The following is a 568,895-nucleotide window of genomic DNA, read 5'->3' on the forward strand; positions in this document are numbered from 1 at the left end:
TATCTATAGTAAATATACAGGGTGTTTCATAAAGGGTTGAAAGTAGAGACGTGAAATTACTGTAATTTTTAAAAATGGTCATTTACCGGGTAAATTACCGACTAAAATTTCGGAGTAACAAAAATTACCGTAATTTATGGTATTTTATACTTTCACAGGCTTATTATCGCGATAATTTACGTAAATTACCGCTAAATTACCATTTTAAAATTACGGTAAGATATAAATTGGTAATTTACGCGGTATTTGGTTGCAAGTCCGAAGTACAATGGGTTATCACTGCCTCCCATATCTATTAACAAAAGTATATAGACACAAAAACAAAAAGTAGACTTCTTTGAAACTTGTTCGCGCCGTGTAATATGAGAAGCCCTCCTTTATCCCAGAATAATGTCGACTCCCCTCTGCGTATAATTACCTTCCCGACCGTGGCACAGGGAACAAGCCCTGAATAGGCTCATAAAGTAGCAAAAATTAACGTTTAGATCGCCAGCATCACGTAAGTCTATTTTATATAAACCTATGACGTCAAGAAACTCTTCCCTGGTTGGTTAATTCGTGTAGGCAGTAGAGGGGAGTGCAGTTTGCATGTCGTCTACAGCCAAAGGCAGGGAATTGTTAATGAAGTGTACTTTTTGTTTTTTATATCTATATACTTTTGCTATTAAGGCCTGTGCATATTGGGGGTGATAATTTTAGGGGGGGGAGATTTGGTTGTATAGGATTGCCAAGATTGTAATCTAGATTTCGCTGATTTTCAGCATGCAGATTTCCATGCTATAGTGGATTGCAGGAATTTGAAGAGCGACGTCATTTGGTGAGAAACCTTTTGGAACACCCTGTATGTATACCCCCCGACTTCATAAATAAATTTTCCTCTCCGGAAAAGGGAACGTTCAGTTATTTTTAATAAATTGGTTTCATTGTGATATCGATCTAAAGAGTGGTTGAATTATTCGTACATACCTTCTGACCAAATCAAACGAATGAGTCAGAAATCAAGGGTTCCTTCTATGCTAGATGTTATCAGAAGCATATAATAATTATCTTTGAGAGAAGTGTACTACAATGCTACTTCTCTTCGAGAGAAGTGTACCAGCACAAAGCAATGTAATTGTAACATGATTCTTCCCAACATCCCTTTCATTTGGAGCAAGGTTACTAAACCGAAGCACATACGCGGTAAATAGTTCCCTCATCATTATTAGCACTGCTTAACTATTTGCCAAGGCGCATGCACTTCAGCGTTTTTGTCACGCGTCAAGACAATCAAGGTTTGTGGGTTGATTGCTGAGGATTTAGTATCAAACCGTTATAGTATTCACTCCACTGTGTGATGCCCATCTGAAGTTTGATGAAGAGGTGAGCCTGGGAAGAATCATGTTACATAACTAAAGTATTAATGGGATACAGATTGCCATCCTTCTATTATCCCCTTGTGCTAATAGGAATGGCTCTCGCGTACTTTTAAACGGTTGGAAATGAACCTTAGTTATAACGTCAAAAGGCGTTTGGTTACATTTCGAACCTCAACTTAAAAACAAAGTCCAATTACGCTCTAGAGTCACTAATTGTTAATGCCTCTTAATTGGCGCGTAAGAGACGCTGGCAACCTTAAACACCAAGGTCACTATGGTCATACCGATCCATACTCAGGCGCGTACAACTAACATAACAACATTAAGTATGGCGCTTCATATTGACACAATGCAAAATTTCTTAAGCAAGGTTCGTTCCCACGTTATAGACAAGGGGTTTTGGGTGAAAATCGGATGGTCAACACTAAAAGGATATTACTTCTTAGTGTTGAACTGTCTAGGCCTCTTAGCTCTACCTCACCATTGTTATTTATCTCGAAAAGCCCCTCGCTCACAGTGGGAAATCATAGCTTGGGAACCACTGAAAAATTCCCTAATTATAATTGGAATTAAGGAAAGACCACGATTAAATTCCATCGGCTAATTTGAAGCCTATGCTTGGCTCTTTTAGAGCGTATACTCTAATTTGTAAAGAGCTAAAAACTTGAGACCATTTGGGCCCGCGTTCCATCTGATACTTAAATTTCTTATTTTACAAAACTCCTAATTTCAACTAGGTTTTTTCAACTGCGAACTTCTACCGTTGGTATAAAAAATTAAAGATAGATTAGTTTTTTTCTCTTTTAAAAAATATTCAAGTTAACAAATTTAGTTTTTCGTATATTTTTTACATTTCATCGTCTTATAATTATAATTTTTACATTTAAAATTTGGACTATTTTTAAAATACGGGAAAACCAAAAGTTTTCTACACACCAGAAATAAGGTATCCAATTTATCCTATCGAGTTTCATACCATAAGTTCATAAGATATGTTCCATAAGTTTATCACTGTTTACTGAGAACTTGTCATGAAGTGACGTAGGTCATAGATTCAGGGTAAAGCGAAGCCTGGTGAGGCGCTGTCAATGGCTTAGTACAGACTAAATAGGAAGATGTAAGTCCTGCAAAATTAACCGAGTGTAGGACTTCAATTCTCGCTTGTCGTTCTCAAACTAGCTCGAGCTGTAAGTCTCTAGCATTACGAAGTATAGGAAGCGTCATACTTATGGAACATGGCTTATAAACTTATGGTCATACTTACTATAATATTACTTATGATGTAAGGAATATCGTGAAAAAAAAGAAAACGTGTGTAACTTGACGTACTGACCATTAATAATTACCGGACGTTTCAACCACCCTTTGCAAAGACCTGGGAGTGAGCTCAAATTTATATTATCGGCCAGGCTCAATGATTCTATTTCACTTTTCATCGTGAGATTTTAGCAGACGCGCCCGCGTTGGTTAAGAAGAAAGTTCGAAAGCCTACAGCACACTATTATACTTTAATTGAATCAGAAATTCAGAATCTATCCTTTTGATCAATCGAGAGAATAAGAAGAAGCCATAGAAATTAATATACCTCGGGTTGGTGGGTGGGTTCATTTGGTTATATCGCGGTCTTTATTCCAGACATTATTGCTTCATTGAAAACCACGACCTTTTCAATCGTTACTGCCATCAAGTTTTTCTCCAATCGAAAGTGACTACCGCTAAGGTTGAAGGTAGAAGATAATTAACCCGAAGTACTAATAAAAATATGTTTCTTATTTTTTTGACATTAGTGAATGTTTCTCTTGGCTGTGTTTTTCAAGTTCAATTAAACGATGCTTAATTAGGGGTCAAACATAAAGGTTAAATGTTACGGATTAATGGTTAAGGGTTTGCGAGTCCAACCAGCTTGGGAAGAACTCAACCAAACCAATTCTAATGAACCTTCACCTAGCGTCACTGATATCAACCTTTCAGTTTAATCAGGGATAGATTTAATTTTAGAAGTAGGAATGGAGAACGGATAGTATTTACCTCAGTCCGACTCATAGCCCAGTATAGAGCCCCTCCCTCCAACACGTAACGAAAATTTTAAATTATCTTATTGGCTCACTTAAACTACGTTATGATGACGTAGTTGACGGGGACGGCGAAAAATACGTAATTCCTTTTTACCTCTGTCGCTATGACCCGCCTCTTCTTTCATACCCCTCCGTCCCGTGGAAGGGGTCCGGAACTTTGACGCGCGCCCAGATTACTCCGTTCTCCATTCCTACTTCTAAAATTATATCGATCCCTGGTTTAATCAATTGGGTTCACCATCATAAAGTCAAATGAAATCGTACTTTCGCGATGATGAATTACAAAGATCAACCAGTTTTTTTAATGTTTAGTTAATTTACTTCTAATGACGCCGGTACAAAGGTTTTTAATAAGAACTGATAAGATTAAAAATTGAGAAGTTAGTCGTTTTCCTGCATGGGGATAGCAAGGCGATGACGTAAGTGTCCAACGATGACGGTATTATTAGATACAACTCTACTCCAGTCGTTTGACAAATCTTTTACGAGTATTAAATTACCCCCGGGAACGTTGTCAAATTAGGTCAAAAGATCAGCGGTTTTTAAATTGGGGAATCTATGGCTTCTATAGAGACAAGAACGTGTCACAAATGAGAGTCGGATTTATTTTAATTTGTTTATTACGTATGCTTGTCTAAATGCTAATGAGGATATTTTAATTGCTACCCCATAAAGATATATATACATATATATTTTGAACCGTCTATGTGGTCTATATTTGAAAAGGACATTTTGTAGTAGTGTATTTTAGCATTTATAGTTTATTTTTTTCGTAAGAAATTTCTGGACCCTTGAATCTCTCGTCTAGTTACGTCATACCCTTCTATCTCTTACCTCGGCGTGTTCCACTTTTAAACAGTGTAGTGAAATTTCAACGTTTCAACTTCTTTGGGGCTCTGGTCCGTCCCAGTTAGCACGTTATAGCAACTTATACCTCAACTGAATTTAATAGGTCTACCGCTTTAAAACATTTACCAAAATTACAGAACAAATCATACCACACTATTCCTGATGCACCCTTAGGTTTTGGTATTGCATTATACGTTAGACACAATGAACTACCCTTGACACCACCATGGATTAATAACAATAGAGCTATCTCAGTTGTGACGTTATTCCCTAGGTAAAACGTCACGGGCTTAACTTTGGCAGTAGGCGGCCATGGTTGGTACCGCTTTGGTCCTAAGGGCAAATTGCATGGGTGACGTCACACTAACGCTTCTGAATCCGATATAGCTCTACATTGGTGTTTGTCAGATCTAATATACAAAAGTATACATGTTCTGAAGAATAAAACATTGAGTACATCGCTTTTAAACCATGACACGTATGTTGGACAGATTAGAAGTCGGCGATGCGACCGGACACTGATGTTTATTTTAAGTTTCAGTTTCGATAAAGCTGGCAACTTATTACCGGCGGGAGGGGGGGGGGGTTCATATGGTTGACATCTTAAAGGGGCTGACCAACTCCTCTCCTTTTTACCCACCCGCAATGCTAAGCTGTATGAGGAAGACCGTCGTTTGTCCCAGGGTCCGAACAGCCCCTTAACCTTAGGAACGTCACCAATTCCAGAATGCCAATACTGAACTCTGAACCATATGATGGCGGTCTATTCACTTGCACCCCTCTTACACTCTTCGAGAAAACTTAATTACCATTTTCCTATACCTCATGTCAATACCCGTTTAAACCTTGCCCTTCCTTCCCAAAACGGTTCACGCTAGAGGTAATTAGAGAGTTTAAGAAACTCACCGACAAACGCGTAGAACTTTAATTTAACAAGAACTTTTATAATGAACAACGAAAAACACCGATGATGTTAATGGTTTGAATAAACTCCTGATTTTGCAATACCTCTAGAACGCTACGTTTTTGTCAATTTCTTAGACTGTAACTAATCACTCGGCATAATTTACAAAAATATCAAATCTAATCAATAGATAGTTTTAATCAAACGACAGTTTTTATCTAGCTGAAGTCTGGTGCTTTTATGAGCCATAAACAGAACACAATTACAATTAACCCCACCAACAAAACTAAATAATTATAATCTTAATTATGAAACAACAAAACAACTTACTTGAAATCGACTTTATTTCATCACACGTGTCGCACGTAACATTGTCAATAAAACTTTGGACTTCCGTGCAAAACTTGAAGCAAAACCCACTGGCAGTATACTTCGACTATTAGCTCCGACTGTTAGTAATTGCTTATAGATAATCACTCTGGCTTCGTTTTTTTCAACGCGGCAGTCGGAACACCCCGCGCGTTCATCGTCCTTTTAAAAATTGCGCATTAAATTTTAACCCGGTTTCCCGCCCCCACCTAGGCATTCCACCAGAGCAGCTCCCATGGAATGGAAGGCGCGCGCTAACCCAACGCCAGCTCAGCTGAACCCAAACTGAAATAAAGCGGGACATACAACTTTTAACCTGACACGCGACCCTAGTGTCTCATAATCGCCGCCAGAGTTTCTAACTCTAGATGGCGAGATTCTATTCCCCCTAAATTATTGATTTAATAAAAAATGCTCCCACCGCGAGTCACAGAGCTCTGTAGTGTAGTTACTCAGGTGCACGATACAGAAAAAATGAGTTATGAATATTAATTTCGTCAGGCCTAATTATCGTCCATGAATTATCAAGTATTTTGAAAATACTGCTTCAAGACACAAATAATAATTTAGGTTGAGTTTAAAGGGGCTGTGCGGCCCATGGGACAAACGACGATCTTCTTCATAGAGCTTAGCATAGCTGGTGGGTAAAATGGAGAGGGGTCGGCCAGCCCCTTTAAAGTCAGGTTTAGGCCTTTGCAGCCCGGGTTCCGGCACCGGGCCGGGGGAAGAGTTGTGCTAAAATTAAATTGATTTACTACTCATCATGTTTACTCTTCCATCAGAAATTATTAATGGGTTTTCGTTTGCCTGAGGACAGTTCTGTTTTGGTTATTTTTCAATTTCTAGGAAGATAGGGTCTATGTTGAAGGTTCCCACAAGTCGCTTGCTCCCCCACCCGGGGAGGGGGTAATTTGATTCAGGCGCCATTGCTACAGCGTTGGCGGATTTTCAGAGAACTAATAGACATAATGGCCAGAGAGAAAGTATCCAGGGTGTGTATAAGAGACTTGTGGAACCCTTTAATAACCAGGGATTATATTATAAATCTTTCTAGGGCGAATACTAAGAGGCCAGCAATCATAGATTTTCTGAGCTGGGAACACTGTTCGTTGCATAGGGTAATTGTATCTGTCAACCCCCCCCCCCTGTACCATAGCCCACTCGATCATTCGCTCAACGACCAAAGCTGCTCAACTCATCTCAGCGCGTGATCTCTACAAAGCGCCATCTACCACCAAAATAAATATCATTGGGAACAAAATTGCACTGGGAGCGGGAGCAAATAAACCTTATTGGGCTTCATAATCACGTGACTTTTTAAATTTGCCACACTTCACCTCTTTCTAGGGCGAATACTAAGAGACCAGCAAGCATAGATTTTCTGAGCTGGGAACACTGTTCGTTGCATAGGGTAATTCTATCTGTCACCCCCCCCCCTCCCTGTACCATAGCCCACTCGATCATGCGCTCAACGACCAAAGCTGCTCAACTCATCTCAGTGCGTGATCTCTACAAAGCGCCATCTACCACCAAAATAAATATCATTGGTTGGGACCTAAATTGCACTGGGAGCGGGAGGAAATAAATCTTATTGGGCTTCATAGTCAACTCAGTGACTTTTTAAATTTGCCACACTTCACCAATAGAAGGCGCTTCATCTCCCAACTTACCCCTCCCAAACAAATCTCCACCCTTTTAGTGAAACTATTTATACTTGTCTCCCAACTTGTTTTTTTTTCTAGCCCTCTCTACATAATGTTTTAAAATAATTATATAAGTAATTAAACAAAATAAATAAAGGAACAAAAATATAATTTATTTTATTATCTTCCAAATCCAGGTCAAGAAGAATTGACCTTAAAAACTTTACAAGTTTTGTCTTCACTAGATGTTATAAACTTTTGCCCGTCACTTGTCAAAATCAAATCTAATATATCTTCTTTATGTCCCCTCCATTCTTCTTTGGCTTCTCCTGTTAAGGAATCCCATAATTTTATAACTCTGTCCAGACAAGCTGCGTAAAACAAATTTCCATCCGGTTGCCAAACAATTTTAACTATAACACTCTGAAAATAAATAAATAAATAATTAAATTAATTAATTAATTCCCAATCTTAAAGGGTGGGTGAAGTAGAAAATCAAGTGATTTTTTTATCGATTCTTCTACTAATTATAAAACCAGTCTGCATAGTGAAACATTCAGGAAATAAATACTTCCGAATGATTTTAAAATTATTTCAAATTAGGTTCAGATTTTAAGGATAATTTTAAACAAGGACTTCCGACCAATCGCGTAACGCCCTGCCTTTTTACTAACAAAATTCTCGTGGCACGTTCCGTGTTGAATGAAATTTATCACGAGATTTGATAAAATTCGCGCGCGACGTGATAATCATAATCGTGGCGAGAGACATGGAGCATGCGTGCCACGAGAATTTTGTTAATAAAAAGGCAAGGCGTTACGCGATTGGTCGGAGGTCCTTCTTTAAAATTATCCTTAAAATTTGAACCTAATTTGAAATAATTTTAAAATCATTCGGAGCTGGTATTTATTTCCTGAATGTTTGACTATGCAGACTGGTCTTATAATTAGTAGAAGAATCGAAAAAAAAAAAATCACTTGATTTTCTACTTCACCCTCCCTTTAAGCACAATCTTTCTTACATCATCTCTAACAGTATGTCTTGCCATTTTACTAGGAACATCCCATATTGTTATGGTTCCATTTAGAGTTCCAATGGCTAAAGTGGAAGACCTCGATGAAAAAGCCAAAGTTTCAATAGAAGAAGAATCTATTTCAATGGTGTTTAAAACTTTTCCGCTATTAGTTGTAATTATTTTAACTGTGCCATCAACAGAGCCACTTGCTAATAACGAATTGTCAGTAGAGCAATCAACTTTGGTTACACCTTCAGTGTGAGCCGTTGCATCTGTAATCAAATTTAAGGATCCATGTTCATATGGATCAATAAATTCACCAAAAAGGTGTTCAAATCACACCTGTTATGGCAAAAATAACCCCAACTTCTTTCAAATCCCATAATCTTAACGATCCATCTTCATAACCTAAAAACATTCTCTTTCCTAAAGGTTAATTAAACAGTTAATTACTCTACCACAACTCTTAAAGGGAGGGTGAAGTGGAAAATCAAGTGACTTTTTATCGATTCTTCTACTAATTATAAGACCAGTCTGCATAGTGAAACATTCAGGAAATAAATACCAACTCCGAATGATTTTAAAATTATTTCAAATTAGGTTCAAATTTTAAGGATAATTTTAAACAAGGACTGCCGACCAATCGCGTAATGTCCTGCCTTTTTAGCAACAAAATTCTCGTGGCACGTTCCGTGTTGAATGAAATTTATCATGAGATTTGATAACATTAGGCGCGCGACGTGACAATTGTGGCGCGAGACATGGAGCACGTGCCACGAGAATTTTGTTAATAAAAAGGCAGGACGTTACGCGATTGGTCGGAGGACCTTCTTTAAAATTATCCTTAAAATCTGAACGTAATTTGAAATAATTTTAAAATCATTCGGAGACTGTATTTATTTCCTGAATGTTTCACTATGCAGACTGGTCTTATAATTAGTAGAAGAATCGATAAAAAAATCACTTGATTTTCTACTTCACCCTCCCTTTAATCCGAATCCTACACAACACATTTTCAATTTTGCTATACCATCGTGTAATAAAGATCCAGCAGAAACTGGACTTCCGAAACTGGGAAAAGTTTTTGTTATGCCACTTGGTATCAACCACATCCAAGCATCTCCGTCCGTAGTTCCAGCTAAAAGGATATTGGCAGCTTTATGCCATTGCATCCAACCTAAATCCGTTGTTTCAAATTCCCAGATTTTGGATTTCGTTTCGACTTTCCACACTTTTATTATCCCTTTCATGTCTCCTGTCGCTACTAAAGTTCCGTCATGGTTGAAACTACAATATTCTACAGAATCTTGGTGTTCTGAGATCAAATTAATATTTAGTATAATTAATTTCGGTTTCATTACATAATGAATCCAAAATTAACGAACCTCTACACTCAAATATGACATTGCCAGTTTCTAAATCCCAAACATAGGCTTTATCATCACCGCCACCCGAGACAATCATAGTGTTGGACTTATTTATGGCGCAACAATAAACAGAATCTAAATAAGTCAATTAATTTATTTATGTTAGTAAAATCATGGATAAAGAATGCGCGTGCGGAAATTTGTTTTCACTCTACAGGATAGGCAACTCCCTATCTCGAACGACAGCTTATTCTGTTTATACTCTGTAACAACATCGGTTGTCAGCACGTGCAAAGCTAGGTCTCTATGTAATGTAGCCTTGCGCATGCTGACAAGAGACAAAAAACTTCAGGATCTTCAGGATTTAAAATCGTTTAAAATATCCTGAAGTTTTTTGTCTCTTGTCAGCACGCGCAAGGCTAGATTACATAGAGACCTAGCTTTGCCCTTTCTGACAACCGACGTTGTAACATAGTATATACAGAATAAGCTGTCGCTCGAGATAGGGAGTTGCCTATCCTGTAGAGTGAAAACAAATTGAAATTTCCTCATGCGCATTCTTTATCCATGGTAAAATAATTAAGTTTTGGGGGTGTACCCTATTAAGGTAATTTTGCTTTAAAGTGGAATAAGTCACTTTAACATCTTTTTATCCTTAAACTTTACTAGCCTCTAAGGGCCTTAATCTTAATATAATCGAAATCTAGCATAGAAATAATTTTTAATTAAAATACCTGTATGTTTGTCAAAGGTGAGAATGGAATCATCAGAATAATTTTCATCATCATCCATACTTTCTTCCCCTGAATCATTAAGTTCATTTTCCAATTCAATGGCTTCAATTTCAGCATCGTCAATTATTTCCAAATCTATTTACATTTAGTAATTAATAAACTACGTAATTAATAATCAGCGCGATACCCAATACAAACAACATAAAGAAATGGCACCCCTTTACCTTTCACTACATTACGTTCTATGGGTAGTTAATAAAAGTGCCACTACTCTATTATAAAAACTTAAGCCTTAGTATAATGGTATTTTTCTTACCATCTTCGCCTACTGGTATATCATCATCGCTGTCACTTTCCATGATAGGAGGTGGAGTATTTAATCTCATTTTATCATGCATTTAGTCAGTTTTAATTAAACTTTCATAAAAAAGTAGTGCCGATTACTCATCAGTCAACAACGCGCACTCACCCACCATGTGCTTGGTTTAAAGGGACACCAAAATAGCTTCTGCTTTTGTTTTTTTTCAAGGGCACGGAAGGGTTACTATTGATCAGGGAAATATTTGAGGTTTGAAAAGGTGGTGACACATGGGGGATTTAGTTTAAATCATCTGCGATTCTGAAGACACAGACCCACGGGTCAATTCAATGGATAGTTATGCCCACCGGAGTTCAGTCACCTTTGTGGTGCTTCATCGCACGTTTTTTGTTTCGCTCGTGCCGATTTAAAGTAAAATTTAAGTTTTCATATCTTGTGCTAGGCTTAGCGCTTTTTCACAACGTATTTACAATACAAAATTGGTTTTAAATAATAACGGTTTCCGACGTTTCTCTTACTATATTATTTTTATTACAAACTACAAAGTCCCTTACCTTCTTCGCTCCTGCTGGGAAGAGGCGTCGTGTTTTGCGTGATCGAGTTAGCTATGAGTCAATTTGCAGGAATAAGGAATTTTTAAAGGGACAATGGATTGATTGACTTGAGTTTACTTCCTGATTTTAACAATTACGAATCAAATTATCACTTGACAACTGAACAAAAAAGTTAAACTGAGGGTCCATGAATATCTGAGAACATCCTTAGTTCCTTATCCAGAGAAAACCGAAAATATTATTACTTCGCGCCAATTTTTTTGGCTTTAGTAAGCCTTGGACAAGAGCAAGGGATAACCTCTTCCTTTAATAACTTGAAACTGAAACTAAGAAGTTATGTCTAACGGTATTAACGAAGTTTGGTAAGAATTGAAATAAATTTTAAAATTCTTTAATCAAATTTCAGTAAGATAAAATATCTTGTAATTACAGTTACATTAAAAACCGCTTCCAAGAACCTCAAGCAGGATGGAACTTCATTCTTCCTGATGGATCAGGTATTCCCATGATTATTGACTCAGGCGCGACATTTTCATTCCTGAGTCGCGGAGCTTGGCAAAAAACTCGTAAGTTGATGAAACCAGTGGACTTCAACATCCAAGTATCTACCCAAGTTCGCAACACAATTCTGGGATATGTTGAAGACATAACCTTTAAACACCCACCAGACACAATACATTTTGATAAATTACTCGTTGTGGAGGGAGATGAAATTGGATTATACTTGAATTTCCTAACACTTAACCAATTGGGTGCCAGCATTGATTTTAACACCGGAGTTTTGGATATAAACTTGCAAAAATTAATGAATCAAATGTCAATGATCGAAAAACAAGAACCACTACCCCCACCACCACCCCCACCTCAACCGGAACCTTGCTTACAAGATATGTCCTTACCCCAAATGCCATTTGACAACATGTACGGCGTTCCCCAAAATCCGGTTCCCCATTCTTACCCGGATAACAACATAAATATTGTACCTATCGAAAATCCACCGCAACCGAGCGATACGAGAGTTCTTATCCCAGTTCCTAGAGAAAACCCTCAGAAAAGATCGTGCAATCGAAACAAACGTAGCAGAGACAGGCGGAACAGAATTAGTAATAAGAATACTAATAAAACAGTCACGTGTTTCTTATGCAAAAAACAAGGTCATGATGGAAAAAATTGCCCAAATAACAAAGAAACTCTTAAAGTCGAGACACATTTTGCGAGTGGCAAAAATGAACAAGAAAAGCACAAAAGAAACCCTCAGTTAATTCCAGTCAGTGCAAATGCGGCAAATCGGAATAAGAAAAGCAAACCGAAATCTCAGCAACAAATGAACAACCAAAGGGGTGATAATAATAATAGTAACAACAGCAACAGCAACAGAGCGCAACGAAGAAGCGAACAAGCTAAATCCAATGTTAATTTAGTTCAAGTACCACAAATGAATGCTACTGTTCCCCCCTTTATGCAGCAACCAAGCCAAAATAGTCAGTTCAACAATATGTATTCTCCTCCGAACTATCCCATTATGAATCCAAATTACATGAACGCCAATCAACAACTTCATCAAGTGCCTCAGTCCAATTTTGGTAATCCTGTTTTCAATACAGGATACAATAGATTTATGTAATATAAATTGCATGATGCATTTTGTACCCTGTTTTCTAAATTCTTTTTTTTTTCTTTACTCATGTCATGTGTTTTTCATTAATAATATTAAAATAATTTCCTTCTCTTTCCAAAAAAACTTAAAAAAGTGTTTAATGTTTATGTACAGTGTCATTCATTAAACAAATTCATCTCTTTGAAATAATAAAGTATTAGGTTATATTCTTGGTTTTATTTTCAGTATCGTGCGTTTAAACATAATTTTTAATGTGAATTGCGTTCCTACAACATGTTTCCATTAGCTTTGATGGTTAAATCATGGATAAAGAATGCGCGTGCGGAAATTTGTTTTCACGCTATAGGATCAGCAACTCCCTATCTCGAACGACAGCTTATTCAGTATATACTCTGTTACAACATTGGTTGTCAGCACGCGCAAAGCTAGGCCTCTATGTAATCTAGCCTTGCGCGTGCTGACAAGAGACAAAAATCTTCAGGATTTAAAATCGTTTAAAATATCCTGAAGTTTTTTGTCTCTTGTCAGCACGCGCAAGGCTTGGTTACATAGAGACCTAGCTTTGCGCGTGCTGACAACCGATGTTGTAACAGAGTATATACAGAATAAGCTGTCATTCGAGATAGGGAGTTGCCTATCCTGTAGAGTGAAAAAAAATTTCCTCACGCGCATTCTTTATCCATGGTTAAATTTCGAGTCCCAAATGTTTCCTATCACTGGCTTTATTCTTCTTACGTTTCTTTGTCAAGTACTTCTCTAATCTTCCAGTTTCTTTCAAAGTTTTGAATTTTTCAACAAGTTCTTCTTTGCGTTTATCGGATTTCGTTTTATAAAAAGGATTCTTGCCCTCTTTCAATTGTTCAGTCAATTCACGCGATTTTTCCAAATTCTTCAACCTTTCTTTTACTTTCTGGGCTTCAGCCTTTTCTTTGCTTTCAATACGATTTATTAACATCCTCAATCTCTTGCGTTCATCAGGATCAGTTTCTTCTTTCAATTCATTTAAAAGTTCTTGCTTCTCGTTCTTTTTAAATTCATCGAGAAATTTGTAGGTTTGTTTAAAGACCCTCTCATCAAAAGCGCCAGAACGCTCATCAAAACGTGGATCTCGAAATTTCGGTTTTAGTTCCAAAGGCTTAGCGGTTATAGGTCTCACTTTGGATGATTCTTCTCTGGGTCTATTTTTATTAGCTCTTGAAAATGTTTTCTGTCTATTTCGTGATTTACTTCCAAATATCGTTTCCGCGTACACTTTGGTTCCTAAAGTATCTTTTAATTTACCTATTTCTTCAAAAGGAACGTCGCGCAAATCCTCATCCAACTTCATTTCCATGGTAGCGGTCATTTTGAAACTTAATAAGCAGACAGCGTGGGTGCAAGAGGATTGAGCAAGTTCGGATTTGGGTGCGGGTGGGGAGGAAAAGTACAACCTACGAAATCCAACTTATCGAAGCGTTGATCATAAGTTATTTTCTATAAATATGACGCGAGAAATGACTCCACCGCGTTCCTAAGCGTTTGAAGTTTGTGAACGCCTCATTAAGGGCTGACGCTTTATAAGAAAATGAAGTCACCTACCTCACTCCACAACTCCTCTCACTAAGAAAGTCACACTTATGGAGGAACTCTTATAAACTTAAGTTAGCACAGCTATCAGAAACTGTTCATATGGTATTGATTTTGAACAATTAGAAAGTAGCTTGAGTCTTTCACGCTTCTTGAAGGAGAAAGATGGAGCGCAAACCCCGATACCTGTAACCTTGCCTCTATACCCCCACGTAGGCACGGAAGTACTCTCAGCATCCTCATCGTTTACATAGGGTCGTATAGTATGGAATAGACCATTTCGATGTAACTAAGAGGGAAGGTCACGGGGGTAACACTTTGCCTTCCATCTCGCTTTTAGTCTTTTTGTATCATGTGAGTGCTCAGAGACGGCAATGTATCAACCCCCCTTGTATGTCCCAATACTGAGGATTGCCTACCCCCTTTTTTACACCAAAAGGTCTATTGTAAAGGACGCCATCTCTGTCTTAAAAATAGAAGCTAGTTCTCATACAAATACAGTGGCACTAAGCGGCAGCACTTAACAATCACCAACCAAAGGGGCGTGGCGTGCGCATGGTGCACTGAGAGTTTCAGTGCAGCAAGTCGCCCATCTTAATTTCCACTCCACCTTACTTCATTTCTCCCTGGTACTGGTATATTAACGTTGCATAAGACATCAAGGAAAAAAAAGGGGATGGGGGAGTAAATGAAAAGTATTTCATTTAGTCCAGGGTAGTAGTAGTAGTTCCAAGAACTTTGGATAGGTTTAAACTTTAAAGTCAAAACCCTAATTATGACTGGAAATTTAATGTAATCTAATTTAATCTAATATGTACATTAACTTTAGGAAAAAAAAGGTACCTTATTCATTAATAATTATAATATTATTAATTAATAATTTTTTTTTTACGAATACAATTATAGGAAGCTTAAAATTTAACAAAGGCAAGCGTGTTGAGCCAATTCGCTTGTCTTCCAATTAAAAATTTATTCCTGAAATATGCACAAAAACAAAAAAAAATTCAAAAACATTTAAAAAAAAAAAACAGAAAACAATTCAATTCAATTCATAATTTATACAAATCAATTTTCATTTTCTCTTCATTTGATTTCATTTTCTTTGCAAAAAAACAAATACCACAAAAACAACAGAGAAAAAAAAACAAAAATTGGAATCATACCTAAACTTTTTTAAATACCTTCCCGATAAAGCAAACTTTCTCTCTCTCTCTGTGTTAAATTTTATTTACATATCGTTGTTATAACTCGTCTCTCATCAGTAATGTATATCTGTTAGGTGAAGGACCTAATTTTCTGAATGTTGATTCAGGCGGAGTTGTCTGTATAACGTTCTAAGTTAATTAAGATAATTAGTTCCAAAAAATACCAATAGAAATATATTTAATTGGATTTTATTTACCGGTTCATTGGTGGGATCTGAATTTTCCGCTGGATCAGGTCCGTAATGGAATTCTCTGTGTAATTTGCCCGAATATAAATCGTGAATGAATTTTTTAAGCCTTCCTGGTATACTGAAATTAATTTAAAACCAAGAAATTAAATTAATCAGCATTCAGGGATAAAAACTAATATTAAAAATTTAAAATTAAAATACTTTATGTCATTGAAGCTTTTGAACATGTACATATGCCTAAAACTGTCAATCGCAATTAGCGGCAAATCAGACTGAGATTTTCCAAGATGATGCAAGGGATGAGAAAATTTGACTCCATCAGCAGTTAAAAAGTTTATCGTGTCTAATGAGATAAATAAGTATGAACAAAAACAGCGTAAAATTAAAGGGAAGGGCCAGATAACATAACATTATACCTTAAAAGAATGTCCAAGGAAAAATATTAAAAAAAAAAAAATAAATGATCACTAATTACAAAATAATTAGCATTTAATTAGTCTTAAAAATAATCAAGGACTATTGCGCCACCCGCCATTGGTTTAGTGGCGTCTGCTAGCCCGAACCACTTATGCGCGTGATCGAGTTGGCTATGCCATTCCTGTGAGAATTCAACCACCCAGAACCAGTCTGGGAAATAGCAAACTTCCTCTGGTACAAAACCAGTTTATTAATTGCTTGGACTAGTTTTTTAATTCAAAAAGTGGGGGTTACTGGTCCTCGGGACCAGTTTATTAATTGCAAATCTATAAGAGAACAAAGCCGGAGACCAGTTTATTATTTCGGACCCTAGGGGGGTTACTGGTCCTCGGGACCAGTTTATTAATTGCAAATCTATAAGAGAACAAAGCCTGGGACCAGTCCACTGTCCGGAGACCAGTTTATTATTTCGGACCCTAGGGGGGTCACTGGTCCCAAGGACTAGTTTAAAAAATATCCTTATTTCCCAGACTGCCCAGAACCACTTACGCGCGTGATCGAGTGGGCTATGCCATTTCTGTGAGAATTTAACCAATCCCGTAGGGGTAAGGGGTTCTGACTAGCAGACGCCACTAAACCAAAGGCGAATGGCGCATTAGACCTCATTTTTAAGACTAATTAAATGTACTAATTAATTAAAATTTAATTCCTTTTATATTTACTAGAAAAAGGCCCTTGGTTTAAGGTATAATGTTATGTCACCTAGAATTTAGTTTACCTTTTTCACCCAACAACTCTTCCTGAATAATTCTGTTATAGAGATCAATACTAGATTTATCGTCTGGATGATGAAATAGAATTAAAAATGGCAATCCTTCCTCCGTTAATTCCTGATTAAGAATTTAATTTATTAATTAAGATAATGCAGCTTAAGGTTTACTTTTATGGTTTTTTAATCTTATCTAAATTGAATTCTAAAGTAAATAAAATTACCTCTGCATTATCAAATGTAATTTCTCGCACGAGAGGAACGCATCTGTGCTGAGACCAAGCTGTAATTTCATCAACACTTGATAGAGATCCAGAATAAACTTCATCAGCTACTCCTATCTATTTTTTTTAAATAAAAAAACATGTCAATTTGCGCCAACAAATTAATTATAATTAACAACTTTTAAAGGGAGGGTGAAGTAGAAAATCAAGTGATTTTTATCGATTCTTCTTCTAATTATAAGACCAGTCTGCATAGTCAAACATCTAGGAAATACTTCCGAATGATTTTAAAATTCAAATTAGGTTCAGATTTTAAGGATTAGTTTGTAGCGGATGCGCTACTGAGCCTTCACAATCACACTTAGCTAAGCTTATGTCCGGCTCCCTTTGATCTCTAATCTTAAGTTTTTTATATGAAGACTTTTTAACCTCACAATAGATTAGGTGAACACTAGGTGGCGTCTCATATTGCACCTTTGGTGAGCGCCCCCTATATTGAGCCAGGCCTATTGCTAGGGCTATATAAAGTCAGGTCAGCTGTGCTTTACAGTCAGTGTACAGTATCATCTTAGTGCAGTCTGTTAGGCAGTCTGTCTCATAAGTCATTATGATAGTATCCGGATAGAGTGGCAGTCTATCCAGGATAGTTGTTGGTGTTAGTAGGGAGTTAGTTAGCTAGTGCGGTAGGCCTTAGGCCGTATTCACCATCTAAGCTAAGACCTGTTTAGATGTAGGGTAGATTGACCTTCTACGAGGCAATCCAGTGATCAAGTCCGTAATGACTAGTTCTCGCACGTTAACTCTCTCTGTTCGTGCCATCACTTCAGTAGGCCTAAAGACGGAACTCAACTGGCTCTACTTAACCCTAGTAAGTGTTGCTTTCTATAGCTACCTCCTAAAGGCACACCTCTAGTCTGGCGCTCTCACTACCCATCCTATCAATATCATTGTAATTAGCATTATCAATTATTTTGTTATTTATTTAATCAATTATATTCTGTAACAAGTACTAACCCAAGAACCTAATAAAAGAGTTCAAATATATAGTATTATGGTTTTGAGCTCATTGTTTCACTCTGTAACCTAGCTTTGACAGCAAATCGGTTACAGGGGGAAATAATTGGTGTATCTACCAGGGCCCAGTTAGTTTAATTTGACCACCAAATACATGGTGTTTCTGTTAGGCCCTTAGTTATTTTAGTTATTTAAAATTTATTATTTTCTATTAATTTGGCCAAGGCTTCAAGCGCTTTCCGTTTGTTAAGCCTAATTATCCGTCATGTTTACATGAATGGTAGGATTCAGAACGTAATGTTAACTGCCACCACTATTACAGTGGTTAGGCCTAATCTTGTTCTACCAACATCTACACGGAGACAAGAAGTAATTATTATTAATTTATTTCCCGCATTACGTGCTATCCGTAGTATGGAACTAGTTAGGATCAGGCTTGCAAGGCATGTGTCCTGCTTGTCCCAATTAGTTTACAGTTTAATCATTACTGTAGGAATCTTTACTTATATCATTCCCATGACTGATTATCCCTTAAACGGTTAGTCCTTTCATTTCGATAAACCCCACTTACAATGCGTCTACACAAAGGCTTACTCCTAATATACATATCACTGTTAGAGAGTGTTTCCTTTGTAGCTTTCGCAAGAACTAGGTTTATGAGTCATGACTAACCCTACTTTATATTAAGGCAGCTCAGTTGAGTCTGCAAATACTTAACCACTTTAAACTTACTAGTACTTAGCTATAGCTAGTACTTATCCTAATTCAATTAGATTATAGGCTTATCTCCTACTTCGGTTTATATGTTCCTTTTACATCTCATGGAACTACACCTTTAGTAGAGATAGCTATTAATTCCTTCAATTAACGTCTATATTTCTGAGTAAACTGTATTAGAGTCTCAGAAGGTTGAAAGCAACGTTGCTGTCTTTGGATGGACAGTTTCTGCCCACCCATAAAGCGTATGTTCTTGCTTGGACCATACCAGCGTTACCAGAGATAACGTCTGAGGACCTGCACAGAGGAGCATACTCCATTCATTATGCATATACCTCTTCTTCAACGATATCTGGCGACTATCATCCGGAATCAGAATCCAGACCATCACGATCTAGTCTGGAGTGGAACGCTGAGGTGCCAAGCCAAGCCAAGTCAAGTTGCTCAACCACCTTAACCAATTACGACATTCATATTTTGTAAGATGCCAGCCTAGGAGTGTCCCTTTTTAACGTGTGGGGGAATGTAGCGGATGCGCTACTGAGCCTTCACAATCACACTTAGCTAAGCTTATGTCCGGCTCCCTTTGATCTCTAATCTTAAGTTTTTTATATGAAGACTTTTTAACCTCACAATAGATTAGGTGAACACTAGGTGGCGTCTCATATTGCACCTTTGGTGAGCGCCCCCTATATTGAGCCAGGCCTATTGCTAGGGCTATATAAAGTCAGGTCAGCTGTGCTTTACAGTCAGTGTACAGTATCATCTTAGTGCAGTCTGTTAGGCAGTCTGTCTCATAAGTCATTATGATAGTATCCGGATAGAGTGGCAGTCTATCCAGGATAGTTGTTGGTGTTAGTAGGGAGTTAGTTAGCTAGTGCGGTAGGCCTTAGGCCGTATTCACCATCTAAGCTAAGACCTGTTTAGATGTAGGGTAGATTGACCTTCTACGAGGCAATCCAGTGATCAAGTCCGTAATGACTAGTTCTCGCACGTTAACTCTCTCTGTTCGTGCCATCACTTCAGTAGGCCTAAAGACGGAACTCAACTGGCTCTACTTAACCCTAGTAAGTGTTGCTTTCTATAGCTACCTCCTAAAGGCACACCTCTAGTCTGGCGCTCTCACTACCCATCCTATCAATATCATTGTAATTAGCATTATCAATTATTTTGTTATTTATTTAATCAATTATATTCTGTAACAAGTACTAACCCAAGAACCTAATAAAAGAGTTCAAATATATAGTATTATGGTTTTGAGCTCATTGTTTCACTCTGTAACCTAGCTTTGACAGCAAATCGGTTACAAGTTTAAAGAAGGTCCTCCGACCAATCGCGTAACGCCCTGCCTTTTTATTAAAAAAATTCTCGTGGCACGTTCCGTGTTGAATGAAATTTATCACGAGATTTGATAAAATTTGCGCGCGACGTGATAATTGTGGCGCGAGACATGGAGCATGCGTGCCACGAGAATTTTGTTAATAAAAAGGCAGGGCGTTACGCCATTGGTCGGCAGTCCTTGTTTAAAATTATCCTTAAAATCTGAACCTAATTTGAAATAATTTTAAAATCATTCGGAGCTGGTATTTATTTCCTGAATGTTTCACTATGCAGACTGGTCTTATAATTAGTAGAAGAAACCATAAAAAAAAATCACTTGATTTTCTACTTCACCCTCCCTTTAAAGGGAGAATAAAATGTGATAAAGACCTTCATATTTGGTGGTTTGAAGGACAACACATCTCCCGGTGTTTCCGTTGGCTCCCTTTAAACGCAAAAATTTTAAACTTATCATCCCTAATTATGAAATAAAGTAGCAAATACTAAACTTACTTGAATCTTACGTAAAACTGACATTCATCTCTCAGATCAAAAGCTACTTTCCGTACAGTGAGATAACTATCATTGGAAAGGGCACTAAATTGAGCTACTACTCCTGATTTTCTTTCCTAATCAATAAAATATTAGTTATTAATCATAATTTAATTAATTTAACGCAACTAAATTAATTAAATTGACATTACCTGAACTTTCTCCCAATCAGCTGTTGTATGAATATAAACAATGGGATCTGACAATAAACTCCTAATATGACTGGTGAATGCTTCGACAGAACGTTTTCCGCGATATTCTTTCTTCAGTGCCTTTCCATTTTGAATAAATTTAAGAGTTGGGTATTTTGATACGTGAAATCTCCCAGCAATTGAAGCTAATTAAAGAATTAGGGTTAAAATGTTGATTAATTAATTTATTTGAATAAACTACAATTAATAATTATACTAAGCTCTTACTTTCTTTATCACAGTCAACTCTTCCTAATAAAACCTGGCCTGGGGTCTAAAGATAACAAAACGTTAAGGGCTTTTTTTTTTACCAATAATCTTTGCTAAACCAGCCAGGGTTCATACAACTTTTGGAAAACAAATTTCCCTGAGATTTATGGGAGGTTTTTCCCCATATACTTCCCTGAATTTTCCAGGTTTTTCCCGTATATGGAGTATAGTATGGAGCAAATGTTAACGAAGGAGGGGGGGGCAAATATGACTATTACATAATCAAAAAACATCCCCGTATCTCTAATATAACCAGAGTAATGAGCCTCCAAAGTATAGTGTAATGTTAATCCTATGGAGGGGGTATGTTCACGAACATTTTGCTCAATTACTCGGCCCTTGTTTGTCGTAGCCGTAAGTTTTTAGTATGGTTGGATGGGGGGCAAATAGGATTATAACATACTCAAAGGACATCCCCGTATCTCTAATATAACCAGAGTTATGAGCCTCCAAAGTATAGTGTAATGTTAATCCTATGGAGGGGGTGAACATTTTGCTCAATTACTCGGCCCCTGTTTGTCGTAGACCTAAGTTTTTAGTATGGTTGGATGGGGGCAAATAGGACTATAACATACTCAAAGGACATCCCCGTATCTCTAATTGAACCAGAGTTACGAGCCTCCAAAGTATAGTGTAATGTTAATCCTATGGAGGGGGTATGTTCACGAACATTTTGCTCAATTACTCGGCCGTTGTTTGTCGTAGACCTAAGTTTTTAGTATGGTTGGATGGGGGGCAAATAGGACTATAACATACTCAAAGGACATCCCCGTATCTCTAATAGAACCAGAGTTATGAGCCTTCAAAGTATAGTGTAATGTTAATCCTATGGAGGAAATGTTCACAAACATTTTGCTTAATTACTTGGCCCCTGTTTGACGCAAATTTCCCTGAGTTTTACTAAAAATTCTAAATTTCCCTGAGGTTTTTGTCAACTATTTATTTCCCTGATTTTTCCAGGTTTTCCCTGTTTTCCAGGTTTGTATGAACCCTGTTTAAAAACTTACTGGAAACTCCTCATTAACTTTATCAGCTGTCTCATCAAATATAGGAGCTAATAACTGACTAAATCTACACCAATCAGCGTAGAAATTTAAGAACACAAGTTGGTTTTGGGCTAAAACAAATTACATTTAAATATACTGACTATATTCCACAGATTTAACAGTAATATTGGTACCTATAACTCCATCAAAGTTTTGAGATGTTAAAGAAACAGCACCACAATTAATAGGATTATAATATGTTGACAACTACATACATGTTTAATATCAATTAACATTAATGTATTTTAATTTTAATCATCGTAAGGGTAGTATTAAATCATTATATATACTTACAAAAACTGCTAGAACCAAAAAGTAATGGGTAATGTGGGAGGAGAACCCTCCATCAATTAGGCACGTAAATGATTTCATGTTTTGTGTTAAATCGTTGGTTTAGTGTCACAAGTGTGCAAATAATGTTGGTATAAATTGGTTTATTGGAAAATGCCCGTGAAATTACAATTTTACCACTATATTGACGACAAAAGTTGACGCCTATACATGGAACAAGCTAAACGCAGATGGAGATACGCGTGGCGTTACTTACTACCGCGATTGGTGGAGATAAAATTACAAGGCCAAGGCCCGAAGGTTACTTCATTCTTCAACAATCCGAAACCATAAACCTCTAAACTTCAAGCCATTAAAGGATCGTTATCACCCTATTTTGGCTCGGACTTAGCCGACGAAATCCCTAAATTTTACTTTCTGTACTCTGGCGCACTTTCTGAGTAGCGGCAGAATTGAGAAACATTTTCGTCTCCCACACCCGTCTAGAAATGTTTCCCCTCCAAGAAAGAGTTTCGCAGTAGGATTTTTCGTTTTCGGATGGAAGGAATAGAGGTTTTTTTTGCCCTAAGGTATTTCAGTTTAAGTTGGGATAGCAGTCGCAACAGGGGGCCCACGATTCTATGGGTAGGTCTATTAATGCTGGTTTGTTATTCTGTCGTTCTTATCTATGGGCAAGGTCTAGTGCAACAAATTTTCTTGAAACTACAGAACCAGAAAAAAAAACTCTTTGTACTTGGGAAAGGCGTATACCACGCCTTAAGGATGTTTATCATTTATTGAAGGTAAATAGGTAATGGGGTGAAAGCATTCGACCCACACTTTCTTCAGAGCACCGGCTTGACAAATTCTAAACACTCGTCCCCTCCTCTGTGATGCTTTGAATTTTCCACGAACAAGCAATAGAGACGTTAAGCAACCTTGAAAAGTTTAACCTCAACAATGGACATAATTTAGACCTTCACAAAGGTAGTTAGGAATCATGGTTAGAGTTTTGCTTAACCTTTCTGTACTATAATTCTGGGGTTTTCTTTTCCCATGGATTCCTATTCTGCAGATCAAACTAGACCGGTACTCTTTACTAGACCTACCTACCTACCTATTCTGTTATTTCCGACCCATATTTACTTGGGAAGCCCTCAGATGAGCGGTTCCCGTATGAGCGGATTCCATAATAGCGGTCCTCATATCAGCAGTTCCCTAAATAGCGGTTTCCCGAAATGGCAGTTTACCCGTTACAACAGTTACCGATACAGCGGTTCTCGCAAACGCGGCGTACCATTACAGCGGTTCTCGAAAACGCGGCGTACCATTACAGCAGTTCTCTAAAGAGCAGAAAAACAGGAATGCGAAAAACGACTGTTGTTTGTTATGGTGTACGCTGTGTTAAATGAACTTAAATAGAACTAGGTCAGATATGGTTAGCTTCAAGTTGATTATTTGAACCCCCAATAGTGTTAGGTTAGGTTAGGTTTGGTTAGGTTAGGTTAAAGTTGATTATTTCAATTAAATAGTATTAGGTCAGGTCAGGTTAGGTTGGGTTTGGTCAGGTTAGGTTTGGTTAGGTCAAAGTTGATTATTTCAATTAAATATAATTAGGTCAGGTCAGGTTAGGTTGGGTTGGGTTGGGTTCGGTTTTTTCAGGTTTTTTTTTATTGGTTAGACTTAGGTTAGTAATATTTTGGAAATGGTGTAACAATGTTACGCCTTTTCCAAAATATTGTTGTTTATCTTCATTCACTCGCCAAATGATAATATGCCTTTTCCAAAAAATTACTGTTTACAATTATCTACTTCCGAAATAAATAAGCTTTCTTGAAATATTTTCTATCCTGGTATTAGAATTGTAATCTGATATAGCCTGAAGAATAGTGCAATATTTAAGTGTACTTTAAAAACACGATCCGTTAGTAGGTCACATTACTGACTAAATGATCACAGAGAAAGGTAGTTTTCGAAAACCACGAATATAACTGTATTGTTAAGAAATACTCGAAACTGAAGACAAACACTGCTATTTCCCAAAATAGCAGCCGCTTTTTCTAAAACAGCGGCCGCTATTTCTAAAACAGCAGCCGCTATTTCTAAAACAGCAGCCGCTATTTCTAAAACAGCAGCCGCTATTTCTAAAACAGCAGTTTTGAACAACGCCACTGTTTTTTTGGAATCGCGGCTGCTATTTCGAGAACTGCTCTACCGGGAACTGGTCATACGAGGTACACCTATTTACTTTTGATTAGTATCAAGATTTTACGTTTTTTAAAACCTCACAACGAAGCTTCGAAAATTTGTTGAAGGCCTAGTAATTCAATATTCTACAAAATGCAAAGCATTACGAATACAGAGCCGTGTAAGTGTCGCAATGCTTGCACCCGACCACTAAATTATGGTAGCGAAAAAATTACGCGAGGAGGATGTTCTTGCCGCGCAATGAACTTGAAATAGACCAACGTTCAAATGTTTCTAAGCCCAGATTCACTTTGTATACTTTTGATCTATTTTTTGTTTCCATATTATCCTAATAAATTAGCAAAAAAATCCGAATACAATACTGCTAGAACGTCAAATTGTATTCTACACATAAAACTAAGAAAAAAACCCGAACTTATAACGCAAACATTCAATCAATGAACCGCAATAATATTCCGTGAACCGCGTGAAGCTATAAACTTTGGTCCCCGCGGGAAGGTAGGAGGAAGTACCAGACTTAGTAGGAATGGTAGAAATTATGGTTAGAATTCCCCCAGACGAGTCCATTCTCAATTCTCTAGAAAAGCGGCCGTTAATATCAATGTGGGTGCACACTGAAGATTTTTGTCTCTTTCGAGAAAAAAACGCTCTTAAAACACTAAAATATTTGTCTGTGTACACCCGGCTTCAGAGTGGGCCACATAGATACAAGCGCCATCTATTTCAGAAAAGTGAACTACGAAACGGAATTTTAAAAGTAGGGGGTGTGATAATGTTCCTTTAAGGTATAAGTCGATGGCATTCAATAAAATAACCGGGTAATTTACGATTAATTCAACATTAACTTATACGATATAATACCCTATTAATTGACTAGAAAGTGTTTTATTCTCGTTAAAAATAAAACCGGCAAATGCACAAGCCACGAAGCCGCGTACTAAGTTACGAACGACAGGCAGCGTCGTGTTGCGCGTGATCGAGTGGGCTACAGTCTGGGAAATAGCACACTTCCTCTGGTCCAAAACCAGTTTATTAATTGCTTGGACTAGTTTTTTAATTCAAGAAGTGGGGGTTACTGGTCCTCGGGACCAGTTTATTAATTGCAAATCTATAGGAGAACAAAGGTGTGGACCAGTCCTGAGACCAGTTTATTATTTAGGACACTAGGGGGTCACTGGTCCCAAGGACTAGTTTAAAAAATATCCTTATTTCCCAGACTGGTGGGCTATTGAAAAAATGAGGTACGCTTATATTCTTCTTTGGCACTAGATGGCGCGAAAACGTTGCTCCACAACCCACTAGCCACTACTTGTTTGCATTATGAATGCGTACTCCTGTACAAAGTACATAATTACATTTACAGCATTGCATTGTTTAAATATCATCATACATTATACTGTTGCAACAGTTACGCGGCTTACCCCAAAAGGTTTTGGCGGGCTAGCCTATTAAAGGGGCTGGCCGTAGCTGTTGGGGTGAAGGGGGGGGGGTCAAACTGTTTGTTAGCATATTGCTTACCCGCCCACCGCGACGGTGGCGCCATTCCTTATGGTCAAAGAGCTGGGTGTTTTCCCCCTGAACTAAGGGCGGACTTCACTCCAACAGCGCCGGTTAGCCCCTTTAATTCTTTTATGGTGGTACAGGACTTGTCACACTAGATGGCGCTAAAACGTCACTCATAGTAAAAGCACCAGCTTCAGCTCCACTATACTTACCTGTAACTATATATACTCTTGATAAAACTGGCCTATTTCTTATAAAACAATTTAAACTTTTCAACCTTTGAAACTGTACAGTCGAAAAAAAAATTTATTTATTTATTTAAAAATGTTTCATCACAATACCTATTCATATAAACATTAAAAGCATATTTTACAGCAAGTTAGGATCATTATCATATTTATGTTTATGGATTTTTTTTATAATATTAATAATATAATATTCATGACACGAAGCATACTTTACCCAATTATCTTTTTATTTTATTTTTTAACTAAATATTCTGCATTATTGGTTTTCATTTACTTAAGTTATATTATAATTTATGATATACAGGTAGATATTATAGATTATTTTTTTACTAGAGGGGCAAAGGGTGTATTTACAAAAAAATATATATATATTTAAACTTTAAACCCCTCGTTAAAAACTTAAACAATCTTGACAAGGCACAATAATCCTACCAATATGAAATACTCTGTATTGTTATTTTTATTTTAAACTTATCAGAATTATATTTCGCTTCATTCATTTTAAAATAGACTCTTGCGTTGCCATGTTCGCTAAAAGCTAAAAACTAATCGGATTATTTTTTGGCCTTAATCTTTTCAACAATTTTAAATGTTATTGTGTAACGGTCGATAATAAATATACAATTAATTGATTGTCGGAGGTATTAATTAAAAAGAATTAAAAACATTTTTAGGAGACCAATTTCTTTTACAAAAATGAAGGAAAAAAAGTACCCATAATATTGAAAATTTGTTGCGAAATGGGTCCACTCTAGGGTTTTAACATTTTATTTACCGATTTAGCGGATTTACCTAAAAAAAAAGGGTCGCAAAAATGACACATCGAGCACCTTACAGATACCTTCTATCTCAAAGTCAAAACCTTCTCTAATTCCAATACCCATAACATTTACCTAACATTAAGCATTAGGATCCGATAGTTATAGGTATATTATTTTTTTGAACCTCCGTTCCATTTCTAAAACCCCTGAAACATTTTATTTAAATACCCGACTCGACTTCAGACAAACATGTAAGATTTCTTCTCAGTTTCCGCTCTATACGGAGAGTGACTTTCCTGTTTTCGACTATTTGGTGGTAAACACGAGTAATCCATTGAGTCTTTTTCCTATTTTAAAAAGCTAGACATTAATTTATTTATCTTTTATTTTTTTTTTTAAATAAAAGGAATCAAGATGTTTTACCGAGAATTTATTTTGGATTTTATCATTGTCTGTAAATGGTTGGAAATAGGGGACTTCCCTGTATTGTGCAGTATCATAAAAATAGCGGTAAAATCCACCGCAAGCTGATATTATAAGGATAAGCAACGCAACTCCGACCCAAAAATACCATAGTGAATATACATAATCGCAGCATAAGTTATCTCCGCAACAATACTGCTCAATTCCACAACTATAATTATAATAATCCCAAAATTGGATTATTATATGATAATTAATTACATTTAAGTCGCGAAAACTATTTTAATAAATATTTTCACGATCATAAAAACCCGACCATTTCCTTCCTCCTAGTCACCAAATACCATAAAATATCTAAAAATATAACCTAACCTAACCCAACAAAACCTAACCTAACCCAACAAAACCTAACCTAACCCAACAAAACCTAACCTAACCCAACAAAACCTAACCTAACCCAACAAAACCTAACCTAACCCAACAAAACCTAGCCTAACCCAACAAAACCTAGCCTAACCCAACAAAACCTAGCCTAACCCAACAAAACCTAGCCTAACCCAACAAAACCTAGCCTAACCCAACAAAACCTAGCCTAACCCAACAAAACCTAGCCTAACCCAACAAAACCTAGCCTAACCCAACAAAACCTAGCCTAACCCAACAAAACCTAGCCTAACCCAACAAAACCTAACCTAACCCAACAAAACCTAACCTAACCCAACAAAACCTAACCTAACCCAACAAAACCTAACCTAACCCAACAAAACCTAACCTAACAAACACAAAACCTAACCTAACCCAACAAAACCTAACCTAACCCAACAAAACCTAACCTAACCCAACAAAACCTAACCTAACCCAACAAAACCTAACCTAACCCAACAAAACCTAGCCAAACCTAACCTAACCCAACCTAACCTTTAATATGAAGGGTAAAATATAGAAAAAACATGGAAAATATATATTTTAATTAAACTCCGCACCTTAATTTTAACAAATTATCCTATAATTAACCTTGAATAAATGATATTTATTGAAAAAACCTGTATTTTGAATGCGCGAGCTAAAGAAAAGTTTAGCCGATGTTTGCTTAAAGTTATGAGAATTTTATAAGGTGACTTACAAATCATGATCGCAATAATAGCCAAGAACTTGATACGGGAGAGTTAAAAAGGCAGCGACGGATACTGGGCCCACTTTGGGGTCAAATACTTTGGGAAAAACCCCAATCATTTTGCAATTGTTGGGGTATCTACCCTTTTTTCAATTGTGGTTATGGCCAAAAATCGGTAAACACTCATGCAGAAGTCGTAAATATACGAGCGATTCCGGGTTAAAAGAAACCAGTAACGATAATGAAAGGTGAATGCACTGGCCCGTTACGCGGTAATTAAAAGTTATTTCAATTTTAGTTGTCAAGTGAAGGAAGCCATGCCACCATGAACTAAACTTTCTTTTCACTAAGCCTTGGCATAAAAATTTTATACCATTTGAAATCAAAAGTGATTAAATCTTGGCTAAACTGTTATATTAAACTGTTATATTAAACTGTCACATGTTATCTGTATTTTACAGTTTTATCTAAACCTTGTTGAATTTTCAAGTATTTTGAATTTTTATCCGATGATTAAATAGTTGTTTACGCTATACAGCTGGAGCACTTACAAGTGTTGCCAGCTTGACACACACGACAGGTTAAGTTAAGTTCTCACTTGCAGGGTCAATATATACCGAGTCTAGAACCCCAGTGGTGTAACCCGAGTCCCGGGAATCCGGGATGGATCCATAAATAAAAGGTTAAAATAAGCTTTCCATTTGGAAAAGTATGGCGTAACGCTAACCTAGCGAAGTTTTGTAATATTTTTCCGAAGTTAATATCATTAAATTTGTAATATTGGGCGTTCTTTCTTTACTTCTTCTTCAGGCGGACCTTTCTCAACTAGAGGCTTGGTCCCTATCAAATGGTCTCATATTCAATGAAGAAAAATCCCTAGTTCTTACAATGCAACGAAAACCCTCAGATCTCTCTGCCCCTTCCCCTTACTTTCTATACGGTTGTAACATCCAACGGGTAAACGATTGTCGGGACCTCGGAGTGCATCTTACTCATAACCTGTCCTTCCACTCTCACATTTTGAAGTCTTGTGCGCGAGCTAATGGTCTTTTAGCTGTAATCAATGCTAACTTCCCCAATATTTCACCCGCTCTTATCTCTCGCCTCTTTAGCTGTTATGTGCGCCCTATTCTAGAATTTGGCTCCCAAGTCTGGAACCCCTCCCACATCCAGGATATAGCGTCTCTCGATAGGGTCCAAAGCCGTGCTTCTCGGCTTCCTTACAGTTTGAAATCCCGCCCAAGGGCACAACGCGTGTCAGCCCTCGGTTGGCCCTCCCTTACTCTTCGACGTTCTTACCTGGACCTTATTAGTCTATTCAAAATTTTAATTGACCCCTCCCAATCTCATTTTATTCAAGCACCCCGTTCCATTAACACTAGAGGTCACTCCCGCAAATTGTTTCTGAAACCTTTCAAGACCGATGTATTAAAACATTCATTCTTCCGTCGCACAATTCCCCTTTGGAACGCCCTCCCCGAGGATGTGATATCAGTCCGGTCCATTGCTCTATTTAAAACCCGACTAAGGGCTCACTTGCAACTTTAAGAGTTCACTACCTATTTAAAAAAAAAAAATAAAAAAAAAAAAAAAAAAAAAAATAAAAAAAAATTAACTACCTATTTTTTACTGTGATATGACAATGTGATATGCGATAATGTGATATAAACCTGTTTTGTATGTAGGGAGCTGTATGGCTGACTCAGCCCTAGCTCGACTTTTATTAAAGGAACAAAAAAAAAAAAAAAAAAAAAAAAAAAAAAAAAAACTTGGTTTATGCTGACTTTGAATTTAAATAATTTTGGCCCAAATCCCTCCCCCACCCCCTAGAGTTAAAGGGATTTGTAAAAGATCTGTGACCTGCTGTCCATTGCCTTTTAAATTTACAAAGGCCCTTACATTGTGATATTTTAAGCGTTGCCTACGTAGGCAACGTTTTAAGGGGGGAACCATAGACATTAGAATACTATAATAATAATAATTATCTCTATGGGGGAACATTTGGTTGTCCTACATAGCGCTGTTTATCAGTAGATTCTCGCGCAATTTGGATTACGCGCGCTTTAACATCGATGGCGGATTGGCGGAAATTTAAATAGTTACGTCATTTTGTGAGAATTCTCGCCCAAAAAAGTCTCAGAACGACGCCGCCCTATTTATTTATTTATTTTTATATTGGGGAACTAAAAGGTCACTTTTCAGTTTTGAGAACGAAAAATATCATAATGCACGAGCCTTGGAAAATATAGGAGGCAATGGTCTGCCATGGTAGACAGACAGACCCAAAGAGGTGGGAATGAAAATTAAAAGACTGGGCACTGTGGGCAGGGATCGAAGTTAGTAGTACTTCACATTCCTGCCACCTCATATTACTTAACCTTAGTGTAGTGGGGCTATATACGTTAAAACAAGTCGTCGCATGTAATAGTACTCCCTTCCCGACCTGATATGTCTTTAAAGGGGCTGGCCGGAGCTGTTGGGGTGAAGGGGGGGGGCGCCATTCCTTATGGCCAAAGAGCTGGGTGTTTTCCCCCTGAACTAAGGGCGGTCTCCCCCCAACAGCGCTGGTGAGCCCCTTTAAAAACTATAATAAAATGTGACGTCATCCTGGGTGCTGTCTCAAGCTCTGCAAAAATCGCAACAGTTTTCAAATCAAATCTATACAGGCTTATAGATGCCGTATAACAAATTAAAACCCTTTTGAAACAGGGCGGCTCCCAAAGGAGCTCAGCGTAAAAAAAAAAAAAAAAGGTATTCAGAATAACCATAGCCAACTCGATCACGCACTCATCTCCACAAATGGCTATAGACAAACAAACACCAAGAAACAGATATTTTTAAAAACATTTCAGACAAATTACACCGAGAATACATTTATTATAAAAAATACAGTGGTAGAAGTTAATTATACATTTATAATAATTAATTTTTACAAGGCAACGACCAGGTGATATGTTTTATTTTTTTTTTGTAAGGGCTTAAAATAGACTTCTGATTATACGGTACTTATTAAGACACCTTTTGTGAATTTGAAAAAAATAAAAAGGTTTTTCTTTTCTCATCTCTCTTTTCTTTAGCAATTTCTGGTTCTTGTGGTTAAAATCTTGTTCGTTTTATTATTTTTGACACTTTTACCATTAAAATTGGTATTGGTTTATGTAATAATGGCCAAAAGGTTAGAGAAATATTTTGCCAAGTGATTTTTTTTTTGTTGGGAAAAACTTTTGATCCAAAAATACGTCAAAAGTTTACTTTAAAACTTTCTTCCTTGGATATGAAAGCTCGTTAAAGAGATTCTCACTAAATGTTTTTTGGTAGATAGATAGCAAAGGAGTGAATAATAATTATTTTCTAGGAAATATATTTCAAAGTTCCGCCAATTTTTCAAATTCTAAATTTTGGTTTGTTTTGTTTTGTTTTGTTTGAACAATCGTTAAATTTCAAAATTAGATAATTAAGCTCAATTTCTCTTTCCTTCCATATTATTTAAAATTAATTTAAATCCTTTAAAGATTTAAGGAATTTAAATATATATATGTATTTTTTTTAAATGTATGTGACATTTCTGGGGAAAGAAAATTTCAATTGATAATTATTAATTAATTAATAATTATATAGAAAAATATTTCATTCTTCAATCTGAAGAATCAGAATCATGACGTTTCCGTTTAGTAGTAGTTCTTGTTGAACTATTTCTATCCGAACTATCATCAGAATGACTTCTTTTTGAGCTAGAGTTTCTCTTTGAATCTTCACTGCTACTATGACTATCGTGTCTCGAACGTTCCTTATGTTTGTGTTGTTTTTTCTTCTTCTTTTTCTTGGACTTTGAGCTTCTAATAAAAAAATATTTAATTAATGGTTTCTCTAAGATTTACACTAATTATTAACTTACTTTCTCTCATTATCATCCTCTGCTTTTTGGGATTTATCCGTACTTTTATTACCATTTGGTCCTTGAAATGCAACTCCATTTTTGGTTGAATTTGAAGGACATCCAAATGTAGGTCTATTTTTCCCGATTCCCGTTGTTCTTTCTCCTTCTCTTTCAGTAGGATTTCTTTGTAAAACTTCGGCTAAATCCTCTTTTGATAAGGGTTGTACTTCTTTCTTAATTGGTTTTTTACCTCTATTATAAACAAGTTAGTTTGTTTACATTTTACGATATAATTAGGAAAACAATTAACTTACAACGCTGCTAACATCGCCTCTTCTTCGGCCGCTTTTATGGCAGCCATATCATTTTTACGTATTTCTATTTGTTCCTTGCTGTTTCTATCTTTTGAATACCAACTGAGATCTTTTCCTTTTTGCCATCTACCAACTGGCGCCTTAACGGAATGGCCCAAATAGTTTTCTCGATATTTATCAAGTTTAACGTCTTCCCAATTAAACTGATCCGCACCCCCTCTTACTCCACCTCTTGATGGGTGATACATTACTACTAAATTCTATTTACTCTGTGCAAACTTTGTTCGTTTAATACAAAACGGTATCTGAAAACAGAGTCCTATGCATGAGTCATGAACCTTAAATCTTGAATGGTAAATAGCTACTTTTACTTAAGCCTAACTGAATTTGGTAGCTCTTGAAATCAAATAAAATTCAACTTACTTTAAATAAAAGTTGCTTTGACATATAAGAATTGAGAGTTTTAACTTGTTCTTCAAATTATATGACGTTTATCATAGTTTAAACTACTAATATTAAGTAAAAATAAATTAGAAAATTAACCTGTTCAACAAGTGCAAAGAAACCATTTTGTTTTTCCTAAATTCGTAAACAGGGCCGGAAATAAGCACAGGACACTGGACATTGTTCAATAAAATTTTTTAATATGTCCCATAATTTTTTTAAAAACTAAGGGGGTAACTGGACAGTTTGACCAATAAACTTTTGGAAGTTTTGATAGCATGACTATGGAGATGCGAAACTATTTTGGACACTCTAGTGGACAATGTCCTATAAATTTTCCAGTCAAAAACTCAAAACAGGGGGTCACTGGACACATGTCCTATAAGAAATTTTTCTTATTTCCGGCCCTGTTCGTAAACCATGAGCATAGCCCACTCGATCACGCAATCACTAGCATCATCATAGCAGACGACACGTTTCATCAATCTTCTTGAGAGAAAGCTGAGGAAGAGGAACTGTCTCGCGGGATTTACCAATTAAATTTAAATTTGCTAAATATTTAATTATGTTTCTGACAATAGTTAACTTTGGCAAAAAAGTTGCCCAAAAAAATTTGGGTCCGACGAATTTCTTTAAAAGACAACAGATATTTAGACTAGCCGCCGTAAGTTTTTCTACTCTACTAATCCCAATAAAAAGTAAGGGCAAGCTTTTAATCAAAATAATTAAATTTTGAAGAATTATTACGGACGAAAGAGAAATTGTTACTCCATAGCGATAAAATATGTTCATAGAGCTTTAGTTTACGCTACACGAGGTCGAAGACAAAAGAAGATTAATGAAAGAGAAGTATGTTTAAAATTTGTGGGAGTGGGCCAAGGCATGAAAATCACCCCTACTAAGTTTCTACCCCCACTATACTTCACTCTGTAATAAATAGGGACTTGGCAATTCGGGCTTAACTCCGCCCCCAGCGCCATTATGGTATGTTTTTTTAACAGAATGAAAGCTACATAAGCCCCTCCTCCTGGTATGTTTTTTTAACAGAATGAAAGCTACATAAGCCCCTCCTCCTGGTATGTTTTTTTAACAGAATGAAAGCTACATAAGCCCCTCCTCCTGGTATGTTTTTTAGCACTAGTGGAAGGTAGCCTGTAGTACTGCCAAGTCCCTATTCTCCGCCATTTTGAGCGAAAGGGGAGGAGCCATTCTTAAGCCACACCCCCTATACCGCTGTTAACTCTTAAATTTTGAGTTTTAATTTATATTTAAGCTATGGATTGAAAGACTCCGAGCTGGATGTGACGAACTAGATACCAGATATTCAACTTTTATCTTTGGATTAACTAAAGTATTAAATTAATTAAAGCAAAGCCATTTTATAATTACCTAAATTATAAAACTTAATTAAATTAACTCTGATTTATAGAGCAATATATTAATTAACAAGAAAAATCTGGCGGATTTAGCAATTTGGGAGCCAAGAACATTTAAAGTTTGATATTAATATTAATTTATATTACCACTTACCTTTAGGATTAGATTAATTACAATATTTTTTAAAGAGTTTAACGCAAGTCGCTGCTATGAAAGAATATTCTGATCCAATGGCCGACAATGTAATCCCTCTAAAACCTCCAAAAGGTGTCATAACGAAAGGAATGCTATAAATCAAGAATAAAGAACTATTTATTTCGTTAAAAAATTTAGGCAAATGATGGAATATTATAAATTTACATACAGAATTAAAATATTTCATATCTTATCATTCATTAATTAATTTGTAAACCATTAATAAAAATATTAAAAACAGTTTTAAAATTACTACAATTGTGGGTGTCTTCTCTTTAATCATTAATTAATTAATTAATATGATTAATTTCCTTATCCTTATTAATTGTCATCATTAAAAAAATGGCACTGAAGAGTTTAGTAGTAGTTGTCATGTTAATTAATTGTTTATTTATTTACATAAGCTAATTAATTAATATAAGATAAGTACCTTGATAGAATCTAAAAAAAAATACTTTGTGTTTTGGAAACTTTTAATTGTAAAAAAAGAACAATTAAGAATAAGAAATAGGTCAAATAATAATTAATTTTAATACAAAATAATTTATATACTATAATGGTTAGGCTATAAGGGAATTAAATGTCATTTAAACCTAATTAAAATCATGATTGTAAATATTAATAAAGTTATTTACATAATCTATTTTTCGTTTGTTATAAAATGTCATTGCGATTTTTTTGTTTTTCATTTTTTTTCCCCATCAAATTGATTGTAACCACTCTCCCAAAGGCCAGGACGGGTGGGCGTGGCCTGGCTTAGCCCCACCCCTTTTCCACCGCCATATTGGATACAATGATTGGTTTTAACTAAATAAAAGGGGGTATCCCTTGAGATCTGAAAAAGGGGGAATGAAATCTCTACTTGTCTCACATAATATTCCTTTCCAAGGGGCGGGGCAATTGTAATCCTTCCCAATCAAAATTTCACAAAGGGGCGGGGCTATTGTAGTCCTTCCCAATCAAAATTTCACAAGGGGCGGGGCGATTGTAAACCTTCCCAATCAAAATTTCACAAGGGGCGGGGCGATTGTAAACCTTTCCAATCAAAATTTCACAAAGGGGCGGGGCGATTGTTAACCTTCCCAATCAAAATTTCACAAGGGGCGGGGCGATTGTTAACCTTCCCAATCAAAATTTCACAAGGGGCGGGGCGATTGTTAACTTCCCAATCAAAATTTCACAAGGGGCGGGGCGATTGTAAACCTTCCCAATCAAAATTTCAGAAGGGGCGGGGCGATTGTACTTTGGATTCAAAATGGGGGCGGGGACTCAGAATAATGTTTTCCCCCAAATTTCGTCGTCATGATAGTTTCATTATGTTGGTTTAAAATTATAAATTCTGTTGTTTAAAAAAACATTTGAACTCCTACAAAAATGTTCATTGTTCAGGATGAAAAAGAGTGTCTTTTTTTTCACTTTCGGTAAACTTTGTCGCACTAATTAAAGTGTCTTTTCGTAATTAACCAATTTACCGTTTTAGTAATTATGGTTTTTTTGTTTTTTTCACTTTCAGTTCAGATTTAGGAAGTTTTTATATTTTTCTTTTAAAATTAGCGTTTCACCATGTCGTTTTTTTTCACCAAACACTACACTTGTTTCGAGGATTCATTGGTGAACCCGAAGAGCATTGGAATGCTGCCGAAAATTCTGGCAGTTGTTTTAAAGCTCTTAACACCCTATTACGAAAATAATTTAAAAATTTGTTAAATTAATTAAAACTTCAAAGTTAATTACAACTTTAACATTTAACAAATTACCTTATATGGTTAGGTGAAGTGTTACTATGCTCACTTAGTGTTTTAACCTTTTCCTGACTAATAGCTTGGCACATTGTCTGTAAGATGAAATATAGTTAAGATTTTTGAATCCAATGAATAGAGTAATTAATCGCGCCAAAAACAACAAATTAATCGCGCCAAAAACAACAAATTAATCGCGCCAAAAACAACAAATTAATCGCGCCAAAAACAACAAATTAATCGCGCCAAAAACAACCAATTAATCGCGCCAAAAACAACCAATTAATCGCGCCAAAAACAACCAATTAATCGCGCCAAAAACAACCAATTAATCGCGAAAAAAAACAACCAATTAATCGCGAAAAAAAACAACCAATTAATCGCGAAAAAAAACAACCAATTAATCGCGAAAAAAAACAACCAATTAATCGCGAAAAAAAACAACCAATTAATCGCGAAAAAAAACAACCAATTAATCGCGAAAAAAAACAACCAATTAATCGCGAAAAAAAACAACCAATTAATCGCGAAAAAAACAACCAATTAATCGCGAAAAAAACAACCAATTAATCGCGAAAAAAACAACCAATTAATCGCGAAAAAAACAACCAATTAATCGCGAAAAAAACAACCAATTAATCGCGAAAAAAACAACCAATTAATCGCGAAAAAAAAACAACCAATTAATCGCGAAAAAAACAACCAATTAATCGCGAAAAAAAACAACCAATTAATCGCGCAAAAACGACCAATTAATCGCGTAAAAACAACTAATTAATCGCGCAAAAACAACTAATTAATCGCGATATTAACTAAATTAAAAAATAGTAAACATCTAACCTGGGCATATGAGATAAAAAACAGCTCGTCACCACTTTGATCTAGACCTGGTAAGTCTTCATTTTCATTAACAGTATTTTTAAAAGCCTGGAATTAACAAATAAAAATTAAAATAACTTTATTTAAGAGTGCACTTAAATTAATAGAACATCTTTCTTACCTTGTAAGCGAACTTTACAGCAGCTACATCAGCTAATGTCTGACCTAATGTCAAATTTCCATTTACCTTTAAAATTACATGAAACTATTAGTTTCGGAAAACCACATAAGACTTCATGAATAAATATTTATAACTTACCTTAATATTTCCATATAACGTTTCATTTCCCAATTTTTCTCTGACGCAGGTGGTATCTCTAATAAATGATTTATTAGATCTGTCTTTAAGCCATTCCTCTAAATCTCCTAAATTATTATAATGAACACCAGTTTCGTCTAAGGCTTTAAACATTTGACTGCCCAAAAGGGTTCCCAAAGAACCATATTTAACAGCACTATAATAAAAAATATCATTTAACTTTGTAAATTAAATTTAGGCTTAACATTATTTAATTTAAAAATATAAAAATACTAATTACTTTGTTGAAAGAGGATCAAAAATTGGTTGTTGAAGTAACCCTGCAGGTATAACTAAATTATTTCCTTGATATTGATAGACACTTTCGATGTCATGAGGGTTTACGGTCCAACTATTTGGGAGAAAAATGTTTCCTTACTTCTATTGTCATAATACAAGAAAAATGTCACGCTTAAAAGGACCAATAACAACGAGAGTTTGTGTGATCACAGCCCACTCGATCACGCAAGTTGCACGCGCTATAGAAGCCCGTCCAAACGATTTTTTTTACATGTTAACTCGCGAATACGGCGCGTCACATAGGTTCGGTCTAAACTTTCAAACCCGTCTGGTTTTAACATGGGCGTCTATGGGAGGGGACCAGTTTTTTCAACGTTTTTGGCAATATTAGTGCATCTACTGGTTCAAATCTCTTGAATTTTTAATGAGACGTGTATTGAAAGGTTTGATATTATCCTGTAAAATTTCAAGTCTTCAGCTATAATAGTTTTTTTTATAAAAAATAGAAATCATCACATAGTAGTGAATTTTGCCCCTTCAATTTCTCTACTATGTGATGATTTTTATTTTTTATAAAAAAAACTATTATAGCTGAAGACTTTAAATTTTACAGGATAATATCAAACCTTTCAATACACGTCTCATTAAAAATTCAAGAGATTTGAACCAGTAGATGCACTAATATTGTCAAAAACGTTGAAAAAACTGGTCCTCTCCCATAGACGGCCCTGTTAAAACCAGACGGGTTTGGATTTTAGACCGAACCTATGTTATTCTCATTTTTAGGGTCGATTGAGCGGGCTTCTATAGCGCGTGCAGCCAGCGTGATCAAGTGGGCTATGGTGTGATAAAAATATAAAATAGAAAGCAAAAGCCATCGGAGCAAATACCTTAGAAGTTTCCGCGAGATATTGACCTCAGTTTAGCATTTAGGCTTAAGAAAGAACTAGAATACAAAGTAGGCTTAAGAAAGAACTAGAATACAAAGTAGGCTTAAGAAAGAACTAGAATACAAAGTAGGCTTAAGAAAGAACTAGAATACAAAGTAGGCTTAAGAAAGAACTAGAATACAAAGTAGGCTTAAGAAAGAACTAGAATACAAAGTAGGCTTAAGAAAGAACTAGAATACAAAGTAGGCTTAACAACACAACTCAAATAAAACTTACCCGGACTCCGAATTAACTTGTTTCTCCAATAACTCTTCCTCCTTTTTCCTTAAAAACGATTGCGCATCTTTAAGATTTTGCATAAATTCCGCTTGTACTTGAAACTGTTATTAAAACAAAGCACCACGTGCGTTAGCGCTATTTGAATTTCCCGCCAAAAATATCTACTCTTATTGGTCAAAATTGAATTCAAACTCACGTCGTTATAGTAGTTTGCCAAGGCATCATTACGTAGAATAAAATCAGGAGCTCCGCGGAGAGTTACTAAGTTATCCATTTTTTTCTTAATCATACTGGAGGTGTCAGAATCATCGACCCAAGGTATAGAGCTAACGCTATCGGTGAATGCACTTATGATATTTGATTCCACGATTCTAGACTGATAATAATATCAACAAAAAAATTTTAAGTTCCCAAACCAGTCCTAGGCGATTTTTTTTTAGTTGAAGGGCAAAAATGAGAGAGGCCAGTTTAGTTACCTCATCGTTGTATTCCGGGATATAATACATCTTGACGTACATGGCTCCTAAAGCAAGACCCATGTACTTGTTGGTCAAATCTAAGCAATATTCCCAACGATCTTGGGCAGGCTTATGAACATTTTTGACACCTGTAAGATTGAAATGACAGTTTTCATATAACATATGTTTACGCAATTTTCACATAATGGTTATATGCTTAAGAGAAAATGTAAATTGAAAAAATATCAGAAGATATATCTACAAAAGACACGTAACAAATCCAAATTTAATTTTATAATATGTTTATTACCTGATCAAGAACCGATATCTAGTTTACTAGGGAGAAGGTTTAAGATGCTTAAGTATTCGCGCGCCATAGTCCCAGTCCCCCTTTCAAAATACAAGGGGGGACGTAAAAGGAGGCCGGGCTATTTCGCCTCTCCTCAGTCGGAAAATACGTAATTTTCGTCATTCGCGTCGCGCTGACGTGGTTTTCAAGAACCAATGGTTGTAATTTAGAGGCGGGGATTAACTCCGGTCCTACGTTTGGACTGGAGATAAAGCTAGAAATGTGGCGAATTTATACCTTCTCCCTAGTAAACTAGATATCGCTTCTTGACCCGATTCAATAAAACAATGCATAAGGGCAAGCCTTATTTTAAATGCATTTTTCAAATCCAATTTTATGTTGTTGGAGGTATTAGGCATAGAGTTACGAGAATCTATGACATACGTCACTTTTAAAAAAAGTTCAGCTAGCTAATTGGACCAAGTCATCTTGCGACTTATTGCCACTTATCTAACGCCTTTACAATGCATAGAGGGGTGGTGGCTAGCCCCAATGCCACATCTAACCGACAGCGCCCTATACTAACTATTACCGTTAACCTCACTTCATGACAAGCTCTCAGTAACCTGTGACACACTTAATGGAACATATCTTATGAACTTATGCTTCTAATGAACCTTTCTCTTAGTGTTACTCATGATATCAAAAACTCAGTTTGATCAAATTAGGCAACAAAACATACATACAAACAGACCACTTTCTAACCCAACCTAATAAAATAAATTGCTTATTGAAACCCATGGAATTGGTAAGATACGCGCCTTCCCAAGCAAAGACGTCTCCATAAACAAGACGAATAACACTCGTCTACTTTTAAATAATATAATAATTAAGTTCATTTTCAACGCCTGTCACTCACTTTGTTAACCCCATAACAAATTAGGTTTGCGTAGGACGTTTTGTAAGTGTTTGAAGCAAATAAAAATTGTTAACAAAAGCCTTAAATTTGGTTAAATTTAAGAAATAATTGTGTTTAAATTAGTCTCGACCTCAAATTCTTATCTTTACAAAAATTATCTATAAATAAATTTGTCATAATTAATATAAATGGAAAAACTTCTTTGAATAGCTAATAATAAGATTAAAAATGCATAGAACTTTGGGCTTGTTCAAAGACAAGTTATTCCACTATCAAATCCATCTATTTCACAATAGAAAGGTCATGTATGGGTCAAGTGTGAAGGGGAGAAGAGGGGAAATAAGAGTGTGAGTGAGAGATCGGACATTATATTTTGGTTAAATTTATAAATATTCAATAAATTCGAATGCTTAAGGGAATGGATAGGGTTCCAGAATCTAGAGGTTTTACCCGATAGCAATAAAGCTAGGAACATTGCCGTGGTCCTAGCAGATTTTTGGAGAACTAAAAGGACTCCTAATTGGCCAGTACTGAGGATATGTAATTAGATGCCCAAGTTTCCAATAATTTCAAATTAAGTTTCAAGGAAAAGCAACTTTGGTATGACTAGAGGAGTTTTCGGCAGGATTTTTTGAAAGTGCAGTCGCTGTCACCATAAGCTTATAAGATATGTTCCATAAGTCTGACATTACCTATACTTCGTAATGCTAGAGACTTACAGCTCGAGCTAGTTCGAGAACGACAAGCCAGAATTGAAGCCCTACACTCGGTTAATTTTGCAGTCCATCTTCCTACTAAGCCTTTAACAGCGCCTCACCAGGCGTCGCTTTACCTCGAATCTATGACCTACGTCACTTCATGACAAGCTCCAGTTTGTAACCAGTGACAAACTTATGGAACATAACTTATGACCTTACGCTGTTACAAAGAATTCAGTTTGATGTTTTATGTAACTGCCTTACCCCTTGGAGGTCGATTAACAAAACAGCACCGCGAAAAGGTCTAGGGAACATGTTTAATGCATTATAATAAAAAGCACATTGCAGTTGTTCGTTCTTTGAACAATTTTGGCATATTCATAAAAAAGCCGTTTTTCTTCATCCCCCTGAAGTTTTAGTACAACAGAAGAACTCCTTGTATTATGTATGCATTATGTCATAGTATTGGCGCCTGGCCAATTGAAACTAATCAACTTAAAGGGGCGTAAAAACAGAAGTATATTAACCACGAAATAATTCAGACATTTCACTAATTCCTCCCAAAATACAAGCCCCTTTAAATATTTTAGAGCTACGTTAACGGCACTGTACTTGATTTTATAAAACAACAGAATATATACTGGGTGATTAAGGTTGTCATAAATTAAGGGGGATGTTCTTTGGGCAATTTTGAGTCGAAAATTATCCATGACATTTTGGCGTCCGAGTCACCGTTTTCGAATTAAGATTGAAGTATTTAAAATTATTATATAATATCAGGGAAAGATTTAATTTTAGAAGTAGGAATGGAGAGCAGAGTAATCTGGGCGCGCGTTAAAGTCCCGGACCCCCTTCCAGGGGACGGAGGGGTATGAAAGAAGAGGCGGGTCATAGCGACAGAGATAAAAAAGGAATTACGTATTTTTCGCCGTCCCCATCAGCAACGTCATCAAAACGTAGTTTAAGTGAGCCAATAAGATAATTTAAACTTTTCGTTAAGTGTTGGAGGGAGGGGCTCTATACTGGGCTATGAGTCGGACTGAAGTAAATACTAACCGTTCTCCATTCCTACTTCTAAAATTAAATCTATCCCTGATAATATATTTCGTTGTCTAGACAAATGTGATCTCGATAAAAGAGCTAAATTTTGATAAATTTGATTCTGAACTATAAGAAAACTTCGACTAAGTCAAAAATACAGGATAGGATATCATATCATAGGTTCAAAAATTTAGGATTTTATAGGACCGCTGTGCTCCCTGCTGTCAGTCGGGACTTTGAAACTTTATTTTCATGTACTTTTGGTTCGACTAACGGTTAGAAAGCGTCTTTACAACGTCAAAAATTTTCCAGTGGGCAGAAGCTGGAAAGGTTTCTCGTACAACAACTCTGACAGTGGCAGCAGAGCGTGTCATGGTCCAAGAGAGGGTTTTCATAAAATCCCTTTATGATAGTTTTACACCAAGCTAAAAGGGTAGCGTCATTCGGTAGTTGTATGGATATACAATAAACCCTTGAAAGATTGGCAGGTTAAGTAGGGTTTTAATGGAGGCAATGATGAAAGAGAATCGCTAGAAATGGATTTAAAGCGACGCGACGCGTCTCTGCTCCGCTCTGTTCTTTCTACCCCCCCCCCCCCAACGGAATCTTTTATTAAAGGGAGGAAGAAATGGCGCGACTCAAAATTGTATTATGTTTTGATTAAACCAGGGATAGATTTAATTTTAGAAGTAGGAATGGAGAACGGTTAGCCTTTACTTCAGTCCGACCCAGTATAGAGCCCCTCCCTCCAACACTTAGGGAAAATTTTAAATTATCTTATTGTCTCACTTAAACCATACGTTTTGATGACGTTGCTGACGGGGACGGCGAAAAATACGCAATTCCTTTTTACCTCTGTCGCTATGACCCGCCTCTTCTTTCATACCCCCCCCCCGTCCCGTGGAAGGAGGTCCGGGACTTTGACGCCCGCCCAATTTAACTCTGTTCTCCATTCCTACTTCTAAAATTAAATCTATCTCTGGATGATGTCAAGCAATTTCACTATAATTTAACCTGATTTTTCCGCTTTTTCACTTCAACTTCAAATTCAATTGAATGTCCTCCGATTTTCACCCGATCCCTCCTATACCGTACATATTTCACTGTAATTGTCCCTGTATTTTGAATATTATAATCCCTGATTTTCCTTATATTATGCTAATTCTCTATGATAACCTTCATATTTCTGATAAATTCTTTGACATTTCACTTTGCAAACCAAGATTAAAATAATCGGCTACCACAAACAGTAATTCAATCTCCCTTTAAAGAGATTAGCGCTTGTTGGCACGCTACAATCTTTTAACATGTGGTTACTTATTTTAGGGGTGAAACTGATTTGGGCGCCTTATGGGATGGATAGATACAGATTCTCTAAATACGGATGTATTAATTGGAACTCAATTTCGTCCCCATTACAAATAACAAATTCCTAGTACACGCCGGCAGCGCTCTGCAACTCCTAATCTTAACTCGTCAAGGGATGTACCATGAACGCTAGATCTCTAACGGGACCGGAAAACGCTCGCTTTCCACTGTATAAACCGAGTCCTCTCTATCATAGAATCGGGGCTGTGATTTTGGGAACACTCAAGGCCAAAGATCAATTCGATTATTACAAACACAGAAACCAACACACAGGAGCGAGGACGCCATTGGGGTATCATTCCTCTCGCCAAGAAGCTCCGCCAGAGGCAGTGCGAGTTGGCTAGTTTCCCGTGTGTAGTGAACTCTGGCTCCGTCTGGGGTTGCTTCTTGGCGAGAGGGAGGATACACCAATGGCGGCCTCGCCCCTGGGTGTTGGTTTCTCCGTTGGTAATAATCGAATTTGTCTATTCGGTCTTTTTTAGCCACATCGTAGTATACGATAGGCTCTTAGTTTGACCCGAGCCGTAGTAGCTGTAGTAGTAGTGGCCGGGGTTGTCGCATTCGTTACGTTATCGTTAGATTTTAGTTTAAAAGGAATTTGACAGTACCTCAACCCACCCATAGGGGTAACTGAGCTCGGTTAGAGATTTTATATTAATTAAAATTTTTCTTGGTCTCAGCCGGGAATCGAACCCGGGTCGCTCACATTCTACCACTGAGCCATAGACTTGATAGAAACCTCGAGTTTTTATCGTTTAGTTTTATCTCTAAAATGTCGGGGTGATGTGGGGTGGGGTACCTCTTAATCTGTGGGGTCGGATACTTTTGAATTTTTATCTGTGGGGTCGGACACTTCTGAATTTGTATGTTTGGGGTTTTTATATTTATTTTCTTTTTATTTATGTGCTAATTAAATAGATAACGATGTGACTACTATTAAGGCCCTTGGGCCATCTTGTTTTGATTCTTCATAAACCTATTGGAAAAAATGTAAACGGTCTTGGCCCTACCCGTTTATTTTTTTCATTCATTCTTTTTACAAAGCAAATGTGCTATAGAGAAAAATCTACCCCCGTTTACCAGTCCCATTAGAGATCTAGGGTTCATGGATGTATGTACAGTAGAAGCTTGCTTATTACGCAATTTATCGCGCCTTCTACCCCCCTCCCCCCTACATGTTATTTCTATTTTTATTATTATCTCAGAAGGAAGCGAATGAGCGAGCGAAAGTCGAGAGGAGAAATAAATAAAAGTTTCAAATTGGTGCCGCGACAGCTTTGCCTAGAATTATACAATTTAGCCAGGAAGACTTATTACACCAAAGGGGTGTTAATTTCTCTATGCCTTGTAAACGTAATTTTTCTTAACTGTATGTAAACGTAATAAAAAATTAAGATAACAGTCTGCCTGTATAATATATGAGGGAATGAAAGGGGTAAAGAAATTTCAATTATATTGTCCTTAACATCTATTAGCCTTTCTCTATTTTGTATTATGCAACATTCAGAATTAAAATAAAAAGATAGTGAATATTATTATCACATTTCTTGGTAAGGGTATTTGTATATTAAGGTTTTAGAATAATAATTAAATCTAATTTAAATATAACGAAGTTAAACGTTCCCATCCCATCTTTATGATAGTAGAGCCATGTTTGTTTATAATATTTTGTTTTGAAGTTACAGAAATATTTGAAACCGATAATTTAAAGATTCAAATTTTGGTAAAAAATAATTTGCAGTTCGTAAATTTTTAAGTTGTACTCAAAAGGTTCTGAGAGCCAAAATATTACCACCCTTTGTACAGTAGCGTATCTTTACTTGATGACTTAATTTTGTTAACAAACATTGCGCACAAACAAATATTTATTTGGAAAAACTTCCAAGAAAGCTGCCAACTTTAAATAAGCGAGTTCTTAATTAGTATGAAAGTTGTTTGGCATTAAGATTAGGTCATTAGCATAAACTTCCAAGTAACGTGAAAAAACCTCTAGTCTGATATTGCCAAGTACACTTTTTAAAACTCTCCAAAATTAAATAACTACTCCGATAAAAATATTTAAAAAAAAAACAATGAACTTTCTAACAATAAGGCGAGGGGCTAATCACTAAGCATAACTAAATGAATTACGTGTCATCTTTAAAAGCCCTACACTTGACTTGACAATGCTAGAATGATTACAGGTACCTACTAATCAAGGTATGAACAAGGATTCAAGAGTGATTAGCCCCTCGAACTAAATCCTCAAGAAGTTCGCTTTATCATTTAATGTTAGAGATACCCCAAAATATATGCGTGGAAATGATTGTGCACTTACCTTCGAGTGTTTGATAAAATGAATTCGTCAGGTTACGGTAAGCTTCGTTAAGATGCGGGGCATAGTGAATTGACAGTCGCAGCATAAGATAATGATGTAGAACCCTGCAAAATAGATTAATTTATCTTGAATAAGCGGTTTAGATTAATGTATGTATACATATATGTATACGTGTGTCCTTTGTATTCCAAAAAAATGTAGCTTAACCAAGAAGCGATATCTAGTTTACTAGGGAGAAGTTGTAAGTTGCCTAAGTATTCGCGCGCTATAGTTCCAGTCCCACTTTCAAAATACAAGGGGGGACGTAAAAGGAGGCAGGGATATTTCGCCTCTCCTCAGTCGGAAAATACTTAATTTTCGTCATTCGTGTCACGCTGACGTGAGTTTTCAAGAACCAATGGGATGCTGGTTGTAAATTTAGAGGCGGGGATTAACTCCGGACCTACGTTTGCTAGAAATGTGGCGAATTTATAACTTCTCCCTAGTAAACTAGATATCGCTTCTTGGCTTAACTATGCCTATATAAGACTTAAAAACGTGGTTACTAAGCTGTTTCGTAGTCGAAGATCTAAAAATAGGTTCGAAATGATTGAAAGGGAATTAACTTAGCAACACGGATACACAATATCCTGATTAGATTGGAGTTAATTTATCAATGAACGGAGAAGCTGTAAAACTTCTAAGAAAGAAGTACGAATAAATAGTTAACGTTTTTACAGTGTAGCGTAGCTATTAGAGGGTGTTTCTGATAAGTCTCGCCTTAAGGGGAATGTTCATTGGGAAATCGATTTTGAGTCGAAAATGTAACTTCTATCATGTCCATTTTGCCACAAGAGACACTGTTTTCGAGTTATTATTGGAGTGTTTTAGGCATGCCCCTTACTTAAATTAGAAATCATTGTCCAAATCAGTTTCTTAATCAAATTTATGGGGTCATGCCTAAAATACTTTGACCAATCTTAACTCGAAAACAGTCTCCTTTAGGTCAAACAAAATGGAGATAGAAGTTACATTTTCGACTCAAAATCGATTTCCCAAAGAACATCCCCCTTCATTTATGCCAGACTTATGCAAATAACTATGTTAAATAATTGCATCCCGTTCTTCGTTAACTTTCCCTGAACATCTTCAATGAAAATAAAAATTTGCTAGTCTTAATAGGTTGACAACCCAGCCAGAAGAACCCGGGTAGTTTGACCTGGTTTTTTATAGAAAAAAAAAATAGCAAAAAAAAAAAAATAAATAAACTCATATTGGACATAATTTTCACAGATGAAACGACGCGTATAGTGAAAAGGAAAGCGTATGCAACCATAGACGCGACAAACGCGAGTCGAATTCCATAATTTATAGCTCTATTGTTTTCTTTCAAGGCGCGGATTTTGCGCTGTTGGATGCATGCTCGCGAGTCGCTTCATCAATTCAAATATGATAAAAAAAACAAAGTAAGAGAAAGGGTTTAAATATTCCGTTTCGTTTTGGCTGAAATATCACGACCACACGTCGACAAGTGAATAAATATTCACTCTTTTTCTAAACGTTTATGACCTCGATCTCTATTCGCCCTCTTCCCAAAATACGTGAAGTCTAGGCACGTATGTTTTCATTAAGTCTGTAGAAGAGTTCATTCACGTTACTAAGAAACTATGATTCTAAAACCCATCCTTGATTACTTTGTGACACGTATTGGTAGCACCGAAGCACAGTGGGCGGTTCTAACAGAAGTATATTATACTTCTCTTCGAGAGAAGTGTACCTCAATACGGGGTAATTGTAACATGATTCTTTCCAACATTTGGAGCAAGGTTACTATTAAACCGAATCACATTCGCGATAAATAGTTCCCTCATCATTACTCTATTAGCGCTTAACTATTTGCCAAGGCGCATGCACGTGCTTGTGCGTTTTTGTCCCACGTCAAGACAATCAAGGTTTGTGCCTGGTTGATTGCTGACTGGGGATTTAGTACCAAACAGTTATAGAATTAACCCTAGCACGGTGCGATGCCCATCTGAAGTTTCATGAGCAGGAGAGTAAACAAAAAAGGTGGGCCAGGGAAGAATGATGTTACGTAACTAAAGTATTAAGAGGATACAGAGTGTCATCCTTCTTCTATTATCTCCTTCTGGTTCTATGGACGATTTTGAGTCGAAAATGTTCTATGACCAATCATTTCAACAAATAAAACTTTACTATTAAACTGCCAGAGACCGTTCATTACATTTTATCAGTGACATAACCAAATTTAACAAAACGATAGTACTAGAGGCTAAAGCTATAAGTTCTTATATTCTTAGTAACGTGAATGAATTCTTTGTCTGTTAAATGATTTTTGATTTTACCAGTAATTTGCATAATAGATGGAAACTAGAATATCAATTTGGTTCTGTAGAGGGAAGTTTGAAAAAGAAATCAACTTACACGTTATTGCTGGAAGTTATAACATCTGATAGTTTTTGGAAGTAGGTTTCATCAAAAACGGCAATATCCGAGTACGATTGGATATTGGCTGATGGGTAAAGTCCTTGAATAATGCTCAACCACGGCATCTGATATTTAACAAAAATTAAAGGCATAAATTAAATAGATAGTAGCGTTTAATCATGACAGTCCTTAGGATTTTGTAATTTAAATAAATTAAACTTAAGCCTAAGGTTAGTTTAGCTATTTTAAAATTGAAATTATTTGGAAACTGAAAAACAAATTAGGCACACAGCCCGGGCGATGACGTCGCATCTGTCAGATAGATCTTTAACTCGAAACTGGTTTCACCTTGAACTAGTAATAGAAGCGCGAGTTACCTTCTATTATTAGTCCAATTAATACGGCAATTACCGCACCATCAAGTGAGACAACTTACAGAGTCTAACAGTGGGATCACCCAAATATGACAACATAGTTAATGGTGTTCGCAATGAGAGCTTTGTTTTCGGTAGTATCACAGTTTGTGGACAACATTAACTATATTTCGCCTTCCATAGTACAACTAACTGATGGTAAAGTGGAGTTTACAAACAGATTGAGTTTGATTATATTGCATTTGAAGCTAAAGAACCAATGGATGTCGAGATCACGTACCCAAACAAAACAGGTGGTTCCAAAAATTAAAAGGGGGTAGAATCAGGGCCGTCGAGAGAGTTTGAGGGCCCCGGGGGGAAAATGACAAAAGCAAGGGCCCCTATCAAGACACCCTACAGGTGCCCCCACCCCTAGAAGGTATGGGCCCCTGGAAAACTGACGGCCCTGGGTAGAACCGAAGTACAATGGGCTCTATGTCCGATTCTGGGTCATCGTTTACAAGTCATGATTGGAGTATTTTACCGATGATCCCTTAAATTTAATTAGGGCAATGTTAATATGAAGGGGTCATTGATAAAACACTCTGGAACAACTATAACTTGTAAACGGTGGCGGTTGGCCCTTATGGCAAAATATCACGTAAGTTAAATTTTCGACTCCAAGTCGCTAATAGACCCCGCAGTACAGTACTTGGGTCCATAACTTTTAGGAACACCCTAGCTGTATTTCCAATTTAATTAACAAATGAAGTTGCACAAACGCAAGGGGTTCACTGGCCCTTTACATAAAAATGTATCAACAAAATGTTTAGCTTATCTTTCTCTAATTTGCAAAGCGCTCTTAACTTGAACAAGAAAATTATAAGTCTAGGGACAATTAATTTTTTTCTATGTCCATGAAAAAACCCAATAAAGAAAAAATGTTCAAACTTACTTTTGAGGACAAGTCACTTAAATCTTGTACGGTCATTTTTCGATAATATTTTTGGGGTTGTCTATACGCTTCCGGGTCGGGGCTAATCTCAGCCAGTTTTTTCTCAAATTCAACCATCAGGTGAGAAAATTCTCGAGCTTGAGTAGGATCAGCCCCTAGTAAACGGGCCAACGAATCCAAAAATGTTCTCAGGAGTTCGGGATACTATAGCAAAACAATTTAAGAAACAGATTTTTATTTATTTTTTTTGCTTCAAAAAACCTGTACGATATTGATATTTTTATGGAAGATAATATTATAGAGAATTTCGACTCACTTTGTTGTCGGGGTCTAGACTGTAAAAATGTTTGCCAGGTAGTGTCAAACCGGCTGGTTCAATCTAAAGAAATTGAAATAGAAAAAGTTGTTTTCTTGAGAAAACTTGTAAAAACAAATTTATCTGTGCGTTTTATTTTTGGGCGTTGTTGGCGACATGTTATTATATTATAAGTTTGTAAAAACACGGAGGTACTTATGAAAGGGTTTTTATTCCGAGAAATTCATATATTCTAAGATTGGGTTCTAAGGGAAGGTTGGGTACCTGTTGTGGAGAGAGACACAGCACGACAGGTACACCACAATTTGCGAAAAGTTTATAAGACCGTCAACAATTATGGAATGAGGGTCTTATTATGTCTCGTATTATTTCTACCACTAGGAATACATACATCTAATAGGAATCATTGCGCTCTCATATATCCCACGTTGATTTGCACGCGGGTTATGTGGGCCGGACTAGAGTACTAAATCACACCTCATAATTCTGACGCCTTTCTAACTGTGATTTCATTACTTCGTAGCAACGAGAAGTCGGGCTCGCGCCAAAGGTGCAACACGCAGCGAGATAGATTATTCGCGAGGTAAAATTATTCACACGTAATTATTAGTCTAGCTAGCTCTTCCCACAAAAACCGTCTAGATACATCGAGATAATGGCTATGCACTATGATTCCAATTAGTAGTATGCATTCCTGCTACCACCCATTCAACAAAACCTCTACAGAAGCGGACTACGTTAATTTACGTTCATTTTTAGGCATCGAGTACTATGCTTACAATTCAAATACTTTGAAGTGTTCCAAGCTCAAACTAATTACATACCTTAACGATATTTTGAAGTCTATCCGTATCATCTGGTCCGACGGAAACTTTAAAAAAAGGCGTGGCTCCATATTGCACGTGAAGATTCTTGAGGACTTCGTTCTTATCCCAATGATGAGGAGACCAATTCTTCAAGATACTCCATCCTTTAACTTGATTGATGTATCTCTTCAACTCCTTGTCCGACCAACTGTCGATCTCATCAACTTTGACGCACGCCATGTAAAACCTACTGATCTTAGCCTCGGCACTACGCACATCAGCGTAGGGTGAAATCAGGTCAACTTGATGACGCAATTTAAAGCGGATTTTTTCTTTAACTTGATCGACGATAGACAGTGAACCTACGTTTATCAAAATAAGGAAACAGGAGCGGTAAATATGAGTTATGGAAGTGGGCAAAGTTCAAAGCTAGGTTAGTGTCTGGGAATATTTGGGTACATCTGCTCTAGAAAGGTATTGGCATAAATTGGTAATCTAATATTAAGTTTCTTTGTCTGAATGGAATCTATAGGAAACTAGTCTTTTCTTAAGCTGTTGCCTATAATCCGTCTCATCCCAACCTACAAAGGTTCATACGATGTTCCATAAGTTTGTCACTGGTTACAAACAAGAGCTTGTCACTAAGTGACGTAGGTCATAGATTCTCGTAAAGCAACGCCTTGTGAGGCGCTGTCAAAAGACTAGTAATACAGACTAAATATGAAGATTTACTGCAAAATGAACCTAGTGCAGTCAATTCTCGCTTGTCGTTCTCGAACTATCTCCAGCTGAAAGTCTTTAGCATTACGAAGTATATGAAGTGTCATACTTATGCAACATATCTTATAAATTTATGGTTATGTGAGACACTACCGCGGCGCCTTTAGTGTACTCATAGACACCATTCCACCAAAGTCCTTTTGTTTGACCCCTATATGTAACGTCTTTTTACCCAGATACTATCAATGTTGTGTCTTAGGACAACTAGGTGGTCAAACACCAGAACCAATTTTACCCCTACTTTGAAAATATCTAGGCCTATTGCTTTGAGTTTTTGTCAACTGTTATACACCTCGAAATAGTCTATAGTAATAAATACCCGAGGTCTATAACCTCTGAGAGTCTTGAAAAGCAACAAAATTAACATTGAAAATCCGGTTTTTTCTATGAAACCTTTGGTGTTTTCCAAGACAATGAAAGATTATTGAAGTGTATATTATGGAAAAAGGAGGAAAAATATGTATGTAAAGGTTGCCTTGGTCGTTACTTCGTTAAGTAGTTACTGGAAAGCACTAAGGGGTGGAGGAGGAATATTTAGGTCTATTGACTGTTGGTGGGCGCATCCCGTCGCGTGTTTACGCGCTTTACGGAGCTCCCATTTTTCCTTCATCATCAATTTAAAGATTATGAAATTTTATATAAAGTTTTTCGCCGCCAAAAGCCAATAGCCAACCAGTTTTTATTTTTGGAATGAAAATGGTTTTCAAAGAGAATGTACAGTTTCAGATAGTCTTTTCCAGGGATTACTTATTTCGTTCAGTCTTACCATGGATATGTATACATAGTTTACAGGCACACAAGGAGACCAGGCAACTTAGAGCGTAAAATCGTCTGCTATTGTTGCCTGGTCTCCTTGTGCAAAAGGTATAAATCCTCCTTGTGTGTAAACTATGTATAAATACTAGCATAAGTTCATACGATATGTTCCATAAGCTTGTCACTGGTTACAAACTGGAGTTTGTCATGAAGTGATTGAAGTAGGTCATAGATTCGAGGTAAAGCGACGCCTGGTGAGGCGCTGTCAAAGACTTAGTACAGACTAAGTAGGGAGATGGAAGTCCTGCAAAATTAACCACCGAGTGTAGGACTTCAATTCTCGCTTCCGTCGTTCTCGAACTAGCTCCCAGTAAGTCTCCAGCATTACGAAGTATAGTGGGCGTCATACTTATGGAACATATCTTATAAACTTATGATACTAGGCCTACAAAATGGCGGTAGAAGTTACATTTTCGATTTCCCAAAGAACATTCCCCTTAATTTATGGTATGCAGACTTATCAGAAACACCCTGTACATATTTAAATTTATTTGAAAAGAATCGTATCGGGTTATTTTTAAAAAGAATTTCTATACTACCACTATGGACTTTGCCAAAACAAGTTCACGTAGTAATGACAGTTTCATATTTCATTATATTAAAAGCTATGGGAAAATGACATTGATTGCCACTACTATACTCAGACTAGTTTCAAAGTTTCAGACAAAAATAAAACACGAGATATAAATTTTAGGAAATATAAAAAAACTAATCTCATAGCTATCGAGAATTCATAAACTAAATAAAAACTGGGAACTAAACAGGTTTTGGCGCTCAGACTCGATCCAGGGTCGGAATGTAGTCATCCCAGGTAAGTAATATTTAAATGGAATTGCGTCACTCCCGCCCCTCTCAAGCCGCCGGTAACCAGTAATCAGAATTAAAAAAATACACATAGTTTTCAGACTAGGAGAGTTGATACCATTTACACCATCCAGGAAACCAGGCAACTTATTACTGCACTTCGCCCGCCAAGTATACTAGCCTTCTGGAGTAAATGGTATCAATTCTCGTAGTCTGAAAACTATTCATATATTTGGTAAAGGAAAAATTCAGGTAACATAACATTATACCTTAAAAGATCGGCCTTTTCCTGAATATAAAATGAAATAAATATAAGAAAATAAATGATCTCTTATTATTACAAAATAATTAGTACGTTTAATTGGTCTTAAAAACGGTGACTGCTATGTCACTGCTGAGCCATCCGCCATTGGTTTAGCGTCAGCTATATCGAACCTCTTACCCTTACCCCTCTCAGCCCTGTGAGAATTCAACCAATCCCGTAGGGGAAAGAGGTTCTGGATAGCAGACGCCACTAAGTCAATGGCGCAGTAGCCATTGATTATTTTTAAGACTAATTAAATGTACTAATTATTTTGTAATAAGAGATGATTTATTTATTTTAATATTCAATTCTTTTTATAGGTAGAAAATGGCAGTTTTTAGCCACATTGAAGTATACGGTGATGCTATTAGATTAACCCGAGCCGTAGCAGTAGTTGTGGCCGGAGTTTTTTTAAGGTGTAATGTTATGTTACCTGAACTTTTACATCAAATAAAAATCAATTTCCTACCTCTATTATCCGGTAAAGGATGCCGATGTAACCATCCGCCGCACGCAAACTCGTAAAAATTATCGCAAGGATCGAAAGAATTATTTAACTTGGAGGCAACGTGGGCGGCTGATCTCAAACAACCAGGGGTGGTACAATAGTTCCTGGCGTCCGAAGTGGTCATTCGACCCATTTGAATGGACAACGCGATAATAATTATGAAGAAAATGAATAACAAAATGCACAAGAGTAAAATAGCCAAGCCAGTCTTATTAGCGCTCCACGTTTTGGCTCTTAAACTCAAATTGGCCAATCTCGATTTGTCCTCTTTGGGTCGCGAAGTACCATTTTCATTTTGGTCACCTTTTTCCAAACACTTCTCTTTTTCGCGAAATTCCGAATCGGCTTTTTCTTCGTCCGCGACGTTGTAAGCGTTGTCCTTCATTTTGTTGTTGATATTAGATGGCATGAATAATTAAAATTAATTATTTATTTATTAAACTTCGCGCATTCACTTCTCTTTATTTGATTTTGATTTTGTTGTTTTTAATATTTTTTTTTCAGCGAAAGATGATATGATATCTAAATGCGATGTACTCAATCCGTTGACACGATTCGCGTATTTCACATGATAAGAGATGATAAAGATAATATTATTTATCCTAGAGATTGTGGCTCGCTTCGTCTCTCCACTCTTTCGTGGACCAAAAATATTTCCGAGAATCGCTCCCAAAAAATCTCTGCAAAACAAAATGATCATTAATTATTTTTCGTCGGGTCGGGGTTTTATTCGAACTTGAACGTATTGAAATTGACTCAGATTTTCTTTATTAATTTTTACTCGTGAATTCAAACAAATATTCTTTAAAATTGATAATATACATAATTTTTCAGACTAGGAGGGTTGATACCATTTACACTAGGAGGCCAGACTACTTTGTACTGAACTTTGTCTGGAAAGCAGCCTGTACTCCAGGTGTAAATACGGTATCAATACTTCTAGTCTAAAAACTACGTATTTCAATAAAAAACCTTCAGTTGTAAAAAAAACCACGTGGTAAATTGTTCATCAAAAGGTCAATTATAATGGCGTACTTTTCCGTCAATTAAAAATTAAAATTAACACGTTAATTTCGTTATTTAAAATTCAAATTTGACCAGAACTAATTGGACGTGTTAAATTACGTACTTTTTCGTCTTTTAAAAATTAAAACTTTAATTTTGTTATTTAAAGTTCAAATTTGACCAGAAGTAATTGGACGTGTTAAATTTAATTCTAAAATGATTACTGAAAAAGCACTTTGGATAATATTTAATTGACGCGAAACGAAACTTAAAACATCGTATCGTCAAATTATTAAACGAAACTCACAAGTATATGTTCAAACGTGAACGTCTACGAATCGAATAATGGTAATACGTTGACGTTAAACAACGGAAACAACTAACGTTTGCTGAAAAATGTCCTAAACGGAACGCGCATAACCTTTGGACTGATGCGAACGAACACCAACAACTTAAAAGGGCAAGAAACGAAACGTATACAAAACGGTACAATCCGGTCAAATATTTTTGGCGGGAATTTAAAACACCGTGCGTGCAGTCAAAATAAGCGTGCAGGAGTCACGTAGCCCCTGAAATCAGCGCTCAAAAACCCTCCAACTAACTTTACTAAAGCGTGGAGACTTCAACACACCGGACGTCTGTCTGAAACTCCAGCCCTAACCCACCCTGAGGCACAGTTCTGGTATGGTATGGTAAATCCCACCACTAGCAGACAGGCAAACATAAAAAAATCTAGCAACGTGGTTCATATCGATGATATAGTCAAAAGATAACGCTAAAAAAATAGATTCGTCTATAGCCACCAAAGTTTAACTATAATCTTAGTTACAACCGTCCCAATCATAAAATTCTTAAACTAAACAAACCTCCCCCTTGGTCAAAGAAAAAAATAAAAAATTATAATAAAAATAAGAGATTAACTTACCCAATACGTAGCCTATAATCGTAAATTATAGTCAAACTATTTTGCTGCTCAACTAATACTATATAGGACGCGTTAACTTAAGCCTAGATTGAATTGAACCAACCGAAGTCACAGAGACAGTGTTACCACACTTGTTCTCTAAACGAAAGCGGAGTGAATACTACACTCAGCAGCAATCTGCTATCGTTTCCCCTTAACTATCGCGTCCCCTATGCCGCTTAAAATGCTTTCTGTTCTGTTACAGGGGGGCCGTCCAACAGGTTTCCAAAGAACAACCAGTCAACCAAAAGGCTGGGCTTTTTCGAGGATGACGGAATAGAAAATTATTTTCTTTTTATGAGTACTACTATTACCAGAAGGGGATAATAGGAGAAGGGTGTATCTCTGCTGTATCCTCTTAATACTTTAGTTGTGTAAAGTGATTCTTCTCAGGCGAGGGTTCCATTTTTGCTTGCTCTCCTGCTCATCAAACTTCAGATGTGCATGGCACCGTGCTTTAGTGAATTCTATAGGTGGAATTCATAAACGTCGGACGCAACGCAATCTAGTGCAGGCGAAGGCAGGGCGTCGTGCGCAAACGTCATGCCTTCGCCTGTACTAAATTGCGTTGCGTCCGATGTTTGTGAATTCCACCATTTAACTGTTTGGTGGTACTAAATCTTCGGCTATCAAGTCATCACAAACCTTGATTGTCTTGATGTGGGACAAAAATGCATCCACAAGCGCATGCGCCTTGGCAAATAGTTAAGCGCTAATAGAGTGATGATGAGGGAACTATTTATCGCGTAACCTTGCTATAATAAATGTTGGGAAGAATCATGTTACAAGAACCCCACCCGCTTTGAGGTTGGTACACTTCTCTCTCGAAGAGAAGTTTTATATACTTCTGCTCTTTCTAGCCTTGGTTGGTATAGTGAGTGTTATATATCGGCTTCCTTCCTAAAGTTGAGCGTTGCTTTGCTTCAAAGCCTTTCCCTATCCCCTTCTCCTAAGGACAATACTATGAAAGCCTGGCTGGCTTGATAATAAGTTTCAACGGATTGAATTTTGATTTTTTTTTTTTAATTATTTCAACCGTCGCTGCTCTCTTAAAGATACGGTTTAAGGACTAGCTAGGTTTTCTTAAGGTTTTATTTTTATTTCTTAAAGGGATAATGTAAAGCTGTTATTATCACTATCATAAGTTTATAATATATGTTCCATAAGTATGACATTTCCTATACTTATTGCTAGAGCCTTATGAGAGCAAAAAGAATATACCAAGAGGAGAAGAAAGTCTAGCCTTTCACTTTTGAAAAGCCCGGCCACGGTTTTGGAGTAAAAATAGATCCGGATTTTGTTGATTGGCTAAGCAGCGACGCCTTTTATTGGTTAAATTATGTCGGCTGCTCATTTTTGGTGGTGGCAAAGGGTTGATCTCTGGGTTGAACGTTGACGTAATAAAGGTAATTTTTAAGCAGACGACATGGTCACGTGAACAACCGGAACTAATTCCTCCAAATTCAGAGCCACTCCCTATTTACAAAGTTTCTGCTCCTCTTGGTATATTCTTTGGTATATTCTCTTTGCTGAGAGCTACGTTTCATCTACGTCACTCCATAACAAGCTCCAGTTTGTAACCAGTGAAAAACTGATGAAAGATATCTTATGAACTTTCTACTATACATGATTGCGAAATGTCTTAAGTCTTTACGGTATATTGATTATACTAATCGATTTGTTTTTGTGTTTGAATTGATCGAAAGGCCTTCATTAAGAATAAAAAGTTCATTTTGGTCCAACTATAGCCGTGTTAAAGTTCTATTTGAAACATTTTGATTTTAATTAGTTTCTTTCGGGTTAATTGCTTGATAATTTTAGGGTTAGGTTAATGAGAGGTAATTTTATTTTTGATCGACAAAAGTTCGAACAGATAGAATTCACCCTAGCACGGTGCGATGCCCATCTGAAGTTAGATAAGCAGGAGGGCAAACAAAAATGGGTGTGAGCCTGGGAAGAATCATGTTACATAACTAAAGTATTGAGAGGATACAGCAAAGTGTCATCCTTCTATTATCCCCTTCTGCTACCACCACTTGTATATTTATCACACATAACAATTTAACAAATGTACTTTTCCGCGCTTCACTATCTCTTTGAGAACTTCATTTACTAGAGCCTAGAGTTTAAAATTTAACCCTCTCAACTATTTATTAGAAGTGTTGCATTCATTTTAAGAGAGTCCTTTGAAAACAAATTTCTATTTAAAATTCGGACAATAGTGTGTTAGTCAATAATATACTCGTATAGTCTAGTAGTAGCACCAAGAAGCGATATCTAGTTTACTAGGGAGAAGATACCTAAGTATTCGCACGCCATAGTCCCAGTCCCCCCTTTCAAAATACAAGGGGGACGTAAAAGGAGGTCGGGCTATTTCGCCTCTCCTCAGTCGGAAAATACCTCAATTTTCGTCATTCACATCACGATGACGTGAGTTTTCAAGAACCAATGAGATGCTGGTTGTAATATAGGGAGCTAACAACTGGCTAGGGGGAAGAGATAGTCTGACGTCACCCAGCCCCATTCTGGTTGGCATTTTTGCGCGTAGAATACTGTTTCCAACCGTTAGGGGGGATGAAACTCCAGTAAGAGATAGAAGGGTGTGACGTTTCAGGGTCAGAACTGTTAGCTCCCTATAGAGGCGGGGATTAACTCCGGACCTACGTTTGGACTGGAGATAAAGCTGTAAATGTCTCGAATTTATACTTTCTCCCTAATAAACTAGATATCACTTCTTGGTAGCAGTAACACACGTCGAAGTACGTACGCGTGGGGTATACAATTAAATTTGGGCTATTTCGCAATACGACGCATGCGCGAAATTAACACTTTTAGGTCAAAAGAGAGAATTTATATTTTTTTTCTTTATTCTTTCTTTCTTTCTCTGTTGATAATTCGACATAGACCAAATAAAAATAAAAGTTTTTTATGACGACCTATTTACTTCTCCCTTGAAATTCAATTGATTTATTTTTTATAACACAGTACCCTCTTTCTCGCTTGCTATACTTTTAAGTTCAATCATATTCGAGTTTAAGTCTTTAATTAAGCTTAAAATAAATTCACAGAAAAAAATTGTTTACATATACAGGGTGTTTCTGAAAGGTCTGTTAGAAATTAAGGGGGATGTTCTTTTGGGAAATAAATTTTGAGTCGAAAATGTAACTTCTATCCATGACATTTTGCCACAAGTGACACAGTTTTCAAGTTAATATTCTTATAAGTATTTTACGGATGGCTCTTTAAATTAAATTAAGAAACTAAAAGAGCAATGTTTACTAATTTAATTAGAAGTTACCCTTAAAACACTCTAAAAATTAAAAATCGAAAACTGTGTCCTTTGTGGCAAAAATGGAGGTAAAAGTTATACATTTTCTACTCAAAATCGATTTCCCAAAGAACATCCCCTTTATTTATGCCAGACGTATCAGAAACACCCTGTATATGGTCCACGTGGCAAAAGTATTACTTACCTAACAATTAACCAAAAAGGACTGTGGAGAGCAACTTTAAAATGTCGTAATAAAACTACACGCTCAGTCGCTCACTTTGATACAAGCTTTAAATGATGGTATTCATGCGCTTTAACTTTCCCCGCTTCTTTGGAATAAAGGTCAAAAAATTTAATACATCTACATTTACGCACTTGGAAATATAATATTTAAACATATAAATATATAGATAGGGAAAATATGGGTGTAAACCATCTTGGAATAAAATTATTTGATAACGGGGCAGGGAACGCGAGTCTAAAGTTTAGCCTAAATGTTTGAGAGATAGTATAGTTATTTTCCGTAGCAACATTATCAGAAGTAGGTTGTCTTGAAGTTAAAGAAAATAACTATGTTAAGGTATTCTCTGAATAAGATGGTATTATATTAAACAAGCTTTCTTGGTATCCAAGTAAATTAATCCATTTAATTTTATTTAAATGGATTATTAATAGAAACTACAAAACCGGTTGAAATAAAATGTTTAACAATATTTGACCAAGAATACATAGAGTTCTTCTACTTGGAATCATTAAGAGGCCATGACCCCATACTAATATCTGATTGAAGATAAGGGAAGGGCTTATAATTTGGTTAAACAGCCCCCTTCTCCTTCAAGGCGTTTCATTGGTTATCACCCTATTTTTACTCGTTCATACAACGCAAAGATAACTTGTTTACATGTGGGTTTGGCGCGGATATCAATAGCTACGTCAATGTCACGTGGCTTCTAAGTTCAAATACATTAGATATGACGTCAGGGGTGACGCTTACTACATCTCCTCCCATTTAGTTCAAGGCCTAGAAAATGGCAAATTAAAGATTCCAAGTAAAGGATATCTATTAATTCATGATTAGACTTAATCAAGTTTTATGTCATGACGAAGTACAAGTTTCGATTTTCGCCTGACAAAATTACGCAAGAACCTTTAGAGCAGAAGGTTATACAATAAAATTTACGCTTTTATAGCTAATCGCTAATCATATCGTTCAAAGTTTAGAGGGAAACAAACACTTCGGGAAAACTTTTGATAACTACAGGTTAATTTTTTGTTTAGATAGTACTTTTGTTCAAGCCCAATTTACAAGCAAACGAAAGCCGATAACGCGTATGAATAAGTTGTTCACGCTTAAGAACAAAAGCAGTCTTTAAACTGCTCTTAACCAGGAACATACAGGGTGTTATAAAATTACCAGAAGGGGAAATTCTACGAGCGATTTTGAGTTGCAAATGCATATTCTATGACATCTCGCCTTAAGGCACACCATAAACAAGTTCTGAAGCTATAATTATTAATTAGGGTGTTTTAGTGATGATTCCTGAATTAAACTCATTAAAACCATTGTCTTTCAGTTTCTTAATTAAATTTAAAGGGGTCAAAACACTAAAATCACAGTGACCCTTGGAGAGAAAAAAAAATGTCATAACAGTTACACTTTCGACTCAAAATTGATTTCCCATTGTACTTCGGTCCCATTGGGTTCCTTTTTACAACGCCCTGTTTTATCTCCCCCCCCCCTCCCAAAAAAAGTAGAATGCATTTCCGAGGACTGTCAACTAAACGCGAAAAATAATCAAAGTCAATGAGTCAAAACAGAAGTAATATGAGACTTGAAGTGAAGAGCTCTAGCATTGGTAGTAGATCCTGGCACTATAGTCTGTCAAACGAAAGAAGAGCCCTGAGAAATTTGTCCAAATTGGTGTCGCCACCATCGACACCATAGTTCTTTATCAACTTGTTTTGTTTTGTCAATTGTCGTCTGTAATATAGTCTGCTATTATGTCATTAAAATATATTGCAATGCTAGTTCAACAAAGATAAAACTGGTGTCTTGTCGTTAATTTTGTTTTATATTCTTTAATACTCGATGATCGTAAAAAACCATGAAACATAAACATATTAAATATATATTGCAAAATGAATTGGTTCTATTGCGATTAAGCCTATCTGTTTATAGCAGACTATATTACAGACGACTATTGACAAAACAAAACAAGTTGATAAAGTACTATGGGGTCGATGGTGGCGACATCAATTTGGACAAATTTCTCAGGGCTCTTCTTTCGTTTGACAGACTATAGTGAACAAATTTGAGGATTTTATGCCGCTTTCATCGCTCCTACACTACAGAGAAAAAAATTGGTCGAGTTCCAAAAACATTTCTTACCCCCTTCCCCTCAATCTAAAGGCGCTGAACACGGACGCGGGTGCTTGAATCTAGTTCGGCTGTCTACCGCCACGAGCGTCTCACGTTTTGGAGGGGAAATTCAGAAACCGCTACTAGAGGGCCAACCGTTGGTGTGTTATCAAGAATATTCACTTTCGCCAAGTGAAGAATTGGTTACCTCGATACTTGTAGCATAGAAAATAAATTATTAATTAATTAAATTTATTTTCTATGCTTCTAGTCTCATCTCACTTCTGGTCAAAATAAAAGAACCGCCGCATTTTACCACGGCAGCAGCCATGCAGCGAGCTCAATCTGAAAACGCCCACGTTTTCTGGGTGTTTTAAGAGAGAAGGGCCCCCAGAAACAAGAGAGCCTAGAACTAGCCAGTTATATATAAATCTAAAAAAGCGCTAACAACAACCGGTATCCAGCTGGAGATCATAAATTAAGTGTTTCGGGAACAAAAACGCTTAAACACAGCATAGAAGCCAATAGAAGACGAATCCAATGATAGCTACTACCATGCAGAAGGTGATAATAGAAGAAGGAGGACACTCTGTATCCTCTTAATACTTTAGTTATGTAACATGATTCTTCCCAGGCGAGGGAGCCCTTTTAGTTTGCTCTCCTGCTCATCAAACTTATTTCAAATGGGCATCGCACCGTGCTAGGGTGAATTCTATAACTGTTTGGTGTTTACTAAATCCTCAGCAATCAACCCACAAACCTTGATTGTCTTGACGTGGGACAAAAATCCATCCACAAGCGAATGCATGCGCCTTGGCAAATAGTTAAGCAGCGTTAATAGAGTAATGATGAAGGAACTATTTATCGCGTATGTGATTCGGTTTACTAACCTTGCTATAATAATAAATGTAAAATGATGTTGGGAAGAATCATGTTACAATTACCCCGCCCGATTTGTGGTTCGTACACTTCTCTCGAAGAGAAGTATTATATACTTTTGCTACTACTACTAAAAAAGATTCCCAATCCAATTTTTGAGCGTCAACAGCTGAAGAAAACCTTTTTACGGTTTACTTAAGTTTATACTTGGGTCATGCAGGATTCGAATAGAAAAAAGGTTTAAATGAAATACAAAAAAAAAGGTTTAAAATTAGATTGTGTGAACGGGAAGAATGTGTAGAATTGGACGAAACACGGCTTGAATGCATTATCAAAAATATCCAGGCTTTGAAGGAATTCTTTAAAATATACTCTGGCTATTACAGTATATGATTAACTGCAGGGGAGGTCCTGCATGGCTTCAAACCATGCAATCACCATGCATGGATATGTATAAATACTACGGACTATGGATTCCCAACTATAGGTCAAAAATGTAGCAACCAAATATGAGATACACTCGCGAATATGAGGTGGCTTTAAATTGAGTCTGAAGTAGCTATAGGTCTCATGGGGGGAAAAGGAACTATAGCTCTTCGGAGACTCGTGAGTGTTAAGTTTGAAATTTAACCCATGCGCAAAGTGAGAAAATACGAATTTCTCTCACCCTCTAATGGTTTGAAGGGGGGTTGGAGGTCATATTTACTTTCTCTGCTGCCTTTTGGAAGGTAAGAGATGGTAATCCATAATATGTAATATTTATACATATCCATGCAGCCACGACAACGGTATCTTCGTTAATATTGAAAGTTACAATTACAAAAGTTCAAATCGTATTTAGCAAACTAAATGCTTTTTCAAAACGTTACTATCAGACGGACAGACAAAGCTGAATCTTTCTTACTAAATTACTAGCTTCCATCAAAATGTTATAAAGAATGGGTAGATTTTACTTATTACTGATATTTTTGTAGCACCCTAGGAGCGAAGGCACTTGGCGGTACCCGTCAGCCCGTCGGGACATGTTTTATTACTTCTCGTGCGGACATTATTCCATAAAGAAGGGTTTTACATTTCTGGCCACCATTTAAAAAGATGGCAACAAATCGAACCCAAAATGACATTCAGCCCGTCTATAGGTTAAACTTGAAACCAGTGTACTAAATATTTGTGAAATCGGTCGAAACGAGCGGACTTTGTTGCATAGAGTAGATTTTTTACATTTCTGGGCGCCATTTATTAAGATGGCGGCGAATTATAAACATTTTTCTTAATACTCGCCTACTACTTATGAGTAACGTTCCTGAAAATTTTCAGCCCTCTAGGGCCAGCGGTTTGGGCCCTAGAAGACATTTCAATAAATAGACACCTATATTAAATTTTCAAATTATATCTTTAACACCTTTGAATATTGAAGAGATTTGAGGTCAAAATAAATTGCATAATTTACACCCATAGATTTAACGCCAAAATTATTAAGTTTCTTAATTCAACAATAAAGAATAATTTATTTTTAAATGCGGAACTTGGGCTATTTGTTCGCATATCCATAACATTAAATTCCATCGAAAAAAGGCTTAGAACTTAGTTACGAAATCTCATACCCGGTATGACTCAATAATGAGTAAAGAAAAAAAGAAAAATTTTAAACTAAATTTCGAACTCTCCTTTATGAATGAATGTTTGAAGAAACGTAAAAAACAACCGGAAGCTTAAATGACTTGCCGGGAAATGGTTACGCCTACGAAAAGAGACAGTCGACATGGGGGGACTACTAATTAACCGGCACATATTTTTGATTAATAATCGTTAAGGAAAGACCGAGAGAGAGTGTAATAAAGAAAAGGGTTTGATTATATTGAAGGAACCTTCGACTTCTTTATTCCGCCGAGCTGACTAACTGGTTCCTTTCACCACACCTCTAATAAGATAAGGCTATCACGCTACACGTATGTATGGGTCGAAAGGAGATTTGCTAGAGTTTAATAAACTCTGAAAAATTTATACTGAGCATAGCACTTACGTTACTACTTCGATCGCACTACTTTAATAGTAGCCCGTTTAAACACAAATTCATCAATGAGCCTGGTCATAATTTACGTTAACTTGGGGTAGTTTCCCCTCATTAGCGACATCTATGTCTATTTTTATTTATAGATTGATATGAAAATAATATATAACTTTCAAATAATATTATTACAATTATTATTGTATATAAATATAATGTTATGAGAAATATCAATTGATTTGTGAACCTAAAACTAATTGTTTATAAAACGGAACTACATTTTGTCGCTCTAAGTACAACCTTTCAGTTATGTTTCCTCGAAGATAAACTTGGGGCTAGCTATATTAAAGCTGAACACATCCTTTATAAAATGGTAGAGGGACATCTCATGGTGGCGGATTTACCGGAAACAGATATTTGATCTCCATATCTAACCATAACCTCCAGCTGTGAGTTCGTGGTGGGAGGTAATACTGTAAGCTAAAAAAATATGACGGTCGAAGTACAGACCATTTCGATGTAACTAAAAGGGGAAGACACGGGGGTAAAACTTTACTTTCTATCTGGCTTTTTGGCGTCTGCGCTGTAGAGACGGCAATGTATCAACTCCTTGAAGGTTTCCTACCCCCATTTTAACGTCGAAAAAGTCTATTGGTCGACAGAAAGGTTTATTCTTTCCCGATTTGATGGAAAAACGAAGATAGAGCGGTAGTCGTTTTAATTTTTTCTCACAATGCCTAAACTGTAAGCCCTACGGTAAAGCCATACTTAGGCATTATAGGGTTACGCTGAACTAAGAACTGCGAGGAACTAACTCTCTTTGGCATCGTTCGCTGCACCTAAAGTCATTAACTAAAATTGAGAAACCTTAACCTTGGCCGTGTTGAGTCGTTAATTTTCCACGTAATAGTTCGCGAAAAATGATACGTTCTCAGGAACTAGAAGGAAGGAACGCTTTAAATTCTTACCGTGCAGTGACATTAGTCAGTGAAATAATATTTAGTTTTTTCACGCCTTGAAATATTTGTAAAAAGAGTAATTTACGGTATTTGGAACAAATGAGAGAACTTTGAATATTTTAATATATGCAAATTTTCTATATCTAATCTTGAATTAGAGAAGAAATCTAATTTTGAACTCTTAATTAAAATTAAAGTACACTTTTCCCAGACCTGATGTTGGTGCCTTCTTTAGCGCTTACATGGCGCCTTTGAGAACATACAATTCATGACATGATTTGAGTACTGAATTCATAGAAAATTTAGAGACGAATTCATCTTTGAATCCCCTGAATTGAACTGATTTACGTTAATTCTATTTGAATATTACCACGATTACTCTGAATCGGTTGACTTATTAAATGAATTAGCAAAGGATTTTAAGGACTTCGTTTTGATGTTTTAGTAATTAAACCATATTTTTTTTTTAAAGAATCTGTGTGGATCATAAATTGTGTGTGGAAATTTTAAAGTAAAATATTCAAGAATTGACGTAAAGTTTTGGAAATTAACTAAAATGCACGAGAGTACATTCAAAATATTTCATCAAATTCATTCATGAGTTAAGTCTTAAGCCCCTCTACTGCAATTAACAATATAAAGTCGAATAACGGTGTAGAGTAGACTGAACACAGGCGGAGTTTGCTAATGAACGCAAATCTACACTAAAGCGTAACTAATGTGAAAAGAGTTTGTGATAAGAGAAGGCGTTAAGTACCTAGAGTAAATTGATAAACATTTAGTTGGAAATGGATTCAGGGCTAGAGAGAAAAAAACAAACTCAAAGAGCGTTTTGACAGAATGACATTTTCGAATAAAGAATTAAGGAGGACAGCTAGTGACAACAGATGAGCCAGTATAAAAAAGATATTCGCCGACTTCCATCAATGTATTTTCTTTCGTAATAGGAGGACTAGCATTAGCTTCTTCAAGGGCCAAAGAAACAATTCGCCTCCAAATAACAAGTAGCGGATGTTGCCAAGAGTCCTCATTTAATTAAATCATTGGCCAACATTGATTCGAACAAAAAACAAAAGCCGCCGTGGCCAATTTCATTTTTCAAAGAGTTCTAGATCTACTGACGTGGATTAATACATTGTACAAACAAGTTTAACATAACCAAAGACAAATAGAAATAACATAAGTCGAGTAGTATAAGGGGAGCGTAGGCGATGTGTGTGACTCAACGTTGCCTCTTAGCAAACAAAGAACGTTTTTACTGCCCCCATAGGTGTAAATATTCCAATTAGCTGTATGCATTCCTGCTTTTGATCCATTCCAGTGCATATAATGTTTTGTTACTTATATCATAAGTTTATAAGATATGTTTCATAAGTATGAATGACACTTCTTATACTTCGTAATGCTGGAGACTTATAGCTCGAGATAGTTCGAGAACGACAAGGGAGAATTGACTACACTCGGTGGTTAATTTTGCAGTTCATCTAGGCCCTATTTAGTCTGTACTAAGACTTTCACAGCGCCTCACCAGCAGCCTTTGTTCTCCTATAGAATTGAAATTAATAAACTGGTCCTGAGGACCAGTAACCCCCACTTCTTGAATTTAAAAACTAGTCCAGGCAATTAATAAACGGGTTTTGGACCAGAGGAAGTGTGCTATTTCCCAGACTGCTCACCAGGTGTCGCTTTACCTCGAATCTATGACCTATGTCACTTCATGACAAGCTCCAGTTTGTAAACAGTGACAAACTTATGGTGAACATATCTTATGAACTTACGCTTATATTTATCTTCGATTTTACTAATTCAATTGCAAAACATTGGAACTCCTGTACTACACTAATGACTTTCGTTCCCATATTTATCACGAAAAAAATGTCATATTGCCTCAAAACTGGGTAAAATCATTTTGGTCACGCTTAAAACATTTAAAAAAATATGCGACTTTCCTCTCTATTTATGACCAAAAATAGTCTTGATGTATCACATAATTTAAAACCCTTGATTTAAATTATGTTAGAAATGGAACATAACTATACTTTCTTGCCCTAGACATTTAAACTAACAAAATTCTCCAAGAAAAAAACCTTGAAAAGTTGAGATCTTTCATTAAAACAAAGCTGGAAAACCGACTCTAAATTTTTTTCTTTCTTTTTCCCAAAAAATTTAGATTAGAATCTCCATTTAAGAGAGTCATACTTTGTAAGCAACATCTTAAACATCAAGTTCGAGGCAATGAAAAAACGGTTGAAGAACAAATATATATTTTTTCCTTCAGATTTTTTTAACGGAATATTATTTTGGTCGGTTGAAAAACGAGATCCATAAGTGCGTCTTAAGTATTATTTAAGCGTTCGCAAGACGTTAAGGATTATTTCTGTTTCTTTTTTTACTTCCAGACTAACTCAACGGCTTCAATAATGATGTAGCGGATAATGTATCATTACAAGGCGTACAATATAGTGCTTAAGTACGCTTTACATAAAAAACAAAAATTTAAACAGGATGGGTAAGACCGTAATAATGGCATGTTGTTATTCCCATATGGGACAAGTATTACGTACTAGCAAGACGCGATATCTAGATTACTAGGAAGAAGGTATAAGATGCCTAAGTATTCGCGCGCCATAGTCCCAGTCCCCCTTCCAAAATACAAGGGGGGACGTAAAAGGAGGCAGGGATATTTCGCCTCTCCTCAGTCGGAAAATACGATTGTAATTTTCGTCATTCGCGTCCCGCTGACGTGAGTTTTCAAGAACCAATGAGATGCTGGTTCTAATTTAGAGGCGGGGGTAGAAATCTAACCCCTCAAATAACGAGGCGCAGCACGAGCAGACTGAAGTATTATCATGAACCAATCCGAGTCACCGTTTGCAATTTAAGATTGGTACAAAGTATTTTAGGGATGACCCCTTAAATTTAATTAAGAAACTGCAAGACAATTATTTCTAATTTAATTAAGGGGTCATCCCTAAAACACTGACCAAATCATAACTCGAAAACAGTGGCACAGACGACAAAATGGAGATAGAACATTTTCGACTCAAAATCGCCCTTAATTTATGGCAGACTTATCAGAAACACCCTGTATATAAGAACATAATAAAAGTTGCACTTCCGACCAATGGCGTAACACCCTACCTTCCAGCATACAGAATATTGTAAAGAGCAGTGGCAAACGCCAAGGGACTTTCACAACAACATCGCCCAGGTGCAAACAAACTATAAGAGCCTGGTCTAAGGTTTTTGTAGGGTGTGGATAAAAAAGGGCCAGCTCACCAGGGTCTTTATTTCAGGAACATTATCCGAGCTAAAAAGAAAACTGGCTCAAGAATGTAGTCTTATATAAGATCAGGCGGAGGCCGCCTTTAATTCATCACCATAACTCGAAATTTTTTTTAGACCCAAACAACAAGTGCACATTTTAGTTAGCTTACACTAAAGACGCAAGTTCGCATAATATTAACAGGCATTTTTTTATAATTATTAATTGTAGAAGCAATAATTGGGAAGGGGTGTTACGAACACCGAGACATTCAAGAAAATGTCATGTCGGTAACAACAATTTGAAAAATGCCATTTACGGTTTAATTAATTCATGGTAAATGGCAAAATTAGATCGAGTTCTTTATAAATTCTGACTGAACCAATGTTTTAAAAAAAGCTTATAGTCTTTCAAGTTAAATTGCAAAAATACCCCTGATCTTTCGAATAATTCATAGAAAATGGCAATATATTACTCCAATCTTTCGAATAATTCATAGAAAACGCCAAAAACTACTCCAATCTTCCGAGTAATTATCAGAAAACGCCAAAAAATACTCTTCCGAGTAATTCCGGGCCCCCTGCCGAATTTCTAAAATATTTTTAGGAATTATAGGATTTTTTTCATGAAAATATAGGATTTTATAGGACGGTTTTCCAGAATTAAAGAATTATATAGGGCACTAAAATATTAATTTTAATTTTTTTAAAAGAACCAGTACTGCAAACATGGGCCGAATAATTAAGCAAAATGTTCAAAAACATACCCTTCATAGGAATAGCATTACACAAAACTTTTGAGGCTCATAACTCTGGTTCTACTAGAGATACGGGGATCCCCATTGAGTATGTTCTAGCCCAATTTATCCCCCATCCAACCATACTAAAAACTTAGGGCTGGCGTTTTCTGTGAATTAAATTCACAGAAAACGCCAAAGAATACTCCTATCTTCCGAATAATTCATAGAAAACGCCAAAAAATACTCCGATCTTTAGAATAATTTATAGAAAAATGGGGAAATTAATTTGGTCTGAGTGTGTTTAGGAAAAAATAATTACTCTGAAGTCTAGACTATGAAATGATTTAGAAAAAAAAAGTCAAAATTCTTTGGCCTTATAAGATTATTGAAAATAAAAATAAAAATAAAAAATATGGAAAATGTATATTTGGTCATCCGAAAAGTTTGCGCTAAAAATAACTTTGAATGAATAAAAAAATAGAAAAAACGTTTGTTATTTGTGAAATAAACCAAGGCTGGGACCTTTCCTACGACTCAACAATTAACATGGTAATAACAGATAAACGTATTATGCTATAATTTCCAACCATAACTTGAACAGTTTAATAAACATCCCTTTTAACACGTCGTTTACAAAATTAAAAAGACCAAAACGCTGCACTGCACTTAGAAGAAAAAGGCTTTTAAAGGCCTCAATAGCTGGTTTATCCTTTCAAGTTAGACCATAAGTTCATAAGATGTATTCCATAAGTTTGTCACTGGTCACTGAGAGCTTATCATAGATGAAACATCATAGGTTCTCGTAAAGTGACGCCTGGTGAGGCGCTCTCAAAGGCTTAGTACAGAATTAATATGAATACGGGGGCATGAATTTAGTATAGAAGCTTACGCTTCATGGATATATCACTGTAGCCTTCGGTAAGTCAATTCGATTTTAACCACATTTATGTCATAAAAATTCACGCGGCTAGGGGTACAAGCTCGCTGATGACGTAGAAATTGAGGCAATTTTTCTTTTTCTCTCGGCTCACGAGCTATTCACCCCCACTCCCTCCGCCTTTGAACTTGCTTCAAATTCTACGTCACAAGCGCGCGTGCCACTCATCACCGCCTCCTTCACTGAATTTCCTTCACATTCTACGTTACAAACCAGTTCGCGACATTTCAGACGAGGAATAAATGTGGTGCGTGTTTTAAGGTGAGTGAAATATCCATGAAGCGTAAGCTTCTATACTAAATCCATGATGGAAGTCCTGCAAAACCTTGAGTCGTGTAGCCAATTCTCGCTTGTCGTTCTGGAACTAGTTCTCAGTATTAGTAAGTCTCTAGATAGCATTACGAAGTATAGGTAGTGTCATACTTATGGAACGTATCTTATTAACTTATGTATGGTTAGACCAATAATCCAAGTATATGACTTAAGAAAAGACAAAAACCAGATACGATATTTCGACTTAGCCCTCCGTGAAAGTCTCATAAAAGCGAATGTAACCGAGAATTGTTTATGCACATCCATGTTTATTTTAGTCTCGGGTAAAAAGTGAGACCCTCTCATAATAACTTATGAAAATAATTTATGTATTCTTTACTCTTTATATATTAGGCCTAGCACCGAGAAATTTAATTCGAATTGCAAATTGCATTCAAAAATCAAAGGTGGCCGAGCTATGACGTCTTTAGCTGTTGATCCGTGAGAAAATGTCTGGATTTTGAAATTCCTTCAAAAGAGCCCACCGCTCTATGATTCATAAATCATAATATTTCTCACTTGAAAGTTATTAACAATCCACCCACCCTTAATTTATAATACCTATATACTTTACATTACAACCTTCAAAAGAATTAAATTTCCAGGGGAAAGCCTGTGTTTCACTAAGCTAGATTTAATCTTTCTATGGTTGAAACTGTTAAAAGTTGCCATCTGGGTATAGAATTCATTTTTAACATATTCATAACGAAGTCGTGTCCTATGTTAATAGGTGTTAATTTTTTCGTTAAGGGATACTTAAACGATCCAACTAGAATTATGGGGTATAGAGGTTTACCATAATTTTTTAATTGCCAAATTGTCCCCGTCAACTTTTCCACTTTTATTTGTGCGAAATTATAGAACTACCTGGTACTTTTTCTAACCATTAATTTCAATTATCTGATTGGTCATGAAGTATAAAGTCAAATTTGGTTCATGAAGAAATGATGGGTGTAAATTTTTGAAATGTAACTTGAAAGTTACAATGTATTTTTCAAACAAAAGGGGTTTAGAGAAAACTTAGGTGTATTTAGTATTTTGCAGGCATAACATAAAATTATTGGGGTCATTTAGTTTCCCTTTAAAGACGGTTTGACACCATTGAAGTTTAAATTTGGATGTAGCGGTAAAATGTAGCAAACCTAAAACATCAGCTGAGATAATATGGCCATCTATTGGAAAGGATATATACTAATATGAGCAGTACGACATCGGAGTCTCCGAGCAGGGATAAATGAGGCAATTTCCCTCGGACCCTCGCCGCCAAGAGGCAGTGTGAACCAGTTAGCGTGAAGGTGGGCTCCGTCTGGTGTTCCCTCTCGGCACGAGGGAAATAAGAGTTTTCAGATGGGATAGTAGTACGTCACACCCTCCCAAGTCTTACCGCTGTTCTGGTAGCCATATTGGGTGGTCTCAGCTTCATTCCTGCTTTAAACCCACCAATATGGCAGCGTAAATTATGTCACGAGACTCAGCTTGAAAGCTCTCTATTGCCTCTGATGGTAGCCCCGCCCCTGTGTATTGGTTTCTCTTTAAGTATTTAATGGAATAGTCTATGGATAGCTTTCAGTCGGCTGAGTAGTACGTCACACCCTACTAAGTATAACCACCGTTCTCGCAGCCATTTTGGTGGATTTCAGATTTCCTTCTGCATTCAACCCAACAGAATGGCCGCGTAAATTATCTTACAAGTTTTGTCCCCTCCCCCAACTAAAAGCTCAGTGGTACTGGGAAGGGAGGAGCTATGGGAACGTGACGTCAATATTGGTATTATGAATTGTATAGCCTGAGCTGACAATTTCCAATATGGCCTGGAGGGTGTGACGTCACGAGAAAGTTCGTAGTAGAAGACTATGTAACACCAACACCAGTGTCAGAAAGGGGTTGGGGCTCCTTTTACAAGACTTCTATGATCTATCTGATCTTTAGTACCAAAATACAATGTACACAATAGATATAGCACTAAAAACAACCAATGCAAATCTCCTGACTGATATCTATAGGAAAATTATCATCAGCCTACTTCAATTTGTTAACTTCTGAAATAGTATGTTCGATGTTAGCAGTTTTGAATGTTATACTGTGACATCCAGTTATTTCAAGCGCCTTTTTTATTTTATTTCAATAAATATAGATCTTCAAATATACTTAACAAACTTAACAATTGTTTCACTATTTTTTAACAATCATTATAAATGTATTTGAGAAAGAACTTCGCTACACTTGGCTTGCACTTTAAAACTAGCTAAATTATCAGCTCTGGTTTTACCAATATTAATTATACCAACCGGTATTCCCGCCTCTTGGGCTGCTACCACAAATCTATAACCAGAGTAAACCTCTAATGAAGACCCAAGAACCAAAAGGCCATCAGAACCCAACACTATCTCTTTAATTTTTTCAACTTTAGTTCTAGCTACGGTATCACCAAAGAACACAACATCGGGTTTCAATAAACCATTGCACCTTGAACAATCTGGCACTTGAAAATTTGTCGCCAAATCATCATTTATATCAGTATCTCCATCAGGACGTACTTCGGTAGCGAATACGTTAACCTAGGAACACATAAGATGTTCATATATCCTAACCATGGATGAAGGATGCGCGTGAGGAAATTTGTTTTCACTCTACAGGATAGGCAACTCCCTATCTCGAACGACAGAATATTCTGTATACACTCTGTTACAACGTCAGTTGTCAGCACGCGCAAAGCTATTTCTCTATGTAACGTAGCTTTGTACGTGCTGTCAAGAGACAAAAAACTTCAGGATCTTCAGGATTTAAAATATCCGCGAGTTTTTTAGCTCGAGTGCACGGACCTCTAGGCCTTAGTTTCAAATGCGTGTAGTAGACTGTATGCAATTTCACACGCATTTGAAACTAAGGTCTAGAGGTCCGTGCACTCGAGCTAAAAAACTCGCGGATATTTTAAATCCTGAAGATCCTGAAGTTTTTTGTCTCTTGACAGCACGTACAAAGCTACGTTACATAGAGAAATAGCTTTGCGCGTGCTGACAACCGACGATGTAACAGAGTATATACAGAATATTCTGTCGTTCGAGATAGGGAGTTGCCAATCCTATAGCGTGAAAACAAATTTCCTCACGCGCATCCTTCATCCATGTCCTAACTTTATTAATTCAAAAAATAGTAAGAGAAAAAGAACCCACATCTGGATTTAGTGCAGCGAGTTCTTTTTGAAACAAGGTTCTTGGCCGAGAGTGTCCGCAATTTATGCATTTAACGATGTATGATGAACCATGCAACTCTATTACTCTCTCTGAACCAGCTTTAGAATGTAATCTATCAACATTTTGAGTTATAATCCAGTTTACTTTGTTGGCCTTTTGCCATTCGCTTAAACAGAAATGTGTCTTATTGGGTTGCATAGAATAAAAGTAAGGCCATCCTACAAAGTTCCTAATCCAGTATCTTTTTCGAGCTTTTTCATTTGATATAAAAATTTGGTATCTGATATATAAAAACTGTGGTTGTAACTTCTGGAGTTGTTTAGTGATATTTCAAGGAGAAAATTACCTAATAGGGGTGTGATTTGAGGTAGAATATAGACCTACATCTTCAGAACGATAATCCGGAATTCCACTTTCAGTGGATATTCCGGCTCCAGTAATTACAGCAATGTTATTATGATTCGATATAAAGTGTTGAAGTTTATGCAAGTCTTCTTCAAGCAAAGGCTTGTGTTTGGGGACATATTTCGCATTACTTAGTGTTGTATTTGAGGTGCTGAGTAATCTAACATTTACTCTTAAACCCAGCGCTAACTTCATAAGATTTTTCGTCATTTCTAATTTTTATTTTATGGTTTATCCAAATAAAACTCTCGAATTTATTCTGCTTAATCAATTAATCCCGCCATTATGTAACTTCAGTTCAGCGTTCAGTTCAGTTTATCAAAAATACTTTAATAACCGTCAGTTTTAGCTTAGCTCACGTAATGCTATTCGCCTACCATATGATAGCAACTGACGTGCACAATATGAGTAATGTAACATCTTCTCCCCATACTCTCATAGTAAACGATTTCAATAATTGGCCTTATTCCTGATCAGCGCCACCGAGGCGTAGCGGAGACTTTTGGAACTATAATAATACGGTAGCCAATCAGAGGTGGCGCTGGACTCTGATGGAGATCTGTTATTTTCTCTGTTTTGATTATTACCGCTTCAACTTGAAAAAACATGTTTTAACTAATTATTATTAACCTAATAATCTCCAAATAGACCAAAATCGAATGAAAACTTACTCCGAAAGTCTTATTTCATAATATGAGACAGAATAAGAAAGGTAAAATCAACTTTCAATACTTTTGAAACCATATCGCTTGTTAAGCCTTGGCTATTCACATGATTCAAAATAGAGAAAATAACAGATCTCCATCAGAGTCCATCGACTCCAGCGCCACCTCTGATTGGCTACCGTATTATTATAGTTCCAAAAGTCGCCGCTACGCCTCGGTGGCGCTGATCAGGAATAAGGCCAATTACTCACCCTTTTAAATTGTTCTACACTAGCAAAAGTTCCAAACACACGTGAACTATGGAGTTCTAATGTCTATGACGTGAACTGATGTTCACCTTCGCCAAGGCCTAAAATATGGCGCCAAAACAAAAGTCGTATCCTTTCAACTTTTCAAGGGTCTTAACGAAGTTTTACGACTGATTTTTAATGCTTACGTTACTGAATGTATTGAGAACTCATACTATTTATTCTAACTGTTACCTTAATTATATTTAAATAAACTGGTGGATTTTCTAATTATATTTAAAAGGCTCATCCTGCGCATTCAATTCAAGCGCCAAACTTACCGGTCTTAAAAATGCCCGGCTGCGTCTTCTGCTAGGGGGTGCTAGTTAGTCACCATAGAGTAATATTAGAGGATACCTAGCTGAGATGTTAAGCTTTAGTAAATAGATTTTGTTTTTCTTTCCGATACAATTACTAAAAATATTTCGATCGAGAAATGATACCCAGCCTTGAAAAGCATGCTGGGATTTTTAAACAGCCACGCATGACTCCGAACTATTCCACTCATACAATACATGTCTTAATGTCAATGATTCCACTCCAGTATCAAACTTTCATCCTCCAAGTTCCTAACTTCCTCGTATCTCTATGAACTTCCTCGTACCAACCACAGATGCCCCCGGAAGTACGCTTCTACTACAGAAATTACCCGATAACACCATACGAACGCCGGCCCAGGCAATGCAAGAATTGCAAACGCTTTGGACACCCAGCGAAATACTGTCGCTCAGTCTTCCGCTGTAATTCCTGTGGCGCATCCCACGAAACCAAAACGGACTGCGAGACTACCACCAATTGCCCGAACTGCAAAGGACCACACACAGCCACCACCCATTCTTGCCCCACCCGATTGAAAGAAATACAAATACTAAGACTACAACAGAAAGAACACATCCCCAAACATGAAGCAGCACAACGTATACACATGACAGCCCGCACTACAACTTACGCGTCAGTAACCCAAGGCTCTTTGCGCGGAGACGCCCAACCAGCACGAAAACCCCTGCCTCCCCAGTCCACCAAAGCCGAAGACAGCACCGCTCTGGCTCCTCCAACCGAAATAGTTGCGCCCCTTCTGGCGGAACTTCTGGTGACTTTCGCCCAAAATATGAACCAGGACTACGACCTCAGTGCCCTGGTAACCTTAATGCTGAACCGAGCCTTCCATACATCACTCTCCCGACAGGACGTCGATTCTCGAATTCCGTCTCACGTAAAGCAACGATTCGCCTCCTTGTTTTAATTAACAAGGGTTCCGTGGACAAAAAAAAAAAAAAAAAAAAAAAAAAAAAAAAAAAATTTTGTGCAAAACACCACGTGGAATCCAAAAAGACGGGCCCGAGGCAGGCGAAAAGCCAAGCCCACTTGGCCCATATACTTTTAATAAAAAAAAAAAAAACTTCCTCGTATCTCTATGAACTTCCTCATCATGTTGTTGTGTCGTCTGTCACCGACTCTCTGGTGTTAGTTATGGAAGTTCATGAAAGTTTTGCAAGTTCTAATAGCGATAACGAATGGAGTATTACGGATTGTTTAGATATTTATCTAAACAACAAATTAGAAAGCAAAGGTACTCTTTACGGACACATAGACGGCGATGATGATTTCCGATCTTTCATAAACAAACTCAGAGACCAAGGCGTAGGGGTTACCGAGATGCCTGAAGAACCAAAATTAGTAAATAAACCATTATCAGCGGTACCCGAAATCGAAGTTGTCAATTCTGAACGTGGTAAAACTCTTAAAACATTGTCAACCATGACATTCTCTAACTTAATTTATTGTTATTTGGTTTGGTTTGCAGCGAAATTTATGTTTGATTGGAAAGCTGGAAATGAATATGTCAGTTATGGTTCACCATTCTATTTCTCTGATGAGAAAGCTGTATTTTGCCAGTTTAAAAACGTAAGTTGATGATAATTTGATGCATAGTAAATTAATAACATAATCGAATCGAATTTTAAATACTCATTTTCTTAAAAAATATATATGCATAATAAAAGAAAAACACTAAGAGTTTCAAACACTCGGAATACACTGTGAAATTCTACGTGAAAGTCATGAAATTGTATGAAAATTACAAAATCTTAAGCGATAATCCAAAAATCAGCGATAAAAGAAAAGTAAACCTAAACCATGGATAAAGAATGCGCGTGAGGAAATTTGTTTTCACTCTACAGGATAGACAACTCCCTATCTCGGGCGACAGCCTATTCTGTATATACTCTGTTACAACATCGGTTGTCAGCACGCGTAAAGCTGTTTCTCTATGTAACGTAGCTTTGTACGTGCTGTCAAGAGACAAAAAACTTCAGGATCTTCAGGATTTAAAATATCCGCGAGTTTTTTAGCTCGAGTGCACGGACCTCTAGGCCTTAGTTTCAAATACGTGTAGTAGGCTGTAGGTAATTTCACACGTATTTGAAACTAAGACCTAGAGGTCCGTGCACTCGAGCTGAAAAACTCGCGGATATTTTAAATCCTGAAGATTCTGAAGTTTTTTGTCTCTTGACAGCACGTACAAAGCTACGTTACATAGAGAAACAGCTTTGCGCGTGCTGACAACCGATATTGTAACAGAGTATATACAGAATAAGTTGTCGTTCGAGATAGGGAGTTGCCGATCCTATAGCGTGAGAACAAATTTCCTCACGCGCATTCTTTATCCATGCCTAAACTTTCCTAGTTCTTAACTAATTCTTGTTACAAATGTAACTTTTATAATATATTTCAGATGGTTATGATATTGAGGTATGCCCTAGACTCTCAAAAACCTCCTCCAGTTCCCTTAACTCGTTACATTATTGGCGTACCGCTTTACCATCGTTTACAAGTTGAGGGTAAAGGAAATATGGTAAAATTTAGAAAAAATAAATCTAAAGACATTGAAAATGAGGATAAACCTCAAAAGTCAGCGAAACAAAAACCCAAAACTGACAAAAACAAATCTCTAAAACACATTAAAACAGTTTCCCAAAAAAATCCAATGGAAATAAAAAATACCGTTAACTGTCATTGGTCAGATTCAACCGAAATAATGATCCCTAACGCATTAAGCAACCAAAATAACCCAATGCTAAATAAACACAACGATTCTCCACCAGAATCCTCTAACACCAACAATAACAATAACTGCCATGAAAATAATAAATTTAACGAACCAATTCTAAGTAGCGAAGCTTTAACTAGCGCGTCCCTTCCAGTAACCCGTGAACCATCTATCGGGGATGCCCAATCACAATCATTAATGCACGCTGCTTCGTGTTTGGTTAATGATTTACCCTTATTATTAAACGAAACCGATCTTGATATTAATACGAGTCCAACCATCGAACTTCATACAGTAACGAACTTAGATATGCATACAGGCGCCAGTATTGAACTTCAATCTGAACCTAATCTATTAACGCCTTTACATAACCCTAATTTTAATATTCAAATTAGTCCTAATTATAATTTAGACTTAAGTCCCGCTGCTAGTTTAACGGCTAGTCCCAACATTACGCCTAAAAAAGAGAAAAAAAAGTCTAGAAAGAGAAAATCGAAAGAACAAAGTGAATTAGTTAAAAAAGCTCAAAAGATATCATCATCATCATCTCCGGTTAAAATAACAATTACAGCTCCCGAGATCACAAACAATCATCAAAGTACAATTAGGAATAGTTTTAAAGACAATAACGCGGCGACAAATACGGAAATAACTAACGATGAAAGTGATAAAAACGGGAACGGGAACGGGAACGTTAAAATCAGGAAAAAGATACCGGCCAATAAGAGGTACTCTTTAGAGGAAATTGTCAAATCTCAAGAACAATTACGCTCAAAGTTAAAGTCAATACACGATATGAGTTTCCGGTGTGACAATGTACCTTGCCTCGATGAAATAACGTCTGGTATAAAAACCCTAGGTGAAAAATTAAAATCTTGTTTGCCACCTTCAAAATCTAGAAAGATTAAATTGTTAAAGTCACGAAGTTAATAGGAAACATTGTGCAGTCATTTTCTCAACGTATCTAGAAGGATTTTGTGGGAAGAGATATCATCAAAATTATAAGTACTCAAACTGGCCCACAATACTCGCATAGATATTAACATGGGAGATATGATTGCACAATGATTCCTATTAGATTTATGTATTCCTGTTAAAGTTATTTAAAGATTATAAATTGTTTTATGCCTTTCTACCGAAATATGGCGGCCATTACATTGCTAAAGCTTTCAATTATGCTATAGGTTAATGTGAACTGTAATTATAAACCTTTCACCCCTTTTTCTAACCTTTGTAATTTTATAATTGTGCTGGAAATTATAAATAAATTTTTTATTAAATTCAATTTCATTTCGTTCAATAACATTGCATTGCTTACATACTGTAAAGGGTAAGGTTCCTTACATCCACTCCACGCTAGTCAATGTGACTTTCAGTTCTTGGAAAATCCGTCAACCTGTAATGCTAAGCTCTAAGAGGAAGATCGTTTGTCCCATAGTCCGAACAGCTACTTTAACTGGCGCTGGTCTCACTATTGTGCGGTGAACACCATTAAAGACAACATGAAGAGGGAAGGATGGTAGTAATAGAGCCATACTAGGCCTACTTTCACGTTTTCCATGTTATTTGTCCATAAAAAAAGTGTACCAAATATGGTTGCCTACTAACAACGGGATACCCAAGACGTACCCAAAACGGCGCTGACGTCACAAATGGCATGGTTCTATTTATTCTTCATTCGTCCATTGGTACAATATAGTTTGATGAACGTCCAACTTCTATACAAACTGAATTCTTGTCGGAGAGCAGTTTTTCTATCGAATTTTGGTGGCATCAGAAGTAAATAGCTATTTACTTCTGGTGGCATCTAATTCTGTAATTTTCTTTAGAATAAACGATGTTGCCTGTCGCCTGCAACAATTCTCCGTATTATATACAATTCAATTTACAAAACTGTACAAGCGCAAAAAGTTTACTTTTGTTGGAAAAATACAGCGCTCTCGTAGCTCTTTTTCAAGATAAATTACCTTAAAAATAAATTATAAAATTACCTATGCCTATCATAATATATGTATATCGATAAATGAAATATTCAATAAAAATCCGCGGCCATCTTTTAAAAAGAATTTTTTACAAAAAAAACTTCTCTAAGTTTCAACCGATTTGACTGACATTCTGCTTTGCTATAAATGGGCTATGAGTCCTCTTTTAAAATAGTTACCATTTTAATCACACGCATAACGCTATTGATTTAAAACGAAGTTCATACGACATTTCCAACCTATACCTTTGTGCGTTCTGACAATGACAACCGAAGCGGAAACGTATATATCGAATAATCTGCCATCGGAGAAAGGGAGTTGCCTATCCTATAGCATGAAAACAAATTATTCCATGGTTCCAGACACTTTCCAAGTACACAATTTTTCATTAAATGAGTCTTTTTAAGCTACAGAATTCTCGCGAAGAAGAAATGCGTATTTCTCATTATAACAAACATCTGTTATACAAATTCGGTTATTAGTTCTCCTAAAACGTAGATCTATTTAGTACATGGCTACAAATTTTAATAATATTAATTTTGCGTGTTTTATTTTCTTTAAATCAACTTCCATGATATTTCCAGGACTTAAATATTTTCCATATTCGTAAGAACACTATTGAGAGTCGTAGTTTTCCCCAAAATTAACAGTTTTTAAGTGAAAACTCCGTGGCAAACAAAGATACTCTTGTGAAATGAGGAAAAATCCGAAGTACCACAGTCTCGTTACAATTCTTGAACCAGAGCTGTGCTAATTAATTAGTTAGCTAATTGAATTTCTAATTAATTAGCAACATTTGCTAATTGAAAATGGTAATTGAATTTTAATTACCTTGTGCTAATTGAGAAGTAATTCTAATTAATTAGTATGAATCGGAAAGGTAATTATCTAATTAAAATTTAATTAGATTTAGGATTAACTAATTAGCCAATTGGATTTTCAATTAATCTTTTACGCCAATTTGTTGTAAAAAATCGAGGAATTAACTCTTGATTCATCTATTTGAATATGAAAAAGCCTTATTATATCGATGAGGAAACCTTAGTGCTACTCTAAATTTTTCAGCTCCTCAAATATGAGAGAATACTAGTACTAGTAGAAAATTTCGTAGTTCGCAACTGCCCCATTTCGAAATTTCGACTGTTTTACCTACTCGAATTAATAGCAGTGCGCATGTATTTACTACTCAGGAGTCCATTATAGGAACTGTGGCAAGAAAATGAAGAAATGAGAAAAATTTTAACATGACGGAGGGCTCGAGGCTTGTCTCATTTTTCGAGAATAATTCATGGCTTCCGTACCCGTTTTTCAATGGCATTAAAACATCACCAAAGTACTAAACCCATGAGCACTTTTAAACTTTTATGTTTACTTATGGCTTCTTTTTTACCTTAATTAGAAAATACTAATTCTAATTAATTAGTTTGATAAATAAATGTCTAATTTCTAATTGAATTGAATTAGTTTCTGTCTAATTGCTAATTTGCTAATTAGTTAGTTCATAAATATTTCCCTAATTGCTAATTTACTAATTAATTAGTTCATAAATATTTCCCTAATTGCTAATTCTAATTCAATTAGTTGTCAGCTAATTAGCACAGCTCTGAATTATTCTTCGATAGTTTTAGCAAGAATAATCTAACCTTAGAAGGAGTAGAGTATCGCGTTTAAAACTAGTTTTCTACAAGATCAATAGCCAGCCTTTCTAAGGTTGGTTGCTAAACATACAATGAAGAAGATTATAATAAAACTAATTTCTAAGTGCATTTAGGTTCCAACTAATACTATAAATTCAAAATGTGTACATAGTTCCCAAAGCACTCAATCTGTGTCTTCCACCGTATTGACCGTGTTCTGGTGGGTAAGATGATAAGCCGACATTCAGGGGGATGTCGCTACTTTGGTCTCGGATCGAACATAACGTAGGTCAGAAAATAGGCCATTCTTGGTAAAAGAGGGGCTTTATGGACAGAGTTTAGCGTCGCGCATTGCCCAAAGAGCTCGAGAGACGTTCGATTTCATTTTCGCGATGGCCGGCAGGTGGAATTGCCGCGGAAACTGGGCTTGAAGCTCGAAAACGAAGCGTCCATCACAGAGTCAGCGATTCAATTTTTCGGAGAACACTTGTATTTTACCTGTTTTAACGGAAATTCGGTTCGAGAGACGGAATTTTTCAGAGAAATTCAACATAAAGAACTTTGTGCTTATCATATGACGGTTCAAATACTTTAAAAATAAACGGTAAGTCAAAATTTTAGTATTAATTTTGATATTGAAATGCAAGCATTGCGATAAGATTTGCAGTTTTCTTTATATATATATATATATTTTAAAGTGCCTATAAATGATTTAAACTAATGGAATTGTTAATTATCACAAATAAGGACTTTAAATTGGCGTGATTTATTATAACTATTAAAAGATAATATTAAAATTAATATTTATATTTAAGTATTGCGGTAAGATTTGCAGTTATATATTTTGAAGTGTTTTTAAATGTTTTGAACTAATTGAAAACTTAATTTCATAAATATGAAAATTTTTTAATTGGATTGATTTTTTTTAAACTATTAGAGTTAATATTATTAATAATATTTATTTTTTAAAGTATCGCGCTAACTAATACTTGCAGTTTTCATTATATATTTTAAACTAATTCTACATGTTTTAAATAACGTTTTATAATTTTACCCCCCCCCCCTATCTTTCTTACCGCCTCGATTAATTGAAACTAGGCCCTATCAAATATATATTAAAAGTTTCATAAAATTATGCTTTAAAGAAATTATTTTTCAAAATTTCATCGTAATAGTAATAATAATAATAAAAAAATCTGATTAAAATCCATGACCAGTCCAATTTAGCGCGTTTTAATCTCCGCGCTAGGAGCTGAATAGATTTTAATCTGTTAATCACAGTCGCCAAGAGAGCGTTAATTATCAAAACACTCCGGTTGATTATGATAATTTATCCTATTTCCTTATCAAGGCAGAACTTAATAAAATTCCTGTATTTGCTAAAGGAAATGCTTTATTAAAAAACATTTTCTTAAATAACTAATTTATTAAATATATTTTGGTGTAATTAATTGAAATATGACGTCATCACAATTAAACACGCATCAATTAAGTTAATTTGATGACTTTAAATTCAATATTATTCCGTTTCAAAATATACAGAAAATATTTGGAGTTGATAATTAGTAATTGAATTTTGGAGAGATTTATTTAAAGTATTAAGTTAAATATTCAACTTTAAAAATCAATATTATTCTGTTTAAATATACAGAAAATGTTTGGAGTTGAAAATTGTTTACTTAAAAATACTAAGTATTATAATTTTGAAGTAATTTATTTAAAGTATTAAGAAAGTTTTCCTTTAATATTTTAAAAAGCCCACCGGGGAACAATTACCTAATTTTTTTTATCAGCCATTTTGGTAAGATTAAATTTGGGCCGTAACTTTCTTTATCCGCACTAAAACCGGAGTTTACAGCTCATTTAATGGCTTACAAACTTCGCTATATAACGCTTTTTATACCCATTTGTTCTATTACTCTCTAAAATTACGTAGCGTAAATTAGGAGATAAGACTTTATATCCGTTACTAAAAGTTTTTAAAAGTCCCTTTGTTGAAAATTAAATTAAATTAACGTGTTGAATATTCACAGCTTTGCAGACGATTTTAAGACGGTAAAAAAGGCCCTCTGTATACAGCGTTGTTTCTGATTAGTCTGACATAATTTAAAGGGACATGTGTTCTTAAGGTCAAAATGGGTGGAAAATGTCAAAAGAACATCCATGGGGTCTACAACATTTAGTTAGGGAGAACATGGGCCCCCAAACAAGGATTTATTAATCACACATGTGAAGTATTTAGCATTACTGCACCAGCGTAACCACCCATTTTATTAGTACGCTTCTGCTAGAAAGGTTAAGGTTCGGAAACGTTCTTAGATTGAAGTTTATTGAAGGCTGATATGTCTTGCTTCATTTCCTTGTTTTTTAGGGGCTAATCAGTGTGTGGAAGCACATATCTTCGTGACTAAATGTGTAGACCCGATGTTATTTAACCACTTTAAACTCAGTTTCACCCTAAGAACACATGTCCCTTTAATTTATGGAAGACTTATCAGAAACACCATGTGCGCAGTGTGTTACAGGTCAGACAAATACTGAATTTCAGTACAATTCCATTGGAATCACATCAGTGGTTTCTTATTTCTAGCTTTGTCGCACGTATGACATGTACCATAGTGATAATTTGTAGATCGGCAGTACAGCAACATTCTACTTAAAATAAGCGTTCCATTGATCTGTCACACCCTGTATATTTTTAAATTTCATTCACTCACTCACTGAACGAACCTTTTGACTTACGATGATGTGTTCAATAAGAATTTTAATTAATCCGCGGCCATCTTACAAAATGGCGCCCAGATTACTATTTATTACCTTATTTGTTCAAATTGTTTACCATATACAAGCTAAGTTCGTTAGTAATAATATTTCTCTTTAAAAATGATAGAGACGTTAATTATGCACTATACTTATCTTTCTCTAATAGTTACCCAATATTTTTAACTAATTAAAGTCAAGAAACTGTATTTTGTTGTTATTTATATGTTCATATAATATAATTATTCATTTATATATATTTATTTATATATTTAAGTATTGCTACAACTGTAGCAAAGAGCGAAGATTTTGCTGCAGTTATATTGTTATATTCAATAGTATAACGTTACTAATGCGAACATAGATTCATTGCTAAGGATTCCTTGAAACAGAGAGTCTATAATTGATCTAGTCCCTTTGTTATGGAAAATGACCCGACTATGAACTTAAGATCGGTTATAAGATAAAATAAAACCACTATTTTAGGGATGAACTATAAGTTCTAGAAATGTTCTTCATAAGATATGTTCCATAAGTTTGTCACTGGTTACAAACTGGAGCTTGTCATGAAGTGGCGTTGGTCATAGATTCGAGGTAAAGCGACGCCTGGTGAGTCGCTGTCAAAGGCTTAGTAAGTACAGACTAAATAGGAAGATGGAAGTCCTGCTAAATTAACCGAGTGCAGCCAATTCTCGCTTGTCGTTCTCCAACTAGCTCGAGCTGTAAGTCTCTAGCATTACGTAGTATAGGTAGTGTCATACTTATGGAACATACCTTATAAACTTATGATATAATGGTTAGAATTTGTGTCTTAGTCAAGAAGAGCTGTTTCACTCTTTCTTTTATAAAGGGCGATGATAACAACTTCAATCATACAAGGATCGATTTTTGGTTCTTTATAACGTTTTAAATACTGAGCACCGCGCAACTTAAAAATTTCATGTAAACTAAAACCTCGCTCAAACTTTCAAAACTAACACCATATTAGTTTATTTTATGAAAAATAAAAGTTGCAAGGTTGTTTACATAGCTGCGGGTTTGTAAAATTCTTCACCGAAAACAAGCAGCGCTGTCAACTCCAAAAAATATGACGATCCTCTATACAGAGTGTTTCTGATAAGTGTGTCATAAATTAATGGAGATGTTCTTTGGTCGATTTTGAGTCGAAAATGTTCTATGACATTTTGTCATCTAGGCCACTGTTTTCGAGTTATGACTTGAGTGTTTTAGGGATGACCCCTTAATTAAATTAGAGATCATTGTAATTCATGTTCTTAATTAATTATCCGTAAAATATTAAATAGTTGAAAAATACGACCTGGTTTCAATAAAACTTTAGTAAAGTTTTAATCCACGACCACAGTTTCAGTTCATGACAAATCGACCAATATGTCAAAGTTACGCTCACTGACATATTTGTTCCCAAATTTTAATAAACTTTACATAAACTTTTCAAAAGCAGTAATGGATTATTTCCTTAATTTCGATCCAATTTAAGGTAGGTTTGACAAAAGGCAAACGTAAAAATGGCAAAGAAAACCTTTTCCCGCCTCACATTGGCGGCTTTTTGAGATTTTAAGAAAAATTATTAAGAAATATTCACAAAAGCCTTCAAGACTCGACTCTGAGGTCGAAAGACGAATATTTAAATCTTTCACGCCATTGATTTGAAAGAGCGTATAACCCTATAATACAATACATAAGTATGGAACGAAAGAATATTTGTTATGCATCCTTTATAAGAGTGTAGAGGAGCGTCTCCTGGTGGCCGATTTATCGAAACCAGTAACTACAGCCTACTGTTACCCCCATCCCTATCAATACCCCTAACCCAGCTCATCCAAGGAAGGTAAATCACAGTAGACTATGTCTCTATTCTGGTCCTATTGGATTAGAAACTTTTAATCGTAGATGGCACAGCGATCGCTTTCAATTTTGTCTGCTATGAACAAAGTTGTTACTATAGAGTGGTACTGAAAGGGGAGGAGCTACAGTGACGTGACGTCAATATTGATAGTCTAAATTATACGGCCAATATGGTCGCCAAAACCGAGGTAAGAGATAGGAGGGAGTGACGTCACGAGAAAGTTCGTAGTAGCAGACTATATAAGCCTCTTCCATCATTCCATGTAATTAAGAGGGAAAGACACGGGGGTAAAACATTGCCTTCCATCTTGCTTTTCGGCGTCTGCGCTCTATAGGCACTTTGGGTCCAGAGAGTGCGCTGGGTCAACCCCATTGTATGTCCCGATATTGAGGGTTGCCTACCCCCTTGTTTTACAAAGAAGGGTCTTACTGCCTTACGGTAGACTAAAACTTAGGAAGTAAAATAAAGGGTTATGGTATAGCGGCAATCGAAAATAGAAAACTTCCTACGAAATTCGAATTGTGTTCAACTTTACTTTCGTCTGAAAACTATACTAAAAATAGATTCATAAAGCTTTGTTAGTGGTCTCGGGTTACGTTGACAAATATTGAATTTTCGACTATGTCACCGACAAATAGAGGCGCGTAGGTCGAGTAAATTTCATACAACGCTCTCCAGTGACATGGATTTTGATATAGGGTTTATTTTGCGTTATGCAAATGAAAGGAAGCTTTAGATTAAAACTGACGCTCTTAAAACCCTTGTTCAACAGTTGTTTGTAATATAGAGAAAACTAAGGCGGATTAATATACAACGTCGAACCTCTTAGAGATGATTGTACAGTCGTAATAATCCGTTCTTGAACTAGCGTACAACTAAGATGACTCCATGGAGTTGACCCTCTTTCGCTTTCGCAATTTCTTCGCCGTCGTCTTTCTTGGAATTCCAAGCTCTTATCAAACGCCATTCACCGGAATTCATTGCAATGCGGCTTTAAAACTATGGGGGGCTAAATACAATGGACTAGAAAATATTACCGTACATGTATGCACCTTCAATTTAAGGTTAAAACCGTGTAAGACAGAATTGTTTAATTGGATTAAGACAAGAATACCACGAATTCCTTTTGAACTTCAAAGACGTCATGAAACAAAATAGTTTTATCTTCTTAAATTTCAAGGGAAGGTGAAATGTAAAATATTTAAAAAATGAACGAAGTTAAGGTGAAGATGATAATTGGATGAAAGACACAGTTCGAGTTCAATTCAAGTTTGGGTGTGTGTACGTCAATTGGAAAATCACGAAATATGGGATAATTTTTTAAACAATTTGTTGAATATCTTTTCAAGAGCCACTCTTTTTTTCAAATTTCTACGTAATTAAATTAACAAAACACTGTGTTTACTGGTAACGAATGATAGTCCCATATAAGATTAAAAATCCCCAACTCTTAGTTTTCTCGTCCCAAAGGCAAAAAGAAAATTCTAGCATTACTAAAGAAGTTCTTTTTTCGCCATTTCTTCATTTAAAAGAAAACGTACAACAAAAATTTGGAAAACTATGTCGGATTCTAAGGCAAGCAGTATACTAAGCTTCAATATAGAAAACAGTCCTTTTAATTAGCTGAAAAGGACAACCACCCCCCCCCCCAGAATTAATGAATAATTCATTCTCTCAGCTCCCCAGCTATGTGATACGTATATCATTGACGCTAAACACTAAGTAATCTCGACTTAAAAGTTTCCAACAGAACTCCGACCAACATTAGAGAGAAGTACACCCTAATGCGTGTACTTGAGCTTTGATAATTAGCAGGTGAAGGTCGTAATTTATACAATACACCCAAGAATTTTAGATGGAAGATTTTCTTATGTTAGCAACGTTGCAAAGTATTCAAATAACTTTGAGAACTAACGATATATGAGTTCTAGAAAGATCCTTGTAAGTCATTTATGGATTGAAGGACCTCATTTTGACTAACATAAACCCTAACCAAGAAGTGATATTTAGTTTATTAGGAAGAAGGTATAAGATGCCTAAGTATTCGCACGCCATAGTCCCAGTCCCCCTTTCAAGAACCAATGAGATGCTGGTTGTAATTTGGAGGCGGGGATTAGCTCCGGACCTACCTTTGGACTGGAGATAAAGCTGGAAATGTAGCGAATTAATACCTTCTTCCTATTAAACTAGATATCACTTCTTGCCCTAACCCCAAGCTAACTGCAACTAAACCTGACCTAACTATAACCTAAACCTAATCTAACTTAACCATAACAAAACTATCCTAACAACACGCCAATAGGAGGTTAGAGTGCCGTCTTATCCCTTTTCTGCTAAGACGTGGCAACACTGTATGTTTATTTGTTCATTATTCGCGTTGGTCTGTTTCTACCCACTCTGGTGTATCAAGGTCACTTGAAATTCAAATAACTGTGCTGCGATAAGTGATTCAAATGCGTTTTTTGATTAAGTATCTCATTTGTATCCTAATGCATGTTAAATATTCAGGAGAACGGAGTACAAATTCACGGAGAATGGATTCCGTAACTCTAAACATTTGAACAGTCTCGTTATAGAAGTGAGTGTGATGGAAGGTTGAACGTGAGGGTTGTACTCTGAAATGGAAAAGGCCTAGTAACTAGAAGGGTTCCAACTTCCAACTTCCGAGAGATGGGTAGAATGAAGGGGTACTTTGATGGAACATTTGTGCAACTTGATTTCAATACCTTTAACACGCTTCATACCATTGTAAACATGAGCGTGTAATGAATAGGGAAGACAATGTGGAGCTGGCTAGCAGACACCTCTAAACACGGCGAGGCAGTAGTCAGCGTTTTTAAGACCAATTAAATGGTATTTTTTTAAATAAGATATCAATTATTTTTTAATATTGTCCCTTATATTTTTAGAAAAAAAAACCGTTCTTTGCAGGCATAATTTTATGTTGTTTACACCTTTCCTTTAATCTAAAAATTTCTTTATTCGTAAGAGATATGTGGTATGCCTATTTCGTCATAAATTGCAAACGATAATAAATGCCTCATATTTTAAATATCATGGTTAGGGGCTCAATTAAGATAAATCGTGCACTCCTTTCTATTTTACTAAGGCTGCCATGACAGTAACCATCGTACCGAGTAGCGCTGGTTTAATAAGTGATAGAGAAAGCCTGCTGGGACATTTTTTCCCTTCAGGTAGAAAGAAATTCGAGATCTCGAGTAGCGAGGGTATAATAGTTTCTGAAAAGCTCTTGAAACGAAGAAAGTTCTAATGTTAAGCCGAGGGATTAATTTCTCATTTTTCGCTTCAACAAAAATGTTGGATTAAATTTCAACTGTACTTTAAAAAGAAGAAGAAAAAAAATACTTAAAAGGAAGGAAGAGGGAAGAAAAATTGTAGAAAACTGGACCACAAATCAGTTTGAAAATCTGAAACCATTCTAAAGCTTTGCGTCTTTTTAAGTAGCACTTTAAAAAATTTGATCTTTCGCTTTCGGCAAAAGATAGAAAAGACGAAACTTGGCAAGAATCTAACGCCTACAGGAACTCGGGCGAAAACTAAGGAATTTCTGTAAAGTTTGGGGAATAGTTTAGCTGAGGAGAAATTTCACAATGGATCAAAGGAGACTTGTATTCTCACGAACAAGATATAGTCTGTTGCTTATTAGATTTAACATTGCGTATCTATACGCCTTCCGCTATCCAAAAGTGCGCTTGAACCAAACAATTTCAACAAAATTAAAAACAGAGTTCAGAGGGAAAAACATTTCTACAGGCGCTCGTAGAAAATACATGAAGGCCTTTGCCTCTACAAGTGGGCTTTCCCCGGGTACAAACGGAGTATGTTGAATATTCAGTTAACATTATCTGAAATGTATCTGGTACCATTTTAGAATTAATAAATATTTAAATAAATGTCTATAGCAATAAGCGTAAATATAAATCATGGATTAGTTTTTAAAAATTTTACAATGAAATATCAAATTAATATTGATAAGGCTGGGAATTAATAAAGTCGACATCTCTAACGTTAATCGATTAATTGAAACTTTAGAAAAAAGTCATTTGAAAGTCATTCTTATTTTTTTCTCCTTATAAAATTCACATATTTTTATGCAAATAACTCTTAGTAGGACAACAATAGGCTACAATTAAGGCCTACTTTAGCCAGCGCTAAACAGACAATTTTGAACATTAGAAACGTTCTCTCTTATTTATCTGTAATATCCAAGTTACGCAACAATGCCTACAATAATAATTAAAATAAATTACTTCATTGACTTTCGAATCAATTAATCTCAATTTCAAACGATTATCGATTCGAGTTCTTATAACCCTTTTAATGAAATAAGAAATTAATGCTGTAAGATAATTTTAGAACAATTAACAGACCATACCATTAATTCCAGAAGAAAGGTCACCTTCTTGGGTTATTTGCCTCGTGCCAAGAAACACCGCTAGAGGGCAGCGCGAGTCGGCTAGCCTCCCCCATACGCGTGTAGTGAACTCGGGCTCCATCTGGCGTTGTCTCTTGGCGCGAGGGATTAAGAAGGCGGCCTTCCTTCCTGTGTGTTGCTAATTAATGAAATGGTCTATATCTGCTAGAAGTGGAGCAGATAGTAACGACATAGCTAATGAAATTCCTCGAGAAAGTTCAAGGTAACTTTGAATAGAATTCGTGGAAATGCATTGGAAATTCGAAATGACTTTTGGTTAAGGGTTTTCTAACGATTACTCTACCAATTAGGGCAAAAGCGAGGGGTCAAACTGGGGCGTGGGCAGATCAGCTAAAGGTGCGTGGGCAGAGTCATGTTAATGGCCGATAGAAAACTCTTGGGCGACGACGTGATCCGAAGTAAAAGGAGTCCGAGTTAAAACGAGAAAACTCTGGAAAGAGATCGAGAGAACAAAAAAAAAGTAAAGGAGAAACCGGAGGGGAAAAAAAGGAAAAAATCAATACATTATTTTGTCAATCCCACGTCCCTTCTATTTGCCAAAGATCTTTAAAGAGACAGTGAAAAGCAAATAAAACGAGTTTCCTCTTTTTTTATTAGATTTTATCGGACCCTAAAAATAGTACGCCCTGTTTTGACTCCTTCAGAAGTTTGGAGTTTCAAACCTATAGGGCAAGTGTGATCAAGAAAGTCAGGAATTTTTGGTATCTTCTTTCAACAAAGTTTATACTGTGATACGTGTATGACGTTTGAATTGCAAGTAGTCTACGCTGAAAACCACGCACCAATGTGGTTCAATTCATAGAGATAAGATATACAGGGTGTTTCTGATAAGTCTGCCTTCCATAAATTAAGGGGGATTTTCTTTGGAAAATCAATTTTGAGTCGAAAATGTAATTTTCTATCTTCATTTTGCCCTAAGGGACATTGTTTTTGAGTTGTGATTTGAGTGTTTTAGGGATGACCCCTTAATTTAATTAGCAATCATTGCTTCTTCAGTTTCTTAATTAAATTGAAGGGGTCATCCGTAAAATACTTTGGCCAATCTTAACACCAAAACAGTGTCCCTTAGGGCTAAATTTCATAGAGCATTATCGACTCAAAATCGCCCAAAATAACGCCCTCTTAATTTATGGCAGACTTATCAGAAACACCCTGTATAATGAGAAGGCGTGACTTATTCCCATCAAATTTCCTTGGCAATTTTTGGAATTATACTTGTAATCGATAAAACGATCAGTGATTGAATATGCTAATACGACAACTCGTTTCGTCCGCATACGTGTAAAGGTTTCTTGCCTTTGACAGCATTAAACCATAGAGGATATACAGTAGAGGAGGAGACACTTTAGCCTAAATTCTAATTCTATGGTGTTTTAGAAGTATGTATTTTCACAAAATAAATGTTTCAATGAATTGACGCTCTGATGGTTTCATTGCTACCCAGTTTTCGGACATTTTTTCAATCCTCCAAATTGTCACACACCTAGTCGCCGTCATCCAAATGTCTTTCACAAAAATGTCGTGTTCCCGAATTTTATATCCAAATGTCATCTGCTTAATTCACATATAGACCTAACACGTAGGCTCCAAATAGTTAACTTAATAATAATAACTTTAGAAGTAGGAATCGAGAACGGTTAGTATTTACTTCAGTCCGACTCATAGCCCAGTAAAGAGCCCCTCCCTCCAACACGTAACGAAAAGTTTAAATTATCTTATTGGCTCTCTTAAACTACGTTTTGATGACGTTGCTGACGGGGACGGCGAAAAATACGTAATTCCTTTTTTACCTCTGCCGCTATGACCCGCCTCTTCTTTCAAACCCCCCGTCCCGGTTAAAAGGGGACCGGGACTTTGACGCCCGCCCACATTACTCTGTTCTCCATTCCTACTTCTAAAATTAAATCTATCCCTGATGACTGTAGATAGAAACATGGTTCCAATTGATATATTCATTATTTTGTACGCTTTTTTGATTAAAAGAAGCAGAAATTCTAGTACGAATCCCAATTCTTTAATTGGGATGTTTTAATAAGAATCACCATCCCTAGAGAGAGTTAAAACGCTGGGGTTCATCTCCAATTTATTTTCCTTCCGGCCGATTGCCTCGAGACTCGATTCATATTTCTGGGAATCATTAACTAAAATGGAAATATTTCTTTTCTTTCGATTGCTTGTCCGCAACTTTATAATGCCGAACATGAACTCATTACAACTAGGCCTAGCGGATGTCCTGGGCCTAGGCCTAGTCTCCTTTTAGCTTAAGAAGAAGGTAATAAAAATTATCTTCGTTGGCAGTTTTTTCTTCGAGAAAAAAAGGATTTAGTTTTTATAAAAGAAGCCGTCAATTTTAATGAGGATAATGATGATTTTTTAGTCGGGTAAAAAAATAGAGCCCCGAAGGCGGAAATGAGAGGCTTGCTAGACTTGTAATAAAGAGAGTCTCCGTTGCTTCCTTTTTTTCCGTTTCCGAGGATTAAGAAGAAAGAGAATTTGATGGTTTTATTATCAAAAGAAAATAGGGGAAATAGCGGAATGTGAGCATGAAGGAGAAAGGTATGGAGTGGAAATCCCCATACCTATGTAACCGAAGTCCTCCCAGCATCCTTAGCGTTTTAGGTAGGATAATACAGAACGTAATCGAGAAGGAAGCAACCCACGTCTTAAAGCTTGTTCGTAAACGACAAGCGAGAATTGACTACACTCGGTTAATTTTGCAGGACTTCCATCTTCCTATTTAGTCTGCATCAGTAAGCCTTAGACAGCGCCTCACTCACCAGGCGTCGCTTTACCTCGAATCTATAACATACTTCAATCACTTCATGACAAGCTCCAGTTTGTAACCAGTGACAAACTTGTGGAACATATCTTATGAACTTATGCAATCAGGTACTGAGTGCAAAAACAAACGGTATGGTTTAAATCTAGATTTGGTAAATTACCATGCAGTCTTTAAAGGGAGGGAAAATTACAATTGAAAATGGGAGTAAAAACACATCGATTTTGGGTAACTCCAGAAAGTACGGTAACATTTCAGCAGACATGTTTAACAAATGTTAGGTGAAACGGCCCGACGATAGTTCACAGGTTCTAATATGAGTTAGCAAACAGTGGCTATTGTTTGAGACTACCACTAGTCCTTCTTTGCTCATTAAATGTTTCACGTTTTAAAGATGACGCTTGACATGTTAGCTTCCTTTCCTAAAAGAAATAATTAGGTCTAAAAGTCCTTACAGAAGATAAAGTGCGTATATTGCACTAAAATACAGGACAAAGGATTACGGATCAAGGGAGGCTTTTGCAAACAGCACTTTGACAATTGCGTTGTTAGAGTCTCATCATCGATCGCCTCAAGAATATAGATCTCAATCTAGCTGGCAAATACGCGCCTCAGTTATTACAGCCATATGGAAAATTAATTTACCCGTATAGTTTTACTGTTTAACTCAACACTATATCATGACATGCCAATGGTTTTTTTTATTACATAATTGAAGTAGGCTAGATTAGCCAGAAGTATAACTATTAGACTGGCTTACAGTTTCGTGTTTACATCTATACACCATTTCGATGTAACTTAGAAGGAAAGACACGACGGTAAAACTTTGCTTTAAATCTCGCTATTAGGCGCTTGCGCAGAGACGGCAATGTATCAAACCGATTGTAAGTTCCTATACTGAAGGTTGCCTACCTCCTTCGTTACATCGAAAAGGTCTATTATGAATTTGTACAATGACCTCTTAAAGGTATTTCAGTGAATGAAAGCAGGGAGGATATATAAATGGAGTTTTCATGAGTTGGTGATGAGAATTAGTTAAACCTTAGACCATCTAGCCATGGACAAGCAAAGCAGTGTCAAACCCGCGTAAACAAATGGCAATTTGTGTCCCCCGACCGCAATTTATTGCCAAATTTTACATAACTTGCGATACCCGCCGCCACAGCGCTGGTGTCAGGAGTTACGCTCTAAGCAAACCTAGCTCCCAATTCAGTTGCATGTCCATGGTTAGGTGGTCCGAGATTGAACACATGCCACAGTCAGCCTTGAGCTGTGTTTTTCATCGTGTAATGTACTTCTAATGTAAGGTCCCTGAAACCTCGGAGTTTTTCATCATGTAATGTACTTGTAATGTAAGGTCCCTGAAACCTCGGAGTTTTTCATCATGTAATGTACTTGTAATGTAAGGTCCCTGAAACCTCGGAGTTTTTCATCATGTAATGTACTTGTAATGTAAGGTCCCTGAAACCTCGGAGTTTTTCATCATGTAATGTACTTGTAATGTAAGGTCCCTGAAACCTCGGAGTTTTTCATCATGTAATGTACTTCTAATGTAAGGTCCCTGAAACCTCAGTGTTTTTCATCATGTAATGTACTTCTAATGTAAGGTCCCTGAAACCTCAGTGTTTTTCATCATGTAATGTACTTCTAATGTAAGGTCCCTGAAACCTCAGTTTTTCATCATATAATGTACTTCTTATGTAAGGTCCCTGAATCCTCAGTGTTTTTCATCATGTAATGTACTTTTATTAATATAAGGCCCCTGGTACCTCACTGAACTAAGTCCCCCCATCTCTTGCATCGTGAAAACACAACAAATATGCTTCTCCAATAAACACAATGATGATCATCCCCGGGAAAAATATATAGGGTAAAGATAGAGAGACAAAATAGAACAGCCTCTTACGGTAAATATTTGATCTGTGGGAAAAACTTTGGTAAAGAAGGCCCGAGACAAGAAAGCTAGCCTTAGGAAGAAAAGAATGAAAGCGAGAGAGCTGTTGGGTTTATTTTCTTTTCCGTGAGGTCCCTCGTCTTTTGTCAGAAGAAAAAGCATCGACAACACGTTATTGAGCTTTACGTGGGCGCTACTGCTGCCTTTCATAATGTTTTACAGCCCCGAGACTATTATAAATCTAGGATTTTTCATGGTAGATTTGTACCAGAAAATACTTTGGAAAACCTGGGAACTAAACTAAAGGATAATTGAAATGAGTTGGTAACCACGCGAGGTCAAGCACCAGCGCAAGGTGCAAAAGGCAGCGAGATAAAATTCGTCACAAATAATGATTAGCATAGTTTATTGCTTTTCCCACAAAATCCGTTTAGATACTTTGAGAAAATGGGTACACAAGAATAGCTGTAGGCATTCCTCCTATTATAGTGAGATTTTGTAGGCAATTTTATTACTCCGAAATCACTTAATTGCCATTGAAATCTGTTTTAACTATTTCTCTAATTATGGGTTGATTTGACTCCTCCATCATAATTTGAATAAAGAAAAAGCGCCATACTTATACCGTTAAAGAAGAATATTGCTAACCTAACACCAATAAGTGATATCTAGTGTAATAGAGAGAAGGTATAAATTCGCCACATTTCCAGCTCTATCTCCAGTGCAAACGTAGGTCCGGAGTTAATCCCCGCCTCCAAATTACAACCAGCATCTCATAGGTTCTTGAAAACTCGCGTCAGCGCGACGCGAATGACGAAAATTACGTATTTTCCGACTGAGGAGAGGCGAAATAGCCCGGCCTCCTTTTACGTCCCCCCTTGTATTTTGAAAGGGGGCCTGGGACTATGGCGCGCGAATACTTAGGCAACTTATACCTTCTCCCTAATAAACTAGATATCACTGCTTGCTTTAAATTCTCTAAAAATCTTCTATTAAAATTCACTTCATTTCACCATCCCTTTTGACCCAAAGCAGTTGGCGTTCGAGTTATGACGGGAGCGTTCGAGCTTCTATGCTATTGTTATCCATTCCGCTCGGATTTCTTATTATGGTCTCGCTTCATCTATTTCCAGCTCTAGAGAAAGCTATAGATCTATGCGGAGAGAATATTATTGCAAATTCCACCCACGCTTTAGCTTTCTCAGCTCTCAAAGGCCTAAGGTTGGTGCCCAAATAATATACCGAATTCCCATTCGCCTAAATGATGGAGTATTCTAACCTTTCGGAACCTAAAAAGTTCGTAAGTTGCATTTAGGCCTATTGAAAAAGAAATAATATAAATTCAAATGTAATAAACCAATTTCCTTGTATACCGTGTTTGTCGGAAATAAATAACCATTCTTCATGTTCTATATATTTTTTTATACAAGTATTGTAGTTATGAATTGAATGAAATATGGTAGATCGATAAAGTAGATCAATTTGAAGCTATAAACTTGGCTAATACAGATTTCTTCTACATGAAATCTTTAACACGCCATTTTCTAGGCCTTTCTGATTGAATTAAAGGGGGGGGGGGGTTTGAAACAATCGCCTCTGACGTCATGCATAATATACTTGAACTAGCTGTTACCCACGACGTCGCTCGCTTGTAATAAGAACTTAAATCAAAATGATATAAGGTTGGGTAGATTTTACTGATGACTAATATTTTTGTATCACCCTAGGAGCGAAGGCACTTGGCGTTGCCCGTCAGCCCGTCGGGACATTTTTTATTACTTTTCATAGGGACATAATTCCATAAAGAAGGGTTTTTAAATTTCTGGCCGCCAATTAAAAAGATGGCAACAAATCGAACCCAAAACTTTGATTTATATAGATTTAGAGCCCACGTGACTATGAGGTAGCTAGCGACCTAGGTGCGCGTTAAACCCGAAGTGACTGAAATATTGCAGACCTTACTTCGGGTTAATATTTTTCTGGTAAAAATGTTTGAACAACTAGAATTAGTCAAACGTAAGAATCAAACAAACTAAAGCACTTTAACTTTCCCTTTCGATTAAGAAAATAAATTTCCAAGTTTAGAAAGCAAAAAGTTTAATCATTGAGCCATAAGTAGATAATACTAAAGTGTATAATTCTCTATGCTAAAATATGTTTAAACATTTAACAGGGACATTTATTTATCGTCATGAGTTAAAGGGAGAGTGAAAAGGAAAATCAATTGATTTTTATCGATTCTTCTACTAATTATAAGACCAATCTGCATTTATTGAAACATCCAGGAAACATCGACGATTGATTTTAAATTGAAATTAGGTTCAGTTTTCGTAGATAAATTTAAATTTGCACCTCCAACCAATCACCAAAACGCCCTACCATCTTATTAACAAAACTCCTGTGTCACGCCCACGTGGAATGAAATTTAGCGCGAGATTTGATAAAAATTAAGCGAAATTTGACAATCGTGGAGTGAGATATAGAACATGCCACGTAAATTTTGTTAACAAAAAGGTAAGGCGTTCTGTGATTGGCCGGAGGTGCAAATTTCAAATTATCTATAAAATCTGAACCTAATTTGAATTTTAAAATAATTCCGAGGTATTTTCTTAATGTTTCACTATGCAGATTGGTCTTATAATTAGTAGAAAAAACGACAAAAATTCACTGGATTCTCATCAGACTCCACCATCCATAAAATATCTATTATTCAATAGCATCACCTCAAGACCAATCTTTCTTGAAACAATCAGGGCCAGAAGTTCAGCAGAATCGATTCAAAATCTCTTGACAAATTATTGCTCATCTCCGATAGGTTGATTATGTAAAGCAAGGCTTATATTTTAACTACAAATTTCCCGCATTACGCTACGCTGCACGACCTAAGCCTTATAATGAACTTAAGTAAAGTCGTTAAGACGACATATAAGTAAATCATTTTTCACCACGCTCAATTTACCAAAAAAAAAAAAAAATGGGAGCAAACAAACTATAACGGCAGTGTAAAAAACTGTCCTCAATGTCGTAAAACGCCATCTTATATAAGAACCAATTCTAGTGAAAAAAGAAAGAAAAAACGCTTAAAAACTCTTCTCCTAAGTATCAAGGGTTCCTAAGCCTATTCTCAGTTGCCAGACATATCGAACCAAGCCAAGAAGAGCGGGGGAGGGTCTCTTTTTCCTCATCCATATCGTACGGACGATAGAAGATTTTTTCCAACATTCTCTATAAACTCAATGACAAACGGCTGTTCGGCCTTCGTACCATAGCATAAGTTCATAAGATAGGCTCCAGAAGTTTGTCACTAGTAACTGAGAACTTTTCATGAAGTGACTAAGGTGAAACGCTGTCAAAGCCTCAAAGGCTCAGTACAGCCAGAACTAAGATAAGGGACTTGAAGTATTGAGGTAACAAAATTCTTCACTTGGAGAAGTGAATATTCTTGATAATACGCCAACGGTTGGCCCTCTGGTAGCGGTTTCTGAATTTTCCCGTCCAAAACGTGAGACGCTCGCGGCGGTAGACGGCCGAACTAGATTCAAGCACCCGTGTCTGTGTTCAGCGGCTTTAGGTTGAGGGGAAGGGGGTAGGAAATATTTTTTTGGAACTCGACCAGTTTTTTCTCTCTAGTGAAGGCGCGATGGAAGCGGCATAAAATCCTCAAATTTGTTCACTAGTGCCAGGATCTATTACCAATGCTAGCAACTTCTAGTCCCTTATCTTACTTAGGAAGATGGACTGCAAAATCAAGTGTAGTCAATTCTCGCTTGTCGTTCTCGAACTAGCTCGAGCTGTAAGTATAGATAGTACGAAGTATAGATAGTGTCATACTTATGAAACATATCTTATAAACTTATGTTACTAGGAAAAAAAACTAAGATGAAAAAAGAGAAGGCTTTCGGCAAGCCTCCAAGAATCTTGGGGCCCAAAACTGAATACCACTACGAGATATTCTTCACCGAACTGCTTTCTAAAGCTGCTGCAGCTCCAGAGAAGTGAGGAAGATGACCGAGAATGAGGAGGCTAGAAAAACGTCCAAGTTCGCTTTAAATGAGACAAGGAAAGGGAAAAGGCTTAGCCGAAGGAAAGGGAGCGTGAAGCAGTTTTTAAAATATCAGTTTCATTCAGTCCTTGGTATTTGCTTTATACTGAGGATACAAACAGCCATAATTATATAATACTTGTGTAAACACAAAGGAGGGTGGGGTAATTGTAACATGATTCTTCCTAACATTTGGAGCAAGGTTACTAAACCGAATCACATACGCGATAAATAGTTCCCTCGTCATTACTCTATTAGCGCTGCTTAACTATTTCCCAAGGCGTATGCGCTTGTGTGTTTTGTCGGACGTCAAGACAATAAAGGTTTGTGCCTGGTTGATTGCTGAGGATTTAGTACCAAGCAGTTATAAAATTCAACACCCCATGGTGCGATGCCCGTCTGAAGTTTGATGAGCAGGAGATCCTTCTTCTATTATCCCCTTCTGAAGTTCTGATACAACTAATCGGAATCATTGCGGATTTTGTGGGAGGAGTCGAAATTGGTCAAAAAACATCCCCCTCAACTTATAGCGTTTTTCTTTAAGGTGATCCGAGCGCTCCTGGAGCACTCCGAAAAACAAATCGTCTTTCATTGGGAAAAAACGAGCTGCTCCTAAACGGAGGCGCGTCTTACATTGGCCCAGTCTAGAGACGGAGCGACCAAAATGGAGCGCCTGATGACGTCACAAAACCGCTCTGAAAAAACTTTTGTCTTTCATTGGGAGCAACTACATTCGGTCCTCCGAGCTAGAGCGATGACGTAACACGAAAATATGGAGCGATCTCGGACGACCACAAAGGAAAACGCTATTAGAGCAAACTTATCAGAAACACCCTGTATGCTATTAATAACATAAACAAAATTTGAGAAAAAAATTGATTTAAATCGCCGTTTAAACAGATTTTTCACGAATTGTTCTGGATTAAGAATTTTCTAGGTTCAATTTCCCTTTAATCTTGACCCCCTCTATCTTTACCTATTTCCTATCTCCGCCTTTCCCTGCACTGGCTCAAACCAACCTCACACACGCCGTCAAGTTAACCATGAACGGAACAAAAGCTTAAGTACTTTGGTGCTAAAAAGACTCGACAAAATTATCAGGTTAAAGTGTCGCGGCGAAGCGTAGGCGGTATCTTTGCTCATTAGTCGCCAGATCATATAAGCTTCGCGGAATTAATAACAAAGGAACCAGCCATAAGGCCCTCGCTCGCTTCTTTTTTAAATTTAAGCGGGAATCTTTTTTCCTTTGGCGGGAATTAAAAACCTAAATGACATCCTGGGAATGTATTTTCACGCTTTGTTTCGCTTTCTGTTTTCCTCTAGAGGTAATTCTTTTATTTTTTAATTCTAAGACTTAAGGTAATTAAGATCTCGAAATGAAATGAGATATTACTTGGTGAAGTTTTTGTTCTAAATTACTTGAAAAATCTTTTTGTTTTTAATTAAGGCAATTTATTTTTAGAGGCCTTAAAAATTACCAGGGTTTTATACTTTAATTTTGTCCTTTAATTAGGGTTTTTAAAGCGTAATTTCAAGGTGGTATTTAAGAAAAACCACTGTTTTTATTCTTAAGGCAAATAACCACAATTGCAAGAAGAAATTTAGAATCAACAGTAAAAGATTCAACCAATTATTTCCTACTTCATTTAATTTGTTTATTCTATCCGATTTTTGGTTTAAATATTTGTTTAACCAGGAATACATACTTCTACTTGGATTCTTTTAAAGAAGGGCCATACTAATATCTGATTGAAGGTAAGGGGAAGGGCTTAAAACGTTGGCAAACCGCCCTCTCCTCCTTCCTGGCGTTTCATTGGGTTATTCGCATATATATAGGACAACCCTCAACCCTAGGCTTACTCTTTCACGCGACGCAAAGATAAATTGTTTACATGTTCACATTCGTGTTCGATGCTCATAGCACAGCTACGTCAATATCATGTGGATTTCTGTGTTAAAAAAATGCATTATGCATGACGTCAAGGGTGACGGTTTCTATACCTCCTCCCCTTCAATTCAAGCAGAAAGGAACAGACAGAAACTGACCTGTTAAACATTCCAAGTAGATGATATCAGAAGGGGATAATAGAAGAAGGATGACACTCTGTATCCTCTTAATGCTTTAGTTATGTAACGTCATTCTTCCCAGGCTCACCCTTTTAGTTTGCTTTCCCGCTCATCAAACTACGAATGGGCATCGCACCGTAAGGTGAATTCTATAATTGTTTGGCACTAAATCCCCAGCAATCATCCCACAAACCTCGTCTTGACGTGGGACAAAAATGCACAAGCGCGTCTTGCCAAATAGTTAAACGCTAATAGAATAATGATGTGGGAACTATTTATCGTGTATGTGATTCGGTTTAGTAACCTTGCTCTAAATGATCCGATGTTGGGAAGAGTGACGTTACACTTACCCCGCTTTGTGGTACACTTCTCTCGAAGAGAAGTATTATATACTTCTAATGATATCTATGTATTCGTGTTTATACCGAGTCAGGTATCTTTATATCTTGTTGAATTATTTATATGAATAATTATTATCTCTTTATTTTTTTGCTGTTGTTGTTGTTGTTGTTAGGGAAGGGCCATATATAGGCGCAAAAATATATGCATATTTTCAAGAGGGCCCCCGTAGATATGTTTTCCCTCATGGCTCCCAAGTTTGGGGAAAAACTCTCTTATAGCTGATAACACCGTTACATTTTTCTTAATAAAAATAATCTTATATTGTTGAAGTCTTTCTTCCGATGTGTTGACACTTTCATCTTTGATAAATTACCTGTTTTAAGATAAAATAAAAAATTCCTGTAATAAGTCCTTTAAAAACTACGTTTCTTAAGGTTTAAGCCTTGGCTGTCATTTGAGTTTTACCGTGCTGGAAATTTTATGCAAAAAAATATCTTTTTTCTTTACATATACTATGAAAAAGAGATAGGGCCTAGTACATACAAGACGCTGTTGGGTCGGTCTTCATAGTCTTTAATAGATACAGGGTGTTTCAAAAAGGGTGGTATGTCCGAATAGACCATTTCGATGCAACTAAGAAGGAAAGACACGGGGGTAAAACTTCGCCTTCCATGTCGATTTTTGGCACCTGCGCTGAAGTTTTTTGTATCTCACGAGAGTGCGCAGAGATGGCAAAGTGTCAACCCCCTTGTATGTCACGATACTGATTGTTGCCTACCACCTTTTTTACGTCGAAAAGGTCCATTACAGTGCGTTAATTGGTTCTATGGAAAATCAATTTGGAGTCGAATAGTGTAAATTCAATTAAATTTTGCTCAAACGTACACGTTAAAAAAAGCTATACTATGATTGTTTTACGTATGCTCCCTTAAAGTAAGAAAACAACAGAGAATGCTCATTTAATTGAAGGGGTCATCCATAAAACACGCTAATCATAACTTGAAAATTTTGGACCTTAGGGAAAAATATAATAAAACATTTTCGACTAAAAAACGTCCATAGAACCAAACCCACTGTACTTCGGTAATACCATCCTTTTGGGAACACCCTCTATATTTAAACGACGTCGTGGAAATTCAGTGACACATAACGGATTTTATCATCGTAAACAAGGCTTACTCTCATATTCCATCATCTAATAATCCTGAATGTTATTTCCTACCCTTGCAGTGGATGCGGAACTACTTTATCTTATACGGACGCGTATGTTAGTTATCCCTACGCGTAATTTCCTCTCTGTTGCAATTTAAAATTGGAATTGACAGACGCTCTGTGTGATATCAGAGCAGCTTATTATATGTCTCGAATGGGGATTTTGTTCATGGTTTTCTGTAAACCATCATACAATACCAAAGTATTTTTTATACTCTTGGTTTTAACACGTTTCTTTATGACCGTTTGCGAGTTTCATTGTTTCACCAAAAATTTTATGGCCACCATGCATGCAATGTTTTCAAAATATAAATAGAGTATAAAGCTAATCCAAGACCAAAAGTCGTCTGCTGAAACACGTTTGTTCTGTTTCTGTACTATTTTTGATATTGGAACTCAAATTACTTATTACACAACCTGTTAAAAAGGTATAGGCCTACATGTTTACAGCGTTTCTTAAAAAGTGAGGAGATAAACGTCAAAGTTGTAGGAATTATATTTTTGACTCAATGAGGCAAAGGTTGTATCTCTTTCGGACATAAGAGTTGGTCAAATTCAGCCAAACTCTTTTCCAAGGAAGAGGTTATTTTCTTAATTGTTGTCAAAATGTTTACGTAATTGTTTTAAAATTATAGTGCCAAAGAGGGTATAAAAGGGAGGAGTAGAAGGTTTGGCTAGAGTGTTGTAGCTTGAAAGTTTTCCTCTAAGCTTGAAGGGGAGGTTGTTTTCTTAATCGTTCTCGAAGTGTTTACGTTGTTGTTTTAAAATTATAGTGCCAAAGAGGGTGTAAAAGGGAGGAGTAGAAGGCTTGGCTGGAGTGTTGTAGCTTTGAAAGTTTTCCTCTAAGCTTGAAGGAGAGAAGGATGGAATCGCCCATCATCATTACCACTCCAGGTTACCTCTTTTCTCCCTGCTCTAAGCTTATGATGCGCTCGCGCGATTTTCTTTGTCCTCTTATTGGTTGAAATATGGTGAACCGGATATTAGAAGGAAACTATAACAAATAAATATAAATGAAAATGACAATGACAATGACAGAATTCCCAAAATCCCTTGCCATAGCTGCTAGCTTCAACTCCTTCATTATACTCTCTTTGACAGTGCATGGGTAGTTTATACATATATTTAACAGAACATGTTACAAAGTTATCGAAATTCTACATTATCAGGAAAGAAAAACCCCGAACCACTAGATTAAATGATCATTATGCAATATAACGGCTTCTATCTATATAGTGTATATTAGATCTACTGTATAACCGATGGAATTCACTTTAATCGGAAAAAAATGCCAAACGCGTGACAACTATTTATTAGGAGAGTCACGAAATCGCCGTTCATTCAAGAGTCAACTTAAAGAATAAAAGCAAAAGTGTCTTCCTTAAGTTCCTTTTGTCCTTATAAAAAACTATTCTCAAAATACTATCTCTATACTCCTAAAACCGTACGTGAGACGATTACCAATAACCCAACCAGAAGTTCCCTAATACGCAGTAACATAGACCCATAATACTCAAAACAAGTATGAGTATGCCGTAGAGGCCTCTAGTCCACGCGAAACGAATCTAAAGAGACTGGTACGCCATCTACCGAACGGTTTCTCCTCGGAACGGTCAGAGGCATGGTCTACTTTCTACCGTGAGTTTAACTACTTGGTAGAGATACGTTTTAAGAAAACAATTGGGGGACAGGGATCCCATTAAAATATTTCTTTACTTTTGTCCTTCGGACTCTAAGATTGGAGATCCCAGTGGGCGATGGTTTCTGTGTCCTGCAAATACTCGAAAAAAGAGACTCCCTTTTATCTACACCATTATACGTAAAATTGAATTTTACGTATAAAGGTGTAGATAAAAGGGAATTAGAATTTTAAAAATTCCAACTGAATGATAATCACCGCCCAGTACAAAACCGATCTATCTGCGAAGCTGAAATTCTACCTGGACGTTATTCTTAAGTACTAGATACGCCTTAAGAAAGGTTTTTCAAATCCGAGGCCACCTTGAAAAATGGCGACCATAAATGTAAAACCTATATGTATTAACGTCCGCACGTTTTAACTTATTTCAGTCGTATTTTGTATATTGGATCAGGCTTTTGGGTTCAATATGCCGCCACATTTTAAGATGGCAACCCGAAAAGTAACGGAAATGTCGACCTTGGGTCTCTTTGTTGGCACTTCTTTTTATAAATGATGTGTGCTTTCGACAATTATCTTTTCGACTTATATTTATGCAGAGTATTATGGGGTTATGACAGTACAATATCAAAAAAGGACTATAGTCTAGAAAGGGACTGGAAAAAGGACATAAAACTGAACTCCTAAAACTTGACCTTATTTCATCCTAAGGACTCAGACCCTTGGAAATTTCTCTTACTCGCATTCGCAAACGGATCGAATATTGGATGGGCAAAGCTCTGAAACGGGCTGACTCGACTGGAAGCGTCATTGGAATATACGTACGTCTTGTTTGGGTTGACATGTTTAATATAGATTTTTTCGTTCCCCTGCCTTTTCTGGCATTTTCGGAAATTCAAACCCCAAAACCGCAGAGGACGGTTTGAAGCTGTATATACATTAGGTACAAGCACAAGTGAAAACAGAAAAAATAGTAACGTTTAAAAACATCGATCAAAACTAATTGCTTCTTAGTAACACACGATCGTTTATAAGTTGTTTACAAAAGGGATAGTGAATTTAATAATGCTATTTAAAGGGAAGATGAAATGTGAAGATTCAGAGTCTTTCAAGTTATATTTAGTTGTGTTCTATCTGATTTGAAAATTACACATTAAATTTTATTAGAAGTTTTGACCTTGTATAAAAGTTTGTATAATCATATTAGATTGCGTAGATTTTAGATTTGTTTAGAAAAAGTAGATCTAGCTCATTTTTTCTGCTTCTAAAAATATTTTCCAATATCATTTTATCCACTCTTTTTTGAGAAATTTTTGATTTGATTATAAAATATTTATCCAACGTGATGTACTTTCATCAAAATTCAACTCAACGTAATCATATACAGGGTGTTTCTGAACGGTCTGTTAGAAATACAGGGGGATGTTCTTTGGTCGATTTTGAGTAGATAAGGTTATACGACATTCTCACCATTGGAAAATGTTATACGACATTTTACCGTCTGGGTCATTATTTTGAAGTAAAGTGTTTTACAGATGACCCCTTAATTAGTAAGAATCTGTCGGCACATTTTAATATAGCGGTAGGAAAAATAACTAAAACATCTGGTGAGATGTCATCGGCGCATATAAAATTTTACCCGGGGAACGCTGGTTCCCTTTGCTAGTATACTGTATATATAAAACGTTTTACGCAATTATAAACTAAATTTTTTTATGATTGAATATAAAATTCTAATTTGGATTAAATTACGATATAATTTTTAATTTTTAGTCAAAGTATTTTCGTAAACTATGAAAAGCCTGTTTCAAAGATGAATTAAAAGATTAAAATAGATTGTTATAATATATCTTACAAAGCTCAGTGATCATTGTCTATAAAGATGAGCTTTAGATCAAACGTTATTAAATATTTAGGGTAATTAGTTATTAAGCCTTTTTGAAATGAACCGGTACTGTATAGTTGAGAGAATCGTTTCAGGCCTTTGATCTCAAAGGAAATTTACGACTTCAATAAGATCTTTACAACCTCTCTGAGTCGGGGGGGGGGGGAATTAAACATTTATCTCCATAAACAATTTCAATTATAATATCACGAATCTTATTAAGTCGTTAAAATTCACGTATTAACTGATGATTAAATAGCGAAATTTAATATTAAATTTAAACAGAAATTGGCTATGATTTACGGGAACGGCGTAATATTAATATATTTAGATATTATTAAACTGCATGTTTAAACTAAGTATCATGGTAAATTATGAACCGATTAGGATAGCCAGTGGCCACAATATTACGGACGTTATAATATATGTGATTGTTCCAGTGGGTTCTATAGCCAATTTTGAGTCGAAAATGTTCTATGGCCAATTTTGAGTCGAGAATGTTCTATGGCCAATCTTGAGTCGAGAATGTTCTATGGCCAACTTTGAGTCGAGAATGTTCCATGACATTTTGCCACAAGGGACACCGTTCAAAAGCTATGTTTATAATGCTTTACGGGAGACCCATTATTAAATTACATTGGCTTTCAGAACTTGTAAACAATGCGTCTTATGACAAAATGTCATACAACATTTTTGACTCAAATAGAATCAGGGAGAAAAGAAATATGATGGAGTGAAAATAATTATGTGCGACCTGCGGCACTGAAACTCTCCCAGTGTAGCTCACGCCCGCCCCTACCTTTCGGTAGGCGATTGTTAAGTGCTGCCACGCAGCGCCATTAAATTTGTATGAGAACTAGCTTCTATTTTTAAGACAGAGGGGGCGTTCTTTACGTTTCCGTACCGTACGACCCTACTTAATGCTGAGGATGCTGGGAGGACTTCGGTACCGTAGTTGGTGGAACATATTCAACGTTATAGGTATCCCTCTCTCATCCAAGATAAAACTCACCGTACTTCAGTCTTAACAACCTTATTGGAACATTTTCAACCCCATACATCGCTGTTACCCATTGAAAATGTCCAGCCAATAAGCTGGTCCATAAACGGTTTTTCTCATATTTGACTGGGCAAGCTATGGTATTTTGTATACGACACACAATAAACCTTTAAACCATACATCGACCGTGCGTGTGTAAAAATATGAGCTAATGGAAATCAAAGTAGCCACTTCAAACGTTCTCTCAATCAGGTGGATTTGTGAAAGCCCTACTATCTAAGCCTCGCAAAGCTTGTAGTCGTTCCTGATTTCTATAGAACTTGCAATTCCAGTCCTACAAATTCTAGGAAAATTGGTTTCTTTCGCGTTCTTCCAAAATCAAAAGAAAAAATGGATTGAAAATCAAACCGCGGCGTATCGAAAAGTTCTTTGTCCAAAAAACACACAAAAAACGTGAAAACTAGGAACAATCAATCGAGAGTTACGATAAAACCTCGCGACTAAAGCTATCTTTTGAAAGTGTGTGCCAATCTAAGGAGGCATAAAAAAGAAGTAGGACACCTAAGCCTAAAGGTACAAAAGAGCACCACCATATCCTTGAATAGCTTCGAGCAACGCTTCGAGACGTTTTTCTTCTTATCCACAGTACCCCCATTTCATCTTTTTCGATCGCACTTTGCTACTTTATTTCTTATCCAACTCTAGGGTTACCGGATTCAGAAAGACGAGAAAAGCGAGGTCTAAAATGACAAGGTAACAACCCCATAGCCCAATAATAGAGCCTGGGCATCCAACTACATGACAAACGGAAAAATCCATCCCAGAAACAACAAAAAAGCCTTCTATATTATGAATATTCCCTTCCATATGAAGAATTCAATACTACGAAAGGCTTAGACCAGCACTGTTTCATCTTAGGGATTGCGGTTAAATCAATACAGAAAGGAATAATTTTATCTACGTGTGTGATAATACAAACGCCACTTATGCAGTGGTAGTTCGTTAGTTTGTTTGTGTGTTTGTGGAGACTTGGATACACGAAAAACAAGGTTGGTGTGGAACTATTGTTAAGAGAAGATCTGCTATCAGCTCCGAGTTCGTATTGGGAATAAGAATTGGTACAGTTACAGCGTTTAATTCGGCTTTTGTGTGATCGTTCAAGTCTTGGTTAATCTCGAACTAATGTGAGCTCGAATAGAGATTGAGGAAGTCACACATATTCTGTTCAATTATGAAGTATATGGCGACAAGCTCATGGCTTTTATGCTATCGTTAAGCTTTGATTTGAATAATATTTAAAATGGTGTACAATGCGTTATGGGCGTGCCAATATCTATATTTTGAAGTAGTAATGTTACTATTATTGGGCAATGTCACGTGACAGTAAGCGTGGATCTAGACGGATAGGTTTAACTTAAATGCCAATTAACTACAAGATATTCATGCATGCCCAGTAGAGCTTTATTTTCATGGGAGATATAAGCTTGATATAAGCCCCACCCCTACATTACACATTTTACATTCCTTTAAAAGATGAGCTGGATTTTACTGAATTTCTCGGAAAGTTCGTTTATGTACATAGACAAAATACCTTTTCTAGCTGCCTGTTCTTCATTCTGTGAAGCAAACTAAGCTTGACAGAAAGTTACGAAATTTCACCATAAAAAATATGTAAATAGCGTATTTCCCTGAGGAATGTAGACTCTTGCAAAGGCATAAAATAATTTCCCCTTTCGCAGAAACAATTTCCAAAAACAATTCAGAATACAGGGAATAAAGCTCTTTCCAGTTCTTGAGTTTAGCATTTCGGAAAAACTTGCGCGTTATCTCACAACAGCCTTGGTCGTTTTACAATTTCAATATATGAACACTGTTCAAGTAGGGCTCGAAATACACAAAGAATGATATGACCGAAGTACAGTATGTTCTATGGGCGATTTTGAGTCGAAAATGTTCCACGACATTTTACCTTATAGGCCCCCCGTTTACAATTAGTGTTTATTAGAGTATTTTACGGATGACCCCTAAAGAGAGAAAAAATGCTAATTTAATCAAGGGGGTCACCCGTAAAACAATACAATCGTCTTAGTACATTTTCGACTCATAATCGCCCATACTTTTTGGAACACCCTGTATAGTCTATGGACTTTTTCACTTCCACGTTATAATTCAACTAGAGAAAAGACAAGTTTCTACCTGCAAATTCGTTCACATAAATTGTGTCAGTGAAGCAATAATATTGGAAGAGATTGATGGCTGGGTGGAAGTGCCTTTTCCTACTATGTACGCATTAAATCAAGTTATTAGAACAGAGTCAAATGATCAAATCATACTCGTACTCTTTTTGTTGTATTTTCCATCCTCCGTTCCATTGGGCCAAGGCATAGGCGTCTCATAAATCTCTTTCTTGAATATAACGCGTGGTTTAATATATAAACAGCAGCCCATAGCGAACGTTTTCTTGATTTATAATTCAAGTAAATCTAACTGAAATGATTAAAAGTTTGTAGAAAAACCTTTTTTCTTTGTTTTCCAAACCTTTATGGGGAAAGGTCAGAAGGTCAAGTCAAACCTCGATTAATGCAGGAAATTCGAAAGAAAATTAAATTCAGAAAAGACAGACAATTTGAGACCAAATCCATGCATAGCTGGAAACGGAACGGTAAACAAAGATTATAGCAATTTTCGAAAGAAAGTTTAGAAAAGCCTGACAAAACCTTTGGGATAAGCTGGAAACTGGAGAAAAACTTCAAAGATCAGTTAAAAACAAGGGAAAAGCTAAAAAGATCAAGGAAAATTTGAAGGGAAAACCAAAAGAGTCAGAGAAACGTGGAGACAAAGATTATTTTGCACATATGTACGTTTGTTTTAAGTTTTTCCTAACAATTTTAAAGTTCTTTACCCGACTGTCTAACAATAAAATTCATTAATAAATGATAGTTAATTGAATATATTATTTAATGACGACTATTAATACAGTATTATTGGTACCAACTAAAAAAACCCCATCACTGCCGAAATGTCTCTGTTCATCAGTCCAAAATATACTTCATTTCTTAAACTATTTTTTCAGTATATATATATTTTCTAAATAGTATATAATTCTATACTACAATTAGTATGTATTTAAGTTTTTAGGTTCAATTAATGATATTTTTGAAGGCATTCAGAACGTAAAGAAGAGCTCGATAATAATTAACGAAGCACGAAATCGTTAATTGCCTTGAGGATCTAATTAGGCTTAGTGTTATAAATATTATTCAGAGTGAAAACAAAGATGTGTTGGTACATACGATACCTACCTTTGTCATAGCCGAAAGAAACGAAAAACAGTAGAAAATACTAATACCGTTTAGTGGGCCTCTTTCTCGAATTTTCTGCTCCACAAACAGTCTACTAGTAAAAATAGAGACGCCTAAACCATGTCTCTATCTATGAGTTCTAACGAATCTCAGACAACGTATACCAAGCTATTTCAAGATACAGTAATCTTTTACAAAAAGCTCAATACAATATCTCAAATTGGTCCGTTTAATTGGTCCGATCAACTTGGACTACGCGAATTCTTCTGGTTTAGCATTTTCACTTTGGCATGGTTCATCTTTCGACACGTATTTTTACGCTACATTTTTCCAGTAAGTTTAAGATATATAAATCATGAACTCATGGTATAATGTCAACGATTCAGTTCAGTTTCAGTTTATTCACGATTTACTTATTAATTACTTTACAAATAAGCGTGTAATAAAATAAGGTATATTCAGGGATAGATTTAATTTTAGAAGTAGGAATAAAGAGCAGAGTAATCTGAGCGCGCGTCAAACTCCCGGACCCCCTTCCTCGGGACGGAGGGGTATGAAAGAAGAGGCGGGTCATAGCGACAGAGGTAAAAAGGAATTACATATTTTTCGCCGTCCCCGTCAGCAACGTCATCAAAACGTAGTTTAAGTGAGCCAATAAGATAATTTAAACTTTTCGTTACGTGTTGGAGGGAGGGACTATATACTGGGCTATGAGTCGGACTGAAGCAAATACTAACCGTTCACCATTCCTACTTCTAAAATTAAATCCATCCCTGGTATATTAAAACAGAAAATTATAGAGATCACACTGGGAATTCTTCTCATGTTTGTAAAACTGAAACTTCACCGCAATGTTTTCTTGTACGCTTGGACAATGTTGACGTCAATGAAGGGACGTGATATCTAAATGTATCGCAGTTAAAATTAACTGTCACTCCGCTTATTTCTAAAACTACTCGTGTTAATTGAATATGCCATTTTAACCATGGGTGAAATAGGATTATATCTTTGATAATTATTAATTCAAAGTTCTCTTTTCATTAAAAATAAGAGCTTTCCATTGGTAAAAAGATTTAATCTTCCCGAATATCGCGAAAAATATTTGGCATTAAACGTATTGGATTTATTAGCTAATGTATATCTCACTGTCATAATTTACAAGTACGTTTCGATTGACCACGATCACGATTTTATCGCAACCCCCTTGAAAGTATGGGACGGTAAGATAATCTATTTTAAGTTTAATTAATAATTAATTAGTGAGAAAATTAATTCATCTCGGCTATCAACCAGATTACGATCTCGCATCCGACCTCTTCGAAAGAGATTTCTTTTGCTATTCAATCGTGACTGGATATTGTTGTTACTCATTTTTGGCATTGTGTATGTATGGTCGTCAAGATAATGACTTTATACCATTAGTATTTCATCATATCTTGACCGTGGTTGCGGTCTGTCTCGCTTACGTATTCCGGTAATTTAAGATTATGGTTTGGTTGAATTTAATTACGTATTGTCATCAACTTCTTCCCAAAACATTGCTTTAGATTTCACCATGCGTGTATGCTCTGTATAGTGATAATGAAACCATCTTCTTTTCCCCAAATATTTCGTCGAATTTTGGTTAATTTTCGAAATCGTGACAAGCCTAGCATCTTACTTTTCAAGATTGAAATTGCCATTCTCGTATTTTACGTTTTCTATTGGTTCGTTTGGTTTTTTTTCTTATAAACCAAAAGGGGACGTTTCGGCTATTGGATCCATAATCAGCTCCTGTTGCCGATAATACTTGGCATTACAGGGTATATGGTCTAAAGTTCCTTTATCTTGAAGGAGAGAGAGAGAGAGATGGAGTGGTATCAACATACATATGACGTAGAAAGTAGGCACCGAAGTCCTCCCAGTATCCTCTGCGTTTAGGTAGGATCATACAGTAACAAATCGTAAAGGACGCCAACCCCCCCCCCCCCTCTGTCTTAAAAATAGAAGCTAGTTCTCAAACAAAAATAATGGTGGCAGCACTTAAAAATCGCCTACCGAAGGGCAGGGGCGTGCACAAGGTACATTGGGAGCTTTTTAAGTGCCCATCATATTCCACTCCATCTTACCTCATTTCTCACTGCATTTATAACCGAAACATCCCTATTTTTTGGAGTACGATAGTGACGCTACAAATTCTTCTTAAAAATAAATATTAAAATGATGTATGCGGTTATCAGGTTTTGGACAAGGCTATACTTATATCCATTAAAGGCTATGTTTGCTACGATTTCGTTTCCTTATCAAAATAATGTCGAGTACATGATTTGTGCTGGATGGTACTCTCTATTAATAGGGTTCATGTTACTTAATATTGCTTGGCAAGTGGTAAGTTGCATTTTATCCGCTTTCCGTATTCACGCTGATTAGTTTTAATCGTATTTAATTCAGGCTATTTTGAGAACAATTTTCACCAAGCTTGATCGCCATTTTAACGGCACTACTGAACGTAAACAAAAACAAAAATAATAAATACACGGGGGAATTTTTGATAAAATGTAAACAAATAAAATATTTTCATTTCGTCTTCTATTTCCTTTTCAATTGAATAAGTCATCCGCGTGCATACGGAGCTCCAGATTTAGTGCTAGTAATGAAATGAAATGAAATTGAAGTTTAATGTGCATAAAAAAGTTGCAAAACAACTCGCGAGATTATACACAGATTTAAATTATACAAATTGTACATACACAAATTATACAAAATTACATAGATATATATACACAGATTTAGACAGTATGATCCGAATTTATACAAAATGTACAAAGCCACGACATTAGTTGATTCTAGAAGAAACTTATAAGGTTAGTATTGTTAAATGAGTTATTTAGTAATTGTGTAACAACTCTAGACGAATTAAGCGCTTGGTGTCTTGTAGGTTGTCAGAAAAAATGTCAATTGTGTTAGCGAATTTATTGCATGTAGTTTGCATGCGGACTATGGGGTTTAAACTGTTACGACTGAGATACTGACGACAATAGTAATTGACCACAAAATAACTTAGTTATCTATTTAAACAAACGTTTGTTTTTATTTAATTGACCTAAGGAGTTTATTTAGCGGTAGCTAAGCTTAGTCAACTCGAATAGTGCGCTCTCGAGCGCAAGATGCTTAGCATACGTCAGCGCAATATTCGAGTGGGATATGCCGTCTTCTACAAAAAAGACTAGTTATAAAATTGACGCCACACCAGTGGCGCGGAAATATAGCTCCTATCGCTTTTAGACAGGGAACTACAGTTCAATGCTATAGACATCGTTATTCATGATAGTGAATAAATTCATACTGTTATTAAACAAATTTTATGCTAGGCATTTGGACTGTTAGAAAAAAAGGTTATTTAAGCGTTTTTAATAGAACTCTTGCATTCGTGTTGAAACGCGAAGGGTAACTGGGCATGGAAGAAGGTTCATAATAGAACATTAATATTCTTATCACATACCATGTAATTAACCTAACGGAAATATGTTTTACGGCTACAGGCTTAGTATTCATTTGAAATATTCTATACGTTTAAGGCCGGAATCAAGACGGTGGAAAAGGATGAGTGCTTTTTACCATTTTTAGCTACATCGGATGGTGAATATCTACGATGTGGGTATTAGATTGACCTACCATGTTGTAGCTGTTGGTGGCGACGTCGTCGTCGTGAAAGAGTACGCCTTTGGTAGTATAAAATGTTTCGTTCGTCATTAAAGGGAGAGGATTGTGGTGAATTGATATTTTTATTTCGTGTATTTTAAGGAAAGAGATAGTAAGTTTAAGAATAGCATTTAATTGTTCTAGTAAGGCTAAGCATTGTGAATTGTGTTCTACGTTTGCTCGATATATTTAAAGCGAGAGAGGATTATGGTACTGCCTTAATTTAAATGGGAGGTTTCCTACTCCTCTATTTCAACATTCAAAGAAATCATGAGGAATCATGAGGAATTTTAAAAGAAAAAGGTTGTATATACTGTCGCTATTTTTAGAATGGTTTTAAGGCGTTGTTTTTTACAATCAAAGACATTACGTGTATTTTGCGAGAAATACATCTTGTTTACATCATAGTTGATGATTTGGGAAATGTTTAAATAATATAAAAATTTGTTCTCAATTCAAAGTATAGGTTGAGCAAACAGGTGGCAAACACGCTTTTTCTCGGTTGAGTTTTTTTTGGGGGGAACAATTTAATTCAAAAAAGGGTTAAATTGATCAAAAAAGGATGTTTCAACCGCGTCCCAGAACCAGCTGAGGGTAGACCAACAAACTATTTCAAACGGAAATACGGAAAATAAAAATGAAAAGCGAGCCTGTTTCTCCTACATTCTGCTCCATTCACTAGATCCTAAAACGTTATTGAATTTCAGTTCTAGTAAAATTAAACACGAGTATACGATGACTGTAACGTTGTCCCCGAGTTATAACCAATCTCAGGCAACCTATACCAGGCTATTTCAAGATACAGTAATCTTTTACAAGAAATTCAATACAATATCTCAAACTGATTCGTTCAATTGGTCCGATCAAATTGGTCTACGCGAGTTATTCTGGTTTAGCATTTTCACTTTGGCATGGTTCATCTTTCGTCACGTATTTTTACGCTACATTTTCCCAGTAAGTTTTGAATATATAAATTATTATTACTGTATAATGTCAACTATTCAGCTCAGTTTACCCACGAATTACTGTTGAACATCTTAAACATATGTGTAATTAAATATAGAAGATATACAGTGTATATCAGATCTCTAAGATTCATCGTGGTACAGTAAAAATTCGATATTTCATGTAAACTTGAATTGAATTTGGCATTTTATTTCAAAGGGCGAAACAGGGATATTATATCATTCAAAATTCTCCATTCAATAACAAACAGAGCATAGCATTGGTAAAAAGGTTTAACCTCCCCGAATATCGGGAAAAATATTTGGCGTTAAACGTACTGGATTTATCAGCTAGCGTGTTGCTCACTGTCATAGTTTATAAGTACGTTTCGATTGATCACGATCACGATTTTATCGCGTACCCCTTGAAAGTATGGGAAGGTACGAAAATCTTTTTATGTTTACTCGATTATTTGTTAATAAGAAATTAATTTATCTCGGCTATCAAAACAGATTATAATCTCGGGTCGAATCTATCAGAACGAGATTTCTGGACATTTTCCATTGTCATTGGATATTTCTTCCATACATTTTTGGTCTTGTCTATTTATGAACGTGATAATAATGATTTTATGCCATTAATAATTCATCACACCTTGACCGTGGTTACCATCTGTCTTGTTTACGTATTCCGGTAATTTAAATTGAATCTATTTGTTGACTTGAATTACGATTTTTGTAAATTTTCTTACAATTGTTTTAGAGTTCATCATGTGTGTATGCTCTGTCTAATGTATATGAAACCGTCATCTTTTCCCCAAATATTTCGCCGAATTCTGGTAAATCTTCGAAACCGTAACCAGTCGAGCCTCTTACTTTTCAGGATCGAAATGGTCCTTCTAGTATTCTACGCTTGCTATTGGTTTGTTAGACGCATCTTCATTAATTCCAACGAAGTTCTTGAACTACAGTTTTCAGTGAGGCATTAGAGTATATAAATTAGTGATGGCCAATATCGTAAATTAACCGATACCGATATCGAAGTTTTACTGGAACCGATACGGATTTTAACCGGTGATTTAAACTCAGCGAGATAACTGATTATTTAAACCAATGGCACCGATATAGAACGACTAGCAACAGATTATTATTTATATTTATATAATTTATAAATTTAATAAATAGGTAAATTAAGCGGTGAAAATAGGTAAATTAAAAAGAAGGGGTTTGTGTCCATCACTAATATACAATATATGATCATAAGTTTATAAGATATGTTCCATAAGTATGTCACTACCTCTACTTCGTAATGCAAGAGGTTTAATGAGAGCTAGTTCAAGAACGACGCGAGAATTGATTTCACTCGGTTTTGCAGTCCATCCTCCTATTTAGTCTATACTAAGCCTTTGATAGCGCCTCACCAGGCGTCGCTTTACGAAAATCTATGACGTTTCGCCTACGTCACTTCATGACAAGCTCTCATTAACGAGTGACACACTTATGGAACATATCTTATAAACTTATGATATGTTCTAAAGCGCTCCCTATGGTTCTCGCCTATAGTTTAAGAGCCGTTGCTTGGAGTAAACTACAATTCGCGTTTAAAAATTAACATAAGATTGGATTTACAGGTTTTGGTTGAGACTCTACTTATATCCATTAAGGGCTATGCACGCAATAATTTCGTTTTCTTATAAAAATAATGTCGAGTACATGATTTTTGCTGGATTGTACGCTCTATTAATAGGGTTCCTGTTACTTAATATTGTTTGGCAAGTGGTACGTAAGCCTATTATATCCTCTTTTCGTACTCTTTGCTCTCGTTTTTCACGCTCATTAGTTTTTATCGTATTTAATTCAGGCTATTTTGAGAACAATTTTCACCAAGCTTCATCGCCATTTTAAGGGTACTACTGAACGTAAACAAAAATAATGAATACACGGGAGAATTTTTGATGTTGTGTAAACAATTACCATAAACAAATAAAATCTTTTCATTTCGGCTTCTATTTCCTTTTCAATTGAATAAGTCATCCGCGTACATACGGAGTCCCGGATTTTAGTGCAAGCATAAGTTCATAAGATATGTTCCATAAGTTTGTCACTGGTTATTCAGAGCTTCGGTGAAACGTCATAGATTGTCGTAAAGCGACAACTGGTGAGACGCTGTCAAAGGTTTAGTACAGATAGGACAGAAGATGGACTGCAAAACCTCGTATAGTCAATTTTCGCTTGTCGTTCTCGAACTAGCCCGAGCTGTAAGTCTCTAGCATTAAGTATATGAAGTGTTATACTTATGGAACATATTTTATAAACTAATGTTATAAATCAGTACAAAGAAACGAATAGTTTATCTTAATGTGGTTTTAGAGACTACGATTACATAAAACAATTGGTAATTTGGTTTGTTAGTAATAATGGAGATGATTTGGTATTTGAACTTTGCGCTGACGATAGAGGGAGAATCGCTCAAACCTCCTAGCGGATATACCTTAGTTGTTTCTTCGAAGCCGAAGCGAAATGAAACCAGATGAAACAATCATTTAATAGGGAAAATAAAAGAGGAGACGTTTGGATTCCGACTCTCTCTTATATTCTGCTCCATTCACGATATTTTAAAACGTTAATGACTTTTTAGTGCTGGTGCTAGCAAAATTAAACACGATAAACGCGGTTAACGAATAAACAATGACTGTAACGTTGTCCCCGAGTTCTAACGAATCTCAAACAACGTATACCAGGCTTTTTCAAGATACAGTAATATTTTACAAAAAGTTCAATACAACAATTTCTCAAACTGGTTCGTTCAATTGGTCCGATCAAATTGGTCTACGCGAGTTATTCTGGTTTAGTATTTCTACTTTGGCATGGTTGAGCTTTCGCCACGTATTTTTACGATACATTTTTCCGGTAAGTTTAAAATATATAAATTATAAACTCATCGTAAAATGTCAACCGTTACCAATTCTATTTTTCTTGCAAAAACTTGATTTGCATTTTGTATTGAATTTGGCATTTTATAACTATGGGAGAAAAAGGGATATTATATTATTCAACCTTCTTCATTCAATAATAAACAGAACGTAGCACTGGTAAAAAGATTGAACCTTCCCGAATATCGGGAGAAACACTTAGCGTTAAATTTAGAGGATTTAACAGCTAGCGTGTTGCTGACTATCATAATTTACAAGTACGTTTCGATTGATCACGATCACGATTTTATCACGCACCCCTTGAAAGTATGGGACGGTAAGATAATATTCTAAATTTCTAATCGATCGTTTAATGGAAATGAATTGAATTAATTCATCTCGGCTAAATATCAAAACAGATTATAATCTCCAGTCCGATCTATCGGAACAAGATTTCTGGACATATTCCATTGTCATAGGATATTTCTTTCATACATTTTTGGTCTTGTCTATTTATGAACGTGATAATAATGACTTTATACCATTAATAACTCATCACACCTTGACCGTGGTTACCATCTGTCTTGTTTACGTATTCCGGTAATTTAAATTAATTACTTACCGACTCGAATTACGTTTCAGTTCATAAGCTATGTTCCATAAGTTTGTGACTAGTGACTGAGAGCTTGTCATGAAGTGACGTAGGTGAAACGTCATAGATTCTTGTAAAGCGACGCCTGGTGAGACGCTGTCAAAGGCTTAGTAGTAGTACAGACTAAATAGATGGAAGTCCTGCAAAATTAGCCTAGTGTAGTCAATTTTCGCTTGTTGTTCTCGAACTAGCTCTCAGTAAAGTCTCTAGCATTATACTTATGGAACATATCTTATGACTTATAGGTTTTGTAAATTTTCTCACAACAATTGTTTTAGAGTTCATCACGTGTGTATGCTTTGTCTAATGTACATGAAACCGTCATCTTTACCCCAAATATTTCGGCGAATTCTGGTAAATCTTCGAAATCGTAACCAGCCCAGCCTCCTACTTTTCAAGATTGAAATGGCCCTTCTAGTATTCTACGCTTTCTTTTGGTTTGTTAGATGCATCTTCATTAATTCCCACGAAGTTCTTGAACTTTAGTTTAGTGAGGCATTAGAGCATATAAATTAGTGATGGCGGATAATGTAAAAAAAACCGATGCCGATATCGAAATTTTACTGGAAGCGATACAGATTTTAACCGATAATTTAAACTTGGCGAGATAACCGATTATTTAACCCAATGAAACAGATATCGACCGATATTCTACCGATTATCAACAGATTATTACCGTTTATTAACCAGTATATATTTTATAAATAGGTAAATTAACCTCGAACCGATATATCGATCAACGATACCGATATTATTATTATATCGATTTGTGCACATCACTAATACATATGATCTAAAACCTTCCCTATGGTTTAAGAGCCGAAATATTCCTACTTTTGTAGTAAACTATAATTTGTGTTTAAAAATAAACATAAAATTGGATTTACAGGTTTTGGTTGAGACTGTACTTGCAACCATTAAGGGCTATGCACGCGATAATTTCGTTTCCTTATAAAAACAATGTCGAGTACATGATTTGTGCTGGAATGTACGCTCTAATGTTAGGGTTTCTGCTAATTAATATTTCTTGGCAACTGGTAAGTCGTCCTTTAATAACCAGTTTTTTCGTACTTTTCGCTCCGATTTTTCACGCTCATTAGTTTTTATCTTATTTAATTCAGGCTATTTTGAGATCAATTTTCACCAAGCTTAATCGACATTTCAAGAGCCATGCTGAATGTAAACAAAAACAAATATAATGAATACACGGGAGAATTTTTTATGTTGTGTAAACAGATTCTACAAACAAAAATAAAACATTCTAATTTCGAACTCTATTTCCGTTTCAAGATGTTAGTTGATGTATTTTCTTCTATTTTTATCCACATCGTATGATGTACATCTACAATGTAGTTATTAGTTTGACCTGCTCTGTTGTACTCTTACTCGTAGGCGTGAAAGAGTAGCGCCTTTGGTAGTATAAATATTCTTCGCCCATGGTATAAACGTTTTCGTTCGTCATTGAAGGGAGAGTGAATGGGCGAGGTTGTGGTGAGGTGATATTTTTCGTTCGTGTATTTTAAAATGAAGTGGATTATAATAATAAGTTTAGGTATTGCATTTAATTGTACTAATAAGATTAAGCATTGTGAACTGTGTTTAACGTTTTCTGAATGTATTTAAGGCGAGAGATTGAGAGGATTATGATAATTGTGAATCGGTGAATAATCACTAGTTATGGTTTCAAAAATGTATAATACTATAATTCAAATACTGAAGTGCCGGAATTAAGTTAAAATCCCATTGTGATATGAAGAGCCTTTTAACTTTGTAGAAGTTACAAGTCTACGATATTCAAATAATGATATTTTTGAAGTTATTTAGAGCGTAAAGAATAGCTCGTTAAAAATCAACCATGCACGAAATCGTTAAATGGCTTGATGATCTAATTAGGCTTAGTGATGAGATCAATATTATCAGCGGGATATGGAAAACTACACGCGAGGGCGTTTCCGCTATTTTACTATGAAAAATATGTCTTGCGCTAATTGCTTACATAAAATTTATATATAAAAAAATTGTTTTATACTAAAAGTATACATATTAAAACAGATAGTCTCGATTAAGCAGGCAAAATAGTAACCAGTGAGTTTAAACCAGTTCACCAGTTTCCCCAATTTTATACTTGTCTATTAAACTATCCTAATTCGAGTTTATTTATTTTACTTATGATCCCCTTTAATTTAAGTGGAAAGTTAAAAGAAAACGCTAATTAAATTTAATGGATCATTCGTAATAACATGAAAACTGTGACCCTTAGGGCAAAATGTTATAGAAAATTTTCGACTCAAAATAGCCCAAAAACACCCTCTCTAATTTGAATTACTTCAATTCTCTAATGAATACTGAATTCTTTATACGGCCGTTTTACCTAAAAACTATATAGCTACAAAATCAAACTTTTCATAGGATTTTTCTTTGTAAATTATGAATTCTTCTTTATGGGTAAACTTTACTTTTGTTAACATAAAAGCAACGCCCGTATATAGAAACTGGCATATTTAATCCTGTAACAAGTTCAAATAATAATATAAATAATATCAAAATTAAATAAAGGCGGTTAGATTTGCAAGGGAAACGATACAAATACACCACGCAGACCTATAAATTTTGGAGAGAGAACTATGCCTAATTTAAATTTATATTATTCGAGGTTTAAGTTAACATCGTAAACAAATCTTGCTCATTCTTTTCTATAGCTCTTTTGAAGTATATGTTAAATCATAAGCGAAAAATCATCTTTAAGTGTCCATCATTAAATCTTTGGTGGAACGTCTCCTGTCCCCTTCCTTTATGTCAGCGTCTAAGAGAAATCGGGCGCCAAAAATACATATTCCCAGGTGTCGCCGCTTGTCGCTTAGAGAAGTATATATGGGGTTACCCGACTCTCATGGGTGGAATTTTTAGTTTAGGGTGGTCTCTTCTAGTCGTGGGGTTTCGTCACCGTTTTCCCCGCTATCTCCAACCTATGATTTTTACCCGAATCACTACGTACATTTTAACCATCATATTTAGACATATAAACTTAATAGAGGATTAGCAGTTTATGACTAAATGTATAAATAAAAATAACCACTGAGAGCTAAATTTAACGTCAAAGAAAAAGTAGTGACCAGCGAGTCTTCCATTCCAATTATACGACAAGCGACAATTATCACTTATATAAACTCAAAGTTTGCATAAATATTAAATAGGTTCTTAAAAAAGCTCCAAAGGTCTTAAAATAAATTGACTACCTTACATAACGCTGACGAGTGCCTTAATCTTTTTGTCACAGCCGTACGAAAAGGTAAACGCCACCTACAGGTGATTTAGCCCCCGTTTCCTACCCCCCTGCTGAAGCCTTTGTACCCTAAAATATTTTATGCAATACTTCACTAAATCTTATGCCATACTGGTTTTGTTTTGTAGCTTTAATCAGTGCTTTTTTAGCCCAAAATGTCTAACCTATCTGTTATTTCTTCTACAATTTGATTAAAAAAAATCGTTGAGATGGATCAGAAAAGATGTTATAAGTGTGGATTAGTTCAACCGCATTCCAGAGACAACTGAGGATAAGGCAACCCGACTTCTCCAAACATTTAATAGGAAAAACATAAAAGGAAACGTTGGGATACTGCATCTCAAGCGAGCTTGTTTCTTCTACATTCTGCTCAATTCACTATACCCTAAAACGCTAATGATTTTTAGTGCTAGCAAAATTAAACACGATAAACGCGGTTAACGAATATACGATGACTGTAACGTGTTGCCCGAGTTCTAACGAATCTCAGACAACTTATACCAGGCTATTTCAAGATACAGTAATATTTTACAAAAAGTTCAATACAATATCTCAAATTGGTCCTTTCAATTGGTCCGATCAAATTGGTCTACGCGAGTTATTCTGGTTTACTATTTTCACTTTGGCATGGTTCATCTTTCGCCACGTGTTTTTACGCTACATTTTTCCAGTAAGTTTCGAATTTATTGTTTATTATTTATTAACTTATGGTAAAATGTCAACGATTCAGTTCAGTTTACCCAGGATTTACTGAGTGACCTTATAATAAAATAGCGGACGAGATAAGATTTATGAAAACAGAAAATTATAAAAATAACTCATGGAATTCTTAATTTTGTAAAACTGAAAACAATGTTTTCTGGTACTTAAGTGGCTATAGCGTCACTTGAATCATGTTGAAGCCTTAAAGGAGGTGATACATGTATCGTCTCGGCACAGTTAAAATGCCCTGTCACTGCGCTAATTCCATGTTTCTATTCTATTTACTCGTGCAAATTTTTAAATTAATTTAATTGAACATGGCATTTTAACCATGGGTGAAATAGGATTATATTTTTGGTAATTTTATTCATTCAACGTTCTTTTTTCATAAGAGCGTAACATTTTTAAAACGGTTTAACCTCCCCGAATATCGCGTAAAATATTTGGCGTTAAACGTACTGGATTTATTAGCCAATGTATTTCTCGCCGTCATAATTTACAAGTACGTTTCTATTGATCACGATCACGATTTTATCGCGTACCCCTTAAAAATATGGGACGGTAAGAGATTATTCTTTATTTCTAATTGATCATTTATTAATAAGAAATTCATCTCCGCTATCAATCAGATTACGATCTCGCATCGAATCTCTCGGAAAGAGATTTCTATTCTTTTTCAATCGTGACTGGATATTGTTTTTACACATTTCTGGCCACGTGTATATATGGTCGTCACAGTAATGACTTTACACCATTAGTAATTCATCATCTCTTGACCGTGGCTGCGGTCTGTCTTGCTTACGTATTCCGGTAATTAAGATTATGGTTTGGTTAAACCATAAGTTTATAATATATGTTCCATAAATATGACAGTGCCTATACTTCGTAATGCAAGAGACTTACTGAAAGTTAGTTCGAGAGAACGACAAGCGAGAATAGAGCTATCTCAGTTGCGGCGTCAGTGCCTAGGTAAAACCAGAAGTGAGATGAGACTAGAAGTAAAGGGCTCTAGCATTGATAGTAGATCCTGGCACTAGTGAACAAATTTGAGGATTTTATGCCGCTTCCCACGCGCTAAAACTAGAGAGAGAAAAATTGTTTGAGTTCCAAAAACATTTCCTACCCCCTTCCCCTCAACCTAAAGCCGCGGATCACGGACGCGGGTGCTGGAATCTAGTTCGGCCGTCCAGGTAGCTCAGTACTTCTGGTCTCATCTCACTTCTGGTAAAACGTCTCGGGCTTGGCTTTGGCAGTGGGCGGCCATGTTTGGTACCACTTTGGTTCTATGGGAAAATAGCATGGGTGACGTTACACTAAGGCTTCTGAGATAGCTCTATCATGGATTTATAATAGAAGCTTACGCTTCCTGGATATTCCACTGTAGCCTTCAGTAAGGCATTTTGATTTTTAACACATTTATGTCATAAAAATTCGCGCGCGTGGGGACTGGGGGGCTGATGACGTAGAAATTGAGGCAAACGTTTTTCTCTCGGCGCGCGTGCACGCGCGCTTTTCTAAAAATTGTTTCGCGCGCGCTATTGAAAAAAAACTCAAGCGCGTGAAAAACTTCCACCCCCCCCTCTGAATTTGCCTCAAATTCTACGTCACAAACGCGCCTGCCAGGCTGGTACTAGCTCGCGCCAGTTCAGATGAGGAATAAATGTTGTGCGCGTTTTAAGGCGAGTGGAATATCGAGGAAGCGTAAGCTTCTATTATAAATCCATGGCTCTATTGACTACACTCGGTTTTGCAGCCAATCTTCTTATTCAGTCTGTACTAAGCCTTTGACAGCGCCTCACCAGGCGTCGCTTTAAGAGAAGCTATGACCTACTCTCAAACCAGTGACATATCTTATGAACTTACGGTTAAACTTAATTTCGTTTTGTGACTATGTCACCAATTTCTTGCAAAAACTGTTTTAGAATTCACCATGGAAGTATGCTCACACTAATGTATATGAAACCGTCATCTTTTCCCCAAATATTTCGCCGAATTTTGGTAAATTTTCGAAATCGGAACAAACCGAGCCTATTACTTTTCAAGATTGAAATCGCCCTTCTCGTATTCTACGTTTTCTATTGGTTCGTTTGATTTTCCTAAACTGGGGACTTTTACAATTTCTGGTTAAACCAAGACATAATGTATAGAGTTTACAGGTTTTGGTTGAGGCTCTACTTATATCCATTAAGGGTTATGTTCGCTTCGATTTCTCTTCCTTACAAAACTGATCTTGAGTACTTGTTTTGTGCTGTAATACACACTCTATCAATTGTGTTTCTGTTGATTAGTATCTTATGGCAAGTGGTAAGCGTTAAAGCGTTGTTCTATTCGTTTTATTATTTTACTTCATACTTTATATAATGTTACGGAATTTTAATCTAGGATATTTTGAGGTCAATTTACACCAAGCTCCAACGTCATTTTAACACCAATGCTGAACGTAAACAAAAGTAAACCAAAAACAAGTTTTGGAGGTTGTACAAGATCATTCTATTATTTCCCAAAGAGAAGCGAACACCACTAGAGAGAGATCATCTTGGGTTATTTCCCTCGCGTCAAGGACCACCGCTAGAGGCAGTGCTAGTCGACTAGTCTCCAGCCTGTAGTGAACTCCGCCTCCGACTGGCGTACTTGGCGCCAGGGAAAAACCTAAGAGAACGCGGTTTGGTGTTGTTGGCTTCTCTAAGCAATTTATGGAATGGTCCATAAACAGATACCAAATAAACACTTTGATTTCCGAGGGTGTTTTTGTTTTCATTTTATCCGCATTAATCATTATAAAACTAAAAGTGCATATTTGCAATATTAAAGTTCATCATGGATAACATCGAGTAGTTTAATCTAGCAAATACCGAATTCAACTTTAGGTACAAAATGAAAATTTTCATACGTTCTATCTCGTAACTTTTTTATGTTAAAAATTAGTGTTTGTTAACATAAAAGCAACGGTGTACAGTAAAACAGACACAAATTAAGTTGACAATTTATTAGTTGCCAGCTCTATTCTATACAATCGCGGAATAACGTCAAGTACCGAGAGTATTGAAAAGATAAATAAGGCTGTAAGAATTGAAAAGGCAACAATAGCGACTACGTAAACACTAGATAGGCCTTAAATTTTTGAAGATAGAAGTAACTTATGTTTATATTGTTATAAGATTTAACATTTCAAATAAATCAATCTTATCTTTTTCTATGGTTTCAAAACTACTCTTTTAAAATATAAGCCTTCAAAAAATAATTAAAATACTACAGTTCAATGTAAACTTGATTGATGATGTTGCAAATGACAACCCGAAAATACCACTTCACACCATGAATTTTGGGACAAACTATAGAAAGCTATGTTGGATTTGACTTTAGTAAATATAAATTAAATAATTGTAGTTGCATGCATCTTGTGGATAACATGTTGGACTTGAATAATAACGAAGGCTTTTTTAAATTTCTGTAATTTTAAGTGCAATACAGAAAGTGATCTCGAATTAGAAAATTCAAATATGCTTATCAAACTGTTAATAAAACAATTCTATGTCAGACATTTGGACTTACACCTTAACGTTAAGATAATTTTAAATGTGTTGGTAAGTGAACTTTGCGCGGTCGAATGGAAAAATACTGAAAAGGTGGAAGATCTGTATTTCTTCTTTATTTACTCGCTACAGCCTAAAACGTTAACGAATTTTATCGCTATTAAAATTAAACTCTATATTATAAGATGTCTCTACATTTTAACGAATCTCAAACAACGTATACTAAGCTATTTCAAGATACAGTAAGCTTTTACAAAAACGAAAGTATCATATCTCAAATTGGTTCGTTCAATTGGTCCGATCAAAGTGGTTCTTCATTCACTTGGTCTGACAATATTGGTCTACGCGAGTTTTTTTGGTTTACTTTTTTCACTTCGACATGGTTTATCTTTGGCCACGTATTTTTACACTACATTTTCCCTGTAAGTTTCGACTTTATAAATTTTAAACTCATGGTATGATGTTAACGATTCAGTTCAGTTTACAAATGATTTGCTGCTGACCGATGTAAATAAATATTAAGAAATCGCACATGCCACACTGTAGAAAAATTCTAGTGGTCGGCATTTGGATAGGATAATATCTGTTTGTTTTATCTTTATTCATAATTTGAAATTATCCACGGGAAGTCTATGATTAATGCAATGTAATCACGAATAATTATCTGATTATTATTCATGAATAACTGATTAACCAAAATTGTGTGGATTATCATGTCCAAACGCCGACCACTAGAAAATTCTAATCTCTACGTCTACAATGTGTAAATGCAGGAGTCCATGGACTTCTGGTAAATGTAATAAGAAGCCCCAACATTTGGATAATTTTCTTATTCTATACTTATTCTCTTGTAATATTTCAATTTGGCGTTGAATTGAAGTCGGCATTACAACCAAGGGCGTAATTAATTTCATTCATCTTTAAATTTTCGTAATAACAGAGGGTAGCATTGGTAAAAAGGTTCAACCTTCCCCAATATCGTGAAAAATATTTGGCCTTAAATCTACTCGAATTTCTGGGCCTCATTCTTCTTAATGTAATAATTTACAAGTACGTTTCGATTGACCATAAACATGATTTTATCGCAACCCCCTTGAGAGTATGGGATGGTAAGATAATATTCTATATTTATAATTAATTATTTAGTGATAAAATAGTTTTCGGCCATCAAACAGACTATAATCTCGGGTCGAATCTCTCTGAAATTGATTTTTATTCATATTCAATCATGACTGGATATTTCTTTAACTCAGTTTTGTTCATGTGCATATACGATCGTCAAAATAAAGATTTTATTCCATTGATAATTCATCATATTCTGACATCGGCTGGTATCTGCGTTGGTTACGTGCTTCGGTAATTTAAATCAACCATTTCTTGAACTGGTTATTTGTTTATTTGTCTATTTTCCGCAATCATTCTTTTAGATTTCATCATTTGGCAATGCTCAGTTTAGTGTTTATGAAACTATCTTCATTACCCCAAAGTATTCGACGAATTCTGGTATCTTTCCGTAATCGTAACAAGCCGAGTCTCTTACTTTTCAAGACTGAAATGGCACTTCTCGCATTTTACGTTTTCTTTTGGTTTGTTTGATTTTCTTAAAAACGGAGAGTTTTCGGCTATTTGATCCTCTTCGGGATCACATGATATACAGGGTGCTTCTAAATTAAGTGGGATGTTCTTCTGACATTTCGCCGTCCGATCCACTGTTTTCAAGTTAATATTTTAGTATTTTACGGATGACCCCTTAAATTTAATCAAGAAAATTAAGGAAAATGCCAATTTAATTAAGGGGTCATCCATAAAACCATCAAATCATAACTCTAAAATAGTGGCCCTTGTGGCAAATTGCATTAGACATGTTCTACTCAAAATCACCCAAAGAACAGCCCCCTTAATTTTTGGTAGACTTAACTGAAAGACTCTGTATATGATCGAATGCCGAAATATCCTCATTGTTGGTAAAATTGTGTTTAAAAATTTCGTAATATTGTAAGATGTTTACAGGTTTTGGTTAAGACTCTACTTATATCCACTAAAGGCCATGTTTGCTTCAATTGCACTTCCCTACAAAACTGACCTCGAGTATTCTATTTGTAAAGTGAAACACACAATATCAATTGTGTTTCTGTTTATTAATATTGTTTTTCAAGTGGTAAGGATTTTCATATATATATTTTTTCGTACTTAATTATGTTTAATCTTTTAATCTTATTTTAAACCAGAATATTTCGAGATCATTTTTCAATCAGCTTCATCGTCATTTTAACGGTACTGCTGGCTGTAAACAAAAATATTTAAATAATAAAAATAAATAAAACCCAAAGAGAAACCACAAACAAAACAAAAGTTCCTTTTAATCTCCTTGATAATAATAGTGCATATTTATTAATGTCTAAATTTAAAATATCAAAGTTTTCCTATAAAGTTCAGTTTTTTTACGATTATCGTTTGATAAACAAGGCCCATCAAAACCCTAATTCGAGCAAAACCTGTGACCCCATTTTTCGTCTTAAAGATAATCTAGTGCAACGGTTCCCGGAATTCTATAAATATAAATTGGGTCCTGATAAATCCGCACTCCACATTCGTTACCAACAACGTCTGAACTTTGGAATGTCCCAGTCTTAATCAAGCATTCATAGAACGGGCAGAGAATAAATACCCTTATCATACCAACCCGCCAAAGTTTTCACCAGAACCACTCAAAGTTTCTACACATAACAACGCCGAGATCCTTGTTCTTAGGCATTGCCTCCTAAATCTATCAAGACCTGAGCCGAGGGGCTAATCACTGTCACACTTTCTGTACACTAATTAAGGATTACGTATTATCATTTTAGCACAGCCAAGGGCAGGGCTTTTAAAGATTACGCGTTGTGTCTTTAGTACACTCAAAGTTACAGCCGTGTACACCGATTTCACTGAGTGACCGGTCCCTCGACCCGAGCATTGTGATATTTTAACTGAGGGGGGGGGGTGTATTTGGTTGTAGATGATTGCCTAAGTTTTAACGTAGATGGTACTGTTTATCGGTAGATTCTAGTGAAATTTGGTTGCGTGCGCTTTAAAATCGGTGGCTGATTTGCGGAAATTAAAATAGTGACGTCATTTCACGAGAATTCGCGCCTAAAAAGTCTGAGAAAGCGGGGAACCGTGGCGAACTAAAATGCCACTTTCGAAAAAAAGAAATATAACATAAAACGGGCCTTGATAAATATATTGAGGCAATGTCTTAGGTCATTAAAATGCCTAATGTTTACATAACGCCATGGAAGCGAGAATAGTACTGTAAGTATTTTCAGGCATTAACCCTAAAATTCTGGCATTCCCGTCATAAATTAAACTCGAAGTTGCATATATATGCTCTAAAAAAGAAAATGCAATACAGCCAAAACTATGACCCAGTTTAATAGTAGAGTTGTTTATAAAATGGAAACCAGTTCTCTACAATGATATTTAACTATAATTGGGATGTGTTTTGTTTCATAAAGCACGGACTCTATTATTGAAAACGATAAAATATCTGATCTAATGATTTGTGTACTGATCTAGATTATCGCTCTATTTCATCTAGTCTCACTACCTGCTATAATTAACAGAATTAATCTTGCTGATAACACTTAATTGCTCTGCAACTGTCGTCTACTTACGTTGACCATGAAGGAGTAGCCTACGTAATATGTGACAAATCATCGTCCACCGAAACGGCATGCATTTCGGCAAAAGTATATAATACTTCTCTTCGAGAGAAGTGTACCACAAAGCGTGGTAATTGTAACATGATTCTTCCCAACATTATTTTACATTTGAAGTTCACAAGGTTACTAAACCGAATCACATATGCGATAAATAGTTCCCCTCATCATTACTCTATTAGCGCTTAACTATTTGCCAATGCGCATGCGCTTGTGCGCTTTTGTCCCACGTCAAGAAAATCAAGGTTTGTGGGTGGATTACCGAGGAATTAGTACCGAACAGTTATAGAATTGACCCCACGGTCACGGTGCGATGGACATCCGAAGTTTGATGAGCAGGAGAGCAGACAAAAAGGGCTCCCTCGCCTGGGAAGAATCATGTTACATAACTAAAGTATTAAGAGGATACAGAGTGTCATCCTTCTTCTATCATCCCCTTCTGATTTCGGTTATTTAATTTAGGGAACTTTACAGTCTCGACTATCTTGATGAGTTACTGAAAAACCCTTATCAAAAGCTGAGGCCGCTCGCCTATAACCGCGCTAAAGTTTCGTCTAGAAACTGGAACAAGCCATTACTCCGAATTCTCCGTGACACCCTCAGAAAGGGCTGTTACATCTATATTAATAGCAAGTACGCTGATAGAATCTCGCTGCCTTTCTCAGAATGAAATTGAATACGTTGAACGATAATGGAATTCCTAATATAGTGAAAGGTTCACTCCTGCCGTAGCTACGCTCCCAAATGTTATTATTTTCCTTTCTTATTCAATGGCCGACTTTGCCAAATTCTCCATTCCATTTCTAGCGCGAGCAAGTAGCTTCAAGTGGCAGAAATTGTATATTCCACGAAACTGGGGTCCTTCATAAGATATAATATTCAATGCTGTCACACGCGGAGTTTGCTGTGGAATCTTTATATTATCATAAACTTATACGAAAATAATAAATATTGGTCTGCCATGGAGTTTTATATGCACATTGTCTATGCTAGACCATAGGTTCATCCCAGGCCTGTGCGAGTACTCGAATGAAGGCGAGTACTCGATCGAGTCCCGAGTCGACTTCTAGGTCGTGAATTCTGTTTCAGGCATATCCGCCACAAGAGACCCCCCCCTCCTCAAATAGAGAGCTTTTGGTTGGGGGAGGAGCTAAGATTAGTGACGTAATTTGCACGTCCCTACTGGAGGAAAGTTGAAACCCACCAATATGGCTGGCCGAACCGTGATAAGACTGTAGGAATACACAGATTTCATCTACTTGAAATAAAATTTTCCATCTTCTGAATCTTTCTGCTTGAACTTAATGGGAAGAGATGTAAAAACCGTCACCATGCCTAGTGACATGACTTTGACGTAAAGCTATCGATCTACCCGCGGCAAACCCGAGTGTAAACAAGTTACCTTTGCGTTGTATGAACGAGTAAACCTAGGGTGAATAGCCAATGAAACGCGAGGAAGGAGAAGCAGGCGGTTTCTTAGGGTGTGACCTACTTATCAGCCAACTGAAAGCTCTCTATACCTGAAATTCACCAAGAAGAGACACCCTTTACCATTTTTAAAGCATAAAGTGCTCTTTCGACTCATACTTAAGAGAGTGTGATAGCCTTATAATATCATTGTACATGTATTGGCGCAGTGAGGCTTTGTAAGCCCATGGCATACTCTGATTGAAACGCTAGTGCAAATCGATCTGCAGAGGCGAGAGTTACTCTGTCATCATACAGACGGAAATTTAGTGCAAAGTACAATTACGGACGAACGTATCATCGTTTCTCTTCACCTCGTTCTGTTGAATTACAGTTATAAACTCCATCTTGACTCACTATATACATCCATTCATTCGCTACCACGAAGCCCTATGGCATCGTTTGGCAAGAAACGCAAGGTCGAACTGAAAGTTTCCTCAATTTTGTACAGATTCGCGAGAAAAATTGATGGAAAAATGTCTACCCAGTTATATTTTGAGTGTGTATGATTATGGGATGGGAATTTGAATGGTATTGAAACCAACTCGGTATTAAATTTACAGGTTTTCAATAGCTTCTCGCGGAACGACTTTAAAAGGAAACCGGCATTTCACGGTGAAAGGGTTACTTTCCTTGTTATCATCTTAAAATAGCATGGAATATTTCAACCAGAAACCTTATGTTCGCCTATAGGATACTTCGTGAGAAGTGTACCAGCACAAAGCGGGGTAATTGTAACATGATTCTTCCCAACATCATTTTACATTTAGAGCAAGGTTACTAAACCGAATCACATACGCGATAAATAATTCTCTCATCATTACTCTATTATAGCGCTTAAATTATTTGCCAAGGCACATGCATGTGCTTGTGCGTTTCTGTCCCACGTCAAGACAATCAAGGTTTGTGGGTTCATTGCTGGGGATTTAGTAAATACCAAACAGCTATAGAATTCACTATACCACGGTGCGATGCCCATCTTAATTAAGTTTGATGAGCAGGAGAGCAAACAAAAAAGGGTGAACCTGGGAAGAATCACGTGTCGTTACACAACTAAAGCATTAAGAGGATACAGAGTATCATCCTTCTTCTATTATCCCCTTCTGATGATACTTATATCAACCACACAGTTCCGTCAAATTCAATAAGGAATTGGGACTGTTCATAAAGAAGAGATGAACTTCTTTCAGAAATATATAAGAGATTAAGCCAGTATATTAAATGCATTGCAAGTCAATGGACGTTATAGATTATGGCCTCTCATATTGATGGTGACACCATTTCCTTCAATCGTTAAGTCCCAATAATGCATCCCTGGAAAAGAAAAGACTTAGCTCTCATTCCAGCTTCTCTCTCTCTCTCTCTAAGGACCAATAATAACTATAATCAGGAAAAATCCCTCAGTGAATCGTTATAGCTTGACGAAGTGGCAGCCGCTTCGTTATCACCGGATTCTGCTTATCTCGGAATCGCGATGAGGATTGCCAACGACAAGCCGAGCTCTGCTGGTTCGAATGCAACGACCACATTCAATGGATGGAAACGCTACAAAGGCAGCATCAATCTTTCAGTCTAAGAGTTCAGCGAGTAAAACCAAGAGACTTCATCCTTTCGCGTTGAATACTGCAGTGTATACCAACTTGAATTCAGGGCATACAGTCTGTCCCTTGTGTCCCCTAAGGAATTGACCCCTTAGCTTCGCGCCAAAAATTTGGAAAACTAGGACAGAAATTCTGTGGATTGGCCTTGCTTAGGGGGGAAAGGGTTGGACTTTTCGATTGAGGCTCACACAGAAGTTGAAAAATTTTTATCCTGCGGCAACTGAAGCAAATTAATCGAAAGGTAACGATAAACTGGGATTTGCACTTCATCTTAAGCTAATACCAACTGATAAGCGTATCATTAGGGAAAACTTCAAAAAGTTCCAGTTTACCTCAACAAAGGCGCTGGACCCTGCCGAATTTTTAACCTATTACTTCTCTGGAACTTCAACAGAAAATAGCATAGATTCGGATTTTGTTAATTAGTTTTGTAATCCTTCAGGGCTGATAAATTTAATTTTCCTTGTGCACTAATTATAGTCTACGCTTAATTATTTTAGCGCTATCAAGGGTATGCTCTTTAAAATTACATATAATCAATTTTGGTGATACAGTCAAAAGTACAGGGAGTACATCGATTATGCCAAAAGCTTATAAGCACATACCCACCGAAGTTAACATCAGAATCCTCTCCCAGCTCGGCGATGAATTATGCGGATTTATCGACTTTAAATAGGGGGAAACAATTTTGAACTCCATGTGTACTAAAAATGGGAGCTTTGCTGTTAGCATAAGTTCATAAGTTATGTTCTTTAAATTTGCCAGTGGTCACCGAGACCTTGTCATGAAGTGACGTAGGTCATAGATTCTCGTGAAGTGACGCCTGGTGAGGCGTTGTCAAAGGCCTAATACAGACTAAATAGGAAGATGGTCTGTAAAACCGGGTGTATTCAATTCTCGCTTGTCGTTCTCGAACTAGCTCGAGTATTTAGTCGAGTTGTAAGTCTCTAGCATTATGGAACATATCTTATAAACTTATGCTATAGTAAACTCTTGATCATGCTGAGTGACTTGGCTGCTTTTGGTAGAACCGCAACATGGTTGCATTACATCTTCGAGTTAATAGAACTTGGGCTGTAGTGGCGTTATTAACATACTTTAGGGAGATGTTAGTCGCCGTTCCGTTAAAATTAGAGCTGATTAGAGCTAGGGAGGAGTGGGAATCTCTGAAAGGAAAACTGATTAAATTATTCGCTCGCGAGTTTAGAAACGAGTTCCAGTCTCTAAACGAATTTGTGCACCAAATATTTATTATAAATATAAATATATTTTATATTTAAGTTTTGGGTATGCAACTGCGTTTATCATTCCGTATATAGGGAAATTAAATTATTTTATGGAAATTGGACGAGTTTATTCGTTGAGATGATAACGAAGCATCTGCCTAAACTTATATACGAATCTGATAATCACCTTCCGTTAAAAATGGTTGCCTTTTAATGTAAATAACCCTTTATACCAATATGATAAATTCCCTGTCCATAATTCAATTGATTAATTTAAATAAGATACCATTGGATCGGGTAGAATTCAGAGTATAATTTTCAAGTTTAAGTATAAATATAAGATCAATAATTTTCACAAAGGAAGTTATGAAATTTGACTTGGCTAAAGCGGCTTTGAACTGAGCGTTATCAATCAGTCATATAGAGATGTTTCATAGTCAATCGACTTGATAGTTAGGTAAAACTAGGGTAAATATCTATCAACACTACGTGATTATCCCAAATTTCCATAATATCCATCTTCACGACGTCATTATACCAACTTTCCTTAATATCCATCTTCACGACGTCATTTTAACAACTTTCCTTAATATCAATCTTCATGACAAAATTATACCAACTTTCCTTAATATCAATCTTCATGACAAAATTATACCAACTTTCCTTAATATCAATCTTCATGACAAAATTATACCAACTTTCCTTAATATCGATCTTCATGACAAAATTATACCAACTTTCCTTAATATCAATCTTCATGACAAAATTATACCAACTTTCCTTAATATCAATCTTCATGACAAAATTATACCAACTTTCCTTAATATCAATCTTCATGACAAAATTATACCAACTTTCCTTAATATCAATCCTCATGACGTAATTATACCAAGTTTCCCTAATATACACCTTCATGACGTCATTATACCAAGTTTCCTTAATATACACCTTCATGACGTCATTATACCAAGTTTCCTTAATATACACCTTCATGACGTCATTATACCAAGTTTCCTTAATATACACCTTCATGACGTCATTATACCAACTTTCCTTAATATCTAAAACAGTCTCCTATTTCTCCTAATCACTCTTTAAGTCTTTGATTTCTTTCAGACGACACGACTTTTATCTCAACTGACGAGTAAAAACAGAATCTCCAATAAATTAATTCCTCAAACAACTCTTATTCTTAGGGCTGAGTTAGTTTTACTAAATACTTTGAAAACGTTTTGAACCCTTTTGGAAATGTCTAGCCCATTTTTAAAAAACAATAACTGCATTTTCTCATAAAAGATCGCCATAGTCATAACCATATCTCTATGGTCATAACTCACATGGATCATAAAAGCAATAACAAAAACAGACAAGCCTACATATTTTAGTCAAAACGTTGTAATGTTTTCACTGAAAAAGAAATATTTTCCGCCTAAACGCGTCGACCTATCATGTAACCTAACTAATCAAATAGGCTTAATAGTTCCCTCGCTTAGAGGCAAATTTGCGGGCTACAAAAATAGAAATAAAAGCTGTCGAGGTACCAAGGCCTACTTGCATATTTAGCGAAGGATTAAAAACACTGTGTTTGAAGGGAGAGAAGCCTGGAAAAGAGTTTGAGTAAGAAAGAGAAGGAGAGGAAACAATTTGAGCGAGAGAGAAAAGTTTTGACACGAAGTTTCGTGTGGCAAGTATAGCCGCTTGTGGTTCTTTTAGTCTTATATTTCTTACTCTCATTAATTACCGGCAAGAAAAGGCCCTTCTTCTGCTTCTTCTTGAATAAGATCAGAAGTGAGATGAGACCAGAAGTACTGAGCTAACCAAATTTTTCACTCGGCGAAAGTGAATATTCTTGATAACACAAGAACGGTTGGCCCTCTAGTAGCGGTTTCTGGATTTTCCCTCCAAAACGTGAGACGCTCGCGGTGGTTGATGGCCGAACTAGATTCAAGCACTCGCGTTCGTGTTCGGCCGCTTTAGGTTGAGAGGAAGGGAGTAGGAAATGTTTTTGGAACTCGACCAATTTTTTAGTGTAGGCGCGTGGGAAGCGGCATAAAATCCTCAAATTTGTTCACTAGTGCCAGGATCTACTACCAATGCTAGAGCCCTTCACTTCTAGTCTCATCTCACTTCTGATAAGATGCAAGTGGGGAAACCTACACCTTCAGATAAGGGCCGCCCCCATTAGCAGGTAATATTAATTTTGGTTAAGCGTTGGTACGAGTACAGGTTCTATACTGAATTCAAAACTGGGTAACTAATAAAATTAATTTAAATGTTTCAAATTACAATTTTTTCCTAGGCAAGAAAATAATGGGGTTCGAGAAACTGTCAATTTTATTCATTTAGAAAGAGTCCCTAAAAGCCGAAGCCTTTAAAGAGTTTTCCCAAGTTTTTTGCTACGGTGCAACAATTCCACTTCATTTAATCGCACTCTGCATTTAAAGGAAAGGGACACCCGTACATTTGTTGTTTTTTGCCTTAAAGAGTTAATAGTACTTTTGTAAAGTTAGTGGAATGGGCGAAATTTAATTACTAACAATGTCAGCTTTAATTTTATAGTTAAAAATATATTTGATGTGGATATCCCCGTTTTCACCGTCTCTAAACTTCGCTGTCGTGGTTGGCAATTAGAGGTAATCTTATAAAGCCTACTAGGCCCTAAATGGCACCACCGACATAACGTGTCGCCGGTTTAAAGCTATAATTACTAAACTAGCTTGTGCTAGGTAGCTCAACCAATCAGGAGGCCGTGTGGATAATATCTAGAACCATAGCCCACTCAAGCCACACTCACGGACGCAAGCAGCTTACGTTGAGTGCGTGATTGAGTGGGATATGCTTGGAGTGACGTATCGCACTCCTTCTGGCTTTGCGGGATAGCACCATACAGGAATTATAAGGCTCTCTATGGAACTCTAATTTTACTGATTCATTTAAAAAATACTTCATTTTTTAATATTTAAAAACTTGGTTTTTGGGTTTAACTAAGGCGATTATAGCAAAAGTTCTTAAGTATAAACTTTGGTAAAGATAGTAAGTACTACGAAATAACGAGTGATTAAATTAGACTTTGTTGTTCTCGGCGATTTATCAAAATTCAGTTGCAAAACGCAAAAAGAAAAAATAAAATAAATAAATAAACTTACCAAAATTTAAATAAATATTCAATTTTCCAATGACGACACGTGGCCTCTCCGCCATAGAAAAATTAGGGATCTCAGAATGAGATTCCAATAATTTCGATGCACCAAAAACAAATTTTAAAATCACGACGCCTTTCGAATTTATGTTAAAACAGGGATTCCGTATCACGATACCCAACGATTTAGGCGTATTTTCAAATAAAATCTCACAAAATAACGGCGGTTTAAACGCGATTATAATAATATTTAAACCATTACATCAATTACGGGAGGCAATCACTCGACGTTCCGCCATTTTCACTACTATAAAACCACGGTGTGAAGAAAGGGAGTGAAAAGGGGAAGACACTGTATAAGAACACGTGGCGCCAATAGGCGAAATGTGACGTCGCAGGTCATAGTCTATACTGTTAGCTATGAGTAAATTTGTAATAGGCCTATTTGAACTTTTAGCCGAGATTATTTTGATGTTTAGTATTTTTTGGAGTGATAATGGATGTTTCCGTGAAGGTGCCATACATTACAGTTTTGTTTACTTGAATTTTACTCCATGGCGAGTGGTAATGGGAAAGGACATAATAGGGAAAATCAAACTAATGAGTTCACTTAAGGTCAAAAGAAGAGGTTAATTTTTTAAGTCTTTTAGAAGAAGAGGTCTATTTATCGTCAGATGTTCTGAAAAATATAACGGGTTTTTTTCCTGTGAAGGTTTAAGCTGTGTTATTTCTCCACTTACAACGTAGAATAAAAAGTAACATAATAGTTATAAATCACTCAAAGAACATCCCCCTTAATTTATGACAGACTTATCAGAAACACCCTGTATAAACTGAGCCAAAGATAGGACGAATAGCGAGAATGAATTAAAGCCTTACGTTAAGGAACACTTTAATTGATATCTTACTCATTATTCAATATGCAAATTTATATATACCATAGATATTACAAGTTGGGAAAACCAAAATATTACCTCTCCGAGTCAAGACGACTACTTACAAACTTATTTACTCAGATATGGAAATGTTTCTTAAGTTAAAATTTATGAAATATTAAAGCAGTATACAAAGCATAGCAAATATACTGTAAATCAGACGACATTTTACATCCAATAATGATATACTTGTACACATTAAAATCATCCGATTGGGGAAAAACGGGAAATGAAGAGATAAAACTTTGGAGGGATATTACCTTTACGTGTTTGTAAAGGCCCAATTTTCTACTCCTCAACTGTATGCCCTATATGTTCAAAGCCATATTCACAACAGGGTTGCCATGTAAACACTATCCTCTCGTTTCATCTCAACGATTTTCTTAGTTTGTCAACATGACTGTTAACGTTACATAACACCAAAGCTTATTTGTGGCTACACACACTGAAAGTAAATGCGTACCATAAAAAGCATGAAAACACGAAGCTATTATCCGATTACGATCAGACCTTTCACTGGTCTGGGCTGCGTTCAGCAGAGCTCACCAAAAAAGACAGCGGATTTTGGAAATGTTTACCGGTGAGGTCTGTCGTCATAGTTTTTCTCCGGTCATCGGCGTTTTATAAATGACGCTAGCGCAATAAAGTGTGCAAGGTACCAAGGCTTAACAAAAATTGTATGATAACATATTTATAGAGATAGATAACAACTTTTATAATTAAAATTAGAATCTAACATGTCTCTTAAAATTCTCGCGTGATCAACTGGTTACACGCCAATTAAATAGCTATAGTCCCATACAGCTATTTGTTTTAATTCCTCCATGGTTTTTTCGCCAAGCTGAGAACTACGCGTTTAACGTCACGTTATCCAAAAAGCCGACTATTTTCTTTGAAGACCGCGCTAGCTCAGCGCTAACCACCGTGACGTCAAAATTCAAAAACAAAATCCCGTTATGCAGGACACTGCTAACAGCGCTGGGCTCTGCTGAACGCGGCCCAGATTTCCACCATGATTATAAAATCGAAGCCTAATTATTTAAAAGTGTATTTAACTTTCGGCTCACTCTGAACCGTTAATGTCTCTGCATTACAGAAACGAAAACCAAACCCAAGCGTTTACTTTTTGGTTCACTAGGCCTATTGACAAATAAAAGTTCATTTGACCAACATAGTAGCGTTGTTCTTGCATTCACTTTAGAAAGGATTATGCTATAAACAGATGTAATATAGCTTAAGTGATATAGAAACATCCATTTTAAATAATAATATTAAAAAAATCTTTGGAATATCAAAATGAAATAGAGCTTTAAAGCTACAAAAGTACTAAATACATCATAATTACGAAAATATTTCCACATATTCACTTTATATTAAGGATAAAGGGAATATTATGGTTCTGTAGGATTCCTTTACACATCAAAACAAAACGAACTTCTAACGCAGCGCATTACTGTAACAACGGACGGACACACACAGACAAAAACATAGACTGCTTTTTAACTCTTTCCGTATTAATTTTGAATTGAGAAAAGAGATTATCTTAAATATTAAAATAAATATAATTAATATTTAATATTTTCTTCGTTAGTTATTCGCCTTATTGAACGTTACATCGTTTTAAAAAAGAACAATTAAACATTCTTGAGAGACTTGACTAATATTGGCGTTTGAAACGAAGCATACGCCGATTGCTTTGCCTTACTCAAATAGGTAGTATATAAGGGTGTCGAACTACAGCTAAAAGCAAGAACAACCGCAATTGCGAAAACCTATCGTGGACAACCCACCCTAGGGAGGCTAGACGTTTCTCGTAACCCTAGCTGATCGCCGCGAATGTCTTAAACCCAACGATGACGATGGAGTAGAAGCCAGGTGTGCAGACTGGTGTCCATGTGGGATGGACAAAAACAAAGACCAGCAGATGGTGGTGTAGAAGCCAGGTGTACAGACTAGTGTCCATGTGGGATGGACAAAAACAAAGACCAGAAGATGGTGGTGTAGAAGCCAGGTGTACAGACTGGTGTCCATGTGGGATGGACATAAACAAAGACCAGATGATGGTGGTGTTAGAAGCCAGTATGTACAGACTGGTGTCCATGTGGGATGGACATAAACAAAGACCAGAAGATGATGGTGATTAGAAGCCAGTATGTACAGTTTGGTGTCCGTGTGGAATGGACAAAGACCAGAAGATGGTGGTGTGAAAACTCAAGTAGAGGAGCCATTTCCGTGACTGTGAATGCAGTTCGGAAGTGGCGAACACGTTTGCTCCGATTTGGAAACTGCGAACGCGGTCACGTGGATGTAACAACAGACACACACACAGACACACACACACACAGACAGACACACACACACGATCGTTACAGAACCTCTCCGTGACATACGTCACTCGGAGAGGTAAAAATATGGAAGTTGATGTTATAATATATCTTTGATGAGAACACATTTAGGAAACCCTTTCATGTACAGGGTGTTTCTGATAAGGGGTCATCGGTAAAATACTTTGACTAATCTTAAGTCGAAAACAGTGTCCCTTGTGGCAAAATGTCATATAGATAGAAGTTACATTTTCGACTCAAAATCGATTTCCCAAAGAACATCTCCCTTAATTTAATGAAGACTTATCAGAAACACCCTGTATACTCTTTCTCTACCTCTCTTTTGGGTTCTCAGTTCCCGCTTCTGACCTAATTTGCATTTTCAGGTCACAAATTATTTGATCCTCTTTTCTCTCTTGGTGCATTTCTATCTGGGACCAAAAGGCTTCCAAACAGGAATATAACCCTTTATATACATACCTGACATTAACGAAGTAAAATTCCCTTATGGCACGGTGAATAAAGTCCCCCCCCCCCACTCTATATTTCGACGTGGCCAGTTACGAAAGTAAAATACGCCCTAACTTTTTAATTAGGTTTTTAAAATTGATAGCCCATGCATGGGTCGAGGTTTCTGTTTGACTTAGATGCCAAGAAATATGGGTTTGGTTGGACAAACAAGTCAAGGGTGGTTTTATAAAGGAAATTTTTAATGTTATTGAAGATAAATAAAAAGTAATTTCAATATTCAACTAGTTTATATTCCTGATATATAAAGATATTATAGAGGTGGCACTGAGAATTATTACGAAACCGTTCGCTTTAAGGCAAGGGTGGATATGATACAAGGTCTTCCAACATCTATGGGAGTAATCACAGCACAAAATTAATTACAAAACTTATGTGCATAATTAAGGGTTAGTCAGCAACAGAAATAAATCTGACACACTATTCTCTCTAATTAATATAGGATCAACTGATTTGTGTTCCATCAAACATTACAACCAAGAAGTGATATCTAGTTTCTTAGGGAGAAGATATAAGATGCCTAAATATTCTAGCACCATAGTCCCAGTCCCCCTTTCAAAATACAAGGAGGACGTAAAACGAGGCCGGGATATTTTTCCTCTCCTCAGTCGGAAAATACGTAATTTTCGTAATTCGCGTCGCGGTGACGTGAGTTTTCAAGAACCAATGAGATGCTGGTTGTAATTTAGAGGCGGGGATTAACTCCGGACCTATACCTTTGGACTGGAGATAAAGCTAGAAATGTGGCAAATTTATGCCTTCTCCCTAGTAAACTAGATATCGCTTCTTGTTACAACATAAAGCTTGAAAGGTCGTCATAATGTAATTATTACACTTCAGTCCCATTAAATAAGCATTAATTCATTTCTAAACTGACTAAATAACGATTAAACTTTGCTTCAACATGTAGATAGTGTGCACTAACCACTAAAGGGGCTTTTTTTGTTCCCCTTTTCTTGTTTTTAAGCGCATGCGCTTGCTTCAGAGTTGCAAGTATTTTGTGAGAACATCTAAGGTTTGGAGCTGAATGATCACTGAATCAAACAGAATACTACAAGATATCAGTGTCTGCTGACTGCTGTAGATAGGGGTTGAATTGCACTTAAAAATTACTGCCAACACTTGTCCTCGCACACTATCTATTAAACTATGATTAAAATGCATAGATGTGACCCTCTCCTCGTAAAATAAAATGGCTCAAATTTCAAAACTGAATTTAAGAATGATGAAATCTCTTAAAAAGAAGGAGTATCCAATTAAAATTTTATTGCAAAATCGATTACGAATACAGTTACTTCTTAAATTTCATCCCTTAGTTAAGTTATTAGTAACGTAAAACCTTTATATATCTATGTTGATACAAGGAGAAAAGAGGTAAAATGGAGTGGTATTGATGATGGGCGACCTGCGGCAATGAAACTCTCCCAGTGTACCTTGCGCACGCCCCTACCCTTCGGTAGGCGATTTTTAAGTGCTGCAACGTAGCGCCCTTGTATTTGTATGAGAACTACCTTCTTATTTAAGACACAGGGGGCATGCTCTACGTTACAGCACAGTACGTCCCTACCCAAACGCTAGGGATGCTGGGAAGACTTCGTTGCCGTTTCATAGATGGGGGTACAGACTGCAATGTTATAGATATGTAGGTTTCTACTCCATCTCTCTCTTCTTCAAGGTTGATATCTTACTTTGGTTAGTCAGAAATAAAGCCGGAAACTAAAGTTACAATATTTCCTCAGAATCATATTGCGAAAGAAAAATTGCCAAGGAAAATAGAAGGAAATTCGAAAAACTTCCATTTCAAGAAAGGAACCCTTAAAAAACTAGAAATATTTTTTTTTATCCGACGCTGCAATTTTATTCCCTATTCGAAAGGGTTTTTCGGTTTTCCTAAAAAACTTATATATATATATATTTTTAACAGGAAGCCATGTTGATATTCAAATATTCAGTAGAAAGTATTTTCCATTTACTTCACACAACCTATAGGCTATCTTCTCACTCAAAAATAAGATTTTTTTGAGGGTTTCAATATTTATAGATTTGGGTAGACATAGAAACGACAAAAGAAATTCTTGTGGTATACCGGTGTAACGCCTTGATACAATTGTTTATAACATAAGTTCCATAAGTATGACACTTCATATCCTTCATCGTAATGCTAGAGCTATAGTTCGAGAACGACAAGCGAGAATTGAAGTCCCACGCTCGGTGTTAATTTTGCAGGACTTCGATCTTCCTATTTTAGTCTGTACTAAGCCTTTGACAGCGCCTCAACAGGCGTCGCTTTACCCTGAATCTATGACCTACGTCACTTCATGACAAGCTATCAGTAACCAGTGACAAACATATGGAACATCCCTGAACGACTCCAGAATTGATTACACATTGTTTTGCAGTCCATCTTCCTATTTAGTCTGCTCTAAGCCTTTGACAGAACCTCACCAGGCGTCGCTTTACCCTGAATCTATGGCCTATGTCACTTCATGACAAACTCTCAGTAACCAGTGACAAACTTATGGAACATCCCTGAACGACTCTAGAATTGATTACACATTGTTTTGCAGTCCATCTTCCTATTTAGTCTGCTCTAAGCCTTTGACAGCGCCTCAACAGGCGTCGCTTTACCCTGAATCTATGGCCTACGTCACTTCATGACAAGCTCTCAATAACCAGTGAAACTTATGGAACATACATCTTATGAACTTATAACTGTATTTATCCCTGCTTTTACTTAAAAAGTGAATATGAAAGTTGGTAATTTAAGTGAGCTTGAAAAGTTATTAATAATAATCAGATAAGGGCGCTCAACAGATAAGAAATGTATTTAAATTCGTTAATAAGAAATGTGAGTAAGGATAGACTCATTAAATCCTATTAATAGACGCTCGTTAAAATAATTCGAGGCACGTTTAATCAACCGCGTGTCCCGCCCCATGCAAGAAATATAACACCACAGCAGCCATTGCAACAAGAAATAAGATCACATGAAACTCTTTTCAACTTTCTAAAAATACTTTCTTGTAGTAATTAAAAACCCCTGTATGCAGCTTCGTACAAATCTCGTCTCGTATCACTTGTCCATTCATTTTAACGCTTCTCAGAACGTATTAAAGCCTTGGGTTTAAGAGTCAAATTGCGAGTGCGCAGGAACCAAACATAATAAGCATAAGTTTATGTTCCCTAAGTTTATTACTGGTTACAAACTGGAGCTTATCATGAAGTGACGTAGGTCATAGATTCTCGTAAAGCGACGCCTGTTGAGGCGCTGTCAAAGGCTTAGTAGAGACTTAAATAAGAAGATAGACCACTAACTACTGAGAGCTTGACACGAAGTGACGTAGGTGAAACGTCATAGAGGTAAAGCGACGCCTGGTGAGGCGCTGTCCAAGGCTTAGTACAGACTAAATAGGAAGATGGAAGTCCTGCAAAATTAACACACGAGTGAAGTCCCAATTCTCGCTTGTCGTTCTCGAACTATAGGTCGAGCTGTAAGTCTCTAGCATTACGAAGTACAGGTAGTACCTGTCTTACTTATGGAACATATCTTATAAACTTATGTTATAATCTATTCTTTACCTGCCCATAATTAGTTCAACAACCCACGCGTGCAGAAACTTTCAGAAAGAGTGGGAAGTCCTAAAAATAATCTAATTATATATGGATAAGTAACATTAAAGGCGTAAGTTCTCGACTTAATTGTATACCCACAAAGCTTTAGCCTTTAGTCAAACATAATTTCAAGGGTAAATAAACCCCCATGCAGAGGAGCCTAAGACTTTGGGTGTAGAAAAAGGAACCGGTAAAGAGTAAACGTTGGTAATCGGGTCGTTTGGCAACGTGATCGCGATAATGTCGATATTTAGACCTTTACTCTGAAGAACATACAGGGTGTTTCTGATAAGTCTGCATACCATAAATTAAGGGGGATGTTCTTTGGGAAATCAATTTTGAGTCGAAAATGTCTTCATTTTGCCACAAGGGACACTGTTTTAGAGTTATGATTCGAGTGTTTTAGGGATGACCCCTTAATTATATTAGAAATCATTGTCTAAATCAGTTTCTTAATTAAATTTAAGGGGTCATCCTTAAAATACTTTGACCAATCTTCACTTGAAATTAAGGGGATGTTCTTTGGGAAATCGATTTTGTGTCGAGAATGAAACTTATATCTCCATTTTGCCACAAGGGACACTGTTTTCAAGTTAAGATTGGAAGAGTATTTTACGTATGACCCCTTAAATTTAATTAAGAAACTGAAAGACAATTAATGATTTCCAATTTAATTAAGGGGTCATTAGACGGCAAAATGTCATAGATAGAAGTTACATTTTCGACTCAAAATTGATTTCCCAAAGAACAAAGAACATCCCCCTAAATTTATGAAAGACTTATAAGAAACAGCCTGCGATAAAAATAGACCCTGTTTGGACCCTATTTCAAGGTCAGGACAATTTTTTCCCAGCCTTCTGTTCCTTATTAATTTATTTTCTATGACCACATTGACTGGCATTCTTATAATTATCATGTTACTTATGTTACATGTAACGGAACCGCGGTTATTAACACGATCGAAGAACAAATGGAGAGGCATAGGCCTACATCTCTCGCTTTCGAAGTGTGAAAAAATAATAACTCGCGGCGCTGGATTGGGAAGCAGGAAGGGAAAAAGGTCAGGGTCGTAAATCTGGCCATCGATTGGTCCAGCCCGAGCTCCTGAATAATCACCGCCATCAACAGTTTGCTCTAGTTCGGGCCTTTCTGTTGGACTTACGATTAAGCGAAGTTCAGGCGCCTCATTCTTCACCTCTGAGGTTCGGTTCGAATACCAAGGGAAGGGATTACTCAGTTCATCTCATTGGGAGGTTGCAGTATTAACTCGCCAAAAATGGATTAAAATTTAACTTCAGAAGCTGATTGACTCATACGGTTATGTTTACAGACTTAATTGCTAGGGGTTCGCGGACCCAACATTGAATTGAATAACTCTACCAAACTACGCCTAAAACCTTCGCGGTTTGCCCACACAATGTACTGGATGTTTCTGATAAGTTTTTCATAAATTAAGGGGGATGTTCTTTGGGAAACCGATTTTGAGTCGAAAATGTAACTTCTATCTCCATTTTGTCGTCTGGTCACTGTTTTCGAGATATGATTTGAGGTTTTTAGAGATGACCCCTTAATTAAATTATATATAATAACTGTCTTTCAGTTTCTTAATTAAATTTAAGGGGTCATCCGTAAAATACTTTGACCAATCTTAACTTGAAAACAGTGGCCCTTGTGGCAAAATGGAGATAGATAGAAGTTACATTTTAGACTCAATTTCTTAATTAAATTTAAGGGGTCATCCGTAATATACTTTGACCAATCTTAACTTGAAAACAGTGGCCCTTGTGGCAAAATGGAGATAGAAGTTACATTCAAATTATACTTGATACCAATTTTTCGAACTGAAATAATTATCTTCGAATTTAACATTCATTCACTAAAGTTGTATCGAAATGTTTAGGCCTTTATCCTCCTGATTCTATATAATCAAGAAATGTACGTAATCGTAATCATGTTAATTAGGCCCTTGTAAAAAAAATTAATCAATATAACGAAAAGCTCCGACTCTCCGAGTGATAACCCTTTACCCTGAAATGAACTTTCGAACCAATTGGGAATAAAGGAAAAACTACAAAGAAATTCGGGGAGAATCGGATGAGGAAACATAAAAGAAGTCGTAGATTCTACTTCTACTTTTATATAGTGAGGTAACAGATTGTTTCTGATCAAGCGAAAGAAGAAAGAAGAAGAAGCAGCAGCTTAATTCGACCGTGAACGATGTCAGCTTGATTTACCCCACACTTTCTTGGTTTGTCTAGTTTCATCAAATGCATGCTCAAAGGGAAACTCACATCTCCGCGAAATTCTTTAAAATTCGGGAAATTCAATTCAATCCTGGTTTACAAAATGTGATATTTCTACATCGAAGCAATCTCTTCTGATGCTAGCATTTGAATTGGTTGATACAATTGAAATCATAATGTGAATTAGATATAAATTAAGTATAAGCTAAAAATTATAAGTGCCTCATTATCAGTCTAATCTAATTTATACTATAATTTGGAGTAGTAGAAACGAATTCCATTTGATTCCGAATCCAGCTAAATTCGCTTCAGTTTTCAGTTAAATCCGCTCCCGTTTTCGGCTAAATCCGCTTCCGTTTTCGGCTAAATCCGCTTCCCTTTTGACCTAAATTCGATTCCCTTTTGACCTAAATTCCCTTCCGTTTAGAGCTAAATTCCCTTCCGTTTAGAGCTAAAGTCCCTTCCGTTTAGAGCTAAAGTCCCTTCCGTTTAGAGCTAAAGTCCCTTCCGTTTAGAGCTAAAGTCCCTTCCGTTTAGAGCTAAAGTCCCTTCCGTTTTGAGCTAAATTCCCTTCCGTTTTGAGCTAAATTCCCTTCCGTTTTGAGCTAAATTCGCTTCAGTTTTCAGCTTAACCCGCTTCCGTTTTTGATTAAATCCGATTCCGTCCGTTTTCAGTTAAATCTACTTCCGTTTGCGGTTAAATCCGCTTCCATATTAATCCACTTTCGTTTTCAGTTAAATCCACCTTCGTTTTATTTTAAGCCCAGCTACATCCTTTCCACATTATTTCAATAACCACTAAGTTTTCTCCCTCGTTTTTTGAATTCTGAAACAGTTTCAACTTTTCCCATTTAGATACATCTCATCCCACTTAATTCTTTCATACTCCACATTATTCTCATTCTACCTTATTTTCACCCTAACCTGGAGCCACCTTGTGCCAAAGAATTCTTACACAGTTTTAGATCTGTAACAATGCCAATTATAATACTTTTGTCGCGACATATATTATTGATCCCAGTAAAGTAAGCTCCTCAGAGTACTTTCTCTCGTGAATGCTTGCGTCATCCCTTCATTTTGTACAAAATATAAACTCTAATCCCGTAGCAAAGTATACTTTGAGAACATAAACTCTAATCCCATAGAGAATTTGATTATTAAGGCCTTTAAACTAACTGTACAAGACGGTACGGAGTATTTCGCCGTTGTATAATAACGGCAGAAATTTAATTCAGTCGTCTCACGTTGATGTCTGGCAGGGAACTAATTCAGTCAAAGTCTCCTCTGGGATATTTTGTCCCCTTACTGCAGCTTCATTCAAACAGAGGACTTGAAAGAGAGAGGGATGGAGTCGTAACGTAGCCTATGTACCCTTATCTACGACAACAAAATTTTCACAGCATCCTCAGCGTTTAGGTAGGGGCATGAAGTGATATCTAGTTATCTAAGGAGAAGGTTTAAGATGCCCAAGTATTCGCGCGCCATAGTCCCAGTCCCCCTTTCAAAATACAAGGGGGGACGTAAAAGGAGGCCGTGCTTTTTCGCCTCTCCTCAGTCGGAAAATACGAAATTTTCTTCATTGCGTTTCAAGAAGCAATGAGATGCTGGTTGTAATTTAGAGGCGGGGATTAACTCCGGACCTACGTTTGGACTGGAGATAAAGCTGGGAACGTGGCGAATTTATACCTTCTCCCTAATGTACTAGATATCACTTCTTGGTAGGGTATCATAAAGGACGCCCCCTGTGTCTTAAAATAGAAGCTAGTTCTCATACAAATATAATGGCGCTACGCGGCAGCACTTAACAATCGTCTATCGAAGGGTAGAGGAATGCGCAAGATACACTGGAAGAGTTTTATTGCCGCAGATCGCCCATCATCTTTGCCGCTCCACCTCATCTCTTTCCTCCAGCAGAACTCCCGGAATTGAGCAGTAATTCTCTAGAGTTCACCACCATATGGCGCTTTTATGTTAGGATCTGGCCTTTTAATTAACTTTTCTCTTAAGCCTTGGCATCAAAACCCGTGTCTTTCATACTTATTCATTTCATTTTCAAATGGGCTTATAAACGCATATAACTTGTTTCGGCTTACTAGGTGACGTACATCAGCAGTGCAGGCCATTCAAATCGGGGTGCTTTTGAATTAATTTAGAAAGAATATTTGGCTCCATGTTTTGGGTCGTCAAAATAAAGAGGATCGTTAGCGAGGCTTAAAAATACTCTCGTGTTTTAATTAAGGAAAGATAAACGCAGCAATTTTTCTATTTAATTCGAAAGATATTTTTAAAATAATGAATATTTCATATTGGAAACATTTGTTAATCTACATTATTAAAGAAGGTACGAGCAATTAACTTACAGATGACTACGAGTCAGAGGTCAAAGTGTAAAGCAGGTGACGTTGGGGTACAAGATTCTATTAGACCTTGTAGTATTGAATTTTATACTGGAGTAGCAATCATACTCTATTGCGCTAACACGAGAGTGCCCTTCCCATGCATGGCCCAACAATTTACCCATAGTACCCCGGTTTTAAAATAAATATGGACGCAGAGTGGCGTCATCATTGTAAATAGGTCATCTGAACCAACAGTATAACGTACTTTTATTTACTTTTGCGCTTAAACTTAATTTAATAATGAATATTTCACTCCCCCTTATAAAGAATAGGAAGTTCTCGCTTGTCAGTTTCATTCCTTCAATGTAGTTCGTCTACAAATATCCGGTTAACCAATTGGAAGGCAAAGAAACAAGCTCGCGCACCTGAAGTTCTGAAAAAAAAACCTTGCAAAGCAATAACACTCCAGATCAGCGTTCTACGGTATTTCCTATGCTATAGTAGAGTTGTAACAAAAGTTCATAAATTAAAACCAAAAAATATACTTCATTGAAGCTTGTTCGCGCCGCGTATTATGAGCAACTCCCTTTACCTGTCCGAATAGTGTCGACCCCCTCGTATGATTACCTTCCCGACCGTAGCAAAGGGAACACGCTTGAATAGGCACCTAAAGTAGCAATAGTACCAAGAAATAACGTTTGGATAGCCACCATAGAGTACTATTTCTATAAACCTTTGACCTCCAAATAACTCTTGTCTGTTTGGTTGGTTCGTGTAGAGTTTTAGAGGATGGTCGTGTGCTTCTCATTTTTACATGACGTCTACAGCCAAAGGATGGGTGTAGTGAACGAAGCATACCTTTTCTTTCTATCTATGACCTTTTGGTTGTAACGGTCCCTTGGTGAAGGAAAAAAACTGTGTTTTGGTGATGGTCGATCTCGACACTGCGTGGGCTTTAATCGAATAATACTATCCACGATCAAGTAACCCTAGCGCAGCGATTATTAACAAATATAATCGAGATGGTGCGGTATCAGGGGAGTTGAGCGGAACTACCTGCCCTCTAGTGTTACCCTGGAGTGTAGGCAGTTCAAATTCTCTGACATTTTTTTTCCTTCTTATTTTTCTCTTGCGTGTTCGTCCGAAATTTAATCTAGATGCTTGGCGTGACCCATTCTTTAAAGGGCACACCGAATAGGCTTAAGGCCTTCCATTCGCCTATCTACAGGTATCATAAGTTTATAAGATATGTTCCATAAGTATGACACTATTTATACTTCGTAATGCTAGAGACTTACAGCTCGAGCTAGTTCGAGAACGACAAGCGAAAATTGACTACATTCGGTTAGTTTTGCAGTCCATCTTCCTATTTAGTCTGTACTAAGCCTTTGACAACGCCTCACCAGGCTTCGCTTTACCTCGAATCTATGACCTACATCACTTCATGGCAAGCTCTCAGTAAACAGTGACAAACTTATGGAACATATCTTTTGAACTTACGAGGTATAGCCTAGACAGATGAGAGTTTAAACAAGAAATAAGAGGAATTTTAATTTTTTTTTCCGTTATCCGAGTATTGGCAACAAAAAAGTGCGACACACAAGCAGAATAACAAGAACAATTTTACAATCTATTTCAGGACCTCCTTGAACTTTCAGATATATACTAGGCCTAGGCCTGTATCTTTTTCTCTAAAGGGGTTTAGTTTAGTAAGAAGAATACACCAACGTATTCTCCAACTTGCTCTTTTCATTGAAAAAGAAATATTCTAGCCTGCGTATCCGATTAAAATCTGTAAAAATCCGAATTTAGTTTTACAATTTTATTCTGCAAAATTCACCCTTCATGCTCCCTTCAAAATTGAATAACGTGTTCTGAGTTTTCTTATTTCTGTCTTTTTCTCCAATACACGATTTTATTGAATATATTCTATAATTTTTGCAAATTCCTTACCGATTTTTCAAATTCAGCTATAGTTTATCAGTATAATCAGAAGTGGTATGATACCACTTCTGGTATAATATGTAAATAAGTAACTTTCCTGAATATTTTACCCGTATCTCCCCCAAAAATAGTACTCTTTTTAAATTAAGGAGATTGGCCCAATAAGTCAAAAACACGACCTTTAGTTGTACAACAAACTGATAAAGCTGCACCCTCAAGCATAAAAGCAAACTAATAGCTTTCATTATAAAAGTCATCTACGTAGATGGAGCAAAGTCACGATTTTATCACAACCCTGACAACCAAACGACGCAAATTCATTTTGTAAATATGTTGTAAAGCTAAAAAAAGTTTCTTTTGGTTTTCCAGAGACGAAAAAGCTATTAAAAAGATGACTTACATAAAACCCCATTTACTTCAATCTGTTTTCCCCATACTCGTATCGAAAATTTCAAACTCAAAGCACGTAATGCGAGATACCCGAACATAAAAACCTTTTACACCAAAGTAGATTAACTAAAAATTATTAAACTTTCTTTTAAGTTGCAATCGCATGATTTATGTTTAACCCCAAAACCAGGTGCTCTTTGGGAAGTCTTTATTAAACCAAGTAGGTTACGAAGTACTTCAAAAGTTTATTTATATACAGAATGGCTTATATGTTGAGGCCAATAGACCATTAAATTAATTCCAGCACAGAAGCACCGCTAGAGGCAGCAGTGTTAATTGAATTCCTGCCGCATGCAGTGAACTTGGTCTCCACCAGGTTTTGCCTCTCTAGGGAAAAAACTAAGATGGTGACCCCGCCCCTCTGTATTGGTTTCTTTGAAAGTAAGTAATTAATTGAATTGTCTATAGATTCTCTAATCTAGTGGTTTTCCTTAGTTCCCCAATAAACTAAGTTTAGGATGGCGTGGTGTAGTGTCAAAAAAGACGGGAAATACAGCAAACCACTTCTTCTTAGCGTCTGCTAGGGTTATAACACAGATAATGATAGCAGGTATGACGTTGCAATACGTAGTAATGAATGAAGTTATTCAGTGAACACCGCCAAGCAATAGAGTGGTACTGAGAGGGTAGGACCTACGGAGATGTGACTTCAATATTGGTAGTCTCAATCGTATGGCCTGAGCTGACGACTTCTAATATGGTTGCCAAAACTGACGTAAGAGATAGGGTGTGACGTCACGAGAAAGCTCGTGGTAGCAGACTATAAGGGACTTTAAAGGTTATCCCCTCTTTTTGGAGGCATGTTCTATCAATACATTGTCTATAATAATGTTGGCGAAGGTCAAGGCTATGGGACGCGACGAACTGACAGGGAATGTCGGCCACCAACAAAAGCGCGTCGATATCTTATGGCGGCGTCCATGAGAATGCCTCCCTTAAAAACAATATAAGCATCTAGGAATTAGGTCAAGGGTGAACCAGGAAAGCTATTCAAGAATAAATATGTGTGGAGTTCCAATAAGTGTGTCAGGAATGGAAAGAATCTGGTATTGATTGGATTCGTATAAAAATTCCTACGTGACAGAATGTCAAGTCTGGTCTTAGTGGAGGACAAAGATTAATCGGTCTTCAATTCACCTGATCAGATGAAAATAGTGAAACCACCCTCGTTTTTCAAAGAAGAGACCATTTTAATAAACATGAATCTGTCTTTGTAACCTGCCGCTAGATTTACCTCCTGACGTTGGTAAAACTCTCAATAGAATTGCAATGATCAATTAGTTAGACATTTCTATCGATGAGAAATACCTAAAAGTAGTTTAAAAACAAGCTCTTAACTTTAAATTTATCAACTTCTGGTTGTAGCAATAACAACAAGCTGTTGAAGATACAAATCTTCATAAATATTCACTTGGGTGGCTCGGGAAACTTGGCGCATAGCGTTTGAACGCGAAACGTAACGTTCGTTCCCACACCGAAGAGATAACGTCGATGTTAGGCCCGTAACAAATGGAAGTTACGCAAAGGGTTACCGCGTGCAAAAGACAATAAAGTGGGTTATCTACGTTAGAGTTAAGGGGAACTGATGATGGGAGTGGGGAGATGAAAACGGGGAGCATTTAATTAATACGTTTACGAAGACCCCAACACGATGCCCAATTATGTAGGAGAATCTGGTCGGAACATTCACCTTGACTCCCATTCTAGTAATGCCGGGAAATAGGAAATTACAGACGTGACAGGAGGAAGGAATCCTTATCTCCCCTTCTCATCCGTTTAAGAATGAATCTTCGCGATGTGCTATGTTGTGTACTTTAGGAAGTTCCCTATACGGTAGGGCCAACAGCATATTCGCGTCAATATGATACAAACTCCTCCCAGCCCTGCAAGTATCATAGCAGGGTTGAACTACAGGAATTCTAGGTGTCACCTCTACTTCAGGAGACGTAAACATTCTAGCACACGCTTGATGTCACGAAAATTACTCCCTTACACCATAGAGGATATACAGTAGAGGAGTAGACACTTTAACCTTTACCAATACATAAGGGAATATCTGTACAAGACATGTCATTAAAGGTTGAAAAATGTCGTCCTCTATGGAGGCAGAGAGTGATATTTGGACAAGGGTAACCGAGTACCGGTAGTATCTTTAAAAATTTAACGATAACTGAATAGAACAACAGTCTACTCCTCTAAGCACACATTCTGTTGCGTGGCTGTTCCGATAAGAGTGACACTCAAATTTGTCCAATTAAATTTTGGAATGTCTATAGTAATGTTTTGCATAACTTATTTTGAAAGCGCTTAAGTAATATCCCGTTTCAGACTGAAATGATTATAATTAACATTCTTGGCTTGAAATACGTTTAGATATTGTCAATATTTAGGCAACTTCTTGCATAGCATGAAGTTTAAAAGGCCCGTTCCTTAACTCCTTGGGAGGTGACGTACTGGTAACACTAGACCATAGTAACGAAATAATATCTTAGCTCACAAAACATTAATTAAATATGAGGCTAAACTTTGTCAAATTAGACAGAAAATTTAATTACAATTTACCAGAAGTATGTAGTAATTTCTTCGAGAGAAGTGTACTATAAACCGGGGTAATTGTAATATGATTCTTCCCAACATGAGAACATTTAGATCATGGTTACTAAACCGAATCACGTACGCGATAAATAGTTCCCTCATCATTACTATATTAGCGCTTAACTATTTGCCAGGCGCATGCGCTAGTGCAGAGTGTCATCCTTCTTCTATTATCCCCTTCTGATATTACGTAATAATTTTAATCTATTCTTCAACTTGCACCGGCTAAACCAAATTGATAGAACAATTACGTAAACGTATAGAATCTCTGTAATATATTCAAATTGCTACAAATATAATTTAGGACTATAAAACCCGTATAAACATCCAGTCTGTTTAATACTAAGTTAATTTTGTTGTCTCGGAGTAAATAGTGGAGAAAGATATGTATTCCCAAGAACATATTAATATATCCGAGAACACGGGATGGCAGATCTATTCAAGTTTAAGTGCAACCAACCATAACAACTCTCTCTTCTCTCGTTTTTTATATTGGCCCAAAGCAATTCAATGCTTTGAATTATAAATGCACACTTACACTATACATTCAGCACTCATGGAATCGATCATATTGATGCTCACAGTACAAAACAAAGATGATACAGCGTTAGCATGTTCTGCGGTACATGCACTAGCACTTTCTATTTCCCAGTGAATAATTTAGATTTTCCTCTGAAGCTTTCGTTTTGTTTTGAAACGAGAAAGAAAGATAGTAAGGGCACGCAAGAGCTCTAGGAAAAATAGCTCCGCCTGCCTTGCAACAGTGCTTGCAATATAGACTAAGGCATATAGTCAGAAACCAGGGAGAAATGAGTAAAATGGAGTTGAAATGATGATGGGCGACCTGTGACATAGAAACTCTCCCAGTGTATACTTCTCGCATGCCCCACCCTTCGGTAGTCGATTGTTAAGTACTGCCGCGTAGCTCTATTATATTTGTATGAGAACTAGCTTCTATTTTTAAGACAGAGGGGGCGTTGTTTACGTTTTCGTACTGTACGACTCTACCAGAACGATGAGGATGCTGGGAGGACTTCGGTGCCGTTCCGTAGGCGGTGGGAGTACAGAGGCAACGTTATAGGTATGGGGTTTCCACTCCATTCCTCTCTCCTTCAAGCACAAACCAGGTTGAAACCTCAATACGTTCAAAATAGCTAGGCTGTCTTGTTTTCAGTGGTTATTGTTAACCTGGAAGCCAGCTTTTTACACCCTGACCTTTCAATCTGATTCTGAAGGCGATCGATTTTACGTGACAGTAACAGACTCTCTCACGCTTCCGGGTGACAGTGTCACTAGAGATCTTTGTCAAAGGCAGGGTCAACCTTTCTAATCCTGGTTATCTAGGGTCAGTCTCACTTGACCTTTGTTATGGGCACTTATAGTTTAGAAGGTCTCGTAAACAACTACGCCGTATATGTTTGTAACATTCTCTTGGTTCAACAATCTACCGACGATGTGTAACGAAATTTTTAAAATATCTTATTGGCTTTCTTAATCAACGTTTTCATGGCGTAGAACGTCCATAAATATGTGTATCCTGAGACGCCTCTACCTTACTTGAAGAGGGACCATGACACTAGCAAATTGGGATCTGTTATTCATTCCTGCATCTTTAAAAATGCATATGTTCCTTGAAAAAGATCTCCATCCCATTACGCTTCAATAACTAAATTTCATATTCTTTGTAAATAAGTTTGAATTCCCAAAGATGTCGACGCCCCTCTACTAGCAACGTTCTGACGTAATTTTATTGGGTACTAAATCTATAGAAGCCTTGTTCACGTACGTTGAGGTTTGGAAAAAAAGCCTTTTTTCAAATAAAATACTAGCTTTTTATGAATTTATAAGTCCCAAGAGAGCAAATAAGTACAGCTTTCAAATTCTAAGGAATATATTACTAGAGTATTTGTTGAAACTGTACTCGAGGGACCACCCTCAATATACGTCACGTGGTGTATGTTTTAATGGGGAAAATTTTACTAAAATAACTCAAGGTTCTTTCAACCTCGAAAAAGAAATTTCCATGGCTGGTAAACACAGAAAACCTTACGTATGTAGCAGTTACTATAGGTCATATGACAAAAGTACAAAATCCAAAGGAATTTCCTACCTTGTAATTCTTATTCCTGGATTCCAATTGCAAAACCGTGCACCAGCTGGAAGCACCTAAAACAATCAAAGAATGAAAAAAAAAATGAGTTTTAGACATAAATTATTCATAGAATATAAATATTCAAAATACAGTTGTTTTGTATAATCAAGAAGTGATGTCTAGTTTATAGGGAGAAGGTATAAGATGCCTAAGTACTCGCGTGCCATAGTCCCAGTCCCCCTTTAAAAATACAAGGCGGGACGTAAAAGTAGGCCGGGCTATTTCGCCTCTCCTCAGTCGGAAAATACGTAATTTTCGTCATTCGCGTCGCGCTGACGTGAGTTTTCAAAAACCAATGAGATACTGGTTGTAATTTAGAGGCGGGGATTAACTCCGGACCTACGTTGGAGCAGAAATATATTACTTAACACGTAAGGTAATATATTTCTGGTTGGAGATAAAGCTGGAAATGTGGCAAAATTATACCTTCTCCCTAATTAACTAGATATCACTTCTTGATAAGATCTTAACAGAACAATAGTTGATATTTACAAAAGTAAACAAGATAATCAATTTACAAAAGTAAACAAGATAATCAATTTACATAACTATCTTCTGATAACAGAACTTCAAAACTTTCTAAACCCCTTTATGGTATGCCTATTAAAATCAAATTAACAGAGTAAACAAATTAAATCTTCTCGTTTCCAAAGTAAAGTAAATACTTAAGTTCCCTTGGGTTTCGATACTCTAAGAAAATAACAGTCTAAAAATATATTGAATTCCAGAAACTAAACACAAATGTAAAGGGAAAGCCAAACAAGATATATAAATAAAAGACCAAGGCCAATTTCAGGCACATTCCCAGTAGAGTTCTTCAGTTCTGTGTTTTCATTCAAAAAGTTAAAAAGATTTGTATAAACAAAGATGTACTAAATCGTATTTTCCCAAATAAGATAAGCAATGTCCAAAGAGATCCTCTGCTTAAATCGTTTGATCTTAGAAAATCATACTCTGCAGATTAGTCTATAACTAAAAGAAGAATCTTTAAAAATAACTTAATTTTCCTTTTCACCCTCCCTTTAGTTAAAGTTTCGACTTCTAATAAGGTACACTAAAATTAAAGAGCCACTTTTGAAAACGTCAGTCTTCAAGGGACGCCAAGAATGCAGCAACGGGGGGGGGGGTTAAAATATTTTAAATACGTCAGAGGCACGTGACCGAGGAGAGTCGTGCTTCGTCTTATACCACTTAGGGAATTGGCGCTACAGTCTCGCGAAAAGCAAGGTCTATACGTGATCGATATATTCTGCCTAAAAAAGTTTTTTGTTAATATCAGAAGTATATAATACTTCTCTTCGAGAGAAGTGTACCAGCCCAAAGCGGGGGAATTGCAAAATGATTCTTCCCAACATATATTAATATTTGGAGCAACGTTACAAAACCGAATCAAGTCCCTCTACTTCCCTTATACTTTGGTCCTATCACATTTGGAGCACCCTGTATATCTAAAATATAAAAATAAATTTCTATGCATATTTAAGAGCATTCGGGGAAAGCATCCCATTTGGAGGAAAACTTCCTATGTATTTTCTACACGCGCCTGTAGAAATGTTTTACCCGTTGTACACTAATGATCAAGAAAAATCAATCAACCAGGGAAGATTATAGAAACACATTTCGAATTTGTTTTATCGATTTTTAAACTTTATCGCTTATTATAAAGGTATATATATATAGTTCGGAACTGTCAAGTTGTAAATATCGACAATTTACTCACATACGCGATAAATAGTTCCCTCATTACTCTATTTGCCGAGGCGCATGCGCTGGTGGATTTTTGTCCTACGTCAAGACAATCAAGGTTTATGGGTTGATTGCTGAGGATTTAGTACCAAACTGTTATTGAATTCACCCTAAGAGTGCGATAGTTACCCATCTGAAGTTTGATGAGTAGGAGAGACAGGAGAGCAAACAGAAAGGGTGAGCCTGGGAAGTATTGAGAGGGTACAGAGTGCCATCCTTCTTCTATTATCCCCTTCTGCTAATATGTATGCATGTATACATTCTCAATATGAGAACCAAAACTAAAATAATTGAAACAATACAACCACAAGCAAGAAAAGCAAATCAAGAGCGCAATACACAATGATAACCGGGCCAGATTAACCCTGGAGACTTCGAATCTAAAGCTGGAAACGATCGAAACAAAGCCACCGATTCGATTCAACTTAACAAGAAAAAGGAGGGTCAATCTGGTGATGTACCAATCTGATCATTCATGAACCAGAACTCCTAGTGCATTCACCAACAACGTGTAACTAGAGGCGGTTTCCCTTCCTTCTTCGTAAATCGAAATAATTGCCAAGATGCGACTCTCAATTAAGTTGAAAGAAAAGACAATAATTCTAAAAGAGCTTTCCCCCAAAGGCTCTCGTATTCGCTAATAACAAAGAGTCTATTGTCTAAGGTATTAAGTAGAAACAATGTCTCTTAAATCTAATATACTGGTTATTATATTTTTACTTTCGAAACGGGAAACTGATAAAGACCATTGATTGGTCATTAAAACTACCAGGAATACATACAGCTACTAAGAATCATTGTGGGAAACTCCATATATCCCATATTAATTTCTATGCTGGTTTCGTGGGCCGGGCTTGAGAACTTACTATTCGTCAAGTATCATTATTCGAACCCCTTTAAAACTGTGATTTGATTGGTTGGTATATACTAGGTAGCAAGTTGGGTACTCGCGCTAGGTTAAACGGGCAGTGAGATGGATTATTCGCCAGCTAAAATTCGTCATAAATAATGATTACTCTAGCTCTTCCTACAAAATCCGCCTAGATACGTTGAGTGAAAATGGCTACACAATGATTTGTTGTGATGTAGGCCAGATGAAATCTAAGGAAAGTGTCATGACGTCATGGGGCGTATCTCAACTGGCTGGCTCTGTTCCAGAGTATATGGCCAGCTGTATAGCATTGGTTGTACTGCAGTGAAATAAATGATGTTAGGCCCAAAAATGTTCCATAAGAAATGATAAATGCAGCCAAATCTGGGAATGCCAATTTTTGTAGTGGGTAAATACATGCAACCCCACTTCCACAGTGTTAAATCTTCTACGATGAACGGCGTCTCTAGGCAAAGTGTTCATAACAGCGTAGAGTGGAATTGAAATCAGCCATCCGGAAGTCAAGTGTAGAAAGTGATTTTCAAAAAAAAGTTCCGTTCCAAAAGGATCTAAGGAAGCGCCAAATCCCCTTTTCCCGGCTGCTATTTCCTTCAGATTGTGGTTTACGAAACGAGTTAGTTAATATAGAAACATATGGGGAAAGGGAGGTATATAGTACAAAGGGATTTCTACTTCTTAACCCACGCTCAAGTGTGAATCGTATTCAACGTTTCACGAAGAACAGAGAGCAGTCGCATCATCCGATTCGTCTGGAACTCTAGATCCCGAGCAGAGCCTTGTTCTTGGTGGTGGTACGAGGCAACAAACGGCTAAAGGAGGGCAATACCGTGAAGATGGTCTAGAGAGTCGTCGAAGCTCGTTAGTTTCTTGACTTGGATGAGAGCTCTGCAGCGTTCGATCCAAACTATGTTCTTTCAAGTATCGTTTTTTTAAGAAGGATACAGTTTCCTTACTATCCCAGACATGGAATGCTACTACATCGTGACGTGAAGTACAGAATTGAAGCTATTTTATAAATTCTTAAAAAATTTTCCTAATCGTCCTAACTAACCAAAAACTGAAGTTCTCATTCTCTCTTAAAGTTCTCGTCTGCTATTTGGAATTCAAGGTGTTTTGATTCTGATTGGCCAACGTGATGACATAAACCTCGTGCAAGTCTAGAAACGTACTAACTAACATGATAGAAGGGCTATTGATACAGATATATATTTATGTTTTCCAAAGTCATAGTGAATGTGATTTGATGAAAGTTGTCATGAACTTGAATTTTCTCATGTTTGGCGCTACTATTTAAAAGTGTTTCTTGATGATTTAAGTATGTCTTTAATGGTGTGTTAAATAACGAAATCCTGTGTGAAACATATATTGGAACTAAAATATTTTTGCAAGGTATAATTAGTTATGAGAATTGGCTAAGTATGTTCGATTGTACATGCAGCTTCGAGTAGAATGGTACACCATTATTTTCTTAGGTTAATTCGGTTATATTTTCTCAGTGCAGGAAAACAAAAAGAGAGTCAAGCAAATTAAAACCAGAACCACTTATCTCTGCACCCGAAAAGCAAGAATGTAAAATCTTTAGCTTCTTAGATTTATTTCTGGGAATTCGACAGTCTTGGACAAACTACGGTTCACTTGTTGCCAAAAAATTCGACACTACAGAGAAATGATTCGTTCATTTCGAAATAATACCACGTCGCAAGGAAGGAGTTACGCTCTTTGAAATCAAATTGGTTTTGCGCTTGCACGGCCTTTGGTTGCACTAAACTCTAATCGTGATAAATGTTACAGATAAAGAGGACTAGCTGGGGAAAAAGGAGATTATTACGAGTCGACGAACTTTATACCGTTTCATTCCGAATTTTCATTCAATATAAAGCACGTTTGGACGTTTTAAGAAGATGGTTAATGAGCGGTATAAAGCGTTCGAGGAATGGTGCACGTTGCACTTGAAATGTGTTGTCGCGGAAAGATCGTTTTGCAGAAAGGACTTTTACAACTTTTTTAAGAGTTTCCTATATAGCTTGGGATAGTGGTTGGTTTTTCAGGATGTCATTAGCCAACTAGGCGCGCTATCGATTTAGGCTTAACGGTCATTCAGCCATGAATGCTGCTGAAGGGATGCTACACAATCGTTAAATAATGCGTAGGCATTTTATTGTTAAAGGAGAAGTCCAATCATCATCATAGTCTAAAATGGTAATGGTAGATTAGTTGTTCTTCTGTTCCGCGGAATAAACATTTCAACAGGCGTCTACTGAAAATGCATAAAGCCCTAAGTTTCCATAAGCATGACACTAACTACACTTTGTAATGCTAGAGACTTAATGAGAGCTAGTTCGAGAACGACAAGCCAGAATTGACTACACTCGGTTTTGCAGACCATCTTCCTATTTAGTCTGTACTAAACATTTGACAGCGTCTCACCAGGTGTCGCTTTCCGAGAATTTATGACGCCTCAGCTACGTCACTTCATGACAAGCTCTCAGTAACCAGTGACAAACTTATGGAACGTACCTTATGAATTTATGCTTCCACCAATTAATTCAATTGTTTGAAAATGATTATTGAACCTATCCGTTTATAAAAGAAAGAACTCGCGTCAAAATTGGGAGAATGATCTGAGACCTATGACGTGTCTTTCATAATAAATCCTTTTCAAAGGTCGGGAGTAAAATAGAGTGGCGGCACTCAATGATGCCCACAACCTTGAAAAGCATGCTGGGATTTGTAAACAGCTATGGTTGCCCCCAACTACTGTAGAATCAAACTGCACTCCTCCAAAGCCCAAGGGCACACATGGAGGGAGATTTCTGTTCCGGTTCAAATAGACTTCCTATTAACTGGAATCCGCCAAGCGGTACTGGGTGAGTTTCGCTCCACCAGTTCAGATTTGTGGTGATAAAAGAGAGTGCTTTGCAATTTTGCCCGTAGTAGAAACTTTAAAGTGATCCTCTAGAAGATGTCTTGGGCCTTTCGACTTTTAAAATTATTCACATCATTTCCTAACTGAGATAGTTCTCAGTAAATTTCAGTCTTAGTTACTGAGAACTAAAAATTAACTTCAATTCTCGAGACTTGTCCTTAAGAAGTTCCCGTCTTCAATGTAAAATTCCTTCCTTGTGTTGGTTTAACAGAATGATATCGATTTCATTCGCTCTGCTTACATTGGCTTGACTTGGGTGGGTGGTGGATAAGTGAATTGGTTGTTACAGTGTGTTTTCGAAATCGTTTATACAGAATGCTTTGAAAGCAAATTAGGGTTAAGATAGCTTTAACAGTTTGTACGTCGCGCCTGTTCTTGACAGAATCAACTCGCGTCTGGAATAGTTCAAGGAAAACGGAATTGAAGTGTTTACTTAACGTTCTCTGATGATGGCAAGTTCTGTTTTGATAAGAACAGAGACAAGTTGGGAAAGCCAAAATATTACCTCTCCGAGTGGAGATGACTATCACTACCCCTTAAACAACCTAAATATATGCATCTATCGCTTTTTTTAATTCTTTGCAAGTGCAGGAATTCAATTTTAAAATAGTCAATTGTTCAAGCCTTTTCAATATCTCTCAATTGCTGTGGAAACTCTACTCTCTCGCTATACCTCAACCGTATTCTTAGTCTACCAGTATGATTTGTAGCATTTGTCCATATCAAAGCTGAATCATACCTCGCCACACAAAAAGCAAATCTCCCCAAAACATGGAAGCCACAACCCAATCACACATAAGCTAGGCTCCCACTTAACCAAAATAATTATTAAACAGTTAAATACTCACAAAGATTGGCAAAATCAATCTCCTTCAGTAATACGTAGCGCTTAAATATATTATTTTCCGAACAAAATTAATCGAGCAAATTTAACGCTTAACTTCTTCTCTTGAAATTCTATCAAAGAGTGATTCAACTGTTTAAAAAAAGGTTTTTTTCGCAAATAGGGCGCTATCATATCAACCGCAATTCCGTCATATTTAAAAAATATACATTGCCAACACTTTTTTAGACACAATAGTGGAAGTTTTAGCCTCATTTAAAACATGTAAAACAATTATCTCATCTACAAATAGCTTACACATGTCTTTTTTACCAATACCTAGCCGTTTGGATTTTTCTAAAGCAATCTTAGCACCAAAATATTTTTTGATACAAAATAAATGTTCTATATTCTTCATTTTTGAAAATATATTTTTAAGCGTTTTTAATGATTACTCTCTACACCTACACTAATCTTATACAAACAAGGAGTATAAATCCACTAGTGGAAGCGGTGTTTTTATTGAAAATATATATTTTTAAGCGTTTATCATGATTACGCTCTACAGCTACACTAATCTTACACAAACAAGGAGTACTATAAACCCACTACTGGAAGCGGTATTTTTATTCAAACGTAAAACAATTTCGCTTAAGTTTATCATCTCTAGACATCGGTAAAAATGTCTCTATCACTCCTAGGTAACTGTATGCAGAAGATTTTACGGCATTGTAACTCAAATTCACCTGATTATGTTTTAACAAGGTTAAATCTAACTGGGAGTAAGATGAAAGGAGTAGAAGCTTATCTGTCTTAGGAAGTATGAAATTTTATCTTCTCGGTTCGTTAAATCATAAGTTTATAAGGAAAAAACGCGGAAGGGGAAACCGAGCCATAGATATAGTAAAACTATAAAGGGTCTAGATCCACTTCGCTGGCTTAGGCTTAACGAAAAAACGCGGAAGGGGCAACGAGCAGACAGCCGCTATTTTCTGGGGGTAGCCGTATAAAACGCCATCTATCGGGGACAAATTAGCGGCCAAAATTGGAACTATCATAAGGAGTAGTGGCACTCTATGTTAACTCCCTATAGGGCATAATAAGTCAAACCCTCGGAGATGCCATTACTCCATTTTATACGAGCTAAGAGCGGAAAAACGTATTTTATAAATTTTACACCTGTAAAATCTTTTAAAAAACACTTGGAACTTGTATTTCTACTTACTTTCGAGGAAATACCACCGTTTTCTGAAGGTAAGAGTATTTTTTTATACATTTATTAGTAATAAAAACATTTAAGGCGAGCTAAGCCTTGGTCTTGTAAAACACGGCAGATTAGTGATTAGCGTCGTTTTCAGCGTTGAAAAACGTTATTTTATCATGTTAAAAAAACGTTAGCAACGTTTTAAGGTACTGATATTTAAATATCCGGACATTAAACTGTTACATATTCTTAAAATAAGAGTCGATAATGGTGCCCACCAAAACAAACTTTGTTAAGTGTGTGTCTCTATATTTAAAGGCATAAAACGAAATATAACATAATCGTTTTTATTTACTTATTTATGTAACAATCATGGCTTCAACTCATGTTTGCTGCGTTCAAACTGTGGGTGTAAAGAAGGTTTTCTTTCTTACCACAACTTTCCGAAAGAGACTGCCACTAGAAAGAAGTGGATTGATTCTATAACAACAGCTGATATCTCCAGTTTACGGATTTGTTCAAAACATTTTACAAAATCAGATTTCTTTCCCACCACTGGAAAGAGACTACGTAGAGCGCTCAAACTGTTCGCGATTCCATACTAATTTGGAGATCAAATTAATGTAACCGATGAAATTATCCCTAAACTGACTCTCCGTAATTTGACTCTCGGGCAACAATCTGAAGCATTAGAAGAAATGGGAGCGTTGTCCTTTGATCATGGATAGAAGCATGAACCCGCTGCTTTTTCAAATATTCAGGCAACACATCAATACCCAGTGTCACACCTCTGTGGGTTTGATTGTTAATCCACAATTTTGCTTCCTTGGGGCCAGCCCCGATCGCCTTATACTGGTTGAGGACCAGCTGTACTTAGTGGAGATCAAATGCCCTTACGCTATTTTCAAGAATAAAGAAACTATCAGAGGAAAAGCAGCTTCGGGTAACTTTCACCTTTACATTGATGAAGAAACGGATGAACTGGAACTGAGAAAAACTTCAGACGTCTATCATAAGATACAGGGTCAGCTTTTCGTGTGTAACGTACCCGTATGCTTTTTGGCAGTATTTGTGCCACCCGATAACATAGAAATCTTGATGATAGTGAAAGACAACCAATTCATCAATGATACCTTGCTTCCAAAATTATCCACTAAATATTTCATTAGTCTCCTACCTCATTTTGCCATAGAAATGTTCGAAAAGCCTAAAAAATAAATTTTCCAAGTCACGAAAGTACAGCCTCTTTCATTCTATCATTCTATCAGAGAGAATTTAGAAGGGGAGTGGAAGGCCCCCCCTTTGACTCTATTAAACGTGATGACGCCCAAACAAGATGTCGCGTTGAGCTTTTTGGGGTAGGCGAGTTTCCGGTCACGTGTTCTAAAATCTCTCTGTTACAAACACATCATACCGGAAATCGACCTGCCTAGATAACGTTTAGCAGACGACGTTGCGCTACATTCCAAACTATCCCTTCCACTCCCCTTCTAAATTCTCTCTGATTCTATGTGCAACAGTGCAAATCTACATTATGGCCATGACCAAGGCTTAGCTCGCCTTAAATGTTTTTATTACTAATAAATGTATAAAAAAAGACTCTTACCTTCAGAAAACGGTGGTATTTCCTCGAAAGTAAGTAGAAATACAAGTTCCAAGTGTTTTTTAAAAGATTTTACAGGTGTAAAATTTATAAAATACGTTTTTCCGCTCTTAGCTCGTATAAAATGGAGTAATGGCATCTCCGAGGCTTTGACTTATTATGCCCTATAGGGGGTTAACATAGAGTGCCACTACTCTAAGCTCATCCCTTAATTTAGTTTCTAAAGTTATCGATAGATGGCGTTTTATACGGCTACCCCCAGAAAATAGCGGCTGTCTGCTCGTTGCCCCTTCCGCGTCGACCTCCCATTGAATTGTGTATCTACCCTTTTAATATATCTATGAACCGAGCAGACAAAAGCGATTTTTGGGGGTAGAAGGTTAAGAGCGCCATCTGTCGTCCGTGCCAAAGTTGAACTTCCTCTGGAAACGCAATGAGAAAGTGCATAAAATAATGCCATCAGCTATTTAACTGCGTCGATATATTTAACGACTTGACCCATGACATGCCCTTAACACTGGCTTCTATGAATCCTATTTATTCTTGGATGCTAGGAAACTTGGTATACGTAACAGTCTGTACCAAGTACCCAAGCATCCTTCAATAAACGCCTGGCAACATTGTGGTACGCATGGTACAACTAAAATATAGGATGTGTATTTATCTTTCGACTCACTCAATCGCTTCAACACTTACAGAGAGACGAAGTATTGAAATCCATATTATGTAGTGAAATTAAAGGTTGCGTTTACGCTATATATAAATGTAGTAAAGCTGAATTAAAAAGTAAACACCAAATTTGAAATGTTAATATCAAAAGATGTTCTTGGAATATTGAGATGAAACAGAGCTTTATAGCTACACAACTACTGAAAGAATCGTAATGCCGAAAATTATTTAAAATATTTCCATTTAATATTCTGCAAAAAGGAAATGTTATCGTTTTGTAAGAGATCTTATCATCCTACTCGCTTTATATTAACTTTGATATGCGTGTAGTGTTTCGATTCAGATGTAATCTTCATTACTCGTTCTATATAAACTCTCACTTGTGTCACTTCAAAGAAATAAGTTTATCTTAAATAATTAATTAAATATAAATGATATTAATTATTTTATTCGCCAGTAAATAACTTTAAAAATAGTTAAATCGTTTAAAATAAAGTTGTTCCTATTATCTTTCGAAACTTTGCTAATATTGACGTTCAAAGTGAAGGGTACCCCTCTTGCCCGCTTTCTTCAAATTTCGGGGTATATATACGATTCGTTTCCATTATAATAACAGATAAAAACGCATTCGCGTGAACCGATGGTGGAAGCCCTGCCATTGGGAGGCTAGACGTTTCTCGTAACCCTAGCCGATCGCCGCGTATATCTTGAAACCAATAATAGATAAAAACGCATTCGCGTGAACCGATGGTGGAAGCCCTGCCATTGGGAGGCTAGACGTTTCTCGTAACCCTAGCCGATCGCCGCGTATATCTTGAAACCAAACGATGACGAAGGAAAAGAAGCCAGAATTGACTGACTGGCGTCCATGTGGAATGGACAAACACCTGAAGATGGTGGTGCATAGAAGCTGGTGTCAATGTGAAATTGACGAAGAACAGAAGATGGTGGTGCATAGAAGCTGGTGTCAATGTGGAATTGACGAAGGACAGAAGATGGTGGTGCATAGAAGCTGGTGTCAAGGTGAAATTGACGAAGAACAGAAGATGGTGGTGCTTGGAAGCTAGCAAATACAGACTAGTGTCCATGTGGGATGGACAAAGACTAGCAGATTGTGGTCCTTAGAAGCCATATTAAAGACTAGTGTTGGTAGATGAATGGCCAAATTTCCGTGAACCGCGAACGCGTTCCGGATATCGGGTATTTGTTTGCTCCGATACGCAAACTGCGAACGCGGTCACGTGGGGTCTGACAGACACACAGACACACAGACACACAGACACACACACAGACAGACAGACACGGCCGGTGTAATACCTCTCCGTGACATACGTCACTCGGAGAGGTAAAAATCATCGTGAAAATAACGTGTTGAATAGGACGTAAAAATTTTAAGCTTTAAGAACTAACATTAAAATTTAATTTAATAGATCATTCCTGTAACCAACACAAAGGGGCGGAGGTGTCTCTTCCGCCAGATGGAGCCAGGGTTCACTACACGCCATCTAGCGGTGCTTCTTGACGCACCCCTACTCCCTGTAAAGTTCTCTTCACCCAAATCAGAAATAGAATAGTCTAAGTATACAAGCAGAAAACTGACATGATTTCCAAACCGAGGTCAAAAAATCGAAAATGCTTAATAGAATACGGACACGAAAATTGAAAAGCTGGTTAATCCTTTTTAAAAAACAAATACCTTTTGGCGTATTTAAAATCGATACGATTGTTCTTTTTAAAGGAATGATGAATCAATTAATTAAGAAAACTGAGCATTCAACGACTTACAGGTTCCATTGTTTTCATTTTATTTTTAGAAAGATAATCTAAAATAATGATTATGCGTCAAATTGCAAACAGATGACGATAGTAAAGGCATCCTACTTCCGCCTTTACGTCACCACTTTACAGAATGGCCTAAGGCGTAGGTTCTTGTTAGTTAATTGCTCGTATCTACCAAATATTCGTTATTCGAAATAAAAGAAAGCCTTTTAGCCTGAAGATTTCCGTTAAAATGGCAGAATCGTCTTCGATTTTAATTAAAGTGGCAAGGCTTTTCAAAATAAATTAAAATCACAGAACCTGTAACAAAAATAACTACCGGAACTGAAGTCTTAAAATCAAACTAGCAAAATAACTGACAGTGTAAAAAAAGTAACCAACAGAAATGACGTAGTAAAAATTGCATCAGAAACAATATCGTGTAGAAAAAAAAATAAGATTGAAAAATACAGAACTAAAAATTCGATCAAAGTGAAACTAGCGTCATAAAAAACATAACAATATTGACCCAAACAAGGGACTTGACCAATAAAAAACAGGAGACACATTCCGTATATTATTATTATTGAACAAACATAATACTCCAACATACAACCCTTTGAAAAGCTCAAACAATCCCATAATCTATTAGACCTTGCAGAATCCGAGTTTTTTCTTGACTTACGTGGTCAAACATTTCGCAATTTTATAAACTTCCCAAAACTAGATGTAACAAGCCAATATTATGATCAATAAAACGGTCTATTACACTCGAAAGAATACGGCAAAAATCCTCCCCCTTTTTCCAAGAAAACAACCCACCACAAAAAAGATCTTATACATAGCTTTCAAACAAGGAGTATTGATACCATTTACACCAGAAGACCAGGCTACTAGACGGATAAAGTGCAGTATAGAGAGCTTTCAGTAGGCTGAGTAGTACGTCACACCCTCCTAAGTCTTGCCAATTTTCTGGTAGCCATATTGGTGGGTATCAGCTTTCCTTCTGTATTCAACCCACCAGTATGGCCGCGAAAATGATATCACGAATCTTAAATCCTCCCCCAACCGAAAGCTCCCTATACCAAGTAGCTTCGTTTCCTGGTGTAAATTGTATCAATCCCCTAGTCTGAAAACTATATATAGCAGATCAAGAGAGATTTGTATTAATGGAAATCGATGAGCAGAAAAGGAATGAATAATAACACAGTGTCGCGGTGTATAGTCCTAAAATGGATTGATACTATTGCAACTATGAACCTAAGGCGTACGTTTAGGGAGGGAGGTTTTCTTTGAAGTTCAAAAGATAGATACGATTTATTGAGCGGGAGATCGCTTCGGTATATTCATTTTATTATTCATGAATAGCAGGGTTGGCAACTACCTATCCAGTCCGGTTTAAACCACCTGGTTTAATCCGGATTAATCCACTTAAAAAAATCCACCTAAAATATCCGGCTTAATTATGAATGGGGAAAAATCAATTTTGTGCCATAAAAATAATTAAAATACAACCAGAAACAAGGCAAAAATATATGTAGCGACAACTAAAGATTATTTATTATGAATGATAAAACTAATAGTTATGTTACCGGTTACTGTCCAGTTACAGCTTACAATATTTTTCCAGTATTGCTCGAACTTAAAGCATAGCGTTGGTTCCAGTGGACAAGTTGACTTTCCTTACGAACTCCAGTTTTGGCTTGGGAAAGCTAGAGGCATTTGTGGGCGGAATTTATACGTGCATGTATAAATCCCGCCCACTAGCCTTTGCCAAGCCAAACCCGGAGTTCAGGAGGAAAGTCCCCTTGTAAGGGATCCATTTCATGAAAACATTTTATCAGTTAAACTAGCAGACTATATTGGAATCGGGGCTAGGGGTCGGGAAGTGCCCCAAAACTAAAATAAGAGCTAAACAGAAGTACTTTGCCTTCGAAAAAACCTAAAATAACTCGTGTTTTTAAAAAATCCGGATAAATCCAATAAAATCCGGTTTAATCCAATAAAAACCACTGGTCTGGATTTTATTCAAATTATCCGGATTTTTGCCAACCCTGATGAATAGGGAATTAAAGGATAGTTTCAGTTCATAAATATTTTCATGAGCAAATAGAAAGAAAATTTTAATATTTTATATTATATTTCTGATAAGTCTACCATAAATTAGAGGGTGTGTTCTTTGGGTGATAATGAGTGGAAAATGTCAAATTTTGTAGACGACCCATGTTCTTCTACGCTTTATATTCTTCCACTTATCTTGACCCAAAGAGCACACCCATTAATTTGTGGCAAACTTATCATAAACACCCTGTAGATATATTATGGGCTCAAATAGCTAGGCTATCCTTCAATACATCTGACCATAAGTTTATAAGATATGTTCCTTCCATAAGTATGACACTACGTATACTTCGTAATGCTAGAGACTTACAGCTCGAGCTATTTCGAGAACGATCGGTGGGGTGGCGTAGCGGTTAGCGTTTCGCCTCGCAGCAAGAGGATCCTGGGTTCGATCCCGGACTGTGGCACCGGGTGAAAAATCTGGGAAGAAATACTTCTGCGTAGAGTTTGCAAGTTCTCTCCCCGCTTGTTAAAAGAGTTTTCCTCCGCGGTCTAACCCGGTTTCTCCTTTCCATCAAAACTTGCAGAGGTTAACGGTAATAGTTAGTATAGGGCGCTGTCGGTTAGCTGTGGCATAGGGGCTAGCCACCACCCCTCTATGCATTGTATAGGCGTTAGATAAGTGGCAATAAGTCGCAAGATGACTTGGTCCAATTAGCTAGCTGAACTTAGAATTGACCACACTCGGTTAATTTTACAGTCCATCTAGGCCCTATTTAGTCTGCACTAAGCCTTTGACAGCGCCTCACCAGGCGTTGCTTTACCTCGAATATATGACCTACGTCACTTCATGACAAGCTCCAGTTTGTAACCAGTGACAAACTTATGGAACTAATGAACTTATGATCTAACTAAAAATGTTTACTGAGAGTTCTGTTCAAATGGAATTAACAACTCTGTGTGATCGAAACAGGCCAAGGTTTTTGCTAAGGTATTTATAAACACCAAACTGTAAAGCTAATGTTATTTTTTTGAGATTTTAGAACACATAACACCCAGCGCGCATTACAGATCAGTAATGGAATCGGTAAATAAGACCTTGTACTCTAAAGATTGAAGTGCAAATGACGGTTGAGTTTAAGTAGTTAACTCTCAAGGGTCTATCTTCTTGAACTCATTAAAATAAAACATAACTAGGCCATCTTATCGATATGAAAACGTCCGTTTCAAATACCTGGCGAAATTGGTTGTAGATGTAAATGAGTACAGTACTTTGGGGGTTTGAATAAAGTTTTAAGAAGACTTTTAATATTTATGAATTTTATGTAATATTTGACTTTTCGAGTTTGAGTAAAACGAGTATTCAAATGAAGCTGAAACCCGAATATATTAATAAAACCTTACGAATTTACGATATTTCGTCATTTTCCACTGGGTTAAGGTATTGCATATTTTATAAGAATAAAATGAGATATTTCTTTAAGGGATATCGCTTCTAATATTTGATTATAGACCAAAGAGAGAATATTTGATGTTGGTACAGAAATATTGAACGTAAATTTCATCCTTTGAGTGACATCCCTAAAAATTATTTGGATTACCTATATCAGTTCAGTTCAATTTAGCTTTTGGGCCTGATTTTTATTTTACCTATATACTCCACTAAACATTGCAATTAAGGTGAATTATTCATTAAAATTCATTTTTTAAGCTAAATTAACTCTGCCGAACCACAATCCAACGTTAATTTCAACTTAATTCATTATAATTAACGTGAAATTAAACCAAAAACATACATTTTTTGGATAAAAACTCAAATTACGTTTAATTAAACTGCTTAATTAAGATTACTAATGCAATATTTTAAATTCTGGTAGATTAGCAAAAACTGCAACTACAAATGTGAAAATACGCGAAAGAACTTCAAGGCATAATTGCCTTTATCACTTTTAAACAGTAACGTACAAAATTTAAATAATTACGCTATGAATTTAATTATATTAAACACTGCAATAATTTAAATTAAGCTAAATCGACGATGGTTCGAGGAAACTGTAGCTTTCTATCCGACGAAATTATGTTATACTTGTTAAAAAATCTTGAATAAAAACCCAATTTAATATATATTCCCCCTAAAAATTAACCTCATTTTCCAGGTTAATAATACACGAACCCATTATAGCTTACATCCTTTCCATTCCGAATTACACACACGATTTCCACAATGCAGCAGCAAACAAATCTGTAAGCTCGTGGAAATAAAAGATGAGGCAGAGCAGCGAGGAAGAACAATATATCTCAACTGGGTAATCCCGTCTGTCGCTATACTAGAAACGCTCAAAGCTCTGATAATCAAGACAGACCATAAGCTTATAAAATATGTTCCATAAGTACGACGCTTCCTATACTTCGTAATGTTAGAGACTTACAGCTCGAGCTAGTTCGAAAACGACAAGTCACAAGCGAGAATTGAAGTCCTACTGATTAATTTTACAGTCCATCTAGTCCTATTTAGTCTGTACTAAGCCTTTGACAGCGCCTCACCAGGCGTCGCTTTACCTCGAATCTATGACCTTTCACCTACGTCACTTCATAACAAGCACTCGGTTTTGCAGTCCATCTTCCTATTTAGTCTTAACTAAGCCTTTGACAGCTCCTCACCAGGCGTCGCTTTACCTCGAATCTATGACGTTTCACCTACGTCACTTCATGACAAGCATTCGGTTTTGCAGTCCATCTTCCTATTTAGTCTTAACTAAGCCTCTGACAGCGCCTCATCAGGAGTCACTTTACCTCGAATCTATGACCTACATCACTTCATGACAAACTGCCTCAGTAACCAGCGACAAACTTATGGAACGTATCTTATGAACTTATGGACAGACCTAATAGGATAGCCGGGAACCGAGTCAGAGAAAGAGAAAAGAATATAAACAGTAAAAACTATAATGTCTTATTCTATCGAGGCCTGGCGAAATCAGTGTCAGACATCAAAAGAGCTGGCCATCTCTTTTCCGTCCGAGATAAAGTTTTTGGGCTTATGGCCAGAGAGCCTTGACGCTTCCTCTACTACTTCATGGATGATTGAAGAGACCCTTCGCGACTGGGGGTACGTTCAGCATTATGGCTGAATTTTTACAAGTACAGAAGTCCTCGTGTTGAAGTGGTGCAATGTATGAGTCATGGGTGTTTTTCTTTGGGGCAGGTTTCGAAATAAGTTCAATAAAAGTTTATTCATTCGTTGGACTACTTTTTATTCAAACCCCCGAGCCTCGTTGGTTCAAAGGACTACTTTAAAAATTCCAACTCATCCTCAGCGTTTTAAAAATAGAAGCTAGTTCTCAATTCTCATACAACTGCAATGGCGCTACGCGGCAGCACTTAACAATCGCCTACCGAAGGGTTGGAGCGTGCGCAAGGTACACTGGGAGAGTTGCATTGCCGCAGATCGTCCATCATCATTTCAAATCCATCTTACCTGATTTCTCCCTGGTTAAATGGAAAACTTTAAGAATGAAATAACCCAAACCACGTGTAAAATCATTCCACTGTTCCTTCAGCATGTTTGTAAACCAAATAAAAGCGGTTCCAAAACATTTTATGAATTGAAAATCCAAGCTAGGTGTCATGAAAAGCGGACAATATCGTGTACGACAAATCATTGGATACCACCACCCTGTTTGAAATGTTTTACTACAACTTACGAGCTCTTGACAAAGTCACAAGGTTCAAGGAAAATTGCAGGGTCTACCACCATGCCATAGAAAAGAGTGTTTAGTAGTTAAGAGAAAAGAGTGTTTAGTAGTTAAGAGAAAAGAGGTTGAAACTCTTTAGCCTTGGTTCCGGTGCTGTATACTGTATAGTAAAGCTTCAAATTGTTAACTCGTTGTAGCCAACGTCGCGAGGCTCAGAGCTGATTCAATGGCTGGAAATTGCCTCCAGATAACGCTTAATAAGGGCATTATGAGGGGGTTCTTGGGGCAAAATGGGGTCTATTAAGTACAGAGAACGAGCCGGAATAGAGCGGAAAGTGGGGGTTTATTAATGGCTTGGTTATCGAACAATAACCGTTCCCCGCTGCTTTAGAGCTCAGTTCGGTTTAGAGGCATGGACAGAGTACGGAAAGATGGGTACGAATTGAATTAGTGGATGAAAGTAGGTCGCACCAGACATACATCCGATGATGATGGGGAAAAATTTCGCATCCAGCTAAAATTAAATAGCTTTAGTTGAAAACTTCAAACATAAATTAAAAGTATTTTTTTTTTTCAACCAAATGATTATGTTTCAAGAGTGCGAATTAGCTGGGTGTTTGGAGTGTTAAGGTCTATTTAAACTAGACTAAAATCTTACGTTGACGTTGGAGAAGTCGCTTTGCTATCCGTTAACGATTAGAGGGCTTAATTTGAAAAATGTTCAATTTGGACGAGTTAGCACAACCTCGTTTCATTAGCACCTTTTCTTTAGCCATAGCTCACTCTTGAAGGAGATAGTGATATGGAATGGAGTCGCAATCTTCAAACCTATCCTCCCAGCATCCTCAGCGTTTCAGTACGGTCTACAGTACGCAAACATCAAAGATGCCCCCTGTGTCTTAAAAAAGAAGCTATATCCTAGTAACGCTAACCCTTAGAGCAAAATTTTATAGAACATTTCCGAATCAAAATCGACCCTTGAACCCATTGTACTTCGGTCCTATCACATTTTAAACACCCTGAAATTCTAAAATACTCATAAAAATTCTGTATATTTAAATGCATTCGGGGAAAGTATCCCTTTAGGAGGTAAAAGTCCTATGCATTTTCTATCCGCGCCTGTAAAAATGTTTTACCCGTTGTACACTATTGACCAGTGAAAAGCAATCAACCAGGAGAGTTTATAAAAACACATTTCTAATTTTTTATCGATTTTTCTTTATCGCTTATTATAAAGGGATATAGCCTAGTTTGGGACAATCAAGTTGTAAATATCGATAAGTTATTTATTACAAAACAATTATAATTAAAGGGAAATGGATATGAATTTGAATTACAAATCGACTTATTTGTTAATTTCCCACTTTCGTGTATCCATCATCAAGCTGCACAATAAATTATTCACATATTTTGTGAATGTATAGCCTCGAGATTAAATGATAATATATCATATAAGATTATTCGGCAGTTAAAGGGAAGGTGAAGTAGAAAAATCAAGTGATTTTATTTTATCAATTTTTCTTCTAATTATAAGACCAATCCGCATAGTGAAACATCCAGAAAATATCTCCGAGTGATTTTAAAATTCAAATCGGTTGAAATTTCACAGATAATTTGAAATTAACACCTCCGACCAATCGCGTAACGCCCTGCCTTCTTGTTAACTAAAATTACGTGTCACGCTCTATATCTCGCGCCACGATTGCCACATCGCGCGCAGTTTAAGAAACAGAGAGACAATGATAGTTAAATTAGAAGGGGTCATTCGTAAATCACTCCAATCATAACTTGAAAAAGGTATCCCGGATGGCAAAATGTCATAGAAGTTATATTTTCGACTCAATATCGCCCAAAGAACATGCCCCTTAATTTCCGACAGTCCTTTAAGTAACACCCTGTACACCAAATATGTTTACAAATTGCAGGTCATGAGTGTCCCATCTAGTAAATTTATATTTGTTGGCATATTTAATTGCTGACAGTGTATTTTTGAAAAGCTTTCACTATCAAAACCATACGAAAGTGGAAATTAAACGTTGTATACTCGATCCTTTTAAAGATTAATACCCAAAAACGTGGATTTTTACGGATATGGTAGAGGCATGTCCTTGCTTATATAAAGACTTATAAAAAAACCTCTTTACAAAGATGCTCAGGGGGACACCAAAATTCGATCATGGAGATCTATAGAAGAGCATTTTGGAGCGAGTCCAAAAGCCGATATAACCCTTGGCGTTAGATCAGACCAATCAATAAGCGAATTAAACAGGGGTGGTCGATGGCCTGAAGCACGCATCAGGTGAAGGGGCTTGTAAAGACTCGCGAGGGAGTGGATTGTGAGCGAGACTCAAACTGTAAGATTAGAAGGACAAGATTTAAGGCGCTCTAAGCTATAAATGCAAGTATACTTAAAATAAGGTCAGCTCTATACGATAATCCGTGTATATAGTGTTTACATTAAGGCGTATTTTATACGGTTATATAGTGAAGTATTTGGGACAGCTCCTTAGTCAATAGTTCGGTCAATACAGTGGAAATATTGAAGTATGACCCTCGTAAATCTTAACTCCACCTTCTATCGACTGCATGAAGATGGATTTAAAGTGAGGTCCAATCCAAATATTCAATATATTGAAAGGCGATCATTGTTCGAGAAATTTCTGATCAATTAAGGAAGGTGTCTACTGAAGTGTATTACTCCGAAGATGTAAATAACTATGGAATTAATAGATTATCTTCTACTTGGAATCTTTAAACTCCCATAGACCAAATACTAACATCTAATTGAAGGTAATGGGAAGGGCTAAAAACTTCGTTAAAAAGCCAGCGCCTTCTGTCTCGCATCTCATTGGTTATTCGAATGTTTTGGATAACTCTGTTGCAGAGAGCGTAGGTTGGAAGTCGCGTCGATATCATGTGCTTTTTAAGCTCAAATAAATCATGCATGACGTCAGGGTGACGTGTTCAACGCCTCCTATTCCTTAATACAAGCAGAAAGGTGCAGAAAATGCATAAAGATTCCAAGTTGAAGAATTCTATGTATTCAATTATCGAAAATGATTCAAGATACGTTGCTATTTTATTGTCGTGTCGGTCACATTTTGAGAGTCAAAAGAATAAATATTCGCCTCACTAAATCTCATTTAATTATCTCCAAAATCCACTTTGGAAAATTAAGAACGCCTAAAAACCAGAAGCGATATCTAGTTTATTAGGGAGAAGGTCTAAGATGCCTAAGTATTCGCGCGCCATAGTCCCAGTCCCCATTTCAAAATACAAGGGGGGGGGGCGTAAAAGGATGCCGGGCTATTTCACCTCTCCTCAGTCGGAAAATAGTAAATACATAATTTTCGTCATTTGCGTCGCGCTGACGTTAGTTTTCAAAAACCAATAAGATGCTGGTTGTAATTTAGAGGCGGGGATTAACTCCGGACCCACGTTTGGACTGGAGATAAAGCTAGAAATGTGGCGAATTTATACCTTCTCCCTAGTAAACTGTAGATATTGCTTCTTGCTAAAAAGGTTTCATAATTTACGAGACCTCATTCGAAAATAAGATGTCAACGCGCTTCATATAAGCTCGGGTTAATATTACTATACCGTCAATATAGTCTCGAATTTAGTAAACCTAACTATAGCAGATGCAAATTCTGATTGGCCCTGAAATTAAGACCATCCTGACCTAAAATCCGAAACCCCTAACGAGATTTACTGGGGGCTTGGGTCGCGTAATTCGGGGATCGAGAAAGGTGTTTTGGCGTGGCCGGATAGAAATCGTTAAGGACCCATTGGGATAAACAATCCACCAAAGGCTTAAATTTCAAACTCGTATAGCGTTTATAGACGGCGTCGTGGCGATATGCTTATCAAATTAGCCTCGATTCAGTAGGCCTACGTATAAGCGTTGGGTTTTATAGCCCCTGGTCAATTAAACTCTAGACGAAGGTTTTGTTTGCTTAATTTGCCGTTGCATAACGCAACACTCGTTTGAAAACCTTTTGGAAAGTGCAGAGGTTATCGTTTTGAATTTTAAATTAAAGGGAGAGTGTTTTTAAACTATTAAAGGATGGGATTACTAAACAGGGCTATTCTGAAATGTCAGGCAGAAATTAAGGGGCATGTTCTTTGGACGATTTGAGTCGAAAAGGTTCTGTGACATTTTGCCACAAGGGACACTGTTTTCGAGTTATGATTTGAGTGTTTTAGGGATGACCCCTTAATTAAATTATAGATAATTGTCTTTCAGTTTCTTAATTAAATTTAAGGGGTCATCCGTAAAATACTTTGACCAATCTTAACCTGAAAAGTTTTCAGGTTATGGCCGATACCAGGCTTAACCCGATACCGATATGGTATCGGTTCATCCCTACAGGCGTGTACTAAGAAAGATTTTCGCTTATTAGTTGTTAGATTAACTGAATTCTGGTACTTTTTATATAAATGAGAACTCGTCACGATTGTAATTCATAGACATGAGATATTATCACCATCATTACGGTACGAAAAGACCTAAAAATGTCATGTAGCGTCATATAACGCATTTTAAACGAGTATCGGTTTAGTATCGGTATCGAACCAACCGATCCGATACTATCGGGAAACCCCGAGTATCGGTGCCGATACCGATATGGCATCGGTACCGGTTCATCCCTAAGTGAAAACAGAAGCCCGTCCGGCAACATGCCATAGAACATTTTCGACTCAAAATCGCCCAAAGAACATTGCCTCTTAATTTCTGACACACTGTTTAGCAACACCCTGTATATTGGCGGATGATGATAAAACCAAGACCCATTATCAAGGCATGAAAACTTTCAGAGATAAAATTTATCTTGTGCCAAGATCCCAGGCTTTTTACAGGCACTATGAGAATGGCGGTTAAAGCACATAGATAATAGAACTTCTAGTCTAAGGCGGTTCCAGCATAGAACCTCAAAAGTTGTCGAGACTTGAAAGCTTTCAAAGGGCACTAACCAGAAACTTCCAAGTCTAATTTAAACATATTACTTCTGAACTTTTTTTTTTACCCAAGTTTCAAGCATTTTCATTAAAAGCTATTTAAGCCTAGATCATCCATTATTTAAACAAAGTAAAACAAGTTCAATTTAAGCGTATATTGGCGTAATGCATGGTGCTTTATTTCAAGTGTATAGACACTCATTCAAACCACAAGTTTATAAGATATGTTCCATAAGTATGACACTTCCTATACTTGGTAATGCTAGAGACTTACAGCTCGAGCTAGTTCGAGAACGACGCCAGAAATGACTACACTCGGTTTTGTAGGACATCCATCTTCCTATTTAGTCTGCATCACTAAGCCTTTTCCAACGCCTCACCAGGCGTCGCTTTTACCTCGAATCTATGACCTACGTCACTTCATGACAAGTTCCAGTTTGTAATCAGTGACAAACTCTAGGTCCTATTTAGTCTGTCCTAAGCCTTGCCAGCGCCTCACCAGGCGTCGCTTTACCTCGAATCTATGACCTACGTCACTTCATGACAAGCTCCAGTTTGTAACCAGTGACAAACTTATGGAACATATCTTATGAACTTATGTTGAAACCTAATTAAACGATTGTTAAACAAAGAAAACAATGGAACGCTTTCTAAAACGCTTGGCTTCACTCTTAAGTGTCTTTGAATTGTTTTATTAATTCCCTCTTTACGTATTTTTCCATTTTCAGCTTTGCACGAAAAATCCCGATGGCTAATTAAAAGTTTGGAGTGGAAAAGGGCAATTTTCAAAGCGGGGGCGAGTTTTAGCGAAGAAAGAAAAATCGGCTGAGATCTCGAGGACTCTCCCATCAACCTGCAGTAATGTTGTTCGCTAACCGAGACAACCTGCGTTCGAGAATGCTCATTCTGACTGGAAAATTGCTAAGAACGAAAGATCCAAATGCTCCAGATGAAGGAGGCGGTGTGACGAACGCCCAGCAAATAGGAACGAAACCACAGCTGCAAGTAAGCGATTTACTTACGTAACCAATTCTCCCACCAAGAGAGCACACCTTTTTTATTAAGAGGCAACCCCGACAGTATATTTCGATCGTAAAATTGATTGCCGAGAAAATTTAAGCGCGGAAAGTTTATAATTAAATCTGACCTTTGATGCGTGAACAGATGGCGATACCTTAGCCATTCGAAGAGAAAATAAGATACACTACGTACCCGAGGTTGATTATGGGGAAAGTGCGCAACTGACATTCTGAAGTTCATGCTTAAAATATGGCGTTGAATTCAAGCCTTCTATAGGGTGATCGGTGACAGCAGTTTAGCTTCCTTATTTTAGTATAAATATAAGCCTGTATTATACGTCGAAAGGCTATTTGCAACGTGCGTAATTTTTCAAAGGGCAGAAGGGCGTCTAGTAAAGGCCTTTTCAGACGATAGAGCTTTTGACTCAACTGGATGGGTCAAAAGGCTGAGTCACCAAATATTGGTTAGTGTTCAATTTAAAATTTGGTGATTCAACTTGTCCAACTAGTTTACTCAACCCAAGTTGATTCGTTCAAATGAATCAAAAAGTTGGATCGTCTGAAAAGACCTTAAGACTCGTAGATTGTCGCCTCCTGGTGATGGATTTCGGAAACAGAAAGCATAGACTACTGTGATTTATCCTTATCTTTATATCCTTAACCCAACTAGACCAAGGAAGGATAATCACAGTAGGTTATTGCGCTATTCTGTTCCACTTTGAAGGAGACAATTTTAAACGAAGATGGCGCCTCATTCTCTTTAATTTTATCTGGCATGTACTATACAGTAAAGTATATGCTATACTATAAGCCACCTACCACTGACAATACTTGGGTATTATAGGATTGTCGTGTGACTAGGCCGTGTACTGTTTAAAGAGTGTAAATTCTTGTCTGCGTCTGTAGGTGGCGCGAGTAATCCGACGATTATAGACGCTAGGTTTGTTAGATACTTCCTTTTAGATGTGTGGCTGTACTTTAACCTACTTCTGAATAGATTTTTGCTTTTCTGATTTTTGTAACAGTGAAAACCGATGTATAGTCTTGAAATGGACCAAATAATCCATAGAAAACTTAGTTATTTCGTGTGTTTTTTGATCATTCAAAGGTGGTAATAAATTAAATTTTATGGCAAGGGGTAAAAAAACTTGAATTATGATTCTAGTGTACTTTAGTAGACGTTATGAATATACCCTAGATAAATTGAGTCTGAAATTCTGAAGATATTGAGATTTAGCCCATGGTTTGTGTAAATTTCAGTCTAGGTAATATTTCTTATGCTAATTTGTTCCGCGATTTGGATGTAATTAATGAGTTTAGTTTAAACTAGTCTGATTTTAATTAATTACTGAAAAGAAGGTTCTACAAACCCTCCATCTAACTGTTACGAGGCTTAAGATTGTCACAGATTGTGTAGTAATGATTCTCAATTTTGACGCATGGAACAAAACAAACATTAATTATGAAAGTTATGCCACTGTGACCTTTATGAAATAAATGCAAATAGAGTAATAAAGCAACAGAATTACTTGACAACAAATTTCAACCCTTCCGGCTAAAATAGATACGAGAAAATCCTTTCAAATTGAAATTCTGCTTCGCCCCTACCGCCGCTAAGTAATATACTTCCTTTTTATCAGAAGTGAATTATTTGAAGAAATTATCTCTAACCCACTGCGACAGCGTATCGCTTACCATCTCTCGTTTAGCTAACTAAATTATCATTAAGGATGATTAAGCATGGAGTGGAAATAGGGCGTCATAAAATTGAAAATCAAGGATAGTGTTAGAATTTGCAATGACTCCAGGGGAATTTACGTATATAAATATATGTAAAAATGAAAACAAAGATCTGTCATATGACATCGCTCTATCTCTCTATGGGAAGTTCTTATACAGAGGTCGTAGGAAATGGTTTAATTAAATACTTCAAGCAACTTGCTTCTGCTGACGGTATAATGCTCGTTCCATTACAAGACGTCCTTTCATAATATTGACTTAAATTTAGAAATATCCCTTCATATACAAACCAACTTATCTCTCTTCCGCCTAAGAATATTAATTTCATTCCCAATCTCATATTAATATCGTCAACGTTTCCTAAGAGTACCACGAAGGTTACTGGGACCCTACCATATCTAAGCATCAGTAGCAGTCCTTACAATATACCGCAAACTGCACTTTAACAACTCCTATATATGTGTACAGGGTGGAAACGTTTGTAGACTGATTTCAGATTAGAGTCAATCTTTTCAGAATTCAGTGGTAGCAGGGACACATAGATTATCTTCTACTTTAAACGACAATAGACCCAATACTATCTGATTGAAGGTAAGGGGAAGGGCTTCGTTAAACTGTCACCTCCTCTTTCCTCGCATCTCATTGGTTATTCGAATGTTTTTGATGATCTGGATAACTCGGTTGCGCCGCGCTTCATAAGTTCATGAGATATGTTTCATACGTTTGTCACTGGTTACTGAGAGCTTGTCATGAAGTGACGTAGGTGAAACGTCACATATTCTCGTGAAGTGACGCCTGGTGAGGCGCTGTCAAAGTCTTGGTACAGACTAAATAGGAAGATGGACTGCAAAATTAACCACCGAGTGTAGGACTTCAATTCTCGCTTGTCGTTCTCGAACTAGCCCTCAGTAAGACTCTAACATTACGAACTATAGGAACTGTCATACTTATGGAATATATCTTATAAACTTATGGTTTAATCAAGAGCTCGTATATGGACACAATGGTATAGGAGAAACACCTCCTACCTAACGTCATACCCCTGCTTACCCAATCAACTTTACTAAAACATTAGCCTTCCACTTAATAAAACCCTCCACCATGTAGATGTAAAAGGGAGGAGACTTCTTCAAGCCCAGCCCTTTTGTTATTTCCCTAAAAGGATGTATGATTACACTTCCACAAATCTAAAAATAGTTTAAAATACACTACGTTTGGTTACTTTTATTCCTTAATTATTCTACTGGGAAATCACACTATGTCCCATAGAAACTATCGGCTTCGAATAACTTAGCTACCTCGTGTTCGCATTAAGATTGGTTAAAGTCGAACGTTTCCACCCTGTGTACTACATCTTAGCGCGGGACTGAATTAATATAACGATAAGGGGGTCAAGAGCATGGTCACTTAGCTCTTAGCCGCCCCCGTCTAGATTAAATAATCCATTTTGGTTACGTGTATTTGCAGAGATGTTTAACCACAGTGGACTTAACGTCCCTGGGGGTTGGAAGCTGCGTGGGCACGGGAATGTACTTGGTCGCCGGCATTGTCGCCAATAAAACGGCCGGACCAGGGGTCATACTCTCCTTCATAGTGGCCGCTGTTGCTGCCCTGTTTTCAGGTACGTTACGCAACTCTAGTTTCTGTCGTACAAAGGGAAGATGAAACGCAATACCATGAAAATTTGTTAATATTAATTAGGTGTTTGCTATGCCGAATTTGGTGTGCGTGTACCTCATACGACGGGATCAGCATACATGTACAGTTACGTCACAGTCGGCGAGTTTATAGCCTTCGTCATCGGGTGGAACATGATTCTAGAGTACCTGATTGGGACGGCAGCTGGAGCGTGCGCCATTAGCGCTTGCATCGACGCTATGGCTGGAGGGGCTATTTCTAAAGGTGTACAAGGAGCCCTAGGGACCATGATGGGTAAGCTAACAAATCAAACATCTTATAGGTGACGTAAAGTGTCATCAAAACAGATCTCTGTACAGACAAACTATTGAAGGAAATATGCATGCCATTTTATGCAAGAGAGATAATATAAAGGGTGGGGTGTTTCTGATAAGTCTGCCATTAATTGGGGATGTTCTTTGGGAGTTTTTGAGTCGAAAATGTAACTTCTATCTATGACATTTTGCCGTCCGGACCACCGTTTTCAAGTTAAGATTGGTCAAAGTATTTTACGGATGGCCCCCTTAAATTTAATTAAGAAACTGAAAGACAATGATTTCTAATTTAATTAAGGGGTCATCGATCCTAAACCACCAATCAAATCATAACTCGAAAACAGTGGCCCGGACGGCAAAATGGAGATAGAAGTTACATTTTCGACAAAGGCAGATTTGCCTAGATATCGAATTTAAAAAATGAACAAGAAAAGTGAAGCCTTTCGCAACTTCAAGAATTTTTACTTATATAAAAAAGTATAAAGAGATCGACTGACAAGAAATATATTGATAACAAAGGGATGGTGGGGATGAAATTGGAGACATCGCCAGAGAAATGTTACGTTCTCAATGAAAAGGATGACAGTGCGGAAGCAAAAAAGAAGCAAAATGCCTTGTTTATAGCAACTTTCCCTTCGTTCATTCCCGCCCCCCCCCCAAAAAAAACCCCTGACATTCCAAATACTTTCAAGAACACCTTCCTATAGCTAGTGAAGTTTATATTGTTTTACATTCTTGAAAAGGCTTAGGAAGAAAGGGTTTAATCAACTTGAAGGCAATATTTACCCCCAAAAAGTTTCATCCTTTTTTCGAAAGAACAAGAAAATAATATACAGGGTGCTTCTGAAATTAAATGGGATGTTCTTTGAACGTTTTCGAGACAAAAATGTAGCTTTTATCTCCATTTTGTAGTCCGGGCCACTGTTTTCGAGTTATGATTTGAGTGTTTTGGGGATTACCCCTTAATTAAATTAGAAATCAATGTCTTGAATCAGTTTATTAATTAAATTTAACGGGGTTATCCATAAAATACTATGCACAATCTTAACTTGAAAACAGTGTCCCTTAGGGAAAAAAATGGAGATAGAAGTTACATTTTCGACTCAAAATCATCCAAAGAACACCCCCGTAATTATAAACAGTTAAATACTAAAGACCATTAATTTAAAAATTAAAACTAACAAGGACATTTTTTCACGTAAAGTTTCAAGATTTTTTTTTTCGGTTTTGAAATACTATTCTATTCCTAGAAATGTTTCGGTGATTTAGACATTTTTATAACTAATGTTCCAAAAAAGAAGGTAGGACTGGATCGAAGTATGGGCAATTTTGTGTCGTAAATGTTCTATGACATTTTCCCGTCAAGGTTAAAAGTTATGATTGTTTTACGGATGACCCCTTAAGTAAGGTCCCTGCAAAACTTCAGCTTTGTAAAGCGGTTTGGCCTGAGCTTGATTATCAGTCAAAGTCAGAAATTTTATACATGAATAAAAAAAAAACGTTTTTAAAAATCGATTTGAAAGTTTTAGTTTTCATATAAAACCTAACCCATTTCAATGATTATTTATATATATTTCGATTTCAAAAGTACATGTACAGTTGTATAAAAAATAACGTAGGTACCTCACCCTAAAATTCCACCCTAACTCAAGGCGGCAACCCTTAAAATATACGGTACAGTTCCAACTATCCTTTCTCGCTTTTTCTGGAATGAAAAACCCATACCGGAAGTATTGATCGTATCTTTCCCAGTTTCCTCTATCTGGTATCTTCTCTACTTTCCCTGCATCCGTGCTACCAAAAGTAAGATAAGGGATTAGAAGTAAAGTACTCTAGCATTGGTAATAGATCCTGGCACTAGTGAACAAATTTGAGGATTTTATGCCGCTTCCATCGCGCCTACACTAGAGAGAAAAAATTGGTCGAGTTCCAAAGCATTTTCTACCCCTTCCCCTCAACCTAAAGCCGCGGAACACGGACGCGGGTGCTTGAATCTAGTTCGGCCGTCTACCGCCGCGAGCGTCTCACGTTTTGGAGGGAAAATTCAGAAACCGCTACCAGAGGGCCAACCATTGGTGTGTTATCAAGAATATTCACTTTTGCCAAGTGAAGAATTTGGTGACCTCGATACTTCTAGTCCCTTATCTTACTTCTGGTACCACCCTCTCATTTTCTCTCCTTTGCTGTAGAGCCCCTTACTTTCTCTCGCGGACTCCCAATTACAGCCAGAAAACGGCGCGAGAGAGAGAGATGAACCGCGAAATCAATAATGGATAAAGATAAAGCAAAAACATCCAAAAAGAGGGGCCAAGTTGGCTGGCTAAACTTGTAACGATCTAAAGCTCCCGAAATAGACGGCCAAAAAAATAATAGTTCCAATCTATTTGCTTTCTTCTTTTTATTTCGAATTATTGGCAAAAATATCAAATTTGTTCTACTTTGGAGTAAGTAACTGCGGAGCTTGAAGGGAACTGAAATAGCATCTCATAAAGGAGAATCAAAAAGGGAAGGTAACTATAACGGCACATCCCTATATCTCGCTCTCACGCGCATCTACCTCGGCGCAATTGAAGGGGACTGAAATAGAATCTCAAGAACGAGAATCATAGAGGGAAGGTAACTAAAACGGCACATCCCTATATCTCTCTCACGCGCACCTACCTCGGCGCACAGCCGAGGAGCCAGACGACACGTGATCCGTTAAGAATACTGGCGATAAACAAACTTCTTCTGATTGTTTTTTTCCGCTCTGTTGCGCTTAAGGCGCATGTGAGGAACTCTGATACCGAGCCAAAACTCGGTACAGGTTTTGAAAAAGGGGGTTGGGCTGAGCTGATGGAGAATTTGCTCTCTTCGAGCCACTTTTGTTGAAGGAGCCAGAAATAGCACCTCAAAGGATTTACATCAGCCCTTCAAAAAGAGAACTCTGGTCTCAAGAGTTCTCGCTTTAAATGTGCGCGCTCGTCTTTCTCTGCCCTTTAATTGGATCAAAGCTGGTGAACAGGATATTAGGGGGAAAATTAAATAAATAGAAAAATAAACGAAAGGCTTAACATAGAACTCTCAAAATACCTTACCAAAGCTCACGATTGTATTTAGCTAACGAATAAGAAGGCAAGTTGAATTCCGTTGTGTTTGTGGTGTGAAGTTGAGGGTAAGGTAAGGTAAATTTAGGTTTGGTTAGGTAGGGTAAATTGGATTAGGCTTAAATTATAATTAGTCTTAGGGTTTCAAGAAACAAGCTCAAAGCCAGAAGACCATGCTTGGGTCGGATGGATACATGTTTCCATTTTGAAATATTCGTTATTTCATACGCTCTTTTGAGCAAAGACCAAAAATAATAATAAAACAAGAGCCTGCCAGATCCTAGACGTCGTCTGGTCCTAGCTAGACGTTTTTTGACACATTTTTTCGGACAATGTCTTAAATTCAATTTCTCCATTTTTTATTTCAAATCACAATTGACATGGTTATTAGGCAAATGAAGGCAGTTTCCTGCAATTATACCGCCTAGTAAAAATTACGAACATTGCCAAAGAAGTGGGCCTCTGTATACCGTTTAAGATTTGGCAAAAACAGTGTACTTGTTTTTATAATTTTAGTGTAAACAAAACCTTCCAATTAATTTCCTCCAATGTCATAAACCCTTTAAGTCTCATTTCCCGGAAGTGAAACGCAGAACTTTCAAAATTACCGATTATAATGATAAATGGCCAGGTATTAAGGAAAAGGAAGAATTTTTCTCAGGGATTCGGAAACAATTCGGAAACATTCCTGAGTTTAAATTACACCCGTTATATTATTTGAGATGAAAGAAAGAAAAGTGTATCGAGGTGTTACAAAAAGGGTTATTTTGTACGGAATGAAACTACGGTTCTAGCTTATTTCTTAAAATCCTCAATTTACAAATAAAGTCACGGAATGTTTGAAGTTTGGGGAAGAGGAAATTACCTTTTTGCTTTTTCCGACTCTGGGAAAAACTGATTTTCTATCAAAAATGTTTCCATTACATATCACAGTTCAAAGGGAGAGTGAAATAATTTTTCTTCTTATTTTTTTATCTTTTTTTTTTAAATTTGAATTTGATTAGTTGCAATAACCGTAATTAACTCAAAACGGGACAGTCTCATTGTAATATAGCCTTGAAATTGCAAGCACAAATACAAGCACCCGTGCAAGCACAAATACAAGCACCCGTGCAAGCACAAATACAAGCACCCGTGCAAGCACAAATACAAGCACCCGTGCAAGCACAAATACAAGCACCCGTGCAAGCACAAATACAAGCACCCGTGCAAGCACAAATACAAGCACCCGTGCAAGCACAAATACAAGCACCCGTGCAAGCACAAATACAAGCACCCGTGCAAGCACAAATACAAGCACCCGTGCAAGCACAAATACAAGCACCCGTGCAAGCACAAATACAAGCACCCGTGCAAGCACAAATACAAGCACCCGTGCAAGCACAAATACAAGCACCCGTGCAAGCACAAATACAAGCACCCGTGCAAGCACAAATACAAGCACCCGTGCAAGCACAAATACAAGCACCCGTGCAAGCACAAATACAAGCACCCGTGCAAGCACAAATACAAGCACCCGTGCAATCACAAATACAAGCACCCGCGCAAGCATGCTCTTTAGCAACAAGAGACCAATGAAAGTCATGATAAATTAACAGTAGATGATGTTGTATATACAACAAAATGGGCCGAATCAAGGTTAAGCCCTCAAATTACACGTTAATGATTTGGTAAAATTCTACCAAAATTAACAATCTTGTTTAAGGAGGTTTTGCTACATACTCAATTAATGGAACCTCAACCTGTACATAAAAGGCACGTGTTTGCATGTTATACGAACATTTCTCTCCTCTAGAACATTCTCTAACAAATTCCTTCATCAGAAAGCTAATTTAGGTGTAGACTACATGTGACACGCGAGAACACGGCCAACGTTTAAAATATTTACGAAAAAAAGGTTGGTGGTAGAGAGAGGCTGGGGAAGGTCAGAGCCGCCGCTAAATTTCTCTAATGGTCGATGTAAGTTTTTCGTCTAATTTGAAAAGCAATTGCCTCCCTTGGAGCGAATGACAGAATTGCACGCAACACGCTCCGTGAAATGATAAACGATCTCAGTCCAGTTAAGCGATAGGCTACTAATGATGACTGTTATCATCCGGTCTACCTAGAAGGTATTTACTACTAAAGGCTATGACTAGAAGTGATAGCTGATTTCATGTCATGCGCATAGAGATAAGGTTTCATAGTTGGTTTTGTTTAACTCACATGGAGTTCAGCATAGCCCCTAAATGTCTATCCATACCTACACTTAGGTGAGAACCGTGAGATTAACTAGAAAATATCGTGGGCCATATGCGGCAATGGAAGTCTCCCAGAGTACCTTGCGCACGCCCCTACCTTTAAAAATAGAATATAAATCTCATGAGTTAGCTTCTATTTTTAAGACACAGGGGGCATCGTCGACGTTTAAGTACCCTATCAAAAGGTCGACGATGCTGGGCTTGGAGAACTTCGATTCCGTAGATGGGGGTAAAGAGCTGTGGAGATTTTTACTCCATCTCACCGTTTTTCTCCAAGATTCTTCCACAGTTAAAATGTGCAGAAGTTATATAGCCGCCATTTTGTAACATGGTCGTGGCTTCAAATCAAACACTATACATTCATTGCTTCGAAAGTTAACCACTTTACTAATATCAGTCTACGTCAATCTAAAATCAATCGGTCAATGTTATACCCTTAGGATGATTTGATTACTTTTTTGTTGACAATGCATGGACATTATTCCATAAAACAGGTTTTTACTTTTCGGGGCGCCATTTTGGGAGATAATGGCGAGCCGAAACCCAAAAGACATAAAGACATCTATGGAATATAGGGAACCAGTGTACTAAATATTATTTAAATCGGTTGAAACGCGCTTAAGTTAATCCATAAAGAAGTTTTTTACATTTCTGGCCGCCATTTTCCAAGATGGCGGCGGATATGAATTTTTTTTTCTATTTTAGCGTGCCTACTACTTAATAGTAACGTTCCTGCAAAGGTTTAGCCTTCTAGATAAAGCAGTTTGGGCTGGGCGTTGATAATCAGCCAGTAAGACATTGAGGACTTTGACCTACACAGATATATATAGATAAAAGCTTTGCTTTGAATTCGCGGCCATCTTTATAAATGGAGGCCATATAAATAACCAAAGCACCTTAACGTTTAAAGAAAAACACGTGTAACACAATGCATATATACTTATTAGTAAAAAAAGCTCACGAAACCGACGAATATTCGTCATACAACAAACCTTCATACAAGCAACATTCAAGTATCAATTTCACTTCAAGCGATGAGCTTCCCACATTATTACATAAACTAAACTATTAATTTTATTTCACCCCACTTTGCTTGTAAATGGAGAAGTCCCTCCAGGATCGGAGGCCGAAAGAAGAAAAAGAGTAGTTTATAAAGACGGGAAATACGGCAGACTTTGATGGAGTGCCTCTACTCCGGTTAAATAAAAAGAAATTTCACTGAAAAATATACATAAGCGAGAGAAAATCGAATTTAGCCGAGATGATATCAAGATTATCGAATTTAATTTCACTTCTTCCTTTCATACTTTTAAAAGAAAACTCTTTCGGCTTTATAAAGTTCAAAGGTGATGTTTTAAAAGCCAGTTTTTGGTTTTATACGAAACTAATCGTAATTAATGAGGTTTAAATACTGTTTTTAAAGGAATAAATATGATTGATTTTGAAAGAGGAGTTTTGGCATTTTCGTGGTTTATAATTATTTTAGTTACGGTAATGAGTAATCGTTTTTAGTTTCCATTTTTTTAATTTTTTAAATTTTCGTTAATGAAGTTTGTATAGATCGTTGTAATCTTGGAAAGATGACGTTTCAAACCGTGATACGCTTGAAATATATATTTCCTTTCAAGATTAAATCTATAAGTTTATAGTTCATCTATTGAAAACCGAAACTAAAAATCGATAAAACTAATTAAGATTTAAGGAAGAAGTAAAAAACGATAATTATGACGTATTACTCTGTAAATTAGAAGCTTACATCATTATTATTAATCTGAATATAATTATTAAAATTACATGGATGTCGCATATGTTATGTTATAAATGGCATATATTGAATTACAACATGAATAAGGACAAATGTGCTATGTGACAGGACCACTGCTTTCGAGTTATGATTTGAGTGTTTTAGGGATGACCCCTTAATTAAATTAGTATTTCTTTTCAGTTTCTTAATTAAACTTAACAGGGTGGCCAGTAATTTGTGAGAGCATCTCTGATTGGTTTGTAACTGAATCGAACAGAACTGCAAAGTTTTCAATCTTTCGTACTTAGCGGTTTAATTGCACTAACAAATGAAAGGCAACACTTGTCTGCACACTATAGCTACAAGAAACAACTTCCGGCAAGATTATCAAACTACAGAATCATTAATTATCAAATTTAATCGAATTTGAAAATTAATCGCACCGCATCCTATTTTTTTCCATAAAGATGAAATTCAACCTGTTTTTCAAGCTCATTACACTCTCCTGTAATTTTAACGTGTAGGAAACCGTCAGGTGGTACTAGGCGTCCAACAGTGGTACTTCCCTAAAAGCCTAACGTGTAGGCGCCATTGCGAAAACTTAATTGCTCATATCTCCTTTAATATTGTAAATAGAAACGGTATTCCAACTGATATATTCATTATTTTATACGCTCTTTCAATTACAAAAGAAAATATCAGACCCGAAGTATCCCTTTAAGAAAACACCCACATTACCTAACTTTTTAAAATTATCTCAACTCCTTTCCCAAACACCGGACCACTTCAAACTTTCAAAATAATCTCCAAACTTTAATATAAAGAAATATATGAAATAAAGTGCTAGTATAGACGTACAAGGTCTCGTGTCATTGGCTGCTGCATGCGACTGACCTATATTGGACGGCTCCGAGATATCCTTCTCGCTTTTTCTCCCATAGGATTTATTTCGCCTGAACGCCTTCAGCCTTCGGAGCGTCAGAAATTCCCATTCTTCTTTCAAACTATTGATTTTATATAGAGCACCCTTTCTCGCTTATCCCCTTTGAAGTATTTCAAAGAATTTATTCAATACACCCATGAAAAAAAAAATGGAACCATTTTTAATGTGAGAGGAAAGCGAAACACTCGGGTATCCATGGTTTACAGCACCAAAGAGAATAAAAGGGAGGAGTAGAATCTCCCAGGATCAACAAGCGTAAATGATTAGGCTGCTACTAAATTTAATAACTAGAAGTACGAGAGAGTTTCCAGTTTGCTAGATTTTAATTGGCCTACCGTCACACCTTCTACGCTGCACTATCAACGTGTTTGACGTCACAAACGGAAACTCCTCTGTAATGCGTATTGAAGATGCACGGTAAAAAGGGCAACAGGTTTAGTCTCACTTTCCACTCCCCTCTTTATATTCTCCTTGACAATACGTAATATTTCTTCAGTAGGCTGAGAAATAAGGATTTGTTTTTAAACTGAACATGTGGCCAGTAGAGCCCAAGCATTTTAATTTCAAAAAACTGGACAATGGCCACTAAGTGCGTAACATTGGAACGTTTTTAACTAATTAAGTGGGCACAGGTCAAGAAGACTCCCAAGAATTTAAACTGGCCTATAGCTAATTTTTAAAAGGGACCTTTGTCGAGGGCTACCTCTTTTTTTGCCTGCCTGAAGTAATTGTAGAACTATTCTTATTTATAAGAACGTTTTATGACGTACTGGTTACCAATAGCCTGGTTTGTTGGTTTATATCTATAACCAACAAACCAGGCTATTGGTAACCAGTACGTCATAAAACGTTCTTATAAATAAGAACAGGTCTACAATTACTTCAATATTCATGAAAGACTTGAACAAACGCATAGTGCGTAAAACACTTTAAAAATTTACAGGAAAAACTTTCCTTCGTGGCAGAGACAAAAGAGCGGGGGAAAAAACGAACGAAATGGTTTCGGAAAATTAATGCTTAGAGACAAGAGCTGTAGCGTCTTTGATAAATACAATATCGAAGGAAGATTAAAACGGGAGAAAAGACGCTGAAAGTGGAAGGAGAATTGAGAAAATAAATTGAAATAAAATCGAGCTGCCAAAAGCAGCTGTAACCATGGGAACTTCATCCTCTTTAGGACGGACGGAATGGATCTTAAGGGAGAACTCTTGTATTAATTTTATACCTCGTTGGGTTTTGTATCTTAATCTTAAGGAGTGCTGGTGGAACCCACAGACTAGAATTTATTTAACCATAAAAAGGAAAAAGCATATTTTAACTGATTTTTTGTAATGTATTGTTCAAGTGCACTTGACAAAATTGGGAGAGTTCGAGCGATGTTAAACCACCTTAGACTGAATCTCCTCCCATTGCTCAAAGAGACCATTCACGCAATGCATTTTCGAGTGCTCACGAAGTAGTTGGAGAAGCCCAATTAAAACGGACATTAGTTGTTGTCAAGAGTGGTTGAGCACTAGTTTAGCTGTATTTTATTGACAATATTCGATACCATAACATTAAGAACAATTTGGGGGTAACTTTTTACTTGGTACATGGAGTATATTATACAGGGTGTTTCTAATAAGATTGTCATTAATTAAGGGGAAGTTCATTGGGTGATTTTGAGTCAAAAAGGTTCTATGACATTTTGTCGTCCGGGCCACTGTTTTCAAGTTATGATTTAAGTGTTTTAGGGATAACCCCTTAATTAAATTAGAAACCATTGTCGTTCAGTTTTTTTATTAAATTTAAGGGATCATTCGTATAATACTCCTTACTTGCCTTAATTTATGGCAGACTTATCAGAAACACCCTGTGTACTATATCTGCATCGTTTTACGTTTAAAAAAATCAATTGGTTTCCTTCAGTTAATTGTTATTAGCTTGTAGGTTAAGTTTGATTAACGTTATGAACTTATTAAATTAAAATTAACGTATTCGAAACACGTATCTGTTAATCAGGTTTATTAAAATCTATTCCATAGGTCACACGCCAGATGTTTTGGGTGCTTTCATCACCCTCTTAATGACCGTGGTACTAATAGCCGGGGTCAAGAAGTCGCTCATGTTCAACAATGTTCTGAACGCGGTCAATTTGGCCGTTTGGGTCTTTATTATGACAGCCGGATGTTTCTACGCCGACACGTCAAACTGGTCAGCTGACCACGGCGGCTTTTTACCCATGGGGTGGTCAGGGGTAAGTAAAGAGTGCTCATCTCTATCGTTTATCGATTGGAGGAAAGATAGTAAAAGGGCCGGGGTTTCAACGACAAGATTCAAAAGGAGTGGGATTAGATCTAATCCACTTAATGTACAATCCATAATTGAATATTTTACAGGTCTTGTCGGGAGCCGCCACTTGCTTCTACGCCTTCATAGGGTTCGATATCATAGCAACAACGGGCGAAGAAGCTCGCGATCCGAGATGGTCAATTCCCTTAGCTATCATACTCAGTTTGGTCATTATCTTGACCGCCTACATCTCTTCTAGTGTCATGGTAAGAATGCTTGTTTTCTATAAATGTTTTATTATCTTAGAGATCCCTTTTGTCTTCTAAACTTTGTTTATTTGGAGTTCTTTTGGGTTTAGTTAAACAATCTAAATCGAAGTTTATTATGTTGCCAACATTTTATTGGAACCGAAAGCTGATCTTAGGTTTGCATGAGCATTGCGTCGTCATAATAAGCTGGTTAAATTTGGTTAAGACGCATGAGTGAACCGAGAATAGTGCATGGGAGAGAAAACCTACGGCCAAATTCTATCATTAAAACGCTATCTTTAAAAGCTCGGGTCTTATATGGGTTTTAATTTGGACCCATTTGCAAATGCATGTCCTTTAAGACTCAACTAAAGGGAATTTGGGTGTTTCACTAAACCAACTTAACCAAGGAAAGGCAAACTGACCGACGACGCTACACAACTTGGTCACTTGCATAGCTGAAGCAAACTTTGAACCATCTTTCACATTAACCCAAAACCAAAACTACACATCCAATCGTATTTTTAATTTCAAGGTCATGGTTATTGCACCTGGAGATCAGAAACTCGTGGAAGGGCACTCAAAAAACAGTTTTTGTTATTTTTGGAAATCGATAAGCTAATTTATTTGCAATAAAAGTCAAAAGACTTTCGAGGGATCAGTAACTTAGCGAATGATAATGGATTAAGCGAAATTTTTAAAATCTTTGCACTTGACTTTTCTAAAATGATTGTGCGTAATCCATAATTGGTGTATAGGGAATATTGTCAGTGAATTTTGCGCCCAACTCCTTCAAAAAAGGAATATAATTTAGCTCAATGTTGACCAATATAAACTTCTGTTACAGATGACGTTAGTCCTTCCTTGGGAAGATCTACATGCCGAATCGGCTTTGGTCGAAATGTTCGGCCAACGAGGCGCTCACAAATCCCAAGTCATAGTGGCTGTAGGAGCTTTAGCCGGCTTGACAGTTTCAATGTTCGGTTCCATGTTTCCCATGCCCAGAATAGTTTACGCAATGGCCAAAGACGGCTTAATATTTAGGTTAGTCTCACCTCATCTCGAATGGAGCGTCTTGGCATGCAGTCAAAACTATTCTGGTTGCGTATTTCAGAACGTTATCCAGTATATGGACTTTCGTTGGTACCCCAGCTTTAGCCACGGGTCTTTTAGGTCTCCTAACAGCCATGGTCTCTCTCCTGATTGGCCTCGACGTCTTGGTAGAAATGATGTCCATCGGAACCTTAATGGCTTACACCCTCGTCTCCACGTGTGTTCTCCTGCTACGTTATCAGCCGCTCCAACAAACGACGCTCGTAGATTTACTTCCGGAATCCATACGGTCCGCTTGCCCAACCCCTTCGAGGGAAACGGCTCCCCCTTTACCGAATCTACCATCGTCGGTCCCGGGTCTCGGCGTCCTGGGTTCGACGTCCGCCACAAATCCCTTGGCGACTAATACCATGAACAGGATCACCATACGTGCCAAGACCAGGTATGTATTTTCAAATGAGATTTTAACAGGGAAATGTCGTTCACTTCAGTTGGACTAACAATGTTTCTTTTTTCTTTTCTTTCTTCCTTGCGTTTTCGAGAAGGATGGATTCGTCCGAGAGCGAAGGTTCTCCCACATCGCCTGTGGATACGCAACCACCCTGGGTACCCACAAACGACGCGGGAACCAAAGGAGGGTTCGTACGTAAAATAGTCCATTTTTGAATCATTTTTAAACCCCAAAAATGCATACACCTTCGGGAAGTAAACTGTTACGTAATGTTAAATAAATGGGAAATGGTTTAACGGAAACAGTATACCATTTGCGTTTTTAGAACTCTAGTATCACTAAGAATTGCTGCAAATGCTTTCATGTTGAGTATAGATAAATTTATTTTTGAAGTAATAATTTTTGTTACGTATGACAAGTAAAAACACTAAACACAGATTGTAACGAGAAATATTCAAGTTTGTATTTGTTTGTACTTATACACGGATGTTTATCACAAAAAACATCGCATCGTTCTTCGAACGCGATGAGCTTCCGGTAAAGCCAACAAGTACTTTTTAAAACTAATCATGAAACCTCCGACAAAAACTAGAGCAGCGCCGCAAAAACTGTACACGTCGAGTGCGTCATGAAATAAACCAGCTTGGAAAATGAAGGCCGATAAAATACTGGTAATAGTTTGTGATATATTAACGAGTCCCGCTGTTTCGTAACGCAAGGACATTATGCACAACAATCTCAAAATCAAGGACATGACGCAACGAAGTAACAACAACCACGATTCCCCTAAAGTAGGGATTTTCAAATATCCCGTACTATACGCGATGCCTAAATTAATTATGGCCGAAATGGAGGCCGAGTGGAAGACGGTAACGGTTTCGTGGAAAGCTCGTAGTTTCGTGGCCTTTAGAATCTCAGTGGCAGTAGTGAGTAAAACTTGGACCAGACCGCACAGTACGCCGATGACACGAGACCAATCGCCCAAGTGCAAAGATGGTAGTTTAACCACCAATAATAAACCAGCAATTGTAAATAGCAACGACAAGACAAGCGATAAACTACATGGTTCTGAAAGAAATTATGATAACTACCTTCAACATTCAATGGGTCCATACATGCATCACTTCATTCACTTGCCGAGATTAAACTCAAGGGTTTAACAACTATTGCGAGTAACCGTCGCCATTAAAGGTCAGATACAACAAGGTGGTCAAACACCAACCACGACTTTTGAAAAGGGTATTTTGTCAAGTTAGCTGAGCACTCATTTTGCGAAACACCAATGCCATGAATTTGTGTACTAACATGAATAACAAAAAGGCTTACAATAAGTCGCCTCTTTCCTGGCTTATTAGTGGTATTAGTGGCAGCATAACCAACTCGAATACCACGCTCACGGACGCAAGCTGCTCGGCCTACATATAGAGAGTTTTCAGTTGGCTGAGTCGTACGTCACACCCTGCTAAGTCTTACCAAAGTTCTGGCAGCCATATTGGTGGGTATCAGCTTTCCTTTTGCATTTAAGCTACTAGTATGGCCATGAAAATTATCTCACGAATCTTAGCTCCTCCCTAACAGAAAACTCCCTATAGCACGAGCAAATCGTGAAAAAGAGCGCAATATTCGAGTGGGCTATGCCATCTGCTACAGTCAATCGAAAGACACGCCCAATTACCAGGGTTTGCTTCTTACTGGTTATCCTATCGCTTTTTGGAGAGTGGACTGAAGGGTATTGCTAGACATGTTAGTGAATAAATTCATACCAAAATCTATTGTCCCATTGATTTAGCTTTTACGTGCATGATATGCTCATATTTGTGGGATTAACGTCTTCGGACTTCATGTGGAAACCATGAACAAGATTTCGGCAAAGTGAAAGAGACCTTCTCAGCTCTAAATGTTTACAATACCTTTGATAATACAACGCGCTAAAATTGCAATCATCACTGGAATACAGAAAGAAATGACCGTAAAGTCGGAAATTGGCAACCTCTGCACTGATTCATTACTGGACAAACCACTGAATGCGCAAGCGCAACCGTGAGCCAATAATATTAAATTTGATTTGGCATCGAGAAAAAATATTTTCAGTGATCGAATGATAAACGGAAGAAGGAATAGTGCTATGGTGAAATTACTGAAACCCACGATCTGACCTGAAAATTGTCAAGATCATAGCACCAAAATTCGTTTTTTTTAAACGTTAGAATTTTCCCAACTCATGCTTTGCTGGTGTTGACTGATAACTCTGCCATAAATTAAGGGAGATGTTCTTTGGGAGATCAATTTTGAGTCGAAAATGTTCTATGACATTTTTCCGTCGGGCCACTGTTTTCGAATTAAGATTTGAGCGTTTTAGGGATGATCCCTTAATTAAATTAGCAAACATTGTCTTTCAGTTTCTTAATTAAATTTAAGGGGTCGACTTAAAATTACCCATAATCAGGGCCGGATTAAAGGGGGGGCGAGGGGGCACTGGTCCCCGGGTGCAAGGCTTGTTGGGGGCGCATTGAGTTAAACTATTCCCCCTTAACAACATTTGCTGTTTCTATTTTTCCGACTTAAGGCTAGCGCACACCTAACGTCATCGGACGGACCGCACGGATCGTACGCATCGGATAATTTTCTTCAACTGCGCACACTAAATTCGGAGCATTCGGATTTCCGAACGCGCGTATGAGCAATTGAGCATGCGCGGCGGAATACTCGGGAATTTTCAAAATGCGCGAAATTTCAAACTAGGCTTAACATAGTGGCTATAGTTGTGCGTGTTTTTTTTTCTAGCAAAATACGCATTTTTTCTGATTTTCCCGGATTAAATTACTAACCGGAAACACCTTTCAACTTGGAATAATGTGGTAAACCTAGAAAAGTTTCCTAATCTTAAAAGAGCGCCATTTTATGTTTCATCAACACATAATCTGAGCATTCGTTAAGCAATTTTTGTTTTAGCTCCGTACGGACCATACGGATTGTATGCCCCTATCGGGAATCCTCGTCGGCATTGCCGACATCCGATACGTACGATGCGGACAGATGAGCGCGTTCTCATTTGAAACAATGGTAATAATAATAAAATCCGATGCGTGCGATACGTGCGGTCCGTCCGATGACGATAGGTGTGCGCTTGCCTTTACGGGGGCGCACATTATTTCCGCCCCCGGATGCAAAATTGCTTAATCCGGCCCTGAACATAATTTATGGCAAAAACACCCTCTATATTCTACTAGAGAGAAAAACCTACTTGAAACCAAGTCTACTTTCTTGGAAATAACATTAGAGCTTGACTTGAAGAAACCGGCCGTACCACTCATAAACAAACCCCGATAAACTAGACAATAATGTGGTTTTGTAATTATAACAGTAGTATCGGGCGTTTCATCTAGGGGTTTCAATTCAAAAGCTTCGCTTTCCAGGTTCGCCGTCATTTTAGACCCAACACCAACGCGCGTTTGCGGAACCGGTACAGCTTTCGCTTGTTTAAACATTTTACAACTACATTTTCGTCTCCGTATAATTCAAGTCTAAACCCTGCAGGCGCTTCCAATACTTTCCCTCAGCTGTATTCAACACACAGGTTTCAAACGCGTCATTTCGTAGAACGTTGAACATTATGAGAGATTGAAGAAATTAATAATTATAAAAACATTAGGCTTATCGTGTTGTTGAAATTTTACTGTTAGTGTCTGTTTGTTTACCACGCCTTTCCATAATAAGAATTTCCAATAGCATAATTTCCATTCCACACATAACCATCTTTGTTTTAATATCAAATACATACACCACAAGGTTCACTTCGTATTGAACCTTTCTGTTGATTGAAAAGTTCGATTAACAAATGCTCCATATGGATATGCAAACGTGTATTTATTTAAATTGCATATTCGGCAATAAATACAGCTACCGTATCTCCCATGTTAATTTCTATGTGGATTTTGTGGGCCGGGCTTGAGAACTATCCGTCACGCCTCTTAATTCTGACCTCTTTTTAACTGTGATTTCAATGGTTTGGTAGTAGCAAGAAGCGATATCTAGTTTATTAGGGAGAAGGTATAAAATCGCCACATTTCTAGCTTTATCTCCAGTCCAAACGTAGGTCCGGAGTTAATCCCCGCCTCTAAACTACAACCAGCATCTCATTGGTTCTTGAAAACTCACGTCAGCGTGACGCGAATGACGAAAATTACGTGCTTTCAGACTGAGGAGAGGCGAAATAGCCCTGTCTCCTTTTACTTCCCCCCTGGTATTTTGAAAGGGGGACTGCGACTATGGCGCGCGAATACTTAGGCATCTTATACCTTCTCCCTAGTAAACTAGATATCGCTTATTAGTAGTAGCGAGATAAAATGCGTCATATATTATGATTAGTCTGGATATTCCCACAAAATTCGCATAGACATGGTTCCAATTAGCTGTATATATTACTAGTTAAATCAATAGCGTTGGGGGTATTTTCTCTCGCTCACTTAGGAGTAGTCATGTTCTAATAGGCCTGGGTCTAATGAGCTTGACATTAAATCAATGTTACAATAAACTTCACCCAAATAAAACCATATTTAATTTAAACCGAGATTAAGAAACGCGTTCGAATATTTGTCACGACATTCGTGGTCCAATTGTCAATCGGCTTCTTAAAGCTAATAAGAAACCCACTAATTAGGACCAAAACCGCGCCGGAAATGACGTAACTGTTCGGTGCATCTCCGAAAAACAATAACTGCATCAGAAAGGATGATAAAATACAACTTATAGACCGTACTAAATTCACCACACCAGCCGTTTCATAATTGAACGATTCCAAGTAGAACCATTTGGATAACAAAGACATCACATCCACGGCCATCATACTCCATTGTTGGTACCTCGAAGGATCCGGTAGTACGAACCATCCAGAAAAACCCGTAATGCTTGCAAGAACTATAAAGGACACTGAAGAACCGAAGAAAAGAAGGAGGCTATCCCTGTAGGGTTTCAGTTTTCCCGCCTTAAAGATGGCTATTGGAACAGCAGTCAAAACTGACGCCACTCCGCAACATACTCCCAATACTGGGTCAGTGCCAGACAAGTCGACGGACTGAGAGGACGACGTTTTGACCACCAGTATTAAACCAACCATGGCTAAGAGCAAAGATATGACCAAGACAGAGGAACATGGTTCTGTTCAAAAATAGAAGGTGGTAAAGAAATGTCTTACTGCAAATAACCCTGCTTTCAAAATGAGACCAAATGAATTTGAAAACCATGATAATACACAGTGTGTTTTTGATAAGTCTGCCATAAATTAAAGGGTCTGTGTTCTTTGGCCCAAATTGAGTATAAAGTGTCGAACAACGTGGGGTCTAAAATAATATACCTTTTCGATGTAACAAAGGGGATAGGTAACCCTCAGTATTGGGACATACAAGGTACAAGAGGGTTGACACATTGCATTCTCTGCGCACTCTCATGATACAAAAAGACTACAGCACCAGGCGCCAAAAAGCAAGATGGAAGGCAAAGTTTTACCCCCCATCCCCGTGTCTTCCATCTTAGCTACATCGAAATTGTCTATTAGTTACGGAGATATGGGCACCCAAACTTTTGACCCCTCAAACGAAGAAACAGATACAGATGTGGAGTAAGACACGTCACCCTTCAATACCCTTCAAAAACATTATTGTACCTTTATCTAGCACAATTGTACTATTAAATGAGTCGAAATGTGTACGCTGCTAAAGAAAAGCTAATTACTTCACATGTGTGACCAACTAAAAGACAATGAAAATTCATTTTAAGCGGTCATCCCTAAAACACTCGAATCGCAACTTGAAAACAGTGTCCCTTAGGGCAAAATGTCAGAACATTTTCGTCTCGAAATCGCCCAAAGAACAAGCCCCATAATTTCTTACAGTCCTTTCAGAAACACCCTGTATAAACTTTAGAAGCATTTGGTCGCTTTTTTTCACTGAAACTGAATTTTTTGTTATATTGTATAACCTTTAAGAAAAATCCTGGCTGCCACTGCCACAAAAACGGGTGTACTGTAAACGATGATGATGGCATCAGCTGGAGGAAGTTGCTGATACGTTTCAAATCGAAGATGAACCGTAGCTCCGCCACAAATGGAGAAAATGAATATGTATATCCAATGACTAGGGACTTGCGTTTTAAAAGGGATCTTGCGGAAAATTATGAATGGCAAAAGGAACAGAGCTTGAAACAGACAATTTGTCGTGGCAAAATGACCTATAGTATTCAATGGAAAATATCCTAACTTGACGTTCTTAAAAGGAAACGTTCAAGTAACATAACATTATACCTTAAAAGAACGGCCTTTTTCTAAATATAAAAGGAATTAAATATTAAAAGAAGAACTAAATGAGCTCTCATTACAAAATAATTAGCATTTAATTAGTCTAAAAATTAATCAAGGACTACTGCGCCATCCGCCATTGGTTTAAAGTCGTCTGCTAAACCGAACCTCTCACCCCTACGGGATTGGTTGAATTCTCACAGGCTGATAGAGGTAAGGGTAAGAGAGGTTCGGTTTAGCAGACGGTACTAAACCAATGGCGGATGGCCCAGAAGTCCTTGATTGTTTTAAGACTAATTAAATGCTAATTATTTTGTAATAGCAGATCATTTATTTTGGTTTTAATATTTTTCCTTTTATGTTTAAAATAGGTAGTTCTTTTAAGGCATAATGTTATGTTACTTAAACGTTTCGTTTAACCACCGATAAAAGTGACAAAACATAATAAACGAAACCAGAAAACTAACCTGGATGAATGTTATTTAGTCGTTTTATAATAACGGAGGAAATCACGTCCATTAATCCCGAAAGAGCGCTCAGGGCGATACCCCCGAAACGATTTTTAAATGAAGTAAATTTTGTTATGGAATCAGTTTTGGCAACGTTAACGCTACTGGATGTCCGAGATATCACGGAAATTTTAACTTTTTCTGGAGATTTCGGTAGAAATATAACAGATTGCTCGCTATGATTTGCCAATGCCATGACTGTGATATTCAAAAATAGGCGTCTATGGACGCCGTGTACCTACTATCGAATATCGAGTGAATGTTCTATCAACATCTGGTTTCTACAGGTACAGTACACGATTACACTCGAGTCACTAGTACGAAACTATCTAAATCTAAACGACATTACTACATAAAATATCTATATTACTTTTTATATTACTTTTTATGACAGCTATGCCTACAACGAAGAATATGCACTGTTTAAGACAATACATACGATTTTATATTATTTTTATATTATTTTTATGACAACTACAACGACGAATACGAACAGAAGGGGATAATAGAAGAAGGATGACACTCTGTATCCTCTTAAAACATCAGTTGTGTAACATGATCGATTCTTCCCTATCCGGCCCTTTTTCTTTGCTCTCCTGCATGCTCATCAAACCTCAGATCGGTAACCATCACACCGTGCTAGGGTGAATTGTGTAACTGTTTGAAACTAAATCCTCAGCAATCAACCCATTAACCTTGATTGTCTTAACGTGGGACAGAAACGCACAAGCGCATGCGCCTTAGCAAATAGTTAAGCGCTGATAGAGTAACGATGAGGGACTATTTACATGGCGTATGTTATTCGGTTTAGTAACCTTGCTATAATAAATGTTAAGGGATGTTGGGAAGAATCATGTGTTACAATTACACCACGCTTTGTGGTACACTTTTCTCTCCAAGAGAAGTATTATGTACTTCGTATCCGAAGTATGCTCTCCCATTAATGTCATAATGCTTTAATGTATCTATAGGCTCAATAGTATACTTGTATCCTAGCTCTAACAGTCTCATTTGTGCGAGAAAATAATCGTGGAGAGTAAGATGTAAATTGGTTGAAAAGTTAATTTAAACCGTATATTAAAGTTACGTGCATTCGTAAATCTCTTTACTGTTCTTACAAACAATAATAGTAACGCTTGCAAGTTATGTGACAGATTTATGTTTTTACGCGAATATTATAACGTACATTGTCCAGCAGTCTAATTCGCACAATATTCTTAATTATTCGTGCTTAAATTTTCACTACAAGCTGCTCAATCATAAGAGATTTTAAGCGTTAGGTAGAATGGACATAATATTTAAACTGTAGCTGGTAACTGATCCGCTGGTGCATTGGGTGAGCGCGGCTGCAGGTTCTCGGTTTGAACGCCAATACCATTAAAAATTGCTCTTATTAAATAAGTTATATCATGTTTACCAAGCAAAACGTTGTTGATCAGAGTGTTACTAGTTTAGACACAGAAAAATCAATGGTCTTTCTTATAGTAGCAACTTGAATTTATTAGGATTTTCGTGGTCAGACGTACTCACTTTTAATTGTTCTTGCAAGAAAATAAACCAAAACATTTATTAAATGACCAAAAGTCGAAGTCTTTTACGAGTTGAAGACCCTTCCGGCAAAGTACTTAAATATTTCCCATAAGTAAGCAACACCCCTGACAAGAGAACCAAAATTGATCCAACAACACTCATCACCTCTAAAGACTGTCCAAAAATTGAAAATTGGGCGAGGGCCGATAAGAGAACGCTGATAACCGTACGAGAAGTGGCCCCAATTCCTGGTCGATCGGCTCTGCCACTCCAAATAGAGAAATATAAGCTTACAGCCCAAGAAGCCGCAACAGACAGGTTCAACCAGCTTTCACTCACAGTCATCACGCTCAAGAAAGCGAAACCCGAAACTAAGGTGGTCAAACCAGCTCCCAAGACGCATCCAAAAATGCTATAGTAACAGATGAGAACTTCCACTCGGTAATGTCTTAATATGGAGGTTTGAATAATGATGCCAAGGCTTATGAAGCACATGGAAAGGCATCCGCAAAGAATTCCAATCAAATTATTTAATAAATCGAGCTTCTTAATCGAGTAGACTTGTGGCAACTTGGTCACCAGAATGACGCCACTAGTAGACAGGATCAAAGCCGCCACCAAAGTGAAACTGAATTTTTCTGCATCACAATAAATAAATTTTAAAGTCGTTTCAACTGAAATTATTTCCACCATCCATAAGTTTATATGTTCCATAAGTATGATGCTTCGTAATGCTAGGGACTTACAGCTCGAGCTATAGTTCGAGAACGACAAGAGAGAATCGACTACACTAGGTTTTGCAGACCATCTTCATATTTAGTCTGTACTAAACCATTGACAGCGTCTCCCCGAGAATCTATGACGTTTCAGCTACGTCACTTCATGACAAGCTCTCAATAACTAGTGACACACTTATGGAACGTACCTTATGAACTTACGCTTCCACCAATTAATTCAACTGTTGAAACTTTTCAGTTTTATAAAAGAAAGAACTCGCGTCAAAATCGGGAGAATGATCTGAGGGCTATGACGTGTATGTATTTCATAATAAATCATTTTCAAACGTCGGGAGTAAAGACAGACGAAGTCAACAAATGGTTCAATATTCAGGGCGAGGGCCTAACCACTCGAAGAGCTGCTGTACACAGATTACGGATTACGCGAAATCATTTTAGCACTGTCAAAGGTACAACCGTGTACACCGATTACGCTAAGTGACTGGTTCCTCAATTTAGAAGGGTTGAATTGATTGATTTCATAGCTTTAAGCATACAGAAAGGGAATATCGTTTTGTATTCAAACTATCGGTACATAGCAGATGAATTTATAAATAGTCTACGGAAGAGATTGAATACAAAATGAATTCTCCTTTCGTTACGCTTACTTAAACTGCAATTAAAAACCTTTCATCGTAATCCGGGCGAGAATGTTGACAACAATAGGTGCGCATCCCAAAATCGTGGCACTTTCTTCCAAAGTTAAGCGCTGAATCGCTTCAATAGCGCAGACGTTATAAGAAACCATAACGAAACAATATAAAAACAAGTTTCTTGTGTCATTCCATTGGTACAAGAAGGAGCTATTATAAATTATGACAGGCAGGATGAATATAAAGCGAAACACGAAGCCGACCAAAGCAATTTCACCTGTAACAATTGGAGAAGTAGAAATGTGTATCCTCCTTAAACGATCTCATTGCATAATTTGAGAGACCCATAAATAAGCACGTATAAAGAGGAGACTTTGAGAGACCAAATTTTAAACCAGCCCCTCCGGGGTTTCAAATCTCAAATGCAGTCGTAACTAACTCTTTGAGTTTGAGATCACAACAAACGTCCCTACACAAGTATCTGTGGCATTTTACTTATAGAGTGATTAGTCTAGTAAAACCTAGGCGTCATGCACGTTTGTCCACGAAAGGAATATCACTAGCAAGCTAGGGCCTTGTGTAAAGGATGCAAGAACAAGCATGTATTATGCTGATAGTTGGATCAATAAAAGAAAGTATATCCCTTTGAATCTTGTTCACTACTGCCAACGACGTGACATTCACTTCCGGCACCGAGTGTCACGCCATGAGACTAGACAAATTGTGACGTCGAGAGTACTCTATCTCCCAAAGTCATTCCCCTTTTACAGATCCAGCTATTGCAGGCTTACCGGGATAGATTTTGCGGTCTAAGAACTTCATGGATGACGCACCAATTGCTAAGAATATCCCCGAAACAATACCCAACAAAATACCGCTGAAGTTTCGCCAACTATTTCGTACAGTAGTAACAATTTTGAGTTGATTTTCAATAAACATTTCCTCAACATTAAGATCTTCCATTACAAAATGTAATACACAGTTTTTGTATATTAATTTATATGGTTTAGTTGGAGATTTATAAGTCTAGAAAGAGTAATGTTTCTTGTTAGACAACTAAAATGAATAGGCGAATGTAGAGGCAACTCTAGGCTATGTGGAGGATTACAATAACATAAACCTGGTGGTACAGAACATAAACACGGTGACATTAAACGACAAGTCCTATGAAAAAACAGGAGACCTGCATCAAAAATTCGTAGTAAACAAAATTAAGCCTTGTATTTTCACGAGATTTGTCCTTTAATAAGTAAAACCTGTTGGTTGGTTTAAAAACAACAAGTACATAATTTATATATAATTTCAAGGCTCAAACTCTCGCTTCTATTCAACAGGTCTTCCAACTACGACGGAAAATCCTTGATCATCGACGAAGCCACAGCCAGCCCGGATGGGATCCTGGGAGGCGGAAGTGGAGGGGTTCCCAGTGGTTTCGTGGGCCGAGGTCTCGGGGGTCTCGCGGGAATATGGTCCGAATTGCGGTTACAGATTAGAAGTCACCTAAAAGTGCTTTCCTACCGATGCCCGGGTCTCTTCTTCTGGCACCGTCGGCCCGGTTCCGCCACGGAAGAAACTGGACGTTACGTCATCAAACTCGTGGGCTTCCTCTACTTTTTAATAATAACCTTCGACTTGGTGGCCGTCATAGGATCGACCGCCCTTGCCAACGGAAGCTGGTTTCCGTTGCTTCTTCTATTCTCCTGCCTGGCCGGTATCTTAACCGTTGTCGTTTTGATAGCCAGACAACCGCAAAATAGGTAAGAATATAACTATTTTATACACTCCATTAGCACGCGACGTTTCATTTTAAATTGTGTCTGAATCGAATAATTGCTCATATTGATCAACCATGGCAAGTTTTCCTAGCTTTCAAATTTAAGGTCAAAAGGTCAACGAGAAACCCTTCCTTAAAGGGACTGTAATGTGGCATAGGCGGATGGTTAAAAAATATTTGAAATACGTATTGGCTGAAGTAACAGATATTCAACATTTCAGTTTTAGACAATTTTATAAATCTTATCGGGGGCATTTTAAGTTTAATTTGGGGGGGGGACAGGTGATATTATTCATGGTTTACAACCTTACCTACAACTACTTCAAAGACATCGGTGCGTGATTAAAGATTATTTGAAGTACGTCACAGGCACCATGTGAAGCCAACATGCAAAGACTCCGCATGAAGTGGAAGTGGACACCTAGTCCTTTTTTTGCGAGAATGTATCGCCAATTCCCCTAAGTGGTAGTTTTCTAAATAAAACGAACTATGCTTTTTGAGCCACACCTTTACTCAGTCACGTGACGTGTGTATGACGTATGTTAAATTACTTTTACCCACCCCGCCGCTGTTTGCTTTACAGACCCTTTAAACTCCTCCCCCCCTCTCTCTCTCTCAGCTTTAACTTCAGTGTAGTGTTTAATCAAATAATATATAATTTTTCTCTATAGTTTTACCAAGAAGTGATATCTAATTTATTAGGGAGAAGGTATAAGATGCCGAAGTATTCGCGCGTCATAGTCCCAGTCCCCCTTTCAAAATACAAGGGGGGACGTAAAAGGAGGCCGGCCTACTTCGCCTCTCCTCAGTCGGAAAATAAGTAATTTTCGTCATTCGCGTCGCGCTGACGTGAGTTTTCAAGAACCAATGAGATGCTGGTTGCAATTCAGAGGCGGGGATTAACTCCGGACCTACGTTTGGACTTGATATATAGCTGGAAAGGTGGCGAATTTATACCTTCTCCGTAATAAACTAGATATCACTTCTTGGTTTTACTCTAAGCATTCATAACTTCATTTTAATATATTCCCTATCATTAAATTGTGGGCATTAATTCTTCATTCACTCTGTTTTATCTTTTTAAAAAAGGTGCGATTTAAAATTCAAGGCACCCTACGTGCCGCTGGTTCCAGCCATCGCAGTGCTCGTCAACATATATCTCATTCTAAGGCTCTCCTATCTAACTTTAGTTAGATTTTGCATTTGGATGACTTTCGGTAAGTCGCTTAAAATTTTTTTCTAATCTTCATTTCGTATTCATGAAAAGATAAAGTACTTTTGAAACATTTAAAAAAATCCCCCCTGATGTGGACTGGAATATAGGTAGTGATACTTAAGTTGATTGGTACCCTGGGAACAAAACAAAGACTAACTATACATCGCTAAGAATAGATGACGTGGGGTTTGTGGAGTCCCACTTTTTCACGATGCTCGCGTTCCTCGTAAAAATTGGCCCTCTTCAAATGTTCGGGTTAAAATTAGTACTATATAATATTCGCAACATAATTTACATCGTCATACCGTTGGGTTGAATGAACGCATGAGGACAAAGCTGAAAGTATGACCGTCAGAACTGAAGTAATACTTAGGACTCGGTTTGTGACGTACTATTCGCTCAAATGAAAGTTCTCTTTAGTGGGGGGAAAAACAAAAGCCTAATTCTTAAGGCGCGTTTTCAAAAAATGTTTTTTTGACCAAAATTTAAGCTTTTGCGTCAAAAAAAGCAGCCATAATCCAAAGCGAAAAAAAAAAATGTTCTAAAACCAGCTTCAAATTCAGCTTTTCGACTTTACAGGCTTTAAATCTTTGAGAAGTAGATACCTAAATGAGGTTTATATTTGCTTCTAATTTTTATTTTTTATTTTGAGCTTTTGCCACTCAAAGTAAAAGCAATTGAGTTACGCCATCTTTAGTCAATTTCGAAAGCGCGTCAAAATTTCGAAAATAAAAAGCCACAGCCAAAAGCTTAGGAAAAGTTGATTGAAAACGGACCTTTAGTCCTTATATGGGTTCTTTGTGCTTCCAATTTGAATTATTCGTTATTTAATACGCACTTTAGAATTAAAAAAGAGTATCCCTTTAAGGATAAAAAGTTAATTTAGAAATAAAGACGAGGGTAGAATCCTAATCTATCTCGTTTAAATAAAGCGATATTATTGATCCAAATCTTTTCCACGCTTATTGTAACGCTGACAAGATACAAAGGCAAAACAATTAAATGGTAATGGCTTTATAAACGGCTTATCCCAATTAAGTCTCTCGTCACCAGTGAATATTTGAATATTTGGTCTTGAAGCGTGATGCTTAAATTAATGCTCTGACATTGAAAGATATTCGGGGAAAAAGGCCTAGATGTAATTTTTTCATCAACACAGACGGTAGAAACAAAATATCATCAGAAGTATATAATACTTCTCTTCGAGAGAAGTGTATCAACCACAAAACGGGGTTATTGTAGCATGATTCTTCCCAACATCATTTTACATTTGGAGTGCACAAGGTTGCTAAACCGAATCATATTCGCGATAAATAGATCCCTCATCATTACTATATTAGCGCTTAACTATTTGCCAAGGCGCATGTGCTTGTGCGTTTTTGTCCCACGTCAAGACAATCAAGGTTTGTGCCTGGTTGATTGCTGAGGATTTAGTACCAAACAGTTATAGAATTCACCCTAGCACGGTGCGATACCCATCTGAAGTTTGATGAGCAGGAGAGCAAACAAAAAGGGTGAACCTGGCAAGAATCATGTTACATAACTAAAGTATTAAGAGGATACAGAGTGTCATCCTTCTTCTATTATCCCCTTCTGATATCATTAACAATTCGGAGAAATGGAAATGATTACTTTGGCGTGATAAACTATTGCTATTATGGGGTGGATATCAAGTTAATATTAAAATGGAAGGACATTTGATTGATTACACAATAAAAGTTGATGAAAAAGCTCGACTTACAAACCATCATCACAGTTGTTTAATTAAAATATTACTATTGTGAGCGAATAATAAATTACACGAATTTATTCCATGCGTGCCATTATCAATTAATAATAATTACGGTTAGTGAAACTCGTACCATTTCAGAACTGAATATATAATCGCCAATTTTGTCTATGTAGATTTATCGCCACCCAAAGTCCAAAATCCATATGTAATTATATAATCATTCCAGGAACACTAAGAATACAGCTTATAAGAATCATTGTGTACAGCCAGGGATAGGTTTAATTTTAGAAGTAGGAATGGAGAACAGAGTAATCTGGGCGCGCGTCAAAGTCCCGGACCCCCTTCCACGGGACGGAGGGGTATGAAAGAAGAGGCGGGTCATAGCGACAGAGGTAAAAAGGAATTACGTATTTTTCGCCGTCCCCGTCAGCAACGTCATCAAAACGTAGTTTAAGTGAGCCAATAAGATAATTGAAACTTTTCGTTACGTGTTGGAGCTCTATACTGGGCTATGAGTTGGACTGGCGCAAATACTAACCGTTCCCCATTCCTACTTCTAAAATTAAATCAATCCCTGGTACAGCCATTTTTCTCAACTTATCTAAGCGGATTTTTCATTTTGTGGGAAGAGCTATAGACTAATCATAATGTATGACGAATTTTACCTCGCGAATAATCTATCTCGTCGTACTGTACGACCCTACCTAAACGCTGAGGATGCTGCGAGGACTTCGATGCCGTTCCGTAGGTGTGGGTACAGAGGCAACGTTATAGGTATGGGGATTACCACTCCATCCCTCTTTCCTTCAAGGCGATACAAACTAAAATATATTTGAAGTTCCAAACACTCTAAGAACCCTGACCCCAAAAAAGAGGATTCAACTTGAAAAAAAAAGCCAACTCTATTTATTTGCCTAATGAAAATCGAAGCATTAACGTAATGATATTCGAGGGTCAAGAAGAAAAAAAGTTCGACTTCAACGTACATTCATCAAATACACCCCCCACTTAATAGCACTATATTAAATTGAATTCTGGGATACTGCCACCAAGGCTTAACAGAGATATCTAATAAAAATGCTAGGCCTAATGACCTAGCAAAATTTTTCTAGCACTCTGTGTGAAAATTTCGTAAAAATTGTGAAATAATATTAACTCTTTAATATCAATTTTGTACCTTTGATATTATTATTATTATTTTTAATTTAATTGCTTAACCTCTGGTTCAACTGTACACTTGGGTTGAAATAGGCCCAAGCAGAGGGGAAATAAATTAGGATTTTAGGAAAATTAGGGAAGTAATTTCGAAATGAAGTCGGTACGAGGGAAGGAAACACTGTTTCGAGAAACTTATATTGGATTACATTCTTAGATGATTACATAAAATTAAATTAAAGTGGTTTCTTGCAAAACAGTATACAATATACAGACTTAATTATATAGTAATGTTCTAAAATAAGAGGAAAATAATGTATGCTACTTGAATTAATTCAGTAAATAGTACTATTATAATTAAACATAAAATTAATTCAGTAAATAGCACTGTTATAACAGGAATAGATTTAATTTTAGTAAGTAGGAATGGAGAACAGAGTAATGTGGGCGCGCGTCAAAGTCCCGGACCCCCTTCCACGGGACGGAGGGGTATGAAAGAAGAGGGAGGTCACAGCGACAGAGGTAAAATGGAATTACTTATTTTTCGCCGTCCCCGTCAGCAACGTCATCAAAACGTAGTTCAAGTGAGCCAATAAGATAATTTAAACTTTTCGTTATATGTTGGAGGGAGGGGTTCTATACTGGGCTATGAGTCGGACTGAAGTAAATACTAACCGTTCTCCATTCCTACTTCTAAAATTAAATCAATCCCTGGTTTGGCCGAAAAAATTACTCTATCAACCTCACTCACATTCATTTACTGGTCGCAGATACCATAAATTTATAAGATATGTTCCCATAAGTATGACACTTCCTATTCTTCGTAATGCTAGGGACTTACAGCTCAAGCTAATTCGAGAACGACAAGCGAGAATTGAGGTCCTACACTCAGTTAATTTTGCAGTCCATCTAGGTCCTATTTTGTCTGTACTAAGCCTTTGACAGTACCTCACCAGGCGTCGCTTTACCTCGAATCTATGACCTACGTCACTTCATGACAAGCTCTCAGTAACCAGTGAAAAACTTATGGAACATATATTATGAACTTGCGGTAATACTCATTCAAAGTATTCCTGGGTTTCATTTACTTTTGTTTATAATCCCACCCATGATAAAAGCGAATGAATTAACGAAAAAGACTTAGCGTGCCATTGAAATGAAATGAAAAAGTATCGTAAAAATCCTCAAAGGATTTGGATACAGAAAAAAATATCGTCGTTTGAAGTGCAACTCTAAACGCTAAAACTATTGATTCCTACTAGTTTTATCTCGTGGCCAGGTTATAAAACCTTTTCACCGTTCTGTCGGTAGATTTTAACCCGAATTTGATTTTGATGCTACCAAACATAGTGGGACGAAACCCAAATAGAGAAAGAAAACCAATTTGAACACAGAAAAAAAGGAAACTTTGTCCAACTTTTCCACCATTCATTCATTGGTGCTATGTATCAACTGAAACAGTTTTGCTCTTGAAAGGTTAGGCCTACTAAAAATGGATTTTGTTTGTTTTTACCATCCCTGGAAAAAATATCTGATACAAAAAGAGAAGCTACAGATCTCACCACAGTTATCGAGAGCAAATATTCTACTATACTATATAGTTTTTTCGGCCATTCAGTTTTTAGTGAAAGGTAAAAATAGTTTCTGACAAAAAGTCTATTTCTGTACAAGGCCTTGGTTAGGTTCGAATGCACTGGATGATGGAGCATAGAGTGTGATAATTCCTTTTTATAACTTATCGGACGAACGTGGAAATTGATGCGAAATGCACTAGGACCTAGTACTTGAATTGGGTGTAATCACATGTACTTTGTTTTTGAGTTGTACAGGAAGTTCAGTAATCCCTAACATAAAACATTTCAGTAAACCTTCATATTCGAAATTGTGAACCGATAAAAGTATTTCTTGCATATAACCCAAACTGCTCAGATATATTGAAAATTGCAGCGTTTCAATATATTGGTCGAAATTCACGGTGCCACCAAAAACAGATATGTTCAAAATTGGCGCGCTCTATAGACAGATACGTTGAAAAAATGCAGTGCCCCAAATAAATTCGTCAATAAATTGCTGAAACCCCGGCAGATTTATCGAAACATTTCAGTAAATATTCAAATGTTGTTCCCCAAACTACCAATTCAAAACTCTTTGGATACAAAACTAAGTCCACCAGTACACACAGATAATGAAGCAACCTAAAGGATAATAATAAGCAAACATTTCCGACGTGTCTTTTAGCTGACTTATCCTTGGTTACAAAAGTGGTCGACTGACCAAAAGGGTTTTAACTCACCGAAATAACTGTTAATTCCGTCAAATGATCAACTGATGCAATTTCTTATTAAAATTAACAATTCCAAATCTGAAAGAGAAAGAAAACAATTGAAAATAAGTCCATGTAATTAACAATAATAAAGTTATAGCACATTGGAGAGAAACTTAAAGGGATTCACAGGACTGGAAGTTTTTTTTTTAATCGAAAATAAGATAAAATAATGAATATACTAATTGAAACCATGTTTCTATCTACAATATTAAAGATGATACGAGCAATTAAGTTTCCGTACGCATTACGCTTTCCCGCGAAGCACTGGGAAGTATCCCCATTGGACGACTAGTACCACCTGACGAATTTCTCTCGGTGGTTCGAGGGAAATCCTAACGTGTAGTGTCCATTACATGCCAGTACGGAAACTAAATTGTTTGTATCTTCTTTAATATTGTAGACAGAGACATGGTTCCAATTGATATATTCACTTTTTTATACGCTCAATTAAAAAAGAAAAATTTCTAGCCCGATGTATCCCTTTAAATGAAAATGTCAAATAGTAAAATATGAGATGAACGAGTGGGCTATGGATGAATACCCAAAAGTGAAAATTAATTCTCAATCTCACAAAAATAAAATTTATATCACAATATTCTTCTTGTAATATTTTGTTTAAAACTTTCTAAAGTAGATTACGAGTAATGAAATTCACCAACGTCGAGCCCGGGGCTAAAATACTGTACTTCAACCCTTATGAAAAGTATCAAGTGTAGAAAATGGGATTTTGTCAAGAAACCGTAGTTGCACACCCAAAGAGACGAGAGTAGGTCTACCAAGGCTTAAATGCTAAGCCTTTTTGGTTTAACGGGGTCAAAAAGAAAGTTGAAAGAGTGTCTTCCCGTAAAGTAAGAGCATACACGAAGGGATCAACAGGCTAGCACCTAAAACTTAACTCTACTTTGGAGTGTTTTTCGGGGTTAAGCGAAGATGAGCTCTAAGCCTTTGATGATCTGATACGGTAGAGCAAAACAATCCTGATAAGCTTAGGGCGCTTAGCTACGACCAAACGCTAACTCAGGACTCGAGTGTTCTGGACTCACTGGAGCGTAAATTATTTAGGCCTAGTAAAGTTTCTACTGAGGATAAATTCTACACAGCTTAAAAGTATCAACTCTAAAGTAGAGCTAAGAGTATTGGTGTTAAAGGAAAGGTTAATTTAACGTAGTACCATGAATATAGACCCATTGATTACGTAAGATAATCAATGAAAATATCATTTTGCAAATTGGCTTATTCACTAGACTCCTGATTGGTGCAGCATAAGTTTATAAGATATGCTCCATAAGTATGAAACTACCTATGCTTCGTAATGCTAGAGACCTACTGATAGCTAGTTCGAGAACGACACGCGAGAATTGACTACACTCAGTTTTGCAGTCCATCTTCCTATTTAGTCTGTACTAAGCCTTTGACAGCATCTCACCAGGCGTCGCTTTACGAGAATCTATGACCTACGTCACTTCATGACAAGCTCTCAGTATCCAATGACAAACTTATGGAACATATCTTATGAACTTACGGTTAAAGGAAAGGAATATATACCGATTGATTCGTTTTGCAAAGTTTTTGCTGCATTTCTTATGAAAACAAAGTTCTGACGTTTCTGGTTATTGTAAATTATACACTTATGAAAAGGTATAATTATGTATGGCAAAGGCTTAAGGTACGTGTAAACTCGAGCATAAAGAAAACGCATAATTTTCGTATAAATTAACTTCGCCCAACCTTTAAGGACGATAAAACTATGACGTAACAGTTCCTAAGATACAGTACACTCTTGTTCAAATATAGTACTTTGCTTCTTGAGAAAGAAAAAGCGGAAGTTCTAAAGTTCTTGTATTGTCTATCCATGCTTTCAGCAGGTGCAAAAGAATGATGCTTGTAGCCGATAATTTAGTTTTGGGGGAACTTTCTCAGAATGTAAGTAGTTACAAGCTTTACTGGAAAAAAGTAATTTTGGGGATATTTTTTTTCTTCTTTCCTCCTTTCTCCTTTGGTTTTTCTAGGTTATTCCCTAGTGTTTTTCGAAGCAGTAACTTGATTACGGTGCTTTATTTGCCAGTGAACCCCGAAAACCGGAAAAAATACAGTTCGGATATAAAGCTAGGGGCTACTCACTCCAAGTAATCGGTGTATAACCATGCAACTGTCAATGTGATTAGTCGTAATCTTGTCTAAAATCGAGAGGTCCCGCAGTGTCGTCTGCTCTATATAGGGTTAATACTGAATAACCGGTATGTGAACCCACAGACTAAAGATAGGGCTTCAGCGTTACCAGTCCGCTAAAGTCCATTTGTTTGAAGACATATCTAAGGTTTTTGGGTCGAAACACCGGATGAAAACATAGTATTTGACCTCGATTTTAACCCCGGGTTTTAACCTCTCCAAGTGACGATGACGTCATGTAGAGGTATTACACTGGACGTTTCTGTGTGTCTGTCACACCGCGTTTGCTGTTGGCAAATAGGAGCAAACGTGTTCGCAGAAAGCAATTTTTTTTAAAGAGGCATACGCTTGAATTCAAACGTCAACAATAGCTATGCTTAAATTCATTTTAGGAATAAAGTTTCTTAAAACGATTTAACTAGAATTAAGATAAATTAATGACGATTAAAATAATTAATATCAATTATATTTATTTAATTATCTAAGAAAAACCTCTTAATTGCGTCTCGCCTTGGAGAGGTTTATTCTGGTTTCCCAACTTGTTGTAAATGGTCTAATAGATTAAAGATCAGGTTTTACGTAATTTCTGTACATGGATTCACGGAGTGTGTAGCTCCTCGGTTTATCCGCCTACGGAAAACTCGAGAAACTTCATAAGGCAAGGGCAATATTTTTCGGAAAAGGACGTGATTGAATTTAGCTGCTCTTATTTGGATCACGCTGTTAAATTAAGGCTGAAGGTTTAAAATAGCTGCATCAATTTGGTTTGAAATATGAGTTGGAGTTTATATGAAACTATTCGGGACTAACCATAAGATATGTGTAGCTTGATACTATCCAGGGTATAGGGAGAGGGCGTTTGTCAGGGAGGGAAAGAACATCCGACGTCATTTTATACCTCTACTTAGGGAAGCGTTTGTAGGCGCGATACTGAAATTCCCCCGTTAGGGGGATGGTATCGAGGTAAGAGATATAAGCCTATGACGTGGCAAGTATGGGTTTGCCCTCTCCCTATATGATGTCATTAATTTAAGGCCGTGTTCTTTGGGTCATACTGAATGAAAAGGATCAACGACCATGGTGTCTAATACATTTAGTTTAGGAGGTACGGGCCCCCAAAACGTTGGCCCCAAAAACAAGGAAATTGATACACATGTGGAGTAAGAATTTCAGCCTGACCATCTTGTTTATACAATTTCAATAGAGTAATGTCAGTTCTACTATGCAAACGTCATACCATAGAGTAGTGTTGGTAGAGGGGGGAGTTGACTGTGTATCCCTCAGGGCCTTCGAGAGGTTGAGTCAATTCAGTCAGTCTCCCCGGGGCCCGCACCTTCTTCTTGAGGGGGCCCCGCAATTTGGTCAATTTCCCAGGGCCCACAAACTCTCAGGTATAAAGAAATGAAATCCGAAATTTCATTAAAAAGCAATAACGTTTTGATCACAAAATATACACCAATTTTCTGGCCACGATTAAAATTTTATTGTTAAATAATCTCCCTTTTAGGTCTCATAATGTATTTCTGCTACGGTATCAAACACTCTTCGCTAGAGGATTACTACAGCATGAGCGGGGGAACAGGGGTCATGCCAGGGTCAACATCGGGCGGCCCGTATTACAACGACACGGCCATGGGTATCGAACTACAAATACCCGATAACCGTAAAACAGGCGTCAAAGACGCCAACGAAAGAACCCCGATCAACGGGGACTTGAACCGACTAGGAGTGGGGTCCGGCGGTAGTGGTCAAGGATCCACGGTTCAACCACCGCAATTACCGCAACGTAGCCAACGATCCCCATCAGCAACGACTCCCGCCAGCGTCGGACGCAGATGGGAAACGTTCGAGTGAATAATTTAAAAAAAATTTAAACCAAAAAGAAAAAAACTTTATGCAAACAAAAAGTTAAAATTACTAAGAAAAATAAATATATTTATCGTTTAAATGAAATGGAAATAAAAAAAATGTGAGAAAATTAATAAATTAAACGCGAATTTTTTGATGATGTTATAACAATTTTAAGGGTAATTAAATAAATTACCAAAAATTGTCATCGCGATTGTTGTTGAATAAAAAAATAAATATGAAGACATACCAAAAAAAGCTACTCGGGCCCGGATTAATGCAACGCCGTTCGTTAACATAATAATATTTAGAATTAATTAATTAAATTAACCAAGTGTTTTCCCTGGTGAATAATGTTAATTTTAGGAATAAATTGAAATTTAGTTGTAAATAAAAATAAACCATGTATACTTCGCGGGATCATGAGAGAAGAGGAAAATGGTTATGGTTGGTTGGTTAAACCGTTACCACTCGCTTGTATTTCTAAAGGTAGATGAACCGAAATTTAATTGTGACCAAAATGGAATGGAAGAGGGTAAGCTCAGTAGACGCCTGGTAATTTGGTTCTATTTCAGGACAAGAGACTGTCCCTTGAAATGAAAGTGACAAACTCAAAACCCAGTAGAATAATGGAATAGGCAAAGATAATTCGATGTCAAGGTGTGGATAGTTTGACCCCCTTAACCTTGTCCGAATTGTTCATCCATCAATCTTCAAAGTGTGATCTCACGATTTTCGCTTCAACTTATCTTTAAAAATACTTAATGTGCGAGTATGATTGTAATTAAACGGGTAAAAAGGTCTGGGAATGAAATTCTAAGTTTCTAACGGAATATCAGGTGCCCCAAATATTATCATTATCAAATCTGGGGGTTTAAATTTAGTTTAAAAATGATTAAAATAGTAATCAAATTATAATCATAACACTATAACAGTCTCCATAAGTGTGAGTCGAAGGGATATTGGCTACGAGCATAGATTCATGCTACGAGCACATAACCTTTAGGTGCCACCTGGTTATAGCAACACTAACTACTATTTACAAGTGTTTAAGCTAGTGAAATATTAGCACGGAGAGGTGGCTACACTGAACCAGGAAAAGCATGTTGGGATTTTTAAACAGCAACAGATGGCTCCAACTATGCTACTCAAGAATCAAACTTTCCTTCTCTAAGGTTGAAGGGCGTCATCTGGTGGCGTCTTTTTCGGAAACAGAATCACCGCCTTTACCCTAACTCGACACAAAAGAGGAAGAATCAATCAGGATAATGACAGTAGGCGGTTTCGGTTTGGAGAAGAAACGTTTGAAGGAAGATGGCGCAGTAGTCTCTATTATTTTGTCTCGCTTGGAAAATGCTGATGGGCCCATGCTAATAGGCCCATACTTATAGGGATTATTATAGCGTTATGTTATTACCAAACCTCTATAGGCCATAATAATACGTTTAGAAATTAACATTAATTTGAAGGAGGTATAGAGAAAGCGAAAATGAAAGAAATTAAACTTTAACGTCAATGTTTAAAAGTGCCAACAAAAAAATTAAACATAAACGTACAAGATTAACTTTCACCTCCATAGTTTTTTTTAGGAAACCTTGTTGAAATAGTACGAAAAATTGGGCGTAACAATTTAGGCCCAAAAATTACTATATAGCGATGCTAATTAAAATTTAAGAACAAAAGTGCCTAATTAAATGAATTAAAAAAAAAACAAAAAGAAATATTACAATCAATTTTGCTACAATGCCTTAATCCGGGCCTTTGCTATATTACAACGTGAGCCAAAAAAATAAGTAAAAAATTTCAAAAATTACAAAAAAAACCGGCCCGAACACCGTTTAAAATCTAAGTGGTTAACGATATCAAATGAAATTAATAGAGTTGAATTAATATATCATGGATGATGGAAAGTGTGAGTGAAACGCAAAAAGAAAATGGTTTGTAGATAGTTTTAAGTTCAAATTAGGCTTAACATCCCAACACGAATTTAGCCAATATCTATCAAAATGGCGGTACCACTTATGGTATTTTCCATGCGACCATGAGTTCATAAGATATGTTCTGGTTACTGAGAGATTGTCATAGATTCTCGTAAAGCGACACCTGGTGAGTAGCTGTCAAAGGCTTAGTTCAGATTAAATAGGAAAATGGAAGTCCTGCAAAATTAACCACCGAGTGTAGGACTTCAATTCTCGCTTGTCTTTCTGCTAGAGCTAGCTCGAGCTGTAAGTCTTTAGAATTACGAAGTATAGGTACGGTAAAGGGTTCCAAAATGATAGAAAATACTTTATCTTTGCGTTTCACTTTCCCTTTAAGAAAGAGTAAGACGTGTTAAAGGAGGGTGTGTCAGTGGTTGGTTGTCTACATTGTGATCCTAAATGTGTTCGATATATAATATATTCTTCGCTGTTGTACATTATATCATTACAAAAAAAAACCAAACATCACTTTTAAGGACTTAACTAATATTAACGTGTGAGATATTTAAAAAATTAAGGAAAAAAAAATAATATTTTTCAGTTCCTTTGAAAAAAAAATCTTCCTTTCGGATATATTTACCATTATATACACGGGGTAATAAATTAAAGGTGCATGGATAGAGGGGAATGGGGAATAATAAAAAATTTAGGCCTATGTCTTATTAACAAAAAAAAATAAATAAATAAAAACAAGAGTGAAAACTGAAGTTTAAAAGAAAGAAAAAGAAAAAGCAAAAAAAAAAAAGATGGAAGAAACTTTATGGTATTAAAAATGTCTTTCATTGTTGTTTCAAAAATGTCTTAGTTATTTGATTCGTTTATTACACAAGGAGGCTTATTTCAAGATTATACGAATCTACGTACACCGATAGGAATACTTTCTTTTACTTGGAATCTTTAACAGGTCATTTTCTGGGTTTTTTGAATTAAAGGGGAGGAGGTGTAGCAACATCCAAGGATATTGGGGGTGCATGAATCAGGATAGATGTAATTTTAGAAGTAGGAATGGAGAACAGAGTAATGTGGGTCAAAGTCCCGGACCCCCTTCCACGGGACGGGGGGTATGAAAGTGTAAGACTCTTCACCTTGGACGTCGCAATCCCATGTTTGATTATTCAATTAATAACACCACTATAACTACGTCCACTTCTGAGAGGGACTTAGGTGTCCTTATAGATCCCCTTCTCAAATATACAGCCCATTCCAATAAAATTGCCAAACGTATTAGGAGCTTAACGGGTATAATTCGTCGTAATCTAAATTTTAACTCTATACCTCTCATTAAAACTCTGTACAACTCCTTGGTCCTCCCTATAATTGATTACTGTTCGCCAATTTGGTCCCCCAATTTCTTAACTGATCTACAGGCTTTGCAAAAAGCTCAAAACGCATATTCGAAACTCCCACAAAAAATTAGTAAGCTTCCGGCTCCCCAACGACTCTCCCAATTAAATATTGATTCTATCACTCTACGACGTAAAATTAATAACCTATGCTTAGTTTTTGACATTATACATAACAACCTTGCTTTAGATTTTTCGTTATTTTTCACCCGCCATAATAATGCAAGAACCCGTGGTCACTCACACAAACTAATCAAACCTAAGGTGCTAACTACATTCCGACAAACACACTTTGCGTGTTCTGTTATTGGAATTCGTTGCCCAATGATGTTGTCATTCTCACTAATAAATCCCATTTTCGTCGTAAATTATTAGACATTTTTCGTGCTAACTTGTGAGCTCTCTACTTCTTCAACCCTCCCCCTAATGATTACATAAAAATTACATTATTGTGCAGCGAATTCTAATTTTCTAAATTTTCTGACAATGTTTTAATTGTTATCAGTATTATTATTCACTTGTATAATTACTATTATTATTGTTATACTTATTATTATTATTTCTTTTTTTTATTATATTACATTATTAACCGTTTGTTTGTTCTCATATTATTGTGCTCCCGTAGTGTCTTTCAGTAACATGACTATGTACTCGACTTACGATGTTCACACATCCGTCACACTGTTGACTTTGTGAACAACACATTCAAATAAATAAATAAATAAATAAAGCGACAGAGGTAAAAATAAACTACGTATTTTTCGACGTCCCCGTCAGCAACGTCATCAAAACGTAGTTTAAGTGAGCCAATAAGATAATTTGAACTTTTCGTTACGTTTTGGAGGGAGGGACTCTATACTGGGCTATGAGTCGGAGGGACTCTATACTGGGCTATGAGTCGGACTGAAGAAAATACTAACCGTTCTCCATTACTGCTTCTAAAATTACATCTATCCCTGACACTACCCATTGTTAAATTTTGAAGAAATAATCCCTGACACTACCCATTGTTAAATTTTGAAGAAATAATCATAATATCTTTCCTATCAGTGTATTAAAAACTCCACATTGGATAATATCTTTATAAATAAAGCTTAAATTCCTATCTATAAGAAATGCTTAACCAGTTAACTCTAATCATTAACATAATTTCAGCCTTATAACCTCAAATAGACCAAAAATATCCAAATAAATTTCAATAACTTATGATTAACGATTCACAAATGAACGGTCTGATATTCCCTTTAAAACAAAATAATCACGTTTAGCACTTTTTCAGAGTATGGCCTTGCCATTCTACATATTTGTTATAGGGCCTAAGTTATGGAACGCGTAGCTATTTTGAAATTAACTCGAGGCAGGTTGTTGAAAAAAAAAAAACGTTTATAAATGAGCAACCACGCCTTTGAAGGTGCAGCCAACGCTATTCTTTAAAATCAACAAAAAAAAGGTACGAGATTAATGGGAAGACCTAGCACGGATAAACTCTATAGCTCACAAACAACACCTGCCCTCGCTATTAGTTTTAATTCATAGTAATCTGGGGAAAAAATAAAAATCGATTAGGTATGACCAAAGGCAAATAGACTTAGCAGAAAGTGAGTAATTTAGGCAAGTGATGCTTCTTGACGCACGACCCCTACGCCCTGTAAAGTTCTCTTTACCCGTGTCAGGGATAGATTTTATTTTAGAAGTAGGAATGAAGAACGGTTAGTATTTACTTCAGTCCGACTCATAGCCCAGTGTAGAGCCCCTACCTCCAACACGTAACGAAAAGTTTAAATTGTCTTATTGGTTCACTTAAACTACGTTTTGATGACGGTGCTGACGGGGACGGCGAAAAATACGTAATTCCTTTTTACCTCAGTCGCTATGACTCGCCTCTTCTTTCGTACTCCCCCCCCTCCGTCCCAGTTAAAGGGGGTCCGGGACTTTGACGCGCGCCCACATTACTCTGTTCTCCATCCCTGCTTCTAAAATCACATCTATCCCTGCCCGTGTCTTTAATGGAATGGTCTCTTAGCCTAAAAAACCAAACTTTTTTGCGACGATGAGAGGAAAAACATAATGTAATATTAAATTATGGCGGTGATTGGTCGACCAAAGAAGCTTGAGAGAAAGAGATCAAGACTTGGGAGTATGCGTCACAAACATCATACCGTGAACAACGTCACGCTTTCATTCACTCCGGTGCATAACTATCTATTATCACTATTTGCTTTTGGTTAAACTTCACCAAATTTAATTTTTTAATGGAAATAATCAACCGAACTGTCACAATTTCAAGGTGGTATTTCATATTCACGATAAAGTAATACAAACGTTGAATGTCCCCATAAATAAACTTCACAGCCTGTGACTTAATAGATGATTTGTAAACTAGTTTAAGCACATCACAGCTTGTTCTCTTTTGAAGGGTTTACTGTTTTTTCCAAAGCCACAAATGGGCGTTCAGTGCATATACCAAAGGGATTGGTTATGTAAAATAAGTGTTTTTTGGATTTCCACAGTGAACGCGTCCTAATCTTTCCTTGGATATAGTTGGCCGTCTATTTCCGGAAGCACGATTGAAAATTTCAGAAAGTACAAGCGACAGAAAAAGTTGACCTTTGGGAGGATTTTACAAACCAACTATTCATGAACCTTAAAGGGACTCCGAAGAATCCAGTGCTTGGCGGGTGGGTAAAAATTATTTGAAATATGGCAGAGGCACGTGACCGAGGAGAGGCGTGGTTCAAAGAATGCCAATTCGTTTTATTTCGACAACTGGCACTTCAGGGAATTGGCGCTACAGGGACAAGATGTCCAGTCACACTATTTGGAATCTTGGGATCACGCGTTGTCTCTGACCTATTTCAAATACGTCTTACCCACCCGCCGCCACCTTCATTGGAGTCCCTTTGACAGCAGACAGAAACTGGTCGCTAATGACGCGTAACTTCGACAGAATTGCTAGGACCTGAAGTCCCCAATTCTTTGTGAAAGGTATGTGTTTAAGCAAACAATCAAAATACAGCAATTAAAATCTGGTAAATATTGGTAAATTAATAGAGACAGAAAGACGTTTCGAATGCTTAATATTTTTTGAAAACACCGACACGCTTCTCAAATCCAATCAAGTTCCTTCTTTTCAAAGATTATTAGCCTAATTAAACCAAATAGGTCCATAAACGTAACTACAGCTAGAACTCAAACATCGAGCCTCAAATATTTTTTTTACAACGACGTTCTCGAGGGGTTAATGGCTCCGATAATCCTAATACCACATCGTTTACAACCACTGGAAATAATTTATTTTGGTATTTAATCCCATCAGTAAAGGGATTATTCGGTTGAATCCACGATGAAGCTGTTGAGATAGAAAAACTCCTTTTAGTCGTCGATTAAACATAAGAAGACACTGACCATTGGTGTTAAGGTCGTCGAAAACTACTCAGTTCTTTCACCATTTAAGCTTAAGAATTTGAAACAATAGCGGGAGAGATGTTCTTAAATCTGACCAATTAACGCTTTCGTCAAAAGGCGTCCCATTTGCAATCTACAGTCTGATAAAATAAGAAGCGACATGCCTTTCAAAGAGTCAAATAGAGACACGTGTCTTTAGTTTATCAAGCTGTAGATTGACCTCGGAAGGCCATAGACTAGCGCGGAAATAATTGGTTACTTCCTTAACTTCCGATTTCATTTTTATGATGGACTATCCTATCACCATTTGAAACAACAAAAAATATCAACCAAAACAAAATGTACATGGACACGTGTCCCTGCTGCCATTCTGGGTATGTTTTCTAGCATGGATGAAAGGTAGCGTGACGTTGTATGACGTAGTATTGCAAAGTCCCATAGAACCGACGCGCATCTTTTTCTTTACCAACTTAGAAACTCCGTCCAGTTAGCTATCGCGTCATGTACAGACGATCAAGGACAACATAAGTTCTGATCAAAAGTTGTTTAACGTGGTTTGCTCAGCCAATGGTTTTTAGGGAATTATTACTGTCAAAAATAGATGCTAAGAAGAAGGAATATTTAACCCATGGTGTGAATAGCCTCTCGTTCATACCAGCTTGCCATCCCAATGTCCCATTTCGCTAAAGTGATATCGATTTTTGGCAAGCAGCGTTGCTGAGAGAGCTAGACCTAAAAATCCCTGGTGCATCCGAAAAAAAGCTAGTTGGCAAAAGCCAGACTTAATCCAATTATGTCGGCAATCAATTCTTCCGAAGCCTTAACTGTAAAATTCAAGCGCGCGCTAGCCTAGAGAGAACTAGTCCATCTCGGAGTCCATTAAATCTTATACGTCGAGGTTAATTCCCAATGGATTATCTTTTGCTTGCTTAAAATAACAAGGATTCATTAATAGAGACAGCGCTGTTGTTTAGTTATTTCTATAGATAATTTACTTAGATAATTACAAAGTTGTGGCTCTCGATCCTAAAGGGACAAGTGTGTATCTACGTTTTACATAAAAACTAAATTTGGTGGAGATCAATAGATCATAAAAATGTGACCATGCAGTTACGACAAAATTGGGAAATGATAACATAGTTTTCAGAATTGGAGCAAAAACAAAATGATTCTTTCTACTGTTTACAATACCAAAACCAGAGCGAGGTTTAATTTGGTTTAATTCAAAAGTGAATAATTATTATTTCAGTTTTAAGCGGAATTAGAATTAAAAAAGAGATTAGAGGTAATGTCATTAATTTTTATCCTAAAAAATTTGTAACTTTCTTGTTTATGTTATAATTTCCGTGTCTCATATTAAAGCAATTGAGACCAAATTCAAATTAAAGGTAATTAAATCAAAACCGTGTTTCATTCGACCATGAATCTGTTGTTGTTTAAATTCGCGATTGGACGTTTAAACAGGTTGATTTGCCTGAAATGAATGAAATATGCGACGCAAATGGTTGATAATACTGGCTACAATTCACGTCTCTGAATGCGTCCTGACTTTAACCGTTACTTGCGTCTTACCATGTCTAAATGCGGATCAGGGTCTGATATGGATGTCCATTTGCCTTACTTGGTGGTTACTCTCGGGTCTCACAGTTAATGGCTTTTTTTGGTACGCGGCCAGAAAGGCTGGTATTACCCACCGACTCACAACAGCTTCTCATTGTATGTTAGGTAAGTGTACTTCGATATGAAACTTTGAATTTAAATTTAAATATTTTCCAAAAGAAATGCGTTTGAAGAAAATTTTCATACCTTTGCTAATAACTAAACTCTCATTTTAACCTGAAACAGGCGGAGTACTGTGGCGATTGTACTTGCTCAAAGATATCGTTCCTCACGTTACCCAAGATGATGACGACGAAACACACAAGCGAAACTCTGTCCTACGACTCGAAGTTATCACACTGAAAACCTGTCTTTCGTTCTTACAAACGTATCCGGTGTTATTCATGTGCACGCGCTACTCAACCAGTTCCTACTTTAGCTTGTCAATTGGGTTGCTAATCTCACTGTCCGTGGTTGTGGTGGTATCGTCCACGTGCTTCTGTATAGTTATCTACGTAGGTGATTGCGTAGACGACTTCAAACCTAACTATTTATCCGTATTAGAACCATCCATCACCGCGACGAACTTTGACCCCGCGTCACCGTCAAGGTTGTTAGCCCTAATCAGGTCCCTTTCCATCACCCAATCAACCGCGTTTCAAATTGGACGCCTTGTAACAGCGACTTCATTATCAATGTTGTTAGGAATAACTCTGTTCTTTCCGGTTCTGTTGATTAGATTAGGTTTAGCATTCTATTACTTAGCCAAAGACATGTACGCCGAGCTCGCTTTAACATCCTGGGACTTACGACGTCACCGAACGGCTATTGGTCGTTTAATTTACTTGTCCTACTTGACGCTCTTCGACTGGTACGTCAATAGGGACAACAAACGCGGGACTAGTTTGATTCCCAATGCCAAAACTAAACACGCCGTGGTTTATTACGCCTGGTCAGCCATTGAATCCGTGGTGGTTACCGTTCTATGGTCCCTAACTTCGTGCAGTAATGTTCAGGAAGAACTATGGTTTCAAGGGGCGCATTTCGCGTCCATTGGAATTGGATGTAATTTGGCGTCGGCCATTTTAATTTTGGTTACATTGCTACTCCTGCACTGGGAGAAAACGAGAGTAATTCCGCGCATTGAAACTTGCAACTGCGACGGCAGGCCAACAGAGTTGATGGGAATTTCTAATCCTGCCATGGACTACACCGAAAATGGTAGGGTTTCAACGGGTTTGTTTGCTCATGCCATATTTGGATCACTATTAATAACGTGAAATTAATTTCGATGACAATGACATAGAGTTTTAGAAATTGCCCAAAAAACGTATAGCACCCTAGATGTTCTACACTTCAAATTTGATTGAAGCAAATTTATATCAAACTGGCCTTATAGGAATTTTTTTACGAAATTGATAAATCTATAGTTCAAATGTAGCGTAGAAGTTAAAATTCATAAGTTTCGCAGATTTAAAAAGAAACAAACATTGTCTATTTATTAACAGGAGTAAGACTTGTTCCCGAGCCCAACCCAAAGAACGCAAGTTCCTACGTCGACTTTAAAGACTTGGATGACGACGAAGTGGTTCTTTTCGTAGCGGAACCGAGCTCATCGGGTATTGTTCCATCCGCAGCCAGTTCGATGAAAGAATTACCATCATCTTCGACAAGTCCAAGGCCAAGTCCCAGTCCCATTCCACAACGTTTAATAAAACGTACTCAACCAGCCAAAATCAGTTCGCGTTCCTGCAAGATGGGCCTCCATTCCCTCCTCCTTCGCCGGGACAGTAACTTCCCCAAAATCGTAGCACCAGTCGAAGATAAGAATCAATTGATGGAGAGACGCAAGTCGTTAGACATCATCACCACTATGGTGTCCAGAGAAGAGTTCGGCTTAGTTGAAGAAAGAATGCCTTTCGATGGAAGCTTGTTGTCAGTGGATAGTCTGAACGCGCCTTACGCCAGGAGCATTCGTACAATGAGTTGGCCCATCATCGCGCCGACTGCAACAGTTTTCCCGATTAAATGGGAAGGGGAATCAGTAGAATCGAAAATCGAAGGAAGCTCAGAGAGCCCGAGGTTTGAAATACCACAAATTACGTGCGATGGTACTGAGGATAGTCAGGATGTGTATTATGTTTAATCGACCAAAGAGGTTGCGTTTATACTTAACTATAAACAAGAGTAGGGACCGGCTTCCATGCCAGAAACGGGTGATTGGTTTTATTTCAGAAAGGATGAATGTACCGAGCTTGGCTCCAATTTTTGAACACTATCTCTGATCTGGAACCACCCACTCATCTATGCATTTAACAATGGCGTTGAAGCAACCGCAAAATTGTAAAGTTTTGATGTGACTTCACGAAAACATTTAACTATACCACACAGTGATGCCTATTTTAATACTTAGAGAAGCAAGTATATCGCTACGACTTTCAATAGCTACAAGTATTTTTGGATGTATTGTTCGACCTGTATATAAATAATAATAAAGTTCGTGAGCTGTTGCAAACGTTTTTTTTATGAAAATACTACTATGAAACACCCATACTTTTACATTATAGGGTTATGGCTTAAGTTCTACAGGGTATTTCTGAATAGTCTATCAGAACTTAATGGGATGTTTTTGGGGCGATTTCGAGTCGAAAATGTTCTAGGACATTTTGCCCTGAGGGCCATCGTTTACAAGTTTAAGTTTAGAGTGTTTTACTTATGACCCTTTAATTAAATTAACAATCTTAGTCTTTCAATTTCTTAATTAAATTTAAGGGATTAAATATACAATAATTTAACCAATAATAACTTTAAAACAGCGTCCCGGACGTCAAAATCTCACGGAACATTTACGACTCAAAATCAATCAAAGAACATCCCCCTTAATTTAATCCAGACTTATCAGAAACACCTTGTATGTAAGCGCATCTGAGGCGTATGAACACACAAAGATATATAACATAAGAAAGAAAGTGGTGTCTCTTGGTATAGCGTGTAATGAATTCAATTCTTAAGAACTCCTTTTCGAACCAATATCTCGAAGAAAATCTTTATAATTTTTCTGTCAAATCCCTCGTACCGCTTTCGGAGCAGAAGCCATCAGTGATGTCGAACTATAACAAGCGTATCTGACGCCATTAATTACCGTAATTAACGGCTAAAACCCAAAAAAGGGGGGCGGGAGGTAAAGTAGTAGTGCGTGTAGCCCTAGAGTTTTGTATAGAAACACTATTAAAGTGGAAAGGTGGAAAATGTTCAAAGATCTCATCGATAAAAATTAAATAAAAATAAGGTAGGTAGCTCGGTGATAAATAGCACGAAGTGTACACCCAACGAATTAAATCTTTGCCCCCCTAAAACGTCTTTAACATATTCTCACGATTCAGACACTGGTTAAAAATTCAAGGTGGTGGCCTTTAAATTATTCTCACTATTAGGATGAGAGAGAGATGAAAGCTTTCTCGATTTTTAAAAGCCAAATAGTAGTAAGTCAACTTTATCTACTATCCACCGTCATTGTATAGCACTGACCTCGCGAAGGACGAATTTCTTGTCTCCTATTAATGCACAGGGATTATCGATCCACTCTATTGCCAAGCATATTATCAGAAGGGGATAACAGAAGAAGGATGACACTCTGTATTCTCCTCTTAATACTTATGTAACATGATTCTTCCCAGGCTCACCCGTTTTTGTTTACTCTCCTGCTCATGCTCATCAAACTTCAGATGGGTAAATTCTATAACTGTTTGGTAATAAATCCTCAGCAATCAACCCACAAACCTAGTCTTGACGTGGGACAAAATTCCTCAAGCGCATGTGCCTTGGCAAATAGTTAAGCAGCGCTAATAGAGTAATGATGAGGGAACTATTTATCGCGTATGTCGCTCGATTTAGTAACCTTGCTCCAAATGTTTGCATGTTTGAAAAAATTTGTTTCAATAACCTCGCTTCGTCGTACACCTCTCTCGAAGATAAGTATTATATACTTCTCGTATTATCATCTATAGTTCTCATTTCTCTCAATGCGGAGCTGTAGCTTGCCGAAATGCTTAAGGTCCCCTCCGATATATTTTAGAGCCACAAATGAACTCCAAAAAAAATATGAATATTTTACTTTTTGATAACAAGAGTGAGAGAAGTTTGAATTGGAACTAAATACATAAAAAAACCGCGGCACCAGTGGGTGCTTCATTTGCAAACAGAAAGTAGTTTTCAAATTTTGTGCAAGCGTCGGACTCGGAGATGATCTTGATAGTAGGCGCGATAGGAGAGTGGAAGTTCAGCAACAGAGTCAAGAAATAAAATAGCCTATCACCAACCCTTTGCGAACTAGGTATAAAAATCGGCCGAAATATTCTAACGTAACAAAACTAGCCTCATACCGTTGCTTCTTGATTGCACGTCTAAATCGAGGCATATTAAAATGTATAGAAATTTTGCACTAAAAGGGTCTGAAAAATTGCAACGTTTCTAAACTTTAACTGTCCTTCAGGGTTGCCAATAATTTGTTGTTAGATCATCTCAGGTTTGGAACTGAATGATCACTGAATCGAAGAGAGCTATACAAGGTTAATTTTCAGTCTGTTCCAGATAGCGGTTTAATTTCACACACAAATGACTGGCAACACTTGTCTGCACACAATCTACACATTACAGAAGGGGGTAAGAAAAATCGTTTCTCAAGTGGTCTCTTTCTGTAACGCATCTAATAAAGTGTTAAAATCGTCTTAAAAACGCCATTGCACATCGCATAAAACATTTTCGCTCTCAGTTAGGCGTTAGATACCAACAAGAAGAGAAGCGTAACTCATCAAAGACTAAATACCGGTCAGATTATAAACTTAATTATATAATAGCGTGGCCCTCCCTTCCTATTGCAATTCGCCGTCCGGTTAACAGTTTACTAGTCGTCTTCAGCTCGGAATCCGAAGAGACCACCCAAGACGACCTTTAAAGACTAGAGAGATAGAAACCAAACGGTCGCGTGACCGATCTTCGCGCCCTCGGGTGTCGAACCGGCGAAACGCCGAATTTTTACCCCCTTTTTGAAGAGAGAAAAAAAGCGTCGGGTGTTTTTCTTATTTCAATACCCCAAGAGTCATTTATTATCGCTCTAATCAAAATAATCCGCACGGCGAATTGCTAACAAGACTCGAGACTCGTATCCGAAGGCAACTTTACAGACGAGCTACGCTAGTAGAGGTTAAGGGAACCGATTTTTGAAAGCTGGGAACTTGTCTCTACTTCATTTTAATGATTTGGATGTCCCTATTAAATAAAATTTGAAAGTGTGATCAATCGCTTAATCTCGCAGCTATAATATGAAAAAAAATTGTAGCTCTTAAAAGAAAGGGTCATTTTTATTCAAATGGGCATTTTAATATTTCAAATAGGAACAATGTGTCTATCTACATTGTTAAATAAGATATCAGCATATTCAAAGGGATACTCCGGGAAAGAATTTTTCTTTTTTTAATTGAAAGAGCGTATAAATTAATGAATATATCAATTGTAGCCACTTTTCTATCTACAATATTAATGAAAATACAAGCAATTAAGTTTCCGTAATGGACACTACGCGTTAGGCTTTCCTGCGAAGCACTAGGGACAACCTCTATTGACCATTTCAATATAAATAGGGGGTAGGCAACCCTCAGTATCGGTGCACACAAGAAGGTTGATACATTGTACTCTCATGATACAAAAAGACTACAGAGCAGGCGTCAAAAAGCGAGATGGAAGGCTAAGTTTTTACCCCTGTGCTTTTGTCCTCTTAGTTACATCGAAATGGTCTATTGGACGACTAGTACCGTCTGACGGATTCAACCAATGAGGATAGTCCCCAGTACTTCGCGTTACCGTTAAGTTTTCGTTGAAAAAAAGTTACAAAATTCACTTTTTTTGACAAAACGGTTTCAGCCGACCTTAATCTTTACGGTTCACGAAAACTTTACGGTCAAAATCGCTTACAGAATACTCAAGGGAGGGTCCCAGGTTTGACAAAGCATACATAAACATCTATTTTGGGAAATATTATTTATCTAAACATGACAGGGTTTTCCGCATTAAAAATTTCCTTGGACAAATATACCAAAAGAAGGTATGCCTAGTTGCCTACACACACACGCACCCTGATCGTATTCTCGCTGCTCTCGCACCGTGTTAACTTTGAAGGCCATAAAAGGTTCTAAACAGAAGCGGTGTACCTTTGACCCCAGTACTAAGCTAAATTGACGGAAGCCTGAGAAGGCGTTCGTGCCCGTTCTGAGGGTCGTATCGATATTTTTACAGAAAGAGAAGCGGGATTCCCGATTCACGAATCCTCAAAATGTACAATATCTCACGCTTGACTGATTAAACCGGATAAATAATTGGCTTCTTTTCACGCTCTATCCTACAAGTACAAATCTAGGGATACTTAAACATTTCTTCCATAGTAGCGTCATTGCAAACAGACCATGTCGATGTAACTAAAAGGGAAAGACAGGGGGGTAAACTTTGCATTCAATATCGCTTTCCTGGCGCCTGCGCTGTAGTCTTTTTGTATCATGAGAGCGCACAGAGACGGCACTGTATCAACCACCTTGTACGTCCGAGAACGACGCCAGAATTGACTACAGTCGGTTTTGCAGTCCATCTTCCTATATAGTCTGTACTAAGCATTTGACAGCGCCTCACCAGGCGTCGCTTTACCTCGAATCAATGACCTACGTCACTTCATGACTAGCTCTCAGTAATCATTAACAAACTTATGGAACATATCTTATGTACTCATGGTAAAGCGGTTTGGGCGTTGACCATCAGTCAGTCAGCTAGGACTTGGCTTCGCCTACTTGGTTCAACTACAATATTCTCCATAATAATTCCTTTGCACCAAGATGAAATATTCAAAATTCTAATTAACATAGAAACAGCAATTTTATGAAAAAAATATTATTGGCACATTTAAGTATACTTTAAATAGAGGGAGTATAGCAAGTCGATATCAAAAATAACATACAATAAATAAATACGAAGGCGGTACTCAATATTCCATATCGAGCTAAAGGATTTGCATCAGGTCAATTCATCCATGTTTATTTTCATAACTTTTTCTTTTTTTGTTGTAAAGAATGAAAATTTTTGAAAAATGACGCGAAGAAATGGTATAGAGAAATCGTAGCCGCCGGAATATTTTGTTGCTTGAAGTAATTTATACATTTTTAACGCGTCTAGCCTCATTAAACCCCTATTTTCAGGCGTCCGTCTTTTACACGGAGACTAAATGTAAACCTTGTCCTTGCAAACGTCTGCAACGCCGAAATACAATATGATTTACAGCGTTACACCTGGGTTATTCGTAATAAAGTAGACCGACAAGCTCGAGCAACACGCGATACATTATTCCTTAACTTTTAAATCGATTTAAATGACTAAAGCCAAATTGATTTCTTTACTCAAAAAGAAAAATAGTAGGGACGGTGAAACTATATACTTTCAAATTCAATCAATTCAGTTTTTCAACCTTGGTGAATTCTGTGTAGATTTTGATCGGTTATTATAATTTTTTTTTGATCGATCTAACGTCGAAATTAATTTAATTTAACGTTGTTTTTATCGATAAAGTGTTGTTTTTATCGATATTGGATGTTGTTTTTATCGATAAAATGTTGTTTTTATCGATATTGGATGTTGTTTTTATCGATATTGGATGTTGTTTTTATCGATAAAATGTTGTTTTTATCGATATTGGATGTTGTTTTTATCGATATTGGATGTTGTTTTTATCGATATTGGATGTTGTTTTTATCGATATTGGATGTGGTTTTTATCGATATTGGATGTGGTTTTTATCGATAAAATGTTATTTTTATCTATATCGGATGTTGTTTTTATCGATATTGGATGTTGTTTTTATCGATAAAATGTTATTTTTATCTATATTGGATGTTGTTTTTATCGATAAAATGTTATTTTTATCGATAGAATGTTATTTTAATCGATATTATATGTTGTTCTGATCGATAAAATGTTATTTTTACCGATATTGTATGTTGTTTTTATCGATGAAATGATATTTTTATCGATAGAATGTTATTTTAATCGATATTATATATTGTTCTGATCGATAAAATGTTATTTTTACCGATATTGTATGTTATTTTGATCGACTTTATAGTAAATTATGGTGAAAAATAACTATTTCCAAAGGCTTCAATTCTCAAGACTAATAAAATGAGTGCATTTCAACCCACCTTTGAAAAATCAGACCTCCTTTAGAGGATTAGTTAGTTCTATAATGAAGCAATTTGTATGAAAAGTTGATTTTAGTCGGTGCCGAAAAATTGAACGAAGCGATGGGTTTCCTGGCGATTTCCAACTCCGCCTACCGACGATAAAATGTATCTAATTTATAGCACCTAGCTAAGCCAATCTATCGACCGAAATTAAAAATTACCAATGGGACTAGATAGCTAATAAAAATTATCATATTTATTGGCATATTTATTACAGCGTGTCGGACACGCCCCATTTTCCCAAAAAATTTTCATCAAAAACCTAACAAGCTCCGAACACTTTTTAATCAAGAGCATTATTTATCGCCCGATTTTAATCTGGCCATCATTTAATCCAGCGACACTATTCCCGCACCTGTTTTTCCTTGAACCGAAAACGTTTCAAAATAGTTTTATAGTTTCACGTTATACTCCTGAGAAAATAATCTTTATCCTCTTTCGTTTAAAGGAAGCGTAAAGCTTAAAACTAAGTAAATTTAAATCGATTATTCTAATAAATATACACCCTTTTTGCATTCAGGAACTACTTCTGAATGATGCTAAAAATTAGATTCGGAATTCATCGATGAATTTGAAGTTGCAATAATGAAAAACTCCTTTTTGTGGCATCATGGATATGTATAAATACTACGTAGTATTTATATATATCCATGTTGGGGCACGAGCTATGATGAGTGCAATTTTAGCCTGAGATAAGATTAACATGGCGCGAGACATGGAGCGTGACACGAATATTTTGTACGCTTCAAGGCAAGTTGGAACGCTATAGGTCGGAGGTGCAATTTTTAATTTATTTAATAATTTAAATCTATTTTGATTTTTAAAAATTATTCGGCGGTATTTCCTGAATGTCCAGTACTTCTAATTAGTTCACGCTGTTTGAAGCACCTAAACTGGGTATAAAGTGCTCACAACTCAATGTGGTTTCACACGTTAAAAAATAAATTACTGATAAAACTATAATTTTATTTGTCCAAAAACATGAATCGGTGATTTAGCCAGTTAATTACCATTTTTAAAAATTACGGTAATTTCACATCACTACGTATAATCATTTTAGTAACACCTAAAACCTTTTAACTGACCAGACTAAACCGCTTTACCATTACCAAGCTGCAATTTGTGAAGAACTTATGAAATATTATACGAATGCACTGCCGTCTTGAAAAATGTAAACTACATTTCTTTATGATGTACTATGATGTTTCGTTTGAGTGTTTTGATATTTCACAAACGAAATTGAAAAGCATTTTTAGGGATTTGGTACTTGCACGTTATAACGTTCTAGGTACGTTTCAGTATCCATTTAACTAGCTAAAACAAAATAAATGATTTATTTCACGAACAAGTCATAAAAGGGTTAAGTAGGATACGCTATGGCTAGGCCAATATTTTCATCTAAAATTGGATGGTTTAAATACATTTCCTAATAAGCAGTTGGCAAAACGGTGGGGCGCAACGCCTTCGGGGTCCCATTTCGAAAACATCATTGGCAATTACAGACATACGGTATAAACAGATCGAAGTTTTATGTAAATTATTAACTATAATGTGGATATCAAATATTAAACTCACGTAAAGAGCCTACCATCAATGATTGGTCCATTAACACGAAGCTATACCTCACGTTTCATTGGCTTATGTACACTTATCGAATTACTAGCTCATTAAATAACCCAGCATTCAAAAAATGATTTAGATCCAACAATAAACTGAGTGCAACTCACAATTTAGGCTATACATAAGTTGGAATTGCTTGAATTTATTGTTTATCAGTTTTAAAATGGGGTTTGAGCAATTTTTCACCTTAAAATGGCAATTAGAACAAAATGGTTCATATTTCTTCGCATTATGCAATTTCTCGTGACAACGTGTCCAGTGAATATCTCAGTTTTTATGTTTGACCCAAGATAATTTTAACTGCAACCCACGTAGATGCGCAACTTCTTAATACAGAAACGTATTGGGAATCTTTTTTTCAAAAACTTTCAATATGTTCAACTTAGATGACATTATCATAGTCACAGGAATACGTTTTTACATGCCAAAAATTCGTCGTACATTAAAATGGCCTAACATTTTAAATTGCTCCAACGTTCATATACTCCATGGTTCGGACGAAATTTTTGTATTGACAATCCCTGACTTTTTCAACTTATCCCAGACGAAATTTAGCCAATATCCTTGACCATTTTAAGGTGTTTACCGGAGCCCACAACATCACACCTGTCATAATATATTTAACATTGCTCGAAGCATGGTTTATTATACCAAACTAAATCCCTGATATATCGCTTCATTTTCCAAATCCGTGACTTATCCAGGTTTCGTACGAACCCTGTGAATAGAATTCAAATAAATATGAACCAGGCTGCAGGCCTCTAAAAACAGCCCTGGATTAAGCCTGAAGGGACTGATGCCTATGGCCCCAGACATTTAGGTAACCCCATATTCTAGATTAATCCGTCCGTGATGATAAAGCACTAATAAACCTAAAACACCAGCAACATCTAAGAACAATATCGTTTCGAATCGGCCAAGGTGCAAAACCTAACATTAAATTCTTACTTAATAATAACTTAAGACGCAAAATGTATTCCACCCAGAAAATAGCCTAAAAATGTAAATAACGAAAAAAGCCGTCGAGAAGAGTTCGCAGTTTCACACGATTAGCGAATTGACGGTGAATAGCATTATAGTTGATCACACGCTTGTCCTCGATGTCAGTCGCTAATTAAAGCCGCAGTATATTATTAGATCAAATTAACATCGACGTAGCTACTCAAGAAAAGAAAAAAAAACACAGCAGAATCCTAATCACGACGGATAGAGAATCTCAAGACAATTCTTGAACAACTACGAATTCAATCGGGCGTTGTGTATGCACGTGGATTAAAGAAGGCTGAACAAACTATATATAGGCCTAGGTGACATTAGAAATTTCTATCCTCTTGTCGCCTGTGGTCATAAACGTCTAAGCTCGCCGCGCTGTACAGTCCCCAGTCATTAAGAGAATCCCACTTTCTCGGAGGAAGATTTAAAGAGATGGTAACACCAGACGAACGTTTCTTCTAATTCTAATTCTTCATCCTGTACTTGGTTTTGATAAAATATGCGTAAATCGAAATGAAACTAGCTACTATGTAAAAGGGATAAGAAGAGTTTGTTTTTGACATAATAATTTTATGTTAAAATGCTCATTATTGTAGTTAGAATGAAAGTGGACAATAAGAATTCAAGAAGTCGGAGAGTATTGACTAGTGAGCACGTACAAGGAAGGAGGAAGGTAACTATAACGGCACAGTCTGATATCTCTCTCACGCGCACCTGCCTCAGCGCACAGCCGAGGAGTCAGACGTCACGTGATCCATTAAGGAGGAAATTCCAGAGGGTAAATACGAAAAGACGGCTAGAAGCTCATACCAGAGATCAGCGTGGTTAACTGTAGCCTCGGCCGTAACTGCTGGTCGTAAACAAACTTCTCTGGTTTTTCTCCCTCTCAGTTGCGCCGATTGCACATGTGCGGCACTCTGATACCGAGCAACAGTTGAAAGAGGGGGATGACGGAGAATTTGGCCTCTCCGAGTCTCCTTCTCATAAGTGCTCACGGTATTGACGAATCCTTTAGTGGAACAGTGTGGAAAATTGTTCTAAAGGTGCATGTTGACGAAGGTTTCACAGGGGAATACACTGAAGAACTATTTATGTGGCAGTGGCTGTGTTGACGAATGTTTTCTGGGGCGTACACTGATAAATTGCTCGTGTGACAGAGTTAACAAAAACCCAACATTAAAAAAAAACAACCAATGATTCACTGTCCCTTTTAGATTTAAGCATGGAGAAAAAAATGGCCATTGAAGAAAGATTATAGCCCTGTGGCTATTTCGGTGAAAGACTTCGTTGGAGTTATAAAACACGACCGGTATCAATTATCCCCACTAAATTTTTCTTTTTTAATCTTAGATTTCGCGTCTCTCTCTCTCTATCTCTATCATTAACGATATCAGGCGAGTCTGGCGTGCAAGGGCAGAGTGTTTTGTAAGGTATTAGCTTAGCTTCTTCAAAGAAACGACGCGTAGGTTCGATCCGGGTGGTCCCAAGCTCCGAAACCTCTAAATAGCCGGCCAGAGGATTCATCCTGCCAGATTTACACCCCGCTCCAAACTTCTCCGAGATTTTTCTCGCGCGACCCGCCAAACTACTTCGACACTTTCGATGGAAAACCTTCTTCTAAACACCGGGCTATCATCCACCTCCCTTCTCTCTCCCCTACCATCGTAAATCGTTTTTATAAGACAAAAATGATTCGATTTTAATTCAAGACGAATGGAAATATCTATTGGATAATTTGAGATCGTACTTATTTATGTTAGAGGGTCTATTTGCCCTTTGGAAATCAAATTCTAGATGATTTGTCACGCTTAAAGAGGTGGTGGCTAAATGCTTTTTTTTGATAAGAATTAAGATGACTTCGATCATCATTTAGAAATCGTTTTATCGTGGTTTTTACTTGTATAGTTCAGCGGATTTCTGTTGTAATTTTAGAAATTGGTAATAATTGATCGTACATTTTTGATGATTGCGTTGTTTTCTTTGTAGGTAATATATATCGCGGGTTCATTCAACTATACTTAATTGCGTCAATCAGACTTCTCTACGTTTTGAAAGAAGAGTTTAGTTTTGTATTCTGTATAGGTATACAACGGAAAATAGTGTTTCGTATTTTGTTGTTGAAACAGTAGCCCCTTCATGGAAGATTTTATAAAAATTATTACTGGAGATATTCTTGCATAGACGAATAAATCAACCCAAACCCAAAGACGGATTATAGGTATGACCATATGTTTATAAGATATGTTCCATAAGTATGACACTACCTATTTCATCTTCCTATTTAGTCTGTACTAAGCCTTTGACAGCGCCTCAGCAGGCATCGCTTTCCTCAAATCTATGACCTACCTCACTCACTTCATGACAAACTCCAGTTTGTAACCCGTGACAAACTTATGGAACATATCTTATATACTATTGGTATGACATGACCAGTAAAAAGGGTAGTGAATTAAGGAAAATATATCTCTGCCAAACTTCCTTGACCCAAACGCTCAATGGTGAAACTTTCGAGGGAATAATTGGTCTCATATTAGCATTGTCAACGGAAAAGAAGGGCTTGCACAGATTACATACAATCTCTATAATAGACCAATTCGTTTATTACAAACAGAAAACAACACAAAAGGGCGAGGCCGCCATTGGGTTATCCTCAATCTCACCAAGAAGCTCCGATCATACCGTATGCTGATCCACAGACGTTAGATAGGGCTTCAACGTTTCCAGGCCTGCACCAAAGCCCTTAATAGTTTGAACCCATATCTAACGTCTTTGTCGTCCAATCTTAAGAAACCAAAGTTGTCAAATACCAGACACTATTTTAATCCCGACTTTTTACCTCTGTCGCTATGACCCGCCTCTTCTCTATACCCCCTCGTCCCGTGGAAGGGGGTCCGGGACTTTGACGCGCGCCCAAATTACTCAGTTCTCCATTCCTGCTTCTAAAATTACATCTATCCCTGGTCTTATACAGGAATGTTCTTATACTGAAGCATAAAATTTACCCTAAATAGGAAGGCACATACAATTATATTCCTACACGGCCCCCCTTAATGATCTACCAAGTCTTTGATTAAAATGGTTAAATATCACTCAAGCAAATATTTAACTAAAAGAAAAAAAAAAAAAGGCGTTCCAAAATATCAGGTGAGAATCGTCTTCAGAATATTTACCCTTGGCCTATATGTAAAAATCCAATTATAATTATTAGTCACAAAACACCTGGTACAAATTTATAATTAGTAACGCCTTCTCAAAAGCAGCCATAGACAATGATCTATTTGACAGGTAGAAAAACAAAATATTTATTTTAATTATTGGGTTATCAAAATGCCAATAAATAATTAGAGAAGGATAGTAAAAAGATGTTTTGCATAAATTATAGGAAATCTATAAATATTAAAACTCTTTAAGAAAGACAGCCTAAGTAACGTAACAGTCATAAGTATGAAACTCGATGAGATACGTTAACCGTGAATTTGTACAACAACGAATATACATCGACAATATACCACGTCTAACCTCTGAGTAAGATTTCGGTGGAGCTTAGTTAAAGACGACAGCAGTTACGTTATTCTCAAGTTTGAACAAGAGAGGCTCCTTGGTCAGGGCTCTCTTGGACTTCTACCCATTCTGGACAGTAAGATAATTTTTTAAATGTAGTCCTTGAGACCAGTGATCTATAATCACAAGTTCATGAGATACGTTAAATTAGTTTGTCACTGGTAACTGAGAGCTTGTCATGAAGTTAAGTAGTTCATAGATTCTCGATAAGCGACGCCTGGTGAGGCGCTGTCAAAGGCTTAGTACAGACTAAATAGGAAGATGGACTGCCAAATTAACCGAGTGTAGGACTTCAATTCTCGCTTGTCGTTCTCGAACTAGCTCTCAGTAAGTCTCTAGCATAACCAAATATAAGTAGTGTGACACTTATGGAACATATAAACTTATGATATAAAATAAGAACAAACCCTTCCTTAAAGGAATAGCGACTTGATTTAAAAATTATCTCAAATCTAAAGAAAACCTTACTTTTTTGAGAGTTTAAACTCTTCTGATTCCAAAAATATGCTTGATAAATATTTAAATATGAGGGAAAACACAGAAAAAACACTTCAAACATTTGAAATTTGGGGGGCAAAAGGAAATTTGCGGAGAATATTTTTGGCGGGTTTTTCTCCTTGATACGTCACTCACGGCATCTCGCGGGAAAGCCAAGCGCGAGCGCACGAGACTTCCGAGCCTACTAATGCCGCGCGAATCTGAATAAAATAGGCTTAACAAGGCGCGGAGACACTGGGTGCGTTCAGTAACGCTCAACGGAGACCAAACGCGTTGAGCTCCGTTGATCAACGTGATGTCATGTGACGTATTAGGCTACTGAACGGTTTTTTGCAAACTTTACGTTGTATCGTCTGCTTACTGTTCATGGAAATGGATATGCGAGGGCCTGCTAGCCGAAATAAGAGAAAACTCTGACCAGTAACTTAGCCAAGGCTTAAGCTTTAAAACCCAATAACTTTTTAAGCTTCATAGATATAATCGAAAAAATTTTCATAAAATAATTAACAGACATTATTCATTCGTATTCAGTCGCTGCTACACCGATTTTATAAATAGTTCCGAAATTATCCGTCAAATTAACTTCTCGAAATCATTCAGGGAGATAAGTTTCCTCCATTGCTGCTACGTCACAAATGCGTTGCTCAACGAAGTAATCGGCTCTTACAGCCGATGACTTCGATGCCTCTTCGCTTACAATCGTGACGTCAAACCGGAAGTTCGGAAAATCGTTCAGTGGCGAATGCGCATTCAACGGAGCCTCCGTTGAGCGTTACTGAACGCGCCCAAAAACAGGCGTCACGTGAGCGATATCTAGAGAGAAAATTTCTCCTTACTACGTCATCAAACGAAACAAAATTTTAACTAAGCCTTTTCCAAACACAATACTTTGATTGCAATTTTCTAAATTGCTTCGAAACCAAATAAAAAAGTAAACATATCATAATAAACTAGATTTTTCAAGGATTTTTTTCGCATATTAAGTTTGTGGATGACGAAAATTATGTCACTAACACTTTAAGTAATGTTCAACTTTTTGTTATTAGGTTACGTATGTCCACAGTAACCGCTACCCACTCCTATCTCAGGACCAAGTAAACATAAACACAAAACGAGGGTATCATAATCGTTAGACTATGATTAGACGTTGGCAAACTTTGGGGGAACTCGAGTAAGCCACGCACAAACTGTAAAGATCGTGCAAACTCAGAAATATAACGGATTAAGCAGCCAACAAACTCGAATGCGAACGAAACTTGTTGAATTATGTAAATGTGACCTTTTGGTGCACGCGCATTTTAAAGCGGTTCCTTTAGTATACTGATCCGATTTTGGAATAATTCTGGGCGATGGACATTAGCGAAAATCACAGCAGATTTTGAAATCTTTGGCTGATTTTGATGACAAAGTTAAATTTCGTATAAATTTTCTGATTATTTTGGAGAATTTTTGTGGTTTTTGTTAAATCTGCACATATTTATTGACTTTCTTTAAATTTCCAAAGATTTCTCGCGATTTCGTTTCGCCAGTGATGGGTTTGGACATTGGGAAATTTTAGATTTTGCTTAAAGGCCGACTTCCAGCGAAAAGGGTTCTAGCGAACTGTAAACCGAGCATCAAGACTAACAATGGAGCGACTGTGCCGATTTTCGAATCCCCGCTAGGGCAAAAGTTGGAAAGGTTCTAGCTAACTGAAAGCCGTGCAATGTGGTTCGAGCGAACTGAAGATACAAAATAGAGAATTTCCTTCAGAGGGAAGCAAAAATTCGGAGTAAAGAATTTAAAAGGATTTCTATTGTTTATCTTCAGTTCGCTAGAACCACATAGCACGGCTTTCCGTTAGCTAGAAGACTTCCAACTTTTGACCCAGCGGGGATTCTAAAATCGGCACGGTCGCTTCATTGTTAGTCTCGATGCTCGGTTTTCAGTTCGCTAGAACCCTTTTCGCTGGAAGTCGGCCTTAAAAAGTACTTTTAAAGGTGTGCAATTGTTTTTGAACTCGAATTGAGTTTGTTTCAAATATATTAATTGTATTGAATAGATTATTGTTTTACGAAGAATATCATATCATAACAACGTCGTTTTCTTCAGGATGTCACTAAATATTATATAAACCTCAATTTTTATAATACATATTTCTAAATGTTAATTTACCTACAAATTAGCAAAATATTTCTAGCGACTACAGCTGCAGATATCTTCATTCAAGATTAAAGGTTCTAATGTCCAAACCCTCGGAGTAAATACGAAATCAGTTAAATCTGCACTTGACACGCATTGATATTCCATATAGACGTTCAAAAATAAAAATAAGGTTTTTTTCCTTATTTTTTTTTTCATATATACTTAGAATAAATAAATAAAAATATATAAATATAAACATTTTATGGTAGAATGCATGCAAAGTGGAACTTTAGGCGAAGGGAAACGGCTGTCACCGTCTCGTCACGGCGCGTTTTATTATAAACTTTAATCCGTCTTTGAGCCACTAGAGCAGACCCTATCCGACAAACAAGATTCCGTCATGGGAAATATTGAATTTTTTGTCAGAAATTCTAATCTTCTTTCGCTCTGGCTCGAGTGTGTGTGTATTTACGCCGTCCGTGTGTTGGATAACTGGAGACGATTTTAATCCCTTGGAATTTAGGGAATCTGCGAGCGTTTCGAGACTCGAGAGGGAATTAATTCTATCTGCAGAGCAGTGGGTCCCTTCAAACTAAACGTCTGGAAAAACTCAGTATTGATCCAGAGTATTTATTTTTTCCCCAGGTCGTTTTCGGATCTCAAAGTCATTCATCCGTTTGTTATGCAAGGATGAAAGGGGATGCAGACAAGAGTTTCCCTTCCACGTGTTTTACTTACGTATACGTGCATGAACACGGTGGTATAATTTTTAAAGATCCCCAAGAAATAAGCGAAATATTTTACAGATAATGAGGTGATAGCTTGGAGGAGGTAAGTTTGATACTCAGCGGAGTTGACCGTCCGAATTGCTCCTTGGTATAACCAAGAAATGATATCTAGTTTACTAGGGAGAAGGTATAAATTCGCCATATTTGCCCCAGCTTTATCTCCAGTCCAAACGTAGATCCGGAATTAATCCTCGCCTCTAAATTACAACCAGCATCTCATTGGTTCTTGAAAACTCACGTCAGCGCGACGCGAATGACGAAAATTTATGTATTTTCCGACTGACGAGAGGCGAAATAGCCCGGCCTCCTTTTACGTCCCCCCTTGTATTTTGAAAGGGGGACTGGGACTATGGCGCGCGAATACTTAGGCATCTTAAACTTCTCCCTAGTAAACTAGATATCCCTTCTTGGTATAACCAAAAGTAATATAACTAGCAGCAAAGTAACCCTGCGTTGCCAGTCAGGTCATATTTCGTTAATTTTATGCACAAACAAGAATAATAAATACAAATATTTACGGCAAAACTAATTTCAGCACTATAGTTCAAAGAGTTCCAGAGAGAGTGAATTTCAAATAAAGTCTTTATTTTAAAACACATTAAACTAATCTCCTCTCGATATCTCTATTAAAAAAAACCTAATCACCGATAGCACAGAAACCAATACACATACCTATGCTAGCTCCACCCCTAAACATTAAACTCACCTTTTAAAAAATACCAAACTCCCAATCCCAAATGGGCATCATCCATCCAATTTTGTCAAATACTCACTCGGTCTAAAATTCATCCATTTAATCCCCCCATCCCATGAGACCCAGGTTTGACTGGCGAACATAGCTTTAACTATTGAATAGATATCCCCAAAGGCAAACTTCAATCCCTCCTCCCAGGCCATTTACTAGTTTTTGGCGCGCTTCGACGTCTTGAGAAAACGTTATAAGGAGTGAGCAGTGCCACTACGGGTCCTAAAACCGGAGACCGGGGCTAATAATAAGAAATGTATTAGGTAGATAGATATAAAGGCGTATAGAGCCATAACGCGTGGAATATACTTAAAAGGCGCGTGTTGGTCGCGCGAGCCGGTCATTTAGAGACTCGATACGCCAGGGTGTACTGAGTAATAACGGTTAAATCACGAATTATTACGTGGTATTACAGCTGCGGGAACCTCTAGCAATTTTACTTTTTACGGGAAGTTAGTGTAGATTTGTAATAAACGGAAAGAAAGGCAGGCTAGCGTTGCAGCAAAAGCCGTGTGGAAAAAGGCGGAAAAAGCTGCATGGACGTTTCTATGGTTACCAATTAATAGAGGAGTTCTTGCCAACCGAAAGAAAATCAAACACACGCAAAGAAAGAAAGGGATAAAGGTTGAGGGAGAGTGAAGAAAAAATACTTTTAATGGCAAATGAAAGCTCAACAGCCGCGGCTCAAAGGCGAAGGGTAAATTATATGAGTTTCTCTTTTTTTCTTTAAGTTTTTCTTGCGCTCATACAGGGTGTTTGTGAAAAGTCCATCAATAATGAAAGGGCGTATTTATTGGGCCATTTTGAGTCGAAAATGTTCTATGACATTTAGCCGTCCGAGCCACGGTTTTCGAGTTATGATTTGAATATTTTAGGGATGACCCCTTCATTAAATTAGCGCTGTCTTTCAATTTCTAAATTAAATTTAAGGGGTCATCCGTAAATTACTCCAATCATAACTTGAAAACAGTGGCCCGGACGGAAAAATGTCATAGAACATTTTCGACTCAAAATGGCCCAATAAATACGCCCTTTCATTATTGATGGACCTTTCACAAACACCCTGTATAGATACAAAAAAAAAGAATAGATTGATGAGACTGGCGTTGTTGTTTTCTGCATTAATAAGAATTGTAATTGGGAGATTTGTACTAGCCTAGTTCATTAAGATTATTCGTAGCGTTGAAGTTTCTCTTGGAATTTGGAAAGTAGATTTTCTTTATGAGAAACAATTAAGGTTTGATGTGGAGATTCATGAGCAAAATTATGAGTTTTGATTAATTTCGTGATAGTAGGGGATTTATTGGCGTATGATGATGAAAAATTAGTACATTATGTTCAATAATTTGAGCAAAACGGGATTATCAAAGCGGAACGATTGGTTTTAAAATAAAAATCCAAACCAAAATGAAGCAAAAAATTTAACGCCGTTCTCCATTGGCTACTAGAAATCTTCCCCCATGGAGCAATATTAAATTAGACAGATGCATTTAATGGAATTTCAAAGGGACTTTTGTTCGCACGCATCAGTCCATGTTTAAAATAAATTCCTTCGGATTTAATGTTATGAACTTATTTAGTTAAAATTAACGTGGACGTTCAATATAAGTATGGTGAAAACAGTAAAAACTGTATAGTGCAGAGGTAAAAGCTGATATAGGATATAAAACACGAATTTAGAATCTACACGGCATTGTATAGAGATTTCTAAGAACTAACCACTGACAACGGTTATTCAGTAATTAATTAACATATAAACGGACTGGCACAACAGCAGAGATGAATCTCAATGCGCGATTTAACAATCCAATCCAGTATACTCATTTGCGACTGCCTTGTCTGCAGGTAACAAAGCCTTTGATGGAGAGACGACGTCGGGCCCGAATAAATCGTTGTCTCGCTCAATTACAAGCCTTTCTAGGATCGACAATCGCTCAGCAAGCCCAGAAAGTTAGTTTTCTAAACAATATGACATATTTTTCTTTCCTCTATCCCTATATTGAGACATTACAAAAGCTAATCATTTCCTGTCTGGAATCTATACCATTGCAGCAAGAGCGACAGCGGGGATTCCAACGTCAAACCCGATTAGAGAAAGCGGACATACTCGAAATGACAGTCCGTTACATCCAAGAGGCTCATCAGAAACAATCTCCGACTAGCCCCAGCACTCTAATGGACTTCGATGACCACTCCAGCGGCTCAGACACTTTCAATAACGAGTGCTCCACGGGTGAGTGAAATCTATAACCTTATTATACTCTACACGAGGCCACTCTTTTCAATTTCCTATATTCAATCAATTTTGTTGAAGTATTTTGCTGCAAATAGGCCTAAAACAATGATGGGGAAAATATTTCGGAAGTTTCGATTTATAAGAGATAAGGTTAAATCCTTTGAGTACGTCATATCTCAACTTTTTTCTATTTCCAATGATACTGGGTATACTTGAAGCTATAGGACAATCTGGGCTCGAGTAAATAAGAAAATTATGAAACGATAGGGTTAAATCTCTCCTCAATTCCAATCCTTACTGATACCTCCTTTTTTGAACTAAGGAAAATGATGCAGTTATATTCTTTGAGTGGGAATCGCACCGTTGGGTGAATTCTATAGAGTAATGGCACCACCCTTCCTTTGACTTTATTACGCTCTATGGATATTTAACACGGAGTGCCACTACTCCATCTGTTTGGTACTAAATCCCCAGAGGTCAACCCACAAACCTCGTATTGACCTGGGACAAAAATCCACAAGCGCATGCGCCTTGGCAAATTGTTAAGCGTTAATGATGAGGGAACTATTTATCGCGTCTGCGATTCGGTTTATTAACCCTGCTCCTAATGTTCTGACGTTGGGAAGAATCATATTACAATTACCCCCGCTTTATGGTGGAACATACTTGAAGAGAAGTATTTTATACTTCTGGTGATACCAAATCAATTAAAGATATAACGCTACTACAGATTTAGTTATTCTACTGGCGCCTGTAAATCCCTGTACACATGTAGCATCCCTTCATAACACCTACGCGATAGGACTGTTAGCCCGTATATTTGGGGTTCAAACAATCAAAGCTTGAGAAATAAGTAATTAGACTCCTGATAATGCATCGCAATGGGGATAAGTAATTGTTTAGGGGTCATTAGAATTAACACAAACAATAGGATTACAGTACTAGGCCCCCTACCAGGCGTACTAAAAATTACGCAATTTACTAAACTAAGATTTCTTCTTTGGCAACAACCCAACGAAACTTTGAAATATTTTAACTTTTCTCATTAAATTGTTCTCAGTAAATCTCTCGAATCATTCAAACGTGGATGACAAGACCCAGCGACAAAACAGTCTCCGTTTCCAAGAAGGCTACAAACTCTGCATGTTAGAAGTTGCCAAATTTGTCGGTACACTGGAAAACAGCGCGGAAAACCCAACGCAAAAAACAAACGAAAACCATCCTGGCCTAGATCTATCCATAGACGTCGGGAGTGAAATTCAAGGCGACCGGAACCCGTACACGTCTAACAAGAACAAAGAACCATCGGTCAACGTCCCATTTAACAAACGAAGAGACAACGAAGACTATAAGAACCATTTATCAGTTGTCTCAACTGGAGGAGGAGGAAGGGCCACGGATTTGCTAAAACATTTAAGAAATCGATATCGTAACGTGGAAGCCCTGTCTTGTCCCGAACAAGACGGCAAGCACCAAACACTTCCGGTTGTCGCGGAAAAACAACACGACGAACCGGTGCCTTCGCGGAATATCGGATCTATCACCTCCGGAGAACCACGATTTGGAGTTAGAGGTCAAGCTTCAGATAGGGTCAGAATTTTAAACGGTGTAGAAACTTTAAATTCGAATAATTCGTGGACTGAAAAATTAAGTAGTGATATAGTGACCGCTGGTCATCGATCTAGCGTTCCCTCCCAAAGGGAAGTCGTTAAAGAAGTAATTTGTCAAAATAACAATTACTGGTGGAGGCCCTGGTGACTTTACATATTGCACTAGCTCCCTCAATTAATGTAATTAATTAAAGGGAAGGGACTGACGTTTCTTTATCATCGTTTTAAATCAAAAATTAATGAAGCTCAATATCAAAAAAAATTTCTTGAAATTCTAATCAAAAGTTTTGTACTATTTTTTGTATTGTTAAATTAAAGGGGTACTGCGGGCTAGAATTTTAACTTTTTTAGTCGAAAGTGCGTATAAAATAATGAATGTATCAATTGGAACCATGTCTCTATCTACAATATTAAAGATGATACATGGAATTAAGTTCCCGTAATGGCGCGTAATATAGACTACGGACGACGGATCCGTCCGGTGTTTCGAGTAGAAGCCTAACGTGTAGTGTCCATTAAGCGCCATTACGGAAACTTAACTGCTTGTATCTCCTTTAATATTGTAGATAGAGACATGGTTCCAATTGACATATTCATTATTTTATACTCCCTTTTGATTGAAAGCGAAGAACATTCTAGCCGGAAGTATGCATTTATCATTATATTGTGCCAACTTTTGACTCTAAAAAATACCAATGTTTATCCAATAAAATGTTACTAATTTGATAAATTGTGAAATTATGGTTGAATAAGTTAATGAAGATAGAATGAAGTCTTTTAAACAGTCCTTAAAAATACTTCGAAAAGAGACACCCAAATATTGAACGAAAACTTCCAATGGTGCCAATTTCAATTGTTCCAATTTGGAACATAAACCAATGATAAAGTAAGTTGTTTTTTCTCTCATAAGCAACGCCGATACTATAGACTCTTCCGGCAAACCCATGGAGACTATTCTATGGTTCTGAAAGCCTGTTATATCGTAAAATGGTGTTGTTTACGCTTGTAGTTCCGTTTTCAGGATTACATTCCGAGCACCCGTCGACTAATGTCTCAGACGAAGCTTAGAGTATGTCTCTCCCCCACACCTGCATATAAGAAATCTGGCAATAGTGCATAACTTATTTTGAACATTACCCTCTTGAACCTCGATAACATTCCCCCTTTTACTTAAGGCTTAATCTTTTAAAATGTTCACGAGTTATAAACTTCGTTCATAAGAATCAATGAAGTACCACCAATTTCCGAATCATTAATCGCTGGCGAAAAGTTTGAGAACTTAACAATCCATGAAGTTCACGAACTATGCGGTGACCATTTCACCAAAAGAATATAAATTTAAAAGTGTCCATTCCATTAAGGTGTCGCCCAAAAACGGCGCAAAATGACCGTCGTCCGACCAAAAAAGGGGGAGACCACGCGAAACCTAAAGAATGGTTGTCCCATTTTACACCTTAAGATTTTCGACCACGAAATTGAAAGAAAATTGTTCAAGGTATAACCTTGGGTATAGCTCAATCGTAACCTTAGAAAGGTGCTTCACGCATGTTATTTCGTTAGAACATTATGTCTCTTCCAAGTCTGCAACTAAGTATATAATAAAAGGGAAACGTTTTGCGGGTCATAAAATCCGAGGCAGGATCTTCATCATGTCCGCTGTCGGAAATGGGAGGATGGAGGTGTTTTAACACCTATTTTTCCACCTAAACCTTAAAGGAACACTTAAATGCCAACTGAACAGTATTTTAAATTGTAGAGTAAAAGTGCGTAATTCATTAAAAAGATGTGCTTCACTCAAAAAGATTCTGGCAACCGCAAAACCGCATTTAGAAAACCATGGATAGATTTGATTTTAGAAGTAGGAATGGAGAACAGAGTAATCTGGGCGAGCGTCAAAGTTTCGGACCCCCTTCCTCGGGACGGGCGGGTATGAAAGAAGAGGCGTTTCATATCGACAGAGGTAAAAAGAAATTGGGTATTTTTCGCCGTTCCCGTCAGCAACGTCACCAAAACGTAGTTTAAGTGAGCCAATAAGATAATTTAAACTTTTCGTTACGTGTTGGAGGGAGGGGCTCTATACTGGGCTATGAGTCGGACTGAAGTGAATACTAACTGTTCTCCATTCCTACTTCTAAAACTAAATCTATCCCTGCATGGTGAAACAATGTTTATCTGAACAGAGGGAAAATTTTAAAGCCTCAAAAACTTGAACACTCAAGTAACGTCGAGTAGCTTACGATTGAATTTAGTGGAAAAAAATACAACTGTCTTCTTGATAATATTTTTAGAGGATTTGATAAAAAGAAGAAACGTTTTGGCATCTGCATGTAAGTAACCCTTTAAAAGTCGCTATCAAAACTAGACTAGTCGAGAGATACAACTAACCTTTATGGCCCTATTATGTACACACAAGTATACCTATTGTTAGTCTAGACTCTAGACGGAGCTAGGTGTAGATCTTTTTCCCAGTACAATGGTCACTACTTCAACCAAAAGGTAGCCTGTAGGCCCCAAAAACGTTTTTTGAATCAAAAGTACGCAACAACTCTTTGAAAGTATCCCTATCTTGGTGAACAAAACTCTAAGAGTGAAGTCTAGCTAAAACCCATTTTATCGCCACCCACTAAGTATTTACTAAGAGCAGACCTCTTCAGACTTCTAAATTGAAATCCCTGCCCAATAAAACATTCTGGAAAAAGTGGTTGGTCATTGTGAAACATTTTGGAATACCGTTGCCTGGGGAGTTTTGGGGAAGTTCGGGCTCATAAAAAATAGGCCAAAATAGACCTACACGGCATTCAGTTGCATTGAAACACTCCAAAATATTACCTTTCTCTGTTGGAAGACCTACTTAATATTGATGGCATGACCCCACGTACTGCAGTAGTAAGCAGGGTCACGCCAAAGGTCAACTTTCGTAATCATTTTCGCGAGTTTATAGGTACAGGACTATAATTAAGATGCATCTTACCTCTTTAGAAGCGATTTCTCGATGAACTCCGACCAAAAGGTTGGCTGATGGATGAATACGTAATTCTTTGATGATCGTTCGGTACCAGTGTGAAGGTCAAAGTTCAGCATTAAAACGTGCCTCGATTGATGAAGTTCAAAGTTCACCACAAAACGCGTCGCTATTGATAAAGTTCAAAGTTCACCACAAAACGCGTCGCTATTGATAAAGTTCAATGTTCACCACAAAACGCGTCGCTATTGATTAAGTTCAAAGTTCACCACAAAACGCGCCGATATTGATGTAGTTCAAAGTTCACACTTAAAACGCGTCGCGATTAGTAAAGTTCACGTGTAACACGCGTTTTGATTGACAAAGTTCAAAGTTTACCACCAAACGAGTTCACAAAAAATATAGGGTTACGAGTTACGACAAGGCATGTAGATCCAAAGACATCAACCAAAGTCCTTATTATTTGAAGCCATATCTAACGTCTTTGTTGTCCACATGTCCCATCTTAACACAAGGTGTTCAAACATTAGGCACCATTTTACCTCCACCAATTGAAAAGAGTCTATAGCCTTCAACCCACGCTGTTTAAATTCCGAATAAGCATATTGCAAGTGGAAGAATTTTACCTAAACAGTGGCAATAGACCATTCCATTAATTACGTATAGTGAAACGCTCTCTTTGGTTAGTTCCCTGGCACCAAGAGCCAACGCTAGACGAAACACGAGTTCAATACACGCAGAGGGAGGCTAACCAACTCGCGGTGCCTCTAGCGGAGTTTCTTGGCGCCACGGAAATAACCCAATAAGGCGGCCCCCTCACGCCCCTGTGGTGTTTGCTTCTCTTCTAGAACTAATAGAATAGCCTACACTTTGTACTCAATATTCCGTATTCTTTAGCAATCTTTTCTCATGACGAAAAAAGCAAGAAAAAAACATCAATAAAATAAGTTTATGAAACCTACAAGCGTACAATTTTTCGCACAATACCGAACAATATTTTTCTATCCATCATCTTTTAGATTCATTGAAAAAATATGTCCACTTAAAATATCTCAAAACACCCCGTCTATTTTTCTCAAGCTACTGCTAGCTGGCATCGTCGCGAGTGATTCTACCCTTTGAATCTGTCCCTACCAGAAAAAGGCATGATTTCACGTATAAATCGTTGAATGGTACAACTACAAAAAAACGGGACCAACAAAAAATAAAACGAGACGAAACCAGAGACCTTATTTTTATGCCTACAATTGGCCTACACCAGTATAGAGGTTTTCCCAGTTTGCCCCTCTTTTGTAGTTTTAAGTCTGGTTTCGGCCGATTAAACACGAGCGCTATAGCTAAATCCCATTTCGATCTTATTTTTTCTTCAACCCTCTCTTTAGTTAGAAATTAAACTTCGGAAAAAAGGGGGAAATCGGAGAGCGTGCCGAGTTTTATATAGGATATAAAACATTTTTTTTTCCACTTCTTTAAACATGATCAATAAAATCAAAAACGAGAAAAATCGCGGGAATCGTGAAAAATATTTTTTTTATGTCAGCCCCGTGCCGTTTCATTTGACCCTACTATATTTTACTGTACAGCTACCGCGGGTCAATATCCTATAATATGACAATGTTTAGGGTTCAAAGTTGAAAATCACACCTGAAATTATTAGAATCAAATTGGCTAACTTATTTCCCCTCCCACATTGAACTTAAACTAACCCTAATCTAAACTATCACACCATAAATACAATGCAGGGTTAGATTTCCGTCTTATCAGAAGGGGATAATAGAAGAAGGATGACACTCTATATCCTCTTAATGCTTAAGTTTTGTAACGTCATTCTTCCCTGGCTCACCCTTTTAGTTTGCTTTCCCGCTCATAAAACTACAAATGGGCATCGCACCGTAAGGTGAATTCTATAATTGTTTGGCACTAAATCCCCAGCAATCATCCCACTAACCTCGCCATGACGTGGGAAAGAAATGCACAAGCGCGTTTTGCCAAATATTTAAACGGTAATAGAGTAATGATGAGGGAACTATTTATCGTGTATGTGATTCGGTTTAGTAACCTTGCTCTAAATGTTCCGAAGTTGGGAAGAATGACGTTACACTTACCCCGCTTTGTAGTACACTTCTCTCGAAGTGAAGTATTATATACTTCTGATCTTATCCTTGTAAAATAAATAATAAAATTAGGCTTACCAGGGTTCAAAGTTGAAAATCACACCCGAATTAGAATCAAACTGGCAAACTTACACCCCCCTAACCTTAACTCAAATTATCACAGCATAAATACGAAGTGGGACCAGATTGTCATCCTATTCTTGTAAAATTAATGGTTAAATTAGGCTTACCCAATTTTGGCAACGTTTTCTTACGCGGCCATGATTGATGACTCGCCACCGCCGGGGTCGTGAACCGCCAGTGCAAGGAGAGGGCGGGAAATCTAGTAGTTTCATTCGAAGTGAACGAAGTCATATTTGAAATTCACTTTTTCTTATAATTATGCCGAACATTCCCTGATTTATCCACTTTTAATCGATCATTTACATATTAAAGCATTAATAAATCAGAAAATTAACATTCCCAATTAATAATTTTCACTAATAACTTAATCTTAGATCGAACAAAGAACGTCGCGGCTTCCCAACTGTCACCGCCACCCACACTGATATGAAAAGCTTACGTCACGTGACCTTCAAGCAGAGAAATAAGGTGGTGGCCCTGGACAAAAGTCCATTTTAAAATTTAGCTGGGCAAATTTTATAATTAAATGCTTGGGAGCCTACTGGCCCTGTGGCATCTTGATTAATTATAAACGTTCCAAGGTTAACCATTTTCAGTGGACAATGTCCAGTTTTTTAATTAAAAGTGCTTGGGCTCTACTGGCCACATGGCCAGTTCAAAAAATCCTTATTTCTCAGCCTGGTGGCCTTGTAATAAAATCCAGGTTAATCTCGTGACCTTCAACTGCTTGAAGACTTCCATAATGCCGTTTTACATTGGAATTTTGTATGGAGTAATATTCTGAGATTGAGAACGAAAGTCACTTTTAAAATTGCCTTAAATGCATCTATGTCTAATTTAATACTGCTCCATGGTGGCAGATTGCTAGCAGTCAACGTATAACGGCATAAGAAACGGCACAAAATAGTGGAATATTTCAATAAACAACTATGAGAATTTCAAAATAAATTTTGAATGAGGCAGCTTTTTAACATGTTCAGTTACTTAGTTGAATGACCTCGATTGTGAGGCATACCATAAGTGTTTAAGATATGTTCCATAAGTATGACACTCCTTATACTTCGTAATGCTAGAGACTTACTGAGAGCTAGTTCGAGGACGCGAGAATTGACAGCACTCGGTTTTGCAGTCCATCTTATTATTTAGTCTGTACTAAGCCTTTGACAGCGCCTCACCAGGCGTCGCTTTAGGAGAATCTATGACGTTTCACCTACGTCACTTGACAAGCAACTTGGGCATACCTTGAAGGAGAGAGTAATGGAGTGGAAACCCCCATACCTTAAGCGTTGCCTTTGTACCCCCACCTACGGCACCATAGTCCTCCCATCATCCCCAGCGGTTAGGTAGGGTCGTGCCGGACGAAATTGTAAAGGACGCTCCCTCTATCTCAAAAATAGAAGCTAGTTCTCATTCAAATAAAATGGCGCTACGCGGCAGCACTTAGCAATCGCCTACGGAAGGGTAGGGGCGTGCGCGAGGTACACTGGGAGAGATATGGTGCCGCAGGTCGCCCATCATCATTTCCAATCCATCTGACTCCCTTATCCCTGGGCATACTTTTTTTGAAAATAGACCTAAATTCAACAGTTTTCAGGCTAGGAGGATTCATACCATTTACACAAGGAGTAGAGGCTACTTTTAGGACAATAATGTAGACTAGTTTTTTCCCCCAAATTGCCCGGGATCCTTGTGTAAATGGTATGAATCCTCCTAGCCTGCAAACTATGCATAATTTAATAAAAAAAATAGATAAATGTTTGAAAAACTATTTTATTTCCATGAACTGGGAAATGTTTTCATAAAACTCAAAATAAGGAACATAACGAATCAGATACTACGTATCAAATAAATAAAATAATTCATGAATAATACATTTACTTAAAAACTTTAAACATGTGATTAAAATATTGTTTTAACTAGAGGTGTGCGAGTCCTCATTTTTAGGTTTCGAGTCCGAGTCCGAGTCTTGGGAAACTGGACTCGTCGAGTCCTCGAGTCCAATTTTCTAGGACTCGTCGAGCCCATCGAGTCCTTGAAACATAGTTTCGAGTCCATTTCGAGTCCAAAAATTTCTAATCGAGTCCATTTCGAGTCCAAAATTTCTAATTGAGTCTATTTCGAACCCAAAATTCTTATAGATTCTAATTCGAGCCCTAAATTCTTCTTAGAGTCCAAATTTACTACTTGTTGGCAATAAATTTACTGGTTTCATGTTTCTAAATGTTCAATGCTTGGGATTGAGAATCTTTTAAATTATCATTATTAGCATTACTGTCATCATCACTTGAATAGTCACTCGAAGACAGTGGTGGGCAAAATTCGCGAAGGACGCGAGGGACTTTTGTACTACCAAGCGGGGAAACGTCGCTCCCTCGCCCCCGCTTGGTAGTACAAAAGTCCCTCGCGTCCTTCGCGAATTTTCCCACCACTGCTCGAAGAAGGTATTATTTCCTCGTTCCAAGGCTTGGCACCGGTTATTTTAAGTTTTTTACTCATATCGTCGCAGAACTTAACTAATATAATCAGTTTAATCTATTTACTTTTGGTTTAATGTTAAAATTGACTAGAAAAAAAGTCGAAAAATTACTCTCTTTGCTGCACGATACCACGTTGTTCGATGTAAAAGGCGGTAAAATATTTACGGATATATGAAGTCAGTGTACCCAATGCTATATGATTCCACTACACAAAGGAGCGTGGACTACAATTCGTATTGCGCGCATGACAACTAAGGACAAATCTTAGCCTTTGGTAGTGTTGTATAGCGTATGTACTGACAAGTGACAATGCATCTAATGATAGACCTAGAGTGACGTGTTCACGGCCAACTATGCAGTTAGCCTGCCGTTTTAGTTGGCCCCTTTGCCCCCTCATGAAAAAATGGAATCGTCGAAAAAAAATGGAATCGTCCAAAAAAGTGGACTCGTTGGTGAAGAAAAATGGACTCGTCCAGACCTAAACGGGTAATTTTAGGCCTTGGACAAGGACCCGGGTACCCGTTCGAGTCCTAGAAAAACCAGTTTCGAGTCCGAGTCCGAGTACTCGGACTCGGACTCGAAGTCGAGTACCCGTCATTTTCGAGTACCCGCACAGCCCTAGTTTTAACGTTAAGATAATAAACCAAGTTATTAAAACTAGTTAAAATACACTTCAAATTAAAATTATTACATTTTTAAACCTTAGAAATATGGGATGTGTTATTGTTTTGCACTTTTATAGTTTAAAAACAGTGTTTGTACAAAAGCTCGTAAAACACAAAATAACCAGAGTTGAACTAAATGGAACTACAGAATCAGATACTACGTATCAAATAAATAAAACGAAATAAAATATTAGATGTTCAACAATATTATATATGAATAATATATTTGTTAAAAACTTTAAACACTTAAAATGTGGTTTTTGAAATTAACCAATTACTTAATATTATATTACACATTAAAACATTTTTAAACACGAGTAATATGAAGTTCTTATTTAACTTAAAACGTGTTATACTTTTGTACAGTTATAATATACATTTTAAAAACCATGTTTTGTACAAAAGGAAATATACAGAGTATTGTATTGTAACTCGCGTATCAAATAAAATAATAAACGTACAATAATATTAAATATGAATACTACATTTAGTTAAAAACTTTATACAGGTGGTTAAAATACGATTTTTAAAAATAACCAGGTTATTAAAACCGGCTATATAAACACTTTATAATATATTAAAACCTTTTTAAACTTCTGAAAATGAAATGGCCTTATGCCTTAATTTGTACTATTTTGTAATATACAGTTTAAAAAATGTTGTTTAATGTTAAAACAACAACGAAATACACAACTCCTCTGTTAGATATTTATTTATCTATATTCAACTAAAATAAATAATGTTTAAAACTTTTTAAAGGGACGGATAGGTGTTTAAAACTTTTTAAAGGAACGGATAAGTGTTTAAAACTTTTTAAAGGGACGGATAAGTGTTTAAAACTTTTTAAAGGGACGGATAAGTGTTTAAAAATTTTAAAGGGACGGATAAGTGTTTAAAACTTTTTAAAGGGACGGATAAGTGTTTAAAACTTTTTAAAGGGACGGATAAATGTTTAAAATTGACGCTAAAATTCAAATTAAAGGAGTTGTGAAACTATATGAAAAAGTAAAAGGTACTTAACTTAATCAACCTTTTTATCTTCTTGACTAGACATCTTTTTCTGTTTCGGCTTAAAAACAGGGACGAAAGTTGGTTTCAAAACCTTCTTGGTTGCAGTTGCAGTTACGGTTTTGTTTCCCGCATCTTCTTCATCTATTTCCAACTTCTGTATAATTTTTTCTACAACTTCAACCATTTTCTTGGACCTAAAAACTGGTTTTGCTGCAGCAGATCTGGCTTCAGAATTTTCAGTTGGCTCAATGTTCTTCCTGAATCTCTTGGTGGCATGTTGTTGGACAACAGGGACAACTTTGTCACCTTCTTCGAGGGTTGCCTTTTTCTCAGAGCTAGAAGATCTTTTAGGGTTTGTTGATTTAGAGACCTTTCGTTCTTTCACAGTTTTGGTTGAATTAAGCCCCTTCTTTAAGGTGGTCTTGAGCGAGGAGAGGTCATCTTGAGAACTTGAACTTGCCTGAACTTCCGGTTCATTATTCTTTACAATTTCCAGTGTAGTTTTGGCAAAAGGCGATGGATATTTCTCTGATAAAGGTTGGAGATATTTTTCTGATAATTTTGGTGTATTTTTGACGCTTGGTATCCCAGCTTCGTTTCTTTGGCCATCAACATCAGCCATCTTGGATGGATTCCCCTTTTTCAATGGAATCTGAGCGGAGTTGGAAGGAGACACGGATGACATGTATTTTTGAGCTTCAAGAAGAAGACTGCGACTTTTGAGCAATCCTTGAGATGAATTTTTCGGAGTTTGTGGCAAGGAGCTCGCGTTACTATCCTGGGAATTTTGCGGTGTTGATTTGTTCTGAACTGGAGTCTCCGCCGTCCTCGATGCGTCTCCCATTCCAAGTGTAGTCATGGATGATGCCATACATTTTTGAGCTTCAAGAAGAAGACTGCGACTTTTGAGCAATCCTGGAGATGAATTTTTCGGAGTATGTGGCAAGGAGCTCGCGTTACTATCCTGGGAATTTTGCGGTGTTGATTTGTTCTGAACTGGAGTCTCCGCCGTCCTCGATGCGTCTCCCATTCCAAGTGTAGTCATGGATGATGCCATACATTTTTGAGCTTCAAGAAGAAGACTGCGACTTTTGAGCAATCCTGGAGATGAATTTTTCGGAGTATGTGGCAAGGAGCTCGCGTTACTATCCTGGGAATTATGCGGTGTTGATTTGTTCTGAACTGGAGTCTCCGCCGTCCTCGATGCGTCTCCCATTCCAAGCGTAGTCATGGATGATGCCATATGTTTTTGAGCTTCAAGAAGAAGTTTGCGACTTTTGAGCAATCCTTGAGACGAAGATTCCGGAGTTTGAGGCAAGGATCTCGCGTAACTACTCTGAGAATTTTGCGGTGTTGATTTGGTGGTAAAAGGAGACGGATATTTTTCCGATAAGGGTTGAAGATAAGGTTTCTTGATTGGGGTTTCGAGTAAAGGTTTTTCATTTTTACTAGCAGAAGAAGATGATTTAGTCACTGCAGCCTCCTGAGAATTGATGATTTTAGAAGACTCTTTCATCGTCTTTATAGGTCCTAACTTTTCAGTTTCATCACTTGGATTTTTTCCTATTTAATTAAGGGGTTTTATCTTTTAATTTCGCTAGATATGTGCCTTCAATTGTTGTACAGTAGTTAAAAATTGGTTTTAGCAGGGATAGATTTAATTTTAGAAGTATGAATGGAGAACAGAGTAATCTGGACGCGCGTCAAAGTCCCGGACCCCCTTCCTCGGGACAGGGGGGGGGTGTGAAAGGAGAGGCGGATCATAGCGACAGAGGTAAAAAGGAATAACGTATTTTTCGCCGTCCCCGTCAGCAACGTCATCGATAATTTAAAATTTTCGTTACGTGTTTGAGGGAGGGGCTCTATACTGGGCTATGAGTCGGAATGAAGTAAATACTAACCGTTCTCCATTCCTACTTCTAAAAATACATCTATCCCTGGTTTTAGAGAGTGGTTTGTCAAAATCGCTGGAGGGGGATTCGTAAAAGGGGGAAGAAAATTTTCCTCTCTTCCGAAAGAACTGCAAGAGGTTATAGTTCTCGAGCGAGCGAGGGGGGGGGGGGTCTTTGAAGGTCTATCGGGTTAGTACCAGGCGGCTCCGGGCTTCAACCCCCTTAACCTTTTTGAGACACAGTCACCCTCTCTGGCGCGCAAATTTTGGAGAATGCAAGGTGGCGTAAAAATGTCTTATCTCATAACGTGGTTACTATGTGTAAACCCGAGGGGCCAATCACTTTGCATAATCGGTGTACACAACTGTAGTAGTAACTTTGACTGTACTAAATCGAAAACGATTGCGTCCCAGCCTGTCTTTGATAGTACTAAATGATTACGTGTAAGCAGTAATCGGTGTACATGCAGGGTCTCTCCGAGTGGTTAGCCCCTCGTGTAACCCCATAAACGGCAACGAAGTACTCCCAGGGGTTTTGGTAGGGTCATACCATAAGCTTAAAACATACGTGTGTGTGGACAACGTTTTAAGATACACTTGTCAAGATAAGACAACGCGCAGCGAGATAAATTATTCGTGACGCAAAATTTATCATACGGTAATGATTAATCTAGCTCCTCCCTCAAAGTCCGCCTAGATACGTTAAGAAAACGGCAACACAATGCTTCCTATTGGATCATAAGCATATGATTGGATGTATGCATTCCTGGTCTTAAAAGAAGCTAGTTCTCACAAAAATGAAATGGGAAAACAAAATTCAGCTAGCTAATTGGACCAAGTCATCTTGCGACTTATTGCCACTTATCCAAAAATGGCGCTAGGCGGCAGCACTTTTCAGTGTTAGCAAGGCACTCTGATTAGCGCCAAAATTTTACTCTGTCCTACTCTCTCCTCTAAACATAAAAATTAAGTCTCCAGCAGAAAACACGAAAGGGGGCGCTGTGATCAGAACCAAAAACGGATTTATGGGATAAGAACGTCGGAGTTAGCGAATTCACTCCCCATCCTCGCATACTTTATTGAGAAACTTCGTCTGCTTATATTTTGACTCCACCCACAAATTCGATCTCTAGAAGTAGCTATATACAGAATTTGTGGGTGGAGTCAAAATATAAGCAGACGAAGTTTCTCAATAAAGTATGCGAGGATGGGGAGTGAATTCGCTAACTCCGACGTTCTTATCCCATAAATCCGTTTTTGTCAGAACTAATAAACAAGCGGACGGAGCGGGCAAACATAGATGGTTTTGAACTTTGAGTTTTATACTTCCCATGATAGGAGTAATTAACTTCTGACAGAGGGAATACGCCAACAGTGACGTCAGGAGATAACAAACCGGTTTTTATATGGGAATTTAATTTACGTGTTTTTTTTTAAGAATGCAAGAGAAAAAGGGGTTAATGAAGACTAAGAATAGATAAGGTCAGGTGCGACAAAATTAATAAATTAAAATTATATTTACCAGAAAGAATTCTTTGCGATGATTGTGATGAAACATTGAGACTCGCGTTCTTACTATTCTGAGAATTCTGAGGAGTCGTCATGGCAAAAGGAGATGGATATTTCTCAGATAATGGCTGAAGATAATTCTTTTTGATTGGAGTTTCAATTTCGATTGGCCTTTCAAGATTCTCCTTTTCTCCATAACTAGCTGATGCTGGAATTTCACGCTGGATCATCGGGCTTTCTATTTTCTTAAATTCACCGTAACTTGGTGAAGAAACAGACTTTCGAACATATTTTGCAGAAACCTTGCGCTTGTTTGAAGAGTTTTGGGTGTTTTTTGTTGAAAATTTGGGCTTGTTTGAAGTTTTTTCAGCCTTTTTCGGGTTTTTGTCAGATGTTGTAGCCTTTTCAGTTGAAATTTCAGCATTTTTCATTGATGTTGTAGCCTTTTTAGTTGAAATTTCAGCATTTTTCATTGATGTTGCAGCCTTTTTAGTTGAAATTTCAGCATTTTTCGCGGATGTTGAAGCGTTTTCAGCAGATTTTTCAGTAGTTTTCACTGATTTTTCAGTTTTCTTTGATGAAGTGTTTCCTCTAGTCATAGAAGCATCAGTTTTCTTTGCAGATTTGGTGTTTTTTGCAGTAATTACGTCACTTTTCAAGTTTTCCTTGGAATTTTCCAAACTATCAAAGTTCTTTCGCTGCTTTTTGGCACTTCTTTTTGGAGATGGTTTTGGTTCTGAAATCTCTTCAATGAATTTCGAGTCGCCAATAACTTCTGTAGCTTCATCATCATCATCATCTAAAGTTCATTAGGCAAAAGATTTGAAAACAAATTAATTAATTAAGTTGTCAATTCTTGATAAGAAAAATTCTAATAACTCACCTGGCACTGAAGGCCAAGGTCCCTTGTAGTTATTAACAAAACTGAACTTCTTCAATTTGTTCTAAAATAATTATTAAATTAGATTTGTTAATTAATAAATTGAATTGAATTTGTTAATTAATTGAATTTGCTAATTAATTTAATTGGATTTGCTAATTAATTTAATTGGATTTGCTAATTAATTTAATTGGATTTGCTAATTAATTTAATTGGATTTGTTAATTAATTTAATTGGATTTGTTAATTAATTTAATTGGATTTGCTAATTAATTTAATTGGATTTGCTAATTAATTTAATTGGATTTGCTAATTAATTTAATTGGATTTGTTAATTAATTTAATTGGATTTGTTAATTAATTTAATTGGATTTGTTAATTAATTTAATTGGATTTGTTAATTAATTTAATTGGATTTGCAAATTAATTTAATTGGATTTGCTAATTAATTTAATTGGATTTGCTAATTAATTTAATTGGATTTGTTAATTTAATTGGATTTGTTAATTTAATTGGATTTGTTAATTAATTTAATTGGATTTGTTAATTAATTTAATTGGATTTGCTAATTAATTTAATTGGATTTGCTAATTAATTTAATTGGATTTGCTAATTAATTTAATTGGATTTGTTAATTTAATTGGATTTGTTAATTAATTTAATTGGATTTGTTAATTAATTTAATTGGATTTGTTAATTAATTTAATTGGATTTGCTAATTAATTTAATTGGATTTGTTAATTAATTTAATTGGATTTGCTAATTAATTTAATTGGATTTGCTAATTAATTTAATTGGATTTGTTAATTAATTTAATTGGATTTGTTAATTAATTTAATTGGATTTGCTAATTAATTTAATTGGATTTGCTAATTAATTTAATTGGATTTGTTAATTTAATTGGATTTGTTAATTAAATTGGATTTGTTAATTAAATTGGATTTGTTAATTTAATTGGATTTGTTAATTAATTTAATTGGATTTGTTAATTAATTTAATTGGATTTGCTAATTAATTTAATTGGATTTGCTAATTAATTTAATTGGATTTGTTAATTTAATTGGATTTGTTAATTTAATTGGATTTGTTAATTAATTTAATTGGATTTGTTAATTAATTTAATTGGATTTGTTAATTAATTTAATTGGATTTGCTAATTAATTTAATTGGATTTGCTAATTAATTTAATTGGATTTGCTAATTAATTTAATTGGATTTGCTAATTAATTTAATTGGATTTGCTAATTAATTTAATTGGATTTGCTAATTAATTTAATTGGATTTGTTAATTAATTTAATTGGATTTGCTAATTAATTTAATTGGATTTGTTAATTTAATTGGATTTGTTAATTTAATTGGATTTGTTAATTTAATTGGATTTGCTAATTTAATTGGATTTGTTAATTTAATTGGATTTGTTAATTTAATTGGATTTGTTAATTTAATTGGATTTGTTAATTTAATTGGATTTGTTAATTTAATTGGATTTGTTAATTTAATTGGATTTGTTAATTTAATTGGATTTGTTAATTTAATTGGATTTGTTAATTAATTTAATTGGATTTGTTAATTAATTTAATTGGATTTGTTAATTAATTTAATTGGATTTGTTAATTAATTTAATTGGATTTGCTAATTAATTTAATTGGATTTGCTAATTAATTTAATTGGATTTGCTAATTAATTTAATTGGATTTGTTAATTTAATTGGATTTGTTAATTTAATTGGATTTGTTAATTTAATTGGATTTGTTAATTTAATTGGATTTGTTAATTAATTTAATTGGATTTGTTAATTAATTTAATTGGATTTGTTAATTAATTTAATTGGATTTGCTAATTAATTTAATTGGATTTGCTAATTAATTTAATTGGATTTGCTAATTAATTTAATTGGATTTGCTAATTAATTTAATTGGATTTGCTAATTAATTTAATTGGATTTGCTAATTAATTTAATTGGATTTGTTAATTAATTTAATTGGATTTGCTAATTAATTTAATTGGATTTGTTAATTTAATTGGATTTGTTAATTTAATTGGATTTGTTAATTAATTTAATTGGATTTGTTAATTAATTTAATTGGATTTGTTAATTAATTTAATTGGATTTGTTAATTAATTTAATTGGATTTGCTAATTAATTTAATTGGATTTGTTAATTTAATTGGATTTGTTAATTTAATTGGATTTGTTAATTAATTTAATTGGATTTGTTAATTAATTTAATTGGATTTGTTAATTAATTTAATTGGATTTGTTAATTAATTTAATTGGATTTGCTAATTAATTTAATTGGATTTGCTAATTAATTTAATTGGATTTGCTAATTAATTTAATTGGATTTGCTAATTAATTTAATTGGATTTGCTAATTAATTTAATTGGATTTGCTAATTAATTTAATTGGATTTGCTAATTAATTTAATTGGATTTGCTAATTAATTTAATTGGATTTGTTAATTAATTTAATTGGATTTGCTAATTAATTTAATTGGATTTGCTAATTAATTTAATTGGATTTGCTAATCAATTTAATTGGATTTGCTAATTAATTTAATTGGATTTGTTAATTAATTTAATTGGATTTGTTAATTTAATTGGATTTGCTAATTAATTTAATTGGATTTGTTAATATAATTGGATTTGTTAATTAATTTAATTGGATTTGTAAATTAATTTAATTGGATTTGCTAATTAATTTAATTGGATTTGCTAATTAATTTAATTGGATTTGCTAATTAATTTAATTGGATTTGCTAATTAATTTAATTGGATTTGCTAATTAATTTAATTGGATTTGCTAATTAATTTAATTGGATTTGTTAATTAATTTAATTGGATTTGCTAATTATTTTAATTGGATTTGCTAATTAATTTAATTGGATTTGTTAATTAATTTAATTGGATTTGCTAATTAATTTAATTGGATTTGCTAATTAATTTAATTGGATTTGTTAATTTAATTGGATTTGCTAATTAATTTAATTGGATTTGCTAATTAATTTAATTGGATTTGCTAATTAATTTAATTGGATTTGCTAATTAATTTAATTGGATTTGCTAATTAATTTAATTGGATTTGTTAATTTAATTGGATTTGTTAATTTAATTGGATTTGTTAATTTAATTGGATTTGTTAATTAATTTAATTGGATTTGTTAATTAATTTAATTGGATTTGTTAATTAATTTAATTGGATTTGTTAATTAATTTAATTGGATTTGCTAATTAATTTAATTGGATTTGCTAATTAATTTAATTGGATTTGTTAATTAATTTAATTGGATTTGCTAATTAATTTAATTGGATTTGTTAATTTAATTGGATTTGTTAATTTAATTGGATTTGTTAATTAATTTAATTGGATTTGTTAATTAATTTAATTGGATTTGTTAATTAATTTAATTGGATTTGTTAATTAATTTAATTGGATTTGTTAATTAATTTAATTGGATTTGCTAATTAATTTAATTGGATTTGCTAATTAATTTAATTGGATTTGTTAATTTAATTAGTTGTTAATTAATTTAATTAGAGTTGATAATTAAAATAATTGAATTAGAGTTGTTAAGAGAATATCTGCAGTATACCTCGAGTGTCATTTCCAATCCTAAAACAGCCTTTTTGTAAGCCTGTTTGATTTCACGTTTGTAATTTTTTCCACCAATTATAGTCTGAAAATTATAATTAATTAAATAAGTAAATAATTGCAACAAGTCTAGTTCATTCGTTAATTAATTAATTAAATAAATAAATAAATAAATAAATTAATTAAAAACTATATTTACAGGAAAAACTTGCTCTTTGGTAAATGGCTTGACCCAAGCACACGGAATCCAAGCTCGTTTAACTTTATTATCCAAAAGGACAACGTGGTAGTGAGTCTAACATTAATTAGGAAACGTTAACTTACTCATTAAATTAATTGAAATTAATTAATATTATTTAATATTTACCACTACTCCCGACATGACGTCACTCTCATACCAAAACTGTAATATATCTGGGTCATCATCAACCATAGCGGGCCACCTTTGAATGATACAAATTAAAATTAAGAATTTAATTAAAAACGATTAAGATTAAAAATTTAATTAAAAACGATTAAAATTAAGAATTTGATTAAAAACGATTAAAATTAAGAATTTGATTATAATTAAAATTAAGAATTTAATTAAAAACGATTAAAATTAAGAATTTAATTAAAAACGATTAAAATTAAGAATTTAATTAAAAACGATTAAAATTAAGAATTTAATTATAATTAAAATTAAGAATTTAATTATAATTAAAATTAAGAATTTAATTATAATTAAAATTAAGAATTTAATTATAATTAAAATTAAGAATTTAATTATAATTAAAATTAAGAATTTAATTATAATTAAAATTAAGAATTTAATTATAATTAAAATTAAGAATTTAATTAAAAACGATTAAAATTAAGAATTTAATTAAAAACGATTAAAATTAAAAATTTAATTAAAAAACGATTAAAATTAAAAATTTAATTAAAAAACGATTTAATTAAAAACGATTAAAATTAAAAATTTAATTAAAAAACGATTTAATTAAAAACAATTAAAATTAAAAATTTAATTAAAAACAGTTAAAATTTGGAATTAAATTAAAAACAATTAAAATTTTAATTAAATTAAAAACAATTAAAATTAGGAATTTAATTAAAAACAATTAAAATTTTAATTAAATTAAAAACCAATTAAAATTAATAATTTAATTAAAAACAATTAAAATTTAATTAAAAACAATTAAAATTTAATTAAAAACAATTAAAATTTAATTAAAAACCAATTTAAATTAAGAATTTAATTAAAAAACAATTAAAATTAAGAATTTAATTAAAAACAATTAAAATTTAATTAAAAACCAATTTAAATTAAGAATTTAATTAAAAACAATTAAAATTAATAATAATAATAATTAATTACCATGGATAACCGATCATTTTAGCCCAAACAATGGAACCAGCGGTAAACTTGTTATAAACCATTTCTGGAGTATCACTGTCTTCTTCCGGAGCTTCGCAAGAGTTATGATCTAAATCTGTTATAGTTTGTAAATGGTACAAATTATTATTATGCAAATTATATGCAAATTAATAATAATAATAACTCACCTTTATTCATTTTACAGTACCACTTATCCGGTACTTGGAAAGGTTCTTTAATTTCATCTAAATATCTCCATTTAGCGCAACGGGAGTTACAACATTGTACCCAAGTTCCATCTTGATCTTCAATACGCTTCTTTTGGAGAGCCAGGATTAAATCCTTCGTGGTTTTCTTAGAAGTGACTGCATCTTCGGTTAAAAAGTTAATCGTAAACTTCCAATAAAATAAAATAAAATAAAAATTTAATAGACTAATGGCACCCCATGTTATTTCCCCATTGAGCTTAATACAGTCGAAGGCAGAGGGCTGCCATTACCCTATTTAAAACCTTACTGTTGCTTTTCGTTCGTTTCATAGCAGGTGCTTGGGATTCCTCTTCCATTGAAAGCTTCTTTGGCTTTAACTTGTTTAATTTTTGCACGGATCTTTTGTATTTCTTTGGGGTTTTGACCCTCGGAACGTATTCTTCGAGTTGACCTTGAGCAGCTTCATCTTCGGAGGTTTCTGGAGTTACGCTGTTTTTGGCTTCAATGTCGGCTGACATTGCTCCACTAACTAATTGTTTAAAAATGTCGTCTGAAGGATAACTAGGTTCTTTCGGGTTCGAAAACAAGCTGGGTATCCTAGCTAAGTCTATTAGTTAAATATACAAGCGATTTATAAGATTATTAATTAGTTTAATGAGTCTAACGTCGTAAAAACGCTAAGCCTACTTTCTCCTTCAGGCGGTTCATTACCCCCTGATACCGCCGCATCAAATATCTCGTCGTATATGTTCGACATTTCTTAGCGTTAAACGACCCTAAATTATACGCTCTGTGATAAAATATTAACAAAACTTTGTAATACTTATCTATAATTCATTTAAAATTAATTAATTAATTCAAAACTTACGAAAACTTCGTAAAAGCTTATGGTAAAAGAGACGCTCACAGCCCCGCTGAAAATTCAAGCCAACGGTAACTGTACCGGCTTTCCGCTTCCGCTGCGCTTCGTCACGAGATTCTCGACCGTTGGAGATTTTTGAAATTTTACGTCATATGCGACACCTATAGTGACGTTTTAAGCGGGAAAATTTCAAAATAAACGTCACAACACGTGATCAAGTTTCAAATTCTAGTTTTTATGGATTTGAACCATTTTTATTATAGTTTTTATGAATTTGAACCATTTTTATTATAGTTTTTATGAATTTGAACCATTTTTACGATACTTCTTATTTTTATTTGCTCCTTTTTTTAAATCAGACAATTTCAAAAAAAAGGGGGAAAGTTCTAAATTTTCAACGCAAAATATGACGGTTGTGGTTGATTTTATATTGTAATACTTGGCGGTTATCCCAAGTCTCATGAAGACTTTCTTTGCCAATGTATAACAAATAAATAAATAAACAAAGTAATTAAGTAAATAAACACACACTCCTCTGCCTTGCCACGGTTCTGGCAGCCATATTGGTGGTTTTCAGCTTACCCAACTCACCAATATGACCCTGTAAATTATCTAACGTGTTTTGTCCCTCTCCCAAATGACACCTCTCTATAGAGTGGTACTGAGAGGAGAGTAGCTACGGGACGTGACGTCAATATTGGTAGTGTATGGCCTGGAGCACACGACTTCCAATATGGCCGCCAAAACCGAGATAAGACAGAAAGGAGGGTGTGAAGTGACGTCACGTCAGGAGATAGTTCGTAGTAGCAGACTATAGACGCAGTGGCGGATTTTAAAAGAACTTAAACGCAGATTTGATAGTGGAAAGGGTCTGCAAGGGAGTTATGCAAATCTAACCCTTTAAATCACCTTATTCCCTTTCGCCGGAAATTAGGCTTAGCTCGGGATTCATGGGGGTGAGTAACGGGAAGAAATTCGTCTGTCGTCTGCTACATAAGCCAAAAATATGTACTGTAGCGGACGACAGACCAATTTCTTCCTGTTACTATACTCACCCCCATGAATCCCGAGCTAAGCCTAACTTCGGGCGAAAGGGAATAAGCTGTATTCTCAACTTAAAATCATAAATAAAACACAACTCAATTTTTACTTTAATAATTCAACACTTTAATTGCAAAAACTGGACAAGTGTACAAATAAACCTCGTAACAAAAATTGCAAAAAAATTTGATGATTAATTTAATAATAACCCAATGAAATGTACCAGTTGTTTCTCTCTCAATTTATGAATAGAATGTTTTAATTTCAAGCTATTAAAACATCACACCCCGATTTATTCCGTTTTATCTTTACCCCCATCGCGATGATGTAAAAAGACGCAACTGAATAAGAAAACGCTAATCATCATTGAAAATGCGCTTAAATAATATGGATAAGCCGATTTGATGAAACGCTCGTATTGTGTATGGGTTAAAGGTCGAACGGACACTTGTGTAGTGCTATACAAATGCGTGTAACCCAATTTGTTATAGTCAACTTTGAATTGATATACGCCATAGACATCGGGAACTTTGAAGTTGGTTATGTATTCATTACCTGCATCAAAAATTTAAAGATTTAGTACAAATCAGGGAAATTTTTGAGCTCTGAAGGTGGTGCATCAACTAAAGAAAACCACTCCCATGGTTATTACTCCATATATGGAGGGGGGCAACCTGGAAAACGCGGGGAAATGTATGGGAAAAATCTTGGAAACCGCAGCGAAATACACGTGGAAAATCTTGGAAAACGCGGTGAAATGTATGGGAAAAAGCTTGTAAAACGCGGGGAAATGTATGGGAAGAATCTTGGAAACCGCGGCGAAATACACGTGGAAAAACCCGGAAAAATGGGCGAAATACACGGGGAAGAACACCGAAAAATGGGCGAAATACACGTGGAAAAACCCCGAAAAACCGGCGAAATACACGGGGAAAAACCCGGAAAAATGGGCGAAATACACGGGGAAAAACCCCGAAAAACCGGCGAAATACACGGGGAAAAACCCCGAAAAACCGGCGAAATACACGGGGAAAAACCCCGAAAAACCGGCGAAATACACGGGGAAGAACCCCGAAAAACCGGCGAAATACACGGGGAAAAACCCCGAAAAACCGGCGAAATACACAGGGAAAAACCACGAAAAACCGGCGAAATACACGGGGAAGAACCCCGAAAAACCGGCGAAATACACAGGGAAGAACCCCGAAAAACCGGCGAAATACACAGGGAAGAACCCCGAAAAACCGGCGAAATACACAGGGAAGAACCCCGAAAAACCGGCGAAATACACAGGGAAGAACCCCGAAAAACCGGCGAAATACACAGGGAAAAACCCCGAAAAACCGGCGAAATACACAGGGAAAAACCACGAAAAACCGGCGAAATACACAGGGAAAAACCACGAAAAACCGGCGAAATACACAGGGAAAAACCACGAAAAACCGGCGAAATACACAGGGAAAAACCACGAAAAACCGGCGAAATACACAGGGAAGAACCCCGAAAAACCGGCGAAATACACAGGGAAAAACCACGAAAAACCGGCGAAATACACGTGGAAAAACCGGCGAAATACACGGGGAAGAACCCCGAAAAACCGGCGAAATACACGAGGAAAAACCCCGCAAAACCGGTGAAATACACGGGAAAAAACCCGGAAAAACTCTGGGAAATTGGTTTTCCAAAAGTTGTATAAACCCTGTGACAATCACTAAGTTTAAACTGAAAAGGTAAATGCCAAATTAAATTTACCCTTTTTCTTGAGTGGAGCTCTAACAAAAGGATCAATTCGTACAAATTCAAGTTGCAAGTCTGTGCTGTCATAAGGCACCCATTTTCCATCCTTCAAGATATGAACTTCAATAGAATATACCTAAAAGAAGCAAAAAAAACGTAATTTTTCATGTGATTAAAAAATAGCATACTTAATTAAATTAAATTAAATTAATAATTTACCACATCATCCATAATAGTGTAAGCTTCGGGTGGTGTTTTTTCACCCTTCTTATGATGTTTAACATTACCAGTTTTAAGAACACCCTTTTCCTTAAAGACCCATTGGGTTAAAGCGATAGTTAAGTCCAAATTCCCTGATTTTTCAAACCTGATTAACGTAACCAAATTTAATTCAATTGGATTAATTAATTTAATTTCTTTCTAATCTTGGTTCAGAACTATTACTTCTTTCCTCCGATTGATTTCTGAACTGGAGATTGGAAGAAATGATCACTGAAGAAGTCCAAAGAGCCTGAGAATACAACTCTAGCATTATTACGAGCCTGGAGGGCGGAAATTAACAAAGTGCTACGTCCAACTGAATGAGGGTACTGTTTTAAAAAGAAAGGGTTAATTTAGAAAAAAGGGTTGAATTTGAATTAGAATTAATTTTAATATTTACTTCAGTGATTTTATTATCAGGATTATAGCAATAAGCGGTAGGGGAAGCTCTCAAAACTTCCAAAACTAATGGATTTTCACGATCAGAAATAATTCTATGGAAGTTAAATTGAATTATTTTAACAAAATTTGTGGAAAACTCAGGGAAATAACCTTGGAAAACTCAAGGAAATATATGGGAAAAACCCAATGAATGAAAGGAAATGTATAGGGTCAACCCAGGAAAACTCAAGGAAATATGGAAAAAAACCCCTAGAAAACTCAGGGAAAAATATGGGGAAGGAAACGTGGGAAAACCCATGGAAACCTCAAGAAAACGTGGGAAAACCCATGGAAAGCTCAAGGAAACGTGGGAAAACCCATGGAAAGCTCAAGGAAACGTGGGAAAACCCATGGAAAGCTCAAGGAAACGTGGGAAAACCCATGGAAAGCTCAAGGAAACGTGGGAAAACCCATGGAAATCTCAAGGAAACGTGAGAAAATCCATGGAAACCTCAAGGAAACGTGAGAAAATCCATGGAAACCTCAAGGAAACGTGAGAAAATCCATGGAAACCTCAAGGAAACGTGAGAAAATCCATGGAAACCTCAAGGAAACGTGAGAAAATCCATGGAAACCTCAAGGAAACGTGAGAAAATCCATGGAAACCTCAAGGAAACGTGAGAAAATCCATGGAAACCTCAAGGAAACATGAGAAAATCCATGGAAACCTCAAGGACACATGGAAAAACCCATGGAAAACTCAAGGAAACATGTGAAAACCCATGGAAAACTCAAGGAAATATAGGGGGGGGGAACCCTGGAAAACTCTGGGAAATACATGAAAAAAAAGCCTCAATCTTACCCAACTCCTCTAAAAAGCAATGGATTTATATTCTTGCTACCAATAACAGTAGGAGCATCAATTAAATCAGATGGATCTGCTACAATTAAGGTGTGCTAAAATATAAAACTCTTGTTAAGATAATCCAGAAAGAAATAATAATAATTAATTAAACTTTAAAGAACAAATATAACCTTTCCCTCATCTGAAGTGTCATAGTTCAAGTGATCAATGACTGCCGATCCCTCCTCATCAATTTCAAAACCATTTTCACTAGCTAATTCGCGAATTAAATCACCAACTTCGGAATTAGCGGCAACTAAAACATTGCCACCATTGTCAATGAAGTCTGTAATAGCCTGTACATTTAGACTGCCTCCAAATTCTGAATAATAATAACTTGTCAGCAATTTTTAATTAAAATTTATGAGTTAATTAGGGTTCTACCTTCAACAGAAGGTGAAAATAAAATTAGATGCTCGTAAAGATATTCTCCGTATTTCACCAAACTTAAACCAGGATCATCTGCAGTCTTAAATGTCAGTTTAAAGCCCCTATCTGTTATGAAACATATTAATAAATCAATCTTTTAGCTAAATCCCTTAAAAAACTCCAAGTTTTGACCACTCAAGGGGCGCGGGGCAAGTGACCACTCCGAGGGGTTGGACACTTTGTAATTAAGTTCCCTAAATCATCAGAAATTCCGAAATTTATTAACTTTTACAATAGATTAGACCAAATGAAATTATAAAATCTAACGGGAACTTCCCATCTTTATAATTATTTTTTTTTAAGTATAAGAATTGCACTTCATAGACATGATATGTCCAACCCCTCCCTCGAATTAAAAGCCAACTTCTCACACGCTTTCAATCTATGTTTCAACCAAGGCTTAGAACGAAAAACATAATTTTTACCTTGTAAGGTTTTGAAAAATATGGAATGACTCTCCCTTATTGCTAAACTATCCAGCAAAACCAACGTTTCACCTCCAGCATTAACTAAATTCGAACATAATATCGTAGTTACTGCTAAAAACACGATTTTAATTAGATCTTTCATTTTGAAACGTTGGACGACGTGTTCTTCTTCAATAAGCCGGCAAGTTATCTAATTCAGGGATGCCAGATTGAAAACCTTCAGCCCGCCAAAATCAAATTGGAAACAAGCCCAATAAACCGCCAATCGGTATTTCGAAAAGAAGCCCAAAAACTGACTAAAAGATCTAAACAATCCAGCCCAAAAACAAGCCAAAAATTTATCGTGAAATATGCACCATTTTATTTAATCATAAATTGACGAATTATAAGCTGCTCAAAAGGTTTGAAACTACCATTTTTCAGTTTTTTTGGGCATTCTAATGACCTTGGCCCATTGGCGGTATTTTAAGTACAGAAAGCCAAAGAAAAACCCCGACAAGCCCACAGCCAACCCTTTTATTTCCAGCCAATATTTTAGAGAAGAAGCCCAATTGGCGGCTTTCCAGCCCAATATGGCAACCCTGATCTAATTATCTACTCTCATCTATGGTCTTTGCATGGATAAAGAATGCGCGTGCGGAAATTTGTTTTCACGCTATAGGATCGGCAACTCCCTATCTCGAGCGACAGCTTATTCTGTATATACTCTGTTACAACATCGGTTGTCAGCACGCGTAAACCTAGGTCTCTATGTAATCTAGCCTTGCGCGTGCTGACAAGAGACAAAAAACTTCAGGATATTTTAAACGATTTTAAATCCTGAAGATCCTGAAGTTTTTTGTCTCTTGTCAGCACGCGCAAGGCTAGATTACATAGAGACCTAGGTTTGCGCGTGCTGACAACCGATGTTGTAGCAGAGTATATACAGAATAAGCTGTGGCTCGAGATAGGGAGTTGCCTATCCTATAGCGTGAAAACAAATTTCCGCACGCGCATTCTTTATCCATGGTCTTTGTATCTGTAGAGTAAAATATCATTCAAGTACAAAGACTAAACAATGCTGGACTTGTAAAACTATTTAAGTCTATTTTTGATCTACTAACTTACATTGGAGACATTTGCGCCATCTGCCATTGAGAAGCCGCCACCGGCTGGTTTGGTTTCCGTGTATTTTTTTTTGACAGGTTTCAGTTTTTGAAACAGTTTAAAGGTAACCCTTTGTCAATCAACAAACATGCCTATCAGCGAAGTGCCATTTATTTCCTATATTTCCCTTTATATCGTATCGTTGCAAATATTAAATTGCAATTCAAAATCATCTACACATTGGAAACTGAGACTAGAAGATGGTAAAATATTTGGTCTCGATCCGCAGCCTTCAATAATTAGAGACGACTTAATTAATCGCTATGACGTTACCAGTCCAAGGCTTAACGAATTAGGTCAATTGTATCAAAACGAAGAACATAAAAGATTTCGAGAAAAAGATAATGATAATAACGACAATATTGGAGACACGGTTTTTGATATAGTAGTATCCACAATATTACAAAAAGGGGGTTTATGGTTTAAGAATGGTAGCAATAAAGATGAAGGAACTCAATGCCCCGAGGCTGAGACTCTTCCAGGCTTGGCTTCTAAATCTAAAACTATAGATTCATCTATGACGAAACAGTCTGTATCGCAGGCGGATGGTCAAAAAACAAAGTGCGTTTATCCATTTTAATTAATTAATTTGGGTAGTAGCTCATTTCATTCTTGTGTAGGTGTAATAACTTATACAAACCTTCAACGGCAACGGCAAATAGTCGGATATCTTGTAGTCCAGATGTTAACTTCACAGAGTACGACTCACTTTCCGGTGTTGCCAATAGGCACAATCATCCTAGTCTACCTGAACCAGAAGTCATAAAGTACTTTCAGAAGAAAGGAGGAAACTCCAAACGAGATGTCAACATTAAAGCAGTTGAAAAGCATTTAGAAAAATCTATGAAAGATGTAAAATTTTATAATTATTATCAGAAGTGAGATGAGACTAGAAGTACTGAAGTACTGAGCTAACCAAATTCTTCACTTGGCGAAAGTGAATATTCTTGATAACACACGAACGGTTGGCCCTCTGGTGGCGGTTTCAGAATTTCCCCTCCAAAACGCGAGACGCTCATGTCGGTAGACGACCGAACTAGATTCAAGCACCCGCCTCCTCCGTGTTCCGCGGCTTTAGGTTGAGAGGAAGGGGTTAGGAAATGTTTTTGGAACTCGACCAATTTTTTTCTCTCTAGTGTAGGCGCGATGGAAGCGGCATGATAAAATCCTCAAATTTGTTCGCTAGTGCCAGGATCTATTACCAATGTTAGAGCTCTTTACTTCTAGTCTCATCTCACTTCTGTTATTATTAATTATTTGTTTATAACTAAGTTTTACGCTACTTGCAGAAACCTAATAGCCGCAATACTTTATACCAAATTGGTAATTATTGGAGGATTAAAGGTGATACGAGAAACTCCATCGAATGCTTCCGTAGAATTCTTAAGCAGTATCCTAATGATAAAGATGCGCTACTTAGTTTGGGCAGGATACTTTTCCTATTAGGATATCTGGAAGACGCGGCGTTTTTAATTAGAAAATCATTAGAACAAGCTCAAAATCATCCTGACGATTTTTTTCGTCATTTTACTCTGGGTCAAATATTAAAAAGTTACGGCCACCATTACGAGGCTTCATTGTACATCAAGCAGTCGCTAATTTTGAATCCAGACTATAAGGTAAATGTTGTTATCAGGGTTCGTACAAACCTGGAAAACCAGGAAAACCTCGAAAAATCAGGGAAATAAATAGTTGAGAAAAACCTCAGGGAAATTTCAAATTTTTAGTAAAATTCAGGGAAATCAGGGAAATTTGCGTCAAACAGGGGCCGAGTAATTAAGCAAAATGTTCGTAAACATCCCCTCCATAGGATTAACATTACACTATACTTTGGAGGCTCATAACTCTGATTATATTAGAGATACGGGGATGTCCTTTGAGTATGTTATAGTCCTATTTGTCCCCCATCCAACCATACTAAAAACTTAGGGCTACAACAAATAGGGGCCGAGTAATTGAGCAAAATGTTCGTGAACATACCCCCTCCATAGGAATAGCATTTCACCCATTTTTGGAGGCTCATAAATCTGGTTCTACTAGAGATATGGGGATGTCCTTTGAATATGTAATAGTCGTATTTGCCCCCCATCCAACCATACTAAAAACTTATGGCTACGACAAACAACAGCCGAGTAATTAAGCAAAATGTTCGTGAACATTCCCTCCATAGGATTAACATTACACTATACTTTGGAGGCTCATAACTGTTGTTCTACTAGAGATACGGAGATGTCCTTTGAGTATGTTATAGTCCTATTTGCCCCTCCTTCATCGTTAACATTTGCTCCATGGGATACTACATATAGGGGAAAAACCTGGAAAACTCAGGGAAGTATATGGGGAAAAACCTCCCATAAATCTCAGGGAAATTTGTTTTCCAAAAGTTGTATGAACCCTGTGTTATCTTCAAAGGCGTTATTGGTTTGTTAATTTTGTTTTTCCCCCCATTGTTTTAGCCTGCAATGGATCTCTTAAACGATCTACAATCACTGCCAGAAACTTCTGTCCACGCTTATACCCTTTTCATAATTGCCTTTCTAGTTTTGGCCGTTCTTTTAGGAGTTTTATCCACTATCGAAGTAGTTAGCGGTGTCTCTGATGATAACTTATCGGGAAGCTCTACAGGGAGTGAAGTCAATAAAACACAACGTCATTTTAATAGGGCTATGGCTATGCGTTCCATGAAACTGGCAGTCAATTCTCGACCTTTTAGATTCAGGAAGTAAAATTGATTGTAAATTAATTTAAACTTCCTGATTTTTAATGTAGTTCTCTACGCTTCCTTTTTTTTCTTCCAAAATTAACGCGTTTTCCTCTAAAACCAGTAAACCAACTCGAGTCTCATAGGTTGACGAGTTATTGACAAATAATTCTTGCCATTTTTAAATACAAAAGTTAAAATAAATAATTCCAAATTAAAAACAAATACACTTAAGTTTTTTCCGGTAATTGGATATTAAAATTATCGAAAGTCAAATTATTCTTATTCAAAACACTTCCAAATAAATTTAAAATCGGTTTTAGCAAAAACAGGTATTGATAAGGTTTTAGGGGACATAAACCAAGGGCGATGGGGTGAGGATGTGTAGCCCGCTAACTGTGGAACGACTTGGGTCGGGTGGTACGCTAGAAATGGGGGAGGAATACTCGGAAAAATGGCGGGCGGTCTACGTCAGACGAATCAGGAAGATCGCGCGATTCGCCCGCCAATTTTCCGAGTATTCCTCCCCCATTTTCTATCGTCCCCCCGGACCTGAGTCGTTCCATAGTTAGCGGGCTGAATTCTCTCAGATTACGGGCCGAATTCTCTCAGATTACGCGTCCTCCCAAGGATGATGGGGGGGGGGGTGTAATCGGAGGGAAATCGGCCGGCTAACTGTGGAACGACTAGTGTCTGGTGGGACGCTAGAAATGGGGAAAGAATACTCGGAAAAATGGCGGGCGTTTTACGTCAGACGAATCGGGAAGATCGCGCGATGCGCCCCCCATTTTTCCGAGTATTCCTCCCCCCATTTTCTAGCGTCCCCCCGGACCTGAGTCGTTCCACAGTTAGCGGGCCGAATTCTCTCAGATTACGCGTCCTCCCGCATAAAACCTTGTATAAACCACTTTTTTGATGGGTAACTGTGGAACGACTCAGGTCCGGTGGGACGCTAGAAATGGGGAAAGAATACTCGGAAAAATGGCGGCCGTTCTACGTCAGACGAATCTGGAAGATCGCGCGATGCGCCCGCCATTTTTCCGAGTATTCCTCCCCCCTTTTCTAGCGTCCCCCCGGACTTGAGTCGTTCCACAGCTAGCGGGCCGAATTCTCTCAGATTACGCGTCCTCCCCCAATAAAACCTTGCATAAAAGACCTTTTAAATGCTATTAAACTATATAGTTTAACGTATTTGCCCCCTTGTAAAGTTTTTGGTGACTTAACGATAGCTTCCAACTGGCCTAAACGAAAAATTATGTATATATTATATATCTCTGACAGGATTAAAAAAAATAGCAATATCTTTACATTTTTATCAGGGGCAATCAATGGGGGCCAAAAATTGTAACTCCTATTTATAATTAAACTTCCAAGCACTAACAATCACCATGGGTCTCTAGAAAAAACGTGTTTAATAGGTTACGAGAACCAACCCGAGAAAACAAATCTGGTCATATTATAAAATATTATTTTTAAGTTGTTTTAAAGAAAAAACAAAAAAACTAATCCGAAAATGTTTTGGTTGAAGAAACGTATATAAAGTACTTATTTTTTAAACGAAGGAGATGAAAACTGAAGCCCAATAAATAGTAGCAGTCACAATTTAACCCGTCAAACCTTTTTTCAGAGCAGTTTTGGCTTAATTATTTTTTTGGTTTTAACAGTTAGCTTTGACAAAAATGTTAAGTTGTACATTGTCATTTGATTTTAAGACCTATTTTTAAATTTTTAATCCCTGTGGCGATTTCTTTTAAGAAAAAAAGGAAATACAGCCTTATTTAAAAACCAGTGAAACATGGAAATTGAAAAAAAAAAAACGCAATAAAAGTTTTGCTATAGAGTTGCAAACCATTTGTTTCTATTTTTCATGAGTTTCAATGCTTATTGAGTCCTCAGTAATTGAGGTTGTTACAGGTGGTGACGGAGGGTGGATTTGAAGTTAGTCACCACTTGCCACACGGGGTAGTCGGCACTTATAGGCGAGGATCGCTGACAAGTGACGTTCTTATTTCGTCAAACTTTGTTTGTACCCGTTCGACTCTTAGAAAAACGCGTTCCGAGTCCGAGCCCTGGAAAAGTGGGCTCCTCGAGTCTAATTTGAACTCGTCCAGCCCTCCTCGGGTAATTTTAGACCTTGGCCAAGGACCCGGATACCCGTTCGAGTCTTAGAAAAACGCGTTCCGAGTCCGAGCCCTGGAAAAGTGGACTCGTGGAGTCCTCGAGTCTAATTTGAACTCGTCCAGCCCTCCTCGGGTAATTTTAGACCTTGGCCGAGGACCCGCGGGTACCCGTTCGAGTCTTAGAAAAACGCGTTCCGAGTCCGAGACCTGGAAAAGTGGGCTCGCCAAGTCCTCGAATCTAATTTGGACTCGTCCAGCCCTCCTCGGGTAATTTTAGACCTTGGCCAAGGACCCCGGTACCCGTTCTAGTCTTAGAAAAACGCGTTCAGAGTCAGAGCCCTGGAAAAGTGGGCTCGCCAAGTCCTCGAGTCTAATTTGGACTCGTCCAGCTCTCCTCAGATAATTTTAGACCTTGGCCAAGGACCCCGGGTACCCGTTCGAATCTTATAAAAACGCGTTCCGAGTCCGAGCCCTGGAAAAGTGTACTTGTCGAGTCCTCGAGTCTAATTTGAACTCGTCCAGCTCTCCTCGGGTAATTTTAGACCTTGGCCAAGGACCCGGATACCCGTTCGAGTCTTAAAAAAACGCGTTTCGAGTTCGAGCCCTGGGAAAGTGGACACGTCGAGTCCTCGAGTCTAATTTGAACTCGTCCAGCCCTCCTCGGGTAATTTTAGACCTTGGCCAAGGACCCCGGGTACGCGTTCGAGTCTTAGAAAAACGCGTTCCGAGTCCCGAGTACTCAGACAGGCCTACCCCTAATCATCTCCATAGTTTCAACTAGTAGCATTGGCTCTTGAAACGGAATACACCACTTGCTTCTATTTATAGATAAGCTTGCAAAGCTGCGTACCCCATTCCAAGTGAAAATACTTAAAACTGCAACTATGAAGAGGAGTTTATTTAACGTATAGGTAAAACATTCAACTCCGTAATAAGAATAATAATACTTGTTTCTTGAGATTTTTTTTTAAAAAAAGCTTTTACATGATAGATAACAAACGCAAAAAAAAAAAAAAAAAAAATGGAATGCAAAAAAGTCAAATCACACACTCTCGTAGATACAGAATTTTCAATAATTAAATAGCTATGAAGTACACATAGTAACATTTCAAGCACAAAGTTATTTATAACAAATCTTCAGGAAGGTATAATATAGATAATTGGAAACCTCAAATCTCCTTTTAAGGCTTTAATGTCACGTAACATATATTGAAAGACTGCGCAAAGCTTAATCTTACAGGTTTTCAAGGGGCATTAGCGCAGAAATCATTAAAATTTGGGTCTTAACATTAATTTCGAATCAAATATAAAAAGAAAGGCTTTGATATTATTAACATCTATATAAAAATTTGAGGCCTAAATCAAGGAGGATACGAAATCTGTGAGAAATAGACATGCGCGCTAACTGTGGAACGGGTCGGGTTGGGTGGGACGCCAAAAATGGGGGAGGAATAGTCGGACTCTATAGAGCTATTTCAGTGGGGGAAAAATTTCGTCTGCTACGAAAATTGGGCCTGCCTTTGAGTGTAGGGCGGCCATTTTGTCAGGGTTTTCTCTATGGGCAAATAGCATTGGTGACGTAGCCATTACCCCCTCTGAAATAGCTCTATTGTAATTGGTTCGTCTGTAGCCCTTTGTGACCAATTACCAACGTCCGACTATTCCTCCGCCATTTTTGGCGTCCCACCCAACCCGAGCCGTTCCACACTTAGCGCACATGCCAATTTCTCTCAGATTTCGCATCTCCTTGCCTAAATAATCTTTGACGACATGTTGAAGAAAATAACACCGTTACAACGTTGCTCCGTTGTTTTTGTATGGAGGTTTTTTTTTAAAAAAGATAATAGTTGTTTATTAATTAGTTTTAGAACAAATGGCGTGGGGTCCTGGGTGGCTCATTAAAGGGACTGTAAAGAAGGCATCGGCGGGTGGGTAGAAATTATTTGAAGTACGTCAGAGGCACGTGACCAAGGAGAGGCGTGGTTCAAAGAAACTTAGTTCGTTTTATTTCGAAAACTTCCACTTCATGGAATTGGCGCTGCAATCTCGCAAAAAACAAGGACTAGATGTCCAGTTCTACTCTATGAGGAGCCTTTGTATCTTGGCATCACGTGATGTCTGTGACGTATTTCAAATAATTTTTACCCACCCGCCGATGCCTTCTTTGCAGACCCTTTACCAATTACTAGCAATAGATCATTCCACCAGACGGCAACACAGTTATGACATCACTATCCCTACATATTAAAAAAAAAAATATGACGTCATAATTTTAATGACGTTGCATCTGCTGGATGAAAAAAAAACTATAAAGGATAATTAATAACTCGCTTGTAAAAGAAGTTGAACTTAGTAGTAGTACATCTTCGTTTATGAGTTTGTTTGTCAACACTCGATCTTTTCTCTCAGTATAATTAATATTATTTACTTCTGATAATAACATCAAACATCTTATGATATTTTAACTGGTTAAATTTTGCAAGATTTTTTTTAACAAAGAGATATTTTAGTAACAATAACGTCTTTTGAATCTTTTCTTTCGTTTGGCGAACGTAGTTTCTCGGCAATTATATAGAAAATATTTTTACAACTTATTTTGCGAGAAAGTTAGGAAAATCTTACGTTATATTTGGGTAAACTAACTACCACTACACGGATAACGTGCTTAAAATTAATTTAAACACGTAACGTAAAAAGACTAGCTTAGCTAATAGCGTCTTGTTATTATTAACGGGACTTTTGCAACTATCATAGGAAAGTATTTAAGTTGCTTCTTGTTAAGCCTTTTTTCACATTAAATATATAACCACCTATGAAATAACCTAAGGCACTATTCTACAGTAATTATTTACATTTAATTTGAAAAAACAAAATATATATATATATATATATTTATAAACACCAGATTCTTTGTTACCCTAATTACAATTACACTTTATAATAATTATTAATTAATTAATAACAATTTCAATTTTTTAAATTACTAACGGTATTAATATCAAACACGTTAACTGATATTTTTCATTTAAAAAATAATATTTGTAGAAAGTTACGGGGAAAAATTCAGATAAAATAACATTATACCTTAAAAGAACAGCAATTTTCAAAATATAAAAGAAATTAAATATTAAAAACAATCTTACTATAAAATAATTAGTACATTTAATTAGTCTTAAAAACAATCAAGGACTACTGCGCCAACTGCCATTGGTTTAGTGGCGTCTGCTAAATCAAACCTCTCGGTTTGTCAGAATTCAACCAATCAGGTAAGAGTAACAGGTTCGGTTTAGCAGACGCCACTAAACCAATGGCGGTTGGCGCAGTAGTCCTTAATTGTTTTTAAGACTAATTAAATGCTAATTTTGTTTGTGATAAAATATTATTTATTTTAATTTTGACAAACTCTTATTACAAAATAATTAGCATTTAATTAGTCTTAAAAACAATCAAGGACTACTTCGTCAACCGCCATTGGTTTAGTGGCGTCTGCTAAACCGAACCTCTTACCCCTACCTCTCTGTCTGTCAGAATTCAACCAATCAGGTAAGGGTAAGAGGTTCGGTTTAGCAGACGCCACTAAACCAAACCTCTTACCCCTACCTCTCTGTCTGTCGGAATTCAACCAATCAGGTAAGGGTAAGAGGTTCGGGCTAGCAGACGCCACTAAACCAAACCTCTTACTCCTACCTCTCTGTCTGTCGGAATTCAACCAATCAGGTAGGGGTAATAGGTTCGGTTTAGCAGACGCCACTAAACCAAACCTCTTACCCCTACCTCTCTGTCTGTCGGAATTCAACCAATCATAAGGGTAAGAGGTTAGGTTTAGCAGACGCCACTAAACCACTACCTCTCTGTCTGTCAGAATTCAACCAATCAGGTAAGGGTATGAGGTTCGGTTTAGCAGACGCCACTAAACCAATGGTGGTTGGCGCAGTAGTCCTTGATTATTTTTAAGACTAATTAAATGCTAATTTTAAATTTTGCTTGTAATAAAAGATCATTTAATTTAATTTTAATATTTAATTCCTTTTATATTTAGAAAAAGCAGCCGTTCTTTTAAGGCATAATGTTATGTTACCCGACCTTTTCCTTTAAAGGAACTGTACAGTAGTTAGCAGTTGAGTGGAAATCTTTACCTCTCATTACAAGTACCTTACAGTCCCTTTAATATAGTCAAATTAAAATTAATGACAATAGTTAGGGGAAATGACGATTAAGAAGTTAGTTTACTTTTTTTCTTTTGTAAATCAAAAATATATTACAGGGGATTAAGTGTAGTGTAATTAATCACATAAATACTTTTATAAATTACTAAATCTAGGTTTTCTCCCCAAATTCTAGAAATTATAGTGTCCTTTGGTGGGTTTGAATTTTATTATACTGTTAACTTAAAAAAATGCTTGCGGCTTTAAAAAGAAAACAGACAGAAGCTACTTAATTAATTAATTATACTGCCAAAGTAAGGCAATTTAAGATTAGAAAAAACGAGAACTTAATTAGTGATATTTTGGTTGTAATTAATTTTTTTGGAAGAGAAAGACTACATGACGTGGACTGTATCAATACCTAAAACTGAACCCAATTTTGCGCAGCTGGGGTAGTACTCGATGTTACATTAGAGGAAGCGCTGAAAAGTATTTTCAAATGCAATTAGCGTAGCTTATTCCTGATCAGCGCCACCTACCCATAGCGGCTACTTTGAGAACTACTGTAAGTCGACAAGCCAATCAGATGTCGCTAAAATCTGGTGACGTCATTTTTGGTAAGACCCCCCGAGAGTGCCCGTCAGTGACGTCACCTGATTTTAGCGACATCTGATTGGCTTGACGATTACAGTAGTTCTCAATGTCGCCGCTATGGGTAGGTGGCGCTGATCAGGAATAAGGCTAATTAATTAGTTTATTAAATTAAGCTCAGCAATGCCACACATAAGGCATTTCAAAGCCTTATTGAGCCAACAATGTTAATTACTTTTGTGCTGATGCAAAGTCACCCCATAAATCAACATTTTGACCATTGGTTGATACTCCGGTACTAGCTGGTGTTGCGTTTACAACAGCGGGATCACCAAGCAGGCCTAAAAGATCAACATTACTCTCTTCAGAGGAGGCTGGGGGTGCGGGTAAAATGCCGGTAGAATCTGATCCAGTTGGAGATGGAGCTGGAGGGCTGTTTTTTGCACTAGGAGGTCCGGGTACTTTATGACTACCAGGTGGTGGAGGTAATAATCCAAATCCTAATCCACCAACAGTTCCTGCTCCAGCTTTTTGTTTGGATTTTGAGGATCCACTCTTTTTCTGAGAGAATAAGGGCGCATTTATTTATTTTTAGAGCCGTTTCTAAACTCGGAAAGTGACAGCCAAAAAACTAACAGCTATATTCATATTAATGGTTATAGTTTGCCCTTCTTTGAAACCCAAATCAAGCTGAGGTTGGGATGCTTCGGGTTTTGCTGATTCTTTCTCAATTTCTTCATTCTTTTGTAGCCACCTAGCGTACAAATCCATCAGTTACATTCGGATTTGAGCAGTGACGTAACTACACAGGGTTCATACAACTTTTGGAAAACAAATTTCCCTGAGATTTATGGGAGGTTTTTCCCCCATATACTTCCCTGAGTTTTCCACGTTTTTCCCGTATATGGAGTATCCTATGGAGCAAATGTTAACGAAGGAGGAGGGGTAAATAGGACTATTACATAATCAAAGGACATCCCCGTATCTCTAGTAGAACCAGAGTTATGAGCCTCCAAAGTATAGTGTAATGTTAATCCTATGGAGGTGGTATGTTCACGAACATTTTGCTAAATTACTCGGCCCCTGTTTTTCGTAGCCCTAAGTTTTTAGTATGGTTGGATGGGGGACAAATAGGACTATAACATACTGAAAGGACATCCCCGTATCTCTAGTAGAACCAGAATTATGAGCCTCCAAAGTGTAGTGTAATGTTAATCCTATGGAGGGGATGTTTATGAACATTTTGCTCAATTACTCGGCCCCTGTTTGTCGTAGCCCTAAGTTTTTAGTATGGTTGGATGGGGGACAAATTGGACTATAACATACTCAAAGGACATCCCCGTATCTCTAATAGAAACAGAGTTATGAGCCTCCAAAGTATAGTGTAATGTTAATCCTATGGGGGGGGTGAACATTTTGCTCAATTACTCGGCCCCTGTTTGTCGTAGCCGTAAGTTTTTAGTATGGTTGGATGGGGGGCAAATTGGACTATAACATACTCAAAGGACATCCCCGTATCTCTAGTAGAACCAGAGTTACGAGCCTCCAAAGTTTAGTGTAATGTTAATCCTATGGAGGGGATGTTCACGAACATTTTGCTTAATTACTTGGCCCCTGTTTGACGCAAATTTCCCTGATTTCCCTGAATTTTACTAAAAATTCAAATTTCCCTGATTTCCCTGAATTTTACTAAAAATTCGAAATTTCCCTGATTTCCCTGAATTTTACTAAAAATTCAAAATTTCCCTGAATTTTCCCTGAGGTTTTTGTCAACTATTTATTTCCCCGATTTTTCCAGGTTTGTATGAACCCTGCTACATCCTCCCCAATGAGACTCCTGTTTGGCTCCATGGTATTCAATTATAGTTACGTCACTGGATTTGAGGATATGTCCCAATAAAATAATAATAATACTTGAAATGATCTTGGAGAGCTACATTAACATCAAAAGAGTCTCCTCTATCCGCGAACCCAATACCAATAAATGCTGATCTTCCATCATCATCTTGTAACCTTACAACAAAGTAACGACTTGAGTCTGTAACCGATTCAATTGCTACACCAGGGTACTTGTCAATAGGGCTTTTAGCGAATAGTTCTCCTATAATGATACATTTATATATCCATTCCATGCCTCATGAATAGAGGCTCTATTTTACCAGTCATTTTGTCTTCAAGCTTGATAAAGCATTCTTTTCCTTTAGCTACTAATCTGAGCCGTCCAGTCCAATCAGGACAATCTAACTTCCAATCAGCAGCCCTGAAAATAATAATAACAATTCTGGAATGGTAAAAAACCTATTTTTCTAGCTTTGACACGGTCGTTTGGTTTTCTTTTCAAAGAAAATATGATGTCATCATGTCATTTTCATGACAATGAAGGATGGAGGAAGCCAAATAGCAAGAATACAATAGAATAAAGGGGGCGGAAATATTGAAGCCAAGGCTTAGTAAAATTAATCAAAGGATTAACCTAATTATGGTTACCTTATGCACTGTAGTGTAATTTTTAGACTGAATAAAGTTTTTATGTCAATTATTCTTACCTTACACCACGATTGGTAGTTCTGGGTGGAATTTTGTACACAAAAACTTCTGGCTTGACAAGAAGAACTCGCTCATATTCTTCCGCCATTGCGACTTGCACTGTCTCCGAAATGATCCAAAGGCCTGTTCAGTTACCTTAGTGTCTAACGTCACCGTCCGTGACCGTGAGCGTAAATCGGGTGGGCTATGCATGCACCAACCAATGAGATAGAATATATGTATTTAACCTAGAGTTACAATTCAAAGGGACCTGAAAACGGGATAGAAATAGAACACCTCTTTGTAGCACGTATGCTTTATAAAAAAATATTAATAAACAACCGGGAACAGCCAAGGTCGTTTTTATTTTTTTCAATGACTTTATAAATAATCACAATAACCGAATGACCTTGCCATTCCTTCCCCTGATGCTACTCTAGAAAGGACTCAGTTTGTATAGTGGAAAGCGGGCGTTTTCCAGCCCCATTAGAGATCCAACGTGTTCTAATAATTAATAGTGTTCTAATATCTATGCGTGCAACGTTCAAGCTACTAGCGGTCTCACACAACCGAGCCACTCTACTAGTACCATAAGTTTATAATGCCTCTAAGTAGAGAAATGGCTGCTACTCCTATGGCAATAGTGTTTGTCTGGCTCATTGAGTTCTAATATATTTATTTCTAGAGTTTTTGTTGAATTTCCTCCTCGCGTACTCGATTCGTCGAATTTCATTACTTTATCATTAGTCGTTAGCGCCATCTGTCGCCTTACGTGAGAAACTTAAAAGAATTTCCCACGATTTTGCGGGGCGCTTTCCCGCAAAATCGCCGCAGTTTGAGTTTGAAAATTAGGCTTAGGAAGAAGTACAGCGCGAAATATGAAAGTTAGGTAATTGAAAAACAGTAAGTGGAGCCTAATAAATAAAATTTGGTATTTAGTAAATGGAATATTGATCAATTTCTTATTAAATGCGTGTTTTTACTTGGGAATTATATGTTATAAGTTATTAAAGTAACACATAATGTGACAATTTATTAATTTTAAAATGGGTCGCAAATGCTCAGTAGAAAAGTGTGTCAACACTGGTAGAAATAAAAATGTTTTGTGACATAGAAAATTAATAAATATTTAGATAGTTCAACCTTTTTTGAACTGTACCATTAAGATTCCCTACAAAAAATTCGGAATTACCAAAACAATGTTGTCACTTGTCAGTCCATTAATGGAATTGAATGGAGTAATGGACTCCAAAAAAAGACATTTGCGTTGATAATTTTTGTCAAGTTGACTATCACGAAAGCTCAAAAATACATATACTATCGGTTAATGCAGTTCCTTCTCTGTTTTTACTCGAATCTAGCAATTTACTTCCATTATCATAGCGGTTTCTAAACATTTCCTCTCTATATTAAGAAATTATAGCAGACGCCATAGTAACAAATATGTATTTTTAAGTGAAATAGATGGCGCCACCACCTAATGATAAAGTTATCCGTCCGTCCCATAATTTCAAAAACCATGGTCGCGCGAGCGCGAAAACCCGATATCCAAATATAACTCTAGAAGGATATATGTTCTGAACTCAATGGTCTGGCTCCCTTTAATGAAACCCTATACTCTCTCCTTATCATTTATCACCTCAACTTCAATACAAAATTGTACCGCCTAGCCTAGCGTTTCTTTTATCCCTTTTAGAATGTTTCAGGACTGAAACCGCCTCTATCTCACGAAAGAGAGGGATTTTGGGGTTGCTTAAGTAAAATTCGTCCCCCCCCCAATGCCTGCCTATACGAAACATAAAAATCTCCTTTATTCCATTGGATGATTTTTTTTTCATGAGACCAATTTAGTAATCGTCTCGCACCGCGACAGAAATTTCAAAATTTTCTCTCTCCGGATCTTAGCGCTATACGAGTTCTGACGTCACAGTAGCCTGCAGAAGATGCCCAGTTGTAACCATAGATATAGTAAAACTATAAATGGTTGTAACCCATATTTGTGTACTTAGAGGCATGATAAACTTATGCTAGTACCTACCCAAAACACAAACAGCATTGCTCCGAGTACAGCATGAATGGTTTATCCATATTGAAAAATAGCACAGTTTCACAAGTGGATGTACATTGTCCTCGAGATTAATTTATTAATTTGATACAATTATTGCTTGGAGGTGTGATCTTTGATGACGTGAAGGGTCACTCACCGGTCCCTGCCCCTATTTAAAAATAATTGCTTATTTCCAGGACTGGACTTTTTAGTGAGCACAGAGCAGACGACGCTACTGCTCGTCGTCGATTCGACTCGCCGATTTTGCGAGTACTCAATTGGGAGTTTTAATGTATGTCGGTGGGAACGAGAAATAAACAGATTTAAATAATTATTCTTATTAAATTTAAAAAAAATGGAAAGGGAGAAAAGTAAACTCGGAGCAAAAAGAGGGACTAACAAAGTTAAACGTAAGTTTAATGAAGCTAGTTGACATTTTGTAATGACAAGAATTCTTCGGTATCCCGCGCTAATGAATGTACTTTGTATTTTTAAATCACTTTAATTAGCAACCCTCATTCCATCTGGCGATTTCATTGCATTGGGTAAGTTATTATTTAGGCAATTAATACATATGGTAGTCTAATAATCTAGATTAATTAGGTTCAAAATCGTCAAGAGTACCATCGGAGATACCTGAGCCAAAGTCTCAGAGTAAACCATCCTCTAGTTCAGAAAGAAAAAGGGATGTGTCATCCCCATCAGCCTCAACTGGTTCTTTACCAAAGAAGTCAAAACTCTCAAATAGTCCATCCTCCTCTTTAGGGTCTCCTTTAGTTAGAAGTGGTTCACAAGGGAAAAGGGAAACGGTTAAAAGTGAAGTCTGGGATAGTGTAGCGACTGACGGTAATTAGGAACTGGGATTAATTAATTTACGACTTCCGTTAAAGTAAAACTGAAAAGCTTTCTTTAAAGTTGAACCAGCTGAACTGCTCAATAAAATTATTGAAGCTGAAGACCAAAATGAAGATGAGAAAGTTGAGGCTCTTATCTGCGGCTCTGTCAAATCCCTCAGAAATTCTAGATCCAAACCAGAGCCATCCCAATTCCTAACTCTGATGTTTCTTGCCAAAACACGCCCAAATATCTTTGCCAGCGATCTTGTCGTTGATGCTTTCTGTAGTTTGTTGAAACGAGACGTAGCGGCAAACTTTAAGTCCAAAGGAAACAATTTACTGTCACTTCTGGCTTGTAATATTCTACTGTCCGCCTACCATGAAACTGTAGCCTGGCCAGAAGAGTTTGTCAAAATGTACATTGAAGATTCCTTGGGTGAAAGAATTTGGGTGGACAATGAGGAGTGCAAAGGGTTTATAAACAACCTTTTGACAGCGTTTGGTACTATTTTACCCCCAAAAAGTATAATGGCGCCAGAGTTGACCTTTAAACCCGACGCCTGCCCTAGTCCACCTACTGGACTAATAGAGGATGATGAAGCGTCTTCTTCGAGTTTGAGTTTGGAATGTCGAGAAAGCTTAGAGAATATAACTATAATACCTAGGTTTGGAACATTATTGCGATTGCCTATTTGTAGGCCTGTGCGAGTACTCACATGTGAGTCCGAGTACTCGGGCTCGGATTCTTAACCTATTTTCGGGTACTCGCGTGTACTCACATGCGAGTCCGAGTACTCGGGCTCGGACTCTTGACCTGTTTTCGGGTACTCGATCGCGAGTATTCACACGCGAGTCCGAGTACTCGGGCTCTGACTCGCAACCTGTTTTCGGGTACTCGCGTGTACTCACATGCGAGTCCGAGTACTCGGGCTCGGACTCGCAACCTATTTTCGGGTACTCGCGTGTACTCACATGCGAGTCCGAGTACTCTGGCTCGGACTCTTAACCTGTTTTCGGGTACTCGCGTGTACTCACACGCGAGTCCGAGTACTCGGGCTCTGACTCTTAACCTGTTTTCGGGTACTCGCGAGTATTCACATGCGAGTCCGAGTACTCGGGCTCGGATTCTTAACCTATTTTCGGGTACTAGTGTGTACTCACATGCGAGTCCGAGTACTCGGGCTCGGACTCTTAACCTATTTTCGGGTACTCGCGAGTATTCACATGCGAGTCCGAGTATTCGGGCTCTGACTCGCAGCCTGTTTTCGGGTACTCGCGAGTATTCACACGCGAGTCCGAGTACTCGGGCTCGGACTCTTAACCTGTTTTCGGGTACTCGCGAATATTCACATGCGAGTCCGAGTACTCGGGCTCGGACTCTTAACCTGTTTTCGGGTACTCGCGAATATTCACATGCGAGTCCGAGTACTCGGGCTCTGACTCTTGACCTATTTTCGGGTACTCGCGTACGTACTCACATGCGAGTCCGAGTACTCGGGCTTTAGCAACGCATGATCAAGTAGGCTATGTGACAACACAACGCGGGCGAGGCTGATATAGCTTTCTTTGTCATGCGCGGTAACCGATAACGCATTACATTCAACAGTCGCGAGTACTGGGAAGTTGTACTCGGCGTGTTGAGTTATTCAGTACTCGCAGCCTAAAAATTAGGACTCTCACACCCCTACCTATTAGTAATGTTTTAATTTAGGCAAATTTTCAATCTAGGTACAAGCATAATAGGGACGCCATTGAAAAGTATGTTTTAGATGTTGTTCACGAACATCTGGCTCGAAAACAACCTATGGAAGTCCCGAGAAATATGCTTCGGTTATTGATTTCCACATGTGGACTTAGTGAAATAAGGCTTCTAGTTGCCCAAAAACTAGAAATATGGCTGCAAAACCCTAAGGTTGGTGCATGGATAAAGAATGCGCGCGAGGAAATTTGTTTTCACTCTACAGGATAGGCAACTCCCTATCTCGAGCGACAGCTTATTCTGTATATACTCTGTTACAACATCGGTTGTCAGCACGCGTAAAGCTGGGTCTCTATGTAACGTAGCTTTGTACGTGCTGTCAAGAGACAAAAAACTTCAGGATCTTCAGGATTTAAAATATCCGCGAGTTTTTTAGCTCGAGTGCACGGACCTCTAGGCCTTAGTTTCAAATACGTGTAGTAGGCTGTAGGTAATTTCACACGTATTTGAAACCAAGGCCTAGAGGTCCGTGCACTCGAGCTAAAAAACTCGCGGATATTTCAAATCCTGAAGATCCTGAAGTTTTTTGTCTCTTGACAGCACGTACAAAGCTACGTTACATAGAGAAACAGCTTTGCGCGTGCTGACAACCGATGTTGTAGCAGAGTATATACAGAATAAGCTGTCGTTCGAGATAGGGAGTTGCCGATCCTATAGCGTGAAAACAAATTTCCTCACGCGCATTCTTTGTCCATGGTTGGTGCTTAATTTAAATTACGAAGACCCCATGCAGTCTGGAGTAAATTCCGCTTGATGACGCTAACTTTTTCTTGTAAAGCCATCTTCTAGGCGAAAAATTTGGTTTGGAGCTGCATGGGTCTTTAAGGATAAAATAAAAATTTACCCTAAACTAAAAACAAATTTGTCATTTCAAGCTTACTAGACCAGCGCAAGATCTCCTTTCAGCAATTTGTTTAAATTGCACGCAACATTCTCAACAAGATGTTGAGGTTATTGCTCAACTCATTAGAGTTCGACTCAAATCCAAGCCGGTCATCAATCATTTCCTTCAATGCATGAAGTAACGGAAGACTTTTAATTCTCTCTTATAGTATTGCGAGTCTAACAGTATTTTATCTTAGGGAATTATTGAAAAAACACCCGGAGAATTTGAGCACTGTGCTAAAACACGCAATTTACAATGAGCTTTCCACATCTCGTAACCCAAACAACATGCAATTACTGGCTATAATTTTCCAACATTCTCCTGAAAAATCAGCCAAAGTTTTGGCTGAAGTTTTTCTAGATCTTTTAACCAAAAGGGATGATTATCTAAGGGCTCTTAGAGTTTTGTTTCGGGAAATTGTTCGTACAATACGTCATGATCTGAACTATACCGCCTTTTGTCTAGCATTAATGCAAGAGAGGCGCGATCAGGCTTTTCGCGATTTAGAAGCTCCCCTTAAGGTATGTAGATTTCAGTGGTGTGCGAGTCCCATTTTTTTGAGTTCAAGGCGAGTCCGAGTATCAAAAATTTCATATCGAGTATTGAGCCGAGTATCAAAAATTCTTTCCGAGTATCGAGTATTTAGATTAGGTCAAATTTGGTTTTTTTTTAAAAAAAAATTTTTGAATACTTATCGAGTCCCAAATATTTACTTGTCGAGTTTTAGTCGAGTCCCGAATATTGTCGAGTTTTAGTCGAGTCCCGAATATTGTCGAGTTTTAGTAGAGTCCCGAATATTGTCGAGTATTAGTCGAGTCCCGAATATTGTCGAGTATTAGTCGAGTCCCGAATATTGTCGAGTATTAGTCGAGTCCCGAATATTGTCGAGTATTAGTCGAGTCCCGAATATTGTCGAGTATTAGTCGAGTCCCGAATATTGTCGAGTATTAGTCGAGCCCCGAATATTGTCGAGTATTAGTCGAGTCCCGAATATTGTCGAGTATTAGTCGAGTCCCGAATATTGTCGAGTATTAGTCGAGTCCCGAATATTGTCGAGTATTAGTCGAGTCCCGAATATTGTCGAGTATTAGTCGAGTCCCGAATATTGTCGAGTTTTAGTCGAGTCCCGAATATTGTCGAGTTTTAGTCGAGTCCCGAATATTGTCGAGTATTAGTCGAGTCCCGAATATTGTCGAGTATTAGTCGAGTCCCGAATATTGTCGAGTATTAGTCGAGTCCCGAATATTGTCGAGTATTAGTCGAGTCCCGAATATTGTCGAGTATTAGTCGAGTCCCGAATATTGTCGAGTATTAGTCGAGCCCCGAATATTGTCGAGTATTAGTCGAGCCCCGAATATTGTCGAGTATTAGTCGAGTCCCGAATATTGTCGAGTATTAGTCGAGCCCCGAATATTGTCGAGTATTAGTCGAGCCCCGAATATTGTCGAGTATTAGTCGAGCCCCGAATATTGTCGAGTATTAGCCGAGTCCCGAATATTCACTTGGAGAAGTATTAGCCGAGTCCCGAATATTTACTTGTCGAGTGTTAAATCGAGTCCCGAATATTTACTAGTACGCGGTTCGAGTATCGAGTCGACTACTCGGTTCAAGTATCGAGCCGAGTACTCGGTTCAAGTATCAATCCGAGTACTCGATTCGATTCTATCATATCGAACTAACGAGTACTCACAGACCACTGGTGTATTTGTCTTTTTGCGTCTGCGGTTTTTATAATGGTTTCTATTTACACTTAGGAAAGAATGATGTTTTCAATAGTAGATATCGTTGTATTGGCTATTTTCATGTCTATTAGTCCTTCAGTTCGTGAAGCGGCTTCGTCTTGCTCTCGAGGGGAGAAAAAAGGTGTTCAAAGAGCATTATTTATAATATATTTTATAGTCTCAGAATTCAAATCAGAACCTAATAATAACTTGAAACCCCTTAGATTTAGCTGTTTTACGAAACTTTCACAGTATTGTGACAGTTATTCAACGTGACACTGTATGGTGGTTGCATACCATAGTCCCTAAAATGTATAATCCCGCGAGAAACGAGTTTATTCATTGGTATATATTATATTAAATTAAAGTAATAATTTCGTGTAGACTGAGTAGTTTACATGGTATTATTTCATAGTATGCACAAGGTTCTCTTTATGGAACAATTGGAACATTATTACAACAAGGACAATTGGCCTCCCGAAGGCGATCGACAGTAAATTTTAAATTTAAAATTATAATTAGGTAGTTTTTATTTAACTTTAACTTTGTAGCATATTACTGAGACTCGCTACCGAAATGCCGGCATTAGAGGACACTATCTTCAGAATTTTAGTCATTGGACTTTCACGCGATCATCCATTGACCGCTAACGATTCTCTTGAACTCTCGGATCATTTAATTAAAAGAGCCGCTTCTGTTCATACAGATGGTATTTATTTAACTACTGGTCATTGTTTAAAGTAAATCTCGGCTCCTGATTGGTTTTCTTTTATAATGCAGATATTGTAGTATTAAAGTTCGATAAAGAGGAATTATTTGACCTTATGTTTAAACTTTGCGCGTATCATCACCCCGAAAATATTTCTTTACCCGCCGGTTACAAACCACCTAGTTTGGCCATCGCCGATTTGTATTGGAAGGCTTGGGTCATGTTATTAGTTATTGTGGCTCATAATCCATCAACTCTTGGGTTAATTGCGTGGGAACAATACCCAACGCTTCATAATTTCATGGAAATGTGTGTTACAAAGTGAGTTAATTAAATTTCTTCTAAGTTCTTCTAACATTTGTTCGAAGGAAATAAATTAATCATAGCGGGTTTTTTTTTAAGTCATTTTATGTTTCCACCGGCAACGGTTGCTTCCGGTGAAAAAGCTGATGAAATTAGAAGCCGGGAAATTCAGGTTTAGAATTAAACTAACAGGGTTCATACAAACCTGGAAAAATCAGGGAAATAAATAGTTGACAAAAACCTCCATACCCTCCATAGGATTAACATTACGCTATATTTTGGAGGCTCATAACTCTGGTTATATTAGAGATACGGGGATGTCCTTTGAGTATGTTATAGTCCAATTTGTCCCCCATCCAACCATACTAAAAACTTGTGGCTACGACAAACAAGGGCCGAGTAATTAAGCAAAATGTTCGTGAACATCCCCCTCCATAGGAATAGCATTACACTATACTTTGGAGGCTCATAACTCTGGTTCTACTAGAGATACGGGGATGTCCTTTGAGTATGTTATAGTCCAATTTGTCCCCCATCCAACCATACTAAAAACTTAGGGCTACGACAAACAGAGGCGGAGTAATTTAGCAAAACGTAAACAAACAACCCCTCCATAGGAATAGCATTACACTAAACTTTGGAGGCTCATAACTCTGGTTCTATTAGAGATACGGGGATGTCCTTTGAGTATATTATAGTCCTATTTATCCCCCATCTAACCATACTAAAAACTTAGGGCTACGACAAACAACGGCCGAGTAATTTAGCAAAACGTAAACAAACAACCCCTCCATAGGAATAGCATTACACTAAACTTTGGAGGCTCGTAACTCTGGTTCTACTAGAGATACGGGGATGCCCTTTCAGTATATTATAGTCCTATTTATCCCCCATCTAACCATACTAAAAACGTACGGCTACGACAAACAGAGGCGGAGTAATTAAGCAAAACGTAAACAAACAACCCCCTCCATAGGAATAGCATTACACTAAACTTTGGAGGCTCGTAACTCTGGAAAATTCAGGGAAGTATGGGGGGAAAAACCTGGAAATCTTAGGGAAGTTTGTTTTCCAGAAGTTGTATGAACCCTGACTAATGTCTTTGTTGTGTTGTTGACAAAGTTTAACCAACTTTAGATTGCGCAACTCGAAAAACAAGATATATTAGAGTTTGAAAGCCACTTGGCCGCAGCCTCAACAAAAGTTGCTATAACTGAGAGTAATAGTTTGCTACTTTCCAAGCTAGTTATGATGGATCCCTTGTAAATATCATATTTATTATATATATTTATCATAGTTTATTAGTATTATTACATAATATTATTATTCGCTTTAGGGGTGCCGCTCGTAGACCACCAAACCAAATCTTGGAGCAAGTCAAGTCTTTGAATCAAAACTTCAAATTAGGTCACTTGTTGTGTCGCAGCAGAAAACCTGATTTTCTCTTGGATATTATACAGAGACAAGTATATAGCCTTAAATTCTTATTTTTAATTGCAATTATAAATTGTATTTCAATAGGGAACTTCCCAATCCATGCCTTGGTTGGCTGAATTGGTTGAATCGAGCGAAGGATCGTTCAGTATGCTCCCTGTTCAATGTTTGTGCGAATTTCTATTGAATGATCCACCCGCTGAGTTCGAAAATTTGGGAGAGGCCGATGAGGATATCAAAACGGAAAAAATCAAAGCTAAGGTACTTTTGTCATTAAAGGGAGGGTGAAGTAGAAAATCAAGTGATTTTTTATATCGATTCTTCTACTAATTACAAGACCAGTCTGCATCTGCATAGTGAAACATTCAAGAAATACAGTCTCCGAATGATTTTAAAATTATTTCAAATTAGGTTCAGATTTTAAGGATAATTTTAAACAAGGACTTCCGACCAATCGCGTAACGCCCTGCCTTTTTAGTAACAAAATTCTCGTGGCACGTTCCGTGTCGAATGAAATTTATCACGAGATTTGATAAAATTAGGCGCGCGACGTGATAATCGTGGCGCGAGACACGGAGCGTGCCACGAGAATTTTGTTAATAAAAAGGCATAGCGTTACGCGATTGGTCGGAGGTCCTTGTTTAAAATTATCCTTAAAATCTGAACCTAATTTGAAATAATTTTAAAATCATTCGGAGTCTGTATTTCCTGAATGTTTCACTATGCAGACTGGTCATATAATTAGTAGAAGAATCGATAATAAATCACTTGATTTTCTACTTCACCCTCCCTTAAAAGCAAATTGCATGGGAGCCATTTCATTAATGTTTTAATTTCTTATAGAAACGTGTTAAGCAAGAACAACTTCTTCGCCATCTTCAAAATATGCTACATAATACCGGTAGTTCTCCCGAAGATTCCCAATCAACAAAAGAAGTTTTGGACTACTTTCTTAGAAGACTTAGTTCCCAACAGCTAGCCGCTAGATTATTGTCCATAAAGGGATTAAGGATGGTTCTTTCCCAACCTAATAAGTCACCTGAAATATCTGATGATGAAGATTCGGCTGAAAAGGATAAAGAATCGGAAGAATTTTCATGGTTGTTAAAGTCAATGCCAACCTTAGCTCACTTTGATTCTGTTAGGGCTGCGGCTAGTTTAGCTCTTCGTCAAGCTTGTCAAGTTGAGAATGACCCTGCCGCTGTCTCAGCTTACGTCAAGTTCCTAGCTGAGTTTGCTCCTAATGATAATCTTCAAGATGTCTCGGATTTAGCCTTGGTAATTTGACCCATAATGTTCCAATTTTTCCTTAAAGGGGCTGGCCGGAGCTGTTGGGGTGGAAGGGGGGGGGTAAAACTGTTGGGGCTTGGGGTGGAGGGGGGTCAAACTGTTGGGGTGGAGGGGGGGTAAACTGTTGGGGCTTGGGGTGGAGGGGGTAAAACTGTTGGGGTGGAGGGGGGGTAAAACTGTTGGGGTGGAGGGGGGGTCAAACTGTTGGGGTGGAGGGAGGGTCAAACTGTTGGGGTGGAGGGAGGGTCAAACTGTTGGGGTGGAGGGAGGGTCAAACTGTTGGGGTGGAGGGAGGGTCAAACTGTTGGGGTGGAGGGAGGGTCAAACTGTTGGGGTGGAGGGAGGGTCAAACTGTTGGGGTGGAGGGAGGGTCAAACTGTTGGGGTGGAGGGAGGGTCAAACTGTTGGTTAGCATATTGCTTACCCTCCCACCACGACGGTGGCGCCATTTCTTATGGCCAAAGAGCTGGGTGTTTCCCCCTGAACTAAGGGCGGTCTCCCCCCCAACAGCGCTTGTGAGCCCCTTTAAGGACACGATTCTAGGGAAAATATCTTTGGAACCCAGCAAGCCATTAACCATCTGCTTGCTCACTTTTATCCCACAGGACATGGCGCAACTGATAGTTGAACGTCCAACTATTGTTAATTGTATAGTACCACCCCCTCCTAATCCCTGTACCAAGGAGTGCCCATTTTTGACTGCGGTAACGTCTATCTTCATTCGTTATTTACGTATGGCGAAGATACCATCGAGGGAAGCTTATTCTTGGGTATAGTCTGGAGACCTTTACGTCAAGGGGACAATACTTGATGAAATTTCTTTGTAGTCGGAGTCTCAAGATCATATTTTGGTTCAATGGGCTGGTGGGGAAGCCGCAACAATGAGGATCCTAGTTGTTCATGCTATGGTCATTATACTCACTTACGGACCACCAGTTTCGGATCAAAGTCATTTCAAAGAACTTTTGGATACTTGGTTTCCCATTCATACCCCTCCACCTCAAGCATTTTTAGTCGATACATCCGAAGAAGCCTTGCTTCAACCTGATTGGTTGAAACTGAGAATGATTCGTTCCTCGGTTGAAATACTTGTCGATTCTGGTAAGTATATTACAGGGTTCATACAAACCTGGAAAACCCGGAAAAATCAGGGAAATAAATAGTTGACAAAGACCTCAGGGAAATTTAGAATTTTTAGTAAAATTAAGGGAAATATGCGTCAAACAGGGGCCGAGTAATAAAGCAAAATGTTCATAAAAATATCCTCCATAGGATTAACATTACACTAAACTTTGGAGGCTCGTAACTCTGGTTCTACTAGAGATACGGGGACGCCCTTTGAGTATAGTATAGTCCTATTTATCCCCCATCTAACCATACTAAAAACGTACGGCTACGACAAACAGGGGCCGAGTAATTAAGCAAAATGTTCAAAAACATACCCCCTCCATAGGATTAACATTACACTGAATTTGGAGGCTCATAACTCTGGTTCTACTAGAGATACGGGGATGCCCTTTGAGTATATTATAGTCCTATTTATCCCCCATCTAACCATACTAAAAATGTACGGCTACGACAAACAGGGGCCGAGTAATTAAGCAAAACGTAAACTGAACCCCCTCCATAGGATTAACATTACACTAAACTTTGGAGGCAGGCTCGTAACTCTGGTTATATTAGAGATACGGGGATGCCCTTTGAGTATGTTATAGTCCTATTTATCCCCCATTTAACCATACTAAAAACGTACGGCTACGACAAACAGGGGCCGAGTAATTAAGCAAAATGTTCATTAACATACCCCCCTCCATAGCAATAGTATTACACTAAACTTTGGAGGCTCGTAACTCTGGTTCTACTAGAGATACGGGGATGTCCTTTGAGTATGTTATAGTCCAATTTGTCCCCTTCGTTAACATTTGCTCCATAGGATACTCCATATACGGGAAAAACCTGGAAAACTCAGGGAAGTATATGGGGGAAAAACCTCCCATAAATCTCAGGGAGGGAAATTTGTTTTCCAAAAATTGTATGAACCCTGTATTATTATACTCTTTAACTTTGTAAAGTGTTTGTTTACCACGTTTTTCTTCGCGTAGCGTTGAAAGACTTGGATCCCGGCCAATTAGTTCTGTTTGTCCAATCATTCGGGATACCCGTTTACACAATGAGCAAGCTATTACTTCTTTTGGATCTGGCTGTTCAAATGGACAGTTATTCGGTAGACCAAGCTATCGTTGATAAGAAGTATATGGCGCAGTTGGTTGAGGTTCAACATCAACGAGGCGCCACTGGCGGAGACCAGTTTGCCAGACTTTTGGGGGATTACGAACTAGGTGGAATTCCCGTTATAACTCTATCAGATAGTGTCAACACTACTTCGGTCATTCAAAAAACTCCTGGTAGACCACAACCAGTTAGGTTACCCGTTGCTCAAATCGAACCGCAAATGATTCAAACGGCTCTCATGCAGTTATTCAATTTAACTGATCAGAAGCAGTTAATGGAGTATAACACTCCCCAAGAACTCTTCAAAGTCTTACAGAAATCTTTGTCGCAAGATATATTACTTAAAAGGAATGATCATCCTTATATAACCGCATTCACTGACGCGTGTTACTGCATCACAAGGGGACCAATGAGGGAGAGTTTCGCCTTGTCCGTTTTACGCAAAACTAATTACTCTTCAGTACTTTTCAGACTGTCAACTGCGGCTATGGTATGTTTATTTTTGACTAACAGTTTACACGAATGGAAATTTTTGAAAAACTATTTTTACCGACTCGGTAGTCGAAGAATAAACCAGAAAGAGGTCCTACAACTGAAAAACTTTTGGACGTGTGTCGCAGTATTTGTTTATGCGCTAAAAATGTCAAATCACCCCTGACTACTATTTTGAAGCAGTTTATGAAAGGTTTCGATGATGGTTGCTTTGATTACGCGCATAAAGATCGTTGGCGGTTGCTAATGGAAGACTTGCTATCATCGAAAACCGAATGGAATTCGCAACAAGTAATAGATAGTAAGTTTTTTATTACCTCATTACGGTCGTCAGTGTTAACTTAATTAATTAACTAAAATGAGGTTTAATTCGCAATTAATTAAGTTATTCGAGCAGTGGCTAAAGGTAACAAACACCGACTCGAGGAAGTCACTTTAGAGATAGTTAAAGCTGGCATCCAACAAGGCAAAGTTCAAGATCTCTTGGAAGCACTAACTAATATCGTTATGAATTCCAATTTGACACCGGAGATGTCGCATTATCATCTCTTTGTCGACTTAATATCGCAATTAGATCCTGAAGTAATTGGACAACAAGCTGGGGAAACCCATCGCGAACGTCAACAACAATTACTCTTTGGTAAAGATGGTTCCTTGACCTCCGAAAGTCCATTTCCTTTCCGGCCTTTTCTATTGGCCCTTCTGATACATCAGTCGAACTGGAAAACACTCCAAGAATGTGTGGCTTTGGTCTTACAAAGAAATGAATCTGGAGGAATGTCTAAATACGACGCGTCCTCGGTTCTGGATTTCCTTTGGGCTTGTATTCATATCCCTAAGATATGGCAAGGGAAAGATAAACGAAAGCCAAAGCACCATAAAGAAGAGGATGTTTTAGCTCTTAATAAGGATCAGTTAATCTCTGTTGCGGATTATATCGTTGCCGAAGCTTTGTCAAAGTTAGATACCACGCAACGTGACTCCTCAAATAAGGTGACTCAAATTGATCCCGTGGTTGCCTATCGTCTGCCTCTCTTAGTTCGATGTTGTTGCTTGGTTCAAGATCATGTTTCTGCCATTTCCGATCATTTATTGGAGTTGGCTCTTCCAAAACCTAATAATACCTCGAAGTAAACATTGAAAGACCATATATTTTTGAGACCAAGAAGTGATATCTAGTTTACTAGGAAGAAGTTATAAATTCGCCGCATTTCCAGCTTTATCTCCAGTCCAAATGTATAGTAGGTCCGGAGTTAATCCCCGCCGCCTCTAAATTACAACCAGCATCTGATTGGTTCTTGAATACTCACGTCAACGCGACGCGAATGACGAAAATTACAGTCATATTTTCCAACTGAGGAGAGTGTAGCGAAATAGCCCGGCCATGGATTAACTAACGCTAGGGATTGTTCACTAACTGGGTTTCCCATGTAATTCTATCGCCAACTACATGTTCCGAATTATTCCTTGATTCCCCTCTCATTCCCCCAATTTATTGGACCAAAACGGATGTAGACATAGCGCCATCTCTCGGCAAAATAAATCGTTTTGCCCAATTTAGGCAGTATTTCAATTTTGACGTCATAGACCACGTGATATTTGGTCCAATTTTCTTATAACTTCCTGTTAGGGATATTAGCTGCTGCTAGGGGGCGTTTGGAACATGCATGCGTTATCTTTTTGGGGGAACGAACTATCCCTAGCGTTACTTAATCCATGGCCCGGCCACCTTTTACGTACCCCCCCCCCCTTGTATTTTGAAAGGGGGGACTGGGACTATGGCGCGAGAATACTTAGGCATCTTATACTTTCTTCCTAATAAACTAGATATCACTTCTTGTTGAGACTTACATCCTAAATTCTTATCTAATTTTTCAGCTCGAATCGTGTGTTTATAGTGAAGCAATTATTGCTTCAAATGTATTTGGAAATGCCAAGTATTTTTAGGGTTAATGAAATACTTGACCAAGTTTTGGATCAAGCTGAATCCTTGCGTTTAAATTGCAGCAAGGTATTATGTTTGTAACAACTTTTATTTAACCATTTTATTTCTAACAAACATTTTCGTTCTCGTTAATGTAATGTAAGCTTGACGTAATCTCTCATACGCTGCTAATTTCCATGGCGACAACTGATTCTTCAAAACAATGCACTGAAAGGATGGATGATTTAAATTTAGCACTTCGGAAATTGGCCAGTTGTCATCCCTATTTACTTTTGAGGCAATTACCAATGATTGCCACACTTTTGCAAGGCAGAGTTCAGCTGGATTACGTTGTTTTTCGCGCGCGTAATCATCTCACCTTCTTTATCAACATTCTTGGTTTGCTTGAACTTTTAGCCCCGCAGATTTTGTTAAATGAGTTCAGAGAGGATTTAGCAAACATCTTTAATTGCTACTTGGATCTGTTTCAGGTTAGTCACCCTTAATTCAAAGAGCGGGTCACGTGGTTCCCTACAAGTATAGTCAAGTTAAGTCAACTTGTAGGGGAACCACGTAGTCTTCTTTTAAAGGGAGGGTGAAGTGGAAAATCGAGTGATTTTTTTATCGATTCTTCTACTAATTATAAGACCAGTCTGCATAGTGAACTCTCCGAATGATTTTAAAATTATTTCAAATTAGGTTCCGATTTTAAGGATAATTTTAAAGAAGGACTGCCGACCAATCGCGTAACGCCCTGCCTTTTTGTTAACAAAAATCTCGTGGCACGCTCCATGTCTCGCGTCACCCACGATTGTCACGTCGCGCACCTAATTTTATCAAATCTCGTGATAAATTTCATTCAACACGGAAAGTGCCAGGAGAATTTTGTTAATAAAAAGGCAAGGCGTTACGCGATTGGTCGGAGGTTCTTCTTTAAAATTATCCTTAAAATCTGAACCTAATTTGAATTTTAAAATCATTCGGAAACTGTATTTCCTGAATGTTTGACTATGCAGACTGGCCTTATAATTAGAAGAAGAATCGATTAAAAAAATCACTTGATTTTCCACTTCACCCTCCCTTTAAGAATTGTCTTTGAGTTCATGGATTCTCGGAACTGCAGGACTTTAAAAAAAATTGCATAATTTTTTCAGACTCATTCTTCCCAGACTTCCGATTTGGTCTCTCTGTTTAACCGATTTTTAAATTTCCTAAAATCGTGTATGGCAGTAGCGCCTTCTTGCATCAAACCTTGCATCCAAAAGAATCTTCAGAGCTTACAGTAACGTTTTTATGACACTCTTCAAATGTAGTCGGCACTCAATAGCTAATTTAAAATTTCCTTGGTTATTTTAGGGAACTTCCACAACCTTATCAAGATTTATCAGTTTTTAAAGCGCTTTTAGCGGGAACATCGTGGATGCACAGAACGGAAGAGACTCCTAAGACGCCTGAGAAAAATAGTATCAAACCTGAATCCAACGCTAATACCCCCAAAAAAGCCGCGGAAACGGAACAAACTCCCGACAATATCTCTTCTATTTTGGAAAATTGGTCGTCAGTTCAAAGACCTCCTGGTTGGACCCACTTTCAGTTGGCTCCCTTATCAGCGCGACTCAATCAAGAGGGAAATTTTGAAGGTTCATTAAATTAAATTAAATTAATTTCATTTTCCCCCCAATTTGTTTTAATCTTCTCGTAATTTCTTTAACTGATTTTGAAAATTAATTAATTTTTTTAGACGTTATCGCTGCCCTTCAAGATCTTGAGAATATTGCAAATCGAAAGCCGAATATTTTGGACTACTTTCTGGTATGAGATTGTCATTCCTACAACTCATAATTAAATTCATTATTACTAATTAAATAAATAAATTAAATAATTTAATATATATAATCAGAAGTATATAATACTTCTCTTCGAGAGAAGTGTACAAGCACAAAGCGGGGTGAGTGTAACGTCACTCTTCCCAACATTGGAACATTTAGAGCAAGGTTACTAAACCGAATCACATACGCGATAAATAGTTCCCTCATCATTACTCTATTAGCGCTTAAATATTTGGCAAGGCGCATGCGCTTGCGCATTTTGTCCCACGTCAAGACAATCAAGGTTTGTGGGATGATTGCTGGGGATTTAGTGCCAAACAACTGTAGAATTCACCTTACGGTGCGATGCCCATTTGTAGTTTGATGAGCGGGAAAGCAAACTAAAAGGGGGAGCCTGGGAAGAATGACGTTACATAACTAAAGCATTAGGAGGATACAGAGTGTCATCCTTCTTCTATTATCCCCTTCTGATATAATATAATATATTATAGGATGATTTGAAGATTCTAATACAAAATAGAAATATATTTTGCCGTCAAACTGCTTTTAATCTTTTAATTAAACATCTTAAGAACAAGCCTGGGTAACTAATTTTAATTTAATATAGATGACTATTAAAGATTAAATGAATAATATTAAACAATTTAATTTATTTCAGGAACGCCAGTCTTATTGTGACAGCAGTATTGCAATGCCTTGAAAACTTGGAGCATGACGTCATTCAAACTGCATTGCAGAAATTGCCAGATGTAGTAGTTTTGGCACAAGGTAATACTAATTAATATATAATTTATTTTTACTTCTATTGTAGTAATATTTTGCCCGGCCTAAACTTACAGAGTACGCGCCAATTTTACTACAAAAAGCATTTGCAGTTGGTATATCGACTAACATAAATAGTGCCCCTCAAATATGTGAAACATTATTGCTCTTAAATGTTCAAACTGGGAGCTAATTCTAATTAATTAAATGAATAAATGTATTTCTTTTCAAGTTGTCTGAAATATTACGCTAATTAAAAATATTGTATTTCTAAATGTGTTTCCACTATGTCTGAAGTTAAAGATTATAGAGCTATATCAGTTGAAGGGGGGAAACGTCACAGTTGGGCCTGCCAATAAACGGAGCCGGTTTTCAGTTTCGCCGTGCGGGCCGCTGAAGAACTCTATGCTAAATTTCGCGCACAATATGGCGCCTAGGTGGGGACTGGCGAAACCCCGCCTTAAAAGCTCTACTCCACCCCCCCTCCCGAATTGAAATAGCTCTATAAGTTATTCGCCTGTTGGATGGCTAAAATATGTCGGAAAAGAACTCTGTTTGGGTAGAGGCAGCTGGTATTATCTTTATATAGAGTATCACGCAGTCAATGGCGGGAAACTGCCATTGCACAATAATATAAAAGGGTTGTACAAATCGCTTTCCACGGGCCCATCTTAGTATGGCAAAGTTTATTATTATATTAATCAAATAATCCGCCAGTGCCAATGACTCTAGTGTCAAGAGCATGTATAGTAAGTGGCATCTACTTGGTAGACCAATGGCGTGCGGGTTCTGGCTAGCAGACACCTCTAAACATGGCGAGGCAGTAGTCAAGGTGAAATATAATTTATTTTTTAATATTTTCCTCTCTATAACAGTTTAATATACTTTTAGAAATTTTTATTGAACTAATATCATTGAAAAATTAATTATATAAAAAAAAAATTACAAGAAATTCTCTAAAGGAATCATGAATTTCACATAGGTTAAGTTGCTTATTTCCGTCCCTGGAGACGGGTTTTCGTCTGCTTCTACTTAGTTGCCAAAATTTTGCGGTTTCGTGTCGTAATTTTGTCTCTCACATGATTTAAATGGTAATAATCATAGTTAACCATGGTCATTCGAAGTTTTCGTTGCAGTCGTAAGTAAAGTGATAAAAACATCAGAAGAGTAAGAAAAATATTTGGACAATGACTGCAAGTCTATTAACTCGTGGATTTTTTGGGTAAGCCTTGGTCTACTCTCCACTTAGTTTTCACTAAAGGAAAGTGGATACAGAAAATTCCTCCCCCTCTCTAAGCGTAATTTTCAGTGCATTTAGTTAATTTTTGAGTTAAACTGAACTACTGGCCTTCTCTGCAATCTCTTGACTCCTGGTAACATTGGGGAAACGGTAAAAAAATTAAAAAATCCTTTAGTGGAAACTATGTATGGATATGTGAAATATTGATGATGTGGGGTGACTACCGATGTCCAAGGGGGTGCATACTTGAAACTGCTACCATAAAATTGGTCCTACTTTCAGTTTCCGCATCACTAGCCAATTATCGAAAAGCATAAAGCAAGATATAGTTTCAATAAAGGTCCCTACAAACCAACCACTCATTATCTGGCTTCAATCGGCAAACTACTCAGGCCTCTCAAATGGGTCAAAAGCCACCTATAGACTTCTGTTAACTCCTAATCCACATGGTAGTTTATCAGTCAGACAACTAGGATTACTTGCACGTGTTGTCAAGGGTGTCTTGAAAATTCGATACATTGTTATTGGTTCAGCTGTAGGAGGTGGAGTTCATATGTCAAAGGTATTTCCAATACTACACTTACTTGTATGAAGTACAGAGGCCTTATTGTTAATTTGCGCAGAAATATGAGGAATGGAAAGATAACCTACCAGATTTCTCTTGGATGAAAGATCTCTTACCACCTCAAGAAGATCTTGATAGATATCGAAACAGTTTAATAGAAGCCAAGGAGAAGATTGGACTCCCGGATCAAGGATGGTTAAAGAAAGGCTTGACCAACTTCGCCGATGGAGTTCAAAACTGGGCTGAATGGCTTCAAAGAGACAAAGAAAATGATGCAACTTCCGAAGAAGGTATAATGTGCACACAATTAACACTTAGAATCCATATTATAAATGTTTTGTACCGATACTTTTTATTCTCAAATATTATTATTTCTTTTATGTTTTATTACTCTTAGAACCCTGTTTTCTTTGATTCTTTCTTAGGTTTTCTTGGCCTAGGGAAAGTTTTTCAAGGTGTCATTGGATTAGGTTCGTGACAACCATTTAATTTTATTTTTAACCCAATTTGTGTTAAAAAGTACTTAAAAAAAGGTATCGGTACATACAGGGCCCCCCAGAGGTCCTATAATTCCTATAAAATCCTATATTTTTAAAACTGTCCTATAAAATCCTATAATTTTGGTTAAAATCGCCAAAAATCCTATAAAATCCTATAATTTTGAAATTTGGGCGAATTCTAAGCAAACCATCGGTTGAACCGGGATTCAGGTCTAAAAAATATCATGAAATGGGGATGGTTTCCCTCGTATTGTTAAAAATAGCTCGGTATATTATATTTCTGATAACAGAACGTTCAGTGTGCACCACCATTTATTTTAGTGTCCTATATAATTCTATTATTCTGGAAGCCCGTGTTTGTCACATCCCTAAGTTTTTAATATGGTTGGATGGGGGGCAAATAGGACTATAACATACTCAAAGGGCATCCCCGTATCTCTAATATAACCAGAGTTATGAGCCTCCAAAATATAGTGTAATGTTAATCCTATGGAGGGGAGTATGTTTATGAACATTTTGCTTAATTATTCGGCCCCTGTTTGTCGTAGCCCTAAGTTTTTAGTATGGTTGTATGGGGGGCAAATAGGACTATAACATACACAAAGGAGATCCCCGTATCTCCAGTAGAACCAGAGTTCTGAGCCTCCAAAGTTTAGTGTAATGCTATCCTAAGGAGGGTATGTTTTTGAACATTTTGTTTAATTACTCGGCTTTTGATTGCGGTACTGGTTCTTTAAAAAAAATAAAAATTAATATTTTATTGTCCTATATAATCCTATAATTCTGGAAAAACGTCCTATAAAATCCTATATTTTCACGAAAAAAAGTCCTATAATTCCTATAAATAATTTCAAAATTCGGCTGGGGGCCCTGGTAACATATTATATTCACTTCTAGACTAAATTACCTGGCATCTTGCACAGTCCCTCCAACGGAATATTTTTCTTAATTTAATCTTTAATTTTTAGATGGGAATATGGGCTCGGTAATGCCTGCAATGGCATTTACTAGCTCTAACTCTTCAACAAAATCTGAGAGTGAAAGAATGTCACGAATGCAAGATGAACTCATGCAAGTTCAGGTGTGAATTTTTTCTTTGATATTCAGGGGTGTGCGAGTACTCGTTAAGTTCGAGTACTCGATTCGAGTATCGAGCCGAGTACTCGACTCGATACTCGATAACAACACATTGAGATACTCGAGACAGATTCGAGTAGCTTTTAACATCTTAAATACTCGACAAATACTTGAATCCGAGGCTTACAACTATAGCAGACGATGAGTTCATGATCATTTATTTTGAAAATCACCTGTTTAATGTTTAATTGATCACTAACAATCTTTTTGAACTAGTTAGATATTAGATAATTGAACATCTTCGTTAATATCACGAAATTTACAAAATTACTACTTGACAAGTCAATATTTGAGACTCGATAATTACTCGAAAGAACCAAAATTTGACCTATCTAAATACTCGATACTCGAAAGTATTTTTGAGACTCGGCTCGATACTCGATAAGAAATTACTTTTGATACTCGGACTCGGCTCGAAACCGAAAAAACGGGACTCGCACACCACTGTTGATATTTCAGGTTGTTTTCCACTTTCAACAACCTTTTTCTACTTATATAGTTGAAATATCAAAGAGAAATAGAAAGATTAGAGAAGGAAAATAAAGAATTAAGGAAACAGTTACTTCTCAGGTCCCAAAAGTCCGTTCCAACAAGAAGAATCAAGGTTCACTTACGCTGCAACGCATTGCGTTAAAACTTAAAACATGATTTTAACTAAAAAATAATTTCCAGAAATCTTTAATTGATATGTACTCGGACGTTTTGGATGAACTTAGCGACTATGATTGCAACTATAACGTTCAAGACCATCTGCCCAGAGTAGTTGTAGTCGGAGATCAAAGTGCTGGCAAAACTAGCGTGTTGGAAATGGTTGCCCAAGCTCGAATTTTTCCTAGAGGAGCTGGTGAAATGATGACTCGAGCTCCTGTTAAAGTAACACTGAGTGAAGGACCATATCATGTGGCCAGTTTCAAAGATTCAACTCGGGAGTTCGATTTAACAAAAGAAAGTGAAGTACGTTGAAGTCATGCAGTTTTGACTTTTGACAATTTAGAAGCGTGACTTCTAAATGTTTTTGTACCTTAGCTTGCTGACTTAAGAAGGGAAGTCGAATTGAGAATGAAAAACAGTGTTCGTGATGGTAGAACTGTCAGCACGGAAGTCATCTCCATGACTGTGAAAGGTCCCGGTATCCAAAGAATGGTTTTAGTTGACCTTCCTGGAATAATTAGTGTAGGTTTGAATAATTTTGACGTTGACATTGTTCTATACGTATCATTTAAATGTAATTTTCTTTTTTATAGACTGTTACAACAGAAATGGCTGGTGGTACAAGAGAGGCAATCAAAGAAATGACAAAATCTTACATGAGCAATCCCAATGCTATAATTCTTTGTATACAAGATGGATCCGTTGACGCGGAACGTTCTATGGTGACTGACTTGGTCAGTCAAATGGATCCTACAGGGAAAAGGACGATTTTTGTTTTGACCAAAGTGGACTTGGCGGAACAGAATATGGCCAATCCTAATAGAGTACGCTATTTTCTTTAGAGTTTTAATAGGGCTGAGAAAGTACTCATTCGGCTCAATGTTACGTTTTGATTGATGATCATATATCACAAATGGTTTTTCACAATAATAATTTTTTTTTATTATTTTTTTTTTTTTTTTTTTTTAAGATCAAGAAAATTTTGGAAGGGAAACTTTTTCCAATGAAGGCTTTGGGTTATTTTGCTGTTGTTACTGGAAAGGGTTTGTTGCTTTTTATTCATTAACCATTTTTCTAGAGGTATGCGAATAGCACTTAGTATTCGCGAATAGTTAAGCCTTGTGTTCGCGAATAGTTAAGCCTTGTGTTCGCGAGTAGTTAAGCCTTGTGTTCGCGAGTAGTTAAGCCTTGTGTTCGCGAGTAGTTGGCCCTGATGTTCGCGAGTAGTTGGCCCTGATGTTCGCGAGTAGTTGGCCCTGATGTTCGCCAGTAGTTGGCCTTGATGTTCGCCAGTAGTTGGCCCTGATGTTCGCGAGTAGTTGGCCCTGATGTTCGCGAGTAGTTGGCCCTGATGTTCGCGAGTAGTTGACCCTGATGTTCGCGAGTAGTTGACCCTGATGTTCGCGAGTAGTTGACCCTAATGTTCGCGAGTAGTTGACCCTGATGTTCGCGAGTAGTTGACCCTGATGTTCGCGAGTAGTTGACCCTGATGTTCGCGACTAGTTGACCCTGATGTTCGCGACTAGTTGACCCTGATGTTCGCGACTAGTTGACCCTGATGTTCGCTACTAGTTGACCCTGATGTTCGCGACTAGTTGACCCTGATGTTCGCGACTAGTTGACCCTGATGTTCGCGACTAGTTGACCCTGATGTTCGCGACTAGTTGACCCTGATGTTCGCGACTAGTTGACCCTGATGTTCGCGACTAGTTGACCCTGATGTTCGCGACTAGTTGACCCTGATGTTCGCGACTAGTTGACCCTGATGTTCGCGACTAGTTGACCCTGATGTTCGCGACTAGTTGACCCTGATGTTCGCGACTAGTTGACCCTGATGTTCGCGACTAGTTGACCCTGATGTTCGCGACTAGTTGACCCTGATGTTCGCGACTAGTTGACCCTGATGTTCGCGACTAGTTGACCCCGATGTTCGCGACTAGTTGATCCCGATGTTCGCGACTAGTTGACCCCGATGTTCGCGACTAGTTGACCCCGATGTTCGCGACTAGTTGACCCCGATGTTCGCGAGTAGTTGACCCTGATGTTCGCGAGTAGTTATCATTATACTAAATTAAGCTACACAAAATAATTTTCATTATAGGTAGTAAAGACGATAGCATTCAGTCTATCAAGGAATACGAAGATACTTTCTTTCAGAAATCTAGATTATTTAGGTATCTACTAAGGTTTTATTTCAGGCTCGAGATTGAAACTAACGAGGAGTATTAAATTTGTAGAGAGGGCGTTTTGAGAATGGCACAATGCACTACTCATAATCTTAGTTTAGCAGTTTCTCAATGCTTTTGGAAGATGATCAAAGAATCCGTGGAACAACAGGCTGACGCTTTTAGGGCTGTTAGGTTTAACCTCGAAACTGAATGGAAAAACAGTTTTCCTAGGCAACGTGAGCTAGATAGGGTAATTGAATATTTATACGGGTTTAGTCTGGTATTGTCAGAATCATGTAAACGATGTCCGATTTTAGGACGAGTTGTTTGAGAAAGCCAGAGGTGATATTTTAGATGAAATTGCCAATCTTAGTCAAGTTCCTGCTAAACATTGGTAATAATTGCTTTGATTAAACCTCACTGTATCATAAGTTCATAAACTTATGACTGTACAGATAATAATATAATTATGAAGGTGCAATTAAAATTACTTATAGGGAAGAAGTGTTGAGTCGAAATCTTTGGGAGAGTGTTTGTCATCAAGTTTTTGAAGACGTCTATTATCCCGCTGTTAAAACTGATAACCCAGGGTATGAAACTTTCCTCAGTCAAATATTTAGGTCCTAGTGTACAATTAGGGCATCCATTAGGCACTTAGCCCAGTTTTTAAATTTTTGGGGATTGTTTTAGGGTTTTCAACACGACTGTTGATATAAAATTGAAAGCCTGGGTTGAACAGATTTTGCCCAAGACATCCGTTCAGGTATTCATTGTTAGATTAATATAAGATCTATCAAAATCTCTGTATGAATAAAAGTGTAAAACTAAGAAGCTTTAATTAAAAGGTTGGCTGGGAAACACTACACGATGAATTTTTTCATTTCCTGAAACGATCCAAGCAACAGAAAGGCAATGATCCAGTTTTTGAGAAACTGAAAGAGGCAGCGGTTCAAGAGGCGTTAGAAAAACATACTTGGGAAAATAAGGCTAAGGATGTCCTTGTACGTTAACTTCAAAACCTTAAATTACAATATCTTATTATAATTTTAGATCTCAATTAGCGCCACCTACCTATAGCGGCGACTTTGAGAACTACTGTAATCGGCAAGCCAACCACTCCAGATGTTGCCAAATATCTGGTGACGTCATTTTTGGTAAGACCCCGAGACCGAGAGTGCCCGTCAGTGACGTCACCAGATTTTAGCGACATCTGATTGGCTTGCCGATTACAGTGGTTCTCAAAGTCACCGCTATGGGTAGGTGGCGCTGATCAGGAATAAGGCTAATTATATTTCACATTATTATAGCGGGTGATACAGTTAAATGCTCTAGAAGATCGCGCGGTTCATGATAAGCAACATTGGGACGCCGCTGTTAAGTTTTTGGAATCTTGCTTAAAAGAAAGAATGAATAGAGGTTGATTCATAAATTAATAAATTATGCAAATTAGATCTAATTTATTCAATCTTTATTCTCCATTTCAGCCCAAGAGGAACTTAATGGACTTTTAGGTCCAGGTATGACTGAAAGATGGCTTCATTGGCGATATCGTACAGCAGACCAAGAAATTAGATCGGCAATTAAATCTGAACTGGATAAGTTATTAGAATCAAATAATTTTAACGTAAGAACTAGTTTACTATATTTCCCGTTCAGGACTGTGATCAACCATAGTGTTATATTGAATAGAATCACAGTGCGTCATTAACTTACGATGAAATGACTACAGTCAAGAAAAATTTGGAAACTAGAGATATTGAAGTTACAAGTGATTTGGTAAAACGAAATTCAAATCTATGAGTTTCATTTTATCTGTATTTTTCAGTATTTCGTCTAATTTTTTAGATAAAAGAGGTTTGGACTCCTCAACACGAGTTGTACTTCTTGAAAAAAGCATTAGCAAGAAGCCAAGAGTGCAAGAAAGGGTTTTACCTTTATCAACAAGGCCTAGAATCCGATGTAAATCATTGTTAAGTACTTTTTTAAAGGTTGTACTTGTAAATTAATTTTAAAGTCTTTATTTTGAAGTTGGAATGCGGAGACGTGGTCTTTTTCTGGAGAATTCATCGCATGCTTCAAGCCACATCCAACGCTCTAAGGCAACAATTAATGAATAGTGAAGCGCGGAGATTAGAAAAGGAAATAAAGGATGTTTTAGAAGATATTGGACAAGATAGGGACAAGAAAGTTAAATTGTTAACAGGAAGAAGAGTTGAACTAGCGGAGGAATTGAGTAAGAATAAGCAATTTGTATTAGTAGAATTATTATTTTCGGCCTATATTTGGACTACTAGAGCCCCATGCCATGCTTATAACTAACTACCCGGGATTACTCGAGCGCCGGGCTTATAACTAACTACCCGCGACTACTCGAGCGCCAGGCTTATAACTAACTACCCGGGATTACTCGAGCGCCAGGCTTACTACCCGCGATTACTCGAGCGCCAGGCTTATAACTAACTACCCGCGATTACTCAGGGTTCGTACACGACCTGGAAATCCTGGAAAAGTCAGGGAAATTGAAAATGGGCCTAAAAGGTCAGGGAAAAGTCATAGAAATTGAAAATGGACCTAAAAAGTCAGGGAAATGTCAGGGAAAAATATATTGGAGGGAAATTTAAAGTCTGGATAGCAGTATAAGGGTGGCCCGAAAATGTATTCTCTGAGATTTGACCAGAGCCCCAAATTCGCGGAGCTCGCTTCGCTCGCTCCGGTTATTTATACTTTGCTTGGATAAAGTTAAATTTAAACGAAATAGTTATAAGAATACTCGTGCAAAATTGATTCAAGTGAATTCAGATTGGTTTTCATATGTGTTCACCATGTGCGTTATTGCAAATGGTCAGGGAAATTTGTGAAATTTAGTCAGGGAAAACCTGGAAAAGTCAGGCAATTTCATTTCAAAAATTTTGTAAGAACCCTGTTACTCGAGCGCCAGGCTTATAACTAACTACCCACGACTAACTCGAGCGCCGGACTTATAAATAACTACCCGCGACTACTCGAGCGCCGGACTTATAAATAACTACCCCCGACTACTCGAGTGCCGGGCTTATAACTACCCGCGATTACACGAGCGCCGGGCTTATAACTAACTACGCACGATTACTCGAGCGCCGGACTTATAAATAACTACCCGCCATAACTCGAGCACCGAGCTTATAACTAACTACCCGCGACTACTCGAGCGCCGGGCTTATAAATAACTGCCCGCGACTTCTCGAGCGCCGGGCTTATAACTAACTACCCGCGACTACTCGAGCGCCGGGCTTATAAATAACTGCCCGCGACTACTCGAGCGCCGGGCTTATAACTAACTACCCGCGACTACTCGAGCGCCGGGCTTATAAATAACTGCCCGCGACTTCTCGAGCGCCGGGCTTATAACTAACTACCCGCGACTACTCGAGCGCCGGGCTTATAAATAACTGCCCGCGACTTCTCGAGCGCCGGGCTTATAACTAACTACCCGCGACTACTCGAGCGCCGGGCTTATAAATAACTGCCCGCGACTACTCGAGCGCCGGGCTTATAACTAACTACCCGCGACTACTCGAGCGCCGGGCTTATAAATAACTGCCCGCGACTTCTCGAGCGCCGGGCTTATAACTAACTACCCGCGACTACTCGAGCGCCGGGCTTATAAATAACTGCCCGCGACTTCTCGAGCGCCGGGCTTATAACTAACTACCCGCGACTACTCGAGCGCCGGGCTTATAAATAACTGCCCGCGACTACTCGAGCGCCGGGCTTATAAATAACTACCCGCCATAACTCGAGCACCGAGCTTATAACTAACTACCCGCGACTACTCGAGCGCCGGGCTTATATAACTAACTACCCACGACTACTCGAGCGCCGGGCTTATAACTAACTACCCGCGATTACTCGAGCGCCGGGCTTATAACTAACTACCCGCGATTACTCGAGTGCCGGGCTTATAACTAACTACCCCCGACTACTCGAGCGCCGGGCTTATAACTAACTACCCGCGATTACTCAAGTACTTATCTAAATTCTGAAACTCGACTTTCTTACATATATTAATGCTTTATATTTTCAGAGAGGGTTCGTCAAATTCAAGAAAAACTAGATGAGTTTATAGCATCATTAAATGAGGAAAAATGATTTATCCTATTTTAAATTAGGGATAAAAATATTTAGAACATAGGTTCTCTCTAAATTATTCCATAAGAAGAAAAAACTTGTGTAATTGATGAAATTTAGTAAAATTTTTGTTAATTAATTAATTTAAATTAATGCAATGCTTGTACAGATACAGAGGTTCAATCGAATTTTGTTTAGCTTGTTTTAGAGTTCATTATTATTGAAATTTCCACTATACTAGTCACGCTGTGTGATTGGCCATTAAAAAATAAATAAAAAACAAAGTGACTCAATTGAATTATATTTTTAACTAGCTGTTACCCGCGGCGTCGCTCGCGTGTAATAAGAACTTTCATAAAAAGGATATAAAGAATGGGTATATTTAACCGATGACTAATATTTTTGAAGCAGCCTGGGAGCGAAGGCACTTGGCGTTGCCCGTCAGCCCGTCTGGACATTTTTTATTACTTTTCACGCGGACATTATTCCATAAAGAAGGGTTTTTAAGTTTTTGGCCGCCATTTAAAAAGATAGCGACAAATCGAACCCGAAAGACCATTCAGCCCTTCTATAGGTTAAAGGAAACCAGTGTACTAAATATTTTTGAAATCGGTTGAAACGCGCGGACTTTGTTGCATAGAGAAGCTTTTTTCATTTCTGGGCGCCATTTTTTAAGATGGCGGCGGATTGGAAAAATCTTTCTTAGTACGCGCCTACTACTTATGTGTAACGTTCGTGCAAATTTTCAGCCTTCTAGGGTAAGCGGTTTGGGCTGGGCGTTGATTATCAGTCAGTCTGTCAGTCAGGACTTTGATTTATTAAGAAAATCCCGTCAGGGATTTTCTATTTATACTCAATCCGAAATCGTAATGTTAAACTCTATGGAGCTTAACATTATGAGGTGGAAACATTTTCGCGACCAAGGGGGTACACTTTTTTCACAGCCTAACTTTACAGCACTAGCAAAGGCTGAAAAGGTATAGTATCTCATTTCTCGTAGCGTAAGGTTAACTTGGCCTTTTTGTATAGGTTTTAAAAAAAAAGAAATTTAAACAACGCGCTAGCTCACGCGCCAGCACGCGCTGAATTTCAATAAAAGTTTCAATTCAAATCTCGCGCTTAATTTCACCATTTTGATTCTCTAATTAAGTTCACGTGATTTTTTTTTTTAACTCTTTGGGCCTATTTTTTGTCTTTGTAAGCCTAAGGTTAAATGATCATAAAGAAATAGTTGGAGAATTTTTATAATTTACACATGGTTTCAAAGAATATTTAGCGTAGTGTGTTTTTATACAGTGCATTGTATTATCCGACCATTCCAATTTCCGAATGTAAGTTACGATTTAGTGAAATACTATATAATTAGTCTTAAAAAATTGCACGAATGAGTTTCACTATTCCAGAACTAATTTATTCTGAAATAACGTTTCTCCCCAAAAAGGGACAGATATTATACAAAAACGAGTTTTGCTTCGCAGTCCTTAAAAAACTGCATTTATACACAATCCGCGGCACTTTTTCAAACCCACAAAGGGCCAGAAATTAGAAATTATTTTATGTATTGCAATTTGAAATTAAGTTTAATCGATATGAGAAACTAGCCGTTACCCGCGGCGTCGCTCGCGTGTAATAAGAACTTCCATCTAAAATGATATAAAGAATACCTAGATTTTACTGATGACTAATATTTTTGTAGCACCCTAGGAGCGAATGCACTCGGCGTTGCCCGTCAGCCCGTCGGGATATTTTCTATTACTTTTTATTATTACTATTATTCCATAAAGAAGGGTTTTTAAGTTTTTGGCCGCCATTTAAAAAGATGGCAACAAATCGAACCCAAAATACCATTCAGCCCGTCTATAGGTTAAAGGAAACCATTGTACTAAATATTTGTGTAATCGGTTGAAACGCGCGGACTTTATTGCATAGAGAATATTTTCTTACATTTCTGGACGCCATTTTAAAAGATGGCGAAAAATCGAACCCGAAAGACCATTCAGCCCGTCTTAAGGTTAAAGCAAACCAGTGTACTAAATATTTGTGAAATCGGTTGAAACGCGCGTACTTTATTGCATAGAGAATATTTTTTACATTTCTGGGCGCCATTTTTTAAGATGGCGGCGGATTGGAAAAATCTTTCTTAGTACGCGCCTACTACTTATGAGTAACGTTCCTGCAAATTTTCAGCCTTCTAGGGCAAGCGGTTTGGGCTGGGCGTTGATTATCAGTCAGTCTGTCAGTCAGTCAGTCAGTCAGGACTTTGATTTATATAGATAAAGATTTGGTTTTAATTGCGTAGTTCAAACATTTGTTATGATTAGAAATTTTACAACAAAAACGGGTATAAATGCGGCGTTTCGGAACAAAGAGCTAAATCAAGGACGATTATGACTCGAGTTCGAATTGAAGTTTAAAACTTGTACAAGATGTAACAACACACATATGAACACCTTTTCTGAATGTATGATAAATGTCTGAAATACGACACTGCTTTTAAAGCCACAAGCGACATTTTACTCGAAATAAGTGTTCTTATCTCTTCCACCCTGAAAAATTAAAATGTTAAAAGCTCATTTTCTATTTTTTCGCCTTAATTATTTGACAGGGATAAGTTTTTACGGGAACAGATTCTATATAATTTCATACGTGAAAATCTAAGCTCCCTTTATCTCGAAACGCCGCATTTATACCCGTTTTTGTTGTAAAATTTCTAATCATAACAAATGTTTGAACTACGCAATTAAAACCAAATTTCTCATATCGATTAAACTTAATTTCAAATTGCAATACATAAAATAATTTCTAATTTCTGGCCCTTTGTGGGTTTGAAAAAGTGCCGCGGATTGTGTATAAATGCAGTTTTTTAAGGACTGCGAAGCAAAACTCGTTTTTGTATAATATAGATATAGATACAAAGAAAAAAAACACAATTTGAAATATTTTAATTTAATTTCGATTTTTTAAGTTTTTTCTTTTTTACAGGTTCAGGGGTTATTTCTTCTACACGAAACCCACGTTTTTTGGAATTTTTAATCTTTTTCTTAAAAGCTTCGATATCGATCTTGTCTTCCTTCAATTCCGCTTTAGGTTTGGTCAACTTAGGTAAAGGTTCTTTCGGAGCTTGGAATGCTTTATTCCTTTTTTCTTGACGTTTCTTGTCAGACTCGACTCTCTTCACTTGTTTCTCTCTCATTTTTTTAGCTTGTCTTTCATTCTCCTTCAAGAAAAATTCTCCCGTAGCCAACTGCTGATCAATTTTACTTTCAGGCTGAGCTGGAGGGAATGGGGTATATTCTCCCTTCTTTTTAGCCTTTTTGGGTTTCTTAGTTTGAACATTCTTGGCTTTAAACTTTGGAAGAAACCTTTCCCAGTTTTCATTCTTCAAGTTCTCGTCTTTCGCTAATTCACGCTTTATTAGCAATGCCTTAATGTTGTAGATTGGGTGAATATTTTTCATGGTGTCTTCTACTATTTTCCGAACATGTTGTAAACCTTTATAAGGACCTAGGGCAGCTACGGTGCTTCCTTGAACAAGAATGTAACAGTTTGTCAAAAGTTCGATGGCTTTTAATGTTGAGCCATTAGGACCAACGAGACGTTGCCTTCTTTTAACAAATCTGTCTTTATTTCTAACCAGAGTTCTAATTTTTATAATATCGCAAGCGCAATCGTCTTGCAGGACTTTAATGGCTTGTTCGTAAGGTACGCTTCTGGCTAGAAGTTTTATAACATCTCTAGCTTTGATAATGATGTAAGGGTCAAAGGTTTTCCGAGTTGTGGACACAGTCATGCTTCCTTCAACAACATCCAAATTAGCTTTGACAAAATGATCGTCTAATGCCTTTTTCACCAAAGGCCAGCATTCTCTGATATACTTTTCTCTGTATTTGGGAAATAGTGTAGCGAAACTACTTTCAGCTAGGAGACCATGTGGATTGTCCTCTTTGGTAAAATCAGGGATTTTAATGGACCAAGGATTTTCTACCATTTCAGGATCATCCATTTTGTTAGAAGACGGATTATTCGTTTTATTTTTGTTTGCCATGTTCGTAATTTTAATTAAACATTTAGACGGTAACTAAAGTATACGCAATATACAAATAAGACTGAAAGTTAAATGAAACCTTCACCATGTAGGGTCCCCACGTGTTCACGGTATTCTTACGGTACGGTCGGTGACCCCTGCCTGGCATAGCTCACTCGATCACGCACATGATCATATCTCACAAAAACTTTCTTTACATCAAATAATACGGTAAAAAATAAAACTATAATGTACATAAAATGTTTCCGGCTGGGTTAACTTTGAACCCAAATTTCCGGTACCGTCTCTCCCAGAGTCCCAACTCCTAAGTACTGAAAGTTAAACTACTGACTGAGCGTGAATTCAAAGCGTGATCGAGTGGGCTATAATTTACCAAAGAAAGGTTCGTCTGCTGCTTGTTATGCTACTTGCGCATTTGGTATTTCGCCGGTAATCCTCCGGGAATAATTAATTATTTATGGTTGTTTTAAGTTTTTATTGCAATCGTTAGTGAAGAGATAAATTTATCGGAATAGTAGAAATTGTATTTGCAAAATGGCTGCATCTTCAAGTTGTTTTAGCGGGTAAGTAAGCCTTTGTTGATGGTGCCAGGCAGTGGCGCCAGCCTCCAGGGGCGTTTGTATGTATACTTTGGTTTTAGTTTCAGTTCCTCCTGTTTCATCTGTGGTTTCATTAGCCAAGTTATTCTTAAGCGTAAAACAAGATAAAATATTTTGTTGCTACAGGGAGTTGGGGTCCGGGACCACTCTTCATCTGGCTTCAATTGGCAAACTGTTCAAGCTTCTCAAGTGTTTATTATTTAATTTATGGTGGATTGAATGTCAACTATAGAATCATGTTAACTTCCAATTCCTTTGGAAGTTTATCAGTTAGAAAACTAGGATTACTGGCTCGTGTTGTCATTGCCAAGAATGACTTTAAAATGCCACATATTGTCATCAGTTCAGTATAATTACTATAACCTCTTCTACAACTCCATGGGGGAGGCAATGACTTTTAAAGGAAAGCGCGGCTCCATGATCACCCCTAGCATTCTGGCTAATCTTCTGGACACGAATTTTACCTTGCCAAAGGCAGGAACCAATCAGACCTAATGCACTAGTTCCCATTGGTTCCTGCCTTTGGCTTAACTAGCATTTAGCAAGCTTAGCCACTGTGTAGCAGAAAAGCCATCTATAAGGGGCATCCCCTACAAGATAACTTTCCCCCTGTGCTCCAGTTTTGGCTTGGCAAAGGCTAGTGGGCGGGATTTATAATTGCACTTATAAATCCCGCCCACTAGCCTTTGCCAACCCAAAACTGGAGCACAGGGGGAAAGTCGCCTTTGCTTTAAAGAATGCCATTCTCTTCAATGCAATAATTTTCCATTAATTTCTAGATCGAAATATGGGTCCAGCAGCAGCAACACCGCCTGCTATATCATTTAAAAGCTTTAACTCTTCAACAAACTTTGATAATGAGAGAATAGCACAAATGCAAGATGAACTAATCCATCAAGTCCATGTGTGAATTTATTTGATATTTCAGACTGTTCTTTGGGTTTTTTGGGTTTTTTTTTTTTGTTTATTTCAAAAACTATTTCTTTATACATTTAGTTAAAATATCAACAAGAAATAGAAAGATTAGAAAAGGAAAATAAAGAATTAAGGAAACAGTTATTTCTCAGGTCTCAAAAGTCCTTTCCGAAACTTCCATCTAGAAGAATCGAGGTTTAATTGCTTATGCCATATTTTTTAAAAGTGCGATGAAAACATTTTAAATCAAAAAATGTTTAGAAATCTTTAGTTGATATGTACTCTGATGTTTTGGATGAACTTAGCGACTATGATTGCAACTATAGCGTTCAAGACCATCTACCCAGGGTAGTTGTAGTTGGAGATCAAAGTGCTGGCAAAACTAGCGTGTTGGAAATGGTCGCCCAAGCTCGAATTTTTCCTAGAGGAGCTGGTGAAATGATGACCCGAGCTCCTGTTAAAGTAACACTGAGTGAAGGACCGTATCATGTGGCCAGTTTCAAAGACTCAACTCGGGAGTTCGACTTAACAAAAGAAAGTGAAGTACGTTCATGTCATGTAGTTTTGACTTTTGACAATTTAGAAGCGTGATTTCTAAATGTTTTTGAACCTTAGCTGGCTGACTTAAGAAGGGAAGTCGAATTGAGAATGAGAAACTGTGTTCGTGATGGTAGAACTGTCAGCACGGAAGTCATCTCCATGACTGTGAAAGGTCCAGGTATCCAAAGAATGGTTTTAGTTGACCTTCCTGGAATAATTAGTGTAGGTTTGAATAGTTTTGACATTGTAAGGCTGATTATTATAGTTTAATCAGTGACTTTTTATAGACTGTTACAACTGAAATGGCGGGTGGTACAAGAGAAGCTATCATGGAAATGGCAAAATCTTACATGAGCAATCCCAACACCATTATACTTTGTATACAAGATGGATCCGTGGACCCTGAACGTTCCATTGTAACTGACTTGGTCAGTCAAATGGATCCTACAGGAAAAAGAACAATTTTTGTTTTGACCAAAGTGGACTTGGCGGAACAGAATATGGCCAATCCTAATAGAGTACGGTATTTTAAGTTTTTTTTAGGGCTGGCCAAGTGCACGACTCCACTTGTACTCATGATGATGTAATAGAAATTTGACCCATGCCCTAATACTTAACTTGGCTTAAAATTAATTTGAAATATTAAGTTCTTTACGATGTTCTCAATAGAGCTATCTCAGTTGTGACGTCAGTGCCCAGGTAAAACATCACGGGCTTAGCTTTGGCAGTGGGCGGCCGTGTTTGGTACCACTTTGGTTCTATGGGCAAATAGCATGGGTGACGTCACACAAAAGCTTTTGAGATAGTTCTATAGACCATTTTGGAAATTGGCCATATGTCTAATCAGCGCCACTAGCGGATGGTCTGAAAACTACTCCCATAGAGTCTAGGTATATTTAAGCGGGTTTGCAGAATTTCCGCCAGGTGGCGCGGCGTTCGAGCCACCTGGCTATGATTCTACAAACCCTCTTAAATATACCTAGTTTATGGGAGTAGTTCTCAGACCATCCGCTAGTGGCGCTGATTAGACATATGGCCAATTACATTCTGAGGAACCAACATACAGATGGCGCCCAAGTAAAACAAACGGGGAATGCTTCTTAAAGAGAGGCAGAACACCCCAATGGCGGTGTCGTCCCTGTTTCTTGGCTTCTCTGTATGTAATTTCCGAAAAGATCTATCAGAAAATGTTTTGGTACTTGATACCCTAAAAGTGTTACTCATACAACGTTTTTCTTTCTTTGCTTTCTCAATATTAAGTGACTTCATTTATTTGAATAACAATTAATAATTTTTGTTTTAGATTAAGAAAATTTTGGAAGGGAAACTTCTTCCAATGAAGGCTTTGGGTTATTTTGCTGTTGTTACTGGAAAGGGTTTGTTGCAACTTGCTTGTTATTCATTAACCACTTATCTAGAGATATGCGAATAGTTAAGCCTTGTGTTCGCGAGTAGTTGACCCTGATGTTCGCGAGTAGTTGACTTCTCATTAATAATTTTTATTATAGGTAGTGAAGACGATAGCATTCAGTCCATCAAAGATTACGAAGATATATTTTTTCAAAAATCTAGATTATTTAGGTACCTACTAAGGTTTTATTTCAGGCTCGAGATTGAAACTAACGAGGAGTATTAAATTTGTAGAGAGGGCGTTTTGAGAATGGCGCAATGCACTACTCATAATCTTAGTTTAGCGGTTTCGCAGTGTTTTTGGAAGATGATCAAGGAATCCGTGGAACAACAGGCTGACGCTTTTAGGGCTGTTAGGTTTAACCTCGAAACTGAATGGAAAAATAGTTTTCCTAGGCAACGTGAACTAGATAGGGTAATTGAATATTTATATGGGTTAATTTTAGTCTGGTATTGTCAGAATCATGTAAACGATGTCCGATTTTAGGACGAGTTGTTTGAGAAAGCCAGAGGTGATATTTTAGATGAAATTGCCAATCTTAGTCAAGTTCCTGCTAAACATTGGTAATGATTGCTTTGATTAAACTGTATCGTAAGTTCATAAGATATGCTATCTTATAAACTTGTAGCGGACAGCTACATTAGGACTGTATAGACAATATAATCATGACGGTGCAATTAAAATTACTTATAGGGAGGAAGTGTTGAGTCGCAACCTTTGGGAGAGAGTTTCTCTACAAGTTTTTGAAAACGTCTATTATCCCGCTGTTAAAACTGATAACCTAGGGTATAAAAATTTCACCAGTTAAAGTATAAGTTCACATAATGTAACATTATACCTTAAAAGGACCACCTTTTCTTAAATGTGAAAGGAAAATAATAAAAAATAAATGATCTCTTATAACAAAATAATTGGCATTTAATTAGTCTTAAAAACAATCAAGGACTACTGCGCCATCCGCCAGGACCGCCATTCGTTTAATGGCGTCTGCTAAATCGAACCACTTACCCCTACGTGATTGGTTGAATTCTTACAAGCTGAGACTAAACCAATGGCGGATGACGCAGTAGTCCTCATTTTTAAGACTAATTAAATGTACTAATTATTTTGTAATAAGAGATCGTTTATTTATTATTTAAATATTTTTCCCTTTATATTTAGAAAAAGACCATGTTATGTTACTTGAAACTATTTTCGTTGTTCAACTTGAATGTAAGCCTTTCATTTTGGGAATTCTTTTAGTCTTTTCAACACAACTGTTGATATAAAATTGAAAAACTGGGTTGAACAGACTTTGCCAAACATATCTGTTCAGGTATTCATAGATGTAGATTTAAAAAAAAAAATCTTCATTAAATTAAAATAAGATAATCTTTAATTAAAAGGTTGGTCTGGACACACTACACGATGAATTTTTTCGTGTCTTGGAAAGATCTAAGCAACAGAAGGAAAATAACCCGGTTTTTGATAATCTCAAAGTTGCCGCAGTTCAAGAGGCATTTGAAAAACATACTTGGGAAAATAAGGCTAAGGATGTCCTTGTATGTGACTTTAAACCCTTTTATTCATAATATCTTCTTTAATTATACATTTTGATTTATTTATAGCGAGTGATACAGCTAAATGCTCTGGGAGATCATGTAGTTCCTGATAAGCAACATTGGGATGTTGCTGTTAAGCTTTCAGAGTCTTGCTTAAAAGAAAGAATGAATAGAGGTGATTAGTTAAAGCAAAGCGCGACCCGGGTCCCCTACAAGGCGACGTTCCCCCTTTACTCCAGTTTTGGCTTGTCAAAGCATGGATTAACTAACGCTAGGGATTGTTCACTAACAGTGTTTCCCATGTATTTCTATCGCCAACTACATGTTCCGAATTATTCCTTGATTCCCCTCTTCATTCCCCCAATTTATTGGACCAAAACGGATGTAGGTATAGCGCCATCTCTAGGCAAAATAAATCATTTTTGTACGGATTTTAAAGATGGCGGCGCCCAATTTTAGACGGGATTTCAATTTTTGACGTCATAAGACACGTGACATTTGGTCCAATTTTCTTCTAACTTCCGGTTAGGGATAGTAGCTGCTACTAGGGGGCATTTGGAACATTTACACTTTATATTTTAGGGGGAATGAACAATCCCTAGCGTTAGTTAATCCATGGTCAAAGGCTAGTGGGCGGGATTTATAAGTGCATTTATAAACTCCGCCCACAAATGTCGCCTGCCTTCGCCAAGCCAAAACTGGAGTTCGTAAGGAATGTCAACTTGAAGGGGATCCGCTCCGCTGGACCCGCGCTTTGCTTTAAATTTAAATTGATTCATAAATTATTTAAATTAAAGCTTTATTTCTCGTTTTAGTACAAGAAAAACTTAATGAACTTTTAGGCTCAGAGCTGACTAAATATTGGTTTCATTGGAGGTATCGTCGAACAGCAGATCAGAAAATAAATGTGGCAATTAAATTTGAGTTGGATAAATTATTAGAATCAAATAAGTTCAACGTAAGGGCTATTTTTCTACATTTCCCGTTCAGGACTGTGATTAACCATAGTGTTATATTGAATAGAATCACAGTGCGTCATTAACTTACGATGAAATGACTACAGTCAAGAAAAATTTGGAAACTAAAAATATTGAAGTTACAAGTGATTTGGTAAAACGAAAGAGAAATCTCCGAGTTTCTTTCTTCAGTAATTTTTAATCATTTTATTCTCTAGATAAATGAAGTTTGGAATAACCAACACTTGTTATACTTCTTAAAAAAAGCTTTAGGGAGGATCCAGAAGTGCAAGAAAGAGTTTTATCTTTATCAACAAGGCTTAGAATCCGATGTAAAATCATTGTTAAGTACTTTTTTCTTGGTTGTAAATTAATTTGAAAGTGTTTATTTTGAAGTTGGAATGCGGAGACGTGGTCTTTTTCTGGAGAATTCATCGCATGCTTCAAGCCACATCCAACGCTCTGAGGCAACAATTAATGAATAGTGAAGCGCGGAGACTAGAAAAGGAAATTAAATATGCTTTGGAAGATATTGGACAAGATAGGGACAAGAAAGTTAAATTGTTAACAGGAAGAAGAGTTGAACTAGCGGAGGAATTGAGTAAGAATAGGCCTATAAATTGGCCTAAATAAGTGATTAGATTAACTTCTTATTTTTTCAGAGAGGGTTCGAGAAATTAATGAAAAACTAGACGAGTTTATAACCTCATTAAATGAGGAAAAATGATTTCTCCTATTCATTATTGTTGAAATTTTTTGTATAATAGTCACGTGTTTAATTCCCCATAAAAAATTGTAAAATAACAAAGACTAAATGAAATCAATTGAATTTTTTATTTTTAATACAAAGCCAAAAAAAAAATTACAATAAAATTTTGAATATTTTTCTTCTAGTTTAATTTATTCTTTATTTCTTTTTGACAGGGGTGGTTTTTCTTCAAGGAGCCAGATCCTCACCACCTCCCCGTTTTTGTTTTAAATTTTTAACATTTTTTTAAATTAAATCAAGCCATGATTAAACGCAATGCAAGTATGCAACAAAACTTAACGTTGGGCCGCCCTAGAGCATGCCTTGCCCAATATATTCTATCTCATTGGCCTTGCCTAGAGATACACGTGCGTGTGTTTACGGTGACGGTGACCGCCGCGTAGTGTCGCGACGATCGATTTTGGTCACGTGATAAGTTTAATTCATAAAGCCCGCGATTTTTGTTGTGGATTTGTGGTCGCGCAGAACAGAGCAAAATCAATAAATATTTGGGATTTAATTTTACATTACATCATTAAGTATGCCAAAAAAAATTAAATGTAATGAAATTCAAGTTTTTGGCATTAGTGTTTACAGTTTAGACAAAAGATCATCCAAAATCATGAAGTGAATAACTATAAAGTACTTTTACTTATGTGTTAAACATTAATTTAGTTAAAGGCGGTTACAATTAAGATTTTGAAAGTTTGCGATTATCAAGGGCATGCAGCAGCAACCAGGGCGTGAATAAACACCAGACAATGCTAATAAATAATCAATTAATCGCAATTCCACGTTAAAATGCATGGTTAAATGTGTTTAAATTAAGGGGAAAGCATTGAAGGGGGAGCTAAAAAGCAAATCAAGCCGAGGCGCTGCTGCAAACTGCGACCCACCTTTCTTTCCACCCCTCCTTCTACGGCAGCATACCCCCCTCTCTCTTCTATCTCCCCCTATATTTCGCATAGAAAACTCTCGTTAGGAAAAATCTGCCGAAGAAAGGGAAGAGTCGAAATCGCAGCAGGAGCATTGCGAAGCGGAAGTGCAAATAGGAGAATACAACGCGCTTTAGAGGTGTTGTAGACATTTTATTTTGTTTTTAATCGTTTCTTGAGGGTCGAATTATTCGGGATTTAAGTTTTACGCGATCTAACGGGCTACATTTAGCCGTAAAAGTTCGATATTCTTTCGGCGCGGCCCATCGATTCCTTTCCTTGTCGGCCATTTTATTTACGCCTCAATTGGCCTCCATTTTGATTACGCGTGTACCCGAATCCTAGCCAATCAGGGATAGAGAATATTTTACCCAGAAACCATTGCCATTTCTTCAAAAGTAAACAAATACACGTGCTCTCGAAGCATGCGATTGCGTTTTGACAGCTGATTTTTTTTTGGCCGAAGCCCAGTAAGTATAATATTCCTTTTTTGCCATTAATTAATTTAAACTAAATTTAAAATAATATTGTGAGTTGAAAACTTAAGAGGTAATTTTTTGTAGAAATTAAAAATATGGCTTCAGGAACCTCTGTGGATAATCCAATTAACTTTAAACATGATTCTAACCGCCATAAAGGTCAAATGAAGTTCCAAGTACCAAAAATTTATTCAGACACTCCATTGTCTCGAAATAACCATCACAAAAATGCCCCTAACAATCAGCAAAGGCTTAATCGTAAAAACATTAAAGAAGGTGGAGGTGGTGGAGGAGGTGGAGGTGGTCATAAACGAAGACACACTTATAGTGGTAATCCGCAAGATTATAAAAGCGGCGGATTTAAGCGGAGAAGAAGAGGCGGAATAATTGTACCTCCTACCAAATTCTTATTGGGTGGAAATATAAATGACCCTTTAAACTTATCCAGTTTGGAAGATGAAGAGATTAATCGTAAAATGAACGAAGTCACTCCTTATTCTTCACCGGTACCTCCTCCACCGAGACATCACAGTCAAATTGAAGTCCTAATTCCACAGAATATAAATGATCCTTTAAATTTAAACTCTGGTGAAGAAATTGAATTCAAGACAATATCGCCAAAAAATAAAAAGAAGAAAAAGAATAAACCTAAAAAGAGAAATAGCGGAGAAAAGCTGCTAGAGTCGAATACTACTTTGATTCCTGATGAAAAAACTGAAGGAGAGCGAGCCCCCGTTAGGCCAAATACTTTAGATGGTATAGATTCAATTACAGAAACTTCAGACAAAAAAGAAACTGTATTACCTATCAAGGAAACTGCGAAAGAATCAACACCACCGGGAAAACATCATATTAGAACATTTCACGATCGTTCGATTGATAAAATTGTATCTCCCGTTGTCCCTCAAGGATCCCCTATGAAATTTCGAAGAAATCGTAGTTGGAGTTTCTCCAATTCCGAAGACAGGAAAAAAAGAGAATTAAGTACTGGGGATAGTACCGCTGGAATTAGTGGTAAACCACCTTTTCTCAGAAAAATTGGTGGTGCCAAGCAAAAACAAGCGCCTCAAGTCACGGCGCCGAGTTTTAGAAAGAAGGATGAAAGGTTTCAACACGGGAACTATGACAGATATTACGGATATCGAAATGGACCTCATCAGTTTGATGATCCGAGATTAAAGGCGTTAAAAACTGATTGGTTTAGAGGAATGGACGTTTTGGATATCGGTTGCAATGTGGGACACTTAACTCTCACTATCGCTCGGGATTTTGAACCCAAGAAGATGATTGGACTCGATATTGATGAGAAACTTATTAAAGCGGCTCGAAGAAATGTCAGGCATTATATAAAGTCCAATGTTGACGGGAAGAAGAAGGAGGAGTTCCCCATTTCACTCGCTTTGTGTCATGGTCCCATCGCTACATCTGTCTTGCCAAAGAAATCGGAAGATTGCGTGGAATTTCCAAATAATGTATTTTTTGTGCAGGTATTTAAATTCCTAACTAATTAATTCGAGGGGTCGGACGTTTGTCAAAATCCCGTACACTTCGTTTGAAATCTGTTTAAAATCTATCTCGAAATCCCGAAATCTCACGTCAAAATCTAAAAATCTTAAAATCTCACGTCAAAATCTAAAAATCTTAAAATCTCACGTCAAAATCTGAAAATTTTAAAATCTCACGTCAAAATCTAGAAATCCCAAAATCCCAACCTTAAAATCTGAAAATCCCGAAATCCCTCTTTTAAAATCTGAAAATCCCGAAATCTTTACCTAAAATCCCGAAATCTCACATTAAAATCTAGAAATCCCGAAATCTTAACGTAAAATCCTGAAATCTCATCCTAAAATATCAAAATCAGAAAATCTCCTCGAAATCCAAAAATCTCCTCGAAATCCGAAAATCTCCTTCAAAATCTGAAAATCTTGTTCCAAAGCCCGAAATCTCCTTCAAAATCTGAAAATCCTGAACAAAATCCCGAAATCTTCTTCGAAATCTGAAAATCGCGTTTAAAATCTGAAAATCTCCTTTAAAATCCCGAAATCTTAAAATCTTGGACTAGATTTCCAGATTTCTAAAATCTGAGTCAGAATCTCAAAATCTGGGGCAAAATCTCAAAATCTTTGTCAAAATCTTGAAATCTCAAAATCCCGTACACTAAAATGCCGAACGTCCGACCCCTCGAATTAATTATTAACTTTGTTTAGTTCATTCGAAGTTAATATTTTAATTGGTAACTCAGGGTAACTATGTTCCGGAGTCTGAAGAGTTTTTAGAGATGCAGAGGCCGGAGTTTAACACAATTTTGTGTTTGAGTCTAACAAAGTGGATTCATTTGAATAACGGGGATGAAGGTTTAAAGAGAACTTTCAAGAGAATTTTCGCCCAACTTCGTCCTGGTGGAAAGTTAATTTTAGAGGCTCAGCCTTGGAAGTCGTACGTTAAGAAGAAAAAACTCACTGTAAGTTCTTTCTTTTTTTTTTTTTAACATTTAATTGTAATTAAAATGTGGTTTAACATTGTTTTTATGACGTAGGAAACTATTTTCAATAATTTCAACAAAATTAAATTGAAGCCAGATCAGTTTAATGAATATCTTTTATCTTCTGAAATTGGATTCAGTACTTGCGAAGTAATTGATGCTCCAAAACATCCTTCTAAAGGTAAATCACTAGGTTTCTTTCGTGGTTGTTTTGTTTTTCCTTAATTAGGAGTCTTTGAAAGCGTCTGTAGAAAATGGAACAGTTTGTTCGTTTTATAAGTTAAATTTATTTTCTAATTTCATTTTTCAGGATTTTGTAGGCCAATGTACGTTTTTACGAAATCTGACCTTATCAAAGGACACGGTAATAGTAGTGTTCCGCGTGACGAAGAGAAAAATGTGTAAATTTCAGTGTTGGTGAAGAAAAAAACAAATGAAATGTGTTGAAAAAACAGACGAAATGAGTTAAAAAAACAAACTAAATGAATTGAAAAAAACAATTGAAATGTGTTGAAAAAACAATTGAAATGAATTGAAAAAAACAATTGAAATGAATTGAAAAAAAAACTATTGAAATGAGTTGAAAAAAAAACTATTGAAATGAGTTGAAAAACACTTGAAATGAGTTGAAAAACAATTAGAATGAATTGAAAAACAATTGAAATGAATTGAAAAAAACAATTGAAATGAATTGAAAAAAACAATTGAAATGAGTTGAAAAACAATTGAAATGAATTGAAAAAAACAATTGAAATGAGTTGAAAAACAATTGAAATGGATTGAAAGAACAATTGAAATGCGTTGAAAAACAATTGAAATGTGTTGAAAAAACAGTTGAAATGAGTTAAAAAAATTGAAATGGATTGAAAGAACAATTTAAATGAATTGAAAAACAATTAGAATGAATTGAAAAACTAATGAAATGGGTTTGAAAAAACCTTAACGAATTGTGAATACAGAAAAATGATTTATAATAATGAAATTATTGAAATGAGAATTAGAAAATTTCTAAATATTAGAAAGCAGTTCATCTTTCTTCATCTCTAACTTTTCATTCAGTCATCTTTAATCTCTTCATCCACGATCTTCCATCACTTATAAAGTTTCAAATAAACATAATTCATTGAAATTCAAAACCAAAAAAATGAAATATAAGTTTAAAGGAAAAGCACAACTATCATAACATTATACGTTAAAAGAACAGCCTTTTTCTATTTATAAATGGAAAAAGTAATGATCTCTTACCAAATAATTAGAATTTATTTAGTCTTAAAAACGGTTTAGTGCCGTCTGCTAACCCGAAACCTTTTACCTTTACCCCTCTCTCAGCCTGTGAGAATTCAACCAATCCTGTTACTGTAGGGGTAATAGGTTCTGGCTAGCAGACGCCACTAAACCAAAATGGCGACGCTGTAGTCCGCGTTTTTAAAGACTAATTAGATGCTAATTAATTATTTTGCAATAAGAGAACCTTTATTTTTTCTAATATATTTCCTTAGGCGACTTTTATATTTAGAAAAAGGCCGTTCTTTTAAGGTATAATGTTATGTTGTTGCACTTTTCCTTTAAGATTCTTCTAATTACTCGCACCATCCCGGTTCTTTTATTATTTACATTGCTTTTAATTGAAGCTGAAAATGAAATTCTTCAAGGAAATAATTCCGCAAATCAAAGCTGCACCGCCTGACGCCATCTTTTGTTTTTCCAAAGTTTGAAATTAACTGTAATATGTGGATAAGATAAGAAATAACGAAATATTAAATGTAAAATTGTTTAAAATCTATTTCATGAAGCATTCACGAAATAAAATGAAGCATTTTATCGAAAGCTTTTAAGATTTACGGGTGAAAGTACTTATTTATTATTGTAAAATACATTTTGGAAATATTTATTTGAAAATCGGGCGTGGTAAATCCTAATTTGAATTTAGGGAACTATGTTGACGTCATAATGACGTAACAAAAAGGTTAAGTCGAATTTTCGTTGCTGGGGTCTTCACTAGCGGGCGCCACAGTCGTAGTTTCGTCCGCCGCCGCTTTTGTAGTGACAGTCGCGTTTTCTAAAGTTTCGGTTTCTTTTTCATCATCGTCATCTTGTTCTTGGAATTGTAAATAAATCGTTAATTTTGTGATTAACAACACCCCCGTAAGTTATTTTTAATTACTATTATCATAAACACTTACGATTTAATAAGTTGGGAGCACTTTCGTAACGAGATAATTGGGGCTTGGTTGAAATGGAAGCCCTGCGTTCCACGAATTTAGGCTTAGTTTCCGTGTCAGAAAAATTAGGCCTATTTCGCAGATTTTCGAAGTTATTTTTGACGCTGTTAACGTCTTCTGGTTCGGGACTCCTCGTGGAGATGGGAGGTAAAGGTGGTGGCGGGGAACGAACTAGTACGGCAGCCCTGTTATCGATGTCATCCAAGTAGAAAGTTTCCACGTCCCCGAAATCGTTTTTTAGTTGGGAAAAGCTTAGTACCTATGTCAAAAAGGGGAAAGGATTTTTAAATGCGAACATTTTAGTTTCAATAAATATACACATAGAGCTATTTCAGTGGGGGAAAAATTTCGTCTGCTACGAAAATTGGGCCTGCCTTTGAGTGTAGGGCGGCCATATTATGAGGGTTTTCTCTATGGGCAAATAGCATTGGTGACGTAGCCATTACCCCATCTGAAATAGCTCTATTGTTGCTTGTGCAGAGGCTTATCGTGCGATTTTAACTGATAAATCGGGGTCAAAATGTTGCGACGTTTGCTTCTGAGAATAATTTTGAACTGATTCGTTAGTTATAAATCTCGCTTTAAGCCTTGGCACATGCATCGGGAATAAGTTGGATTTGAGAATTCAATAGAGTAACTTCGGTAGAGAGGGGGAGTGAACTGTATATCCCTGCGTTTGGGGGAAACTTTGTAATAGAGAATACTATTTGCCCCCAGAAGGGGGGGGAGATCGCTAAGTTAAGAGGTAGAGGGTTATAACGTTGAAATGTATGAGAAATAAATTACTCTATGGGGGAAATAGGTCTACGAAAGAACCCCTTTGAAGGGAGTAGAAATCTTGACTATAAGAAGATGTATTATATTCACCTTTCTTAGGCCATGTTAAACAATCTTATTTTCCAATTTCGCTAATAACAAGTTGTCGCTTTTGTTACCTTCGACTTCCTTTCCACTCCCTTTATTGTTTTAGTTATCTTCCCTTATGCAAATTTACTATATATAGTTCGATAGTGAGGACAGATAGTCAATAGAAGACGAGATACTATGACCCTGCGTTTTGAGCACGGCGTGGAAGAGTTAAACTTAGATAAAAACGCGGAGAACTAAATACGTCAATCATTGCCAATAATTTATTGGCATTTATCCGAAAACATTTTTGCCTTTAATAATAATAGTAATAGTATACTAGAGTACTGAGAAAACAAGTCCATTTTTATCGGGTGAATAGTTTTTGTTTGAGACATGACTCGCCACCACGTGACAACCTTCTAGATCGGACCGTTAGACGTCTCTATAAGTTCATAAGATATGTTGCATAAGTTTGTCGCTGGTTACAAACTGGAGCTTGTCATGATGTGACGTAGGTCATAGATTCGAGGTAAAGCGACGCCTGATGAGGCGCTGTTAAAGGCTTAGTACAGACTAAATAGGAAGGTGGAAGTCTTGCAAAATTAACCACCGAGTGTAGGACTTCAATTCTCGCTTGTCGTTCTCAAACTAGCTCTCAGAAACTCTCTAGCATTACGAAGTATAGGAAGTGTCATACTTATGGTACATATCTTATAAACTTATGATATTAATAATAAAAATCGTAGCCGCAAACATTTACTGTAGCTTCTTGGAGAAACAATCATAAAATGACCATCAAGGGCATCTGTATAGCTCAAACTCTAAACCTCAAAAAACGAATTGTTATGTTGGGATAACCCTTTATGTCAAACTCCGTTCTAATTTCATAAAGAATTGAAAACGCCTTATAATCATTTAGAAAGCTCTTTCAAGGACATAGAAGTATCTCCCACGTGGAAAGTCTGCACTCAATTTTATAAAAACTAGGACAAGTTAATAATTTTAACAGAGCCTTTTTGAATAATTAATCATTTGGGGGTACGTTTAATGAAAAAACGTTTCTTCTGTAAAATTTTGAGTAATTTCTTGTGAATGACCTTTAAACTCTGATAGATCGAAAGGAGAAGGTTTAATCAGGGATAGATTTAATTTTAGAAGTAGGAATGGAGAACGGTTAGTGTTTACTTCAGTCCGACTCATAGCCCAGTATAGAGCCCCTCCCACCAACACGTAACGGAAAGTTTAAATTATCTTATTGGCTCACTTAAACTACGTTTTGATGACGTTGCTGACGGGGACGGAGAAAAATGCGTAATTCCTTTTTATATCTGTCGCTATCACCCGCCTCTTCTTTCATACCCCTCCATCCCGTGGAAGGGGGTCCGGAACTTTGACGCGCGCCCAGATTACTCTGTTCTCCATTCCTACTTCTAAAATTAAATCTATCCCTGGTTTAATTTAATGCGTAACCGACCTTGAGGAATTCAACCATACCATTTTTAAAATTCCCATTTGGTGTTACTAATATCAACCGTGCAGTTTGTTGAAATATTAACGAATTATAACTGTGCACAGAAGTAAATGAACCGAAGTTACCGGAGAGGGCAAAATTTGTATAATGCGTTTTCCATAACGTGGGGGTAGTAAAAATCAAGGTAGCTGTACCTCTACCTGAATCGTCTCGAAATTTAACGCTGGCACCAAAGACCATAGTTACAGCTTGGTTACAAATCCGCGCAATATCGTTAGTATGAATAAATAGTCGTTGTTTCAGAAATAGGCGTCTGCTTCTATCTTAGGAGCCTAGGCCCTAGGCTTACGTTTGATAATGGATGAAAACAAAGCGGATGATCTTTTGAAATACCTTTCAAATATTAATCGACAATTTGTGACTTCAAGACGGGAAAGATTTATTGAAATTCTAAAGTCAGACATTGGACAATAGTATGTTAAAAGTCTTCTTAATCTACTCGAAAAGTTGTTCAAAGAGTGTAAACCTCAAATCCCTAAGAAGTCGCCATTTTTAAAAACTCTAACTAATTCCCGGAAAATCCGGTTACTCGAACATTGGCCGCTTGGTGGCGTTTTCAAAATTTTGGTGACTCGAAAGAGTAGAGGAGCGAGACTATCGTCGGGGTTGAAATATGGTGGTTTGTGAGGAACTTGTGCTTAATGAATAAACAATAGGACTCCGGTAACTTCGGTTCATTTACTTCTGCTAAAACACTAATCAAATCATAACTCGAAAACAGCGCCCCGGACGGCAAAATGGAGATAGAACATATTCTATACTCAAAATCTCCCAAAGAACATTCTTTTATCAGAATTGTTGGATCCAAAAGTGCTCTTAAGAAATAATTAATTATTTATTTATTTCTTAACGAAAGTGTCCCTAGGGCCTTTATAGTTTACAGGTACTAGACCGCGTTTTAATATTAATATCCCTGAAATTTGATAATTTGGAATAATACCTATATACATTCTGTTTTATGCTAATATCGACTTGACCGCTATACAGTATATTATAATTTTCAAACGCCCTTTAACCTTAATTAGTTTTTGGGGTGTGTGGACTGGACTGACTATACGCGCGACTGGGAGGGAAGATTTCTATATGTTGTTATTTATGATGAGTCGAGAAATTTGGGTCAAATTGTCGTCGTGGAAAAGGCCAGCCACTGCAGCCTATGAACCTTTACCTTATTAATTATCAGAGCATTTGGACGCCAGACTCGACTCTATAATCTAATAAAACCTTGGCTATAGATATACATATAAACCGCGCGTGGCCCAAAACGCTAAAAGTCAATTATCACTTCTTTCGAATTAAGAAGTATAATTGTTTTTCATTAATAATGGACACGTTTTTTTTATTTGGGTAATTTTTCTTAGCCCTAATTCGATTAATTAGAACTGACTTGTACCGCGGTTACTGGTACAGGCTTTTGTCTCTCTTTTAACAATGGTGGCCAGAGAGAGAGTATAGAAATCTTATTTTATTTGAGGTATACAGGGTGTTTCTGAAAAGTCTGCACACCATAAATTAAGGGGTTATGTTCTTTGGGAAATCAATTTTGAGTCGAAAATGTAACTTCCTTCTATCTCCATTTTGCCACAAGGGACACTGTTTTCAAGTTAATATTGGTCAAAGTATTTTAGGGATGACCCCTTAATTGAATTAGAAATCATTGTCTAAATCAGTTTCTTAATTAAATTTAAGGGGTTATCCGTAAAATACTTTGACCAATCTTAACTCGGAAACAGTGCCCCGGACTGCAAAATGGAGATAGAAGTTACATTTTCGACTCAAAATCGCCCAAAGAACACATTCCCCAAATTTGTTCTGTCGAGGATACGGAGCGGTATATACTGATATGAAATGTCAGCCAATAACTAAGGCACGGCGACGGCTTATGGCGGATCCCGTATAAATGCATCTCGTAATTTAGCCTTTATCGGTCCAGCATGGGTCCAGTTAGAAATACATAGATTTCTTCTACTTGGAATCTTTAACAGGCCATTTTCTGGACATTTCTGCTTGAATTAAAGAAGAAACCGTCACCTGATTTGAGCTTAGAAATCACGTGATATCGATGCAGCTTGCGACCTATGGGCGCCGCAACAGTTTTCAAATAAATATTAAACTTTTCTTTTGCCATGGTAAAAAAATTATATAAAGAAAGACTAATTTTGCGAAGAAAAACTCATGGTAATGATTTAGTAAAGATGTAAAATTTTCTAATAAAATTGGACTGATGAAGACCCTTGGGTCGAAAGCTTTCCGCTTGTTGTATTTATTAGAAAATTTTACATCTAATAAAGTACTAAATCATTACCATGAGTTTTTCTTCGCAAAATTAGTCTTTCTTTATATAGTTATCAAATAACACATAAGTTTATAAGATATGTTCCATAAGTATGTCACTACCTATACTTCGTAATGCTAGAGGCTTAATGAGAGCTAGTTCAAGAACGACGCGAGAACTGACTACACTCGGTTTTGCAGTCCATCCTCCTATTTAGTCTGTACTAAGCCTTTGGCAGCGCCTCACCAGGCGTCGCTTTACGAGAATCTATGACGTTTCACCTACGTCACTTCATGACAAGCTCTCATTAACGAGTGACACACTTATGGAACATATCTTATAAACTTATGATAACATCATATGTGAAAAACCAATGAGATGCGTGGAAGGAGAAGCTGCGGTTTAACGAAGTTTCTAGCCCTTCCTTTTACCTTCAATCAGATGGTGTGGAGTCTATGGTCCCTAAAGCTCCAGTGGATTCCCTACAAGTTGACTTTCCTTACGAATTCCAGTTTTGATTTGGCAAAGCTAGAGGCATTTGTGGGCGGGATTTATACGTGCATGTATAAATCCCGCCCACAAATGCCTTTGCCAAGCCAAACCCGGAGTTCGGGAGGAAAGTCCCCTTGTAGGGGATCCACTGGACCCGCTCTATCCTTTTTAAAGATTCCCAAGTAGAAGAAATCTATATATTCCTCGTCCCTTATATCTAGAGTATAGCTTTGTAGGTTTGTGTGACCTCAATTCCCGGCATGCCTGGCGTACACGTGAAATATTCTGCCGTGTTTATGTTATCAAGCACGTCAAAAGTGGAAAAGAGTTAGTCCCAAAAGCCCTATCCTAAATTGTTTTCTATAATATGTACCCACGCAGGTAGGCTTCACTTTTATAATGTTTGGGATTCCAGAGACTGAAAGCGAAAGACAAAATTTGAGAGGTAAAAACGAGGTTACGTTTATGTGAAGGGGGCGGCAGCATTGGGAATCAAATTACCTAGAAAGTATCTAGGCGAAATTGCGCGACCTCGTCTGGTGTACCTCCGTTTTGGGGTCATCTTCTGATTCTGAATCGGGGTGATTACTGAATTCTATTTTCCAGAAAAAGATCAAGGTGCACGTTTCGCTGTTTCATTTAAACCAAAGTTATGAAAATCACTGTATAGTCAGCAGAATGTTGTATCAGAAGGGGATAATAGAAGAAGGATGGCACTCTGTATCCTCTTAATACTTTAGTTATTATGTAACATGATTCTTCCCAGGCGAGGGATCCCTTTTTGTTCGCTCTCCTGCTTATCAAATTTCAGACGGGCATCACACCGTGCTAGGGTGAATTCTATAACTTTTTGGTAATAAATCCTCAGCAATCAAACCACAAACCTTGACGTGGGACAAAATTCTACAAGCGCATGCGCCTTGGCAAATAGTTAAATGCTAATAGAGTAATGATAAGGGAACTATTTATCGCCTATGATTGATTCGGTTTAGTAACCTTGCTTCAAATGTAAAATGATATTGGGAAGAATCATGTTACAAGTACCCCGCTTTGTGGTGGGACACATCTCTCGAAGATAAGTATTATATACTTCTGGTTGCACTTGCTAAGCTATGAATATTTCCTAATTTTTTGAAATTTCATAATTTCGAGTTATTTTATTTCTGGTGCAGGGAATTGAGAGCCAAAATTAAATTGGAAGGGTAGTATCTAGATCGAGAAACACGCCTCATAAGCCGAAATTTTTGTCTAAAATTCCAAAACTCTTTTTCAATGCACAGTCTGAAATCCGAATCAGGTTGAAATATCATTTGGTACATAGATACAAGCCTGTTTTTCCTCTCTCTTTCTTTCTCTCTCTCAGGAGCTAAGGCTTAGCCTAGATCGAGGGGCTAATCACTCGCAGATTACCTGTAAACCGACACATCAATTTAGCAATGTATTGCTTTTAAAGATTACACGCTATCTTTCTAGTCCAGCGTGTACACTGATCTCGCTAAACGACTGGCCCCTCGGAACGTGGGTAGATTTTACGTGCTGTTATTGCAATTTTATGGTAATATTTTTTTCCATTGGTTGCTTATGCTTTCATTGCGGAATAGGAGAGGAAACTGCCATTTATTGCACTTTTGAAGAATTATTCCTTCTCGCTACATTAAATTATTCCGTTTAAAACGGCATAACTGTAAAAAATAGGTATATTTGGTCTAAATCTCGGAAAAACTGCGATATTTCTTCTAATTTCTTCTTCTATGCAATTTTTAAAACGTTGTTTTGAAAATCGATTTTTTTTTTTCGATTGATACATTTCTAGCGTCATTAGACTCTCCTGTTGTTATAAAGGTGCGTTTTCAAAGGAGCGTGTTGAGGGTATTTTTTAGCGAGGAACGGACCGCGCGATTTTTTTTTTCTCGCCAAGAAATTTTCTTTTTCTCGCTATCGCTTGCGCTAGCGATACTTTTTTTTCAACCGTTTTCATGCGCGCGATAAACGTGCATAGCGAGATCGTTAAGCCTAATTTTTCAATAATTGGTCATTTTTAAAAATGGCGGTTACAAAGAGTCGGCGTCGTTGTTTAATAATCCGTAAGAAAATGCTAATGATGCAGTTATATTATATGCATAATTTTGGAACTGGAAAAAAAGTATACCGCACCAAACGCTGGTGGGTCCATCCTATATGGCGTGCCCGAGATTCTGAAGGGGATTATGGAACACTGGTAAGTGATTTTTGTTAAACGCAGTTGCAGTAATCTTCAAAGAACGCTAAGAAACAGAAATTTGGTTGTCCAATGTACCAAAAATTGGGAAACTTGCAAGTCAAGTCTTACGCCCTAAATTGATTGGATTAATATTTATTTAGATGCATAAAATGAGAAAGTATGATCATGACAAGTTTTCAAATTTCACTCGTATGAGTCCTGAAAACTTTGACAAGTTGCTTGAGTTTGTGAAAGATAAATTAAAAAAATACCCTGTTTCTCGAGAACCCTTAGAACCTGGGTTACGTCTCGCCTTGACATTAAGGTAATATTTCAAATATCTTAAATATATCACATGGAAGAAGGAAAGATTTTATGTACTACAGGTTTTTGGCAACTGGGAATAGTTTGGCTTCGATTTCTTACCAATTTCGAGTTGGAAAGACTACTGCCCATAAGATTATTCGCAAAACATGTGCAGCGCTATGGGAAGTTTTGCAGCCAATTTATCTGAAGGTATGTTAATTTCTTAAACTAAAAACATTTCTCATCTGTATTTAATTTTCAGAAACCTTTACGATCTGACTTTGAGGAAGTTGAAAAAGGTTTCCGCAACAAATGGAATTACCCCAACTGTGCAGGAGCAGTTGACGGGAAACACGTAATGATTCAACAGCCCTCAAAGTCTGGAACTTTATATCACAATTACAAGGTGGTTATTTCAAATGATGCAACAAAATGTAATTAAAATAAAATCTTATTTATTTCAGGGCTTCAACTCCATAGTGTTGATGGCAACTGTTGACGCCCATTATCGTTTCATCGTTGTCGATGTTGGAGGTTTTGGTTCTCATTCTGATGGAGGACTGTTTAAAGGTTCCGCCTTTGGTCAGGCAGTTCAAAATGGAACAGTAGAATTTCCTGAACCTAGGAGGCTTCCAAAAACCAACATAACCACGCCTCACGTTCTCTTGGGAGACGAAGCTTTCCAGCTTCTTCCAAATTTTATGAGACCCTTTTCATCGGATGATCTTGAGAACTCTCACCGCATTTTCAATTATCGTTTAAGCAGAGCAAGGTTACATTTCATTATTTATCTGAATTCGCTGTTTCATTTAAAAAACCACTTCCAGTGACAAAACCTTGGTGTTTCCGTATAGTGAAGTGGAAATTTGCTTGCCCCTTTTTCACCATTAATTTTTTTTTTCACAGAAGATGCAGTGAAAATGCATTTGGAATGCTTGCCACTAGGTGGAGAGTTTTCAGAAAGCCCATCATGTTTAAGCCACAAAATGCAGACAAAATAGTAAAGGCGTGTGTCGTGCTGCACAATTATTTAATTGAAGTAGAAAAAGATCTAGAAGATGAAGACAAGTGTTATTGCCCAGTAGACTTTGCCGATTCTATTAATAAGGATGGATCCCTCAAGGAAGGACTATGGGCGAAAAATTTAGAAGAAAACCCAGCATTTGGTTTTCGTAAGTTGGAACCAACTGCATCCAAAAATTTCAAGTACGAAGCCAACAATGTTCGAAAAACATTTGCCAATTATTTTTCTTCTCCTGCGGGGCAAGTTAGTTGGCAATGGGAAATGAAAGGAGTGAAAAAACCCGACGAACTTTAATACAATTAAAATGATTATAATTTAATAACTCAAAATATGTTTACATAACAATAATTTGCATTAAAAATAACTATGGGTGTCCACACTGATGGGGTTACCTTTGGCAAACGAATTGATTAGTTTCATAACTTCTATTTGGCAATCATTTACGAAGTTTGGTGAAACCTTCCTCATCATCGTGGCAACTAAATCACCAAAAATTGCACTATCATCTTGCGATGTTTGCAGTTCCCTGTATTTGACGATCAGTAATTATAATTTAGAAAGAAGTAAACACACGCACAGTTTCCGAAGTCGTACCTATTTAATTCTGCCATTTGATTCAAGAATATTTCATGTGTAGTACTTCGTTTTTTTAGAGATTGGGGTGCTTTTCTCTCGTCCACCTCAGAGCTGTCCCTTTTACGTTTTTTATCGTTTCGTCTAATTTCTTCACTCTCATTTGATGGACCTTGGTCTTTATCATCGGCAAAACCTTCAAAATCTTTCACCGTAAATTCTTTTCCGCCTGCCTCTATCACCTTATTCACACGAATGAAGTTAGTTTCATTTGTGTAACTGAATGTTTTACTAAAGTTGCGCAAAATACCATTTCATCCACGTCATTTTCTTTATCGTCACATTTTGGGGATGTAGAAACATCATTCTCCCCTTGTTTTTGATTTTCGTCGAAGTTTGAAGAAGTTCTACGTCATTTAAATATATATTTTCATAATTGAAGTTGCGACAATGAGAAATATTTACATACTCTCTTCGCGCAAGCACATCTTTCAAAAAAAGAAGCGGCTTAAAGTAAGCCCACTTTATTCTATCCGCTTGGGTCTCATCAAATTCTTGACCACTTTTTGTTGTGGTTACTGCGTAAAATGTATTACGAAAATGATCCACCAGGTTCTTCCACATTTTTTTACATTCGCTTTCTAAATAATGAACATTTTAGCTGAAGAAAAGCACCTATATCTCAACAAGGCTTACTATTCATCTGCATTTTCGTCGCTACTTCCATCCATTTATTCTCTTTCAAATCAGTGTGGCGATAAGCCACAAGTTTCCTGTTCCATATAACATCTCTTTCTCTAACTAAATCTATTAATTTTTCTTTTTTTTCATCTAATACTCTTTTGTTCTCAGCTCGAATTAGTTTTAAATTTTCGTTTATTAAGGATTTTTTACCCATTTTTATATTCAGTTCTAAAACTGGTAATAATTAGGCTTAAAACGTAGCCTTTCAAATCTCGCGCTGCACTTAAAACACGCGCCAAAGTTTTCGACGCTCCTATTGGCTACGAAAAATATGACATCACAAACATTAAGCGAGAAAGAAAAACGCTTAGCGAGAATATCTAATTGAATCTGATCGGAGCGGGTAGCGATTTTTTTCCTCGCTCGCGGCTTTTACTCGCACCCGCAAAAAATATCGCTTTAATGAAAACGGTTGCTCGCGGAGCGGGTGCGAGAATTTTTAATTTTTTCTCGCACCCGCTCGATTTTTACCCTCAACACGCTCCTTTGAAAACGCACCTTTAGGGTTGGATGTTATCAGAAAGGAGTTCAGCTTATTTGGTATTGGTAATTTCCTTTCGATAAATCTCCTCTGGAGTTATTTAGAAACGACTCTACAAGAAAGCGATTCGTATCCCATTTTATTAAGAGTGGCTTTTGATTATAGGCTCAAATCTAAAGGGGTATTGAAACTATGACTTATTTCGTATACATTTAAGGTTAAATATGGTTAAGGTTAAATCTACCTCTCCAGACGTAAAAATTAGAGACTGTTGTTTTCCATTTCAAGAACGAATCGTTAAAATATCTCTAAAAATCTAAACGGCTTATCAATCAAATATCCAGTTTTCTCAAACGTTATCGTATAATATCCTCTGACCCGTACTTATTTCCGTGCTTACATAACTGCAGCTTTCTGTATATTGCAAGCAGTGTTAGTCTTCTCCGTGAAGCAAGTTCGCCTATTGGACGCCTAGTACCTACCACCTGACAGATTCGTCCAAAAGGGGTACTTCCCAGTGCTTCGTGGGAAAGCCTAACGCGTAGTGTCCATTGGGGAAACTTAATTGCTTGTACCATCTTTAATATTGTAGATAGAAACATGCTTGTAATTAATATATTCATTATTTTATACGGCCTTTCGATTAAAAAATGAAAAATTATATCCATGAGTTTCCCTTAGGCTTTAAGATAAAACTCTTTATACACTTTCTTGACGAAATTACATTTACAAGTTGATGGTCTACAAAACGACCGTATTTAGTCCTAGTTTAGGCTTTTCCCACTCTTTATTTTTGCCATTTTATAGTAATGAAAGAATAGGCCCTTAAAAATTGATTCATAGTTTATTCATTCGACGAAATCCCGATCGTGCAGAACGTGATTTATAGAGACCCTAGAGACCCGTATTTCTCCAAAAAAAATAATAAATAAATAAATAACAATAAAAACTGCATAAAAATCATCGTTATTATGAATATCCGCTATGGGAATATACTCTCCGTTTACGGGTGTGTTTTATAGTCATTGATTGATACATTTTTATTTTTTATATACAGGGTGCTACAAAAAATGGTGGTAGGATCCAAATTTAATGGGTTCTATGGGCAATTTTGAGTCCAAAATGTAGCTTCTATGACATTTTGCCATAAGGGCCATGGTTATTAATGTTTTATGGATGGCACCTTAAATTTAAAGAGATACTATGAGCTAGACTTTTGAGAGTGTAAAATAATGAATATATCAATTGGAACCATGATTCTATTTACAATATTAAAGAAGATACAAGCAATTAAGTTTAAGTAATGGCGCGTAATGGACACTACGCGTTAGGCTTCTCCGAGAAGCACTGGGAGTACCCTGTTGGACGAATCCGTCGTCCAATAGGGGTAGTTCCTAGTGCTTCGCGGAGAAGTCTAGACTACGGAAACTTAATTGCGCGTATCTTCGTTAATATTGTAAATAGAAACATGGTTCCAATTGATATATTCATTATTTTATACGCTCTTTTGATTGAAAAGAGTAAAAAATTCTAGTCCGAAGTATCCCTTAAAGTAAGAAGCGGAAATATAATACTAATTTAATTAAGTGGTTATCCGTAAAATACTCCAATCATAACTCTAAAACAGTGTTATGGCCCTGACCACAAAATGTCTTCGAATATTTTCAACTCGAAATCGTCCATATAAACCCTCTTTACTTCGGTGCTACCACCCTTTTTGGGAACACCCTGTATGCTTTCTCTTCGTCTTTTTGTTAAGAGTGTGTTTACGAAACTAATATTTTTACGTAAGCTCTTTCAAAAGAGCTTTGAAGAATTAGTCACGCGAATTTTTGCGTTCCTTTTTCTTGTACAAGTGTTCTAATATGTTTGGAATTATAGCGTTTCGGGGAAGTTTCCATTTTGGAGTATTTTCTCTCTCTTATTTTCTACCTACGCCTGTAGATATATTTCAACCGCTGTACGTTGTCGTGCGTTGTACCGTTACGTTATAGTTTGTAAGCCAGCTTAAGTTTTAAACCACTACTACATAAAGTAAATAAACACATGGTAATTTAAATTAAAACGTTCTTGGTTCTAAAATGCGAGAAAATATTCTATCTAAACTATATTTCAAAGGTTAATACAAGAATACCATCCATACTTTTGATTATACAGTATTAAAGGTCATAGTTCAACTTCTTACCTCTTGACCCCATGGCGTGTACATTCTAGTTGGATGATCCAATCTTATAGCTTGTCCTAAATCCTTGAGTACTCCTTCGAAGTTTTTAGTTGTCCTCAAATTGAGTAAAACTCTGCTCCTAATTTCATGGTGATTCCCGTTGACCACGGTCAGAATTCTACCCTCTTTGTAAGCGGCTGGATACTCGTTTAAGGAAGCCCTGCTTCTTATTGATAGGTCCGAACCACGACTGTTGTAAACTCCACTCTGGTCCGAGTACCTTCCAATGCGGTTAACCACCGGTCGCCTTAAGTGGACCGGGGTCACGGGACGCAATAGTCTGAGGTCGTCCTCGCGTAAGAGAGTCGGTCTGCCGCCCGTATAAGCTGTCCGCATACGGGCCGATACTCCGTACGCTATGTCCTGAGCAAGGAAGATAAAATTGGATAAGACATTAGAATAAAATTTGACTAGAAAATCATATATTTACAAAACCGGGTATAGATTTAATTTTAAAAGTAGGAATGGAGAACAGAGTATTGTGGGCGCGCATCAAAGTCCCGGACCCCCTTCCACGGGACGGGGGTGTATGAAAGAAGAGGCGGGTCATAGCGACGGAGGTAAAAAGGAATTACGTCTTTTTCGCCGTCCCCGTCAGAAACGTCATCAAAACGTAGTTTAAGTGAGCCAATAAGATAATTTAGACTTTTCGTTACGTGTTGGAGGGAGGGGCTCTATTCTGGGCTATGAGTCGGAATGAAGTAAATACTAACGTTCTCCATTCCTACTACTAAAATTAAATCTATCCCTGACAATACCAAAAAGCAAAGCGGTAGAATACAAAAACTAACCTGGAAGAGTCTGTTGGAAGATACGACGTAGGAATCTCCGTCTTGGAGTTCCTCTAGCCTCTTGATTATCTTTCCACGTAGGTTGAATATGTAACGAACCCCGTACGTGACCTTTAACCTTTGGGTCAAATAATCGCACAAAGCCCCGAACGAGTGAAAGTCCTTCCCTCGTCGAATGGACACTTTGATGCCCGGGAAGAATAGATCGCCGTTGATATAGAAAGTGACCAGTAGGGCCTTGGGGACCCGAAAAGCGGCCGGGTAGAAAGATTGACCTTGCCATCGTAGAGGTCTTCAAGGTTAAATTGCGTTGCAATATATTAGTTACGCTCGCCTACCCCCCTTAAATATGTTTTCCATATAGTAAATGCCGTTAAAGGGGAATTGGAAATACCTTTACTGTTTATTAAATCAATTCTGATGACCTAGGAGTTAACTCTACCATGTCTGTCAACTCTCAACTAAATATTCTATGCACCTTTCTTTTCCCAATCAAATGAACGTAAAATGTTTTGGATCAACTGTACTTTTCCCAATGGTCAACCTCGTGACATAGAGCCATTACGTGTCCTTATTGACTTTTGAGAATATTTCGACCACTTTCTTTGAGAAATCTTATAGTGAATTCCATTGGAGTGCTCCGAGATCGCTCGCGGTTTTCTCTATTTCTCCATCAAATCCGACAAAAAGTGCTCAATAAGATCATTTTCAGTTCGATCTTGAAGAAAAATACGTGTAATTACCGGAGCGGTATTATATAACATCAGTTTTTTTTTTTCGACAAAATGTCTACGCTGATTCACCGAGCAATTCGTACTGATACCGTTTTCCATTGGCTGCTAGCAGTCTGCCACCATTGAGCAATATTACACTAGACATAGATGCACTTAATGCAATTTTAAGGCGACTTTCATTCTCAATCCGATAAAACTACTCAATTAGAAATGCCAATGGAAAACGGTATTATCTGTCTTTTAATACAAATTGGTACCAAGCAGAAATCGGACCGAGCGAGCGACCAATGGATGACGTGAATCCGAGGAGAAGTGACCAAACGATGGAACACAAAACCTTTCAGAGCAATCCGAGGTTGCCCCGAGTAGTCCAATGGAATTCTCTATTAAGTTCGCTTTACACCGGCGTTACTCCGCGAGCCAATTATTAAAAGTTAATCGAAGCTTATTGATTAAGGCTAATGGGACATGGGGCGACCCTACCGTACTTCACCTGTTATAGTAATTGTTGTAAAACATAACGTAATCTTGACTTTGCAAGATGGAGTGTTCCCTCAGGGCCCTAGCCTTTTCTTCCAATTCTTCCTTGTATTGAACTCTTCTCTTATTTCGAGGTAGACTCCTCGATCTGTATTTTCCCGTGCTTCCCTGGTCCATGATTATTTCGGTTTTATCGTCGAATCGTACTCTCTTCATTCATTCAAGTCATATCCGGTAGAAAAAAAAACCAACACGCCGTTTATTCTAAACACAAAAATATAAAGAAAAATATTAAACCTTGCAATATATGGGATATCCCTGTAAACATAAGTTCTTTAAGATATGTTCCAAAAGTTTGTCACTGGCTACAAGCTGGAGCTTGTCATGAAGTGACGTAGGAAGGTCATAGATTCGAGGTAAAGCGATGATTGCCTGGCGAGGCGCTGTTAAAGGCTTAGTAAAGCAAACCAAGAAGCGATATCTAGTTTACTAGGGAGAAGGTAAAAGATGCTTAAGTATTCGCGCGCCATAGTCCCAGTCCCCCTTTCAAAATACAAGGGGGGACGTAAAAGGAGGCCGGGCTATTTCGCCTCTCCTCAGTCGGAAAATGCGTAATTTTCGTCATTCGCATCGCGCTGACGTGAGTTTTCAAGAACAAATGAGATTCTGGTTGTAATTTAGAGGCGGGGATTAACTCCGGACCTACTATACGTTTGGACTGGTGATAAAGCTAGCATAATGTGGCGAATTTATACCTTCTCCCTAATAAACTAGATATCACTTCTTGGTACAGACTAAATAGGAAAATGAAAGTCCAAAATTAACCGAGAGTAGGACTTCAATTCTCTCTTGTCGTTCTCGAGCTGTAAGTCTCTAGCATTACGAAGTGTCATACTTATGGAACATATCTTATAAATTTATGCTGTAAGCTTTATAGTGGTCTCGTGTGTCGCTTTGTAGCGTGTTCGCGCTTACTAAGATCTGGTTGGCTTTTCCCCAACGTTAATATCACACTAGTTTACATTGTGTACATCGATTGAATACGCGAGGTACCTCGTGTACGAGGCTAAGAGCACACCCGTTTTGATAGTTGCGCCTTTCTTTTTCTTCTCTACATTTTTATGCCCGCGTTTGCGTGTCTCTTCCGTTGTACATACTTAGACGCGTATATCCTTCCTTGTTCGAAAGGTCGTTAACTTATCAACGTAAATATGGTTTGATTTTAAATTTTAATGTGTTTTATGGTGTTTACTGTTTAATTAACGTATTATCAGAAGTATATAATACTGCTCTTCGAGAGAAGTGTACTACCACAAAGATGGGTAATTGTAACATGATTCTTCCCAACATTTGGAGCAAGGTTACAAAACCGAATCACCTACGCGATACTCTATTACACCTACGACATTACTCTATTAGCGCTGCTTAACTATTTGCCAAGGCGCATGCATGCGCTTGTGCGTTTTTGTCCCATCCACGTCAAGATAATCGGGGTTTGTGGGTTGATTGCTGACTGGGGATTTAGTACCAAACAGTTATAGAATTCACCCTAGCACGGTACGATGCCCATCTGAAATTTGAAGGGGTAACTCGCCTGAGAAGAATCATGTTACATAACTATTAAGAGGATACAGAGTCTCATCCTTCCACTATTACCCACTTCTGATATTTGATTTTATTATCAAAGCATCCCTTATCTCATCGGAGAGAATATTTATTTAGAGAAGTTGAAAGTAAAGCTTGAGAAAGTGCCTCTCATTTATCGGTTTCTACTTCCGTATAATCATAAAAACTTTTTTTTTATTAAATATTACTTTTCGGTCTGTTTTATCTAACAAATATTAATTTCGGTAACACTATACTTAAAGACCCAGCACTCTTACATCAAAAAGAGACGTCGCGGATAAACAAAAACGTAATTATTTAAAACTGGACAATAGAAACTACAAAATTATTCAAAATTTGGGACATACTTCAATATTTGTGTACCATTGCATACAAAATTAAGAATTCATGAAAATTATTCATATATAGATGGATATTTCAACAATTCCTTCAAAGGAGAGCGATACTGTGTTATAATATTTGGGCCCCAATATCATGCGGTTTAATATTTTTTCATTGGTTAATCCGAAAGGAAGTTTGAGAACATTGCACTTTTGAAGTGGATGTGAGAAGTGTTTCGCAAATTCTCTTGAACAGGATTATATACAGTACATCCGTCCTCCTTCAAATTGTTTGTTTTTTTTTATCTTCGTAATCTCCCAGTTAGTTAATAAACTTAAAATTACTTGCTGTTCATTATGAAATACTTTAAGACGGAAACAAGTTTGTTTCGTGCATTTCTTTCTGGCCCAAATTTATATAAAATTTAACCTAATCTATCAATAAAAGATATTACTTAAAACAATAATATAAAAATATTTGAATAGCGATACTCTTAACTACTTTTCCAAAGGACGTACAGTACCAATCAACTGATAAGGCTATTGATAAAAATACCCGATGTCAATAAAACGTCGTTCAACTCACCACAGTTCCCTGATAGTAACTCGGCAGATGGAAGCTTGAACCGCGAGCACTTTTTTTAACAACTGTCCAGGAGCGAGAAAGTCCCCGTTTTGAACCCCCGTTAATGTCCGTTCCATTATTTTGTCATTTGTAGTTGATGGTGGGTGGGAAAAAAGGAGGGGAGGTAACAATATGCGTTGTCCGAATGGTCACGTGGTCCAACGTAACTGTACCCTATGTCCCTATTTGCTTGTCCAAGTAGTTTGTTCCCCCTTCTTGCATTGTGTTTACGACTTTCCCGCGCAGCTCCGTACAAGCCACGTCCCTATTGATTTTTAACGTAACTCAGGGAAAATGTTTTGGAACGCACGTGGCTTGATTTTAAGGACTCCTTCCTTCTACACCTGACCTGACATGGGCCTTTTTCCAACGAAATTATATCCCATTAATGAATAGAAATTAACAAGAATGATTGCGATTACGTAATATTAATAGCTACTTGTGTTAGAGTAACTCTAAAATAGTGCTTCAGTCTAAACAATACTTTATGAGTTTCAGATTGGTTAGGAAAAGGTGTCGCTTGAACTGTATAAGTGTGACCATCTTTATCTCTATTCGACATAGACCATTTCGATGTAAGATATGTTCCATGTATGACACTTCCTATACTTCGTCATTCTAGAGACTTACTGAGAACTGCTGAGAGCTAGTTCGAGAACGACAAGCGAGAATTGACTACACTCGGTTAATTTTGCAGGACTTAATTTTGCTTTACAAGAATATGACTTTTCACCTATACTCACTTCTTGTCAAGCTCTCAGTAACCAGCGACAAACTTTTAGAACATATCTTATTAACTTATGCTACTATGAATGAGTAAAATGCGAGCCGCATACAATATATCTTTTACTTAAAATTAAAATTAACTGTCAATAAATTAATTTTAACTTTAAATAAACTCTCTGTATAGTTAATAGTAATAGGACAAGCCAGGGATATAGGATGCCTCATGCCTGTGTTGTAAAGGAGTTTTGAAAGATTTTCCTGTGGTAAACGGTTTTGACCGGTTAAACCGGTCAAAAGGTGGGAAAACTAGTTTTTTTCCCACTGTATTGGGAAAAACCCAACCCTGGATCATACTGTCAGGGACACCGACAAATCGTCGTATAAGCAACGTTATGGTTGTATTTAAAACCATACACACGTAGATAAAAAGGAACCTCCAAAAAATGTTAAATTCTGGCTAGGAGGGCCAGCCAATGGGTCTGGTAGGAGGGTTGAACTGTTTACACGTTCTTCGAAGAAGATTATCTAGAAGTTGGTAACTCGCGTTTTCTGCTACTCTTGTCCGTCCCGGAGAACGGTGAACGGCCACTGGTCTGGGAAGACTTAGAATAATCGTAGATATTGAATTTCTGATCCATGGTATTTTAATATTTCGAATGTTGTTTATTTAATAAGAACTGCTACTCCATGAAGTAGCAGTTCTTATTAAATAAACAACATTCGAAACTTAGAATAATCAGGGAACTTAAAATCGGTGTAAACTCTGTACCTTACGATAGGGATTGTTAAAAGCCCAACTTTTGACAGGTCTTAAACGGAATAAACATGATTAGCTAAGTTCTCTTTCGTTGACGGTAGAATAATTGACTGATAACTTCCGGTATAAGTTAAGTTTAATCAAGTTCTGACGTTCTCGATAGACTAGTGCTGACCAAATTAGTGAGAAAAGCGAGAAAACGCCCTGCTGGTGATTCGTACGTTCCTCTATCTAGGTCTTTTAAAGCGAAAAATGAGGCTTCTCTTGAAAAAAAATATATTTGAAACAATGTCGGAGCTCACGAGATGCGTCTGCTGAATTTCTAATTTGTTTGCAATTCCGTAAGCCTAATTTTTGCCCTCGAAAATGACCGGACCCAAAAAAGGGATAGACCCTCGTGGCGTTATAAGCTACCAAAACTGTCCTGTCAACTTTTTTAATTATCATATGGTTTTGGGGTAAGTCCTCAATGGAGTATCATCAGGGCTAGCTGTAATATTTTGTGTGCGAATTGGGGTTAAGTATCTTTAACGGTAAATATTTTTGTTTATTAGTTTTATTTGGTGGGAGTGGGAGTGTGGGATCTTTATATAGGTACTTTATACGGTTGGTCATTATTGGTTGGTTGGTATTTTTAGAGCAAATTTCGGTTTTTGGTCTATTTTTAATTTGGCTTGGTATTGTATGAGAGAGAATGTACGAGTTTTATTTTAGATTTGAACGACTATGTTATTGTACACGCGTTGGCATTGTCTTGTTAAATTTTATCCGAAAAAGAAATTTCTTATGTGGGATTTAATTTATAAACGTTTTAAATTTTTTTTTAAATATTGAATAATTGATAAATACATTTTAATTTTTTTTTTACCATTATCATAATATCTATAAATTTATACATGGTGCTTCTGATAAGTCTGCCATAAATTAAGAGGGATTTTCTATGAGCGATTTTGAGTCGAAAATGTTTTATCACATTTTGCCGTGACTGTTTTCTAGTTATGATTTGATGAGTGTTTTAGGGAGGACCCTTTAATTAAATTAGAAATCATTGTCTTTCAGTTTCTTAAGTAATTTAAAGGGTCATCCGTAAAATACTCCAATCATAACTCGAAAACAGTGGCCCGGACGGAAAAATGTGATAGAAGTTACATTTTCGACTATGATGACTTTTTATTATCTTGACCTAAAATTTCGTCCAGAATTATTAATTTCTTAGTTTTATATTTTATTATTAACTTTCGTATGTCGATTTTTATACTTAATTAACTAGCACTAGCCAAGGTTTTACTGGTGCTTTATAAAAAAAGTACGGTTATTATTATTAGATAATTCCCTTGTGTTATTATCTAGCTATGATTTCTGTACTGTGAAGAAACAATAACTTCCATGCTATTCGCAATAATGACTAACACGGTGAAGCTAAAATTCAGGGTGATAAGCCCACACGTATTTCCTATCCGCGCCTGTAGAAATGTTTATCTTGCCGAGCTCCAGTGTTTTAGGAGAAGCTACCTTACAGGAGGGAAGGGTAGCCACTTTTATTACCCCTCCGAGTGACGATGACGTCATGGAGAGGTATTACATTGGACATACCTGTGTGTCTGTTATCGCGTTCCGCATCGCGTTCGCAGAAAGCAATATTGACTTCTACTCCATTATCATCCTTTTCGGGTTAAGATGTACGTTGCGATTGGGTAGGGTTACAATAAATGTCTAACCTTCCAATGGCAAGGCTTCCACTAAAGGTTCACGTTACGCAAATACACTATTTCTCACGAGGGGTCGGACGTTTAGGAAAAAGTGTACGGGATTTCGAAATCCAATTTGATTTCGTCGGATTTCGTTTGATTTCGTCGGATTTCATCGGATTTCATTTGATTTCATCGGATTTCGTTTGATTTCGTCGGATTTTGTTTGATTTCAGAATTCGATAAAATCCAATGGATTTCATCGAATTTTGAGATTTTTCCCGTGATTCCGTCGGATTTTTCTACTTTTACCGTGATTTCGACTGATTTTGCGATATTTCCCTTGATTTCGTTGGATTTTGAGGTTTTTCGCGTGATTTCCTCGGATTTTAAGATTTTTCCCCGTAATTTCGTCGGATTTTGTGATTTCTTTTGATTTTGGATTTCATGAATCTTGGAATGGATTTCACGATTTCTTTACTGATTTTGCTTCTGATTTTGTGATTTCGCTTCTGATTTCGTGATTTCTATGTTGATTTCGTGATTTCTTTGTTGATTTTGTGATTTCTTTACTGATTTTGTGATTTCGTTGCTGATTTCGGATTTTTTATTTGATTTCGAAATCAGCATTGATTTCGGATTTCTTAAATTGGATTTCACGGGTAGCGTACGGGATTTCATGAATGACCGACCCCTCGATTTCTCATCCCTTATCGGGAATTGAAACGTCAACAATAGTTATGTTTAAAATCATTTTAGGAATAGCGTTTCTTAAAACGACTTAACTAGAATAATTAATATCAATTAAATATATTTAATTCTTTAAGAAAACGTCTTAAGTGGGTAGATAGCCCTCGTCACGACTCGGAAAGGTTTATTTCGGTTTCCCAACTTGTTTTGAATAGCGTTACTAAAGCTTCGAGTTTATTAGTAAGTCTTTCTGGCTACTTTCAATGCTTTGGAAAAAGTACATATAGCAGCTAACATATCAGAATCACCCTAATCTATCAGTATAGGCTTGATATTCCTGCATCCTATAGAGTAGTGTCGGTAGAGGGGGGGAGTAGACTGTGTATCCCTCCCTCTAAGCGCGCTTTTGTAAGAGGGGATACTGTACGCGCTTGGTAGGGGGGATGACACTTAGCTAAGAGATAGAAGGTATGACGTTTGCATACGTAGAACTGACCTTACTCTATTCCTATATATTTAAATGACTGCCAGGTTTTAATTTTAAATTTTGAAACAGCGCCAATTCTCCCTCCCACTCACAATAAGACCTAAAATAGATGATAAATAGTTCAAAAGTCAAAACCTTAAGTAACGGAATGCAGTATATCTTAGAATAAAAATAGACACCAATATTGAAATAATCAATTTTCAATTTTTATTTATTCTACAAGCAATATATGTATGTTTTTTAACAAGTAAACTTTTTTTTTAAAGTTTTTAAGATACATTTTAGTTTTTAAATTATTATTCCCTTTACGTCCTAATAATAATTTACTTAAAACATCTTTTTTACTTTTTAAATTCGTTTCATATTTAATACAAAACCAAAAGAATTTTTATATTTTAAAGTCTACTTTTGTTTATTCTTCTCAAGTTAAGACTTTTTCACGACTCGTCATAACGTAAATATTGTTGACTAAAAGTTTCTAATTCGCTACTTAGATAACCAGCCTTATTTCTGTACCAAAATGGTAAACAATCTTAATTAGAACCCTAATTTGAGAAAACGTATTAAATTAAATCAAAAGTGGATGAGAGGAAAAGTAAGTATGAAAATTGGCCAAAAGTCGCGAGATATCCGAGTTTCGCCGTAGTTGACTGTTTTATTGGCGTAGCTATACTGGGCCTGTTCACTCCCTTAAAATAGGTCTTGTGTTAATTCACGGTTACGCGGTTACCGTCGTCTGCTATTGTGTATGCTAGAACTTCCTCGATTTGTGTTTGTAGTCACGACAGAGTAGCTGGTAATGTTTTAAAAGGTATTTGAAGGTATAATATGGATTTAAGTAAGGTTATCGAAGCAATAGAAGAGCGCGTAAAACTATAGATACGTTTAAAACAAATCTCCGTAATTTAGCTATAGCGCGAGCAGCTTGTGTCGTGATTCGCGTGATCGAGTGGGCTATCTTTAAACCAAGGAGCATCAATAAATGTCTGAACTACTTTCAGTCGCGAGTTTGCAAGTCCATCAGTCACTAGTAAACTAAATAGTTATTGGCGAAACTTTTGATGTCCGCGTCGCGTTTTTTAACACAGGCTCTATGGCCATTGTCATACTTTCCCTCTCATCCACATTTGATTAAATTAATTACCTTAAGATTTTGGCAGTATTAGCCGAAACCTCTAATTTCTCTACTTCCTGATCGAGATTTTTAATATCCCCTTGCATTTCGTTAACAACATCGTCAACCAAATGGCAAAGGCGAGCGTAGGTACTCGAAAGTTCTCTGAAAATTAGTCAATAATTAATATTAGGCTTAAAATAGGCCTAATTTATGAGAAAGGGTTACGCACTGTTGCACTTGATGACTACAATTAGCGCTAGTTAAATCAACAATCAGTCTTAGCTTTCTCGTTGCGTGATCAACGTATTGTCTTTTAAAAGTACGTTCTTTAGCCTTATTTGTCCATGTTAATCTTTCGTACATGTACAAGACTCCGTAAAGCCCAAAGGTGACTGCGATAACTCGCCAACCCACCGTTCTTACCAGCTTATAATATGAATAATACAATTTAGGTATTTCCTCCGCAAATACCTCCCTCTTGGCAAAACTTACGACTCCTCCGATAGTTAATATTCCAATGGCAGTGGAAGAGGAAGGTGATATCATAGACATTTTTTGTACAATGGCTAAGTAATCAGCGGGTGGGAGAGAAACGGGCGCCATTTCGTTGCTGGGTGTTTGAGGGGCGCTTTGCATTGGTCTAGGAATGGATTCTATACCATTTCCAAGAACCATTTTGGAACCTTTGGGTCCTAAAAAGCGCCTAACTAGCGACATTAACCCTAACGAAAACCTGAAATCTAAATCCTCTTGAAAATCAGAGCATAACGAATCGCATTGCAGCCTGTAAAGAACTTCAAAATTGTGTCGAGGCAAGATATTGACCATATGTTGCTTGTGTTCAGATGGTATTAACGCTGACATGCGTTCTGCAATTACAAAGAGAACGGTTTTATTTTTTGGTCTAAATAAATTATTCAAGTACCGACAACTATACTAACCAACCATATCCTTTTGAGCTCTTTCTACAGTTAAAGCTAATGTGCTTGATAATTTCATTCTTAAATTGCTGCCTAATCCTTGCTCGACGTGAGAATGAAGTTCCTGTTTATCATAAATGTCATAAATTTTACTAAATTTTAAAATAATTTTTTCCATATGGACTATGGAGGGAATGTTAACGAACATTTTGCTTAATTACTCGGCCCCTGTTTGCTGTAACCCCAAGCAATAAGTATAGTTGTAAAGGGGGAAAATAGGACTATAACATACTATAAGGACATCCTAGTACCTCTGGTAGAACCAGAGTTATGAGCCTCCAAAGTATAGTGTAACGTTAGTCCTATGGAGGGTATGTTTATGAACATTTTGCGTAATTACTCGGCCCCTGTTTGACGCAAGCCCAAGTTTATGGTATCCTCGGCAATGGGGCAAATAGGACTATAACATACTCAAAGGATATCTCCGTGTCTATAGTAGAACCAGAGTTATGAGCCTCCAAAGTATAGTGTAACGTTAACCCTATGGACGGTATGTTAATGAACATTTTGCTTAATTACTGGGCCCCTGTTTGACGCAAGCCCAAGTTTATAGTATCGTTAGATGGGGGGCAAATAGGACTATAACATACTCAAAGGACATCCCCGTATCTCTAATATAACCAGAGTTTTGAGCCTCCAAAGTATAGTGTAATGTTAACCCTATGGAGGGTATGTTTATGAACATTTTGCTAAATTACTCGGCCCCTGTTTGACGCAAGCCCAAGTTTATAGTATCGTTGGATGGGGGCAAATAGGACTATAACATACTCAAAGGACATCCCCGTATCTCTAATAGAACCAGAGTTATGAGCCTTCAAAGTTGCGTGTAATTAAGCCCAAGTTATTTCCCCGAGGTTTGTTTAATTATTTTCAACTTACTTTCTTATAGACACTCAAGACTAAGCTGTCAGGATGGAAGGGCCTTTCAAAATCATTCACCAAATTGGCCAGTCTTCTAATTTCTTCGCTAAGAGCGGACGCCACCCTGGTCTCAACCTGCTCGACCAACTGACCGATTTTAAGCTTGACTTCTTCGGTAAGTAACTCGAGTTGTTGTTGGGTGAATTCTTGTCTGTCGTGTTGCTCTTTGCGTTGATTGGCTTTATCTTGCCGCAACGACGACGCGGTATTGTAAATAGAATTCATCAGCATCCTAATATCGTTGATGATAGTTTTCCCACGTTGGGCGTGTTGCTCAAATTTAGTTTTGACTGCTGATTTCGATAGACACTCCTCAAACTTTCTTTCAAAGTCTTGAAATTCGAAATAACGATTCTGGAATCCTTCGGCCAAAGCTCCGGCTGTTTAAAATAGAAACATAAAGCGTTTCATTAAATTTAAGTAATTGTAAAAGATGTTAATAAACGAAGTACCATGAGGAGGAAGCCCTTGTTGTTGCTTCAATCTAGCTTGCAACACCTCCTTAGCCGAGACGAAAAATACTCTATCTTCAGCTTGTTGACGAGTTACCACTTTTAATTCATCGGCTAAGAAGGCAATATTGCGATCCATATGTTGTTTCCTAACGCCATCAAGGTATTCCGGTTCCGAGGCCGAAGCGTCCCAGCGATTGTTTAGTATGAATATATTGGGCTTGGATAATCTCTCGCTAACTTTATGGAAAAAATTCTTCTCCTGTGTTGAAGTCGTTACGCGTTAATTAATATAATATAATTAAAACGGAGATAAGTTTAATTTATAGAAACGCACGGTTTGCATAAGAGTTGATTCCGCATTTGCCACTAAGACAAATACATCAGCATCCAAGCAATAACTATCAATCCATTCGTCTAAATTTGGTGATACATCGATACCTGGGCTATTTATCAATGATAATGATAACCAAATGGATTTTTAAAATTAATACTGAACTTTAACGAAGACACTTCTAACGCTTATTTCTAATCAGTCACATTGCTGATTCAATAATACAGGGTTCATACAACTTTTGGAAAACAAATTTCCCTGAGATTTATGGGAGGTTTTTCCCCATATACTTCCCTGAATTTTCCAGGTTTTTCCCGTATATGGAGTATCCTATGGAGCAAATGTTAACGAAGGAGGGGGGGGGGGCAAATAGGACTATAACATACTCAAAGAATACCGCCGTATCTCTAGTAGAACCAGAGTTACGAGCCTCCAAAGTTTAGTGTAATGCTATTCCTATGGAGGGGGGTATGTTTTTGAACATTTTCCTCAATTACTCGGCCCCTGTTTGTCGTAGCCGTACGTTTTTAGTGTGGTTAGATGGGGGATAAATAGGACTATAATATACTCAAAGGGCATCCCCGTACCTCTAGTAGAACCAGAGTTATGAGCCCCCAAAGTATAGTGTAATGTTAATCCTATGGAGGGAATGTTCAAGAACATTTTGCTCAATTACTCGACCCTGTTTGACGCAAATTTCCCTGATTTCCCTGAATTTTACTAAAAATTCTAAACTTCCCTGAGGTTTTTGTCAACTATTTATTTACCTGATTTTTCCAGGTTTTCCCGGTTTGTATGAACCCTGTTCAATTATAAAATAAGGGGTGGGTGGGACCTAATGGGTGGGGTTCTATCTCTGTACCCGGATTAATTGGGGTCACCTAAAAAGGTAACGACTTAAATGACAATGAGAGACAATACACAACAATGCCATTAACGTTTAACAAATTAATAAAAGTGGATTAGTAAGCTCAGGGTTAAACTATTCGAGACAATTTCATTAAAAAAAGGGGGGAACACAGACACAGACTCACCTGTCAACTAGCACCACGTCATCCCTTAATAATGGACACTTTCCTTTTGGCCACATTATTCGAACACGAGCACTTTCCACTAAACTTTCGGCATTTAAGGCGTGGGCTAGTTGAGCAACACTCTGAGAAATAAATAAATGTAGACAACAAAATTTAAACCACTCCCAATAATATATTTCAGTAAATAAAATATCTATCTAGTTTAAAAGTCTATTTATTAACCTTCACGTTCTTGGGGTCTTTAGAGTCATCAGTTAGTAAGTAAGCTTCGTTGGTGTCTGAACCTTCCACTTGTAAAAAGCAGTTAGTTGTATGTCCCAAACCGCTCGGAAGAATTTTGTCTTGAAGCATAGCATTAACCACTGTGCTTTTGCCATTACTTGTCCTATTAAATTAGTAAATGCAAGGATTACGTCAAGTTGCAGTCAATAGTGATCCTTAAAGGAAAAGTTCAGATAACATAACATTATACCTTAAAAGAACAGCCTTTTTCTCAATATAAAAGGAATTAAATATGAAAAAGAAATAAATGATCTCTTATTACAAAATAATTAGTGTTTAATTAGTCTTAAAAACAATCAAGGACTACAGCGCCCCCATTGTTTTAGTGGCGTCTGCTAAATCGAACCTCTTACCCCTACCTCTCTCAGCATTTGAGAATTCAACCAATCCCATAGGAGTAAGTGGTTCAATTTAGCAGACGACACTAAACCAATGGCGTCGCAATAAGACTAATGCTAATTATTTTGTATTAAGAGATTTTTTTATTTATATACAGTTAGAAAAGGGTAGTTTTTTAAGGTATAATCATGGATAAAGAATGCGCGTGCGGAAATTTGTTTTCACGCTACAAGATCGGCAACTCCCTATCTCAAACGACAGCTTATTCTGTATATACTCTGTTACAACATCGGTTGTCAGCTCGCGCAAAGCTGGGTCTCTATGTAATCTAGCCTTGCGCGTGCTGACAAGAGACAAAAAACTTCAGGATCTTCAGGATTTAAAATCAGTTTAAAATATCCTGAAGTTTTTTGTCTCTTGTCAGCACGCGCAAGGCTAGATTACATAGAGACCTAGCTTTGCGCGTGCTGACAACCAATGTTGTAACAGAGTATATACAGAATAAGCTGTCGTTCGAGATAGGGAGTTGCCGATCCTATAGCGTGAAAACAAATTTCCTCACGCGCATTCTTTATCCATGGTATAATGTTATGTTAGCTCCAGTTTTCCTATAAAATATGCCCCAAAATGCATTTACCTGCCGAAGAAGGCAACTTTCATATGATCTCGTTTTAAAACTTCTTCTATTCCTATTATCTTTTTGGTATATCTGCGTAATGCTTGCACTTGCTCTTCCGTTGCCACCTCATTTTCCTCCCCCAAACCTGTATTTTAACGTAAATTTGCATTTATTTGTATTAAGTAGCTACCCTTTCAAGTCAGTAAAGGGTGGTTGGGCTGATAATAACAGCCAGCTGTGTGCAAGCTTAAAATAGAAATTTACTTAGTCAGGGTTACATTAACCCCTACCAAACGCTGTCCCTGCCTATTTATTGATCCAGTACATGTTTGAGAATGGGAAGTACTTGAGAGAGCTTTAGGTGGGCCTGTATGCCTGTCAAGTCTTAATGAATTTAATACCAGATTTAAAGGGATTTAGACTTACCTTCCAGGAACTTATGGCTTTCGTTGACATATTCTTTTATATCAAAGAATATGTCGTTGATTTTTTTCTTGGCGAGGACGAAAATTTTGAGGGGAGATACGGATAAATCGGGTATACGGGAAGAGTTGTTTGTTTTCACGTACGCGGGCATCGAGGGTGGCGAACCTGGCGGGATACCGGCGGGAATCGATCCCGGACCGACCGCCTCAACTGGACTTAAACTAACTGAGCGACTTAAAGAACCCGACATTACTAAAATAATTAAATTCAAATAACGTCGACGTGCCTGAAAATAAAATTAAACCCATCTTATTCGTCTTGATGACGCAATATTTGTTAGCAAATAAAAACAGTGCTAAGCCTGGGCCCAAAAAAAATGGCCGCCACCGCGTAACACTTAAGCCTAGGTCAAACGACGATAAAAACCTATTTTTTATATTCGCCGAACGAATCTGGCGTCAAATCTTTAGCGGACGTTAATAAAAGCGCGATTATTGATAGTCTCAACGCGTTGTTAAAGCGTTAGTTCGGTGCAATTTGTTAATTACTCACTCATTTAGGAGGCACAATCATTTCGCAGTTTAGGGCCTCGGGACATACATAGAAATGATGTACCATGTGACTGAATGCGTCATTATGATGAAATTAGCCTAATTATGTGCTGCCATCTACAATATGTTATGGAGGATAACCTTTCTCTTTTTACATGGAGTAATTTTATTGGAGTGAAAGCAAAAGTTTCCGATAAAATGCATTACATAGAAGCTAGGTCACCTTAAATAATACTCCAAGGTATCAGACGATTTTGAAAAACTGCATTAGTAAACGTTTTTCAACCTAGATGGTGACACAGTCTTCACTAAATTGATCGAAAGGAAGATATAAGGGGCGGCAGCTCTCTGCCTTTTACAGCATTAGACTCTACGGGGATTTAACATTAAGTGCTAACTAGATATTTATTTTGTTTTTGGCGGAAAAGTTCTGTATAGCGCGGGTCAAGGACTCCTAGGACATTTGTTTTCGTAAATAAGCTACGCCAATAAAACATTGCAATGATTGCATAAATTTGCAATTAAATTAACTTCAAAACGCGTTTTGACTGAATTTTGAGTTAGCATAAATATAACATGAGCAATTTATCGGAGAATCTATAAAAGTAAATAGATTCATATTTCCAAACCATTTTGTTCTTTTCTCAAATTCCAACGAAAAATTGCCAATCATTGTACCGTTTTGTAAGAATCACCTAATAATTGTCTTGAACTACAAACCTACTTTTTACCATAAATCGTTTTTCTAAAGTTGATACACCTTCAACACGAGTACATATTATTCTTTCATGAATATGTAACTTTTCCCTTAAAATTTAGAGTAATAAAGGGATATTGAACTGAAATAATTTTTTTCTTTGAAATCGATTAAAGATAAAAAGCTTTCTCGAAATGAATAGATAATAATTTGCAAACTTCGGAGGTTACAAACAGAGAAACCAACACACAGGGCGAGGTTGCCATTGGGGTATTCTCCCTCTCGCCAAGAAGCTCCACCAGAGGCAGTGCGAGTTAATTAGCCTCCCGCGTCTAGTGAACTCGGACTCCGTCTGGTGTTGTTTCTTGGCGCGAGGAAGAATACCCCAATGGCGGCCTTGCCCCCTTGTGTTGGTTTCTGTGTTTTTAATTTCCAAATTGGTCCATACATCTAAAGAGGGAATGCCATTGTTTTAGAGTCAGACATATCAATCAATATTCATGAATATATCGAATAAATTCATTCTTCTAATGGCTTAATTTTCCCGGTTTTATTGCCTTCGTAACCACATAATAATACATTACGTTTCTTAGAACATGGGTCTAAAAAGGAACCGCCGTATTTTAGATCCAGACATATCAATATTCATGAATATATCGAATAAATTCATGCTTCTAATGGCATAATTTCCCCGGTTTATTGCCTTCGTAATCATATTTCATGTGGTTTTTTACAAATTCTGGGCGTTTTGTCTTTTTATGAAATAAAACAGTTTAAAAAACTCAATTTTAAATTTATTTCAATACGCAGGTTGAAACCGAAAGGTTGAAAATATATTATGAAGAAAAAGAAATGACGTTGTAAATATCATTAGGGGATCGGCAAGCAAGTACCACCAAGCAAGTACGCTACGCAGTTGGCGAGTCGCCGCGTAGCGCTGGGTCTATTTTTGGAGGGAGTGTGCAGGACGAGCCCTCTTTCCCTCGAATGAAAATCCTATTCGACCTTGCACGCTGCTTAGGAGGACGCACGCCGCGTAATATTGAAACGTATTCCGACCGAGTCTCTGACGTCATTCAGGTCGGGACTGACTTTTGCCGGTCGTGCTTTGCAGCGAAGTTTCGCTTCACGGAGTCAGGGACGGAGACCCAAGGATTTTCTCATTACAACCGAGAATTACCAACGATGGTTTAAGAGAGAACCAAGCCTAAATTCGATCGTAAATATTCAACCAATCACGTTCCTTTAAACTCCTAACGCGCCTCCGTTAGCCGTATTACGTCATCATTGTGTTATAGCTATATTAACCGCGGGAAAAACACAGAAGTTAACGCCCATTTTGAATAAAAAAAAAACTCGCGCAAGGTGAAACCCTCGAAAGTCACATTTCTCCGCTGATCTATTTTTGGTGTTTATTTTGTGCCCCCTCCCGCGTGCTCTTGCTTGTACTGCAAACCTTCTGCAAAACTTGGAGCTCGACGTCTCTTGCTACGCGCAGCGATTGATCGTAGAAAAAAAGGCGCGCGCCGAAACGACTCCAAACTAAAGGCTAAGCTCATCCCAGAGTTTGCGCCGTTTCCTATTCTATTATTTTATCATATTCCGCTTTTCAAAACGTGTGTTTGTGTCTGAACGAAGAGCTAAGCCTTGTACTGTACCGTGTACCGTTATTTCAAGCCACGGTAACCGGCGGCCACGCTTTTAAGCGATACAGCAGTACGTAACCGGTGCTTTGAGCAAAAATCAAAGACATATAGGCTAGTGAGTGAAGAATAACTAAATTTAACAAGGACGGTATTTGTAAGAAGTCGACTGTGAACAGTGACAGAGGTGCAAGTATTTGTGTGTAACTGTACCAGAACACTCGCGTTTGGATTTTTTTATTGAGGAGTAGGAGCTTCTCTGAGAAGTGAGAAGACCGAGAAAAATCCCGCTAGTCGGCCTGAGAGCTGATTTTGGTAACCGACGGTAACCGCCCCCTTTTATCCTTTAAGACACACTATTTTTAAAGAGAAAGAAGCTACCGTCTTCCGAGGTAGCTTCGACTTTGTAACATTTTCAACCATTGAGCTCAACTTGACAAAAATAATCGGGAAAAGGGAGAAGATGGACAGAATGGAGGACTCTTTCCGGATGAGCGAAATGACTTACTTAAACGTGCCCGATCGGGACCGGGACAAGAGTCCCTCACCGGCTGATTCACTCGCGTCTTCCGCTACTGATATCTCAACTCTACCCATTCACGGAAGATCACACCGCCACGAGGAATACGTAAGTGTTAAATTTAATTATCTTTAACATTTAGGCCTAGTTCTTATCCTCTGTATGAAAAAATATACATATGAATCAAATTCGAAACGTTAATTTGGGTGGCGAGGAGATAACGCGGAGTGAGTTTATTAAGTCAGGTGTGTATGACCTTGGCCGGTTATATTGTATAATATCGTATTAGGAAATGTATGTAGAGAGGCGGCCTTAATTGACTGTGGAAATTAGAGCCGGTTTCTAAAGAAATATAGTTAGTTCATTCATAAAATTACATAGTGTTTAGTACGAGTGCGGTTACCACAGAAAAATATAAAAATCACCGCCTTTTGTGTTTGCAAAGACCCTCAAAGGAGTCGTTTTTGATGGTTATTTTAAATATATTTCATTTGGTTCAGGAGCATTTTTGCCCATTCTCCGAGACTCCGATAGAGAAAGCCTTTAGAGCCTTTGAAAGTTTAATCCCGTTGTTTATGCATGCAACGGTTGTACATACAAAGTCGTCTGCTTATGTTTAGTCTTCATTCCTAAAATGAGCAAACGGGCAGCTGTCTCTCGGCGGAAAATGTCCAATTTAAAGGGTTTATGAAACGTAAAAGAATTTCGTTTTTAATTTGACCGCCGTATTTTTAAATTTCCGGAATTTGGAACAAATACCAAATAAAAGAAAAATTATGATTTTGCAATCTTAGCTGAAGGGCCAAGTAGAGATAACCAAACCTAAACCATATTTCATTTTATGTTGAAATTAAACTTAAGTATGGAAATTATAGATTAACTGAAGTAATTTAAAGAGAAAAATATATGTATATTTTACTTCAAAATTTAAACAGCTTTTTTTAGTCAAAATACTAAATTCCTTAAAAAAATGCCTTTTAGTTAAATATAAAATCATGAGTGAATGATAAAATATAAAACTTTCGCTGTAGATATGGTTTTCAGTTAGTTTTAACTACTAAAAAATGTACAGGAAATAATACCTGATCAATTCAATCATTTACAAAAAATTACTTCCGTAATATATTATCTTCGATTTTTTTCACAATGACCCTTTGTTTTAGAAACGTGTAGTTATTATGTCACGTGTTGACGTAATTTTACTATAAACCTACTGCGCACGCGCCATACAGACACACCTACTAAACTATTACAGACTCCTTTGCAAAGTTAAATACCAGATCAGACTTCAGTAACAAATTTCGCTGACGAATATGACATTTCGATTTATATCTTTCTTTTTATCTATTTAGTTATTATTTTTTTTTTAAATCTGCGTGTTGGATTGCAAACGGAATATAGATTATACAGCACCGGTTCTATTTTTTCCATTCTTGATTAGTAATTGACCGTGACATTGTACTTTAGCGGCCATTTTTAATTCGTTTCTGCTGGTTGTATTCATTTCGAAAGAATTAAGTTTTGATATTGCCCATTCCATCGCGTGCTAAGACTAACAACCTTCGTTTGAATCGAAATAATGACGCAATGTCTGCCGTGTTTTAGTATTTTTATAAATATTATGATTGTTAGGGTACACTGTTGCTGTTTCCTCTTGCCTTAACGTTAACTTACTAGGAGGATTGATACTATTTACACCAGGAGGCCAGGGTCTCTTGGCGGACAAACTGCAGTACCAAGTAGCCTGGCCTTCTGGTGTAAATAGTGTCAATACTCCTAGTCTGAAAACTATGTATAATTAATTAGTTAGACCTACTTTAACAGATTAAATATAAAGTCTCGTAATTCTTTTAGTTTAATTAAAAATTATTCCTTAAAATGCCCCAACATGTGAATTCCAAAAATGGGGCTTCTATAGAATCATCGGAGACGATCCCTTTAAATAGGAATACATATAGCTATTTGGAATCATTGTGTACCTATTTTCTCAACGTGTCTATACTGATTTTGTGGGGGGAGTTCTCAAGACTAACCGTTATGTAGTATGACGAATTTTATCTCGCGAATAATCTATCTCGCTACGCGTAGCACCTTGCGCGGGCGCCTGACCTGGTGTTCCTACCAACCAATGAAATCTCAGTTAGAAAGGCGTCATAATTATGAGGCCCACAAAACCCGCATAGAAATTAGCATGGGAGATATGGGGACGCAAGATTCCTAGTAGCTATATGTATTCCTGCTTTAACGGATAACAAAGCCAATATTTGTGGTGAAGTTTTAAATTTAAGTTAATCATTCGTAACGCAATCACTAATGTTTCGGGAGAAAAAAATTAATTGCAAAAAAATCATTTGAAATTGAAAGGTGTGATCTAATTCCGTAAAATGGTTACGCCTTTTTTAATCGAATAACTGACTAAACTCGCCAGACAAGCACTTAACCATATTTAGGCCGTATTAACGATAATTCAACAACGAAAATCTTACATTCGAGGGGCATACCACTTACAGATTCTCCCATACACTATAATTACTATTTCTGTGTAATATCAAGAAGCGATATTTAGTTTACTTGGGAGAAGGTATAAATTCGCCACATTTATAGCTTTATCTCCAGTCCAAACGTAGGTCCGGAGTTAATCCCCGCCTCTAAATTACAACCAGCATCTCACTGGTTCTTGAAAACTCACGTCACCGCGACGCGAATGACGAAAATTTCGAGAGGCGAAATAGCCCGGCCTCCTTTTACGTCCCCCCTTGTATTTTGAAAGGGGGACCCGGACTATGGCGCGCGAATACTTAGGCATCTTAAACCTTCTCCCTAGTAAACTAGATATCCCTTCTTGGTAATATATTGAGTACTTTTAAAAGTATTATAAGCGCAGTGAATAGCCTCTCGACCTCTATTCTAAATAAATAATTTTAAATAACAAAAAAAAATTATAAGTAAACCTTGGCCTTAATTTGTTAAAATTTGAAAGGCGAATTTGTTTACCTCTTACAATGGTGTTAAAAATGTTTCACGTGACGTCCTTAATATTGCTTTTCACTGTAGCTTAAAACTAATAATAGAAAAGGTAAGAACAAACAAAATCGGTAATGACCTCATCAGGTACTTTTCTCAATGCCTAACTTGACACTACAATTCTCAGCCTGTGACCTTCCCATGGTCAAATTTAGCACGGTATCATCACGTGCCCGACAGGTTTTTGTCCCCTGAAATTTCACACGGGAGGAATATGTTCAAATATATCTTTTCTGAACAACTTCGTATACTTTAAATAGACCCAACCCTTTGGCGTCGATATTGGTTTAAATATTTTTATGGATCCTTTTTCAGTCTTAGCTTGTACTAGGCATTAAGGCGTGAAATTGATAAAATGAAAGTTGTAAGTTCCTTGGAAAACAACTGAAATACCTGTGGTGTTATAGAAAAAAACACCGTTCAATATTTTCTCTCCTTAAGCGTGTCAGTTAGATTTCACGGGTTCCACAATAAAGCCTCTTCGATGTAACTAATAGGGAAAGACAAGGGGATAAAAACTCTGCCTTCCATCTCGCTTTTCCGCGCCTGCGCTCTAGGCATTTTGGGTCCAGAGAGTGCGCATAGACGACTATGGGTCAACCGCACGGTCTCGATCCTGAGGGTTTTTTTTAACAACTGTGAAGGATCAACACCCTCGGGTGGTCCACTGCGATATGACAGATGAGAGCTTAAGGCTGACCATCAGGGGCCCCCCTGAGCCTCTGGGGAATGTCTGGGTACATAGCCTTTAAAGTAATCTCGGCTCGGCCTTGATTAGTTTAAACAAATGCCGCTAGATGCTCCTATAGTCGAGGGGTGGAGTTGACTGACCCTCTAAGCTCAGCAAAGGCTAGTTTTAGCTCCTCCTTCGAAGTTAACGAGTTCTGATTGGCTCCTGCCTTTGGGAAGGTAAAATTTGTGTGTAGAAGATTAGCCAGAATGTTAGGGTACCACGAGAGCCGACAGTTTCTTTAAAGGGAGTCTACAACTCTACTCCAAACGTGATACTTCAGCCACCCTTTGACAGTCACTTGTCTTATTTGTGACAATACATCTCTATCTACTCACCTTTTGCTGTGTCAATTATGCGTAGTGGTTAACTTCGCATTTATCTATTTCTGTCGTTATAGCTAAATATAGTGTCATTTGTAAAACGTTAGCCCTGGCCTTTAGCTTTGTATCATTCTCACGCTGGGAAATTTTCTCAAGTTCATAGTGTAATTCTATAGCTATTGGCTGTTTGGGGTTTATGAATATTTTAACGAGCTGGACAGCTAAAAACCGCTTAGAGGGAATGCGTTGGAAACTTTATCGGGATAAGCTATATCTTTTTTAAAAATGTTCCAGCTTGTGCATGGACAGTACGTGTGCCTTTTATTTGGTCTTGAAAAATCTTGCGGGATGATGTAATTTGGTTTAAACGTTGCTAAATATATCTACTCCTACTTGGATTTATCGGGAAAATATCGGTGTTTTTATATCTCGGAACAGATTATGTTTATGCGTAAATTACTTTTACACGGTCTAGTTATGTGGCGGGCGCGATGTGTCAATTTGTTTAAGCAATTAACTGAGGTAAGATTTAGATTTTTTTTAACAATTTCTGTTGAAGGAATTTAGGAGAAATATGTCTGTTTGTTTGTTGGAAATTAAATTGAAAATTAGTGAGGTTGAATACCCAGAGGTTTTACCCAAGTCCGTTTCTGTCTTTTCATCAAAATAGCACCTTTTCTAACTTGTAAAGTATAAGGATTTTTCAATAATTTTTATCTTGATGGCTATATTAGAAAAAATTAATTAGGTAAATAATCGTGTTGATTAGCCTTAGCCTTAGACCGTAAGCTTTTAATCATCACTTACCATTAGGTTTATTTTTAATTAACTTAACTTAACTTAAACTAAAATTATATCTGTTAAAAACGAGAGAAAATCGAGCGCTTTTGGCTTCGAAAAACAGTTTTTAATCCAAAAACTCATCTGATATAAATAATTTCATTTTATCAAAATTATGGAATATAAATTATTACTCCTACCATTGTTCTTAAATTCTTAAACGCGATTTTCCTTCTAACTCCGCGTTACGCTTTGTTATTTGATTGGTCATTTAAATATCTTAAAATGTTTTTTTCCAAAATAAGAAGAATTAAGCACATTTTCCAAACATCTTAATTTGTTTCCAAAAGATAAAAAAAAATAATTAAGCCCATTTTCCAATTTAAAAAAAATGATTTGATTAATATTGTAACGAATTTGGTACTAATTGGAATGAAGCCCCTGATAAAAAATAACTATATAGACTTGTTTAAAATTTTTTGAAAATTAAAAAAAAGAATTGCATTTCATCTTCCCTTTAAAATTATCCTGTATTTTTCATCCTCATCCCTAAGGATTGTAAGAGGCTGAGCCCCTGTAAGGTAGCTTTCGTGTCGCGCATTACTGCGAAGCGGGTGCAACATTTCTACAGGCGCTTCCTAAGTATTAATAAAGCCCAGTCCAATAACACATTTTCTGAAAGCATCTTTTATACTCTTTTGATTGATATTGATTTTATGGGATTATTTGTAGCTTTGGTAGAATTTGGTATAAACGTGCTCTTGGATTATTTTGCTATGTATCTTTAGGGAATTGAGATATTGGATAAGGGAGTACTTTCGGCCGCTGAACTCTAGCTATTCTCAGACCATAGCTAAGCCTAACCCTACCTTCCAATCCCTGGCGTTACCATGGTTATCTGTCTATACCGTTCAGCTGTCTGCCTTTCGAAGATTAAATTCCGACCCAAGCTAATTTTATCTCCTTTTCTAATTCTTTACCGCTTAAAAATTGCACAACTTTTATAAAACACATTTTAGGTTTGTTTTACCTTGATTTAGTCTAGAGGTGAGTCGGTAATTTAGCGTCCGTAACTTACAGGTAATTTACCAAATACCGGTATAAATTACCGATTTATATCATAAAGTAATTTTACAATCGTAATTTATCCTTAAATTTCCGTTGTAAATTACCTAACAGTGACCAACTTTTGGTACTCACTCAGAGTCAAAGCCTTTTTGAGTAAAACTGAAGGTTCACCTGTACTAAATTGCGTTGCGTCCGACGTTTATGAATTCCACCTTAAGTGGGCTAGACTGCTAGACAATTTGTATGTTTTAAATCGCAGTCCAGTTTTTCCTCAATTTTTGATTAGGTCGCTTTGTTTAAAGCAGCTAAACTACGTATAAAGTGTTCATAGACTATATACTCGTGAAAAAATTTATTTGCGACAGAATGCATGGTAGTTATGTTTCCCAAAATTTGAATGTTTAATTTACCCGTTAAACCTTTTTTACTAAAGATCGGTTAAAATTAACAGACTTTATTCGGTGATGTTGTTTTGGTTAGGTTATATTTTTAAGGGCTCTGCATTTTAAAAGATGGAGGGTATTTTAAAACCCAAAAATCGTAGGAAGGCTTTACATTTCCTGTCCACGCCATTTTGCAAGATGACCGCAAATTGGAAATTAAATTATTCGCGGTCAGTATCGACGGCACAGATATTTATGTTTTAAATAGTTCAAAATTGTTATCTCTAAATCGTAAATAATTTAAAAAATAAACGAATTTACATACAAAAGTGAGATTTAAATAGCTCTCATTAAAAATAAATACACAGTCTTTTAGTGCCACTCTGTTTTATTAGGCTTAGCAAAAAACTATAAAAAAATAAATGGGGTTGGACACAAAAAACCCTTGAGAGTAGACCTGTAGAGCTCTTCTTTAATCGATTACTGTTCCTGGGCAATTTGAGTACTTGCTTTGGAAAGAGATTTGCACTCTAAGCCTGGTATTTATTCCTCAATTGCTTCGTCTTATTTGCATAGTACACCCAGTTAATGAATGCAATCTTAAATAACATGCAATAAATGAAACACTAGCGCTGTAAATATTTTGACTGTACTAAATTTTAGCTTTAATTACGTAGTTTTAATCACACTTCATCATAAAAAATCTTACAAACTGAATCTTATGACTAAATTCTTCCTAAATTTTTAAAATCTTATACAAAAGATGTTACCCAGAATAACTTTGTTAGTATTAACTGTAATATTTAACCATTTATACTTGGTATTTATTATAATGAAATGAAAAGAACATCCCCCATAATTTCTAATATACCTTTCAAAAACACCCTGTATAATTTATGAATATGAACCCGACCTTTATATAATGACGTCATAACATCTACGCCGTGGTTGGTTTTGGCAATCCACTCTGCATGTGGTTGGATCCATGCACCTTTTCTCTAACGCGAGTCGCGATTCTTGATCATTCTTCTCTAAAAATAAACCTTATTCGGTCGGTGCTTCTAACCTTCCAAACCAACGCGTGAGATTTTTGGAAAATGGAGTAGTTAAACTTGGAAGGGGGCCGTGTGTTCGAAATTACTCATTTTATCATCTCGCCACGTTTTATTTTTATATCAAACCAACCTTTTGATGCGTAATTAAGTAGCTATTATTATTATTCATTTTTATTTCAAAGTGAAAGAAAGGGTCTAACCTTTGAGGCGATTGGGAATAACTCCAAGGAATTTAGCAAACCATTTAGTCAAATCTTAATATACGCCTCGATTTGGTTGCCAAAATTCAAATAGAGCGTGCGTGCGCTTCGTTTAGTTTTAATGTCTTGGGGTTATATCCATGTGTGTGTGGCCATGTGACGTCAGAAGGCTTGGCGCTATCTTGTTTGATGTAAATATTTTTATAAATTTAGACCAGTTATCTCATCTGGCAGACTTCTCCGCCATTTTAGTTTTAAAGGTTTCAGCTTAAGTTGATGCATTACGTACTGTGATTTACCTTGGATAGAGATAGAGATCAGTCTGGGAAATAGCAACTTTCTCTGGTCCTAAACCAGTTTATCAAATGCTTAGACTCATTTTAAATTAAGTGGGGGGGGGTATTGGTCCTCACAACAGTTTATTAATTGCGATTCTATTGGAAAACAAACGGGGAACCAGTCCGGACTCCGGACACCAGTTTATTATTTGAGACACTGGGGGGGGGGGTCCCATGAACTAGTTCAAAAAAATTTTGTCATTTCCCAGACTGGTAGGGATGGGCATCATAGACAGTAGTTACGGTCACTCTATTTTGACCCTATATAAAGGTTTACATGAAGTCCTACTATTGTCCTTCAAAATGAAGTAGTACATGGTGTTACGAACTTCGAATTACTGCTCTCAGGCAATGAATAGTTTACAACATTCGTTCCGTGATGTCATTGCACGTGTTATGTACAGTAATTTGTAGGTATTTATCAACACTACACGTAAAAATTTTTTTGCAAACTGATTTTTAATTTTCTCGAGTCTACACGAAGAACTAATTTGGGAGTTCTTCCAAAAATTTGTTCTTGCGTGATAGTGGATTGCTCAAAAAACGCGATATTACGCTTTGCAAACTAATATCCCAAATTCCACGCTATTTCTATGTTATTACCGAAACGTTGCCAGAATTATTTACAATAACTTTTTTTACTACATAAGGACAAACAAAAAACAGATAGTTCTCGGGTGTTTTTCCCCTATTATTCCTCATGAAATGTCTGCCATTTTGACAAGTATAGAACCTTGGAGGAGAGGTGAGATGGAGTAGAAATGTTGGTGGGCCACGTGCCGTAATGAAAATCTCCCAGAGGACCTTGCGCACGTAGCGCCATTTTAAATGGAAGATAGTTCTAGTGAGCTATCTTCTATTTTTAAGACACAGGGAGCATCGTCGACGTTTACGTAGCTGGGAGGATTTCCTTGCCGTAGATGGGGCACAGAAGCAACGTTACTGGTATTGAGATTACTACTCCATCTCACCGCTTTCCTCCAAAATAGAACAACTAAGTGTGTGAAGTGTTAACCTAAGAATTAGCTCATGGAAACGTAAGATTGGTATTTTTACGTTCCGAGGTCTTATTATGGGTTCCTGTAATAACTAATTATTTTGTTTTAAAAGAATAAAATTTCATTGTATTGTTTACAATGCCCGAAAGATGTCGCCAACGCCAACACTTTTATACTTGTTCTCAAAATATTTTAAAGGGGGATTATCATCGCAAAAGAAGATTTTAGAATTAACCAAACTCAAATTAGTGGCCGTTTCTTTAGGCTTCGTCAGAGAGAAAATTCGTTCAAAATTTTTAGCGCCGCCATCGTTAAAAATTGGAACTAGTGCTTGGTGATAGGCGTGGTAATAGAGTAGGCGTTCCCTGTTGAGGGAGGGGGTCGACAAAATTAGACCTTATTTCACGCATAAACTGGTCTCTAAACCAAGAATAATATTGCCTAATTCTTGCCTCGTGAATTTACCCTTGATAAAATTAGCTAAGAGAGTTTAATGCAATAGATGGCAACATATGTTGCCCGGGGGGGGGGGAGCAGAGGTGATGGGCGTCCTTCCCACCTGTGAAAGGAGTTAAGTTTAAATACTAGTCTATAGAGGGATTTCCTTTGGTTGCGTATTGCGTCACACCCTCCTAAGTCCTACCACGGTTTTGGCAGCCATATTGGTGAGTTTTAGCTTTCCTTATGCAATTAATCCACTAATATGGCGGTGTAAATTATCTCACATATCGTAGCTCCTCCCCCAAACGAAAGCTCTCTATTGGCCGAAAAACGTTATCGAAATCGTCTCGCGCCCTAGACGTTACGTTCTTTCCAGTATGGCGTGAGATATATCACGAATGCTCTTCAATTTTCATTTGCAAAATTAGGGTTAACATGTGCGCGTTTTAGCGAAAATGAAGTGGAAAACGTCTAGACGTTTTCTTACAGGTCAATTTCTAAAATCATGTATTATCAACAACGGTGTATATTTACGTGCTAAAACTGAGTTTAAACTAAGTAGCCATTTTTGCTTAAAAGTTACAAAAACTAGACGCTTTTATCAAGACTGTTGAATTTCAACCTTTGAATATTTGAAGATAACGGGTGATTTATCCCCGCCTTCTTAAATTATATTTAAGTTCAAGGATTTTTAGATTCTCTATTTATCGGCGAGTGGCGCCGGCTTGCTTTTAAATCCAAAGATTCCCATTTGAAAAACAAAATATTTGTCGTAATACAATATTGCTCGGGTTTTGCTGTTTATTGTTTTAAATTGTATCCCATTGTTTTCTATTTTAAATCTCCCATTATTTGACAGGGACGGTCTCTGACGTAATATGGGCGTGAACCAATCAAATTTGATTTTGTCTTTGTCAGGATGGGGGATGGTTTGAACAAGGTTTTGAAGAGGTACTTAAACGCGCTAACAAGTATTCTTCATTGTTATTTATACAAAGAACAGATTTCGTGTGTAATTTTCTTATTGAATATCTCTGACCCTTATTGCTTTTCCATTTGGCAAATAGAGTGCAGACAAGTTTTACCAGTCATTTGCGAGTGCAATTCAACCGCTATCTGCAACCAAGGATGCATAATCCAAGGGAAATCGGCCCGATAACTGTGGAACGACTCAGGTCCGGTGGAACGCCACAAATGGGGGAGGAATACACGGAAAAATGGTGGTTGGTCTTCCTGATTCGTCTGACGCAGACCGCCCGCCATTTTTCCGTGTATTCCTCCCCAATTTGTGGCGTCTCACCGGACCTGTCACATGAGCGGTTCCACAGTTAGCGGGCCGATTTCTATCAGATTACAAATCCTACCTCCATCATCCTTGCTGCCACAGACTGAAAAGCTTGTAGTTTTCTGTTCAATTCAGTTCCAAAACGGAGATACTCTAAGAACAATATATTGGCAACCCTGTAGCGCTGTTAAAGTTAAGTAACGGGCCAGGAAATTTCTCTAGCACACCATGATCTAATATCTAAAGGTTTACCGAAAATTGTTCGAACCCTGTAGGCCTAGTTAGAACAATACTTGTTGAAGCGTTTAAGAATCTCTTTGAGGGGGTGTGGTATATTGAACGGATGATCCGACTAAAAATAACTCTACAAATTTCGCGCTCTCTCACTCCGTGGGTGTCTTTATAATGCATTTTATTCCATATGGATTCAACCTTGCAAGACCATTTGAGTTTTGTTTTTTTAAAGAAGGGGGAGTGGAAGGACACACACCATACCATACTTCCATCACCTATAGGCAGTCAGGCCTACATCTGAATCTTCTTCTTCTTCTTCCGTTCCATTGTCAAATATCGTTCCCTGAATCCCTTCCCCTTAGTTCTCTTTGGATTTGTTCCAAAACAGAGTCTGGCTAAATTTCCGCTTAGCTTTGTTAGAACTTAACTTTGAAGTCCTCAGGGTTATTTCTTACGTGGTTATATCGCACCATCATCCTTTCAATTTCGTCGAAAATTACTATCGAATTTAATGTTGAACTAAATCGTTAGAAATGTATTTTGGGATTGAGTATGAAAGATTATTTGGGTTTTACTATATGGCCTTGCCTCCAATGTTCCCAATTGTTTAAATATTTTGAAGTAGCGGCTATAGTCTATTTACAGTTGGAGATATTTGAAATGTATTGTCTCACAAGCTAGAGGGAAAAGCTTAAAATGTATTGACGTATCTAGTATGGATAATATTATAAGTTTATAAGATATGTTCCATAAGTATGACATTGTCTATATTTAGTATGCTAGAGACTTACAGCTCGAGCTAGTTCGAGAACGACAAGCGACACAATTGACTACACTAGGTTAATTTTGCAGTCCATCTTCCTATTTTAAGAATTTCAACAAAGTCAGCGGTTCAACCAGAGGGGCCGGTCACTCGGTGTAATCGGTGTACACGGCTGTACCTTTTAAAGTAATTACGCGCAGTCTTTAAAAGCCCAAACGTTGACAGTGCTAAAATGATTACACTTAATCTGTAATCGGTGTACACTGAATCTGACAGTGGTTATCCCCTCGGTTCAAACATCCAGCTGGGTGACGTTTGAAACGCCATTTTAGCTAGATCACGTTTTGACCAGACACCGAAATCGCGGTGCTCGCTTCGCAATGTTTTACCAAGGAGTGATATCTAGTTTATTAGGGAGAAGGTATAAATTCACCTAATTTCCAGCTTTATCTCCAGTCAAAACGTAGGTCTGGAGTTAATCCCCGCCTCTAAATTACAACCAGCATCTCATTGGTTCTTGAAAACTCACGTCAGCGCAACTCGAATGACGAAAATTACGTATTTTCCGACTGAGGAGAGGCGAAATAGCCCGGCCTCCTTTTACGTGCCCCCTTGTATTTTGAAAGGGGGACTGGGACTATGGCGCGCGAATACAAAGGCATCTTATACCTTCTCCCTAGTAAACTAGATATAGCTTCTTGGTTTGGTGGTTCTTGTGATTGGGATTAAAAAATAAATTTATTTCTGTCTTGTAGCGGTTATTCCATTGAATGAGGAAGCTACTAACGATAAATTTGGCGTTTCAATGCCTTGAATATGAAAACTTCGTGGCAATCCCAAATCCCTCTTCAACTGCCAAACTCTAAAATCCTTGATCAATGTTTCGAAGACCAATGTAAAACCTTCCCAATCCCTTTGAAAATTGATTAACCAATTAAATCAGGCTACTTTGACATCGTCGCGCGGGATTTAAGATTAACGTAATCTCTAAGGCTTCTTCCTTCCAATGATTCCAAGGGAAAAACCTTCTAGCACCCGGGGATATCCAATGCACCCTTTGTGATGACGTCATTAAAGTAGTTCCTTAACAACGGAACTGAACGTTAATTAAAATAAAACAGAAAACAAATCACGTGACCTTAGTTTCCCCCAATTAGAAACGAAAAACGCCTTGTCTATTCCTTTCAAAGGGTTCCCGACATTGAGACTGTAAGACGTCTCCACGTATATGTAACTGAGAAAATTTAAATTAAATTAAATTAATTTAGATTAGAATTTACTTTGATATTAGTTATAAAGTTCTTCTTAACCGTTTAACGAATTCTCGATGGATTAAAGAAACGTTGATAAAACAAACTGTAGTTGTTAAAATTGGAAATTTTCCGCACCATATGTTTTGATTCTAACTCGAGTGTTTCTAGTTTTAGGGTTTAGTAAGATTAGATTGAAAAAAAATATTTTCTCGGGTTATTGTTGGTATTTCGAGAACTGTTACCGCTTGTGGAAAAGTTTTGATTTCGATATTTTTGGATAATATTTTTGAAACTTGAAGAAAAAATAAAAATACAACAAACTTAAGATAAATAAGTAAGAAACGAAAAAACAAAGAAACAAATAATGGTGGTCATCGAAAAGAGCTCTATGGCCGTTTCGGCCGCCGCTTCCTTCGTCTTGCATCGCTCGACATCAAAAGTACTTCTTACAGTTCGAAGGGAAGAAGCCATTGCCAATAAGAAACGAAATTGGTTAAGATTTTGGCTCTTGACTCGAGAGGCCCTTAGATGTCCGAGTCATTGGAATCAATTTGCCAATTATCTTAGTGAAAGACAGGTAATGAATGATAAAGTCTCGTTGTTGTTATCAGTTGTATTAGCTGGAATTTTTATAAGAAATAGGGCCTATTTTACACTTTTTTACAATGCACGCATTAGTATAGGGTTGGTACGGGGACCACAACTCCGAAAACAGGTGCTCAAGATGTGAAATGTGGTCGATGGTTTTTTCGTGCTAGATTTTTGTTTCGGGAAATTATTTTTTGACATCTTCCAAAAACAATCAATCGTCTGATTCGTCTCAAAACGTTCTCCCTTTATAAAAAGCAGAGAGGGTAACAATTTAACAGACTACAGCAAAAGAGACCAAAGTTCACCGTCCTTTTTGTAAAGTTCACAATTCATTATGGCTCCTCCCCCAATAAATCCGCCTACATATGTTGATAAACTTTCTACACAATTATTCCTGTTGGCTCTATGCATTCCTAATGATACATAGTTCCCATGCTAGAAGGATCCATACCATTTTCAATAGGAGGCCTGGCTTTAGCCTCACCTAGTGAGGCAGGCCTCTTTGTGTAACACCTGAAGCCTGGCCTCCCTGTGTAAATGGTATGGATCCTCCTAGCATGGGAACTATGTATACTTTTAATCCACGTAACACTTATCGGCTAAGTGCTAAAACATTCTCGCAAGTCATTTTATTAGCAAAACATAATGTTTAATGATAGACTTGATGGATTTTCAACTCAAAAATGGTCAGATTAGTTGGTATAATAATTTAAATATGCACGTCACATTTGAATTTACGAAAAATATATTTTTTAATATATTATCAACCAGAATGACTTTTAAAATGTTAAGGTTAAAAATAAAAAGTATATAGGAGTAAAAATTAAAATAAATGACAGTTTTAATTCATTTATAAGTCTCTTGATGATTCAATCGAATTAGATTATTATAATAGCCCAATTTTAAAACCCTTTTATACGCATCTGGTAAAGCCATTTGCTGGCACTTCTTGTTTGACAGTTGTAATCTCTATATATATATCTGGTGTCGTAACGTTTTCTCCATCACTTCTAAATAATCGTAAATGAAATCAAACAATCCGTATCGATAATTCTTGTGAGGTGTAGAGAGAATTGATTTCCAAAAGGTGAAACAATGTAGAAATGAAACAAATTACTTGTTGTTTGAAACAGTAATGCATACACCTAATTGGAATCATAATGTATCCATTTTTGCAACGGATCTAATCATTATGTATGACAAATTTTACCTCTCGAATAATCTATCTCACTGCGCCTTGCACCTTGGGCGCGCATAGGAACTCTCGTTGCAACCAACCAAAGAAATCTCAGTTAAAAAGACGTCAGAATTACGAAGCGTGATGGGTAGTGCTCTAGTCTGGCCCACAAAACCCGCATAGAAAGAAATTAACATGGAAGATATGGGGCTCAATGATTCCTAGTACCTATATGTATTCCCAGGAGAGTGAGTGATCCCTTCGTACACAGAGACGGAAGATGTAACGTGTAAATTTCACGAGTAAACCTTCCGCAACCGTAATGTGATAATGACGTCACAGTCATCCTATCATCAGATTTTATGTTTTCTTTTGTTTCATTGTTCCTAGTATTTAAAGGATAACTGGCAAAAGAGGAACTAGTGTGAGAATAATGTTTTAATGGCAAAATAACTATTCACCTTATTTACTACTTGCATGATGTCAGTCTCACTGTTCTTTAAAGTTTTAACCCTATTTCATTTTTATTCATGCAAGTTTAGATATTTACAAATCAGAATTTAACTCTTACTGATCTTATCGTGAGCTAGATTTCACGCAAAATTTGAGTGTATCTAGTTTATACCAGTTGAAGAAGTCGAAAACAAGATGATTTGAAATCTTGTACAATACTAAAAGATTCTTACCCCATTTTCTTGAATTATCTATGGTGTGATTACATATAAGACAGAGGGGGTAACCATTAATTGCGATCGCTGTTCGCCCTTTGATGGTACCAATAATTAGTTGAGCAATGTAAACTTATTAAAAATTAAACTCATTCAATTTAGTGACAATCAATAGACCGTTTTCAATAGTCTAGGGGGGGGTAATATATAGAATGGTGTTTTACCACTTTGTTGTCCGGTATGTCGATCCAACGACATTTTATAAGAGCTTCAAAGAAGGACTCAGGTGGACTTGCAACATTGAAATAATATTTAACGTCTCTAGGTCCATATTCCAGTAGTTATGACTATATAGATAGAAAATCATCCAATATGGCGACGGATGACGTTATCAAGATCGTAGATGGCGATAAATGACGTCATGGCACAACCAAAATGGCGAACTCTGACGACATGACGTCACTATACTTTCAAGATGGTTACCCATTGCTACTTATTCCGTCTTGCGCAGTAACGCTGGTGATACTGTGTCCCCTCACCCTCTTTGAAAGGGTAGATGGTACTTGCAGTGTATCGATTACGCCAAGTGACTGGCCCCTCGGTTAGTCCTAATGTGGGATACTCTTTGAAGGAGCCTGAGAAATATGAAACTTGGTATTTAGAATATTTTATGTCGTTCGACCAGACATCTTGCGATAAACTTCACTTAGTAGATATAAAAAAAAATCGTTTTCCGAATCATATTTCCAAATCTGTGCTGTGGGATTTAGGTCTCGTATTGATTCGATGTAGATAAATATTCTTGGTTTAGTTTATTGATTCCATAAAATTCTTCTTCTAAACATCTTAGGCACGTTTTCAGCACAAAATTCAGCTTGTTTTCTTGATTTTAGGTGACATAACATACCTTAAAAGAATAGCCATTTTCTAAATATAAATGGAAAAATATTAAAAAAATAAATTATCTCTTATTACAAAATAATTAGCATTTAATAAGTCTTAAAAATAACGACTACTGAGCCGCCATTGGTTGAGGGGCGTCTGCTAGCCTCTCAGCCTATGAGAATTCAACCAATCGAGTAGGGGTAAGTGGTTCGATTTAGCAGACACCACTGAACCAATGGTGGATGGCGCAGTAGTCCTCGTTTTAAGGGCTAATTAAATGCTATTTAATTTGTAATAAGAGATAATTTATTTTTGTTAATATTTTTCTTTTATAATCAGAAAATGGACGTTCTTTTAAGGTATAATGTTATCTAAACTTTTCCTTTAAATTGGCAATCAATTCCAAATATTAATTTTTTCCAAAATCGAATTTTAATGTAATTCCAAATATTTAATTGATATGAAATGAATATCCATTACTTGTTACTCTTTTGCTACTCGGAAAGAATCGTACATCGGGTTTCAGACTTTACTTTCTTAAACTCTTATTTAATAATAAATTATTAAATAAATAATAAAATAATTTAAATTTGTTCACTTAATTGGTTTTAGTGCTTACAGGGCCTTGAAATTTTGGGAAATTCTTTGTTGTGATTCGATAAGGCATACCTGAGTAATCTAATCAATACCACGTGCATTTGATAAACGTGTTTCGATTTGTAATGAGAATTTTTTTTTGTTTGTTTGTTCCTTTTTATTAAGGGGAGTGGCGTTTTCATAAAATCGTAATGAATTTGCTTAAGAGTTAAAACTATAATAGTTGTTGAATTTTGAAGGTAAAACAAATTAGTTTAAATAAAAGAAAAAGGTGTTTATCATAAAATCCCAAATGAATTGGACTAATTAGCGTTTGCGTTTCGGTAATTGAAATAAAAAATTTAATAGCTTCAAAATTGAGCAGGTAAATAAGATTAATTAAGTGCGAAACCAACGCTGCATGAAGTCTCACGATTTTAAATCAATACGGTATACAGGGTGTTTCAGATAAGTCTGCATACATAAATTAAGGGGATGTTCTTTGTGCGATTTTGAGTCGAAAATGTTCTATAACATTTTGTCACATGGGCCAATGTTTTCGAGTTATGGTTTTATTGTTTTAGGGAAAACCCCTTAATTGTCTTGGCAATTTCATAATTAAATTTAAGGGGGCATTCGTAAAATACTTTGACCAATCTTAACTTGAAAACAGTTATGATTTAAACAGTGTTTTAGGGATGACCCCTTAATTAAGTTAGAAATCATTATCTAAATCATTTCCTTAATTAAATTTAAGGGGGCATTCGTAAAATACTTTGACCAATCTTAACTTGAAAATAATGTCCCTTGTGGCAAAATGTCATAGATAGAAGTTACATTTTCGACTCGAAATTGATTTCCCAAAGAACATGCCCCTTAATTTATGGTATGCAGACTTATGAGAAACACCCTGTATTTTCTTCATCCAAAAAGCGGTTAGTTTATTGTATAATTTAAATATTGGCACGAAATCGATTTATTGAAAAATTGCTAGCGTTCAACTTTTCCAATTTCTTCTTTAACTATAGAGAGAATTCTCTTAGCTATCTGAGGCGCTGGATATCAGATTGTAGATTGCGTTACGTTACAGCTTCTCTAATTGGTCTAAAAACCACGTGGAGCAAAACATAGGGGGCTTAACAAGATGAAGGTTATAAAAAGACTAACTCTGTTAAAATTCTCCTTTAAAACTAACTAAGGAATTCATCGAAACAGATATATCGTTAACGAACTGGTTTTTGTGTCAGTATAGTGTACTTAACGATTTGTTTAGTTTGTTTTGGAGAGATTGTTTTTGTTTTCCCATAATATTTTGATAAAGACTTAGTTTGTTTTGCCTAATTTGTCGGAAAGATGGGCAAAAAGGACGTTACTGGGATTTTTAAAGTAAGTTTTAGTATTATTGGCATGTTTCAACCGCTGTGCAGAGGCGGACTGCATCGAGCCGTTATCGTATATTTAATTGGAAAGTAGGATTTAAATAACCTCATGCACGGGCTTGGGTTAAGGTGGGAAATAAGTCCTGCAATTTGCGATTTTTGTTTTTATAAAATAAACAAGGGGCGAGGTAAAAAAAATTGGGTAGAAAACGCAGTGGTAATCCCCTTTCGTTTTCTACGTTTTTAGATAAATATAAATTCAATTTTTTTTTTAATTTTAATTAAATCGAAATGTCACAAATTTCTTTTTTTTTAACAAAGTTTTATGTCTTTAGTGATTTTAATATTATTTGTGACGTCATTTATATTGTTGAAGTTACGTAGTTCTACGTAAGAAAATTAAATTTATGGATATTTTACTTTTTAACAAATCCAAGAACGTTTGGCAATGCAAAGATACAGGGCTCCCTTTTTCTACCCTTTTTTGCTCCCACCAGGTTCTTAAAATCCCTGTTTTCCTGCAAGGTCCTTAATCTACCCTAAAATAGGTATTTGGTCATTAAATTGCATTATTTTCCAAAAAGTAACGAAAACTCGTCAGTCTAATCAAAAATAAGTCTAATAAAGTAAGAAATAACTTGCTATTTTGTTGAAAATGGGGAAAAAAGTTATAATGTTTTTAACTGTACTGTTTACTTTAAAACATGTCAGTTTAAGATAATCTTTGCAAAAATAAAGATGCCATTTTTACTTAGTGGTCCCGTTATCCTGAAAAGTCAACTTATTTCCTCTATTTATTTTCGAAATTTTGGTAGAAGCCTGAAAAATAATATAGCTGTCCCATCCATTATTTATATGGATGTTTTAAATTTAGTTGTTTCTCGCGCATGTCTACTTTAAAACGTGATTTTAAACATGTTATGCAATTATAAAAGAGAAGCTACTCGGAAGAACGCAGAACTTCTTGTGGGTTTCCCAGGATTTCAAAGAAATAAATTAGCTTCGAATTGTAATTACTATTGTTATAAAGATTTGCTTCTGTTACGCAATATTTTTCTACGGAACTGAATCCACAAAGAAAATAAACTTTTGTGGTTTTTCTTTGTTTTATTTATCTTTTAAATTCAAATTGAAGACATGGTAATAAAGTAATAAATAAATAAATATGATTATCATTTATTCAATATTTCAAAGAATTATGACAAAACCTTCTTCCTAAAGTTTATTTTCAGAAGGAATTTAAAGAAAGCATCGAAAATTGCAATATTTGTCCGAACGTTTCTTTTCTTTTCTTTTTTATCAAAATCAGCATTTTTAATATTCTCGCAAAATAAGCATATTTTTCAATAATTATTTGGCGTGCTCTCGCATTATTTCAACCCTTCTTTATTTTTTTGAGCTCCTTTCGCATTATTTCTAACTTATTTTAAGTGTATTACTTGACACGTCTCTAAATGTAGGGAGGGAATGAATGAACAAGGACTATAATTGGAATTTAAGAAAAAAAAAACAATTTGAAGTATTTCTTTGCGTTAATATGCTGTTGATTGACGAGCCTTTAAAACGCTATTGCGTAGGTCCAATATTTTCTGAAATTGCTTAATTAAAAAAGTAAAGGGACTGTGAAGTTATAAACGATTTTTTTTTTACTATTTTCTTCAAGGTCATTTTTCACTGGTTTGCCCTTTCAGTTTTTTTTATTTTTATTCTAGTTTGTCTGCTCAGAATATAGGCCTAGGTGACTTAGAATCCATTTTAACTTTTGGGACCAATATCATTAACTTAATAAACTAAAAATAAAATGTATACAAAAACCACAGAAACCTAAAAAGTAGTTTATAATCTGGGACTATGATTGTAATCATAAGCTTATAATCCCCACCAAAGTTCACATTTGAAGCTTCCCCCAGCTCGGCGTTGGCGATGAATATTTCTCTCGTTGCGACTGCAGCGCGCTTATGCGGAATCTTCGATTCTTATCTGCCGAAAAAAAATCCGCTAGTTAAAAGAGGAGTCGTCATTTTTGTGAAATTGTTGGCTGCGTTCAACGAATGAAACCGATCACGCAAAATTATACATAGCCCTGATTTTCGGTATAGTCGGCTACTACAAACTTTCTCGTGACACCACACCCTCCTATCTCTTACCTCGGTTTTGACGACCATATTGGAAGTCTTCAGCTCAGACCATACAATTTAGACTACGAATAATGATGTCACATCTCCGTAGATACTCCCCTCTGAGTAACACTCTGTAGACTCTAATGGGGTTGGCAAACCTCGGTATTGGGACATACAAGGCGTTGATCCCTCGCAGGCTCCGAGCATAAAATGATTACAGCGCAGGCGCAAACAAGTGGGATGGAAGGCAAAGTTTTTACCCCCGTGTCTTTCCCTCTTAGTTACATCAAAATGGTCTGTACATACTGCTGAACGCGTCGATAATAACTGTAAACCGTTCGCAAAAAAACACCAAAAACTCAACTCGCTTGCATTAGACTGGTTACTTAGTTTTTAATTTAAATTTGCACCTTTTACTCTGCCTTTAAAATAATAAATTTCTTAGCGAAATTATTCCATTGAGATGTTTCCCAGCATTCCATTCCGTAACAAAATATTCGTTAGAGATATAACCTTGAAATTTTTTGGGTTTCTTTTCCTATCCGTAAATTTACATCGGACCCGTGGGCAGATTGGAAAGATGTAACTGTATAAATGAAAAATCCGATTTTTAAAAAGATACTAGCCAATTTTTCTCAAATAAAAAAAAAGTTAATTCATTTATTATACTAAATGTTTAATAGTAACCAATCAGAGACCGTGTTTACGTTGCTGTTGGGAATAGCTTCCGTAAAATGTATTAAATTCTCTTCAAGATGAAACTATCAAAATATTATTAAAATGGGAGAAGATGACGTCATTATTAAAGCCCATAATGATGATGTAATTTCTTCCGGGAATATTCTAGTGAATATGCAGCTAGATTTTATTTGAAAGACCCTGTTAAATTTTCAACTGTAAATTTGAGCTATTTATTTCCCATTTTGCCGTCCGGGTCACTGTTTTCAAGTTATAATTTAGTGTTTTAGTGATGACCCCTTAGTTAAAGTAGAAATCATTGGTTTGAATCAGTTTCTTAATTAAATTTAAGGGGCAACCAGTAAAATACTCCAATCTAATCTTAGCTTGAGAACGGTGGCCCTAACAGCAAATGTCATTGAAAATTTATTTTAATGCTCGAGAAACAGAATTAATGCAACTTCAAACTACTTTAAAAAGTATTCATTTTCCTTCTTGTGAAGTAAATACTGTTCATAATAAGTTTTATGAATCCCGCCCCACAAAATAGGCGTTAATTTATTACATGTTTTGAAAATTATTAAAATATTGGGAAAGTAATTTTCCCTCCTTAATCTTAGTTACTTAATTTAAACTCTTTGCATACTAATCTAAGTTAAAACTGGTTTTTAGTGGGTAAAGGTTGAATTTAATTCGGTTAATTAACCTATAAATCTTATTTTCTTAGATAGGTAAGGTTAGACACACTGTGTTTGGATCAAAACGTTTAGTTCTTGCACCGATAAAAGATTTTTTGAAGCAAAATGTTTCGATAAATTTATAGAACTTTTTATACGTCTGAAATCCAACGACTTTTAAGAAAAACATTTTATAAAATGAAGAACGAGTCGAAATTAACCGAATTAGAAATTTTGATTCCCAAACCGAAAGTAGTAAGTAGTTTTCTCAAATTTAATTAACTTCTAAGTTTAGTTTTGTTAGTTTGATAGTTTATCTATGGCATCTTAATTATATCTTTAATTTTATAAGTAGGAATGGAGGACAGAGTAACGTGGGCACGCGTCAAAGTCCCGGACCCGCTTCCACGGGACGGGGGGTATGAAAGAAGAGGCGGGTCATAGCGACAGAGGTAAAAAGGAATTACGTATTTTTCACCGTCCCCGTCAGCAACGTCATTAAAACGTAGTTTAAGTGAGCCAATAAGATAATTTAAACTCTTCGTTACGTGTTGGAGGGAGGTGCTCTATACTGGGCTATGAGCCGGACTGAAGTAAATACTAACCGTTCTCCATTCCTACTTCTAAAATTAAATCTATCCCTGATATTACATTATGTTAATTAAAATGAACCACCCCCATTCCAATATCAAGAATGTCATCAATATCTTGGCGAAAGATTTGTTTTTCCAACTTTTCTTGGCTGAAATTAGGTCTTGTTTATATATAAACTAAATATTAATGTTGAAAACGATTATCTTAAATTAGATCTATGCTCTATAAAACTAATTTCATATTTTTTCTGGACTCGTAATCGCTATGGGATAGTTTTGACTTTTAATTTCGCAAGTTTCTCATCGATATTGCGCTTGGTAGCAAAAAGATAATGTTTCTATTTACGTCAGCATCTATTTGGCGGGATAATCTTGGGTCGTTCATCAATTCACAACCCAATTTTTCCTTTTTCATCTTTCTTTTTACATAAGTTAATAGTTTGACCTATTATTATCTGAGATGTTCGATCCTCTTCAAAACATCTTATTTAGGATTATCGCTCACTCTCTCTCTCTCTCAGCTTTTGAAGATTTCAATTGGTTTCTTATGTTGTATCCAAGGTCCTTTTGGATTTTTTTTTAAAGAATCATTATCGTTTAGTTTAAACGTTTTTAGCCACATCTTAAATACAATGGGATGTTAGTTACTACTTGGCCAAAGATGCTGTTGATGTTGTTGTTGTGTTGAAATGCAGGATTCCTGTTGTTTTGAACACAGAATAATTATGCGGTCTAATCTTTTGAAAGCACTTAATTTCAAGGCTTCTTTATCGCAATACTTTCTAAAGTTCAAAGTTAATTTTTGAATTATCGTTATGGTTGATAGACCATTTCAGTGGTGAAAACGGAATAGGCAACCCCTAGTATCGGGTAATACAAATAAATAGGAATATGTTATAATACTGTGGCTTAAATGGATATGCCGGGCTAGTATATTTTCTTTTTAATCAAAAGAACCTGTAAAGTAATGAATATATCAATTGGATTAGACCATCTTGTTTCATGCTTCTTAAATTGTGCTAATTCCGCGATATGTGTATTGAAGTGGAGATTTGATTGTAGTGGTTGTTATCAATCAGGTCTTCCCTTTAAATTGCAAATTAGTCCATTTTCTATAGAGGACCATATTTACTTTTGAAGAAGTTTGTTCCTGACTTTAATGGCTCTCTTCAAGTCTTGTGATCCATGACTTCAATTTTTATTTATTTAACACTGTTTTTCAAGCTTAGATTGTGTATAGTATTTTACGGATGACCCCTTAAATTTAATTAAGAAATTGATTTAGACAATGATTTCTAATTTAATCCAGGGGTCATCCCTAAAACACTAATCAAATCATAACTCGAAAACAATGACCCTGACGGCAAAATGACATAGATAAGTTGAATTTTCGACTCAAAATCGATTTCCCAAAGAACATCCCCCTTAATTTATACCAGACCCATCAGAAACACCCTGTACATCAGAAAGTACATTTTTAGCCATACATTTCATAAATAATTTGCCGAAAGTTTCATCTAAATCATTTTCAACTTAAAGATTGTAGTAATAAGCAATATTTAAATGTAGAAGCGTTCACTTAGAAAAAATATTCAAATGAGACTGATTTTGTCGCCAAGATCCATCCCAGAAATGAACCAGCTGTTTAATTTTAGGCTTAGCTGCTCCATACAGTGGTGGTATCTTTACCCGCGAAGCCCGGCTTCAAAAACCGCCGTCTCGAACTGAACCTCCTTCTGCCTCTTTGTACAAAAATATATCAAAAAGAAATGAAAAATCGTAATCAGATTTGGCGACAAAACGAAGCGAGCAATTTCACTTTTTATTAAGTCAGGCGCAAGGCGCTTGCGTAATGATTCTCTCATCCAGTGTCTCTTCTCTTCTCTCCTCTCCTCTTCCTTCAGAGAGGTTAGAATCCTTTAAAATATTTTTCCCTGTTTTCCAGAACCCGGGATACCAGGGAGAGAAATAGTACAGTTATAGAGGTATACATGGTGAACCGCTCCCTTTAAAATTGACCAATAGAAGGTAGGGACACACCCCCAAAATAAGTCGTTAAATCCTTTCTAGGTCAATCTTTCTCGCGCCCTTAGCAACCCTAAAGAAAGAGGGTAACTTCTTCTTCCCTGTAGCCTCAAATGCTCCTCTTTTGAACACAAAACGTCATATCTTTTTGATTTTTAAAGCACCATCACACTTGACTTGCCGAGTATTTGAGATTTATTTAATGCTGAGTTTATTAATAAAGTTGCCTTACTGGGTTTTATCAGTTTTCATAAACAGGGTTGCCGCTGTACCTGGAAAACCTGGAAAAGTCAGGGAATTTTGAAATGAAAAATCTGTGGCAACTCTGATAAAGGTTTATTGATATTGTGTTGACAAGTGTTGCCAATCATTTTTGAGTGCAATTCAACCGCTATCCACAACAGACGGAAAAGTTTGTAGTATTCTGCTCGATTTTAGTGATCATTCAGTTGCAACCTGCATTAGATGCTCTAATAACAAATTATTGGTAACCCTGAAGGGCATGCGGTCAAAGCTATGAAACGGAGAAGGAAAATTCTGTAGCCCCTTAAGACATTTCGGGTCTAGACAGGGTTGGCAAGTTTTTGCCAGGGGTGGAAAAAACCGCGGTTTTTACCTGGTAAAAACCGGGTGGCAAAAACTAATTTTTCCGCGGTTTTTACCGCGCGGTTTAAACCAGGTTAAAACCGGTGGCAAAAACCATTTTTCTCCGCGGTTTTTTCCACTTTTTAAGGTTTTTTCCAGTTGCTATGTGAAGTATTTGACTAATTATTCGTTAAATATTCGCGAAAAACCTGGCAAATTTGAATACTAAAAATTTAATAGAGTAATAACCACCTCAAATTTAAAAATTAAAAATACTATTGTTATTTTTCTAACATAACAATTACAAACATCACGAAAATGCACTTAAAACTATCTAGTTTACCACTTTGTAACCATGAATTTAGTTTTTGCCGGTTTTTTCCGTTTTTGCCGGTTTTTACCGGTTTTTTCCACGTGTCCCGGCAAAAACTAGTTTTTTCCGGGTTTTTGCCAACCCTGGGTCTAGAATTTTTTGATACCGAGTGTTGTTATACTGCAACTCATCCAAGAATTTCATTAAAGTCCTAGTCAAATACTATAGTTATTATACGTAATATCAGAAGTAAATAGGAGGAAGTCTCTAACAAAGTGGATATGTCCAGGCGTCGAGTTATCACGTTTTTGGCGGAAGTAGCGGATGAATACACTTCCCCGAAACTGTTTTCTCATCGTCTGTACAGGTTTAACGATTTTAGATAACTTTAGAACCGTTTGGTGTCGCGTTAATTTCTCTCAATAACTTTCCTCTCCTCTCTCTGATTGGGTGAATTAAAATTTTGCGCCACAAACCGTGTTTTTTGTGGGAAAGGAACACCTTATACTATCTTAAGCTTGAGATACGTACTTCCCCCTATTTACTTCTGATAACATACAGGCTCTTACACCACTTGCAGGAAGCTTTTCAATTTAGTCCGTCCCAGTTTGTGAATTCCCAAAATCCTTATCTTTCCGCTATTTTAAATAAATTTCTATCTTGAAGTCTAATGAATTCTTACAATGAAACGAACGAACGTCTGTCTGTCTAAATGTACATGTAATGTTATGATTTTAGTTATACGGGTTTCCATATATTTGAACGCTCCTTTGCTTTTGAAATGTGCTGCGTACCCTAGATCCCGTCGTAATCGTTCCAAAGCGTGGGTGGCTGTATTATATATAGGGAATCAATAAGGACTTTTCTAAAAGGGACACACCCCCGAGGCTTGGCGCGCCTGGATTTTAGCCTAACTAGCCGATATCGATTTTTGTCTTGGATCGTTCGAGGAGCTACAGCTACTAGGCATAGTATTCCTTATAATGAAAAGCCCATCGCGATTGGAAATAGGGTGAAGGTCAAACTCGTGCGCATCTCTATATGTTTATATTTAGGCTAGGTCTATCCATAATCTCTAGCAGAAAGGGTTCAGGTAAAGGCAACTTTTTAGGATCTTAACAGGTGTAAACTTAAGAGCTTATCTAGTAGGAGAGCTCTAAGTGAGATGGAGTAGTAATCTCAATGCTTATAACGAAGCCTGTGTACCCCCATCTATGGAATGGCAACGAAGTTTTCCCAGAATCCTCAGTGGGTGTTTTGGTATGGTCGTAAGGTACAAAGACGTCGACAACTCCCTCTGTGTTTTAAAAATATGAGCTAATTCACAAGGACTAGCTTCTATTTTTAAATGGCGCTAAACGCTGCACTTAACAATCCCCTACCGAAGATAGGGGCGTTCCCGAGGTACTCTGGGAGACTTTTATTGCCGCACATGGTCCATCAACATTCTACTCCATCTTAACACTTTTCTCCAAGTGCTTATCACTCTCAAATTGACTCTACACCGATTAAAAGTTAAATGTAATAATTTTAGCACTGTTAAGTGTAAGCTCGAGGCTCCGGTAAGCTCTATAAATATTAAGTGTAATCCATTTAGGACACCGATTACGCGGAGTGACAGACCCCTCGTAAAATCCAGCGATTAGTGTTTTAAACGTAATTAGTGAGTATATGGCCTCTGTAGGAATCTCGAGGGGGACATCACTTATAATTTCTGTTTAAATATTTGAAGCCTTCACGAGTATGACTTTACTGTATTAAATTTCGAGGTTTTACTTGTATTTAGGTGATTTTTACCGTGATTTCAATTTCGTTGAAAGACTTAAATGACTTTCACTGTTTTGTGTAGTTGATTTTGCTCGTGATTCCGCCTCGAAATATGTTTAAACCGTCTGGCATCCATGGGGCTTCAGGGATTATAGCGAGATTCGCGTCTATGGAGAGCTTTCAGATGGGATAGTAGTACGTCACACCCTCCCAAGTCTTACCGCTGTTCTGGTAGCCATATTGGGTGCATTCCTGCTTTAAACTCACCAATATGGCAGCTAAAATTATGTCACGAGACTCGGCTCCTCCTCCAACCGAAAGCTCTCTATACACAAGGTTCCTACAAACCTGGAAAACTCTGGGAAATAGTTGACAAAAAAATCAGGGAAATTTAGTATTTAAAGTAAAATTCTGGGAAATCGGGGAAATTTCTGAGGTTTGAGTATTTTTTTCTCTGTACGGTTTGCTTCAACTATAAAAACCTCTCCCTTTGTTATTGCTCCATATATGGGGGAAAACCTGGAAAACTCAGGGAAATATACGGGGGGAAAAACCTGGAAATTCAGGGAAATCGGTTTTCCAAAAATTGTATGAACCCTGTATACAGATGTTTTCTTAGAGGATTTTAACTATTCAAGATATTTCAGACGGTGTTCAGTTAATTTTGGAAGAAAAAAAATACAATCAAACTTAAAGGGATGTACACTCCGTTATGTATGGGCGTGTCTATAAGACTCAAGAACTATATTTTTTAGTAGTAGTGTTACTATTTCCTGGAGTAGTGATTTGGCTGTCGTCTGCTTGAACGTCTGTTTCTACAGTAGATGCCCATTCGCAATGCACTGATAATGCTACGAACTTCACGCATGCTCAGTAGAGCTATATTTGATGGAAGATAAGTTTGATATAGGCCCCGCCCATACATAACGGATTGTACGTCCCTTTAATACACCGGTATTAATGGTCGTGAAAGAACTAAATTTATTTTAAACCGTTCAATCATAATTTATAAAGCATGCCATAGTCTCGACATATAAGGGTTTTTTTATTTCATACATTTTATCATAATCGTTGATATCACGGTATATTTGAAACGTCGCCATTTCAAAAACGAAATACAGCCTGAAAGTCTTCGTATGAATTGTTTTCTATAACGCCAAGGTCAATTAAACCATCGATCGTCACTGAGCTTATTTCTGTCACAAAGTATATAAATTTTATCAATTTAATGTCTTGGTAAGGAATGCCTTTAGAAAAAAGATCTGTAACTCTATAATAATACCATGAAATAAATCTCAAATTATGCGTAATTTTAAAACGGTTAAAGTGAGAATTCTGGCCAACAGGGAGCGTTAGTTTTTCGACATAAGACCTAGAAAATCGACCTCAAAACAATTTGAGCGCGGCGTCACGTAGACGTTTGGAGGCTCGTCTCTTACGTTATTTCCAGCTTTACTTCAAGGCCGAGGTACAGCGAAATAGGCGAGCCACTGTTGATGAATCTTAGATTCTGCTCTGGGGCAAATTTTGAGGGGGGGGGGGTTCTATAGCTAACTGAAAGCTATGGTGGATTGTGGTTGTAGAGAACTGAAGATAAGTAATGGTGGATTTTCGTAAGAGGAATGCACAAATTCGGAAGGAAAAATAATGCGTAGTTTTCAGACAAGGAGCATTGATACCATTTACACCAGGAAGCCTAGCTCTTCAGTATTGAACTTTGTCCGCCTATTAGGCTGTACTCCTGATGTAAATGGTATCAACCCTCCTTGTCTGAAAACTATGTATTATTTTATCTTTAATTCGCTAACTTTTGCTCCAAAATCGGCAGAGGTCGCCCCCTTCATTATAGAGTAGTGGCACTCCATGTTAACTACCCATAGAGCTTAATACAGTCAAAGGCAAGTAGGTGCCATTACTCTATTCTCGATGCTTGGTTTTCAGTTCGCTAGAATACTTTTCGATGGAACTCGGCCTTTAAATCTATCCACGAAGACTCGCGGAATACAGCTAAAGGCAGGATCTCTAACGACAGTTATTCTTTATCCCTATTGAACTTTCATTCAGCTTTGAATATTTTGGTACCTTTGGATTACGCACTCTCTCCAAATTGCTGAAATGCTAAATGTGTTTGTATTTCACACTGAGTTTGCGTAATGTATAAGCTACGTTGCTGCAAAATTATCCATGGAGTTTGTTTTAGAGTAGTTATTATGTATATGGGGATAGGGTTTTGAGCGTATGGCATTGTCAGGTTGACGCGAACTTTCTTAGTTTCCCAAAAATAGTTTTTAGTCACGCGCCTTCCAAATTTTCAGACTGCAGGTTTGCCCTTTGCTTTCAAATGCATTAGATAACAATTTGGCTCATTTCCCTAACATCTGAGAAAACAGAATTGTTTGAGAATTTCGTGGACGTTAGTGGCGCTACTGTTGAGATTAAAGTTACTTACCGTAATTTTTAAAAACTGCAATTACTAGTATATTACCGATTCACGGTTTACGACTGTCTAGTAATTTAAATGTAGATTTGTTTTACTATAATCGTAAGAGCATTTAAAATAATGAATATTTCAAATTTGAATGATGTATCTAGTTACAATGTTAAAGAAGATGCAAACATGAGTTTTATTGTAGCCTCCTTAATGATGTTTTTAAATTAAGGAATCTAAAATTTCATTTAGTTCATTATATGCATTATTGTATCGGCTTCAACTTTGACCTCGAAATTAATTATAAACCTTTCTTGCAACCTTGAAACATGCCACAAAAATTGCGTCATTTCTATTCAAATATGTATACTTCTACATTACGAAACAAAAATCATTTTTAATTTCTAGTTTGGCAATCTTTATATCAAAAATTAACATATTTATTGAATGTTATTTAATCAACTTTACTTTGGAAAATATTAATTTTTGAAATTACCATCGTGATGAAGAAAATTGAGATAATCAATCAGAACTTTGAGTATTTCTGCAGGAAATTAAATCAAAAAGCATTTTTAATTGCAATGCTAGTTTGACTATAGCTTTAAATCAACAATAAACATATTTATTGAAATTTTATCTAATCACCTTTCCTTCGAAAAAAATATTCTTTCGCTTTTCAAGTATCAAAACTTACTTTTTAATACTAAATTTTGACATTTTTAGATTATTTAAATCTATCAAAAAATCTTAATTTAATCTCAATTAAACGCGATTATCCCTTTAATGTTTACATATAAATTAGAGCCTTCGGTTTATAATCTATGGAAGTAACAAAGAAGCAGCGTATAAACTAAATTAGGCCGCTATTCCAATGAAGTCACTCCAGTAATAATGTTATATTTTGACAGCTTAGAGTTCTCGAGCAAATATTACGTTTCTCCATCTGTCACCTTTTAATCGAAAGTGCCAGCCAGAGTTAATTCCGGTTCACTGTCAGAGAAATAACTACTTCTCTTATAACTTTGATGAGAACAAACTTATATCGTCACTTATTTTACCCTTACCCTCTCTGACAGATGTCATTTTTTATGACTTTTATTATATATCAAAAATAACATAACTCGAAGTTCGTATTGAATCTTATTTATTAGTTCATTAACTTCTGATTAATTTACTTCTATTATTACCTGATGTTTCAGTAACGTCTAATTTACTTCTGTTATTACCTGATGTTTCATTAACGTCTAATTTACTTCTGTTATTACCTGATGTTTCATTAACGTCTAATTTACTTCTGTTATTATCTGATGTTTCATTAACGTCTGATTAATTTACTTCTGTTATTACCTGATGTTTCATTAACGTCTGATTAATTTACTTTTATTATTACCTGATGTTTCATTAACGTCTAATTTACTTCTATTATTACCTGATGTTTCATTAACGTCTGATTAATTTACTTCTATTATTACCTGATGTTTCAGTAACGTCTAATTTACTTTTATTATTACCTGATGTTTCATTAACGTCTAATTTACTTCTATAATTACCTGATGTTTCATTAACGTCTGATTAATTTACTTCTATTATTACCTGATGTTTGTCTGTTTCAAGCTGTCTACCCTAGATGGCGCCACAGACTTTGTGGAACTGCTTTAATGCTTTTGTCTAGTTTTGAAATAACCTTGAGTCTTTCAATCACTCCTCTCCTCAGGCTCCATTCTCTTCTCCTAAATGTCATCACCATGGCAACGCGCATCCTCTATTCCGTAGCCTTCTTTAAGCTTGACACAGGGAACGCATTCGGTTGGGAGAGTATGTCAATAAAGGGTTAACCCCCCCCCCCCTTGTGTACACACACCCACAAAAAATGTAGGGGTGTGTAAAAATCGAAGGTGATGAGCTGAAATCAAAGATGAATGAATTTCATCTCTTTTATTGGAGCATTTTTAATGGAGGATCAATATATCTTGGCTATATTTGGGATGCGGGATTATGGGATTGGAAGAGGCTGAGACCCTGGATAGTTGCTTCGTCTTGAACACCGGTGTTATGCAAGGCAGTTTCACCATTTCTATTGAAGGGGTTAAATGGAAAATATCGTTATATCTTGGCTGTTTTTGGGATGCGGGATTATGGGATTGGAAGAGGCTGAGCCCCTGGATAGTTGCTTCTCCTGGAACACCGATGTTCTGCAAGGTGGCGTCACCTCTTTTCTATTGGAGCGTTTTAAATTATTATCTTAGCTATTTTTGGGATGCTGGATTATGGGATTGTAAGAGGCTGAGCCCCTGTATGATCGCTTTTTATTGAACATTGGTGTGCGGCGAGGGAAACATTGATACCGTCGCGATTGAATTTCTGAAAAGAAATTTTGTCTAGGCTTTACTTGGAATTTTAAGAGGCTGAGCTCCTGGAACACTTGGGTTGCGTATACAGGGTGTTTCTGAAACATCTGGTCGGTTTTGAGTCGAAAATGTTCTATAACATTTTGCCTTCCGGGGAAATGTTTTGAGTAATTTACGGATGACCCCTTAAAGTGTTAGTGACATAATTTTCGTCACCCACAAACTTAAAATGCTAAAAAAATCCTTGAAAAATCTAGTTTATTATGATATGTTTACTTTTGAATTTGGTTTCGTAGCAATTTGTAAAATTGCAATCAAAGTTACGTGTTTGGAAAAGGCCTAGTTAAAATTTTGTTTCGCTTGATGACGTAGTAAGGAGAAATTTTCACTCTAGATGTCGCTCACGTGACGCGCCTGTTAGTGTCTCAGCACCGCGTTAAGCCTATTTTATTCATATTCGCGCAGAATTAGTAGACTCGGGAGTCTCGGGCGCGCGCGCTTGGCTTTTCCGCGAGATGCCGTGAGTGACGTAGCAAGGAGAAAAACCCGCGAAAAATCTTCTCCGCAAATTTGCTTTTGCCCCCCAAATTTCAAGTTTTCAAAGTGTTTTTTCCGTGTTTTCCTTCATATTTAAATATTAATCAAGCATATTTTTGGAATCAGAAGAGTTTAAACTCTCAAAAAAGTAAGGTTTTCTTTAGATTTGAGATCATTTTTAAATCACGTCGCTATTCCTTTAAATTTAATTAAAAAACTGAAAGACAATACTAATTTAATTAAGGGGTCAGGCGCCATCCCTAAAACACTATTTAAATCATAACTCGAAAACAGTGGTACTTAGGGAAAAATGTCATAGAACACTTTCGACTCAAAATCACCCAAAGAACATATACCATAATTTATGGCTGACTTATCAAAAACACCCTGTATATATAAATAACATCTTTATGATGAATTCTAATTTTTAATGGATTATAATACTAAGAGGCCATAAAATGAAACCCGTTTTAAGACGAATTAAGCATCTTTATAGACTGTTAGAAGCAATGGTTACAACAGTTCTAAAGGCATCGTGTTTGAAGCTGATTAATATTTCGCTGACAAATAAGGATAGATTTGTAATAACAATAAACTTTCTGTTCAACAGTAGCCTTAAACTTGACTCGTGTCGTCTGGTAGGTTTTGAAAGGACTCGAAATAAATTGCTATCACACTACGCTACGCGGTTTGTTTATATTTAGCTCGGAATGAAACGCCGTGCCTCTGTCCTCGTTTGAGGCCTCTTTGTACTTTCTCGAGGCATTTTTGAGTCATAACGAGATTCCTTCTTGCAAAGCTTGCATTTCCCCCGACTCTAGAACAAAGTTTTTATTTTCGGATGCTGCCTGTTAGACTAATCCATTCTTTAAGCCCCGGCCTCCTGCATTTTACTTCACCGAGATTCGGCTCCAATCTCGAAAGAGGGAAGTTTGAAACTGGAGTAAGATAGTTGGGGGGGGCCTTCCGTGGGTTGAGGGAAGTTTGATGCTGGAGTGACATAGTTGAGGACCCATCCGTGGTGGTAAAAACTATTGGCATGCTTAAATTCAATGTTGGGCATCATGGAGTACTGCCACCTCTCGGCTTAGTCACGTGTAAATAGAAGTTATATTGTTGATATAACCAAGTGGCACCTAAAGCTTATGCCCAACCTAAAACAGGGGTACTATGGGTAAAATTTACGGCCATGAGTGGGAAGGGCCCTCTCGTGTAAGCGCTTTATAGAGTATGATGACTACTCCAGAGTAAATTTCTATCCTCCAAGCTCGAACTCAAGAGATTTTTGTTCCGAGAACTCAGAATCCGAAGGTCTCGCAACATCGATCCGGAATCATGGCGCGAAAATAAGGCTGTAGTTAGTTCCATCTGTAGGAATGGATGTAATGGCTTAACTATAATAATAATAATATAATAATAAGTTTATTGACGGGTAAAAAGAAACCCAGAGGCTTATTGTGGCCCTACTCGGGTACAAACAAATTAGAAAAAGTAATAATAATAATAATAATAATAAATAAGAACGGAGCAAATGAGTTAAACAAAAGAAATAAAAAGAAAAAAAAACAAATTAAATTAAAAAACAAAACAAAATTAAAATTAAAATTAAAAAAAAAAAACATAACAAAATTAAAACAAAACAAAACAAAACACACAAAAAAAGCAATGACGCAACTCAGTGGACGAATTTGTCTAACCGAGCCTTGAACGCATGGACGGACGAGTTCCTCTTCACCTCACTAGGGAGACCATTCCACGAGTTAATAACGCGTTGCGTGAAAAAGACACGCCGAGGCAGGGACGTACAGCGGAACTTGGAAATAGTTGAATGTCAATTATATTGTTTTTAAGTTTTTAATACATATAGGTAATCTATTTCTTGAGAAGTGGTTACTTAAGCCTAATTTTAAATCATTTTCATGTATCGAGATGAATGTCATTTCTATATAATCAATAAATGTTAAGACTAATATCAGCCAATGCTTCAAAAATTCAAATCGCAGAGAATTGCCTGTAGAGATGTAATGTAAACAATGTAGCTTTTCCCCGATTTACTTTCTTAATGTTTTGGCCTCTATTTCCGGCTTTTCTCTCTTGATTGAAAGACTTCCCCGGAAATGAGCTAGGAATATTAGCGAAATTACTTTTCTCATCTACAGTTCAGGGTTACCACGAGTCAGGGAAAAGTTAGGGAAATTCAAAATGGGCCCAAAAAAGGGTCATGAAAAAGTCAGAGAATTTGAAGAATTTCAACAAAGTCAGGGAATTTTTTTAAAGTCAGTTGGGTCACGTTTTAAACGAAGTTTTAACGAGATCACGTTTGACCAGACACCGAAATCCCCGAGCTCACTCCGCAATGGCAATATTCCTAAAATGCGATCTAAACTAAATTGGTAACTTATACCAACCCTTCTTTTATTTCGAACAATAACAATTAAGCCTAAAAACGTCATAAAAAATCGTAGAAAAGGTCAATGAAAGTCAGGAAATCAGGAGAAAGCGATCGACCGATCGTCACGTCAGTTTTCAAAATCCCTACGAGAGGGAGTTGGGTGACTGTAATTCCAACTGGAGTCTGAAGAGGCAGTTTCTTCTCGACGCTCCCTAGCCTAACCCACTAAAACTTAAACCCGCTAAGTTTACAAAATTTATTCAGAACAAGAACCTAACATAAATTATCAACCAAAAATAGATATCCGTAGGTAGTTTAAATAAAATAAACATGAACTTCCATGTAACATCCCTCTATTTTTGAAATTGATGACGTATGGAAACTGTATTGGTCGTAATGTTAGACTATTTTAAATGTTGACTCTTCCATAATGGGCTATTGGGCTTTCAAATTTAAAAGACAAACTTTTACCGTAAAATTTTACTTTAACCAAAAACGAACGATTAATATTTTAGTCTTTTAAAATAAGTTGGTGGTTATTTAGCCGAGGAGTCAGAACAGTTTTAGGTTATCAACATACGGTGTTTCAAAGAATCAATGTTAAGGCCTTTTCAGGCGATACAACTTCTTGATTAGTTTAGATGAGTCAACTTGAGTTGAGTAAACTAGTTGGGATGTGTGAACAGAAGTTGGACAAGTTGAACGACCAAAGTTTGACCCATCTAATTGAGTTAAAAGTTGTATCGTGTAAAAAGGCCTTAAAGGTAGCATAACAAAAGAACGGCCTTTTCCTAAATATAAAAAGAAAAATATTAAAATAATAAATGATCTCTTATTACAAAATAATTGCCATTTAGTCTTAAAACAATCAAGGACTACTGCGTCATCCGCCATTGCGTTTTTGTGGCGTCTGCTAGCCCGAACCTCTCACCCCTACCTTACCTTTACCTCTCTCAGCCTGTGAGAATTCAACCAATCATGTAAGGGTAAGAGGTTCGGTTCAATGGCGGATAGCGCAGTAGTCCTCGTTTTTAATACTAATTAAAATGCTAATTCTTTTGTAGTAAAAGATCATTTATTTATTTTTAATATTTTTTTGTTTTTATATTTAGAAAAAGACCGTTCTTTTAAGGTATAATGTAATGTTACTTGTCCTTTCCTTTAACTGATTTTGTCAAATTGTGAGGAAAGTCAAGGAGATCGTAGCTTGAGAATGTCCGATCCCTTGGTTTTGCCGCGCCTTCGAAAACCTTCTCCGTATTGGTGGATAACCTGGCGTAGTTTGAAGTATACTAGAAGAGCTAAAAATTTCAGTTTCCATGGCAACCTGGCGTACGTGATACGTTGCGCATCTTCCCACGATTAACGATTTCTAGTCTCGAGTTCGTTCTTCACTCTCTTTCGTGGTGTTCTTCGCAGTATTTTTGGCGCCCTTCCAAACTCCGAAGATCCTCTCTCTCTCTGGGAGACTCGTCTGGGGGTCGCTTTACTACGATATTATACGTCAATGACTGAAAGTTAACGACAATTTAGGGAGAAAGTGACGGAATACGAGGAAATATCGCTGTAATAACTTGATTAATTCTACCAGGTTATGGTGGGGGAATGGAGGTTTTGATTGAGATATCCTGTAAAGGCACGCTTATGAATTATTTTTTTTTTGTGGCTCGGGTTCATGGCTGTTAGTTTGGACCCTAGCTCAATCTAGTTCTCTTAATGGTATTAATTCACACAGCTGTGTTGAGGGTAAATGTACTGGGGGTCTGCTCTGAATAAAATCAGGGATAGATTTAATTTTAAAAGTAGGAATGGAGAACGGTTAATATTTACTTCAGTCCGACTCATAGACCACCCAGTATAGAGCCCTCCCTCCAACACGTAACGAAAAGTTAAAATTTTCTTATTGGCTCACTTAAACTACGTTTTGATGACGTTGCTGACGGGGACGCCGAAAAATACGCAATTCATTTTTACCTCTGTCGCTATGACCCGCCTCTTCTTTCATACCCCGTCCCGTGGAAGGGATTGACGCGCGTACAGATTACTCTGTTCTCCATTCCTACTTCCAAAATTGAATCTATACCTGATAAAATCTAGTATAAAATCGATTAATATTTGTTAACTTCGAAGATGGCGATATTGTACCGGTATAAGACATTTAATCGAATATTTCTATTTTAAATAGAAACTACTTGTTAAATTATTTTATTAAGGCAATTTTTATTAACTTAATCGTTAATGAGACTGGAAACGATAAGTTTTAATAACAAAATAACCAAAATTTTTAAAAATCAAAAATATCTAAAATGACGTCTTTGTTTTGAAGGAAATCTATATAAACGCGTCATTGGACTTAATGTATTACTATATGTTTCGTAAAGAAATTGAACCGATCCTTTATAACTTAAATTATTATGAAATACGTATTTTCTTTTCAAAGTATAATAATCCACGAAAGAAAGGTCTACAGATCTATCATAGGTGCACTTAGACTTTAACCATACAATGATAACTCAATGGGTACTTAACTTTTGGTAAAACCTTGGATTACTACGAACATAAGTTTATAAGATATGTTCCATAAGTTTGTCATTGGTTACTGAGAGCTTGTCATGAAGTGGCGTAGGTCATAGATTCGAGGTAAAGCGACACCTAGTGAGGTGCTGTCAAAGGCTTAGAACCGACTAAATAGGAAGATGGAAGTACTGCAAAATTAACCACCGAGTGTAGTCAATTCTCGCTTGTCGTTCTCGAACTAGGTCGAGCTGTAAGTCTCTAGTATTACGAAGTATAGGTAGTGTCATGTTTATGGAACACATCTTATAAACTTATGTTACGAAGTAAAGGAAACTCTCTAAGTAAGCGAGGTTCATTTCAAATTAATACAATGGATTATAAATCGTAACAATGTATACGTGAAACGGTGTTTCAATCAAGCTTCTTACCGGCCCTGCAGAATTTGAAACTTGCTACTTGCGACGTATAGTTCGAATTTTCGAAATTGTCCCAGCAGTCTAACCTAATTATACTCTTTTTTGATATTTATTTATGTATGTACGGGTATCGAATGATTTATAGAATTTTAAATTAGTTTTAAGGAAAGTTTTTATTTTCTTGTAAAACCCCGGTTTCAAACTTAAATTTATAAAGAGGTGGTAACACAACACGCGGCGGGAAAACATAGCGTCAGATCAATAATAAAGTAAGGACCAGTTGCGTGTGTGATCTAGGAGGATTAAGCGCAAGGAGTCGAAGTTTCCGTGGAAACCCTTGTTACCTCTTGCAGCTTCCACTCCCATTCGTATGGTTGTTATAGTTTCAACTTCTCTTCCCCATGAACGAAGGTAGGGGGAAGAGAACAAAGCCGTGTTTACACGAGACATTTTGATACCGTTTTCAACCGTTATGGAAAGGCTTAAATCTTTTTTCACGAAAGACCTCAGCAAAATGTTCCATTTCGACCATTCTAAGACTATTGGAAACGCTACTTGTGAGATCAGTGAGAATGAGATAAGATGGGAGTGGAATAAACAATGGGATTGAAAATCTCCCAGTGTACCTCGCGCCCGCGATTGTTAAGTGGTGCCGCCTAGCGCCATTGTATTTGTAAGGGGAGAACTAGCTTCTATTTTTAAGACAGATTACGGTTCCGTAACTGTACGACTCTGCCTAATCGCTGAGGATGCTGGGAGGACTTCGTTGGCGTAGATGGGGGTATAGAGGCAACGGTATGGGGATTACCACTCCATCCCTCTCTTCTTCAAGACGAGATCGCCGAACTTCATGCGCGTTAAAAAAACCTATAGTTCCTCTCTGGTGGATGAGTCCAGATCGTACTACATCCCTGTAAGACCCAACAAACTCCTTGCCTTACGCTTTGTCCTCTTAGATTTAATCTATCCTTGGTCTCTTGGTGTTCTTAAACACCAGATGGAAGGCGTCAAAATCGTCGACACCGTAAGCCCCAACAAGGTCTTTCACGTCAAGAGACCAATGTAAGGCATTTTTTTTTTCAAGGGTAAGGCGTAATTAGCTTATCGCGTACCACCGTACCTTTAAATCAATGGAGAATTTTTAAATGTTCTGTTGGAAATTAACTAGGGCTGGGTTGGAGAGTGTCTCGGTCTCGGTGAAGCGGAATGTGATGATAATCTCGGTGTCCTAAAACCCCTTTGAGACAGATAATCCGGATTTATTCGGTTAAAACTGGTTTCCAAGTTATGCGGTGATAATTTATCTGTTCTCTTACAGGTCTGTACTCTGTAGCTTTAACGTTACGTGTTATGTTAACCCCTTTTTTATATAAAGCATAAGCATTTGAATGAAAAAGAAATATAAGCAATAAAACTAGTTTCGGCGGTAACCATCAACGTTTTAACAGAATTCCAAAAGTTTCCTCTTTAGAAAATTTTATTCACAATTTCAGGTATAAGCCTAATTGGACTGAGTTAATAAACTGTCACTTTTGGGCCACAATGTTGCTCTGAACCCAATTATGTAATTTTTATCGTGAATACCGAATATTCTTAGTTTTCACCATAATTGGATTTATAACCTTATAATGCATCAGTATAGGTCTACCGTAGGGTCTACAGTGTCGGCATTGTCCATCTTCCTTAAAAGTTGATCTTCTAAACCGAAACAGAATAGAAGCATGGCCTATTGTGATTCGTTCATTTTTATTGTGAATATTATTAGTTTTCAACATAACTACGCAAGCAATTTTTATCGTGAATACCGAATATTCATAGTTTTCACCATAACTCTAATTGGATTTATAACCCTATAATGCATAAGTATAGGTCTACCGTGGGGTTTATAGTATCGACATTGTCCATCTATGTTCAAAAGTTGATCTTCTAAACCGAAACAGAAGAAGCATGGCTTATTATGATTCGTTCATTTTTATTGTGAATACCGATTATTATTAGTTTTCAGCATAACTATAAATGGAATCACAATCCCAAAATACATAAGTATAGGTCTGCCGTAGAGTTTATAGTATCGACATTGTTCATCTTCGTTCAGAAGTTTATCTTTGAAACAGAATAGAAGCATGGTGTTATTGTGAGTCTGGTTATAAGGCTAGAGATCGAGATTACAGTAGGTTATCTGCCACAAGGAGCGCCCCTGTACCCTTTTATAAAGGATGAGTTCTCGTAGCAAATATCCTTTCGATCCAAATTTACTGAGAGTATGATAGGCTTATGATGGAACCTTTCTTAAGGCGATTCAAACGCATACAATCAAACCATTAACGATTTTAAGACCGCCCATTCTTTACAGAGATGCTCAGAATTGACCTGACCATTTCTTAACATACTTCTTTAATATAAAGTACATCCCCGTTTGATACCGCAGAAGGTATACGCTCTTTTAAGCGGTTTCGGGAATTTTTACGCATCTAAGAAGTTGCGAAACTTTTGAATTGAAATTAGCATAACAATTTCTAAAGATGTGAACTTATCAAATTTTTTTGGATGTTTTTATCGAGTAATAGCAGATTCTTGCCTTTGATGGTATTAGGTGTTTTATAAAAATTGTCTGGAATGTCGGGACTCTATAAATCAATAGGAACTCGTTTTTTCTCCAATAACCTCTCTCAATGAGAAAATGAAGTTACGTAAATTTTACCGATTTTTTTATCACTTAAAATATATGGCATGTCTGGTGAATTTATCAAGGTAAAGGTAGAAAGAAGTTAGATTAAAAACTACCTTTACTAGCATCAAGTTTTATATATTAATTAACATTAATATATTATTCAAATAAATTCATAGAAAATAAACACAACTACATCTTATTATTAAAATCAAGAAGTGATATCTAGTTTATTAGGGAGAAGGCATAAATTCGCCACAATTCCAGCTTTATCTCCAGTCCAAACGTAGGTCCGGAGGCAGTTAATCCTTGCCTCTAAATTACAACCAGCATCTCATTGGTTCTTGAAAACTTACGTTAGCGCGACGCGAATGACGAAAATTACGTATTTTCCGACTGAGGAGAGGCGAAATAGCCTGGGCTCCTTTTACGTCCCCCCCTTGTATTTTGAAAAAGGGACTGAGACTATGGCGCGCGAATACTCAGGTATCTTATACCTTCACCCTAATAAACTAGATATCACTTCTTGTTAAAATAAAATAATAATAATAATTTCCTTAAGTCCGATCGAAGGTATAAATTTCAATAAAATTACTTTATACCAATTAATTAAAACTCTTTAATTTTTTAACAGCTTATAAATAAAATCCCTCGCGTGAGTCGCGTTGCACTTTTACTATGGGTCACTTTTCCAAGGTTACCTATGGAATAAAACTTTACTTTCAATCTTGCAAATTCGCAACCATCTTACTCTGTAAAAAGCATATTTATTTTTATAAATTATCAATTTAATTTTGCATCGTTAGTGTTACAAAGTTTAATTATATATAACCCTTTAGGCTATAATAATTTTGTACAGGTGGAAAGAGCTATAGGAGTATATATGTACAGGGTATGTTAGCTATTCGAGGAGGGCCATTAATTTCTTAAATTTAGTGGGTATCCCTACGTTCATCTTTAATTAAACTGGTGTTGTAGAATTAACTTTTACATAAGACAAAAATATTGTTTTAGATATAAATTATGCATTCTTAGTTAATTTGGATCCCCTAATCAAAACCACCAGATTATATAAGGTACTAGCAACAAAGGCACCCTTCGGGACGTCATTTTTAAAGATGGCGGGCAAATCCAAACCCAAAAGACCGTCTATTGGAGAAATTGGTAGAAACGCATGGACGTTATTTCAAGAAGTGATATCTAGTTTATTAGGGAGAAGGAATAAATTCGCCACGTTTCCAGTTTTATCTCCAGTCCAAACGTAGGTCCGGAGTTAATCCCCGAATAAATTTACAACCAGCATCCCATTGGTTCTTGAAAACTCACGTCAGCGCGACGAGAATGACGAAAATTACGTATTTTCCGATTGAGGAGAGGCGAAATAGCCCGGCCTCCTTTTACGTCCCCCTTGTATTTTGAAACGGGGACTGGGACTATGGCGCGCGAAAACTTGGGCATCTTATACCTTCTCCCTAATAAAATAGATATCATTTCTTGGCTGGGCACGTTGATTAGTAGTCAGTCAGTCAATCAACACAGATTGGCATCAAATATCTAAGCCAACCTATTTATTAATTATAATATATACCTTTCTTAAGGGTTCTTGGCTCTTTGCATAAAATATTAATCAAAAAGACTTCTTGTTGGTTTCCAACGCGGACTTTCTGGCGCCAGTTCCGACCCCCCAAACCCTAGTTATTAGAATTTTTTCCGTTTCAAATATCGCTACGCCCTTTCTTAACTTTTTTTGTACTTAACTTTGGCATTTTGAAATTTTTAAAAACGTGGTCCACGAAGAAATATGGAAAATCAAATTCAGTCACATTTTTTTTCTTCAAATAAAATTGAATTATTTTTAGATTTTTTTATTATGATTTTTTTTAAAGAGAAATTGGTAAATTTTTGTCAATTGAAAATGATTGATTTAAATTGGGAAGGAATTTTGTCATACGCGTCAGGAGACTTGTTAAATCTTGTGTCTTTATATTGAAATTGACATTTACAATTTTTCTTATAAATTGTCAAAAATATTGACTTGGCTATTCATGCTTCGGATTTTTTTAAGGCAAAATTAACTAGCTGTAACTATATTTGGTTAGAATGTTTATTGCGCCTCAAAATTGGCCTAATTTTGTCAAAATTAATTTTAATCACGACTTTCGGCATTAAAATAGACCTTTTTTTGGTTACTTATTCACTATCACTATATTTAGTTCAAACTTTCAAGCTTAGAAACGACTTAATTTCAATTTAAAAATAAAAGATCCAGTTTTTCGCCGAATTTTGACAACATTAATTGCTTTAAACTCGAAAGACCTCGAATCAAAACTTAATTAAGCTTTTAAGCCTAAATATTTAAATGACACTTTCCCTTTAAAATACCTGTACATTCCAACGAAAACAATTTTGGAGGTTGGGTCCTTTTTTTAGTTTCAAAGAAATTTGGTAGAAGTACTCTTTAAAACATTTCTATAGCAATAATTACCTGTTATTGCGTTTTTTTACCAATAAAAAAAATAAAAACCAGCTGCAGACGAAATTATTCCTACGTACCTGCAGGTATAAACTTTTTTAAAGCTGGAATTTAGCGAAACTTACCCTGATTTGTAGGCTGGTCGGTGACGTAATCGACCCAACCTCCCTCTCGACCAATAAGAGAGCGCCAGGCAGATCCCGCCAAAACGCACCTATTTTTCCGCGACTCCGCGTCGATTCAGCTTCAGTTCTCGGTTTTCACTCAAAACAGTTGTACTCTCGTCGTCTGCAATCCCGCGCTTCTACTCAAAAAGTGCTACTAGAGTTTTTACCGTAATATTTCGATATAATTCTACTAGACATTATTTTAGCGGGATAGTTAGCGATAGAAAGCCGAATAGCTTCGAGTTCTGAAAAACAGTATTGCGTTTAGGAAGATTTTAATATTATCGCGTTTTTTTACCTAAACCTCAAAACTTCGCGTGCCTTTTGCCCCCCAAATTTTAAAAATAAATAAAAATCGAGTGAAATTTTAAATTTAAAACAAACTTTGAATAAAAGTTGAATAAGAAACTGTGATATTTTTAGTATAAACTATAGGACACTCTGAACAATTTTAGTATATTTATACATTTTTAAATAACTATATATATAATCAAAACGGTATATCAAAACTGAGAAAAATTAAGCGTCAAATATGCCGCACGTTCATATTCAGAAAATACGTGTAAGTATATGAAAATTTTATTTTAATATTAGATTTCAATTCAAAGTTTTAATATTAAATATAAATATTTCTGATTGAATTTTAAATGATTATTTGGTATTTTAAACATTGGGAATTAAAATTAACTCGAAACTTAAAAGGGAAAAACACCGCTTGAACAATTAGGAAATTAATTAATAATAAAATAGACCAATTCGGGGCTGAATTTAAACATTAAAAAAAATTAATCTAATATTGGAACTCTGTAAAAGTGCAGGGTGTTTCAGGTAAGTCTGGCGGCATAAGTTAAGGGGGATGTTCTTTGGGTTATTTTGAGTCGAAAATGTTCTATGACATGTTGCCGTCCGGGTCACCGTTTTTATGTTAAGATTGGGCAAAGTATTTTATGGATGACCCCTTAAATTTAATTAAGAAACTGAAAGACAATTATTTCAAATTTAATTACGGGGTCATCCATAAAACACCTATGAAATCATAACTCGAAAACAGTAACGTACCCGGAATGCAAAATGTCATAGAACATTTTGGACTCAAAATTGCCCAAAGAACATCCCCCTTAATTTATGTCAGACTTATCAGAAACACCCTGTATTATAATCGAAATTACAAACTATTAATAACCCTTGCCGAAATTTAAATTGGCCAGTTTGTTTTTACTATCCTTATTACGTCAATGTAATATGAAACCCAGTGGGAGCATTGAGTATCTTCTGGTTGAGCTGGTTGACAAGTATTTTATTTTTAGACGCATGCTTCTGATTGAACTTTAGACGCAATTGCAAGGACCTAGACTTGTTTTATTTTAAATTATACTTAACAAAAATGGGAAAGAATTTCAAATGGAAGCCGACTTTGTACTTTTAATGATAATTCCGCCCGGGCTCAGCTATTGCTTGTTTATAGTTGAAATTTTTATTTTGATGCATGAAGTTTTTGTTAAAAAAATTTTGTTCGAATATGTTTGGGCTACGTGGACAATTAAAAGTTTTCCGCTGTACATAAATGCGGCTAGGGGATTGATTAACAATAGTTTAAATTGAATATTTATTGCAATAATCTGGCCTTTTTTAAAGTTGCGGCTTAATGTGGTTTGGTGCAATATTGCCTTTAATTGCTACTTCTAACGATTTTATTGTAAAAATCGTTGTGAATAAACTGTTTTGCTTTTAAATTCGTATAAATGTAAGTTACAAAGGCGAATTTTGCAATAATCTTGCCCATTTTAAGAGTGCAACTCAATGCAATTAATGCAATATTGCCAATAAGATTGATTATTTCACTTAACGATTTCATTATAAATCGTAGTAAATAAAACGTTTTTGCTTTTAAAGTCATTAAAAAGTAAGTTGCAAAGGCTATATTTAAGCTCGAATTTTGCAATAATCTGGCCCTTTTAAGGTTGCAACGCAATGCAATATGTCTTTAATTAATTGCTACTTCTAACGATTTTATCGTAAATCGTAGTAAATAAACTCTTTTCCCTTTAAATTCGTGTGAATGTAAGTAGTTGCAAACTTGCAAAGGCTATTTTTAACCTCGGAATTTGAATTGCAAATTGGAGCGATTTCAAAAACGTCATGAAATAACTGAATAGCAGTTACGATGTTATCTCTTTGAAGTATTTTAACTCATTCCTCATACTCTATGGGAAACAGTTAACAAATTTCCACAACTCAAACGTTACAATTATTATTCCCAAAATAAAAAAAATCCAGAAATAAATCTAGTTCTTAATTAATATCTTCCCCATATTTTCCCGATACTTTTAATTAACACCATACGTATAAACCCAACGAAAACTTCATTACTGTAAAGAAAGACAATTAACTCGGCATTCCAAAGGAGAACCGTCATTATTATGTTAAAGAGAACGGGACGGTAGCTCAAGTTTGAATTAACGATGTTTTGAAGAAACATCTATCCAGGAAAAACCCGGCGGTTTTAGAAACAAAACTGGCAGCCCTGCAGCTAAGCATGTCTCTTACGGAGTTAGACCCCATGTCACTTGTCAGTAACCCTTATCCCTTTTCCTTATATGGAAAAGTCAAGTATCAACTGTCAAGTCACTTTGTCAATGGTATTTCGGGATCGTAGACCCCTTTTCTTTAGGATAGGAAACACTCAAGGAAGAAGTTAGGCTTAAAAGGGAACTCCACGACGCCACATCGAGTGTGGGGCATGGGTTGGTGGTGGGTTTATTTATACACGCCAACCATTGGCTAATGGTGGAAGGCTCGTTCCATAGACGACGTTATTGCAACATCGATCCGTTCTCGTGTTACGTCACCGCGCACACCCGAAATAAAGACGAACTCTGATTGGTTAAAAGCGGGCGCGTTGGCCCGTTCAGTTCAAAACTGCGTGTCCCAGTGGGATATGACTCTAAATCCTCTCTGTTCTAGAATACCAGAGAAATCTTATTGATTTATTTTTCTTTCAATCCTTTTTCAAAGCGTATGTTACGCAATGAGAAAGAAGTGTACGTAACTACGCTGTTCTTAAGCCACTTTTATTACTAATTCCCTGCCTTGCACTCTATTGGCTTCGTGTCAGTAGACACAGATGGAGTAAAGCGGATGGAATTCAGAAATTTCTATAAAATATGATTTGTGATATGGCTGCTGGAAAAAGGGTTGAAAGAATGACCGGAATAAGTCTTGTTTACTGACCTAAATATCTAGTAAATAACCAAGGTCCAGTTTTTTCCTTCAGTTGCTTAGTTTTAATCTTTTGAAAGGTTTTTCGACGAAAAAACGATGTTTTGGTCAGTTTTTATTGATTAAATTATAGGATTAAGAGAATTTATTTTGTAGAAAGATTACTTAAATAAACAAAAGGATTATTTTAGCTGACAAATTAATTAATTAGAGTAATATTGATTTAGAAATCGATGCAAAATTAACTCGCTTGTTGACAACTGCAAAGTAAATTCAATTTTATTTTTTTAATTTATGCGTAAATGAACCCCTTCGAGCGCGTTTTTAATGGGTCTTATTAATTAGCCTAATTATCTGTTCTTTACGTTTTTCCAAGACGATTTACGTATAGTTTTTAATACCAATAATTGGGCGTATGCGAAATTCAAGGCAGATTCTGGATATGATAAAAAGAACTATTTCATCCCGGGGCACTACCTTAGTACCTTGTCGGTTTTAATATCTTACCTTATTGACGACGTCAAACGAGAAAATTTAAAGTGTTATTTCCTCTATAATTGACGTCGTTTCGTGATCGTAATTTCAATAAGGATAACGATTGACGAATATTGATTTTTGATCGAGAGGAAAGATATCTTAATTGCGGATTAGTTCGATCCGTTCCAGTAGGGAGGAATTGGTATTAACGTAAGTCCATAAGGTATGTTCTCCATAAGTTTTGTCACCGGATACAAACTGGAGCTTGTCATGAAGTGATTGATGTAGGTCATAGATTCGAGGAGGTAAAGCGAGGGAGGCCTGGTGACTGGGGCGCTGTCAAAGGCTTAGTAATGCAGACTAAATAGGACTTGATGGAATTCCTGCAAAATTAACCACCCAGTGTAGGACTTCAATTCTGGCTTGTCGTTCTCGAACTAGCTCGAGCTGTCTGTCTCTAGATAGTATTACCACAAGTAGAATAATCTTACACCAAGTTCCTATGTAAGATTTTTTGCCGTAGCCTCTGTGTCTGAAAGTTCTGACGTTAAGCTTTTTAAAGTTTCCAACGGAGCTCGCGTGAATGAAGAGATAAAATTTCTAAAATATCGGCCACGACCGAAAACGAGCTTTTGAAGCAGCGCTCCACAGCGGTGGAGAGTGAAGTAAAACAGGCGGGGTTAATTTTTTTATCCGAGTAAGTTCAAGCATGGAGGGTTCATCCAAGTGCACTGTGTTTGCGTTTTTTATGGCGTGTGGTGTGCAAACGTTTTTAGAGAAAGCCGACGGAATTATATTTTTCTGGCGCGGAAATACTCTGAGTTTATTTTGAGAGCCTTTTATCCATTTCTATACATTTACACCTAACTTGCTCCGCCATAACGTAAACTCCGATCGCCTTAGATCTACGCGAGCGGATCTACGTCTCTCCATGGATAAATAATGCGCGTGAGGATATTGGTTTTCACTCTACAGGATAGGCAACTCCCTATCTCGGGCGACAGCTTATTCTGTATATACTCTGTTACAATATCGGTTGTCAGCACGCGTCAAGCTAGGTCTCTATGTAACTTAGCTTTGTACGTGCTGTCAAGAGACAAAAAACTTCAGGATCTTCAGGATTTAAAATATCCGCGAGTTTTTTAGCTCGAGTGCACGGACCTCTAGGCCTTAGTTTCAAATGCGTGTAGTAGGCTGTAGGTAATTTCACACGTATTTGAAACTAAGGCCTAGAGGTCCGTGCACTCGAGCTAAAAAACTCGCGGATATTTTAAATCCTGAAGATCCTGAAGTTTTTTGTCTCTTGACAGCACGTACAAAGCTACGTTACATAGAGACCTAGCTTTGCGCGTGCTGACAACCGATATTGTAACAGAGTATATACAGAATAAGCTGTCGTTCGAGATAGGGAGTTGCCGATCCTATAGCGTGAAAACAAATTTCCTCACGCGCATTATTTATCCATGGTCTCTCTATTGGCCGAAAAGCTCATCACAAGCGGACCCAACCTCCCATCGAAAAATTGAAGTTTCGTACACTTTTTAAGGGGGGTGGAATTTTTTTAGCGAGACCCAGCTTTCCGCGGCTGATGTTAGTTGGCGCCGAGAAAAAATGTTAGTAGAGAAAAACTTTGGGTGTTCAACTACCATTTACTCTACAGTAAATACATTCGGCCTAGCCTTGGGATATCACGTTTTAGGAACACTCGAGATGAGACGTTCGTTAGAGAAAACCTGACACACATTACCCTCATTCCTAGGCTGGAAAGCTATGTCCTTTGGATCATCTCCTTTTGGTATTACGAAGTATAGGAAGTGTCATACTTATGGAACGTATCTTATAAACTTATGGTACTAAGTTCTCTCCATTGAGACTCTAACTATAGGGGTTCGTGTTCTCAAGATGTCTTACCTCATTTTGACGCCATGCCAGGTTAAAAATTTGAAGAATAAACGTGTTGTTATTGTTGTCTGCAATGGGAGAGTTAGGCCTAAGTGGTTGGCCCTCAATTTTCAACCTAGTTTTATAAGATTTATGTTTATTTTTATGCTAAGTTTAAATGAAACTTCTAACGGGTCATGGAAACGTGAACATTTAAGGAAATTCGAAGTGTTTGTGTGAAACACTGTTTTCAAAATTAACTTTGTTTCGATTTCTCTTTTAGTCTTCAATTTTAAAGCCTCTTAATTTATTATTGAAATACGAAATATAAGATAATAGCTAAATCGCTAATCTAACGAACGAACAAAAACAAGTCGAATTTCATTCAATTTTAATGCAGAATCAATGTATTATCATTGAACTCAAGGCTCTGTATATATTTGTCTAAGCTAATGACTTCTTTTCGCAAAAATGTGTAAAAACAAGGTACATTGATCGGAACTATAATTTACAGTATGACTAACAGAGTAAAAGTCGTTAACGTCTGGTTCTGGTACAGTCAAAGGTACAGCGTGTACAGCGTGTACAGTGAATGACTCTATCGCAAACTGCATTGACTCAGTTCCATTGCACGCGGTATTTTATGACGACTCCGATTGGGTTACACACGTGTTACACTGTCACGTGTAACTTAATACTCTGAAATTCAGAGTCACAAGCCGAATAGAAAAGAAATTTTTTAATTGTTTTGGCTTTATCATAAGTTCATAAGATATGTTCCTTCCATAAGTTTGTCACTGGTTGCAAACTGGAGCTTGTCATGAAGTGATAGATTCAAGGTAAAGCGACGCCTGGTGAGGCGCTGTCAAAGACTAAATAGGTACTAGATGGAAGTTCTGCAAAATTTAACACAGAGTGTAGGACTTCAATTCTCGCTTGTCGTTCTGCTAGAACCAGGGTTGGCAAAAATCCGGCAAAAACTAGTTTTTGCCGGGACACGTGGCAAAAAGTGGAAAAAACCGGCAAAAACGGAAAAAACCGGCAAAAAGTGGAAAAAACCGGCAAAAAGTGGAAAAAACCGGCAAAAAGTGGAAAAAACCGGCAAAAAGTGGAAAAAACCGGCAAAAAGTGGAAAAAACCGGCAAAAAGTGGAAAAAACCGGCAAAAACGGAAAAAACCGGCAAAAAGTGGCAAAAACCTTTTCCCTATTGAAATGATAATTGGAAATGCTAACTTTGGCTTTGTATTTGTCATTCGTGTAATTATATATCTTCAGACAGCTAATATGTCTCAATCTTAATCAGTTTTATAACATTTATTGTGTTTTAAACGTTCGAGCTAAATTCACTTTAAACTTACAACTTATGAAATTTTGCTCACATTCCAAAGATCCTGGTTGCTTCGCATTTGATAACTAAACAATAATTTTTAAGCAGTTTCTATCTTCAATCTGTTTCGAAAACTCAAAATTAGCGAGTGGAAAAAAATAGTGTTGAGCGAAAAATAAGGACTGATTTTTCATTTATTTGTATAACAAAGCCAAAACGTTCTTTGCCACGCGGTTTTTTCTCCATTTTATACTGAGAATGTAACCCACATCATAAGCCTATACAATTATGGTACAATTTTGGTCGTTTTATTTTCATTTCAAATGCGATTTTTTTTTATTTTTAAAATTTAGTTCGTTATTTCCACATAAAGTGGAAAAAACCGCGGCAGAAAGGTTTTTGCCGCGCGGTTTTTACCTGGAAAAAACCAGGTGGAAAAAACCGCGACAAAAACTAGTTTTTGCCGCCCGGTTTTTTCCAGGTAAAAACCGCGGTTTTTTCCACCCCTGGCAAAAACGTGCCAACCCTGGCTAGAACTAGCTCGAGCTGTAAGTCTCTAGCATTACGAAGTATAGGTAGTGTCATACTTATGGAACATATGTTATATTCATGATTCAATCGTGAATAGCTATAATTTTTTTACAGTTACAAATATTAAATCATCGAGTATAAAAGATGGTAGAATTCCTCAATGGGGTTTTGACCCCCGCCCCTCGCCTTCCTTTTTATTACGGAACATTAAGAAAATTTAATAGAAAGATTAAAATGCAATGATACGGAACGTTTCTTTCTATTGGCAGTGTCATGGAATTCTCGTAAATCACACAGACGTCGTGTGTCGTGGTGGTGGTTGCGACGTCGGTTCCGGCGAGATAAATTTCGAGGTCGCGGCTTAAACTCCTCCACCCCAACCAAGATCTTTTAATTCAACTTTCTTTTAAAAGTGGTATGGCGAGCATTGGGTTATGATAAGTTTTTAGAGAAGTGGCCAGATTTATTGCTTTTATAATAGAGCCACGCTAAACGGAGTAACAGTAACAAAGTTGAAAAAAAAAACATCGTTATTCCATAGAGTAATGGTAGTACTAAGTATGCAAACGTCATACCCTTCTATCTCTTAGCTCAGTGTCATCCCCCAACTGGGCGCATACAGACGGAGGGATACACAGTCCCCTATCACCACTTGTCTATATTAAGAATACGTAGATTTCTTCTGCTTGGAATCTTTAACAGGTTATTTTCTTTCTGCTTGAATTAAAAGGGAGGATGTGTGGAAACAGTCATCAATGACGTCATGTATAATGCATTTGAACTTAGAAACCTCCACGTGATGTTGACGTAGGTAGCGACCTGCGCCTTGATTACGGGTGCCGAACCCGAATGTAAAATGTTCTGAACGAGTAGACCAAGGGTCTACATTGATCTTATATGTGAATAGCCAATTCGAGACGGGTGGAAGGCGTGGGCGGTTTAACGAAGTTTTAAGCCCATCCCCTTACCTTCAATCAGATATTAGTAATGGGGTCTATGGCCTCTTAATGATTCCAAGTGTTTATATCTAAACAAATATTTAAATTTTGCGAATACTGTCGTGTTATTTATAAATAACTAACTAAAATATAAGGGAAAAAGACGAGAGCGATCAGGGTGAATTTATTACACAAAATTTTACTTTTATGACAATACGTCATTAACAATAAGGCTATCACTCAATGTCAATGCCAAGGCGTTTTGAAAACATTTATACCCTAGGCCCTGAACTATTTCCAAGGATTCCGTTCGTACTTGTTGCGTCAATAAAAGTCTCGTTATATAAGCCGCTGTATTGCTCTTTGCGGTGTAATGGCTAATGGGTGGGTATATGTCTGAATTGCGCATTGTTCTTACACAAAAACGTCGCTTTTCATTACATTTACCTGCGTGCCATTGAAAATAAATTGCCGTAATTTCTGATAATTTGAAAAACATTTATCACCCATTTTTTGTCTGTAGAATGGCTTTCGCGAGGTATTGTGGGACGGTTAATTGCCTGCATTAAATTTCAAAAAAAGAATAAATATCTGAAATGCAATGATAGGTTGAAAGCTTTGCGCAAGAAACGAAGAGTTTTTGTAAAATTGTGGCGTCTTGGACATAGTTATTTCAAGGGCGCGATAGAGAACTTCCTATGAATTATGAATTTTAATTTTTAATATTTAAATTAAGGTTAATACGTAAAAGTGCTTGGGAAATTTAAAATTTAATTTTTAATGTGGTCTACACATTGACGTAAATGTTTTTCGGTCAATTTCAGGTAACATAACATTATACCTTAAAAGAAGGGCCTTTTTCTAAATATAAAAAAAAATATTTTAATGATCTCTTATTACAAAATAATTAGCATTTAATTAGCTTAAAACCGAGGGCTATTGCGCCACCACCATTGCTTTAGTGGCGTCTGTTAGATCCTCTTACCTCTACGGGATTGGTTGAATTCTCACAGGCTGAGAAAAGTAAGAGGTTTGGTTTAGTGGCGTCTGCTAAACCGAACCTCTTATCCCCATGGGATTGGTTAATATATTCTTACAGGCTGAGAGGTAAGTGGTTCTATTTAGTAGACGCCACTAAACTAATGGCGGCGCAGTAGTCCTCGTTTTTAAGGCTAATTAAATGCTAATTATTTTGTAATAAGAGACCATTTTTTATTTTATATTTAGAAAAAGGCAGTTATTTTAAGGTATAATGTTATGTTACCTGTACCTTTCCTTTAAACGATTCGTACATTAACATTTTTGAACAAAATATTTATGTAGAATCAAATGTAGCTGTAGTATAAATGTCATCCGATTTCTGGTTGGCCTTGCCCCGGGAGGTACCGTGTGCGTGTAACCACTCCAGAACTGGTTCTTCCAACTGAACACCTTTCTGTCTAACACTCGTCAAGGCTACGTTATACTTAATTTTTTTTTCTCGGAATGTTAATTTTGGTGTGGCGTGGAATTTTACCAGTCTCGTGTTTTGAAAGATGACACTTTTTAGATATTGAGTGTTATCAGGGATAGATTTAATTTTAGAAGTAGGAATGGAGAACGTTTAGTATTTACTTCAGTCCGACTCATAGCCCAGTATAGATCCCCTTCCCTCCAACACGTAATGGAAAGTTTAAATTATCTTATTGGCTCACTTAAACTACGTTTTGATGACGTTGCTGACGCAGACGGCGAAAAATACGTAATTCCTTTTTACCTCTGTCGCTATGACCCGCCTCTTCTTTCATACCCCTCCCCGTCCCGTGGAAGGGGGGTCCGAAACATTGCTCTCCATTCCTACATCTAAAATTAAATCTATCCCTGTACTTAGCCTCTTGGCTTTCACTGCTCGCTCAGAGATCATAATTTACGTAATGTGACGTCATGGTGACGTTTCTTAGAATGGGTTCCTGTAGTATAGGAGTTATTAGATTTTTAAGAAAGTATAAACTGTCAAGAAAATCTATCTGACATCTTGATTATATCTGCTTGACAATTAAAACCCTATTTCCTATACATTCTGCTGAAGTAAAACTGAACATAAGTGAATGTGACACCTTTTGAAACCTAATCCTATTTTGGTTCACCGATCACTGGAAATTGTTTATTCGGTTTCCTCCGCCTTGTTATTTGATATCATTATCAGACCTTCGTTTTTCTTCGGTCTCGCCCAAAGTGTACAATGCGTGCTTAGCATAGGAAGCCCAGATGAGGATTCCTTTATGGAGAAACCGGAAGTAATAGGTGTCTTTCAAGAATGACACTTCATATCGAGGGGGTAGACACTTTGGATCTCTGTGTACACCTGAGTTCAAAAGAGCTCAGCTTTGACAGTACATTGAGTTCAAGACATATTGTACACCCGAGTTCTCAAGTGTCTACCCCCTCGCTTCATATACATCGTAGAATTCTTGTTTGACAACGACAATCCTTAATTGTTATTAAACCTTTGATATCGCGTCATCAACGGTCATCAGGCGCAATTTACGAGAATCCATGACCTTACGCAATCTACGTCAATCAGTTGTCAACATAGATAAAACTCAAAAGTTGTTTATAATGAAACCTCAATATGAATATTGACGCAAAACCACCTTGAAACTATATACACGCTCAAAAAGAATATTATTTCTATTCTTTAGAGGAATACTTCATTAAAATAGGTCAGTCAAATTACGCATTTCCGAGTCTGTCATCACATTAAACATTTTTGGCAAACATCTTGGAAAAGCATTTCTCCCTTACAAAAATCGTTTAAGAATCGTTTTGAGGGGCGCGGCTGGATTAAATGACTTAAGCCTAACCATTTAACGAAGAGAAATCATCTTGGCAATCTCCTCAAGCGAATTAAGAGAAACGTCTCTATGGGAATTTATGCCGGTAGCTAGCTAGCTAGGCTGCATGCTACTGACTTTCAGGTCATTGGGTCAACGGGTACGGGTGTGGGAGAAAGTTAATGGTGCTGTGTACCGTGTACGCGAGGAATTATGGATTGTTGTTCATTCCCTACCGCTAATAATAACATTTGGGTCGAATTTTAACGTTGACTTAACTCTTTAGTCTTGTCCCTTTTTTTTTTTTTATTTGGCCGAAAGTCTCTTAAATGATTGACACTTGGCTATGGCTAAAGAAAGGGTTAAAAGGATACTTAAATGCATGCGGCAAAGAAGTATCTCAATACTTTATCAAGCAGTGATATCTAGTTTATTAGGGAGAAGGTATAAATTCGACACATTTCCAGCTTTATCTCCAGTCCAAACGTAGGTCCGGAGTTAATCTCCGCCTCTAAATTACAATCAGCATCTCATTGGTTCTTGAAAACTCACGTCAGCGCGGCGACGCGAATGACGAAAATTACAGTCATATTTTTTGACTGAGGAGAGGCGAAATAGCGCGGCCTCCGTTTACGTCCCCCCTTGTATTTTGAAAGGGGGACTGGGACTATGGCGCGCGAATACTTAGGCATCTTCTACATCTCCCTAATAAACTAGATATCACTTCTTGACTTTATTTTGTGTCGCTTGAATACTTTTCTTGGAATATGGGTTTAGGTATCCCTTTAAGAAGGAACTCCCTCTTCCACCCTCCCTCAAGAACTTGACAATTGTTTTGCATATGAGATTTAAGAATAAGAATGAATGTTACCATGCACTGGTCTCTCTCTCTAGCTAATCGGTTCGCGTTAACCTAGATTTTTGGTGGTTTTATTGGGTCAATATTGAATACAGACGGGCGTGTTTTTCTTCAAGCAAATTGGGGTGTGATACGCAGTGATATTCAAAGTAAAAATAGACAAAAACTTAATACCTAGGCCTATATTTAAAAAAAGAGTAAATAAATAAAGAGAACCTATTTTGAAATGTCGAATAAACTTGTTTGGTGTTTGAATAGGCTGGGGTATTAGGTCGACACTAAGGCGCCAGCACTTGAAGGACTCTTTGAATTTTAAATTGCATATTAACTTATTAAGTAATACGTTTAAAACCGCCTTCAATTTTGTTTATGCATATTTATTTATTTCGAAGTTCATTGCCAGATGTAAACCAACTCAATCTTTTTGTTATGTTCAGGGCCGTCGACAGAGGGGAAGGGCAATTCGGTCCGTACCTTCTAGGGGGCCCCGGGCCACTTGTAGGGCTGTATTGATGGGGCCCCGCAAACTCTCTCGACAACCCTGGCCATGTTACCTAGGTCAATGTTACAAATTCGAATTAGAACAATGTATCCGCAATAATGACTTATTTGATCCCAATAAGTTTTAATCAGAAGTCTTGCAAGTTAAAGGTTACTTTGAACGATTGAAATAGGTTAAGGATGTCATCAGACCTTGTCATACAACTTAAACTGTCGTATAAGGTTATATTTATATAATGTGAATCTCAATGGGATATTGACTTTTTGGTACAGGTATAGGGAATAAATTGGGTTATGTAATACACCAGACATAAGTAAGTTCTAATTATTTATTTTTTTCTTATTTGTTTATTTCAGGGTTTAACCGGTCATCTGGTCTTTGCTATATTAGCCGGAGCACTTGGGTCATCTTTCCAACATGGTTATAACACTGGTGTCACCAATGCGCCGCAAGATGTAAGTCTGTTTTCTGTAGCCGAAGCTATTATTAGACAAAGTAGCGATAGGGAAATTTAAAAATAATTGAATACACATACGGGTGTAAGGGTAGAAATTAATACTTGATATAAGAGTGTACTTAACATACAAGTAGAAGTACTCTAATTGTTTTGGGTGCTTCCAATTAGGGTTAGAAAATGTACTATATAATCTATTCCACCTTGACTTATCAGCAAGGTCTTTTTCTGTACGGGATTTAATTTGTTGTATGTTGTATCGATTCACCCTTATTCCCTACCTGCTGAAGTTTCAAGGTGTTCTCGGGGTTTATTCGTGTTGGTATAAGTTTATAAGGTATGTTCCATAAGTATGACACTACCTATGCTTCGTAATGTTAGAGACTTGCATCTCGAGCTAGTTCGGAAACGACAAGAGAGAATTGACTACACTCGGTTAATTTTGCAGTCCATCTCCTATTTAGTCTGTACTAAGCCCCAATTTGACATCGCCTCACCAATGTGTCGCATTACGAGAATCAATGACGTTCACATACGTCACTTCATGACAAGCTCTCAGTAATCAGTGACAAACTTATGGAACAATTCTTATGAACTTATGGTGTCTGTATTTTATTTTATCGAGAAAAAGTTTAAACATTGTAGGCAGTATTATTTGATAGTTCCCAGTTTTGGCTTGTTTTCAAATGACACCTCAAGACAATTTAGCAGTTTTAGCCAATTCAATTTATATCAATGTATTTAGTTCATCAAAGAAAACATACAAGCGACACCGGGAATGTGTTGCTTATTGACGTCACCATGACCCATGCCTCGTAAAATTACTAGAATTCATCGCAAAGTTTACATGTGCAGACTGGTAGTGAGGAATTTCCTGTGTCGCTTGTATTTTTTGCTGGTTTAGCATTTCCGTGCTAATTTTCAGCCCAGCATATAATTGTATTAGATAATAACAATTGTGGTTGAATTCCACGATAAAGAGGTTTAGAATACTACCCACGACCTTAAGCCTCTGTTATTTAGGATGCCCTCTTAATACGGGTTCATTGCGGGCAAAACACTTTTACAGGCGCCTTATGGAAACCCCATTAAATCAAATACCCCTTAATGGCATCTATCCTTACGCACAATGACCTTTAATCTTAATTTTCGCAAACAGATGGATAATTTAATATTTGTTGCTCAAACCCATTTCAATATTCTTAAGCTTTCTAACTCACGTAGTCTTGAAAGGGTTGAATACCACCATCTATATTAGAGGCGCTATAAATAGACCTTTCTCAAGCTCTATACTGAATGATCCCGTGTCACGCCATATCTAGGGGCTTGACTTCATATTTAAATATTAAAACAATAACACGTTTGCAAGGCACGGAGTTCAGTTATCGATTCGGTGGATATGGGGGCAAAGCGGACCCCGCCCCATTATACGCCATAGAAGATGATCGACCCATCTGACGTCACGGACACACCCGCCAAGCGCCTTGGAAATTTTCCACGCTTACAATAAGTTTGTCCGTGTTGGAAGCGTGAATGTATTGAAAGCTAGGAACCCGAGTTACATTGTCATATAAATAGATGGGCCTTGGTTCCGCTTCTCAACACGAATAACGTATTCTAGACGACGATCGAAACCAAGTACCTCCCGACATTGAATCTTGAGTAGTATAGCCGGCCGGCCGGCGTCTCCTTGGGTTAGGACACTGCACTTTTATTATGCAACTATTGCGCGCGCATCTTTGCCTATTGTTAAGTATTGATTTTTAGGCTTAAAAAGTGGTAAGGCATACCACGAAGATTTATGGATTAAAGCACTGGAAACTTTACTGGCTTCTGTGGCGGAAGGTTAAGGTCAAACAAAGTTACAAAACAACCCGTCGGTCGACACATTGTAGCAATCTATTGGCATTGATTGTTTTGGGTTTAAAATTTTACGCTTTGTTTTTTGAAAGAGATGTTGGTCTATAAGTTCACGAATAGGGTAGTTTACATTTAGGCACGGTGAAAGAAATCATGATTTCATGAGATGGTCACTTTGAAGTTCAAAGGAATCTTTCCTTTTCGATTATTTTGGTTAATGATTTTTCACAATAGGTTAGCTAATAGAGTTTTCAGATGGGATGGTAGTACGTCACACCCTCCCAAGTCTTACCGCTGTTCTGGTAGACATATTGGTTGGTCTCAGCTTCATTCCTACTTTAAACCGACCAATATGGCAGCGTAAATTACGTCACGAGACTCTGCTCCTCCTACAACTGAAAACTCTCTACGGAGTGTAACGAATTAAGGTGCCTTAATTTTCAGAGGCCCTTTGTGGATCCATAAGATCCACTATGAAATGGTCGTTACCCCAACTTCAATAATATAGTTTGTTAATTGCAATTAATTTTAGGAAATTGTCATTTTCCAAAAATTTAATGACAAATAATTAAAATTTAATATAGTAGCTTTATCTTGATGGTAGTAGTTCACAGTTCAGTGAGAGAGTAGATTAAGCCAATTAGTACCTTAACTGGTGATGTATAAAATAAGAGATCAAGGAAATTTCTTCCTTTTCTTTTGCATTTTTAAAGATTAAATTTCTAATTAAACTTGTAGTTCAAAAGCCATTACAAAGTATTTAACATTAGCAAGATACAATTATATCAGTTACAATTGCGTAAAAAAATAAAGGCGATTTTGTTTTTAATATCTGGCGATTTCCTTTGCTCCATTGACAGAGCATGATGGGAAAGTTTTTTGCCCATTTTAATTCGAATGTATCCAATTTATCACGGCGGGGTACGTCGAGTTTCGTAGTGTATAGGTAGAGATTGCTTGTTTTTAGTTAACACTTACCTGTCGTTTTCGCTACGGTTGTCTAACTCTAGCTTATTCCAACGAAAAACATAGGCGTAGACGTATGTACCTATACCAGGAATACATTATAGATTTCTTCTACTTGGAATCATTAACAGACATTTTTCTTTAATCCTTTCTGCTTTAATTAAAGGGGCGGAGTTATAGTAGATTTCACCCCTGACGTCATACATAATTTATTCGAACTTAAAATCTCGTGACATTAACAAAGAATTACCCAAAACATCAGAATCTATTTGCAAAGGCTATGGGTTGAAAAAAAATGTCATATTTACTTGAAATTATAAGAACATTTGTTTTCAATATTACGAGATACTTGAACGTCAAAATCATGACTTATTTAACAGTTTCTAAAACAGAGCTATCTCAGTTCAGTTGTGACGTCAGTACCCAGGTAAAACGTCACGGGCTTAGCTTTGACAGTTGGCGGCCATGTTAGGTACCACTTTGGTTGGTTCTATGGGCAAAAAGCATGGGTGGCGTCACACTAAGGCTTCTGAGATAGCTCTACTGCACAAACCTCATAAGGTGAAGCAGACGGCGAGAAAGGTCATGAACTCGACGACGGTTGTCCTATACATTGAAACAAGGAACATGGAGATATTCCTTGATTGAAACTCGAGGAAGGCGGAGATGGCGGTTTAAAAAGGTTTTAAGCCCATCCCCTTATACCTTCAATCGGATATTAGTATGGTGTCTATGGTATTCCAAGTGGAAGAAATCTATGTATTCCTATATTAGGTCTAAATACAGGTGTTTTTTTTTCCTGCATCATATTACTACTATTATTTGAACCAAGGCCAAAAACCTACTAGCCTTTATAGTATAAAAACTACTAGAGAAATACCAGAATACGTAATAACTTTGAACAATATTTACAATCATGAATACTTAATTTTTTGTTGCTCCTGGAATAAGTGGCCTACTGTCAAAAATTTGCTACTAGTTTATATTTAGTTGCCTAAAATATAGTTCTTTGTCTACTTGGAGTGTCGCCTGATCATCCGGGGTTGTCAAATGACGTCAATGACATTTTTTTCTGGTGGGAGAGAGTGCTTACCGGATCTTACTAGATCCATCCTATAGGCGACTTAGAGATGAGGGATCATTAGAGGCTGAGAGGAGGAAACTAAGGAAAAAACTTTTTCATCCAAGTAGCGACCCAAAAAAAATGCTCCGGCACCGGTTCTAACTGGCACCGAGCAAATACCGCCGAATTGCCCAAAATAAATTTAGTGTTATTTCAGAGAGTAAAGAATTTTCACGTGCTTTTGAAGACACGAGGTGAAAGTGAAACATACAAAGTAGCAGCTTAAGTTAAAAGTTAAAGGAAATGGGTTTCTAATTGTTGAAAACAAAGCACAACGTGTTTCTGTAGGCCTACATTCTTGGGGAATTAAGTACCACGAGGTTCGACTTGGACTATAATCACCATACACAATATTTACATTTAAATTATACAGTTTCATCAGGGATAGATGTAATTTTAGAAGCAGGAATGGAGAACGGAACGCTTATTATTTACTTCAGTCCGACTCATAGCCCAGTATAGAGCCCCTCCCTCCAACACGTAACGAAAAGTTTAAATTATCTCATTGGCTCACTTAAACTACGTTGCTGACGGAGACGGCGATAAATACGTAATTCCTATTTACCTCTGTCGCTATGACCCGCCTTATCTTTCATACCCCCCTCCGTCCTTGGTAAGGGGGTCCGGGACTTTGACGCGCGCCCAGATTACTCTGTTCTCCATTCCTACTTCTAAAGCTAAATCTATCCCTGGTTTCATAATCAATATTTTAATTGCGGAATGTTTTCAAAAGAAAATGTGTATAAATTGATTAGTACACGTAACCTATTAACTTCATTATTAAAAATAAGAAGAACGCTTGTGGGCACTTGGACAGTATCTAATAGATGGGTACGTCATGGTTTGATTGCAGCTCGTCCAAGCGTTTATCAACGAGACATACACGGACAGATTCGACGAACCACCCGGAGAACAAACCGTCACTATGATCTTTTCGATCGCCGTGTCGATCTTCTGCGTGGGCGGAATGGCGGGAGCTTTAACCACTGCTTACGTAGCCGAAAAATTTGGCCGTAAAGGTGGTCTCCTTTACAACAACATTCTAGTCTTCATCGCCGCGGCCATGATGGGATTCAGTAAGATGGCCCGATCGTACGAACTCCTGATCATCGGTAGATTCGTCATCGGTCTAAACTGCGGACTTAACGCTGGTCTGGCCCCGATGTATCTCAACGAAATCTCCCCAACACACATGAGAGGGGCTGTTGGAACCATCTACCAGTTGGTCATTGTCATATCTATTCTCGTCTCCAACGTACTGGGACTTCCTCAAGTATTGGGCACTTACGATCACTGGCCTTGGGTTTTTGGTAATTATCTTTTACTCGAGGACCATTTACACGGTGCTCAAAGGGGTTTAACGCGACATTTATTCTTGTTTCACCATAGCCATGACCGCCATTCCTTCCTTCTTCATGCTGGCCACTCTTCCACTTTGCCCCGAATCTCCCAAGTTCTTGCTGATTACTCAAGGCCGCGAAGTTGCCGCTCAAAAGGCCTTGACTTGGCTACGGGGCACCATCGAAGTTCACGATGAGATGGACGACATGAGAGCCGAGTACGAATCCATGAAACTTGTCCCAAAAGTTACCCTTCACGAAATCTGGCATAATCCCATTTTGAAACAACCACTCATTATTGCCGTCGTTGTCATGTTGTCTCAACAATTATCGGGTATCAACGCTGTAAGTATAGGCGATTTGTTTTCTAAACAAGCTATAGTTGACCACTTGACCAGGGCTTAAATATAACATTTTTTTTTTTCTTTTCTGAACTCTTTAGGCTATCTTCTTCTCCACGAGTATTTTTGAAGGCGCTGGTTTGACTAAAGAAGTAGCTCTATACGCCACTTTAGGTATGGGTGTCATCAATGTCATGATGACGCTGATTTCCTTGGTGCTGGTTGAAAGGTGTGGTAGGAGAACTTTACATTTGACCGGTTTGGCTGGAATGGCGACTCTGACCGTTTTCCTCACCATCTGTTTGGCTCTTAAGGTACGTAGTTGACCTTACGTTTGACCTTAACGGTACCATGGTAGAAATAGCGGGTACCAGAGATGCCTAAAAGTCCATTTTTGTAATTTTGCAGGGGGATATAGCTTGGATATCCTATTTGAGTATCATATGCGTCATTGGTTTCGTTGTCATGTTCGCCATTGGACCCGGTTCTATTCCGTGGTTTTTGGTAACTGAACTCTTTGGGCAAGGCGCGAGACCCATTGCCACCAGTATCGCCGTCGCTATTAACTGGAGTGCCAATTTCGCCGTTGGTCTAGCATTCTTACCCCTAACCGTAAGTAGACCTTTTATTTATACTAAGTTAAGCCAAATTGCATTTGAAATAATAGTCTACAATGTAGTAGCAAACGTTAATAGATATAGAAACAAAAAGTACACTTCATCAACAATTCCCTCCCTGCCTTTGGCTATAGACATGTAAACTGAGTAGCAAACTACCTCCTCTTAATTAACCAATCAGGGAAGAGCTTCAATTAACCCCCTACACGAATTAACCAATCAGGGAAGAGCTTCAATTAACCCCCTACACGAATTAACCAATCAGGGAAGAGCTTCAATTAACCCCCTACACGAATTAACCAATCAGGGAAGAGCTTCTTGACGTCATAGGTTTATAGTAAGTAGACTTACGTGATACTGGCGATCCAAACGTTATTTTCTTGGTACTAGAGCTAGCATCTGCTACTTTACGAGCTGGCCTATTCATGGCTTGTTCCCTGCAGGGCCAGAAATAAGCACACGAGTCCACTGGACATTGTCCAATAAAGTTTTAAAATGACCTATAATTTTTTAAAAACTACGGGGTCACTGGACGTTTTGACCAATAAATTTTCCGAAGTTTTGATAGCTTGACTATGATGATGGGACACTGTTTTTGGACACTCCAGTGGACATTGTCCTATAAATTTTCCAATCAAAGGGGATCACTGGACACATGTCCCTACAATTTTTTTCTCTTATGTTCCGCCCTGTGTTCCCTGTGCCACGATTGGGATGGTAATCGTACACAAAGGGGGGGGGCACTATTCTGGGGGATAAAGGAATTAGGACTTCTCATATTAAACGAAGTGCACTTCTTGTTTTTATATCAATATACTTTTGGTAAGTAGCGTGATATTATAACATTCCTTCTAAATTTTTTTCCCGAAACAGATTGTCTGTGGCAACTACGTGTTCCTAATTTTCACCGTTTTACTAGTCGGCTTTTGGTTATTCACGTACAAATGCGTACCGGAAACGAAAGGCAGAACCGTTGATGAAATTGCCGCCATTTTCAGGCAACAAGCTTACGCATAATAACAGCCCCCCCGGAATATTTATTTCGGTTTTGGTTTCATCACACGTGTTACTACGCTCATGATTATAAAATTATAATTATAAACACTCGCGGGACTAATTTAAAACGTTAGAAGAAAAATCAGTCGAAAAAACAACGTAGAATGCACGTACGATTAGGACCATCTTTAGAAGAAAACAATTAAGTTTGAATCTTTTTCGTAGACTGAGTTCGATAAAAAAATACATATTTTAGTCCTAATGAGTCAGCATTTTTTTTTAAAAAAAAAAAAGTCATAATATGGACCTCCCTAGGACGCGATAGGTCAAATTACGTCATCATACGCTGGCAATAGAGACATTTTTCGGCTGGTTCCGCGCCTGTTAACAAAAAGAGCCCGGCCCCCCCTCCTTGGATTGGATAAACGGCAAAAGTTGGAATAAGAACAAATATATTATAGCAATATAGCGTATAATAATTATGGAATTAAAAAAAAATATATCGGAATTTCGCGCCCAAAGACATTTTGAAAAAAGGTATAATTGTGAATGACGCACACATGGGTACGCGTAACCTCTGACCTGACCATCTGGTAATGTTTTTTTATAGGTAAGATGGGTTTTTTTTTTTGAATCGTGTAGTGATTCCAAAAAAATATTGACCAACGCGTAGATCGCCTTGGTTTTATTTTAAAATAAGATAAGTGTTTTTGGGAAATATTTGGAGTTGTTTTGGAGTTAGGCCTTGGTTTGCTATGAGAAAATAATGAAAAACGACTCGAGACATAAACAACAACATAAATACGCAATAAAATCAACTGATGAAGTCGTATCTTCGCCGTTTTATGTAGGAGAACACTTTAAAAAAAAAAACGAAAATATCATTCATTTAAAAAATCGAAATTTCTCACTTTTTCTCAAAACTTAAGGAAAAAAAAAATCTCAAAAAAAAAAATATTTTTTTCATTGTTTCTCTTAAACTATCTTAACTATTTGTTTTTTTGCTTTCGAATCAGATATATTTTATTTATACGATTCTTCAATTTATAATAGGAAATTTAACAATATATTACTTCGTTTCTTTTTTTAGCTTTTTTTTTCTTAGTTTATTTACTTCGTTAATTTTTACATACTGTTTAAAAAACTCGTTTTAGATTGATTAATTAATTATAGTTCTCTATATTAAAAATAAATACGCGTAATTAGAGGGAGGATGTTAAAAAAAAATTCAAGCCAAATCCGTGTTAAAATAAAATAATAAACATAATTTATAATAATAATAAAAACATACTTTCAATTAAAAACTTATTTTCACGCATCTTTACTCAAAGATTAAGTTATAAATAATTTACCGCTAGATGGCGATACTTTGAGAACGGTGCTACCATCTAGTGGTAATTATAATTTAACGAAAATTATAGAGCTATCTCAGTTGTGACGGTTAGTGCCTAGGTAAAACGTCACGGGCTTTAATTAGCTTTGGATATGGGCGGCCATGTTTGGTACCGTTTTGGGAAAATAGCATGGGTGGCGTCATACTATGGCGGCCATGTTTGGTACCGTTTTTGGGATTATAGCATGGGTGACGTCATACTATGGCGGCCATGTTTGGTACCGTTTTTGGGATTATAGCATGGGTGACGTCATACTATGGCGGCCATGTTTGGTACCGTTTTTGGGATTATAGCATGGGTGACGTCATACTATGGCGGCCATGTTTGGTACCGTTTTAGGCAAATAGCATGGGGTGACGTCATACTATGGCGGCCATGTTTAGTACCGTTTTTGGGAAAATAGCATGGGTGACGTCATACTATGGCGGCCATGTTTGGTACCTTTTTGGGAAAATAGCATGGGTGACGTCATACTATGGCGGCCATGTTTGGTACCTTTTTGGGAAAATAGCATGGGTGACGTCATACTATGGCGGCCATGTTTGGTACCTTTTTGGGAAAATAGCATGGGTGATGTCATACTATGGCGGCCATGTTTGGTACCGTTTTTGGGAAAATAGCATGGGTGACGTCATACTATGGCGGCCATGTTTGGTACCGCTGTGGTTCATGGTTTATTGGAAATAGAATGGGGTGACGTCATCACTAAGGCTTCTATTTCCCAGAAGCCTTAGTGTGACGTCACCAATGCTATTTGCCCCTAGAACTAACGCGGTACCAAACATGGCCGCCCAATTCCAAAGCTAAGCCTGTGACGTTTTACCTAGGCACTGACGTCACAAATGAAATAGCTATATTACCGACTTAGATATTTTATCAATCAATGTTATGCGCAGCTTTATCCCTTTCTTTAGCGTTATCGGAATAAATTAACAACTTATTATAATTTTAATTAATTAAATAATAAAAATCAACTAACCTTAAATTAAGGTTAGTTTATTTTGAAATATAAACGAAAAAAAAAAAAAGACATATTTAGGATATTAAAAAGCATAGAAAAATAATAAAACCCTTTCCCTCCCATCCTTCAGAAGGTAAACAAAAACAAACAACACCAACACACCAAGACACCAACCAAAGTATGAGTTATGTAAATTATTTCTGTGACTATTTTCTTAAAAAAAGTTTAAATAAAAAATCAAATTGTATATAAAATAGCGTCGCGAGTTTAAAAGAGAAATGACTAAATAAATAAATAAATAAAGCCCTTGTGTGTATAAAAGATATAAATATATATATTATATTATATTATAAAAATGAAAATGATTATTTGAGAGAAAAGTAATATTAAATAGACGTAACTGAAAAAATCATGAAATAACCAATAGGGGCTCTAATGTTTTAAATATATCATTCCATAGGCGTTTATTTTAGTCAATATATTTTTTGAAAAGCGAGTTTTTTTGGAAATAACATAACCAAAATAACAATTAATTAACGTACCCTAATCTTAAATTAATTACTTAATTAATCTTTTCCGCCGTGCTTTAATTACCCCTCTTTTTAAATGAGTTGCTTATTTTGAAACAATTAATTAAACCATTGAGATTAAAATACTGTAGAGTACAAAATGCTTTTAGTAGTTATTTAGAATTGTTCTACGCCGATCTGCCTTTATTACTGCTTGTATCGTAAGTTTATAATAATATATGTTCCATAAGTTTGTCACTGGTTATTAACTGGAGCTTGTTATGAAGTGATTGAAGTAGGTCATAGATTCGAGGCAAGAAGGGATATCTAGTTCACTAGGGAGAAGGTATAAGATGCCTAAGTATTTTCGCGCGCCATAGTCCCAGTTGCCCTTTCAAAATACAAGGGGGGGGGGAAGAAAAAGGAGCCCGGGCTATTTCGCCTCGATCTCCTCAGTCGGAAAATATGACTGCAATTTTCGTCACTCGCGTCGCGCTGACGTGAGTTTTCAAGAACCGATGAGATGCTGGTTGTAATTTAGAGGCGGCGGGGATTAACTCCGGACCTACTATACGTTTGAACTGGAGATAAAGCTAGAAATGTGGGTAGAATTTATACCTTCTCCCTAGTAAACTAGATATCACTTCTTGTTCGAGGTAAAGCGACGCCTGGTGAGTGGGGCGCTGTCAAAGGCTTAGTACAGACTAAATAGGAAGATGGACATTGCAAAACCGACTGTAGTCGTTCTCGAACTAGCTCGAGCTGTAAGTCTCTAGCATTACGAAGTATATGTAGTGTCATACTTATGGAAGGAACATATCACCTTATAAACTTATGCATGTATGATATCATTTAAGTTTATAATAAATTAATAATGTTCCAAAAAGCTTTATAACAGACTGGAAATTGATTTGTAATCAAATCAGTCGTAAACTTCTCATTAATGCTTTAAACATTACAAAGTATAACAAGATGTTACTTAAAGAACATACGTTATTCACATTATAAACTTAAATTAAATACTTTAGCCTATTATTTTATATGAAGTTATCAAACGAAGCCTTTCGGACGAAAAACAGCTAGAAAAACACGTAATTGCTGATTAAAACATAAAATAAACGTAGTGTCTTCCTACAAAATATAACTATTAATTGTTACGCGTTTAACTACTACGGAAGATCTGGAAAAATTTATCATTTGACTTGTATAAGTTTCTCATGCAAATTTGTTCTTTTTTATGATAAACAAATGTGGTTTGGACATATCAAGCCTGTAATGTAATGTAATAACATAAACGTATGTTACTCTTCATAAGTATGGGTATTTGCAAGAAGCACGCGTCCTTTATAATTATAACTATAGGGGCGTGTCCTAGTGATGACGGATTTGCGGGAAACAGAAACCCATCGCCTACTGTGATCTATATATTTAACCATACCTCGAAAATCACAGTAAGCCATGCCTTTATTCTGTTCTGGAGAAACATAAGATGGCGCTGCAGTCTCTTTAATTTTGAATCGCGTGGCGAGGGGCGCCTATGGCAGACCCATACTAATGCATGCATTATAGGATTATGGTAATAAAAATTTATAAAAAAAAATGTGCTATTTATGATCGTGAACTATGGAATTAATATTTCAACTCCCTGAAGTGAAATTACAACAACTAAACTGTTTCTTTAAATTCAACTATGTTAACTAGCTATAAGTTGTTTTGGTTATATACCGTGGTTTACCCAACTATTGTTTTGAATTTGGTTCTTTATTTTTTTTTTCTTTTCCAAAAATATTGCGTTAAGCAGATGAGTCCTAGATTGCATTGTACAGTTGTAAATTAATAATAAAATGTTTTGTTTGAATTTTTAAATTAAATATTTTCATATTATTTTAAGTATATAAATATATAAAAAATTCATTCCAGGAATATTTTATCTAAAACCAGGGATAGATTTAATTTTAGAAGTAGGAATGGAGAACAGAGTAATCTGGGCGCGCGTCAAAGTCCCGGACCCCCTTCCTCGGGACGGAGGGGTATGAAAGAAGAGGCGGGTTATAGCGACAGAGATATAAAGGAATTGCGTATTTTTCGCCGTCCCCGTCAGCAACGTCATCAAAACGTAGTGTAAGTGAGCCAATAAAATAATTTAAAATTTTCATTACGTATTGGAGGGAGGGGCTCTATACTGGGATATGAGTCGGACTGAAGTAAATACTAGCCGTTCTTCATTCCTACTTCTAAAATTAAATCTATCCCTGCTAAAACTTTATAATATAAAAAAAATATTTTTATCGCTTTCATTGCCCCTTTATTACGTAATATCCCACGTGTTAGAACTTATTGATGGTTATATAAAAAATTATTTCCAGGTATATTTTATCTAAAACTTTATAAAAAATTATTTTTATCGCTTTCATTGCCCCTTTATTACGCAATATCCCTCGTGTTAAGAACTTATTAATCTTTAAGAACATATGAGGGTAACATTATCATATGGTAGCATTGAACCGCTTGAACATTAGCGCGGCCCTCTTTGGAATGGATGTTAGTTTCATTTGACAATTGACAGAGCTGACGTTGAATGGCAGCCTGACAAATTTGTGGGTTTATATGGCGTGAAATGTAAGAGCAGACTTTGTTTGTTCTCGGACGTAAGTATGTTCTTGTCTTACAGGTGTTTTTTATTTGTTTAGCCGTCAGAAATGACTGATAAGGATAAATGATTTGCATGAACTTTGCTCATGGGCGTGGTCACAGATTTACGATATTTATAAAACTAGTTGAAGTAGTCGGTAAATTAAATTACCAGTGTCTCGTTTATTAAGTAATTAAGTTATAAGAAGGTAAAATTGAAGATGGATTTTGAACAAGCCACGGAAGCTTTCGAAGACCTGATTAAAAACTTGGACAGCAATAACACCATGGGGAATTTTTTTCGATGGATTGAAAAGCGTTGTTCAATTGGCGGTAATAAATTAAAATTAACCTTCATAAATATCCTGATAAACTACATAAACAAATTGTTCTTTTAAAGGTTGCCGTGGTGATCGGCCAACAAAAGCACATAATCCTGAGGCGAAACTAAGAGAGATAGCCGCTGATTTAAAGGCTATACTTCCAATCAAGGCAATAATGCCTAGCGAAAAACTTAATCGAATAACGAAAGGAGAGGTGAGTACGTAAAATTAATCAAAAACGTTAATCAATGTTTATAATTATAAACCTAAAAATATTCAGGATTCAGATTGCTGTCTTCGTCATACAGTTCACGTTGATAGATTCCTATTTGACGATTATGATGTTGACGAGTTAGTTAAGATAGGAGAGCTTCAAAGAAATTATTGCAGAAACTGTCACTCGCACAATACGGCCCCCATAAGTAATTAATGACAATAATTATCAATTTTGCAAGATTATGTTAATTAAGGGGTAATTTATTTGGCAGATTTTATCACTCATTCAGTGTCAAGAAGTTGGTTAAGCTTTATTTTTACTTCATTACTTCCATGGATTGAAGGAAAGACAGTACTTGATGTGGGATCAAGACTGGGAGCTATGCTTTATGGGGTAATTAATAATTTCTAATTATTTAAAAAAATTCACCTTAAAGGGAGGGTGAAGTAGAAAATCAAGTGATTTTTTTATCGATTCTTCTACTAATTATAAGACCAGTCTGCGTAGTGAAACATTCAGGAAATACTTTCGAATGATTTTAAAATTCAAATTAGGTTCAAATTTTAAGGATAATTTTAAACAAGTACTGCCGACCAATCGCGTAACGCCCTGCCTTTTTATTAACAAAATTCTCGTGGCACGTTCCGTGTTGAATGAAATTTATCACGAGATTTGATAAAATTAGGCGCGCGACGTGACAATCGTGGTGCGAGACATGGAGCGTGCCACGAGAATTTTGTTAACAAAAAGGCAGGACGTTACGCGATTGGTCGGCAGTCCTTGTTTAAAATTATCCTTAAAATCTGAACCTAATTTGAATTTTAAAATCATTCGGAAGTATTTCCTGAATGTTTTTCTATGTAGACTAGTCTTAAAATTAGTAGATGAATCGATAAAAAAATCACTTGATTTTCTACTTCACCCTCCCTTTAAAGGGAGAATAAAATGATTAGACAACAATTCTGTAGGTTTTTTAAGACATTTAAAATCATGCTCAAATTAGTAATCATTATCTATCTGTTAACCAAAACGTTATCACTTATTTTAAAGGTGCTTAGCATAGAGCAACTTTAATTGTTGATCTTCAGTTTTTAATTTATAAAAAAACAATAAAAAATGGGTTCACTGGCAATTTTATAGATAGTTTTCACACATGGAGGATTCATACCATATACACCAGGAGGCCGGCCTATCTGGCGGACAAAAACCCGTCTGCTTTTGTCCACCAGATATCCCGGCTTCCTGGTGTAAATGGTATGAATCCTCCATGTGTGGAAACTATCTATTCGCACTTAACTTAATCAATTTTTGACAGGCGCATATATACACTCCAGCACCTAAAATAATCGGGGTTGAATTTAACCCTGAGCTTTGCGAAATTCAAGAGATAATGATTGAGAAACATGGATTTTCTGATCGAATAGAGGTAAATATGGCGTATTTTTGTTTTAATTATAAGGAAATTTTATTTTGTTATTTCTTAGGTTATTTGTGATGATATTAGAAATGTGCCTGACATTGTTGATAGCGCCGATGTTGTTATTTTAAACAATGTCTTTGAGTTCTTCATGACCAAAGAAGAACAAATAGAGTGTTGGAAATTTTTAAAGGAGAATATCAAGAAGGGGACCATCCTAATTACAATCCCTCGATTGGAAAATAGTTTGAAGAATTTAGACGTAAGGAAATTAAATTTTTAATTAATAGTTAATTTGTCATAACCTCAGAAAAATAATAGCAGACAGCAAATCAAAGAAATGCTTCCACGTGTGAATGGGCCTTAAAGAAAAGCGCGGGTCCAGCGGATCCCCTACAAGTTGACTTTCCTTACGAACTCCAGTTTTGGCTTAGCGAAGGCAGGAGACATTTGTGGGCGTGATTTATAAGTGCACTTATAAATCCCGCCTACTAGCCTTTGCCAGCCAAAACTGGAGTTCAGGGGGAAAGTCGCCTTGTAGGGGGTCCGCTGGAACGGCGCTTTGCTATAAAGGGAGACTGAAATAGCCCAACAACCATTTTTAGTTTAATAAATTAACAAATTACATCAGAATTGGAATAATTACCAAACCTTCTTAACAGGAGATTTTGTAAACTTCTTCAATTTATCAATGTAAATTGATAAAACAAATTGTTGTCATACCACTTCAGTCTCCCTTTAATTTATCAATTAACACGAATACAAATTGAACGTTTTATAGTTATAATTTTGATATTTAATTTAGACTGGTATAAGCGTTTCATCGTGGGTCAAAGAACGAAGATTTGATGACCCTTTAACCGCTTTTTGTGCCCAAAATCAGGATGAAAATACTGAAGCGGTTAGTTATGATGTCATAAGCACAGGAGCCCGGGATTTCATTGTACAATTGTAAATTATTAATAAAAATGTTTTGTTCGCGTTTTCTAATTTAATATATTCATATTATTTCAAATATAATCAGTTTTCTTTTCAGAAATATTATATTTTACCTAAAAATATTTTTATAATATCTTTCATTGCCCCTTTATTACGTACTACCCCACGTGTTAGGAACTTATTTACGTTTAAGAAGATAAGAGGGATGTTCCTGAAATGTCAGTTTCTTTCCCACCCACCGATAACCGTTCCCTTTTCACCCTGCCAGACCACCAAGAGTCTAGTCATTTGTCCGAGCTGCCTATAAGAGTAAGGTCAGTACCACGTATGCAAACGTCATACCCTTCTATCTCTTACATCAGTGTCATCCCCCATTACAAGAGCGCACCGGCCGCGCCTAGAGGGAGAGTCTACACCCCTCCCTAACGACTCAAGGCTATAGAGTAGTGTCGGTAGAGGGGGGAGTGGACTGTGTATCCCTCCCTCTAGGCACGCTTTTGTAAGAGGGGATACTGTACGCGCCTGGTAGGGGGGATGACACTGAGCTAAGAGATAGAATACAGTTCTACGTATGCAAACGTCATACCCTTCTATCTCTTAGCTAAGTGTCATCCCCCCTACCAGGCGCGTACAGTATCCCCTCTTACAAAAGCGCGCCTAGAGGGAGGGATAAACAGTCCACTCCCCCCTCTACCGACACTACTCTATGGTATGACGTTTGCATAGCAGAACTGACATTACTCTATGGCTGCTCCGGCAAAAGTGCAAAACAAATACAAAGCGCGGGCTTATATGGTGCGAAGTGTTATCATGAGACTGATTGTTCTCAGACGTACGTAAATGTGTTCTAGTCTCGCACGTGTCGTTCAAATAATTTAAAGGGCCGAAGTCCAAGGCTTTACCTTTCAGTCAAAAATACGCCGACTGATAATGAATAATTGATTTACGTGTGTTCATAGGTGTAGTCACAAATTTACAACCATTACAAAACTAGTTGAAATAGGCGAGAAATTAACAGTGTCACATAAATTAATCGTAGTTAAAATAGAGTAAAGTAATTAAGATGGAATTTGAACAAGCAACCGAAGCTTTCGAAGAGCTGGTTAAAAATTTGGCCAGCAATAACACCATGGGTGATTTTTTTCGATGGATAGAAAGGCGTTATTTGGTAGCGAGTAAGTAAATTAAAAACTTTAAACAATAATTAAGGCTACTAATTAACCAGAAATCTATCTTTTTAAGATTGTCGCGGTGATCAGCCAGCGATAGCGCACATGAAACTAAGAGATATAGCAGCCGATTTAAAGGCTATACTCCCAACTGAGGCAATAATGCCTACCGAAAAACTTACTCCACCAACAGAAGGAGAGGTAAATATATAAAATTAATCAGTAAAGGTCAAATTGTATAACTCTAATTCTAAATTAAGAATTCAGATTGCGATCCTCGTCATACAGTTCACGTTGATAGCTTCCTATTTGACGATTGTGATGTTGACGAGTTAGTCGAGGAAGGAAAGCTTCAAAGAAATTATTGCAAAGACTGTCACTCGCACAATACAGCCCCCATAAGTAATTAATGACGATAATTAACAATTTTTCAAGATTATGTTAATTGAGGGGTCATTTATTAATTTTCCGGCAGATTATATCACTCATTCAGTTTCAAGAGGACGACTAGACTTTATTTTTACTTCATTACTTCCATGGATTGAAGGAAAGACAGTACTTGATGTGGGATCGAGACTGGGAGCTATGCTTTATGGGGTAATTAATAATTTCTAATTATATATAAAAAAATCGCCTTAAAGGGAGACTGAAATGATCAGTCAACCATTTATTTTGTAGATACTAGATTGAATAATAATTATCTAACTGGTAACTAAAACCTTAATAAATTGTTTTGACAGGCGCATCTTTACACCCCAGCACCTAAAATAATCGGGGTTGAAATTAACCCTGAGCTTTGCGAAATTCAAAAGAAAATGATTGAGAAACATGGATTTTCCGATCGAATTGAGGTAGATATTGTAGTTTTTTGGATTAATTATATATTAATAGATTTAATTTTGTTAATTATTTTTTAGGTTATTTGTGATGATATTAGAAATGTGCCTGACATTGTTGATAGCGCCGATGTTGTTATTTTAAACAATGTCTTTGAGTTCTTCATGACCAAAGAAGAACAAATAGAGTGTTGGAAATTTTTAAAGAAGAATATCAAGAAGGGGACCATCCTAATCACAATCCCTCGATTGGAAAATAGTTTGAAGAATTTAGACGTAAGGAAATTTAATTATTGGTCAATAATTAATTTGTCATGTCAAGGGAAAATGAAATGACAAGACAACCATATTTTTTTAAATGATTTATATTGATCAAAATTATTACCAAAGCCTTGCCAAAGCTAATCAAAATAGCTTCCGTTTATTCTAATTGTTTCAAAAAGTGGGGTGCTAAGCCTAACGCTCATTTATGATAAAGGAACTTAAGGAAGTATGTATTGCCATAGGGCATGCTAACTAATTAGTGAGTGTGCTTTGTAATTTGTCATTGTGTGAATCAAAAATGAGTTAGGTTTATACTTATAGCTCTTCAAATTTGAATATTTTTGGAAATTGGTTTATTTTGTTCATAATTTATTGAGTTAAATTGATTAAGATAGATTGTTGTCTTGCTACTGCCATTTCATTCTCCCTTTAACTTATCACTAATCAAAATTGACAGTTGGAATGTGTTATTTTAATCTGGCTATTTCTTATTTTAATTATTTAGACTGGTATAAATGTTAACTCATGGGTCAAAGAAAGAAGATTTGATGACCCTTTAACCTCTTATTATGCCCAAGATCAGGATGAAATGTCTGAAGCTGTTAGCTATGATGTTATTGGGTAAATCACTTATTTTAAAAGTGGTCTGTGAAAACCGTCTAAGCTTTTAAATTACTTTGTGTAAATTTATGTTAATCGTAGAAATTTATGTCACAAAATCTATATTTTGCTACGCAGTTACAGTTACGCAAATAAAAAAAAGTAATTTTTAATAACCAAGGCTTAAAAATTGATTTCTTTTTAAGGGGCCTTGGCGCGCTATTTGCAAAATTTAAACCGCACAAACCTTAAAGCGCCGAGATATGTATTGTTAATAAAATAAATAAGATGTTACAAAATGCTTACCTTATTACATAATTAGAACTATTCCAAAGTATTGGTCCATTTGAGCTTCACAGTTGCAGACTTTCAGTTCTCAAGAACTGAAGAATCTCCCGGCGTTTTCCGCGGGAAAAATATGATCACGTGATCGCCATCATTTATGGAGAGAGGTGGGATCATGGATAAAGAAGGCGCGTGAGGAAATTTGGTTTCACGCTATAGGATAGGCAACTCCAACGACAGCTCGTAATGTTAAGTTCCATAGAGATTAACATTACGAGGTCAATAATTTTTTGTGAGTTAGACCCAAGGTTTGTTACCAAAGAGTACACGTTTTTTCCAACCTAACTTTACAGCACTGGCGAAGGCTGAAAAGATATAGTAACTCATTTCTAGTAGTGTAAAGTTAAGTTGAATCTTTTTGGATATGGTTCAAAAAATTATTTTTAAACCACGAGCTACATTTCATTGGAAGTTTCATTTCAAATCTCGCGCTTAAATTCACCATTTTATATTCTCAAATTAAGGTTAGGTTAGGTTTGTTTGTTTTGTTTAATTTTGATAACCATCTAAAGAGACGGGACCCGCGGTTTGGATGCTTCTCTTCATCCCCCCCCCATCCTCTTTACATCATGAAAGGTAAGAGACTCGATTTACATATTCTCAACTCTACATAAGCTTTATTGGAAAATTTTGATTTGTTTGTTTAATGAAATCTTTCATGTTGCCGATTCAAGGAAATTAATTGAATATTGCCGTTTAGTTCTATCATGGAAGAACTACTTTATACACATCCGTGCTAAAGCATAGCGCGGCTCCTGTCGATCCCCTACATGTTGTTTTCCTTACGAACTCCAGTTTTGGCTTGGCGAAGCTAGAGGCATTTGTGGGCGGGCTTTATACGTGCATAATGCCCACTAGCCTTTGCCAAGCCACACCCGGAGTTCAGGAGGAAAGTCCCCTTGCAGGGGATCCACTGGAGCCGCGCTATGCTTTAATTAAGCTATAAATGCTTATGTTTTGAGCCCTACCATGGCCAACTTAGATTACCAGTGGTAGAAGGCCTGCCAGCTTCAACCGAGCCCCATGTTAAAAAACGACTAGCAAAATCACCCCTAGTTCCGACTTTTGCCGTTAGGTGCGCTACCAGCCCAGTTTACCTCGTAATGCTTTTTCTATGGGAAAACAAATTCGGAAGTGGAGTAGTGGACTCGGTTTTAGAGCATTTTTAATTTTTTATTATATTTACCGATTTTTTTCTTGGCCCAGTTTTAGTTTACCTTCGCCGCGTGTAGGTGCGCCACCAGTCTTTCACCCCATCACACATGCAAAGGGGCGAATCGGAATGCCTTTCCGTCACAAAACTGACTCTCAACTGTTCCTCTTGTACTCATGACGCATTTATTTTCAGCCAATAAAAACGTTGCGCACCATTTTCGAAAAAGAAGTTACAACGTTTTCCTATACGTCATACCATAAGTTTATAAGGTATGTTCCATAAGTGTGCCACTCGTTAATGAGAGCTTGTCATGAAGTGACGTAGGTGAAACGTCATAGATTCTCGTAAAGCGACGCCTAGTGAGGCGCTGTCAAAGGCTTAGTACAGACTAAATAGGAGGATGGACTGCAAAACCGAGTGTAGTCAATTCTCACGTCGTTCTTGAACTAGCTCTCATTAAGCCTCTAACATTAAGAAGTATGGGTAGTGACATACTTATGGAACATATCTTATAAACTTATGGTCATACAAAACACCTAAACGAAATACGCCTAATATGTATTTTATTAATAGTTATTGTATTTCTAATGCAGTTTATTATTATTAGTTAGCGCGTTTCTTACGTAGATTATAATTAGATAAGGTGTTTCTTGTGTAGCTTATTTTTAATTATTTTATTATTGTTTTATTTGTTGATTTATTGTGTTTTATTATTGTTTTATTGCATTTTTATAAAGTAGCTTAATATAATAATGGGCGGAAATTGTATCATATTCCAAAATTAAAACAAAATGTGAAAGAACCGATATTTTATTACATTAACCATAAGTTTATAAGATATGTTCCATAAGTATGACACTGCCAATACTTCTTAACGCTAGAGACTTACTGAGAGCTAGAATTATCTAATGAATTTTTTTCAAACACAAAGTTATAATGAATGATAACACATTTTCGAAAAGTATTTTAATTATTAATCAATCTGAATGTATCAAATGGAATGTATTTGGAAATAAAATATTGCATTAATATTTATAAGTCTACCTGATAATTTTATTTTTACTTGAAAGCTTACTAATTATAATTAGCGGCTGAGGTATAGAAACTTGTTTCACACACTCTGAATTAGTATGATGAAAGTGCTTTCTCAACATAATAGAGTCGAATATGTTGACATGACACACTCTTAAAGGGGCTGGCCGTAGCTGTTGGGGTGAAGGGGGGGTCAAACTGTTGGTTAGCATATTGCTTACCCGCCCACCCGCGACGGTGGCGCCATTCCTTATGGCCAAAGAGCTAGGTGTTTTCCCCCTGAACTAAGGGCGGACTTCACCCCAACAGCGCCGGTTAGCCCCTTTAATAGACAGAATAAATGACTTTATCCAATGAAAATTTTGAATACAGTATCAATGATATAATGAATGATTTTATTCGAAGTGATTTGGACTGATGCGTGACATAGCAGCCACGCAAAACGGTACAAACTAATGTTTAATTAGCTAGTGCTGGTTACATAAAAGTCTGTTTGTTTATGTGTGTAGTAGTGAACGGATTAACCATACCCGGTCACGTGACTTATGACGTCAGATCACGTCACTCATGACGTCAGTTCACGTCACTCATGACGTCATAGGTCACGTGACCTATGACGTCAGTTCACGTCACTCATGACGTCATAGGTCACGTGACCTATGACGTCATATCACGTGACCTATGGCGTCATATCACGTGACCTATGACGTCATATCACGTGACCTATGACGTCATATCACGTGACTTATGACGTCATGAGTGGCGTGAACTGACGTCATAAGTGACGTGATCTGACGTCACGTCACAGAGGTTATTGACTTGTGACGTCACGATAGATGTTAATAATAGGTGATGATTATCCATTCAATTATCATTCATTTAGGCCTAGCGTTCATTAATGTAGGCCTAGCGGTGTTCAGCTATTTGAATTTCGTGCCTTGGACACGGCCCATCCAGTCCGCGCATCGGCGCTTGTAGCGCCCCCCGACAAATTTACTTCGTAGTTGAAAGTTGGAAAGTTGGAAACCGCCGAGGAGATCACTTTGGAAAATCTTTCCCACTCTGCTGATCGTGACCCCGGTTTGCGGTCGGTTCTTGATAGCTCCGTCATTTCGCTGATCGGTTTTCCCGAGGACGCATGCTGAATTCGAAGCTCTTTAACTTAGCGGCCATTTGGAAGTTGCAACCGAGTTGATTCTTTGCCTGGAAGCCGTCGAGGAGGTCGATTGGAAAAACCTTTCCCGCTCAGCTGATCGTGATCCCGGCTTTTGAGGTCGATTCTTGATGAACCGCCATTTCGCTGATCGTTTTTGCCGAGAACGCAAGCTGAATTCGAAGCTCTTCAACATACTTGGCGGCCATTGCTTCACCTCGTGGTGCTTTAACAGTCCGTAAGCCTAACCTTTACAATAATCCAAACTCATCTAGCTCCCCTTAAATTATTTATTTTATTTCAAGTATTTAAATTAATTAGGTAGTGTTAAATGTTAGTGAATTTTATTTATTTATTAAAAATCAAGTACCATAAATAAAATTTTACAACGAGATGTTGGACAAGAGAGAATCCCTTAATAATTCGTTTAGGGGCTATTATTACAAGCTATTAAACGGGATACGTAATTAATTTGGAGATAACGCGACAGATTTTCGGAATTAAAGTCCTGCCGAGATAATTTAAAGACACGAGGTTGCCCTAAGCCTAAGTTTAAGCCTTGTCCCATTCAAACCCTAGTTATTTACGGGGTCTGTCTGTGGGAATAGTTCCAAAATAAAGCAGGTTTTTCTAAAATTAGTCAAAGGGATATTTTAAATTAATTTAGAGATAAAGCGACAGATTTTCGAAAATCAAGTCTCGAAGAGATAATTTTAAGACACTAGGTTAGAGATAACGCGACAGATTTTCGGAAATCAAGTCCTGCCGAGGTAATTTTAAGACACGAGGTTGCCCTAAGCCTTAGTTATTTACGGGGTCTGTCTGTGGGAATAGTTAAGCAGGTTAGAAAAGTAGGTTTTCCTAAAATTAGTCAAGGGGATATTTTAAATTATTAAGCTATTAAAGGGGCACGATATTTAATTTCAATAAATGGCAAGTTTTAGTAAAATTAATTTCGGGGATATTTTAAATTATTTTCATTGTGAAGCTAAGTAATTTAAAATAAATTAATAGCTGGTTTTTCTAAAATTAGTTTAGGGTATGTGTTAAATTATTAAGGTAATAAAAGGGTGCATAATTTAACTTAAAATGAATGGTAGGTTTTTCTAAAATTATTTTCTATGCAATTTTGGGAAATAATTAGCTAGCCAGATTATTATTTAAGGGTGCCAATCGCGGTAGTCATTTCAAGCCTTTCTTTAATATGGGTAGTTGGTCTTTCTCTCTAAATTTGGTAGGCTATTTTTTTAATTAATGACACGTTTTTCTTAAATTATTTAAATCTAAGAGATTATTTCGTTCTGCCCAAAAATAGGCAATAGTTTAAGATGTGTTATTAATGTTTTCATTTATAGATGCAGCTGATGTTCTTGGATTTTTCTGTTGCTTGTCATTCCGAGACGTATCATTCCCGATGACTTCCGATGTTCTGGACTTGCTATGTATCATTCCTGATGACATGCTTCGTTGGATTCACGTTACATGATGTCTTCTGGACTGGCTCTTTCTCTCAGCGCTGACTTAAAGATATGGAGGAAATCGTCGAAGCTAGAAGACACAAAATACATCTTTTTTACTTGCAAATTTTTCATGTAACCACTTAACTTAATTTTTTTGCTTGCAAATTTTATTTGTAACTACTTATTATTTTTTTTTGCGTTCAAACTTTAACTTACCAACCTCTTTAATATTTTTTTGTTCGAAATTTTTGTAAACACTTTGGTTTTTTTGTTTTTCATTGAATAAATTTTGCCTTAAACCTCGTTCTTTCTTTTCTTGAATTTTTAATATACTAGACTTGGTTTGAGTTTTTTTACCTCTGGACTTAGGGTGATATTTTTGACTCCTTTTTTAAGCTTTTTACTTAATAAAAACATAAAAAAATATTTTTTATACAAAAAAATTAAAATTTTATTAAAAATTTATAAAAATATCATAAAAATATGCAAAAAAAGGTCAAAAAAATGATTATAAGTAAATCGATTGTTTTTTTTGGCCCTAGTATAATAACGAAACTTTTTATTGAACACAAGTTACCAGACCTAACGTCAGGCCTGCGGGCCCAATTTAAATTTAACAAGTCCCTGTTCTACTCGGGAATTATTAAATTTAAACTAAAGCCCGCTGTGGAGCCCCCAAAACCAGGAAACTTCGTCCTTAGCATGGGATTTCCAATGAAAGTCCACTCGCTGACGTCCAATTGTTTCTGCACAAGAAAAACTCAAATTATTACTTGGAAAAAGGCACATGAATAACTTGAAATTAATTACCTTAATACGAAAATCCACTTGAATAATCTTGCATGATGTAACGAAAAATGTTCAGGAGTAAAACAAATTACTATTATTTGACAAATGGCAAACTCTTAACATTAAACTAAATACCTTAGTATGGGGAAGTAAAATAATACCATAAAAAGCTAAGCCTCGCCTTAAACCCGCTTAAAATCGTGTATACTTTTAAGGGACAAAGCGTATAAGCAACCTTCTACCTTGAACCTAAATCAGAAATTTATTTAGATCCTACAAAACTCCCTCAACGAGTTGCCAAACGCTTTTCCCCTAAAAACATTTATAATTAAAATCATAAACTAGATGCCTTAATACCGCAAAGGGAATCTCACCCTTAAAATCCTGATTACGTTCATTATCCTTAAAAGGGAGGACTAGGACCAGTGTTCACCTATTCCATAATTAAGCATTTTATTTATATCCTGGCGCAAAAAATCCCTAAGAAAAAGGACACAAGCGCTTCCCTTCTAAAAATAAATATAATAATAAATAATAAAACTAAGTACCTTAATAATTACATAGGGGTAATATATTTTTAATAATAAGATTTAATTATTTCTACGCACAAAGCGCCTAAAATATTGCACACGCTGTCTAAATAGTTTTCCTAATGAGATTCCCTTTCAACGGATAAAATAAAAGTGTAGACCTGAATTAAGAATGGAATTGTAATGGGTTCATTGACCTGATTTATATTGCGTGCCATTGTCAAATAATAGATATTCATTCTAGAATCCAACATAAATTTCTCCTTTGGAAACAGATGATAGCTAAAATAAAATCAGTTCAATTCAAATAATCTAATAGAAACTAAAATTATTATCAGCTTAAATGGCACAAGTATTTTGAATAACATTAAACAAATAATCACTTTGAATTAATTTTAAACCGACTAAAAACATTGAATAATAAAACCAGGAATAAATGCAATGCGCAATTAGAAAAATTTAAAAAGATTAATTTCAAATATTTAGATTAAGTACGACCAGAAGTGGATAATAGAAGGATGACACTGTATCCTCTTAATACTTCAGTTATGTAACGTCATTCTTCCCAGAATCACCCTTTAAGTTTGCTTTCCCGCTCATCAAACTACAAATGGGCATTGTTTGGCATTAAATCTCCAGCAATCATCCCACAAACCTCGCCTTGACGAGGGACAAAAATCCACAAGCGCGTCTTGCCAAATATTTAAACGCTAATAGAGTAATGATGAGGGAACTATTTATCGTGTATGTGATTCGGTTTAGTAACCTTGCTCTAAATGTTCCGATGTTGGGAAGAATGACGTTACACTTACCCCGCTTTGTGGTACACTTCTCTAAATTATATACTTCTAGTACGACATACTCTGTGCCATTTAACCACAACTCCCCAAAATAAACTTCCAAATTCGATAGTGTTAAAACAGAACTAACTACACAAATGAGACCGTCCATAAACTACGTCACACTCTTATGGGGAAGGGGATTTCTAAATTTGTGATGGTCCGTGACAAGGGGGAGGGAGGGGTTCTTCGATAGCTTTTGTTTTGTTACGAAGTCAGTAAGAGGCCGATTGGCTCTCTTATGTTATAGAAGAAGAAACAACATTCTAAAGTCCACCGTTACAATAATTTACCAAAATTGTTATTCAATCACCGCTTAAATAGTAGAAAATTTAAGCAATTATCTACTATCTACACCTTTGTATAGCCAATTTAAATAGCGCATTTAAAATAAACAGCTTAAACTCTCTTACGTCTCTGTTTATTCGCCCCATCTTATTAGTGAGGATGAATCAAATCCCCCTGCCGATTGAAATAGTTTCGTATCTTTGGCAAATTTTCTAAATCTCAAGTTCGATTAGTCTGTTTTCGGTGACAGTGTCAAAAACCTATAAAGTGTGCCCCTTTAACTAAGGTTTATGGAATTATATTATTTTACTTTTTTGGAAGCTTATAAAAAGCACATCCAGACAAGGTCAATCAGAGGGGAAAAGTTTAAAACGGAAGAGAACTTCGAATTTTCAGCCGAGCAAAATATTTCTGAGTGGGGCGGCATACCACTCAAGAAATTAATCAAATTAAATTTGTAAATTAAGAGAAATCATAGTTTTTAAAGAATTGTGATGTGGTGTTTAGGGGAGGGGTCTGAGAAAACGTGACGAAGCGTGATCTGGGGGGACGGGATCAGAAAATGCTTTTTTGGCGTGACGTAGTTTATGGACGGTCCCAATAGTGCTGTTAATGTGACACAAACTGGCCTGACACCCATATTTACACCAATAGATTATTTATAGGTGTCATCAAAACCTTGCTAAGCAAATAAAGTCCAAAATTAAGCATGGAATTACACAAGGGTCCATGTATTAATGACATGATTTCCAATTGACATCCGCCATTATACCAATAATAGTTACAAAACTAAATACTTGGGATATTCGCCCAAAAGTCAAATTCTAAGGCCTAAATGGGATGGCAATAAAAATCATCCATGGGTTTCAACTTCTAAAAGTATCTCAATACGACCATCAACTTTACTAACTGCCATTAAAAACTATCCGTGGACCCCCAACCGTTATCATCCATTTATTTATTAGCTAAAATTAATAGAGGAAAAGTCTATCAAACTTACTAAAAATTCCAAGGTAAAGTACTAAGCTATGCAACTTGTGCCAACGGTTCACTTGAAATTATAGCCAAGTTTTACGCTCAAAATACCGCAACATCCAATTCTACCTAGATAACTTCACTTTCACACCCCAAGGCTGTAATTTGTACGGCTTGACTAATAAACTTGTAACCCTTACACTCTTGACATTGACAAAATTTGGAATTTTAAAATTGAAAACTTGAAATAGAAAGTTAGTTCGTACATACTACCACATAAGCCTTGGCCTTCGACACGGCTAAGCCTAACCTCGTGGAGGCAATTTACGAACTCGGAGTTTAGGGTGATTTTCGCAGATAATTAATTTTAAAATTAATTATTATAACTTTTCACTTGAAATACCATTTAAAATTACAATAAAAACGTTAATAAATTACCAAATCCTGGGTATTTTAGCCAGCCTCGAAGAGAATCCTGAAGTCCCGAACCGTCCTTGAGCTGACGAGTCACATTCTGACGACGGTTTCATAGCCTACTCGATCACGCGCTCAACGATGCGGATCGAGTAAGCTATGAACGCATGCAGCATTGTTCCACCATAGAGCAATATTATATAAGGCATTAATATATTTAAGGGAATTTAATTAAACTTGTGTTTTACTCCATTAAAACTACTCCACGGAAATTGGGAAATATTGCTTTGCTTGCAACTTGCGTGATCGAGTGGGCTCAGTGCTCATACCTATGATATAGCATTTAGCAATTCCCAGTAGCCCGACACTAGGTTTACGAAATTACCACCTAAAAATAAGTTCAGCAAAACAAATATTTATTATATTATAAATTATCATTAAAGGGTCATTTCTCATTCCATTGTACCTTCGTTGGCAGTAATGGAAATAGTAAAATTATACAATTAATTTTTCTGTATTAACAATAAAAAAATGAGCATAACTGACCAAGAACTAGAAGAACGCCTTAAGAAACTAAAAGAAAGTAGTGGAGGAATATGCGCCAGTAATATCCCGTCAGAAGATGAAATTGGTAGGAGATTAGCCCAATTAAAGAATGTCCCTGATAGCCACTATGTACGACCAAAACCAACACACACTGTGATTTACACACCACCGGACAATCGATCTGATGCTGAGAAAGCCGCGGACTTATTCACGCAATACCAACGTGAAGCGGAGTTATCCAGTCGATATCCTAAACCTGAAGATGAAATTGCCGAGAGATTGGCCAAGTTAAAGACCGAAACTGAGAGTCTAAAACCTGGACATTCATCAAAAGAACCTGGGGAAAAAATGGAAACAGATTTGGTTGAAATTGAAAGCGAGGATGAAGCCACGCAAGTTAAGAAACTCGTGGGAAAATTTCTAGCAGAAGCAGAGTTAGATGAGACATTAGCCAGTGATAATATCGAACTTCCCATTCCTAAGAAGGGAGTTTCAAAAGAGGATGTCGAAGAAGAACTTCCTTGGTGCGTTATTTGCAACGAGGACGCATCTGTCCGATGTCCAAGTTGTAGCAACGATCTATATTGTACGTCTTGCTTCAGGGAATTCCACGAAGATGAAGATGATGATCACAAAGCTGTCAAAATTTAATATTTATTCTGCAATTTAAACTTAATAAAGATGATAATATAATTACGCATTATATTAAATTAAATTAGTTCAGTTAATGTAAATAATAATTGTTTTTGAGCTTTTATTGAAAAATTGCTTGAAGTATTCTTATTTAATACCCGAGATTTTTTGTTTATAAAATTGTATAATAATTGAAAAGCGGATGTATAGTTGTATACATATACATTTATTATATTACTCAACAATACCTAAAGAATAAAAATTTTACAGCCATTTTTCAAATTTAATACAGTCTTTGTTTATCCCTAAGCTTAATAGTATTGATTCCATATCTTCAATCATCGATGTTGGGCCACAAATATAGCACAAAAGATTTTTGTAATCAAAGCCTTGCAGAGCCTTTTCAATTACATTCTTGTCAATTCTCCCGCCTAGAATTTAGAGAGAGATTTTTTTAGACCAGTATTGTATGAATTTGTAACAGGGTTCATACAACTTTTGGAAAACCGATTTTCCAGAGTTTTATCCTACATATTTGCCCAAGTTTTCCAGGTTTTATCTTACATATTTGCCCGAGTTTTCCAGGTTTTATCCTACATATTTGCCCGATTTTTCCAGGTTTTATCCTACATATTTGCCCGATTTTTCCAGGTTTTATCCTACATATTTGCCCGAGTTTTCCAGGTTTTATCCTACATATTTGCCCGAGTTTTCCAGGTTTTATCCTACATATTTGCCCGAGTTTTCCAGGTTTTATCCTACATATTTGCCCTAGTTTTCCAGGTTTTATCCTACATATTTCCCCAATTTTTCCAGGTTTTATCCTACATATTTCCCAGAGTTTTCCAGGTTTTATCCTACATATTTCCCCAATTTTTCCAGGTTTTATCCTACATATTTCCCAGAGTTTTCCAGGTTTTATCCTACATATTTGCCCGATTTTTCCAGGTTTTATCCTATACCTTTCCCTAAAATTTCCAGGTTTTATCCTATATATTTCCCTAAATTTTCCAGGTTTTATCCTATATATTTCCCTAAAATTTCCAGGTTTTATCCTATATATTTCCCCCGACTTTTCCAGGTTTTATCCTATATATTTCCCCGAGTTTTCCAGGTTTAATCCTACATATTTCCCCGATTTTTCCAGGTTTGTATGAACCCTGTATAACATCTACGAATAAAGTTTGTCATTAAATTTACTGAAAGTATTTGGAAGAAGATGCGTAGGTTCTTCTTTTGTTACGTAGAAGTGACAAGACATGGCAGGAATTTTGGATTCTAGCTTCTCAAATGTTTCCTGCAAATGTATAGGAAATTAATTAAATACTAAGCAATAAGCATTTAATTAAGTTTTGGTGAGTAACAGCTAATAAACTAAAATTAAGGCGCATATTTTAGTACCCTGAAAACTAAATCTTTACAAGTCTTTGCGCAATAAAACAGCTTCATCCTTCCAGGTAATAATTTATCAATTGTGTTTTCCCTCATTAATCGGCTATAATGATTTGCAATGGAGACCATAGGGTTGATACCGACTCCCCCTCCAATACATAACAAATCCGCAGTAGCTTCTTTTGTATTAGGTTGAGGATCGTAAAAGAATTCCCCTCCAACTCTTATTGTAACTTCCGAACCCAATTTGCACTAAATTCAACAAAAAATTTCATTAAATTAAGGTTAATTTATTTAATTAAACTAGTTCAGGGTTCATACAACTTTTGGAAAACAAATTTCCCTGAGATTTATGGGAGGTTTTTCCCCATATACTTCCCTGAAATATCCAGGTTTTTCCCGTATATGGAGTATCCTATGGAGCAAATGTTAACGAAGGAGGCAAAGGGGGTAGGGGCAAATAGGACTATTACATAACCGAAGGGCATCCCCGTATCTTTAATATAACCAGAGTTATGAGCCTCCAAAGTATAGTGTAATGTTAATCCTAAGGAGGGTGGTATGCTTCTGAACATTTTGCTTAATTACTCGGCCCCTGTTTGACGCAAATTTCCCTGATTTCCCTGAATTTTACTAAAAATTCGAAATTCCCCTGAATTTTCCATGAGGTATTTGTCAACTATTTATTTCCCTGATTTTTCCAGGTTTTCCCGGTTTTCCAGGTTTGTATGAACCCTGTAGTTATTAAGTACCTCTTTATGTATCCAATGTGTAGGCGGATAACTACTGTATTTGACAGCCAAATCTAAAATACTGTGTTTCTCCGCTAAATAAGGAGCCGATGTCATACTATACCCTGATATTATTTCCACAGTGGGAATAAAAAAATCCACCCTGAAATTGTAAACTTTGAATGAACCAATAATTTAACCTTTCATATTTAAAGTTGTTTTAATTATTTAAGTTTCACTATTAGCAAGAAAAACTTACCAGAACATACCATTGTCCAGCTTTGAACGTTAAACCAGGTTCATCCACTTTTAAAGTTAACGTTCTAACTTTATCAGATGCATCTTTAATTTGATGGACTTTGGCTTTGTATAAATGCTGTTTAATTAAAATAAATGAAAAGTTATATATTTAATTTAGATCTAATCTAGGAATATATAGAGTAGTGGCACTCCATGTTAACTACCCATAGAGTTTAATACAGTCAAAGGGAGGGTGGTGCCATTACTCTATTAAATAAAGTACATTATTAACCATTTGTCTAAATTGATTTGCAGTTCTTTCTAAATGAGTTGGTCTAGGTGGTTTTGGAGCTATTTCACTATAATTCCTAATTCATGAAAAATAACTTTGAAGTAGGCAAAAGTTTGCAAAAACTTTGCAAAAAAATGAAATATGTTACCTAAAATGATAGATAAGGGGTAAGATGTTTAACTGCTGTTTAGTCTGGGATTTTATGAGCGAAGACGTCAATGCAGTCAGGCTTAGAAGGCTACAATTTTGCGGTAATATCAGCATCCTTGGGCTGACTTTGAGCAATTTATTCAGTACTTTATAGGCACTGATGAAATTGAGAAAGTTTTAGAAAATATAAGATTGTCTATATATAAAAGTAGGAGGAAAGATAAACTCAGTCAAAAGATAAGATTAAAAGTTTGAAGTGGATTAGCCTATAAATTTTTTTGCTTAAATTTATTTTATACGATAGTTGTCATGGGTTATATAACATTTCAAGCAAAGTGCACCACCCATGGCACGCCGGGTCACTTTGAGTTTGAATGTCAAAGGTCAAAAACAAAACAAAACGTGGCCTTACAGACCAGTAGGGTAATTTAAATAAATTCAGTATATTTACCAGTAAAGAAACAGCTTTTAACTAGTAATATAACTTTAATTCAAAACCAAATAAGTACATAAGATGGCACCCCTCTAATAAATAAACTTAACCTGAAATATTACCAGACGATTATTCATCTAAGCCTTGGCAATTCTTCACTCAGCCTCCGGCGTAAATGGGGCATTTAAAAGACAGTCACGTGGTCGGTGTCCCGTGCTTGTTTTTGTCCCCTTTTGAGTTTTGACTCCCCTATGTGGCTAGACAGGCAAAGAGCCTTATACACCCTCTTCCAATGAATAGAGATAAAACTTGAAGCCATTTACGTTTTTGGCTTCATTCTTTCTTTCGCTTTATTCACGGATTTAACGCGTATATATTTTAGGCCAAAGAGCTGTAGGGAGGGGAAAGTGACGTCTTCTTGTCTACTCTTTCAAATACCGCTGTATTCTGCGACAGGCCCGAGACGATTAGAGGCGAGGAGATTTCTTTCACATCGCGTCAAAGGGAGAGCTTGTTGTAACTGTTGACGTTGTCAATCCTAACGAATTTAAGTCAGAAAATGTCGGTTAATATTCGGAAAGTTTTAATTAGCGAAAAGGTTGACAGTGCTTGCGTAAAAATACTTGAAAATGCGGGAATTAAAGTAGATCTGAAGCCAGGTTTGGCAGTGGAACAACTGAAAAGCGAACTGAAAGTAATTAAAATCGATATAAAATTCCTTTAGGCGGCATTGAAATCGAATTCCTTGGGAGGATTGGTTATGAAAACTGTATAAATTGAGCCTTTTTTTAATTTAATTGCAGAATTACAATGCCTTAGTGGTTAGATCAGCCACCAAAGTTAATGCAGAGTTAATTTCCGCTGGTGGCAATAATCTCCAAGTCATAGGTAGAGCTGGAACTGGAGTTGATAATATTGATTGTGACTCTGCTACCAGAAATGGTGTCCTAGTCATCAAGTAAAACAATTTTTTAGACTTTGATCTCAATTTGGAAAAGAAGTATTTTCAATACTAAAAGCATGGATGAAGGATGCGCGTGAGGAAATTTGTTTTCACTCTACAGGATCGGCAACTCCCTATCTCGAACGACAGAATATTCTGTATACACTCTGTTACAACGTCGGTTGTCAGTACGCGCAAAGCTAGGTCTCTATGTAACGTAGCTTTGTACGTGCTGTCAAGAGACAAAAAACTTCAGGATCTTCAGGATTTAAAATATCCGCGAGTTTTTTAGCTGGAGTGCACGGACCTCTAGGCCTTGTTTCAAATACGTGTGAAATTGCATACAGTCTACTACACCACGCATTTGAAACTAAGGTCTAGAGGTCCGTGCACTCGAGCTAAAAAACTCGCGGATATTTTAAATCCTGAAGATCCTGAAGTTTTTTGTCTCTTGACAGCACGTACAAAGCTACGTTACATAGAGAAATATATTTGCGCGTGCTGACAACCGACGTTGTAACAGAGTATATACAGAATATTCTGTCGTTCGAGATAGGGAGTTGCCTATCCTATAGCGTGAAAACAAATTTCCTCACGCGCATCCTTCATCCATGGCACCTACTTGCCTTTGACTGTATTAAGCTCTATGGGTAGTTAACATGGAGTGCCATTACTCTGTACTTATATATAAATATGTTTTTAGTGCACCTGGTGGCAACACAATGAGCGCTGCTGAGCTAACATGCTCCATGATTTTATCAGTTGCAAGGTACATGAAACATGTTAAAATGTACAGATGAATAGTAATCAGAATGTAATAAATGTTTCTAGAAACATTCCTCAAGGAAGTGCTTCTCTGAAAGCCGGTAAATGGGAGCGTGCTCTTTTTATGGGTCAAGAAGTTCAAAATAAAACCTTAGCCATTGTCGGTTTGGGTAGAATTGGGCGGGAGGTTGCCCATCGTATGCAATCATTTGGAATGAAGACAATTGGTTACGATCCCTTGGTTCCGGCTGAAGTTAGCAGAGAATTTGGAGTAGAAAGCTACAGTTTGGAAGAACTATGGCCCAAAGCTGACTTCATTACAGTTCACGTCCCGCTTATTCCTCAAACCAAGAGTAAATTTTGAACTATAAAAGCGTAAAACGTAAAACAACGAAAACTAATTCAAATGACCGTGAAAATATAGATCTTTTGAATGACGAAACATTCCAAAAATGCAAAAAAGGTGTTATCATCATTAATTGCGCCAGGGGTGGTATTATAGATGAAGATGCTCTGCTTCGAGCTTTAGAATCTGGACAATGCGGCGGTGCTGGTATCGATGTCTTCTTAACAGAACCACCGCAAAATACCAAATTGGTTCAACATCCTAAGGTTGTTGGAACCCCTCATTTGGGTGCTAGCACTAAAGAGGCGCAAATTAGAGTTGCCGAAGAAATTGCCGAGCAATTTGTGGCTCTAAATGAAGGCAAATCAGTCCCTGGAGTTGTAAGTATCGTTTAATAGACACAATTTTATGAAAAGGAGAGTGAAAAAGAATTTAAAACATCTTTAGGTGAATGCTCCGACTCTACAAGCCGTTTTGAGCCCAGAAAATCGACCTTTAATTAATTTGTGCGAAAGTTTGGCTAAAATTGCCAGCGCTATCTTGAACCCTCAACCTTTGGTGAAAGTTCAATTGGTCACAAAAGGCAGTGAGATGGAAAAAAAGGGTCGTTTTCTAACCAACGCCATCACAGTTGGTTTATTACGCGGTCAAGGACAAGAGGCTAATTTTGTTAGCGCTCCAGTTCTCGCTAAAGACGCCGGTATTCAAGTAGAACATAGTCACGATTCCGTTATCAATGAGGGAGCTTGTTGCTTTGGTGAAACCATCACCATCTCGGCTTCGAGTCAAGGAGGAAAGAGTATTAACTTGCAAGGAGCGGTCCAAGGAAAAACCCCGGTTCTATGCAGCGTAAATGGAGCTTCATTTACCCCACCTGTGGCTGTACTTGGCGATGTTTTGTTATGCCAATTGAAATCTACTAAAGATTCAACAGTTCAGCTCATAAGTATGATAATGAATAGTTTTGTAGATATTTGGACCAGGGGTGTGCGAGTACTCGTTAAGTTCGAGTATCGAGCCGAGTACTCGACTCGATACTCGATAACAACACATTGAGATACTCGAGACAGATTCGAGTAGCTTTTTAACATCTTAAATACTCGACAAATACTCGAATCCGAGGCTTATAACTAAAGCAGACGATGAGTTCATGAGCATTTATTTTGAAAATCACCTGTTCAATGTTTAATTGATCACTAACAATCTTTTTGAGCTAGTTCGATATTAGATAATTGAACATCTTCGTTATTTTCAAGAAATTTACAAAATTGCTACTCGACAAGTCAATATTTGAGACTCGATAATTAGTACTCGAAAGAACCAAAATTTGACCTATCTAAATGCTCGATACTCGAAAGTATTTTTGAGACTCGGCTCGATACTCGATAAAAAATTAGTTTTGATACTCGAACTCAGCTCGAAAACGAACAAACGGGACTCGCACACCACTGATTTGGACCCCATCTCTCTAAACGTGACTTTTAAATCTATTTTCAGCCAATTTAAGCAATCAAGGAGTAGAAGTTAACTCTATTTCTTTGTCCGGTGTTGTCGGGGGCCAACAATGGAGTGTAGTTAACCTTCACGTTGGAGCTAATCCTCCTTCAAATATCGCTGAAACTTGGGCTTTAGTTTCTCTCTAATTAATATTTTAATTAATAAAAAAACTAGGCCTAATTCCGGTAACAAATTGCTTAAAGAATACAATTCAATCTATCCTAAAGGGGCTTTGAAACACGTACGCCTAAAAAAAAAGAAATAGCTTGAAATAATGAATGAAATTTAATATTTTTTTTAACTGCCTTTTTATATGTTTTATTTACTTGGATTTTAAATTAAATTGACTATTAAAGTATACCGGTAGAACTAAAATTAGCGGCCATATTTTTTGTTTGTTTTATATTTTACTACTTTTCAGTTCACACATTCCAATTACTGCCAAATATTTTTTTTACCTTAGCGGTATATTTTTAAATTAAAACGTTTTTCTATGCATTTGTGAATGACAAAACAAAAATTCAATTATTATAATACCTAATAAAAAAGAAATGTAATAAAACATTTGAAACTATTAAAATAATAAATTGTTGCAAGCTGTTATCAAAAAAAAAAATAATAAAAAGTTTCCATCTTTTTTATCTAAGCTTATCTATAAAGGGATAAATAAATTTTTTTTTCTTTTAAGTTTGTAACTAAGCAAAAATTGTGCTTTGACAAAAGCTGGGTTGCTCTAAGCAGAAGGGGAAAAAAGGGAGGGAAGGAATTTTTATCTCTCTCTCGATTCTAGCCAACGCGCACGCGCGAGTGGCGTCGTTTACTACTACACTTCCAGTTCAAAGCGGTTTTTAAATTTGACGCATGCGCGCGGACACCGCGGCGTTGACTGAGCCAGCGCCTGAGAGAGACGAGTTCAGCCACGAAACCAACCAACCCGCCTATTCACATTATTATTCCCTCTCACTCAAGTCTCACCTCCCTGATTTGATGCCTTAGATTGTAAATCAGGGAACTTACAGGAATACCTAAAGAATAGTTTTGCTACTAACAAATGAAATCACAGTTGACGCCAGAATTATGAGGCGTGTCGAAGTTCTCAAGAGTCAAGACTGGCCCACAAAACCCGCGTAGAAAATAATTAACCTGGGATATATTGGGGCACAATTATTCCTAATATCTATATCAATTTCTGTCTAAAATTGAGAGACCGTGAATGACACAAGGAGACACAAAAATCAGAATTTTTCACTATTTTACGAGAGTTATAACATTTTTATTCAACTTCAAAATGGAACAGATTTAATTCTCCCTTTGAAATAAACTGAGGTTATTTCGTAAGAAATCCTAAGTTTCGGTTGCTGACGCGGAATCTGCTGATATTTGCTCAACAGAATGTGCGTCATTGACATTGATAGCGTTTTTTATCTTGTCGTCTAGAAACCGCGCGTGTTTTTTTCCTTGTTCAATAGCGGCCTTGATTACCAATTCATCTTCGCTGGAATCCCTGCACCAATGATAAAACCAAAAACCCACCCCGAATCCCCTCTCAAATACCTCTCAATAACCTTGACCTAGATTGTAATAAATTAAGTCCTTACACGACTTCGCTAATATCCGAGTAATCCCCGTATTCCAAAGGACTCATGCATGCCGTGCATTGATTATTTAAGCCGTCAAAACACGATCGACAGTAAATGGCTTAAAAGATATGTTAAATCAATTGAGGCGGGATAAAAACCCGCCAAAACTGGATGGCGCCGCCATATTTGAAATTACCGTGGCAACGTGGCAGGGTGCAACGAACCGAATCGTCGCTACCGTCAATTTCAACTGTTATTCCGCAGGCTAAACAAAACGTTTTACGATAGCCAAACCACGCGAATATAGGTTTTAGAAACGTTAATCTAAATTAGGTATGAATTAATTAAAGAGAGGCTAAGGCGAACACAGTCAACAATATTGAACTTTTGGGACTTGGTTAGAACAAAGACACTTGTAACACTAAAATAAGGCGAAAAAGGGGTAATTTATTCCCGATGGAACTAAGAGGGACAATGGACAAGCACGGTAGTAAATATCCGCCGTCTATCTCGCTTTTTTAGCGCCTATGCTGCAAGCTTTTTGTATCATGAGCGGACGCAGGGACACCGATGTATCACATGACGTTTATGAACCTCCTTATAAGGTTGCCTAGCTACCCCCTTGTTCACCGCCGAAATGTCTATAGACCATTTCGATGAAACTAAGAGGGAAAGACAGGAGGGTAAAATTTTGCCTTCCATCTCGCTTTTTAGCGCTGTAGTCTTTTTTATCGTGAGAGTGCGCAGAGACGGCAATGTATGAACTCCCTTGTATGCCCCGATACTGAGTGTTGCCTACCCCCCTTTGTACATCGAAAAGATATATTGTCGACTAGAGTAAGATGGGTGCATAAAGAGATACAAGTGTCCTTGATTTTTAAAGGTCAATAAAGATCGAAGCCATGTCTTACTTTCGAAGGAAGAAATCTAGTAAGGTTTGATCACCAGTGACGTGAGTTTCTTCCCAATCCTTATATTTTAGCTTAACCAAGCGTCTAAGTCGCGTCAAATAGTTTCCTTTAGTACTTAAAATGTGACGATAAAGCCATTCGGCTCTTTGCTTTTTTCGTTCCGGATAGTACAAACCACATATCGCGTGTCGTAACCTCAAACCGTATACCTCGGTCACGGATAACAAGAGGCAAACCAATAACATCACGCCTAAATAAGTCTCTCATTATCTCATAAGTTAATATTGTCACTTTAAATAAAAAGAACTGTAAAGACCGGGGCGGCAGGGTTGCAACAAATTTTGAAATTCGTCATTGCAAGTACCACCTCAAACCGGTTTTAACCTCTCCCCTCGCATACCACGTGCAGCCTGTGACGTATTTCAAATATTTAACCCCGCCCCGCAACTACTTCGCAGCCCTTTCAAGTTACTTACCTATCACTTCGTAAGTGTCATAATCAGGAGGATTGGCATTGGGGAGGCAATTTCTAGTGTCCACTTCCGGGACGTATTTCAAAATGGGGTTGAAGACGTTAACCATATCCTGATACATGTCCGACAAGTAACTGGTGCCTTGAACTTTCAACTCGACGTTAAAGGGAACTGGGTATACGTTTAAAGACGCCCTAATCTTATTGGACTAGCATAACCTTTGACCTACCTAAATAAGGTCTCGTTGCCAAAAACTTACGCGGTACTTTAAAATTGACGCGTCCGTGATAATTAATGACGTCAATCAACCAGTATAGGATATGGTCCATGAAGAGATACGTTCCAATTTGCAGGCTACCCATGACGAAGATGGTGAAGGAAAACATGGCGCGTATTCTTTCGCCTTTAGTCAGTTTTAGCGACCAAGGCTTAATGTATTTCCGTTTTTCCATAAAGGTCAAAGGAAAGATTGATTCCTCGCCTCGTTTGACGCGTTCACTGTCCATGTCCTCTATATCCCACGTCAAGTAAACGTTGTCGTAGCGGTCACGGTGAAGATATTTGTACCGGTACAACAAAGACCTTTAGGATTAACGAAAATGTCCTTGAACTTTGACCTTACGAACGCACCGTCGCGCTTATACCTAAAGACTAATAAGGCGAGACCCACGAAAGCGAGAAAACTGATGTATTTAAATATGATTAAGACGCTGTACTTTTCCTCGAGTTCTTTCATGACTGCGTCTTTAATGTCACTGGCGGTTTGACTTTCGTGGGTTCGGTAATCGTAGAAGTTGTATGTCGTTATGTTGACGTAAAATTCGTCGTATATCTTGTTACAATAGTCGTCAATCTCTGAAGGTTCGAATAAGCGTACCATCGTTAATTTTTTTAATTGAGCATTCCTGGATCGATTCGAATAGGCCTACTTTTTTCCAAAGGGTCGATGACTGCGTCTTTGAACTCTTGCAGCTTCTGGCAGGCTAACTTGGCCACTATTATACAGAATATGATTGAAGCATTGATAAAGCTAATAGTATCTAATATTATATTTACGGCCAAGTAGAGGACAAACGATAGCGGCAAATCCTCTAACCAGGAGACACAAGAAACCGAAGATAAACATGATTTCGTAACATTTCATCTCCTTTTCTCGAAGCATGTTGTAGCAATATTCCTCAGGCGCAGACATCAATTTAGGACATACGCGCATGATCTTGGCGAACCACTTATAAACTCTCTTGACACCCTCCACTTTAAACAAATTAATTATAATTAGTTTTATCAGGAACTGATAAGTGAATAGGACTAATTGTGCAGCCATTTTCTCATTTGTCTGCTTGAACTTTGAAGGAGGAGCTAGACTAATTGCGCATGACGAACATAACATCGCGAAATGTCACGTAACGTATCAAGCGACGCCTTGAACACTCACACCGTGCGCATGATTACGAATAATACAGCTACAGCCAATTAAATACGTTAAAATTGTGACGCGTGAGGGTAATATCCAAGCCCGGCCCACAAACTTCAACCAGATATTAAAATGGGGCACAATGTTTATTATCTGCTTCTAATTTAAAGAGAATCCAAAGGGGAGTCAAAATTATTTCAAAAACATCACAGGCACCACGTAACGCCAACAATATCCAAAGAATGGGACTGGACATCTAGTCCTTGTTTTCGCGAGATTGCAGCGAAAATTCCCTGAAGTGCTAGTTTTCGAAATAAAACGAACTAACCACGCCTCTACTCAGTCACAGACTTACATGTCTCTGAAGTATTTCAAATAATTTATACCGACCCGCTGCTGTCTTCTTTCGAGTCCCTTTAGAGCAAGTAATAAAGATGGCTTACATATTTCTTTGATTAACTCCGCGAAAGCTCTGAAAGCCTCTTGAACTATCTTTGAAAACTTCACCACAGCGTCCAAAGCTTTCTTGATAGCGTCAATGTGTTCTAGATGTTAAATCAACAATACTAAGTTAAGCCTAAATTCAAGGTTAACAACCATACTTAAAACAGGAGAAAAGGCTTCTTTCAAATCTTCTTTAGTTTTGTTTTTGATGGTTTCCATTTGACACGACACGCTCTTTGAAAGTATGTCCATGTTGTTGGTCATATTTACGAATGGACCAGAAAGAACCATGAAGTACGCATAGGCCAACAGTATCGATCGTCCACGTGCTAAGCAATTCTGCACACTTTAGTTTTGAGGGTAATTGGGTTACGATTAAAAACAATTACTGCTGAAGAGTTCTGGAAACACGAGAAACGCGATGCATCTGAAGTTCTTCGAGAAAGCCAGACCGTATGACGTGACGCAACCAATTATAGCGCAAGTGACTGAAGCCTTGGTCAAGGAAACGTGCATAATCCTTACGAGGAACACGAAAAACATTAGGCCAAAGATGGTACCGAAAACGAAACCCATGATGGCTTTTAGTAGCTTATTTTCCAAAGTGTTGTCGATGAATATTCGCCTATTCACAAGAATTATTAGGCTTAAAGCGGAAGTCTGCTTGGTTGGCGCCCCTTTACTATCTGGGGTAAATTGCTAAGCCTAATTTTAAAACACTCTTACGCAAGTATTCTTCTACCAGTAGTAGTGTATCCTTTAACGTTTTGAGGTTCTTCATAGTTGTGTAGGCAGCACGGTAAAAATGGCGCCAAGATATATCTTTTGAAGCCATTGATTATCCGTCGAACAAGGCCGAAGTTCATAAGCCTTGGCCCATCAGATTTTCCATTGTTTTCCTCTGTATTTAACTCTTGTAATTCTTCTTCATTAACTTTCTGATATTTATTTTTATTCCTGGCGGCTTTGAGAAAAAAACTAAACGGAGGTGGAACCAAAAGTAACAAAACGTTACCCATGTTTGAAGTTTTGAACGCGATCTATTTAGTCCCAAAAATGGCGGGAAGAATCACGTGATGTCCTAAAGCGCGCGCGCAACCATGGATCCATGGATCTGTATAGTTCCAAAAATGGCGGGAAGAATCACGTGATGTCCTAAAGCGCGCGCGCAACCATGGATCCATGGATCTGTATAGTTCCAAAAATGGCGGGAAGAATCACGTGATGTCCTAAAGCGCGCGGCAACCATGAATCTGTATAGTTCCAAAAATGGCGGGAAGAATCACGTAATGTCCTAAAGCGCGCGCGCGCCACTTTCAAAGACGAGAACGCCACGTGCAAAATTCTTACAAAAGTAACCAAATATAATCTTTTAAATTTATTTTTCATTGCTTAAATTACAATGGCTAATTTTCCCCAAAACAAAAATTAGCAATTTTAGTTTTTTCAAAATGTCGAAAAAAATAATAATAATATATTCAATTTAAGTTAACACGAAATTCTTGATAAAACATTAAAATTATTTTTAACCCTAGAATAGCATAAACAATAATTAAAAATAAGTGATTTCTTAACTACTAATTAATTACTTCATAGTAACAGAGACGCGTAATTTCGCTTCACCCTGTTTAAAAGGAAATACTAAATATTATAAATCACAGAGGAATTAAATTTTACAATCATATCTCTCTTCAAAATTAAAGTAACCCTAATTAATATTTTTTATAGTCTTGTAATAGTGAAATTATTATTATTAATATTTAATTAAAAGCTTTTTAATATATTACAAAATATTCTTTTTAATTATACCCTCATAATTGTACTAAATTAAGGTCAAGGTGGGGTCACAAAGAAAGTGTTACGATTTCGGAGTCTGAAAATTAAGTTTGCGCTGCGTTTTTTTTCTTCATGTTTTTAAACGTTAAATCGCATTATTCATTCAGATCACACGAAAATTTAAATACTAAATTACTAAGCAAATATACTTAATTAAACAAAATTATGATTTTTATTGACACAAACCTAGGTTGTGGAAGATAACGTTTTTGCAGAAACATAATTCTTCTCAACAATTCGATTCCCTCAATAACGAACCTTTTAGACTTTTATCGACTGTTGGGAGAAATAAAATAATTATTAGATTAAATCTGCTGAAATGTAGGTTACTAAATTGAAAAATTAAAAGATATCAAAACCCAATTCACAATTAAATTTAAAGTATTTTTTACTCAGAGCAACTTTATCATAGTTTCAACATAAGTTCATATGTTCCATAAGTTTGTCACTGGTTACTGAGAGCTTGTCATGAAGTGACGTTGGTGAAACGTCATAGATTCTCGTAAAGCCACGTTTGGTGAGGAGCTGTCAAAGGCTTAGTACAGACAACAAGGGATATCTAGTTTACAAGGGAGAAGGTAAAAGATGCTTGAGTATTCGCGCGCCATAGTCCCAGTCCCCTTTTCAAAATACAAGGGGGGGGGGGACGTAAAAGGAGGCCGGGCATTTCGCCTCTCTTCAGTCGTAAAACACGTAATTTTCGTCATTCGCGTCGCGCTGACGTGAGTTTTCAAGAACCAATGAGATGCTGGTTGTCATTTAGAGGCGGGGATTAACTCCGGACCTACGTTCGGACTGGAGATAAAGCTAGAAATGTGGCGAATTATACCTTCTCCCTAGCAAACTAGATATCCCTTCTTGATGACAATACCATTTTTGCATTTAAGTTACCCTTTTAATTGTGAAATTTGGGGTTTGAGATATTTTGAAATTACACCGCATGCGAGAAATAATTAGAAAAAGGTAATTAATGACTGTGTTAAGCATTAAAGGAAAAGTTAAGCTAATCTCAATCTCTCAAATTGAATTTTTTGTCAAGGTGTGCAACGAATGCTTTAACGTCCAATTGGCGCTTGACTTTTCCTTTAAAACTAAATATACATTTAACCTCAACTTTGAAAGGGGAAAATACTTTGAAAAATTAACTCCTACACAACCTTAATACTCAAGAAAATTGAAAAAAAAAAAAAAAAACTGCTATTAAAAACCATGCAATGTGGACACCATTTATAAAATAAATTGTAAAAAAGAAAACCAATCAAAGACAACAATGAAGAAAAATAGAATAAAAATAAAAATAAAAATTGAAAAATCCAAACCAATAATAAATATATAAAAAAATACGAAATGCAACCAATTGAAACTAACCTGTTTCTTAATCTGATAAAATTTTCCAATACCTTATAAAATACTTTTTGTTTTGTTTTGTTTTTAAAGTCGAAATCTTCGAGGCATAACGGCCTATATAAATATATTTTTAAACTCTGCGTATGCTAATTTTAAGAAACTTTGATACAATTTGAAAGAATAAATAAATAAATAAATAAATTTTTAAATATTAAAATATTATCGGAGGACGAAGGTAAAAATAATCTTAATAGAAACCATTTTATATATTTATTTTACAGGATACATTTTGTACTTCTTGAAAAGATTCTCATACACCTCCAGGCTTAATTTAATTTTATTTTATTTCTTTTTAATTATTAAATTTTTAAATTTAATTAAACTAAGATTCAATACCATTTTTATTATTATTATTAAATTTTTAAACAGCTTTTATTTAACCTCTCGTTCGAGTTATTTATTTTTAAAATTAACGCTTAAGACCAAAAAAGAAATAAAGTATATTTTAATAATATTATAAACTTTTCAAATAATGAGTAAAAAAAATTGTATCACTCTTTGAAAAAAAAATTGATTTAATTAAATGCAATTAAGAACTTAAATTTATTTTTAAGGAATTGCACCATGTTTAAATTATGTTATTATTTTGGCTCGCCTATATTGAATTAAGCTTTAAAATTTTCACTAAATCAAAAATTTGTGATGAATTTCCATGTTTGATGTATGGGAATTAGTGTGTTTGAAAAAAAAAAAAAAAAAATCTAACTGTAAATTATTCTAATGAAATGACACCATCTGTGTCTGAGAAGGGTTTTTGGTATGTTAACATACTATTTGAAATTATATTTAACGTGCTATGACAAATATGAAGGATCTGAAATATTATTATGCTCAAAAATGTGACGTTTAGCTTATTTGTAGTTAATATGTGGCGATATCTGTCATTTTATGCTCAAAATTAAAGTATATGACAATGGTTTGCTATGGTATAATCAAAAAATGTTAGACGTATGTAATGCTTAAAATGGTAAAATATGCGTAAAATTTGATATGTTATATGCTCAAAAACGTAACACTGTTCGAATATTTGAGATGTATGTTCAAAAACGTAACTGTTCGAATATTTGAGATGTATGTTCAAAAACGTGACACTTTTCGAAAATCTGAGATGTCAAGCTCAAAAACGTGACAATGTTCTAATATCTGAGATGTCAAGCTCAAACACGTGACAATGTTCTAATATCTGAGATGTCAAGCTCAAAAACGTGACACTGTTCTAATATCTGAAATGTCAAGCTCAAAAACGTGACAATGTTCTAATATCTGAGATGTCAAGCTCAAAAACGTGACAATGTTCTAATATCTGAGATGTCAAGCTCAAAAACGTGACAATGTTCTAATATCTGAGATGTCAAGCTCAAAAACGTGACACTGTTCGAAAATCTGAGATTTTAGTTATGATCTTATGATCAAAAAGTGGCAATGTCTAAGCTGTTACGCTAAAATATTGTACTATGTGAATAATATTAACTATATCTGGGGTCTTGCCATCAAAATAAAACTGTATGTTTTTGAAAAATACGCGCATTAAGTAATAATCGCAACTTAATCACAAAATAGAAACAATGCGCAAAAATGTATTCAAAATTTCGAAGAAACCATAGAAATTCACCACAAGTTTAAGCTTAGCGAAAGTCTAAAGCGTATTCCGTAGGTTTTGCGCGTCAAAACCTTTATGTAACTTAATTAATATTTCGCGTTTCCCATAAGGCAAGCAAACTTAAAAGGTTTCAATCAACTAAACACCTTAACAGCACCTTTTAGTAATTGAATATCGCCAACCGTTAACTTAAATTAAATTAAGAGCGATAAATTTAGGGGTATTTTTTTGTATTCGTTAGTCCATCACAATAAAGCAGTTTTTGTGTATCTTAATATTTCGACGTTCAAAAGTGTTCGTTCGTTTCCATTAAAATTGTAAAACGCGATCATTTTGTGTGTTTTGACTAGCAGTCGTTCGTAAAACGTTTCGCGACGAGTCTCTTAATTATTTCACGTAAATTTTAATTATTTTTACATTCTTAAATTTGTTTCATCGTTCTTTCTACGAAGGTTAATTAATTTTTTATTTATCAATATACAAGCTCAGTGGGAAATAATCTAACTAATTCGGCCCATTCTCGCCATATTTATTTATATTTATATATATCTCCAAAAAAATAAACAGTCGTGTAAACAATTGAAAGAAAGGCGGGGATTAGAATTAAATTAAAATAAACCATCGTGAAAATGAATAAAAACAATTAACCTTCACGAATGATAAATAATTAAAAAATGTAATGTACGTAAGTATTGTACGATAGACAAATGTTAATTGTGTGTAATAACATTTTCTTATGTCTGTTTAGAGATAAACGATGTATTATGATACCATTGTACGGAAACATTTGCTTAGAACATCAAATGATTGATATTTATATTGTATACTTTAGCCAAAGTGTATTAATTTCTGTCGAAGAATTTAAAATTTGGGGTTACGATTGTATAAATTCACTTATAAAATATTCTTCGTAGTAACTCGATCCAATTATTCTTTCAAATTAAATCAAATTTTATAAATCTTGAGCTGAATAATTTATTCCTTTCTTAGTGTTTTTAATTAAGAAATATTGATGATATCCGGAGATATTTTATAATCAATTAGCCTTATTCCTGATCAGCGCCACCTAATCATAGCGGCGGCTTTGAGAACTACTGTAATCGGCAAGCCAATCAGATGTCGCTAAAATCAGGTGACGTCATTGACGGGCACTCTCGGAGTCTTACCAAAAATGACGTCACCAGATTTTATCGACATCTGGTTGGTTTGCCAATTACAGTAGTTCTCAAAGTCGCCGCTATGGTTAGGTGGCGCTGATCAGGAATAAGACTAATTGGGGCATCGAAACGTAAGGTTTAGTATAGGCCTAATTTTCAAATAAATAATTATTCTAGCTACGAAACATTACTGCTTAAACCTTGAACATAATTTTAAGAAAATTTCTATCAAACAGTCTGAAGCAGACCCTAAAGCATCAGAAATTTATAAAAAATGCCTGAATGCGTAATTAAACAACTTAATATTTTTGTAAGTGAATTTAACAATCGCATCGTGGGAACCCCAACAGGAACAACAATTTATATTATTTCATTTTTATTTCGGGGGAAGATTAACAATTAAAGTTTTTTGGCAACTTAGTTTATATATACGTATAATAAAGTGTTATCCTTCAAAATATGGTTTTATATTGTTTTTAAAACCATTGACCAAAAATGATTCAAAAAGAGTTTCCAGAGAGAGATAGAGAAGTTACGTTAGAGTTTATACCACCTTTACTACAAAATGTTTTTGTTTGTTTTCTTTTAATATATTTCGTTTAATTTATGCTAGCATTGAGAAATGGCCGAATCATTATACATCTTATAATCAAGTTGTATATGAAGCAACCTGACTGATTGAGAATTGTTCGAGTTATTTCCAAACGAAGCGGTTGGTGGGGGAGGTGGAGGGTTGCGTTGTCTGCTCCCTATACGCAGGCGTCAAGATATTATTCAGGGACAATTGTCGAGGAGAGCGAAAAATTAGCAACGTAATACTATAAGTTCGTAAGATATGTTCCGTGATAAGTTTGTCACTGGTTACAAACTGGAGCTTGCCATGAAGTGACAACGTAGGTCATAGATTAGAGGTTAAAATACGCGTGGTCAGGACCTGTCAAAGGCTTAGTACAGACTAAATAGGACCTAGATGGACTGCAAAATTACCCAGTGTAGTCAATCCACCTTATAGAGGGTTACTGAGAGGGGAGGAGCTACGGGGATGTGACGTCATTAATAGTCTAAATTGTATGGCCTGAGCTGACGACTTCCAATATGGTCGCCAAAACCGAGGTTCGAGATAGGAGGGTGTGACGTCACGAGAAAGTTCCTGGTAGCAGACTATTCCCTATCGCCAGAAGTTAGGCTTATCTCGGGATTCGTAGAGGTGAGCCGAGTAACGGGAAGAAATTAGCCTGTCGTCTGCTACAGTACATATTTCTGGCCTTTGTAGCAGACGACAGACAAATTTCTTCCCGTTGCTCACGTCGGTACGATAGTTCTATATTTTCTTTGCTCACGTCCACGAATCCCGAGATAAGCCTAATTTCCGGCGATATGAAATAAGGTGGATTCTCGCATGTCGCTCTCGAACTAGCTCTGAGTAAGTCTCTAACATTACCAGTATACTTAGTGTCAAACTTATGGAAGGAACATATCTTATAAACTTATGGTAATACCAACACCCAAATACCAATACAAATGTAATCATACTCTTAAATTATCTATCTACTTTGTAATTTACTTTTTATCGAAATTACTTAAGTGTCACCACAATGCATGTCAAACTATCGGACTACTGTATACCACTACCACAACACTAACCGCGTGTCACCATATCAAACACCATATTCTTTATCGCGCAAATAAAAGCTTGTCTACAATTCTACACCGTTTGTTAGTACGAAAATCGAAAAGATCTTACCTTTACTAGGATATGCTTTTTGTATCGCTCCAAACTGAGGGGGTCTTGGTAATTCGTCAACCGAAGGAAATTTGTCAGCAAATTTCGCTTCAAAGGGGTCTAAATCTGAATAAAAAAGATGGAAATTAATAATTAAGTTAATTACATCAGGGTTGCCACGGAATTTTCAGAACCAAATTCCCTGACTTTTCTAGGTTTTCCCCGACCTTTTTCTGAGATTTTCCCCCGACCTTTTTCTGAGATTTTCCCCCGACCTTTTTCTGAGATTTTCCCCCGACCTTTTTCTGAGATTTTCCCCCGACCTTTTTCTGAGATTTTCCCCCGACCTTTTTCTGAGATTTTCCCCCGACCTTTTTCTGAGATTTTCCCCCGACCTTTTTCTGAGATTTTCCCCCGACCTTTTTCTGAGATTTTCCCCCGACCTTTTTCTGAGATTTTCCCCCGACCTTTTTCTGAGATTTTCCCCCGACCTTTTTCTGAGATTTTCCCCCGACCTTTTTCTGAGATTTTCCCCCGACCTTTTTCTGAGATTTTCCCCCGACCTTTTTCTGAGATTTTCCCCCGACCTTTTTCTGAGATTTTCCCCCGACCTTTTTCTGAGATTTTCCCCCGACCTTTTTCTGAGATTTTCCCCCGACCTTTTTCTGAGATTTTCCCCCGACCTTTTTCTGAGATTTTCCCCCGACCTTTTTCTGAGATTTTCCCCCGACCTTTTTCTGAGATTTTCCCCCGACCTTTTTCTGAGATTTTCCCCCGACCTTTTTCTGAGATTTTCCCCCGACCTTTTTCTGAAATTTTTCCCCGACCTTTTTCTGAAATTTTCCCCGACCTTTTTCTGAAATTTTCCCCGACCTTTTTCTGAAATTTTCCCCGACCTTTTTCTGAAATTTTCCCCGACCTTTTTCTGAAATTTTCCCCGACCTTTTTCTGAAATTTTCCCCGACCTTTTTCTGAAACTTTCCCCGACCTTTTTCTGAAACTTTCCCCGACCTTTTTCTGAAACTTTCCCCGACCTTTTTCTGAAACTTTCCCCGACCTTTTTCTGAGATTTTCCCCCGACCTTTTTCTGAGATTTTCCCCCGACCTTTTTCTGAGATTTTCCCCCGACCTTTTTCTGAGATTTTCCCCCGACCTTTTTCTGAAATTTTCCCCCGACCTTTTTCTGAAATTTTCCCCCGACCTTTTTCTGAAATTTTCCCCGACCTTTTTCTGAAATTTTCCCCGACCTTTTTCTGAAATTTTCCCCGACCTTTTTCTGAAATTTTCCCCGACCTTTTTCTGAAATTTTCCCCGACCTTTTTCTGAAATTTTCCCCGACCTTTTTCTGAAATTTTCCCCGACCTTTTTCTGAAACTTTCCCCGACCTTTTTCTGAAACTTTCCCCGACCTTTTTCTGAGATTTTCCCCGACCTTTTTCTGAGATTTTCCCTGACTTTTTAGGCCGATTGTGTGAATGTTTACGGCACGTTTTTAAAGTGCTTATAATTAAATAAACTCGATCTACATTAAGTTTCCCAATGTATTTGTTGCACCAAAATGAATAAGAAACATCTTAACTATAAATAACAGACTAAGAGATTTTTTTAAAGGCAATTACTTTATAAAAACAATTCTAGACATTTTTAAAGATTGCTCTAGAGTTTTCTGTGTTAAGAGATTAGGATGAGGAGAAACTTTCATTACTCTTTCAATAAAGACTTTATCCCCAGAAATTTTACCAACTAAAATCAAATTCCCTGACTTTGCTGAAATTTTTAAAATTCCCTGACTTTTGGGCCCATTTTTGACTTCCCTGACTTTTCCAGGTTTTCCCTGACCCGTGGCAACCCTGTACTTTCTATCTTAGTACATCGCCTTGGGGTTGTAATGGATCGTATATATTTACCTTCAGAAGGAAATTTTGTAGAGAAGTTGCCGCCAGTAGCTCTTGAAAGAGTGGCGTTCCTCGATGGTGGCGGAGGCGGAGCCCCGTTACTAAGTCCGATTTGATTGGGCGTCATTGGAGCTTGATGCTTGGTAGAATTGTTCAAACCCGGTTGATAGGCCATCTTGTGATGGGGCGGTGGTGGTGGAGGCGCGGACGTAGGCGGTCCGATATTTGGCGACGACCTAGCGGGTGGTGGAGGCGGTCGCACACTAGGGGGTTTCAAAGGAGGCGCGGGAGCCAGATTGGGCATAGAGCGTCCTGGGAGCATACCTTGCGGTACATTCATTTTGGCGGAAGAAGGGGGAGGGGGTGGAGGAGGCATAGTCGGAGCCGGTGGCGGAACCCGGTGTTGTTGTTGTTGCTGCTGATGCTGCTGCTGTTCTTGCAAATTATTCAAACTGTCTGGCACTGAAATATTGCGAGGTGGAGGGGGCGGTCCTCCCGATTTTCCGTACCCCGAGTGATAATGAGACGGCGTTTGTCTACTACTACTACTATTTTGCTGATTCGGCTGATTATGTAGAAAAGACATTCCGTTTCGCAAATCGGGCCCGCCGAAACTTTTGCGTCGCGATAAATTAGGAGGTTTACTGGGCAAAGCCGGTGGTCCACCTCCGATAGTAACGTTCTGTTTCGGAGGAGGTGGTGGCCTCGTCGTTGGGGCCGGCCTTTGAACTGGCCTATTAGCTATCACTCCGTTTAAACTCGTTTGCGAAGCGGATCTAGTCACGCTGGGCGGTTTACTAGGGGGTGGCGGTTTATTACTACTGTCCAGTTGTTGCTGCGAAGAACCACCACCACCACCGCCATTTGTAAAGGAGTTGACCAATTGGGGTTTTTGACTGGCGGAAGGGGGAGGGGGTGGTGGACCCCGGTTGTTGTTGGTGTTGTTGTTCGCGCTCGAATTGGTATTATTCGGCGCAATATCATTAGGAAAAGGAAGTCTTCTTTGAGAGGCGTAAGACCCGTTAGTATTATTACCGATAGAGTTTGATTCAGTCCTCTGAACGACGTTATTCTTTCCCGATAGCGTGTTAAAGTTCCTAACAGACGATGTGGGACCATTTCGAATAGTAGATATTGGACTAGGAGGGTGAGAGCGACTATGTTGGTCTTGACTGTTGCTCGAGGATGAGCTTAACTGGTTACGGCCATTGCTCGCAGCTACAATGTAACAAAGAAACGAAAAAATTGAATCGGATGCATAGGACAGTGTTGGGAAAATTGTCTGATTAAAGCGACGAATTCGTGTAGAAAAAGTGACCATAGAGAGCTTTCAGTTGGAGAAGGAGCTGAGTCTCGTGACATAATTTACGATGCCATATTGGTGGGTTTAAAGCAGGAATGAAGCTGAGACCACCCAACCAATATGGCTACCAGAACAACGGTAAGACTTGGGAGGGTGTGACGTACTACTATCCTATCTGAAAGCTCTCTATTAGGGAATTAAAACACTTCGCTCGGATAGGGGTCAGCAATAAATGTATGTCCTCTGTTGTCTCTTTTGCCTTTATTTCATCCCCCCTCCCATAAAGAGCATTCATCAATTGCGTTAATTGTTGGATGGTCAGTTACAAAAGGGGCATATTCTCCGCTCCGGCAACAGCAAAACTATTTATAATAAAATCTGTTTGCCAGTCCCTGCAAATCCGAATAATATACTGCGAGAGATGGGTAACTATAATAATAATGTTTATAAGATATGTTCACCATAAGTTTGTCACCGGTTACAAACTGGAGCTTGTCATGAAGTGACGTACGTCATAAATTCGAGGTAAACCGACGCCTGGTGAGGCGCTGTCAAAGGCTTAGTACAAACTAATTAGGAAGATGGACTACCGAGTGTAGTACTCAATTCTCGTGTCGTTCTCGAACTTAGTACAGACTAAATAGGACCTACATGGACTGCAAAATTAACCTAGTGTAGTCAATTCTCGAACCAGCTCGAGCTGTAAGTCTCTAACATTACGAAGTATAGGTAGTGTCATACTTATGGAAGGAACATATCTTATAAACTTACGGTATAATTAACATTCCTATATAACAAAAGTTGGACGAAACTACGTAACAAACAATTATATATTTGATTGTTCAATTTGATTTTAATCTGTTTAAATATTTATAGATAATAAATAAAATTTCATAGTGTAGCTAGTGCTATATTTCTCTTCAATAAAAAACAAACTAATTAGGCTAAAGGTTCATAAACTATTTGTTAGTATTTTTTAACACCAATAATTAAAATGTATATTCCTTTGCCATTGTAAATATAATTATGAAACTTTGATTACGAAAGTGCACGATCACACAACAGAACCAGGGAAGAAAGCAAGCTCGAAGGAAGTCAAAATATCATTAGTCATTTACACTACGTAAACCTCCAAGCCCTTCGCAATTAAAATTCCAAAGCCATTAAAGAAAGGCCAAGATTACATTCACATCTGGCAGGGCTGAATCTATTTCTTTTTTAAGTTTAAAAATAATAAAAAAATAACGCCTTTGGGCTAAGTGGAGAGACGATCCTATAAGGATATCTGAACGATACTTTTATAAATTAATGCCAAAAAAGGAGGCAATAACTCGAAGTTAATCATAACGACAGCTCATTCAAAATTGTAATAATGGGTTACAAACTGATGGGTATAACCAGAAGGGGATAATAGAAGGATGACACTCTGTACGCATCCTAATACCAAGAAGTGATATCTAGTTTATTAGGGAGAAGGTATAAATTCGCCGCATTTCCAGCTTTATCTCCAGTCCAAACGTATAGTAGGTCCGGAGTTAATCCCCGCCGCCTCTAAATTACAACCAGCATCTCATTGGTTCTTGAAAACTCACGTCAGCGCGACGCGAATGACGAAAATGACGTATTTTCCAACTGAGGAGAGGCTGCGAAATAGCCCGGCCTCCTTTTACGTCCCCCCCCTTGTATTTTGAAAGGGGGACTGGGACTATGGCGCGCGAATACTTAGGCATCTTAAACCTGCTCCCTAATAAACTAGATATCACTTCTTGATGACACTATGTATCCTCTTAATACTTTAGTTACGTAATATGATTCTTCCCAGGTTCACCCTCCCTTTTTGTTTGCTCTCCCGCTCATCAAACTTCAGATGGCTAACCATCGCACCGTGGGGGGTGAATTCTAAAACTGTTTGGTATTTACTAAATCCTCAGCAATCAACCCTACACAAACTTTCATTGTCTTGACGTAGTGGGACAAAAACGCACAAGCGCATGCACCTTGGCAAATAGAGTAACGATGAGGGAACTATTTATCGCGTATGTGATTCGGTTTAGTATAACCTTGCTATAATAAATGTAAAATGATGTTGGGGAAAATCATGTTACAATAGAGTAATGTCAGTTCTACGTATGCAAACGTCATAGCCTTCTATCTCTTAGCTCAGTGTCATCCCCCCTACCAGGCGCGTACAGTATCCCCTCTTACAAGAGCGCGCCTAGAGGGAGGGATAAACAGTCTACTGCCCTCTCTACCGACACTACTCTATTACCTACTCCGCTCTGCGGTTGGTACACTTCTCTCGAAGAGAAGTATTATATACTTCTGGTAGGAATATAACTAGGACATAATCTTATTGTTTTGATAACTTTGAGTTAATATTTTTAAAATTTCCACGATAAAGAAATAAAAAAAATAATTTAAAACTGGCTTTGAAAAAAAGAGAAGGAAGAGAAATAAAGAAAAAACAAGAATTAAGGTAAGGTAAGGGAGAGAGGGAGAAAAAATGATGACTATTTTATACCTGTTCTGGCTCCCGTGGGCCTCAGTTTTGGCATCCCTTGAGCAAACAACCCACCTAAGGCCAAAGGAGGACCATTGGAGGGGCCATTGGCCTTGCTAGCTCCCATTGGAGATGCGGAACCTCCTACTCCTCCCCCTAGACTATTTCCACTGGAAGACTTCTTGCCTGTTTTGGTGGAAATAATTTAAAATATATTATAGACTTAATTAAAATAACGTCGTCTTTCATCAAACGCCGCATTTGCATAAAATTAATAGAATTCCCAAGAAAAAAAAGGAAAGTTTCTTATGAAATTTTGGATAATATCATAAGTTCATAAATGTTTCATAAGTTTGTTACTGGTTAGTGAGAGCTTGTCATGAAGTGACGTAGATGAAACGTCATAGATTCGAGGTAAAGCGACGCCTGGTGAGGCGCTGTCAAAGGCTTAGTACAGACTAAATAGGGCCTAGATGGACTGAAAAATTAACCGAGTGTAGTCAATTCTCGTTTATTGTTCTCGAACTAGCTCTCAATAAGTCTATCATTACGAAGTATAGGCAGTGTCATACTTATGGAACATAGCTTATAAACCTATGATAATATGTTGCTTTGAAGAGTGGTACAAATTTTCTAGAGCCTAATTTGTTCAAAATTTAAAAAAAATATTTTCACTCTCCGAAGAAAAATATTCTAAGTGAAGAAAAATATTCTGAGTGAACTAAAAAATGAGCAATGATGGCCGGCTGGGAAAGGGGTCTTTACAGAATCATATTTGAAGTTCTTCAGTTTGCCTAGAAGAACCTTTTCTGTGTTTTCAGATAGCTTAGAACCAACCGTCTTTATTGACCTTTGTGTAAAAAATATGGTACTAAGGAACTCCCTTGACAAAAAACCATATTTGAAGAGGTCTCCCAAAATTCTTTAGCTAGCAGGCCTTTAGTAAATAAACCCCTTAAATGTCTACAAGATCTTAACGTATCTCGAAGATACTCGAAACACCCATCTCCTTGAAGGTGTGAAAGACTTCCGTACAACCATAAGTTTATAAGATATGTTCCGTTCCATAAGTATGACACTTAATATATTTCGTAATGCAAGAGACTTACAGCTCGAGCTAGTTCAAGAACGACAAGCCAGAACTGACTACACTCGGTGGTTAATTTTGCAGGACTTCCATCTAGGTCCTATTTAGTCTGCATTACTAAGCCTTTGACAGCGCCTCACCAGGCGTCTTCGCTTTACCTCGAATCTATGACCTACCTCATTCACTTCATGACAAGCTCCAGTTTGTAACCAGTGACAAACTTATGGATGAACATATCTTATGAACTTATGGTACAACTTAAGGGAAAGAATGCGCAACCTCGCCTATTGTAGCACACGTTTTTAGTTTTTATGTTTGGTTAAAATTCTTTTATCTGTACTTCAATTTCAGGACTATTCCGAATGTTCCCGACTTTGACAATATTTTTCTTAATTACCCCATACCCTCTAATTAAGGTACGGTTACCAAGGGACAAAACAACATCGCTTTCATGGACTATTAAATTTTGCACTCCCCACAAATTCAGCCAAACACTACAAACAAGACTATAAGAATTCATTTTGTGCCCCATTAACTTTCTATTCATATTTGTACACTTATCAATTCAAGCACACCTTATTCCAGTGTGAAATTAGCTACCTTCTACACTTTTAACACTTGAGTCACACACCGCAATGGCGGATCATAAATAATAAAAGGTTCCAAAAGTTTCTGGCGCACCCGGCCCTTTGTATACTCTCCCTACTGGCCGACCTGCCTGCTACAACAGGGTTTGTACGAAACTTTCATATGGAAAATCCCCGACTTTTATTAGACTATCCCTAATAATTTTTAGGCGTTTAGAACACCCTACTTGATCACTTCAAGTACAAATTTAGCACTGGTCGAAGCATGGCTATTAATATGCCAAACAAAATCCTTGACTTATCCCTGATATGTTAGGAAAAATATTTAAATCCCCGACTTCTCCAAGTTATCCAGGTTCCGTACTAACCCTGTAGAAGCAATAGTACCTTCACCACGGGCAAATACATAGTATTCAGACTAGGAGGATTGATACAATTCAGGGTTCATACAAAATCTGGAAAATCAATTTCCCTGATATTTCCAGGCTTTTTCATAGGTTTTTCCCTGATATTTCCAGGTGTAAGAGCCCCTAATTTTATAGAGTATGCTAATAACACTACAAACATGGCCTTGAGAGAACTCAGAGCCTCAGAGGGAACGCGAGTACCGCTGGAGCCATCTCTATGGCTGGAAATTATTATTATTAAATTATACGAAAATTATTTTTCTTTCGGCTACCTCGATCGAAAATAAACTGGATTCGGCGAAAAGTACACTATCCTCGTAAATTTCCCTGACATTTACCATTTATTTGAAATTTCCCTGATTTTTCCCTGACGTTTGACGCAAAAATCAATTTCCCCGATATTTCCCCGTTTTCCAGGTTTGTATGAACCCTGAAATTTACACCAGGAGGCCAGGCTACTCAGTGGACAAAGTGCAGTACCAAGTAGCTTCGCCTCCTGTTGTAAAAAGTATCAATTGTCCTAGTACAATGCAATTTGAACAATGGCTAGCAATTTGAGGAAACCTTGAACTTGAGAGTTCTACTAAAAAACTCCTCGTAAACTCCTTGAGAAAAATTAAAACTGAAATCAGATCACTAATGAACAGTTTCCCTGATTTCACACCTATTTATTTCTAAAATTAACGAGACAAAGAAACTTGAACATACCATCGATAATGGGTGCACTCCGATCGTTAACGGCTTCGACTTTCTTTAATCGAGCACCACTTCTAATTTCTCCGAGCAGCGCGCTTCGATCAACAGGTTTGGCCGCTGCAGGTGTAGCCGTCAAACCTCCGCCAAACATAGGAGGCGGGGGCGGTGCCGGAGGTGGTGGCGGAGGCGGCGGTGGCATCTTACCAGAGTTCAACAATACCCCCTCTTAAATATTAAACTACTCGAGTCATTCCGGTCTCAGTCTCGTATTTTTCATTAATACGTAACTTAAAGACATCTGTGAGGAGAGAAAAATGCAAGACAAGTACTATTAGGTTAGGACTTGACTAAGTAAAATCAAGGACTTCACGTGTTTACAGTAACGTTAAAAAGACATAAGAACTGATAGAAATATCACAGCGGCACGTTATCTGTTTTGATAGGAGTATGGGAACAACGAAGCCGTTTAAACTAGAAAACAGAATTTTTTCAAAAAAAATATCTACTGATAATGAATGATATCGTATATAGTGATTGGATAACTATTTCTAGATAAAGGGTCAGTGCATTGGGACCTAGGGTTTTTGTGAGACGCAAAAGCGGAAAAAACTGTCTTTTACGTTTCCCCAATAGTAAATTCTAGTGGCAGGGCGAACAATTTCACCATCTCTCACACACGTAGCAATCCTATGATGTTATTCAAAACTTGACCGTCAAGAGTACAGTGACCATTTAATTAGACAAAAACAAGCTAGGGTAGTAAGGTTTACCCGCAGTAATTGAAACTATTTCACTTTTGTTAAAAAATATAGGTTTTGTGTAAATTAGCCTGAACCCTGGACCCCCAATACTTTAAATGTTTTTAGGTTTAAAAAATCTTGTCTTTCATTTCCGATCACCCTGATCAACGTTAAAACGTACGCAACCATCTTGTTTGTCAATTTTAAAACGTACGCGACCACCTTGTTTGTCAATTTTAAAACGTACGCGACCACCTTGTTTGTCAATTTTAAAACGTACGCGACCACCTTGTTTGTCAATTTTAAAACGTACGCGACCACCTTGTTTGTCAATTTTAAAACGTACGCGACCACCTTGTTTGTCAATTTTAAAACGTACGCGACCACCTTGTTTGTCAATTTTAAAACGTACGCGACCACCTTGTTTGTCAATTTTAAAACGTACGCGACCACCTTGTTTGTCAATTTTAAAACGTACGCGACCACCTTGTTTGTCAATTTTAAAACGTACGCGACCACCTTGTTTGTCAATTTTAAAACGTACGCGACCACCTTGTTTGTAAAGAAAACAATTTTGATAAAATGTTTTCATCTTATTTCTCAATAATATTATGCCTTTCTTGCTATAAACCTTAAGATTAATAAAATCTTTTTAAATTGAACTAATATTTTTATCATATTTTAACAATAAAAATAAACAACAGATAAAATAATTTAATACTAATTTCTATAGCCTAAACTGTAACGCAAATCACTTAATTAAAAAAGAAGAACCGGGAAATGAAAACACCCCTCAAGGTTACCATCATTTTCACCTCACCTTCCTGCCGCACAAAAATTACTCATTTTAACTACGAAGTATTGCCCTACCTGTATGACCTCATGCGTGTTAACACAATTTTTATAACACAACTAAAGTAAAGGTATAGATAGACACGTATCTACCGTTAAAAACACCTTAAATAATTTAACAAGTTCCACCAATTTCACCTTCTTTTGTCTTAGATACAAAAATAAACCATTTATTTGACTAATCATTTGCCCATAGATTTAACAGTTGATTACTAATGCAGAAAAATTGTAGCAGTAATACAAGTTGGGAAAACCAAAATATTACCTCTCCGAGTCAAGACGACTACTTACCAACTTATTTACCCAGATATGGAAATGTTTCTTAAGTTAAAATTTATGAAATATTAAAGCAGTGTACAAAGCATAGCAAATATACTGTAAATCAGACGACATTTTACATCCAATAATGATATACTTGTACACATTAAAATCATCCGATGGGGGAAAAACGGGAAATGAAGAGATAAAACTTTGGAGGGATATTACCTTTACGTGTTTGTAAAGGCCCAATTTTCTACTCCTTAAAGGAATGGTTCACCCATAAACTTTTTTTGTCTCTTAGCGTCAATAGTACTTTTATAAATATAGTGGCACTACTGAAATTAAATTATTAGAGATAGTTTTCATTTTATAATTAAAAAAAAATTTTATATGGACAAAACCCTTAACCCCTATCTCTAAACTTCACTGTCGTGCTTTTCCAGACCTGCCAGATGACTGGCTGGTTTAAATAGCGTTTAGCCAATGAGATTTTAACACTCCAAGCAGAAGAATTTAGGTCGGGTTTTTTTTTAAGTCTGACAATTTCGTCTTCAAGTATGTTTAGCTCTCGTTAGTCGTTTCGTTGATCAATTTGAATCAAAATTAATTGCCGAAATGCCGAGTTGTATTATAAAAGACTGTCAGATTGTTAACTCTAGGTGTGCGGTTAGTTTTTATACTGTTCCCGATCACTGTAAGTACCCTTATAGTGCATCAAAATCACGATTCGCTAGCGTACTAGCTAGGCCTTTGCTACGGCGGTCTCTACGGGCAGGCTTGACTACGGCTCTACCGGCGCTACCAAAGTACCTTGTCGCCGGTCTAGCGCTCAACCGCGTAATAGTCGAGTTTACTTTTTAGTAGAAGCTTGTCCTATAGATACCTCGGCCAATAAGATGGAGGACTGAATTAATATATGAGAGTGACGTATCGCAGTCTCTCTGGCTTTGCGGAAAAGCACCATACAGGCGCTATAAGGTCCTCAATGCAATTAGTTTTTCTGATTTAATTTAAAATATACTTTATGGAAAATTTTTTCAACTCTCGAAATCTTAGTTTTGGGTGTAATTAAAGGGATTACAGCAAAAAAAGTTTATGGGTGAACCATTCCTTTAACTGTATGCCCTCTATGTTCAAAGCCATATTCACAACAGGGTTGCCATGTAAACACTATCCTCTCGTTTCATCTCAACGATTTTCTTAGCTTGTCAACATGACTGTTAACGTTACATAACACCAAAGCTTATTTGTGGCTACACACACTGAAAGTAAATGCGTACCATAAAAAGCATGAAAACATGAAGCTATTATCCGATTACGATCAGACCTTTCACTGGTCTGGGCTGCGTTCAGCAGAGCTCACCAAAAAAGACAGCGGATTTTGGAAATGTTTACCGGTGAGGTCTGTCGTCATAGCTTTTCTCCGGTCATCGGCGATTTATAAATGACGCTAGCGCAATAAAGCGTGCAAGGTACCAAGGTTTAACAAAAATTGTATGATAACATATTTATAGAGATAGATAACAACTTTTATAATTAAAATTAGAAACTAACATATCTCTTAAAATTCTCGCGTGATCAACTGGTTTCACGCCAATTAAATAGCTATAGTCCCATAGAGCTATTTGAATTAATTCCTCCATGGTTTTTTCGCCAAGCTGAGAACTACGCGTTTTACGTCACGTTATTCAAAAAGCCGACTATTTTCTTTGAAGACCGCGCTAGCTCAGCGCGAACCACCGTGACGTCAAAATGTAGGACACTGCTATCAGCGCTGGGCTCTGCTGAACGCGGCCCACATTTCCACCATGATTATAAAATCTAAGCCTAATTATTTAAAAGTGTATTTAACTTTCGGCTCACTCTGAACCGTTAATGTTTCTGCATTACAGAAACGAAAACCATACCCAAGCGTTTACTTTTTGGTTCACTAGGCCTATTGACAAATAAAAGTTCATTCGACCAACATAGTAGCGTTGTGCTTGTATTCACTTTAGAAAGGATTATGCTATAAAGAGATGTAGTATAGCTTAAGTAATATATAAACATCCATTTTAAATAATAATATTAAAAACAATCTTAGGAATATCAAAATGAAATAGAGCTTTAAAGCTACAAAAGTACTAAATGCATCATAATTACGAAAAATATTTCCACATATTCACTTTATATTAAGGATAAAGGGAATATTATGGTTCTGTAGGATTTCTTTACACATCAAAACAAAACGAACTTCTAACGCAGCGCACTACTGTAACAACGGACGGACACACACAGACAAAAACATAGACTGCTTTTTAACTCTTTCCGTATTAATTTTGAATTGAGAAACAAGATTATCTTAAATATTAAAATAAATATAATTAATATTTAATATTTTCTTCGTTAGTTATTCGCCTTATTGAACGTTACATCGTTTTTAAAAAGAACAATTAAACATTCTTGAGAGACTTGACTAATATTGGCGTTTGAAATGAAGCATACGCCAGTTGCTTCGCTTTACTCAAATAGGTAGTATATAAGGGTGTCGAACTACAGCTAAAAGCAAGAATAACCGCAATTGCGAAAACCTATCGTGGACAACCCACCCTAGGGAGGCTAGACGTTTCTCGTAACCCTAGCTGATCGCCGCGAATGTCTTAAACCCAACGATGACGATGGAGTAGAAGCCAGGTGTGCAGACTGGTGTCCATGTGGGATGGACAAAAACAAAGACCAGAAGATGGTGGTGTAGAAGCCAGGTGTACAGACTGGTGTCCATGTGGGATGGACAAAAACAAAGACCAGAAGATGGTGGTGTAGAAGCCAGATGTACAGACTGGTGTCCATGTGGGATGGACAATGACCAGAAGATGGTGGTGTTAGAAGCCAGTATGTACAGACTGGTGTCCAAGTGGAATGGACCAAAACAAAGACCAGAAGATGGTGGTGATTAGAAGCCAGTATGTACAGACTGGTGTCCAAGTGGGATGGACAAAGACCAGAAGATGGTGGTGATTAGAAGCCAGTATGTACAGACTGGTGTCCAAGTGGAATGGACGTTGAGCAGAAGATGGTGGTGATTAGAAGCCAGTAAGTACAGACTGGTGTCCGTGTGGGATGGACAAAGACCAGAAGATGGTGGTGTGAGAACTCAAGTAGAGGAGCCATTTCCGAACCTGTGAAAGCAGTTCGGAAATGGCGAACACGTTTGCTCCGATTTGGAAACTGCGAACGCGGTCACGTGGGTCTAACAACAGACACACACACAAACACACACACACAAACAGACACACACACAAACACACACACACAAACAGACACACACGATCGTTACAGAACCTCTCCGTGACATACGTCACTCGGAGAGGTAAAAAGTAAACGACAGAATCTTATATCTTAACTGTCGCGAAAATTGACAGACCCGTTAATATACTAGCCTAATTATTTTTTATAGCGAACTTCCTGTATGTTTTTTTCTTTATTTTACTACACTTTACTACGAAGTCAGATTTATGCCCTCTTGAAATTACCAGCCAGCGACTCTTAATTCAATAACATTAATTGTTTTATAAATTATAACCCTGAAGCTCTAGCATTCAGGGATTGCTTAATTTAAAAGTAAAAAGTTTCGGTAAAATATTTGTTTGAAATACTTGTAAATTAAAAATTGCGATCATAAACTATTTTTTAAAGGGTTACAGTCACACCAAATTACTTAGCTAATTTACTGTTGAAAGTGGTTTATTTTATGTATTTACTATTTTGATACGTGAAATTTTAATATACACTTTTGGTTACTCGTAAAAATGTCCCATTACGTCATACAAAAACCCTGCCTTCCCACGAAATTTAAAATCTATAGACATTGAATGATCAGTATTAACTTGAGTTTGCTCAATTACTGGACGACCTTCTTTTGAAAAAATACAATCGTATCGATTTTAAGAGACCCTAAGGTAAGTTTCTACAAAGTAAGAAAAAAAAGAACTGCTTTTTACTTTTCGTGTCTGTATTCCTTTAAATGAGTCAAACTGCGTTATGTAGTAAATCCAAAATTAAAAAAAATTATTAACTAGTGCCAAAAAATAAGTTATCTTCTTTAATGTGTTTCACAAGTCGTTAATTGCGCAAACCAGTGCTTCAGTAATGGCGCAAAAGACTCATGGAACCCTTTAAAGTGCCAATGAAATTGACAAAAATCAGTTTTTTAATACTGATAAAATAACGACAACCTCAAAACTTGACAAGATTTTCCGTTCATTAGGTAAAATTTTCCGTTTTTCTAAAGCTGGTGTGGTAATACTAATGCTCATTTTTTGATAAAGGAGCCGTCTACAGTTTCATATGCAAGTCTAGCTAAGTACAGCACGTGGGTTTTTAAGAACAACCGCTGGTTGAGGGAAGGTGCTAACCAAACAACAGACTTTGTTTACCGAAAATCAGCTTAAGGCTTAGCACGATAACTTTAGAAACTATGATAATTTGTGTATTTAGTAAGCCTTCAAAATTATTTTGATGTTATTTTATTTATCTAAACACAAAACCAAAAGTCGTGATTTTTCCATTTTATTATCCCTTTTATCATGGGAAAGTTTTCACCAACTAATAGTGGGCAAGAGTGACTGACATGATTGGGCGAAAAGCCCAGGTGGTCAATATTTGAAAAAAAAAAAAAAAAAAAAAAAACACGTCAATGATAGTGAGATGTCACAAACAGCTATTGAAGAATGAAGAATCGCACTGCGCCACAAGATTACAAAAGAAAAATGCATTCTGACACATAAATCTACTGTCACTTGAAGACTGTTTCAAAGGGACTTGCAACTTAGAAAAATAACAGCACGTATTTTTTGGCAGTGATAACACAAAAAGCAACAACCCTGGCAACCCTACCCTAAGCATGCTGTGTTTGATAGTTTGTTAAAATAGACACTGGTTTGGCGATTGTAAGCCCTTTAAATAACATACTAGGTTGAAACTTCCCAGGATACTGTTTACTGAAGGAAAATATTATCATTCTCACTATGTTGTGAATAATTCTTAAACCGTTTCAAACTGAACTATAAATTCTCAAATTTATTTAAACCAGGGATAGATTTAATTTTAGAAGCAGGAATGGAGAACGGTTAGTATTTACTTCAGTCCGATTCATAGCCCAGTATAGAGCCCCTCCCTACAACACGTAACGAAAAGTTTTAAGTATCTCATTGGCTCAATTAAACTACGTTTTGATGACGTTGCCGACGGGGACGGCTAAAAACACGTAATTCCTTTTTACCTCTGTCGCTATGACCCGCCTCTTCTTTCATACCCCCCCCCCGTCCCGTGGAAGGGGAGGGGGGTCCGGGACTTTGACGCGCGCCCAGATTACTCTGTTCTCCATTCCTACTTCTAAAATTAAATCTATCCCTGTTTAAACCTAGCAGAGAAATGAAAAGGAAATTTCTGTCAACCTCCTTTCTAAACGTTACACTTATCCTTTAAATTCGAACTACGTGGGAGATTTATGTATAAATTCTCATTCAATACATATATATTTGTCTATGATATAAAACAGATATGAAATTTGATAAAAACAAATTGTATATTTCCTCTAACTATAACATTTATGTACCGACCGTGTAAGGCCTTTTGTGTATAGATAATAAAGAGGTAAAGGTAAAAATTGGCCAGCTCATGTAAAACCTACCACAGGAAAAACTATCGCAAAAACATTTATTCTGATAAAGGATGAATAAGTGTAGATTTCTTTTCTAGCTTTACCCTCTACATGTTTTGTATAAAAGGTTCCGCGACTTGTACTGCTTAGGAAACGAATATGTTGTTGTACAATGTTCCTAACCTAAAATGCATGCACTAGGGTGTAATAAGGATTTCCTGATGTTTTGAAAATATCTGATAAGGGCCTCGTAATAGGGGGAGGTTTTGTAGTTTTGCTAATTTGTTTAGAAAATGTATTAAAAAGCTAGTTACTTACTTTTCTTTTTTTTTTAATAATCTAATAAATTAATTAATTAAATTTATTTACCAAGGTATTTTAAACCTTGGGGCTGAGGTTATGTAACTAGCACTCCACTGATATAAAAAACCACAGGAAGAAAGTGTCACAACATTTCAAAAACATTTATGAGAAATTCCAGATAAAAATTGAGGTCTTAAGCTGCCTGACTACATAATTTACGCATAGAGGAGTAGTCTACCAATTTTCAAACTTCTTACGTTGATTTGTAATAAGATACTAAGAATTTTTGGAGTTATTTTTGTAGGAGTCTTTATCAGAATTGAAGGGAGTAATTGAGTTTATTTTCAAACTAAGATGGTTAACTTAGGTAACTAAAGTAAAGATATACTTGGTTGTGATTGAAAATTTACAGTTTTAAGCTTTTGATTGATTTAATTAATGTCTAAAGGGCAATTCTCAAGACTGTTTACGCAAATTATTTCCACCACCAAAATATAGTACTCAACTTTATGATTAATAAACAAAATGAGATGTGTTTCTAAAGTTGTATCATTTCCCAATCATATCCTTCTTTAACTTTAAGTGTAAATAGATTGTGTGTAAACATGTGGTGCCAATTATTTGTGAGTGAAATTCAACCGCTATTTACAACAGATTGAAAAGCTTGTAGTTTGATTCAGATCATTCAGTCCAAACCTGACATGCTCTCACAAATTACTGGCCACACTGAAGCACAGTTAAAGTTAAGAAATGTGGGAGGAAATTTCTTTACCACCTTTAGTACACACTATAATATTACGATTTGGCTACGGTTTTTTGAAAAAGGTCATCAACTTATCATGGTTGGCGCGTAAAAGACATGTGTTTAAGCTATTAGAGGTAGTGAAATATCTTGGCATTCAGAAAATATTGTGAAATAACCTTCTACCAGCTTAATAACTAAACAAAGAGGTAGGAAAGGCGCTGTTTCAATAATTTTAGATTATACGAGCTAAATGGTGATGTTTCAATAATCTTTAAGGTCTAATTAGCCAGTGACTAAAGTTTAACAAACTTACCAAAAGCCCAAAGGCACAAAAAACATACTTCTATATATATATCACTTGTTCAGTGGTAAATTATACTTTCCTAAAACTTTCTACAACGTAAATATCACCCTAGGTCTACTATACAATCACAAAATCCGCTAATTTATTGACATAATTAGCTCAAACGTTTATTAGGCTTAGGTCTACTATAAGATCCGCCTAGTGTTTTCATTTCGTTTATTATAACTAACTAACCAAGGCTTAAAATGAGGTTTGGCATAAACGGATTCAACTCATTTGGTTCAAATCTCGTGAATAAATATAAATAAGAGAAAACATACTTACAATTAACCCGTAACCATATTCCTTTGGGAGAAGAAATTATAAATACTCATTAAATTTAACTAAACTAATTCGAAGTAAATACAACGCGCATCGCATTCCCCACGTAAAAAAGGGTCACACGGAACCGATTTTTAGGCTTACATCATTGTACTCTAAAACGCCGATAGAGGGATGCTAGAGATAGCTTTACGTCATTACGCCACCTGTCCCGGAAATATTCAAACACATGGCGCGAAAAACTAAAACTGTTCGAAATTTAAAGTTTTTATTATTACAAATTTACAGAATGGGAAGACAATACAATTTTAATTGGTAGTTTTTCTTTTTTTCTTGCTAGGACCTGCCACAGCGACAGTACTTGTGTCTTCCTTCTCAGCAGTGTAAGATTTCTCTTTGTTACTTATGTATTGGTGCTAAACATAATATTATGTTCTTAAAATTTATCATAAACCATAGAACATATGGTCATGGTTAAATACCAATTCAGGACTTTTTCTAACCAACATTTTAACGTCATCAGATTTAATCACAGATCTTTTGGCGTGGCTATTTAGAAATTAACAAGTCAATTATTAAGACTAGGAGGATTCATACCATTTACACAAGGAGGTCTAGCTTTTCACTCCACCAGGGAGTATGGCCTCCTTGTGTAAATGGTATGAATCCTCCTAGTCTGAAAACGATGTTTACCTTGCAAAATCTTCCAATGAACCTGCAAACAATTTAATTTGATGAAAGGCTAACTCAGCCACAGCTCCAGAGAACCGTCTTTCAAAAGTAACATCTTTATTTTCAGCGACTGAGTCACAAATTTTGCCGACAGTGTAATGTAAAGCAGCTTTAAGCCTCTTACAGATTAAATTTGAAAAATCATTATAAACAATTAAAATTACGTTGAAACATAGAACGTTTTCGAAAAATATCATACTTTACTGGTTGCTTCTTCGTCCTCAATATCTTCTAAATCACTCATTGTAAGATTTTGAATAGATTATAATTTTTAAATGGGGTAAAAATAACACATTCGCGGAAGGTAAATTTTCAATTTTTCATTTCCCGCACTTTTATAGCAGACGACAAAGGAGGGCGAGGGAGTAGCATGGGAGTAGGGAGGAAAAAAATAAATAAACGAAAGGTCTAACACTTGCCACTAAAATTCAAATTATTCGCTCCGAATTTAGAAAATGATAATTAATCATTATATAGGGCCTACTAAATAAAGTTTTAAATTTCACTAATATTTTTAAAAGCAAAATTTTCGAAGAAATTATTGGAGAAATATAAGATATTGAAACAAATGTCCCACCCCTTGATCAATCAGAGAAAAAAACTTACTTTTTATTCTGAGACGGTGCTGCCATCTATCGCAACAAAATATAAATATTAACTTAAAAATTTTTCCTTTTGGTAATTTCCTTATTAAAAAAATCAAAACAAGACTTTCCACTTATATTGCTTTAAAAGCGATAATTTTATTAATCTTTCTAAAGTCTTTTTGAAGAAAATATTAACAATTGCTTGTTGCACTTAAATAAAAAAAAAAAAAGGTTTACAATCATTAAAACCAAGAATGTCTGGCATCATATTTTCCAACACTAAATTGAATTCCATCGGCAATTTGCTCCGCTGTTTTATTTTGCCCATAATAATCCACAAATTCTCCCTCGGGGTTAACCAAATAAATAATAATGGTGTGATCAACCTAATTTAAGAAAATTAAAAATGAAGATCATTTAAATTAATCTTAAAATCAAAAAACAAATTCACGTTAATGAAAAAACATTTACAATATAATCAGCTTGTTCATCTTTAGGTCCGGCACTGAAATAAACCCTAAATGCTTTCGTAGCTTGACTTATTTGTTCCGTGTTTCCAGTTAAACCAATTAATTTAGGAGAAAACTCTTTAACGTAAGCCTTAACAGCGGCAACTGTATCTCTGGCAGGATCCACCGTGATGAAAATTGGTTGAACCTCTAACCCTTTCTTTTCTAAACAATAAAAATTTATTTAAATAATTAATTAATTAATTATCATTAAAGTAATGATGATTAATTAATTTACCCATGATATCAACTGCTTTAACCATCTTCTCCATCTCATCAGGACAAATATCGGGGCAATGAGTGAAGCCAAAGTAAATCATAACCCATTTCCCGAGAAAGTCTTCCGTTTTACAGGGTTTTCCATCCTGATCAATTAAATCAAATCTTCCACCAATTTTGGCTTTGCCTAAAGTCTTTCTCCGTTCAGCGTCTAGCACTAAATTTAAAACAAGCGCTTGAATACTTGGCACACATTTAAAATGGCGGTTTAATCATTATCTACTTTTTTGTTTCTTGTTTTTAACGTACAACATGCCAAGTAAGAAACTCCCCCCAATTGCAAAGGTTATTCCAAGAGTTTTCCACGTAACTGGCTATGAAAAATGCTTGGAATTGTAGTAAGAATTAGAAAGAATTAACCCTAGCTCTTTAAAGACTTACTCCTTTTCCTTTGCCTTTTGCCGCTTTCTTTGGAGGCATTTCATTTGCCTCGTTAGGGTTGGATGAAGGTGGGGTTGTGTAATTTCTATGTGCATTTTTCCAAAGGGTGGAATATATATGTTGACATCTGACGCATGATAAAGATGTGCCTAAATGAGCATCAAAGTTATTTTTCATGAATTTTACTATCGCTAATTACATAATGTTAATAAACATAAAAAAAATTTTACTAAAAGTCTTGGTTGTAACTTACTTTTTGAGATTTGGTTATTTGCTATGCATTTATTAATGAATTCCGATTTAAACACGTTAGGTTTAAAACTTTCGTATACATTTTTAATTAACCGGCCTCTGTAAATAGCAAATGCCATATTTTTAATTAAATTATAAGTACCAAAATGACAAACAATCCGTTTACACCCGGGCAGTTTGCAGCAGACAAACTGACAAACGTAAATTACGTAATTCTAAAACTGTTTCACATTGGTATTTTCCATAGAGTAGTTTTACTGGAGTGATAACTAAATTTTCTTTAAAGTTGAGTTACACCATAGGTTAATCTCCCCAAATATTTCTCCATGGTGCTAGATTTGTAACTTCCATAGACATTAGAATACTATTAAGAACCTAGACAAACTATTGCGAGGGGGGTCTCGCGACATTCTGTTACGAAAATTTCCATCCCACCCCTTCGCGTGTGTGATAGGGTTTTTGATACGTGGCGCCCCTATCGGCGAGCGAAGGAGCTATTCAATTTGAACAAAAAATAAATACCGTAATGGTTCATCTTGCAAATGTTTTAATTCTCTGTTAATAAACATCTCTTTATTTTACAAACACTTTTCCTTCCATTAATTAATACGGAAATTAATAAAAATTAATTAAATACAAAACGTCCCCGGCGGGATTCGAACCCGCGTTGTCTCCCTCCCAAGTACTGACAGCGCTCGAAGCTGCTTAACTTCGAGTGTTAACATGGGGTTAGTAATATTTTAGTTTACCTCGCCGCATGTAGATGGCGGTACAAGCAACTCACCCTATCACACACGCGAAGGGGCGCTTCCATTGAACCCGAATCAAAGCTGAAAATTCAACTGTTCCTCTTGTATCTCTATGGTAACTTCCAAAATTCCAATGGAAAATGTCATTAGTTCAGTTCTGTTCAGCTAATTGACAAGGGTTCACGTTGTGAACCCATGGAGCCAATGGAGCCATTGAAGTGAAAGTTACGCGCTTGTGGCGCCATCCCAGTGCAACCAAGGGAACTAAAAGAAAAGGCGGGAAGACCCAATTAGGGCTGTGCGAATAGTACTTTTTAAGGTATTCGTCGAATACCAAATAGCAGTGTTTTTGGGAGCCATCTCTCGGCTCGGAATAGGAAAATGACCAAATAATTTGACCAAATAGTGTGAAGTTCAAAAATTCGACCAAATTTAAATTTCTATAAAACTATTCTACCAAATTTCAAATTTATAAATAATGGGACACGGAAAGGTACTTTTGAACAGCTGAAAACTTATTTTTGAACGAATCAAAGGTTTTATTTTAATCAAAATTAGGTTAGTTGTCAATATATCCCTACTCGCTTTGCAATGTATGACCTCTTCCATGATACTATATTTTTAATAGGTATACTATAGTGGCATATTATGAGGAAGTTCAATATAGTTAGCTCCGCAGCGAGTAGTTGATAATAACCAGTACCCTTTAAGTTAAAACCTTTAACATGAGTTAATAATATGTTAGCTCCCTATAAGTTACTCAGGCTCCATAGGCGTAATGTATCCAGCGATTTCTTCTCATTTCGCCCGCGCGGGAAAAAATCCGAATGTTGCGCTCTCTCTTGTCGAAAAAAAATCCCGCTCGTACCTTATCCCTGCTCGTACTCCTCGACCTCGAGTCGTCGGCTGCTTTTTCACCAAGGGAGTGTTTCAGTCATGAATGTTTATGTTTTAACAATTTAACATTAAATCGTGGCGTTTGTGTCAGTAATGAGAAAAAAAATGCAGGAACTCAATGCAATTTGCCGATATTGATAAAGAATGCTAAAGATAAGAGTTGTTGTTGTGACTTGAAACCAGAATATTATACAACTGAGATAAATCAAATCCATTGATCTCTTAACTGCTTTCTTAACCGAGGCTACTGAGCGAAATATTCGGCTGCTTAAATAGTTCCGATATCATTGGCTAGCTTCCACTACACGCGCATCCGGGAAAAACCGGAAAGAAAAGTAAATAAGATTTTCGTTCACGTGGCGGCCGCAGAGCGTCGCATATAATTGGGAAGCCGGCGGCGCGGGAGAAAACGCTGGAGTATAAAAATGAATTGCCTGAGTAACTTATAGGGAGCTAACATATTATTAACTCATGCTTTTAATGATTTATCCTTGTCTATGAACTTCTAAAGACCGAGTGGCTGATTCCAGCTATAGCCTCCTAGATCACGTGACTCGGTGAACGCGGGTAATACTTAACAGTAGCCACGTCAGACTTTTAAGGGTGTGTCTGCCCAGTCGCGTCATCTATTAGGCCACGGTCCAGCGGACATTATCACAGCGCCCATAGGGATAGGAGCATAACATTTATGTTTCTATCTCTATGACAGCGCCCTCAAATTCACAAAATCAACAGAAAAATTCAAAAACTGGTTGCGAATACCAAATAATTTGGTCAATAGACTGTTAAAAACATTCACTTTCAAATTGTTTTATCTGCTATAGAATAGTCGGTTTTTCGAAGCTCATTATTTGGTATTCTAGAATTTTGAAAATCATTATTCGATTCGTCGGTGCGAATAGTAAACGTCAATTTTGACCAAATTATTTGGTCCGACCAAATAGTAACGAATAGTCTGCACGGCCCTAGACCCAATAAACTATATCACGCGCTTGTGGCGTCATCCCGGTGCAATCAAGGGAACTAAAAGAAAAGGCGGGAAATTTGACTGATTTAAACAATACATGTATTTGTACATTTCTTATCTAAGCTTCTAGATGGCAACACCATCTCGTGATAAACAGGGTAGCTGTCCGTCCGTCCAAATGTTTTCAAAAGTGTCCCACGTACCCCAATAGGCAGGTTAACGCAAAGGCCACTCTAGTGGTAAGTTTCTCAACTCAATGCATGGAGCCATAAAAAAGGGAGAAGTATCGTCTAGTAACGTTAAGGCTTGTTTTATGCACTGACAATCTCTTGTTTTTATTGCTCCATGGGAGTGCCCCATGAGAACCCAATCCTATTGGTCTCAATTGTGCGTCGTCTGCATGTTGCAATTTCGTGCATTATTTTGAAAATAGTTTGAAAGCATGGCTTCCGCAGATTCCAAAGAAAGTTCTAACGAAAGTGATGATGAAGTTAAAGAAACTCGCTTTTGGGAACTACCTAAGTAAGTCAAGCAATTTTAATTTTTATTAGTTATCTACAATTTAGATGTTTACTTATCATAGAAAGGATATTTACATTGATCCTAAGGCTCCATTTTTAACTAAACAATCAATTGAGAGACATAACATAACATATTTAAAAGCATTGGCGGATTTTTACGATATAGAACGTCCAGATGACTCTGAAGCGTAAAATTATATTTAATTTTTTACGTTTGTTTAATGATTAATTTGATAAGAAAATTCATAGGTCAAAACTTGCACTTATTAAGGATGATAGATTGGATGAAAATAATGCACCAATATCATTTGATCAATTTACCAGCATTTCAGCTAATGATCAGAAAACGTACTTGCAGTTATTTCAGAAATATTCACAACATAAAGTTGATGTAAATGAAATCACTCCTGAAAGAATGCTTGAAGTGGAAAAATTAGCGGTAATGTGATATTATCTTTGGTTTTTAGCAGGCAGTTACAGGGTTCATACAAACCTGGAAAAATCAGGGAGATAAATAGTTGACAAATACCTCATGGAAAATTCAGGGAAATTTCGAATTTTTAGTAAAATTCAGGGAAATCAGGGAAATTTGCGTCAAACAGGGGCCGAGTAATTAAGCAAAATGTTCGTGAACATACCCCCCTCCATAGGATTAACATTACACTGTACTTTGGAGGCTCTTAACTCTGGTTCTACTAGAGATACGGGGATGTCCTTTGAGTATGTTATAGTCCAATTTGTCCCCCATCCAACCATACTAAAAACTTAGGTCTATGACAAACAACGGCCGAGTAATTGAGCAAAATGTTCACCCCCTCCATAGGATTAACATTACACTATACTTTGGAGGCTCGTAACTCTGATTCTACTAGAGATACGGGGATGTCCTTTGAGTATGTTATAGTCCAATTTGTCCCCCATCTAACCATACTAAAAACTTAGGGCTACGACAAACAGGGGCGGAGTAATTAAGCAAAACCTAAACTGAACCCCCTCCATAGGAATAGCATTACACTAAACTTTGGAGGCTCGTAACTCTGGAAAATTCAGGGAAGTATGTGGTTAAAGACCTGGAAATCTCAGGGAAATTTGTTTTCCAAAAGTTGTATGAACCCTGAGTTAGGGCCTTTACTTTAATTAATTGTAATTAAATTAAACGATTTTAGGACTTGCATGGTAAAGTTACGATAGAACAAGAACTGTTTGTTAAGTATATGAAGGAAAATTACGCAAATAGAATTGATATATATGACAATCTTCAATTCTCCGCGAGAAAATACATTAAAGTATGCCTTGCTCTTAATTTTTTTTAATTAATTAAGTTTTCAGGGGGAGATGTTCATTATTCATTTGATATCTAATTGTTCTTATAGGAGTTATGTGTTTCAAAATTAAGGTTATCGCTAAAATATCCTTGTTGGTATAAATATGACGAAATCATACAATTTTGGACTCAAGAAAAAATTTTGAAAGAAACACCAATGAGTTTTAATTTGGATAAAGTTCTCCTAACCTTAGTAATTAAATTAATCTTTGTTAATGTGCTTTTCATTTTAAAGGGAGGGTGAAGTAGAAAATCAAGTGATTTTTTATCGATTCTTCTTCTAATTATAAGACCAGTCTGCATAGTGAAACATTCAGGAAATACCAACTCCGAATGATTTTAAAATTATTTCAAATTAGGTTCAGATTTTAAGGATAATTTTAAACAAGGACTTCCGACCAATCGCGTAACACTGTGCCTTTTTGTTAACAAAATTCTCGTGGCACGTTCCATGTCTCGCGTCACGATTATCACATCGCGCGCGCATTTTATCAAATCTCGTGATAAATTTCATTCGACACGGAACGTGCCACGAGAATTTTGTTAACAAAAAGGCAGGGCATTACGTGATTGGTCGGAAGTCCTTGTTTAAAATTATCCTAAAAATCTGAACCTAATTTGAATTTTAAAATCCTTCGGAGAGAGATATTTCCTGAATGTTTGACTATGCAGACTGGTCTTACAATTAGTAGAAGAATCGATAAAAAATCACTTGATTTTCTACTTCACCCTCCCTTTAATAGCGATTCATAATTTTTTTTCTGATAAATTTTAAAGGGAATAGTACATAGTTTGGTTGTACCAAATCCAAAATTAAAATCCCAGATTTTACCCAGGGATTATTACAGAATTACTAAAGTATTTCCAATAGGGTCTACTGAGATTGATGCAGACGTACATCCCAGCAAAATGGTAATAGGGGTCCGTCGATTCGATTTCATGTTGCCACTGAAAACTATAGCCTTTATTTCTTTAAATATCTACGTTATTAGGTTTCTAGCCGAGATACAATTGCTCTTTCGTTAGCTGAGAAATATAAAGCCGATGTTATCTTAACTTTAAGTTCATTTAAGACATTATTACTATTACCTCCTTATGAAAATAACTGGGAACTTATCGTAACCGTCAAAGAAAATGGTGTGTTGCATATGCTTACTTTTCAGCGTTAAAGGGACAATGAAATGTCCTGACAACCAATTTTTAGTTGTTTTAAATTGATAAAATCGTTAACAAAACTTACCAAACACTTCTGTTAATTTTTTACTAAGCCTAACACCAAAAGTGAATGAGAGGAAAAGTATGAAAATGGCCAAAAGTCGCGAGTCATCAGAGTTTCGCCGTAGTTGACCGTTTTATTGGCGTAGCTACACTGGGCCTGTTCACTGCCTTAAAATAGGTCTTGTGTTAATTCGCGGTTACGCGGTTACCGTCGTCTGCTATTGCGTATGCTAGAACTTCTCCGATTTGTGTTTATAGTCAGGATAGAGTAGTTAGTAATGTTTTAAAAGGTACTTGAAGGTATAATATGGATTTAAGTAAGGTTATCGAAGCAATAGAAGAGCGCATAAAACTAGATACGTTTAAAACAAATCTCGGTAATTTAGCTATAGTGCGAGCAGCTTGCGTCGTGATTCGCGTGATCAAGTGGGCTATGGTTAAACCAAGGAGCATAAATGTCTGAACTACTTTCAGTCGCGAGTTTGCAAGTCCATCAGTCACTAGTAAACTAAATAGTTATTGGCGAAACTTTCATGTCCGCCTGCGTTTTTTAACACAGGCTCTATGGCCATTGTCATACTTTCCCTCTCATCCACTTTTGCTAACACTTATTTTTGATAAGAGAAGTGTGTATTTTAATTTCAAATACCTCTAACCATGCAATTACAGCTTTTTTGGATATATAAAATATGCGCGCTGTATTAAAAATTCATGTGGTCGTTATAAAAATACTAAATTGTTTATTTAATTTAACGTCTACGTAGCACGTCAACTTTTAAGCTCTATATTTTAATTATTTTATTCTTTTTTCATCCTAAATCGATTAAAAAACATCCTAAATCGATTAAAAAATGGCTGTCTGGCCATTTCATTCTCCCTTTAAAATGTTGTCTTGCTACAATTTATATCATTTTATCTTAGATGATGGTAAAAAAATGGTTATTATTGACAAACCCTTGTGTTCGGGTCCAACACGCGTTCGTGAACAAACTTATCGCTACTTCAAATACGCCGCACGTGTTAAATACACGAATTTTTTTCCCGAATGTCCTGAAGAAACTGAAATTATTCAGAAACGTAAAGTCGTGGTTCATGATGAGGATGAGCTTTTCAATGATGGAAATACAGATCTTGATACGTTAGAAGGATTGTCTCCCCCTAAAAAACTAACCAAAATCGAACTAGTGAAGCCTAAAATTAAGAAAGAAGAACAACTAAAAGAAATGGAAAAGGGAAAAGATATTGAACAAGGGAAGGAACGAGAGTCTGAAAGTATTGTCGATGTCGAATGTGCCGAAATGGTTAATGATATAGTTGACAAAATCGAGGAGGGAAATATTGAGGAATCTCTACATAAATCTGTACTTGAGGGGAAAATGGAACAACCCGCGGTGGATGGGGAAACGGAACAATCCGCGGTGGAGGGGGAAATTGAACAATCCGCGGTGGAGGTGGAAATGGAACAATCAGCGGTGGAGGGGGAAATGGAACAGCCGGCAGTGGATGGGGAAACAGAACAACTCGCGCTGGAGGGGGAAACGGAACAGTCCGCGGTCGAGGGTAAAACGGAACAGTCCGCGGTGGAGGGGGAAACGGAACAATCCGCACTGGAGGAGGAAACGGAACCATCCGCGGTGGAGGGGAAAACGGAACAATCGGCGGTGGAGGGGAAAACGGAACAACCCGCGGTCGAGGGGGAAACTGAACAGTCCGCATTGGAGGGGGAAATGGAACAATCTGCATTGGAACAAAGTCAAGAAACTGCTAAGGATATTATTAGTAAACCCGAAAAATGTGAAACTGAAAATGTGGATGGTAGCATTCTGACTGGAGCGCAGAATTCTTCGGAATCTGAACCGGAAGACCTTGTCATTGATCTAGAACAAACTCCAATGATGGTTGAATCCGATAGCGAAGAGGAGAAAAACTCCAATGATGACGATTCAATTGTTGAAAGCAATGTGGAACGCGAAGATGATTCCCAATCAAAATATATAGAAAAGAAATCTGATTTTTTACCCATCATTACCAGGTCAAGAGCAAAGTTATGTCGCGCTCTAAACATAACCGATAACACCTTGTCCACCCCGGTTACTGAAATCTCACCTTCAAGTCCTACTTCTTCGAACTGCGGGGAAGGTGATGAAATCAAATCCCCTAGTAAGTTTAGTTTGGTCAAGAAGTGATATCTAGTTTATTAGGGAGAAGGCATAAATTCGCAACATTTCCAGCTTTATCTCCAGTCCAAACGTAGACGTGTCCGGAGTTAAAGGGGCTGTCCGACCCCCTCTCCTTTTTTACCCACCCGCTATGTTAAGCTCTATGAGGAAGATCGTCGTTTGTCCCACTGTCCGAACAGCCCCTTTAATCCCCGCCTCTAAATTACAACCAGCGTATATCTCATTGGTTTTTGAAAACTCACGTCAGCGCGTCGCGAATGACGAAAATTACAGTCATATTTTCCGACTGAGGAGAGGCGAAATAGCCCGGTGGCCTCCTTTTACACCCCCCCCCTTATATTTTGAAAGGGGGGACTGGGACTATGGCGCGCGAATACTTATGGGCATCTTATACCTTCTCCCTAATAAACTAGATATAGCTTCTTGGTTTGGTGGTTATTGTGATTGGGATTAAAAAGCAAATTTCTATCGGGTAGCGGTTATTCCATTGAATGAGGAACCTACTAATGATAAACTTGGCGTTTCAATGCCTTTGGAGCCGGAAACGGCCTATCCTCCTGTTGGTTGCACTGAAAATGTTCAATATAGTCTATTCTCACTATCAAATTTAAAGATTTTGTTTCGAGGCAAGACTCATGCTCTAAAAGCTCCGCTATCTAAACCTGTAAACATTTTCTAACCCTTTTTTATGCCATCGTTAAACAATTAATTTAAATAATTTTAATTGCTTTTTTTTTCTTTCTAGTTTATGATTTATCCGAAGTTGGAATTCTTTGCAGAATATTCTGCGGAGGAAAATTCACCCAGAGAAATTTGTAATCAATGGGCTACCTTGCTTACTCATCCTGGCTGTCAACTTTTAAGAGGCTAGTTGAAATTTTTTTTTTATTTTTTATTGAAATTGTTTAATGGAATTTTTTTCTCTTCATTTGTATTATAGTTGGAATAAATGCTAAAACGTCCGAAAATATTATGATGGAAGAATTAACGATGGATGATTTATTGCAAAGTACAGATGTCCTTAAACTCAGGTTTGATAAAGAAAAATTAAGTTAAGTTTGACTTTAAAAGTTTTAAATAATTAATATTTTTTTTGGAAATTTCTAGATTAAAGCCTACAAACACTTTGAACCAGATGCATTCTCTTTTGGAGAGGTTTTTAAGGTTCGTTTTTCAATTTAACTTTATTTACTTGTGTTTGTTTATTTATTTAGGTAAAATTTGTTTACTTATTTATGTATGAAATATTTGTTTACTTATTTATGTATGTAATTTTTGTTTATTTATTTATGTATGAAATATTTGTTTACTTATTTATGTATGTAATTTTTGTTTATTTATGTATTAATGTTTTTGTTAATTTATGTAATTCTTAATTGTTATTTTTAGGTTAATATATGGAATTTTTTTGTTAATTTATGTAATTTTTTGTTAATTTGTGTAATTTTTTTGTTAATTTATGTAATTTTTTGTTAATTTATGTAATTTTTTGTTAATTTATGTAAATTTTTTGTTAATTTATGTAAATTTTTTGTTAATATATGTAAATATTTTGTTAATTTATGTAAATTTTTGGTTAATATGTGTAAATTTTTTGTTAATATATGTAAATTTTTTGTTAATTTATGTAATTTTTTTGTTAATTTATGTAATTTTTTGTTAATTTATGTAATTTATTTAACTTATGTAATTCTTTTTGCTAATTTATGTATGTTCGTTATTATTATTTATATATTTAATATTTCTTTGTTTTTAATTTATTTATTTATTTAATTTTGCAGTTTAACTCCTGGCAGTTATTATTTATGCCATAATCAAAACGAAACTGTTGCCACTTTGTACAAAGAAAGCGATACGAAGTATGTGCTAGCTTTTATTTATTTGCTTTTTAAGTAGATAAAATTAATTAATATATTGACATTAATAAAAAAAAATCCTATTAAATAGGAGTTTTGATCTTCATTCGTTAATTGAGTCAAGACTAGAAGATATTGAGGATGACAATCTCTATACCAAGGATAGCAATTGGGTCAATTTGAATCCTGGCATCTTATTACCACCTCTAATCAAATTGAATAAAGTTCCTGCATTATTTCCACTGGGTAAGCCAAAAAATGTTTTAATTATTCTTATTTAAATTAAGGGGTTAAAAAACAACGTTACAATATTTATTACTAAATCCCTATTTCAATTTAAAAACGCGTGTAGTTCTGAATCTTAGTTGCAAATTTCCGGGTGTCATTTCATACTCCCTTTCGACAAAAGTCTATAGATATAAAAACTCAAAGTAGGCCTACACTTTGTTGAAACTTGCTGGCGCGGTGTAACATTAGAAGCCCTCCTTTATCCCAAATCCACCTTATTCCCTATCGCCGGAAATTAGGCTTATCTCGGGATTCGTGGAGGGGAGTAACGGGAAGAAATTCGTCTGTCGTCTGCTACAAAGACCAACAATATGTACTGTAGCAGACGACAGACTATATTCTTCCCGTTACAACCCTCCACGAATCCCGAGATAAGCCTAACTTCCGGCGATAGGGAATAAGGTGGATTAGTGTCGACCCCCTTCTGAATATGATTACCTTCCCGACCAAGCACAGGGAACAAGCCGTGAATAGGCTCATAAAGTAGCAGTTGTTAGCTCTAGTACCAAAAATGAACGTTTGGATCGCCATCATCACGTAATTCTACTTTCTATGAACCTATGACGTCAAGAAGCTCTTCCCTGATTGGTTAATTCGTGTAGGGGGTAATTGAAAGGAGGGGGTAGTTTGCTTCTCAGTTTACGTGTCGTCTACAGCCAAAGGCAGGCAGGGAATTGTTGATGAAGTGTACTTTTTGTTTTTATATCTATATACTTTTGCTTCCGATTGGTTAGATGTTAAATGGCAGATAATCATTTATTAATCGCTTTAAATTGTTTAAGGAAGATCAAAATCATTAACGAAGCTTACCGTAAATGGTTTATAAATTTAACAGAGTTTACATTCTAAGCCTAATATTTGAACTTTCGAAATGTTCAGGGAGAGTTGTAGAGCTGTAAATAGAAAGTCAAAGAAATACACTCATTGTTTATCAAAACTGAGCTTTAGGCATGGTTCTTAAACTCGCATCCTCTTATATAATTGGTTGGCTTATAATGGGGTATTTTGTAAGGGACAGGTCGCGGGGGGGGGCACGACACCTATGTATTCCAAAACAGGTTGACCGCGTGTTACATGTCCACAATGAATTATGCCCCTAAAATCCACCCTACGTCACTCACCTAATGTGGTAAATTCCGAAGAAAGCTCAAATTTTGAGAGAGATAGTCCCATCTTGAAGCTTTGATAACTTATTCAAAATTAACAGAAATTTTTTGATCATTTTTCAATGATTATGTCGTTATTTTAAAAATTTAAATCGATTAAAAAATTAGTCTTGCCATTTCAGTTTCCCTTTAAACCAAATTGCTTTCGTTCATTGTTAATAGAGAGCGCCACAAGTCCTATTCTCAAACTTTTTTTTATAATAACCGTATTTTTTCCCGCCATATTTTTACGAAAATAATTTAACAATATTTAAAAAAATATTAAAATACGGAAATAATTAACCGCTATGAAATGCTAATTAAGAAATTTGTATAAGATTTCAAGTAAATAATTTGCATGAGAGGAAATATTTTAATTTATCCTAAGGCTAAATTAATAAATTAGTTAAGTTCATTAGGGGTTTTTTAATTTTTTAAATTGCTGTAAGAATCGTATTAAATATGATTAACGGTACCATTTACTGTCAAACAAGCCTTACGAATCAGATAACAAGCTAATTGAGGCAATTTCAGGGTAGAATTAAAGAAATAATTTGACATTAAATTTGATCTGAAGGTCGTTTTAAGAACACCCAAAAACTTAAATGTTTAATATTTCGTTATCTCTGAAAACCAAGGGCTATTTTTGAAAGATAGTTGCAGCTCTTAAGGTCTTTATATAAGTCATACCCACAAACAAAATTCTTTCAATTTATTTAATTGTTATCTGATTTATCACATGAATATTAAACTGCTATTTGCTAGCGGCAGCTTTATGCCTTTGACAATAAGTTCATAAGATATGTTCCATAAGTTTGTCACTGGTTACAAACTGGAGCTTGTCATGAAGTGACGTAGGTCAGATTCTCGTAAAGCGACGCCTGGTGAGGCGCTGTCAATGGCTAGTACAGACTAAATAGGAAGATGGACTGCAAAATTAACCAAGTGTAGTCAATTCTCGCTTGTCGTTCTCGAACTAGCTAGAGCTGTAAGTCTCTAGCATTACGAAGTGTAGGTAGTGTCATACTTATGGATCATCTTAAAAACTTATGCTTAAGAATCTGCGCAAAGATAACATGGCGTGTGAAGTTAATCGCTATCCTCCTTGCCTTTGAAATCTGATTTAAAACTCGTTTTATTGTTCTTTTGGTGCAAAAAACCATGATTCGAAATGGAAAAAAGGCAGAAGCCTTTTGTTTGGTGATTGGCTCATAGTGTTGGCTAACTATGTTCAGTCAGAGTATAGAGTGCTGTCAGTTGTGACGTCAGATCCAAGGTTAAACGTCACGAGTCTGCCTTTAGCAATGGGCGGCCATGACAGTTACCGTTTTTTCTTTATGGGAAAACAGCATGGGTGACGTCACACCGGCGCTTCTGACAGCACTCTATAGAGATATCTCAGTTGTGACGTCAGTGCCTAGGTAAAACGTCACGAGCTTAGCTTTGGCAGTGAGTGGCCATGTTTGGTGCCTCTTTGATTCTATGAGCTAACAACTATCTCAGAAGCCTTAGTGTGACGTCACCCATGTTATTTGCCCATAGAACCAAAGCGGTACCAAACATGGCCGCTCACTGCCAAAGCTAAGCCCCTGACGTTCTACCTAGGCACTGACGTCACAATTAAGATTGCTCTATTGGCCTCTTTGGGTTCCCAAGGGGGCCAGTGACTTAGTTCAATCGGTGTAGCGCTTCGAAAGCCCTATGTACCCTTAAAAGTCCTGAACTCGTTACACGTAATCCGTTATCAGTGTACAGGAACTATTTAGAGTGATTAGCTCCTTGAATAAGGTGCCATACGTTGGCTTCTCTGCAAAGTAATTTGCTGCATGGAACGGTCTATTCTTGGTGTAGAAACAACCACTCGATTTTGTTTTTTTGAAATTAAAAACACTTTAGTTAGTTTAAAAAAAAATAAGAAAACCACTCGTTCTCCTTGAAGTGTGGGCTGTGTTTAAAAAATCGGAAATTGCGATCGAATTTCCGCGTTTAAATAAGTGATGTGGATAATGTCCATAAAAGCGATCAAAACTTTTCCAAAATAAGACCTATACAGGGTGTTTCTGATAAGTCTGCATACCATAAATTAAGGGGGATGTTCTTTGGGAAATCGATTTTGAGTCGAAAATGTAACTTCTATCTCCATTTGCCATAAGAGACACTGTTTTCGAGTTAAGATTGGTCAAAGTATTTCAGGGGTGGCCCCTTAAGCATAATTAAGAAACTGATATAGACAATGATTTCTAATTTAATTAAGGGATCATCCCTAAAACACTCAAATCTTAACTCGAAAACATTGTCCCTTGTGGCAAAATGTGATAGAAGTTTCATTTTCAGGGTTCATACAAACCTAGAAAACCTGGAAAAATCAGGGAAATAAATAGATGACAAAAACATCAGGGAAAATTCAGGGCTATTTAGAATTTTTAGTAAAATTCAGGGAAATTTGCGTCAAACAGGGGCCGAGTAATTAAGCAAAATGTTCGTGAACATACCCCTCTCCAAGGGATTAACATTACAACCAACTTTGGAGGCTCATAACTCTGGTTATATTTGAGATACGGGGATGTGCTTTGAGTATGTTATAGTCCAATTTGCCCCCCATCCAACCATACTTTAAACGTAGGGCTACGACAAACAGGGGCCGAGTAATTAAGCAAAACATAAACAAACAACCCCCTCCATAGGAATAGCATTAGACTAAACTTTGGAGGCTCGTAACTCTGGAAAATTCAAGAAGTATGTGGGGAAAAACCTGGAAATCTCAGTGAAATTTGTTTTCCAAAAGTGGTATGAACCCTGATTTTCGACTCAAAATCGATTTTCCAATGAACATCCCCTTATTTTATGGCAGACTTATTAGAAACACCCTGTATACTCACTCACTCCACTTTGTTGTCAAGTGTCATTCTGTATTACGCTCCGTAGACCCTGTCTTATTGTCAAAGCTAAAGAGCTGCTACTACTCGATTTCCAAGGAGCTGTTAAAAAATTCTATACCACTCCCAACCCCGAAGGGAATTAAGAAAAGTCTTTACATTATTACTTTTCTTCATCAATTACTCTGCACATTCTACCCTTCCCCCTTCTTAAATTGAAGTTTTATATAATCTTTTATATAAACGAGGGTTGGGATTCTTTACGTATGACCTGACTGGATGCTTTAAGGGTTGGATAGGGATCACGTGGAAGGCGCGGTTTTCTCGTTAGAACCTAGTCCGACCCGAACCTTCTTGGAGACGCTCAATCTTCTTGACTTTCACCAAACTTTTCGGACAGGGTTTTTTTGAGAAATTAGTGGAGTGGGGCCCCCAGGACGTTTTTTATTTAGGCTTAATAATTTTGAAAGTGGTAGTCGGGTTATAATTTGGTGAAGTTTGAGTTGGGATCAAACGGTAACACGATATATTCACAAGTTACCTCAGAAAGATTTCTTTCACTTTGAGAGGTCACTTCAAAAAGCTTGGTCACTCAAATCAGAAGTATATAATTCTTCTCTTCAACAGAAGTGTACCACCACAAAGCAGGAAGGGTAATCGTAACATGATTCTTCCCAACATCAAGGTTACATTTGGAGCAAAGTTATTAACCCTAATCAGATACGCGATAAATAGTTCCCTCATCATTACTCTATTAGCGCTTAAGTATTTGCCATGGCGCATGCGCTTGTGGATTTTTGTTCCACGCCAAGACAATCCAGGTTTGTGGGTTCATTGCTGAGGATTTAGTACTGGTCAGTTATAGAATTCACCCTATCACGGTGCGATGCCCATTATAAGTTTGATGAGCGGGAGAGCAAACAAAAAGGGTTAACCAGGGAAGAATCATGTTACTTAACTAAAGTTCGGGCTAGAAGGACTTGCAACTATCCCTTTAATCACCTTCTTTCGTGATTTCTGCAGTATGAAACTTAGTAAATTTTTTCCGGAGTCTAGGAATGGTATTTAGACTTCAAATGTCAGTTAGTATTATCATGAATTCTTAAGTCCTTCTCGTAATCTTTATGACTCTTCTAAATGAACATAAATATTCTGTATCAATAAAAACGTCTTGACTGATAACAATTAATCAACGTCCAGCCCAAACCGCTTTACCTAGAAAACTGAAATTTTGCTGAAATGTTACTCTTAATTAGTTGGTATTTACTGGGAAATATTTTTTCAATCAATACTTCGACCATCTTGGAAAATGCTGGCCAGAAATGTGTACCTTCCTTGAGGAATGTTCATCATACTATGTGGCTGAAAAGGTTTTTCTCGACGAAATAGCGTTCTTACAGACTTACATTTTAAGATTAACCTGAGCAAAGCCGATCCCCTTTACTAGTTAAGGATGATAACTTATAATTGAAAATGTGGTTTTTTCTAGTATACAGGGTGTTTCTGATAAGTCTGGCGTTAACTAAAGGGGCATGTTCTTTGGGGAGTCGAAAATGTAACTTCTATCTCCATTTTGCCACAAGGGACACTGTTTTCGAGTTAAGATTGTCCAGCATTTTACGGATGACCCCTTAAATTTAATTAAGAAACTGATAGACAATGACTTCTAGTTTAGTTAAGGGGTCATCTCTAAAACACTCAAATCATAACTCGAAAACAGTGTCCATTAAAGCAAAATGTCATAGAACATTTTCGACTCAAATTCACCCAAAGAACATCCTCTTTAATTTATGGCAGACTTATCAGAAACACCCTGTAAAAATCGAAAACTTTTTAGGGGAGTTTACTAGGTCTTCTTTTTTACATAAGTCCAATGACTTAGGCCTAATTATTTTAAATGAAAGCCAGGCCATTTATTTTCCAAAACTAAAACCTCTCTCTTAGCACTTGACTCTTTTAGTGAATTTTTCTTTAGAAAGTTGAAAATGAAGTCTTCAAAATACTAATTTGGGGTTTCTTCTTTCTGTTTCTAAGAAAAAAAGTGATTATAACTCATTTTAAATTGTACGAAACACGAGTAATTACATGGCTAAAACCGAACCCCCTATAACTAAGTTATTTTTCCATGTAACCTGCGTACTTTTTGAAAGGGTTTCGGAGTATGTATTATTTTCAAGGACCTGCCGAGTTTTAGAGCAATTACATTCACAATTACAAGATGTTATAGTCTGTCAAACGAAAGAAGAGCCCTGAGAAATTTGTCCAAATTGGTGTCGCCACCATCGACCCCATATTACTTTATCAACTTGTTTTGTTTTGTCAATAGTCGTCTGTAATATAGTCTGCTATAAACAGATAGGCTTAATCGCTATAGAACCAATAAATTTTGCTATATTTATTTAATATGATTATGTTTCATGGTTTTGTACGATCATCGAGTATTAAAGAATAAAAAACAAAATTAACGACAAGACACCAGTTTTATCTTTATTGAACTAGCATTGCAATATATTTTAATGGCATAAGTTAAAGTACTTGTCCATAAGTCTAAGTAGTTCAGCATCAAAGAGTCTTCAGTCCACGTCTTCATCAGAGTCTTCGCTGTCTTCTTGCATATTAATTTTAAGAGGTTCAATTGTGGTTTCGATGATGGAATCTTGTTCCCAATACTCATGCATTATATTCTCGACGTGAACTTTATGAAATAATAAAGCGTCACAAGTCCAGAGCCCTGAAGTACGAAATTGACGAGGTTGCTAAAAGTAGAGGTCACACGGTAGTGAGGATTCCACCGTACCTTTGCCAGTTTAACCCGATTGAACTAATATGGGCACAAGTGAAGAACGGCTTTGCGAAGCAGAATTCTGGTTTCAAACTCTCGACGGTCAAAGATGCAACATTGAGGGCCATTGAACGTGTGACACCAGAGAATTGGCGTAAGGCAATAGAGCACCTCGAGAATATAATGCATGAGTATTGGGAAAAGGATCCCATCATCGAAACCACAATTGAACCTCTTAAAATTAATATGCAAGAAGACAGCGAAGACTCTGATGAAAACGTGGACTGAAGACGCTTTGATGCTGAACTACTTATGGACAAGTACTTTAACTTATGTCATTAAAATATATTGCAATGCTAGTTCAACAAAGATAAAACTGGTGTCTTGTCGTTAATTTTGTTTTTTATTCTTTAATATTCGATGATCGTAAAAAATCATGAAACATAAACATATTAAATATATTTAGCAAAATTTATTGGTTCTATTGCGATTAAGCCTATCTGTTTATAGCAGACTATATTACAGACGAATATTGACAAAACAAAACAAGTTGATAAAGTACTATGGGGTCGATGGTGGCGACACCAATTTGGACAAATTTCTCAGGGCTCTTCTTTCGTTTGACAGACTATAGTTTAGAGCGATGTTATATAAGTAATTTATTTCCAAAATCTACTCCATAGAGAACAAATTTCCCCTTTTTACATAATTTTGTAAAGTGGCAGAATTTTGACTTGCAGTCTTTAAAATATTTGTTGTGTTAGGATGGGAAATGACAAGTTATTTAGCTCACAAATTAGGATGGGAAAATGAGGAGATATTTAGCTCAAAAAATTAGTGAAAATATAAGATATTTAGCTCAAAAAGTCATGAAAATGACAAAATATTTGGCTCAAAAATACACGAAAATGACAAAATATTTGACTCAAAAATACACGAAAGTGACAAAATATTTGGCTCAAAAATACATGAAAATGACAAAATATTTAGCTCAAAAATACATGAAAATGACAAAATATTTGTCTCAAAAATACATGAAAATGACAAAATATTTGTTTCAAAAATACATGAAAATGACAAAATATTTGTTTCAAAAATACATGAAAATGACAAAATATTTGTCTCAAAAATACATGAAAATGACAAAATATTTGTCTCAAAAATACATGAAAATGACAAAATATTTGTCTCAAAAATACATGAAAATGACAAAATATTTAGCTAAAAAATACATGAAAATGACAAGATATTTAGCGAAAAAATACATGAAAATGACTAGATATTTAGCTGAAAATGAATAAAAATGACAAGATATTTAGCTCATATCCAAAGTATAGTACTTTTCTTCGAAAAACATGTACGAAAACACGAAGCTCCATAGACGTTCTGCACTTTAAATTCTTCAAGTCGGTCGAAATTTCACAAGAACTTTTATGTACGTGTTATGCTTCTACTAATTTGAAAATAAATATTGAAAAGTACCTTTAATTTGTTTTTATCGGCGCTAAACTTCAAAGAGTGCAAGGATAGACCTCAGTATATTATGCAATAACCCCATAACGTTCCCAAAGATAATTTTTTTAAAAATACGAGTAAATCAAGAAAAGTTTAACCTTGCGAATGTGTTATAACTCAATCTTCTCCTTTCTTTAAATTCTGACATAAAATGTAAATTTTAAAATTGGATTTTTTTTTCTTTCTTTCTTTTTTATTTTGCCTTTCATCTCGTAATTTTATATTTCGAAACTTTCTTTTAAAATTTTTAACTTTATTGAATAGCAGGCAGCTGCCTTGTCCTTGTTACGAACGTTATTCTAGCTTATTTTCCTCTATTGTTCGAGTGTGAATAAACGGCCCTTCCCGATAATTAACTTAATACCCTGTCTAATAATTATTTTACAAAATGAATTTCACTTCCATTAATACAATGGGCTACAGTAGCGTTTTTTATCTCTTCCTATTTTTGCCACCCTTGTCCTTCAAGATTTATACAATTTTTAGATAATTTCTTACGTTTTTATCGTTCGGTGTTTAATTCTGTTCCGTCTAGCCCTTTTTGGTCAAGGATTTCGCTTAGAGTATATCAAAGTTTTTAATCTTAACTATACGTGGGGATTGGGCAAGTTTGAGTTTAAAAATGTTTTTATGAAAGGAGGAAATAATTAGGACCCCAAGATCAGAGAATTTTTAGTGGTTAGTTATATGGACCATATTAAATAATCGTCTCCAGTTGACTGGTAAATAATTTTTACACGCAACTCAAGGGATGGACTTTCATGTTACATTTAATTTGTGATATTTAAAAATTAAAATTATCAAATTTATTAATATTTTAATTTGCGAAAGAAATGTTTAAACATCTATCTTGATGAAGAAAATTTGAGATGACTAGTTGGATCAATTCGATATGACCAATCAGCGATATTTGATTTTACCTTTGACCAATCAGAGAAACTTGATATATGACCTTTGACCAATCGTAACAATTTGATATATGACCTTTGACCAATCGTAACAATTTGATATATGACCTTTGACCAATCGGCGCAGTTTGATATAAGACCATTGACCAATCGGAGAAATTTTATATAAGATCATTCACCAATCGGAGCAATTTTATATGAGACCATTGACCAATCGAAGTCATTTTATATAAGACCTTTGACCAATCAGAGCAATTTGATCTAAGACCTTTGACCAATCGGAGCAATTTGATCTAAGACCTTGACTAATCGGAGCAATTTGATCTAAGACCTTGACCAATCGGAGCAATTTCATCTAAGACCTTGACCAATCGGAGCAATTTCATCTAAGACCTTGACCAATCGGAGCAATTTGATCTAAGACCTTTGACATGCAATCGGAGCAATTTGATCTAAGACCTTTGACATGCAATCGGAGCAATTCCATCTAAAACCTTTGACCAATCGGAGTAATGAGCCATGTATGTTCAATCGGAGAAATTTGATATTTCACGATATTACAATGGCTCACGATATATGTAGAGGTGCTTTATGACTTTGGTTTGAATATTGTGACATCTGTTAAAACGCATCCAGAGAAGTAAGCGAAACATTTTGACTGGTAGCGTCTCTACAATTATAGCTTCACGCGATTCACACTGGTGCCCTTTACTAGTTTAAACTATAGTTCAATATTTTTCATCTGTTTCTCCTCCATTAATGCAGAAAGAATCCCAAATTCACGATAATTATTTTGACATAATCTTTTTTTTTTGTATCTTCTTTTTTAATTTTACTCTCAATTTTATTTCTTATAGAAATATTTTTGCAGGAGCACCAAAATTCTTAACATTTTTCATTTATTTATTTATTGCATAATAATTTGCTTTTTATGACAGTTTCAATGGTCTTTACATACGATCGTGTTTAAAACCATTTTGTTGTTGAAAATCCAAGGTTGCTTTGATCTATTGAAATTACGCCAGGGTTTTATTTGAGCCTACCGTGCTATTATAATTTATTCATGAGTTTTCGCTAATAATAGGTGTTTTTCAAGCCAAACCAAAAGCGCATTCAAAATAATTGAAGCTCTGTTTGTTTGCCTTCAAAAGAGAGAAAAACTTTAAAAAAAAACCTTGATAAATTGATATAATAAACAGAAGTTATTAATGGATACTTAAACGCTTCTACAATTAGGCCTAGATTTTGTACTAAATGTTAGCTACTTTTAAAAATGGTAAAAACGTATGGAAATTATCCCCTTATGATGTTTTGGACTGCTTTTTCTGTACACATTGGCCAAGATTACCGCGGATTCAAACCAAAAACCATACTTGAATCGTAGATATTGTTAACCAGTTTACTAAATAACAGTCAAAAACGAAATATCGGTCAAAGCGTTTAAAATGTATCTACTAACAGAAGGATATAATATTTCTCTTCGAGAGAAGTGTACCACAAAGCGGGGTATTTGTAACATGATTCTTCTTAACATCCCTTAACATATGGAGCAAGGTTGCAAAACCGAATCACATACGCGATAAATAGTTCCCTCATCATTACTCTATTAGCGCTTAACTATTGCCAAGGCGCATGTATGCGCTTGTGCGGTTTTGTCCCCCCACGTCAAGACCATCAAGGTTTGTGCAGGGTGGATTGCTGAGGATTTAGTACTGCAAACAGTTATAGAATTCACCCTTCCATGGTGCAATGCCCATTTGAAGTTTGATGAGCAGAAGAGCAAACAAAAAGGATTATAAGCATTTTAAGAATCATGTTATATAACTAAAGTGTTAAGAGGATACAGAGTGTCATCCTTCTTCTATTATCCCCTTCTGTTGGTAGTTAAGAGAATCGTCCCTTCAGGTTTTCTGCTTTCAAGGTGAAGGGATTTAGGGTGGGCGTCTCTCTTATGAATTTGTTGGTTCTTTTATAAAGTGTATCGAAATTATCACCTTCACTCTCCCTTTAAAACATTTTATTCCAAAATTAAATTAACAATCTTCTTGAAATCTTTTTAGGTTCCGCAACTTCGCCAAGTAAGAAACCTAAGAAAAAAACTAAAGGTAAAAATGGTAAGAAAAAACAATGTAAAAAATAATTGAAATTTATATGTAATTAAAACTGCGTTTAATAGTTAATATTAATTGATCATTTTTTAATAAGATTATTACAGAAAGTTGCGCGTACAATTTTAGTTAAAACGATTATCTCGCAAGGTCATTTACCCACCACCTTTTTTAATAGATTTTTATATAAAAAAGGGTAGATTTTAACTAATAATTACGTAGTAACGAGCCTTGAAAAAAGTTTTGCGGTTGAAACTTGAAATGAAGCCGAACCCCGGTTACCGTTTACTACCACTACGCCACGAGTTTTATGACGTCAGTGAATTAAGAGTTAATGGACCCCTTCTATACTATCTCTACAAATGGTCATCTTTTTTTACGATCCACTTAATGATCTAGAGGCGTTTTTGTCTTAACCCTTTTGACTCCCCGTCTCGCGGGAACCTAGTTTCTGGTTAGAAATAATAATTCTTAATAATGTACCATGACGTCAGAACCATACCATGCGGATTCCATCGGAATCTCGAAATTATATATACCATTTTAGCGGGTTTTTTCGCCCACGATCTAATCAGAAGTGAATTATATCCCAAAGTTCTCATAGTAATTTATTTACTTTCAGTAGAGGTGATAAAACTAGTGTTTCAAGCTCTATTGGTGTTTCTTCCTTATCCGCCATTTTCAGGGCTATGCATTCCCTTTCAATAGTTTAGTGGCAAGAGAGGGTAAGACAACGAGTATGATGTAACGATTTCACTTAGCTCACCATTTAAAGGTGAGATGAAGTAGAAATCTCCATAATCTCCGTAGCCCCATCCTTGAAGGAGAGAGGAATGAAGTGGAAACCCCCATACCTATAGAGTTGCCTCTGTACCCCCACCTACGGCACCGTAGTCTCCCAGGATCCTCAGCGGTTAGGTAGGGTCGTAAAGGACACCCCCTCTGTTTGAAAAATAGAAGCTAGTTCTCTTACAAATAAAATGGCGCTACGCGGTAGCACTTAGCAATCGCCTACCAAAGGTTAGGGACGTGAGCGAGGTACACTGGGAGAGATGAGGTGCCGCAGGTCGCCCATCATCATTTCCAATCCATCTCACCTCCCTTATCCCTGCCCCATCCACGGCAACGAAGTCCTTCTAGCATCCTCGGCGTATAGACCATTTCTATGTAAATAAGAGGGAAAGACTCGGGGGGTAAAACTTTGCCTTCCACCTCGCTTTTTGGCGCCTGCGCTGTAATCTTTTTGTATCTTAAAAATCCGCAGAGACGGCAATGTATCAACCCCCCTTCCATGTATCGATACTGATTGTTGCCTACCCTATTGGTAGGGTCGTATGGTATGGAAACGTCAAAGATGACCATAGTGTCTTAAAAATAGAAGCTAATTCATGAGAACTAGCTGCTATTTTGGAATGGCGCTATGCGGCATCACTTAATCTCTGGGAGACTTTCATTGCCGCACATGCCCCACCAACATTACTTCTGCACTTCACCTCGTCCAATTCGTACCTCCTACTCATGGCCTTCCTTCTGTAATTTGCTTATGTTTTTTCGAGACAATATGCTTTGTTGATGTCCTTTTCAACCAAACCAATGTGGTGCCATATCTCTTGGGTGAAACCACTTTTTTCTCTTCATGGTGTGGTTAGTACTTTCGCCATCGCATGGGGGTAATTGTCGTGGTGCCTCGATGATTCTTAGAGCTGTAGGAGGACCTTGTATCATATCCTTTTATTGACATCACCATGACAAAAGCGTCGAAGTGAAGGCGTGGAGATAAAGATTCCGTGTGTCGTTTAATTTTTTTCCCTAGTCACAAGGTCCTTTGTTATTCCTGCCTCCCAAGTACATATCTCCTTCTACTCGGTTCAGACTCGATAACTTCGGGTTTATCTACATTAAATTTAATATTTAATGTAAGTAGGAGGAGAGCTTCATTGTTGTATCTACCACAATATTTTCTTATTTTTATCAAACTTTGAAAATCTTTTGTGAATGAAAAATCTTCAAAGTTGATTGAGACTTAGGCAAAGTACTTAAAAGTTGGACGAGTGTTGTGTATTTAATGATAGGCTTTCAAGAGCTTATTATTTATTTAAACTCGTCTGAACCAAGGCTAAACTTCCAACTTTATTGGGACTAGAATTATACTTAACACCATCATAAAATGATATCACGAATATTTCTAGACAACCGTATTTGGAACTTTACGATTTTAAATATTTTATATAAAAAGGAATATACTGTTGTGTGGGTTTTATTGTATTAAATGTAGAAAATAGCCAGTGGCTATGGGGCATCCTTACAACCTTGAATGACATTAGTACTGTGCGTTGTAATTTTCATTTCGTGATTTCGAGAAATTTTAAAAGCAGGAATCGCATGTTTAACGTCCTTTGAATGCTTTTAGTTACATTTTAAGTTTGGTATGCCTAAGGCTGTAATTGAAATGACATCTTTATGTAGAGGAAAGAAAACTTTACAGTATACCTAGTAAGATGACGGTTCTTTTTTTTTCTTAAGTGCTTTAAGTTAAAACCATTCTGATAGTTTCTACATTCTGGACATTGTTTAAGAATTTTGTGCAATAGTCTATTTATATTAATACGCGATACAGAATTATTTAGTTTACTAATTGTACTTGAACAAGCCTGCGCTCTAGGAGTTTTGGATACTTAGAGTACGCAGAGACGGCAATGTATCAACCCCTTTTTTACATAGAAGAGGCTAATTATAGAGACTTGATGGGAGTCTTGAAAAAGTGTCATCACGATCATGACCTTAACAAATGCCCCAGGCCAACAAAACTAAGGGCTCTCCACCTTCGTTACATATCCTGCTAAAGCTTATTGGTGTCCACCTTGGGTACGTATCCTGCTAAAGCTTATTGGTGTCCACCTTGGGTACGTATCCTGCTAAAGCTTATTGGTGTCCACCTATGGTACCTATCCTGCTAAAGCTTATTGGTGTCCACCTATGGTACCTATCCTGCTAAAGCCTATTGGTGTCCACCTTGGGTACCTATCCTGCTAAAGCCTATTGGTGTCCACCTTGGGTACCTATCCTGCTAAAGCTTATTGGTGTACACCTTGGGTACCTATCCTGCTAAAGCTTATTGGTGTCCACCTATGGTACCTATCCTGCTAAAGTTTATTGGTATCAACCTATGGTACCTATCCTGCTAAAGCTTATTGGTGACCACCTATGGTACCTATCCTGCTAAAGCCTATTGGTGTCCACCTTGGGTACCTATCCTGCTAAAGCTTATTGGTGTACACCTTGGGTACCTATCCTGCTAAAGCTTATTGGTGTCCACCTATGGTACCTATCCTGCTAAAGTTTATTGGTGTCAACCTATGGTACCTATCCTGCTAAAGCTTATTGGTGTCCACCTTGGGTACCTATCCTGCTAAAGCTTATTGGTGTCAACCTATAGTACCTATCCTGCTAAAGCTTATTGGTGTCCACCTTGGGTACCTATCCTGCTAAAGCTTATTGGTGTCCACCTTGGGTACCTATCCTGCTAAAGCTTATTGGTGTCCACCTTGGGTACCTATCCTACTAAAGCTTATTGGTGTCCACCTTGGGTACCTATCCTACTAAAGCTTATTGGTGTCCACCTTGGGTACCTATCCTGCTAAAGCTTATTGGTGTCCACCTTGGGTACCTATCCTACTAAAGCTTATTGGTGTCCACCTTGGGTACCTATCCTACTAAAGCTTATTGGTGTCCACCTTGGGTACCTATCCTACTAAAGCTTATTGGTGTCCACCTATGGTACCTATCCTGCTAAAGTTTATTGGTGTCAACCTATGGTACCTATCCTACTAAAGCTTATTGGTGTCCACCTTGGGTACCTATCCTACTAAAGCTTATTGGTGTCCACCTTGGGTACCTATCCTGCTAAAGCTTATTGGTGTCCACCTTGGGTACCTATCCTACTAAAGCTTATTGGTGTCCACCTATGGTACCTATCCTGCTAAAGTTTATTGGTGTCAACCTATGGTACCTATCCTGCTAAAGCTTATTGGTGTCCACCTTGGGTACCTATCCTACTAAAGCTTATTGGTGTCCACCTTGGGTACCTATCCTGCCAAAGGCCTTTGGTGTCTACATTGGGTACCTATCCTGCCAAAGGCCTTTGGTGTCTACATTGGGTACCTATCCCGCTAAAGCTTATTGGTGCACTACCTCCTATATAAGATTCTTATATAGGAGGTAGTGCGCGGACAGAAATTGTTCAGCCAATGAGAGGTCCTAGAACCAAAATAAAAAATCTAGAACGTTATCGCCATCTATGGTGTTATACCGTTTGATTGGTCTACGCGGGAAATACAAACGCACAAAACTGTCGTGGCTATTTGCTAAGACGTATACAAGTAGATTCTATCATTAAATAAACTAACAACATTCGGAATTAATTTCAAAATATAATTTTTTATTAGGAATGTAATGACAATTGAATAAAATTTTATGTGGAACAGAAAAATTTAGTGAAAATAACAAAAAAAAAAAAACATAGCACTTTCTCTTAAGGCTTAGGAATAATTTTTTAAGGACACTTTTTGGCTTAAGGCTTAAAATTTTTTATGTTTGAAGATGAATCTATTAAGTAATGAATAAATTCATCGTTTGAGAGAGACTTTCTTAATAGAAGTCTAACGTATCCATCCCATGATCCGAATCTTGACGTGAACTCTCATGATGCATTGCAGAGGGCCTTGCCCAATCATCACGATTTCCACGATAGATTGCTACATTGCGATGCACTTGGTCAGCATCACGTACACCTCGACCTGCATAACGAATAGCTCGGCCCTCATCACGAATAGCTCGGCCCTCATAACGCATATCTAGGCTAGCAACACGTTGTCGTAGTGCTTGAAACCGTACGGTCTGAAGTTGAGCTGTATCAAATCGAGCTTGACTCGCAATACATTGGGTCTCCGCAGCATTACGCTGGGCCTGAGTCGCATTACTCTGGGTCTGCGTCGCATCACGTTGGGTCGGCATCCCATAACGCTGGGCCTGAGTCGCATTACTCTGGGTCAGCGTCGCATCACGTTGGGTCGGCATCGCATAACGCTGGGCCTGCGCTGCATTGCGTTGAGGTTGACCCGCCCGACGTAGCGGCAGGTTAAACACTTGTTCCCAGGCATTTGGTTGAGTAGGCACTTGTTTTTCGGCGGCAACCTGCGTCTTTGGCTTCAAATTATTTCTGGCAGCAAGAACTTGCTCTCTTTGATCCTTGACATCTATGGCCAAATAATCCACAATCTTCGTGATAAATTGATCAATGGTAGGTGATTTTACTTGACTTTTGATTTCCATACGACATAAGGGACAATCCTTTTTATTTTTGTTCCTCCACGATGTAATGCAGTGATCGCAAAAGGTGTGGCTACACCCCAATATTGTGGCCTCGATGAAAAACTCTGAACATATGGGGCAATTCAATTCAGTTTCTATGATTTCCCTAATGTGACTCTGCATGTCTTTTAAGACTTGGTCTTGGCCATTATTTTGAATTGATTTCTCAACTTCCAAAATGGCCGACATTTCATCTATTTTTTCAGATAATGTGACTAGATCTTCTTCCAAGTTGGTGTTGGTTATTGACAAATCCTGGTTCCTTTTCTGCAATGTCTCGTACTCCGATTGTAGTTTGATGTTTTTGTCCTGCAGTTCCTTGAATTGGTCTTCGTTATATGATTTGTCCAACTTTTTCTCCAATATCTCGCACTGCAATTGTTGTTTGCTGTACTTGTCCTGCAGTTCCTTGAATTGGGCTTCATTGTACGATTTGGCCAACTTTTTCTCCAAATCGGCGATCTTCTTATTCTTATCCTTGTTCTGATTTTCCAAACTTTCGAGTTTCTTCACTTTTTGATCCAGAACTTCGCGAACTGTTTCACCCTTAGCTTTCAAATTACTAACTTCGGTCTTTAGTTTAGTAATTTCAGTAGACAATTTAGCAATTGTGCCATTAGCTGCGGAAATTTTGTCGTTCATTTCACGACTTTCCAACAAAAACTGTGAACGAGCACGGTCCATTTTACGAATTCCTTCTTCTATCACCTCTGTCTTTTCCATAGCCTTGCTTAACTCTAAAACTTTACGTAGATTTTCAGTTAGTTCAATGGTATCAATTTTATGGTTTTCAAGCTTATTAGCCCGCGTCATTTCAGTCTTTAGTGAAATTAATTTCGCTTTAAGTTCCTTCTCCAACTTTTCATTGCGTTCCGTCAAAACCGAGATAACCTCATCTTTCTCCTTGGATAATTTTTCTAAATTCTCCGTCTTCTTTACCACCTTCTCTGACGCTAATTCCATTTTAACCGTTTCCATTTCGGCTTTCAATGCCTCAATTTGGTTCAAATGTACCATTTGAAAAGCATTTTCATCCGGTACCATATCCTCAATTTCACTGTTGTTGTTATCTTTAGACCTTGGACCAGCTTCACCGGGACAAGACAGTCCATGAAAAACGCAGCTCACAAAAGCCATTGGTGATCCCAGCGCACCTAGCGGGAACAAATGAAAGATGGCGGACAAACAAGATTGCACGTGTATTATTTTGTTATACATCGCGCGTGCGCGCATTATTCGAAACGATTTTTGACAATCAAACTTGGTCAAAGGCTTAGGAAAAGGAACAAATTTAACGCCTTTCACATAAGTGGGGTCAAAGCATCGAGAATCATTTTTGCATTTTGGGTAAATACAGTGTTTAACCGTTATTACATACCTAATTCATGGATGAAGGATGCGCGTGCAAAACTTTCGACGCTCGCGGGTCTACAGGATGTGCAACTCCCTATACTAAAAAGTAGACAAGTCGATACTAGCGCCGCCTGGCTACCAGCCCTGGAAACCCTCGCGTGAAAAAAAAAATACTGGACATAAGAAAAAAAACCACTGTTTTGCTTCTAGCAGACGACGCTAAGGAAAAAAATAGACGGTACGCGTGTTTTTTTCTTATGTCCAGAATTTTTTATTTTTCCATCGAGGGTTTCCAGCGCTGGTAGCCAGGCGGCGCTAGTATCGACTTGTCTACTTTTTAGCATAGGGAGTTGCACATCCTGTTGAGCGTCGAAAGTTTTGCACGCGCATCCTTCATCCATGCCTAATTTCTTAAATGAAAACTTAAATTTCCGTTTATCCAGCCCGCTTCTTCGAAATTAGTCGCCCCGTTAAATGTCCTAACCGCCCGTTTACAAATCTCACTTGTGAAGGGTCCTGATTTGTTGAAAAGTCGCGCATGCGCCGTGTAAACCGGATGTGTAACAAATTTACGGGAAACGAGGGAAAGTAGTCTTTTCTTCGCCCCTTATTTCAATGGCTTTTATGAGCCAAACTGGATTGCCTTACCAAAGGCTAGAGTGTCTAGTCCCGGTAACTGTTCCGTCTTAAGCAGACAACGCTTCGCCCCTCTCCATTTTGAAAACCGCCTATTTTTCTACCTTACAGCCTACAGGGTTTGAAACAAATCGTCTCAGCAATAATAAGAATCCGAAAGGACAGACCTATGAAAAACATTAACATGTACAAAAATGGGCCAAGCCTCGCTTCGTGCCCTCTCCGCCGTAAAACGTTCTGAGATCCCATGTAGAGCCAAGTCTGCCTTTAGTTCTCATTCAATCGCCAATTGAACAATTATGTTATAAATTAAGTCCTTTTCCTAATTAATAACCAATATTCTTTGACTCTATCATTATTATACATCTTTGTTCGTATCAAAAATATCGTGACTTGGCAATCGCCAATAAGTAATATTAAAAGGAAGTCGAGGGGATATTCACTAAATCGTTGCCGATTTTAAAATAATCGAAGGGATATTCACTAAATCGTTTATGGTCGAGGGGATATGTACAAGTTTATAAGATGAGTCATGCACAACCCTATGTACAAATTATATGGTGAGTTATGCATAACCCTATTTACAAGTTTATAAGGCGATTTATGCATAACCTTATGTACACGTTGCGCAGTGATTGGTGTCCACCTTGGGTACGTATCCTGCTAAAGCTTATTGGTGTCCACCTTGGGTACGTATCCTGCTAAAGCTTATTTTCTAGGTTTTTAAGCTCTCAAAAGAAAAGTCAAGTTAAGGAGAAGAGAAAGGAACTTTATTTATTTCTGCGAAATTTACAAATTGTTCAAACAAATAAAAGCCAAGAATGTTTAAGGTCAATTGTTATTTCGAGTAGTTAATGCAATTCCTTAATTTTGCGATCCACTTCGTCAGCGCGGTCTTTAATTTTATTCCATTGCTCCACGTTGAAGGCGATTCCTTTTCGTCCTGGTTTCAGTTCTCCATCAGACTTGTAGTATTCTCGCATATCAATCAGTGGTTTTCCTTTGAACATTCTGACGCTGATGAACCGGTTATCGGAGATGGCAATCAGGTCCGAAGTTTCGCTATCACCACCCGATGATTTCGACTTGGACTTCTTAGGGTCAGCCTTGACCTTCTTGTCCTCCTCGGATTCCGATGACGCTGCCTTCTTACCCTTCTTCTTTGTATCTGGCTTGGATTTAGACTTGGGCGCAGGTTTGCTGGCTATTTTCTTGTCAAAGTCCGAATCAGAATTGGACTCCGCGTCCTTCTTCTTGGCAGCAGCTGCAGCTGCAGCTTCGGCAATCTTCTTTGATTTAGGCTTAGGAGCGGACTTAACAGGGGAAGAGTCGGAATTGGAATCCTCCTTTTTCTTACTTTCAGCTACCTTCTTAGATTTTGGTTTAGGGCCCTGCGCTGGCTTCTTGTCTGAATCCGAATTTGAGTCATTTTTCTTACTCTCAGCGCTTTTTTTCGGAATAGGCTTAGCAGTTCCAGAATCGGAGCTACTGCTTTCATCTTTGCTATCTTGCTTGGGTTTCTTGTCCACTCTCGTTTCTTCTTCCGATGAGGATTCCGAGCTATTCTTACGTTTGCTGGCCATTTTAATGAATAAAGTCTCAAAATTAATAAATTGCTTTTACTATTTTCTTGGCCTTTACACCGCAATAATGGCAATACAATTGTTTCCGTTGAAACACAGCCTTCCGAAAAAATTGGCTATGAATACCGCCTAGCGTCTTCCAAATGAAAAATTCCGTTGGAGGCTTGGGGTCAAATTGAACCAATAACCGGCCGCTTTTAGGGAGCATGCGCGATGATCATTTAACCTTGCTCCCTTTTTTTTTTTTTTTACTTTTTAGGCCAAAAAAGTCGCAGAGTTGGCGCGTCTACGTTTTTAGTGTTTTACATCCTATTTATGTAAAATTTAATGGTGAATTATATCGATGTTGCGTGTTTAAAATGTGAATTAAATTTGTCTTTTACATCAGTGGATTCCCCAAAATAATGTAAGTACATTTATGAGTAATTATTTGTTAGGTTTATTAGGATTGCAGAAACGGTACTGACGACACCCAAAATAAAAAATACTAAGCCTTGGCTTCACTGAGTGATATTATTAACTGTGTTTTAGAATGTTGGTAAAATTGGTTACTAAATGTGTAGCTTAAGGGTAGGATTGTACTTTAGTGAGCCACACATTCCTGCAATTTTTATTAAAATCGAATAGAATCAAATCCCCATGAATAAAAGGAAATATTGAGAGAGGACTCAAAATTTAACAAACTTTTAATAGACCCCATTGCCGACACTCTTATATCAAAAACATCTATGACGTGTGTTAATATTCAACTCAAATATAAGCCAGACTAGTTCAATATTAGATTCCTAAGTAAACCTAACTGTCCCTGAACTCAATCACGATTCAAAAATTGAAAATTCTAACGTAATTAAAATATTTTTCATAGAGTATGCAAATAAGTGATATCATTCAAAGTATTGACGGCTGAAAAAAAAAATTGGGTTATAATAAACAATATTATCTTAATAATTAAATAAATTAGAATTTCCGTCTGTATCTTTACAGAGAAGATAATCATTCTTTTTAAGCTATGGTATTTTTTTATTTTTATTGCATGTACTCTTAAATATACTAGTTTTTGGATCGAGGTTGAGAGTTCGGGATTGTATTTAATAATGGTATTCAAACCCCCATCATTTCGGATATAAAGCTATATGATAAATTTCATCTAGCTGGACGTCCCTGACTCGATACAGAGTAATGACACCCAGTTTTAGCATTTCTTAAGGTTTATTGTGATCAAAAACATAAAGCTGCCACTTGACTATTGTTTATACAGTTGGTACCAAGTATATTTGGCCCAGATTATTCTTTTGTACGTTCCGGTTAGCTTAAATTTTGATTGAACTGATAACAACACTTACAAATAACAACAAAGTTTTAATTTTTTGATTGGATGGATGAAAAATTTTGTTTATTTTATCATTATTTTAATGAACCAAAGTTATGATTATGATTGGGGTTTTCCAGAAGAATTTATAAGTTTTACGCAATTAGATTTAATAATTTCGAATACCCTGATATACCGGATATGGATTTAATTGCAAAATTAAACGTCAACCACTAATCTTGGTGACGACGACCTGCAAGGCGTCTTTAGGGCTAGATTCAATAGCAATGCAGAGTCAGAGCTATTTATTGCGTTTTTCTTTGAAATAGAGTACAGTGTCTCATTGTTGCGATTAGGATTAGTATCATAAAGTTAAATAATAGTAAAGATGGCCCTAGTTACCTTGAAAGAAGTTGTTCTTGGGTAATATCCCACAATTTATTTTTAAGGGAGGGTTTGAAGGGGTTCGCAACGAATTTCTGTTGACGTAGAACACGCAATCAAGTACGTTTTTAAACCGGATGTGTCTGTTGTTAAGTTCACTGCACCACAAAGATCCAACACAAATAGTAGTTGGATCACCTTAAACCTGGAAATAGTTTAATACAAAACCAAAAATTTTGTTGACCATATGTTTCCCGTAGCAGATAAATTTTAATTAAAGAAAACATAACCTCCAATTAGGCGTTCTGGCAAAATTGAAAGGACCATAGCTAGGGGTTAAAGGTGACAAATATTTAAACTACCCTAACCCTGCTGTTATACTCCCTTTAATTAGTGAAAGGAGTTAGATTTCTCTTGGTATATTTGTAGAAGTTCATAAGATATGTTCCATACGTTTGTGACCGGTAACTAAGAGCTTGTCATAAAGTGACGTAGGTAAAACGTCATAGTTTCTCGTAAAGCGACGCCTGGTGAGGCGCTGTCAAAGGCTTAGTAATGCAGACTAAATAGGAAGATGGAAGTCCTTCAAAATTAACCACCGAGTGTAGGACTTCAATTCTCGCTTGTCGTTCTCTAACTAGTTATCTCGAGCTGTAAGTCTCTAGCATTACGAAGTATAGTTAGTGTCATACTTATAGAAGGAACATATCTTATAAACTTATGGTAACATTAATTCAACATAGCTCGCCTTGATAACTCAATCACGTTTCAGTCTGTTTTTATTTTTAATTTTGATGTTCATTATTTTCGATCGAAGCGAAAGCATTTCCCAAAACGTCAAGGGATTAAGGATTAATGATTGAGATAGTAGCTGCTAGAGTAAATGCCTTTAAACAAGGCACACGTTGAACTTCAAAACGACGCTCCGTTGATTTTAATAGGGGAAAAAATAAAACTTTTTCTTGAAGAGGGCCCCACTATGAAGGACGTATTTGTGCCCCTTTCATCTTATTTTTTCTTTTTAAAGAAAACCTTTACCTATGGGCCCCAGTTCATGGTTGATCTGGCTTTAAAGTGATAGTGACACGTTGGTTTATGTAGTAAGATTTTTGCTGTTGTTTTCTTTCTTGAAATAGAGAGGGAGTTAATGTCGGTTATTAGTGGCTTAGCAATGGCCACCATCAGTTTCAATCCTGTAATTTGATGAATCTGGTCCTATGAAAGGGTTAGCGACTTGAGGTTAAATGTAATGCATTTTAGTATAGTCAAATGAACAACAGGTACACTTATTACGCTGAGTGGTTCTGATCTTCTGAATGTTCACCTCAAAGTTGAAGAAAAACGTTAGTGCTCATCTCTAGCTTTATGAAAATGTCTTAGTGCTAGAGGTCAGCACTGAAAGTTTCTTAGTGCTGACCTCTAGGTTTATGAAATTTTCTTAGTGTTGACCTCTAGGTTTATGAAATTTTCTTAGTGCTGACCTCTAGGTTTATGAAATTTTCTTAGTGCTGACCTCTAGGTTTATGAAATTTTCTTAGTGCTGACCTCTAGGTTTATGAAATTTTCTTAGTGCTGACCTCTAGGTTTATGAAATTTTCTTAGTGCTGACCTCTAGGTTTATGAAATTTTCTTAGTGCTGACCTCTAGGTTTATGAAAATTTCTTAGTGTTCATCTCTAATTAGGTTTAAAAAAATTTCTTAGTGTTCATCTCTAACTAGGTTTATGAAAATTTCTTAGTGTTCATCTCTAATTAGGTTTAAAAAAATTTCTTAGTGTTCATCTCTAACTAGGTTTGTGAAAATTTCTTAGCGCGTACTCCTATGTTTATGAAAATTTCTCAGTGCCCATCATAGGTTTATGAAAATTTCTTAATAATAAAATCTAGGTTTATGAGTTTTTTCGAAGTATACCAAATGATTTATGTAAAACAATCTTAATGGTGTCTTTTTTTTTCATTTTTCTAAAATCATTCTTCAAATATTTAACACTCAAACGTTTTAAGTTGTAAAATATTTGCTGTCACTATCTCTTTGCAATTTAACGGTTATTTTCATCGTAATTAATTATTTGACATGTCCTTGGAGGGGCTCCTTAAAGTTCTATAAACCAAGTTTGCAGACCACTCCGTTTTCCGTTTTTATCCGTATAATCTTTCGGAATTTTCACCACCGTCAATGCGAAACAACTTTATTCTTAACGGTTCAAGCAGTTTCAGAAAAACATGAATTAATATTTTTCAATTAAATATTATTTCTTGGAATCTAAATAAATGTGTCGTGTATCAATTAAACTAACAATTTAATTATATATTACCTTAAATTCATTCCATTCTTAAAAATAACTAAATTATATTTTAAAAATAATGCCCTTTGGCTATATTAGAATCAAGGCTAAATATGGTACCGCCTTTCAAAATATTTAAAGAAAAAAAAATTAAATTACAAGTACGTCATATTAATATCTACGTGTGCCTTAGTGTGACACCAAGAAGCGATATCTAGTTTATTAGGGAGAAGGTATAAATTCGCCACATTTCCAGCTTTATCTCCAGTCCAAACGTAGGTAGGTCCGGAGTTAATCCCCGCCTCTAAATTACAGCCAGCATCTCATTGGTTCTTGAAAACTCACGTCAGCGCGACGTGATTGACGAAAATTACGTATTTTCCGACTGAGGAGAGGAGGCGAAATAGCCCGGGCTCCTTTTACGTCCCCACTTGTATTTTGAAAGGGGGACTGGGACTATGGCGCGCGAATACTTCGGCATCTTATAACTTCTCCCTAGTAAACTAGATATCGCCTCTTGATATTTTCCGGAGATTTTTCTACATAGATTAAGCCAAAATAATTTTTTATATGAGCATGTATTTTTATTCCTCTATATTTTTCTATAAAACCCACTTTTTTCTCCTATAAAATCCTGTTATTCCAAAAAAATTCCTGCCTTTCCGATAAGGAATTTTACATGCACCTTGACCAATTAGTAACCCTAAAATTAAATTAAAATGTAGAGAAAGAAGAGAAAATTCCTCTAATTAGAACTGTATATAATTTTCACTATTAATTTACCTTCTCTAGACTCTTAGTCAAGTTTCTCAATATCAAATTCTTTCTAAGCACACCATCATTTTTTAAGGGCGTGGTGAATTCGTGGTAGTGGATCGAGAAAGTTATGTCTCCGAGATAATCCTCTCTCTTAACTCTATTAAAACATTATGAGGTCAAACTATTTGTTGGGTTAAAAGTCCCTGAGGCGTTCACCGCTTGTAGCAGAAGTAGTATGAGACTAGAAGTATCTAGGTAACCAAATTCTTCACTTGACGAAAGTGAATATTCTTGATAACACACCAACGGTTTGCCCTCTGGTAGCTGTTTCTGAATTTTCCCTCCAAAACGTGAGACGCTCGTGGCGGTAGACGGCCGAACTAGATTCAAGCACCCGCGTCCGTGTTCCGCGGCTTTAGGTTGAGGGGAAGGGGGTAGGAAATTCTTTTTGGAACTAGACCTATTTTTTTCTCTGTAGTGTAGGCGCGACGGAAGCGGCATAAAATCCTCAAATTTGTTCACTAGTGCCAGGATCTACTACCAATGCTAGAGCTCTTTACTTCTAGTCTCATCTTACTTCTGCTTGTAGTTATGTCATAGAAGCGCGTGCCAACACGAACTGGCGTCTGCGTACTCCCCGTGTTAATTGTTTTTAACTGATAAGTAACTTTGTAGTTTTAGAAAAAAGAGAAATTAGCCCTGCAGTGTAAAGGGAGACACATTGGATATTGTAGACTCGTTTCTGTTCTATCTCTATGTAGTTTAAGTATTTATTATACCTACTTAATTTAATTTCTCAAGTTTCATAATATTTTAGGTAATAAAAATTAATAGTGCTTGTCAAATATGTTATCGCCGGAGACTTACAGTCTATGCTATAATATGAAACCTGAAGAAAGATTAGGTTAATATGTATGTAGGTTTAAGTGTGATCATAAATTTATTGGGGAGAAAATCGAAGATTATTTTGCAAAATGGAGAGAAACGAAGGTCTGATGAAAATACATGATAATAATTTAAATTAAGGGAAAATATCCATGGAAATGTTTGAAATTATGGGGAAATATTCAAGGTAATTATGAAAATAAGGGGATAAATTCAAGGTAATGATGAAAATAAGGGGATAAATTCGAGGTAATGATGAAAATAAGGGGATAAATTCGAGGTAATGATGAAAATAAGGGGATAAATTCGAGGTAATGATGAAAATAAGGGGATAAATTCGAGGTAATGATGAAAATAAGGGGATAAATTCGAGGTAATGATGAAAATAAGGGGATAAATTCGAGGTCATGATGAAAATAAGGGGATAAATTCGAGGTCATGATGAAAATGAGGGGATAAATTCGAGGTCATGATGAAAATGAGGGGATAAATTCGAGGTCATGATGAAAATGAGGGGATAAATTCGAGGTCATGATGAAAATGAGGGGATAAATTCGAGGTAATGATGAAAATGAGGGGATAAATTCGAGGTAATGATTGAAAAAGGCTGAAAATTCAAGATTGTGATTGAAATTTGTGTATGTATCAAAGCTTTATAGTAGAGGACTTGAACAAAAATTTAATGAAATCCTTGTGGTGTTCGAAATGTTGGTATTTAGCTTGTAATTCGGCAATTACACGAAATTATGTTTTAAACTTACATTTATTTAAATTTATCCATCTTTACAAATTAAAAATTTCCTTATTATGTACAATATAAGATCATATTTTCGGTGAAGATAATTATTTAAATTCTTAGACGTTGCAAATATTAGCCCCTTCTTGAAATAAACCTTCGATTTTGCTCGCACTGAATCCTTCTCGTCTCCCTCTCACAAATTTCTCGAAATTTATGTAAATCCTGTAAAAAATATATACACGTTTAAATGTTAAAACCCCGGCAATATTATCAAGTAGATAGTTCAAAATCTTACCTCAGTCACTGATGACACGCTAGCCATTTCATTGGTAATCTTGATTTTCTTAATTACTGTTACTTGTAAATTATTGTTGACAAATAACGGGTCACATTTAATGTCCCGTTTTCTTGACATTTCTACTTCTCGCGGAAAAATATTATGGACTGCACAGAAATTTGTCTTAAACGAGAACGAACGACCAAAGTGAAGTTATTTTTGAAGTTTAAAAAATTGGGAAGATAAGAATTTATCTGAACATTGCAATCTTATCTCGGCTGGGCGAAAGTCAAGATCAGTTGCTTGTTAGTTCATAGTGATGTTATAAACGACTGGTTTCGAATTACTGGGGTTCGATTGATAAAGAGCTTTATAATATACTGGGTGTTTCTGATAAGTCTGCGATAAATTAAGGGGAATGTTCTTTTGGGGGATTTTGAGTCGAAAATGTAACTTCTATGATATTTTGCCGTCTGGGCCACCGTTTTCGAGTTATGATTTAAGTATATCCCCCTTAATTTATAGCAGACTTATCAGCCCCTGACGTCATTTCGTTTAGATAGAGACCTAACACGTCAACTTAATTACTCTTACTTTGATTTAAATCTTAGTGCCTCCAGTGCCTCCACTGGAAATAACCACGTGATCCCTCGAAACATAATTCACATACTAGGCATAATTCGAACATGAAATTCAAGTTATCTTACTCGTTCATATCCACATTAAATTGTTGACTAGCTAAGGACATCCCATAATGTTCTTAACTTCACTTATAGTTAAAAAATTTTCAGTTTAGGACATTTTTTTGTCATTTTGTTTTACCAGTGGTCGTACTCGTACCTTTTTGGTTTCTACTTTCAAAATATTGGTCCCAATTTTACCCTATTTTTTGTCGTGAAAAGTGACAGTCCCTTTTTAACCTATTTATTTTTGAGATTTGATGGGAGCCCCGTTAGAACACTAGCACCTTAAAACAGAGAATTTGCATCAGAAAATTTCGTGGCAACCCTGTTTAACACCCACCTACACATAACATCTGAATAAAAGCTTTCTTTTTAAACAAATTATCCATCATTTTTGCTCGGTGGGGAGGTCGTTCACTGCTGAGATAAAGAATCAAAAATAAAGTCTCTCCTCGTGCGACCTCGACCAATATTTTTACGTATTTGTGCTTATAATCATTTTGTAGGTAAAAAATAGCGGGAGAATGATTGGAAAGTACCTTACGTAATCTAAGTGAATTTTAAATTCTAAATTTGTCAACCGATTCTCGCTCGTTAAGTATAAGACGAGGTCCCCTTTTTATTTAATAATATTTTCTTTTCTATCTTGGTGATTTTGCAAGTGGGTCGTCTTTATTATTATGTTATGACTTGAAGGTTGATTTCGGTATAGTGCAGGGTTAATTTTTCTCAGCTGGTTCGGAGGTCAACCGAGACGTTATTCGGCTGTGAAGATTCGTAATTAGATAATAAAGAACGATGGGATTAAGTAATTTTTGGGTTTTTTTAAGAAATATTGATTGACTTGTTATTAACACGAATTTTTAATATATTGAGGCTAAATGAGGATTCATTGCCAAGTCTCGCAACGTGTTGTGGTAATCAGTCAGGACTTTGTTAGATATACATAGACTAGCCTTTCCTCGGCGTCGCTCGCGTGTAATAAGAAATTCCATCAAAATGATATAAAGAATGGGTAGATTTAACTGATGACTAATATTTTTGTAGCACCCTAGGTGCTAAGGCACTCGGCGTCGCCCGTCGGGACATTTTTCATTACTTTTCATGCGGACATTGTTCCATAAAGAAGGTTTTTTAAGTTTCTGGCCGCCATTTATAAAGATGGAAACAAATTTAACCCAAAAGACCATTCAGCCCCTCTATAGGTTAAAGGAAACCAGAGTACTAAATATTTGCGAAATCGGTTGAAACGCGCGGACTTTGTTGCATAGAGAAGGTTTTTTTTCATTTCTGGTCGCCATTTTTTAAGATGGCGGCGGATTGGAAAAATCTTTCTTAGTACGCGCCTACTACTTATGAGTAACGTTCCTGTAAATTTTCAGCCTTCTAGGGAAGGTGGTTTGGGCTGGGCGTTGATTATCAGTCAGTCAGGACTTTGATTAATATAGACAAGAAGTTATATCTAGTATCTCAGAGAGAAGGTATAAATTCGCCAGATTTCCAGCTTTATCTCCAGTCCAAACGTAGGTCCGGAGTCAATCCCCGTCTCTAAATTACAACCAGCATCTCATTGGTTCTTGAAAACTCACGTCAGCGCGACGACGCGAGTGACGAAAATTACAGTCATATTTTCCGACTGAGGAGAGGCGAAATAGCCCGGCGCCTCCTTTTACTTCCCCCCTTGTATTTTGAAAGGGTTAATGGGACTATGGCGCGCGAATACAAAGGCATCTTATACCTTCTCTCTGAGATACTGATATAACTTCTTGATATAGACATGTACATAGATTATCCAAAAATATAAAATACTTCATTTGGAAGCAAACTTTCTAGAGACTGAAATCTCTAGGACCAATGGTCCATTTTAAATATTGTGTGTCAAGCGTCCATAGTGATTAACATACTAATCATAGCCAAAAATTAAAATAATAATTTTGATGCTAAATTTCGCTAAATTCGAGAATAAATAGTATTAAAATTAGAAACTATTGTTTTTTCTTTATTCTAAAAATTATTATGACCAATCGAGTGAAACATTCCCCAAAAATAAATAGTAGAATCAATTCAGGTTTAACAATGCTAAATTAATGGCCACGTTTCCCCTCCATGATTCACGAGGAAAATATATAAAATGATATTAATATTGCTTCACACTCGACACCATCACTATAGCAGCAAATTCCTGTAACGTCCACCATGACCCTTTTTAGACAGGAATAGGAAGCCTCTCTCTTTTTTTAGGTCAAGAATGTTTCGGTTATAAATTTCGCGATAATAATAATATAAAGAACGCTATGAGACCGCCACTAAAAGAAGAATGAAATTATGAAGAAATTTCGTCACTTTCACTCGTGCCGAGCTTAGGCTTTTATCATTTCATTTAATCACGCTGTTTTCCCTGTCAGAAGTTTATCAACACGAAATGTGTGGTATTTTCTTAGTGGTCTTTTTAAACCTTTTTTATCATTAATGTTATAATGATTACATACATTCTGCTTGCTTTAAAAGCAGGGACCCTACTAGTGGTCTAACAGCAAATAGATCGGATATTTACCAGTTGTTAGGAACATTTTATTGCCTTTTCAGGCCGCCATTTTAAAAGATGGCGGAAAATTAAACCCCTAAAGAGCATTAAATCCCATCTATACGATATAACGAATCATTATTTTAAATTTTGGTGAAATCAACTGAAAATCGCAAGAGGTGTTGCATTAAGATGTTTTTAAATTTTTGGTCCCCATTTTTCAAGATGGCGGCGGATTGGTGAAATATTTCATAGACCTTGCATTCTATTTAAGATTATCGTCACAGCAAATTTTCAGCGGTTTGGGCAAGGTGTTGTTTATCAGTCAGAACTTTAATATTGATATAGATTGTTGAATAATTTGATAAAATATCCTTTAAAATTATATATATTTTTATATATTTTACCAAGTTTTAACTTTGCAATATCATTGTGTAGTTCAGTAGAAAAATTAAACATGGCATGGGGGAAGATTTTTCTAGGTAACAAGTACAATTGCGATTACAGGGTGACCACTCTTCCTATATTTCCTATTTTTTCCTATATTTTTAAGTCCTTCCTATTTTCTCCTATAATTTTATGATAATTCCTATATTCTCCTATAATTGGAAAATTCTAATGCATACGACGAGACTATCGGCGTTTTAATAGGCAGCTACTCAAAATTGAAAACAAAAAACACCATATGCTCCTAAATTTAACCAGCCCTAAAGGTGTTGAACCAGCTCCTAAAAAAACCAAAAATAAATAGTTGTGATAGTAACAGTATGTGATAATTTATCGCTCATATATGTGAGGTGATATGTTCTGTTTGCAATAAAAATATGGTTCCTACTTTTTAATATATGAATATCATTTTTCTAAAAGAAATGCACCCCATTTATCTTATATTTTTCAGTAATTTCCTCCTATATTTTACGCCAATTTCCTCCTATATTTTCCTATATTTCCAGGATAAATTTCCTATATTTCCTTTAAAGGAATTTACAATTTTGAGTGGTCACCCTGCGATTAGCTACGAACGGGAAATTGATAATTTCCAGTTAACATACTTCTGTCAGTGAATGTCCAACTCTAAAAGTTCCTTTATTCTATCTTTTTTTCTTTTAAATTTGAATTAAATGTTATTGCGCTTGCTTTATAAATTCCTAATCTACCCTTGAAGTAGATCGGGGTTTTTTGTTTTGGTTATAGAAAAGAAGTAATCTAGAAATCGTTAAAATTTTATAAACTAAACTAGAAATATCTGTCAAGGCTAAAAAACATTGTTTGTTAAAATTACATTTTAAAAATATTTTTGTAGCCTGTTTTTTATGTACCGTAGTTTTGTATTGACCCCAAATTCGTTGTAATTTAGAATTTCCGTGTACGTTTTAGTGGGGGTTTTCCATGTTAAATTATTCCGCTTTACCATAGCGCTGTTTAACCCTTTCCTGAAATGTTTTTTCCGGAGAAATGACCCCAGGGTTGGAGTTCAATGATCTCCCGATTAGCTTGAGGATATCAAAGATAAATATGGCTTATTTAATTCCTGCGCTTTTACACTGGGATGTTTGATATTATATAATGAATGTATAGTTATATTTAAACGATCATATGTTTTCGCCTTGATGGGGCCGATTTAAGTATAATAATATGATATCAATATCAATGAACTTAATGTGAAATTAACCCAATCAATTAATTCGCTTTTGAGGATTGAGTTTAGAATATTTTGATTCCGATTTGGGTCGCGTCTTCATATTATTAGTATTCTGGATTTTTTTATTAGTTTTCTGGCCGCCATTTTAAAAGATGGCGGAAAAATAGAAGCCATAAAGCCCTCTATAGGATATAGGGAAGCAGTGTACAATATAATAAATAAATCTGTTGAATAGCGCGTAACTTATTCCATAAAGAAAGATTTTTACATTTCGGGTGGCCATTTTTGTAACCTTGCTCCAAATGTAAAATGATGTTGGGAAGAATAATGTTACAATAACCCTGCTTTGTGGTCGGTACACTTCTCTTGAAGGGAAGTATTATATACTTCTGCTAATAGGAAGTTGTCATAAAAGGCGCCCGGCCATAACCTATTGTACGAAAAGAGAATTCAAATATTATTTTTTCGAAACACCTTCGAGCGTTTAACTTTCGTAATTGAATTACGTAAAAAGGAAATCTTTCGCTTATGGCTTTGATGATTGTGTTTGGTTCTTTGACCTTTCATTACAACTCTCTCTCTTATTACCTCTCCGAGTGACGTATGTCACGGAGAGGTTCTGTAACGATCGTGTCTGTCTGTCTGTCTGTCTGTCTGTCTGTCTGTCTGTCTGTCTGTCTGTCTGTCTGTCTGTCTGTCTGTCTGTCTGTTGTTACACCCACGTGACCGCGTTCGCAGTTTCCAAATCGGAGCAAACGTGTTCGCCATTTCCGAACTGCTTTCACAGTCACGGAAATGGCTCCTCTACTTGAGTTCTCACACCACCATATTCTGGTCTTTGTCCATCCCACACGGACACCAGTCTGTACTTACTGGCTTCTAATCACCACCATCTTTTGACCTTCGTCCATCCCACATGGACACCAGTCTGTACATACTGGCTTCTAATCACCACCATCTTCTGGTCTTCGTCCATTCCACTTGGACGCCAGTCTGTACATTCTGGCTTCTAAACACCACCATCTACTGGTCTTCCGTCTATTCCACATAGACACCAATCTGTCTCATTGGCATCTACTCCATTATCATCGTTTGGTTTTAGGATATACGCGGCGATCAGCTAGGGTTACGAGAAACGTCTAGCCTCCCTAAGGTGGGATCGCCACCAAAGGTTTTCGCAATTGCGCTTTTTCCTTACTATTATAATGGAAACGAATCGTATATATACCCCAAAATTTGAAGAAAGCGGGCAAGAGGGGTAACCTTCACGTTAAACGTCAATATTAGCAAAGTTTGAGATGATAATAGGTATAACTTTATTTTAAACGATTTAACTATTATTAATGTTAATTATTGAAGATTAAAATAATTAAAAATAATTATATTTATTTAAATATTAAAGATAATCTTGTTTCTCAACTCAAAATTAATACGGAAAGAGTTAAAAAGCAGTCTATGTTTTTGTCTGTGTGTGTCCGTCCATTGTTACACTAGTGCGTCGCGTTAGCAGTTAGCCTTGTGTTGATGTGTTAAGAAATCATACAGAACCTTAATATTCCCTTTTTCCATAATATAAAGTGAATATGTGGAAGTATTTTTCGTAATTATGATGCATTTAGTACTTTTGTAGCTTTAAAGCTCTGTTTCATTTTGATATTCCAAAGATTTTTTTTAATATTGTTATTTGAAATGGCTGTTTATATATTACTTAAGCTATACTACATCTGTATATAGAATAATCCTTGGTTTAGCGATTTCATGAAGAAAACTAAGACCTAGACTCCGGCGGGTAAAATAAGTATCATCCGTTTTAGGCTTAGTGAAACGAAGAGTAAATAATTGAGGCCTGAGGTGAAGTAAACTTTGGGCTTTGATTTTCGTGTCTGAAATGAAGAGGCATCAACGGATCAGAGTTGTGAATGTAGCTATCAGAATATACGGTAAACAGCTGAAGCGCAGACTTCATTTCCTGATCTTTTCCCCATTGACTGATATCCATGTGTCCAAGATTTATCCTTATTGGATGTAAAATGTCGTCTGCTTTACTGTATTATTCGCTATGCTTGGAATACTGCTTCAATATTTCGAAAATTTTTACTTCAAAAAAGAGAAATAATTCCATATCTAGGTAAATAAGTTTGTAGTAGTAGACCTCTTGACTCGGAGAGGTAATATTTTGGTTTTCCCAACTTGTTTTTTATTATATAAGCAACCTCATCAACCAATAAACGAACAGAGTCCTAAAGGAAACACTCCCGGTTTAGCTTTCTGGGCTTAATTATTAAGCGTGTCCTCTTTCAAGTATTTCCCATCAAATGTCTCAAATTTTAGATTTGCCCATTTTCCATTCTATGCCATACAGACAAGTTTATTTGACCCCTATCTTCTTGACCCCTATGATATTTTCTAAGTGATTAATTTGGTCTTGTAGAGATATATTAATTTATAAGCCTGAAAGTGAATGGTCAGAAGTTAATTTCTTGGCGTGGTTAACCTCTCCATGCCCAAATTTGGTTTAATTGCAATGAACTTCATACAATAAACAAAGCGACTTAATTTAACTTGCCCTAATCTAACTGAACTTAAAGGATGGGTTCAAGCCATCCATCATGGCTTAAGATTCTAGAACATATAACTAATAATTCTCAAATTTGCGTTTGTAATTAGTTATTAGACTTTAATTAACAAACCCTGAACTCAGATATTACCCCTGGTAGATTTCTTCATTGTTATACAAACAAGGCTGCCAGTAATAGAGCTATCTCAGTTGTGACGTCAGTGCCTAGGTAAAACGTCACGGGCTTAGCTTTGGCAGTGGGCGGCCATGTTTGGTACCACTTTGGTTCTATGGGCAAATAGCATAGGTGACGTCACACTAAGGCTTCAGATTTAGCTCTATTAATTTGTTTACTTGCCTAACAGTTATGGAATCTACCAGGGATAATATCTGTACCCAGGTTTTACCTAATAGATATGCAAATTTGATAATTCTTATTTACCGATCCTAGCATTTTAGCAGTAATGAATGATTTAAGTCCGAGAAAAATTTTACTTCAATCTTTCCAACTAATCTAATCTATTCAGACTGTACCTGTTATAGTTTGGGGCTATTATTGAGAATGGTCTATCTGCAACCTTCCACTTCATACATTTTTTTAGTGTCATAAAATTTTACTTCATTTAATGGGTTTCTTAGATGTTTATTTTGCGAAAAAAAAATTTAGTTTTTAACTCATCTTTAGAGATGTGCAGCCTAATTTAAGACAGTTTTACCTTGACACACTCGAGATAGTGTGTAAGGTAAAATTAAAACCCACACACACACAAAACGGTTGTGTAACCGTAACGAGGGCTGAAAATATTATGCCGAACAAAAGCCCAATTAAAATTTAACACAGATTTTTATCCGGCGATAACAGACTATAATTTGGACTGTGAAGTCATTGTGTTTTTTGCCTTGGACACACGTGTATTTTTACTATACGAAACTTGTTTCGATATCCGTTCTAGAGAAAGTTTGTTTAATTTATGTCTGTTTGTAATTAGACTAAATTAGTACTGTCTCAAGAACGGGTTTGGTTTCATTTTACTTCTCAATAGAAAACAATTAAACGTACTATAAGTTTACCAAGATTATTTTAATTCACGTTCCCACAGTTTGTTGTTGTTGTGATTGTAAAGTAAAGGGTTACGCAAGTAGTTTGCCAGGAGTAGATGTTCATTAGTGACAAGAAGGGATATCTAGTTTACTAGGGAGAAGTTATTAGATGCCTAAGTATTCGCGCGCCATAGTCCCAGTCCCCCTTTCAAAATACAAGGGGGGACATAAAAGAAGGCCGGGCTATTTCTCCTCTCCTCAGTCGGAAAATACGTAATTTTCGTCATTCGCGTCGCGCTAACGTGAGTTTTCAAGAGCCAATGAGATGCTGGTTGCAATTTAGAGGCGGGGATTAACTCCGGACCTACCTACGTTTGGACTGGAGATAAAGCTGGAAATGTGGCGAATTTATACCTTCACCCTAATAAACTAGATATTACTTCTTGTTCTTTAGGCATAAAAGAGGAACATTTTAAAATGACTGTCTATATAGCAGACATGTTTTATCTAACTAGAAAGGCTACCCCTTAATGGCGGCTATGTAATGTACAAGGTGAAAGAAAGGTTACATACAGAGTTAGGTTCATATTTAGGTATTTAATACATTCTTGTAAAACCTATGATTTGTTTGATATCGTCTGTTGATCTGTCTGAGACTTTGAGAGGGAGAATGTTTATGAGTTTTTAATACACCCATAATGTGACCCACAAATTCACTTAACCGTTTCTCTTTAGAAGAGAGAGTGGTTTCTTTTATTATACTTTTTTTTGAAGTCATGTTTACCGTGACCCTGCGCCTAACAAAGCCCCCTTTTTTATTTCGTACCGGTAGATAATATAATAAGGGTTACCGGTGTTATTGCTTATAAGCCTGCTTTGAACCTGTTTTTGTTTTTGGGGACGATATATTTATAATTAGTTTATTAGATTTGATTTTTTTCCAAAAACTACTTTTATAAGAATTTTGTTGATATTATTTGAAATTCGCGCGTAAAACTTTATATTTTGATGCTTATAGATGGCGCTACATGTCCGAGGTCATTAAGAAAGGTCATATGTAAGGATGGGGTCGGGAGTTGCGTTTGTTACGTCATTAGCTGCCGGTAGACTGACTCTCGTCTCCCCGATAGGGCGGTGGGACGACACTGATTATGAAATCAATATGATTTTTGATTAATTTATCGTTTAATTACACTTTTATTTGATAATTACGCTATTCTACTTATAAATATCGCAAAAATGAACAACCTTGGTGAGTAAATGATGTAAAACATGATGCTCTTGGAAGATAATTGTTAGCCTACTTCGGGCCTAATTTCACACTATTTGACATCGTGTCCTTTGAAATGGGGGAGAATAGCTGTGCTAATTGGGAAACCACTCTAAACTTTAATACATTTGATAATTAGTTAAACCTTTATGTAATATTTAATCCTATTTATGGTATATTTATAGGAATGATTATCATTAATTGAACTGAAGTTTCAAAACCATAATAAGAAAAACTATGAGTTTTGGAAAGTCATGGAGCAAAAACGACGTTATTCTGAACTTTACAATCTTGATGATAACAAAATGCTTTATCATCGATGTTATCTCAAGCCAGTTGATGGAACTGATAATTTTTCTCATTGAAATGTGAACAAACTTTGTGGTCTCTGATAACACATGGCTTCTGAAGTTCTGAACTCAGGAATTTTAAAGAGGACTAATTAAAATCAATGTCATCTTAGCCTGAACTACAATTTAGGTAAGTGGTAAACCCATATCCGCTCATTAGTTCTTAAGATGTAACAATGAATTCATCTACGTAAACAGATGAGTTTTGATTAATGATGATACTCATAAAACCACTAATTGTTTCAAAATCTCATATATCGTGCTCCACCCTTAAGTTTTATTAAGCATGCAACATGATATTCCTTTCACAATCCTAATAGTCATAGATATGACAAATAACCGTCCACTCCCATCCAAAAATGATTCGTAATGTCTATGGTTTAGTCACGATTAACCGTGGCAATGATAAAAATGGAGGTTATTGATACAAAGTCATTGGGTTTTTATACAGCAATTAGCCCTAATTCTTGCTAATTAGAACTTGTCAAAAATTGTTCAAAACTGCCAAGTTCAACCCTCTAAATTTACTACTAATTTAATTCCAAATCTAGTAGTATGTGAGACAACTATTTGTCCCGTGAAGCGTGAAAGCTACCAAAGCGTGTGATGAAATTAGGAGAAAATGGGTTTTTGTTTGTCTATAAGTGTCGGCACTTTAAATTGAAATTAATCTTAACAGGGTCAAGTGATAAATATCATAATGGATGACGTAATTTGTAACCAATTTTGGGCATTATTGTAGACTACTTTAACTTATAGTGTAATAATTTGACTTCCATTGCAATACTTTGCCTTTCACTGCAATACTTTGACTTCCACTGCAATACTTTGACTTCCACTGCAATACTTTGGCTTCCACTGCAATACTTTGGCTTCCACTGCAATACTTTGGCTTCCACTGCAATACTTTGGCTTCCACTGCAATACTTTGGCTTCCACTGCAATACTTTGGCTTCCACTGCAATACTTTGGCTTCCACTGCAATACTTTGGCTTCCACTGCAATACTTTGGCTTCCACTGCAATACTTTGGCTTTCACTGCGATACTCTGCTACCTTCCACTGCAATACTCTGCTACCTTCCCACTGCAATACTCTGCTACCTTCCACTGCAATACTCTGCTACCTTCCACTGCAATACTCTGCTACCTTCCACTGCAATACTCTGCTACCTTCCACTGCAATACTCTGCTACCTTCCACTGCAATGCTCCGGCCTTTCCACTGCAATACTCCGGCCTTTCCACTGCAATACTCCGGCTTCCACTGCAATACTTTGGCTTCCACTGCAATACTTTGGCTTCCACTGCAATACTTTGGCTTCCACTGCAATACTTTGGCTTCCACTGCAATACTTTGGCTTCCACTGCAATACTTTGGCTTCCACTGCAATACTTTGGCTTCCACTGCAATACTTTGGCTTCCACTGCAATACTTTGGCTTCCACTGCGATACTCTGCTACCTTCCACTGCAATACTCTGCTACCTTCCCACTGCAATACTCTGCTACCTTCCACTGCAATACTCTGCTACCTTCCACTGCAATACTCTGCTACCTTCCACTGCAATACTCTGCTACCTTCCACTGCAATACTCTGCTACCTTCCACTGCAATACTCCGGCCTTTCCACTGCAATACTCCGGCCTTTCCACTGCAATACTCCGGCCTTTCCACTGCAATACTCCGGCCTTTCCACTGCAATACTCCGGCCTTTCCACTGCAATACTCCGGCCTTTCCACTGCAATACTCCGGCCTTTCCACTGCAATACTCCGGCCTTTCACTGCAATACTCCGGCCTTTCACTGCAATACTTTTGCCTTCTACTACTTTTGCTTCGACTACAATATTACAAATATATACAGACTTAAAAGTAAACTTGTCGAATGATAACAATTTCTTAGAAGACACCAAATTAATCATTTTGATTACACTCATTTTCTTCAATAGAAACTGAAAGTATTTGAACTATTTTAACGTAGCTTAAGGGTCTAAGACTCCGTTTTACTTTTTGTTTTATGAATGGTTAAACCCAAATTGTGAGAATTTACTGATTTTTGTTTTTGAACATTATCATTATCTGGTCGTTAGTTAGGACCCAACTTTACCAGGCCATGTGTTGTACTTTTAACCTTAATGTTTCTACATGGTTGTCACGAATTTTCCATGAAATGTAACGGTTTTGACCGTATATAGGCAAGATATAATGATTTTGAAAAATGCCTCGGGGTTCCTCTTGATGATGATTCAAGCCCGGTGGCAATGCTCTCAAAATCTCCCGATTTAATGACAATCGTGAGGTCATTTCTTTAGTTTTTCTATAATCCAAGGCGACTCTTAAGAATGTACATTAGCTTCGAAAAGGAATGTGATATGGTATTGGTAGTTCGCTTGTTTTAAAGGTCTGTTGAAGTTCAGATCTTGTTTTTTCACGTAATGGAAAGTGATGGAGAACTGGGAATTAAATGGAAATCGTAGTATTTGGGAAAATGACCAGTGAAAATAGGATGATTCCATAAAATTCAGAAGAATGTTTTTATAATTAGAAATTCGTAATTGTGAGATAGAAACTATGGTTCTCAATTTCATGTACAACTTCAAAAATAGTCTGTGAAAAGATGGAAATATTTTTTGGGATATTTTTAATATTCCATGTTTTTGAACATTTCCCAAAGCTACTTATAGATTTTTGAACATTTTTCGGAGCTCCTTATTGGTTTTTGAACATTTTTCGAAGCTCCTTATTGGTTTTTGAACATTTTTCGAAGCTCCTTATTGGTTTTTGAACATTTTTCGAAGCTCCTTATTGGTTTTTGAACATTTTTCGAAGCTCCTTATTGGTTTTTGAACATTTTTCGAGGCTCCTTATTGGTTTTTTGAACATTTTCCAAAAGTCCTTATAGGTTTTTGAACATTTTTCGAAGCTCCTTATTGGTTTTTTGAACATTTTCCAAAAGTCCTTATAGGTTTTTGAACATTTTTCGAAGCTCCTTTTAGTTTTTTTGAACAATTTCTCAACCTTCTTTTAGGTTTTTGATACCGGTATAGTACCAGTACAATAATTTTTTTCAATTCAAACCATAAAGAACTATAATCGTTAAAAATTCATTTTATAGTCCGCAAGGTCAGTTAACTATAAAGTATATCTAGAAACGGTAACCACACCCGTTTGAATATCAGACAGGGTATCCTATAATCTTCCAAAACTATAGCTGGATTATAAAAAAAAATTTACATTAGCTTTTTTTCAAATTCAAGTAAATTTATTTTTTTCAATTTTAATACGAGTTGGGATGGTATTATACATACATTTTTTTACCAAACCCATTGTTATCGGAAAACCGTACTGTGATATAAATCCTACATTAAGCCTCGTATTAAACCAAAAAAGCTCGAAAATATTTCTCGTACCAAAAGAAAAATGGGTAAAATGTATGCAGTTCAACCATCCAGCTGGGTGACGTTTTAAACGCTGTTTTAGCGATATCACCTCTGATCGGACACCGAAAATGTTTTACTTTAAATATTCAGAAGTGCGATTTAAAGGCGAGTGTCTAGTTATATTTAGAACAATGACGATTGGGCCTAAAAAAGTCAAGGAAAACCTGGAAAAGTCAGGGAATTTGAATCTGTACCGTGTATTAGATCTACTAATATTCTCAAACCAGCTTCAACCGTTATGGTTTCAAAAAGCGTTGTTTTTAATTCAAATAATCCGCCGATGTTCGTCATACCTGATATTACGCTGGACATGGCTTCACGCGGTCTCTTGCACGTGAAATATTGGTTTTCACGCGCCTTAACTCGTTTTTTCAAGTCATTTTTTTAATTAGTTTCATTTATGGGACAATTCACAATTTCAATCGTGTTGAATTTTTGATAGTGAGGTAAAGCTAAAAATGTACACATTAGGCCTTCACCTTAAATACCCATTGTTTAAGAAAATAAATATTTTTCCATTTAAAATTCTTTAAAATTGCCAAATATTTCTCGACAAAAATGGCAAAACTTAACGGGAATATTTGTATAATATTATTTTTCTTTGAAATCCTTGGGAGTTTATGATACGATCAATACTTCTATCACATTCCAATAGGTTTTCGTTAAAAATCCAAGGCCAAGTAACACCTTGTCAAATAGTGTAATAGTGGTGAAATTGTATGGGTGAAATAAGCCACTTAATTTGAGATTGAATCTTAATATACTTTAACCGTTTACCCTAATGTTGATTTCGGATAAATTTCGAAATTTTTACGAGTGTTTGTGAAACTTATCCTTCGATTGAAGCCGTTTTTTTTATTCATCTTAAGATTAAATTTGCCTTAAATTTGATGGAAGGTCTATGGCCTTATTAAGAGCTTAGATAAATATTTACTTGGAAAAGCCGAGCGCTACTAACGTGCCTTGATCGTATAAAATGTGAAAGTGATAATTTTTGCAGGTTATTTATTAACTTAGCTTTTGGGACTGGGAGGTTAATTTAAATTTACAAACAATACTAACTAGTAGAACCGAAGTACAGTAGGTTCTGTGGGTGATTTTGAGTCAAAATGTAACTTCTATGACATTTTGCATAAATGGTCACACTTTACGAGTTACGATGTGTTTTAAGGATGATTCCTTAATTAAATTAGCATTATCAGGGTTCACACCTGGAAAACTCAGGGAAATAAATAGTTGATAAAGTTTCAGGGAAATTTAGAATTGTAAGTAAAATTCACGGAAACCAGGGAAATTTGTGAGGTTTGAGTAAGTTTTAAAATATTTTATTATGTGGCCTGGAAATGTCACGGAAGAATATGGTAAAAAAACCTTTAAATTCAGGGGAAACACATGGGGAAAAAACCTGGAAAATTCTTGAAAATCAATTTTCCAAAAAATGTCTAAACTCTGATTAAATTTAAGGTGTCATGTATCAAAGACTTTAATAACTTTGAAACGGTGGCCCTTAGTGTAAAGCGTCATAGAATATTTTCGACTCCGAATCTCCCGTAACACCACCACCCTTATTGGAATTTTAAACAAACCACTTAAAGGGAGGGTGAAGTAGAAAATCAAGTGATTTTTTATCGATTCTTCTACTAATTATAAGACCAGCCTGCATAGTGAAACATTCAGGAAATACTTCCGAATGATTTAAAAATTCAAATTAGGTTCAGATTTTAAGGATAATTTTAAACAAGGACTGCCGACCAATAGCGTAACGTCCTGCCTTTTTGTTAACAAAATTCTCGTGGCACGTTCCATGTCTCGCGCCACTATTGTCACGTAGCGCGCGAATTTTATCAAATCTCGTGATAAATTTCTTTAGGCATGGCGCGTGCCACGAGAATTTTGTTAACAAAAAGGCAGGGCGTTACGCGATTGGTCGGCAGTCCTTGTTTAAAATTATCCTTAAAATCTGAACCTAATTTGAATTTTAAAATCATTCGGAAGTATTTCCTGAATGTTTCACTATGCAGGCTGGTCTTATAATTAGTAGAAGAATCGATAAAAAATCACTTGATTTTCTACTTCACCCTCCCTTTAAATACAGCACCGCATCTCATACTTGTATTGCTAGGCAGCACGAAACTAGTTTTAGGCGTTTTTTTTTTAAGTTGAAAACATGGGAAAACCCGTTAAACTCTGCCATTGAACTTGAATTACCCATATTCTTTGTTTCTCAGACGTCGTTTATTATTATTATCATATCGGTAAACGATTTTTTTTGGGGTCTCACTCGTCCTACGCCTATTTTGCTTAAATGGTTTCGGTTCTTCAAAACACCTACGTTGAATCCAAGTCCATTATCCTTCTAATTGACCTATTTGACAGGTCTTGTTTAAACAAATTAAAGGTTACCTCGAACCCAATAGAGTTTAAAGAACCCGAGTCACACCCACACTAATATTTTACTACCTACTTGATATTATTGTCTTGAAAGGATAACGTAAATATATCTGCGTAATTTTTCTCATGAGGGTTTTATAATTTACGATAATTTGCACCGTTACGCCAGAATTAAGTCCACTCGCGTGGTTTTTGAATAATTTTAAAGGGAATGCGAAATGCATTAATATTTTGGTGTTGTTTTCTATGCGAAAACACTAATTAACCAACTCACCAATTCAGTAGAAATTGGAATTCGTAGGTTATCTAGGTTTTATTATGTTTTTTAGAAATGGCTTTTAAACTGGTCTTGGAAGTTCAATTTAAGGAACCTGATAGGGGAAACTGATAAGAGGTTAATGATGTGTCGGATGAATTTAATGGAATTTTATATGGATGGTTATTTAATTAATTAAAATGGGTGATTTGTTATCAATGACGTGTTCTGTAACTGATCTTAGAAATTTAGGTAGTTTCATGATCAGGGATGTTAATAGCAGCGTTAGGATATTATGTGATCCGCCAAATTAAGGGACAATGATCAAGGGGGTGTTAGGAAATTATATGATTAGCCAAATTAAGGGACAATGATCAAGGCAGTGTAAGGAAATTATTTGATCAGCTATGTTTTGGGACACTGATCAAGGCAGTGTAAGGAAATTATTTGATCAGCTATGTTTTGGGACACTGATCAAGGGAGCGTTAGGAAATTATATGAACAGAAGTTTAGGGACACTAATCAAGCTACCGTTAGGAAATTATATGAACAGAAGTTTAGGGACACTAATCAAGCTACCGTTAGGAAGTTGTGATCAGCTAAGTTTAGGGACAAGGATCAAGTTACCGTTAGGAAGTTGTGATCAGCTAAGTTTAGGGACAAGGATCAAGTTACCGTTAGGAAGTTGTGATCAGCTAAGTTTAGAGACACTGATCTAGGGAGAGCTAGAAAATTCTACGTACAGCTAAGCTTAGAGACGCTGATCAAGGTAGCTCTAGGAAATTATACAAACAGCTAAATTTAGGGACACTGATCGAAGGAGCGTTAGGATATTTAGGGACACTGATCGAAGGAGCGTTAGGATATTTAGGGACACTGATCGAAGGAGCGTTAGGGTATTTAGGGACACTGATCGAAGGAGCGTTAGGGTTTTTAGGGACACCGATCGAAGGAGCGTTAGGGTATTTAGGGACACTGATCGAAGGAGCGTTAGGATATTTAGGGACACTGATCGAAGGAGCGTTAGGATATTTAGGGACACTGATCGAAGGAGCGTTAGGGTATTTAGGGACACCGATCGAAGGAGCGTTAGGGTATTTAGGGACACCGATCGAAGGAGCGTTAGGGTATTTAGGGACACTGATCGAAGGAGCGTTAGGATATTTAGGGACACTGATGGAAGGAGCGTTAGGATATTTAGGGACACTGATGGAAGGAGCGTTAGCGTATTTAGGGACACTGATCGAAGGAGCGTTAGGGTTTTTAGGGACACTGATCGAAGGAGCGTTAGGGTTTTTAGGGACACTGATCGAAGGAGCGTTAGGGTATTTAGGGACACTGATCGAAGGAGCATTAGGGTATTTAGGGACACTGATCGAAGGAGCGTTAGGGTATTTAGGGACACTGGTCGAAGGAGCGTTAGGGTATTTAGGGACACTGGTCGAAGGAGCGTTAGGGTATTTAGGGACACTGATCGAAGGAGTGCAAGGAAATTATGTGATTATTTAAGTTTAGGGACACTCATCAAAGGAGCGTTAGGAAATTCGATCAAACTGATGGGGTATTTGGAATGAAATTGATTACCAAAATCGGAGTTTTAGGGGGAGGGTTATTGATTATAGTGATAAAAATTCAAACTTATCACATTTTTAATCAAATAACTGATGAAATAGCCGATATCTGCGTTTCACTGACTCTTTGAATGCGCCAACTCTAAAGCCGAAAAGGGAAGGGGTGTAGGAGGTTGTTTAGAATGAAAATGATGTCAAATTTGGTAGTATTTCGCTCTCGTTGTTCCTTCCGAAAATGGCGAAAGTCACGCTTTTAAGTCCAAGGTCCGTAGTTGGTCACGCTTTTCTTACTTTTATTAGTGTAATACCACCACCAGTGTTTCTTGGCCATTAAGAGAGGCTCGCCTTTTAATTTTGACCCACATTACTCCAATCGTGCATATCCGCCGCAGCCCTTGCGAAATAATCCCTTTCTTCCGAAATTTGTTGGAAATTATTAAATGAGTGTGTGTGTGTCTACAGCCATTGATAAAAAATAAATATCGGAGATTTTTCGATTTGATTAACGTGAGGAACACTTTGGTGCTTTAATAATATGTTTATCTTATGGCGCTTGCCCCTTTTGTCATATTTATTTGGAAATTTGATCGGTATCGATATCCCAAATTTTAAATTTAATGGGTTTGTAATTTAAGTAGTCTCTATTGAACATTATTTCGTGATATTGTATTTGAGGGAACGTGAAAACACTACTTCACGAGGGGCCAGTAATTCTAGAGATTCACGTACTCAGGCCGATTACGGGTCACGTGTTATGATTTTAGGGCTGTGAAGGGTAGGGGCCATTTAAGGTTAGGTTTAGAGTTAGCAAATACCAGTCGCGACCTGCAGACCTTTTCTCCAGGGTGGCCCAGTCAAATTGTCTATTTTATTTTAGATTTTCAAATAACAATTTTAACAAACTTTTTGCGCTTAATTTTCCACATTTTAAAGTATTTAAATTTACCAGAGCCTTTTTGTATACAAAGTCAAAATTATACCAAAGGTATAATAGAAAAAACCCCATAAAGTATACTTCGTTGAAGTTTGCTCGCGCCGTGTAATATGAGAAACCCCCCATTGCCTTTCTGAATAGTGTCGACCCCCTATCTGACGACCTTCACGACCGTGGCATAGGGAACACACGTGAATAGGCTGAATATAGTAGGCAATGCTAGCAATAGTACCAAGCATTAACGTTTCGATCGCCACCATAGGCTACTATTTTCCATTAACCTTTGACCTAAAAATCTTCCTTGATTGATTTGTTTGTTCGTGTAGGGGTTGCGAGGAGGATCCTTTGCTTCTCATTTTACATTGCTTCTACAGCCAATGGCTGGGAACAGTGATCGAAGTATACTTTTAGTTTAACCTATGAACTTTTGATTATAAGCTACGGTCCTTTTAAAAAAGCAAGCAAAGGCTATGATTTCTTAATCCATTTTAGTTCAGAAAAATATTTTTATTGCATAAAATTTTGCAATCTACGTGTTTTGAATCGTGAAAGTTTATGTACCATTAATTCGAGAGAGAAACAAGAAAGCCACAATAGTGAACTTCCAGCGAACCAGAATTGGAAAAAATCATCCATTTGCTCCATTGACAACATAGTTTGCTTTCGAGTCTCACTGTCTCGATAAACGCAAAAAGACGGGAAATGCATTGTCGCTGACACCCAATAATGAATAAGCGCTGCCTCTGTCATAGTCATCACCCTTAAGAAGTTAAAAAAATGACACAATTAATTGAAGGAAACGATTATGCTACATTTGTTTGCTTTTTTTAATCTTTAGTCGAAAGAGCATTTAAAATAATGAACATCGTAGTAAGTCTATATCACGGAGCTAAGCTGTCCTATGATTCCTATAAAATTCTATATATTTGAACCTGTCCTATATTATCCTATAATTTTATAAAATGTCCTAAAATCTATATCTATAAAAGTCCTGACTGACTGATAATCAACGCCCAGCCCAAACCGCTTGCCCTAGAAGGCTGAAAATTTGCAGGAACGTTACTCATAAGTAGTACGCATGTACTAAGAAAGGTTTTTCCAATCCGCCGCCATCTTAAAAAATGGCGCCCAGAAATGTAAACAATATTCTCTATGCAACAAAGTCCGCGCGTTTCAACCGATTTCACAAATATTTAGTACACTGGTTTCCTTTAACCTATAGACGGGCTGAATGGTCTTTCGGGTTCGATTTGTTGCCATCTTTTTAAATGGCGGCCAGAAATTTAAAAACTGTCCGCGTGAAAAGTAATAAAAAATGTCCCGACGGGCTGACGGGTAACGCCGAGTGCCTTCGCTCCTAGGGTGCTACAAAAATATTAGTCATCGGTAAAATCTACCCATTCTTTATATCATTTTGATGGAAGTTCTTATTACACGTGCGCGACTCCTCGGATTAACAGCTAGTATCCTATATTTTTGACTTGGTTGAAGTTTTCGTATAGTTTCCAGAAAAATAGACACTGAATGAACATACCCCTTATTTATCTTCTCCTTGAATTTCCTTTTGAGCGATCTTCTCAAGCCAATGGCAAAGTCCATAGTTACCCCAGTATCTGTGCCGTAGTAGTATCCACACGATTTTGTCTTGTAATTATACTTATTCGCAACTGACATCATCGTGACCCCAAATTCTACTATGGCAATGTTCCCGAGCCACATATCCGCCATAGTGGAATCCGTAAATTGATCGTCGAAATTTGACGCTTTCTTTAAAATTTTTCGCGTGCGTTCCAGTGGCGAAAGCTATCAAAAGCGCCAAAGTTAGACGGTTTTTGTTTTTCATTTATATTTGGAAAAATCGTATAAAATGAAGGATCTTTAGTAGAAAATATATATTGGACGACTAGGGACCATAGTACTGTACACGCTTGCGAAGTTTTGCCATGTCGCCAATAGAGGTGGACACTAAAAAGCTATCAGGCTCGAAGAAGAATTTAAATTTCTGTATCTTCTTAATTCAATGTTGTAGATGAAGACATATATAGCTCCATTTTAATTTAACATGATTATTCCCAGGCTGATTGTCTTGACGTGGGACAAAACTCCACAAGCGCATGCGCCTTGGCAAATAGTTAAACGCTAATAGAGTAATGACGAGGGAACTATTTATCGAGTATGTGATTCGGTTTAGTAACCTTTCTCCAAATGTAAAGGGATGTTGGGAGGGAAGAATCATGTTACAACTACCCTTCTTTGTAATACACTTCTCTCAAAGAGAAGTATTATATACTTCTGATACTATTTATTTTACACGCTCATTATGGAATAAAAAACAAAAATTGACCAAGAAAGTGTACCAAGACGACACAAGTTTTTGACTCATTAAGATGAGTCAACTTGAGTTGACTAAATTAGTTGAGACGTGTGATCAGAAGTTGGACCAGTTGAATCACAAAATTAAAAAATGATCACTGACAAATTTGTGCTGACTCAAACTTTTGACCCATATGGTTGAGTCAAAGATTGTATCGTCTGAAAAGAGCTTTATTTACCTTGAAAAATCTTTCTATAAAGCCTCCTTCGTTAATACAGGGTCTGACTCGATCCTGGTTTAGCAGATCATCGAAATTGTTGATTCGCTTGTGCTGATTAACGCTTAGTTTAGATACTGAGTTACTGATAAAACCCGGTAGTATGGCCAAGACTGCGGATAGCCACCATGTTCCTAGTATGATACGTTGACTTATGTGTCCGATTTTAGTTGGAATCGCTACGGTTTTTAAGTTCAAGAAGTGCATGGTAAAGCAAACAGTATGGTTGAAAAAATAGCCAAAGTATCCCTTTAAGTTACCTTGTGAAAACAGAGGCCTGTAGGTAATTGTCATATATTTTATCATCGTTTGTACGTAGTTAATTCTTGCTGTAGGTTTCGACATTATCCCTTCATAAACCACACCGATAATTACGATCAGGACGTATGATATCGCCAAGCAAGTACTCCATTTCTAAATTGCGTGCGTCTTATTTTTAAAATTTGGGTTATTTTTTCTCTGGTAATTGCGAGTATTTTACCCAACTTCCAAATACAGTCCGCCATTCGTAGGGCGATGTATCGGTGAAGGCAGCGCTTATGATACCCAAAGGGTCCGAGTAAAGTACGGCGCTGAAGTCTATGGCTTCGTATCTTTCTAAGGTAATCGCTAATGGTCCAATTGCGAGATCACTTTCCTTAGAATCGATTAAGATCAGGTGGACAGTTGGAGGGGAGTTGGCTTAATTGTAATCTATCTCGCCTTTACTCTGGATTAACTACAGTATAGGCTTGCGATGGGACCCGTCTCGAAATTTTAAAATCAAATAGTACACCGTTAACTAATCCAAGAATAACTAAAAATAATCTGAATTCTGACGTCATCTTTCACTCTCATCCCTGGTAAAATCAGTGAGCAAGTATAGAAATGAGAGTCAAAGAGGGAATGGAACTGTAACGGCACAGCCCGATCTTTCTCTCTCATACCATAGAGGATAGACAAAAGAGGAGTAGACACTTTAGCCTAGCCTTGACCAATAATACATAAGGGAATATCTCGCCAAATGTTTACTATTGATTTCCGGGTTTTTTTACCCCCATTACCTTCTGTCTGTCCTTATGTCGTCCCCTTTACTGTATATCCTCCATGGAGGCGGAGAGTGATATTTAGACAAAGGTAACCACGTGTCTAGAGATGTGAGTCGGTAATTTACCAAATACCGCGTAAATTACCGATTTATATCTTACCGTAATTTTAAAATGGTAATTTAGCGGTAAATTACGTAAATTACCGCTTTAATAAGCCTGTGAAAGTATAAAATACCATAGATTACGGTTATTCCAAAATTTCAATCGGTAATTTACCGGTAAATTACGTAAATTACCGCGGTAATAAGCCTGTGAAAGTATAAAATACCATAAATTACGGTTATTCCAAAATTTCAATCGGTAATTTACCGGTAATTTCACATCTCTACACGTGTCTACCAATAAACCGCTCAGAGTCTTATTCTTATACGTTTTCACTGGTAAAATGTAGTAGACTTCTTTTTTACGATGTAGTCATACATTTCGATGAAGAGACGCTACAATCCCAGTCCAAGTACCGTTTGTAAGACGCGTACCCCATTTCTTGTCAGGTGGGTAAACGTAGCGAAACCTGGCGGATACGGTAGACAATGTATCAAAATCTCGTTAACTCGAGATTAAACCTTCGAACCACAACTTACTTGGCGTTCATGTACTGAAATACAAATTTAATCACCTCGCCCATGATTCCGCTGACAAGAGGGTTTCCCTTACCATCATCCTTAATTTCGGTCCACGGTGACCACTGTAGTATGACAACATATAGTTTTGAGTTATCGCTACAGACGTTATACAGGGTGCTTCTGATAAGTCTGTCATAAATAAAGGGGGATGTTCTCTGGGCGATGAGTCGAAAATGTCCTATGACATTTTGCCGTCCGGCCCACTCTTTTGGAGTTATGGCTTGAGTGTTTTGACGATGACCCCTTACATTAATGTAAATAAACTGACACACAATGCTAATTTAATTAAGGGGTCATCCCTAAAATAATCAAATCATAAATCGAAAACGGTCGCCCTTGTGGCAAAAAGTCATAGAACATTTTCGTCTCAAAATCACCCAAAGAACACCCCCTAAATTTGTGACAGACATCGGAATCTACACCCTATATACGTTACAACACGCTTACGTTTGCAACGACCACATCAAAAACGAGAGAATCGTTGCTCATGTTAATTTTTGCTCAGTTTGGTTAGAAATGTGTGTTGCGTTTGAGCGTTGTTAAATTAAATTTCCAAGCAAAGCTCAATTCGATTTGCACGAACGCGGAACAAGTTGAATCTAATTACATTTATCGAGCTTTCTCTCATAAGTTTTTAAATTCTAAGGCTAGTTCCTTCTTTGCGAAAAATCGCGGAAACAATGTGCGCTTGAAGGAAATAGGTGAGATGGAGTAGCCTCTGTACCCACGTCTATGTCAGCGAAGTTCTCCCAGCATCCTCGGCTTGGAGGGTCGTGCGCAAGGTACTCTGGAAGACTTTCATTGACCATGGGCTAGGCAACCCTTAGTAGCGGGACATACAAGGGAGCCGTCTCTCCGCTCTCTCATGATACAAAAAGACTACAGCGCGTGCGCCAAAAAGCGAGATGGAAGGGCAAAGTTTGACCCCCGTGTCTTTCCCTCTTATGGTCTGTTGCCACACATGGTGCACATATCTATTCCATCACACCTCTTTGATCCAATGCGTTCTTCAGTATAAATCTGAATTTTTGCATAGTTCACCGAATTGACCAAAAATTTATAAATACCCATAATTACCAGCGATAGGAGAGTTGAAATCCACTTGATTATTTCTAACTGTCGTAGTTATTTCTTGGTAAGGTAGCCTTGCATTATGTCAACAGTGGTTAAGCGTTGCTAATTATGAGGAATGAAGACTTATGGTGATAGGCTTACGTTTTTCTAAAATAAAATCCACGTAACTAAGGGTATAGTTTGTTTTGGCTTTTCGTTGCTACCCGAAGTTTATGTCTTCAATTACTTCCTTGCTTCGTTTACCTAATACGATGTTACCCCGTGATGCGTGGAATTTATATAACTACAGAAAGAGATTACGCATAACATTGGGACTTTTCAGAGTGTTATTGGATTTGTTTAAATTTGGTAGTTTCGTGAATGCTAATAATTATCATTGAAAAGTCACGGCTTAAAAGCAAATCTTAAAATGTTTTATAGAAAATAGTAAATATTATTAAATAATACTTTCGAAGTTGAAACCATAAATATCTTAAATTATATTTCAAATGAAAATATTTCAGTAATTAAAAACGTTTTCCACTCCTCCGCCATCTTCAAAAATGGCGGTCAAAATGTAAAAATCTTCTTTAAGGATTAACATTAGTGCATTTCAACAGATTTCTTTAATATTTTGTAAACGGGCTTTATGGCTTTTGAGGTACGATTTGCCCCGCCATCTTTCAAAATGGCGGCCCAAAAACTAACAAAAATTATGTTCCGATTTGCTATACTTACTATACGATAGTGCAACTTATAAATTTGAACATTCTATTTTAACGGGCGACCCAGAATATGAAACGATTATCACGGTTTACCTTTCGCAATATGTTTTTATCCTAATCTTCTTTCCTCTTCGCGAGAATACTAATTCATTTTTCCTCGCATTACACTGTCCCCCCCCTTCTATGTTTCTCTATTTCTCGGTGTCAAGGTTGAATGGTATAGCGTAGTAGAGGGTGCTCTTATGGGGTGCGTTACCCGTTTTTTCTTTCCTTATCGGCGCCCATAACAGTGAAAGTTGTTGTAGTTTCACTTTCATTTGCCCTCGAACTAAATTCACTCGAATCTCTTTTCGCTCTCCCTTCCCCTCTTTCTCTACCCCCCCCCTTTCCCATCTTAGCCCTGGTTAAATTATAGAAATTTTTTTTTTTGGTTCTATCCTCGTCATGGTGCATTGAAGATAACGAAAATTAATACGAAATTTTTGTGATGCTTGTTTGTTTTTCGGGAGACTTTCTAGGACATGTTTAGGACTGACTAATTCGGGTGGTGTTTTTTATTTATCTTACTCATGGTAATGGAATTAATTTATATGTATATTGGGGAATTTTTTATTTGAATTTGAAGAATTTCGTAGCTTGATCTCAGACGTGGTTTTTTTATTTCAGTAGTCAAGAAGTGATATCTAGTTTACTAGGGAGAAGATGTAAATTCGCCACATTTCCAGCTTTATCTTCAGTCCAAACGTAGGCCCGGAGTTAATCCCCGCCTCTAAATTACAGCAAGTATTTCATTGGTTCTCGAAAACGCACGTCAGTGCGACGCAAATCCTGAAAATTACACATTTTCCGACTGAGGAGAGGCGAAATAGCCCGGCCTCCTTTTACCTCCCCCCCTTGTATTTTGAAAGGGGGGCTAGGACTATGGTGCCCGAAAACTCAGGCATCTTATACCTTCTCCCTAATAAAATAGATATTACTTCTTGTTTTGACATAAAAGGTTGAAAGTCTCATGTTTTGTCTTGCACTGAAAAATTTAGGAATATTTGATGAAAAAGATCACTTCCTTTCTGTACGTTTGATCAAATTGATTTCAGGAATTCAATTTTGAGTTGACGAGGATTTAGAGAAATGATTTCACGATTTCAGTTGACGTTTTTTTACAACTTTGTAAGGACTCTAATGAAATTAAGTGACTCCCTCACAACGCCGTCATATTGGTAGATAAACCAGTCAAGGTGGCCACAGGTCAGGGGGAGCCTGGGAAAGTCAGGGAATTTCAAAATGGGCCAAAAAGATCACGGAATTTTAAGAATTTCAACAAAGTCAGGGAAAATTCAGTGAAATATCTTCAGTTCGACCATCCAGCTGGGTGACGTTTTAAACGCCGTTTTAGCGAGATCATGTTTGAACAGACACCGAAATCGGGGAGCTCCCTCCAATTTTAAATATTCAAAAATGCGATTTAAACGCAATTGTTTAGTTTTATTTAGAACAATGGCAATTGGGCCTAAAAAGTCAGGGAAAATCGTTAAAAATGTCAGGGAATTTGAAGCTGAAAAAACTGAGCTCAAGGAAGCCGAAGATTTCTGTTCATTCTTTCTTGGGTTATTAGGTTCTTGGTTACACTTGACCAATATTGTCAGTTGTAAAATAATATTATCTTTAAAATCGATTTGAGTAAATTTCCTTGGAGATAATACTGATTAAGTCGAATATTAGTTAGACAGTTTAGAATTACTTAACATTCACGGTAAAATAATAAATTACGTTAATTCTGACATATAGACACGTGACCATGGGAAAGGAAGTATCTTGAAACGAAGCGGAGATCAGACCTTAGCGATTAGCTTCTAAATGGATGCAATTCCTACGCAATTTCGGTAAAGGGAATAGTATATGGCATTGGTTTTGTAATCAATTTACTTAACGCGTGATAAACCCGCCAGATTATCCTTTCAATGGCGCCCCTGATGTCACTTTTGCTGGTAACACCATTTTTCACGGGGTTTTATTTTGTTAGAAGTAGTAAGCAATGCCTTGTTTACCTGAATAAACAAAAGTAGAATAAGCTGACGTTATCGTTAGATTGTCGCCGTATGAAGTTCGTTAAATATTTATGTAGTGGGTGTTTATGATAAGTCTGGCATCAAGAAGCGATATCTAGTTTACTAGGGAGAAGGTATAAGATGCCTAAGTATTCGCTCGCCATAGTCCCAGTCCCCCTTCCAAAATACAAAGGGGACGTAAACGGAGGCCGGGATATTTCGCCTCTCCTCAGTCGAAAAATATGTAATTTTCGTCATTCGCGTCGCGCTGACGTGAGTTTTCAAGAACCAATGAGATGCTGGTTGTAATTTAGAGGTGGGGATTAACTCCGGACCTACGTTTGGACTGGAGATGTGGCGAATTTATACCTTCTCCCTAGTTAACTAGATATCGCTTCTTAGTCTGGCATAAGTTAAGGTCCAGGAATGTTCTTTGGGCGATTTTATGTCGAAAATGTTCTATGACATTTTGCCGTCCGGGTCACTGTTATGATTTGAGCGTTTTAGGGATGACCCCTTAATTAAATTAGAAATCATCTTAATTAAATTCAAGGGGTTATCCGTAAAATACTCCATCTTAATTCGAAAGCAGTCGCCCGGACGGCGAAATGTCAAAGAATATTTTTGACTCAAAATCGCCCAAAGAACATCCTTCTTAATTTTTGCCAGACTTATCATCATAATTCAAGGACTGTCATATGACGGGCAAACTTACTAGAGCTATTATAGCATTTTATAACTCTGTGTTCGTATACTTCTTAAATTTTGGGAAATATATATATTTTTTATGCATCTGCCCACATGTTTGTGGTATTTCTCCTTAAAGTATTTAATCTTTGTGGGTCAAGTCACCCGAGATGTAGAATTGAAGTTTTCAACCTTTTCCGTTTATGACATTTGTGACAAAGGTTTGATCGGATTATTTCCTTTTAATCCGAATAATTTCACTCGTGGAAAGCAATACCTCGAATTTCGAAATAAATTATACGTAATATCAAAAGTTCATAGATAATTACAAAAAGTATACTTCTTTCACAGTTCCCATCCTTTGGCTGTTGACGCCATGTAAAAATGAGAAGTAAGCAACCCTCCTCTCAAACCTCTACACGAACAAACCAATCAGAGAAGAGGTGTTTGGGGGTCGAAGGTTTATAGAAAATAGTACTCCATTGTGGCGATCCAAACGTTAATTCTTGGTAGTTTAGGAGCCTATTCAAGCGTGTTCCCTGTGCTATGGCTGTGAAGAGGGGGTTGACACTATTCTTGAGAGGTAAAGGGGGTGTATCTCATATTACACGGTACGAGCAAGCTTCAATGAAGTACACTTTTTGTTTTAGTGTATGAACCTTTGGTAATATACGCGACTGTTGCTCTATTAAATCTCAACTTGAATACTGCCTATATTTTACTTAAAAACAAAATTCGATATTTCAAAATCGACCCGCAGTATTTCATGCTAAATATCAAACCGTTTCTTTAATTTTCTTATCGACTCAGAGTCGTAGAATTAAATCTCTCTAATTTGTCGAGTTTCAGATTGAGAGAAACGATAAATTTTTATAGAAAGCTTTTATACTTAATTTGATATCCGAAGATATTTTTTCTCAAATAAACAAGGTTGCATTTCGTTTTTTTAAAGGGTGTATGAAATGTAGATCATTCTTATCCTTTATTTTTATAATTATGTTTCCAGGTTTGTCTCTGTCAGGGAAAACCTGGAAATATAGGTCTTCAGTTCATGGAATTTTAAAATTAACATTAAAATAAACCTGAAAGATGAACTTAAGAATTTTGTGGCAACCATTTAAAGTTAAGTAACTGTATAGCAAATAAATATTAGCACTAACAGCAAAGTGACCCGTCATTTCCCGTCGGTATATTTTTATTCGTTTTGGGTCCGCCATTTTTAAAGATGGTGGTAAATCGAAGCCCAAAAGCCATATATTATTATAGGCTATATTATGTAAGGAATCATTGTATTTAATATTAATGAAACTCTTTAAAACGTACTTACATTATTCCATATAGATGGTTTTATACATTTCTGGCCGCCATTTTTCAAGATGGTGGCAGATTTTAAAAATCTTTCTTAACTCTTTATTAATACTTTAAAGTAAGGTCCCTACAGAATTTCAGTCTTTTAGGTAATGCGGTTTAGACTGGGCGTTTATTATCAGTCAGTCAAAACTTCAAGATTAAATAAAAAAAGGAATGTATTTCATCGAGTTTTTTTCTCCTGTTTAAATTAAATCATTTAAATGTTATTATTTAAACCATAGCCTTCTGGTATTATGCAATCACTTCACCAAAATAGAGGAGACAAATTTCGAACTGTTTTTCACTGCCTCATTAGATATTTGTCCGTTACGTTTCACGGACCCGGTTCACCCATTTATGCAAATTTTGTCCCGAAATTGTCAGCAATTAAAATGAAATTGCACAAAATGAGAAAGTGATGAATTTAGTCTTATTTATTATTATTTCTTTACTCTTTAACTGGTCATCTTTCTTCTTGAACATAGTTATTAACGCTTGGCGCATTATTTAGTTTTATGGGTCACATCTTAGCTCTAGTATTAAGCTGGCCTCTTGTAGTCCCTGACTGCTTAGTTTAGTAGTAATGTATTTCCACCGGTTCCCCCCTTTTGTGTTTTAAAAGGGTTTTTTATCTTGAGGGGGGGGGGCAGAACAGACGTTAAGCTATTGCATGTAAATAAATAACAAAATAAAAAGTTAACAGTCGAGGCTGTCGACCTAGATACTTGAATTTTTCAATCGGTGCTCTTTAGAAAGGTCCTCTTTGTTTTATCGTTTTAAAGTTCGTCTATGGTTTTAACAAGGTTTATTATTTATAATATTTCAAGTTGCGTATCGATGGACTCTTTGTCTGGAAGACTTAGACCTACTTTATGTCAAAAGACAACTGACTGCTTGGTTAGTTTTGATTTTGACGAATTGCTTTACTCCCATTCGATTTAATTGTTATTAAGCCGAAATTAATTTATATTAAAATAACTGATGAACATACACTGGTGGTATGATGGTGCTATTACTGTACGATTTTCCTGTATTGTTTTTGTAACAGATTTAAACAACCATCTACTGCAAATGAAACCTTTGGGTTTCTTTTTTGTAAGAGTTTTAAAGAAGGCACCAAATCACACCCATATTTATAAGGTCAATCCCAAATATCGGCACCCTGAAATTCACGAAATTTGTTTTATTTAATTGCAATTTAGAATTAGTATTTTTAACAAGTTGGGAAAACCAAAATATTACCTCTCCGTGTCGAGAAGATTATATAAACTAAAGTATCCAATGAAAACGTCGACCTTTTTGCCCTAATCCTTTCCCGCGCTTTGCCCTTCCGCATTTCATCCTTACTCTCAACATTATCTTCCTCCATTTTACATACAAAAATCAAATACTCACTAAAAGAAGTGGCAAAAACTTTCTGGCTCTTTACAACCACTTAATTTGACTTAATATCCAATTTCCAACAACAATAATATACCGGTAGTTTAACTGACAACCTACTAGCATCGAAATTCTCATTAAGAATGGCTCCCGCGGATAAAAAAGGGCAATTTTCAACTAGGTGGGCGTTATCTCATTAGATTTGAAAAATATCATCATGCCTAACCGTTTGGATTTTTTAAAGCAATCTTAGCACCAAAAAATATTTTTTGATACAAAATAAATGTTTTATATTCTTATTAAGAATAAATCAAGAGGATAAAAAAGGTCTGTCCTCTCGTAATTTTTTAAGCTTTTATCATGATTACTCTATACTACAGTAACAAGGAGTATAAACCCATTAGTGGAAGCAGTATTTTTTTTCCGAAACAATCTCGCTTATGTTTATCCTCTCTAGACTTCGCTAAAAACGTATTACTCCTACGTAAAATATTAATAGACAGGCAAGGATTCATACCATTAAAGGAGCGCAATATTATCCATATTTTCATTTCATATACAGAGAAAAGAAATTATTATGTTTCTGCGAGGAGCTTCCCATTTTTGTTGTTGTTTTGAAAAATATATCGCAATGCACGGGCCTTGATAGATATAGGAGGCAATGAATGAAATATATCACAATGCACGTGCCTTGATAGATATAGGAGGCAATGAAGGAAATATATCGCATGCACGGGCCTTGGTAGATATAGGAGGTAGTGATAATCTCTCTCTTTGCACGAGAGGTTTATCTTTAATATTTAAATAAATATAATTATTTTTAATTATTTTAATCTTCAATAATTAACATTAATAATAGTTAAATCGTTTAAAATAAAGTTATACCTATTATCTTCTCAAACTTTGCTAATATTGACGTTTAAAGTGAAGGATACCCCTCTTACCCGCTTTCTTCAAATTTTGGGGTATATATACGATTCGTTTCCATTATAATAGTAAGGATAAAGCGCAATTGCGAAAACCTTTGGTGGCCGATCCCACCTTAGGGAGGCTAGACGTTTCTCGTAACCCTAGCTGATCGCCGCGTATATCCTAAAACCAAACGATGATAATGGAGTAGAAGTTTGTTGTCTATGTGGAATAGACGGAAGACCAGTGGATGGTGGTGTTAGAAGCCAGTGTAAGTGCAGACTGGTGTCAATGTGGGATTGACAAAGAACAGAAGATGGTGGTGATTAGAAGCCAGTATGTACAGACTGGTGTCCAAGTGGAATGGACGAAGACCAGAAGATGGTGGTGATTAGAATCCAAGATGGTGGTGATTAGAAGCCAGTAAGAACTCAACACAGGTGGTGTGAGAACTCAAGTAGAGGAGCCATTTCCGAGACTGTGGAAGCAGTTCGGAAATGGCGAACACGTTTGCTCCGATACGCAAACTGCGAACGCGGTCACGTGGGTGTAACAACAGACACACACACACACAGACAGACAGACAGACACACAGACAGACAGACACGGCCGTTACAGAACCTCTCCTGGACTACGTCACACGGAGAGGTAAAAATAACTTACCAAGCTATTACATTACCTCATTGGTAAAACATTTCATATGTGAACAGGCCTAATAATGGACTACCTATCATGCCGTATACGCTTAAGGCAGCCTAAAAAATAAGTTTAATCATTTTAACTATTGATTAATAAATTTACCTGTAAGACATTTCCTAGTTGTTGAGCTACTAAAACTAATACGATCGCTATGAAAACTTACTAAACGGCTGGAAAATGATATTTAAAATTAAATAAATTAATAATCTAGGCTTAATTACGTTTTAATTAGCTTAATTACCGAGTAATTTGGTAATTCTAGTGACACAACGTTCGAGATTTCTTTAGTGTACAACGTTTTAACCTCATCTTCAAAAGTTTACCCCAGCCTTCTAATTTACTGCAGATGAAACTGTGCAAACTAATCGAAATTACAGTCTTAATTGATTTTGATTCATACTAATTTTAAATACGTCAAATCAAAAGCGCCGTTAAAAAATCCTGTAACGAACAAAAAGGGTTGTCCATTAAGTTGGAAACTTTAAATTAGTGTTCGGGCATTTTTGTGTAGAAAGAATTGGATATTTTTGAACCACAGTTTGATTAACGCCATAAATGTCCACCTGCGAAAATAACTCCAATAATAGTGGAATTTTCTTCAATTTCAGGTCGTTATTTGACCGAATGACGTCATGGATTCATGGTTTGAATTTCTTCGATGGGCCACGTTTGGCCATCAGCGAGGGATCAAGATTTTGGCCGTCCAGTGCACGACCGAGCTGCACGGAGGATCGCGGGAACCAATCATAGAGATAGGAACATATATACCTCTAGAGTCACAACGTATATCCCGAGACAGGCCGCACTTTTTAAAACCATGTAAACTTTATCATTCGACACCAGCGCCACTATCGGCGATATTCTTAACTAAAATATTATTCGAGCTACAAATAGATGGCGTTGCTAAAAAAGGTTTTCGCGCTAAAAATGACTTTTTGGCGGGAAAAATGAACTTTTCGCGGTAAATCTGTAACTTTTTCAAACTTTTTTCAGTTGACGGACCTTATATTATTTTATTTGTTCTTAACTATCTAAATAAATGTTTCCAAAGTATATTTAAGTGTTTTATTTTATTTCTGTTCAAAATTTAACAAAATGGGTAGAAAATGCGCTGTTTCCTCTTGTAAAAATACTGGAAGAAACAAAAAGGTTTAATGGCATAGGTGAAAACCCAATAAATTAAACGTTCACATTATTAATTTATTAAACTAAGTTGTTATCACAATAAGCCATAGGAAAAACGGACTGGGTTCCAACCAGGCTGGGAAATAGCACACTTCCTCTGGTCCAAAACCAGTTTATTAATTGCTTGGACTAGTTTTTTAATTCAAGAAGTGGGGGTTACTGGTCCTCGGGACCAGTTTATTAATTGCAAATCTATTGGAAGGCTGGGACCAGTCCGGAGACCAGTAAATAATTTCAGACACTAGGGGGTAACTGGTCCAAAGGACTAGTTTAAAAAATATCCTTATTTCCCAGCCTGGTTCCAACTGCAAATGACGCGATTTGCGGAGATAATTTGAGGCAAATGCCTTTCGGGAAAATGCTTCCATTATTAAAGTACTGACAACTTGGACTAATAATAGAAACTTAGCTTTACTTAGTCCAGGCTGACAAGAACTGCGATTCCTTCTTTATTTTTACCGGAATCAAATGAGGATCTCCTAAATTCTAATTTTAGAGCTGGCATTGTACTGTTTTGCAAAATAACTTTTGGTGCTTATTTAACTTGTTAATACAATTTACAGAAAACATACGCTAGAACAATCCCAAATGAAACCTTTCCCCAAACCACTCACGCGTCGGTAAATGAAACGGTTGAAAATAGGCCTACCTTATTGACAACTATTCAAGCGGCGGTCAATATCACACTCCAAACTAGCCTATACCTTTGGCAAGTTACATTGAGGTCAATGAACCCGCTTAGCATAATCTAGACGAAAATGCAATAGAGGATATCGCGCATTAACTGTAGAAGTTGGAACATCTTCCCAACGCACAGAAATGTATGACATCCCAATGGACATTGAAGAACACGATAGCCCTCTGTTTGTTGTATGTACAGAGCTACAGGCTATATCATTGTAATTTTAGGGGCTTTGTCAAACATTAGCGTATTTCCACAGACAATATCCATCTAAGGATATTGTCAAAATCATTGATCTTACTGAAAAATGCCTTAGAAGTCTTAAATCTTGAAAAATGTCGTGGTTGCATTAAAAACATTCCACTCAAAATAGAAACTCTTGTTGACGATGCTTAATTCATGAAAACATATTTCCCACTCTAACGGAGCACATATATGACCAAGAGTTCGGATGGAACCACGATTTAAATCACATTGTTAAAAAGGCAATAAACATCTACACAGATATCAGGCTGAGGAAAATAGCAAAGAATATGAACGAGAAAATGAAAAGAGAATATTAGAAAACGACTGACCAAACTGATTTTATTCCAAGGACAATAGTAGTCTATTTATAATTTGAATTTATTTATTAGTTGATACGTACATTTTACATTCAGCATTCATGATTCGTTCATTCACTCCAAAAAAAATAATGTTTGTTTAATTAACTTGTCAAATCATCATCAATTTGTTTAATTAATTCATTATCATTTCCCTCGAATTTGCTAGAATACAATACACGCATAGACACAGTAGCAGACTACGCCGTTGAAAATATATCAAAATAGTTCTTCCGTTTTTGCACAGATGGCGCTGGGTGTATTTGATAAAGTATACTGTTTTTAACGTTGTATATTCACTAATGATAAGGTTAAAGTCTATGGGGACGCCTCCATGTTGTGACTCTAGAGGTATATATGTTCCTATCTCTATGGAACCAATCACGTTCTGGCCGACTAAAATGACGTCACGATGGTTTCCGAACGCGTAGTTTTTTCGTGATATTTTTAAATCGGGTTACTTGAACAAACTTTGAACTTTTGTGTGAACTTTACGGTTTTCTACGGATTCATCGGGATAGCAAATCAAACGAGTGAGTACCAAATCTCTGTTTTGCGCGCGCATTAATAAGCATACAAGTCAGAGCACTGCGTCCCATAGTCCCTTACCCTAATCTGGAAATCTGGAGGTTACCTGATCACCGAAGGGCCACGTTTGGCTATCAGCGAGGGATTATCTACGTCGAAATTAGTGTGAACTTTCAGTTTCGCGAGTTACGGTTATTTACTTCGAAGATTATGTGAACTTTCAGTTTCGCGAGTTTACGGTTATTTACTTCGAAGATTATGTGAACTTTCAGTTTCGCGAGTTTACGGTTATTTACTTCGAAGATTCTGTGAACTTTCAGTTTCGCGAGTTTACGGTTATTTACTTCGAAGATTCTGTGAACTTTCAGTTTCGCGAGTTACGGTTATTTACTTCGAATATTGTGCAAACTTCACGCGAGTTACGGACGGTTATCTACGAGTTCATCAGGATACCAAAAATTTAGTAAGTATCATAAGTGAATAATCGTCTTGAAGTGACCATCATTAAATCTTTGGTCAAAGGTCTACTGCCCTCTTTCGGGCCCCAAAAATACAAGGCATTGTTTTTTCCCTGGTAGCTAAGAGAAGTATATATGGGGTGGTTATTTTAGTTTAGGGTGTCCCTCTATATTGTAGGCTTTTTCTCTTTCACTCTATTATGTCTTACTGGCAGATGATCGATAGATCTATGCTTTATCAAACGGATATCTGAAAAGTTTTTTGATTCTTGGTGGTATTTGTCCATTTTGTTTCGGCTATTTTTAGTATAGAAACGTTTCGGGGTCAAAAATTACCATAAAAGTGTATCATTTAAGTCGTCTGCTCTCTCTTCTGATATGAACGTACCGACTTAAACGCAGGTTGGGAAATAATTATTTTTTTCTTAAACTGGACATTAGGCCAGCGACCCTCCCCCCGGGCCTGGAATAAATAAACTGCTCCATGACCCCTGACCAGGGCGCGTCGTCTGCTAAACTGAAGAACTGGATACTTAAAATATTTAAGTGCATGTCTGGACTCTGGTTAACCTTGAGTTTTCTTAGTGGTCTCGTGGACCACTGACCCACCTCCGATTTAATTTTTAAACGGGTCATTTGCTCAGTGCCACCGGCCACCGCCTTATTTCCCACGCTGCTTAAACGTAAGATTTTAGTCTAGTTTGAATGGACCTTCAAACTCTTCACGTGAATTTGATATTCATGACCGTTTGAATGTAATCAAACGCACTGTAAAAAAGAGGGTATTTTTAGGGTGTAAATTTGCACCTAAAAAGGTATTTTTGGTCAAAAAACTCCTTTAGGTGCGTTTTAGCACCTCCTGAGGTGTTAATGAAAACCCTTTCAATATTTGATGGTGTATTATCATACCCTTAGTAGATGTTTAATGCATGAAGGGTGTTTTATGTAGGAAAAGGGTGTATTTTTATACCCCAAACAACAGCGCACGCGCTGTTGCACTCTTTTATTTAGCTCGCGAACGCAGATTCACGAGGCGCGATGATTTTCAAATTCAAAATAGGCTTAACGGTCGGTGTACTTGCGTCTGTGTTTCACTGTTATCAAACCACTTAAGAAAGGTAATTATTTTAACTAAACTTTTTGTATGTTTAACTTCTATTTATGAAAATGTTCCAACCTTTTTAACAGCTTGGACCGGGATACGTTCACAACTATCCATAGTAATCACGGTTTGTTAAATTAGGTTAGAGTTAGGTTCGATTGGTTAGGTTTACGTTTTGGCTAGGTTTTTTAAGTTTGGGTTCATTTTGCTGTGGTTTAGGTTGCCTACTTCTAATCGCGTGGACATTTGAAGAAAACCGTAGCCCTGATGCCAATGCGAATGTGAACCATTTTAATTCTTGACTTAAGTTTTCTTCGAGAAGTTTCAACGTCTCAATAAAAGCCGTGAGCCCATGAATAATAAATCAGACTAATTTATGATTAAAAGATTAAATCAAATAACGAACTACTAATTTTTAATTCTTTTTGCGTGTAGATTTAGGCATGGCTATTCATTAATTCCTTATAAACATAGTGGTGGATTTATGAGAATTATAATACAACTTCTGTGGATAATATTTCAGTATGGATAGAGATACAAATGGCGTAGATAATGGATAGTAAGTGCCAAGCAAGGTTTTTAAGACTTGTCACCATTTTGTCACAGAACAGCTATAGAACGGGTGATTAATAAAGCCGATGGTGAACGTAACTTTCCTCTGAGAAGTACTCCATTGCAGATAACGAAGAAACCGAAAAATTGCGAAGTGACGTTCTGATTGTATACTAGTTTTGTTGCATTTTTAAATGATTTAAAGTTTTTGGTTTTGAATTTCGCGGTCTAAGTCATTTCACTATTTTTAATGAATTATAACACTGTTGTCTCTGAACCTCGAATTAAAGACTTAATGTAAAAGTTAATTTATTACTTCTTGTGTAATATAAATTACGTAGCGATTTAGGCACACAAAAGTGCCAAAGTTTTTCACACCAGTGAACAACATTTTTCTACTATAAGAAAGAACCATGTATGATAATAATTAAACCTTTCACAGCAAATTTTATATTTGTTAGTACCCGTAAATGGCCGAAATGCCATTTCTTGCACCAGGGGGGAATTTTTCAGGTACAGGTCAATGCATTTGGTTTCAATTTCCATCCCATAACAGAATTCACCAGGTACATTTAAATACCATAAATGGTTTCAATTCACACCCCAATAATTGAAAGGGTATTTTTTCGAACCCACCAACCGAGTTTATCAGGTACAGGTAAATACCATATTTGGTTTCGATTCGCACCCTTAAAAGATGAAAGGGTATTTTTTCACACCCTAAGCAGAATTTCTGAGGTCCAGTTAAATTCCTTTAAGGGTTCTATTAAGCACCTTAGGGTATTTAAAAACACCCCATATACTAGGGTATTTATAAACACCCTATATATGGGGTGCGAATTTGTACCTAAAAGGGTGCGTCTCCTGTGGGGGAAGAAAACGCCTTTAAAGGTGCGTTTCCGACCCCTTTTTCTTTACAGTGCGGGAATCGGATACCATTTATAAAACGTGTTGTAAAATTCATATCTCATGATCGCTAATTTGTCAGTAAAATGAAAAGCATTCGCCTCGCCCACTTAGAAATATTTTTTGCAGGTAATTTAAAAATTTGTCATAAATTTTTCTCCGCTACCTTTCAATCGCCAAGTAAAGAGTCAATGTATGTAATTTTAAAATTCAAAGATAATACCGATAACGTCGTCTTATTGCGTAACGGTAGCCTTTTAATATCCATTAAATTAAATGTAATTTCTTTTAATAATTTCACGCTTTTTTAAGTCGTGAATTATATAAAACCCATTAATAATTAGAAAGGGAAAAATTTAACCCCCGAGCAATTTCATCATTTAATCTTAATTTATTCTAAGTTCACGCCTTTAACATCGTGGTTTACTATCAAATTTTTGCAAAGGCCGGCATGAAATAATTTATCTTTTTCACTTTTAAAATTTCATTGATTTTTTTTAAACTTAAATTTATTCCAATACTTTATTGTTGTAGCTGTCCGTTGTGGCGCAATCAATGTTTGTAAGGGATTTTGATGAACTTTTATTATTGCGTATTGGGCATGCATACTCGGCCCCATTACGCCATTTTATATAATATTGCCAAGCAAATAATAGATTGACTTGGGCGACTTGACCCCTATTGAATTTTTATTATTTTTTCTAAACTGGTCTATGGTTTGCAAAGTGGCGAAATATTCTTTATAGTATTATTATAATTTTTTTTATTACACACTCTTTAAAACAGGCTGGTGGATTTTACATTCTGTGGAGTTTTGAAAAAATTATCTCGTCTAGTTTTATACGTAAAAATTTAAATCCTGAATTGAATAGATTTTGAAATATCTTACTTAGTTTGATAAAGGTTCTTCACTTTTCATAGGGAATGCTTGTATTTTAGTATTTAGTATCTAATTTATGCAGGGTGGTTCGGATGAGTTTGTCATAGATTAAGGGGGCTGTTCTTTGGACGATTTTGAGTCGAAAATGTTCCATGATATTTTGCCATCTAGGCCACTGTTTTCGAGATATGATTTTAGTGTTTTTGGGATGATCCCTTAATTAAATTTAAGGGGTCATCCGTAAAATACGTCAATCTCAGTTAACTCGCTCTAAAACCATTCATTTATCAATAATATAGCCTTAACAGAACAATTATCACACAAAATAATTACGATTGGGCAGATACCAAATAAATCGCAACTCAGCGAAACTTCACTTGGGAAAGTTGCTTCTCTCAGCCAATTAGAACTAGCTGCTACTGACGTTAGGTTATCTATTTTTTGGCACATTTAAAAGACTTCAGTGGAATGAGACGATAGACGCAATCTTTAAATACTGACCAATAACTTAAGTCACCAACCAAAATAAGGTCGTTAACTCAACCACTACTATTCTAAGATTTATCTTAACCCTTTAGGTCTATCCTCCAAATATTTCAACAGTTTCTCACGTTTCTAACCTGGTTTTCAACCCCTTTAAATGTTAGTTAACAAAAATTTATTAAAATAAAATTAGCGATACAATCCCTCGCTCCGTTTCAAAAATTTGGTTTTCTTTTTTTATTCTCCTGAAATTATTCTGCTTCTCATTTATCAAGAATGAACTTTTAGCCTGGCAGATCTCAAGCACCCACCACAGTGTTGTTTCCATTTTTCTAAAAGAGAAATAAGAATTTAGAACGGTATTTTTAATTTCGAAAGAGATTTATTAAACAATATAATGAGAAATTTCTCGAGAAAAAGCGATTAAAAACTAAGGCAAGGTTAAAGATCCCACGGATATCGTCAACATAATCTATCAGACATTTTTCTCTTCAAATATTCTAATCTTTTTTATTAGAAGTTAATTTTTTGAAGTAAAAAGTCATGGTAATCATGATCAGTCTTTGGGTTTTTCCTTGGCCGATGTATTAATCCGCGATACAAGAGGTTGGAATGGTATTATCGATGTCTCGGGTCAGATAATAAAAAATTATCAAAAGGTGGACAGTGCTCAAAAGATACGAACAATATGTTTTGTTTTAGGATCTTATATTGATATTGTTCCATTATTTTTAAAGGGAGGATGAAAAGGAAAATCAAAAGGGGTTTTTTTTTTTCGATTATTCTACTAATTTTAAGACCTATCTGCCTAGTGAAAAATCCAGGAAATATCTCCGAATGATTTTAAAATTCAAATTAGTTCTGGGGAGATTTCACAGTAAATTTGATCAATTGCCTAACGTCCTAAATTGTTGTTATCCATATTCTCGTGGCACCCTCCATGTCGAGGCAAAAATGTTACTAGTATAGCATAGGACGTACTGTACCTTAACTTGCTTAACGGCTGGGGATTCTCAGGCAAAACCTTGAGGAACTCAACCACCAAACCACTTCAAATGAACCTTCGTCCGGTGTTACTGGTATCAACCATGTGCAGTTTGGTCAAATTATGTAACTAATTGTGACTGTGTACGCTTACGAACAAACCCACAAGGCTTTAATGAAAGCATAAGTTTATAAGATATGTTCCAAAAGTTTGTCACTGATTACCGAGAGCTTGTCATGAAGTGACGTAGGTGAAACGTCATAGATTCTGGTAAAGCGACACCTGGGGAGGCGCTGTTAAAGGCTTAGTACAAACTAAATAGGAAGATAGACTGCAAAACCGAGTGTAGTCAATTCTCGCTTGTCGTTCTCGAACTAGCTCGAGCTGTAAGTATCTAGTATTTCGAAGTGCCATACTTATAGAACATAAACTATGAACTTATGATAATAAGCACTTGGATGGGTGATGTTAGTCATGATTCTGTTGCCTGCCATGAACTTCGAATGGACTTCGATAGATAGCGCATGAAAGTGACAAACGTGTTTGGGAAATTTTGACAACTTACTTCAAGATTACGTTCTTCTGTTGGGGTACTTTGATATTAAATTTATTTCTCTATAAAAGGAATCTGATTATTAATGATTGTGCATTGTTTCGGCCGCCGTTATGTTTTGGGTGGAGTTTAGTGGTTAGTCGCAGTTCACAGCTTAGCGAGTTCAAGGAGATTTTAAAATAATCGAAAGAAAAGTTATAAAAAACTCTCGAGATTTTAATAATAGAGCGGTTTTATTTATTATCCAAAAATCGGAACTGGGTTAGAATTGCCGCAATCTTCAATCTTTTTTCATTATGTCTATGCAAAGTTAAAACTTTAACTGACCAAAAAGGGGTATAATTTAATTTTTTATTTTTCACGTTTTTTGCCGTATAATAGGGTTTCATTGTATTTCAATTAAAGGGCGTGTAATGTGAATTAACTCCTCGATTTCTTTTACACGCTTAGGCCAACTAAATTTTCTCAGGTTTTAATGAAAAAATGTATGTTGAAAAATGATTATATGTTATGAAATCGATATAAATATTATATATTTATAATATATAGGTGCTCAAGTTCAAGCTAATGTGATAAGGAATTAATCAAGTCGTGTATGAATAGGTTATTATTTAATATCGTGAAATTAAGTAGGGCTTAGCGTGAACATCAATTAATTTTTACATTTTAGCACCTTTGAAAGCAAAGGGTAAAGTACACTCTTTGTTTTTAAATCAGTCAAGCAAAGTGTTTTAAATGATTACTGGGTTTAGACAAGTAGTGATATCTAGTTTATTAGGGAGAAGGTATAAATTCGCCACATTTCCAGCTTTTTCTCCAGTCCAAACGTAGGTCCGGAGTTAATCCCCGCCTCTAAATTACAACCAGCATCTCATTGGTTCGTGAAAACTCACGTCAGCGCGACGCGAATGACGAAAATTACGTATTTTCCGACAGAGGAGAGGCGAAATAGCCCAGCCTACTTTTACTCCCCCCCCCCTTGTATTTCGAAAGGGGGACTGGGACTATGGCGTGCAAATACTTAGGCATCTTATACCTTCTCCCTAATAAACTAGATATCGCTTCTTGATTATACCTTAAAAGAACCGCTTTTTTTCTAAATATAAAAGGAAAAATATTAAAAAAAAAATAAATGATCTATTATTACAAAATAATTAGCATTTAATTAGTCTTAAAACGAGGACTACTACGCCATCCGCCATTGGTTTACGTTCGAAAGTTGTTTTTTCTTTCTTTTTTGAGTGGCCTTATGTGCCACACTTTATAACCTATTAATTTACCCAAATTTTACCACATATTTCCACATTTTCCACTAATACGATTGTGATCTTGATAATATAAATTATTTCTCCGTGGTTTTGTAACTTTCAGTCTTAAGATGTCATAATATCGTACTTATCCATTCTTAGACGCGAATTTAATTTGACCTTTTTATAAATTTGGCCATCTTGACAACTTTACGACCCAGACTTGATATAATTTTAACGAATCTCTGAATTTCATTTTTTAAGGCTTAAAGGGATAGTATCCATCATTATAACTGACATTTTAATTTTTACTGAACGTTCTAAATTGGATTTTTGAACTTCTGACGTAATTTCATCCGTCCTCTTGGTTACGAGTCACGAGCCTCGTTTTTGGCGAATTAGCACGCTTTTATATTTACACAGACGCTGATTGGTTAAACCAAACCAGACCTAAAACACATATTCCATCTAGCAGGTTGAGAAATAAGGGTTTATTTTTTTAATTGACCAATAGAGCCCAAGCACTTGAATTATAGTGGGCATTGGCCACTTAAGTCTGAACTAACCTTAGAACGTTTTTAAATAATTAAATGGCCACAAGACCAGTAGACCCCCAAGCATTTCATTTTTAAAGTACCTGGTCTAACTAATTTTAAAGTAGATATTTGTCCAGGGCAACTTCACGTTCACCCATTGGCTATTTACAATTGCTGCCCCGCCCCACCGAACCTTTGACATCACTTCTACCGAAAACCCAACTTCCGGAAAGATTCGGGAGCTTGTAAAATTGTAATATAACTACTACTCCGAATAGCACCCCAGTCAATAGCAAGGGACTAGGTTTGAGGACTATACCTTTAAAAACTTTTAAATCTGATTTAAAAACTTCACTAAACTCGTCAGGCGCCACGAGTTTAGTTGTAGATAAGGCGAAATTTGACGATTTAAAGTGTAACTCACGCTTTTAAAACCTGATCCACTTATCGTGCAAATATTTAAAGTTTTTTTCTCTTTTTTTTTTAATTTTATTTTTTGGGAGTTAATCTGTGAAGCGGTATCTTTATTTGAACCTTTTTTAATGAACCGAAACACGTACAATTCGGCTATGGGATGTCCCGACGAGGTTAAGAGATCCATCTTAAAGGACAGGTGACAGAATATTATCTAGAAAATGAGTGAACTAAATTTCGCTAAACAGAATTTCTAAGACCAAAACAAATAGGCTGGATTTTGGTAAAATAAAATCGGGCTTAGTATTCAATCAGGGATAGATTTAATTTTAGAAGTAGGAATGGAGACTCC

General features: G+C 36.7%; 42 protein-coding genes and 7 long non-coding RNA genes across 80 annotated transcripts; 22 read left to right on the forward strand and 27 right to left on the reverse strand.

The window, feature by feature from the left end:
• Positions 1-7,350: 7,350 nt before the first annotated feature.
• On the reverse strand, positions 7,351-10,860 carry LOC149702850 (angio-associated migratory cell protein). Of its 2 annotated transcripts, XM_089866756.1 has the most exons (7): positions 10,631-10,860; positions 10,315-10,449; positions 9,599-9,715; positions 9,244-9,528; positions 8,556-8,639; positions 8,220-8,485; positions 7,351-7,621 (listed from the first exon to the last, which is right to left on the reverse strand). In XM_089866756.1, the coding sequence occupies exons 1-7, from the start codon at positions 10,710-10,712 to the stop codon at positions 7,397-7,399; spliced, it is 1,194 nt and encodes a 397-aa protein (XP_089722882.1). In that variant the 5' UTR covers positions 10,713-10,860; the 3' UTR covers positions 7,351-7,396. The 2 variants fall into 2 exon arrangements, with proteins under 2 accessions (XP_089722882.1, XP_089722883.1); XM_089866757.1 differs by lacking the exon at positions 10,315-10,449.
• Positions 10,861-11,247: 387 nt separating this feature from the next.
• On the forward strand, positions 11,248-13,011 carry LOC149702851 (uncharacterized). The gene is made up of 2 exons (XM_089866755.1): positions 11,248-11,549; positions 11,620-13,011. Exons 1-2 carry the CDS (start codon positions 11,524-11,526, stop codon positions 12,809-12,811), a joined length of 1,218 nt encoding a protein of 405 aa, XP_089722881.1. The 5' UTR covers positions 11,248-11,523; the 3' UTR covers positions 12,812-13,011.
• Positions 12,985-14,645, reverse strand: LOC149702852 (ribosomal RNA processing protein 36 homolog). The gene has a single exon (XM_089866758.1). The coding sequence runs from the start codon at positions 14,148-14,150 to the stop codon at positions 13,491-13,493; it is 660 nt and encodes a 219-aa protein (XP_089722884.1). The 5' UTR covers positions 14,151-14,645; the 3' UTR covers positions 12,985-13,490.
• Positions 14,646-15,140: 495 nt separating this feature from the next.
• On the reverse strand, positions 15,141-22,929 carry ERp44 (Endoplasmic reticulum protein 44). 3 transcript variants are annotated; one of them, XR_016381871.1, is made up of 13 exons: positions 22,582-22,928; positions 22,422-22,494; positions 22,249-22,358; positions 21,200-21,245; positions 20,933-21,117; positions 20,742-20,857; positions 20,619-20,673; positions 17,178-17,294; positions 16,963-17,074; positions 15,969-16,110; positions 15,774-15,885; positions 15,535-15,705; positions 15,141-15,346 (listed from the first exon to the last, which is right to left on the reverse strand). XR_016381871.1 is itself a non-coding variant. In XM_089866754.1 (12 exons), exons 1-12 carry the CDS (start codon positions 22,657-22,659, stop codon positions 15,613-15,615), a joined length of 1,227 nt encoding a protein of 408 aa, XP_089722880.1. In that variant the 5' UTR covers positions 22,660-22,929; the 3' UTR covers positions 15,272-15,612. The 3 variants fall into 3 exon arrangements, 2 of the variants coding, with proteins under 2 accessions (XP_089722880.1, XP_089722879.1); XM_089866754.1 differs by having other exon boundaries at positions 15,272-15,693; positions 22,582-22,929; XM_089866753.1 differs by having other exon boundaries at positions 15,272-15,705.
• Positions 17,494-20,156, forward strand: LOC149702854 (uncharacterized). The gene is made up of 2 exons (XM_089866759.1): positions 17,494-18,045; positions 19,134-20,156. The coding sequence occupies exons 1-2, from the start codon at positions 17,956-17,958 to the stop codon at positions 19,389-19,391; spliced, it is 348 nt and encodes a 115-aa protein (XP_089722885.1). The 5' UTR covers positions 17,494-17,955; the 3' UTR covers positions 19,392-20,156.
• A 3,624-nt stretch (positions 22,930-26,553) lies between the features above and the next one.
• Positions 26,554-29,400, reverse strand: LOC149702855 (uncharacterized). The gene is made up of 3 exons (XM_089866760.1): positions 28,824-29,400; positions 27,701-27,911; positions 26,554-27,624 (listed from the first exon to the last, which is right to left on the reverse strand). The coding sequence occupies exons 1-3, from the start codon at positions 28,931-28,933 to the stop codon at positions 27,517-27,519; spliced, it is 429 nt and encodes a 142-aa protein (XP_089722886.1). The 5' UTR covers positions 28,934-29,400; the 3' UTR covers positions 26,554-27,516.
• Positions 29,401-31,671: 2,271 nt separating this feature from the next.
• LOC149702856 (multiple myeloma tumor-associated protein 2-like) lies at positions 31,672-33,599 on the reverse strand. The gene is made up of 4 exons (XM_089866766.1): positions 33,429-33,599; positions 33,006-33,310; positions 32,710-32,943; positions 31,672-32,650 (listed from the first exon to the last, which is right to left on the reverse strand). The coding sequence occupies exons 2-4, from the start codon at positions 33,251-33,253 to the stop codon at positions 32,449-32,451; spliced, it is 684 nt and encodes a 227-aa protein (XP_089722892.1). The 5' UTR covers positions 33,254-33,310; positions 33,429-33,599; the 3' UTR covers positions 31,672-32,448.
• A 302-nt stretch (positions 33,600-33,901) lies between these two features.
• On the forward strand, positions 33,902-35,279 carry mRpL20 (mitochondrial ribosomal protein L20). Its single transcript, XM_089866767.1, has 5 exons — positions 33,902-34,113; positions 34,188-34,298; positions 34,723-34,800; positions 34,879-34,944; positions 35,015-35,279. Exons 1-5 carry the CDS (start codon positions 34,015-34,017, stop codon positions 35,117-35,119), a joined length of 459 nt encoding a protein of 152 aa, XP_089722893.1. The 5' UTR covers positions 33,902-34,014; the 3' UTR covers positions 35,120-35,279.
• LOC149702858 (endothelin-converting enzyme homolog) lies at positions 35,121-76,041 on the reverse strand. Of its 6 annotated transcripts, none has more exons than XR_016381873.1 (17): positions 56,433-56,641; positions 54,464-55,182; positions 51,309-51,652; positions 50,485-50,547; positions 50,169-50,372; positions 48,858-48,985; positions 46,437-46,540; positions 39,823-39,953; positions 39,543-39,722; positions 39,344-39,447; positions 38,179-38,289; positions 37,899-38,094; positions 37,761-37,826; positions 37,601-37,687; positions 36,779-36,855; positions 36,225-36,697; positions 35,121-36,056 (listed from the first exon to the last, which is right to left on the reverse strand). XR_016381873.1 is itself a non-coding variant. In XM_089866763.1 (16 exons), exons 2-16 carry the CDS (start codon positions 54,909-54,911, stop codon positions 36,598-36,600), a joined length of 2,343 nt encoding a protein of 780 aa, XP_089722889.1. In that variant the 5' UTR covers positions 54,912-55,182; positions 75,716-76,041; the 3' UTR covers positions 35,121-36,597. The 6 variants fall into 6 exon arrangements, 4 of the variants coding, with proteins under 4 accessions (XP_089722889.1, XP_089722890.1, XP_089722887.1 ...); XR_016381872.1 differs by having other exon boundaries at positions 36,100-36,697; XM_089866763.1 differs by lacking the exon at positions 56,433-56,641 and adding an exon at positions 75,716-76,041 and having other exon boundaries at positions 35,121-36,697.
• LOC149702859 (NAD-dependent protein deacylase Sirt4-like) lies at positions 73,300-75,252 on the reverse strand. Its single transcript, XM_089866765.1, has 3 exons — positions 74,741-75,252; positions 74,374-74,674; positions 73,300-73,758 (listed from the first exon to the last, which is right to left on the reverse strand). Exons 1-3 carry the CDS (start codon positions 75,007-75,009, stop codon positions 73,390-73,392), a joined length of 939 nt encoding a protein of 312 aa, XP_089722891.1. The 5' UTR covers positions 75,010-75,252; the 3' UTR covers positions 73,300-73,389.
• A 1,135-nt stretch (positions 76,042-77,176) lies between the features above and the next one.
• LOC149702860 (uncharacterized) lies at positions 77,177-80,085 on the forward strand. The gene is made up of 4 exons (XM_089866780.1): positions 77,177-77,483; positions 77,556-77,656; positions 77,755-77,874; positions 78,486-80,085. Exons 1-4 carry the CDS (start codon positions 77,222-77,224, stop codon positions 79,728-79,730), a joined length of 1,728 nt encoding a protein of 575 aa, XP_089722906.1. The 5' UTR covers positions 77,177-77,221; the 3' UTR covers positions 79,731-80,085.
• Positions 80,086-82,679: 2,594 nt separating this feature from the next.
• Positions 82,680-221,356, forward strand: LOC149702861 (putative cationic amino acid transporter). 4 transcript variants are annotated; one of them, XM_089866776.1, is made up of 12 exons: positions 82,680-83,023; positions 180,692-180,968; positions 184,190-184,343; positions 184,424-184,654; positions 194,712-194,923; positions 195,066-195,224; positions 196,054-196,250; positions 196,321-196,701; positions 196,802-196,897; positions 207,745-208,167; positions 209,274-209,401; positions 218,290-221,356. In XM_089866776.1, the coding sequence occupies exons 2-12, from the start codon at positions 180,825-180,827 to the stop codon at positions 218,634-218,636; spliced, it is 2,472 nt and encodes an 823-aa protein (XP_089722902.1). In that variant the 5' UTR covers positions 82,680-83,023; positions 180,692-180,824; the 3' UTR covers positions 218,637-221,356. The 4 variants fall into 4 exon arrangements, with proteins under 4 accessions (XP_089722902.1, XP_089722903.1, XP_089722904.1 ...); XM_089866777.1 differs by lacking the exon at positions 82,680-83,023 and adding an exon at positions 179,979-180,093; XM_089866778.1 differs by lacking the exon at positions 82,680-83,023 and adding an exon at positions 180,389-180,520.
• On the forward strand, positions 128,368-129,723 carry LOC149702862 (ceramide synthase 1-like). Its single transcript, XM_089865801.1, has 5 exons — positions 128,368-128,480; positions 128,547-128,727; positions 128,799-128,957; positions 129,382-129,529; positions 129,600-129,723. The coding sequence occupies exons 2-5, from the start codon at positions 128,600-128,602 to the stop codon at positions 129,690-129,692; spliced, it is 528 nt and encodes a 175-aa protein (XP_089721927.1). The 5' UTR covers positions 128,368-128,480; positions 128,547-128,599; the 3' UTR covers positions 129,693-129,723.
• On the reverse strand, positions 157,583-253,093 carry LOC149702863 (uncharacterized). The gene is made up of 3 exons (XR_016381874.1): positions 252,379-253,093; positions 214,581-214,649; positions 157,583-157,641 (listed from the first exon to the last, which is right to left on the reverse strand). It is a non-coding gene; the product is annotated as an uncharacterized LOC149702863 (long non-coding RNA).
• On the forward strand, positions 164,912-166,454 carry LOC149702864 (uncharacterized). Of its 6 annotated transcripts, none has more exons than XM_089866770.1 (2): positions 164,912-165,268; positions 165,636-166,454. In XM_089866770.1, the coding sequence occupies exon 2, from the start codon at positions 165,939-165,941 to the stop codon at positions 166,434-166,436; it is 498 nt and encodes a 165-aa protein (XP_089722896.1). In that variant the 5' UTR covers positions 164,912-165,268; positions 165,636-165,938; the 3' UTR covers positions 166,437-166,454. The 6 variants fall into 6 exon arrangements, with proteins under 6 accessions (XP_089722896.1, XP_089722898.1, XP_089722894.1 ...); XM_089866772.1 differs by having other exon boundaries at positions 165,639-166,454; XM_089866768.1 differs by lacking the exon at positions 164,912-165,268 and adding an exon at positions 165,275-165,514.
• On the reverse strand, positions 197,197-203,707 carry LOC149702865 (solute carrier family 35 member G1-like). The gene is made up of 3 exons (XM_089867055.1): positions 203,470-203,707; positions 202,687-202,935; positions 197,197-197,778 (listed from the first exon to the last, which is right to left on the reverse strand). Exons 1-3 carry the CDS (start codon positions 203,705-203,707, stop codon positions 197,204-197,206), a joined length of 1,062 nt encoding a protein of 353 aa, XP_089723181.1. The 3' UTR covers positions 197,197-197,203.
• LOC149702866 (uncharacterized) lies at positions 226,798-229,432 on the forward strand. The gene is made up of 3 exons (XM_089865802.1): positions 226,798-227,082; positions 227,203-228,177; positions 228,465-229,432. The coding sequence occupies exons 1-3, from the start codon at positions 226,848-226,850 to the stop codon at positions 229,100-229,102; spliced, it is 1,848 nt and encodes a 615-aa protein (XP_089721928.1). The 5' UTR covers positions 226,798-226,847; the 3' UTR covers positions 229,103-229,432.
• On the forward strand, positions 245,790-250,143 carry LOC149702867 (uncharacterized). The gene is made up of 4 exons (XM_089866775.1): positions 245,790-246,258; positions 247,407-247,511; positions 247,614-247,794; positions 248,858-250,143. The coding sequence occupies exons 1-4, from the start codon at positions 246,217-246,219 to the stop codon at positions 249,553-249,555; spliced, it is 1,026 nt and encodes a 341-aa protein (XP_089722901.1). The 5' UTR covers positions 245,790-246,216; the 3' UTR covers positions 249,556-250,143.
• A 3,265-nt stretch (positions 253,094-256,358) lies between the features above and the next one.
• On the reverse strand, positions 256,359-269,175 carry LOC149702868 (uncharacterized). 2 transcript variants are annotated; one of them, XM_089866782.1, is made up of 12 exons: positions 269,069-269,175; positions 268,888-268,990; positions 268,508-268,807; positions 268,180-268,362; positions 267,992-268,106; positions 266,999-267,074; positions 266,831-266,926; positions 266,633-266,716; positions 263,043-263,103; positions 262,173-262,958; positions 257,033-260,322; positions 256,359-256,822 (listed from the first exon to the last, which is right to left on the reverse strand). In XM_089866782.1, the coding sequence occupies exons 2-11, from the start codon at positions 268,955-268,957 to the stop codon at positions 258,770-258,772; spliced, it is 3,324 nt and encodes a 1,107-aa protein (XP_089722908.1). In that variant the 5' UTR covers positions 268,958-268,990; positions 269,069-269,175; the 3' UTR covers positions 256,359-256,822; positions 257,033-258,769. The 2 variants fall into 2 exon arrangements, with proteins under 2 accessions (XP_089722908.1, XP_089722907.1); XM_089866781.1 differs by having other exon boundaries at positions 256,359-256,851.
• A 1,030-nt stretch (positions 269,176-270,205) lies between these two features.
• Ost48 (dolichyl-diphosphooligosaccharide--protein glycosyltransferase non-catalytic subunit Ost48) lies at positions 270,206-274,446 on the reverse strand. The gene is made up of 9 exons (XM_089866784.1): positions 274,241-274,446; positions 273,771-273,881; positions 273,518-273,708; positions 273,345-273,439; positions 272,502-272,595; positions 272,285-272,430; positions 272,060-272,207; positions 271,856-271,976; positions 270,206-270,658 (listed from the first exon to the last, which is right to left on the reverse strand). Exons 1-9 carry the CDS (start codon positions 274,383-274,385, stop codon positions 270,396-270,398), a joined length of 1,314 nt encoding a protein of 437 aa, XP_089722910.1. The 5' UTR covers positions 274,386-274,446; the 3' UTR covers positions 270,206-270,395.
• Positions 274,447-275,259: 813 nt separating this feature from the next.
• On the forward strand, positions 275,260-279,938 carry LOC149702870 (uncharacterized). The gene is made up of 4 exons (XM_089866785.1): positions 275,260-275,950; positions 276,010-276,241; positions 276,679-277,008; positions 277,846-279,938. The coding sequence occupies exons 1-4, from the start codon at positions 275,478-275,480 to the stop codon at positions 278,113-278,115; spliced, it is 1,305 nt and encodes a 434-aa protein (XP_089722911.1). The 5' UTR covers positions 275,260-275,477; the 3' UTR covers positions 278,116-279,938.
• Positions 279,939-281,142: 1,204 nt separating this feature from the next.
• On the reverse strand, positions 281,143-287,646 carry LOC149702871 (adaptin ear-binding coat-associated protein 1). Its single transcript, XM_089866786.1, has 6 exons — positions 287,493-287,646; positions 287,106-287,206; positions 286,861-287,047; positions 285,583-285,700; positions 285,182-285,507; positions 281,143-284,837 (listed from the first exon to the last, which is right to left on the reverse strand). Exons 1-6 carry the CDS (start codon positions 287,579-287,581, stop codon positions 284,777-284,779), a joined length of 882 nt encoding a protein of 293 aa, XP_089722912.1. The 5' UTR covers positions 287,582-287,646; the 3' UTR covers positions 281,143-284,776.
• A 2,083-nt stretch (positions 287,647-289,729) lies between these two features.
• Positions 289,730-305,971, forward strand: IntS1 (integrator complex subunit 1). Its single transcript, XM_089866783.1, has 30 exons — positions 289,730-289,929; positions 290,029-290,064; positions 290,123-290,365; positions 290,435-291,020; positions 292,084-292,267; positions 292,990-293,135; positions 293,197-293,521; positions 294,755-294,863; positions 294,946-295,066; positions 295,137-295,214; positions 295,273-295,430; positions 295,502-295,751; positions 295,833-295,905; positions 296,871-296,995; positions 297,070-297,199; positions 297,255-297,428; positions 298,011-298,445; positions 299,063-299,227; positions 299,285-299,558; positions 300,560-301,179; positions 301,251-301,482; positions 301,567-302,311; positions 303,060-303,192; positions 303,270-303,596; positions 304,260-304,387; positions 304,462-304,745; positions 304,847-304,917; positions 305,426-305,517; positions 305,593-305,702; positions 305,774-305,971. Exons 1-30 carry the CDS (start codon positions 289,875-289,877, stop codon positions 305,887-305,889), a joined length of 6,525 nt encoding a protein of 2,174 aa, XP_089722909.1. The 5' UTR covers positions 289,730-289,874; the 3' UTR covers positions 305,890-305,971.
• A 740-nt stretch (positions 305,972-306,711) lies between these two features.
• Positions 306,712-316,357, forward strand: LOC149702873 (dynamin-like GTPase OPA1, mitochondrial). The gene is made up of 22 exons (XM_089866788.1): positions 306,712-306,918; positions 307,219-307,498; positions 307,560-307,791; positions 307,927-307,971; positions 308,970-309,082; positions 309,638-309,742; positions 309,811-310,092; positions 310,165-310,311; positions 310,383-310,613; positions 310,760-310,832; positions 311,891-311,963; positions 312,027-312,207; positions 312,275-312,351; positions 312,455-312,547; positions 312,648-312,720; positions 312,803-312,958; positions 313,265-313,373; positions 313,442-313,581; positions 313,647-313,733; positions 313,803-313,916; positions 313,986-314,190; positions 316,021-316,357. Exons 1-22 carry the CDS (start codon positions 306,884-306,886, stop codon positions 316,083-316,085), a joined length of 2,916 nt encoding a protein of 971 aa, XP_089722914.1. The 5' UTR covers positions 306,712-306,883; the 3' UTR covers positions 316,086-316,357.
• Positions 316,358-318,994: 2,637 nt separating this feature from the next.
• On the reverse strand, positions 318,995-320,367 carry dbe (KRR1 small subunit processome component homolog dbe). Its single transcript, XM_089866797.1, has one exon. The coding sequence runs from the start codon at positions 320,107-320,109 to the stop codon at positions 319,006-319,008; it is 1,104 nt and encodes a 367-aa protein (XP_089722923.1). The 5' UTR covers positions 320,110-320,367; the 3' UTR covers positions 318,995-319,005.
• A 164-nt stretch (positions 320,368-320,531) lies between these two features.
• On the forward strand, positions 320,532-326,964 carry LOC149702875 (dynamin-like GTPase OPA1, mitochondrial). Of its 6 annotated transcripts, none has more exons than XM_089866790.1 (20): positions 320,532-320,672; positions 320,835-321,050; positions 321,488-321,612; positions 321,705-321,818; positions 321,885-322,166; positions 322,239-322,385; positions 322,451-322,681; positions 323,467-323,539; positions 323,672-323,744; positions 323,808-323,988; positions 324,061-324,137; positions 324,268-324,360; positions 324,817-324,889; positions 324,960-325,115; positions 325,182-325,290; positions 325,913-326,073; positions 326,139-326,225; positions 326,290-326,403; positions 326,468-326,672; positions 326,734-326,964. In XM_089866790.1, the coding sequence occupies exons 2-20, from the start codon at positions 320,945-320,947 to the stop codon at positions 326,796-326,798; spliced, it is 2,472 nt and encodes an 823-aa protein (XP_089722916.1). In that variant the 5' UTR covers positions 320,532-320,672; positions 320,835-320,944; the 3' UTR covers positions 326,799-326,964. The 6 variants fall into 6 exon arrangements, with proteins under 6 accessions (XP_089722916.1, XP_089722919.1, XP_089722915.1 ...); XM_089866793.1 differs by having other exon boundaries at positions 320,835-320,897; XM_089866789.1 differs by having other exon boundaries at positions 320,534-320,672; positions 320,750-321,050.
• An 822-nt stretch (positions 326,965-327,786) lies between these two features.
• LOC149702876 (7SK snRNA methylphosphate capping enzyme-like) lies at positions 327,787-332,556 on the forward strand. The gene is made up of 5 exons (XM_089866795.1): positions 327,787-328,224; positions 328,318-329,720; positions 330,476-330,694; positions 330,770-330,896; positions 331,026-332,556. Exons 2-5 carry the CDS (start codon positions 328,329-328,331, stop codon positions 331,118-331,120), a joined length of 1,833 nt encoding a protein of 610 aa, XP_089722921.1. The 5' UTR covers positions 327,787-328,224; positions 328,318-328,328; the 3' UTR covers positions 331,121-332,556.
• On the reverse strand, positions 332,545-347,899 carry LOC149702877 (serine/threonine-protein kinase GA29083-like). Its single transcript, XM_089866796.1, has 5 exons — positions 347,655-347,899; positions 346,428-346,719; positions 345,598-345,999; positions 332,899-333,196; positions 332,545-332,813 (listed from the first exon to the last, which is right to left on the reverse strand). The coding sequence occupies exons 1-5, from the start codon at positions 347,855-347,857 to the stop codon at positions 332,683-332,685; spliced, it is 1,326 nt and encodes a 441-aa protein (XP_089722922.1). The 5' UTR covers positions 347,858-347,899; the 3' UTR covers positions 332,545-332,682.
• Positions 341,910-343,406, reverse strand: LOC149702878 (uncharacterized). Its single transcript, XM_089866787.1, has 5 exons — positions 342,884-343,406; positions 342,657-342,828; positions 342,498-342,594; positions 342,209-342,429; positions 341,910-342,140 (listed from the first exon to the last, which is right to left on the reverse strand). The coding sequence occupies exons 1-5, from the start codon at positions 343,083-343,085 to the stop codon at positions 341,969-341,971; spliced, it is 864 nt and encodes a 287-aa protein (XP_089722913.1). The 5' UTR covers positions 343,086-343,406; the 3' UTR covers positions 341,910-341,968.
• A 6,845-nt stretch (positions 347,900-354,744) lies between the features above and the next one.
• On the reverse strand, positions 354,745-361,734 carry Marf (Mitochondrial assembly regulatory factor). Its single transcript, XM_089866798.1, has 13 exons — positions 361,617-361,734; positions 361,065-361,350; positions 360,657-360,783; positions 359,621-359,783; positions 359,399-359,520; positions 358,368-358,476; positions 358,031-358,292; positions 357,537-357,958; positions 356,619-356,721; positions 356,170-356,546; positions 355,907-356,103; positions 355,705-355,839; positions 354,745-355,070 (listed from the first exon to the last, which is right to left on the reverse strand). The coding sequence occupies exons 2-13, from the start codon at positions 361,312-361,314 to the stop codon at positions 354,998-355,000; spliced, it is 2,340 nt and encodes a 779-aa protein (XP_089722924.1). The 5' UTR covers positions 361,315-361,350; positions 361,617-361,734; the 3' UTR covers positions 354,745-354,997.
• A 1,434-nt stretch (positions 361,735-363,168) lies between these two features.
• On the forward strand, positions 363,169-432,310 carry LOC149702880 (solute carrier family 2, facilitated glucose transporter member 1-like). 3 transcript variants are annotated; one of them, XM_089866799.1, is made up of 7 exons: positions 363,169-364,583; positions 420,235-420,333; positions 425,135-425,591; positions 425,671-425,966; positions 426,064-426,276; positions 426,371-426,574; positions 427,453-432,310. In XM_089866799.1, the coding sequence occupies exons 1-7, from the start codon at positions 364,419-364,421 to the stop codon at positions 427,594-427,596; spliced, it is 1,578 nt and encodes a 525-aa protein (XP_089722925.1). In that variant the 5' UTR covers positions 363,169-364,418; the 3' UTR covers positions 427,597-432,310. The 3 variants fall into 3 exon arrangements, with proteins under 3 accessions (XP_089722925.1, XP_089722926.1, XP_089722927.1); XM_089866800.1 differs by lacking the exon at positions 363,169-364,583 and adding an exon at positions 382,455-382,633; XM_089866801.1 differs by lacking the exon at positions 363,169-364,583 and adding an exon at positions 407,433-407,892.
• On the reverse strand, positions 383,771-439,348 carry LOC149702881 (uncharacterized). Of its 2 annotated transcripts, XR_016381876.1 has the most exons (4): positions 439,142-439,348; positions 385,157-385,332; positions 384,774-385,073; positions 383,771-384,606 (listed from the first exon to the last, which is right to left on the reverse strand). It is a non-coding gene; the product is annotated as an uncharacterized LOC149702881 (long non-coding RNA). The 2 variants fall into 2 exon arrangements; XR_016381875.1 differs by lacking the exon at positions 439,142-439,348 and having other exon boundaries at positions 385,157-389,281.
• LOC149702882 (uncharacterized) lies at positions 432,977-436,016 on the forward strand. 3 transcript variants are annotated; one of them, XM_089866804.1, is made up of 9 exons: positions 432,977-433,058; positions 433,130-433,228; positions 433,292-433,403; positions 433,471-433,607; positions 433,674-433,815; positions 433,882-434,003; positions 434,926-435,036; positions 435,095-435,289; positions 435,833-436,016. In XM_089866804.1, exons 3-9 carry the CDS (start codon positions 433,292-433,294, stop codon positions 435,980-435,982), a joined length of 969 nt encoding a protein of 322 aa, XP_089722930.1. In that variant the 5' UTR covers positions 432,977-433,058; positions 433,130-433,228; the 3' UTR covers positions 435,983-436,016. The 3 variants fall into 3 exon arrangements, with proteins under 3 accessions (XP_089722930.1, XP_089722928.1, XP_089722929.1); XM_089866802.1 differs by having other exon boundaries at positions 433,130-433,403; XM_089866803.1 differs by lacking the exon at positions 432,977-433,058 and having other exon boundaries at positions 433,103-433,403.
• On the forward strand, positions 436,709-439,134 carry LOC149702883 (uncharacterized). Its single transcript, XM_089866805.1, has 7 exons — positions 436,709-437,141; positions 437,209-437,336; positions 437,396-437,537; positions 437,611-437,732; positions 437,876-437,986; positions 438,053-438,247; positions 438,741-439,134. Exons 1-7 carry the CDS (start codon positions 437,030-437,032, stop codon positions 438,858-438,860), a joined length of 930 nt encoding a protein of 309 aa, XP_089722931.1. The 5' UTR covers positions 436,709-437,029; the 3' UTR covers positions 438,861-439,134.
• A 3,048-nt stretch (positions 439,349-442,396) lies between the features above and the next one.
• LOC149702884 (uncharacterized) lies at positions 442,397-444,284 on the forward strand. The gene is made up of 2 exons (XR_016381879.1): positions 442,397-442,759; positions 443,877-444,284. It is a non-coding gene; the product is annotated as an uncharacterized LOC149702884 (long non-coding RNA).
• Positions 442,798-447,932, reverse strand: LOC149702885 (uncharacterized). Of its 2 annotated transcripts, none has more exons than XR_016381878.1 (3): positions 447,673-447,932; positions 444,792-445,582; positions 442,798-444,727 (listed from the first exon to the last, which is right to left on the reverse strand). It is a non-coding gene; the product is annotated as an uncharacterized LOC149702885 (long non-coding RNA). The 2 variants fall into 2 exon arrangements; XR_016381877.1 differs by having other exon boundaries at positions 447,428-447,932.
• Positions 447,933-447,953: 21 nt separating this feature from the next.
• LOC149702886 (abscission/NoCut checkpoint regulator) lies at positions 447,954-449,282 on the forward strand. Its single transcript, XM_089866809.1, has one exon. It carries the CDS (start codon positions 448,348-448,350, stop codon positions 449,011-449,013), a length of 666 nt encoding a protein of 221 aa, XP_089722935.1. The 5' UTR covers positions 447,954-448,347; the 3' UTR covers positions 449,014-449,282.
• On the reverse strand, positions 449,201-452,485 carry LOC149702887 (oxidoreductase NAD-binding domain-containing protein 1-like). 2 transcript variants are annotated; one of them, XM_089866808.1, is made up of 8 exons: positions 452,356-452,485; positions 451,799-451,957; positions 451,651-451,726; positions 451,388-451,494; positions 451,140-451,281; positions 450,397-450,639; positions 450,196-450,292; positions 449,201-449,426 (listed from the first exon to the last, which is right to left on the reverse strand). In XM_089866808.1, the coding sequence occupies exons 2-8, from the start codon at positions 451,912-451,914 to the stop codon at positions 449,260-449,262; spliced, it is 948 nt and encodes a 315-aa protein (XP_089722934.1). In that variant the 5' UTR covers positions 451,915-451,957; positions 452,356-452,485; the 3' UTR covers positions 449,201-449,259. The 2 variants fall into 2 exon arrangements, with proteins under 2 accessions (XP_089722934.1, XP_089722933.1); XM_089866807.1 differs by having other exon boundaries at positions 452,252-452,450.
• Positions 452,486-452,655: 170 nt separating this feature from the next.
• Positions 452,656-456,287, forward strand: LOC149702888 (D-3-phosphoglycerate dehydrogenase). Its single transcript, XM_089866806.1, has 7 exons — positions 452,656-452,927; positions 453,037-453,191; positions 453,880-453,945; positions 454,008-454,294; positions 454,366-454,667; positions 454,735-455,233; positions 455,785-456,287. The coding sequence occupies exons 1-7, from the start codon at positions 452,793-452,795 to the stop codon at positions 455,928-455,930; spliced, it is 1,590 nt and encodes a 529-aa protein (XP_089722932.1). The 5' UTR covers positions 452,656-452,792; the 3' UTR covers positions 455,931-456,287.
• A 748-nt stretch (positions 456,288-457,035) lies between these two features.
• Positions 457,036-460,897, reverse strand: LOC149702889 (DC-STAMP domain-containing protein 2-like). The gene is made up of 10 exons (XM_089866826.1): positions 460,765-460,897; positions 460,606-460,707; positions 459,805-460,002; positions 459,678-459,743; positions 459,393-459,603; positions 459,008-459,330; positions 458,752-458,919; positions 457,561-458,525; positions 457,383-457,482; positions 457,036-457,288 (listed from the first exon to the last, which is right to left on the reverse strand). Exons 1-8 carry the CDS (start codon positions 460,895-460,897, stop codon positions 458,272-458,274), a joined length of 1,455 nt encoding a protein of 484 aa, XP_089722952.1. The 3' UTR covers positions 457,036-457,288; positions 457,383-457,482; positions 457,561-458,271.
• Positions 460,898-460,981: 84 nt separating this feature from the next.
• On the reverse strand, positions 460,982-461,625 carry LOC149702890 (uncharacterized). The gene is made up of 2 exons (XM_089866831.1): positions 461,333-461,625; positions 460,982-461,231 (listed from the first exon to the last, which is right to left on the reverse strand). Exons 1-2 carry the CDS (start codon positions 461,623-461,625, stop codon positions 460,982-460,984), a joined length of 543 nt encoding a protein of 180 aa, XP_089722957.1.
• Positions 461,626-461,971: 346 nt separating this feature from the next.
• On the reverse strand, positions 461,972-486,126 carry LOC149702891 (uncharacterized). Of its 3 annotated transcripts, none has more exons than XM_089866825.1 (6): positions 485,974-486,126; positions 476,816-477,101; positions 474,048-474,212; positions 470,236-471,441; positions 468,351-468,455; positions 461,972-462,718 (listed from the first exon to the last, which is right to left on the reverse strand). In XM_089866825.1, exons 2-6 carry the CDS (start codon positions 477,000-477,002, stop codon positions 462,672-462,674), a joined length of 1,710 nt encoding a protein of 569 aa, XP_089722951.1. In that variant the 5' UTR covers positions 477,003-477,101; positions 485,974-486,126; the 3' UTR covers positions 461,972-462,671. The 3 variants fall into 3 exon arrangements, with proteins under 3 accessions (XP_089722951.1, XP_089722949.1, XP_089722950.1); XM_089866823.1 differs by lacking the exon at positions 461,972-462,718 and adding an exon at positions 464,045-467,355; XM_089866824.1 differs by lacking the exon at positions 461,972-462,718 and adding an exon at positions 464,045-467,355 and having other exon boundaries at positions 485,970-486,120.
• Positions 486,127-486,221: 95 nt separating this feature from the next.
• Positions 486,222-487,047, reverse strand: LOC149702892 (centromere protein S-like). The gene is made up of 4 exons (XM_089866832.1): positions 486,902-487,047; positions 486,664-486,821; positions 486,453-486,519; positions 486,222-486,386 (listed from the first exon to the last, which is right to left on the reverse strand). The coding sequence occupies exons 1-4, from the start codon at positions 486,944-486,946 to the stop codon at positions 486,279-486,281; spliced, it is 378 nt and encodes a 125-aa protein (XP_089722958.1). The 5' UTR covers positions 486,947-487,047; the 3' UTR covers positions 486,222-486,278.
• A 366-nt stretch (positions 487,048-487,413) lies between these two features.
• Scox (Synthesis of cytochrome c oxidase) lies at positions 487,414-488,919 on the reverse strand. Its single transcript, XM_089866830.1, has 6 exons — positions 488,712-488,919; positions 488,459-488,607; positions 488,301-488,391; positions 488,037-488,234; positions 487,761-487,963; positions 487,414-487,675 (listed from the first exon to the last, which is right to left on the reverse strand). Exons 1-6 carry the CDS (start codon positions 488,827-488,829, stop codon positions 487,532-487,534), a joined length of 903 nt encoding a protein of 300 aa, XP_089722956.1. The 5' UTR covers positions 488,830-488,919; the 3' UTR covers positions 487,414-487,531.
• Positions 488,920-491,540: 2,621 nt separating this feature from the next.
• LOC149702894 (uncharacterized) lies at positions 491,541-510,116 on the forward strand. Its single transcript, XM_089866821.1, has 16 exons — positions 491,541-491,559; positions 491,757-491,845; positions 491,907-492,032; positions 492,094-492,283; positions 493,011-493,130; positions 493,218-493,361; positions 493,946-494,080; positions 494,161-494,305; positions 495,308-496,546; positions 497,043-497,230; positions 497,312-497,432; positions 497,507-497,597; positions 497,674-497,730; positions 498,348-498,425; positions 498,514-498,668; positions 509,997-510,116. The coding sequence occupies exons 2-16, from the start codon at positions 491,766-491,768 to the stop codon at positions 510,074-510,076; spliced, it is 2,949 nt and encodes a 982-aa protein (XP_089722947.1). The 5' UTR covers positions 491,541-491,559; positions 491,757-491,765; the 3' UTR covers positions 510,077-510,116.
• A 4,038-nt stretch (positions 510,117-514,154) lies between these two features.
• Positions 514,155-516,899, reverse strand: LOC149702895 (uncharacterized). The gene is made up of 2 exons (XM_089866822.1): positions 516,793-516,899; positions 514,155-516,568 (listed from the first exon to the last, which is right to left on the reverse strand). The coding sequence occupies exon 2, from the start codon at positions 516,549-516,551 to the stop codon at positions 514,692-514,694; it is 1,860 nt and encodes a 619-aa protein (XP_089722948.1). The 5' UTR covers positions 516,552-516,568; positions 516,793-516,899; the 3' UTR covers positions 514,155-514,691.
• A 2,335-nt stretch (positions 516,900-519,234) lies between these two features.
• LOC149702896 (uncharacterized) lies at positions 519,235-521,813 on the reverse strand. Its single transcript, XR_016381885.1, has 3 exons — positions 521,718-521,813; positions 520,698-520,877; positions 519,235-520,613 (listed from the first exon to the last, which is right to left on the reverse strand). It is a non-coding gene; the product is annotated as an uncharacterized LOC149702896 (long non-coding RNA).
• Positions 521,814-525,351: 3,538 nt separating this feature from the next.
• Positions 525,352-526,042, reverse strand: LOC149702897 (uncharacterized). The gene is made up of 2 exons (XR_016381670.1): positions 525,642-526,042; positions 525,352-525,568 (listed from the first exon to the last, which is right to left on the reverse strand). It is a non-coding gene; the product is annotated as an uncharacterized LOC149702897 (long non-coding RNA).
• Positions 526,043-561,675: 35,633 nt separating this feature from the next.
• On the forward strand, positions 561,676-562,843 carry LOC149702898 (uncharacterized). Its single transcript, XR_016381671.1, has 3 exons — positions 561,676-562,331; positions 562,423-562,509; positions 562,594-562,843. It is a non-coding gene; the product is annotated as an uncharacterized LOC149702898 (long non-coding RNA).
• Positions 562,844-568,895: the final 6,052 nt, after the last annotated feature.

The sequence above is a fragment of the Phalangium opilio genome, unplaced genomic scaffold (genome assembly GCF_054372755.1).
Source record: "Phalangium opilio isolate 3A_F unplaced genomic scaffold, DU_Popi_V2 ptg000017l_1, whole genome shotgun sequence".
In the NCBI taxonomy this organism is placed as follows: Eukaryota; Metazoa; Arthropoda; class Arachnida; order Opiliones; family Phalangiidae; genus Phalangium; species Phalangium opilio.

Coding starts and splice junctions, on each gene's coding strand:
- Ost48 (XM_089866784.1), bottom strand. CDS start 274,385: ATGAAAGATCTAATTAAAATCGTGTTTTTAGCAGTAACTACGATATTA. Junction 272,431..272,501: donor CTGATAATAAAATCACTGAA/GTAAATATTAAA, acceptor TTTTTAAAACAG/TACCCTCATTCAGTTGGACG. Junction 270,659..271,855: donor AGCTCCACTCAAGAAAAAGG/GTAAATTTAATT, acceptor TTTTTGATGCAG/GTAATGAATACATAACCAAC.
- LOC149702851 (XM_089866755.1), top strand. CDS start 11,524: ATGTCTAACGGTATTAACGAAGTTTG. Junction 11,550..11,619: donor AACGGTATTAACGAAGTTTG/GTAAGAATTGAA, acceptor TTGTAATTACAG/TTACATTAAAAACCGCTTCC.
- LOC149702894 (XM_089866821.1), top strand. CDS start 491,766: ATGGCTTCCGCAGATTCCAAAGAAAGTTCTAACGAAAGTGATGATGAA. Junction 491,846..491,906: donor CGCTTTTGGGAACTACCTAA/GTAAGTCAAGCA, acceptor TACTTATCATAG/AAAGGATATTTACATTGATC. Junction 494,306..495,307: donor CGTAACCGTCAAAGAAAATG/GTGTGTTGCATA, acceptor ATTTTATCTTAG/ATGATGGTAAAAAAATGGTT.
- LOC149702883 (XM_089866805.1), top strand. CDS start 437,030: ATGGAATTTGAACAAGCAACCGAAGCTTTCGAAGAGCTGGTTAAAAAT. Junction 437,142..437,208: donor AAGGCGTTATTTGGTAGCGA/GTAAGTAAATTA, acceptor TATCTTTTTAAG/ATTGTCGCGGTGATCAGCCA. Junction 437,733..437,875: donor TGGGAGCTATGCTTTATGGG/GTAATTAATAAT, acceptor TTGTTTTGACAG/GCGCATCTTTACACCCCAGC.
- LOC149702876 (XM_089866795.1), top strand. CDS start 328,329: ATGGCTTCAGGAACCTCTGTGGATAATCCAATTAACTTTAAACATGAT. Junction 329,721..330,475: donor ATAATGTATTTTTTGTGCAG/GTATTTAAATTC, acceptor TTGGTAACTCAG/GGTAACTATGTTCCGGAGTC. Junction 330,897..331,025: donor TCCAAAACATCCTTCTAAAG/GTAAATCACTAG, acceptor TTCATTTTTCAG/GATTTTGTAGGCCAATGTAC.
- LOC149702861 (XM_089866776.1), top strand. CDS start 180,825: ATGTTGTTCGCTAACCGAGACAACCTGCGTTCGAGAATGCTCATTCTG. Junction 180,969..184,189: donor GAACGAAACCACAGCTGCAA/GTAAGCGATTTA, acceptor GTGTATTTGCAG/AGATGTTTAACCACAGTGGA. Junction 208,168..209,273: donor GCCAGACAACCGCAAAATAG/GTAAGAATATAA, acceptor TTTTTAAAAAAG/GTGCGATTTAAAATTCAAGG.
- LOC149702889 (XM_089866826.1), bottom strand. CDS start 460,897: ATGGTTCTTTCTGGTCCATTCGTAAATATGACCAACAACATGGACATA. Junction 458,920..459,007: donor CGTCAATTTTAAAGTACCGC/GTAAGTTTTTGG, acceptor ACGTATACCCAG/TTCCCTTTAACGTCGAGTTG. Junction 458,526..458,751: donor TGACACTTACGAAGTGATAG/GTAAGTAACTTG, acceptor AGACTTATTTAG/GCGTGATGTTATTGGTTTGC.
- LOC149702880 (XM_089866799.1), top strand. CDS start 364,419: ATGGACAGAATGGAGGACTCTTTCCGGATGAGCGAAATGACTTACTTA. Junction 426,277..426,370: donor CCATCTGTTTGGCTCTTAAG/GTACGTAGTTGA, acceptor GTAATTTTGCAG/GGGGATATAGCTTGGATATC. Junction 426,575..427,452: donor TAGCATTCTTACCCCTAACC/GTAAGTAGACCT, acceptor TTCCCGAAACAG/ATTGTCTGTGGCAACTACGT.
- LOC149702862 (XM_089865801.1), top strand. CDS start 128,600: ATGACTGGATATTTCTTTAACTCAGTTTTGTTCATGTGCATATACGAT. Junction 128,728..128,798: donor TGCGTTGGTTACGTGCTTCG/GTAATTTAAATC, acceptor TCATTCTTTTAG/ATTTCATCATTTGGCAATGC. Junction 128,958..129,381: donor GCATTTTACGTTTTCTTTTG/GTTTGTTTGATT, acceptor AGATGTTTACAG/GTTTTGGTTAAGACTCTACT.
- LOC149702890 (XM_089866831.1), bottom strand. CDS start 461,625: ATGGGTAACGTTTTGTTACTTTTGGTTCCACCTCCGTTTAGTTTTTTT. Junction 461,232..461,332: donor ACTGGTAGAAGAATACTTGC/GTAAGAGTGTTT, acceptor TCTTGTGAATAG/GCGAATATTCATCGACAACA.
- LOC149702873 (XM_089866788.1), top strand. CDS start 306,884: ATGACTGCAAGTCTATTAACTCGTGGATTTTTTGG. Junction 307,972..308,969: donor TCAAGGTGTCATTGGATTAG/GTTCGTGACAAC, acceptor TTTAATTTTTAG/ATGGGAATATGGGCTCGGTA. Junction 310,614..310,759: donor ATATGGCCAATCCTAATAGA/GTACGCTATTTT, acceptor TTTTTTTTTAAG/ATCAAGAAAATTTTGGAAGG.
- LOC149702895 (XM_089866822.1), bottom strand. CDS start 516,551: ATGGCTTTTGTGAGCTGCGTTTTTCATGGACTGTCTTGTCCCGGTGAA.
- LOC149702858 (XM_089866763.1), bottom strand. CDS start 54,911: ATGCCATCTAATATCAACAACAAAATGAAGGACAACGCTTACAACGTC. Junction 37,827..37,898: donor CGTTATATGGAAATATTAAG/GTAAGTTATAAA, acceptor GTAATTTTAAAG/GTAAATGGAAATTTGACATT. Junction 36,856..37,600: donor TTTTTATCTCATATGCCCAG/GTTAGATGTTTA, acceptor TTCATCTTACAG/ACAATGTGCCAAGCTATTAG.
- LOC149702860 (XM_089866780.1), top strand. CDS start 77,222: ATGGAAGTTCATGAAAGTTTTGCAAGTTCTAATAGCGATAACGAATGG. Junction 77,484..77,555: donor AGTTGTCAATTCTGAACGTG/GTAAAACTCTTA, acceptor TTTGGTTTGCAG/CGAAATTTATGTTTGATTGG. Junction 77,875..78,485: donor AAATCAGCGATAAAAGAAAA/GTAAACCTAAAC, acceptor AATATATTTCAG/ATGGTTATGATATTGAGGTA.
- LOC149702868 (XM_089866782.1), bottom strand. CDS start 268,957: ATGTCGAACATATACGACGAGATATTTGATGCGGCGGTATCAGGGGGT. Junction 266,927..266,998: donor ACGTCATGTCGGGAGTAGTG/GTAAATATTAAA, acceptor AATTAATGTTAG/ACTCACTACCACGTTGTCCT. Junction 260,323..262,172: donor ATCGCAAAGAATTCTTTCTG/GTAAATATAATT, acceptor TTAATTAAATAG/GAAAAAATCCAAGTGATGAA.
- LOC149702878 (XM_089866787.1), bottom strand. CDS start 343,085: ATGGGTAAAAAATCCTTAATAAACGAAAATTTAAAACTAATTCGAGCT. Junction 342,829..342,883: donor GACGAAAATGCAGATGAATA/GTAAGCCTTGTT, acceptor TTCATTATTTAG/AAAGCGAATGTAAAAAAATG. Junction 342,141..342,208: donor CAAATGGCAGAATTAAATAG/GTACGACTTCGG, acceptor CGTCAAATACAG/GGAACTGCAAACATCGCAAG.
- LOC149702877 (XM_089866796.1), bottom strand. CDS start 347,857: ATGAAGAGAGTACGATTCGACGATAAAACCGAAATAATCATGGACCAG. Junction 346,720..347,654: donor TACAACAATTACTATAACAG/GTGAAGTACGGT, acceptor TTAACCTTGAAG/ACCTCTACGATGGCAAGGTC. Junction 346,000..346,427: donor CTTCCAACAGACTCTTCCAG/GTTAGTTTTTGT, acceptor TTCCTTGCTCAG/GACATAGCGTACGGAGTATC.
- dbe (XM_089866797.1), bottom strand. CDS start 320,109: ATGGCAAACAAAAATAAAACGAATAATCCGTCTTCTAACAAAATGGAT.
- LOC149702856 (XM_089866766.1), bottom strand. CDS start 33,253: ATGTATCACCCATCAAGAGGTGGAGTAAGAGGGGGTGCGGATCAGTTT. Junction 32,944..33,005: donor GAGGCGATGTTAGCAGCGTT/GTAAGTTAATTG, acceptor TGTTTATAATAG/AGGTAAAAAACCAATTAAGA. Junction 32,651..32,709: donor GAGGATGATAATGAGAGAAA/GTAAGTTAATAA, acceptor TTTTTTTATTAG/AAGCTCAAAGTCCAAGAAAA.
- LOC149702866 (XM_089865802.1), top strand. CDS start 226,848: ATGCGACGCAAATGGTTGATAATACTGGCTACAATTCACGTCTCTGAA. Junction 227,083..227,202: donor AGCTTCTCATTGTATGTTAG/GTAAGTGTACTT, acceptor AACCTGAAACAG/GCGGAGTACTGTGGCGATTG. Junction 228,178..228,464: donor CATGGACTACACCGAAAATG/GTAGGGTTTCAA, acceptor ATTTATTAACAG/GAGTAAGACTTGTTCCCGAG.
- mRpL20 (XM_089866767.1), top strand. CDS start 34,015: ATGTTTCTGACAATAGTTAACTTTGGCAAAAAAGTTGCCCAAAAAAAT. Junction 34,801..34,878: donor TTATCTTTGGATTAACTAAA/GTATTAAATTAA, acceptor TCTGATTTATAG/AGCAATATATTAATTAACAA. Junction 34,945..35,014: donor GGGAGCCAAGAACATTTAAA/GTTTGATATTAA, acceptor TATTTTTTAAAG/AGTTTAACGCAAGTCGCTGC.
- LOC149702867 (XM_089866775.1), top strand. CDS start 246,217: ATGGCAAATGAAAGCTCAACAGCCGCGGCTCAAAGGCGAAGG. Junction 246,259..247,406: donor CCGCGGCTCAAAGGCGAAGG/GTAAATTATATG, acceptor CCTTGTCTGCAG/GTAACAAAGCCTTTGATGGA. Junction 247,512..247,613: donor TCGCTCAGCAAGCCCAGAAA/GTTAGTTTTCTA, acceptor ATACCATTGCAG/CAAGAGCGACAGCGGGGATT.
- LOC149702855 (XM_089866760.1), bottom strand. CDS start 28,933: ATGATTGGGGTTTTTCCCAAAGTATTTGACCCCAAAGTGGGCCCAGTA. Junction 27,912..28,823: donor TATTATTGCGATCATGATTT/GTAAGTCACCTT, acceptor TTATAATTATAG/TTGTGGAATTGAGCAGTATT. Junction 27,625..27,700: donor AAATCCAAAATAAATTCTCG/GTAAAACATCTT, acceptor TTTTTAAAATAG/GAAAAAGACTCAATGGATTA.
- IntS1 (XM_089866783.1), top strand. CDS start 289,875: ATGGAAAGGGAGAAAAGTAAACTCGGAGCAAAAAGAGGGACTAACAAA. Junction 298,446..299,062: donor ATGTCTCGGATTTAGCCTTG/GTAATTTGACCC, acceptor TTTATCCCACAG/GACATGGCGCAACTGATAGT. Junction 301,180..301,250: donor GACTGTCAACTGCGGCTATG/GTATGTTTATTT, acceptor CCGACTCGGTAG/TCGAAGAATAAACCAGAAAG.
- LOC149702871 (XM_089866786.1), bottom strand. CDS start 287,581: ATGGCGGAAGAATATGAGCGAGTTCTTCTTGTCAAGCCAGAAGTTTTT. Junction 287,207..287,492: donor ACTACCAATCGTGGTGTAAG/GTAAGAATAATT, acceptor TATTATTTTCAG/GGCTGCTGATTGGAAGTTAG. Junction 285,701..286,860: donor GCTCTCCAAGATCATTTCAA/GTATTATTATTA, acceptor TTTGTACGCTAG/GTGGCTACAAAAGAATGAAG.
- Marf (XM_089866798.1), bottom strand. CDS start 361,314: ATGTCGGGTTCTTTAAGTCGCTCAGTTAGTTTAAGTCCAGTTGAGGCG. Junction 359,784..360,656: donor AAAGTTGCCTTCTTCGGCAG/GTAAATGCATTT, acceptor CTAATTTAATAG/GACAAGTAATGGCAAAAGCA. Junction 355,071..355,704: donor AATACTGCCAAAATCTTAAG/GTAATTAATTTA, acceptor ATTTTGGTACAG/AAATAAGGCTGGTTATCTAA.
- LOC149702892 (XM_089866832.1), bottom strand. CDS start 486,946: ATGAGTGATTTAGAAGATATTGAGGACGAAGAAGCAACCAGTAAA. Junction 486,822..486,901: donor ACGAAGAAGCAACCAGTAAA/GTATGATATTTT, acceptor TTAATCTGTAAG/AGGCTTAAAGCTGCTTTACA. Junction 486,520..486,663: donor TCATTGGAAGATTTTGCAAG/GTAAACATCGTT, acceptor ATTTCTAAATAG/CCACGCCAAAAGATCTGTGA.
- ERp44 (XM_089866753.1), bottom strand. CDS start 22,659: ATGAAATCATTTACGTGCCTAATTGATGGAGGGTTCTCCTCCCACATT. Junction 22,495..22,581: donor TTTTGGTTCTAGCAGTTTTT/GTAAGTATATAT, acceptor ACATGTATGTAG/TTGTCAACATATTATAATCC. Junction 17,295..20,618: donor TCAAACCACCAAATATGAAG/GTCTTTATCACA, acceptor TAAAAAAAATAG/ATAGGAGTAGCTGATGAAGT.
- LOC149702852 (XM_089866758.1), bottom strand. CDS start 14,150: ATGACCGCTACCATGGAAATGAAGTTGGATGAGGATTTGCGCGACGTT.
- LOC149702864 (XM_089866770.1), top strand. CDS start 165,939: ATGGATAGAAGCATGAACCCGCTGCTTTTTCAAATATTCAGGCAACAC.
- LOC149702891 (XM_089866823.1), bottom strand. CDS start 477,002: ATGCCACCGCCGCCTCCGCCACCACCTCCGGCACCGCCCCCGCCTCCT. Junction 474,213..476,815: donor GAGTGCACCCATTATCGATG/GTATGTTCAAGT, acceptor CCACCAAAACAG/GCAAGAAGTCTTCCAGTGGA. Junction 468,456..470,235: donor TACAAAATTTCCTTCTGAAG/GTAAATATATAC, acceptor TTTTTTATTCAG/ATTTAGACCCCTTTGAAGCG.
- LOC149702854 (XM_089866759.1), top strand. CDS start 17,956: ATGACTAGTTCTCGCACGTTAACTCTCTCTGTTCGTGCCATCACTTCA. Junction 18,046..19,133: donor ACTGGCTCTACTTAACCCTA/GTAAGTGTTGCT, acceptor TTGGATGGACAG/TTTCTGCCCACCCATAAAGC.
- LOC149702886 (XM_089866809.1), top strand. CDS start 448,348: ATGAGCATAACTGACCAAGAACTAGAAGAACGCCTTAAGAAACTAAAA.
- LOC149702850 (XM_089866756.1), bottom strand. CDS start 10,712: ATGCATGATAAAATGAGATTAAATACTCCACCTCCTATCATGGAAAGT. Junction 10,450..10,630: donor TATACCAGTAGGCGAAGATG/GTAAGAAAAATA, acceptor AAATGTAAATAG/ATTTGGAAATAATTGACGAT. Junction 8,486..8,555: donor GGTTATTTTTGCCATAACAG/GTGTGATTTGAA, acceptor ATTTGATTACAG/ATGCAACGGCTCACACTGAA.
- Scox (XM_089866830.1), bottom strand. CDS start 488,829: ATGGCATTTGCTATTTACAGAGGCCGGTTAATTAAAAATGTATACGAA. Junction 488,235..488,300: donor TAAAAACAAGAAACAAAAAA/GTAGATAATGAT, acceptor TTTTAAATTTAG/TGCTAGACGCTGAACGGAGA. Junction 487,964..488,036: donor TAAAGCAGTTGATATCATGG/GTAAATTAATTA, acceptor TTTATTGTTTAG/AAAAGAAAGGGTTAGAGGTT.
- LOC149702859 (XM_089866765.1), bottom strand. CDS start 75,009: ATGACGAAAAATCTTATGAAGTTAGCGCTGGGTTTAAGAGTAAATGTT. Junction 74,675..74,740: donor TCAAATCACACCCCTATTAG/GTAATTTTCTCC, acceptor TTTATATATCAG/ATACCAAATTTTTATATCAA. Junction 73,759..74,373: donor TCGCTGCACTAAATCCAGAT/GTGGGTTCTTTT, acceptor ATGTGTTCCTAG/GTTAACGTATTCGCTACCGA.
- LOC149702888 (XM_089866806.1), top strand. CDS start 452,793: ATGTCGGTTAATATTCGGAAAGTTTTAATTAGCGAAAAGGTTGACAGT. Junction 452,928..453,036: donor AACTGAAAAGCGAACTGAAA/GTAATTAAAATC, acceptor ATTTAATTGCAG/AATTACAATGCCTTAGTGGT. Junction 453,946..454,007: donor ATGATTTTATCAGTTGCAAG/GTACATGAAACA, acceptor AAATGTTTCTAG/AAACATTCCTCAAGGAAGTG.
- LOC149702887 (XM_089866808.1), bottom strand. CDS start 451,914: ATGCTGATATTACCGCAAAATTGTAGCCTTCTAAGCCTGACTGCATTG. Junction 451,727..451,798: donor CCCCTTATCTATCATTTTAG/GTAACATATTTC, acceptor TTCATGAATTAG/GAATTATAGTGAAATAGCTC. Junction 451,282..451,387: donor ACGTTCAAAGCTGGACAATG/GTATGTTCTGGT, acceptor TTACAATTTCAG/GGTGGATTTTTTTATTCCCA.
- LOC149702870 (XM_089866785.1), top strand. CDS start 275,478: ATGCCTATCAGCGAAGTGCCATTTATTTCCTATATTTCCCTTTATATC. Junction 276,242..276,678: donor TAGAAAAATCTATGAAAGAT/GTAAAATTTTAT, acceptor CGCTACTTGCAG/AAACCTAATAGCCGCAATAC. Junction 277,009..277,845: donor TTTTGAATCCAGACTATAAG/GTAAATGTTGTT, acceptor CCATTGTTTTAG/CCTGCAATGGATCTCTTAAA.
- LOC149702882 (XM_089866802.1), top strand. CDS start 433,292: ATGGATTTTGAACAAGCCACGGAAGCTTTCGAAGACCTGATTAAAAAC. Junction 433,608..433,673: donor ATCGAATAACGAAAGGAGAG/GTGAGTACGTAA, acceptor AAAAATATTCAG/GATTCAGATTGCTGTCTTCG. Junction 435,290..435,832: donor ATAGTTTGAAGAATTTAGAC/GTAAGGAAATTA, acceptor TATTTAATTTAG/ACTGGTATAAGCGTTTCATC.
- LOC149702865 (XM_089867055.1), bottom strand. CDS start 203,707: ATGGCATTGGCAAATCATAGCGAGCAATCTGTTATATTTCTACCGAAA. Junction 202,936..203,469: donor ACTAAATAACATTCATCCAG/GTTAGTTTTCTG, acceptor TGAATACTATAG/GTCATTTTGCCACGACAAAT. Junction 197,779..202,686: donor AGCCAGGATTTTTCTTAAAG/GTTATACAATAT, acceptor AATTTCTTTCAG/AACCATGTAGTTTATCGCTT.
- LOC149702875 (XM_089866790.1), top strand. CDS start 320,945: ATGTTAACTTCCAATTCCTTTGGAAGTTTATCAGTTAGAAAACTAGGA. Junction 322,167..322,238: donor ACTTAACAAAAGAAAGTGAA/GTACGTTCATGT, acceptor TTTGAACCTTAG/CTGGCTGACTTAAGAAGGGA. Junction 322,682..323,466: donor ATATGGCCAATCCTAATAGA/GTACGGTATTTT, acceptor TTTTTGTTTTAG/ATTAAGAAAATTTTGGAAGG.